The sequence below is a fragment of the Macaca fascicularis genome, chromosome 4 (assembly GCF_037993035.2).
Source record: "Macaca fascicularis isolate 582-1 chromosome 4, T2T-MFA8v1.1".
Taxonomy (NCBI): domain Eukaryota; kingdom Metazoa; phylum Chordata; class Mammalia; order Primates; family Cercopithecidae; genus Macaca; species Macaca fascicularis.
In genome coordinates, this window is record NC_088378.1 from 53,830,248 (window position 1) to 54,361,232 (window position 530,985).

Genomic DNA, 530,985 nt, shown 5'->3' on the forward strand with positions numbered 1-530,985 from the left:
TGGAAAAGATCCACTATTCTGTATGTCATTAACAACATTTGAGATTCATGGGAGAGGTTAAAATATCATCAATAGTAGTTTGGAATAAGTTGATTCCAACACCCAGAGACTCAAAGTCTCAGCTTTGAGGGGATTGAGACTTCAATGGAGGAAGTAACTGCAGATGTGGTGGAAACAGCAGGAGAGCTAGAGTTAGAAGTGGGGTCTGAAGATATGATTGAACTGCTGCAATCTCATAGTAAAACTTGAATGGATGAAGAATTGCTTCTTATACATAAGCCAAGAAACTGGTTTCCTGAGAGGGAATACACTCCTGGGAAAATACTGTGAACATTGTTGAAATGACAGCAAAATTTTAAAAATATTTCATAAACTTAGTGGACAAAGCAGTCCAGAGTTTGAGGGGATTGACTTGAGTTTTGAAAGAAGTTCTACTGCAGGTAAAACGCCTTCAACGTGATTGCGTATCATGGAGGAATGGTTTGTGAAATAAAGAGTCAATTGCTGCAGCCAACCTTGTCGTGTTATTTTAATAAATTGCCACAGCCATCCCAACCTTCAGCAGTCACCATCCTGATCAGTCAGCAGCCATCAACATTGAGGCAAGACTTTTCACCAGGAAGATTAAGACTCAGGCTTAGATGAATGTTAGCATTTTTTAGCAATAAAATATTTCTTAAGGTATATACTTTTTTTAGACATAATGCTATTGCACACTTAATACACTACTTTGTAGTGTCAGTGTCACTTTTATGTGCACTGGGAAACCAAAAAATATCCTGCGACTTGCTTTATTGCAATATTTGCTTTATTGTGGTAGCCTGGAACAAAACTTGTGATATCTCCAAAGTATGCCTATAGATGGAAATCAGTTACCTTATTCCAGGATTTATGAGGCAAGCTGGAAAAAGTAGTGCTAATACTGGAACAATGGGTAGGTAGGATCCTCCTTCCTTTGCAAACCAATCATTTTGTCAAATACAAGATGATATAACCTTGCTTCTGGAAGTGTAATTTGCAAATTGCTATTTAAACATATATTGTGCTGTGTAAGGTTATCCTTGTTACTTTTATGTCACTTCTCATCATCGGAGCAGAGAAGTAGGCCCAAAGTTTGGCTGAGTCTATCCAACTAATGCTAGGCAGAAATATTTAAAAATAACCACAGCATCATTTCACCTTTGTTCACCTTGATTGTGGTAATTTATATATGTTATCATGGTAATGTCCATTCAAGATATTAAGCTTCAGGTCCAGTTGTCTATTGTATGGAGATGCAATTTCAACTGTAGAGATGGAATTCTGTACATTGCCATTCAGTGATTATAATGAAACAAAATTATTTTAAATTTTCCAGTGTTCAATCCCATATTTACCAAATGCTCTGTGTATTCTTTGAAAAATTTCTCTGTGGAACAATGTTTTTCAATATTAGAATCATCAGAGCTAATTTCAGAAAACATCATTCATGATTGCACCTTGACCCTCTGGCAGCTCCCAGCTGTGAGACACCTGTTCACCCCTGAGTACACTGAGTTCATCCACCTATTAGATGCTAGTGATCTAATGACATTCCACAAATCAGAATGAACTGATTGGACATCATGCATCTTGACAGCGAATAACTCAGTGTTCATGGAGTTCGTCTGCTCCTTCTTGAAACTGTAATATGAGATCAATCAGACCACTTTCTTCCTTGTATGGTCTCACTAACTTTAGCTGTAGATTCATTTTCTTTTGGGGACAGTGGCTTTATTGTAGCCATACCCCTAACTGGGGCATCTATTTTACAACTGAATATTCTAAGTTGTTCTTAAGGAGGAGGACTAGTTGAGAGGGAGTAGAGGACTTAAGGCAAATTGAACTCCCTTTAGGGACAGAAACAAGATAAATGATGCTTTATCAGTGAAGAACTGTATATTTTGAAAAGCCCTTTTATATTTATTTTTCCATTTGGTTCCCAGACTAGTAATAGGCTTTTAAAATTTCCATTTTACAGGAGAGCAATCTGAGACTCAGAAATTTGGTAATTTGCCACAATTTAGCTGTAAGAGAACAAGAGGACCTAAAACTCCTGATTCCTCTGTCTAGGCTATTGTCTCTTATTACTAAATCATGTTGTCTGTCAAATAAAAATATACAACTTAGTCATCAAACTTACTAAGTAAGCATGGGCAAACTGAAGGCAAGAGGTGTGTCATTACTTGGTGATATAGGGCTTGTATATCAACAATAAGGGTCATTCAGTACCAACACTGTGTTCTCCTGAATACATTATTAACAAAATGACTAGAGAAATTTATTCCGTATTCCACCTACCTTTGCCAGCGCTCTGGAAACAAAGTAGGTGGCCCACCCAGTATGATTGGGGATTCCCAAAGATGACTCCTTGTTGCCAATTCCTACTACCAACCTGTCTTGAGACTGCTTTCCCTTCTTCTGACAAATTGAAAATATTAGGATCAAAATCTCCACTATTCTGGAATGAATTACAATGTCCAAAACCACTGTTAAAAAGCATGTAGTACTAAAAAAAGAGTGGGAAGAAAAAACATGGTCTTGGAAAATTGGTGCTAGCAGGGGTCATCAGCTATGCTGAAAGGAGTGATATCAGATCAACGAAACATAAAATGGTACCAAGGGTCGGACATGCTTTGCAGGAGCATAAGCAGGATATATCAAGGACAGGAGGTGTGCGAACTGAACCCAAATCCTCATTTTAAGAACTTTACAGCTTTTCCCTAGACTAGACCTGGATAGATTTAATTTTTAATTTTCAATTTCATTTTTTCTTGATGATTTACAAGTTGGATTGGTTTCAAAGTCCAAAGTTTGTTCTGTCTCCCCTGCTGCAAGCTCAACCTGAAAACTAAAAACTCAAGCTGTGTTCCTTCTGCCTCCCATAACTTCTAAAGCAAAACTTGTAGTCTGTACACAAAATGCTGCATTGGACATGAACCTATGACAGTGTTTGTTTTAGGTGTGAATGAAGCAACGATTTAAATTAGGTAAAAGCAAGAAGGTTGAAGGTGAATCTGCTGGTAAGGAAAGATGGGAGATTATATTCAGTGTTTAACAATGAAGATAGTATAATCTGTATCATAGGCCCTCCTTCCCGCTATCCCAGATCCTCCCCAACCTCCTTACCCAACTGTTACTTTTTCCCCTAAGGCGTATTTTTCAATTAATCTTGTCAGTATGGTGTTAGGCATTAAGGAATAGGAATATTGTAGGTGACTCTGTCAATGCTTATGACTCTGAGTAATATTCATTATGCAGTTTTGAGATCTACAAGTAAAATATTCTTTGAGTATTTCAAGGGTCACTATCATGTTTCATTATGAAGTACAAAAATAGTAGATAGCATTTTCAAAATGAATCTAAGACCTCAAGAAATCTTACTCATAATAATGTTAACATAAAATGGTGCTTGCTAGGAAATGAAGAGCCTTTCCAAAGCTTCCATCCACTAGCAGGGCAGCGCCATGCTCAGACTTCAGCATTTGTGTGTTATTTAGGTCACCTTGGGACAATGACAAAATTAGTTTGAATTCCATTTCCTTTAAGCTCTGTTAAATTTCTGAACTCGTCATTAGGGTTTTAAATAAATTTAAATAAGTATTTTTAAATACCACACAATAACAGTATTTAATTACTAATTATGTTCTTTGTTTGTTTGTTTGTTTTTTGGGATGGAGTCTCACTCTGTCTCCCAGGCTGGAGTACAGTGGTTCTATCTCAGGTCACAGTGACCTCCACCCCGTGGGTTCAAGTGATTCTCTTGCCTCAGCCTCCTGAATAGCTGGGCTTACAGGTGCACACCACCACACCTGGCTAATTTTTATATCTTTTAGCAGAGACGGGGTTTTGCTATGTTGGCCAGTCTGGTCTTGAACTCCCAACCCCAAGTGATCGGCCTGTCTCAGCCTTTCAAAGTGCTGGGATTACAGGCGTGAGCCACTGGACCTGGCCTAATTATGATCTTATGCCATAACACCCCCATGTTGACTATGAGTTCCTGGGAGTTCATTTTTCAAAAATTAACCAAACCATCCAACCATCTCAGGTAACTCCAGTGAAACCAATACAGCAACAGATGTTTGGGAACCACTTGAACAGATGATCTCCAACTTATGAACTAATTGATTCCTGGATGGCTAAAAAACCAAGCTCATGTAAATCAAACCCTCATTTCCTGTAGCCACAATGTTATAAACTGGGACTTCCTTCCTGGAAACCCATTTCGTACCTTTAACATACCAATAGTGTCATGAAAATAAATAGAAAATAAACATCCACAAATACAGGTGTTAAGAACCATATCTTAAGTACACGAAATAAAACTCCTAATTGGAAATTATATCCTAAATAATGTTTTGAGAAAATTTTCAGCATTGATTAAAATGCCTGAAGTGTCTTAAGACATGATTTCAAAGAAGTTAGGACTGAAGATGCATTTTTTAAAAAAATAAATATTTCAGAAATGAATGATTTTAGGCATTCTTCATGTTCCCAAAGATTGTTGAATTACCTTAAAATTCAGAGACATCTGAATTACTCAGCCTTTTGAGTAATTGTTATTTTAATGAAGTCTTCTCTAGCTATATAATATGGTTCTCTATTTTATGACAAGAATACTCATTTTTCGAAATTATATTTCTCTTGTCCAGAAGGAAAAGAATATAGCCACAAAGACAGATTAAAACGTAATTGTCCAGTGGGTTCAAATAGAATGAATGGACAAGGAAGACAATTCACCAGTTGTGTTGTGCTGATGGAAATCACTTTTCTGGATGGATCAGACAATGTACAACTTTCTAATTTTCCCAAATGATAATAAAGAGATTTGGGTGCCTCAATTATTTCCCTCCTTTCCTGTGGGTTACTGTAAATATAGTAGCTAGTTGTGAGTTCATGAAGTAAAGGTGAGTTGCAAAAGTAAAGGCCAAAGAAGTTTCCTTAGGATTCACATCACGTAGAGCTCTTTTTTCCCTTTCAAATAGAAAAAGCATACAGAGACTGGGTGCAGTGGCTTATACCTGTAATCCCAGCATTTTGGGAGACCAAGGAAGGCAGATCATGAGCTCCGGAGTTCGAGAGCAGCCTAGCCATTATGGTGAAACCCTGTCTCTACTAAAAATACAAAAAAACTAGCCAGGCATGGTGGTGTGCACCTGTAGTCCCAGCTACTCAGGAGGCTGAGGCAGAAGAATTGCTTGAACCCAGGAGGTGGAGGTTGCAGTGAGCCGAGATTGGGCCACTGCACTCCAGCCTGGGTAATAGAGGGAGACTCCATCTCAAAAAGAAAAAAAAAAAAAAAAAAAAAGAAAGAAAGAAAGAAAAAGAAAAAGGATACAGGATCAGACCTTTGTTGAAGACACTGAAATTTAATGGGGAAAATCATAGAGATAAATTTTATCACAGTGTTCATGTATTCTGCAATATGGGGTGAGTATTTCCTAGCCAGGGGCATATTTCTCAAATTTCTAGTAGAATGAATCAGACTCTGCAGACAGGTTAAAATCTTTGATCCAACACTAGCTGCATGTCTTTGGGCAACTCATTTCTCTTTTTGAGTTACAATTCAAGAAGTATAATGGGAATATAAACACCTTTAAGTGTATTATGTACTGTATACACATTTGCTCGCAAGCAAGGTAGATTTTTTTTTTTTCTTTTCAGTTTTTAGAACTGAAGCTCAGAAAAGCAAAAAAGAAAACATCTCATGGTCAGGGTTTTTCAGTGTTGTTGACATTTCGCATCAGATAATTTGTTATGATGGGCTCTCCTGTGCATTGTAGGATGTTTAGGAGCATCCCTAGTCTCTACCCACTAAATGCCAGTAGCAACCCCCCACCACAGTCATGACCATCACAAATGTCCCCAAACACTGCCAAGCATCCTCTAGGGGATAAAATCACCTCTGGTTGAGAATCACTGAGTTAGATACCTGTATCTTTGAATCCTCAGTACCTACCAGATTATCTTGCAGACAGTAGGTGTTTAATAAATATTTGTGGTAATGTAAGTGTTCATAACTAGGTTATGTTGGCAGGTAAATACCACTGATATAGACTTTGAAACTTTCATCTTTGGGTGGAATATTCAGATGCTTTGGCATAATATCCACTCTTAAAATAAAATTTGTCTAAATTATAATTATCTTTTCTAAACAGATCTTGATAAGTGAAATGAGCTTATTTACTCTTTTTGTATGCTTTTCTTGTGTATTTCTTAATGTTTCATATTTACTCACTAAGTTATATGATAGATACTGTGATGATTCATTTTCTATACCTCAGCCAATGCCAATAATAATCCATACAGTGCAACTGACATTGATGTAATTTCACATGTATGACTTGACTTCATCTAAGTATTTTCTTTTCATAAGTTACTATAATTATTATATTAATTTAAAGTTTTTATAAAGCTGCATCTTTTTAAAAAATCTTAGATTATTAAATTGATGGGTGTTTTCGATTAAACGAATTTTCTTGTGGCCAGAGAAAAAGGTATGATGATTTACTCAGGATTGAAAAATCCTTGGAACGATATAGAGGATTTGCATTTACTGTATTGGGAACCATAAATATATTGTGTTATCCCGGATTCTAAAAGGACACGTTGAAAAATTGTGTTTTGAATTACTAAAACTAGAATGTGAAAATGTCAATAGATATTTAATATTGATAACAATATTATCTGTTAACAATAGATAATTAACATTAATTAGTATTATCAATAGATAATATTAACCTAACTTCTTCTGTGGCGTTAAATTTGGTGGAATATGGAAAACTGTCTAAAGCTACTCTCTTTAGAAGTAACTCTCTTAAGATTTTTATTTTTGCTTGATTCTATCTTGGAAAGTTGCTAATAGTTTATTTTGGGGGGTTTATCTAAGGAAGGAGTAGAGTTCTGGGCACGTAGGAGGCACAGAGTAAATTTCATTGTGCTACTCCCTATTCTTGATTCTTCCCAGTCCGATGTCTGCTTGATGACCAAGTTCTGACCATGAACTTTCATTTTTACTCTCATTATGCTAGTTCATATTGCCTTAGTCCATATTTCCACTGGAGCACTGCAACAGATTAAAGGTCACCCTGCCTCAAGTCATGTGCCTCTCTACTCAACTCCTTTCCACATGTCAGTATTATTTTTTTAAACATATCTGATTAAATTATTTCTTGTTCTTACTATTCAATAACTCTGCATTTCCTTCAAGAAGAACTCTAAATTCGCTTGATCAGTAATGAGTTTTCTGACCTGGCTTCTACCTATCTGCCTTTCTTTATCTTTCATTATGTTCTTGGATTCTGTACTGAAACCATACTGTGTTACCTGAAGCTCCTCTAGCATTATTTTCTCCTCTCCAGCTATGTATACATGCTTCGGGTGTGGTGGCTCACACCTGTAATCTCAGCACTTTGGGAGGCCAAGGCAGGCAGATCATGAGGTCATGAGATCGAGTCCATCCTGGCTAACACAGTGAAACCCTGTCTCTACTGAAAATATGAAAAATTAGCCAGGCGTAGTGGTGCATGTCTGTAGTCCCAGCTACTCGGGAGGCTGAGGCAGGAGAATTGCTTGAACCCAGGAGGCAGAGGTTGCAGTGAGCCGAGATCGTGCCACTGTACTCCAGCCTGGGAGACAAAGCGAGACTCTGTCTCAAAATAAAATAAAATAAAATAAAATAAAATAAAATAAAATAATGCCATCCAATTCAGGCCAGCTCACAACTTTTCACTCCTTTCAAACTCACTGGGTCTTGTTTCAGACTACCTTGCCTTGATTTTCCTAGTGTGAGTTACTGTGCTTCTTTTTTGTTTTTTCAGTACGTTGTGGAGGTGCCTCTCATGACATTTTTGGCACTGTACTGTAATTGGCTATTTACTCGTTGTCTCATTTTTAGTAGATTGTAGTCTCCCTGAGGGCAAGGGATATGTCCTATTCATCACTGAATCCTCATTAAGAGGGAGCCAACTCAGTCAATAAGTTTAAGTTCTTCTTTTTCTTCTGTTCCAGGTTAGCATCAGAGGACATATTTACTCTGAACATGATATGTTCAGCTTGGTTTTCTGGATTCTGGAGGTTGATGTCAAGAATGGTAAAAATGATTCTGATTTTATTGAGTGACCTTATCCTGAGGGTGAGAGAACTGCCTGTTGGAGGGGCTAACCTCTTTGCAGCTGTCAAAATTATACTGTCAGCCTAGCTGACTGCCCTGTGGAAAAGTATTTATCTAAATATAAAAAAAGTAGGCATCTCTTAGCTAGTACTGTTGAATAGAAATATAATGTGAGCTACATATGTATTTTAAATTTTCTAGTAGCCAGATTTAAAGAGTAAAAAGGACTAGGTGAAATTAGTTTTATTAATAATTAATTTAATTAATAAATTTATTTAGCCCATTATACCCAAAATATTATCATAGTGTAATTGTTATAATTGCATTTTTATTGTAACATGTAATCAATATAAAAGTTCTTAATGAGATATTTTATATTCTTGGTTTTTGTACTTGATCTTTGTAATATGGTTTCGATTTTATTCCTATAGCACATCTCAGTTTAGCTACTTTCAAGCATTTAAGAGCCACATATGGCCAGTGACTACCATACTGGACAGTGTAGCTGTAAAAGCTTAAGTAGAACATGTTAACATAAAACAGGACTGCAAACATTTCTGGGTTTTCCTTCAGAATCCTTGATGCTGAACTGAGATGTCTGCCCCTTAGTGTAGGAGAAGACCAATGAACGGGAGGTCACAGGATTGGATAATAATAAGAAGAGTGAAGAAATACACATGAATGGCATCATGGATCTGGTAGGTCTCAAGAAGCAAAATCCAAACAGAGAAAGTTCTCTTAATCATGTTTAACTAAGGGCCAGATGGCCCGATGTAGCACTTTCTAGACTGTGTGAGATGGCAACAAAGGTTCCAGGGAGAAGGATTAAGTGGCCAAATGTGTCTAATAATAGGTTAAATAGGTGGAGGTGTAGCAGATTTTTTTCCCTGAATGATTTGCAATAGTTTAAAATATATATATATATTTAAAATTATACAGGTAGTCCATGAATGTATTCACTTAAAAAATTAAAATATTATAAAATCTCTCCTAGATGCCTAATCCCATTTCCTACCCAAAGTGTGTATCATCCCAAATTTTATTGCTGTATTGGAAAAGATCTTTCTAGATCTTTTTCTATATATTTACTAACACACATATGCACTTAGAAATACTTAGAGTGTTTTTTGTTGGATCATATCATAATGGTGCTCCTCTTTTTTCATTTAACAGTATATCTTGGATTTCCATATTAGACACACATACACACACACATGTACACACACACATAGCAGGTCAGGATTTCAACATAAAATAGAATGCGATTCAAATGGTTCAAGAGACTTTAGTGAGGAGTCCACCACAGAAGAATTGACAGGATTGAGTGAGCTAACATGAGAGAGTGAGCCACCCAGAAACTAGCAACAAGGGAAGCTGTTATTAGCCCAAACTTGAAGGGAGAAGGAGAAATAATATTACTTACAGAGAGAGCTGACTGTCCAAAGGGAGCTGGAGTCTTAGAGAGATGCAGCTGTGATCAGATATGAGGTACCAAGCAGGGAGACAACAGGTGAGAAATGGTCTGACCTGTCTTCCTATCTTCTACTGGTATCTCCTGTTGGCTGAGTATCATGGAAAGCCAGCTGTGATGCAGCTCAGGTGATGAGTTTGTAGGAATCAATCTCTCAGGGAACAGTTTAGAGCAGAGAAATGCAGAAAATGTCTCTTGGGATGGAGAAGAAATGGAGACCAACCAACTGTCATTATTGCCTTTTTTTTTTTTTTGGATGGAGTCTCGCTCTGTCACCAAGACTGAAGTGCAGTGGTGTGATGTCTGCTCACTGCAACCTCCACCTCCTGGGTTCAAGCGATTCTTCTGCCTCAGCCTCCCGAGTAGCTGGGATTACAGGTACCTGCCACCACATCCGGCTAATTTTTGTATTTTAGTAGAGATGGGGTTTCACCATGTTGACTAGGCTGGTCTCGAACTCCTGACCTCAAGCGATCCACCCTCCTCAGCCTCTCAAAGTTCTGGGATTACAGGCATGAGTCACTGCACCCAGCCTAGACAACTGTCATTATTGCCTTTCAAAGTTGCTATGCCAGTTATTCTCCAGCCATCAGTATGTGAGAATACCTATGTCTCCATAGAGCTGAGAATGCTTGAGATCAAAGATTCCAGAGCTTTTCTTAGCTATTTGACCTTGGAACTCTTTTTTTGTTCCTAAAATGCTAGTAACATCTTGTTAACAAAATATATATTGGGAAACATGCATCTACTAGTTAGACTAATCTTTGGTGTGACTTTGATCAAGTTCCTTAACTGCTCTGAACTTCAGTTTCCTGGAATTAATAATATCTACTTTGCAGAGTTCTTGAAAAGACTAAATGTACTTAGGACAGTATCTGACCCATAGTAGAAAGAGAAAGTGGTAGCTAAAAATAGGGATTGGGGGAAGAGAACGTGTTTTACCAGATTTTTAAAGATAAATCTCTTTTTTGATTCTTAACTTTTCTACCAAAATGTCCCTGTGGTCAGAGAAAGGTCTGCTGTGCCATAGGAGCCTGAAGATGTGGCCTTTGAAGCCATCTAGCACACTTGTGAAATGGGTTTTATCTTTTAAAAATCACATAAGTAGGCCGGGCACAGTGGCTCATGCCTGTAATCCTAGCACTTTGGGAGGCCAAGGCTGCAGATTGCTTGATCCCAGGAGTTTGAGACCAGCCTGGACAACATGGCACTCTATTAAAACATTTCACTCTATTAAAAAAAATAAGTGAAAAGCATATAAGTATTATGTTCAAATCAATAATATATTTTCTAATTTAATTGTCCAAATATTAATTACATTTTAATTTTGCCCAAGACTTCATTTAAAAAAATTACCATTTTTGCATGAAGCCTTTGGGCAAAATTTGTGAACAAGAAGATATGCCTTCTTTATACCATAGTTTCAAAGTAAATTGCTAATTATGTTACATTGAGGAACTCAGCTAAAAGCAGTGCTGCCTTATTTATTTAAAAATTACTTCTGAGCAGAGGCAGAAGTTTCAGTGAGTCGAGATCGCACCACTGCTCTCCATCCTAGGTGACAGAGAGAGACTCTGTATTAAAAAAAAAAAAAAAAAAAATTGCTTCTGAGCATATATTGAATGTGAGGCACCATGCTAGAAACTCGGAATAAAATGGCAAAATAGACAAAATTTTTCTCCTTAAGGAACTTAGAGTTGAATTGGTATAGGCAGATAACAATAAGCAAATCAACACAGAAGGAGGATGATTGTAGAAGTGATATTTACTCTGGAGAATTTTATGAAGAACCCATGTAATGGGCTGAAATTTTAATAGGATGATTTATTTTATTTTAAATAAGATGGTTAGAAAAGGTTTTTCTGAGGAATTATCATTTTAGCTGAGTACTGAAGAATGAGAATAAGCCAGTTACTCTAGGCACTTTTAGGCAAAGGGGATTGCAAGAGTAAGGGTTCCTGGTGGAAGAAGTTATTGGCATATTCAAAGAACAAAGAGGATGTGTTTGTTGTGCAGTAGATACTTGAGGTAGTATCATGTGAAAAGGAATGAGTAGGGAGAAGCCAGATCATGTGAGTCTTTGTAGATCATGGTGAGGCATTTGAATTTTATTCTATAGGCAATCTAAAGATGGTAAAATTTTTAATCAGGGAAGTGATATTATTTGAATTTCAAAGTCATTTTGACTGTCATATGGATAATGGATCAGAGAGGCATAAAAGGGGAAGAGAGGGACCGATTAGAAAGCAGATTGGAAGAATGTAAAAGGAGCAGGTAGAGAGAAGTAGGTGGATTTAAAATATATTTGGGAGGCAAAATTGACAAGATTTTGTAATAGAATGGATGGGGGGAAATGAGAAAATGAGGAGTCAAGGATGACATCGTTTTGAACTTGAGCAAGTTGAGTCAATGGTAGTGACATTTGCTGAAATGGAGAAGATTTGGAAGAAGACGAAGATTTGTCTTCTTGATAGACATACTAAGTGTGAAATGACGGTTTAAATATCCGCAAGGGTATCTCAGGGAGCAGATAATTGTACATAGGTAGAAGGAGTCATTATCCCAGTGGGTCTAATCACCTGGAGGGTTTGTTAAAACATCAGTTGCTGGGGGCCACCCTTAGAGTTTCCAGTTCAGAAGCTGTGAAGTGAGAGCTCTGGAAAACACGCTTTTCTAACAAGTTCCCAGGTAATACTGACAGTGCTGGTTTTGGAGCCACATTTGAGAACCACTACATGAATATGAAAGTGGGCCAGGCGCAGTGGCTCATGCCTGTAATCCCAGCACTTTGGGAGGCCAAGGTGAGTGGATCATGTGGTCAGGAGATCGAGAACATCCTGACTAACACGGTGAAACCCTGTCTCTCCTAAAAATACAAAAAAATTAGCCACACGTGGTGGCAGGCATCTTTAGTCCCAGCTACTTGGGAGACTGAGGCAGGAGAATGGCATGAACGAGGAAGGCAGAGCTTGAGCTTACAGTGAGCCGAGATCACACCACTGCACTCCAGCCTGGATGACAGGGCGAGACTCCATCTCCAAAAAAAAAAAAAAAAAAAGAAAAAAGAAAGTGGATGAGATTACCTAAAAAGAGAATAGAGAATGTGGGTAAGGAAACAAAAAGGACATGGTATCAGGCCTGGGACCTTCAGAATTTAGATGCTGCATTTTTTGACATTGTCCTCTTCCAAACCTCAAGCAAACTTATTTCTCTGGGTTCCTAACAGCTAGAAAAAAACAAGAAGTTCTTAACTTGGAATTTTAACAGTTTGAATGACCTTCATCAAAAAAAGATTCATTTGTAATAAAATTGATATCTATTTCATTGCGTTTCAATCCATTCAAAAGGAATTATTTATGTAGGAAAAGTTTTTAGCCAAACAATATGAAAATGGCCAGAATTTTTTACTTGCCCCAAATATTTTGAACAGAGAGGTTTTGAATTTTGATTTACAAAGGTGTGGGAGATAAAGTTTTCCCTGTTTTACCAGAGACCAGTGAAGAAGTTCATGTTGCTTTAATGCCTATTTTCTCCTGTGCAGAATATTTGTTCAATTTATTTCCAGTTGGATGTGATGTATTAAAATCAACCTGAAAAGCATAGATTTGTCTCATTAAGGGAGATAATTCATAATGGATATGTTGGCAGAAATGAAATATTTAATCAACTATTTAAAATAAATCCAAAACATCAGTGATTATTACACTGATTACAAAAGAAACATCATCTTATGTAGGACAGCATATTTATGAAAATGTGCTTTCAGTTATTTTGAATACAGATATATATTTAGAAAACATTTCAGATTGATTAAGGTTTCTCTACCCTAAAGGACCAGTTTTAGTTATTAAATTTCTCATTATCCTCATCCCTTTGATGGTGCACATTTCAAGGAGATCTAATAGAATATTTCTTAAGTGACTGCTGGCTATAAAAAGTTATTAGAAAATTTAAGATATTGAAATAAATGATGGGAAAAACCCTATATTTGCAGATGTAAATAAACTTTGCTTTTAGATTCTTGTACCATATGCTTTATTTTCTAATTAGAGATAAATATAACTACATAAAATCAACAAAAAGTTTCGTTGCTGTTATCTCTATTTTATGAGTTATTTTGCTATTTCAGTTTTCTTTTAAAACCTGGTATATTAAAGTCATTTGTAGCAAGTATCAAAATACCAATCTAGACAGATTTCCTAACTTAGTCTGAGCTTGTCCTTACAATTTGATATCCTTCAATTTCTTAAGAAATTTGGATGCTTTGCACTTATGGAATCAAGTCTCACAGGAAAGTGTTCATCATCCACGTTTTGAAGAAAAATGCTGTGGCTTGGTAGAGACCCTGCCTGAAAGTTATAGGAGGCTTTGTTTGTTTAAAATAATGCACAGAAGAAGTCAAAATATACATGGCCAATTTGAACAGAGTTGAGTTCTCTGCTACTTTATTGCTAATATAATACCAAGGAAAATATATGAGGTCTATTTGGCAGAAGCACCATAGACGGGTACTGTAAGAATACCTGCAATATGAGAATAATTTAGAGAATACAGGAAATCCACACCCCTTCCTCTATCTCTAAATTATTCCCTTTTAGACATGTTCTTGGTGTTTGAAACTGTATTAGTATACAAATATTTATTTGAATTAAGATATCATATATGCAGAAATCCTTGGCACATGATAAACACTGTTCAGTAAATATTTTACAGAATTGTCTGTCAAACACTACAAATTGTTGGGAACATAAAGTTGAATGAGGTAGCATCTTTGTCAATGTTCTCACTGTCTAGTAAGAAAGGCAAACCTGTTAAAAACTGTGTAATGAACTTTTGTATGTGATATGATAGAAATACAGAATATTGTGAGGGCACAAATGAGGGTATGATAAACTCTATTTGTTGGGATGTTTAGAAATTCCTTCATAGAGGAAATGATAATTGTATGTTGAAGGATTAATAGGTATGTTCCAGGTAAACAGGGATCTATGGTATCCTAGACAAGAAGAGCCTCTTAAATCTGGAAGGCCTGGAGATGGAAAGCAGACTGCATTATTTGAAGAGATTGCAAGCTGCTGGACACACGGGGAATGAAAAGTGAAAATGAAGAGGTGGTGAGGCATGGACAAAAGATGAAGTAAGATAGGAGAGTAGCTAAGAGTTTGAGTATCGAAACATTTTATACCATGACAAGGCATTTGGAATTTATCCCATTATCCATATGGAAACATGGAATGATTTTAATCAGGGAAGTGATATGATCAGTTTTTGTGTCTTACATAATTCTAGTCATGTTATGGAAGATGGAACAGTTGGGAAGACTGGAGACAGAGAGACCCTCAGAGCACCATTGCAGCTGGGGAACTCAAGTATGGGAAGGAGCTGAACTAAGGCAGCAATGGAGAGGAGAGGAGCTGTTGAGAGTTGGGCAGTGCTTTTCACAGAAATAAGTATATAAGTAGGTCCAATTTGGAGAGAAAGATGATTTCATCTTTGGCTGTGTTGAGGCTCAGGTATTGGTGGCCACCCATTCACATAGGGGCACTTGATTTAGATGAGTTGAATGACCAAATGAATGACTACATGAGAATGGGGCTAGCAGAAATCCTGGGCTGAAAATAGAGATGTCATGAGCACATAGTTGGTAGTTGAAGTCAAGGGAAAGGCAAAGTAAATCAGTGACAATTTGTAAATCAGGAAGTGATGAGGACTAAGAATCGAACCCTGGGGAACACCACTAAATAAAGAGCAAATATAGGAGCAAGAGCTTATATGGAGACTGAGAAAATATGAGCTGAGTGAGAGGAAGGGAAACCCAGAAAGCATAAAGTCACAGAAACCAAGTGGGGAGAGAGTTTTAATGATGAGGGAACAGTCAGCAGTTAAATGCTAGGGAGAGGTCAAGTATACAGGAACTAAAAAGATCCTATTGATCTTTTAGGAGGCCACTGATGACTTTTTCTTGGAGAATTTAAGTAGCAGTGAAAGGGGAACTTGCTTGCAGTAGGGCTGAAGATTGAATAAGAGGTGAAGAGAAGGGGTCATCCAGTGTAAAGTCTTCTTTCTTGGAGGTGGTTGTGAGAGATGAAGAAGAATCTAGGATCAATGGAAGAATTTTTGTTTACATCTTAACTTGTTTATTTTAACTGGAGAGAATCTTGAGAATGATTATAGGAAGAGGCTCAAGGGAAAGATGCATCAAAGGGAGAAGATGAAAATAAAGAGAGATGTCCTAGAGCTGGTATGATGCAAAAGCACAAAAGGGAACAGCCTCAAATAGGATTTCTATGTGATTCTTGCTGGAGTTTGAAGTCCATTTCAGCCTTCAGCACCATGGTCTTCCCAAATAGGGATTCATCCTGCGCTATTCATTCTGTTCCCAGGCAAATCTACCTAAAACCAGCACTGACTCAGGAATGAGGAGACCTAGATTCTAGTCTCACATCATGTCCCTCTGAGTTTTATAATTCTGGGTAAGTCACTTAACTTCCATGGCCCTCAGGTTTCTTATTTTTTGAAACTGTACCAGTTGAGTAGGCTTTTTCCAGGTCTCTCTTTCTGTTTCTTCGACTGTTCTTGCATGCTAAAATATAAACATTTGTTAACTGATAACAGCTTAAAAGGCATCTGTCTTCAGGGTCACTTGTATTGTAATAGTATTCAAAACCTTTCAGAAAAGTTCTAACAATGTGGATTTCTAATACAAACAAGAAGTGGGAGATTTTGGAGGGCATTATAGCTTCCTGGTACCCTGGAAATCATACCATGTAGACACTTTTTCTCAGGTGCGTAGAATTGACCCTGCTTGCTTGTGTTTAAGATGAGAAGCAGGCTAAAGAACAGTCATTACAGTTTGTCCCAGACCTTGGTAATAGTAACTTTTCAAGCCTACTGGTAGTAACAGCTAATGATAACTACATCCTGCCAAAAATTCCTTGTCAAGCCAAAATGTTGGAGTCATCCCTGATTCTTATTTTCTTAAATTTCATCCCATGTTCAGAAAATGCTGTTGGCTCTACCCATAACATGCATCCAGGGACTGATCATTTCTCACTATCTCTACTGCTACTAGCCTGGTCTAATTAAGGCACCATTATCTTTTGTCTGGATTATTGTAGTAGTCTCCTAACTAGTCTCACTGCTTGCACTCATGCCTCCCTACCATGTATTCTTGTCAAAGCAACCAGACTTATCTCATTAAATCATAAGTCAGATCTTTCCTCTGCTCACAGTCTTTCAATGACTCCCTGTTTCAAAAACAAATAAACAAACCAAAAAAAAACCCCCAAAAAACCCAAACAAATCCTAATGGCCTACAAGGCTCTACATGAGCTGGTTTCCCATTTCCCATTCCCTACTGCTCTTTCCCCCACTCTCTCTGTTCAGACAAAATGATTTCCTGGCATGTCTTCAGTCACACTGGGTACCCTCAAGCCCTAGGGTCTGTCACCGGATGTTTCTTCTGCTTGGAACACTTTCACCAATGTAGTCTCAAGGGTAACTCCCTCAACCCCTTCAAATCTTTGTTCAGATGTCACTCCCTCAATGAAACCTGAATACCCGTTAAAGTTATATCCCACTCTATAGTGTCTACCTTATACTTCTGTTCCCTAACCTATAGTTCTTACTTTCTCAAGGGTACTTATAGCATATTATATAATCTATTTATTGTATTTAGTATTTATCTTCTGTTTCTCCTTGGTAGAAAGAAGTCGGAGGTTTTTGTGTGGTTTGTTCATTGATGTATCCCAATTACTGAACAATGAAATCACTTGGACTCGGCAAGGGGAACATCACACACCGGGGCCTATCATGGGGAGGGGGGAGGGGGGAGGGATTGCATTGGGAGTTATACCTGATGTAAATGACGAGTTGATGGGTGCTGATGAGTTGATGGGTGCAGCACACCAACATGGCACAAGTATACATATGTAACAAACCTGCACGTTATGCACATGTACCCTAGAACTTAAAGTATAATAATAATAATTAAAAAAAAAAAAGAAAAGTACCTGGCATATAATAGGTACTCAATAGATATTGATCACTGGTAAATTCATAATAATAAAAATAACAATGGTCACTTACATTTACATAACAATTTAGAGTTTTTAAAACACATTTACTTTATTTTTAGAATGTTTTAGTAAATATAGAAATATCTTAGGAGAGGGTAACCCAATAAAACCAGGTAGAATGAGATTCACCAGGAAAAGCAGAATCCCAAATGACTGGGAGAAAGGGTATATACATTTGACAAGCAATGACCCTGCAAAGTCCAATACATCCAGATGCTTGTGTGAAAAGTAGTCAGTTGAATTAATGATTCGTTGGTTAGGGCTATAGAAAACAGGAAGATCATTCCAGAGGTGAGGTTAAGAAGGCATGAAAAATAGCTTTGCCTAAATCACAATTTCATCTATGTCTGCACCATTTTTGGGTATTATAATCAGAGAATATTGTTGTTGGTTGGTAAAGACAACTGTTAAGAAACAGGAAAATTGGTTTACTTTTAAGTCATACCCAGATTCTTGTATATATGAGGTTTATATGCATTGAGCTTACAAGAGGGAAAATACTATTTTGCAAGCAATTTGAGAATAACAACGTAGGGGAATAGATACACTGGAAGACTGGGGCCTTTCTTTTTGAATGAGTACATTTTGTTTGTGATATACAGCCTAATGATTCTTCAGTGGCAACAGAAAAAAAATCCCAAACCAATTTTGTTTTTGAAATATTAGCAAATTTAACTTGAGAATAACAGCATTGGAAATATCTGTCTTATATACCTGTGGGAAACAAAAACGGCTTCAACTTGCTTCAACAAACAAATATTTTATTTCTCCCTACAAAGATAAAATCTCCAACCAGAGAATAACCATTTACTTTTAGCTGCAATAACTAGACTATGAAGCAACTAGACAACTGGAATAGCTCCCTTGGTTAGAAAGAGCTAGTGCTGTATTTTATAAATTCTATCTATGGTTATTTATCACACTTAATCAGTTTAATAAAATGAAGAAAACTTGATTTTATGACTAGAACATGTGCTATGAACAAATTAAAAGTAAAAGATAATTCAATATATAGTTATATGCCACTTTTTCTCCAAAGTAGATCTGAGTATATATGTGTAGTTTGTAGAAAGATATTACTTAAACTGAAATATTCAGTTAGAATATGGAAAGTGACATCTAAATATATATCATAAACATATTCAATTAACCATTGTTCTTTTTCATATATGTGATAGATTATATTTAATTTTTAAAAAGGTTTTCCTTGACAAAATGTGCATGAATTAAACTGTTCTTGTAAGCTATTCTAAAATATTTTGTTGCCTTTACCCATAAAGAATAATTTTTTAAAGTAGGAATTAGAACCATGTAGTGGTTTCTCCCAAGTTCAATAACCTATACCTCTGCAGAGACAGATGTTCAAATTATTGAATTCTTTTTATATGATAATCTCTTTATATGATAACCTTAACTCCAAAGGTTAGTCTAACTCTAACTTTTCCAATTGTAACACACCCTTTAGAACTTTATTTTATTTTTTCATTGAATCTGTATTCCCAACTCTAGGAACTAAATGTTAAATAACTTGAAAATAAAATGTTTAGTTTTTTTTTTTTTTAAAAAAAAACGGTAGTTCTTTCCCAATCCCTTGAAGTCACAACTATTAAAGACAATGAGACCAATCAATAATTATTACAGAAAACAATGTTATCATCAAGACAGAGTGTATTTGCATGTCCTGATATCTTGAAGGAAGTTATCTGGAGGTAAATATAATTTTTAAATAAAAAATGCATGGCTATTAATAATTTAACTGTGAATTTTTTAAAGCATGAGTTATCTTGGTTAGGAAGGATTTTACATGCAATTAACAGAATTCCTGATGAATTTTGGCTTAAATAATAAAGGCAAGAAGTCTGGAAGAAAGTGGCTGCAGGTTTGCTGTAGCAGCTGGTTCATAAATTTTGCTTCGTTTGCACCTGAAAATTTTTTCTTTTTTGAGATAGGAGTCTCGTGCTGTTGCCCAGGCTGGAGTGCAGTGGTGCGATCTCGTCTCACTGCAAGCTCCACCTCCTGAGTTCACGCCATTCTCCTGCCTCAACCTCCCAAGTAGCTGGGACTACAGGCGCCCGCCACCACACCCAGCTAATTTTTTTGTATTTTTAGTAGAGACAGGGTTTCACCATGTTAGCCAGGATGGTCTCGATCTCCTGACCTCGTGATCCGCCCGCCTCGGCTTCCCAAAGTGCTGGGATTACAGGCATGAGCCACTGCGCCAGGCCTCCACCTGCACATTTTCATTGACTTTGCCTTCATGGCCTCAAGACGGCTACAGCAGCTCTAGGCAGCAAAACCACACACTAGTATCTCAAGTGGAAAGAAAGGGGCAGGGGCACAAAACTTTCTTCTTGCAAGATCTTTGTATCTTGAAACAAAATTTTTCCCAAAAGTTCCCAAACAGACTTTCCTTTAGGTTTCATTGAATGTGGCTGTTGTCACATGGCTACCTCTAGCTCCAAGGAATATGGGAAGGAGAGTTTGTAATGAAGGAGAATGGGAAAATGGAACTTCTGTGACTGGTTTATATTAATCATGGGTCATTTTCTAGGGCTAGCAAAAAGTTCTACCTTCCCTCACATCAAGGAATCTTAGCTACCTGAAAACAACTGAGATTCTGTTAGCTAATATTTGACAAGATATAAAGTAACATCCTTCCCTGATGCCCCCAGTTAATGACTATGACCCAAAGCTTAAAATAAAATGAAAATGTATTCCTTCTATTACATTCCAAGCCCACCAGTAGTTGGGGACATCTGTCGTTGTTTAGGGCTCACTGAGACGTGCCAGTTCCAAGAAGAGGCTCTGACACTACGCCCCTGTCCACTCATTCATAGTCATTATAAGGGAGAGGTAGTGGGATTTGGAGAAATGCTGTGATTATGAACAAAGTGTGTTCTCTCCTCTCTCTCTCCTCAAGGTCACAGCAAGAAGAAGATTGGCATTTCAATTTCTGAATGGTATCTACTCACATCTTCCTCTTAGATTTCTTGAATCCTTTGGTAGCACAGACACAAGTGACGAAGTGAGCTCATAGAAACTACTAGTAACATTATCTAATTTTTCTCTTCTCTCTCGGAATATATGCTTATTATTTGGCATAATTTCATTGACTCGTGTGCCCAACAGTTCTGAATAGTTTTGTGGGGCACAGTTGTTAGAGGTTAATGGTGATACAGTTGGGTGCTATTTGGAAGTGTTTCAGACTGGGACTTAGGAGTATCCAGATTATCTCTTCTGTCCTTCTCCACTCCCTAAGGGTTTCTACACAAACCACATATCTAAGAAACAATAGCAGAATGGGGATTCAAGAACCACATAAACAGTTACAATGCATACTTCCAATAACTCTTTGGTAAAGTAGAATTGGGGTATGCAACTTAGACTCAAGCGCTAAGCAGTGATCATTTTATATTTTCTTCCATTCCTCATATGGTTCAGGTATGCTCAATAATGACAGAATCAGCACAGTGAAGAGGCAAAGAGAAGAAAAATGTGTGTGAAAAATAGATATTTCTGCCGATAGAGCCACAGCCCTAGCTTGGGTTAGGATAAGGATATAAGAAGGTCTTTGAATCAAATGTAGAATTAAATTTTAAAATGAACAAAGCAAAGTTTAAAAAATTGGAATCAGACTGTTTTAGTAACTCAAAGCAGCTAAAAATAATATAATCTAGATAGGATAGTGAGACAATAGTTCCTCAGAAGGAAAAGGAAGTTCAACAAAAGAGATTTGGTATAGCTTTATTAAAAAAAAATTCATCTTTGTAACTCAATGAATTCTCCAATAACCCAGTCATGCAGGTGTGTTTATTGTGTTGTTTTTATGTCAAGTACACAGTTGTCATATGTATTGGAGTATTTGCTTTTATATAAGCATATATTGTAGGTACTTATGAATTAATTTGTTGTTAGAAACTCAGTATCTAAAATAGAAGACATATTAAATGGCAGCACATTGTTTAAATGGATGCACAGCACGGGAACACTGGTCCTGGCCCACGAAACTATTTTTTCCTCCTAGGCCTTTGGGCCTGTGGTGGGAGGGGCTGTTGTGAAGACCTCTGACGTACCCTGGATATATTTTCCCCATAGTCTTGGGGATTAACATTCAGCTCCTTGTTACTTATGCAAATTTCTGCAGCTGGCTTGAATTTCTCCTGAGAAAATGGGATTTTCTTTTCTGTTGCACTTTCAGGCTACAAATTTTCCAAATTTTTATGCTCTGCTTCCCTTTTAAAAACTGAATGCCTTTAATAGCACCCAAGTCACCTCTTGAATGCTTCGCTGCTTAGAAATTTCTTCCACCAGATACCCTAAATCATCTCTCTCAAGTTCAAAGTTCCACAAATCTCTAGGGCAGGGGCAAAATGCTGCTAGTCTCTTTGCTAAAACATAACAAGAGTCACTTTTGCTCTGGTTCCCAACAAGTTTCTCATCTCCATCTGAGACCATGTCAGCCTGAACCTTATTGTTCATAACACTATCACCATTTTTTTCAAAGCCAGTTAACAAGTCTCTAGGAAGTTCCAAACTTTCCCACATTTTCCTGTCTTCTTCTGAGCCTTCCAAACTGTTCCAACCTCTGCCTGTTATCCAGTTCCAAAGTCGCTTCCACATTTTCAGGTATCTTTTCTGCAATGCAGGTAACACTCTCTTGTTACCAACCTTCTGTATTAGTCTGTTTTCATGCTGCTGATAAAGACATACCTAAGACTGGGCAATTTAGAAAGGAAAGATGTTTGATTGGACTTATAGCTCCACGTGGCTGGGGAAACCTCACAATCATGGCAGAAGGTAAGAAGGAGCAAGTCACATCTTGCATAGATGGCAGCAGGCAAAGAGAGAGAGAACTTGTTCAGGGGAACTCCTCTTTTCAAAACCTTCAGATCTCATGAGACTTATTCACTACCATGAGAATAGCATGGGAAAGACCTGCTCCCATGATTCAGTTACCTCCCACAGGGTCCCTCCTACAACATATGGAAATTCAAGATGAGATTTGAGTGAGAACACAGCCAAACCATATCATTAGTCATTGATTATTGCAAAATGTTTGGAATATATATAAAAGTCAGTGTTTAAAAATATTTCTTGAATGAATGGATGAATGAATGAGGGGCATTTTCCTTTTAGCCATTCAATGGACTGACTCCTGGACTTCCTGGTATTATGTCTTCTTATGTCTCAGACAAAATTTGAGCTCTTTCTATTGAAACAGAGACACTTAGCAATACGTTTTCAAAGCAATTTTAATGCTTTAAAAATAACACATTAAAAAAAATAACATGTATGCAGGACAGATATATGAGCACACAGCAACCCTTTTATTTTTAAGCTTCAAAGTGAAATCTATAGTTACAATAAGGACCTGACCCCAAATTAAGAACTGAAAATTCTTAGCAACCAGTCAGAAGAACAACATATATCTAGAAGCTATTTTCTTCAGCAGACTGTTTCTATGTTGAAATCTGTAATTGACAAAAACAAAATAGAACAAAACTACATACGGAGAGGAAAATAGCCAATTGCAATTCCTCTGTATCTTATAGACTTATACTCCCCTTGTTTTATGTACCCTGGAGCAGACTATCAGAACTTGGTAAAATTTCTGACTTGGAAACCCTAAAAACAAAGTAACTACAAACAAAACAAGATCATGATAAATTAGGTATAAACTTTGTTGGAGACAGTAGATAGTACAGATGACCTTCCCCAGTCACATCAACACTTGACTTTATCCCCAAATATAAGTCCTTCTTTTCTTCCAAGCTAATCTTGTTTCCAATTCCTGTAATGCCTTTTAGCTCTCAAATATAATATGTCCTATCTGGAAAGCTGTTCTCCCTGAAAAACATGTGTATGTTTTGACTGACTTATGTTTCTTTCCCCCTTTAAAACCAAACTCAAAAATTGCCTCTTCCATCAAGTAATCTCTGATTGACGTCCTTTGACCAGGATCCACTGCTAAGTATCATTTTAGTTCCTATGTGTCTAAGAAAATATTTGTCATTTATGGTGATGTTGCTTTATGTTGTTCTTACACTTTTCTGGCATTTTTATATTTGGAATTCTCATAATTTTTAATAGAATATGTCAAAAATAATATTTGAGAAGAAAAAGTGATGTAGGTAATTTGGTTTTCTAGGATTATCTTATCACTTGGTTAGCAATAAAATTACTTGATTTTGCCAGGCATGCTTCTCAGTATATTAGAGTAGTGGTTCCTGATCAGGGATGCTGGGAGCATTAGAGTTTTCTTAAATATTTCATGGTCTATCAGAGAAATTTAAATGTTAAAAGAAGTCTGGCTGGGCGTGGTGGCTCACGGCTGTAATCCCAGCACTTTGGGAGGGTGAGGTGGGTGGATCACTTGAGATCAGGAGTTCGAGACCAGCCTGGCCAACATGGTGGAACCTTATCTCTATTAAAAATACCAAAAATTAACTGGGCATGGTGGTGGGTGCCTGTAATTCCAGCTACTCGGGAAGCTGAGGCAGGAGGATCGCTTGAACCTGGGAGGTGGAGGTTGCAGTGAGCCGAGATTGTACCATTGCACTCCATCCTGGGTGACAAGAGTGAAATTCGTCTCAAAAAAAAAGGGAAGTCTAATGGAAGTTTTGTTTCCCGAAGGAAAGGCCACCACTTAGGCTAACTAAAGCATTAGGTTTCTTTGCTTTCGGCTAGATGATGTTAATTTAATGGGATATTTTTGCATTGTTGTAAATGAAGTGGCACAATTCTTTGCATCTATGAAGTTATGAAGTTACCATAAAAGACATCTTGGTGATGAAATGATTGGTTACCATTCAAAAAGACCCTCTTCAGGACGTTGTTATAGGTAGCACATATTCTGCAATTTAGATATGTTATATATGATAATTTATATTTAAAAAGATGCTTCAACCCAATTTTTTTCTGTAAGTACAACAATTAGAATAGCAATGTGAATTTAGACTACTTTCTCAAATAACAGTGGTTACATATGTGGTATCTTATGTGTGATAGGCAGTCTTTGGCACTGTTCATTCACAATCTCATCAATCTTCAAAACTATTCCATGAAGGCATTGTTTTTATTTTAATATTAAAGAGGTGAAGGTTGAGAAGACATGAGTAACTTTTTCAAGGTTAAGGAGTAGGTAAGCAGAAGGGCTAGGATTTGAAAGCAGATCTGTCTGAATCCAGAGTGCTTATTCATTAGACTATTATATGCTTTCTTTTCTTGGAAAAGTAAATGGGCAAACTTTGATAGGATTTAGAAGAGATATAACATGCAGACAAGAGGGTTGTCCTGTTAGCTCTAAATTTTGTGTGTGTGTGTGTGTGTGTGTGTGTGTGTGTGTGTGTGTTTTCCATAGGTGGTTGGTTGCTTTTCTATCAAGAAACTTTATTTGAATTCTATTTTTTGCATTCTCTGCTTCTCTGAAAGCATTCCTTTACCTCTGCCTTTCCCTGGATTTCGAGCTCTTTAGTTCATGAGTGATGATTTTAGCCTCATATTCTTTCTAACTGATGATTCATTATATCTGAACCCTGTATATGGCATCCTATTTCTCAGTGATGTTTACAAACTGTTTTGTTCTCCTCTCAATGAAAACTGAAAGAATAGAAAGTTAAAAAAAGGTATATTTGGTCTCACTCAGTATTGGAGCAAGTTTTGCTACTGTAATTATGTTCTCTAATAAGGTCATAGTTATTGGATGACTAACATATCCATGGAAGTATTTATTTACTACTCAAAACTGTGATAATCATTTGTTATACTATCTTTTCTGATCTTTTCCTCACCAAGTCATTATTTCTAGGAAATGTGGCTCTATTTTAAAAATGAACATTTTCAGCCCATTTGGAGCTCAACTGTTCTTAATGTTTAACAATCTGCTTTCTTCTGCCTTCTTTCAGGTTAATTGAGTATTTTTTATGATTCCATTTTATGCTCACTTTTGGCGTGCTAGTTATTCCACTTTTAAAATTTTTAAATGATTGCTCTAAAGTTTATAATAGAAATCTCTAACAGTCTATCTTCAAATAATATTGTTAACACTTCACAGAGTACAAGAACCTTATAAGAATATACGTCAGCATATTTCCATTTTCTCCCTTACATCTTTTGTACTGTTGCCACACATTTTCCTTCTACATTTGTTTTAAACTACCCAATACATCATTCCTATTTTTATTTTAGACAATTTTCTGTTAAAGATATTAAAATAAGAATAAAATTCCTTTTATATTTGTACTTACTTTTGCCATTTCTGGTATGTTTCCTTCCTTCTTGTAGATCCAAGTTTCTATCTAGTCTCATTTCTTCTACCTGAAGAATTTTCAACATTACTTGTAGTGCAGGTTTGCTCAGGTGAATTCTCTCAGCTTTTGTTTGTGTGAAAAAGCCTTTATTTTGCTATTATTTTAAAAGATATTTTCCCTTGCTGCAGAATTTTAAGTTGACAATGTTTTATTGTTTCATTTTGTGCTTCAAAGGTGATCTTCATTGAGTTTTGGCTCCCTATTTTTTGATGAGACCTATGCTGTCATTCTTTTACTTGTTTTTCTCTATATAATGTTGCATTTTTCTCTACTTTTAAGAGGTTTTTCTTACCTTTGGTTTTAATCTGCACAGATATGTTTTTCTTTGTGCTTATCTTTCTTTGGGTTCCCTCAGCTTCTTGAAATGAAATTTGTTGACTTTCGTTGATTTTTAGGTTTGGGCAAGTATTCCTTAAAACGTATCTTTTTTTTTCATTCTCTCCTTCTTCTTTAGCTTCACATGTTTAGGTGCTTTTGATGCTGTTTCAGAGCCCATGGATACTATGTTATATTTTTTCCTCCACTTTTTTTTCTTTGCATTTCACTTAGAACTCAACTGACCTATCTTCAAGTTCACTGTTGTTGTTTTTCTAATTTTGTTTTGTTCAGTCTGATGATAAGCACATAAAGGAATTCTTTGTTTCTGAATATTTTTCTTTCTAGATTTTCAATTGCCTTTATATCTCCCATTTCTCTGCTGGTAGTTGTATCAACCTATTTGTGTAATTGCTCCAACATATAGGATGTCACTGTGTTTCTGTTTACTGTTCTATCTCTAGACATTTAGTAATATTTTTTCTTGCTTTTCTTTTGTTTATGTGTGTCTAGTAATTTTTAAAAGAATACCTAACATTATATATAACAGTAGAGACTTTTATAAATAAGATTTTTGCTCAGAAACAGGAATACTTACTTTTCTGTCAACAGAAGATTGAGTTGATGTAGTCAGGAACTGAACTGGATTTGGTTTTGTTGTTGCTCTACTTATCTTTAATGCTGCACAGTCTTTATATTACTCAGTGGAGATTGCTTTATATTGTGATTATTGTGAGGCCTGGAGTGGGAGAGCATCTTCCTTTCTATTCTTGCTACATTCTCAGCTTTTAGCAGGCCCTTAACACCTGTGCCTTTGAGGAGGTCTCTCTCCATGCCCACTCCCTCAGCAGTAGACTACTGCTTCTTGTTACTTGATGAAAGAGGTATGGTGGTAACTGTTTATTTCTTTTTTCAGTTCTCTTGAACCAGCACCTAAAACTGAGTGCCTACACTTTAGAAGTGGGGCTTCTTCCACACACAACTCACTTTTAACGAAGTTGATTTCTTGACAAGGTCCCTTTTGAAGCTTTAAAAATTTTAAAGGATCATAGTAAATAATCATTGACCTGTACTTAATTGTTTTATCCTTATCAATAATTAGAATCTGAATTTCAATCTCTGTCACCCTGGGTGGTGTCAGGTACACAACTAAACCTATTTCTGCACCTGTTTTATTCTTTGTCTTTCTCCATCCGCCTTTCTCACCATTTTCCTTTTCAGCACCTAGGATTTTGACCAATGATAGAGAACAACATATGGATTGGTGTCACAAATTTTATAAATTCCACCCTGGATTGGATTATCATTATGCCTTTAAAGTCCCCCTTCCAAGTGCCTATTTATCTCAGTGGTATTTCAGCCTTCCCCAACTCTTCCAAGACATTCTTTTAGGAATTAAGGATGTGATCAAACACAATCATTGACTTCATAGAATTTTCAAACTAGTGCTGGATATTAATTGATCACATTGAGAAATAACACCTTATATTTGCCATCCCTGACTTCGGAATGGCATCTCCTGCTTTTCTTGTACCCAGCTGTTGTGGTCTACTAAGTGTTGCTTTAATTCAGAAATTTTCTTTAGCTGGAATTTTACACTCCTCCTCTTCATTAAATAAGAGTGGGTGGAGTTTATTCTGGATTTTGTGTGTGTGTGTGTGTGTGTGTGTGTGTGTGTGTGTGTAACAACAGAGAGAGGAGAGAGAAAGGGAGGGAGAGACAGGGAGGAGGAAGAGAGTAAAAGAGGGAGAGAGAGAGACAGAGAAAGAGTAAGAGAAAGAGAGCAAGTGATACAGAGAGAGAATGTGTTGTAGATAAGAGGGACTTGACCCTGTTAATCTGCTGAAGAGGGATGAGTATGGAAGGTATAATTCGTGCACTTGGGACTTTTGGGAGAAGAGAGGGAATGGAACCTAAGATATAGAGGAATAGTTCACCTTAGGAAAAGAGTGGGACACTATACCTCTGAGAAAAATTAAAAGGGAAAATAGGGATGGATTTGTAGATGGGTGAGAAACATTGAATATGATCCTCTCTGATAATCTTTATATGGTGGGGGGAAAAGTCAACTGAGATTGAAATAATGTTATGGAATAAGGATTCCAGAGATAGTGATGAATTTTATTTATTAGTATTATAGGAGACTAACTGGGGCCAAACAAAAAGATTGTTGATCAGTGATGAGGGACTGGCTGTAGTTGGAGACCATGACTTTAGATAGCACTGATTCATTTCATATATGTTAACCAAATCTGTATGTCCATATGTCCAGCTATGACCTCACCTCTAAGCTGCAGATCCACATTTGCTACACACACGCACCCATCCCCTCATGCACCCCACCGAACACACACACCTGGAATTTTCACAGGCTTAACATTTCCCAAAGAATTCATTATTTCACTCTTCGAAAACTTCACGCTACTTTCTAAATACCTAACGGTGAGAAAGGGTGATTAAGACCTATCCAGTATCCCAATTTAAAAAAAAAAATACTAATTCATCTGAATAAATATTTATTGAGCAGTTGATTGCTCCAAGAATAATGAATTTATAGTAGAAAGAGAGGTTTGAATCCTGCCTTCAAAGAGCTTATGAAATTTCTAACCACGTCATAGACAATAACAATGTCATTCTTGTTTGTTATATTGTAGTGACCTCTTAAAATAGTAATCAGCAAACTATAGCTCGTGGGCCTAATCCAACCTACTGGCTTTTATTGCGTGGATTGTGACCTAAAGCTTTTTCCTTCACTTTTTTTCTTTTTTAAATAAGAGTGAGATTCACATTACATAAAATTAACAGTTTTATACTGTACATTTCAATTTCATTTAGTACATTCACAGCTATTACCTATATCAACTTCTAAAACATTTTCATCATCTCAAAAGAAAAGACCACATTCATTAAGCAGTCATTCCCCATTGTTTCCCACCACCCCCTCTTCCCTGGTGTATTAGTCTGTTCTCACGCTGCAAAAGGACATGCCCAAGACTGGGTAATTTATAAAGGAAAGACGTTTAATTGACTCACAGTTCCGCATGGCTGGGGAGGCCTCAGGAAACTTACAATCATGGCAGAAGGAGAAGAAATCATATCTTTCTTCACATGCCAGCAGGGGAGAGAAGTGCAGAGCAAAGAATGGAAAAATCCTTTATAAAACCATCAGATCTCAAGAAGATTCACTGTCATGAGAACAGCATGGGGGAACCACTCCCATGATTTAATCACCTTCCACAAGGTCCCTCCCATAATATGTGGAGATTACAATTCAGATTACAATTCAAGATGAGACTTGGGTGGGGATACAGAGCCAGACCATGTTGTTCTGCCCCTGGCTTCGGCCAAATCTCATCTTTCTCACATTCCAAAACACAATTATGCCTTCCCAACAGTTGCCCAAAGTCTTAATTCATTTCAGCATTAACCCAAAAGTACAACTCCATAGTTTCATCTGAGACAAGGCAAGTCCCTTCTACCGATGAGCCTGTAAAATCAATATCAAGGTAGTTATTTCCTAGATAAAATGAACGATGTACAGGCATTGAGTAAATACACCTATTCCAAATGGGATAAATGGGCCAAAACAAAGGGTCTACCGGCCCCATGCAATTCCAAAATAACTTATTTTGTCTCCATGCCTCACATCCAGGTCACGCTGATGCAAGAGGTGGGTTCCCAGGGACTCGGGCAGCTCTGCCCCTATGACTTTCCAGAGTACAGGCCCCCTCCTGGCTGCTTTCACAGGCTGGTGTTGAGTGTCTGCAGCTTTTCCAGGCACACAGTGCAAGCTGTTGGTAGCTCTACCATTCTGGGGTCTGGAGGGCAGTGGCCCTCTTCTCACAGCTCCATTAGGTAGTGCCCCCGTGGAGACTCTGTGTAGGGGCTCAGTCCCCACATTTTCCTTCTGCACTGCCCTAGCAGAGGTTCTCCAAGATGACTCCACCCCCGCAGCAAACTTCTGCCTTGACATCAAGTGTTTCTACATTTTCAGGTATGTTTATAGCAACACCCCACTGTCTGCAGTACCAATTTACTGTGTTAGTCCATTCTCACGCAACTATGAAGATATACCCAAGACTGAGTAATTTATATAGAAAAGAGGTTTAGTTGACACACAGTTCTGTATGACTGGGGAGGTCTCAGGAAATTTACAATCATGGCAGAAAGCACTTCTTCACAGGGCAGCAAGAGAGAGAATGAGTGCCAAACAAACAAGGAAAAGTCCCTTACAGAACCGACATATCTATTGAGGACTCACTCAGTATCACAAGAACAACATAGGGGAACTGCCCTCATGATTTAATCACCTCCCACAAGGTCCCTCCTCCAGCACATGGGGATTACAATTCAAAATGATGTTTAAGTGAGGACACAGAGCCAGACCATATTACCTGGAAACCAGCATTATGTTTTCTGTCTGCATAGATTTAACTCTTCTGGATATTTCATATCAATAAATCTTATAACATATGACCTTTTGCATCTGACTTTTTTCATATAGCCTAATGTTTTTGAGGTTCCTCCACATTACAGCATGTATCTGTACTTCATTCCTTTTTATTACTAAATATTATTTTATTGTATGTCTAAATCACATATTATTTACCAATACATCCATTGATGAACATATGAGTTGTTTTCAGTGTCTTAATGGAACATGTGTGGAGTGGATGGGGCAGGCAGGAAGGAATAAATTGACTGTTATGAATGGTACTGCTATGAATATTCATGTACCTGTATTTGTTTGAGTCTCTTTTTTTTTTTTTTTTTTTTTTTTGAGATGGAGTCTCGCTCTGTTGCCCAGGCTGGAGTGCAGTGGCATGATCTCGGCTCACTGCAAGCTCTGCCTCCTGGGTTCACGCTATTCTCCTGCCTCAGTCTCCCGAGTAGCTGGGACTACAGGCACCCACCACCACACCCGGCTAATATTTTTGTCTTTTTTTAGTAGAGACGGGGTTTCACCGTGTTAGCCAGGATGGTCTCGATCTCCTGACCTCGTGATCCACCCGCCTCGGCCTCCCAAAGTGCTGGGATTACAGGCGTGAGCCACTGTGCCCGGCCGAGTCTCTGTTTTTAATAATTTGGGGTATATACCTAGTGGGGGAATTGCTGGGTAATTTGGTAATACTATGTTTAAGTTTTTGAGAAACTGCCAGACAGTATTCTACAGTGGCTTCAACATTTTACATTCCTGCTAGCAATGCAGGAATGTTTCAATTTCTTCACATTCTCACCAATACTTGTTATTTTCCATTTTTAAAACACCATCCTCCTGGGTGTAAAGTGGTATCTTATGGTTTATATTTTGCATTTCACTAATGCCTAATTGTGTTAAGCATCTTTTCATGTACTTGTTGGCCATTTGTATACCTTCTTTGAAGAAATATATATTTAGGTCCTTTGTTCACTTTTTAATTGGTTTGTTTTCTTTTTGTTATTGAGTTATAAGAGTTATTTAGCTATAAGAGTTCTGAATAGTAGATGCTCATCAGATATGTGATTTGCAAATATTTCCTATTATTCTACAGGTTGTTCACATTCTTGATAATGTATATTGATGCACAAAAGCTTACAATTTTAATAAAGTTTTGTTTATCAATTTTTTCTTTTGCTATTTATGCCATTGGTGTCATATCTAAGAAACCATTGCCAAATTCAAGTTTATGAAGATTTATCACTATGTTTTCTTCTGTTTCATAGTTTTAGACATTACATTTACATCATTGATCCATTTTGAGTGAATTGTTGTATACACTATGAGGTAAAGATCCAACTTCATCTTTTGTGTGGGAATATTCAGTTGTCTTGGCACCATTTATGAGAAGACTATTGTTTCTTCAATGAATAGTATTTTAGTCCATTTGTGTTGCTATAATGGACGATCTGAGGCTGGGTGATTTATAAAGAATAGAAGTCTATTTGGGTCACAGTTTTGCAGGTTGTACAAGAAGCATGTTACTAGCATTTGCTTCTGGTGAGGGCTTTAGGGAATTTTCACTCACGCTGGGAAGCAAGTGAGAAAAGAAGGTAAAAAACAGGAGGGAGAGGTGGAGCAAGATGGCAGAATAGAGGGCTCCACTGGTCCCCATTTCCCTTGCACAAGGAAATTCTGCAGCTGAAAAATGCAACTGGTACACTGAAGAATGTATCAGAGTGTTTTAATTGTAGAATTGATCAAGTGGAAGAAAGAATTCGTAAGCTTGAAGATGAGCTATTTGAAAATGCACAGTCAGAGGAGACAAAAGATAAAAAGAATAAAAAACAATGAAGCATGCTTACAGAATGTAGAAAATAGCCTCAAAGGGGCAAATCTGAGATTTGCTGGCCTTAAAGAGTAAATATAGAAAGAGATATGGGTAGAAAGTTTATTCAAAGGGATAATATCAGAGAACTTCTCAAACCAAGTGAAAGATATCAACATTCAAGTACAAGAAGACTATAGAATACCAAGAAGATTTAAAACAAAGAAGACTTCCTCAAGACATTTAATAATCCAACCCCCAAAGGTCAAGAATAAGGAAAGCATCCTAAAAGCAGCAAGAGAAAACAAACAAATAACACACAATGGAGCTCCAAAACAACTGGCAGCAGACTTTTCAGTGGAAACTTTACAGTAGAGGAGAGATTGACATGACATATATAAAATGTGGAAGGAAAAAAAAAAACTTTTACCTTAGAATAGTATATCCTATTAAAATACCCTTCAAACATGAAGGAGAAATAAAGACTTTTCCAGACAAACAAAAGCTAAGGGACTTCATCAACACCAGCCCTGTCCTACAAGAGTTGCAAAAGGAAGTACATCAGTCAGAAATAAAATTATGTTAATGAGTAATAAGTAATCACCTGAAGGTACAAAACTTGCTGGTAGTAGTAAGTACACAGAAAAACAAAGAATATTATAAAATTGTAACTGTGACGTGTAAACTACTCTTATCCTAAGCAGAAAGATTAAATGAACCGATTAAAAATGATAACTACAACTATTAAAGATATAGTATCTTAGGATATAAATAGAAACAACAAAAAGTTTAAAAGCTGTGGGACAAAGTTAAGTCTTAGAGTTTTCATTAGTTTTCATTTGTTTGTTTATGTGAGCAATTTTAAGTTGTTGCTAGGTTAACTTTTTTTTAATTTTACTTTAATTTTATTTTATTTTGAGACAGAGTCTCACTCTGTCACCCAGGCTGCAGTGGCATAATCTCGGCTCACTGCAACCTCTGCAATCCCAACTTCAAGCGATTCTCCTTCCTCAGCCTCCCTAGTAGCTGAGATTACAGGCATGCACCACCACCCCAGACAGCTATTTTTTAAACATTATTTTTAATAGAGATGAGGTTTTGCCATGTTGACCAGGCTGGTCTTGAACTCCTGATCTCAAGTGATCCACCATTTGTAAGCCTCCTGATAACCTCAGACCAAAAAACATGCAATAAAGACTCAAAAAATAAAAATCAAGAAAGTAAATCGTATCACTAGAGAAAATCACCTTCCCTAAAGGAAGACAGGAAGGAAGAAAAAAGAGAGAGAAGAACACACCACAACCAGAAAACAAATAACAAAATGGCAGGATTAAGTCCTCACTTATCAATAATAATGTTGAATGTAAGTGGAGAAAACACTCCAACCAAAAGACGTTGAGTGGCTGAAGCAACTTAAAAAATAAGACTCAATGATCTATTGCTTCAAGAAATACACTTCATGTATAAAGACACACACAAACTAAAAAGAAATGTAAAAATATATTCCATGCAAATGGAAATCAGAAAAGAGCAGAAGTAGCTATACTTATATCAGACAAAATAGATTCCAAGAAAAAAACTATAAGAAGAAACAAAGAAGGTCACTGTACGATGATAAAGGGGTCAATTCAGCAAGACAATTCTAAATATATATGCACCCAACACTGAGGCACCCAGATATGTAAAGCAAATATTATTAGAGCTAATGAAAATGATAAGCCCAACACAATAATAGCTGGAGACTTCAACACTCCACTTTCAGCACTGGACAGATCTTCCAAACTGATTTTCTGCTGATTTGCAGAAAATCAGCAAAGAAACATTGGATTTAATCTGCACTATAGACCAAATGGATCTAATAGATATTTAGAGAACATTTCATCCAACGGCTGCAGAATACACATTCTTTTCCTCAGCACATGGATCATTCTCAAGGATAGACCATATATTAGGTCACAAAACAAGTCATAAAAAATTCAAAAAAATTAAAATAATATCAAGCATCTTTTCTGACTACAGTGGAATAAAACTAGAAATCAATAACAAGAGGAATTTTGGAAACTATACAAATACACAGAAATTAAACAATATGCTCCTGAAAATCCTGTACCTGAAAGACAATGAAGAAATTAAGAAGGAAATTGAAAAATTTCTTGAAACAAATGATAATGGAAACACAACATACCAAAACCTATGGGAACAACAAAAGCACTGTATAAAGAGGAAAGTTTACAGCTATAAGCACCTATGTCAAAAAATAGACACACTTCAAATAAACAGCCTAAAGATGCATCTTAAACAACTAAAAAAGCAAGAGCAAACCAAACCCAAAGATAGTAGAAGAAAAGAAATAATAAAGACTAGAGCAGAAATAAATGAAATGGAAATATAGAAAACAATATGAAAGATAAATGAAAGAAAAAGTTGGTTTTAAAAAAGTTAAACAAAATTGACAAACTTTTAGCCAGACTAAGAAAAAAAGAGAAAGACTCAAATAAATAAGAGATGAAAAAGGAGATATTACAACTAATACTGCATAAATTCAAAGGATCATTAGTGGTTACAATGAGCAACTATATTCCAGTAAATTGGAAAACCTAGAAGAAATGGACAAATTTTAGACAATACAACCTACCAAGATTGAATCAGGAAGAAATCCAAAACCCAAACAGACCAATAACAAATAACAAGATCAAAGCCATAATAACATCTCCAAATAAAGAAAAGCCTGGGACTTGATGGCTTCACTGCTGAATTCTACCAAATATTTGAAGAAGTTCTAATACCAATCCTAATCAAACTATTCTGAAAAATAAGGAGGAAGGAATGCATCTAAACTCATTATTTGAGGCCAGTTTTACCCTGACACCAAAAACCACAGACACATCAAAAAAAGAAATCTACAGGCCAATACCTCTGAAAAATATTGATGCAATAATCTCCAATGAAAATTTAAACATTATCAAAAAAATACTGGCAAACCAAATGCAACAATACATTAAAAAGATCATTCATCGTGACCAAGTGAGATTTATCCCTGGGATTCAAAGATTGTTTAGCATATGCAAATCAATCAACGTGATACATCGCTCAACAGAATGAAGGACAAAAACCATTATGATCATTTCAATTTATGCTGAAAAAGCATTTGATAAAGTTCAATATCCCTTCATGATAAAAACCCTCAAGAAACTGGGTATAGAAGGAACATACTTTAACATAATAAAAGTAACATACTGCAGACTCATAGCTGGTATCATACTGAATGGGATAAAACTGAAAGTCTTTCCTTTAAGATCTGGAATAAAGCAAGGATTCCCACTTTCACCACTGTAATTCAACATAGTACTGAAAATTCTAGTAAAGCAATCAGACAAGAGAAACAAAGGGCATGCAAATTGGAAAGAAAGAAGTCAAATTATCCTTTTTGGCAGATGATATGATCTTATATTTGGAAAAACCTAAGGATTCCACAGGAAAACTATTAGAACTGATAAACAAATTCAGTAAAGTTACAGGATGCAAAATTAACATACAAAAATCAGTAGCACTTCTATGATGAACCATCTGAAAAAGAAATCAATAAAGTAATCCCATTTACAATAGCCACAAATAAAATTAAACACCTAGTAATTAACTTAACCAAAGTAGTGAAGGACCTCTATAATGAAAATTATAAAACACCCATGAAAGAAATTGAAGAGAACCCATGTTCATGGGTTGGAAAAATCAATATTGCTAGAATGTCCATACTACTCAAATCAATCTACAGATTCAACCCAATCCTCATAAACATACCAGTAGCATTCTTCATGGAAATAGAAAAGACAAACCTAAAATTTATATGGAACCGCAAAAGACCTAGAATAACCAAAGCTATTCTAAGCAAAAATAGCAAAACTAGAGGAATCACATTAACTGACTTCAAATATAGAGCTATAATAACCAAATAAGCATGGTGCTCATGTAAATACAGACACATAGACCAATGGAACAGAATAAAGAACCCAGAAACAAATCCACACACCTACAGTGAATTCATTTTCGACAAAGGTGCCAAGAACATGTGCTGGGGCAAAGACAGTCTTCAATACACGCTGCTGGGAAAACTGGATATTCATATGCAGAAGAATGAAACTAGACCCTATCTCTCACCGTATACAAAAATTCAATCAAAAAAGATTAAAGACTTAAATCTAAGACCTCAGACTATAAACGACTACAAGACAACATTGGAGGTACTCTCCATGCAAGACATTGGCCTGGGCAAAAAATTTCTTGAGTAATACCCCACAAGCACAGGCAACTAAAGCAAAAAAGGACAAATGGGTTCACATCAAGTAACAAGCTTCTGCATACCAAAGGATATAGTCAAGAAAGGAAGGAGACAACCCACATAATGGTAGACAATATTTGCAGACTGCTTATCTGACAAAATATTAATAACTAGAATATATAGGGAGCTCAAACAACTCTATAGGAAAAATATAATTATCCAGTCAAAAACTGGGCAAAAGATCTGAATAGACATTTCTCAGACAAACAAATGGCAAACAGGCATTTGAAAAGGGGCTCAACATCATTAATCGTCAGATAAATGCAAGTCAAAACCACAATGAGATATTATCTTACCCCAGTTAAAATGGCTTAAATCCAAAAGACAGACAATAACAAATTCTGGCAAGAATGTGCAGAAAAGGGAACCCTCATATGCTGTTAGTGGGAATGTAAATTAGTATAACCACTATGGAAAGTAGTTTGAAGATTTCTCAAAAACACTAAAAATAGCACTACCATATGATCCAGCAATCTTCTTATTGTTGACTCTATACTCAAAGGAAAGGAAATCAGTATATTCAAAGAGATAGCTGCACTCCCATGTTTGTTGCTGCACTGTCCACAATATCCAAGGTTTGGAAGCAATCTAAGTGTCCATCAACAGATGAATAGATAAAGAAAATGTGGTACATATACACAATGGAGTACTATTCAGCCATAAAAAAATGTGATCCTGTCATTTGCAATAACATGGATGGAAGTGGAGGTCATTATGTTAAATGAAATAAAAGAACAGAAAGAAACATCATGTATTCTCTCTTATTTGTGGGATCTAAAAGTTAAAACAATTGAACTCATGGACAGAGAGAGTAGAAGAATGATTATCAGAAACTGGGAAGGGTATTGGGGGTGGATAGGGGTGGGAATTGTTAATGCGTACCAAAAAATAGCCAGTAAGAATGAATAACACCTACTATTTGATAACACAACAGGGTGACTACAGTAAATAATAACTACACTTCAAAATAACTAAAAGAGTACAATTGGATTGTTTATTACAAAAAGGATAAATGGTTGAGGAGATGGATACCCCATTCTCCATGATGTGATTATTATGCACTGCATGCCTGTATTAAAACATTGCATGTACCCCATAAATACGTATACCTACTATATACCCACAATTGAAAATAAAAAATTTTAAAAAATGCACCTAATTTTTGTGTGTTGATCTTGTATCCTTCAACTTTGCTAAATTTATTTATTACATTTTGTAGTTTTTTGTGTGAATTCTTTAGAATTTTTTTATGTATGTATTTTGTAAATATCCATTTTCGCTATGGACAGGAATAGTTTTACTTCTTTTTTCCCAATTTGAATAATTTTGTTTCTTTTTCCTTGTCTAGTAGTCTTTGTCTAAAATTTTCAGTGCATTATTGAATAGCAGTGGTAAAAGTGAGCATCCACATCTTTTTCCTGATTTTAGGGAAACTTTATGTTTTCCACTATTGAGTATAATATTAGCTTTTTAAAAATGAATGTGCTTTATAAGGTTGAGGAAGTCCTATTTTATCTCTGATTTTTAAATTAAATTATTTTAAGTATTAAAGGATGTTGGATTTTTCCAAATGCTTTTCCTGTATAAATTAAGGTGGTAAATTTTTAAAAATTTTGATTAATGTGGTAATTACATTGAGCGATTCTTGTATATTGAATAACTTGCATTTCTGGGATGAATCATGCTTATGGCATATAATCCTTTTACTGGGCTTCTGTGTTCAGTTTGCCAATATTTTTGAAAATTTTTGTATCTATATTCACAAGGAATATTAATCCCTTAAACTAATAAAAATATATTATGAATTAACACCACCTTATCTTCAATAGTATACAAAAACTTTGCTCCCTACAGCTCTACCACCCCCTTTATGTTGTTTTTACAAAATACATTTTGCATCGTGTGTGCATTGACGTGGATTTTTAATTATTGTTTTATACCTGTGGCATTAAATCATATAGGAAAAGAAGGAAGAGTTTCAAACCAAAAATACAATAATACTAATCTTTGTGTTTACCTATGTGGTTATCCCAGTAACATTAATTATTTGTATGGCTTCAAGTTACTGTCTAGAGTCCTTTCATTTCCATCTGAAGAATAGAACTCCTTTTTAGCATTTATTATAGGGTAGTTCTACCGGTGACAAACTCCCATAGCTTATGTTCATCAAATAATATCTTAATTTTGTATTCATTTCTGAAAAACAGTTTTGTTGAATATACAATACTTAAATGACAGTATTTTCTTTCAGCATTTTAACTCTGTCATTCCTGTTTTCTGGCCTTTATAGTTTCTGCTGAGAAACTGACTGCTAATGTTGTTGAGGATTCCTTGTACCTGTAATTTACTTTTCTCTTGCTGCCTTCAAGATTTTATCTCTTTTACTTCTGACAGTTTGACTACAATGTGTTTTGATATGGAATGCTTTGTGTTGTCCTTTTTTGAGTTTTTTCAGATTCTTGGATATCTACATTTGTGTCTTTATCAACACTGGGAAGTTTGTGACCATTATTTCTTTAAATATTCTTTCTGTCTCTTTATTTTCTCCTTGTAGGACTCCTATTATTTGTATTATTGTACACTTGATGGTGTTCCATAGTTCTTTGAGGCTCTATTTATTTCTTTTTTGTACACCTTGGACTAAATCATTTCAATTGACCTATCCTCAGGTATGCTGTTTCTTTCTTCTGCCTGTTCAAATCTGCTATGGAAACACTTGTGGATTTTTCATTTCAGTTAATATACTTTGAGCTCCATTTTTTTATACTTTTGGTACCTTTCTTTTATAATTTTTAATCCCTTCATTAATATTCTCTACTTGCTGAGACATTGTTATTTTGGTTTCATTACACTCTTTTTCAATGGTTTTCTTTAGTTCTTTAAATATATTTAAGACAGCTGATTTAAAGTTTTTTTCTAGTAAGTCCAATGTTTTTGCTTCACAGGGTCAGTTTCTGTTAATTATTTCTGTGATTAGGGCATATTTCTTATTTTTTCATACTTTGTATTTTTTGTTGCAAACTGGACATTTTAAATATTGTAATGTGGTACCTCTGGAAATCAAATTCTCCCCTTCCCCAGGGTTTGGTTTTGCAGTTTTTTGTGGGTTTTAGTTGGTTGCTTGTTTAGTCACTTTTCTAAGTCATTTTGCAACGTCTGTATTCTTTATTGCGTGTAGTCTCCAATCTGTTTCTTTAGCTTCTATTCAGCTAGTATTTTGACAGAGTTTTCCTTAAATGCCTGGCTCCAAAAACAGAATGGAACAACAATAACAAAAAAGAAAACAAAAGAAGGAAAGAAGGAAGAAAATGTAAAAAAGAAAAGAGAGAAACCCTCCTATACTTTGCAGCTTTTGCTCCATTGGGACACTCCAACTCAGCCAGGGTGTTTACAACTCTGCCTTAGCCTTCACTTCCTGTTTATGCTAAATCTAGACATAAGTCAGTGGTGAAAGCCTAGAGTGTTCTCAGATCTTTTCTAAGTCTGTGTTCTGTCCTCGTCATGTGCATGGTTTTCTAAATTTTCCTGTTTACATGGGAGCTTTTCAATGCCCTTATTTCCCAAGAAAACTCTCCTTCTTTTCTTCTCATGCTTTTGGCATGTCTACTGTTTACCTCAGCTGGAATCTCTTGCCTCACATGGTAGTAGGTTGCTCCTTTGTCTTACAATGTTTTCAAAGAATTCCCTCAGCATGACTCCTTTTCCACCTGAGAGCATTCCAAGTTAGCTTAAACAAAGGCAAGCACCTTGTATCAGTCCTTTGGTAGCCCCTGGAAAGTACAAAACTGATAAACACAATTCTTTTGAGAATGGGGTCTTCTCTGCTTTCTCACAAACCAGAGGCCAGAGTCCCACATTTCCAGTGGGCTTCCTACCCTCTTCCATATCATCACCAAGCTTAAGAAGGAGTTGCGCAAGAGCAAGTATAAGTGCCCTACCATTTTCATGATGCTTTTTTTTTCTTGATTAAATATTTGCTTGATTGATATAAATTGTTACCTGTTTTTCAGAGTTCTGACAAAGTTGATTTTGACAGTTTTACTTGAGTTCTTGGTGTTTCTATACTGAAATGGGCCCTTGAAGCTAGCTATCCTACCGTTTTTGCTAACATTATCTCTATAAATGGTTTTTTATTTTAAGACTTAAAAAATCTTTTATTTTAGGTCTGGGGGTACATGTGATGGTTTGTTACATATAGGTAAAAACATGTCATGTAGGCTTGTTGTACATATTACTTCATCACCCAGGTATTAGGCCCAGTACCCAATAGTTATCTTTTCTGCTCCTCTCCCTTCTGTCACTCTCCCTGCAGTGTCTGTTGTTTCCTTCTTTGTGTTCATAAATTCTTATCATTTAGCTCCCACTTATAAGTGAGAACACGTGGCGTTTGGTTTTCTGTTCCTCTGTTAGTTTGCTGAGGATGATGACTTCAAGCTTCATCCATGTTCCTGCAAAAGACATGATCTCATTCTTTTTTATGGCTGCACAGCATTCCATGTTATATATGTCCCACATTTTCTTAATCCAATCTGTCATTGATGGGCACTTAGGTTGATTCCATGTTTTTGCTATTGTGAATAATGCTGCAATGAACATTGGCATGCATGTGTCTTTATGTTAGAATGATTTATATTCCTCTGGTTATAAACCCAGTAATAGGATTGCTGGTTCAAATGTTAGTTCTGCTTTTAGCTCTTTGAGGAATTGCCGTATTGCTTTCCACAATGGTTTAGCTAATTTACACTTCCCCCAACAGTCTATAAGTGTTCCTTTTTCTCCACAACCTCACCAGCATCTGTTATTTTTTGACTTTTTATTAATAGCCATTCTGACTGGTGTGAGATCATATCTCATTGTGGTTTTGGTTTGCATTTCTCTGATGATTGGTGTTACTACGCTTTTTTTCATATGCTAGCTGGTGGCAAGTATGTCTTCTTTTGAGAAGTGTCTGTTCATGTCCTTTGCCCACTTTTTAATGGGGTTGTTTAATGGGGTTGTTTAAGCTTTATATAGATGCTGGATATTAGACCATTGTCAGATGCATAGTTTGCAGATATTTTCTCCCATTCTGTAGCTTGTCTGTTTACTCTGTTGATAGTTTCTTCTGCTACATCCCACTTGTCAATGTTTGCTTTTGTTGCAGTTGCTTTTGGTGTCTTTGTCATGAAATCTTTGCCTGTTCCTGTGTCCAGGATGGTATTGTCTGGATAGTCTTCAGGAGTTTTTACAGTTTTGGGTTTTACAATTAAGTCTTTATCTTGAGTTGAGTTTTGTATATGGTATAAGAAACATGTCCAGCTTCAATCTTCTATATATGGCGGCTAGCCAGGTAACCTAGCACTATTTATTGAATAGGTAGCCTTTACTCCATTGCTTGTTTCGTCAGCTTTATCAAAGATCAGATGGTTGTAGATGTGTGACCTTTTTTTCCAAACTATCTGTTCTGTTCCATTGGTCTATGTGCCTGTTTTTGTATAAGTACCATAGGTAACCAGGGAGGTGAAAGATTTCTACAATGAGAATTACAAAACATTGCTCAAAGAAATCAAAGAAGATATAAACAAATGGAAAAACATTCAATGTTCATAGATAGGAAGAATCAATATCATTAAAATGGCTATGCTGCCCAAACCAATTTACAGATTCAATGCTATTCCTATCAAACTACCAATGACATTCTTCACAGGATTAAAAAATAAAAACCATTTTAAAAATCATATGGAACCAAAAAGAACAAAGCTGGATGCATCAAGTTACCTGACTTAATACTATATTACAGGACTACAGTAAGACATTTTTAAAAATCAAAAGAATACTATTTTATGGCCTGTGAGTATTATATGAAATTCCAAGTTTGGTGTCCATAAATATTTATCGGGACATGTCTACACTAATTCATTTACATATTATCTATGCCTGCTTCAGTGCTACAATAGCAGAGTTGAGTAGTTTTGACAGAAATAATGTGGTCTGCAAGCCTAAAATATTTACAATCTGACTCTTAACAGAAAAAAATTGCCAGCCCATTTTAAAACCTTTCAGCTTCCAGTGTCCTCTCTACCTCTTATAGCCTCCAAGTTGTTATTGACATCTTTGTTCAAAATAATTTTAATTTATCTCAAATCTTTTTAATTTGATCTACAATGTGCTTCTCAATTTGACCCAACCTGCTGCTTAAGCCTCATCTCCCATCATTTCTCTAGGTTCACTCTAATTACATTACACTTCTTACTCTTCCCCCTAAATGGCATTTTTTTTTCATGAATGTTTATGCATTGGCATATGCTTTTATTTCTTGGGATACCCTTTTAGACTTTTTTAACCTGTGAAATCCTGATTGTCTCTGGAGTAGGTGGAATAGCGGCCCCACCCCCTCCAGCCCCAAGAGAGAAGTCCACCTGGAACCAGTGAATGTGATCTTATTTGGAAAAAAGGTCTTAGTAGATGTAATTAAGATAAAGACCTTGAGGTGAGATCAACCTGGCTAGGCCCCATATCCAATGACAAGTTTCCTTATAAGAGAAGATAAGGGGAAGGAACATACAGAGGAAGAAGTGATACAAAGACAGAGGCAGAGTTTGGAGTGATGTGCCTAGAAGCCAGCAGCCATCCTGTGCTAGGAGTGACACATGAAAGCTGTTCTTCCTCAGAACGTCTAGAAGCAACCAAGTAAGCTCACATCTTCATTTCAGGGATCTGGCCTCCAGAACTATGAGAAAATAAATTTCTGTTGTTTTCAGCCACTGTTTGTGGTGATTTATTATAGCAGCCCTGGAAAAATAATATATCCTCTAAAATACCCAGCTCAAGTGTAATTTTACGAAGGATTATCTGATTATGTGCTCATTCTGCTTTTGTATTATAGCATTTACCAAATTTTATTTCAATTTATTTCTTCAACTCTTTATCTTCTTTAAAAGCTCTGAACTTGTCCAGGCTAAGAATAAGAACTTAGTTTTATTTTATCCTTCACACTTAGCATGGTATCTGGCATACAGCAACTGCCCCATATTTATTGAATGAATGAATGAATAAATAAATAAATAATAATAGACTATCAGATGACATAGCAAGCCTTGCTTAGAGTCAGTTTTTTGGTATTCTATATTTGGTTCTGCTACTTAAAAGTTTGACCAGATGACACTTTGATCCTCAACTTACCCATCTGTGTACTATGAGAGTGGAACTAAGACTTTTCCGAGCTGTGAAATTTTAAGATGTCTCATTTCTTTTGAGTGATTTCTTTCATGTCAGTTTCTGTTTTTGTGATTGAATATGAAGAAAAACATCTTTTAGATTCTTCAGGGAAAACTATCACACTTCTAACATGTTTATGAGATATATAGATATCTATAAATATAGTATGTTTAAAAAGATTTTGATTCCTCTCCCTTTCTTTTGTTTCTAGACCACACCCGTAAATAACCTGATAAAAATATATGAAAGAATTTCTGTTGTTACATCCACAGCAAACAATTTTTTTGGCTTTAAAAGGTGAACTTGTATGTTTTGATAGTGAATCTAGTGTTGAAACTAAGTTTTTCAGGATACACTTTGTAATACTTATTAATCATTTGAGGTGTACATATTACACAATAATACAAAAATAGATGCATATAAAATACATATAATTTATTATAAATACAAATTCAATGTAATGTGCCTAATTTATTGTTTGTATTCAGCTCTGAAATTAGTTTTCCTTTTGTATATAACTCAAACTATTTTTTAATGGTCTGTTTTCAATATTTCTGGTGTGGTAAAATGCTAATGCATCAGTCAATTGATGATATAAGCACTTGTGTATCCACATGTGAGGAAAGCATACAACACATATTGTTTGGACATTATTTGCATCAGTGAAGATGCACCTTTATATGGGCCCTTCTTCAAAGTGCTATTAAAACTTTGACTTAGCAAATCACTTGCAAAATAATCACCCCCACAAAGAGATAAGAAAATAGAAATGTCAGTATAGTCATAGAATGAAGACTAAAAGTAAAATTGCTAGATGAGTTGGAGTCAGAAGTTGAGAACTCAGCTTTACAGTGTAGCCAAGTGTGATTTGAAAGAAATTAGGAATGCTCATAAAAGCTAATTAATTTGGAACCACTTAAAAACCACCCTAGAACTTAAAGTATAATAGTAATTTAAGAAAAAAATACTACTTGCCTAAAATGGAAGAAAAGCTAGAAGTCCCTTGCATTTCAAGCTTGAATCTTTTCTCTCATGCTGGTCACAGAATTCTCTTTCACCTTTTTAAATAAAACTCATTTTTATTGAGACCCTATTGTGTGCATGGATCTGTACTATTGATTACAAGTATATAATTTGATCTGATTCTTAAAACCAAGAGTTCTGCAGTCTTTCTTCTTGATTATGTGAGGCATGTACAATGCAGATATTTTCTTGGTGTTAATTAAAGTGGCACAGTTCAGAAGGGATCAGAACAAACAGCAATCAGTAAAAATCAATGTTTTCTGAAGGTCTCCAAGTAGAAGAGGGGGCTAGACCTGGGCTTTCCGGGAGGAGAGAGACCAGCATGGCAGGGAGAAGACAAGCCTGAGATAAAGAGGTAGGAATAAGAGTACGTTCATGGAGGGAGTGGAGGAATGCGTAGGTAAGTAAAGATCAACTGTGGGGTACAAGTTAGGTTGGAGAGATCCACATTTAAATCATCCTAGAAGTATTGTGTTGTGTTCTATAAAGTCTTATGGAAGAATAAACTCTTTATTAATTGAAAGGAACTCATGGTTTTTTGAAGTAGAAAAATCCCTTTATGAAATCTAACCCCCCAATTTATAAAATATGGGGAACAAATTATTTGGTCTATTTGTATTGCACATGTACTGCATATATCACAAGTCTCCCTATACAGGTATTAATATAGCTCAGCAGTATTGATACTGATAACTTCATTTTCAAAGTTGGAATGTACCTTAGTTCATGTAATTTCACTCTCATACAATGTTTAAATTACTTAATTAATTTTGGCATTTATTTTTTGTTTATCCTGCAGCTATACCAGCATTTGTATTTTCTTATCTCTTTATGGGAATATCAATTGATAGGTTAATCTACTGATGGACTGATTGATTTTCTGCACTCTTTCCCAAGACATTCTCTAATGATAGTTGAAGACATTCTTGGGAGTTACAGGATTTGAATTAGGAGTCATGACCTATAAAACTTCTGTATTCCATTAATGTGTCTATTATATTTGCTTTTTTTGCTTCCTGCAATAAGAGAACAATTTTCATCTAAAGCTTGAATTGCCTCAGGAATGTGATAAGAGTTAATCTCATTTACACTAATTGTCAGGGAAGAATGAGGGGAAACAGTTACAGATTTTTTTTTAAAGGTCATTTTAAAATATAATATAATCTCAATCAAAATTTAAAATGGGGATGTCCTATGTAACCAATGCTTGCTAGAGTTGAATCAGTAGAAATAAAAATCTCTCAGAGAGCATTGGCCCTATTTCCTTAAAATGGTTGCTACCCTATAAAGATGTTATAGTTGCTCACTTTTACTGTTGCAGATATACGTACTGAATTTGACATCTACTTATCAGGAGACAAAGGAAGTCGAATTTACCTTGTAATCCCTGGGCCACAGAAGAATACTGTCAGGACTATTTTAAAGTCTTTCTCCAAGCTGTGTTGTGGACTAAATTTACCTTCCCTTCTATCCCTGGGGACATTGGTCATTCAAATCAGGACACTTTTGAGAATGAAAAAAGGGAATGCTACAAAATAAAGCCATGAATTAATCTATAAGAGGTATACACCGAGTCTGTTCTGGGCAAACCAGAACATATTTCTGTCCAAAGTAGAAACCTCTTCCGGTATTAATTATCTCCCAAATTATCTTCTGACAGCTATGAATATGAGCTACACTGGCTCAAATTCCACCCTGATCCTCTCAAACTCTTCTGAAACACATTTTAGATTATAAATACATGATCAACAAGCGTTCTTCACTCTCTTGTAGTGGTCTCTTCCACTAAAAAGCTGATCAGACACTTTAATGACGTTCATCTGTGATACTTACTGCAGGGTACTTTGGCTTGGCTTTTCCCTTAAGGACCCTCAGTATAAGCACAGTTTTGTCTTTCTTTTGGACCCATCAGATTATCCAGAGAAGCATTTCTAACTGCCTTCACAGAAGGTATTAATCTAGTTGCTAATTTTCAGAAAGATGAATAGGGGAAGAGGGCAGAGAAGTGGATGTAATCATTAGTATTTGAGTGTTCATTTAATCTCCTTGTTTTCAGTATGACACCATCACACTCAGCTACACCTGATGTCCCCTGTGCAGGCATTGTTTTACCCTATCCAGGGAAGAGATTTCCAGGTTTTCCTGGAAGTGGGAGAGTTACTTGGCTATGTGTAGTCAATGAGGCAATCTGAGGATCTATTTCTTTTTCAAACTTCCAACCAATTCTCTTATTTTTGCCTTCATCCTGACCTCTACTTTTAGAGGTAGCAGATGCTACCAATTTCTTTTTTCTTTTTGAGATGGTGTCTCACTCTGTCACCCAGGTTGGAGTGCAGTGGCGTGATCTCGGCTCACTGCAACCTCTGCCTCCTGGATTCAAGTGATTCTCCTGCCTCAGCCTCCAGAGTAGCTGGGACTACAGGCGCTTGCCACCATGCCCAGCTAATTTTTGGATTTTTAGTAGAGATGGGGTTTCACCATATTGGTCAGGCTGGTCTCAAATTCCTGACGTTGTGATCGCCTACCTCCGCCTCCCAAAGTGCTGGGATTACAGGCGTGAGCCACTGTGCGCAGAGCAACAAATTTCTTAATGTGAGTTCAAAGATATAACTGAAATTGCTTATGAATTTTCTCACTGCCAACCTAGAATTCACCTTGCTTGAATCTTCTCAAGCAGTCACCTTTTTATCATATGTGTTTTTCGCTTACTTTCCCCCTGTTTTCTGACTTCCTTTTCTCTTTCCCTTATAGATTCAAGCCTTAAAAACATCTTCATTATCATTTTGATGACAATACAATAAATTTACTAAGGGAACAAAAGTAAATGAATATGTTTGATTTTTCTTCTTTTTTCAGATTTAAACAGCATTTTGAAATTAGATTATGTTTACTACTTATTAGTATCTAGGAATGCAGTCAGTTTGGTATACTGAATTTATATGTAGAACCTCTGTGGAACTCTCTTGTTAACTCTAAAAATTAGTCTGTAAATTCTCTTGGGTTATTCTGTATCCAATTCAGTATTCAACCCACCCCAGTCAGTCTTCCACTCCCAAGACATGACCAAAATTGCTCTTGCTAGGGCTACCAATTTTCCCTATTTTGCTAAATCCAAGGGATTCTTTTCTGTTGTAATTTTAATTGGTGTGTTTCAGCAACATTCCATACAGCTTACTCATTCCTTCTTCTTGAGGTTCCTTTTCTTCTTGGCTTCTTCAGCATCTTATTCTTCCAGTTTATCTTGTTTCTTTGGATGCTTGGTCCCCTTTGATGGATTCTCTTCCTTTAGCCACTTGGAGTTCCTTAGTTTTATTCCTTGGCTCTGTTCTGCTATCATTGTTGTCATCACTATCACCAACAGCAACTGTCATTGACATCAATACTAATGTGTAATTAGCTATCACAACTGCCACTACCCTTTCAGATTTCTAAGACTTTAAGCTTGAAAAACCAACTCTACAAATTTCCTAATTGTTCAAGCAATTGACATATCTATAGGCATATCATCCTTGTAGGGTAGGAAAAACAAGGTTTAAGCCCAAATATGTGAATTACAATAAATGCAAAACATCTGATAAATTCTTATATTTTAATCATCAAGAATTATTCTAGTAATAAGCTTACTTCAACATTTCAGTCTGGGTTATAGGTGGCTAACTAAACTAGACAGTATGGTTTGGTTAGGTCAGACAACAAAATCAAAATGCACAGTTCCCAACTATATTAATTATATGACATCATGTATTGATTATTAAATACTTCTGTGGTGAACTGGGTTGGCTGGTTTGATTATTCTAAGGCAATCTAGTAGAAATCCAACATATCTGAGTAGCTGAAAGGATCTTATTCAAGTATGAAAAATAGCTTTATTATTAAGACTGCAAAGCAATTCTTTCATTAAAATCTGAAGCTTAGTGAACTTTAGAACTCTTTCAACAAGATACTACCTTCTCTATCACCAAAGAGCATCATTGTCCTTATATAATAATAATAATTGTATCTGCCATTTATATTGAAAACGATCAGTCTACTAAGCACTTCCATTTAATTCTCAAAATAACTCTATCAGGATAAGCATGATTATTTCCATTTTATTGAGGAAACTGGGATTTAGAGATGCTGTCACTTTCTCCGGCACCAGAATTAATAAGTTAGGGAGCTGGCATTCAAACATAGTCTGATCTGACTGCAATCATAGATCTGGTTTGACTGCAAATTACTTGAAACTTTGAAGTAAGCGTATCACTGTTTGTATCTATCTATCTATCTGTCTATCTATCTATCTCCCATATTTGTGTTTGTGTGTGTATATGTGTTTGTGTGTGTGTGTGTGTGTGTGTGTGCGTGTGTGTGTGTGTGTGTGTGTGTGAGAGAGAGAGAGAGAGAGAGAGAGAGAGAGAGAGAGAGAAACTTTTTTCTACTTAATCTTTTATAGCTGAATTTTGTATTTGGGTTCCCGTTTGCTTGTGTTTTCCTTCTGAATTAATGTATATCATTTGACCCTAATTTTGTTTCTTGAAAATAACCTAAATTTCTTGGTAATCTTATGGGCACATGTCATAAATGATACTGACACAATTTTCTTCTTGGAATAAAATTTTTAATTTTGGGCATTTATAGAAGTATGATTCTAAATCTTAAAAAATAATTACCATTTGTGTGTAGAATCCTGTGCATCCATGCAAGTGTGTATGTGTTTATGTATGTACCTGGTTGCAGTAAGTCTTGTTATAGTACACGTATTGGTAAATAAATATGAAGGCATTCAGATGTTTAAAACACATTGTAAAATGCATTTGCTCTTTTTCCTAATTCTCATGCCCTGCAATCTTGTTTCTGATGCTATTCCTCCCATAAAATTGATTTGGTAATATCACACAGGCTACTTTTTGATAAATTTAGTGGACTATTTTTAGTCCTTTGTATTCCTACCTCTTCCCTCAACTTATACCTTAGCCACTCCCTCCTTCTTGAAGTACTCTTTCTCATTGGTTTATTGACTTAACATTTGTTAGTTTTTATCTATTTCTGTTGCTTCTCAATGAACTTTGTGGGCTCCATTTTCTCTGCTTTTACCATATCTAGGATATTTTTTTTTTCTTACCCTGGATATTCCAGGAGTCATCTTATCAATTTCTGTGATTTATTTTTTGCCAAGATTCCCCACAGACATTTCATTGATATATATCTCATTTCTGACCCCTAAACATGTACCCAAATTACTTATGGAAGCATTTCCTTTGCTATCCCTCAAAGGCACTTTACTGAGTCTCAAATGAAATTCATCATTTCCCATTACCTTGCAACTCTTCCTTCTCCTATATTTTCTATGTCAGCAAATGGTACCACTATCTGGTAACTTGTGCCAAATTCCAAACTGGGGAGCCATTTCTTATTGCTTTTTCATGCTCAATCTCTATAACATCTCATTTTTTTATTGCTATCCTTCTAATTTTTACATGTTTATACATTGTCACTGCCAATGCCTTAGTTCATTTCATCATGATCTCCCACTTTGATTACTTGTAACTTATTTTAAAATTAATTTTATTGATGTGAAATATACTTTCAGTAAAACAGATAAATTTTAGCATATAATTCCCATAGTTTTGACAAATGTATATACCCATGTAATAACACTTCAATCAAAATCAGGAATATTTATATCACTCCAGAAGATTTTGTCTAACTCCTTTCCAGTTGATCTTCCTAATCTCATGCAAAGGCAATCACTCTTCTGATTTCTATTTGTGTAGATGATTGTGACTGTCCTTGAACTTTATATAAATGGGATCAAACAGTATGTTCTCTGGTGTCTTTTAGTCAAAATAATGTTTGTATATGTGCCACATTTTCTTAATCCAGTCTGTCACTGATGGACATTTGGGTTGATTCCAAGTCTTTGCTATTGTGAATAGTGCCGCAATAAACATACGTGTGCATGTGTCTTTATAGCAGCATGATTTATAATCCTTTGGGTATATAGCCAGTAATGGGATGGCTGGGTCATATGGTACATCTAGTTCTAGATCCTTGAGGAATCGCCATACTGTTTTCCATAATGGTTGAACTAGTTTACAATCCCACCAACAGTGTAAAAGTGTTCCTATTTCTCCACATCCTCTCCAGCACCTGACAAGTTGATGGGTGCAGCACACCAACATGGCACACACAAGTATAAATATGTAACAAACCTTCACGTTATGCACATGTACCCTAGAACTTAAAGTATAATAATAATAATAAATAAATAAATAAATAAAAATAATGTTTGTGAGATTCATCTATTTTGTTGCGTGAATCTGTAATTTGTTTGTTTGTTTTTTTTATTGTGGAGTAGTGATCCATTGTGTGATAAGACATTTTGCTTATCTATTCTCTGGTTGATAAAAAGGATAAAGGATGTGTTTCAGGTAGGGCAATATTTTGGTGGTATGCTGATTGTATAACAACTATGTTGTAGATTTTCTGTTGCAGTGAAGTAGGAATACAGTATATTTCTGTTTAAACAGGAATAATAATTTAATTGGTTCTGTAGGTGAAACTGTAGTAGGAAAGTCTTTTCTAATGAAGGCTTTTATGGGATCTGAAAATTTAGATACTTTTCTTGCTTAATTGTTCAAAAGTTGGCTGTAAGACTGTGCAAGTAGGTTACTGCCTTTATTAGAACTGTTATAAAAGATGGCTATTTTAAGCAAATAGAACAATCACCTGTAATGTTTATGCCCTCAACAGATGAAACGCCCAAGGGAAAGGAATTCAAATTCATTTTCTTTATTACTTAAGCATTTTCTGAGAAGAGCATCAGTTCAAAGCTTAAGGAAAAATGAAAATAAGGAATACTTAGCTCAGTTTATATATTTTGTTTTTATTACACTCAATTTATGAATGTGGAATAAAGATAGTGTGATGTGGCACTGCCACTAATTTATTAGTGAAAACATTCTTGTTTGTCAGGTATGAAAACATTCTTGGTGTCTCAATTTTTTCATCTGTAGGATTCCATAACATGCCTATTTTGCTCATCTCATATGATGGTTCTGATAACATTTTCAAATAGTTACTTTCAAATTATGTAGCCACAACATTAAGTAAACATTAGCTTACATTTAATTTTTTTTTTTTACTTTTATAAAATTTCATTTTCTATATACTAACATATGCAGCACAGTGGTGGAAATGGTTTTGTCACATTGGGAACACATTTTAATACTTCAAATATAATGAAGTTTGTAGTGTAAATATGGTTCTAAAAGGTTTAATATTAATTAGGTTAGTTAATTGCACTTGAGACATAGTTGCAAAATAATAACTCTTTCTACACTATATTAAAAATAAATGAGAAAATTCTGTAAACTGCTTGACTTTGTATTCTTAGAGAAAGGCATCGACACAAGATGATAATTTTAATGTTCAGAAAGAATGTATCCATTCATTTATCCAGTGAATTTTTGAGCACCTATAATGAACCTGACATTGTTGTAGACACTGGAGATACTGCAGGGAATAAGACAATAGTTGCTGCCTTCACTGTGCTTCCAGAATAATGTGTTTGTCTTATTCTCCTTAATTGTAATTTTAGATCAATTTTTAAATTTATTTTTTCTTTCTTTTTTGAAGTAAAGTTTTTAAAATTGATACATAATAGATGCATGTATTTTGAGGTACATGCGATATTTAGATACATTCATATAAATATAAAGATTAAATCAGTGTAATTGGGATAGCCATTACCTTAAGTTTTGGCTTTACTTTATGCTAGGAACGTTCAATTTCTTGTCTTCTAGCTATTTTGAAATGTACAACATATTATTGTTAACTATAGGCATGCTTCTGGTCTATCAAACACTGTATTATATTTAATACTATAAAGATAGATGTTTGGACCATTGTGACAGAACAGTATGTGGCCAAATGTATGTGTCTCAGTCAATCTGCATGAGTTCACCGAGCCATTAATGATTTTTATTCACTTAGGGAAGTCGATGCTTTTGGTCCTATCTCTAAATATAGTCCTATGTATAGTAATAGCCTAATTAATCAGTCCAGTACAACAATTGAACACATAGTAAATTTGGCTTTAGTCCTTATCTTTTAAAGTGTTTTCTTTACTTTGTTAATCATACAAGTTTTATAAAAATGTTTCCAGTTTCTTAAAGGAAGAGATTTTATTTTCCAATTGACTTTGGTTCAGAAAACAAAGTCCAATAAAGACAAGCCATGTAGATAGCCAAATTGGATAGATAAACTGGCACATATACACCATGGAATACTATGCAGCCATAAAAAAGGATGAGTTTGTGTCCTTTGTAGGGACATGGATGCAGCTGGAAACCATCATTCTTAGCAAACTATCACAAGAACACAAAACCAAACACTGCATGTTCTCACTCATAGGTGGGAACTGAACAATGAGATCACTTGGACTCGGGAAGGGGAACATCACACACGGGGGCCTATCATGGGGAGGGGGGAGGGGGAGATTGCATTGGGAGTTATACCTGATGTAAATGACGAGTTGATGGGTGCTGACGAGTTGATGGATGCAGCACACCAACATGGCACAAGTATACATATGTAACAAACCTGCACGTTATGCACATGTACCCTAGAACTTAAAGTATAATAATAATTTAAAAAAAAAACATATAATTAAAAAAAAAAAGATAAACTGAAAATTCTCAGTGGGACTTGAATTATCTTGCTGACACTATGAATAAAATATAAGAATGTAAGAAATGTTATATTCAATTAAATTAATTGTCCATGGAGCATGATAGTTTATGGAAAAGCATAATATTTTCTCTCCACAACATTGATCTATCTTGAACATCAATTATATTCCCTTAGTAATACACTACGTATCAATGCTCTCCAAATCAATTTCCTCAAAGACTTTTTTATCTTATTTCTATTTTCAGTCACTACTATCTTTTTGGCAATGAGTTTATTACCACTTGTGTATACTTCATTTGCATATGTAAGTAACTGCATAAATTTTACTTTTCAAAGTACCCATTAGAGTATACTATAATTTGAAATACAGGCTTGATATGGTTTGACTTTTTGTCCCCACCCAAATCTCATCTCAAATTGTAATTCCCAGGTGTTGAGGGAGGGACTTGGTGGGAGGTGATTGGATCATGGGGGCTGTTTCCCCCATGTTGTTTTCATGATAGAGAGTTCTCGTAAGATCTTTTGGTATTAAAAGTGGCAGTTTCCCCTGCTCTCTCTCTCTCATGCCACAAAGGAAAGACTTCCCTTGTTTCCCCTTTGCCTTCTGCCATGATTGTATTTCTTTATAGCAGTGTGAGAAGGGACTAAAACAGGAAATTGGCATCACAGAGGCAGAAAGTGGGGCGCCACTATAAAGATAACCTGAAAATGCGAAAGCAACTTTTGAACTGGTTAACAGGCAGAGTTTAGAATAGTTTGGAGGGATTAGAAGAAGACATGGGAAGAAGGAAGATGTGGGAAAGTTTGAAACTTCCTAGAGTCTTGTTGAATCATTTTGACCAAAATGCTGATAGTGGTATGGACAATGAAGTCCAGGCAGAGGTGGTCTCAGATGCAGATGAATAACTTATTGGGAAATGGAGCAAAGCTCACTCTTGATATGCTTTAGCAAAGAGACTGGCAGCATTTTGCGCCTGCCCTAGAGATCTGTGGAACTTTGAACTTGGAGGGATGATTTAGGATCTCTGGCAGAAGAAATTTCTAAGCAACGATGCATTCAAGAGGTGACCTGAAAGTGTAGTTATATGTATTCCCAAATAATATAGCTTGAAACTGGAACTTATGTTTAAAACAGAAGCAGAGCATAGAAGTTTGGAAAATTTGTACCCTGACCTTTTGATAGAAAAGAAAACCCCATTTTCTTGGGAGAAATTTAAGCCAGCTTCAGAAATTTGCATAAGTAATGAGGAGCTGAATGTTAATCACCAAGGCAATGCGGAAATGTCTCCAGGGCATGTCAGAGATCTTCAAGGCAGATCCTCCTATCACAGGCCCAGAGGCCTAGGAGAGATAAATGGTTTCATGGGCTAGGTCCAGGGCCTCATTGCTCTGTGAAGCCCTGGGACTTGGTGCCCTGAATGCCATTTGCTCCAGCTCCAGCTGTGGCTAAAAAGGGTCAAGGTACAACTTGGCTCGTTGCTTCAGGGGCTGCAAGTCCCAAGCCTTGGAAGCTTCCATGTGGTGTTGAGCCTATAGGTGCACAGGAGTCAAAAATTGAGGCTTAGGAACCTCCGCCTAGATTTCAGAGGATGTATGTAAATGCCTGGATGTCCAGGCAGAAGTCTGCTGCAGGGGCAGAGCCCTCATGGCAAACATCTGCAAGGACAATGCAGAAGGGAGATGTGGGGTTGGAGCCCCACACAGAGTCCCCACTGGGGCACTGCCTGGTGGAGCTGTGAGAAAAGACCCACCATGCTCCAGATTCCATAATGGTACATCCACTGACAGCTTGCACTGTGTGTCTGGAAAAGCCACGGGCACTCAATGCGAGTAAACAAAAGAGCTGCCCAAGGCTATGGGAGTCCACCCCTTGCATCAGCATTCCCTGGATGTGAGACATGTGAGACATGGAGTCAAATGAGATTATTTTGGAGCTTTAAGATTTAATGACTGCCCTGTTGGCTTTCTGACTTGCATGAGGCCTATGGTCTCTTTGTTTGGGGTAATTTCTTCCATTTGGAATGGTAACATTTACTTCATGCCTGTACAGCCATTGTGTCTTGGATGTAACTAACTTGCTTTCGATTTTACTGGCTCATAGGTGGAAGGGACATGCCTTGTCTCAGATGAGACTTTGGACTTGGACTTTTGGGTTAATGCTGGAATGAGTTAAGATTGTGGGGGATTGTTGGGAAGGCATGATTGGTTTTGAAATGTGAATGGGACTTGAGATTTGAGAGGGGCCAGGGTTGAAATGACATGGTTTGGCTTTGTGTCCCCATCCAAATCTCATCTCAAATTTTAGTCCCTAGGTGTTGAGGAAGGGACCTGGTGGGAGGTGATTAGATCATGGGAGCAGTTTCCCCCATGCTGTTCTCATGATAGGTGAGTGAGTTCTCATGAGATCTGATGGTTTCATAAGTGGCAGTTTCCCCTGCTCTTTTGCCACTGTGGGAAGATGTCTCTTGCTTCCCCTTCACCGTTTACCATGATTATGTTTCTTTATAGCAGTGTAAGAAATACGTAATACAAGGCTTAATTCATCCTGTTATTTCTTTTATCTTATTCTTGCTCACTTCTTGTCTCTCCCATTTGAAGAGTTTAAATTTCTAGCTGATTTTATGTGGAAAACTTTATATCCTTTTGCTCTTTTATAGCCTAGACTCATTCTTCTATGAAATACTTTATGATGGAAAGCAACAATAATTACACATACATTCATAAGGAGGGTGACCACAGTTTTGTTGATGGATATTATTGACCTTATTACCATATAAGGATGATGAGCATTCTGTTGTTCTTATTGTTACAGCAGCACATTAAATCATTGTTTTGAGATAACAGTTCAGATATTGTTTTGATCTTGATCTCCACTAAACTGTGTATTAAATAGATTTCCAAAACCCAAATACCAATAACACTTTTTTATCCTGCTACAAATCACATACTAGATTAGATATTCTTTTGGTTTTGATCTTGATCTCCACCACATTGTGTATAGATTTCCCAAACCTAAAGACTGATAACACTTTTTCACCCTGCTACAGATCACATACTGATTGTAATGTGATTTCATACTAATACTAAATATACATACTAACAATATTTCTGGATTGTTGAACCTTTAGCATTCTTTGAACTCTTACAGATTAGTGTATTTACCTGTATTTGCTAGTTTGTATGTAGCTCATTGTTGTAGTAATCCCCTTCAATCCTACTGACAGAACCATCCCGTAGATGTCTGCACATGTATTAGACCCTACCTCCTATGTAAAGTCTTCATTTATAGAAAGAGAAAGTATATTTGGGTGATCTTGTCTTCTTCTGTCTCAATGCCTCCTTCTTTTCTTGTTTTTGTCCTGGTACCTTCTATAGTTAACTCTTAAATCATTATCAATAAGTTTAATTGATCATTTCAACTTTATACATTTGAATTTTTTTCTTCTAATATGTAATTTTTGTATATGCATGCATCTGGCATGATATAATCCTCAAATTCATCCTCTTTAAAATGATTAGTTTCAGCCAACCTGAATGTGTAGTTTTTACTTGGACTGTAAAATGAATTTGAGAACCAATAAATCTGAACATTTAATTATTCCTTCAGTACAGCAATGTGATATATTAAAGATATTCAGCTTTAAGAGCACATATTGAAACTAAATGTGGACTTCAGAGACATTACTTTCTCTAATGCTGAAAATCATAATTAAGGGTTTATATATGCACAGAAATCTTTGTACATTCAGAGATTGTATCTATGAAATATTATAGGAAAATAATGTTTAGAACTTATCACACTTTAATGGAATTATCTAAAATTGAACTTGAGTGGCTACTAGAGGAAGTCAGATGCTATGGGATACTGTACATACCTGTGACTTGCTGTTCTTAGAACAGACATATTCCTAGGGTAGAGGCAGAGAACCATTTAGTCCCATATGTGATGATCAGAACTTACCTCTTCCCATTTTCCTTATGTAAACATGTGGCTACTTCCCGAATTGAGATCATCTAGTCTAAAAAATGTGAACGTTGTTTAGTGCATTGTTTGTGGAAAAAGAAAAAATATATTCTTTGGTCTGTCTAAAAAACATCAAGAAAACTCTGACACTTAGGGAAAAAAGATCAGAACCAGAATGAGAAAGACCTTTTGTTATTGACTAGAGTTATTGTTTTCCCTCCTAAGTTTCATGGAACACATTGAAGAGTATTTGAAACTGCCTCATGTGGTTTATCCCCTCCAGTCTGACATGGCACCATTCCATAATTTAATAATGACATGAGCAAGGCGATTATAAGCTGACCCATAAGGGACCAACGTAAGCTGATCTCTTTGCTCTGCAGATGACATAAATAGAAAGCTTTGAACAAGAGTAGAAAGACACACTGTCACTTGTCTTTTTCCCCTGAAAAAGCCGGGTCACATTCTGCTCAGCCAACATGTTCCCAGAGGAATGTGATTTAACTTCCACTTTTCACGCAGTAAGAAGTAACACCATAGACCTGTAGGGAAGGTGATGACCGCCTGAGAGGAATTTGGATAACTGTCACTCCAGTGTTTCCATGTGACCTGACTCTCATTCTCAATTTAGTTACATCTTGACCTGAAAATACATCCACAATATTCCTCTCTTCATTTGACATACCTTAATTCATAATGGGTATGCCTATCCTTATTCTTCTCCCACCCTATGCAGCCTCTTCCTGATTTCCCTTGCAATCTACTAATAGAGCCTTTCTTTAGATGTCTATACATGTATTTAGACTCTGTTTCCCTCTGTAGGGACTTTACTTGCAGAGAGAGAAAATATATTTGAGTCCCTGAGATATATACAAAGATATCTACCCCAAAGCAGCTTAGGCAGTTCTTCACTTCTTTGGCCAGATTGTCTGACTGTTCACATATCTGGCAGCTTCTATACGACCCCTCATATAGTAAAGGAATTAATATTCCCCACTTTCCCCTAGCTTGTCTCCCCTCCTCCCTCTATCAAACGACTGATTTTTATGCATGAGATAATAGACAAGCCTTGGGTGACCTGTTTTTTTTTCTTTCTTTCTTTCTTCCCTCCCCCTCTTTTTCCCTTGCGGTAAAATAGTGCTGAAGAAAGAGGGCACTAGTGTACAGCCCAGATCGCATCTTTGCACCGTCTGGATTAGAGCTGAGGCGTCTGCAAGCGGAGGGTGGCCACGGTTCTCTGGCCCCGGGACCATAGCACTGTCTACCCCGACTCAGGTACTCAGGTAAGTCTCAAATCCATGTCCTCCAAACAGACTCAGGTGAGCGGACACTTCTTCGGGTGAAACCAACCCGCAACGGCAGACAAAGTCCCAGTCTATCAGATTTCCCTCCGGGTCCCAGGCGCATTCTCGCTTATGTATTTCTTTTCGTCCTGTATCCTCAGGAAGGGTCGGGACCCATGGGTGCCTGGGTTGTCTTTCTCCTTTTTCTGCCTCACCTCCTGTGCCCCCCTCGCCCGCTCCCATAGCCACCTTTTCGTCGACTCTCACCTTGAGAAAGGGAGCAGGGGAGGAACGGGAGAGGGAGCCAACTTCAGCCCCCCGCAGGCGGCTGAGATTTGGCGCCTCTGTCCTCAAGCGGGTGGGTTTGGATACATATACCTGCAGAAGCGGTGCAAGGTGACGAGAATGAGGGCGGAGGGGCGGTGGGGACTCGAGTGGAGAGATGTATGTGTGTGTGTGTGTGTGTGTGTGTGTGTGTGTGTGTGTGTGTGTGTGTGTGTGTGTGTGTGTGTGTTTGTGGGTAAAGAACGCAGAGGAGGGAGGTTGAAAGAGCAAAGCGGGTCAGGGAATTGCAACTCACTGGTCAAAGCGTCCCTTGCAGGCCCTGCCAGGGAATAGCTGGCTGGACAGAGCACTGTCCAGGGTCCTGAAGGCGGCACGTCTCAGGCTGCTGCGGCGAGAGCAACCCGGAAGCTCCCCTCCGTTCCCTTTCTAGCAACTATACAAACCCCAAAGGTCCGGATTTAGGAGAGCGCAGGACCCCCTCTAACCCGTCCACCCACTGCGGGAAACAAGTTACCTTATCTGCACCCCTTCTTCTTGAACATACACAGCAAGCCTGATTTCTTAGGGGGGAAACATACCAAACTCCTCCATACGGAGACTTTACCAGGCGTTGCCTTAGTAACTAATATGGATTTTCTTCAAGCTGGCAAATTAAATTTACAGTTGATTGTATGTCAGGATTTCTTCAACCCCTCAAAATTAAAGTAAAAGGTGCATCCCTTGTTTACGTTTATTTTAAAGTCGCACTTCCACCTTTACAATCAGTTTCCAAATTTTCTTCTGGAAAAAAAGTTGATCTTTTCCAATCCGGAAAGTTCTCTTGGGTTGAAGGACCTAGCTCCTCCCCTCCTCTCTGCTCACCTTCCCCACAGCCCTCCAAGTAAGAAGGCATGATAGGTTTTAGGGGACCAGGAACAGACTTAAGGCTGGAGGAGCGGGCGAGTTGGCGGGGCTCTGCGCCGCCTGGACCGGTGAGGACGGAGGGGATAGGACACCCCGCCTTCCTCAGTGACCACAGCTGCGTTCCAAGCTGTTCCTGCAGCCGATATCAGGATGTGCCGAAATGAAACGGTCAAGGCAACTGTTAACATCACGGACCCCAGAGTTTTAACACAGGTCCTCTGATGACAAGGCCGTGATTTTTCTCTGTCTTTTGTCAGCAGCATCCAGCTCACCGCTGCCAACACGACTTCTACTGTACTCTTGATCAATTTACCTTGATGCACCGGTGAAGAACGGGGATTCGAATTTCCCTACAAACGCCTCCAGCTTGTAGAGGCGGTCGCGGAGGACCTAGAGGAGGAGACGAAGGGGAAGGAGGCGGTGGTGGAGGAGGCAAAGGCCTTGGACGACCATTGTTGGCGAGGGGCACCACTCTGGGAGAGGCGGCGCTGGGCATCTCGGGGGTGAGCGCTGGGAGCCTGCAGCGGGACCAGCGTGGGAACGCGGCTGGCAGGCTGTGGACCGCGTCCTCACCACCATGGTCGGGCTCCTCTTGGTTTTTTTCCCAGCGATATTTTTGGAAGTGTCCCTTCTCCCCAGAAGCCCCGGCAGGAAAGTGTTGCTGGCGGGAGCGTCGTCTCAGCGCTCGGTGGCCAGAATGGACGGAGATGTCATCATTGGAGCCCTCTTCTCAGTCCATCACCAACCTCCGGCCGAGAAAGTGCCCGAGAGGAAGTGTGGGGAGATCAGGGAGCAGTATGGTATCCAGAGGGTGGAGGCCATGTTCCACACGTTGGATAAGATCAACGCGGACCCAGTCCTCCTGCCCAACATCACCCTGGGCAGTGAGATCCGGGACTCCTGCTGGCACTCTTCCGTGGCTCTGGAACAGAGCATTGAGTTCATTAGGGACTCTCTGATTTCCATTCGAGATGAGAAGGATGGGTTCAACCGGTGCCTGCCTGACGGCCAGTCCCTTCCCCCCGGCAGGACTAAGAAGCCCATTGCGGGAGTGATCGGTCCTGGCTCCAGCTCTGTAGCCATTCAAGTGCAGAACCTGCTCCAGCTCTTCGACATCCCGCAGATCGCTTATTCAGCCACAAGCATCGACCTGAGTGACAAAACTTTGTACAAATACTTCCTGAGGGTTGTCCCTTCTGACACTTTGCAGGCAAGGGCCATGCTTGACATAGTCAAACGTTACAATTGGACCTATGTCTCTGCAGTCCACACCGAAGGTAGGCATTATATTTGGGAAAGAAGGGTACTGAGAAAGCCAGGGCATTGCACTATGTGTCCCTGGGATCATAGTATTGTTCCTGTTTATTTCTAGCACTGTGGAGAAAGGAGTTTACCGTTCTCAGTACTGCCCACCCATTTCCTTACAATTATAGTGTAAGAAAATTGTACCCCATAGAATATCTGAGGATAGTAGGAGCTGAAATGGTATCAAACTTTCCATGCAAAGTGTCCAGCAGTAGATTTGACTTGGATACTTGTTTGCCCTCATATTTTGAGTTTGTTTTTGGAAGGCTTATTTGTCCAAGGTGTTATATTGCCCTTCAGTGACCGCCTATGACTTTCCAGGTGTAAGGAGTTAATTCAGTGTGAGTGACTGGCAAAAAGAAGTTACTATTCCACAAATTGGACTTCAAGGCTTTATCTTTCTTAAACAGTTGAAGGTGTTTTGTCCTCTTGTACCCCTTCTTACATATCGAAAACTTTCCTGTGAATATAGGATTAATGCAGTCATCTCCCTCAGTATATCAGAAACTTATATTTTTACTTCTGCAGTACCTTAGTTACAAAGAAAAAGTAAGTAATTTAAGTCATGTATTTTCTTCTTACTTGATAGACTAAAATTGTCCAGATTCCCTCACTCCCCCAAGAATTATCCTGTTTTATGAGAAATAACACTGGTGACCAGTTGGATTTGAGTTTTTGTTTCTAGTCTTTTTCTTCTAACACAATGAACTTACATATTAGAATTAAAGTTAGATCAGTTATAAAGTACTAATGAATGGATAGCAGATATTAGGTTTATAATGTCTTTCTAAAATGCAATAAATTAACCTAAGATTAAAAGCTTTGATTTTTCCAGAAACTTATGGATGTGAATATTCAAAAATTTTTGTATATAAAGATTTTCTACACTCTCTTCAGCTTAGATTATATACATTTTTTAATAAAAGGGGATTTCTGAGCTCAGCTACTCTTAATTCTCCCAGTAGGTTTATGAAAAAACTGAGGCCCTGGTTATAAATTAACATCTAGGACAATTCACATGTATAAGATTGTCTGGCGTAAGAAGACAATCTTGCTGGTATTTCTGCATTCATATTTCTTCAAGTCAAATGATTTTCAAGAAGCCATAGACATAGCTCCACGTTCTTTTAATATTTCCACAATGTTCAGTTACTGGTGTGAGGTTTGATTATAGAAATTGGCAGCATCCATAGTGAAGTGATTATATGGTTATCATTAATGAAAACATATACTTTATAAAGGGAACAGAATTTTCAGAACAAACATAAATGATATAGAATTACACATTATATTTTCAGATTTTGCTTTTGGAAAAAATCTATCCGCTGTGATATAACTTTGTAACAACTGACTTATGCTTCTGAAGCTTGATTTTTAATCATGAACTACATACTTCTTTTTGAACAAAAATTCATTACTTTTTAAAGACACAAGCTTAAGTTCAGATGTTAATTCCTTATACTTTAATATTTAACTTTACTACATGTTAATGTTTAGCATAGTTTCCTTTAGTGCTTGCTTACATGAAACATCCAGAAAGAGCAAGTTAAAAATGTGTTAAATATCATCATTGGATAGATCCAAAGATGATGGCAAAGAGAATGGCAAAATCTAGATTGAATGTGATTTATTTAAATATTTAATAATATTTCCCCCATTGAGCTAGATAATTGATTATTGATATTAGAAGTATAAATTATTTATTCAGGAAGAAGTAATATTTCATCATTTTTAAACAGTATTTTCATTTTCCATAATTTTGTTATAAGATTATTTTATTTGGTGAGAGGTGGCTAATAGTGGGTTGCTTTCTGAGAAGTAGAATTATGTTTTTGGAAAATTAATTGAACTTGTTTTCACTAATTTTGCTGAGAAAGGAGTAATATTACAATTTTGCCCATGTGTTAGTTTGGATTACTATGTTTCCTTTCTGCCTTCTGATTGGTGTGGTATGGCAAAGACAATGTCTCTGTACTATTCTAGTGATTGATTCCAGACTACATTGTGTTCACAGAACAGCATCATAGCAATATGTGGTGTTTATTTTATTACCAAACAATTACATCATTCACCTTGCCATTCATATATAATACCTTGTTTCTTCTCAAAGGGAATTAGTTACTTCTCTTATTAAATGTAACATCTGTAAAAACTAAATTGCATTTATTTCCTTCTATCTGGAATGGAATTTTGTGTAAGCTCCCGCTGAAGATTCATTTTTCCTGAGGCTTTGCCCTCCTGCTTCTCAGGGCCCCATAGTGTACTGGCCTACAGGCACTTTCTTGGATCATTTAGTAATTTTCCTGCTTTCAGACTGATGGGGTTGCCTACTGGTGACAGTTCCCTGTCAAATAGCAGCGAAGACCACATATCAGGGTTGTCTCTGTCATCTGAGCACTATTCAGCAAGGAAACCAGTTTGTCTGGATATTGGCAACGTAGGGCTTAGAATTTCCAGGGCCTCCCATGACCTTTACCTCTCCTTTCCAAATCAACCATTCCCTAATCAATTCATTATCATTGTTTCTTGTATTAGAAGTTAACCAAGTATAGTTAATACGAAAAGCACTGACTGGACTAGTGTACCTTCATTTCTGTAGTTAATTGTGAGATTACCTTGAAATCATATTGTTTTTGAATGGCACAGTTGATTTCATATTACTGTATTTTACATTTAAGCTAAACTTGGAGATATTTTCTCTTTTGTTTTGTATTTTAACCAGTACAGTTTAGTTTTTATATTCTTTTACATTCTTTTCAATCTTTTATTGTATTATTTGTACTACACTTGAAACATGACAATTATCAATTTACATAAAATAAAAGAAAATCAGTACACATAAAGTTACCTGCAATGCAATAGACTCTCCAGAAATTGTTCATGATTGGCTCTGGAGGGAAATGTTAAGATGGGTCTGTCAAGAGGGAAGCAAGATATTGGAGTAATGGAGCCTTATCCACAAATACAATTTGAATGTGCTTTGGAGCAAGTTGCCCACCTGGAATGTGAGTCTTTAAATATGCTAAGTGTATAATACAGAAATAGCCTACCGCTGATAAGAATATCTCAGCCAAGTACATTGTATTTTATTCTTCTGATAAAATGTAGATTCCCTATCACAAAGCAAATTTATCATTTCAAACGATTTTTGACAACAGTACTTAAAAATAACTGTAGTTAATAAAATTCGAAGCATTGAACAAGTCCAATAAAAATGTTCTTTGAGTTTGTAGCTATAAGATTTTTTTTGAGTGGATAAATTTTCATTTGTTACATTTATTTATTTATTTATTTATTTATTTATTATTATTTATGTTGTCTCAGATACTTAGATAAGTTTTGATATAGTAATGAATTTAGTGATGCTGCTTCCCTTATTAAAATATCCACTTTAAGGTAAACTTTTCTTTCCAGTTAGATTTTCATGTTGGTGCAACATTTTTTTTACATTTGCTTACATTTTATATAAAATTGTCCTTTTTGAGCTTCTTTCCAAGATCTGATTTTTTGACTTTGAAGTACTTTTATAGTTTATATAAAACAATTAAAAAGTCTAATGACATCAGAAAAAAGTCCTCCTAAGTCATAAATACATACTTTGGTTAATGCAATTACCTTTAATAATTTCATATCTACTAAATATTATATTTCCTATGTAACAGCAACTTTCTCTATATCTTTCTTGTCTTGATTGAAGCAACCTACTTCAAAGGAAATTATCTTAATACATTGCTCTTTTGATCATATAGTAAGAAATAGGACTGTCTTGAAAGGTTATTCAGACCAACTAATAAAAGATGCTTAGAACATCACATTACATGCTTGCCCACGTTCAAAGCTTTCTAATTGTGATTAGGGTTTCTAATTAGAGTAGGAGTATACAGGAGTTAAATTGAGAACAGAATTTCACCTGACTTTTAGTCAGTTCTTCTATATAATGACCTAAAACATATTTCTTGAAGTTTCCACCAATCCTTCATTGAAGGCTAACAGTCATCCAAAACACTCAAGCTTCTTTTCCACGTGACATTTATCATCAATGAATAATCTCTCTTTTATAGTATGCCTCTCCAGTTCGTTCACTCATGCATTTCATTTTTTACTTCACTTACCATTATAGCTGACTAGAGTAGATCTTACATCAATTAACATCCCAAGGTCTTTTCAAAAGTGCTGCTATTAAGCCGTATCTCCTTCCTTTTATGCTTGAACAGTTATTAATTTTATTACTGTTACCATTAGATTCAAGAGGAGGACTTGAATTTTTTCCCTTTAAATGTAAAATTATTAGCTTCAATCTGCCTTTCTAACATCAGTAAGTTCTGGGATTTTGATTATTTAATTTATCTTAGTATTCCAGCTTTGTGTCTCCAGGATTTAATTGTATACATTAAAACCTAAATAAGATAAGGGTCAAAACTAAAGTCTCAAACTCTTTCATGAGCAAACTACCTGGATAATTCTGGTGTTCACTCAGTCTATTATGAATTCCTCCTGTACAGTGCTTTTCCTCCTCATACTACCTTGCAAATGTATGAATGGCTATATGTCGTTTAAATGAAAAGTCATCACAACAGATGACTTTAAGTAAAGATTTACTGCATAAAAAATTTAAATAACAATTTTGAAGACTTAATTTCAGTTACTAAGTAGTTTTTACTTTGAGGGGAGTGCAGTTTAAATACATGTAAAGTAACTAAAAGCAATCACAGTATAGACATTTATAAACATGAGTTTATTCAATTGTAGGGAACTGAAAGAATGTAATGGTGGTGCAATTATCTAGAGAAAACCTGGAGAAAAGGGAATTTTGGTTAGAGTTTTGTTTGGAATTATAGCATTTGTAGAAGAAGCAGTATTGAAAGTGCTCTCATGGTGTGAAAAAAGAAAAGCAGATTTGCTTATCTGGAGAAAATAGTCTGGGCTAAGAACTAATAATAAAGACAGAAGTAGGTCCTAATCTGTGATTACATCAGTCTTTATAGACATGAAGGACGAGTAATGGAGAATCTTGAAGTGTGTGACAAAGACTTTTGGTTTCAAGAAAGATACATCCAAGCAAAGTTAGACATGTGAACTTTGGCCAAGAGAACATATATTATTGGCAAGAGTGGGTAAGTGGACAAAAGAAAAGCCAGATATTGTTACGAGATACTTTATTTGTAATTTAAAAAAAAAAAGTGTTCATATCCAAGTAAAACCTTGTTTACCCATAACCTTGATTCTCTAGCTGTCTACTTTATACTTGAGAGTTGGTCTCTTTAAATACCAACATTTACATTTAAAACATTTTATGAGGGGATCTTTGCAAACACTACTGTAAAGTTCCCTAACTTCTTTTAAAGACAGTGCTCATTATAATGGACACTTCCCTTGAATATACCAAGTTATCATGAACATAAATTGTTACCTTGTGCTGGGATATGGTGGTAATCTTGGAGCCTATTAAAAAAATATAAGGCCATTTATTACTACTCAAAATGGCCACAAATTGCTACATTTAAAAATTTTTGTCTTTATTTTTTCTTTTTTATCTTGAATGGATTTATTAAACTCATTTTTAAAGACACTAATCAGTATTTAGCAAACAGCTATTATGTGCATAGAATTAGAGTGAAGTCCAAAAATGAAAAAAATGACACTTTCATTATTCTGAGTAAGCTTGAACTCTTTGTGATTCCTTTGCCACAAAATCACCCTACAACTACATTTATCTTGCTGCAAATTTTGTAAGAAGCTCTCCTTCATAGGATAGGTGGTGGTGGCAGCTTCCATTTTATGTTTCTACCTTGTGGCTTGGCAGTAGCCATCCTTCTCCGAGTATTAAAATTTTTGCCCTTATGATATAGGGAGCTAATGTACAATAACTCCTTTGTGGATTTTCAATAACTGGGCAATGACTGGAGTGATGGGTTCATAAAGAGACTTACCAAAAGTCGTGTTTTCAGCATACCCTTTTGTAAGAACACAGAGGGCTGGGGAACCACATCCAGAAAAGAATAGTTTGGTGAACACCTACAACCACTAAAAAAACTCATGGCACATGCTGTTCTGATATATGTTGGAAGCAGCATGTCAGTAGGAGAAGGTTGTCAATTTTCAGAGAAGCTGTAGTTGAAAACCAGAGTCAAGACAAGGCATAAAGCCTTGTCAAAATGTCACTGTCTTATGCAACAGAGAGTTATCATTAGATTCTAAATTTATATAGAAATATTTGCTTCTTTTTCCTGTTTAATTATTCTCTATGAATGTCTACAACATTTAAAATCTTAACTTACATGAGAAATTATAATTTTAATTACCTTTGGTATTGCAGAAAGCTTTACTCTCTTAAACTTAAGGCATTGTAGTACCAAATAGAACACTAATGTTTTTATGCAGAGAATTGGTTCTCAGAAATCCCCATTTATCAATTTTAGGATTGTCGATTTTATTCATTTCATAGCCAACAAATTGAAGATTCAAGGCAATTATCTAAATATCCAGGTAAAAGCCTTAATTGGTAGTTGAAGCACAGGATTTTGGGAGGCGGAAATTCTTTGATTAGCTAGTAACGTATTTGCTTTCTAATAAAGACATTTATAAATAAACAAATGTGTCTATTATGCATCACATATTTTTCTTGGTGCTTGGTAACACGTAAATTAAAATAATAAAAATCAAAATAATAACTATTATTACTACTATTATTATTATTTTCTTCAAGGGTCCCGTATTTGTTGGAAGAGACATAGAAATATATAGACAGTTATAGCCTCATGGGTTATAAAGAAAATGTTTAATTATTGTTTTGAAAAATGCACAAAACATATGGGAAATACTGTATGCATGCACATCTCAGTTTCATTTGTAAAATGGGAATTATAATCACTACCATGTCATATTCTTCACAGCAGCATTTTAAATAACAAGAAAATGATACCCATAAATACATTTCAATTGTTTTTCTTAAACTGCCACCAAAGAGATGACTTCTTCTCAGCTGATGAATATTAAGCAAGTCCAAGAAGCCAATTAATTGAATGCGGATTTTCGACCCTAGACCTAGTAACATAAGATTAAAATGAAATTCATGGTTAAGATAAAGGTGCAGCATCTACCATAGATTTTAGGAAACGTTCTTGTTACAAATGACAATAAAAAGCACAGAAAAATAAAACAAAATGACTTGCTCAAGATCATAAAATTCATCAGTAGCAAAGCTAGGACTAATTTAGCTTTGTTTTAGATACTTTCTTAAGACAAAGTTTTCTTTCCTTCCTTCCTTCCTTCCTTCCTTCCTTCCTTCCTTCCTTCCTTCCTTCCTTCCTTCCTTCCTTCCTTCCTTCCTTCCTTCCTTCCTTCCTTCTTTCCTTCCTCTCTCTTTCTTTCTTTCTTTCTTTCTTTCTGAATGAAGCCATTTTCTCAGCTGATCTGATTCCCCTTCTGCATCTGAGCAACTCTACCTCCATATTTGTGCTTGTTATCATTTTGTAATAAAGCTCCTTTCACAGAGAAAATAAACTTTCAATGTAGAGTGACTACTTTGCATGAAACTCTATTTCAGATTATAAATTAGCTATTTTTTTTTCCAGCTCCTTCAGTGCAGAAATGTAAAATAAGACCAGAATGAAACACCTTGTTAAAATGAAAGAAGAAAGGATGCCTTCTCTGTGAGGGTTGTGGTTAACAGTGGGTGATGACACATGGTCAGACATCTCTGTGACACCATCTCTACGACAAGTGACTAGAAGTGGTATGGAGTGGATAAGTTTGAGAAAATTAGAGAAGAGTGGCTAGAGTTGAAATCCAGAGGTCTGGAATAGGATTGACCCAAGGAATTCATAAAATTAGGTATGCTCAGAAAGTCATCAGGGTGAAATATACAGAAAACAGTCCCCTGAGTTTATTATGCAGATAAGATGTGACAGTGCTCCATATAGGGCTAGGCAGATGTAATAGATGTAAGATATCATTATTGTTGTCATGCTATTCTAACCTTAATTAGGAAGATGCCTTTAGCTTAGATGAGCCTGTGTGAAGTAAATACAGGGAAGTTCCGGGGGGGAGATGTGAAAATAAAGAGGGAAAATGCTGATTTACTAACATGAGTGGCACATATTCAACTTCTCATTCTCTCCCTTAATAACAATTGTACTCACAGCATGTGGCCCTCAGTGTAAATCTTTTGATTGGACAGTGTATTCCACAGCTATTGTTAAATAATCAGGGGCAGTTTCCTCTGTTCTCTGTGGTGCTATAACACATTTTATAATTTGTCTGTTATAAAAGGTAGAACAAAAAAATCAATAAGCAAATTGCTGATAGTATGTTCAAGAGAAAAAAAACTTTATGAAAGATTTTGAGAGGTTATATGAGGATAAAAATAGTGGAAACAGCTTATAATAAAGAAATTCAATATCCCTGTTTTTGATAAATAAATATACTATTTATTATTTTCAGGTCTTGATTAACAGGTACTACACTATTGGCAGAGAAGAAGTCATGTCTAGATTCCTATCTCAATCTTTATGTTTTGTGAGCACATTCTTTGGTTTGACCAATGCTATAATCATTGAGGAGCAAAGATAGTGGAATTATAGTCTTTCATTTAAGAAGTTCACCACATAATAATTACTATTCAGTTTGCTAAGTGCAGCCATAGGAGTAGGCATGAGGTAGTGAGACAACAGAGAAAACAGTGATTAGCTCCCTCTGGTCCGGGGAAGAAGTGAGGGAAAGCTCATAGAAGCTCCCCAGAAAAGGTGACATTTGAAGTTCACTATGTGTGAGGAAACAAAGGAGTAAATATCAGTAAAAGCACTGACATAGAAAGCGAAGTATGTTCAGGGACCTCTAAGAATATCATTAATTCTAAAGTATATGTGCTGGGAAAATGAGTGGGGAAGGATCAAACTGAAGAGAGAAAGAGCCTAGGTCATGATGGGACATACTTATCAAGTCAAGAAATTTTGACTCTTTTGCAAACATGGTGGGCCAGTGAAGAATTTTATTCAGGAAGAAACCAAGATCAGATTATATTTTGGAAAGGGTACCTGGAAAGCTTTGGAGAAGACATATTAAGAAAAGGAGTCAAATTGGAAATTAGGAAACAAATCTGAAGGCCATCGATGGTAGAGGGAAGTGGAGAAGGAAAGGCCATTTCAATTAATTAATTTAGTCAAGAGATGATTAGAGCTTTACTAAAGAAAGTGTCAGTGGGAAAGGAAAGGAGAGAATGAATTTGACTTTCTATGTAGCAGCGAGGTTAGGGTTTAGTGAATGATTGGTTATGAGAATCAAGGACAAAGAGAAATCTAGAATAAGCCCCAGGTTTCTATTTTGTAGGAATAAATAAGGAATAAAGAGGTATTGCAGACTGGGAAAGAATTAGTTAGACTCTTTGAGTTTGTGGTATCCATTGGACAATAAAGTCAAGGGATCCCATAGGCCAACAACGATCTGGAAAGAGAGTTATATTTGAAACTTGTCAGCAAATATCTGTGGTTAAAACCATGAAAGTGGATGGGATTGCCAAGGGGGTAAGATATAAAACACAAAGAGATGGTCAAGGGCAGTACTTAGAGGCATGTGAAAATGAGAAAAAGTCTACAGAAAAGGGAAAAAGAAGGACAGTTTAAAAAGTAGAAAAAGAAAGAGGAAGAACCTCATGTAATGAAAGCCAAGGGAGGAGACAGTTTCGATAATAGAACAGTGACAAAGAGAGCTGATGGGTAAAAGAGGAAGCAACTATAGAAACAGTGTTCTGTACTAGTAGTGATACATGAGACTGTGTAATTTATATGCCACAACAACAGTATTAGAGTGTTCCGAATTTTTATACTTACTTTTACCTGTGAGTTTTATGCCTTCAGATGACATTCTTATTGCATATTAGTGTCCTTTTCTTTCAGATTGAAGAATTACCTTTAGCATTTATTCTAAGAAAGGTCTGGTGGTGATAAATTCCCTCAGGTTTTGTTTGTCTGGGAAAAGTATTGATCTCTTTTTTAAGTTTGAAAGTTAGCTTTGCTGGGTAGAGTATTCTCAGTTGACAATTTCTTTTCTTCAGTGCTTTGCCATCCTGCTCCCTCCTGGCCTGTGGTTTTCACTAAGTCTGTTGCCGGACAAATTGGAGCACATATATGTTGTTTTTCTTTCTCTTGCTCCTTTTGGTGTTGTCAGCTTTTGAAAGTTTCATTATTATATGCCTTGGGGTAGTCTTATTTGGGTGAAATTTGTGTGGTGTTCTCTACCCTTCTTGTACGTAGATATGTATATTTTCTCTAGGGTTGGAAAGTTTTCTTGTATTATTTATTCATGTGATCTTTCTACCACTTATTCTTTCTTAACTCCTCCTTGAAGGCCAATGACTCTTAGATTTGCCTTTTTGAGGCTATTTTCTGGATTTCAGAGACATTCTTTATTCCTTTTAATTTTTTTTATTTTTTTCTCCTCTGACTGTGTTTTCAAATAACTTGTTTTCAAGCTCATTAATTCTTTCCTCTACTTTATCGATTCTGCTGTTTTAACCCTCTGATGCATTTTTTTTTTGATTCAACTGAAGGTATTTCTCAGTTCCAAAATTTCTGTTTAACTTTTTAAAAAATTATTTCAATCTCTTTGTTAAATTTCTCTGATAAATTTGTAAATTGCTTTTATGGGTTATCTTGGAGTTCACTGAGTTTCTTTAGAATTCTTATTTTGGATTATTGACCTGAGAGCTCACATATTGCCATCTCATTGGAGTCAGCCACTGGCTCCTTGTTTTATCCATTTGGGAAGGTTACGGCTCCCTATTTGCTAGTGTTTTTTATGAATGTATATCTGTGTCTTCTCATCGAAAGACTAGTTAGTTATCCCAGTCTTCATTGCCTGTATTGGTGTGGTCTGTCTAGTGATGTGTGTTTGCAGGTTCTATGCTGGTTGCCTGTTAAGAACCCTTAGCCCTAGACAGCTGCTTTTATTTTGGCACTAGATGGTGCCCTAGGCCCAAGTTTCCCACAGCTCTCACACAAGTTGGAAGCACTGCCCATTCTGGACTGGGGAGAGGGGTTTCAAAGAGAATTTCCCAGCTGTTTGGGAGGCTGGCTAGGAGTTTATGCCCAGAAGACTCATGAATGTGCCTCCTACAATGTGGTGCTGCTAAACTGCCTCTCTGACTTGGTATCTCCTTTCTCTTCTGCTCATAATTTTTCACTTCTCTGTGGCTTCAAGGATATTCAGAGCCTCAGCTTTGAATTCTGGGTTATAGGTGATGATAATCTTGGCGCTAGATAGTTGTTTTTGGTTTTCTGTGAGGAAGATTGAAGCCAGATTTCTTCTACTCCACCATTTTGGTGATGTCTTACCCATAGACTGAGTAGCTTATAAATAATAGAAATTTATTCTCTCACAGTTCTGGAGAAACTGGCAAGTCCAAGATCAAGGCACCAGAAAGTTTGGTGTCTGGTGAGGGTTGCTGTCTGCTTCCAAGATGGTGTCTTGTTACTGCATCCTCCAGAGGAGATGAACTCTGTGTCCTTGTGGTGGAAGAAACAAAAGTGCAAAAGGGGCTTAAGTTAGTTCTCTCCAGTTATTTTATAAGGCACTAATCCATTTTTGAGTGCAGGGCCCTCAATGACTCAATCGAATTCAAAAGTCTCCATCTCTTAATACCACCACAATGGGGATTAAATTTCAACACATGGATTTTGGGGGACGCTCAGACCCTAGCAAGTAGCCTCCACTTCCTCCTAGGTCTGTCTTTCCAGTAGCGTGTCAATTTATAAATCAATTGGAAGGGCAGAAGCCAGGAGAAAGTGGAGGCTGCTAATATACATCCTTGTTTCTGAGAAAGGAAAATGAGAAATATAATGATAGCTAGAGAGAGATGTACTTCTAAGTAAAATAATTCTTTAGGAGGGGAACAATTAAGCAGTTTTAAAGGCTGATGAAAAAGAGTGAGTAGAAAAGGCAAGTTTGAAGATAATTCATCAAGCAAGGTTGCTGAGGAGCCATGACAAAGCTGTGGCAGGGCTAGCCTTGAACAGAAGCCTTTCCTCTGTGTGGTGATGTAGTGAAGTTTGGGAAAGAGGAGAAGAGAATATTTGAAAACAACATTTGGTAGCCTTTATTTTCTGAATTATTCAATGAGGGAAATGGAAAGAGAAGAAACAGGTCAAATACAAATAGAGCATATTTTTAGAGGCGCCAAATGAGATCAGAAACCACATATTCCCACTAGTGTTAGTTCATACTGTTTTGATATTCTCTTCACTATTGTACAGCCCCCAGATATAAGCAACAAGTCTCAGCTTTCATAGCAGTTCATTAACTTGGCCACCTACTGGCCCAATGTCCAAAACACCAGAATCTTTCTTTAATTTACTACATAGGCTACCAGGTGCCCATCAGAGATCAGAGCCAAGAATTATCCTTTATCCAGATACTGTCAAAGGGCCAGATGAGAGAACTTATATTTAACAATGTCATCTGAGAGATCATTGCCAACCTTTCTGTATGAAAGTAGGTTTCCAGGGGCCACACACAGTGGCTCATGCATATAATAGCAGCACTTTGGGAAACTAAGGTGGGAGGCTTGAGGCCAGGAGTTTGAGGCCAGCCTGGGCAATATAGCAAGACCCTATCTCTAAAAAAAAATAAATAACTGGGAATGGTGGCATGAACCTATAGGAGGAACCTGTAGGTGGAGGCTGAAGAAAGAGGATTACTTGAGCCCAAGAGCTTGAGGTTACAGTGAGCAGTGATGCATTCCATTGTGTTTCAGCCGGGCCAACAGTGAGACCTTGTCTAAAAAAAAATTAGGTTTCCAGAATATTACATACCTGACTTTGTTTACTCTTCCTGAATAATTGCCTTTTCTAAGTTACATGTTAATATTTTACTTTTTCCTTTCTTAAAGGTCAGAACAGGAATTAAAAATTTAAACAATGTTTTATCATTTTCATCTATTTTTTGTTGAACATATTGCTTGTGCTGCTTAATGCAACTTGTATAAGTCCATCGGAAACATAATATTTTTATATTTAAATATTATGATACTATTTGTTTCTCTTAAAGAGCTAACATGTTTCATCTTAATTGGTAATGAGAACATTGCATTTTTTGTTTATCTCTTGCCTACCAGGAAGCTCAAAACTAAAATTAATGCTCAATCACAGAACATATTCTAGCTTATGTGCATAGGTACTAGCTTCTTCCACCTTACTTCAATAGCATTAATTTATACTTTTTTATAATTGTAAAATATCTCAACTCTATTTTTGGAAAGAGTCAGTTTATTAATATACATATAAAGGGAAGTGACCTCCTCATAGGTATATATCTCAACCGGAATTTCTGTGTGCTATAAAGCCGATGGTAATGACAGGTGGAAAGTGTTTTTTTAATAGTGGAAATGGGAGGTATCTTATATTCATAGTTTAATATGCTAAAGATGAGAAGATCTAGTGTGTACAGAAGAATCCTTGAGTGTTGATCACATAACAGAGGAGAATCATGCTCTTTCAGATTGTTTGAAATTCCTTTCTTGGCTCAGATGCTCACCCGTTCCTGCTATCTCTTTCTTAGTGCATTCTGGGGCCTGCCATGAGGCTGTGTTTGGGTGTTTTGTCTCTTTTTGAGAGAGCATATGTATGGCTGAAACATTCTCTCTTTCTTCTGTGTTCGACCTCGATATGGGTGCCTCTGTGGATTTATAACAGTCTCCTTTCCTGTTTTCCCCTTTTCTCATCTTTAAAATAAAAATATATAAAATCTGGGAAAGGCAAATCTGTTCGTAAAGTGACTGCTCAGTGAGAAATGGAGAGGAAGCTTTTTTTTTACCCATCTTCTAACTTCTCCTGGTGTTCTCATGTGCTTCTCTAGCCATAATTACTTGTAGCCTGACAGCTAGTTTTGTTGAATGTTCTAGGTAGGCTCAGTACCTATGATGCTGTCTTCTATTTCATTCTTGTTTGCCTTAAGTACAACATGATTTAACTTGGGAAACAGAGCTTGATATAGGATGAGAAAACAGAAGACACCCTGTGTCTCTTAAACCTGTTAATAAGATGGTGATTCAATCACAGATAATAGGGGGAGGTGCTATGTGTTAATAGATGTGAGGGATAAATTACTCTTTGGCTAGAAGCACCAAATTTGAAACCATGAAAAGGCAAATTCATTTTTTGGTTTATGTCAGTACATGCTAAAGGAAAGTTTAGTATGAAATATCTTTGATGTACCATTTTAAAAGTAAAATCTTACTCGAAAAGAAATTGCCTCTTAAAAATGAAAAAAATATCGAGTGAGTGATTTTTTGAAGTGCTTATATTCTCCCTTTTACAAGGTTATTTTAGGCTCTCCTAGGTACGGAGGAATGCAGTCAAGGAGTCTTCTCAAACCTTATTGTTCATACAAATCACCTGGGGAGCTTCAATTACAGATTCTGACTTAGTAGATCTGGGGTGGGCCTGAGCGTCTGTCTCTATAGGCTCTCAGGTGGTATTGATGCTGCTAATTTCTGGACCACAATATGGACAGAACCTCTGGAAGCCCCTTCTCATAATTTACTTCTTATGACAGTGCATTTTAGATCCTTTTCCATACATTTATGAATTATTTCCTACACAATCATTTATATATGTTTAAGAGAAACATGGTATGATTCTCGCATAGGCAGAAAATGGATTTTAAAATGTGTAAATTTAGAAAATTATAGTAAAGATATTTATCTATTCATTTCTTACATTCAGTGATTTTAAAAATATGCATTAGCTAACTTGAATAATTACTAAATTGTAGTTAATCAAATTTCTGGTTACATCAATGCCTTCTCCCACTAGAATACTTTGCCCACCAAAAGTATCTGTCCTGCTGGAAAGTAAGATCTTAGTTTTGTTTCATTTACTGATATTTTTTCAGCAATTACAGCACAGATTTGGACACCATAGACACTTGGTACACATTTGTTCAATTGAATTAAGTATGGAAGGCTTTTGTTTCAAATGCCTTTTCTGCCTTAGCAAGGGGTTTGATGATTTAAGAGCTTATAGGGCTTCACATCAATTCTTAGTGTCTAGTACTGTAAATGTAAATGTAAATGTAAATGAAACAAGATAATGGATTATTTATTCAACTTCCAAGAACTAACAACATTAGAAGTTTTTGTTTTTACTAAATTTGTTGTAGATTATTTTTCTTTTGATTTGCTTGTTTCTCATCAAAGTGGAATACAGCAAAAAAAAAAAAAAATCAAATTAATTGCATGTTTTGTGGGTAACTCTACTTATTATCACTCTTCCCCTTCCCCCTTTTTAATCATTGAAGGAAAAATCATTACATTTACTGGCAATTCAAACTCACAAATGTTATATTTTTCTCAATCTCTCTCTTTATATGGATACTGGTATCTAGTACCCTCTCTTCCCTTTATACTTTAGTGCCCATGGGCAGCGAGAGGTGTACTGAGTAGGAGAACCCGGATTTGATTTCACATCCTCTAACGACAACCCCCATGACTCTGGACAAACCAGGAAACTGCTTTAAGTCCATCTATCTTCTCATCTGTAAAAAGTCTGTCTTGCCTTTCTTACACACTTCCTGTGAGACCCAGATAGCTGATGTGGAAGTGCTTTGGAAAGTATACTTTTATATACATACAATTAGTTGCCTTATATTCTACTATAGCTTGTATTAACATTTTCTCATTTTTATTATTAATAATTCCTCCTAGCCTCTACATTTACCAGAAAGTTATAAACAACCACTATTACTCAGCATTTATTTAAAATGATAGATTTTATGTTAAAAGAGAGTATCTAAGTCCTTGATTCGAAAAGAAAACTTAGATGTGAGGTTACACACAGCTAGTTACTACAAGATGCATGATGCATGGCTATCATTGTAGCCCAGCTTTTTCTCTCTACAGCCTCTGAAGGATCTCCCGATCATTGACATTCATTTCTTCACATGCCCTGCCTACTGTCTGATTTTCTTCCACCCTTTCTCTTTGTATGTTGGTTTGAAGGGTAACCCTCATATTCATATCAATAAGCCAACAAGTTAGTCAATTTATGTTACAAATACACTTCTACTAATTATTAGACAGTGCACCAGGCATCAGATATTAAAAGTCAATCCAGGTGTGCAGAAGCCAATAAAGTTTGGTAACATAAGCAAATATCTGTAAAAAATTATCCAGATATTATATTACAGTACAATAAAATAATATTTTTTATGTTTCCAAATTTTGTGGGTACCCTGCAGTTCTTACCATTATTTTTAGTCCAGATGGAGGGCTAGAGAAAGGATTATTGCCACATCATTATGAGAGGGTATGAGGTCCAAGGGAGGGACAGATTACTTCCAGTGGGGATATTGGGTAGGTATTTGGAATAAGAGGCATTAAAACTGGGTCTTATATGAGAGCTAGCATTGTAAATGCAAAGCTATATGGAAAAAGAATCTCACATCAATAAGATCACGTGAATCAGGGATCTGAGTAAGGTGCTAACATGTATGCAGAGAATGGTGAGTGGTTTAATTCATCTGGAGCAGAAGGTACTTACAGGTGAGTTGTGGACCTGGTTGGAAAAGTGGACCCAGATGTCAGAGTGCTGAGAATGTCAGAGTTCAAATTTGTCTTCCATCTGCTATGTTAGTCAAAATAGAGTAGACCCTCTTTTGCAAATTTCTACCAAAGACTGATAAATATTTTTAACATTTCCTGCCCACTCATTTTTCTGGTTCTTTTTTCCTCCTTGTAGAATTTGTGTTAGAAAGTGACACCTTTGCAAGGAAGCCACCTTCTTTGTCTAGAAAAATGTCATTAATCATACAGTCCTATTACATTTCCAGAGCAACATAAATATTTGATTTTAAGAAGGATACAGGCAAACGTATTGCAATGTTTTGCAGCTAGAGTTGCAGCCTCTGTGGACATGTGGCCCGCCTCTCAGTGAAGCAAAAGGCATATCACAAGCTGGGTTCTCAGCTGTGAAATGCCACTACTTAGGTCACATGTCTCAGGAAAAAAAAAAAACGAAACAAAAAAAAAAAACCTGCCAGGAGCAATGCCTTCTTCTTGGCAGAGAGGCGTGCCACCTGTCACCCAAAGCTGCTGTCCCCTCTAGCATCATGCACAGATAACTTTGCTTCACTTCTGCATGTGGGGAAGTTGTGTTCTCTGCCTTTTGCAGTGTATTTCTCCATAGCATTTATCTAGTGGAGAATTTAGTTTGATACTTATTGAATTGGGAATTATTGCCCATACTTCTTGGACAAATCTTAATCCAAAAGAATGGTTATAACCTAGAATGGCACTGGGCGAAAATTTGAATTGTGTTTCACATGAAAGATGGCATATGACAGGCATATTTCCACCTGACATCTAGCTATGATGCCACCCTTGGTGATAGAACAAGATCACACCTTATATCACTCCTTAATAGCATGCATGGGTTCCTGGAAATCAGCCTTAGTGAACACATTTTGGATCCTTAGAACCATGCCTCATCAACTCTTAAGGCATAGAAAACAAGAAATATAATTCACATGCTCACAAGCAGGTAAAGCACCCCGTACAGCATGTACCATATTTTAGATTTCCTCCATATCTTTGTAAGGTCTGATATGGGGTTAAGCACAAAGTGCTTGATTGCTTGATTAATATTTGTTGAATGAATAATCAAATGGTGTTTTGTTAAGAGGCAATATAATAGATGTTTGGGCTGGCCAGGGTACTGGAATTCCTTGGCTTCGTGTTTCTCTAGGAAGGACCTATGTAAAACCTCACTGAGACTTACGTTTAGGAAGAGATGCATGTTCTTATTGCCATAATAATGCCATCTTAGCACAAGTGTAATACTTAAGAGTTAAAGCATTTTCCTTTGCATTTTTGAGTGATTCCAAAAAACCCATATTAAAACATATGCTTTCCCAAAAGATTTCAAATATAATTCTTAGTTTTGCCCTCTGTTTTTGTTATGGGTTAATCGTGTCCCACTACACCCCCCCAAAAAAAGTTGGAACCCTAATGCCTGATATCTCATAATATGGGCTTATTTAAAGATATGGGCTTTACAGAGGTGATTTAAATGATAAAGTTAAAATGGTATCATTAGAGTGGGCCCCAAGCCAACATGATTAGTGACCTTATAAAAAGGAGAAATTTGGACACAGAAAAACACACGCACACAGGAAGAACATAATTTGAAGATGAAGACAGAGATTGGTGTGATGCATCTACAACTCACAGAATGCCAAAGATTGTCAGCAACCACCAAAAGCTAGGAGAAGGCATAGGACAGACTCTCCTTCACATTTGTCGGAAAGAACCAATTCTATCGATGCTGATTTTAGATTTTTAGCCTGTAGAACTGTGAGAGAATGAATTTTTTGTTGTTTAAGCCACCCAGTTTATGGTACTTTGTTACAGTAGCCCTAGAGAACTAATACAGTTCTTTCGAGGTTATTATATTATAAAACGTCCTCTAGGTTTTGGTGCTTTCTGCGTGTGCTAAAAAAAAACTAGTGTTCACGGTGCAACTGATGCTCGTCTGTTTATTGACTATTAATTGTTTAACTTTTACCCTCCCCCTACTTTGTGAACTACCACCTTCTACTCATAAACGGTAATATAACTCAGATGTATGTTACTGTGATGGCTAATTTTAGGTATCAGATTGGCTGGATTAAGGGATACCTGGATAGCTGGTAACACATCATTTTTGAGTAGGTCTATGAGGGTGTTTCCCAAGAGACTGACATTTGAATCAATGGGTTGAGCAAGAAAGAGCTGCGCTCAGTAATGAAATAAGCTAAGGGCCTGGATAGAACTGGAGCTGGGATCCCCCTTTTCTCCTTTTCTTGCACGTCAGAACTCCAGGATTCAAGACTTTGAACTCCAGGACTTGCACCAGTAGCCGCCCAGATTCTCAGGCCTTTGACTCTGTACTGAGGGCTATGCTATCATCAGCTTCCCTGGTTCTCAGACCTTTGGACTCAGAATGAGTCACACCACTGGCTTCCTTGTTTCTCCAGCTTGTAAACAAGTTACTGTGGAACTTCTCAACCTCCATAATTGCATGAGCCAATTCCCGTATGAAACCTCCTTTCATATCTATCTATCTATCTATCTATCTATCTATCTATCTATCTATCTATCTATATATCTATAATCTCATGTTGGTTTTGTCCCTCTAAAGAATCTTGACTAACACAGTTATTATTATTAAAAAATAATAATGATGGCAGCACCATGGATTGAGTAATTATTGTGTGCCAGGCACTGTGCAATTGTTCAATGTTCATTGCTTCATTTGGTCCTCTCAATAACCCTAGAAGGTAGGTACGATTATTATTCTTGGAAGTTCAAAAATGATTATCTAAGTCATACAAGTAAAAAATGGCAGACACAGGGTTCAAACCCAGTCAGTCTCATTCCAAAACCCTAGTGTCTGATCACTGCATATTATCTCCTGTATAAGGAGATGCTAAGATTCATAACAGGCTTATGAATTTGAGCTAGATATTATCAGCATTTTAATGTCTAAGTGAGTAAGGAAAATGTAAATAATCAGTGCAAAGACTGTATTACCATGAGTGAGGGCAAAGTCTTTTTAAAAAATGAGGTCCTGGAGCTACATTGCATTCAACACACCTGTTCTTGTCAACCAGAAGGACATAGCCCAACTCATTACCAATTCAGAAAAGGATAAAATAAATGCACACTGGGTCTTCCTTTTCTGTTTTCTTCATGTTCCAAAATGTGTATCTCTCTAGAAAAGGCAGTTCTACTCTAAAGCTTGCTCCTGTTTGGCTGCAAGTGACAGACACAGGGAGGCATTGTCAGAGGGTAAGAGTAGCTATACACTGATTTGTTTTAAAGCACACTTGATCCTTGAAAAACCTTCAAGCACAGTAACTCCTGGAAATGATGACAGAAAGGCATGCCTTCTTTTCTTCTGTATTTAGAACAATTCTGTAATTAAATGAAACAAATACATCCATATTTCTAAAAACAAGGGATATTTTTCAGTGGGGAAAGGGGAAAAAAAGCTATATCCTCTCTTTGGAAATTTCTAGGGTATTAGTAATGGGGAATTTACTGCATTTTTAAATTTGACAATACTCTTAACTACTCATTCTCCAAAACAGAATCTACACACTGCCAGTTGATTTTCCATTGTAGTGTTAGTTCATGCAGAAGCCAGCCTCTCTTATTTAGTCCCTAGTGTGATCATGGCATATGGCTATGAGTTTCCTGTTTATTTGTTCATTTGCTTTTGTGGAAGGAATTCCGGTATTAGGCTCATTCGGTTGGACCAAATAAAGCTGATGACCTGTGAACCTGTGATCCAGTGAGGAGGGTATATAGAGTCTATGGCTTCATAACAGAGCATTGCAATCAACCCTTCCTAGGAAGGTCTACCAATGACTCTGGGTTATCCAAAGAGCTACTAGCCTTTTAAATTTTGGTTCCTCCATTTGTAGTTATAGTTCAAGCAGACACATAGTAAAAAGGTTGGGTATGAAGGAAGAGGAGTTAGTGGTTAATAAGGAGACTTGGACTCAGACACATCTGCTTTCTTACCCTATCTTTGAGCTGTGTGACTTTAGGTGAGTCACTGAGACTCTCTAAACCTACTCCTCAAATCTGCAAACCAGAGATTATAATTGTACTTACTTCTGATGCAGTTAACAAGATAATCGCTGGCATATAATGAGAACTCAGTAAAATACATATATATGTATTTTACATATAAATACACACACACATACACACACACACACACACAAGCTAATAAGGTAGTGGTCTGATATTGTGTATCCTACATTGGTTAGCTTCTATTGGAAGTGACATCCCTTCCATCTGTAAATATGATACAGCGCTCATCCTAAGTCTTTTTCAGAGACCTACACTGGAGCTGGCACATAATTTATTGGTAAAGGGGAAAAGAGGAGGTTTCATATAGAGAATAGTCTGAGAGCCTCTTAGGCATCTAACTTCTCCCATCCCTTGACTGCTTTGAATCTGGAAAATTTGGAGTGTTTAATATGCTCATGTTGAAAGGTAATGCCTTTAGAAAATACAGCACTTAAAGTTTTGATCAGTTATGACCTCAGGATTTTCAGGTAAGTGTTTAGGGGGTCATGGCAGGGTAGTGCCTGCAGCAGGGAGCCAGTCCTTCACAGACCAGTTGGAAGACATCAAAGGTTATTCCTGTTTCATAATTGTCAGTTGATTTTAGCTATGAACATATGTATAGCATTTCCTGAAGGTTCCTGAGAATCAACTTTAATCATCATCACTATTGTTTCCCAAGCACCCTTGTATAATCTTCTTGGTTTATATAAACTAATGGTTTCTACTCTGTACAAGGTTGCCATTTGAAAAGGCACTGGGAAGAAAATACCAGCTGCAAAGGATGACACAGGCTGAAGTCATGTCAACAATATCATAAGGCTGAAATCAGATATTTGTAATGCTGCTTGTAACTTTTTCAAGAATAGGATATATCTTATATCTCTTGTGATTCATATAGCATCCATTACAACTCCATGTACATAGACTGAAAATGTTAGTTTAAATAAATTGACCATTACGTAGTAGGATTTTTTTTTTTTTTTATTTTAAATCGGAGTTGTGAGGCTGTGAGGAAATCATTTTCTTTATTTGTCTGAGGGAAGGAATTAGAGATTGGGGGCAATTTCTGTAACCAAACTTTCCTCAGTATTATATTTACTTTACTATATTCCCTTTTCTTAGTCTTTTATGGGCCGTAAATTCAGCCTCTCTTTGGTTTATAACTTAAGTTTTTATTTTTTATTTTTTGCTTAGGGCACTGGTTGTCACTTTTGGCTGCTCATTAGATTTAACTAGGGAGTTTTAAAACCTATAGATGCCCAACCCCAGCTGTGGAGGCTCTGCTAGAGCCTGGAAATCAGACTCAGGTGTCCACAGCCCTTCCCATGGGGAGAAGAATGAGAGTTAGAGAGAGAAAGGGGTAGAGAGTGGGTCTAGCATTGCAAATGTATATAGGGTGAGTCTGCCTAGTGTAATCTAGTACCACCTATCCCATCACACTCAGCCATGCCATCCTTAAGCACATGAAGGATGTACCTTCATTGACGCCTTGGTGTTGGCTGTTTCCTCCAGCTGAAATCCACTTTCTTCAGCTATTTTTGTGACTGGCTGCTTCTTTTCATTTAGATCTTAATTCAAGTATCATTTCCTCAAGAAGTCCTTCTCTATATAAGGTATAACCCTTCCCCTTTCATTTTCTATCTTGTTGCTTTGTTTTATTTACTTCATGCCATTTCCTACTATTGGAAATTATCTCATTTATGCAATTCTTTATATATTTGTTGTTATACTCACCTACTAACAGGACACTGTTGTATTTCCAGAACTTAGAACAGTGCCTGATGCCCCAAAAGCTTGCAGTATACATTTTTGAAATGAAAAACCCAAGGGTTTATGTTTATAACAGAAAAGACAAATATGTGACTAGATGTTGCTAATTGACTTATGGTATCCTTTCTCCCAGATTCTGTTACATAGTTCTTCTCAACACAGTTCTCAGTCATCCATCATTAGCCTTCAGATGAAACCTTTTTTAATACCCCTGGTTTAAAAAGTAATTTTTTGGACCTAGCTTATTTCATTTAGGAAATTAAGGCTCAAATAGGTTTAGAAAATTTTATTTTTTATTCATTCTTTTAATTTATTCACTTAAAAATATTTACTGAGAATTTAGAATACAAGAAGCAGTATTTTGTACAAAGTTTTGCCCAATACATCTCCAGAACTTTGATTTTGTGCTATGCTTGGTCATAATATATTTTTCAATATATATTTGCAGAATTTAATTCAATAGTTTAAAACTGATACATAAATTACTTTATATAAGGCGTAATATGACAAATGTAGGTGGGATGATTATAGTGTAGATTATAGGATCAACTTGGAGGCAGAAGGCATTTCAGATCGTCTATTCCAGTGACCTCATTTTGCAGATGAGGAGGTTAAAAACCAGAGATATAATAGTTTGTTTTTCATTCATGCTCGAAAGATGAATAAAGGACTGATGGACTGAATCCTGCTGAACGTCATGTGAGTTTTTTGTGGCACAGCAGATCTCTGAACCCAGTTCTCCGTCCAGGGATCTTTCATCCCCACCTGTGATTCCAAAATGCATGTAATTAGAAACATCTGGGGATATTGCAAAACATGCTGGGAATGGTGTCCTGGGACTCAAATTTTTATAATCCCCTTCCTCCTTAGGTAATTCTGTTGCACAGCCAAATTTGGGAGCACTATGTACATGATATTATTGATATATGAATGCGCCTCAGTTTTAACTGAAGAGATAAGGAGGTTCCATATAATGTATGGAGAATATCATTTATAGGACTTTCAAAGAAACCCTCTACTTTTTGCTTAGCTACACAGTACCAGTCTGAGCTAAATCTCAATAAACTAAAGACTGATTGCTTCTGATATTTAATTAAATCCAACAGTTATTGAGTATCAGAGATAAAATATGAATAAGATATACTTCTTAATATAGATGCTTTAAGTCCTGCTTAAATAGAGGACAATAAATTACTGGACCTTGATATTCCCCTGAATTTTAGATAATCATTATTTGTTGGGCTGTCAGCAATGTGTCTTATACCTTGTAAAGTGCACAGAGATGTTTAATTTGTTCTGATTTACTCTTACATGAATGTATCAGCTTTTTGACTTAAACTCTCATGGAATTATGTACCAGTACTTAAAGTACTCTTTCATTATTTACATTCTCTGGGTGATTGGAAGAAGAAATGGAAAAGAAGCATCATATTTTGTCTCTCCTATATTTTCAGATTGAGCTGTAATATATTTCATTATATAAAATATAATAATTATATAACATTTCATTTTTCTGTGGAGGTAGCAAGCCCTGTTTCCATAGCAAGCTCTGCTTTTACTGACCAGTTTTCCCTTTCTATACCTTATATTTTATCCAAAAGTATCTTTCAGCAGTAAAATATTCTATCCATAAACAATTCTCTGTATGCTCTTCACAGAATGTTGGGACTAACATATTTTATGTGAAGGGGCATAGACATTCATTTCTCACATTTATGGAGAAGGGAAAGGAAAAGAAACATTTTAGACAGTTGTTAGACTCCAAGAGCCATTGAGAGATCCAGTGTACACTGGGTGCAATATGTATTTTTATATATATTTTTTAATGCCCTACCAGAAATGTTTCATAGAAAGAGTAGGACAAAGATTCAACTGACAGGACAACATATATGTGTATAATTTTTCCCCAGAGGAGAAAACTATGGAGTTTAGGGAGAGGAATGTCTGTGTCATTGTTAGGGCCACCAAGAGTTGTCTCTCTTATCTACTATGGCAGGGAAGATGCATGGGTGGGTGTGGAGGGCAAATGATGGGTGCGGGTAATAATTGGGGGTGGATGAGGGAGTGGGGAGCTAAGTGCTGGATGTGTGAGGAGATAGGAATAGGGAGATTTGCCTTGGGTTCATGCTAAGCTTCCAATAAAAGAAGGAATCTGCATTTCTTGTTCATACTGTGCTATGGGCAATTAATATAGTACCTGGCACATACGAGCTATTTTTTAAAAACATGTTGAATAAATGTATACTTGAATAAATGTATGTTAAAGATCTGCTTACAGAATTATGCCACACTTTTTGAGAAAAATGAAGGTTAATAAATAGGATGAGTGATGTTTAGATGCATGTATTGGTTCTAGCATAATATCATGGATATAGCTGGCGCATAAGGAAGTTTTGTAGCCCAACCTCTAGCATGGATGTTGAGTTAAGTCTTACATATTTTAATATTTTAAATACATTTGAAATAACTAAACACACCTTTTTTAATTTTTAGGAAAGCGTCCTCTCGTTTTCATTTTCCATCAAACAATTTTTCATGAGAATGACAAATTTCATCCAAAATCAAAGTTATTCCAAAATTATGACTTTCGATTCCTAACATGTCATATTAACTTTCTTTCTTTTGTAGATACTAACTCTTGGATTGAAATTTCAAATGTAAATTCAATGAGTCTTTCACTGAGTGGTGTGTGTTTGTGTTTGTGGGAACAGAATTGAAGGGCTGGGGAGGTGTGCTTCTTTTCTGACAGCATGTAGGCAGCATGTAGAGCAATAAATAATTTCCCTCAGCAGCTGTAAAGATGGGTAATATGTGGTTTTATATTTATAAATCAAATGGAATATAAATGATTGCCAACTAAAATGAAAACATAACTGTAATGAAATAACTTGAGGAAATGGAAGCTGGATTGCCAGTAGGGAAAGAAATGTGTATTTACTTTATTTAGTGAATTTTAATGAATTGTATTTATACACATAAGCTTATTAAATAAAAAGTCAAAACAATTGAATTTACTCAATCACTAAATTGATTTGAAGGGAAGCAGTTAGAGACTAATAAGTGAGAAAAACCCTCCAACTGATTCAGTAGTTAGTTAACATATTTACTGTTTATATGAATTCAGTCTCACTTAAAACCATAAAAAGGATGCTTTCAAAAATAGTCAGATTAGAACTCATATTTCTTATCTTGGTGGCATAATGGGAAAGTTGACATGTTTAGAATGTAGTATCTTTCTATATAATTAGCTATTTTTAAAAATTTATTTTTCTAAAACCATCTAGCACAGGACAATCTGGACACAGAGACCACAAGTTCTGATGTTTATAGGGACACACAGGTGAGGCTAAAAGGGTAACCATGCAAGAACCTGAGTGAGCGGGAACCAGCACCCTCTCCAGTCAACTGTGGTCATGGGAGAAGGTAGACCTGCTGTTGCTAGGTCTCTTATTTGAAGAAAAAAATAGAAATTGGATTGTATGTGAAATGTCCCTGTCTTTACATTGCAGCAACTAATTAATTTTTTGAAACACCATATAGACCCCAGAAAGCCTAACTGTGCCCAAGCTGCTAGTTTGAGAGCACTGCCTTAGATAGTCAAGTGTGGTGGCAAGAATGCAACCATTAGAACTGGACTTCCTGGGTTCTAACTAAGCAGGAATTTAATGTAGAGCCTTGGGCATGTCACGCTTTTACTCAGGGCCTTCTCATTTTTAAAATTGGGGATTTGTGCCAAGTGATATGTATTTGAGTAGTTTTTAAACTTTCACAACATCGATGCTTTCATAAGGAACAGTAACTGTTCTTCACAGTTATTAACATTTTCGTTTTCACTGTGAGCTATGTGATTTCTCCAAATATTTGAAATCTGCCTATTGGCCTCTCTAGAGTTGTTTATGAACATTTGTTGAAACTGACCAGAGAAAATACTGTCAACTTGTCTCTGAGTCTAAGCAAATTGTTAGCAGAGTTTCAGTACTTGGCTCTCTCCTGCTGCAGTAAACATATTAATAAGCTCTCACCAGAAGAACTGTGAACAGATGCAGTTCTTGAAAACACAGTGTCCTTGTCACATTTACTTGTCTGTCTCTCCTAGTGAGCAAGACTTGCTTGTGGTATCCTAGTAAATATTCTGTTGTTATGTCATAACCAGATCATAGTTCACGAATTCAGTAGAAAAATCACTGTAACCAGTATCTTTGATACACAGAGCCTAAGTCATAAGGGAAGTTACACAGTGACAAGTAATGAGAAGGCTTTTTACTTTTTCATTCTGTCACACAATTTCTTGTATTCTGTGACACAATTCCTTGGAGCCAGAAATCAGAATAGTACATTGCCTTTGTAGTCACTTTTCAATGTAGAACTTTAGATGCTTCAAATACGATAAATGCCTCAACACAGCATCTTATATCATAAATTGGGAACTATCCCCAATGTAGTGAAACAACCTAGGCATCACACTTAAGCACCTCTGTCTTCACTGATAACAGCTGAGTAACCTTGAAAACGGCATACCTTTTTGAATTTCTATTTTATCCTTTTATAAAAATGCTACTTTAAAAAATGTGATAGGTAGTTGAGAGGATCACAGGAAAGCAATTAGATATGAAAGTGCTTTGCAAAAACATAGAGCACTGTATGTCAGTGAGATAACATACCAATCAATCACTTAACTCATTCAAACATAAGGAATGAAAGTACAACTTGAATAAAGCAGCTTAGAATTGACCTCCTTGTTCTCTCCTACCATTCCTTCTTTCCCCATTTTAAACTGTGTCTTATTTCTCAACCATTTAATTAATTTATGACACTGAGTATATGGAATTAAAGTCAGAATCTCAGAGAAAAATATTTGATATGTTCCCTGAAGAACTCTAAAGAATATTACTTTGGATTGACTTTTTAATTGTTTTTTCTCTTTTTATGTTTTATTTTATTTATATATTTATTTTTTATTATTATACTTTAAGTTCTAGGGTACATGTGCATAACGTGCAGGTTTGTTACATATGTATACTTGTGCCATGTTGCTGTGCTGCACCCATCAACTCGTCAGCACCCATCAACTCGTCATTTACATCAGGTATAACTCCCAATGCCATCCTTCCCTCCTCTCCCCTCCTCATAATAGGCCCTGGTGTGTGATGTTCCCCTTTCCGAGTCCAGGTGATCTCATTGTTCAGTTCCCACCTATGAGTGAGAACATGCGGTGTTTGGTTTTCTGTTCTTGCGATAGTTTGCTGAGAATGATGGTTTCCAGCTGCATCCATGTCCCTACAAAGGGCACAAACTCATCCTTTTTTTATGGCTGCACAGTATTTCATGGTGTATATGTGCCACATTTTCTTAATCCAGTCTGTCACTGACATTTGGGTTGATTCAAGTCTTTGCTATTGTGAATAGTGCTGCAATGAACATACGTGTGCATGTGTCTTTATAGCAGCATGATTTATAATTCTTTGGGTATATACCCAGTAGTGGGATGGCTGGGTCATATGGTACTTCTAGTTCTGGATCCTTGAGGAATCGCCATACTGTTTTCCATAATGGTTGAACTAGTTTACAATCCCAGCAACAGTGTAAAAGTGTTCCTATTTCTCCACATCCTCTCCAGCACCTGTTGTTTCCTGACTTTTTAATGATTGCCATTCTAACTGGTGTGAGATGGTATCTCATTGTGGTTTTGATTTGCATTTCTCTGATGGCCAGTGATGATGAGCATTTTTTCATGTGTCTGTTGGCTGTATGAATGTCTTCTTTTGAGAAATGTCTGTTCATATCCTTTGCCCACTTTTTGATGGGGTTGTTTGTTTTTTTTCTTGTAAATTTGTTTGAGTTCTTTGTAGGTTCTGGATATTAGCCCGTTGTCAGATGAGTAGATTGCAAAAATTTTCTCCCATTCTGTAGGTTGCCTGTTCACTCTGTTGGTAGTTTCTTTTGCTGTGCAGAAGCTCTTTAGTTTAATTAGATCCCATGTGTCGATTTTGGCTTTTGTTGCTATTGCTTTTGGTGTTTTAGACATGAAGTCCTTGCCCATGCCTATGTCCTGAATGGTATTACCTAGGTTTTCTTCTAGGGTTTTTATGGCATTAGGTCTAATATTTAAGTCTCTAATCCATCTTGAATTAATTTTCGTATAAGGAGTAAGGAAAGGATCCAGTTTCAGCTTTCTACTTATGGCTAGCCAATTTTCCCAGCACCATTTATTAAATAGGGAATCCTTTCCCCATTTCTGGTTTTTGTCAGGCTTGTCAAAGATCAGATGGCTGTAGATGTGTGGTATTATTTCTGAGGGCTCCGTTCTGTTCCATTCGTCTATATCTCTGTTTTGGTACTAGTACCATGCTGTTCTGGTTACTGTAGCCTTGTAGTATAGTTTGAAGTCAGGTAGCGTGATGCCTCCAGCTTTGTTCTTTTGACGTAGGATTGTCTTGGCAATGTGGGCTCTTTTTTTGGTTCCATATGAACTTTAAAGCAGTTTTTTTCCGATTCTGTGAAGAAAGTCATTGGTAGCTTAATGGGGATGGCATTGAATCTATAAATTACCTTGGGCAGTATGGCTATTTTCATGATATTGATTCTTCCTATCCATGAGCATGGTATGTTCTTCCATTTGTTTGTGTCCTCTTTTATTTCACTGAGCAGTGGTTTAAGAAATTTTTTATTTTCATTGTTTTTTGGTGAACAAGGGGTATTTGGTTACATGAATAAGTTCTTTTGTGGTGATTTGTGAGATTTTGGTGCACCCATCACCTGAGCAGTATACACTGAACCCAATTTGTAATCTTTTGGACTTACTTTTAAACAAGAGTTACATATTTAATATTCCTTTTTTCCTTCTCTCTGGACTTCTTTCAGTTTTTCCACGTTAGTGTTAGAATTGAGGACTCTGGGTGATTATAACATCACATACAGAATTATGTAGATAACGAGCTGCCATCTTCTCTTTGTGTATTCTTACATGATCAACAGTTTCCTAAGTTTCTACCTAGTCTCAGTATTCATGATTTAGAGTGGTGCATGATATTCTATAACTGACTATACAGGCATACCTCAGAGATATTTTGGATTCAGTCTTGGACCACCATAATAAAGCAAATATTGCGATAAGTGAGTCACACCTATTTCTTGGTTTTCAGTGCATATTAAACTTATGTTTACACTATACTATAATTTTTTAAGTGTGAAATAGTATCATGCCTAAAAGTGCATACCTTAATTAAAAAACAATTTATTGCTAAAAAATGCTAATGATCAGCTGAGCTTTCAGCAAATTTCAATCTTTTTTGGTGGCTGAGGTTTTGCCTTGATGTTGATGGCTACTGACTAATCAGGGTGGTTGTTGCTGAAGGTTGGGGTGTCTGTCACAATTCATTTTGTTTTTTTTATACTTTAAGTTCTAGGGTATGTGTGCACAATGTGCAGGTTTGTTACATATGTATACGTGTGCCATGCTGGTGTGCTGCACCCATTAAGTCGTCATTTACATTAGGTATATCTCCTAATGCTATCCCTCCCTCCCACCCCCTCCCCACAATAGGACCCGGTGTGTGATGTTCCCCTTCCTGTGTCCAAGTGATCTCATTGTTCAATTCCCATGTATGAGTGAGAATATGCGGTATTTGGTTTTCTGTTCTTGTGATAGTTTGCTGAGAATGATGGTTTCTAGCTGCATCCATGTCCCTAAAAGGACATGAACTCATCGTTTTTTATGGATGCATAGTATTCCATGGTGTATATGTGCCACATTTTCTTAATCTGGACACAATGAGTTCATGTCCAGTCTGTCACTATGGACATTTGGGTGGATTCCAAGTCTTTGCTATTGTGAATAGTGCAGCAATAAACATATATGTGCATGTGTCTTTATAGCAGCATGACTTATAATCGTTTGGGAATATCCCCAGTAATAGGATGGCTAGGTCAAATGGTATTCTAGTTCTACATCCTTGAGTAATCGCCACACTGTTTTCCACAATGCTCGAACTAGTTTACAGTCCCAGCAACAGTGTAAAAGTGTTCCTATTTCTCCACATCCTCTCCAGCACCTGTTGTTTCCTGATTTTTTAATGATTGCCATTCTAACTGGTGTGAGATGGTATCTCATTGTGGTTTTGATTTGCATTTCTCTGATGGCCAGTGATGATGAGCATTTTTTCATGTGTCTGTTGGCTGTATGAATGTCTTCTTTTGAGAAATGTCTGTTCATATCCTTTGCCCACTTTTTGATGGGGTTGTTTGTTTTTTTCTTGTAAATTTGTTTGAGTTCTTTGTAGGTTCTAGATATTAGCCCTTTGTCAGATGAGTAGATTGCAAAAATTTTCTCCCATTCTGTAGGTTGCCTGTTCACTCTGATGGTAGTTTCTTTTGCTGTGCAGAAGCTCGTTAGTTTAATTAGATCCCATGTGTCGATTTTGGCTTTTGTTGCCATTGCTTTTGGTGTTTTAGACATGAAGTCCTTGCCCATGCCTATGTCCTGAATGGTATTACCTAGGTTTTCTTCTAGAGTTTTTATGGTATTAGGTCTAATATTTAAGTCTCTAATCCATCTTGAATTAATTTTCGTATAAGGAGTAAGGAAAGGATCCAGTTTCAGCTTTCTACTTATGGCTAGCCAATTTTCCCAGCACCATTTATTAAATAGGGAATCCTTTCCCCATTTCTGGTTTTTGTCAGGTTTGTCAAAGATCAGATGGTTGTAGATGTTTAGTATTATTTCTGAGGGCTCTGTTCTGTTCCATTGGTCTATATCTCTGTTTTGGTACTAGTACCATGCTGTTTTGGTTACTGTAGCCTTGTAGTATAGTTTGAAGTCAGGTAGCGTGATGCCTCCAGCTTTGTTCTTTTGGCTTAAGATTGTCTTGGCAATGTGGGGTCTTTTTTGGTTCCATATGAACTTTAAAGCAGTTTTTTCTCCAATTCTTTGAAGAAAGTCATTGGTAGCTTGTGGGGATGGCAATGAATCTATAAATTACCTTGGGCAGTATGGCCATTTTCACAATATTGATTCTTCCTATCCATGAGCATGGTATGTTCTTCCATTTGTTTGTGTCCTCTTTTATTTCACTGAGCAGTGGTTTGTAGTTCTCCTTGAAGAGGTCCTTTAAATCCCGTGTAAGTTGGATTCCTAGGTATTTTATTCTCCTTGAAGCTATTGTGAATGGGAATTCATTCATGATTTGGCTCTCTGTTTGTCTGTTACTGGTGTATAAGAATGCCTGTGATTTTTGCACATTGATTTTGTGTCCTGAGACTTTGCTGAAGTTGCTTATCAGCTTAAGGAGATTTTGGGCTGAGAGCATGGGGTTTTCTAAATATACAATCATGTCATCTGCAAACAGGGACAATTTGACTTCTTCTTTTCCTAAATGAATATGCTTTCTTTCTTTTCCTTGCCTGATTGCCCTGCCCAGAACTCCCAACACTGTTGAATAGGAGTGGTGAGAGAGGGCATCCCTGTCTTGTGCCAGTTTTCAAAGGGAATGCTTCCAGTTTTTGCCCATTCAGTATGATATTGGCTGTGGGTTTGTCATAAATAGCTCTTATGATTTTGAGATATGTTCCATCAATACCGAATTTATTGAGAGTTTTTAGCATGAAGGGCTGTTGAATTTTGTCAAAGGCCTTTTCTGCATCTATTGAGATAATCATGTGGTTTTTGTCTTTGGTGCTGTTTATATACTGGATTACGTTTATTGATTTGCATATGTTGAACCAGCCTTGCATCCCAGGGATGAAGCCCACTTGATCATGGTGGATAAGCTTTTTGATGTGCTGCTGGATTCAGTTTGCCAGTATTTTATTGAGGATTTTTGCATCAATGTTCATCAGGGATATTGGTCTAAAATTCTCTTTTTTGTGTTGTATCTCTGTCAGGCTTTGGTATCAGGATGATGTTGGCCTCGTAAAATGAGTTAGGGAGGATTCTCTGTTTTTCTATTGATTGGAATAGTTTCAGAAGGAATGGTTCCAACTCCTCCTTGTACCTCTCGTAGAATGTGACTGTGAATCTGTCTGGTCCTGGACCGTTTTTGGTTGGTAGGCTATTAATTATTGTCTCAATTTCAGAGCCTGCTATGGGTCTATTCAGGGATTCAACTTCTTCCTGGTTTAGTCTTGGAAGAGTGTAAGTGTCCAGGAAATTATCCATTTCTTCTAGGTTTTCTAGTTTATTTGCGTAGAGGTGCTTGCTCTTGCTTCTCTAGTTCTTTTAATTGTGATGCTAGGGTGTCAATTTTAGATCTTTCCAGCTTTCTCTTGTGGGCATTTGGTGCTATAAATTTCCCTCTACACACTGCTTTAAATGTGTCCCAGAGATTCTAGTATGTTGTATCTTTGTTATCATTGGTTTCAAAGAACATCTTTATTTCTGCCTTCATTTCATTATGTACACAGTAGTCATTCAGGAGCAGGTTATTCAGTTTCCATGTAGTTGAGCAGTTTTGATTGAGTTCCTTAGTCCTGAGTTCTAGTTTGATTGCACTGTGGTCTGAGAGGCAGTTTGTTATAATTTCTGTTCTTGTACATTTGCTGAGGAGTGCTTTACTTCCAACTATGTGGTCAATTTTGGAATACGTTTTATGTGGTGCTGAGAAGAATGTATATTCTGTTGATTTGGCATGGAGAGTTTTGTAGATGTCTATTAGGTCTCTTGGTGCAGAGTTGAGGTCAATTCCTGGATATCCTTGTTAACTTTCTGTCTGTTGATCTGTCTAATGTTGACAGTGGGGTGTTGAAGTCTCCCATTATTATTGTATGGGAGTCTAAGTCTCTTGGTACATCTCTAAGGACTTGCTTTATGAATCTGGGTGCTCCTGTATTGGGTGCATATATATTTAGGATAGTTAGCTCTTCCTGATGAATTGATCCCTTTACCATTATGTAATGGCCTTCTTTGTCTCTTTTGATCTTTGATGGTTTAAAGTCTGTTTTATCAGAGACAAGGATTGCAACCCCTGCTTTTTTTCGTTTTCCATTTGCTTGGTAGATTTTCCTCCATCCCTTTATTTTGAGCCTATGTGTATCTCTGCATGTGAGATGGGTCTCCTGAATACAGCAAACTGATGGGTCTTGACTCTTTATCCAATTTGCCTGTCTGTGTCTTTTAATTGGACCATTTAGTCCATTTACATTTAAGGTTAATATTGTTATGTGTGAACTTGATCCTGTCATTATGATATTATGATATTAGCTGGTTATTTTGCTCACTAGTTGATGCAGTTTCTTCCTGCATCGATAGACTTTACATTTTGACATGTTTTTGCAATGACTGGTACCTGTTCTTCCTTTCTGTGTTTAGTGCTTCCTTCAAGATATCTTGTAGGGCAGGCCTGGTGGTGACAAAATCTCTAAGCATTTGCTTGTCTGTAAAGGATTTTATTTCTCCTTCACTTATGAAACTTAGTTTGGCTGGATTTGAAATTCTGGGTTGAAAATTCTTTTCTTTTAGAATGTTGGATATTGGCGCCCACTCTCTTCTGGCTTGGGGAGTTTCTGCCGAGAGAAATGCTGTTAGTCTGATGGGCTTCCTTTTGTGTGTAACCCGACCTTTCTCTCTGGCTGCCCTTAACATTTTTTCCTTGATTTCCACTTTGGTGAATCTGACAATTATGTACCTAGGAGTTTCTCTTCTCAAGGATTATCTTTGTGTCATTCTCTGTATTTCCTGAATTTGAACGTTGGCCTGTCTTACTAGGTTGGGGAAGTTCTCCTGGATGATATCCTGCAAAGTGTTTTCCAGTTTGGTTCCATATTCCCCATCACTTTCAGGCACTTCAATCAGATGTAGATTTGGTCTTTTCACATAATCCCGTATTTCTTGGAGGCTTTGTTCATTTATTTTTACTCTTTTTTCTCTACACTTCTCTTCTTGCTTCATTTCATACATTTGATCTTCAATCACTGATACTCTTTCTTCCAGATGATTGTGTCAGTTACGAAGCTTGTGCATTTGTCATATAGTTCTCGTGTTATGGTTTTCATCTCTATCAGTTCTTTTTAGGACTTCTCTGCATTGGTTATTCTAGTTAGCCATTCATCAAATCTTTTTTCAAGGTTTTTAATTTCTTTGCACTGGTTACGTAGTTCCTCCTTTAGCTCTGAGAAGTTTGATCGACTGAAACCTTCTTCTCTCGACTCGTCAAAGTCATTCTCCGTCCAGCTTTGTTCCATTGCTGGTGATGAGCTGCATTCATTTGGAAGGAGAGAAGAGCTCTGATTTTTTGAATTTCCAGCTTTTCTGCACTGCTTTTTCCCCATCTGTGTGGTTTTATCTGCCTTTGGTCTTTGATGATGGTGACGTACTGATGGGGTTTTGGTGTTGGTGTCCTTTCAGTTTGTTAGTTTTCCTTCTAACAATCAGGACCCTCAGCTGTAGGTCTGTTGGAGATTGTTTGAGGTCCACTCCAGACACTGTTTGCCTGGGTATCAGCAGCAGAGGCTGCAGAAGATAGAATATTGCTGAACAGTGAGTGTTGCTATCTGATTCTTGCTCTGGAAGCTTCCTCTCAGGGGTATACCCTGCCCTGTGAGGTGTGAGGTATCGGTCTGCACCTAGTGGGGGACATCTCCCAGTTAGGCTACTCAGGGGTCAGGGACCCACTTGAGCAGGCAGTCTGTCCATTCTCAGATCTCAACCTCCATGCTGGGAGATCCACTGCTCTCTTCAAAGCTGTCAGATGGGGGCATTTACCTCTGCTGAGGTTTCTGCTGCTTTTTGTTTAGCTATGACCTGTCCCCCAAGGAGAAGTCTACAGAGGCAGGCTGGCCTCCTTGAACTGTGGTGGGCTCCACCCAAGTCGAGCTTCCTGGAGGCTTTGTTTACTTACTTAAGTCTCAGCAATGGCAGGCGCCCTTCCCCCAGCCTCACTGCTGCCTTGCAGTTAGATCTCAGACTGCTGTGCTAGAAATGAGGGAGGAAATGTGGGCGTGGGACCCTCTGGGCCAGGTGTGGGATATAATCTCCTGGTGTGCCATTTGCTAAGACCCTTTTTAAAGTGCAGTATTAGGGTGGGAGTTACCCGATTTTCCAGGTGTTGTGTGTCTCAATTTCCTTTGGCTAGGAAAAGGAATTCCCTTCCCCCTTGTGCTTCCCAGGTGAGGCGATGCCTCGCCCTGCTTCAGCTCTTGTTGGTCAGGCTGCACCCACGGACCAGCGTCAACTGTCCAACACGCCCCGGTGAGATGAACCTGGTACCTAAGTTGAAAATGCAGATATCACCCATCTTCTGTGTCACTCACACTGGGAGCTGGAGGTTGGAGCTGTTCCTATTCGGCCATCTTCCTGGTGGCACTTTCCAGCAATTTCTTAATATAAGACAACAATAAACTTTGCCACATCAATTGAGCCTTCTTTTCATTAAAGACTTCCCTGTAGCATGTCATGCTGTTTGATAGCATTTTACCCATATTAGAACTTTCAAAATTGGAGTCAATCCTCTCAACCTCTGCTGCTGCCTTGTCAACTAAGTTTATGTAATGGTCTCAATCATTTGCTGTCATTTCACAGCATCTTCACCAGGAGAAGATTTTGTCTTAAGATTCCATTTTTTTAGTTCATATAGAAGAAGTAACTCTTCATCTTTTCAAGTGTTTTCGTGAAATTGTATTAATTCAATCACATCTTCAGCCTCCACTTCTAATTCTAGTTCTTTTACTGTTTCCAACACATCTGCAGTGACTTTCTCCATTGAAGTCTTAAACCTCTCAAAGACCTTCATAAAGGTTGGAATCAACTTCTTCCAAACTCTTAATAATGTTGATATTTTGAATTTTGATCTTCTTTAGTGAATCCCAAATATTCTTAATGGCCTCTGGAATGGTTAATCACTTTCAGATGGTTTTCAGTTTACTTTGCCCAGATCCACCAGAGGAATCAACATCTATGACAGCTATATCTTCATGAAATGCATTTCTTAAATAAGACTTGAAAGTCAAAATTACTCCTTGATCCATGGGCTGCAGAACGGATGTTGTGTTAGCAGGCATGAAAACAACATTAATCTTCCCGTGCGTCTCCCTAAGAACTCTTGGGTGACCAGGTGCATTGTCAATGAGCAGTAACATTTTGAAAGGAATCTTCTTTTCTCTGAGCAGTAGATCTCAGCAGTGGGCTTTAAATATTCAGTAAACCATTCTATAAACAGAAGTGCTGTCATTCAGGGTTTATTGCTCCATTTATAAAGCACAGGGAAAGTAGATTAAGCATAACTTTTAAAGGCCTTGGATTTTCAAAATGATAAATGAATATTGGTTTCAACTTAAAGTCAACAGTTGCATTAGCCCCTAACAAAGAAGGCAGCCTGTCCTTTGAAGCTTTGGAGCTAGCATCGGCTTCTCCTTTCTAGCTTTAAAAGTCCTAGATGGCATCTTCTTCCAATATCATGTATTTTGTCTGCATTCAAAATCAGTTGTTTAAAGTAGCCACTTTCATCAATTATCTTACGTAGATCTTGATAACTTCCTGCAACGTGTACGTCAGCACTTGCTTCTTCATCTTGCACTTTGATGTTACGGATATAGCTTCTTTCCTTAAAAATGGCTCCTTTCCTCATGAACCAACCCCTTCTAGCTTCAAACTTTCCTGCAGAATCTTTCTTACCTCTCTCAGCCTTCATAGAACTGAAGAGAGTTAGAGCTCTGCTCTGGATTAGCCTTAGGCTTGGCTTAAGGGAATGTTGTGAAAGGTTTGATCCTTCCAGATCACTAAAACTGTCTCATTAACAGCAATAAGGCTGTTTCACTTTATTATCATTTGTGTATTCATTGTAGAGTAGCACTTTTAATTCCTTTCAAGGACTTTTTATTTGCATTCACAACTTGGCTAACTTTTTGGTGAAAGAGGTCTAGCTTTTCACTTATCTTGGCTTTTGTCATGGCTTCTTCACCAAGCTTAATCATTTCTAACTTTTGATTTAAGTGAAAAATGTGCAACTCTTCCTTTCACTTGAACATTTAGGAGCCATTGTATGGGTTTATTTGTTTGTTTTAAATTTTTATTTTAGGCTCAGGTGTACATGTACAGGTTTATTATATAGGTAAATGGCATGCTGTGGGAATTTGGCATACAGATTATTTCATTGCCCAGTTAATAAGGATAGTATCCAACAGGTAGTCTTTTGATCCTCACCCTCCTCCCACTCTCTACCCTCAAGTAGGCCCTGGTGTCTGTTTTTCCTTCCTTTGTATCCCTGCGTACTCAATGTCTACCTGCCATTTATAAGTGAGAACATACGGCATTTGGTTTTCTGTTCCTGCTTTAGCTCACTTAGGATAATGGCCTCCAGCTCCATCTATGTTGCTTCTGAGGACATGACCTTGTTTATTTTTATGTCTGTATAGTATTCCATGATGTATATGTACCACATTTTCTTTATCCAGGCTATCACTGATGGACATATAGGTGCGTTCCATGTCTTTACTATTGTGAATAGAACTGTAAAGAACATATGCATGTGGGTGTCTTTATGGTAGAATGATTTATATTCATCTGAGTGTATACCCATTAATGGGACAGCTGGGTTGAATGGTAGCTCTGTTTTAAGTTCTTTAAGAAATCACTGTGCTGCTTTCCACAGTGTCTAAACTAATTTACATTCCCAGCAGTAGTGTATAAGTGCTCCCTTTTCACCACAACCTTGCCGGTGTCTGTTATTTTTTGACTTTTTAATAGCCATTCAGACGGAAGTGAGATGGTATCTCACTGTGGTTTTGATTTGCGTTTCTCTAACGATCAGTGATGTTGTGCAATTGGCCTAATTATAATATTATTGTGTCTCAGTGAAAGGAAAGGCCTCTGGAGAGGGAGAGAGATGGTGGAACGCCGAGGCAGTGGACGCAACATTTATTGATTAACTTTATTGTCTTATATGGGCATGGTTCATGGTGTCCCCAAATAATTGCACTAGTGATATTCAAGATCACTTATCATAGATCATCATAAGAGATATAAAAATAATGAAAAAGTCTGAAATATTGCAAGAATTACCCAAATGTGACAGAGACACAAAGTGAGCACATACTGTTGGATAAATGGCACTCATAGACTTACTTTATGCAGGACTGCCACAAAACTTCAATTTGTAAAAATGCAATATCTGTGTTCGCACTTTGATTTATTGTGCATCACAGATATTGCATTTTTAATGCCTGTAATGAAATGCCTGTACTAAAATGCCCTTTGTTAAGCCAAAATTGACAAATGGGACCTAATTAAACTAAAGAGCTTCTGCACAGCAAAAGAAACTATCATCAGAGTGAACAGGTAACCTACAGAATGGGAGAAAATTTTTGCCATCTATCCATCTGAGAAAAGGCTAATATCCAGAATCTACAAAGAAGTTAAACAAATTTACAAGGAAAAAGCAAACAATCCCATCAAAAACTGGGTGAACGATATGAACAAACACTTCTCAAAAGAAGACATTTATGTGGCCAACAAATGTATGAAAAAAAGCTCATCATCACTGGTCATTAGAAAAATGCAAATCGAAACACAATGAGATACCATCTCATGCCAGGTAGAATGGCGATCATTAAAAAGTCAGGAAACAACAAATACTGGAGAGATATGGAGAAATAAGAATGCTTTTACACAGTTAGTTCAATCATTGTGGGAGATAGTGTGGTGATTCTTCAAGGATCTAGAACCAGAAATACCATTTGACCCAGCAATCCCATTTCTGGGTATATACCCAAAGGATTATAGATCATTCTACTATAAAGACACATAAACACGTGTGTTTATTGCAGCACTGTTCACATAGCAAAGAGTTGGAACCAACCCAAAAGCCCATCAATGATAGACTGGATAAAGAAATTGTGGCACATATACATCATGGATTACTATGCAGCCACAAAAAGGGATGAGTTCATGTCCTTTGCAGGGACATGGATGAAGCTGCAAACCATCATTCTCAGCAAGCTATCACAAGAACAGAACACCAAACAACGTGTGTTCTCACTCATAAGTGGGAGTTGAACAATGAGAACACATGGACACAGGGAGGGGAAAATCACACAGCGGGGCCTTTTGAGGGCTGGGGGGCTGGGGGAGGGGTAGCATTAGGAGAAATACCTAATGTAGATGACGGGTTGATGAGTGCAGCAAACCACCATGGCACGTGTATACATATGTAACAAACTTTCACGTTCTGCACATGTATCTCAGAACTTAAAAGTATAACAATAAAGGGGAACATCACACACCGGGGCCTATCATGGGGAGGGGGGAGGGGGGAGGGATTGCATTGGGAGTTATACCTGATGTAAATGACGAGTTGATGGGTGCTGACGAGTTGATGGGTGCAGCACAGCAACATGGCACAAGTATACATATGTAACAAACCTGCACGTTATGCACATGTACCCTAGAACTTAAAGTATAATAATAATAATAAAAATAAAATAAAATAAAATAAAATAAAATGCCCTTTGTTTTAAGCATTCAGGATGTTTATGGTTTTTGGTTTGTTTTTGTTTTTTCTTCAATTTATCCAGTAGTTTGCATATATCTTTTAATTTTTTTTTTTTTTATTTTCTCATCCTTTCTAATCTATTTTTGTTCTGTATTCAGGTTTGTCCACTTTATCATCAATTTATGTTTCTGTAATGACTATTTTGCTATTTTTCTTCCTCTATTGTGATTTGTTTTTGGTCAATTACTCTGTTTTTCATTTGTCTATAATCTGCTCTTATTCTGGCCTGCCCTCAAATAATACCTGCTTGAAAACCTCATTTTTGAACATTAAGTAGATATTTTCTAAATTTATTTTATATTTCTTCAAAAATGATTTTTGAGGCTCTCCCTCACCCTTGCCATGCCTTTACAAAGTTTTTCCTTTACTTTTTTGCTGTAAGTGTTCTTTTATGGATCCTTGTAAGCTATTTTTTTCTTTTTCCTTTGTATTTGTCTTTGAGTGAGGCTAAGTCCAATCGGATGTGATAGTCCAAAGCAACCAAGAGTCACCTTTGCTTAGACTTTTCTTAGAGCTACCATTTTCTTCTCCTCTAAGAGCAACCTCCTCTGGCAGATTTGAGGTTGGAGAGCAGGCTGATTTCAGCACATCCAGCATAGCCTCCAGTGCAAAGTACACCAGATCAGTGCCTGAACAAGTTTTAGTTTATCTTCCTGCTGTGAATGAACTACTTAGAATTCAAGTTAACGGGAAAAATCTTTGAAATGGGTTAACAGACCTCTGATTGCTAGTTATGCTGTTTTTAATCCAGTCTCATCGATTTGGTAGTTTGTAGAAATGTTGATTAGATTCAGCATTGAAGATTATTGAATTGAATATTCAATTCAACATTGATATTGATGTGGAAGATTATTTTATTTGTGTTAATTGTTTTCAAGGCTTACTAAGGTTTTTTCTCAATTCAGACATTTTCTTGGACGTCTTAACAGGCATTTGGAAAGGGAGCTTTTTGTTACTTTTATTTTTTTGTTTCTGTAACTTAGTTTCTGCATAATACAAAAATTACAGAATTTCATTTGTTTGCTTTTCTATGTCACATTGTAATTTTTTTTCCTTATTCAATTCCACATGCACAGTGAAATCAGGTCATTTCTTAAGGCTATAGTTTGGCTTTTATTTGAGCGCTGAAGCCATTCATAGACTACATGATATTAATACCATGTATTAATATCAACATTATGAATCCATATGTAGCTCTTATGTTGCATACTGAAGTCGTGGGCAGTCACACATATCACATCAGAATCATTGCAAATCCTGTGTTAATGAAATAGGAGTTCATGATATTTAAATATATTGCACATTCAATCAAGTACACCCAAATTATTATCTATGCTAATTAAGAGATGCAAAGTCACAGAAATACAATGAAATCTGGAAACTATGCATTATTTTGGAATCAATTGCATTATAAGTTTTGACTTTCTTCATATTTGGATAACTGCAACCTCACCTAAACTTATATGCAAATTAACTTGGATTCTCTGAAAATATACCAATTGCCTAAATTAGCATGTTAGTTTGCAACAAAAAAAATAGAAATCCAGGATATATAATTTGAGGTAGATAATTCTTAAAATAGATAATCCACAAATAGTTAAGAATTAGCAAGTCTTCTTTATGAATCTGTAAAAATTCCTGGCATGATGTGCATGTGTGTGCACATGTGTGCACATGTATATGTTTGTGTGTATCAAAAGTATAATTAATGTGAGGATTGCAGCTGTATTTTTTCCACAGTGTTAAGTTGAACAATAGAATCATTACCTGGTTTTCATCTTAATACTTTAAGTCTACTTTTATAGTTACTTTAGCCTAACTTAAAATTATTTCATAAATAAATGTATTAACCAATATGAAATTTAATACTAAGCCCTGCATTTCTGTACCAATGTTTTAGCCATGCTTTCTCCATTTTCAGAAAATATTAAAACGTATGACAACATTTGTGTCCAAATCCATTTGGATTACTCTTTTTTATTTATTTATTTATTTATTTATTTATTTATTTATTTATTTATTTTTTTGAGACGGAGCCTCGCTCTGTTGCCCAGGCTGGAGTGCGGTGGCCGGATCTCGGCTCACTGCAAGCTCCACCTCCCGGGTTCACGCCATTCTCCTGCCTCAGCCTCCCGAGTAGCTGGGACTACAGGCGCCCGCCACCTCGCCCGGCTAGTTTTTTGTATTTTTTAGTAGAGACGGGGTTTCACCATGTTAGCCAGGATGGTCTCAATCTCCTGACCTCGTGATCCGCCTGTCTCGGCCTCCCAAAGTGCTGGGATTACAGGCTTGAGCCACCGCGCCCAGCCTGGATTACTCTTTTTGCTAAAATATGATAATGCTTTTTCTGATTATCAGTATATAGTATCTGTTCTGCTTTGTTGATCCACTAATTTTTAATTTCTCACAAAAAAATCAAAATAAAAAGCAAGGGGTCAGATTTGATCTTTTTTTTTTTTTTTTGGCTAGCTACTTGAGAGGTTGAGGCAGGAGAATGGCTTGAACCTGAGAGGCGGAGCTTGCAGTGAGCTGAGATCATGCCACTGCACTCAAGCCTGGGCAACAGAGCAAGACTCAGTCTCAAAAAAAAAAAAATTGTTATTTTTATATCTTCTCTTTTTCTTAATGAATATTTGATGAGCCTAATAGTTACAGAATTTTTTTCGATATTGAGTCTTAACAAACCATCAATATCTAAATACTAGATGGCAATTTGTGCACTGTTTTACCTTATTGAAGATAATTGCCAAAGTTGCTAGATAATCTTCAAAGCCCTGAATTTTTATCTTGATTTACACTTAAATTTTTCTTCCTATAAAACTGTTTTAATATTAAAAAGTATAATCACTCCCTAAACCTGTGTTATCTTTCAGTTATGAACTCTTCCTTGATCTCTAAACAACTACTTTAAATGCAGGAGAGAGCCTTCTTAATGTGTATTCTGTAAAAAAATATTCAAAATTTTCTTTATTTTTATGTTCTCTATGAATTCCTGGTGTTGATTTTGGAGGAAAATGTAATGGTCTTGTGCTGGTGTGGGTTCAGGCTGTGTGTGAACCACATTCAGATCTAGCCATACTCTGTGTCTCAAAGCCACATTAATAGGTAGCCCTGCAAAGTGGTAAGGAGCACAGTTTCTGAACCCAGGAAACCTTTGGTCCAAATTCTGACTCTGCCGCTTACTGGACAAGTTCTTGAACTTCTCTGTGCTTCCATTTCTGAATCTGATAGAGATAATAATAGAGATAATAATCATACTTATATTTTAGGATAATTGACTGACAAGTACATGAAATAATACCTGACCCACAGTATATTGTTATAGAGTTTGCTGCCATGATTACTACCCATTCAGTGCAAGTGAGATACCCTATATAAACTACATAGAAAAACAGGATATCTGATGCTGGCCTGAGCTATTCAGCCCTGTAAACAAGGATAGAAGCAGGGTAGACCACTCCTGATCCACATGGAACTAAATTCCCAAAGTAAAAGAAGGGAATTGTCCAGATAGGAGAAGGCTGAAGGAATGTTGGGTAAGTACAAGCAACAGATGTACACTCCATATGGGGAAATGTTAAAGGAATCATAAAGGGGAAAAATACTGTATGTCATTTTCATTAGCAGAAGCACTATTTTGCAAAAGAGATGTTAGTCTTGCTCCATGTGGTTTTAGAAGTTCAGAATAGGACATGCACATAAGACAGGCAAGAAGTCAGATTCCCATGACTCAAAGGAAAAAAAAAAACTGACTAGAATTCTGAAATTGAATGAACTGTATTGTAAAGCTGTGAGATGCATGTTGCTTGAGACGGCTTTTATTTCTTATTTTTTCTTTTTCCCTTTTTCCAACTTTTATTTTGGAATCAGGGGGTACATGTGCAGGTTTCTTACAAAGGTACATGTGCGTGATGCTGAGGTTCGGAGCACAGATGAATGCGTCACTTAGGTAAGACAGTATATTACCCAACAGACAATTTTTTCAACCCTTAACCTCCTCCCTCCTTCCTCTCTCTTGTATTCCCCAGTGTCTATTATTCCCATGTTTGTGACTAGGTATACCCGAATTTTAGCTCCTATTTATAAGTGAGAATACGTGGTATTTGGTTTTCTGTTTCTGTGTTAGTTCATGTAGGATAATTCTTTCCAGCTGCATCCATGTTGCTGCAAAGGACATGATTTTTTTAAATAGTTGTATAGTATTCCATGCACTACATTTTCTTTATCCAATCCACATTTGATAGGTACCTAATTTGATTGCATGTCTTTGCCACTGTGAATACGCTGCAATGAACATATGGTTGCATGTGTCTTTTTGGTCGAACAATTTATTTTCTTTGGGGTATATACCAGTAGTGGGATTGCTGGGTTGAATGGTAGTGGAACTCTCAGTTCTCTGGGAAATCTCCAAATTGCTCTCTACAGTGGCTGAACTAATTTACATTCCACCAACAGTGTATATGTGCTCCCTTTTGGAGAAGGTTTTTAAACAGAGGTCTAAATCACTCTTTAGAGAACAGGTTTTACATAATAATAGGCACACACACACACAGACACACACACACACAGAGAGAGAGAGAGAGAGAGAAAGAGAGAGAGAGAGAGAGAACACAGTAAATGCATAGTAAATATGCCTAAATCTATGACTTCTGCAAATGTGGGATATTTAGGGAAATAGCTCAGATCTTTGAGAACTTGCTGTTATTAATGGTTGTATGATACTCAGTCTTCCAAATTTCTAATAAAAATGTTAACATATTTATTCAGTTCTTGACTTTTCCAAGCTATAGTCTGGATGTAATTTTATTTTTGTCTTTACATTTAACCACATAAGTATAATCCATGCTTATTAGAGAGTTCAAAAATGTAGCTAATTCTCCAAACCCATTTTAGTTAATATTTCCAATTGAACTAGTGAGTTTCTGTATTACACCCCTGACTCTGGCATTAATGAATTTCACTGAGAGAACAATTTGATTGATTGATCTCACGTTAGCAAAATAACTAAATTTGCTCATCTGCAATGAGAATGGCTATATTCCTTACAGAGAGTAGCAAGTGAATTAGAAACCTGGTTATTTGTCCATTGCTTACCTATGTTTCAATATGTTATATGCCTTAAATCTCCTGTGAAGGGTGAAGGTAGGCAGTGTATAAATTAATTTTGTGTTTTATTTTAGACACATTCCAACCACTATTATTATAAAGGGTCTTAGACATATGTTTTGCTTCTGGGTAATAATTTGACCGTAATTTAGAGAGTCAATTACTAAACATATAAATATCCTTCTGAAATGTTTACATTTTTTTGGAATGGAATAAGACAGTTAAAGAAATTAAGTATTATACTTATCTAAGTAGTAAAGAGTTAATAAATAAATAACCAAACATGATCCTTAGTAAAGTAACTTAAAGTAATCTTAAACTATTAAAATGGTTTCAAAATACCTATCTATCACAAGTTCATTGTTATACAAATAAAAGCCTAAGATAAGGACTGGGCTTAGATTTTTCTTATTTTTTAAAAAAGGCTTCTTACATTCTTAAAACAAAACAAAACAACAAAATAAGATTACAAAGATAAAGATTTTGAAAGAGAATTCCTCAAGTTATTATGCAAATAATTCTCAAAATGTTGTAAAAATAGTTTCCTAAACCTGATAAGTTTATACTGTGGTATGATAAAATGAAATATAACTCTTAGAACTCTCATACTAGAGAAAACAATCTGGTTTTATCTTTCTTTTCACTGATTTTATTTTGATCAGCTCTAATCATGTAATTTCAGGGTTTTAGGGGAACAGTTGTAATGCTCTTTGCATTTTAAAAGGTCGCTTATAGCTTACCTACAAAACAACTCTGCTTTTTGGCAATAGTTGTTAGAATTCATGGAATGTGTAGCTTAAATATCATTGAACCTTCAAATAATTTTAAAAAGACTTTGTCATTGTGTTAAATGATGTCGTTGCATCCACATTTTTAACTTTATTCTCCCATTCTCCTGAGGGTAAAACTAAAATCTATTCACAAGATAGGGAGAGAAGACCAAGGAAGGTGGCAAGTCATGAGGAGGGCCTGTTTGGAATTAAATTTCAAGCCAGAGCTAATCTACAGACTGAATAATCAGATAATTGTTAAATGATTTGTCTTGGAAAATAATAATTGCTGCAAACCTATGGTACAGCCCATCCAGTTGAGAGTAATATCAGAAAAGGCTAATTTATTTCATGAATCAGAATAAAGGCGAATAATTGGCTTGACTGTCTTGAGGACAATTAAACAGTAGCCAAATGCTACTTTGTGATTTTAATTACTTACCTGAACAAAACAAAATTTTTACATAATAGCACCTCCTCATTTAAAAAGCTACCTGCTTAATCCAACAATCCTTGAACATCAATTGATACATATTTAAAAAATCATACTTTGAAAATGAAAGTCACACTTTCTTTCAAATTTTTAATATGAAATTTATGTTTCAGGTTGACTATGTGAATTTTTCTGCTTCTTGATCTATGTGTTTCTTATGAAGCTTCTAAATTCCTAAATCTCTGAACTGTTAAACTTATGATCTTTTGATGTCAGTGGTCCCCAAACGTCAAATCACATTTTGACTTTTGAAATAAAGAGATTATCAGACTTCTTTGTGGACCTATTGAAGGAGAATATCTAGAAGTTGAGTCCCAACATTCAATTGCTTTTTATGTTTCCTTGTGACTATGATTACTTATATTTGGGAGCCCTTGATCCTGTACAACACTGAGAATCTCTGAACTTACCGGTTATTTTGAACATTTTATTAAATATCTTTCATCAGATTGTAAGCTTCTGAATGACAATGCTCATATTATATTACTTTATATTACATTACATTATAGCTGAGTTTCAAAAAATCTTCTAAAGTCACTTTTATATGTTAAATATTTTAAGAACTTATGACCAACTCTGGATTCTGTTACAAGTAATAGGAATATGAAATCTTTTAAAAATATACAGATAAGGTTTTGATATGTTTGAAATGTCTTTTATTTTATTTATAATTGTTAACACATATTATTCTGCCTCCCTGGAGGTCAGTTTTGTAGTTGGTACCCAATCCATAAAATTATTTTCAAAAAGTCCATGAGTTAAGTACCCTTGGCTGTGTTTAAATAACACTGTCAATTCTAAGTTGAATTTAAAATATGGCACAACATTTTCTTATGATGAAAGATTCCTAACATTAGCTTAGGAAAGTTATGAGAACTACTGGAAAGCCAATGAGGCAATCTATGTTGCGCCTTTTTTGTACTACCACTGCTATCATCACCACTATTTCTACGACTACTGTTTTTCACTATATGCTAAATGCTATGCAAGGTGTTTTAAATATGCAAGGTCATTTTATCTTCATAATGACTCCACTCGGGAGGAGGAAATTGAGCATTAGATAGTTTCAGTAGCTTAGCCAAGGTCATTCAGCTATAAGATGGAGGAGATGGGATTTAAACTAAATTTCCAAAGCACACCTTTATCTCCCATAATAAATACCCCAGAAGTCTAATAAAAATGTTTATCTGTTTTGTGCCAATTTCTGTGTTTGGCCTTGGAGAAACCAAAATAAATAGGACCTGGTTGCTGCCCTTTGGAAGCATAGAATCTCAGAAAAGTTTCTGTAAACACTTCTTCATCTTTCCTCCAGTGCTCTTAAAGTTATTTTTTTCCTCTAATAAGTTTATTGCTCAGTGTTGGTGACCAAGTCCAATTTTTTAATGTTATTTAAAAATATCCAAGAAAGCTGTCATTACAGCTGAAAGCATGAAGAATATAAGTGAGAGAATTACATTAGGAAAAAACTGGGCACATTTTGAGCACTCAATACACGTGATTTTATTGAATACTTACAACGGTCTTATGGTATGCACTTTATATAAGATTTATGAAGGGGAAAAATGAGACTCCTACAGGTTAAGAGATATGACCAAGGCACCTGACTTGTAAACAGAGATGCCAGGATTTCAGCCTTATCCAGTGATATCCAAGGCTTTTGCATTTCCAATTGGATCATGGTATCTCCCACATAGTTTTGGTACCTGATTTCTAGTCTGGGAGAAGGTTCCCTTTGGAAACTGAGGTTTATAGAGAAGCAAGTTTTTCTACTATACCAAGTAGATTAGTAGAATCTATGTTAAAATAGATTCACTGTACAAATATATAAAATTAAGAGGTAGCAAAAACAGACTTAAATAAATTTAGTTAGAGATCCGTCCAGTAAGGAGTGTTTCTTAACCTATTTTGTCAACTATTGGCAGCAGAATCTTGACCTTACTAGTCATTCAGGAATCTACTTGAATTATCAGGAAAGACTTATCAGCTCGGGACTTTACAACAAAAATATTAGTTGAAAATGGCTGAACCCACACCACGTAATAACCATTAACACTTCACTGAAACATAATAACTTGTAGTAACTAAAGTACTATAACGCAGTGTTTGGTATAAACTGCTTATTTTAATTCACTAAGAAACTATCAAAATAATTAGCCTATGGGGCTTGGGAATCACCTGCTTTTTGTGTGTCTGGATTTCTCTTCCAAATTTGCGAGTCATTCTGTTTGTTCATGCTGTTCTTGTCTCATCCTGGTCTGCTTCTTTGCATCAAGTTTATTATTACATTGACAGGAATTTCTTGAGTTTTGTCCATGTGATTATTATTCAAAAGTCACTTAAGTATAGTCTTGATTAACAGCTGAGAGCTGTCCCAGGAGCTGGGGAATAAATCCCTCAGTGCTAAAGACAGGATCTTGGCAGCACAATGCAGCATTCGTGACACTAGCATTTCATGAAGAGAAAATAATGACATAGATTAGGCCAATCTATCTCAACCATTTCAAACCATTCTTCTTTTAGATAAACATAAAACATTATTTTGATAGACCTCCCTGAGGAAGGAGTGGTGTTGCTCTGGTTGATAATCTGCATTCTTTATATCTATCCACTGGACAAGAATACACCCTGAGCCCTGGTATACATTAAGAGATACTTCTTTTCCTTTGCTTTCCTTCTCTCCTAACTGACCTTCCCGGATACTCCCATTAGGGCATCTGAGCTGTAACATTTCCTAATACTTTTCTGCAAAATGAGCAGGATAGAATCTGTACAGTGATGTTGTGATATCCCTCCCTCCTTTCATGCATTATTCGATAATATCCTGCACTAAATGCTCACAGACCATCAAGTGATTGATGTATAAAGTAGAACCAATGGATAATTTTTTTTTTTACTTTCAAAAGTTTTTAGCAAGATTCCACATCAAAAGCAAAGTGTATAAATAAACAAAACCTAAATGTTATTGTCCTGAATAGAGTATTGACTCTTTTTTTTACTGTATATATTTAAGGTGTATGGTGTCATTTGACCATATCTGTGAGGTCAAATGGCATATATAGCTATTAGATATATATTATATAGGAATATATGTTGAAATATGGGGATTATTAATTTATGCCAGACAGAGGAAGGAAGAGATTGTGTGGGTGAAAGAATTAATTATAAAGCAAAAGACAATAAACTACTAAGGCTCAAAGGAAAAATTGGTGATAAAAGTAGAAACTGTCTATAAATTTCTGAAGACACTTGATATATTCACCAGCAAATATTCATTAAGTTTTCTTGATGTGCTGTGCTGTATGCTAGGTGCCTGGGATATAAAGACTAATAAGAAATGGGACTTGCTGCCAACCAAATTACTATTTAGTGGTAATACACAGGGAAGATGTGCACAGGGGTCTCAGTGGCCACCTGAATATGTATACTCAGATGCTTACACTCTTAGGTAACACTCCTCAAACTTTCCCAGTTTCTACTCTATCTTTTTTTGGGGGGGATGATGATGATTATAGGTTAGTTAATTATCTATAAAGGAAATTGAATATTATGTAATATTATAATAACATATCTCAGGGTGTGCTTATTGGGACAGGATATGTATTACTCTGATTGCAGAGACTAGGGAGAAATGATGGATCTGTAAGGAAGAAGATAAACTCATCAGCATGCCAAACCCTATGGTAGTTTGTTGACCTTGTTGGCTAGAAGGGGACTGAGGCTTAAGAAGTCAAAACATTTTCAATGTGGGTTAGAACACACATTATTAAAGCATCCTTTCTTGTAAAAGGAGAGGATTGGACTTTAAAGTAAGGCATGGTGTAGTAAAATGTGGATCTGAGATAAGAGTCAAAAGACTCTACCACTTGTTTGCTATGCAAATGGCCAAATTGTTAAACTTTACTTTTCATTTGTATTCTGGTACTAATATTTGGCCTATTTATATAAGAGGATCAAAGGACACAGGCATATACAAATATAATTTTAAAACTTTTAAACATAATGAAAATGCAATAAATTATAAACTTATAGATTATAACCCACAAAGTGTCATCAAAATGCATTGGGAGTTATACCTGATGTAAATGACGAGTTGATGGTTGCTGACGAGTTGATGGGTGCAGCACAGCAACATGGCACAAGTATACATATGTAACAAACCTGCACATTATGCACATATACCCTAGAACTTAAAGTATAATAATAATAATAATAATAATAATAAAAGAAAAAAAAATCCAAGTGTTATTGTAGAGTGTTGTCTGCAAAACCAGCAATGATGGGGAAAGTAGGACAAAAAACTTTACAAGTATTATAAGTAATAATTAAAATGGCCACAAGAATACTAGGCATTATTTGGAAAGGCACAGGGAAAAATAGCTCCAACTGAACGAAACTTTATGTATATGTATCTGGAATGATGAAATTCTGGAATTGCATTTTGAGGAAAAAATAAATGTGTGGATCACAAAAGTAACTGGCCATGATGGTAATCAGGTAAATGTAGAGATGTCCGTGTCTGGAGAGAAAAGAGATGTTGACACTATTTGGAAATATTGATTCTAAATAGTCTAAAAACATTGGTAGTTAACATGATGTATGAATTCAAATCTATAAAAATCACCAAGATTAAGGATCATTTGAATGCTTTATCAGTGTGGGAGTACTGGATTTGGGGAGCAGCTGTCCCTTGATGTCTGAAAGAGATACCGAGATAAAAAGACCTACTTAACCCAGGAGGTCATTATCCTGGGGGAAACAATGTGCCAAATGTTGATGGATGAGATATCAAGACTAGATTGCCTCACATCTCTAATCCTCCTCCCTAGAGTGGGGTTGGAGTGGTGTGGGCAAGATTGTGCAACCTTCATCTCAAAAAGGTTGCAGGGTGTACATTTCTGTGTTTTTGCCTGGTTGTTTCCTAGTCACCTGCTTTTTCAGAGGAATTTAAGAAGAGTAATAAGGCTGATGGTGTGTGACTTCCATGCTCCCTGGCCTCTCAGTCCTCAGGCATCCCCCATGCCTGAGAACTCACAGGGTTATTGGGATTCCCTCAAATTCAGAGTCACAAATCCGTGCCTACATTAGACTCCACCAAGAGACCTGGAAGTCTTTTTATCTGAGAATGGATTTGTCAGTCGTGGGATATTTTTTGAGCATTTCTCCTGTGCCCAGAATTGCAGTCACCTTTGGCTTGGGTAGCCACTTCCTGGCAGGTTTCTTTTTTAATAAATTGTTGCTTGCTTTTAGAAGTTGGTCTCAAACGAGTATTACCCAACAAGCCTTATTCTTAAATTTCTTTGGCCCCTTTTGCTTTTGGCTGGAATTACTTGGACTTTTTGTAACAACAATTTTTATTGAATAGTTGAGAGTAATAAATCCGACACGAATATCCCACAGGCAATGCTTATTTACTTTCACATAACAGTTTAATGACCTTAAACCATGGTTCTGTGACAAGTTAGAGAAGTCCAAAATACCTGTGCAAATTACATATAATCAAGGCTTTGGCAGCTTAGTGAAATACAGTTATGCTGCCAAATAAGAGCATTTAATTCATAGAAACTATAATTTGCTTTTATATGCCTATTTGACATCTTTTTGCCTTTATCATTTAAATAAGCATCAATTTTCCAGAGTTCATATGCTATGAAACAATGTGATCATATATCATAAACTGGATGTCATTGATCTCAGTGCTCTGTTGCTTCCTGATAGTGTTTCATCAAGAAGAATTAGATATTTACCCTTTGCAAATAATAAGGAGGTATTTGATATACTCCATAAAAGAAGATATATTATTACTTTGATTAGCAAAGCAAACTCACAGCACAATTATTGTTAGAAAGCCCAGTGTTATGCTCTAAATTAATAAAAAGCACAACGACTGTTCCTTATTTATTTAAAAAATTATTAATTGATCATCTACTATTGTCAGGCACTGTGCTAGCTCTGACAATTCATGGGTGAACAAAATTATCCTCAGAGAGCTGATATTCTCCTGGAAGAAGACAATAAATAATAGATAACTAAATTATATGATATTTCAGAAGCTAAATGCTGTGAGACTACAGAGCAGGGTGAGGATGATGGGGAGAACTAGAGTGGGTTACATTTTAAATAAAATGGTGAAGATAGCTGCATTGAGGAGGTAGAATCTGCATGAAGGATTGGAGGTGAGTGTATTAGTTTCCTAGGGTTGCCATAACAAAGTACTACAAACGGAATAATTTAAAATAATAGAAATGGATTGTCTCACAGTTGTGTAGGCTAGAAGTCTGAAATAAAGGTGTCAGCAGGGCCATGACTCCTCTGAAACTTGTAAGAGAGAATCCTTCCTTTTTCCTTCCCAGTTTCTGGTGGCTCCTGGCACTCTTTGACATTCCTTGGCTTGTAGCTGCCTCACTCCAATCTCCGCTACATCTCTTCACGTGGGCCTCTATTTTGTGTGTGTCTCTGAGTGTCCACTCCTCTTTTTATAAGGACATCAGTCATATTGGTCTGCTTTAGAGACCATAATCTTAACTTGATTAAATCTACAGAGATCCTATGTCTAAATAAGATCACATTCATAAGTACTGGGAATTAGGACTTCAACATATCTTTGTTGAAGATCAAACAATTGTGTTCCTGTCAGGGACAAAATTCAATCTATGACTATGAGATAATTAGCCATGCAGGTATTTGTGTTTGGGGCCCAGGGACCAGTACAAATGTGCTGAGGAGGGTGCATGACTGGTGTGTTTGAAAAACTTCAAGCAGCTCATTTTTCTTGCATAGAGTTAGTGACAAGTGGAATAGAGGGCCTGAAGTCTGAGAAGAACTAGGAGATAGCCTGTCCAGGGACTTGTAGGCCACTAGTGATCTTGGCTTTTTAATGTGAGGCAGAATAGGGAGCTTTAGGGATTTGATTTATGTCTTAAATGCTTCACTCTGTCAGCTGTGTTGAGAATAAATTTCAGGGATGAAGGAAGATGCAGGGAATGTGATTAGAAGCAATCTGATCGCAATATTCCAGTGAAGAATGATGTGGGCTTGGATCAGGGTGGTGGCAGCAGAAGTGGTAAAAAGTTACTGGATGGATTCTGGGTAGATTTTAAAGATATAGCTAGAAGGTTTGCTGATTGTTTGGATGTAGGTGTGAGAAGGGAGTCAAGAGTGAATCCAAGGATTTTGACATAAGTAACCGGAAGGATGGAGTTACACTGAGTGGTATGCAGAAGCCGGTGGAGCAAGTTTGGAGGTAGGATTAGAAGCTCTATTTAGGTCATGTAATGTACAAGATGCCTTTTTAACATTGTAGTGGAGAGGTTGGATGGTCAGTTTTGCATAAACAGTTGAAGTTGAGGTGAGAGATCTCACAGAAGAGCTGCCTCTTGCCAAATAGTATTTGTGAAAATTAGCACCGGCACTTCTTCAGGACCAGTGACTCTCTGGGTCAAATACATTAACCCAACTTCCCCTTTGCCTGAAGGCCTTCAGGCTGTGTTAGCCCTGCTTATACCCTCCATGGGAACTATATCCAACAGGCCACTTCTTTTTCCGTTCTTCACAGGAAGCCAGGTCCTGGCTTTTTATCCCTCTAGTCAGAATCACCTTGGACAAGTCTAGAGAGGGTAGGTGTGTAAAGGCAATGAATAAAAGAGACTGATAGTAGGATATTTCTGTTATTTTGGAATTTGAATGAAAAATAATAATTAACTTCTCATTTTCAATTAAATTTGTTATGGATTTCGTGATTGAAGCTACAGTATGGAGTGATGGATACATATTCAAAATAAAAATATTTGGGGCCTGATTTTCCAATCACTAGACTTGAAGATCACTGTGAATTCTGGTTCTAATACAAACATGAGCTATGTGTACCACCATTGCTAAGGCATACACAGACAGATCCATGCAACATCTCTATTCCTTCCAAATTGTATTTGGATGGGGTACTTTCTGGGGGTATAGGGTGGTTAGCTACACCTTGGTGATTTCAGTTAGTGGCTGCTTTGTTCCAGAGACACCCTTCTGCACTCCTCTCCCTACATTGCTTTTTCTGACCTTCCCTTTCCCATCTTCAATTCAGCACTCAGGAGATAGACATTTTCCTCAACACAAAGACAAATTATGAAGCAGAGTAGTGCAGTAGAACAAGCACTAGCTGGACTGAGCATCACAGGTGTCAATAGATTTCTGCTGAACTTTGGAAGGGAAAAAAATAATAGCCAATCACCCATTGCTTACAAATATTGGAAAATTAATTTTATATCTGGATAGTGAAGGGGGAAATATCTTACTTAGCCTGAATTACCAGGCAATTCAGAAGAAATTTCCTTATCTTTAAAGATAATTTCTAAATTATCTAGCTCATTTATTTCCACAAATATTTGCCAAATGCCCTCATACACCAGGCTCTGGTATGGGTATAGAGGTAATTCTCTGTTTCACTTTGGCAGAAGGACTTGGGTCTAGGAGGTCAAGACAGGGCCGAGGCAACTCAATGTTGGCTCTGCTGCTTCAGGTGAGCCAGGAGGGCAGCTAATGAAGATGGCAGAAATAGAGTAGTTGTGAAGCTGAGAAGAAGAAGGAAATGTAGACAGCCTGATAAAGGTGCGCCATATTAAAATGAGACACTGAGTTTTGTTTCAACTCCTTTGACAAAGCAGATGTTAGCTTAGTTGACACATTCAACAAAATATAAGCAAATGAGCACTATTAGAAAAAAAGATTTCCTTTGTTGCTCTATGTGATGAGAGGAGTAAGCACTGTCAGCAGAATTTTTACAAGGATTGGGAATGTTTCCTAGTGTTTAGTGTAACATCACATTGACAGCATCTTCATTATTATTCAGGCTGAGATCTGCTGGTGTGATGGAAGATGAAAGACAAGATTTTTGTTGCTAAATTTTGTTGCCTTGTCTGAACTGCCTTCCTAATGTGTTGTTTTCAATGGCAGTCTGAAAGACCTCAAGATGGATAACTCACTTGAAATAGCGGCTGTGGAAATACATTGTTAAAAAAGAAGGAAAAAAAGAAAAAGATTCTGGCTGTTCAGTACAAGTGCTAGCTAGAACTGGCATTTGGATATGTATGGTTCAGTCAGGGTCCACTGGGCATGGTTGATAGTTAATATGCTGGGACACAAATATTAAAGAAGATGAAGGAAATGTATGTATTACCATTCCACTGGCATAAAATGTGGATATAGAAGTTAAGAAAGACTGATTATCACTAGATAATGTATAAATATATTTGGATACATATACTTGGGTAAAATTGTTCTATTATTTATAGAATGTTATACAGTATTTAAAATGAGTAATTTCAGCAGGAACTTAATAAAACTATGTGGTGGGATGACTTTAGTCATTCCAATCATGTAGTTTGTTCTTGTAATTTTATGATACTGTTAGTATTAACATGATACTGTTAGTACTATTTACAGGGAGAGGAGAATGGTATGTTCTCCTCTCCCTGTAAATAGGCTCTTTCTGGCCTTCCCTTTCCCATCTCCATCATCCCCACTGTTGTAGGAAAAACCAGGTTCTTGTCACACGACAGAAAAGATGAAGCTCACAGACACTTTGAAGGGTGGGGGGGAATGGAGTTTACTGGGCGAAAAGGAAAAATCTCCACAAAGTGAGAGGGGTTCCTGTTAACAGGCCCCATCTCACAGATTGAATCCCAGGTTAGCACACAGGAACTGGAGAGGCCAGGCACCTGCTCCCTGCAAATCGCATGAACTTCCTGAGGCATCACCCTGTCTTCCCAGTGCACAGACCAGTTGGAGATTATCAGGGGAGCCCTTTTTACTTGGCTGTCCCAATACCATAATCATTATTACTGTGGTTGCCCAGAAGCATTTGTTGCAACGTCTATGGGCTGGAAATTAGGTTGAGCAGCTTTCAGTTTCGGAAGTGATTTTTAGTTTAAAGGCAACATTCCATTCAGTGCCTCAGAGATGTGATATGTGAGATCCAGCTTTGAGGGAATGGGTGGGGATGAGAAGGCCATCTCTACTGAATGCAAGAGAGGAAAGGGTTAAAATAAAAAGGGGGTACTCTGCCAAAGAAAGGACCCCAAATTTATCTTCCTTATTGGAGCAGATAGATGGAGAACAGCTTTTGTGTTTGTTTTTAAGTTGTTCAAACTTTATTAGAAACACTTCCATAAGTAAAAATTTATTATCCTGTCTCAATTACCAAAAAGATGATACTTTTTATTTAACTCTATGAGAGAAAACTTTGATACAGATGAGAGTGTATCGAACCTCCCTCCTCCCATTTTGTATGGTACCTGGGCATGGAGAGCAAGTACTCCAAGGCATTGAAATGTCTGTTTCTTCCTGAGCAGTCAGTGGAAGAGCCTTGTCTTTTTGATCATGAGAATATAGAATATTAGTAGCTCATGGAACATCAAAAATGAAAACCAGACTGATGTATTATAATGCCAGGGATTGTAGAGGAACTATCAGTGACATTTTCATTTTCATTGCCTGTGCAGGCACATCCACCATATCTCTTTACAACTACGGATGGGTTAAGAGGTTGTTAAAGGTTTAAACAGATGCCTGGATTTCATTTTGTATTTTTCTCTCATTCTTTTCAGTGAAAATGGGGCTTGGGAGGCTTTCAGAATTCTTCACTATAGGTTTGCCCTGGTGACAACCCATAATTTTAAAGTGAGCATGCACTGGCAGATTGTCACCAATAAAGTAGGTAAGTGTGAGATTTTGGTGGCCCAAGGACTCAGAGCATCTTCAAGAAATTATTAGTTGGAGGCAACTTTATAATTTTCACCGGGGATGGTGATTTGACTCTGTTACTGTGTAGAAGGAGGCTGATGTTGAGGGCAATGTAGCAATTAAGTTTACCCACCATGTTCGAATTGTGAATGTAAGAATTTTATGTACACTATCCTCTGGGTTGCATAATAATACTTTGAAATATTCATCAATTACTTTCCTCTTTTTTCCTCTTCTGAATATGCTGTCTTCTGCCTTCACTGCCTCAATGAAGGGATGATACTACAAAACACAAAAACAGAGAAATCCGGTCTTACTTTTTGTGTTTCTAATGCCTAGGTCCTGGGGAGACAGGATGTAAAAATACACGTGACATAGGGAGAGCCAGTTCTTCATTCCTTATACTAGAAAAGGTCCTTAAGTGATAAGAGAAGGGAGGAAGTTACAAGGTAAGCAGAAGAGTAAGATGTTGATGGTTCCTGAGCAAGGGGCCCCTACCCTAGTTCCCTGGTCAGAGTCTCTGGTCCTCAGGTAATTCGGGGGAATCTGAGAGCAGAGAGGATCCAAGCCTTGTTGGTGTGAGATGGGGTTGGGTGGGAGGACAAGAGCAGTAAAGGGAGTAGAAAGGGGAGGAAATGCAGGCAGCCAGACTAATTTTTGTGTGTATTCCCAACTATGGGTTGGAGGCAATAAAGTAGAATTGGCTGCACGTGGTGTCCAGGCAGACATGGCTTAGATAATTTCATGGTTCTCTGTATCCACCAAAGGGTGGGGACAGCACATGGCTGTACATGTGCCCAAACATAGCCTTACACATTCCTACTGAATTTCCCACACCCACGGTGGAGTGGGAACAGCTAAATGTTTCCCAAGTGCCCAAGGGTGATGTGGGAATGGCTCAGAGACAGCAGGCCCTGGAGCAGCTTTGTTGCTGGCAGTGAAGCATGATGCAGTAGCATCCATGAATAGATGACCCAAGTCCAGGAAGAATAAGGTCCGCCTCAGCAAAGCATCATTTAAAAGCTATGGAATCTCCAAAGTACTTGGAAATAAAAGGGCATCTTGACTGCAACTTGCTCTAAGTATGAGAGGGTGTGGGTGGGAGAATGAAAAGGCAACTGTGATAAAATGTTAACATTTGGGAAATATGGGGAAGGGTATACAGAACTTTGTATTTTCTGTAAATCTGAAATTATTTCAAAATAACAAGTTAAGAAGTTATAGAGAGAGGCCAAAAAAAAAATAAAGCAATGTATGTAGAGTGGACTAGGTCATGTTCGAGATCTGCAGAACATCATTTACTCAAAAAGAGCAGCCCTGCAGTACTGAATTAGTAATATCTGGGGGCCCACCTCTTCACATCAGAAAAGAAAAAAAGAAGAACAACTCGCAGAAGCTTGGGGACATATCACGGCAAGAGTGGAAGCAGAGTGTTAATTTGTTTTAAGCTGAAGTTAATATAAAATGAATGGCCTGGAGCAGTCTGTAGTTTGCAGAAAGATGAGTTTTGGAAAATCTTGAGCTTTTGGTAAGTAAGTGGCACAATGTCTGATTTTACCTGGAAGCACTTTTTCAAATTAAATTTAATGCCTTTCTTTATTATTTAATTCATCAATGAAGTGTACATTAAGCAGTCTATGCTAGGTGTTGTGCGAGCTAGGATGAGTAGAGCTAGGTTGTAGCTATGAAAATTTTCTTTCAAGATGTCTATGGCTCTCTGGAGGTGGCAGACATATGAGTCCAACCATGAAACAATAGAATTTAATAATAACTATACAAAGTTTATAAGTAACATACTGTGGCAACAAAATAAAAATTATTTTTATTTGAGGGACAAGAAAGGTTTTGTGGAGGAGGTGACATTTTAGCTGGATTTCAAAGGTCAGTACGATTTTAGTGAGTAGAGATGGGGAAGTTAAGGTTAGTTCTCATGAAAGGAAGAACATATGCTGAAATGTAGGTATAGGGAATTGGGCAGATGGAGGCATTCTTCATAATGCTGCTTTGAGACTAGAAAATAGGTGTGGTGGAGTGGATCTCAAATCTAGAGTCATTAGCTCCCTTAAGGAATCTTGTAATTTTTATTTATTTATTTATTTATTTATTTATTTATTTATTTATTTAAAGACAGAGCTTTACACTGTCACCCAGGCTGGAGTGTAGTGGTGCAACCTCGGCTCACTGCAACCTCCGCCTCCCAGGTTCAAGCAATTCTTCCATCTCAGCCTCCCATGTGTCTGGGATTACAGGCACCCACCACCACGCCCAGTTAATTTTTGTAATTTTAGTAGAGACAGGGTTTCACCATGTTGGTGAGGCTGGTCTTGAACTCCTGACCTCAGGTGATCCATCTGCCTTGCGTGTAATCCCAGAGTGTTGGGATTACAGGTGTAAGCTACTGCACCTGGCCTGTGGTTTCATCTTTTTAAACATTTGCCTTCTTTCCTATATGGAATTTATTTTGATATCTCTTTTGAAGTAAGGATCCCATGTCTTTATCTTTAACTGCTCCCTTTCTCTACCTCTTCCCATATCCAATCAATCAGCAAGTTCTATCAAATCCATCTTTAAATGTTTCTCTCAAATATTTTTATTTTCCCTATCGTTATCCTCACCTATTCAAGTTGCAATCATTTTTTACTGAATTGCTCCAACAGCTAGAACTGGCACTCATATTTCATCCTCCTCTGATCCATAATAAAAAGTAGTTTTTTTCCAATTCTGCGAAGAATGTCAATGGTAGTTATATGGGAATAGCATTGAATCTATAAATTACTTTGGACAGTATGGCCATTTTCACAATACTGATTCTTCCTATCCATGAGGATGAAATGTTTTTCCATTTTTTTGTATCATCTCTTATTTCATTGAGCAGTGGTTTGTAGTTCTCCTTGAGGAAGTCCTTTCACATCCCTTGTTAGCTGTATTCCTAGGTCTTTTATTCTCTTTGTAGCAATTATGAATGGGAGTCCACTCATAATTTGGCTCTCTGCTTGTGTATTATTGGTGTATACAAATGCTTGTGGTTTTTTCATGTTGATTTTGTATCCTGAGACTTTGCTGAAGCTCCTTATTAGTTTTAAGAGTTTTGGGGCTGAGACGATGGTGTTTTCTAATATAGAATCATGTTGTCTGCAAACAGAGACAATTTGACTTACTCTTTTCCTATTTGAATACGCTTTATTTCTTTCTCTTTCCTGATTGCCCTGGCCAGAACTTCCAATACTATGTTGAATAGGAGTGGTGAGAGAGGGCATCCTTGTCTTGTACTGGTTTTCAAAGGGAATGCTTCCAACTTTTGTCCATTCAATGTAACATTGACTGTGTGTTTGTCATAAATAGCTCTTACTATTTTGTGATATGTTCCATCAATGCCTAGTTTATTGAGAGTTTTTGACATGAAGAGATGTTGAATTTTATTGAAGGCCTTGTCTGCATCTGTTGAAATAATCATGTGGTTTTTGTCATTGGTTCTGTTTATGTGATGGATTATATTTATTGATTTGTGCATGTTGAACCAGCCTTGCATCCCAGGGATGAGGCCGACTTGATTATTATGGTGGATAAGTTTTTTGATGTGCTGATGGATTCAGTTTGCCAGTATTTTATTGAGGATTTTTGCACTGATGCTCTTCAGAGGTATTAGTCTGAAGGTTTCTTTTTTGTGTTGTGTCTCTGCCAGGTTTTGGTATCAGGATGATGCTGGCCTCATAAAATGAGTTAGGGAGGAGTCCCTCCTTTTCAATTGTTTGGTATAGTTTCAGAGGGAATGGTACCAGCTCCTCTTTGTACCTCTGGTAGAATTCAGCTGTGAATCTGTCTGGTCCCAGGCTTTTCTTGGTTAGTAAGCTATTAATTACTGCCTCAATTTCGGAACTTGTTATTGGTGTATTCTGGGATTCAACTTCTTCTTGGTGTAGTCTTGAGAGGGTGTATGTGTCCAGGAATTTATCCATTTCTTCTAGAGTTTCTAGTTTATTTGCATAGTGGTGTTTTTAGTGTTCTCTGATGGTAGTTTGTATTTCTGTGGGGTCAGTGGTGATATCCACTTTTTCATTTTTCATTGTGTCTATTTGATTATTCTCTCTTTTCTTCTTTATTAGTATAGCTAGCAATCTATCTATTTTGTCAATTTTTTTTTCAAAAAACCAGCTCCTGGATTCATTGATTTTTTGGAAGGCTTTTTTGTCTCTATATCCTTCAGTTTTGTTCTGATCTTAGTTATTTCTTGTCTTCTGCTGGCTTTTGGATTTGTTTGCTGTTGCCTCTCTAGCTCTTTTAATTCAGATGTTAGGGTGTCGATTTGAGATCTTTCTAGCTTTCTGATGTGGGCATTTAGTGCCATAAATTTCCATCTTAACACTGCTTTAGCTATGTCCCAGAGATTGTAGTGTGTTGTGTCTTCGTTCTCATTGGTTTCAAAGAACTTCTTGATTTCTGCCTTAATTTAATTATTTACCCAGGAATCATTCAGGAGCAGGTTGTTAAATTTCTATGTAATTGTGTGGTTTCGAGTGAGTTTCTTAATCCTGAGTTCTAATTTGATTGATCTGTCGTCTGAGGGATTGTTTGTTGTGATTTCAGTTCTTTTGCATTTGCTAAGGAGTCTTTACTTTCAATTATGTGGTCAATTTTAGAATAAGTGCCATGTGGCACTGGGAAGAATGTATATTCTGTTGTTTGGGGGTGGAGAGTTCTATAGATGTCTATTAGGTCTACTTGATCCAGAGCTGAATTCAAGGCCTGAATATCCTTGTTAATTTTCTGTCTCGTTGATCTGTCTAATATTGACAGTGGGTTGTTAAAGTCTCCCACTATTATTATGTGGGAGTCTAAGTCTCTTGTAGGTCTCTAAGAACTTGCTTTATGAATTTTCCTATTTTTTTCTAGATTAGCCCACAAATCCTCAGGATTATACAAAACTGTGCTTTGAAGAGAACTGACAAATAGTTACTTTTGTCTTACAGAAGCATGTTAAGTGTCTCCATTTAGTCATGTTATTCTTTAAGTCTCAAAGGAATATTTGTAATTTTTGAAACTATAAGAAAGTATAAGTGCAGGTTTATTTAATCTCTGGGCAGAAAATGATTTTCTAAACATTAAAGCAATGGAAGAACCAACAACAGAAATGGCTGACTAATATAACATATCAATAAAAATATAATATTTTAAATACAATGATGCATGTTTAAATACATTATAAAGAAAATTAAAGAAAAGGGAGAAACTGGGAGAACAAAGGAGATGATAAATAGGTTCTATCTTTGTCACATAAATGAATGACACAAAACAATAAAAGAAACATTAATGCTTCAAGGAAAAATGGAGAAAGAACTTGACCAGTTTTCGGAGAAGAAAGTTAAGATGGCATAGACTATTCTTTTCATTCTGATTCAAACATGTCTCTGCGTGACCAGCTGTTTTTAGATCACTAGTAAGGCTCTTTTCTTGAGGTGAATAGTATCTACTAGGTTTTTAAGCTGACTAGATCCTTTGTTCAATATAAGTGACAAGCTTTAAAAGTTTATTTCAATATCTTCTCAGTGCTTTTTAATTTAGATCTCTTGATAAAAAAGAAATAGAAGAAAGTAGTATCTTCTATATTCATAAAAAGAGGAGAAAATCTTTGCTGCTTAACCAACTGTAGACATGTATAAACCGCTGTTCTTTTCGATTGTACATTAATCTCAACACCCTAAGAGTGTACTGGCATTTTTCTTTATTGTCATCAATCAGTGGGTTACACATTTAGTTGCTTTGAGGAATTAGAATTTAGTTGCTTTGAGGAATTAGGACTTGAGGTTTTTTGGATAACTTCTTTTTAAAGCTGAGAATTATACTCTGATATGACTGCTGAAAGTTCATGGAATTTGTGGTTTATTTAATAGAATTTGAGAAAGTTACTGCTTTGTGCTGGCATACTCTATGTGACGGGGATATAGAAATATAAGCTGTGCCAGCTACCAAAACAATTCTGGGGTATGTGAGTGGAATAGAGTGCATTCTTATGTAGGTGATTTGATAGTGGAATAGTATGTATTCTTATTATTAGATTTGAAAAGAGCCCACACATAATAAGTCTCTACCTCTTTCTAGTTCGAAAATGATTACCAAGGAATGAGGGAGCCAGTAATCAAAGTAGCATTTTTGTAAAGACTAAATTAGTTATTTGGCTTGACCTATGGTGATAGCTATACAAACTCTGATTTGCTCCGCTTACCCAGGTCATTTCACTGAATCACACATGTCTGTTTTGTCCTTCAGCTTTCTCCCTGAAGGACAAAACCTGTCCTCATGTTTACAATATAAGCTACAACACAACTTTACAACAGATTAGTGGAAAAGTATGTGTCTCAAGGCCAGAGTACTCTGTAAGAGAAAGGGTGCTCATTTTCTCATTGCCAAAGCTGCTATCAGTTAAGTCACTCCTCTTTGAGAGAAGTGAAAGAGGGGTTTGGTACTATTTACAACCAAGGACTGGCATTTTCTATCCTAGATAGGATATAAAAGGTAGGAGATAGATATATTGATTTTAATACCTAAGTTTCAGGTCACCCAGGGGTGTGATGTCTCTCTCGGAGGAGGAGATCATTAATGCGTCCTGCTCTTCCCTTCATGAACTCCTTTTCCCAGTACCAACAATTGACCTGTCTGTCTTCTGGGACAACTGGTAGGCAGTGCAGATATGCAGTGGATCAGAACTGCACATTAGTTAAATCAATTATCAGACCTTGCTGTTAGCCAGGGATAGCAGTCATTTCCTACTCTAATTCTCATTCCAAGTATGTCTAGCCTCGTGATCAATATAGCTCCAGGAATGTTATTCAGGAAGATAAACAGCCGCATAAAGATACTCCAATAATATTATGATGGTAATATATAAATGTCCCCAAGTGCAGATTTCCCCCCTTTAAAACATTCCCGTGTCAAAGACACATGAAAATTATCTTTCATCTGAAATTTTAAGATCCAAAACTTTTATGTTAAAGTTTAAAGAAATCAACTTTCAAAATCTATGTTATCCATTTTTTCTTTCTGTCCAATCTCAGATAGTGGCATGTACTCCACAGTCTAGACATAATTAAATTTTTTAATCAGCTTCAGTTTGAGCTGCCTTGTATTGGAGTGAGTAAGGTTCTTTCAATCCTAAGCCTGTCCTGTGCCTTAATTATTTTATCTTTTTATTTTGACCTAATTGTAGATTCACATGCATTTGCAAGAATTAGTATGAAGAGTTCCTATCTGCCTGCACCTAGTTTTCCCCAGTGATAAATACTATCTTACATAACCGCAGTACCATGTCAAAACCAGGAAACTAACATTGGCATTGGTAAAATCCATAGACATTCTTCAAATTTCACCAGCTTCACGTGCACTTGTGTATGTGTGCGTGCGCATGCGTGTAGCTTTGTAAAATTTTGTCACATGTATAGATTCATGTGGCCCTCACCACAATCGATGCAGACTACTCCACCATCACAAAGATCCTTTGTGTTTGTCCTTGGTGGTCACACCCACACTCTCCACACTTACCTCATCTCTAAGCCCAGGCAACCACAAATCTCTTTTCCATCTCTATAATTTGGTTATTTAAAGAATGTTATATAAATGAAATCATACAGGATGTGACCTTTTGAAATCGAAGTTTTTGAGTCTCCATCATGCTTCTGAAATCTATTCAATTTGTTGCATGCCTCAAAAGTTCATTCCTTTTTTTGGTTGAGTGGTATTCCATCACATGGATTTACACCATTTGTCTTAACCATTCTCTGTTGAAGGACATTTGAGTTGTTACCAGTTTTTGGATATTACATGTAAAGTTGTTATGGACATTTGTGTGCATGTTTTAGTGTGAACAAACTTTACATTTCTCTAGGATAAATACCCAGAAGTGCTATTGCTCATTTGCATGCTGAGTATATGTTTAGCTTTTTAAAGAAACTGCCAAACTATTTTCCAGAGTAGCTGTATCATTTTACATTCCCACTAGAAATATGAGTGATACATTTTCTCTACATCTTACCAGCATTGGTTCTGTTACTATTTTTTAATTTAGCTATTCTGATATGTGTACTAATAATTCACTGAGGTTTTGATTTGTGTTCCCCTAAAAGCTCGTGATAGTGAGCATCTTTCCTTGTGCTCAGTGTAATGTCACGATATATTTTTTCTGATTTTCTAATTGGACTGTTTGATTTTTGTTTTCTGCTATTGAGTTTTGAGGGTTTGTGTATTCTAGAAATATGTTCTTTGCCAGGTATGTGTTCATGTGCCTCATTTTTAAAGTTCAAAAATAATACTGAAACACCTGATATTTCAAGATCAACTCCATAGCCATGAAATTGTGAGTCAAGCAAAAATTTGAGTGATTGGAGTTTTAATCCTAAGCAAAATAATTTTCCAGAACCCAGTGTTTACTCTAGTTCTGATTCCTGTTATTGTTGCCAAAGATCCTCATGGAAATTCCTTGATATTTGAGGAAAGGAAGGTGGACAGAGGCAATCTTGTTTTAAGTCTTACCAGGATGCCAGTGGATATCATTGGTCCAAACACCATGATCTAAAAATTAAACTGAACTGTAAGAAATTACTAATAAAGATGCATTTACCATAAATGGGGAGAAAATCCACCTATCTATGAGCAGGTCTCCCACCACAGTAACTGCCCCCTGTGCCTCTGTCTATGAAAGAGGCCTATGAAATCTTCTTCCTAGGGGCAGTTTTCCCTTGTCCCCACATCTGTTAAATCAAGTGCTACATCCCTAATGTATTATTTGTAATACTTTATAATAATCAATATAAATATAAACACATACCAATTTACCTATCCTCCCTGAATCAATGACATTTAACTTTAGTGGAGGTGCAGACCCATGATGGCCATTCTTGATGTCCCACCTTTGTGTACTTCCTTCTTCTTGAATGTGGTCAGGGCCTGTGACTTGCTTCTAACCAACAGAATATGGCAAAGGTAAATGGAGGTCACTCCTGTTATTGTTCATTATGTAAGCTTCTGTCTGGCTGACAGACTCACTCTGAGACTCTCCTTGCTGGCCTGATAGAATAAGTGGCCACGTTAATGAAGCCCATCTGGCAAGGCACTGTGGACCTACTACAGGTAACCTTTGAGAAGTGAGGGCATTCTCTAGTCAAGAACCAGCAAGAAGCCAGAGAGCTCACTCAGTCCTTCAGTATCAAGGCAATGAATTCCGCCAGCAAACTGAGTGAGTTTGGGAGCATATTCTTTCCCAGTCAAACCATCAGATGAGAATGCAGCCTGGATGAGACCTCAGTTGCAGCCTGATAAGGCCCTAAGCAGAGGCCTAAACTAAACTGTACCTCTCAAATCATGACCCACAGAAGCTAAGGGATAATGCGTGTGTGTTGTTTCAAGTCACCAAATTTGTAATAATTTGTTACTCAGCAATAGAAAATCAATACAACTTCACTCCTACCCTGATTTTATTTATTTTTGCCACTGGAAACAATACTCAAAAATATTTTTATTCGTATATCCTTATATATTGTTGTCTTTATTTTATAGTTAGATTTTCCAGGAGTGTGGTTACTGCATGTTCTTTTAAATTTTAATAGGTGATGCCAGGTTGCTTTCTAAAGAAGCTCTAATGATTCACATGCTACCAGCAATGTGTAAGAGTATCCTTTTTCTTTTATTCTTACTAGCAGTGGGCCCTAATAGAGGTTTATAAATCCTTTCAGTCTCAAAAGAATAAAGAGATATCGCATTGTTACTTTAATTTAAATTTCACTGCCTACTAGTGAGTTTAAGCATTTTTTAATGTTTCTGGTTACAGGAGTTATCTCTTCTGTGAACTGCTTTTTAAAACTCTGCCAATGTTTCTTCTCTGTTTTTTATGTCTCTTTTATTGTAATATGTATTGTAGATATTAAACTTCAGACCTGTATGTTGCAGATTTTTATTCAAATCTTGTTTTCTGTTGACTTTATGAAAAAAAATTTATGGTAAAAATGAAAATTTTTGCTAATAGCATCCATGTCCCTTCTGTGTGTGAAGCTATAGTAAATCTTTGAAATTCAAGCCCTGGTTTTTGTTTATTCCAACAGCAAATTGAAGCTTCCTTAAGGCCATGGGTTTAGAGAGCAACTCTTAAAACCTTGCCAACAGTCTTCATGATGCCAATAGGTTAATTTATCCTAAATTCTATTTTTAACTCTTGTTGTATTTCAAAACAAAATACAAGGAAATGCAATTTGGGGCATCATATTTAGTACTATTTACCTATTCGTGGTATGAGACCTACTTTAGTAGAACTCTGTAGACTGTAACATAGCTGCTTCTGCATTTTAAGACCCAGCCTATAGATCTAAGAAATATAATAAAATCAGCTACTTTTGAGCTTCTCATAAGTGCCTACAAGGTTTTTACACTAAAATGCTGCCTACATTAAGGTTAGCCTTTATTGAGGCAAAAGAAACTCTCTTAACTGTAATGTAATCCCTGCCCCATTGGGTGGTTTTAAGCCATAGCTGTGCTGGTATGAGTCAGGGCAAGTTCAGCCACAGAAAACCATACAGGCTATGATTGCTAAGCCCCACACTCCCTCAACAATTAAAAATCAGCCATATGGTGACAATAAAAACTACAGAAATCCTATGAAGTCCAAACCCAGGAGGCTTAAGGTTACCAAGGTGTTGAGAGCTTCTAGCCTCCTTCCCTTTCTTTCTAAGCATGGCCCACATTCTGGTCCATGGTTTATCGCTGAGAATTTCCAATCCATGAACCCTTAAGTTAGGGCTGAAGATAACCAGTCAATGACATTCCTCTTCACCTCCTGAGTTTGGGAAAAAAGACAACCCAAAAAGAACATACAGGAGTCCAAACAGATGATGGGGAAAATATCCGCTACTTTATTGATGATGAATTAGAGAATGCCACTTGACCTATAGACACACTCCGTCTCCCTACTCTGCTCCCCCAACCTGTGAATCAAACTTGTCTACTCACAATGTCAGGCCTTAAAAAGACAGAACTGCCCTGGTCAGGGATGGGAAGAAAAGATGTGTGTCCTGAAGACCTTGCTGTCTGAAAAAGATAAAGAAGCTGAAATGTTTATCTGAGTTCCTTCTTCCTATTGGCAGAATCAAAGAAGTCTTTCCTCCCTTGGACTAATGTGGGCAAGGAGACAGAGAGTATCCTTTCAGGAAACAGAGCTCCCTCTCTACTGTGGGAATGTGAGGAGGCCAGGGTGAATGAGTACCCCTCCTAATATTTTGATAGTGTATTCATAAAAGGCTCTTCATAGCTGATGGGGTCCTTAGCTCCAATAGGGATTTAGGTGGATGGTTGTGACATTGAAGCTGAAATTTAACGAATGAGTACAAGTGTGCGAGATGTTTGGTAGCTGGAGTGGCATTTTAGACAGAAGAACAACATAAAAGGAGAGCCATAAAATTGCCCAATGTGTTCAGGGAGCAGCCAGGGGTCAGTGTGGCAAGGACACTGGGGAAACTGGCTGGAGCTGAAGTTTTGAGTAGGGAAATCATTTTTATAGTATTTATATTTTTGAAGAATAATTAGTAACTAGAGCGATGAAGGGCAGCTTTTAAATGTAGATACGGAACTCAGCAGATAAGCTGAGTTTGTCATGAAGAATTGTGAAACATTCTATCTCTGCAATCTTAATAGAATTCAGAAACAAAAATTCAGATTAATTGCGCGGAGTTAAAATACTTTAGTCATTAATAGTATCGCATATGATCGGAGGCACTTTGCAAACTCAGAAAAGTCAAGCTTAGGAGACACAAACATGCTGGCATCTTTGAACTCTTGAGATTCCATGCTGTCATCTTTCATTTACCCAGTATCTCATCACTCAACCAGGCTGTGAATTTTTCTTTGAAATAATTTCAAAGACACACTTCATTTTTCCATTCTCCAAATGTCTTCATTGTTTTGGCTGCTATTACAAAAATACCATAATTTGGGTAGCTTAAACAACAAACATTTGTTTGTCATAATTTTAGAGGCTGGGAATTCCAAGATCAAGGCTCCAGCAGGCCTGGTATCTGGTGAAGCCCTGCTTCCTGGCTTGTAGTAGACAGCTACCTTATCCTTATACCATTACATGACCAGAGAGTGAGCTCTAGTATATTTCTCTTCTTATCAGGACACTAATTCCATAAAAGGATTTGCCTCCTGACACTCCTACTGGGGACTAGGATTTCAACATGATTTTTGGAAGAATACAAACATACAGTCTCTAACATCAACTCTCTTCACCTTTTCCAGGTATCTATTACCTCACACCTTGGTCATTTTTGCCTGCACTAGTCATTTAAAAATATTAACATTTTTATGTGGTTTTGGTATTGTATTATCTTTAGAGATTAGACGCATGGCATGGTCTCTCCTTCCCTTCATAGAACTGGTTGAGAATTTACACATACAGAGTCACACGGGCATGGAGTGTGGGCATTTGTTTTATTCTTTTGTTCCTGGATCAAGGACCTTGGCAGGTCTTCTGACTCTCCCCAGACTGAATTTACCCATCTTGTCACAGGTGAGAGGCTGTGATGCACATCTGAGAGGGTTTACTGCATGGAAGCTGGAAGCCTGACCCCTGCTGCATCTGAAGAAGCAGAACCAAGAGGAAGCAAGGGAAGAGCACAGAGCCTATTTCTAACTTTTGAGGCAATGCGACTTCCACCAGAAACATTGTTCAATGAAAGTTAGGATCTTACTGATTTTGCCAAATTGATTAGTTTTTCTCTCTCCAAGAGGAGGAACAATTTACAGAGTAGAAATAGAGTGTGAAACACTGCTGATAATATCACTAGTTCTTTCCCCTTTCAGAGATCAGAATATAATTTTGAGTTTTGATTGGGGAAAGAACGTGGGGTGAACAGGACTAGAATTTTCCACCACATTACTCATCTTAGGTATTATTCTCTAAGTTTTAGGTATATGCTTTTTATTACTAATTTGAAATCTTCCTGAGACTAGAGGCCATGTATATTGCTTCAGGTTATTCCCATACCAATAAATATTCAGAAAAGAAACATATTTAGTTGGAAATATGCAAAATGCAATGTCAGATGGGAAAGCCTTGCTGTCACTAAATATCTACATAAGATTGGCTTGAATCCAATGCTTCAACATCTTTGGAAGATTTCTGTCAGTTTCCCTCTTTCTTGTGATCTCCTCTGACTGCCAGAGTCTTGTTTCCACCTTTGCTGTCTTGGCTGTGCATGCAGTTAATTCAGAGATGATTCTCAGAATATTGATTAGTTATTTTACACACACTCAGAGCATTTATGAGCACACTGGATTTTACCATTGCTAGTTAAAGGGAGGAGTCCCTTGATGCATAGCTCAAAAACAATCCATATTCTGGATACCTCCTCTCTAACATCATTTGTGGCTGTCCCTCACTGAAATTTCCTGTCTCAGTTCTAGCCCCATACATTACAGTGTTTTATATCCTTTTGTGAACTCCTCTTTTTTTCTTTTCTTGTCTCCCATACCCACTTCTCATTTTTTCCTAGAAATTCTAAATACTTCAGTCTCAATTTTACTATGAAAGTTAGCTTTCTCCAGCTCCTTTTCTCAAACTTGCATATACAAATCCATCAAGGTGCTCAATAAAGGACTGCCAGGAACCAAGGGCCACTCTCCTTAGGTGCTTATATGCCCTATGAATATAATTAGCAGGTTTTTCTATTATAATTAGAATATTATCCTCTCATTTCTAGGTCGATTTTCTCCTACTTGAATAACAGGGGAATGAATATTAAAACTGTATTAAAAAGTCTCAGAGTTCATATCATATCAGGCCTCCTAAAATATAGGAAGAAAATGAGTTTGATAATAAGTAAAATTTTGCAGAATTTTGTTTAGAGGCTCAGGATTTAAACATTCTCTTTTGTTGATAGTGCTTATAAAAACAAATAACCCCTAAAACTTTTCTGATAATAATTGGCTACATGACTTTCTTAGATATAAATAAAACTAGGGACAACAAAATCTTTGACAAAAAAGAGCATTTTATTAACCTTATTAAATAAGGATTAAACACAACGAACACCAGGTATGAGAATGCAGCACAAAATTGTTGAGAAAGTGTGAGTGCTGGGAATGATAAATCTGTGATGACTGTCCATTTTTCTGACGGAGGAGCCTGTCCCTCCAGGTTATACACAACCAGTAGTCGTGGTCAGGGGCCTAGCTTTTCCTGGTCATTACTACAATAACACGGAATGAGGCCTTACAGTTCTCTCTCTATCATACTTGTAATTATTAGCATTTCTATGCCATAAGTTCTGGAATCAATCACAAAATACTATCTTTGCATGACTGCTACAGGACGTATTGCTCAATTTTCTTTACTGTTTTAATTATACTATTTGGTAACACTAGCAAGTCTGAATTTTGAACAACTTACTTAGGTTACCCTATGCATGTATAATTAGTCATTTCATTGTTAATGGTATGATGACAAATACTGAAAAAATGTTATTCTAAATGGTGCATAGTTATTCTACACGGCAAAAACTCAGAGATTCATTTTAGATTATAATTATAATCTTGCAATGGAATAGGAGAATAATCAATACTCATTGAGATATGTCATTGAGGATCTACGATAGATTCATGACTAAACTCTCAAATCCCAGAAAATGTGCTGAGAATCATGCACTAGTTTAAAGGGGGAGACCAGGGCAGTGGTTATATTTTTAAAAAGACTGAAGTCATATATGAGTTGCCACAAGACAATTCCTCCAAAGATCCAAAGGTGAAGTTTCATAGATAATCAAAATAAAAGGCTATTAGTGAATTCAGATGTTCATAGAGTTGTATATTCAGTAAATGATCAAAGGGATAAAAATACACATATGCTCAGCACTAATATGAATGTATATGTATCACTGAAATTGAAGTTTTAAGGCAATGTCCATAGAGTGAGTCTTAGCTAACTCTATAATGTCTTTATAAAACTAAATTCTTGCCATTAAAATTGCATGTGAGGCCTTAAGTTTGCTGGCATCACTCAAAGACAACCAACATGTGATTCTGATTCCACACCAGTGTGAACTCCTGTTCGGGCCCCAGTTCTTCTGATAGCAGGGTGTACCCCACTGGCTCTTGCCTATTTAGTCCCTTATGGTCAAATGGTGAGCAGATTGATCACTTGAAGGCAGGGGGAACCAACATATATGTGCTCATTTTTATGGCATTCTTAGCTATTTAGTGAAACACATGGAAGCTCAGGAATGGCAGGGTTTTAGAAGCCATTTGTTCTCCCTCTGCTCCCTTTGCTTTCCTTCAGGTGTGGATCCATCTTCCTATCTTCCAAAAACTCTTCATTAGTGTTCCATCCTTGCTCTGTGAAGCTAGAAATAGTATCTCCTTTTCTTGGAAATATCTTCATATTTCTTCTGTGCTTCTTCTTTATCACTTATCACCACCTATCTGGTAGCTATCATGTTCCTCTCTCATCCCTCTGTATTACAGTGTATTCTCTGGATCATGTTTGTATGCCTGATAGGACTTGCACAGTGTCTGGCCCAGGGTAGGTTTCAATAAATGTGTTGGGTGAATGATGAGCTGCAATTCTGCCATGAGATTCATGAGAGTAACCGACACTGAATTCTTGTACAGCAGCTTATGGTGGCATTTTATACTCTAAGGTTGGAGGCAGCTTGACTTAGAAGCTTCTCAGCCTCTCCACAACATCTCTGCCAAGTGATCTCCCAGCTTTTTCTTGAATATCTCCAGTGATGGTTAACTTGACTCTTCTAGAGGGAGTCTCTTCCATTTCAGACAGGTTCTAATGTGGCTCTCTCCCCCTCTCTCCTGACAATATTTTGACCTCAAGATTCAGATTTATTATCAACTCAGCTAAGGGTACTTTAACTTAATAAGGCTGAAAATAGTCTCTTGTTTTAATCAGTCTCAAGCTGAGAGCTATCCAGATTCTTCCTGTCTTTGCTGAAGTTTTCTTCAGATCCTTTTTTTTTTTTTTTTTAGTTTTGTTTTTTCCAACAGACTTATCGAGATATATTTGATTTTATAAACAAAAACCTGCACACATTTAATGCATACAATTTGATGAGTTTGAACATATGCATACATCTGTGATACTATCACCATTCTTCTTAAACTGTTATTTCCCTTCATAGATTCAAAGGGATGGAAGAGACCTGGAGATTAGCTAGTTCAACTTAATTTTCTGATGATCCAGTGGAGCCTAACTAAGAGGAAGGGACTCGCTAAAGGTCACACACCTTACTTGCAGCCATCAGCTCTACAGGAAAGGAGGGTGCATTCCCAGCTGCTGGCCTGCTGAGAGGACTCAGCGGCTACTTATTCCACACGTTTCTTATATGCAGTAATACCATATGCTCCAACAGAAGCTTTTCACTTTTGAGCTATGATATTAATCTCACGAACTTAATCACAAGCATAGCAAATGTTTTTTCCCTCTGAATCTCTTACTTGTTCACTTGCTGGTGTATCACCCATGACCAGGCAGACAACTGTTTTTCTTCTGTCAACTGATTAAGGAGTGATGTTGGGTGGGTGTTAATTCTTAGGAAGATGAGAGAATCAGAGATTCATCATAGGAACATGCTTGAGTAATAAGTATGATGATACCATTTTTAGCTGTGAGACAGTTTTGTTTCTCATAAAAAGGAAAATTTGTTATAATTTTAAGTCACATTTAATGTTATCTACTGAAATACATTTGGGTTTAGTACAGGAAACAGATGATATTTGGTCTGAAAACACTGTGAATTTACTTTTTTTTCACAGATTGTTGCTTACTTTTTAAAAAATTTTAGGTTCTACTATGCCAGGGAATGATAGTTATGTTAGATTATGTAACTGGCAATAGTAAATTGAGGAAATAAAAGATTTGGGTGAAAAACTGGTTCTGCTTATGAGGAACATACTCCAAAAAGTTGATATTATACATACCTAAACTTTGTTCAGGAACTAAAATACAGACAATCTGTGGGATAATATGCTAAATTAAATTTTAGGGAGATTTTGATTAATGGGCTGTTTCCAAAGTAAATTATGATTTTACTCTTTTCCTCATCTTTCAGACATGCCACTTCAGAAAACTCTTTGTATCTGCATTTTAAAAATATTGCTTTATTTTAAATTCATATTCTGAATAAATTAGTTGATTTTTGATGATTCTAAAAATTTTTAGTAGAAACCAGTTTTAATCCTGTGAATAGAAAAATATGTATGAAGATGTGGGATAGGTGTTTGCTAGTACAGGGTAGGAAGTACCTAAAATAACAAGTAAGTGTGGGTGAGAAAAATTTGTTAAATAGAATTTCATAAATAATTCTGTAATGCATTTGCAAAACTACATGATGGGTTGTATTTTTCTGTCTCACGTTATAGCCAGTTTAAGCCTCTTACTCTAGAAAAGCTAGAACTACTTCTGTGTTCTCAAAGTTGGGTTCCAAATTACCTATCCAGTATCTTCTCCCTCCACATTTTCCACAAAATGAATGCTCAAGCTTCATCAATCTCCTTTAAGATTCTTGAGCATATCTAGAACTTCTGTCCTCTGCTATTGCAGTTTCCTCACTGATGTGCCAAAGGACCTTGTTCAAATTCATGAACTGTTGAGGGTCAAATCTGGATCATCTGCCAGTCTCATTCAATGACAGTCTGTCCTGATTTACACAGTCAGAATTAAATATTCCTACAACATATTACTAACACCTCTATTTATTGCTTTACCAGCTTTGTCTTCTGATTAGTTATTTCATATTCATCTACTGAACTTAAATTCTGTGATCTCCTTATTGGCCACACGTTATTCCTCTGTTTAGCACTCCTTATCCTCATCCCTGTTACAATTCTTATTATGGTGCACAAGCTCCGTAAGTATTTATAAAACTGATATTAATTGAATAAAATATTGTCTGCAGGTCTCAGTAATTCTTCAATGAATCAGAGTGATTATTTTAGCTGATTTGACACCACTGTACCAAATTAATCTCCAAAATTGTATACTAAAGAACCAGGGAGACAATGAAATATCTAAGACAGAATCATTTTTAATATATTGGCATGCTAAACTTTAGAATGTATAGATCAAACCACTTATTTCAATAGGATAACATTTAACCAAATGCCTTGGTAAGTTGCTTATCCATCTCAAGAGGATATTGATAATATGGTTCTATAGAGAATTTACATAAAAAGGCTATGATTACTGGTAACCACAAGTAGTCCTAAGTAGTAAAAATATTGCCTGAAGTATTTCTGAGTTGAAATAAAACATCAAGATTTTAATAGAATTTTTCTTTTTTTTAAGTGTGGTCTTTTAAAATGAATACTTCACTATTGTAATTGTCATACATGTTGCTTTGTGTTAGATGTGTAACTAAACATGTTGTATAGATTATGGTCAATAAGTTATTGGGTAAATGTTATTTTCCTACTATTACCTAAAGCTAATCTTACCACCTGATATGGTTTGGCTGTGTCCCCAACCAAGTCTCATCTTGAATTCTAGTTCTCATAATCACCACATGTGGGAGGGACTCAGTGGGAGGTAATTTAACCACGGGGGTGGCTACCCTCATGCTGTTCTAGTGTTAGTAAGTTCTCATGAGACCTGATAGTTTTATAAGAGGCGTTTTTCCCTTTTGCTTGGCACTTCTCCTTCCTGCCATTATGTGAAGAAGGGGTTGTTTGTTCCCCCTTCTGTCATGATTGTAAGTTTCCTGAGGTCTCCTCAGTCATGCCAAACTGTGAGTCAATGAAACCTCTTTCCTTTGTAAATTTCCCAGTTTATTTTTTAAATAAAAAAAATTTAAAAATAATTAAAAAATTATTTTTTCGTGGCAGTGTGAAAATGGACTAATACACCACGTATACTTTTTTCACACTTTTCATTGAGAAATGTAACTTTCTCAAAGAAAAGTACTTGCAACCCATATTAACAGTTTTAGAAATAACTATAAAGCAAATATCTGTGTCGGTTGGGTGTGGGGGCTCATGTCTGTAATCCCAGCACTTTGGGAGGCCAACATGGGTGGATCACTTTGAGCTCAGGACTTTGAAACCAGGCTAGGCAACACAGCAAAAACCTGTCTCTAGAAAAAATACAAAAATTAGCCAGGTGTGGTGGCGTTGGCCTGTGGTCCCAACTACTCAGGAGGCTGAAGCTGGAGAATCACCTGAACCTGGGAGACGGAGGTTGCAGTGAGCCCAGATCACTCCGGCGTGGGTGACAGAGCAAGACCCTGTCTAAAATAAATAAATAAATAATTTTAAAAAGCAAATAATCTGTGTTAAAAACTACCCAGACCAAATAGAACTTTTCATTTAAAAGATTTGGAATATCTACTGAGGTCAGAGGGAGAGGAAGCTAGCCAAGCACAAGCATCTCCCTGATTATCCCTGCCAGTTGCAGACTCATTCCTTTCCTCTACTGCTTATACTATCCTGGCTTTTATAGTGTTAATGTCTTCTCTTACCTTTATAATTTCCCTAAGGAAAATGATAAGTTTTTCTGGTTTTGAACTTTATATAAATGGGATCATTTATATGTATTCTTTTGTGGCTTGTTTTTCTTAACCTTAGGTTGGTAAAATATATTCATGCTCTTCTATGTGACTTTAGTTTGTCCATTCATTTTTGATACTATACAGTGTCCTTTAAATGAATATACCACAGTTTATCCATTCTACTTCTAAGGTAATTTGGATTGCTTCCAGTTTGGGGCTATTTTGAACAATATGTCTTGGTGCATGCATTTCTTTAAGGTATATACTTAGCAGTGGAATTGCTGGGTCAAAGGGTATGTGTGCCTCAACTAGGCTAGAAAACACCACACTGTTTTCCAGAGTGCATGTATAAATTTATATTTCCATGAGCAGTGTATGACAATTCCTGCTGCTCCAAATCCTGACCAACAACTGGTATTTACTTTTGCATTTTTTCCCCAATCTTAAGAGTGTTTAGTGAAAACTCATTTTGTTTAATTTCCATTTAGTCTTTTACCAGTTAGGTTGAGTACCTTTTTAAAAAACAGAAGTTCGTTGGTAATTTGGATTTTCACTTTTGCAAAGCTTCTCTTCAAGTTCAGTTCTTTGCCTACTCTTCTATTGAATCACCTGTATTTTTTAATTTGTATTTCTTATTGAGTTTACTGTGTATCGAGTATTGTTATAAAGTCTTATGATAAGCAGACATTCTTAATTTTAATGTAGTTAAAATTGTCTCTTTTTCTTTATAATGACTCCTTTTACTGTCCTATTAAAGACCCCCTGTCACAAAATTATGAAGATATTTACTTTTATTCTTTCCTCAAAGTTTAAAAATTTTGCCCTTTCCACTTAGGTTTTTTTTTTTTAATTTATTTTTTTATTATTATTATACTTTAAGTTCTAGGGTACATGTGCATAACGTGCAGGTTTGTTACATATGTATACTTGTGCCATGTTGCTGTGCTGCACCCATCAACTCGTCAGCACCCATCAACTCGTCATTTACATCAGGTATAACTCCCAATGCAATCCCTCCCCCCTCCCCCCTCCCCATGATAGGCCCCTGTGTGTGATGTTCCCCTTCCCGAGTCCAAGTGATTTCATTGTTCAGTTCCCACCTATGAGTGAGAACATGTGGTGTTTGGTTTTCTGTTCTTGTGATAGTTTGCTAAGAATGATGGTTTCCAGCTGCATCCATGTCCCTACAAAGGACACAAACTCATCCTTTTTTATGGCTGCATAGTATTCCATGGTGTATATGTGCCACATTTTCTTAATCCAATCTGTCACTGATGGACATTTGGGTTGATTCCAAGTCTTTGCTATTGTGAATAGTGCTGCAATAAACATACGTGTGCATGTGTCTTTATAGCAGCATGATTTATAATCCTTTGGGTATATACCCAGTAATGGGATGGCTGAGTCATATGGTACATCTAGTTCTAGATCCTTGAGGAATCGCCATATTGTTTTCCATAATGGTTGAACTAGTTTACAATCCCACCAACAGTGTAAAAGTGTTCCTATTTCTCTACATCCTCCCCAGCACCTTCCACTTAGGTTTTTAATTGATTTTGTATATGGATACCCATTATTACAGTTCCAGTGATTAAAAAGTGGCCTTCCTCATTGCCCTGGAGTGCTAATTTGTTATAAATCAAGTGTCTTTGTGTGTGTGAAGTTGTTTCTGAACTTAAAATATATTTCTTTGGTCTAAATATCTATTTCTGCAATACAAATTCACTGCCTTGATTACTATAGCTTTATATAGGTCTTGATATCTGGGCAAGTCCTTTCTACCTTATTTTTCTTGGTGAACTTTGGCCTTTTTAATATACATACACATTTGAAAATCTACTTGTGAACTTCCACATGCACACTAAAATAATCTGCTGGTAACATGAAATTCATTGAATCTATATATTCATTTCAGGAGAGAGTAGGTGCACACATATAATCCTAGCGCTTTTGGAAGCCAATGTGGGAAGATTGCTTGAGGCCAGGAGTTCAAGACTAGCCTAGACAACATAGTGAGACCCTATTTCTAGGAAAAAAATGTTAAAAAGTTGGGCATGATGGCAGGCTACCAGGTACACAGGGGGCTGAGGTGGGAGGATGGCTTCAGCCCAGGAGTTCAAGGCTGCAGTGAGCTATGATTATACCACTGCCTTCTAGTCTGAATGACAAAGTGAGAACCTATCTCATAACAAAAATTCAGGAGAAATATTTATAGTCAGTAGTTTTTCAATCTATGAATTTGCTATATATTTCATTTTTCTGAAGTCTTTTAAAATGTAATTTAATAACAGTTTATGATTTTTCTGTAGTAGCCTTATACATCCTTGTTGGACTTTTTCCGAGTCACCTGATATATTTTGATACTGCTATATAAACCCATCTTTGTTATTTATCATAGCTTATCAAAATCTTCCTAGATCTTGCTTATCATTTCTTTTCACTAACTTGTGTTCTCACTGTTTTTTCTTCCGCTGAGCTACTCTCTTTATTACATGAACATAATTTGAACCCATTATGTACCCATTTTTAAAAGCCCTTCAGTAGCTCCCTATATACTCTACACATCTTTTTCCTTTTATGATCAATGATTTAGGCATGATGGGCCATGCTTCTGTCTATTCCTTCTTACCTTTTAGCCAGTCGTTTTCCAACCTGTTGTGATTTGATTGCTTCCACCACCACACTGCAACTGCTCTGCCAGAGGATCCTCTCATGATTAAAGTCAAGGACTATTTTTCAAGGTCCTTATGTTGATTTTTCTGCATTATAGAACATTGCTATAATGCTAAAAGTATTAATAGTAGCCATAGTAATTATAAATGGTATATATCACTGGTAAATATCACTGGTATTATTATTACTATACTTATAGCTATAATTATAATTATAGTAATAACACTATAATTATATATTGTTACTGTAATATATAATTACTATAATATAATTATAGTAATAATAATATTAGTGATAAAATTAATAGCAACTTACTGAGTATCTTTTGTAGAGCAGCACTTTATAGCCACTACTTTTACACACAGGATATTATTATCAAAGAGGAGATGGTCTTTCCATTATCCAAGGTCATGAAGAGTAAGTTCTACAGGGAAGTCAGCCTCATGCAAGAGTCTAAACTCTGCCCAGAGTCTAAACTCTGTCTCTCCCTTAAATCCATGGATCTCGCTCACCTCTGGTTCTCCTTTAGTCCATCCTGCCTCTTTCTCTTACTCTTTTTTTCAGGGTTCTCTTCCACTGCTCATATCCTCAATCTGGCTCCTCACCAGGATCTTGCCATTGGTCCTTTTCTCACTCTTCTTATCCTTCCTTGTATGATATCCTCTCCCACAACATAAGCTTTCACTTAACATACCAATTTCATTATATCTAAGACCTAGCATGATGCCTGTCTTGTAACTATTGAATGGTAAACTATCTTATATCTTCATTGGTTGGAGTCTAGACATCCCAGCTCAATATTTACAAAACTGAGCTCATAAATCTTTTTCTCCTAAACCTCCTTCTCCTCCTGTGTATCTTATGCTGGTTTAAAGCACCACCCTTCATCCATTTGCTCATTCCAGAAAACTGGTAATCGTAGAACTGTTTTTACCATGCGAGCCTCAGAAATCTCTTCTACCAATGCAGATTTCTTTGCATTCTGGTCTTTCGTGACCCATCTCCTGGTGCTGTACCATTTGGAGCACGTATCAGCTTGATATGTTGGTAATTTGATGGACTATTCTAAAAAGAACAAAATAACTGCAGGTTTTATCCTTTTTTGGGATACAGTAACTATTTTTTCATATATTGAAAATAATTCTTTCAGTTTAGCAGCTTATACTTTGATATTGTCCAACAGAGTATCATACAAGTACTCACTGATTTTTTCCAACACTTTTAGGTGTCTAAAATTATGGAAGAGAAAACTTGTAAAGAAACTGATATTCAAATACTTTGGAACTTAAGTTGAGATTTTCACAATTTCTTTTTCAATGTTCACAAAAGTGTGGCTGAGAACATAAAAATGTGCATTTCATTGAAGTTAATGGGTGAGCAACCAAATATTTGGGGATACCTCAGTCTTTTCAGATGGAGTCACATTAAATTCTTGCTGCAGGGGTTTCTCTGTGCAGCTTCTGTGATGGCTTTTAGGGGTATCTTTGATGGTGTGGCTGTCCTTCTGCAGTGCCACAGGCAACAAAACTAAAGTTGTTAAGTTAGAACAGATACTTTTATACCAAACATGGTGAAATTGGCAATTGGCATTTTTGCATAATGATATAAGTATATTTGATGGCATTAGAAATCCCAACCAGCATTATATATAACTTAGGAGATTGATTAATGAAAAATTATTAACAGTGTTTTATATAGTGAGGGACACCATGATGTGTAGTTTGCTATTGACAGTGTCACTCTTGGCTATCAGAGCCTTTCTGGGATTACCTAAGCCAAAGGGGTCATGCTTTGCTTTGAGACAGGTGAAGGGACATGAAGGCCCAGCTCTGTCACCTGCTCTTGGTACATTCTGTCCTCAGAATTTCCTATAGTGTCAGCTATGGGTTCTGTTGAGACAGTCACAGCTTGACATCATCCTCTGCCTAATCTTCCTTCTTTCTCGTTCTTTCCATTTCCTTCCACAGGCACTGATTCTGTAATAAACATCCTGTATGCTAATCTTCATCTTAGAGTCTGCTTCCAAGGGAACCTAACTTGCAACTCCCACCACGTAAAAGTTTGATGCAGCTTTGCCAGAGAAGCATAACATTCATGGGAATGCTGTGAGGCTTTTCCCTAGAACAGGAAGCTCACAAAGGTTACCAAGTAAACAGATTCATTCATCCTGGCAACATTTACACATCATTCTCGGGGATGCAGAGATGATTAAGACAAGATTCCTGTTCTCTGGTGAGGGAGGTAGGCACAAACAAGTGTTCACAATATGACATCATAAGTTCTGTTGCAGAGGATTGCACAATGCGTGTAGGGAACACAAATGAGGGGGCAATTAAAATTGCCCAGTTATCCTGGAAGATGAGGAAACATTTGATCTAAAGTGGAAAAAAAAAAAAAAAAAAAAAAAAAACAATTTGAGAATTCCAGGCTGGAGGAGCAGCACATGAAAAGGCAAAAAGGGAACGGTATGGTTTGGGAGTAGCTTGTTTTGCAGCTGTGTAAGATGTCTCGGGAGAAGCAAAGAGGTAGGCTGGGATGAGGATGAACAATGGCAGAAGTAACGAAAAAATGAGCTAGGAAATAGTTTGGTGCCAGAGCTAAAGAAGGAGTGGTTGCCTAGTGACAATGTGTAAAATGAGGAGGTAACGAAAGATACCTAAAGAAGACCAGTGTTTCATATGGGATGCATTAAGGAAGAGCAACTAGTGAACCACTGGAGAACCATCAAAGTGGAAGAAGGAAAACTGGAACATTGCTGGAGAGTAGAGAATTTCAGAAAGGCAAAGGTCAACACTGTTCCATGCTCCAGAGATGTTCAGCAGGTTGAGAACTTCAAAATAAGAAGCCCTCGAGCTCTAGCGAAATGAACACATAAGTGGGGATATATTAATAAATGCAATACCATACTGTAAAAAATGACTGCAGGTTCATCTGAGAAAAATGGATAATTTTGCAATGTGATGTTGAGTGAGAAAAGTTAGATCTTCTACAAAGATGGGTTTAGTTAAACCTGTAGTGCTTGGCGATACTTGTATAGGTGACACAAATGTAAAAGAAAGCTGGAAAAAAATGGGCCCTTGTAAGGAGAGAGGGGGTAATAAAGTAGGCATAAGGGGATCTGCTGGGTTCTGGTAAAGTCCTCTTTCTTGACCTGAGTGATTTTTTATGGATATTTCCCTTGGGGTAAACCTTTGGGCTGTACATTTCTGTTTTGTAAAAGTTTCTATGATGCAATTTGTATTTTACAATAAGCAAGGTTTTAAAAATAAACCATTGGAATGATTAATTTCAGAATCATTGTGACTTTTGCTGAGAAGCTTGAGTAGAATGTTTGGTGGTAGAAGTCTGATTGTCCTGGGTTGAGAAACTGAAAGAACAAAATCCAGAAATGTGAATTATTTCTTCTGTATGCTGATGGGAAATAGAAAAAGATAAAGTAGCCCTTTGGAGTAAGTAGCCTTTAAACTAGTAAACTTAGTACTCCCAAGGCAAATACCCTTAGTTAAAATCTGTAACACATACAAGTAGATAGGAGTAAGTTGTAAATAACCAAATGAAACATTAGTAGTAAGTGATGAAAATGCATGGTGGCAAGCAAATAACAATTTTTTTAAAGTCAGGTTTTGATATTTGTTATTTTGTGAATATCATAAATAATTCCTAAAAACTTGGAGTTGTAACATGGGACTGCTTGAAAAAAAAAAGATGAACTATCTAAAAGGACAGGCAATTCAGTATATGTCATTAATCATTTCAAGACACTAGAATCTTTGCTATATTAGTGTTTTTATAGTTTTAGCATAGTATTTGTATTTTGTGATATTTTTGATACAGCAAAATACAACACATTTAACTTCATTGAAAACAGAATTTTGAAGTCCACACTTCAAAATTTCTTTAGAGTCAAGAAATTAAGAATAACAGGAGACCGTTAAGATAGTTCATTTAACTTGCTTATTTGACAGATTGGGACTCCACGGGCTTGGAGACTGAACGTAAGTACCCAGGTCACACAATTAGTGGAAAGCCTAACTAAAGCTTGGGTCTCTCACCTCTCAGTCTAGTGATAATTCCACTCAGTACCTTTGAGCAATATCTCATAAAGCAAATCTTCTTGTTACCTAAGATTCTAAATAGGGTCTAGGGCGTTGTTACAATAGAATTTGGTCTGTACCAATATAAAATATTCTGTATTTGGAAATTGTTTTTTTTTTTTCAAGTCATAATTCTAAAAAGGTTTAATGCATTGTTAAGAATAATTTGTATTTTGTCATGGGGTGGTAACATTTATTTAGGGGGAATTATCTCTTTTGTAGAATGTGATTAGAACACCACTTTATTAATGGACATTCTCTTTAAATGTAACTCATAATACAGATTTAAATCCTGACACAGAAGGTCAACTGCATCATCTTGTCACTTTTTGTTAATATTACAATATGAGAAATATTGTGTTGCTTCATTACAGACCCTTAAGATACCTTTGTGGATGGCAAGTGCTTCTGCTTTCATTATAGATAGGAGGAAATGGATTCTTGGCTATAAAGGTGGTGGGCCCCAGACAATACGCCCCATACAAACTGTGGCCTTCAGAGTTTATTTACAGTCTGCCCCTATACTTATAGGAAAATTATCCTCTTTGAACAGTAGTGTCCCACGTGACACATCATATAATACAAGGCAAAACTTACCAATTCAGTTCACATCAGGATTTTTTTAACCATTGATTTTGTCATAAGGGGCTACGTCTCTTAAAATGAGAAATTTGTATTCAGGCAGCCTGAAGATCTTTGTAGCCATTGACCTTCCAAGTGACTGCCAACAAAATCCTTTAGTTTATCACTTCACTGAGCCATGTCATCACTGAGAACGCTCAATTCATTTAAATTTAGTTGACCTTGTGGTGTCATTCCTTATGTATAAGAACTAACAAACACCTTTGCCACACTGTGGGTGCCTTGAAGGCAGGTGATGAGGCTGGGTAACTCAGCTATTTAGCATGGTGGTATGCACAGAGTGAGCTCTCAGTAATTATTAGCCAAACCTAGAACTTAAAGTATAATAATAAAAAAAAATAACCCAAGGATTTCCCCTAGATTAACCTGTAGTTAGTAATACCCAGAATGGCTTTGAAGATGAAAGTAAAACTAAAATAAATTATTTTAAAAAATGATAAATGTTTTTTAGTTGTATCACTTTATTGATTCTGCACTTTGAGAGTAGCGAACTTACTCTTTGACCTCAGGGTAGCAAATGACAATAGGACTTTAAGTGCTTTCTCCTTTGGCCTCAGTGGCCCTTTACTGTGCCTTTACTCCAGTAGGTTGAATTTGCAATCTCTCCCTTGACATCATTCCTGCAATGTTGTATGTCTTTTAGCAGGAAGATGGCCTTCTATGACTCCTTCTATTCCCTCTCCTCTAAAATTAAAATGCATTTAGCACATTCTTGAATTTTTTCTATGAATATTTATGTCAAATACTACTATTATTGTATATGAGATGAAATAAAGAAATATAATACAGGTATAATACATAAAATAAATAGAAACATCCAGGCGTAATGTAGTAGTATGCTCAATTAAATACATATTTTGTTGTTGTCTTTCCAGGTAGGTTTTTTTATGGTGTCAACATTCCTTGACTTACTTACAATGCTTTCAGACACTGACAAACAGCCACAGGGCCTGGCTGGGCTGAGATCCCTCAGAGGCTTCCTGGAGGCAATTGCAGCTTTGCCTATTACTGGCCTGAGGTGGCTGTTCTTACTGGAGCCTTCACCCCTTCAAGCCCAAAACGGAGCTACAGTTGTCTCCAAAATACTGAACTCTCCTGGGAACTCAAGAAGTCCCTCTCAGTAGTTGTTGATTTCTGTTCCTTTTAATCATCTTTCATTTGTATTTATCTCATAAACCAGTAGATGTTTGCACATTTGACAAGTAAGTTTGGGGATAATGCATGCTTTAATGTATCCAAGGAATCTGCAAGGTACCTTCCTATTCCTCTCACCCGAGGGCCTCATTTTCCTAAAAAGACTTGGGATTATCTGGGAGATCACTTCCCTAATATAAGGGAATGCTTTTCCCTCCTTATAATTCTCTCTTTTCGATTCTCTAATTATTGGGACTTAATCATAAAAGTTTCTTATTATGAAATTATTTACTTATATCAGCTGGCATTAATTGTTTTCTACTTTCTAGCTCCCATTCATTTTCTCTACTTAGTCCCAGCTACTCAGGAGGCTGAGGCAGGAGAGAGTAGTGTGAACCCAGGAGGTGGAGCTTGCAGTGAGCTGAGACTCCAGCCTGGGAGACAGTGAGACTCCTTCTCAAAAAAAAAAAAAAAAAAAAAAAAAAAAGAGGGGAGTGGAGTTTCCCTGCACAAGCTCTCTTCTCTTGTCTGCCACCATGTGAGATGTGTCTTTCACCTTCCATCGTGATTGTGAGGCCTCTCCAGCCATGTGGAACTGTTAAGTCCAATAAACCTCTTTCTTTTCTACATTGCCCAGTCTCAGATATGTCTTTATCAGTAGCATGAAAATGTACTAATACACCCTACTATCCCACAGATGGCATGTGGCTTCCCATCTGTTTGTTCTCACCTAGCTCCTTCTCTCAATGAATCAGAAGACCCACTTTCCAAGGCTCCATTCAAGTCTCCCTCCTTCCTAAAAGCTGTTCCTGACAAAACCAGTCTAGAGTTATTTTCTGTAAATGCTTGTTATTTATGGCATTTATTTTGTATTTTCTCATAGGCTGTTTTGTATGGTTAGTTAACTATGCCAAACTAGATGATTAGAGATAAGGAATCAAACTGAAATGAAACCAGGCAAGAAGCAGCTAGTTACTGACATTTATTAGGAGTCTTAGAATTGCAATTTGGTAGACATAAACTCAATATGAAATTGAATTGTGTTCCTAAAGGAGGAAGGTGAGAGAAGAGTTTTAAAGAAGAAAGAAGATAAAAGTTTAAAACATTACAAAAGTTGCTTTTCAAAAATCGTCATTGGTTAGGGCACTGTAAAGTACATGAGTCCATACACAGTTGGCTACAAGAGTGGTTGACTAAATTCAGCAGTGTTCCATGGTGCTGTGGTCTTTGTGATTTGGACCAGTTCTAAAGTTCACAGGAAGTTCCATGTACAGCTGTCTGTGGATGTGCAGAACTTTCTCAACAAAATGACTCCAGGCTCCATTTTAGATGTTCTGAATCATAGCATAGCCATTTCAAAGATAAGATTTTATGGGGGTGGGGAACATGGGATTCGGAGCCACCTGGATTTGGTTCAAATCCTGACAGTTACCTACCAGCCTTCACGACGATGGGTCCCTGCTAACTGATTTGTAAAGTGGGGAATTATTCAGAAAAAATTTACTGAATGCATACTATATCCCAGGTGTGCACATCAATGAACAAGACACACAAAGACCGTGAGGGAGATAGGCAAGTAAAACAGATTGTCAAGAGTTGCAGGCAATATTAAATGATTTTAAAAATAAAAACAGTTGACAACATAGCCATGGCAGAAAGAATCCACATTAGAGAAGATGGTTGTAGAAGGCCTCTCTTTGAGGAAGATGATACTTTACCTGAGACCTGACTGATGTGTAAAGCCAGCCTTGCAAAGATGTGATGAGGAGTTGTTCGTGCAGGACAACATAAGGTTTGAGATAGCCTGGTTTAATAGAGGAACAGAGAGAAGGCCAGTATGGGTGGTTGCTGAAGAAGGAGGCAGCATATCATGTGGGGATTTTAAGCAGTAGTTAGGAGTTTGGGTTTTATTCAAGTTGCAATAAGAAGTCAATGAGAAGGGTAACAAGGCTCTCTTGCTGTTGGGAGTCATGAATGGATTAACACAGATGATGTAACATGTGGTACAATGCTTGGTAGTTAACACTTTCACTCTTTAACTTATTTTTATTCTGCTTTAATATGTGTTTTATTATTAAAACTACAGCATAAACTTTTCAAATACAGGGCCTATATATCATACTATTGCATGCACAATGTGGTACTCTATGACACACATAACTTGATCAGGCTTGTTAGATGTGAGTGTTACCCTAGTGCGCCACTCGGCAACAGCTTTTCCCATGCAGATGACATGCACTGTTCTGAGAAATTCAGCTAAGCTGCCTGATTCTGCCCATTTAACATCATCTCATACACATGAGGCTATCTGATGAGTTCTGTAATAACAACTTGCACACAGTGGAGTGTGTAAGCATGCATCATTCTCAGCTTGATCTATATTTAATTGTCATTCTGGAATAACATTGACTTTTGTATGATTATCTAAAAAAAAAAAAAAAGAACAACACAAGTATAATAAGCAATGAAGAATTTACTTAGCATTTTGGAAAGGGACTATCTTCAGAAAAGTTTTTTTTTTCTTTTTATTTGCCACACCATCTGCTTTTGAGATAAGCAGAACTAGTGAGTTCTTTATTGAGATACATACTGTTACTTAGACTTTGAAGGTTTATTTCTTCTTAGAAATGCCAAGTGTTTAGATTTTTCTGTGCTTTAGAGCATGTATTCTTTTTCTCTCTGACAGAATAGAGATCAAGATAGAGACCCCTCTATCTGGGCTCCCTGGTAAAGGTTTCTTCCTAAATGGAAGTTTCCCAAGAGGTATTTGTCACTGTTTCTATGCATAAGAAGTAGGAAGATTTTTATATTTTTCCTTTGTATGTTCACATTCAGATCACTCACTCAGGGACACACACTGATTTTTAAATTGTCTGCTGTTTGGAATTAGAGATGCCTCTTGGGTTTTATGCAACTTCAAATCTGAGCCAAGTCAGCTCCCCCTGGAATTGGTGGCCCTTTTTGTTATTTATTCTCATTTTCTTCATAGAAGGTCACCTTCAAATGATTCATAGGTGCACTAGCTTGAGCTTCAACACACATTTAAAAACATTTGTTTGATTTTCAGCCATCTAGCACACTTTGGAAACAATCAATAGACAGGGTAAAACTTTAATAAGTTAATGGCAACCCAGTATTTTATATTGTTCTCTTTTCCTCTTCTTAAGTCTTAAGCTCCATATTTCCTTTTTAAGAAGACATAAAATAAAGCCAATAGCAAGAGAGCAGTGAAGAGACTAAATTAAAAGTACTCTTACTCCATTGATATGCTCAGTCTTCAATTTAAGTGTGGTTTAACTTTTGTCTTCTAACTGCAATGGAAAATTCCTGGGGGAATAGATCATGGCATGTCCTCGTGTTTCCCCTACACTGCCAAGAAACACATCGTAGATTGAATAGACACTCAACAAACACATAGTAAATTCCGTAGAATATTTTGAGACACTAGCTTTGCATTGTTATTTGATGACTCCCTGCTGCAACTTAAAGCTTCATGATATTCCGCTTGTGACAGCAATTAAACTATATTTAACTTCTGAGCCCTTGAATTTGGCATGCTGCAAGGATAGAGCACTAACAAGGCCTTATCTTATGCTAAATATGCTGCTGCATTTATGCTGCATAATCCAGGCCCTCCAGAAGAAAGTATATGTACTCCTTATTTTAAAGATTGAAGACTTCAAAAATGAGAATGCAAATGAGGATAGCTTCATTTCGTTCCTCTTGAATCTGTGTAGTGCAGTACAGCGTTTTTTGAAGCCTTTTTACTGAAGGTCACTCAGTGTGAGGCTAGTGATGTTTTGATGTCTAGAACACTGACAGTTTTTCTCTCCAAATTTTTGCAACAAAGCCTGTAAGTGACAGTGAAACCAATTATACTTTTCAGAGAAAAGGTTTCATGAAAATAAAAATAAGATTCATTTCTCTCAGATGTATTGTGATAGATTTGGACAAATCATTAGGCTGTAGCTATTTCTCAGAAGAATGGGTGAGTTCATGGCTGTTTGGGGAGAGGTTCTTTGGGCCACCAGTCCTCAATCCTTGCTTAATTCTTTGCACACTGAGAAACACTGTGTGGACATTATTTCTTGCCCTAAACCTTGAACTGAGCCATGTACTCCTCCCAAATCAGCTTCCCCTAATACAATTTTGGATCTACATGCATGAACTTCTCTTACGTAATTACTATATTTGTTGACACATGTGTTGAAATTGAAAAAGGAGAGGTAGATCACTTATATTTAACATTTTGACTGGTGGACTCTGATGTGTAATTTTTCTACATCGAGAATTTGGAAAAGATGATCTCATTTATAAAAACCAGTTATGCTGTTAGAAGCATTGGTTTTAGATTTCAGAATAGAATAGTAATGGTTGTTTAGAATCTATTAAACAGACAAAAAACTTTAAATAATCAATATTCAAAGTTACAAAGAGTTTGAAGATGGTATTCTCGTATATTGATGGTATTATTGCTTTTCTAATAATTGGAAATAAAACTAGGATATGTTCTAAAATTAAAAATGTGTATAATCTTTTCCCAGGAATTCCATTTTCTGAGGAAATAACTGAAATTATGAAGAAAACTATAAGCATGAACAAACTCTGTGAGGTGATATGTGCAATTGCAAAACCAAATCAAATCAAAATCCAAATAAATAATAGTTGTAGAATGATTAAGAAAATTAAGATGCCTTCACTCAGTTGTACATTATGAGGCCTTCAAAATCATGGTAAACTGGTATCATAAACATGGTAAAACTGTTTATTGTACAATAGTAAGTAAAAGCAGGCTGATTCTCAAATTGTATTACTCTAATATTATAAGCATCAGACTGGATAGAAAGGAGTATATTAAAATTATAATATTAGTTGTGTTTGGGTGATGGGGTTATTTATTCATCCAACAAATAGACTATATAAACTACATACATTTTCATTTAATCCTTGTAAGAGCTCTGCAGATTTGCATTGTTATCCTCATTTTAAGGATCAAAAATACATAAATAATAAGAATTTAGATTAGATGTTTAGTGTTCAAGTTTGTTGTTTATCAATGACTTACCTAAAGACTAAAGGACATGAAAATTCTCCCTAACAACTCAGAAAATCTACACTTTCAGATACTAAGATTATAGTTGGAGTCAAAAATCTGATTGAGACAATGCTATTTGAGAGAAAACTGAGTAACCTCCTTCAAACCTACAGATTTGAAAAGTAATTGCTGTTTGACTTTAGGTATGTTATTTTATTTCTCTGTAGTTCAATTTCCTCATCTTAAAATGCTGATAAGAATCACAGGGCTGTTTTGAAGATTAAATGCATACACACATACACACACACACACATACATACACATATACTATACATATACTATGTAGCACACGTGTAATATTTGTCAATATAGACTTGTACATATAAAATATATATGTATAGTCTCTCACACTAGAGCAGTGCTTGACACATAGTATGTTCTCAATACGTGGCAGCTAGTATTGCAATTCTGTTGATCTAGTTGTAGCTTTTCTTTCGTAGTATGCTATGCATTACCAGTATTTATTCAATATTTCTTGATCAAATTATCTGCTTATTCCTCAAATTAACTTCAGTACTAACTGCCAAATTTCATTTTTGAAATGGGGAATTAAGCTATGGAGTTGTTAAAATACTATTTTAGCAACTCTATACCTTAATTACATAAATATATAAATTTTTAATACCGTCTTCCCATTCATATAGGTCTGGCACATTTCTGGTGTTTATTTCTGTGAGCTACAAAATTGCTACTCCAATTGTGAAGTGGAGATATTTCATAGTATTTTACACTGATTTATTAGAAAAGCTATTTATTTTGATTGGATATTCTTATATCTGGTCACTACTATGTGCTTTCATTTCAGTTCTAGTTGATTTTTGAGATATTTTCTGGTATTAATGAATAGACAAACATGTGGTCTGCAAAATGACATTGATTTTCCTTCGATATTTAATGATTGATCTCTCTTCTTGCCTTATTGTATTAGCTATGTACCATTGTATGTAATTACATTCATAGTAGATATAGTTGTTTCATTTAAAATATTTTCAGCATTTAACCCTTATCATTTTTATCATTTATATCATTTATATTTGATAGATGCCATTCATCTTTTTTTTTTTTTTTTTTTTTGAGACAGTCTCCCCACATTGCCCCCAGGCTGCTGGAGTGCAATGGCGCAATTTTGGCTTAATGCAACCTCTGCCTCCTGGGCCCAAGTGATTCTCTTCCCTTAGCCTCCCAAGTAGCTGGGATTAAAAGCATGTGCCACCATGCTTGGCTACTTTTTGTATTTTTAATAATAGTAGAGACAGGGTTTAGCTATGTTGGCCAGGTTGGTCTTGAACTCCTGGCCTCAAGTGATCTGCCCACCTCGGCTTCCCAAAGTGAGCCACAGCACCTGGCCACCACTCATCAATTTAAGAGAGATTTTTATTTATTTTTTAACTCAGGGTAAAGTTTAAAACTAAGGAATTAGCCTTGAATTTTATCAAAGACTTTTTCCTCACTTCCAAATGATCATGTCAGTAAACAGCTACAACACCGAATCATATTAATACATTTTTAATGTTAAACGATTATTGTATTTCTAGAATAAACCCTATTTGGTAACTGAATAATATTCTCTCAATATCCTTCTATATTTGCTTTGTTCATATATTATACTTAGGATTTTTACGTAAGAGATAAATCCACAGTAAATTGAGTGTGTATGTGTGTATATATTTTTCCAGTTTTGTTATCAGTTTCACATGCTTTTTTAGAATCAAAGAATGTATTAACTTTCATTTCTTACCATTTGTTGAAAATTGTAGCTTCAACAAAGCTTTGATAAAATTTACCAGTTAAGTCATCTGATTTCACTACCTTTTGTGGAGAGATAAGTCTTTTAAATTTTTCAATTTTTTTCTACCCATACATAGATCTGTGGTCACTAATCTATGAAAATTTCCAACTTTTGTTTTGTCAATGTGAAAATTTAAATTATTTTTTGTACTATTTTGTTTCTTATTTTGACATAAAATTTTATCTAATTTTTTAGTACTTTATTGTCTTTACCATGGTATTTCTCACCACTCCCACTCCCATATTTATTTTCAATATGGTTTACTTGCATTCTTTTGTTTTTTTCCTTGAGTAAATCTGGAAGAATTTTGACAATATTTTTATTTTTTTAAGTCTTCTATTGGTTTTATTTTTGGTGTGTTTATTTTAGTATGTTTTCTATTCTAGTCTATGAATTTCTGTGTTTTTGTTTATAAATTTCTCTTTCAATTTTCCTTGGATTTATTTTGCTCTATTTTTTCTAGTTTCTTGAGTTTTATGCTTATCTATTAATATTTTGATAACTGAATTTGGGTCAAAAATTATATTTATTGTATTCTATTCTGTATTTCAATGAGGAGTATAAAATATTTAACTTTCTATATAATTCTTTTTGCTATAAACATACTTTGTTATTAATATATGGCTATTACTCCCTTTTTAAAATTGTTGTTGCTGGTATTCATCCAGTGGATACATCTAACTCTTCATTTCTTACCTTTCTGTAACATTTCATTTTTTATTGATCTGTTTATTTGCTTTGTAACTTGCTTTGTAACTTGCATATAGTTTGTTAGGCCAATGAAAAAATTTGTGTTTCAATAAGAGCATCTAATTTATTTGTTTTTCTTGTGATCAATTCTATATTATATATTCTTTTTGCACTTTCATTTTATGACTTCTTATTTCTTGGTTTATTTTTACTTATTTTAAGGTCAAACTGATTATGTTTCACTTACTATCTACTATAAAATACTTTAGGTATTATTTTATTACAATTCTGCTAATTAATATATTTATATAAACATGCTTAGTTTTCCCATCGGTTTCAAAGCTCAATATCTATAGCCTCTATAAGACCCCCCTGCCATTTGCACATGTACAATAGAGCTTTAATATGTTTATTTTACTTTCCTTTTGCTCTCTTCAGAATTTTGTTAAAAATCAAGAATTTAAGTTTTGATTGTCATTGTTTTACATTATAGATATTTTACTTTATGACTATTACTTTAACATGTAACTACTTATAAACAATTATTTATTCAGCTTTTTATACATATTACACAACTTGCTTACCACTATTACTTAATACTCTGTCTCCTTTTGTTTTGAATTCATTTTTTATTTTGCTGCAATGTAGCATAAATAATTTTTTCAAAAAAGATGCATGAGTAGCAAACTTTTTATGTCTTTATATATCTGAGATATATTTATTTTTTGACTTAAATAATTTTGTTTAGATAAAAGTCTTTTTCCACTGGCATTTTGTAGTTGGTCTTTGCCCCCTTCTAGGCTCTTTTTTTGGAGATTACACAATAATTCTGATGTCAGTTTGATTTCAGTTCTTCTGTAGTATTTTTTTCTTCCTTGGCAAGATAATGTATTTTTCTCCTCATCTTTGGAGTTTTCAAATTTTATTAGGTGGTATCTAGATTGTATTTCACAAATTTGCCCAACCCCCCACTGCAACATTCCTATAAACATTTTATGAAGTTCTCACTCTCTGAAGATGTTAGTGTTTCATTAGTTCCAGTAAATTTTCTTTTATTAATTTCTTCATTATTTTCTACTTCTTACTTTTCTCTTGTTAGGTGTTAGGTCCTTTGGTTCTCTCCTCTGTGACTGCTTTTCTCTTATTATTTAATGTTTTCATTCTGTTGCATTGAACACTGGAGAATATCTCAGCACAAACTTCCATTTCACAAATTAGCTTTAAGCCTATATCATTCTGATATTTGGTATTCATTTTACTTTTACATTTAAATTGTCTTATTTTTAATTGCTTCTTTTTAAGAGTAATCTCAATCATTTTTGTGGGTGTAATTGTCTTCAAATCCCTAAGAATTCTATTTAAAGTTTTCTCTGATTTCTTTTTCTTTCTTTCTTTTCTTTTCTTTTTTTTTTTTTTTTTTTTTTTTTTACGGAGTCTTCCTCTGTCGCCCAGGCTGGAGTGCAATGGGACAATCTCGGCTCTCTGAAACCTTCGCCTCATGGGTTCAAGCTATTCTCCTGCCTCAGGCTCCTGAGTAGCTGGAATTGCAGGTGCACACCACCACACCCAGCTGATTTTTGTATTTTTAGTAGAGATGGGTTTTCACCATGTTGGCCATGCTGGTCTCGAACTCCTGACCTCTTGATCCGCCCACCTCAGCCTCCCAAAGTGTTGGGATTACAGGCGTGAGCCACCGTGCCTGACCTGTGATTTCTTTTATTAACTTTAGTTCCTTGGTTTGGTCTAACACCAGTTTTCACATTGTTAGATTTTCTGAAACATACATATATTTCTAATTGAAGGCTGAGATTAGTAAGCAGTGATGGTTAGAGATGATCTTCCCAGCAAAAGTGAATATAATTCTTTCAGAGAGTGAATTTATATTCTAATTTTAGAGGAGCTTTTTAGGAAGAGAGAATGCATGTTTGGACCAGGCAAACCTTTTTCTAGGTTGCCCAGAGAGTTTGCTTGACGGATGCAGGGGCTGCCTCTCCGCAAAGGGACCAGAAGTTATCTGGAGCACCGCTGGAGTGCTCTCGCTCTTTTGCCCCAATAACATTTGTAAGTTTCCTATGGTAGAGTCTCCATTTTATTTACAGAGTTCTAGTCTGGAGGTTTATGATACAATCAGCAGTACAGCAATTCTGCAGCTCACCATTCAATACCGAACTGTGCCTCTAGTCTCTGCTGTCTTTGATCTTGGTGTTCTTCATGAATTCTGAGAGGAACACTCACTTTGTTAGTAGCCTTCCCTCATGTCTTTTCAATGCTACAGGTTCAGCTCTATTTGATTTTTACCACCAATCTGATCCCATCTGCCTCAGATCTTCTAGAAATTCTCCCACTGTTCTGGTCTCTGGCTGGCATCCTTCCCAGGTTTCTAGTGCTACCATGGATTCATCCTTATTTTTAAATCTCTGCTGTTATTTGAGTGGCATCATGGGAAGCAGGAAAGATTGATACATATGCTCAGATATCCATCACGAAGCAGAAAAACTCTGTTTTGAGTTTTAGTAATAAAACTTGATTTCTTCTAAGGAATCAGCATAGTTGAGTTTACAAAACTCATCATTTTTATTTTGATTTCAGCTTTGAATAACAGTTCCAGAAATATTAAGTGTTTTGTCACATGTCTGCACATATATTTATTCATAACTATGCAAATTCAATATTATTTTTTCCATTTTACAGATGAAAAAATAAATACTTGGAAAGTTTTAATTAGTAAGTGATTTGAACAATGTAATGCTTTCCAAAATCATACTTTTCCAAAGGATAAATTGATTCAAATATAAAACACTGAAGCCTTCATAGCATAACTTAAACTACTAAGTTTTGTGGTTTTGTAATTTCAATCAAGGCTAGTTCTATACAATAATTTAGTAATAATTTCTTCATTGCTGATTTCGAAGAGGACATTAAATGTTTGCACTGATTTTGGCAGAGATTGTCTCTATATTCATTAAATATTTAGTTTTTCCAGATACATTATTATATGGACCATTTTTGTTATCCTTTTAGAGACAATGATCACTATTATACATTAATAAATATGTATATGTTTACAACATTTATATCTGTATCACAGATATAAGGTGATATATTGGCAACAATTATCTTCATAATCTTAGTATCAACTATACCTATTTCTGTGGCATAAGAATTGGTAATACTACAATATGGTACAACTATATACCCATATACTACAAAATTGGTATATATTACAATAAATATTTCTGAAAAACTAAACAAAAATAATAATCATCAATAGAAATAAAACAGAGCATTTTTATAACTTTAAATACATGCTTATATTTTTACAACCCTTCTGTGGTTATCTAAAACTTCAAGAATCCAGTGCAATGCACTTCTGCAGGTTGACATTAATAACCACAGAGCTCTGGGAGAGAAATATTGCTGAGGTTTCTTGAAATATGAAAATTTTTAAAGTTCCAGTTCCTCATTTAAACAAGAGAAAACTGTTAGTGGAGTAAAAAATTGTGTTAATTATTAAATGCTAATGACATCATGTAAATGAGTTAAAAGGATTCTTTAACATGCTTTACCACTGGTGTTACTTGCTGTCACTCCAAATAGGTTTGAGATCAAGAATGACCCAGGTTAGTTTTTGTATTTCTTCGGTAACTGCTACTTGTAGAATCATGGAATCTGGAATTAGACTTGAAGCTATTTTTACATTCTCTTTAAAAAAAAAAAGGAGTAAACAAAAATATATTTACCACTCCCAACACCCAAATAGTTAACTTTTTATTTTCAATTGATATTTTAACTGGAGCAATTAAACACACACAGAAAACATATCTTAATTTAGTTATTAAATGTGACTTCATGTTTTCTTTGCTTTCTGGTCATGTTCAGCCATTTTCAAAGCCCTTAGTGTGGGTAGAGCTGGTATTTAGAACATAATGGTATTTTTTCCTCTTCCCTTCCTCCATTACTTCCTTCACTCCTCTCTCTTTTCTTTCTTTCTCTGCCCCCACCCTCAACTTTCTCTCACCTTTTCTACCCTTTTCTCTTTTCTCTCCCTCTCCTTTCCTCCCATTATTTTTTCTTTCTGACTGTCAACATTTTATTCTTAGACTTAAGGTATAAATTACAAATTAAGAGTGTAGGTCTATATACTAAGTGTATTTGAGGCTAAGGAAATCATTTTGTGTTTATCATCTTTAGTAGCACTTTAACCATCTACACTATTTTATTCTTCCCCCCACCCCTTTTCTCCATTCTGAATTGCTATTTATGTGAGTGCTTATCATACTCGCATGTGTTTTTTTCTAATTCACTTAGTCAGAATCCTTAGTAGTGGTCAATTATTTCTTCATTTTATCACCTGGTTCTTGAAGGAAGCAGCCTATTCTGAAAATGTTTAAAAGTAATGAAAATCAAACATACCCTGAAAGTGAATTCATGATGTAATTTGACTGATCAGAGTACTGTATTTGTCTTATTTTCTTAAAGCTCAGATTGTTTTCTAATTACATTTTTGTTTTTAATCTATTTTTTAATTCTGACGAAGTGATATATTTCTATTCGTTTGTAGTTACAGCCAGAAACTAGTGAAAAAATGATTTTCGGAACGAAAAATTTCTGCTTTATATTTTTTGTGGAAACCTTTAGGGAGGCTTCCTATACCAACAAGGATCAAACGTTGACCAGAATTGTGGAACAAATGGAATTAATCTTAATGAAGGCTGAACTAAACACAAACATTTGAACCACCAGTTGAAAAAAATACATTCTTGACAATGAATGTTTATCTTTTATTTGTGATTATGAACATAATTTGTACTCATTACATAATATTTCTAAAATAGAGAAAAAATATAAAGGAGAGAAAGAGCAACCATAACCTCATCACCAAGAAATATTTACTACAACAATTTGATACATTGCTTTTCTATATATTTTTGGTGCATATTTGTTTGTATACAAGTATACGTATATTTTAAAACTTGCTGTGTGTATAGCCAAGCCTTTAAAAATTATTAATATAATTGGTTCAACTGGAACCAACCTCGTTTTCTAAAATCAATAAACCAGATAATCAAAATATTCTTTGTACTGAACAATTATTTCATTTCAAATCGATCTATTACAGATACCTTTTTCAAATTCTTAAGTATTCTTCTAAATAGTCTCATTAGTTGTATCATATCATTGTAATTTTAATCATTAAGGGATAGGAGAAATATTCTCCTGTGTGTTTGGTTATTGGAATCCTAATTTTATTCATTAGTTTTAGAAGCTCTTTTTAAAAATTTATTATGAAATCTACTGTTGAAGAAAGTTTTAAATTTGCTCTGAAGAAACTATTTTAAATTTGCTGCTGCCAAAATGTTCTAAGATCTCAAACAAATGCAATAACCCCTCTTATGGAAATAGAACTTAATAGCTATAGTGTGTGATCCATTTCAGCTAAGCCTCTCAGGAGTAAGTGTGGATTCAAGGTTGTTAGTATGATTTGGAGAGCCTTTTAGAATAAAAATATATGAAATTATATTACACTTGGTGAAGGTAATAAAAAGATATTTCCATAAGTACATTGCTAGGGCCCTTCCCAGTGTCTTGAAAAGAGCCCATGTAAGCGAGCAGCCCTGAAGCTTAGAGCTTTCTTCATATTAAATTTGCCTTGACTCAGGAGTTAACATTAGTTTTCATTTCAGAAGTATAGTTACATTTTACAAATTACATTACTGAAAATGGATTTATAGTTTCCTTGGAAAGAAATGGTGAGGGCATGGTGGGGAGAGCCAGGGGCTACACTGAGCATTCTGCAGTCAAGACTAAGAGAGGGGTTATGTACCTGAAATTTCAGGTGATGGCTTCATCAGTGACATATTAATAGAGAATGATTGGGAAATGTTCAGAAATCAGAAAAGGCAGTATAAGCTGGTAGTCAAATGAGGGGGAAGATCTGAAGCTGAAACAGAAATTCCCATCTCAGGAATTCAGAAAGTAATCAGAAAGGCCTTTCCCGGGGAGATGCAGGCAATATTGCTCATGGCTGGTGCTTACTCCTGAGGTTTGATGGATGGGAGGTCCACTTGGGTTCAAACGATTACAGATGGGGTGCAATAGACCTACAACATAACAATGAACCAGGAATATTCTCAGTTTAGCTGGGCATTCTTGAGTGAGACAACTCCAAATTCTAAATTGCTGAAGAAGCAAAATTTGAAATCAGAAAATCTGGGTCTTAGATCTCCTGCTAGCTCGTAGGAGCTGTGTAATCTTCAGCAAGATTTCAATCTCCCCGAGGTTCAGTTTCCTTATTTGTAAAATAATGATATTAAGTATTTTTCTGGTTGTCTATTGATATGTAACAAATCACTCCCAAATTTAGTGGTTTAAATTATAACATGCATGTTTGTCATGACTCTGTAATGTGGGCAGGACTCAGTGGCACAGCTTGTCTCTGTGCTACTGAGAGTTAGCTGGGGTGGCTCAAAGGCTGGGGGTAGGAATCATCATCATTTGCTGAGTTTGCTCACAAGCATCCCTGGCAGTTGACATTGGCCGTCTGCTGGAACCTCAGAATGTGGCTGGCGGGCCTACACATGGCCTCTCTACGTGACTGCTTGGCTTTCTCCTAGCATGGTGGCTAGTTTCCAAAGGCAAGTATCCCTGGGTGTCCAGGAAAAACCTGTAACACATTCATGACGTAGCTTCAGAAGTCATCTAGGTCAGAGTCACAGACCTACTATAATTTAAAGGGAGGGAGCAGAGTCTATGTCTCAGTGGAGGAGTTATAATTCACGTTGTAGGAGAAACATGTGGAAGGGGATATATCCCTGGGACCATCTTTAGAAAATACAATCCTGCTGCTAAGATAATAATAGCATACTTTTATCAAGAGCATTTAATATGTATCAAGTGCTAAGAGATTTACATACATACATCACCTCATTTAATTTATCACCACAACACTCTGAGGTAGGTACTGTAATTATCATCTCTATTTTCCAGATGAGAAAAATGCAGCATAGGGAGTCTTATTTCACCAATAAGATATTTAAGGGGTGGGGTTGAGATTTGGACCCATGTCTCTAGAGGTTGTGCTTTTAATCCTTCGCAGCAGTTATTTTTAGGATCAAACAAGAACATATACATAAAAATGCTTTGTGAACTCTAAATTCGCTCTCCAAATTTAAGTCTTTTTAAAGGAAAGACTTTGGGAAACTTTCACAGAAATATTAATATTTTAGATTTCAGACACACAGTGAATGTGTGTCTGGTTGGCTACAAAATTCATATAATAAATAATATTATAATAGTATTGGTGTTTCCAGAGGTAAAAAACTTCTGAGAATCTTTTCTTTTTTTTTTTTTTTTATTATACTTTAAGTTCTAGCTTACATGTGCACAACATGCAGGTTTGTTACATATGTATACATGTGCCATGTTGGTGTGCTGCACTCATTAACTTGTCATTTACATTAGATATATCTCCTAATGCTATCCCTCCCCCCAACCCCCTCCCCACAATAGGACCTGGTGTGTGATGTTCCCCTTCCTGTGTCCAAGTGATCTCGTCAATTCCCACTTATGAGTGAGAACATGCGGTATTTGGTTTTCTGTTCTTGCAATAGTTTATTAAGAATGATGGTTTTCAGCTGCATCTGTGTCCCTACAAAGGACACTGAGAATCTTTTCTTTAAAGGATTGTCTATGATCATTCTGCTCTCTCATCTCAGTATCCTTGGTCATCTCCCGAAAAGTACAGACCACCCCTTGCAGTTTCATTATGAAATCAGAGAATGTTAGTTAAAACTGTAAAAACCCTAAGATTTTACATGGCCCAACTCCCTTTTGTATTTCTAGAGTCTTTAGATGTGGTTGCCAGAAGCTTAAATGACTTTTGAGAATAAATAATAATTTAAATCACTTTTTCTCCCTGATATTTTCCAGTAAATGTAAAATTTCTAGCAGTTTGACTTTAGAGCTTTAAAGAATGACTGACTTAGGGTGAAAAATTTCTTTTTAATTTCTTTTGGTGGTTAAATATTTGAACATTTTATTGGAAGTTTTCTTTTTTTAGCTATTAATATTTAACCAAATAGCAATATGTGTGTAGTACAGGAAGGAGAACAGAATATAACATTCCCATGTTCCTAGAGCTTGCGTTATATAGAAGCAGCCTCCAGAAGCAGTGACTGGTCTCAGAGTAGCAGGCACTTATTATCTAGGATATATGGCCTTCTTCTTGAAGTGTAGTGTTTCATTAAATAAGACAAAGAACTCCCGTGTGTGTATGTGAGTATGTTTGCGGCAGGGAAATCAATTCCAACTATACCGCACACCACCATATTCTTATCCTACGTGAAGCCTTCTATGAAGAGTTGCGGGCAGGAAAAAGCCAGAATCTCCATGGCAGGTGTTCACTGAGAGGTGGCACAGAGCAACTTGGGAAGATGACAAGGATTTGTGGCCTTCGATTCATCTTGAGCTGAACCTCAGGCTGAGTTCTTAGTGAAGCTAGGCCACTCTAAGGCTGCTTGAGATAGAAGGTCGTGATTTGATGGCAACTGGATGTTGGTAAAGGTTCCAAACTCTAGCCTGGGTCTGTTTTGCGTGGTCATTATTAGGATGTCCCTATTGCAGACACTTCTGCAACAGGAAGGGCCCAACTTGATTTCTGAATGTTGTGCCGGTCGGGGCTTCTCTGACTCCCCAGGGAACTCAGGTTATCATCTTGGTATCGTGGTTTGTCCTGAGTCTGGACTCCTAAGGCTAGAGTCACAGATGTTCAGATTTTTTTGTTTTGTTTTTCTATCCAGAACAAAAATATCACTCAGAGCACCATTTTGCAAACTAGACATTCTTGCTGGTCAGACTATAAGATTTCAGATGTATTGGCTTTAGAAAGGCAATTGTAGGAAAAAATTGCCAGTCGTCAATGCTCAATCCAATGCTTCATTGTATAATTAAGATGATTAGTGTAATTGGAAGTCATGGGGAATTCTACCACCATATAATTTTAACTCTCGCTGCAATGGCTGAAGATCCTGATACTTCACTAAAAATTTACTTTATTCCCACTGTTGTTTTCTGAGGCTCTAGATTTAGTTTTTTCTTTCTTTCCCTCCCTCCCTGCCTCCCTCCCTTCCTTCCTTCCTTCCTTCCTTCCTTCCTTCCTTCCTTCCTTCGTAAGAAAAAGACAAATAATTTTGTGAAGAATTTTATCAGTCAGTACACTTACGAGTTTTAACAATTGTGTATTTCCTGAAAGTAAATAATGAAAATAAATTTCTTAAGAAAAGTAGATGGAGGATGTTAGATAGTTAAGAGAAAGTGAATATTGAACAATTGAGAATCAGCTAACTGTTTTAATTTTATATATTTTTAAGTTTTAATACTTTTATTTAAAGTGCCATGGTAGGTAAAGCTCAATACTGTGCTAAGTTTTAAAGAAAACTTTGATATGCTTTTCATTCACCACAGTGAACTCACCTTTTACTGTAGTTTATTAATAATAAATTTATTCAGTATTTCCAGAAGGTAAAATTCCAGATAATCTTATTTTTGTACTAAAATTTCACTAGTTTCACCAAGAAAAATCTGAGAAAGGAGACACCTAATTTTTGAGAAATACAATATTAGGAAGCAAAAGGTTTTACCTGAGTTCAGGCTGTGACATTGCAGTGCAAGAGTGATGCAACTGTGAGGCTAGCTCCCTTCTCAAGTTCCTTCTAACTTCTAGAAGGAGATAAATATATGCACGAAAATGTTATCTACCATCATAGGTCTTCAACTTTTTTTGTTAAGTAATTCTTCTTAGAGTAGAATTAGCACCATCAGCACTCCTGATGATCACAGATGGAAGTTCTTGCCACTCTTTGAGTCATCCTAACGATAGTAAGCTGGGAGATCCAGGTATGTTCTCTTTCCCCCAAGGCCTACCTTTTCTCCCTGGAACAAGGTTGCTCCATAATAACTATTAAAATATTACATAATGTTTCAGGAGTTAGAAGAATTAAACAATGTCTACTTCTCTAGGTGTTGATTTACTCAGTTAAGACTTAGGCACTAAGAAGAAGGCACACATTTCATTGATTATGTCATTGAGCAGTGGCTAATGATGAATTTGTCTGTACTGTCCTAGAATGTTGTAATTCTCAAGTAGACTGTTAGATTTTTGTATTTGTTATATTTCTCTTTTTGTATAAAATTCTGAGTGATAATCTAGATAGCTATGATTTCTAGGTTGAGAATGGATTGGAGAGGAAAAACAGTAGATGTAGGGGGACCACACTGAAGGATATGGCAATAGTCAAGGAGAGAGCCAATGAAGACTTACATTAAGATAATAATACAGATAGATTCAACATGTTATTAAGAAGTTGATAGATTACAGGTGAGCAAGTGTAAGGAAATAAAATGATTTCATCATGAATGGGCATATGAAATATATCTAAATTAACTTCCATTAAAGACAACACTTTCATGCATCACATGCACAGGTGTGTGTGTGTGTGTGTGTGTGTGTGTGTGTATGTGTGGGTGTATTTGGAATTGTCCCACATTTTATTGTGTATTCCTCCCCTCTTACTTGTTTTGTTAACTGAAAAGATCTGTAATTTATTCCTATTTTAGAATGGGTCCAAGAAACAGACATATGATGAAGGTATAGTTTTGATGCCCTTATTTCCTAATCCATCAGAATCAAGACCTACTTTAAAATCTAGTATAGATTTTTTTCCCTGGGGAAGTCTGTCTTATTCTTAACTAGGTATAGATATTCTTACCTCTGGTCTGCACTTCAGCACCCTGTACACAGCTGCAATCATTCCTTTGCAGGTCTCACTCTTCCAGAAACCTATGAGTTTATCTAGTGCATGGGATTTCTTTTATTTGTTTGTCTCTGAAGGCCTAGTTCTACTTGGCATGTACATGCTGGAAGACATTGAACAACAAAGAGATCATATTGATTCGTAGGATGTAATAGTTGTCTTTCTATGTCCTCTGGTGATAGTGTGAAAACTGAAGACTAGAGAGTGGCTTACCGGAGGTTTTTCATTTCTGCTATCATCTCTCTGAAATGAGTCAGAGACATTGGAGGCTATCATATGGCAGACAGTCATAGAGCTTGGCAAAGTGTCCTTGGAAAAGCCAAATCAACAATACCTATGTGGTTCATTAACTTAAAGCTTTTGGAATTGGAAGGAGCCTCAGAGGGGATCTAGTCCTACAACTGACTCACTCTGCACTGCAACATTACAGCCAAATTTGTCTAAAATGCTGGAGTCCTAATTTTGGGCTTCTCAGAAATAATGTCTCTTTTCTTAATTTTTATTGGTGAAAACTAATGATGACTTAATATCAAAACAGAAAATTAGACACTAACATATTCTCATTTTTTGGCTACTAATTAAATTGCATTTGTACACAAGGATAGGGGAAAATATATGGCATATAGATGACAGGAGATGACAGGATGATTTCCATTCTGGTTCTTTTGATCGTCTAAGGATGATCAAAGCACCTGGGACCCAACTGTATGTGGAATTGACAAAATCAACCTTTTTTTGCAATCCTGTGCTTTGCAGTCCTCACCTCCTTGGCAACATGATGCCTCAGCTGCCCACTGCCATCAGAAGGATCTGTGGAACCAAAGCATGTTAGGATGTCAGGGCTTTAATGGGTTACCTCTCCTAGGATCATTTTTCTTTTCAGGAGCAAGAGAAAAGTAACATCTTGCTAGTGGTAGAGTATCTTAGGTTAGAAGAACCTCTACCGTCATTTTCAGTAGCATCATATGTAAGTCTTATCCTCAAAATCCTGGCCTGTGGAGCAGATAAGATGCCCAGTGACATTTACTGGCTTGTATTCTTGGCACTTCATTGACTTGGGCTTGCCCAGTGTTTCACACAGGCACAGTGTGTCACCCCTCCCTCTGGTCTACCCTCTATAGATGCCTACTTATATGTCTCGTTCTCCTGCAGCATATTGAATACCACTGTGAGCTCTGGAGTCTCACTGCCTGGGCTGTGTTCCCGTCTCTCCCATTACTGTATGTGGGAACATAAGCAACCTTTCTGAGCCTAATTTTTATTGTATGCAAAATGGCATGTTGTGTGTTTCTGAAGACAAAAGGAGATAATGAATACAAAGGGCTTAATTTGGTACCTAACACATAGAGCTCATTAAATGTTACCAAAATAAATAATTACAAACTCTCATATGGTACTGTATTAGTCCATTCTCATGATACTAACAAAGACATACGCGAGACTAGGTAATTTATAAAGGAAATAAGTTTAATTCATTCAGAGTTCCAGGTGTCTTGGGAGGCCTCAGGAAACTTACAATCATGGCGGAAGAGAAAGCAAACATGTCCTGCTTTACATAGCATCAGGAGAGAGTAGTGCAGAGCAAAGTGGAGAAAAACCCCTTATAAAACCATCAGATCGCTTGAGCACTCACTCACTATTAAAAGAACAGCATGGACCAGGTGCGGTGGCTCAAGCCTGTAATTCCAGCACTTTGGGAGGCTGAGGCCAGCGGATCACGAAGTCAGAAGATTGAGACCATCCTGGCTACCGTGGTGAAACCCCATCTCTACTAAAAATACAGAAAAAAAATTAGCCAGGTGTGGTGACAGGTGCCTGTAGTCCCAGCTACTCAGGAGGCTGAGGCAGGAGAATGGTGTGAACCCAGGAGTCAGAGCTTGCAGTGAGCCAAGATGGCACCACTGCACTCCCGCCTGGATGACAGAGCGAGACTCCGTCTCAAAAACAAAAGGAAACATAAAGAACAGCATGGGGGGAACACCCCCATAATCTAATCACCTCCCATGAGGTCCCCTCCTCAACATATGAGGATTACAATTCAGGATTGCAACTTAAGATGAGATTTGGGTGGGAACACAGAGCCAGACCCTATCAGATACTTACTATATGATAATATTTGCATATATAAAAATTATTCAATTCTTAATGATAACTGTAAGAGGTGGTTACTATTATGCCCATTTTATAGGTAAGAGAGCCAAAGCACAAGGAGATTAACTGACTTACCCAAAGTTTCATAACTAGTAAATAGTAGGGAGTTAGAATTTGAGCCCAGGACTCTCTGCTGCCAGAGTGCCTGCTTATCACCATTCTGCAATGCTATCTCTTCTATAGATGGATGATATCACTCCAAAAGTATTGGCAAAGCCACTGGAAAACTCCTCTGCACAATCTGAATCCAAGTGAAATGCAGATCTGACTAAGGTTCTGTGATGCGAAGTGGTGTGGAATGAGCTTTTCCTACCATGATGCAGAAAACCTGGGCTAGACTTACAGACACATAGTAAGAGATGTCGGAGATTACTCAGTGTAACTCCTTCACTTTGTACATAAGGACACTGTAACCCAGGGCAGTGCAGGAACTTGCACACAGTCATAGCTACAATGAGGGAGAACTAACCACTGATTAGGTTTCCAAGGGCTTTTATTTTATTTTTAATTTTTGTGGGTGCATAGTAAGGGTATATATTTATGGAGTACATAAGATATTTCAAAAGAGGCATATAATGCACAGTAATCACATCAGGGTAAATGGGGTATCCATTACCTTAAGCATTTATCCTTTGTGTTACAAACAATCCAGTTCTACTCTTTAAGTTATTTTAAAATGTACAATTACATTATTATTAACTGTAATCACCTTGTTATCAAATACTGGATCACATTCATTCTTTCTATTCTTGTACCCATTAACCATCCCCACTTTCCCCTCACCCCCCATCTACCCTTCCCAGCCTCTGGAAACCACCCTTCTACTCACTATCTCTAAGAGTTCAATTGTTTGAATTTTAGCTTTCACAAATAAGTGACAACATGCAAAGCTTGTCTTTCTGTGCCTGGCCTCCAGTTCCATTCATGTTGTTGGAAATGAGAATATCTCATTCTTGTTATGGCTGAATAGTACTCCATTGTGTACATATACCACATTTTCTCTATCCATTTGTGTGTTGATAGAGACTTGGATTGCTTGCAAATATTTGCTGTGATGAATAGTACTGAAATAAACATGGCAGTGCAGATATCTATTCAATATACTGTTTTCTTTTCTTTGGGGGCTATACCTAGAAGTGGGATTGCAAGAATATATGGTAGCTCAGGTTTTAGTTTTTTGAGGAGCCTCCAAACTATTCTCCATAGTGATTGTACTAATTTACATTCCCACTAACAGTGTATGAGGGTTCCCTTTCCTTCACATCCTCAGCAGCATTTTTTATTGCTTGTTTTTTGGAAAAAGCCATTTCAACTGGGGCGAGATCTCATTGTAGTTTTGACTTGCATTTCTCTGATAACCAGTGATGAGCAACTTTTCATGTACCTGTTTACTATTTGTATGTCTTCTTTTGAGAACTGTCTATTCAGATCTTTTGTTAATTTTTTAAAATGACTCTTACTTTTTTTCCTGCAGAGATGTATAAGCTCCATATATAATATGGCGATTAATCTCTTGTCAGATGGGTAGTTTGCAAATAGAACTAATAAAGAAATTCAGTAAAGTTGCAGGATACCAAATCAATATTTAAAAAATTAGTACTATTTATATATGCCAATAGCAAATAATCTCTCATTGTGTGGATTGTCTCTTCACTTTGTTGATTGTTTCCTTTGTTGTGCAGAAGCTTTTTTTGTTTGTTTGTTTGTTTTGAGACACAGCCTTGCTGTGTCGGCCAGGCTGAAATGCAGTGGCACGATCTCAGCTCACTACAATCTCCGCCTCCTGGGTTCAAGTGATTCTCTTGCCTCAGTATCCCGAGTAGCTGGGATTAGAGGCATGCACCACCACACCTGGCTAAGTAGAGATGGGGTTTCACGATGTTGGCCAGGCTGGTCTCGAACTCCTGACCTCAGGTGATCCACCCGCCTCTGCCTCCCAAAGTACTGAGATACAGGCTTGAGCTGCAGAAGCTTTTTAACTTGATGTGATCTCATTTGTCCATTTTTGCTTTGGTTGTCTATTCTTTTGCAGTATACTGAAGCAACCTTTGTCCACTCCAATATCCTGGAGAATTTCCTTGATGTTTTCTTTTAGTAGCTTCATAGCTTGAGGTCTTAGATTTAAGTTTTTGGTCTATTTTGGTTTGATTATTTTATATGGCACACAGGGGTCTAGTTTCATTCTTCTGCATATGGATATCCAGTTTTCCTGATGCCATTTATTGAAGAGCCTGTCCCTTCCTCCATTGTATAGACTTGGCATCTTTGTCAAAAATAAGTTCATTGTAGATATGTGGATTTGTTTCTGCGTTCTCTGTTCTGTTCCATTATTCTACGTGTCTGTTTTTATGCTGGTACAATGCTGTTTTGATTACTGTATTCTGTAGTGTATTTTGAAGTCAGGTAATGTGATTTCTCAATTTCTTTTCCCTCAGGATAGCTTTGGCTATTCTGGGTCTTGTGTGTTTCCATAAGCATTTTAGGATTGTGTTTTCCATTTTTGTGAAGAATATTGTTGGTATATTGATATGACTCACATTGAATTTATAGATTGCTTTGGGTATATGACCGTTTAAACAACATTTGTTCTTCCAATTCATAAACATAAAATATTTTTCCATTTTTTTGTGTCCTCAATTTATTTCATCAGTGTTTTATAATTTTCATTGGATAGATTTTTTGCCTCTTCAGTTAAGTTAATGCCTAGGTATTTCATTTCATTTGTGACTCCTGTAAATGGGATTAGTTTTTATTTCATTTTCAGATTTTTACTGTTGGCATATGTAAATGGTACTAATTTTTTAAATATTGATTTTGTATCTTGCAACTTTACTGAATTTCTTTACTGGTTTTAACAGTTTTTTGAGGAAGTCTTTAGGCTTTTTCAAATATAGAATTGTATCATCTGCAAACAGGGATAATTTGACTTCTTCCTTCTCAATTTGGATGCCCTTTATATCTTTCTCTTGTCTGATTGTTGTAGCTAGGACTTTCAGTACTATGTTAAATAACAGTGCTGCAAGTGAGCATCTGTGTTGTGTTTTAGATCTTAGGGGAAAAGCTTTCAATTTTTCCCCGTCAGTATGATACTAGATGTGCTATGTGGTTGCATATGGTTTTTGTTTGCTTGCTTGTTTTTGTTTGTTTGTGTTTTTGAGACGGAGTCTTGCTCCATCTCCCAGGCTGGTGTGCAGTGGCGCGATCTCGGCTCACTGCAAGCTCCGCCTGCCGGGTTCACGCCATTCTCCTGCCTCGGCCTCCCGAGTAGCTGGGACTGCAGGGGCCCGCCACCTCGCCCGGCTAATTTTTTGTATTTTTTAGTAGAGACGGAGTTTCACCATGTTAACCAGGATGGTCTCAATCTCCTGACCTCGTGATCCGCCCTCCTCGGCCTCCCAAAGTGCTGGGATTACAGGCGTGAGCCACCGCGCCTGGCTGCATATGGTTTTTATCATATAGATACATGGTCCTTCTATACCCAGTTTTTGAGATTTTTATTTTATTATGAAGGGATGTTGAATTTCATCAACTGCTTTTTCAGCATCAAGCGAAGTGTTCCCTCTTCTTTTTTTTTTTTTTTGTGGAATAGTTTGAGTAGGATGGGTATTAGTTATTTAAGTGTTTGGTAAAATTCAGCAGCAAAGCCATCAACTCCCCGGCTTTAGTTTTCCGGGAAATGTTTTATTACAATTTTGATCATACTTGTTATTGGCCTGTTCAGGTTTGAGATTTCTTCCTGGTTCAATCTTGGTAGGTTGTATGTGTCTAGGAATTTATTCATTTCTTCTAGGCTGTCCAATTATTGGCATATAGTTGCTTACAGTACCTTCTAATGATCCTTTTTAATCTCTGATTTTATTTAAGTCTTATCTCCTTTTTTTTAGTATGTCTAAAGGTTTGTCTATCTTTTTTCAAAAAACTAACTTTTTATTTTATTGATCCTTTGTATTGTTTCCTTTGTTTTAATTTCATTTATTTTTGCTCTGATCTTTATTATTTATTTTCTTCTACTAATTTGCAGTTTGATTTGCTCTTGTTTTCTAGTTCTTTAAGGTGCATACTTAGGTTGTTTATTTGAAGTGTTTCTTTTTTTTTTTTTTTTTTTTTTTTTTTTTTTAATGTAGACACAGTGCTAAAGTTTCCTCTTAATATTGCTTTTGTTGTATCCCATAGGTTTTGGTATGTTGTGTTTCCACTATCATTTGTTTTGAGAAATTTTTCAATTTTCTTCTTAATTTCTTTATCGACCCACTGGTCATTCAGGAGCATACTGTTTAGTTTCCATTTTACATAGTTTTCAAAATTCCTCTTGAATTCTAGTTTTATTTCATTATGATCAAAGAAGATACTTGATACAATTACAATTTTTTTTGAATTATTTCAGATTTGTTTTGTGGCCTAACATGTGGTCTATCCTTGAGAATTATCCATGTGCTGAGAAGAATATGCATTCCGGAGCCACTGGATAAAACGTTCTGTAAATATCTATTACGTCCATTTGATCTATGGCAAAGATTAGGTCCGATGTTTCTGTGTTGATTTTCTGTATGGATGATCTGTCAAATGCCAAAAGCACAGGGTTGAAGTCTCTAGTTATTATTGTACTGGAATCAATCTCTCTCTTTAGCTCTAATAACATCTGCTTTATATATCTGGGTGCTCCAGTGTTGGGTCCATATATAATTACAATTGTTATATCCTCTTGGTGAATTGACCTCTTTATTACTATATAATGATCCTTATCTCTTTTTATAGTTTTTGTCTTGAAATCTATTTTGTCTGATATATCTATTTCTGCTCTTTTATGTCTTCCATTTGCATGCAATATCATTTTTCATCCCTTTATTTTTAGTCTGTGTGTGTCTTTATGGGTGAAGTGTATTTCTTATAGGCAATAGATCATTGGGTCTTATTTATTTTATTTATTTTATCTTATTTATTTTAATCCTTTCAATCATTTCATATCTTTTGATTGGAGTGTTTAGTCGACTTAATATTCAATGTTATTATTGATAATTAAAAACCTACTCCTGCCATTTTGTTACTTGTTTTCCAGTTGCTTTGTTCCCTTCCCTCCCCTCCTCTCCCTTCCCCTCCCCTCTCCTTCCCTTCTCTCCCCTCTCCTTCCCTTCCGTCCCCTCCCCTCCCCTCCCCTCCCTTCACCTCCTCTCCCCTTCCCTTCCATTCCCTTCTTTCCTTTCCTTTCCTCTCCTCTCCTCTCTCTCTCTTTCTCTCTTTCTCTCTCTCTCTCTCTTTTTCTTTCTTTCTTTCTTTCCTTCTTTCTTTCTTTCTTTCTTTCTTTCTTTCTTTCTTTCTTTCTTTCTTTCTTTCTTTCTTTCCTTTCTTTCTTTCTTTCTTTCTCCTTCCTTCTTTCCTTCCTTCCTTCCTTCCTTCCTTCCTTCCTTCCTTCCTTCCTTCCTTCCTTCCTTCCTTCCTTCCTCCTTCCTTCCTTCATTCTTTCTTTCCTGTCTACCTTTTAGTGAAGGTGATTTTTTTCTGGTGGTATATTTTAATTTCTTGCTTTTTATTTTTTGTATCTGTATTATTATTATTATTACTATTATTTTTGAGACAGAGTCTCACACTGTTGCCCAGGCTGGAGTGCAGTGCATGATCTCAACTCACTGTAACCTCTGCCACCTGGGCTCAGGTGGTTCTTGTACCTTAGCCACCCAAGTAGCTGGAATTACAGGCATGCACCACCATGCCTGGCTAATTTTTGTGTTGTTACTAGAGATGGAGTTTCCCCATGATTGCCAGGCTAGTCTTGAACTCATGGCTTCATGTGATCTACCCAACTCAGCCTCCCAAAATGCTGGGATTATAGGCATGAACCACTACACCCAGCCTGTTATATGTTTTTTGATTTGAGGTTACCATGAGGCTTCCAAATAATATCTTGTAACCCATTATTTTAAACTGATGAAAACTTAACACTGATTGCATAAATGCATTAACTAGCAAACAAGAGAAAGCTAATAAAAACTCTACACTTCAACTTTTGTCTGCTTTTTAACTTTTTGTTGAAAAAGTTTTTAAGCTTTTTTTTAACAGAAATTTAAAATCTTTTTGACTTTTTGTTGTTTCTATTTATATCTTATTGTATCATTTATGTTTTGAAAAGTTGTAGTTATTAATTTTGATTGGTTCATCTTTTAGTCTTTCTAGCTAAGACATGAGTAGTTTACACACCACCATTACAGTGCTACAATATTCTATGTTACACTAGCAGGTACCTACTAGTGAGCTTTGCACCTTCAGATGTTTTTTTATTGCTCACTAATTTTGTTTTCTTTCAGATCGAAGGACTCCCTTTAGCATTGCTTGTAGGACATGTCTGGTGTTGATGAAATCTCTCAGCTTATGTTTGTCTGAGAAAGTTTTTATTTTTTCTTCATGTGTGTAAGATATGTTCACTGAATATATTATTATTCCAGAGTAAAATATTTTTTTCATCCTGCACTTTAAATATGTCATGACACTCTTTCCTGGCTTGTAATGTTTCCACTGAGAAGTCTGCTGCCAGACATTTTTGGAACTCCATTGTACGTTATTAGTTCTTTTTGTTTTTTTCCTCTTGCTGCTTTTAAGACTTTTATTTTTTGTCCTTGACCTTTGGGAATTTGATTATCAAATCCCTTGAAGTAGTCTTCTTTGGGTTAAATCTGCTTGGTGTTCTATACTTTCTTGTGCTTGAATGTTAATATCTTTCTCTCAGTTTGGGAAGTTCTCTGATATTATCCCTGTGAATAAACTTTCTACCCCTATCTCTTTCTCCATCTCCTCTTTAAGGCCAAAAACTCTTAGATTTGTCTTTTTGAGACTATTTTCTAGATCTTCTAGGCATGGTTCATTGTTTTTTATTTGTTTGTCTCCTCTGACCATGTGTTTTCAAATAATCTGTCTTCAAGCTAATAAATTCTTTCCTCTGCTTGATCAGTTCTGCTATTAAGAGACTCTGATGCATTCTTTGGCAAGTCAATCGCAGTTTTCAACTAGAATATCTACTTGATTCTTTTTAATTATTTCAATCAGTTTGTTAAATTTGTCTGATAGGATTTTGAATTTCTACTCTATGTTACCCTGAGTTGCATTGAATTTCCTCAAAACAGCTATTCGGAATTCTGTGTCCGAAAGGTCACATATTTCTGTCTCTCCAGGATGGATTCCTGATGCCTTATTTAGTTCATTTGGTGAGGTTATGTTTTCCTGGATATTCTTAACGCCTATGGATTTTTGTCAATGGCTGGATACTGAAGAGTTAGATAATACAGTCTTCATGGTCTTGGCTTATTTGTCCCTGTCTTTCTTAGGGAGGCTTTCCAGGTATTCAAAGGGACTTGGGTGTTGTTATCTACATTTTTGGTCATTGCAGCCATGTCTGCAGTAGAGGACACCTCATGCCCAGTAACACTGTAGCTCTCATATAAGTACCACCTCATAAGAGGTACCACCTCATAAGAGGTACCACCTTGGTCGTCTTGGATAAAATCTGGAAGAATTCTCTGATTACCGGTAAGAAACTCTTTTTATCTTCCCTTACTTTCTCCCAAACAAATAGAGTCTCTCTTTCTGTGCTGAGCTGCCTGGAGCTGTGGGAGAGGTGACACAAGCATTCCTGTGGCCACCACCACTGCAACTGTGCTGAGTCAGACCTGAAGCCAGCACAGTAGTGTGGAACTCACACAAGACCCACTCTAACTACTACTTGGCTACTGCCTATGTTTGCTGGGCTCACCATCAGTAGATCACAAGGCAAGTCAGGCTTGTGTCCTTCCCTTCAGGTTGATGAGTTCCCCTAGGACTGGGTGGGTGCAGAGATGCCATCTAGGAGGCAGGACCTGGAGTCAGAAACCTTAGGAATTTACCTTGTTCTGTAGTCTACTCCAGCTGCGCTGGCACCCAAGCCACAAGACAAAGTCTTTCCCACCCTACCTTCCCTTTCCACAAGCAGAGGAGTTTCTCCCCATGGACCACCACCACAGGCCTATGTTCACTCAAGCCACACAGCTCTTCAGTCAATTTGTGGTGAATGCTGTCAGGCCTGAGACTCACCCTTTCAGAGCAGTGGGCTCTCTCCTCACGCAGGGAATGTTGAGAAATGCCACCCAAGAACCAAGGCCTAGAATCAGTGACCCTGCAAGCCTGCTTGGTACTCTAACCCACTGCGGCCACGCTGATACTTAGGCTACAACACAATGTCCGCTTCACTTTTCTCTGCTTTTCTCAAGGAAAGGAGTCTCCCACCATAGCTACCACGTCTCTGAATGTGCTGGGTCACACCCGAAGCCAGCACATCTCAGTCTCACCCAAGGCCCATGATGTGCACTACCTTGCTAGCACTACTGATTATTCAGGGCCCAAGGGCTCTTTAGTCAGCGGATAATGAATCCTCCAGGACTGGGTCTTTACCTTCAAGGCAATGGGTTCTCCAAGGACTTTTAAATGCACTACCTTGACTGCAAGAGGTCCTCATGTTCTTTGAATTAAAGGAAAATTTTCCTCCATACCCTAATTTCCTTTTGACCCTGGGTAAAATCTATTTTGACTTAGCTAAATGTTATTTTCTACTGATGATGTAAAATATATATAAAACATGGGGTTAAATAGGAGGAGACTGAGAGCTTAGTAATAGGGTTTAATTGATTCCACTGAGCATAAGGTGGCTACAAGCAGCTACTTGGAGGGATAACAGAAGAGCTGGATCGTGATGAATGTCAGTCCAATGATGCTGGGCAGTATGTCTTTCTGTTAGTTCAGGTTCACCTAATGAGCTCGTTCTGGAAGTGGCCTTGTTTTATCACACGTTGGCTGTTTCTGCAGGGCAGTACCTTGTTCCCTGTTTTTCAGTGACTGCATACCTAAAAATGAATATTGGCAAAAATGAATCTTCAGGCAAGATAAATTTTAAGTGGTTGCACAACAAATGCTTTGTCCTCCCCTACAGTAATACATTTGTAAAAGAAATCAGATTGGGAAAGAAAAAAGCTGTTGAAAAATATCTGCTAAGCAGGTGCTTACTTTGAATACTGAGAATATGAAAAATGTTTTGACATGAGGCTACAGATTATGAAAGAGTGCTGATTCATATTGCTCTAGAATCACCAAATGCTTATGCTATAAGAAATCTTAGAGATTTCCTAGTACAAACCCTGTATTTTGTACATGAATAAAGAAGACAGAATGATACCCAACTCAAGGTCATAACTAGTTAGAGGCAATCAAGACTCCTGGCTCTCATTCTGAAAATTTTATTGTGAAATTTCATATTGTATTAGCCTACTTGGGCTACCATAACAAAATTATTACAGACTAGGAGGCTTAAACCATAGAAATTTATTTTCTTACTGTTATGGAGCCTGGGGAGTCCAAGATCAATTTTCCAGCAAATCTGGTGTCTGGTGAGAGCTCTCTTTCTGGCTTGCAGATGGGTACCACTTGCTGTGCCCTCACAGGTTCTCACATACTTGGTTTCTGCACATAAAGAGTGTGAGCACTTTGGGGTCTCTTCTTAGAAGGCTTCTAATCTTATTGGATCAGGGCCCCACCCTTATGACATTATTTAACCTTAATTACCTCCTTTTAGGCCCAATCTCTAAATACAGCTACATTGGAGTTTAAAACTTCAACATGTACATTTTGTCTCATTCTGTCGCCCAGGCTGTAGTACAGGGGCGTGATCTCTGTTCACTGCAAACTCCGCCTCCAAGGTTCACGCCATTCTTCTGCCTCAGCTTCACGAGTAGCTGGGACTACGGGCACCTGCCACTACGCCCGGTTAAATAATTTTGTATTTTCAGTAGAGACAGAGTTTCACCATGTTAGCCAAGAAGGTGTCGATCTCCTGACCTCGTGATCTGCCCGCCTTAGCCTCCCAAAGTGCTGGAATTACAGGTGTGAGCCACTGCACCCGACCTACCATTGTATTTTGAAACTAGATAACCTGCTTTGATTTTGCATGTTCCCAGATGAAATTCTAGACTTTGGACTTTTGAGTTGGTGTTGGAATGAATAAAGACTTTGGGTTGATGGGACTGGAATGAAGGTATTTGCGAAGGACATGAGTTTTGGGGACCATGGTGGAATGTTATTATATGAACATCCCCTCTGAAACTATGTTGAAACTTAATCCCCAGTGTGGCAGTATTGAGAAGTAGAGCCTTTAAGAGGTGATTGGATTAAGAGGTTCTGCCTTCATGAATAGATTAAGCCTGAGCCAGCATTTTAGCACATGAGGACATGCAAATTCCTTACCATATGATGCCCTGTGCCAACTTTAGGACACTGGAGTGAGTGTCCACCAGTAAGGAGACTCTCACAAGATGCTCACCATAGACCTTGGACTTCTCAGACTCCATACTTTAAGAAATAAGTTCCTTTTCTCTATAACCTACCTAGTTTCTGGTATTATGTTATAAGCAACAGAAAACAGAGTAATACAGTTTTCATATTTGACCCTTCATTGTTACCGCATGGCTGCTACACCTCCAGGCTCAAGTCCATTTACTGGCTAAAAAAAGAAGAGACAAAAGGCTTAAGAAGCAGACCATCTGCCATCTGACTTTTTCAAAAATTTCCCAGAAGCTTCACTTGACAACTTCTGCTTAAATCTCATTGCCTGGAACTGGGTCACTTTGCTTCTCTGGCTACAAGGGCATCTGGGCAGGTAGGTGTTTTTGGCTATACCCAGTCACTCCAAACAAAAGTGGGTATTTTTTTTTATTAAAGAAGAACAGGGAAATAGATAATGTATAGAAAACTACCAGAGTCTGAAACGTAGAACGTGTTGTAGGTAAGTAATTAAGAGTGATAGGCTTTAGAGTCAAACACATCTGAATTCAAATCCCAGCTCTGACAGTATTTGGACAAGTTACTTAAGTTCTCTAGTCCTCAGTTTCCTCTGTAAATGGAGAGAATTACGATAAATAAGGTGACGAAGTTGTGGTAAAATTGAAAGATAATAATTAAGATGTAAGATCTCCATAAATGCTAGTGTTCACATTATACCACCGTTTTAGAATCACAAGGCATTTGTGTTTCTTATCCTCCCTGGACAAAGTCATACTTTAATTTCTTTTAACTTTAGTGAGACAGAATATTCAGAATACCAAGACACAGAAGCTGGTGAAACAGGTTTTATTCAGCATTATTTCTTATTAAAAATAATTATTCTTTCTGCTTCTAACCCTTTGCCTAAAGGGAAGTCCTCTATGAGACAGCCATCTTGTCCTCAAGCTGAAGTGCTTCCTTGTGTTGGAGAAGAAGTGACTAGGCCTGCAGCCTAGCCCTTGTAGGAAATTTACATCAAACAGAGAGGGTGTCCTGAGTCCTGTATATTTTTTCTTAAGGCAGAGGCTCAGTAGATCAATAAATCTATATCTCCCAAGCTCAGTATCATTGAATCTTTAACTTAAAAAAGAAAGAAAGAAAAAAAAAAACAGACAAATTGCTTTTTTAGTAAATTAGGGCTCTCACATCAGATTTCAGGATTTCTATCAAGAAATGTGTATATATTACACATGGTCTTTTAATCTAAGAATGTAGCTATCACAGAAAGTGGCACATAGCCTATGGACAACTTTACTTAAGGGCAGTCAGTACAACATTAGGATTTCTTATTTCCTTCAGGAAGAAAAATTGTTATGTAGGCATTATAAGTGGTTCAATTCCCTTCTGGAAAAATTTCCCAAATACCCTGTAATAGCTGTGCTTGGCATGGCATTCAGTTTTCATCTCTATGTGTTTTTATTTCAAACTTGTTTATATTAACAAACTAATACCTGATTATTATAGATAACTTAGAAACCAAAAATATTAAAAATATGAAAACACAATTACATATAATTCTGTCATCTAAATAAAACTATTGTTAACATTTTTATGTTTGTTCTTCTCTATATATGTAAAGGTATTGATATATTTTTTAAAAAATTGGATTTATATTTACGTTTTATTTTAAACCATGTTGACACTTAAAAATATGACATATATATTTTCCCTGATATTAAATACAGTTTTATATCATCCTTGAAAATGGTTGCATGTATTATTTTTATAAATACATACCAACTTCCTATTGTTGGACACAAATTGCTTTCTGTTTTTGTTATTATTTCCAACATGTGCTGTGATAATTTTTATGATGGAAACTTGGTGGATAATGAAATAATTTCCGAGTCAAAGGATATGAACATAATTTAACATACTTCATAGCATTGATATTAATATTACCAATTTTTACCAAAAGGATGAGAAAAATTTATTACACCATTAACAGAAACTCTTGCCAACACTGGTTATTATCATTAACAAACACATATAAAGTTTTTTTTGTGTGTGTGCGTGTGTGTGTGTGTGTGTGCGTGTAATTTGGAGGTACGTTTTCTGAACTTGTTGTTGCTATATACAACCTACCTGCTTTTGATTATATACCAGTACCACATAGGTAAGGATAGTAAGGATAGCAGACAGGTGAGATAGAATTGCTTCTGTGAACCTGTTTCTTGCATGTGGAAACCACAGTGGGAAATGCTGGGTTTCTTTTCCCAAGAATGATGATCTCCTTTTGTACTTTTATACCACTTAGATTTTGCCTTCTCTTAACTTCTTTCTCCATTTCATAAATAGCTAACTGAAGTTAGAGAATCAACGAAGTGGGTCATTGTATGAAGCTCTAAAATGGATACAATGAGGCATGAGTGTTTGTAACTTAAAGAAGACTCAATGACAGAGGCTGGACATAGATAAATGTAGACTTGCAATGCATTTTTTAAACCTAAACACTAGAAGCCACAAAATAAAAAAAGAGAAGGACTTTATTTGTGCAAGTGTGGCAGAAAAACTATAGGGACAACGTGGACAAAAGGTGACCATGAGTGGACAGTGAAGCACTGCAGTAAAGAAACCATCACGAGGTTGGGTTTTATAAATAGGAACATGGGCATGAAGCTAAAGCTATTGGGTCAGTGCTAAAGCCTTATGTCCACTTTTAGATTCTATAGCTGTAGAAAGAAATGGAGAATATGCCCTGCACTTTTCTTTGCTCTGGGAAATTTAAAGTCATTATCACATATAATTTGATAATCATGATGAGTTTTCTTTTTTATTATTATACTTTAAGTTCTAGGGTACATGTGCACAACGTGCAGGTTTGTTACATATGTATGCATTGCCATGTTGGTGTGCTGCACCCATTAACTCGTCATTTACGTTAGGTATATCTCCTAATGCTATCCCTCCCCCTACCCCCTCCCCACAATAGGATCCGGTGTGTGATGCTCCCCTTCCTGTGTCCAAGTGATCTCATTATTCAATTCCCACCTATGAGTGAGAACATGCGGTATTTGGTTTTCTGTTCTTGCGATAGTTTGCTGAGAATGATGGTTTCCAGCTGCATCCATGTCCCTACAAAGGACACGAACTCATCCTTTTTTATGGCTGCATAGTATTCCATGGTGTATATGTGCCACATTTTCTTAATCCAGTCTGTCACTGATGGACATTTGGGTTGATTCCAAGTCTTTGCTATTGTGAATAGTGCTGCAATAAACATACGTGTGCATGTGTCTTTATAGCAGCATGACTTATAATCCTTTGAGTATATCCCCAGTAATGGGATGGCTGGGTCAAATGGTATTTCTAGTTCTAGATCCTTCAGGAATCACTACACTGTTTTCCACAATGTTTGAACTAGTTTACAGTCCCAGCAACAGTGTAAAAGTGTTCCTATTTCTCCACATCCTCTCCAGCACCTGTTGTTTCCTGATTTTTTAATGATTGCCATTCTAACTGGGGTGAGATGATATCTCATTGTGGTTTTGATTTGCATTTCCCTAATGGTGAGTGATAATGAGCATTTTTTCATGTGTCTGTTGGCTGTATGAATGTCATCTTTTGAGAGTGTCTATTCATATCCTTTGCCCAATTTTTGATGGGATTGTTTGTTTTTTTCTTGTAAATTTGATTGAGTTCTTTATAGATTCTGGATATTAGTCCTTTGTCAGATGAGTATATTGCAAAAATTTTCTCCCATTCTGTAGGTTGCCTGTTCACTCTGATGGTATTTCTTTTGCTGTGCAGAAGCTCTTTAGTTTAATTAGATCCCATTTGTCAATTTTGGCTTTTGTTGCCGTTGCTTTTGGTGTTTTAGACATGAAATCCTTGCCCATGCCTATGTCCTGAATGGCATTACCAGGTTTTTTTCTAGGGTTTTTATGGTTTTAGGTCTAACATTTAAGTCTCTAATCCATCTTGAATTAATTTTCGTATAAGGAGTAAGGAAAGGACCCAGTTTCAGCTTTCTACTTATGGCCAGCCAATTTTCCCAGCACCATTTATTAACCGGGAATTCTTTCCCCATTTCTTGTTTTTGTCAGGTTTGTCAAAGATCAGATGGCTGTAGATGTGTAGTATCATTTCTGAGAGCTCTGTTCTGTTCTATTGGTCTATATCTCTGTTTTGGTACCAGTACCATGATGTTTTGGTTACTGTAGCCTTGTAGTATAGCTTGAAGTCTGTAACGTGATGTCTCCAGCTTTGTTCTTTTGGCTTAGGATTGTCTTGGCAATGCGGGGTCTTTTATGGTTCCATATGAACTTTAAAGCAGTTTTTTTCCAATTCTTTGAAGAAAGTCATTGGTAGCTTAATGGGGATGACATTGAATCTATAAATTACCTTGGGCAGTATGGCCATTTTCACAATATTGATTCTTCCTATCCATGAGCATGGTATGTTCTTCCATTTGTTTGTGTCCTCTTTTATTTCACTGAGCAGTGGTTTGTAGTTCTCCTTGAAGAGATGCTTTACATCTCTTGTAAGTTGGATTCCTAGGTATTGTATTCTCTTTGAAGCTATTGTGAATGGGAGTTCATTCATGATTTGGCTCTCTTTCTGCAACCTGCTCCTGAATGACTACTGGGTACATAACGAAATGAAGGCTGAAATAAAGATGTTCTTTGAAACCAGTGAGAACAAAGATACAACATACCAGAATCTCTGGGACACATTTAAAGCAGTGTGTAGAAGGAAATTCATAGCACTAAATGCCTACAACGGCAAGCAGGAAAGATCTAAAATTGACACCCTAACAGCACAATTAAAAGAACTAGAGAAGCAAGAGCAAACACATTCAAAAGCTAGCAGAAGGCAAGAAATAACTAAGATCAGAGCAGAACTGAAGGAGATAGAGACACAAAAAACCCTCCAAAAAATCAATGAATCCAGGAGTTGGTTTTTTGAAAAGATCAACAAAATTGATAGACCACTAGCAAGACTAATAAAGAAGAAAAGAGAGAAGAATCAAATAGACACAATAAAAAATGATAAAGGGGATATCACCACCGACCTCACAGAAATACAAACTACCATCAGAGAATACTCTATAAACATTTCTACGCAAATAAACTAGAAAATCTTGAAGAAATGGTTAATTTCCTGGACACTTACACTCTCCCAAGACTAAACCCGGAAGAAGTTGAATCCCTGAATAGACCAATAGCAGGCTCTGAAATTGAGGCAATAATTAATAGCCTACCAACCAAAAACAGTGCAGGACCAGATGGATTCACAGCCAAATTCTACCAGAGGTACAAGAAGGAGTTGGTACCATTCCTACTAAAACTATTCCAATCAATAGAAAAAGAGGGAATCTTCCCTAACTCATTTTACGAGGCCAGCATCATCCTGATACCAAAGCCTGACAGAGATACAACAAAAAAAGAGAATTTTAGACCAATATCCCTGATGAACATTGATGCAAAAATCCTCAATAAAATACTGGCAAACTGGATTCAGCAGCACATCAAAAAGCTTATCCACCATGATCAAGTGGGCTTCATCCCTGGGATACAAGGCTGGTTCAACATACACAAATAAATAAACATAATCCAGCATATAAACAGAACCAAAGACAAAAACCACGTGATTATCTCAATAGATGCAGAAAAGGCCTTTGACAAAATTCAACAGCCCTTCATGTTAAAAACTCTCAATAAATTCGGTATTGATGGAACGTATCTCAAAATCATAAGAGCTATTTATGACAAACCCACAGCCAATATCATACTGAATGGTCAAAAACTGGAATCATTCGTTTTGAAAACTGGCACAAGACAGGGATGCCCTCTCTCACCACTCTTATTCAACATAGTGTTGGAAGTTCTGGCTAGGGCAATCAGGTAAGAGAAAGAAAGAAAGGGTATTCAGTTAGGAAAAGAAGAAGTCAAATTGTCCCTGTTTGCAGATGACATGATTGTATATTTAGAAAACCCCATCGTCTCAGCCCAAAATCTCCTTAAGCTGATAAGCAACTTCAGCAAGGTCTCAGGATACAAAATCAATGTGCAAAAACCACAAGCATTCTTATACACCATGATGAGTTTTTCAGATGTGCATTATGACCTTCGTTTTACACAAAATGGATCAAAAGTTAGAGAAGAAAATACTTTAGGGTTATCCAGCTCTTTATTGAAGATGCAGGATTCAGACCAGATTGATTTGCCTTCAAGTCTCATCCTCTCAATCATTTAGCTGTAAGGCACGATGGGAACACGATGCTGAGAACACAGTGAAACAAGAGGACAAAGATTACTTGGTTTCTATCCTATTACCTAAAGAAAACACCCAATTAGTAGTAAATCTCCTTCTTCTACTTGGGGGTGCTATACTTGTGCCTGCCAAAGTGGGAAAAGAGGTGAGGCTGGAAAATTGCTTGTAAGACTCTTCTTGTTCTCTTTGATTGCCCTGTGTGAGGCAGTTCCTTCACTGACCTTGAATATAAATTTCCTTACATGCCACCACCTGGGAACACCAGGACAGGTGATGATTCACTCACCTCTGACTGACCAAACCCATCATGCTGACTGTGTTAGAGGACTCAGCAGATGTTTGGATGGAGGCAGGGAACCCATAACATTTTCTAGGTGTTAAGTGGCAGAGCAGAACCAAACAAATTCAAAGGCTACCAGGAAAAGTTAAAGTAATAGGGGTTGTTTCTCTGCTGGGAGAAGAGAAATCTGAATTATGATTTCAAGAAGGACCACCTCCCCTCTCCCTAAAAAAGAATTTAAACCAGCTGACATCTGTCTGCACTGAGAATAAGGAGGAAACAAACAAATTCAGATTTTATCATAAGAAATTCAGGTAACAAAGAAGAATTTCCTAATAGTTATAGATGTTGAGTATTATAATAGTTTTCCAGAAGGTGCTGTGAAATCAATTTTATTCACAAAAAATATTATTTTTGTTTTACCTTTTAATACTTGTTTTTAAAATTTTTTATTTTTATTTTTGGATTCATAATAGTTGCTCATATTTATGGGGTACATGTGATATTTTGACACAGTCGTACAATTTGCAATGTTCAAATCTGAGTACTTCGGATGTTCATCACTTCAACCATTGATCATTTCTTTGTTAGGAAGATTCCAATTTTACTCCTCTAGTTATTTTGAAATATACAATATGTTTTGTTAACTACAGTCACCCTATGGTGCTACTAAATAGTAGATATTCATTTTATCTAACTGTATTTTTGTGTTCATTAACCAAACCCTCTGTATCTTCTCTCCCTACTACCACTCCCAACTTCTTGTCACCATCCTTCTACTCTATCTCCATGAGATTTAACTTTTAGCTCCCACAAATGAGTGAGAATATGCAATACTTGTTTTTGCATTCCTGGCTATTTTCAGTTAACATAATGTCCTCCAGTTCAATCCATGTTGTTGCAAATGACAGGTTTCACTTTTTAATGGCTGAATAATATTCCTGTGTATGTGTGCTGAATAATATTCCTGTATAAACACACACACACACACACACACACACACACACAGACACTACATTTTCTCTATCCATTCATCCCAGTGAAATTATACTTCAAATATGAAGGAGAAATAAAGACTTTCCCAGAAATATTTTTTAAATGGGACATTCTCTTGTTTGTCCAAGATGTCCTAGGAGGCAAAGTAGTTGGTTGACAGGCAAATGACAGGGAATTATCTGTGACCCAAGAGACCAGACCAGGAGTGGATTCATCATCACAGGAGAATGAGAGAGACTATGTGGAATAACCCAGGAATTGAGAGTGTCTAGAGTATAAGATGGTGGATTCTCCAAAGTGAAACCATTTCTTTTTTAGTGAAAGTGTACAAACAAATATCTACATATTTTCTCTATAAGAATGTTTCCCCTGGTGTAACTGATGTGTAAATATGCAAGAACGAGCAATGTTGAATTAAGTTGTTTGACCAAGAAAGTATTTGAAGATGCAATAACAGGATTTGAACTAAGTGCTACATGATGTCTGAAATGTTACTTGAGCCACCAAATGGAGCTCAGATTGTTTCTTGAATATAGCCTCAATATTTTAGGAATGGAAAAAAAATCAACATAAAGCCTAGTTTTCAGTGCCTACTTTTTTTGCCATGATGGCAGTTCATAGAGGTGATTATGAAATGCAACACAATCTATTTCATGGCTCAATGAAACTTAGCCACCAAGTTACTATAAATCAATTTTTATGAATAAATTTCTGTTTTTCCAGTTGGATAATTATTGTCTGACTTTTCAAAATCATACATAGTTTAGAGAACTCAAAGTTGTTGCCATTATTTTCTCTCTCCCATTTTACCCCCATTTTCAGTGCCTATCTTAACTTTACCTGATATAAACAATAATGTCCACTTCTATTATTTTAAAGTACTTTCATGATTATTCAAATAATACAGTTTCTTTGTAAGCTCCATGTGTTCTCCTTCATAAATATCCCATCAGTTCTGTTTAGAAGTTGGTTTTAGAGCATATCTGATGTAACCTACACTCTGTAAATACTGTTGTCACATAACTAAGATAAAATGAAGATTTTTCAGCATATTAAATTGTATATGTTATGGACTTTGTCAGACACTGCTCTTCCCTTTCTCTCGTACTCTCTAGGTTTTAGGCAGGATCTAAACAGTGATAAAGTCTGTTATCAAATCTTCTACAATGCAGCAACATATAGCACATTATCATGTTGCAATCTTGTAAGGGTATGCCAGAGGCCTCAATAAAGATCTTTAGACAGAGTGTCATTCTGTAAATCATGAAAGTTCACTTCTGCTCCAGTGGGTCCTCTCTACTTACTGACTCTAAAAATACCTCCTATAGATTCACATTCACTCCCATTCACCCTGAATGCCAATGCCTTGCTTGGCATTAAGCCCATTTTCCTTCTCACTTTTCTGAAGAGGTGTTCTCTGATTATCTTTGCTCTCCCATCCTAAAATCTAGGATGACGGTATTTTTTATTTTTCATGTAGCATATATGTCTCAGTATCGCTGCTGTATTTTGTGTGCTTGTGTCATGCCTTCACACCTATACTGTAAGTCCATGGAGGAAGCAGTACAAAATGGTGGTTATGAGCAAGAATTTTCAAGTTAAGATCCTAGATCCACCACCATGTCCCTTTTGGCAAATTACTTAACTTCTTTGAGCTTCCACATTCTCACTTGTAAAAGAGGGGTTATAACTTCTATATGGAGTTATTATGATGAATACATGAAATACTTAGGTGTTTATCCCAGTGCCAGACACATAGTAAATTTTCATCAAATTGAAGGGAGAGTCAGTGTCTAACATTTCTGGCAACTCTTAAAGGGCAGCGCACAGGTAATTTTTCAGGTTAAGAGTTCAATAAAATATTTGCTAATCCAAAGAAAATATGCAGCTCTCTACCAGCCCTGAGTGTTTACAATTACATAGCCTTTTTATTTCTTAAGTGTTTTATTATAGGTCACCTTCTTTTTTTTTTTTTGAGACAGAGTCTCACTTAGTCGCCCAGGCTGGAGTGCAATGGCGCGATCTCGGCTCACTGCAAGCTCCGCCTCCCGGGTTCACGCCATTCTCCTGCCTCAGCCTCCCGAGTAGCTGGGACTACAGGCGCCCGCCGCCTCGCCCGGCTAGTTTTTTGCATTTTTTTTTAGTAGAGACGGGGTTTCACCGTGTTAGCCAGGATGGTCTCGATTTCCTGACCTCGTGATCCGCCCGCCTCGGCCTCCCAAAGTGCTGGGATTACAGGCGTGAGCCACCGCGCCCGGCCAGGTCACCTTCTTATATATTCACAACTTTCTTTCAATGCCACAGATACTAGACACAGAGAATTATCTAGATAAATTCTTCAAACCAGCAAAGGCAGAAAGAGGCCTGAGTGGCAGAATGGGGTTGGGGGAAGGCAGAGGGTAGGCTTGTGGTTGAGAGTATTATCTTCGACTTGACATTGCTTGCTCATGACCTGGTAGATAGCCAAAGAGCACATGTCTCCTAGTTTCTTTCCATTTATGGAGAATCTGCTTATATTTTAAGACTCAGAACAAGTGATACTTTCTTTAGACAGTTTTCCTGATTCTTAACCCATAGCACCTCTATTAGATACTTGTAGTTGTCCTGGTCATGTCATTAGTTATGTTTTTAGTAAATGAAAGTAATAGAATGTTAAGCTCAATGGGAGGTGGTTTCCTTTTCAGTTTGTATGCTCTTTGCATCTAACACTGTTACCAATATGATGAGTATAACAAGGTTGTTTTGAGAATCAAATAAGATAATGTGTACAAATACAATTTTTATTTTATTTATTTTTTTTTGTATTTTCCTTTTTTTTTTAAATTATACTTTAAGTTCTAGGGTACATGTGCATAACGTGCAAGTTTGTTACATACGTATACTTGTGCCATGTTGGTGTGCTGCACCCATCAACTCGTCAGCACCCATCAACTCATCATTTACATCAGGTATAACTCCCAATGCAATCCCTCCCCCCTCCTCCCTCCCCGTGATAGGCCCCGGTGTGTGATGTTCCCCTTCCCGAGTCCAAGTGATCTCATTGTTCAGTTCCCACCTATGAGTGAGAACATGCGGTGTTTGGTTTTCTGTTCTTGCGATAGTTTGCTGAGAATGATGGTTTCCAGCTGCATCCATGTCCCTACAAAGGACACAAACTCATCCTTTTTTATGGCTGCATAGTATTCTATGGTGTATATGTGCCACATTTTCTTAATCCAGTCTGTCACTGATGGACATTTGGGTTGATTCCAAGTCTTTGCTATTGTGAATAGTGCCACAATAAAGTATAAAGATTGACAAAAGGACAAGTTCTTTCTACATTAGTGTTGCACTCATGGAAATTTATATGTAAGTTTGAAGGCTTTTATGTATCATGAGCAAAATGGGGAGTTTTAACATAGTCTAATGCATAATACTCAGCTCTCTATCAATATGTATAGTTAAGAATTGCTGTACAGATGAGAACATATGGACATATACTGGGGAACAGCACACACTAGGGCCTGTCATGGGAAGCGGTGCAGGGAGGGAGAGCATCTAGAAGAACAGATAATGGATGCTGGGCTTAATCCCAAGGTGATGGGTTGATCTGTGCAGTAAACCACCAAGGAAGGCGTCTACCTACGTAACAAACCTGCCTATCCTGCACATGCAGCCCTGAACTTAAAAGTTGAACAACAACAACAACAACAACAAAAAGAACTGTGGTTCAAACAATAACATATAAATAAAGAAATTGGGACAAACATTTCATGAAACCAGTTAACTCATCCAGACATTTTAGATTATGAAAAATACATGTTTAATTGATTTTGCTACTAAGAGAAATAAGAAGTAACCTAAGAGTCACTACAGAGCTGTTCCAGTTCTCATATCAATAAGCTTCATGCCCATTGGTGAGATATTTCACCTCTCTGTTCCTCAGTTTCCTTGTCTGTAAGCTGATCTGTTTTTCTGAATATGCCTAAGGGTCTCTATTAGGTTTAAAACACAAGGATGTTCTTAATCGAATGCAAAGAGCATTCTTGTTTGTTTAACCTGCATGTGTTTTCAAAAAGGAGCAAAATCATCTTTTATTGAAGTCCAAGGGTGGGCACCCTGCAGTAAACTCATTCTCCTTGTAACACAGTCTTCTGACAGGCTGACAGTGACTTGTGCTGAGAGAGTCTGCTAGTGATGCCTATTTACCTTGCAGATTCCTGAACCTGCATTTATTGTGAGAAAGTGGCATCTGACTTCCTTCCTCGTGCCCTCTTGTGCAGATGAATAAGGCATTCGCTGGCCTGCTGTGTGTGGTTTTCTCCCTTGTCACCAGTCAATGCGTGTCTTTTGAATCGTGACACGTTTCCACAGTCTTTGGAGCTAAGGATTTTGTAATGTGTTAATGCTTCTTTTGGGCTTCACTGGGCTGAATTAGGTCACTGAAGGTGGTTGAATTAAGAGAAAAATGCATTAATTTGATCATTTAATCTCATAAAACAGGAAATAAGAAAGCTTCTTTTAAAAAATACAAGAACATCTCATTAGATTTAATTACAATGCTCGTGAAACTTTTACAGATGTTGACATTTAAGTCCCAAGTCTTTTCTGACTACTGTCATAATTTTACAATTATTTTCTTAAATAATTGCTGCATTTATCTGATATTTATCTTAAAAAAATTTGAAAAGTACTAACAAATTGTGTACCAAAAGTTAGAACTACTTTCACCAACAGTGTATATACTTATACCTTGCCAACACTGAATCTTATTAATCTTTGAACTTCTAGCATTCTAATAGGTGAAAAAAGAATGTTTCATTTTAAAGGTACTCTATTGATAACAAATATGGTTCAGTGATTTGTTTCATATGCCTGTTACCCACTTTTACTTATTTTGTTTATATTGCTTTTGTTTATAACTTTTGCCCATTTTTCTATTGGGCTGATACAACAAATGCACCTTTGCTGTGCATTTAAGCATCTAGAACTATCATGAGTACATCATTGAAAAAACCATAAGAATATTTTCTCCTGGAGATTACATTCTAGAGAAAAAAGAAAAATAAACAAAAAGATCAGCAATATGTACAGTCATGCACCATATAATGACGTTTTGGGAAACAATGGGCCACCTATATATGATAGTGGTCCCATAGATTATAATCTGGTACTTCTACTGTACTTTCTCTATGTTTAGATACACAAATACTTACCATTGTGTTACAGTTGCCTACAGTATTCAGTACAGTATCATGCTGTTCAGGTTTGTAGCCTGGGAGCAATAGGCTATTCAATATACCATAGGTGTATAGTAGCTTATGCCATCTATGTTTGTGGAAGCGCACTATAATGTTTGCACAATGACAATATCACCTAACAACACATTTCTCAGAACATATCCCTGTGGTATAGTGACACATGACTATATTGAGATAAAAGCATGGGGGATGACCAGGATTTACTTAGAGGTTGCTTTAAGCTAACTGATCAAGAAAGGCTTTTCAAAGGAGGTGATATTTCTTTCATGATATTACTGATAAGATCACCCAGTAGAAGAGCATCTTTTCAGGTGATGGAAATAGCATGCATGAGCTTGGGGTATTCCGCCAACAGAAAAGGACAAAAGGTTCCTGGGATGAACCTTCCAATTTCTCCAACCTCATCTCTTCCTACTTTCCCTCCATCACCTTTTCCAGCCTTATAGAGAAGCCCATGCACAGCCTGGTAGTCCAGGGGAAGGAGTTTCCATTTTATTCCAAGCATGTTAGAATGCAAGTGGAGCTTTCTGTAAAGGAGTAACAAAATCAGATTTATACCTTAACAGATTACTCTGGTTGCTAGGTGTGAAATCAATCACTGAGAACAAGAATGGATGCAGGGAGGCCAATCAGAAGCCTACAGCACTTGTCTAGGTAAGAGCTGATATTTAGTTGGTGTAGAGGATACTATACTTGGCCCACCCAGATTTCCTTTACCTGTTGGGTGTGCCAGTCTCCTAGCCACCATGAAAGTAGGCTTCTATCGGCCAGGCACTGTGGCTCATGCCTGTAATCCCAGCACTTTGAGAGGCTGAGGCAGGTTGATCACCTGAGGTCAGGAGTTCGAGACCAGCCTGACCAATGTGGTGAAACCCTGTCTCTACTAAAAATACAAAAATTAACCAGGCACGGTGGCACATGCCTGTAGTCCCTGCTGCTCAGGAGGCTGAGACAGGAGAACTGCTTGAACCCAGGGGGCAGAGGTTGCAGTGAGCTGAGATCGTGCCACTGCATATCAGACTGAACAAGAGTGAGAAAAATAAAATAAATAAATAAAAATAAATAAATAAATAAATAAATAAATAAATAAATAAATAAGAAAGTAGGCTTCTATCAGTCCCAGTTGCCTGCTTCCTAGGAGGTGGTACCTGGTCTTCCTTCTTGTGGACCTTAGCCAATGATTGACCGACAAGGGGATCCCTTGCCTGGAGGTGGGGTTAACTCTCTGTATAATGTGCTCTAGCACTTTATTGTGTTGTCAGCCTGAAGCTATTCTTTAGCTTAAATGATGTTTCTGCTTAGCTGCCTCCTACTGTTCCTCCCTGCTTCTCTTTGTCTTCTCTTCCTCAATAAATTACTTGAATAAGAATCTTCATATTAGGTTCTGTTTTTGAATAACCTAACCTAAGACACAGTTTACAATGGTAGAGGCTGAAATAGAGGAAAGAGAAAGGATTAGGAATGCTCTAGAGATAAGGGCTACAGGAATAGTTCTGGAATGTGAGAAAAAGACAGAAATAAAAGTAGTTCTCAAATTTTGTTATTGTACAACTTGGTGGGTAATGGCATCATGTACTAATGGATGTCTGGAAGAAGTAGATTTGCAAGGTAGAGAAGGAAATAATTTTATTTCAGATATGTTAAAGTGTCTATAAACGGATACCACTGGGTAGGCAATTAAATAAATATTATTTGAATGCATGTGACAGAGTGGAAGTACTTATGATGAGAGTATAGATGAAAAAGACAAAATTTCTCAGGATTGAGTCCTGGTATGACAATTGGAGCAGAGAAAGAAAATCCAACAAACATACTGAGGAGTGACCAGTGAAGTGAGGAAAACAGGAGAAGGTTGTATCACAGAAATAAAGAGAATAAAATGTTTCCAGGAAGGTATGGCCAACTGTTGAATGCAACGGAGTGGTTGATGAAGATGAAGACAACAGATCACAAGATATGGAAACAGGGAGATTATTGCTGATCTTGACAAGAGAAGATTTTGATAAGAGAAGATTCTGAGGTGATGGGTATGCCTATGTCTAAACTCATCAAGAGGTATACATTAAACGTGTACAGTTTTTATATATCAATTAGATGTCAACTGAGAAAAAGAGAAAAAAATGCTAAAAAGGAAAGAATGGAAGAAGCAAATACATTGACCTAAGCAACTATTGTTGCTATAAACAGGAGCAATGAATCAGTAACTCAAGAGGGACAATGAGGTCAGGGGTATTTTTCTTTTTGATTGACACTGATAGGAGGGATAAACTGATTATCCAAGAGAGAGAACAATTGTAGGAGAAACTCCTTGAACAGACAAAAAGTGATGGGATCTAGGGTCCGTGAGCAGGGGTTGGCTCTAACCTAGAGTAGACACACTTCAAATTTACAACAGAAAGGTTGATAGATAATATACATGCCGGTGAAGAAATGTTTATAGATGTAGTGGGAGGCAAAAGTAGTTTTAGATAGATTGTTTCTATGTTCTTATTGAAATTTGAAATGATGACCAAGTTGAAATGGGGAGTGGGAATGGTTTTGGTGGTTTGGAAATTTGAAGAGAGAAGAGTATGGATGAAATAATTAATGAAATATTTAATATTTAATAATTAATGAAATAATTTGTTCTGTAAGAAAGTTTACTTACAGGGGTGATGTAGTATAATTTCCTTGGGCTATTGAATATCCCTTTTGGTATGTGTGCTCATGAATTTTAAATAAAACCATTCAGCAAGGTCATGAGTCTTTTTTAGTCATGTGTAGGTGCTCAGGTGTAGACATGGAATAGGCAGATGGTTGGGTTTAACTAGCATTAATGTCAGGAAAACACAAACGAGTTAAGGAATTTGCAAGAAGCAATTAAGAGGTAGACTATGAAATCTAAGCTGGGCTAAGAAGGAAACGAGAGGGAGAATGGAAAGAAAAAATAGGAAGGTTAATGGATTTGAAATTTTGATGAGGTTGAAGAAGTGCTGTGGTAAGGGTAGTAGAATATATGAGTTTGTATGATAAGATGAAGTAGCAGAGACGGATGTTTAACATCCACATTCAGAGGAATTAGAAACATCTGTGATAACAAGGTCAAAAGTGTGACCCTGGACTTGTGTTGGTTACAGGAAACATCAGTGGAAGGCGAGAGTTTGAGAAACCATGAGGGCATGGTATCAGATCTATCATCCACATGCATATGAAAATCCCCAAACTTCGGGAGAGGAATAGAGACACAGAGGCTCATAAAATGGGAGCTAAAGTATCAGTGGAATAGAGAGACAGGGAACTTGTAAAGTGCGATATTTATCTCATTGGTTTCTATGAGTTTTCAGTTTTTTTAAAGTGTATTTTATTATAAGAATGCTATAAAATAAAAATCATAATATAAGACACAAACCTCTCATAAACCCATCACTTTGTCAGAGGATGGTGGATTCTGACAAGGCCCTATAGCTGTATCTGGTTTGCCGATCTCTGACCTGGCCAGGTGTTCCATTTATTTTGCTTACTCATTCTTTGTGGAAATGTTGCAGGGCTTTATGTCACCAAGAGTGGCTGCTTGTTAACCTGGCAGCCAGCTGAAGCAAGTCCTCAAATGAAGAGTCCTTCTCTTTGTGTTTCTTTGACCTCTCTAGTCCAATGCACTGATCTTTCCTACGTGGTTAAAATCTGGGACAAGAACTATTAACAATGGTTGCAAAATAGGGCAGCAATCCTTCATTTTATAAAACGTCTCATTATAGGTTCCCTAGCTCAGCTTGTCTCTCATTATTTCCACAGAGTTGATTGTCTGGTTACATTTCATTACTCTCTTTAATCCATCCAGATCTTCCTTCAGTCTCAGTTATATTTACAAATTATTTGCCATTCCTGTGACTAACAAGTTGTTATTCCATTTTGTAAGTAGTGTTGTTGCCACAGTTGTCTTGAACATCTGCTGATTGTTTCCGGACAGGGAATTACGGGGAGAGCGGAATGGACGCTTTCAAAGAGTTGGCTGCCCAGGAAGGCCTCTGCATCGCCCATTCTGACAAAATCTACAGCAATGCTGGGGAAAAGAGCTTTGATCGACTCTTGCGCAAACTCCGAGAGAGGCTTCCCAAGGCCAGAGTGGTGGTCTGCTTCTGCGAAGGCATGACAGTGCGAGGACTCCTGAGCGCCATGCGGCGCCTTGGTGTCGTGGGCGAGTTCTCACTCATTGGAAGGTAAGTCTCTCTCTCTCTCTCTCTCTCTCTCTCTCTCTCTCTCTCTCTCTCTCTCACACACACACACACACACACACACACACACACACACACACTTTGAAACACATATGCTTACTTTCACAAAACTAGACTTGCTAACTCCAAAGTGGGAGTGACGTGCAGTGCTGAGCTGAACGTTAGTTCTGGATCTCACTGATAATGTGAATACTGGCATCTTCCAGCTAGACAACAGAAGAACAAGGCTCAGGAGGGAGGATTGGTTAAGCCCAGGAGTTTGAGGTTACTGTGAGCTATGATTGGTGCCACTGCATTGTAGCCTTTTTTGTCCAAAAAAAAAAAAAAAAAAAAAAAAAAGGAAAGAAAGAAAAACAAGAGCAGAGCAGCATATAACAAGATATTGAGACTTTTTCAGAAAAAAAAAAACATGGAAAGCTTTTTGGCAGAATATGTCTTGATCTGGAGAATTATTCGTTTCACTTGCTTTCTCCACACCCAAGCTGATGCTTATGTCTTCCTACCTCCTAAACATGCGCATCTTATTGAGATATCAGTGGATAAAGAACAGCAGTGAAAATGGAAAATATGTATTAAGATTTGAAATTTATAGAGTTGTCTAAAGACAAGTGAAGATATGCAACAGAACTGTGGAAGTTTATAATATATCTTGTCCCATTTATGAGTTAGCTAATTTTGATGCTTTCTGCATGTGATTTCTGGAATTGCTGGTGGTGGGTCCCAAAATTTCTGTTCTCTTTCTAAATCGTGTGTACTTGTTTGGCAACAGATGGTAATCATCACTGGATTTTTCACAGGGCTTTTGACCTAACAGATATCTTGTTTAATTTGCCAGCTTCTAATATTGCATAAAGAAACTGCTCAATTTTCCCCAGGAACCTACTGAGTTTACCTGATCTTTACTGATCTTCAACCCTATCACACTTATCTTCCAAATCTCTTTGTCTCTTCCTATCTCTTCTTCTGGGTACACTATAATCATATCACACCCATTAAAGAGCTTCAACCACTGATCTTCTGCTCTTGGAAGTTGGGTAGTACTGGTGTGGACATGCTCACTGGACCTTTCCCTTCTGTCCTTGTGTTTATAATAATGATTGCAATTCTAGTATGACTAACTTTGCCATCACCTGGAATTAGAGGTATAAGACACTTCAGGGACTTTTTAAAAGAAAGTAGGATAGAGGGAGGCCGAGACAAGTGGATCACGAGGTCAGGAGATCGAGACCATCCTGGCTAACATGGTGAAACCTCGTCTCTACTAAAATGCAAAAAAAAAAAATTAGCCAGGCGTGGTGGCGGGCACCTGTAGTCCCAGCTACTCGGGAGGCTGAGGCAGGAGAATGGCGTGAACCCAGGAGGCGAAGCTTGCAGTGAGCAGAGATCGCACCACTGCACTCCAGCCTGGGCGACAGAGCGAGACTCCATCTCAAAAAAAAATAAAGAAAGTAGGATAGAAATACAAATAAATGAATAAAGAAACAAAGAGATACTCTCCAAGCATGAGGAGGTGTGGAGCCAAGGTCAAATTGTAATTCATGATAAAGATAATTATTAAACGTGGGCAAAATTGGCACACTGGCACACAGAGTCAACTTGGCTTCTTCAACATGGTGCAGTTTTTGGAAGCCAATAAAATGTTCATAAGAAAACTGGTCTTCTAAGGAGTATTTAAATAAGAAATGTTATTTCTTTTAGGAGTGAAAAGAAGGTAAACAGTATTTTTGAAGTGTTTCATGGAGTAATATTCTTAATAAATGCACCAGGACAAAGGATGTACAGACATTCAGGCCTTTCCATTGCTTCTGTAACATGACTGCTTTTAGGAAGATTGCTTGTTTTTAAAAAATTCTCATATGTATAATTTACAAAACAACAATAGTCTGTTTTGCAGAATTTATTCTTTTTATAATATCCTCAAAAATGGCTATCTACCTGGGTTCTGGAGATATTGAACAGATGTGGCAAACCTGTGAACTTCAGGGCATATAGACTACCTAATTATGAAACATAATTACACAAAATTGTGCTATGTGTAATTGGAGTGTGAAAAATATATTCTGTCACCATTATGAGCTGGGCAAGAATGATAATGGCAACTTAAGTCTTTCTAGCTCTTTGTTTTTTACCTCCTAATAATGCAGGTGAACTCATACAAGTATTTCTGAGAGTCACATGTGTTTGTTTATGTGCTTGTCTGTGAAGAGGTCAGCTACATGTGATGTCTACCTCTTTTATTCCTCTTAAATGCCCCACTTCTGCTGGATTCCACTGACATATCCGAGGGAGCTATTGTTGCAATGAACACCTGAGCTTCTGAGGACACTGCTTCCTGTGGTAATAGTTATGGTCACTGATGCATGGAATCCTTGAGATGACAAAGCTATACCATACTCTTTGCCAAGTGAAGGAAAGTGTCTCTGCTCTTCTGGGCTACTTTCCATGAGTGGCTCTCAAAATGGTGTTGGCTTTTAATGCCGCTCTTAGAGAATTTTGATGAAAGCAGCCTTTAAAATTTTTTTTGTTCACAATTTTCTCTCCCTTCCCTGATATCCAGATATGAGTTTATAAGGAGCTGAGCTGGGGACAGAGCCAAGTAGTGAAACGATGCCATCCTTAGAGTTAGTCTTCCCTTCAGGTGGCTGATTCTCTCTTTTCATTGGGGATGGATTCTATCCTAAATGGTGCTCTGTCACTCATGTCAATGGATACGTGGTGGGCTTGGTTCCCTCATTTCAGCAGACGTGTCCAGAATGGCTACAGTTTAACCTCAAGCTGCAACTTCTAGCTATATTAGTAATGCTGTCAAATATATCTCCCTCCCTTTCCAAGGGATTTTTATGTACCAAATGTTGAACTTTTTTGAGATCAGAAGCCATTGTTTGGTTTCTTTCATAACACATGGTATGATTCTGGCTACTGCCAGAGCCACAAGAGGGCATTGTGTAGGTGTCATGAACTTCTTTTCATACAGATGAAGATAGTAAATAATGGTGTAGACAGCAGCAGGAGATATTTGGTTAAAAAAAATTAGAACTTTTTAAATGAAGACTTATGTGCCCTTGTCTCCATGTCTGTTGTTTTCTCTCACACTTCACATGCAATGTGTCTGGAACTCTTCTTGGCAGTACCATCAAAACATATTCAGATGTGGACAACTTGTCACCACTTCCTCTGCTATCATCCTGGTCCAAGCCACCATCATCTTTCACTTGGCTTATTGTGATAACCTCAAAATTGGACCTCTTGGCCATCTAGTTTCAACATATAAGGCAAAGTGATCGTCTAAAAAATTAAGTCAAGTAATGTCACTCATTACCTTACATGCCTAATGCCTTAAAATGATCCCTTATTTCTTTCATAACAAAGTCATTACAAAGGCCTTCAAAGCTCCATATTTGATCACTTGGAATGAGTTGCTTAGAATGGAATAATGAACTATATTGATAGAAAAATAGACTTCTAAAAAAGGAAGCTCTCATAGAGAATAAAAATATCATATATTTAATAAATGTGGGGTAATGAAAAAACCAAACCAAACAAAACATGGGCTAAGAGCTCTAGCTATGCCACGGAGCAATTATGTGATCTTATTTACTTAGTAGCTTTTTGTCTTGTAGCCTATTTTTTTCTATAAAAATAAAATATTTGGCTCCAGGTCATCTTTAAACATTTTTCCAGTCCTAGAATTTATAATATATTAAGAAAATATGGCTAATCTAAGATCAATAAGGATGTATTTATAGATATGTCTAATATTGTTCATGAATTGGGTCTGATCAATTTTCTCACCAGCCGCTTTGTTAAAACCAGAATTCATAGAATAAGTTGGTCAATATTAGGATAAATCTGTGGTTATGGAATATAGCCAGCAGACCCAGGGGAGACTCAAACTTTGACTTTGAACAAATTGGCATAGTATTCTCCACCAAGCAAATTAACTAATCACAATCAAGTTAATCATCGTGCAAAAGAATAATTTCTTCTTGGCTCTATGAAAGCTTTATTTAAGATGCTTCTCAGAATTATGTGCACTATATTTATAATAATAATTTTAATAATGATTGTGATGCTGATGATGCACCTGCATCTGATAATACCTGTTTAGGACTTACTATATATAAGCACTGTTCTAAGAACTTTGCACATAACTCAGTTAATTATCACAACAATGTGATAAGATAGGTAGTAATATTATTCCCCTCTCAATTTATAGAATACAGTAACTTGTCAAAAAGTGCTGCAGTGTCAGTGCTGGGATTTGAACTTAGGGACTGCAACATCAGAATCTGTGCTATTAATTAGTAAGTTTGTGGAGTAATGGACAAACAAAACAAAACATGAGATAAGAGTTCTAGCTTTACCATGATTATTTTGTTTAAGAGATATTGGCATTAATCTTAGTTTCCTTTTAACTTGCCCTCTCTTTCAGAGATTTATTTCATTGTTTAGAGTCACCTTCTTTGGGAAAATCAGCTAAAGTATCTCCCATGAGAAAATTATTTTACATTTTTAGTTATTCTTTGTTTCTTTGCATTCTTTTATTTTGTGCTTAGTTTTAAGTATTTCCTATGATGATTCATTAAAGGACAATTCATTTAACCTCTTTTCCAGCTCATTTCTTTATCTTAACATGAGACTTTACAATATCATTCTCTTTTCACACCAGGCTTTATCTATAGAACTATATTTATGTAGAAGCCAACTTGGAATGAGTGCTATTTCTCTAAAATTCTAAGTTACAATTATCAAAATTCTAATAGTTAACTGATGAATCTGTTCTAATTCTTAATTTTTTTATCTGAGGAAATTAAAACTGAGAATAATTTATGTGTATGAATACAAAAATCAGCTACTATTTATTGAGGGTTTGGTAGGTACTAGGCTATTGATATATGTTGTCTCTAGTTCCAACAACAACCCTGAAAGGTTGACTTGAAAAGCAGAGAAGTTCAATAATTACTCCAAATTCCTAAGTTTAATAAGTGGTGAAGTCAATATTCAAACTTACTACTGCACCATATTATCTCATATATATATATATAGGTATTGAATTGTAACTGCCTCAACTGTAGGAACCAAGTTTTGCACAGTTGTTTATTTTCCTTCATGCCTAGCATCGTGTTTTGTCATGATAACTTTTTAATAACTACGTCGAAGTGCTTGGTGGGTAGTAGACAGAGCAGGTAGCTTCACTGTGTGACCCCTGATTTCCCTGTGATAGTCTAGAATCAGTAAATTTTACCTGGTTTGGTAAGGGTTGATGCTCTTCAATCAGCCTGTATCTCTACAATTCATCTGTAAAATTGGAACAACAACCCATTTGGGTTGTTGTATTTGTCTAATCCCAAAATGCCTGCTTGCCTGATGAGTCATCACTGGGTCTCACTAGTAAGACCTTTGGGGGTACCTTAGCTCCCCTAAAGACACACTGTTCTTTCAGGTTGAGTGAGAGCCTCCTGTCTTTAGTCCTTTGCCTAGTGTTGGCATTATCCTGAGCCTCCACCCTGGTTTCCTCATCTTGGGAAGACTTTACTGTAAATTTACATTCTGCTTTGTTAGGAGTCTCTGAGCAGACATACTAGGTGTACCACATTTATTTATATATTTGCTAGCCTTTTTCACTGGATTATGACTACATTTTTTTTTTACACCGTTCTTACATTTCAGTTCCTTGTCCCTTACTAGTGTGTACTGTTTTATCTATTGTTTTTCGCAACTCTGTGATCTTCTCACTCATTAGGCCAACTTTCTATCACTCCTCACTGCAGAGAAACACCACCTCCAGCCCTTTAGCTAAAAGTTGGTCTAAGAAAATGTTAAATGCCATGCTTTTTTAGTTGAAACACAACAAACACATCAAACACACATGTAAAAAATGGTTGAAATGGCAATAGCTTTATTTGGAAAGAAGATTACAGTTTCATTTAAAAGCAAATGAAATACTTGGTTTTTACTGTGTACCTTTTGGAATCTTTTTCTTTCAGAACACATATTTGGAAAAGTGACCTCTATATCCTTGAAATATAAGATTATATAGCATGGTGTTATGTTTCATATGCTTTTTAAAAATAAAATATGGGTTATTTTAGCTTTCATCTTTCCACTATGGGAAAAAAATGGGGGAGAATCTAAAGTTTGCAGCCTTCAGGAAAAATTGCAAAGGTTTTATTTTAAAGAGAATATGGACTTTCATTGAAGTGTGACATCTCCAAAAATGGATTATAATCAGAAGGCGAGCAAGGCAGATAAGCATTTTCTGATGCATAATGGTCATGACTTACAGATATATGACTTGGCCTTTTCTCAGCTCCCAAGGGCAGGAAATGATTACAAACCTGTAGACAGGCTATACCTTTCTTAAAACACTCCTGCTCTACAGGCAGATTAATGAGAGCTTTGTGGAAAATTACACTGCTAGAAAAAGACTGAGAAATGTTGCTTGGGGAGGAGAAGGAATTTTGTTTAGAATACTCTAGAGAATAAATATTATTTGTAAGATATCAACAGTTATTGTGAGTATAGCTCTCTGGCACAGAATTGCTCAGGATTTTCATAATAACTGAGATGGCTGATTTACCTTAAAGTTGGTAATTATAAACCCTTCTTATAGTCTAACACCTATAGTCTCATGTTTCAGATACCGGACATCTGAAACATGAAAGATTCCACTTTCATGGTCTTTACCTGCCTTTAGGGTATTAAAACATTGAGGAAAAGGATATCTGGTGCTGTCTGCATCTGTATGGCACTACCCCACTTGAATAGATGGAAAAGGATGTCATTATGATTCAGTTCATTTTGTCTTTGATGCTGATCAGAGACAATATGGAATTTATCTTAATATGTTCTTGTAGCACCTGTGGCGGTTCTTACCTGGGTTTAAATCAGAATCAGCAGACACACTTAAAAATAGATTCCTTGATCTCATCTTAGACCATCAGTACAATTTCTTGGTCAGGACTTTGGATCTTCTTTCTTTTTTCCCCCTCCTCTGATGAGTTAGCTTTCAGAACCACTACCTTATGATGCCTAGATCAGGGATTGGCACTCATGTGGCATTCACTATGAATGAACTGCTTATAGGGCATATTTGAAAGGGAAGACAAAATGAAAGTTTAACTCTATTGCCTGTGACTCTACCAATTCAACTCTGTTTTTTTATCTTGAAATTTACTTGCCTTCAAGGTTTTTGTCTTAAACTACAGATACATTTGAGATTAGTTAATAGTAGTAGGAGCAGTACAAAACTATTAGAAGTTCTGTTTATTTCCTGTGTTGGTGTCTTCTCCTGCTGCCCAAATTAGCCTATTGACCTGCCCTCTGAAAACATAGTCATGTTCCAGTTTTCTGACTAATAAAAATGCAAAGTAGGAGCATTTAAGCATAACTCAAGGTCAGCCTTAGCTATCTCCAAGTCTAGAGTTGCCTGGGGCCTACCAATGAACTATCTCTTGCTAATTACCAGAATGGGGTCTGATGATTGAGTTGTTCCTGAAGTTAGACCCTCTCCATAGCCGCTTATCTGTCTATATCATAAAACTGGGGATATTTTAAAAACTTTAGCTTTTGAGCTCCACCTTCTTCAGATTCCAGTTTAATATGCTGGGGAAAGGACTTAGGAATTTATCTGTGGTCTTCAAATTAGCTTTATTAAATTCACCAATTTTATGTGTTTATTTGATGCATTTTGATAACTCTATACAGGGACATAAGCACCAAAGCAATCATGCTTTGCCTTAAGCACCAAGGCAATCATGTTGTGGAACACTTGCACATTGTTTCTAAGTGCCCCTTAGTGCCCCTTTGCAGTCTTTCCTCCGCAACCCCTGGAAATAGGCAACCATGGCATTACACTTTGACTTTTTCTAGAATTTCATATAGAAGGAATCATACAGAATGTAATCTCTTGTGTCTGATTTCTTTCAATTGACAAAGTACTTTTGAGATTCCCTTATGTTGTTGGGCATATTACTAATTTTCTCTTTATTGCTGAGTAGTATTCCATGACATAAATATATCTCAACTTGCTTATCCATTTACCTATTGATAGACATTTGAATTGTTTCTAATTTGTAACTATTTTGAATAATACTGCTGTGAACATTCTTGTACAAGTCTTTGTGTGGACATGTATTTTCAGTTCTCTTTAGGAATTATCTAGAGGTGAGATTATGGGTCATAAGTGTATGTTTACCCTTGTCAATTACTGTATAAGAAATTGACTATTTTCCAAAGTGGCTGTACAGTTTTGCAGTTCCACCAACAATGTATGAGAGTTCTAATTCCTCCACATCTTCACCAAAATAGTGTTGTCAGTCTTTTTACTTTTAGCTATTCCAGTGGGTGTATCATGGCAACTCTTTGTGGTTTTAATTTGCATTTTCCTAATGACTAATAATGTTGAACATTTTAATGTACTTATCTGGCATTTTAGTATCTTTTTTTGTGAAATATCTTACACATCTATGTCCATTTGGATTTCAGGTTGTTTATCTTCTCATTACAGAGTCGTAAAAGTTATTTATAACTTCTGGACACAAGTGATTTATCATATGTATGTATAATAAATATTTTCTCTCAATATGTATCTGAAATTTCAATTCTGCTGAATGTCTTTGGAAGATGAAACATTTTGAATTTTAACAGTGCAGTTAATAATTTCTTCTTTTATGGTTTATACTCTTTGTGTTCTATCAAAAATATTTTACCTCCTCCACAGTCACAAACATTTTTCTAAAAGTTTTATAGTTTTTGCCCCATATTAGATATATGACTCATTTGGACCTTATTTTTGTATATGTTTTGACATAAGGGTGAATGTTCTTTTTATATAAGAATACCCCAGTCATTTGAGAACATTTTACTGAAAGAAATATTATTTCTTCACTAAATTAACTTGTCATTTTGTTAAATATAATATAACATGTGTGCGTTTATTCTTATTTTAGATTAATTGAATTTTTAGCATTCCATTTTATCTCTATTTTTGACTTACTAGCTATGACAATTATTTTATGAATCTAGGGTTTAAAATATACTTCTTTACATTGTTATTGTTCACTTTCCAAGAATATTATACTGCATCACATATAATGTAAGAAGTTTATGGTAGTAAATTTCTATTTCTCCCTCACTTTTGGTTCTATTGTTATCATATATTTTATTTCTATATCTATTCTTAAACTCAAAATACATCGTTATTTTTGCTTAGTGAATTATCTTTCAAGAAATAAAATGAGAAAAATTAACTTCTATATTTATCAATATAAAAACTATTTATGGCCTTCTTTATTCCTTTGTATTAATCCATATTTTCATCTGTATTTTTTCTTCTGCCTAAAGAATTTCATTTAACATCACTTGTGGGGCTTATCTACTGAGACAAATTTTCTTCTACTTTTTGTTTTGCTTTCAAATGTTTTAATTTTGTCTTACTGAATAAAAAGTCCCTAGTATAGAATTCTAGGTTGATAGTTGACTTTTACTCTCAATACTTTAGAGATATTACTTAATTATACTTTGACTTGCATCGTTTCTGATGAGAAATCTGCAGTACTTCTTTTTACCTTTGTTTCTCTAATATGTATTATCACTGAATGCTCTTAAGCATGTTTCCTTATCACTAGTATTGAGTCATTTTATTATGATAAGCCTTGATGTAGTTTTATAATATTTATGGGACTTGGGGCTTTTTGAATGTTTTAGTTAAGTGTGATCAAATTTGGAAAAATGGCCATTACTTCTTCAAATATTATTTTTGCCTTTGCTGTTATATTCTTTGTAGCTGAGATTCCATTTATATGTGTTTGATCTCTTGATATTTTTACATAGAAAATTTATCTGTTTACTTATTTTCCACTTTTTTCTCTTTTTCATTTTCAACAGTTTCTATTGCTGTAACTTTGAGTACACTGATCTTTTGTTTTGTAACATCTAATCTGCTGTTAATCCCATCATGTCATTTTAAAATTTCAGATATCGTATTTTTCATCTAGAAGTTATACCTGAATATTTTGTTTACTTTCTGTTTCTTTTCTTAACATGGTCGTTCTTCTGGGATATACAAAAACATATTTAGAGTAGTTGTTTTAAAATTCTTCTCTCTTTTGACAGGCAGGCTTTCCACTACAGTTTATGGGGTGTGTGCTGTTCTCAGTGTTGTGTAAGTTCCAGGATTTGTTTGTTCTATGTTTTCCAGTGAGTCTTTCTCCAGCCTTAGATATTTTTTTCTCAGATATGTGCACATCAGAACTTAGCTAAAGACTGGAGGGAATCCCTCCACAGATTTATTTCTCAACCCACTTTTCTCCTTTTCAGTGCTCTGTCCCAGTAAGTCTACCTGCTTCAACCTTCCCAAACTCTGATCCCTGTTTTCTTATTCTTTGCTGAATTTCCCCCTCCCTGTTCTGCAGCCTAGAGACTACCACCGGACAGTAACATGGGCAATTTGGTTCATCTCTTTGATTTTAATTTTCTGGAATATGATACTCCTATATTGACATTTATACAATGTCTGATAACAGTTGATTCATATATTTTATTTTGTGTTCTAGTTGTTGAAGGCAGGAGGCCACTATTTCACATTCCTACTAGCAATGTATGAAGCTTCCACATACTAACTAAGGCTTGTTATCATTATTGTCCTTTATATATAGCTATCTCAGTGAGCATAAAATGATATCTCATGTGGTTTTGATTTGCCTTTCTGTAATGTTTGTTTATCTGAGAATATCTTTATTTCGACTTTAATTTTGAAAAATATTTTTGCTGGACATAATATTCTTGGCTAACAACTTTTTTTCTCTCCAGCATGTTGAATATGTCATTCAACTGTTTTTTGGCCTCTTTTGTTTTTCATAAGGGATACTTCTGTATCTTATTGTGGTTTTCTTTTTATGTGATCAGTGGTTTTTCACTTGCTGTTTTCAAGATTTTTTCTTTATTCCAATGTAATCAGTTTTACTATGCTAAGCCTTAATATTTTTGTGTTTATCTTACTTGGAGTTCATTCTTGCATATGTAGATAAAAGTTTTTCAGCAAATTTGGAAAGTTTTCAACCATTATTGCTTTAAATATATTTTTTTCTCCTTTATCTTTCTCCACTTTTTCTGGTACCCTTTTTATATGTATGTTGGTACACTCACTTAAAGGTATCTCACATTTCTCTGAGGCTCTGTTCACTTTTGTTTTTATTGTTGTTCTATTTTCTCTCTGTTCTTTGGGTTTTGTAGTCGTTATTGATCCACTTAGTATTTCTTCTGCCAGTTCAAACCTACAGTTGAGCCCTTCTAGTAAACTGTTCATTTTGTTTATCTTTTCAACTCCAGAATTAATTTTGGTTCTTGTTTTTTTTAAATAACTTATGATAGTCTCTATTTAATTAGACATTGTCATTGCATCCTTTTTTTTACTTCTTTACGCATAGTTTCCTTAGTTCTTTGAATATATTTATAATAGATACTTTTAAGACTTTGTTATAGCTGACATCTGGTCCATCTCACAGGCAGTTTTTGTTGCCTGCTTTTTTTTTTTTTTTTTTTTGCATGTATGTGAGTCACACTTTTTAAAAAATATCTCATTTTTTTTTGTTATAAACTGGAAAATTTTGGTAATATGTTGTAACAATTCCAGACACTAATTCTATTCCTCTTTTCTGGGGCTTGCTTTTGTTATTGTTTATATTTTTTATCTTGGGTAGACTATTTTATTGAAGTCTATTTTTTTGCAGTGTGAAATCACTTGAAATAATCTTTTTTGAATTTGTGCTACGTACTAGTACGTATTTTATATATGAGAAAACTATGGCTCAAAGAGGTTTGATGACTTTTCCGGAGCCACTTACCTAGTCACTACAGCAAAGATATTCAAATAAAAATTTGTCTAACTCAAGAGTACTCTCCTGTGTAAATTGGCTACAGTGATGAACGTTGCAGAGGATGTATGTATTCATTTTCTATTTTCTACTATAACATATTACCACAAGGTTAATGACTTAAAAATACAAAATTTTAATATTGAGTTCTGAGCCCTCACGTGCCAAAAGCCACCTGGCATGGCAACTACACACCACTCTGCATCCTACAGCGTGGATCCTCTGCATGTGTCTTTGGGAGATGAGCTCACTGAAATGGCCATGTCCAGTCAAGGACACTTTGAGGGAAATTTTGAGTCACTGGATCTTGCAGAATTTGCTCAAAACCAGCCATGGGGGTAAGCTGTTTGGACAGGAATCTGGATCTATGGCTAAAAAGTATCCCGTGGCAACCCAGCTGTTAATTGGAAGCTTCACTGGATGGTGCATGAGTTTCGTATTCCAAAAGGTTGAAAATCGGCTGCAACAGCTGTAGGGGGTGAACTTTTTCTCCTTTGGCTTGCAAGTCATACTGAGTACATCAAAGATGACTGGCAACAACTGGAGGAGGACATGAAGAGAGCCAAAGAGCTGAAGATCCATAAGAACAATCAGATACCTACTGAGGTCAAGAGCAAAGTTGAGGAGGTGGTATCATTTGTGAAGAAGAATGTTCTAATGACTAGGGGAATTTTCAGAGGTCTTCTGCTTGGCATGGCATTATAAGGAGGATGGCCTCATTTCTATTGTTCTTGTTTTTTTTTTTTTTTTTTTCCAGCCACCAGCCTCTATACTCCATCATAGGTCATAGAGTCCTGCCTCTTCTTTTCCCATGCCTTCCTCCGTGCTGTGGCAAATCCAGATGGCTTTTAGAAGCCTCTGTTGGTATAAGTTAATATGGTCCTACCATGAGCTTGATGGTGGCAGAAGAGACAGCAGATATTACTTCTCTTTCCAGTCACTATTAAAGATATTCTTTACTCAGAAAAAAAAAAAAAAAAAAAAAAAAAAAAAAAAAAAAAAGCTCTGGATGTCAGAAGTTTGAAATGAGTGTTACTGGGCTAAAATTAAGATATTGGCATGCCTTTTCTACGTTCCTTGGATTGTAGAAATCTGCCTACATTCCTTGGATCACAGCCTTCTTCCTCTATATTCAAGCCAGTAGCATTGGGCTGAGTTTTCCTCACACTACCATCTCCCTTGTTCTCTCTTCTGTTTCTCTCTGCTACTGTTAATGATCATTGTATATACATTGGGCACACCTGGATAACTCAGAACATTCTCCATAATTTCAGACCAGGTGAATAGAAGACTTTATTTTATCTACCATCTTAATTTCTTTTTTCCTATTGTATTCACTGGTTCCAGAGATTTGAGCATGGACACATTTGGCTGGCCATTATTTTGAGTGGAATGTCAAAGAGAGGACAGGTGTTAGAGTCTGTGGAAAAAGCAGTATCTAGGAAATATTTGGTAGAGGAGTGAGGGAGCCTTAAGAGATTGGTAGATTGAGGGAAAAACTTGATAGAAAGTAAGAATCTTAAAGCTATTTGAGGTGGGGGATAGCCAAGAAAGGTCTTAGCACAGTGATATTCAATGTGGGGTTGAGATGAGGGTATATTTTCACAAGACAAAGTATGAGTCTTAGAGGTAGGTTAGTGGTTTGAAATTAAAACAGTATGTTTTATAGTCCTAGAATTTGTTTTTGTCATATTTAATGTTACTTGAATTTAAAAAATTGAAAAATGTATAACACTTTATACTTTTCACAGAAAGAGATAAGTTTTGGAAGAGTGGAGAAACACTAACTGATAGGTTGATCAGGGAGATAGGATCATAAATAAATACATAAGGCTGGAGTTTGAAGAAAGAGGCGACATTTCTTCCACTGACCCAGGACACTGAGCGAATTAATGGCTGGGTAAAAGTTTGGATGGATTTTGGTAATAAATGGATTCAGAAACAGGTGTGCTGCATTGCAAGTTCTTTGACTAGAAAACTTGATTTTTGGCCTGATGCGGTGATTCATGACTGTAATCCCAGCACTTTGGGAGGCCAAGGTGGGCAGATCACCTGAAGTCAGGAGTTTAAGACCAGTCTGACCAACATGGAGAAACCCCGTCTCTACTAAAAATACAAAAATTAGCTAGGCATGGTGGTGCATGCCTGTAATCCCAGCTGCTCAGGAGGCTGAGGCAGGAGAATCGCTTGAACCCGGGAGGCAGAGGTTCAGTGAGCTGAGATTGCACCATTCCACTTAGCCTGGGCAACAAGAGGGAAACTCTGTCTCAAATAAATAAATAAATAAATAAAAAGAGAAAACTCTTGATTCTTGCAATCCTATCATATCCCATCTCTTTTTGTGAATAAAGTAATTTTGAAGAATAGTAAAATAATTAAGAGCCACTGCCTTCATCATTCTAGACAATAAAAATAAAAATTTTGTGAAATGGTTGAAAATTGCACAGAATAGTTTTTTTTGTCCTGAGATCCTTTTTTTTTTTTTTTTTTTTTTTTTTGAGACAGAGTCTCGCCCTGTTGCCCAGGCTGGAGTGCAATGGCGCAATCTTGGCTCACTGCAACCTCCGCCTCCGGGGTTCAAGTGATTCTCCTGCCTCAGCCTCCCAAGTAGCTGGGATTACAGGCACCCGCCACCATGCCTGGCTAATTTTTTAATCTTTAGTAGAGATGGGGTTTCACTATATTGGCCAGACTGGTTTCAAACTCCTGACCTCATGATCTGCCTGCCTCTGCCTCCCAAAAAGTGGGATTACAGGTGTGAGCCACCATGCCTGGCCTTTCCCTGAGGTTCTTACTCAGAGTTGTAGTTTCAGTTATGTCTGTCAGGTGTGTTCACGTATTTGGGAGAATATGGATCCTTACTTGTTATCTGACATCTTATCTCTTAAAGATAAGATGTTTCTATGCATTTTTAAGACAACATTGAAAGTTGAAAAAAACATGTCCTTAAGGATTTTAAAATTCAGTTTGAGAAATTTTTATACTTTTTTTTCCTAGTGTTAAATTTTCCCTGCACAGGTATATTCCCTCGAAATTGCCATAGGCATTTTTTTTTTCCCAAAAGGTAGACACAGCTTCAGGGATGTGTGGAAACACTACACAATAACTACTGGATATGACTTTATGGGTTTCTGGATTTAGCATTCCTAATAGAGAAATATGAATATTATTTTTTCTCTTTGCTCATCAAATATAGCACATTATATAGTTATTAAATTTTACTCTAGTCCATTCCTGTGGGGATTGCAAACCTAGATAAATGCAAAGGAGCTGGAATTGCAAAAATTATGTCAGTAAAGAGGTATACTGTGTGTAGTTTGCTGACATGTTTTGCCAAAGTAGAATATTAAAAATTATTATATCAATGTACTGATTTTGGTCACTACATACTATTGGAAAATGTTATGTTGTTATACAATCACTTAATTAAACTTATAATTTCCAAAAGGTAAACAAGAGCTTATTAACTATGTTTTGGTTTGTTAGATTAGGAATGTTTACACTTGAATCCCCAAGGCTTTGTGCCTTAAATTTTCTTTAAAGAAAGGAAAGTCTTGGCTGAGACTGACTTTCTGTAGAGAAAGACTTGTGAAATGCAAATGATTTTCATCCATCCAAAATCTCATTATCTCAAGGCTCAATTTGGGGAAAACCTGCTTCCAAACTCATTCACTTTGCCGTTGCCGTGGCTCAGATTCTTGCTGGCTATTTGTTGGAGCTATCAGTTTCTTGCCATGTGGGCCTCTGTGTGGGGCCAGCTCAGGTGAGATCTGGCTTCCCTGAAGTGGGGGGCAGATAGAGAGATCAAGAGAGAGAGGGGAGGAAGTCATAGTCTTTTGGTAACTAATTGTGGAAGTGATATACTGCTACTTTTGCCATATTCTATTCATTAGAAGTAAGTCACTAGGTCCAGCAATTCAAGGGGAGGGGATTGCACAAGGGAATGAACACAAGGAGGCAGGATCATCTTAGAGGCTGCCTATTACGGTGGTGGAAACAGACCCATAGTATTTGCATTTGGAAATCACTTTTTCTAATTAAATATGTCTGGCTGTTAGTCATTTTATAGTCTTGCTTTTAAAGCTATTATGCTAATGAGGTTAAAGCAGAAATCAGAATGAAAATTTTTCAATGACAACATTAGAGGACATACGTCACCTGTGCTAGCGTTATCATTTGAGTTTTCTGAGACTTGTAATAGATACTTGTTACAACCTCTACTTTCCTTAAATGTCATCTATTTTAAAAGCTTTAGGTAACGCCTCTCACCAGTTGTCTGGACATGTCTATACAGATGGTGTTTCCTTGCTGAGTTTATTGTATTTTCCATTTGACTTTGAGGAGCAGTATATGAAAACCAGGAGCATTTTACTTTATAGAAGTTGGTTTGATTTTCTAGTTTTTCCTTCAAACTGGTAAACAGTAAAAATAAAACAATACAATACACATAAATACAAATGCAGAATCCATCTCATAAATCCAAAATATCCTCGTCAGGGTCATTGGAAGTTTTTCTTTTTAAAGTCACAAACTGGAGTTTTCAAGTCTTCATGCACAATTCATATGGTAAGGAAAAAAAAGGATGTATATGCTATACCTTACTGGCTAGAAGAGAAAGGCCCACCATCTTCCCTATCGATGATAGGGTAGGGGTTACATTAGGTTATAAAAATATATTGGTTGTATTTCACAGAGCTTACAATAATACTTGGGTTGTCTGAATCTATATGTTACAATAGACATTGCGGTTTTGGGGAAACCTTTTTCCCCACTTTAACGGACAGACAAAAATTCACTAAATATAGTAACTATCTCCTAAGTTATTCTGAAGATTAAATAATAAAATATAATTATAATAAGGGCACGGTTTTGTTTAGCTAGTTTTGACTCTAGTGCCCTTTCAGCAGTGCTTTAGGCTTCATAGGTATTCAATTCATTTTTTTTTTTTTTTTTTTTTTTTTTGAGACGGAGTCTCGCTTTGTCTACCAGGCTGCAGTGCAGTGGTGCGATCTCGGCTCACTGCAAGCTCCACCTCCTGGGTTCACGCCATCCTCCTGCCTCAGCCTCCTGAGTAGCTGGGACTACAGGCGCCCGCCACAGCACCCAGCTAATTTTTTAATTTTTAATAGAGACGGGGTTTCACCATGGTCTCGATCTCCTGACTTTGTGATCCGCCCGCCTTAGTTCTCAGTGAATGTTGACAATTTTGAATATTCAACAATAAAATAGATTTCTCTAGGTGTCAGCAAGGATCCTTTAACTGGCAAGAGTCAAGCAGAAGTTTTGAAACACCTATTAGGAACTGGAAGGGATTAATAAATTAGGAAATTTATTGGTGTGCTTGACTTTAAGTCATGATGTGTTGTAATTGCTGTTTTAGACTTGTTGGGTTAATAATCTTACCTCTTTTTGAGGATTAAAGTGAATAGCTATAATTTGAATGTCTCCCCGTGAGATTCTCTGGTCAATTGAGGTAAGGAAATCAGTAATAAAGACTCAGAGATCTGCCGGGCGCGGTGGCTCAAGCCTGTAATCCCAGCACTTTGGGAGGCCGAGACGGGCGGATCACGAGGTCAGGAGATCAAGACCATCCTGGCTAACACAATGAAACCCCGTCTCCACTAAAAATACAAAAAAATTAGCCGGGCGTGGTGGCGGCGCCTGTAGTCCCAGCTACTCGGGAGGCTGAGGCAGGAGAATGGTGGGAACCCGGGAGGCGGAGCTTGCAGTGAGCCGAGATCGCGCCACTGCACTCCAGCCTGGGCGACAGAGGGAGACTCCGCCTCAAAAAAAAAAAAAAAAAAAAAAAAAAAAAAGACTCAGAGATCTTAACATACTAAAATTTTGGTTTAGTTCACTTGGCTCTATCTCCTGTAGAATCAACAGCTCAAAAATATTAGAAAGTAAAAAGGAAGTCTGTAAGTTTTCCTTCAAGATAAATTAAATATTGTATATTTTCTAAGCAACAATGAAGTTGTACTATTCTATACCAAAATAATTAGTTGATTCAATAAGTTCTTAGAAGAGGATTAGATCTTTTAACTAGGTTAGTTCTCTAAATAACCAATAAATTACATCAGATAATTACTCATATAATAATTTTTAACTAGCATCCATAATAGAAATAACTGCATTCTAACTCCAGATTCCCCATTCATTACTAAGAGAACTTGAGTAAGTTACTTAACCTTTCTATAAAGTGATACCAATTAACATCGACCATATTAGGGCTATTGTGACCTTTATGAAGAAAATGGAATTTAAATGTTTAACAGAATTCCCCTCCATGCCATTAGACCAATATATATTAGCTACACATTTTAGCCTTATATTACTAAATAGACTCAGCCTGAGCTTTCTTTTCTTCTTTAAGCCTTAAGTATTTGGCTTCAAGTTTGTATCTCATTTTCCTAACAGAGGACCAGGAAAGGAAGCAGCAAAGTAAAGTAAGTGAGCCCTCTATGTCTGACCTTTAGTCCACTGTTTCAATATATGATTTCCTAATCTCAACCCAGGGGAATAACAAGAACTGACATGTATTCCCAGAGTGACTTCCTCTGACAACTCATAGCAGTCTAGAATAGAATAGAACAGGCTGAGTTAAAAATTTTAGATTATCTTCATTCTCTTTCTGCTAGATGTGTTCTGAAAATAGTTTGTACAAGTTAAGTTTCACTTCTTTCCTCTAGGAATGTTCCTCTAGGTGTGTTTGTCTTAATTTGGCTCTCTTTGATTTTTTATATGGCTTAATGTATGTATTTTTATGCTCTTAATGTTCTTAAATTCCTGGCACTCAGTTTCAGAGCTTTTATATCACACTAAAATCTGATATTCACATATTTGCAACTTTTTGAACCTGGATAACTTATGAGTACTGTTTCGAAGAAAAAATGAATTGTATTCCTTTCTCAGTTATCATTATTTAAATGGCATCTCTGCCCTCACTGAATTTTTTTCTTTTGCTGTTGCTCTCATTAAATACATTTTTTGCAATTTGAGTTTGACCATTTCTTGTCTCTGCCTTGAAAAATGCATTTTAAAATTGTAGCCAAGAAAAATGACTGTGAAAGATCACAATCTCGTAGTCATATAAACACTTGCTCACCATAGGTTTGTAGAGATTATTTTTTATAACAGGCCTACAGAACTCTTTATTCTGTGTATTAATTTGATAAATTTTACTTTTTAAATGAATTTTACTATTCTTACATCTACAGAAAAACCACTAAGATAGTCAAGAAAGTTCCCCTATATTCAGCACTCAATTTCCCTTAGTAAGCTTCAGTAACATATTTTGTTAGTACTCTACTGACAAAATTTGTTACAATTAATGAATCAATGTTCATACTGCATTATAACACAAGTCTATGTTTTACGCAGATCATAGTTTTTACTTAATGTCCATTTTCTGTTTCAGAATACCACTTTCTCTTTAGTTGTCATGTCTCCTTAGACTCCTTTTGAGTATGACAGTTTCTCAGACTTTCCTTGCTTTGACGACCTCAACAGTTCTGAGGAGTACTGGTCTGGTAGTTTGTAGAATATCTCTCATCTAGGACTTGTGTAATGTTTTTCTCATTAGTAGACTGACGTTATGAATTTGGGGGATTAAGACCACGGAAGTGAAGTGCCATTTTCATCATATTATTTAGGCTGAGTAACCCTTAGCTGAAATGCTTTGGGATTTTGGATGTCTTTTTGATTTGGGAATATTTTTTCTAAACACAGTGAAATATCTTGGTGTTGGCACCCAAGTCTAAACATGGAAATTAATTTATGTTTCATATACACCTTATACACATAGCGTGAAGATAACTTCATACAATGTTTTAAATAATTTTGTGAATGAAACAAAGTTTGTGCACATTGAACTATCAGAAAGCAAAGATGTCACTATCTCATGTCTTCTGTGCTCAACAAGTTTTAGGTTTTGGAACATTTTGGATTTTGGATTAGGGATGCTTAACTCCTATCAACATGACTTATTCCTGCTGATGTTGACGTTGAGCATCTAATTTTTGTGTATTTGAAAAAAATTCTCATTTAGAAGCCATTATTATTTGGATACCAAATGTCTATGCTTATATATTCATGTTTGGTACTATCTGCCCTAGACCAACTTGCGTACTGTTCATTATGTATATCACCCAGTGGCTGGCACTGTTAAGGTGAAGCTGGGTTAGGAACATCCCTGTGATTTAATGCAAAGATGTTAATCTACCCACAACAAGACCTCTAATCTGGGCTGGTGGTATAAGAATGGGAATTGATTTTAATGCCTTGGAAGAGAATCCTGTGAGAAATAGACAGTGGTCAGAACCTAGACATATGGATTTTTTGTCTTGGAAGTAATCCATTTTCAGATAGGAAATAGAGTACCAGACTATAAACCACTGGAGAATCTCAAATATACAAATCGGGAGAAAAGGGTATATATATTGAAGAAAATACATCCACACTCTCACGTGCATAAAGTTTTACTTTATCTTGACTTTGAGCTTGCAGAGAGATGACCTTATGACCCCAGCCAGCTAAGTCTTTGGAGAAGGAATGGGTGGGTATCAGTGTAGGGTCAATTGATTGAACTTTCTGCTCATTCATTTATATGAGAGAAAATTAAAAGACAGGGTGCCTGTTGTTTAAATTGTAGAGTCAGTAGCATGCCCAGATTTAGAACTTAGAACCCTTAAAATTTTTTTTGTTCTTTATTCCTTCATCTTTTAAGAATTTGAAAAACTCCTCTTATCCCAGCACTTTGGGAGGCCAAGGCAGAAGGATTGCTTGAGTCCAGGAGTTTAAGACTAGCCTGGGCAACACAGGGACACTTTGTCTCCACGAAAAAAAGAAAAGTAAGAAAAATATTAGCTGGAATATGGTGGTGTTCAGCTGTGGCTCCAGTTTCTAGGGAGGCCGAGGTGGGAGATTCGCTTGAGCCCGGGAGATCAAGACTGCAGTAAGCCGCGATCACATGGGTGACAGAGCAAAACCCCAACTCATCAAAAAAACAGACAAAAAAACTAACCAACCAACCAACCAACCAACAAACAAAAAAACCTCTTCTTAAAAGATTATCTGTATTTTTCTGTCATTTCTTAACTTTAAATTTATTTTATGCAGATATTAACTTTTATTTAATATTATAGACCAAATCATATGAGAGATTTGCTAGATTTTATTGCTGCTAGTGTTAGGTACCAGATTTTCCAACTAAGGATAGTTTATTTTCACTGACAATATGAAGTAAAACTAAGATACTGGTTTATTTCTATTGATTATGCCAGAGGAAAAGGTATCTTAACTGATTCTTATAGAATAGGGTTATACTTAGAGGATTATCTCTTTTAAAAGCAGAATAACTTTTTTCTTATCTTTACACACAAAGCAAGTTAGAGCTCTTGGAGGAATAAATGTGAAATATATATTGTGTGGAGTGATAGTTGATGAAATTCCTTTTCCTGATTATTCTATTTAAGAAAGAACTAACTCTTTTCTTCTCCTTGTCTTATAGGATTTGCAACCTTGATCATTTTTCTTTTTTCTTTTTTTTTTTTTTTTCTAAATCCAAAGGGACTGTAACAACCAAATGTCATGAACTTAAACTATATTAAAATTGGTGTTCTTCATAGGATTTTCATTAGCTTCTCATGGTTTACTCTTTCTAACCCACAGCCTGGTTTTTCTTTTTAACACACTGCACTTTAGGTTTAAAATGATCTAATAAAATAGTGCTTCTCTAATATGTAACTTTTGAATAAGAACTCACAGCGAATATTTTTAAAAGTGGACCTTGCTTGTTAGCTCTAGGTATAATGGCAGGAGATATAATCTTAGTATAACTAGAAATAACCTCAATGTGATAACATACTTAAAATCCATAGGATTATGAAACATTTAATTATAAGAGAAATTCTGCTGAGGAGCATTTGTGCCAAAGAAGGGATGACACTATTTTCACTGCCCATCAACTGAGGATAATTGGCAATAACACACCTCAGGTACATAAATAGATGTGCAGTGCCCATGGATAACATGCACTTCAGCAAGAGATTGCTGTGAATACAAAATGGACTTAGAAAGAGGCTAGGAAACTTGAAATGTTCACACATAACTTGCCACCTTTAAAAAAAAAAAAAAAAAAACTACAACAAAAATCCACAAGTTCTCCAAAGACTAATGGTGAGAAATGAAGTGTTTGAGGCACTGAATAATGAAGTCTCTGTGATAACTTCAGTTCAGTAAATAAAATATGTCTTATGTCACCATCCTAGGATATGAACATATTCAAGATTAGGAAGAAAACTCAAAATAACTTTCAATTTTCAAGTGAGAAAAGAACATTTCAAAAAGAAGATCAAGGTCCTTAACTCCTTATTGTATTGAATATAAGTTCACTCTGCCATGATTACTGTTGTATTTTGAATATACCCACAGCACTTGATATATAATAGTCACTTAATATATTCTGTTGAATGACTTCAGAAGGAAAATATTGATAGAGGGCTGAATTATGGTATAATGTTAGAAATTCCTAGGTTGATTCAAAATATTATTATAGCTCAAACTGTCAATTTCTCCTTTCTTTCAAATAACTAGCAAGTAGGGTACTTTTGTCTCCTTATCGTTTGTCAATGTACTAAGGACTAAGTGCCTGAGTCTATTACCAGGTGAGAAAGAGAGGTGAATAAATATGGTATCAGAATGATTGACATGAAAATCTACTTGTAATCATTTTTCACTGAGAGTTATTAATTATAAGCAGGATGAAAACAATATAGTTAATAAGAGCATACAAAAGATTATTCTTGGAACACACAGCAGTGGAATTTTAGGGATATAAAGTAAGAGATCATTAAAAAGGAAAAACAATTGAGAAAGGGTAGTTATTTTATTAATAAAAAAGTTGTGAAAAGTTATGTCAAACATTTTCACAGCTTACCTAAGAAGTTCTTATTTTATTTTTTTTAAAATTTATTTATTATTATTATACTTTAAGTTCTAGGGTACATGTGCATAACGTGCAGGTTTGTTACATATGTATACTTGTGCCATGTTGCTGTGCTGCACCCATCAACTCGTCATTTACATCAGGTATAACTCCCAATGCAATCCCTCCCCCCACCCCCCTCCCCATGATAGGCCCCGGTGTGTGATGTTCCCCTTCCTGAGTCCCAGTGATCTCATTGTTCAGTTCCCACCTATGAGTGAGAATATGCGGTGTTTGGTTTTCTGTTCTTGTGATAGTTTGCTAAGAATGATGGTTTCCAACTGCATCCATGTCCCTACAAAGGACTCAAACTCATCCTTTTTGATGGCTGCATAGTATTCCATGGTGTATATGTGCCACATTTTCTTAATCCAATCTGTCACTGATGGACATTTGGGTTGATTCCAAGTCTTTGCTATTGTGAATAGTGCTGCAATAAACATACGTGTGCATGTGTCTTTATAGCAGCATAATTTATAATCCTTTGGGTATATACCCAGTAATGGGATGGCTGGGTCATATGGTACATCTAGTTCTAGATCCTTGAGGAATCGCCATACTGTTTTCCATAATGGTTGAACTAGTTTACAATCCCACCAACAGTGTAAAAGTGTTCCTATTTCTCCACATCCTCTCCAGCACCTGTTGTTTCCTGACTTTTTAATGATCGCCATTCTAACTGGTGTGAGATGGTATCTCATTGTGGTTTTGATTTGCATTTCTCTGATGGCCAGTGATGATGAGCATTTTTTCATGTGTCTGTTGTCTGTATGAATGTCTTCTTTTGAGAAATGTCTGTTCATATCCTTTGCCCACTTTTTGATGGGGTTGTTTGTTTTTTTCTTGTAAATTTGTTTGAGTTCTCTGTAGGTTCTGGATATTAGCCCTTTGTCAGATGAGTAGATTGCAAAAATTTTCTCCCATTCTGTAGGTTGCCTGTTCACTCTGATGGTAGTTTCTTTGGCTGTGCAGAAGCTCCTTAGTTTAATGAGATCCCATTTGTCAATTTTGGCTTTTGCTGCCGTTGCTTTTGGTGTTTTAGACATGAAGTCTTTGCCCATGCCTATGTCCTGAATGGTACTACCTAGGTTTTCCTCTAGGATATTTATGGTATTAGGTCTAACATTTAAGTCTCTAATCCATCTTGAATTAATTTTCGTATAAGGAGTAAGGAAAGGATCCAGTTTCAGCTTTCTACTTATGGCTAGCCAATTTTCCCAGCACCATTTATTAAATAGGGAATCCTTTCCCCATTTCTTGTTTCTCTCAGGTTTGTCAAAGATCAGATGGCTGTAGATGTGTGGTATGATTTCTGAGGACTCTGTTCTGTTCCATTGGTCTATATCTCTGTTTTGGTACCAGTACCATGCTGTTTTGGTTACTGTAGCCTTGTAGTATAGTTTGAAGTCAGGTAGCGTGATGCCTCCAGCTTTGTTCTTTTGACTTAGGATTGTCTTGGAGATGCGGGCTCTTTTTTGGTTCCATATGAACTTTAAAGCAGTTTTTTCCAATTCTGTGAAGAAACTCATTGGTAGCTTGATGAGGATGGCATTGAATCTATAAATTACCTTGGGCAGTATGGCCATTTTCACGATATTGATTCTTCCTATCCATGAGCATGGTATGTTCTTCCATTTGTTTGTGTCCTCTTTTATTTCACTGAGCAGTGGTTTGTAGTTCTCCTTGAAGAGGTCCTTTACATCCCTTGTAAGTTGGATTCCTAGGTATTTTATTCTCTTTGAAGCAATTGTGAATGGAAGTTCATTCCTGATTTGGCTCTCTGTTTGTCTGTTACTGGTGTATAAGAATGCTTGTGATTTTTGCACATTAATTTTGTATCCTGAGACTTTGCTGAAGTTGCTTATCAGCTTAAGGAGATTTTGGGCTGAGACAATGGGGTTTTCTAAACATACAATCATGTCATCTGCAAACAGGGACAATTTGACTTCTTCTTTTCCTAACTGAATACCCTTGATTTCTTTCTCTTGCCTAATTGCCCTAGCCAGAACTTCCAACACTATGTTGAATAGGAGTGGTGAGAGAGGGCATCCCTGTCTTGTGCCAGTTTTCAAAGGGAATTTTTCCAGTTTTTGCCCATTCAGTATGATATTGGCTGTGGGTTTGTCATAAATAGCTCTTATTATTTTGAGGTACGTTCCATCAATACCGAATTTATTGAGCGTTTTTAGCATGAAGGGCTGTTGAATTTTGTCAAAAGCCTTTTCTGCATCTATTGAGATAATCATGTGGTTCTTGTCTTTGGTTCTGTTTATATGCTGGATTATGTTTATTGATTTGCGTATGTTGAACCAGCCTTGCATCCCAGGGATGAAGCCCACTTGATCATGGTGGATAAGCTTTTTGATGTGTTGCTGAATCCGGTTTGCCAGTATTTTATTGAGGATTTTTGCATCGATGTTCATCAGGGATATTGGCCTAAAATTCTCTTTTTTTGTTGTGTCTCTGCCAGGCTTTGGTATCAGGATGATGTTGGCCTCATAAAATGAGTTAGGGAGGATTCCCTCTTTTTCTATTGATTGGAATAGTTTCAGAAGGAATGGTACCAACTCCTCCTTGTACCTCTGGTAGAATTCAGCTGTGAATCCATCTGGTCCTGGACTTTTTTTGGTTGGTAGGCTATTAATTATTGCCTCAATTTCAGAGCCTGCTATTGGTCTATTCAGGGATTCAACATCTTCCTGGTTTAGTCTTGGAAGAGTGTAAGTGTCCAGGAAATTATCCATTTCTTCTAGATTTTCCAGTTTATTTGCATAGAGGTGTTTATAGTATTCTCTGATGGTAGTTTGTATTTCTGTGGGGTCGGTGGTGATATCCCCTTTATCATTTTTAATTGTGTCGGTTTGATTCCTCTCTCTTTTTTTCTTTATTAGTCTTGCTAGTGGTCTGTCAATTTTGTTGATCTTTTCAAAAAACCAACTCCTGGATTCATTGATTTTTTGGAGGGTTTTTTGTGTCTCTATCTCCTTCAGTTCTGCTCTGATCTTAGTTATTTCTAGCCTTCTGCTAGCTTTCGAATGTGTTTGCTCTTGCTTCTCTAGTTCTGTTAATTGCGATGTTAGAGTGTCAATTTTAGATCTTTCCTGCTTTCTCTTGTGGGCATTTAGTGCTATAAATTTCCCTCTACACACTGCTTTAAATGTGTCCCAGAGATTCTGGTATGTTGTATCTTTGTTCTCATTGGTTTCAAAGAACATCTTTATTTCTGCCTTCATTTCGTTATGTACCCAGTAGTCATTCAGGAGCAGGTTGTTCAGTTTCCATGTAGTTGAGCGGTTTTGATTGAGTTTCTTAGTCCTGATTTCTAGTTTGATTGCACTGTGGTCTGAGAGACAGTTTGTTATAATTTCTGTTCTTGTCCATTTGTTGAGGAGTGCTTTACTTCCAATTACGTGGTCGATTTTGGAGTAAGTACGATGTGGTGCTGAGAAGAATGTATATTCTGTTGATTTGGGCTGGAGAGTTCTATAGATGTCTATTAGGTCTGCTTGCTGCAGAGATGAGTTCAATTCCTGGATATCCTTGTTAACTTTCTGTCTCGTTGATCTGTCTAATGTTGACAGTGGAGTGTTGAAGTCTCCCATTATTATTGTATGGGAGTCTAAGTCTCATTGTAAGTCTCTATGGACTTGCTTGATGAATCTGGGTGCTCCTTTATTGGGTGCATATATATTTAGGATAGTTAGCTCTTCCTGTTGAATTGATCCCTTTGCCATTATGTAATGGCCTTCTTTGTCTCTTTTGATCTTTGATGGTTTAAAGTCTGTTTTATCAGAGACTAGTATTGCAACCCCCGCTTTTTTTTGTTCTCCATTTGCTTGGTAAATCTTCCTCCATCCCTTTATTTTGAGCCTATGTATGTCTCTGCGTGTGAGATGGGTCGCCTGAATACAGCAGACTGATGGGTCTTGACTCTTTATCCAGTTTGCCAGTCTGTGTCTTTTAATTGGAGCATTTAGTCCATTTACATTTAAGGTTAAGATTGTTATGTGTGAACTTGATCCTGCCATTATGATATTAACTGGTTATTTTGCTCGTTAGTTGATGCAGTTTCTTCCTAGCCTCGATGGTCTTTACATTTTGGCATGTTTTTGCAATGGCTGGTACCGGTTGTTCCTTTCCATGTTTAGTGCTTCCTTCAGGGTCTCTTGTAAGGCAGGCCTAGTGGTGACAAAATCTCTAAGCATTTGCTTATCTGTAAAGGATTTTATTTCTCCTTCACTTATGAAACTTAGTTTGGCTGGATATGAAATTCTGGGTTGAAAATTCTTTTCTTTAAGAATGTTGAATATTGGCCCCCACTCTCTTCTGGCTTGGAGAGTTTCTGCCGAGAGATCTGCTGTTAGTCTGATGGGCTTTCCTTTGTGGGTAACCCGACCTTTCTCTCTGGCTGCCCTTAAGATTTTTTCCTTCATTTCAACTTTGGTGAATCTGGCAATTATGTGTCTTGGAGTTGCTCTTCTCGAGGAGTATCTTTGTGGCGTTCTCTGTATTTCCTGGATTTGAATGTTGGCCTGCCCTACTAGGTTGGGGAAGTTCTCCTGGATGATATCCTGAAGAGTGTTTTCCAACTTGGTTCCATTTTCCCCCTCACTTTCAGGCACCCCAATCAGACGTAGATTTGGTCTTTTTACATAATCCCACACTTCTTGCAGGCTTTGTTCATTTCTTTTTCTTCTTTTTTCTTTTGGTTTCTCTTCTCGCTTCATTTCATTCATTTGATCCTCAATCGCAGATACTCTTTCTTCCAGTTGATCGAGTTGGTTACTGAAGCTTGTGCATTTGTCACGTATTTCTCATGTCATGGTTTTCATCTCTTTCATTTCGTTTATGACCTTCTCTGCATTACTTACTCTAGCCATCAGTTCTTCCACTTTTTTTTCAAGATTTTTAGTTTCTTTGCACTGGGTACGTAATTCCTCCTTTAGCTCTGAGAAATTTGATGGACTGAAGCCTTCTTCTCTCATCTCGTCAAAGTCATTCTCCGTCCAGCTTTGATCCGTTGCTGGCGATGAGCTGCGCTCCTTTGCCGGGGGAGATGCGCTCTTATTTTTTGAATTTCCAGCTTTTCTGCCCTGCTTTTTCCCCATCTTTGTGGTTTTATCTGCCTCTGGTCTTTGATGATGGTGATGTACTGATGGGGTTTTGGTGTAGGTGTCCTTCCTGTTTGATAGTTTTCCTTCTAACAGTCAGGACCCTCAGCTGTAGGTCTGTTGGAGATTGCTTGAGGTCCACTCCAGACCCTGTTTCCTGGGTATCAACAGCAGAGGCTGCAGAAGATAGAATATTTCTGAACAGCGAGTGTACCTGTCTGATTCTTGCTTTGGAAGCTTCCTCTCAGGGGTGTACTCCACCCTGTGAGGTGTGGGGTGTCAGACTGCCCCTAGTGGGGGATGTCTCCCAGTTAGGCTACTCAGGGGTCAGGGACCCACTTGAGCAGGGAGTCTGTCCCTTCTCAGATCTCAACCTCCGTGTTGGGAGATCCACTGCTCTCTTCAAAGCTGTCAGACAGAGTCGTTTGCGTCTGCAGAGGTTTCGGCTGCGTTTGTTATTGCCCTGTCCCCAGAGGTGGAGTCTACAGAGACAGGCAGGTTTCCTTGAGCTGTTGTGAGCTCCACCCAGTTCGAGCTTCCCAGCAGCTTTGTTTACCTACTTAAGCCTCAGCAATGGCGGGCCCCCCTCCCCCAGCCTCGCTGCTGCCTTGCCGGTAGATCACAGACTGCTGTGCTAGCAATGAGGGAGGCTCCCTGGGTGTGGGACCCTCCTGGCCAGGTGTGGGATATGATCTCCTGGTGTGCCTGTTAGCTTAAAGCGCAGTATCGGGGTGGGAGTTACCCGATTTTCCAGGTGTTGTGTGTCTCAGTTCCCCTGGCTAGGAAAAGGGATTCCCTTCCCCCTTGCGCTTCCCAGGTGAGGCAATGCCTCGCCCTGCTTCAGCTCTCGCTGGTCGGGCTGCAGCAGCTGACCAGCACTGATCGTCCGGCACTCCCCAGTGAGATGAACCCAGTACCTCAGTTGAAAATGCAGAAATCACCGGTCTTCTGTGTCGCTCGCGCTGGGAGTTGGAGACTGGAGCTGTTCCTATTCGGCCATCTTGCTCCGCCTCTCAAGAAGTTCTTATTTTACTGAAAGTAAAGGAAATGGATTGGACATAACATGAAAATTATTGGCTTATTTTGTTAACCTTTCCATCCACATCTCATTTATATAGAATATAGCTTAAAAATTATTTTGTGGTGAACTGTAAGCTCTTACAACACAGGGTCTGCAAACAGATTTATTTCATTAATAAGCAGGAAAGACAAGAAGCTTGATTAGTAGTTTGTTTTTTCCTCTAGCAAATTGTTTCTCTTTGAAATACATTGTCTAGAGTTATTTTTAGTAGAATTTGTAAACGACAGGTGGATGAAACTTTTTCTTTTTTGAATTTGTCTTGATTGCAAGAAATTAGCTAATTTCATCCCTCAGTTCCCCCCCAGTCAGTTACAGCTGTACATGCTGTGTTATCTGAATTGGAAATATACTTCAAAAATCATTCATTTGCATGCCTATTAAGAGAACAGGCAAAATTCTAATGACAACAATTACTTGTCCTTTCCTCATGCTCTTTAAATAAAGTACTTTGCAAACTGTACATAAATTTGCCTTAAAATGTTATATTATCCATATATAGTACATTCTCAGAAAGAACTTCTTAGGTTGGAAAAATGGAGTGCTAGCTCTATCATTTCAGATTTGAATACAAGTTATTGTTGTCGTTTTTTTTTTTTTTACTGGAGTGGAATGAGATGCAGTAGTTTACAACATGAAATAAGACATACATACTAGGAGTTAAGTCAATAAAACATTCCACTGATGTTTTCTTTGAATAGAGACACTAACCAAAGATCAAATATCCTAGAAAAACTGGGTATTAACATTTTCTCATAAAATTAGTAACAGAAATACCTGCTTTGTCAGGTATTTGTTGAATTTGTCAGATATTCTATCCTAATTCATAGAATTAGGGTATGAATTTAGTTACTACAGTAGAAATGAAACTAACACGTAACAATCTGGAGGCAGGCAGTTAAGGGCTGGTAGGACAGCTCTACCTCATGAGGTCTTCTAAAGATTCAGTCTCCTTCACATTTGTCATTCCATCATCCTCTCTGGTTCTCATCTGCAGGGTTCGATGGCTTACCATATCATCTACGGTCTAGTCACTGGGAAGAGAAAAGGAGACAAGTGGAGACCCTCTTCCTTTAAAAGAAGGACATGAAAGTTCTACATATTTATCACTTCTCTTCACATCCCATTGACAAGAACTTTGTTATAACATGCCACATTTAGCTCCATGAGAGATTGAAGAGTTTATTCTTTCTTTTGGTTGTCCATGTGCCCAACTAGGAACTCTTATTACTTAAGAATAGGAGAATAAATTGTGGGAGGCAACTATCATTTTCTATTCCACTTCCCAGTTCTTAGGATTGCAGTGAGGGTCAAATAAAGTGATGAAAGGAGAGGAGGTATATTAACTGATAACATAGTAAAATAAAAACAGTAGTCACTAGTCTTGAAATCAGCTACTGGGACCTGGGTGGGAACACAGCTCTGAATTTTAGTTTCTATCTATAAAAAAGCAGCCTGAATACATGATCTTTATGTTCCTTTTCCATGCCTTGTATTATGATCTTAAAGTTCTTTGTGTCTTTCTTAAGTAACTCTGCGATTCTTTCTAGAACCTTCATGTGCAGGCTGATTGCTTGGTTTTATCTTGTCTAATTCATGTACGTTTCTCTCCTTTATCAGTTTCCACTCCTTGGTCTGACTCCTAATGATGGTGGTTCCAATATCTACCCTGACTTCTCTCTCTTGCATATGGCATAAATCCTCATGTTTTTGTAAGTTCTTTGTGCAGTTTCTGTAAAGACAGGAACACAGCTGAAAAACAGGAAGATGTATCTCTGGAACTACGGCAATAATCAGGCCACTTAGTCTGTAAATCACACTTAGAGTGGGCAATTAACTAGGTCTCCTCCCCACTGAGAACCCTGAAGCATTGTAAAACGTAGAACCTGGAGCCCTGCTGGATTTAGCCAGGAATTCAATATTTACATGGGTCACCTCGGACACATGACAGCACTTGCCAGATGATAAAAAAAGGTTTAACAGTGTGATCATAAATCTTGGGTCCAGCCTGAGCACTTGACTTTTCCCTATTTTGTTTTAAATCAGTTTGAAAAAGACAGAGGGGGAGATTATTATGATCACAGAATCTCTGAATCAGAAGAAAACATAAAGGTCATTTCACTTAATTTCCCTCCGGAAGAAGCACTGTCTCGCCAACTTCCCAAACATGTTTATTCTATTTTTGCTTGAGTGGAAACTCACTTCCTTCTGAGATAGTCTATTGTTCTATTGTTTACAATACTGAGAAATCCTCTAATAGTGACTGGTATCTTTTTTCTGTTTTTTAAATTAACTATCTGTGAATTATCTGAATGGACCTCATGGACTGCTGTGATAATGTACTAAATTTTATTCTCCTTGAGTCAGAGTTTTGTTACTTAACACTAAAATGCCTGCATAAATTCAGTACCATTAACTGAATTTTTATTAGTCCTATGGAAAGCAAAGCACAGATTTCCCATACCTCTCTATCGTGTATTAGTCTGATAGGCTATGCTATGCTGCAATAAAAAACAATCAACATTCTAGAAATTTAAATTGATAAATATTTATTTTTCATGTTATATATAATCTCAGGTGTGTGGGGCTCTGCTTCATCTCATTCTCATGCAGGGATATAGCCTGATGAAGCCTTCATGATCAACAAGATTGCTCTTTAACATGGAGACAAGAAACGAACATGTCAATTAGAGTATTTCCCTTAAAAACCTTTACTTTAAAAAGACTACATAACTTCCACCCACATTTCACTTGATAAACTTTATTTTATGGAAAGGAAATGAAATAGTGCCATGTGTGCTGAAAGGTGGAGAACAAGAAATACTCATTCTCCAGTAAAATATTAGTAACAAACATGTAATATCTGGTCAACAAATGGTCAGCTTATTTTTATTTCTATGTGCACAATACATTAACCTCTTTCAAAAGGAGGTAACCCAAAAGTACCACTCAATGACAGCATAAATCTTCTAGATCATGACATCTGGATGATATGCAGTAGCCTTAGTATCAGGTCTGAATATAACCCTTTTTTGATCTGAACACATATGAATTAAAAATGCACATTAACTTTCACAGTCCAATATACACTGACCAAAGAAGAAGAGGATAATTTGAATAAACATTTCACTTTGGAAAAAGAATAATAAAAGAACATGGGGCTAGTCTGGCCCAGAGCAATTGTGCTGTGCCATACAGCCAAGATTGTGAAAGCTGCCTACCTTGAGGTTGGGAAATATTCCTTGCATAGGCCCTGATTTGGCTACCTGGAAGTAGCTCCCTTGTCCTTTGCTCTCTGTGACCTTCTGAAAGATTCCTTCCTTTCTGCTACCCTTCATAGGCATCTCTGAAAAACTGGTATTGGAAAATATGCCTTCTTTCAGGCCTGAGCAGGTTTCCACATCCACTTTCTGCTTACAGATGACTGACAGCTCAAGGATTAATTTAAACCCAGATCAGTGGCATTCTCTTTCAGTCCAGATTGGTGATTTGTGGTGATTTGGGAGTAAAATTCTCTGAAAACTTTGTGGGTGTCCCACCTATTTGATTCCAATTAGCTTTTGATGCTAGAAATCCCACCCACTGTTCTTCTTAAAATACATTTCTTAGGACAGCTATATTCTATAATTTGCTTATCCATATATCTCTAACTATTGTCCATCACAGATACTTTGAGCCACTTAGGCTTAGAGGAGAGTAATCCCATTAAGCTCATTTTCTGGGACGCATACCTTTAGTTAGATCTCACTCTGAGATACCTTATCCACTTAGTGCTATATGCATACTTTTTTTTTCTTTCTTTTTTTTTTCTAATTTTAAGACGGAGTCTTGCTCTGTCACCCAGGCTGAGGTACAGTGGTGCGATCTTGGCTCACTACAACCTACACCTCCTGGGTTCAAGTGATTCTCCTGCATCAGCCTCCCAAATAGCTGGGATTACAGCTACTTTTTAAAAAAAATTTTGTGTGTTTTTTTTTTTAATTATTATTTTTTAGTAGCGATGACGTTTCACCAGTTGGCCAGGCTGGTCTCGAACTCCTGACCTCAAGTGATCCACCCACTTTGGCCTCCCAAAGTGTTGGGATTCCAGGCATGAGTCATCACACCTGGCTTATAGATATACTCTTTTGTTTTGTTTTGTTTTGTTTTGTTTTGTTTTGAGATGGAGTCTCGCTCAGTCACCCAGGCTGGAGTGCAGTGGCATAATCTCGGCTCACTGCAAGCTCCACCTCCCAGGTTCACGCCATTCTCCTGCCTCAGCCTTCCCAGTAGCCTAGATAAACTCTTAATATGACCATTGTCTCTAAGACTGATTTTACTTTGCGTTTGTTGTTCAAAGACTATGAATTTTATATTTTTGCTGATTGGGCTGGGAATCAGTTGTCTCTGTATTCCTGAATTCAAGGACACAGATTTCTTTTTCATTCTTGATTCCAAACCATTTTGTTTTCTGACCAAATTTCTTATAACCCCTTGCCAAATGCAGCCAATAGCTCCCTACACAACACAGATATTGTTTCTTAGCCTCTTTTCTGAGAGTCATGAGTTTACTGGGTACATGATCTGTTTACCAACTTACTAAAGGTTAATAGTTTTACTAGATGTTTTCCTACTGCTTAACTGATAACAGTTTCTTCCCTACCTACTGCTTAATTGCAAAACCACAGATCATAGTTTTTTTTGTTGTTGTTACAGCTGCCTCCTTTTCTTGTACAAATGTCTATGTCAATCAAAATGTGCTAAATTAGTTTCTGGTAACAAACACCCACAACATTTTAGTGATTTAAACCCACAAAGGTTTATTTACTGTTCGCACTATATGTACATTGGGCTATAGGGGTTATATTGTACATTGTCCTAACTCAACTATCTAAGGAGGGAGTCTTCCTATTTGGAGTGCAACTGGGAATCATGGCAGATGGAAGGGAACTTCAAAGGTCTCTGCCTAGAAATAACAAAAGTCAGTTATATTTACCTTGTATTGGTCAGAGCAAGTCACCTGACCCCATGTGACTTAAAGGGAAGAAGAAACGCAATATTACTATGTATTTAAAAGAAGGAGAACTAGAAATATTGGTTATCAGCATTAATGACTACCCTGCTTCTTCTAATTTTGATAAAAGATTGGTCGATTGTCTTTAAAGTCTAGAAGGTCTGAAGCTCTGAAATGCTAGTGTTTGCACAGGTAACAAACAAATGTGATTTCATTATTCAGATGTCTGTAAGGCTAGAATATATTAATCAACTAACTATAGTAAAATATTTGTATAATATCTGTTAAATTTCAGAAGAAAAAGATGAATCCATTATAAAATAAATGAAGACTGTATCAAGAATATTTACTTGCTAATAAAGACAGAGGGCGTTTTGTTTTCCAAATGAGGACATTCATAACTCATGCCATATCACGAAGTTTTTGATCAACTAGAATTTGCTTCTCATTTTCCGCTAACCTCCTTACTTGTGTGAGAGGTATGCATTAGGGCACATTTATAAAGATGTCATTTAAGTGTCTTAGAACTTTTAAAATTTGTGATGGGAAAATATTATATTCTTTTAAATGATCTATGGTACTCATCAATGCACCAAGTAGAGGGGAGGTGAAGACATATTTCACAGACAACAACAAAAATGAATGTTCTCTTATTCCTGGGTTATTTTAATTGAAATATAATTCATATTTGCTAATAAGAAGACAAATATATACAACAACTCTGTACAAAATGTATATATATAATTAGCTATTTTGCTTTTTTATAAAACAACACAAACAACAGAAAAGTAAAACACTACAAAAGAAGCCAAATGAATAGATGAGGTTTTGGAAATAATTTTCTATGATCAGTAAAGACAACCAGGCAAATGCAGCATCTCATGAGGTCTAGTAGAATAGTTGTTTATTTATTATTATTTATGTTATTATTCTATGGTTAAAAAGTTCTCAAAACTGAATATCCAGTGGATAAAATAGCAAGCCTTTGTCCTGTGCAGAGAGTGCTTTCTTTGTAAGACTAAGGTTCATTATGTTTATCTCTGCACATAATTATCACAGTCATTTAAAGTGTTTCAAAAAATGATTAATTTTCTCTTACAGCTACCATACATTATAGAATTAACAGGAATCTCAAAAACTCCTGTGGTCACTGTACCACTGAGATGACAGAAACAGCCTTTTCTCTGATTTTCTTTCTTCCAGACATCTTTTCTTTCAAACCCATCCTTTATTCCACTGTTAAATCATTCTGTCTACACATCCTTTTTCCTAAAAGTCCTTCTTCGTCAATATGAGTTTAAGACACAAGCAACTTTGATGCCCTATGTTTTATAGGATACAGTCTAGATCTCTTGTAGTAGCACTCAGGTCCTTCACAGATGTTATAACCATTGCTTTTCTCTTCCAAGAGAATAGCAATTCTCTATTGCCTTTCGCTTCCAAGAGAATAAGAGTTATCTATTGCTTCCTCAATTGCCACAGGCATCCCATTTCTGGACTGAAATATTGTACCTTCCCTTGCAATTTGTACTAAGACTCAAAATTCAAGAAGACTGTCATGAATATTATCCTACTCTTAAATTTTAATGTCAGAATGTTTAATTCTCCCGTAATCCAATAACTTAAACATCCCCGATTATTAAATAATGAGATGATTTCATAAGCCAAAGAATATATTTTTAAATTTCTTCACAGGACCAAGCTTACAGTGAATGCTGATGAAACGTTTGCTAGTTTTTTTGGCCATGTAACATTGGCTTATTTTCCATCTCCCAGCAAATTCATAAATTAGCCACCAAATTAGACTACCCATTTTAGTTTCTCATTCTCTAGAACCAGAAACTCTTTTAAATCTAGAATTTGCTGCCTCACTTTCAAACAACAATAGTAGTTACACATTCCTCTTTTCCCTGGCTTTCTGCCCTCACGTTTTTATCAGTGTTTTTATTTGTTCATTCACAATTCAATTGTTGAAAACATAGTCTATGCTAGGCTACTGTGCTAAAGGCTGGGGATGGAGAAACTATCTCTGCTCTTAAAGAGTCCATAATGTAGTAGTGAGAGAGAAGTTAAATCAATATGCACAATAATGTTATGAGTGTTTAGACTAAAATACAATTGAGTATAACGGGAAACATTTGAAATAATTCCAAAGCTCCTACTTCTTGTTGATTTTTTTTCGTCTAAGTATCATTTTCTCATTGTTTCACTTCATTAAATAAACTTTTTCATGCCTCTTAAGCCTTAAGATCCTTGATCTGGTTCCTATGCAATGGACTATTTTTCCTGTTTTCCTCAGTGACCTGGCCTGCTTTTTGCTTTCTGTGGGATTCCTACCAGCTTTTTGAGCCTTGCTCAGCTCTGGCTTAAGCCACTATGACATCCTGCTGCTTTTTCCATCTGTCTATAAATTCTATAGCAATTCCTATTCTGATTCTAAGTATGAGCCTAATGCAGTGAGTGAATTTACTTCTTCGATTCTCTTGCCTCTGAACTCTTTTTTCATGTAGTTCTTTCTATGAGCATTCTGGTCTGTCGACCTAAAATATTGAAACTTCCACTTGCTGCTCTCAGACTCTCAAGTAAAAGAAAAGATGTTTTCATATCATCATCACATGTTAGAGGTCTTTATATATCTCAAAGTCATTTACATTTTCCTTATTAATAAAAGCCTTCAGTACAAGTGAAGACAGGCACTTAGTTGCAGTGTTGTAGTTAGTAGGAGAGTTAGGATTTAAATCCAGGGGTTCTGATTTTAAGATGTGTGAATCTGCCACGTTCTCTGCAGAAGCAGCGTCATGGCTCTTTCCACTATGGTTCTATCTGCTGTGAAAACCTTCTCTAGACATTGACCTTCCACTGAGGTAGCGTAAATCTTTCTTCTGCTAATAACACATAAAATTTCTGGATACATTTTAATTAATCAAATCCTCACTGTTAAATAAAGGAAGGGAAATTCCATGGTGCCAAAGTCAAAAGGAAATCTAAAACCAGAATTCCATGTTAGAGTGTTTTGCTTTGGCAGCTCAAAGATGGGAAGGCAGGAATGTTAGATTAAGTTCGGATGTAGGGCCTTGGGGTTGTTGACTGGAGTTCAGTATCCATTGGGGAACAGAATCTGTGACCTTGGATTCAATTGAAGAAATGGGAATGAATAACAATGCTAAAGCTGGACCTTTACAAGAAATGGAGTAAAAGAGGAAGCAGGGAAAATTTTCACATCTGCCTGGGAAGCAACAAAGAACTAGACTCTACCAAAATCCTAGGTGGGAAATAAAATTTTCCAGTGAAAAGCTGAAATCCTAGGCCAGAGCCACAAATGAGCATGGAGTCTAAAGTTAGTTTATAAATGTTTTGTTAGACTCCTTAAGCCAAGCTATTAATTTTAAAATATTTTGAACTAGTAAACATCCTGGGAGTGTTAAGAAAGCAAAGATGAAACAATTATGTAATAACCAAACTGGGGTACATGAGATTCTTAAGGGAAAAGTGTTTCACTAAAAATGAGCTCATGAGAAAAAGTAGAAAGCACACGAGGTGATATCACACCTTGAGGGAGTCTGTCAACACGAACTCAGGAGGAGAAGCTCTCAAAACTGGAGATGATGGAACAACTACAAAAAGGCTAGGTAATATTTACTGTTGAAGTAAGTTAAAAAGTAAAAAGAGGAATAGAATCACAAATAATAAGAAAATACAATTTTTGGTCACCATGTTTTGTTGTTTTTAACTCTTCAATAGTTTTTTGGCTCTGTCTCCTCATCTCCATCACTATTGCCACTACTTCAGTTCAGGCCTTCACCTCCTAATTGACTTTCTTGGCTCAGCATTGCAATTTTCTCTCTCCCCAATCTTGTTTGCATTCCCACTTGTTCTTCACATTGCTATATCAAAACACATCCTCCCTCTGATTTACATATTAGAGGCTGATTTTAGTCTTTGGGATGTAGTTCAAGCTCCTTGGCATTGTATTCATATCTCCTTAAGACTGGACCCTAGACCACCTCTTCAATATCATCACACAGCTGCCTCATCCTCCATGCACTTGCCATTCTCTCTCTCTCACCTCCGTGCCTTTGCATGCTCTATCACTGCTGTTTGGAAAGTTCTCCAAGTCCCCTTTGCCTAAGTCAGTTCCCCATTCAGGAAGCTTCATTGATTCATATTCTCCACAGCCTCTTTCTTAGTCTGGATTCTTCCTTAGTCTGGATTCCTTAGTCTGGATTCTTCCTTAGTCCGGATTCTTGCCATAGTGCCCCCATTCCTTTCAGTGTCTCCATCTATAGCATCTGGTACATTCTCTGCCATGGCATTACCATGGGTGTCATGGTAGGCATGGTAGACTGTGCCAGGCACAGTGTCTGGCACTGTGATGAAGCCTGTGCTATTATTGAGTGAGGTGGTTTATTGGATGGTTTCCATCTGAGGTGATTCCTCTCTGTTTAACCCTATTACTGACTGGATTTCCAACTTAAGCTGAAGCTTTTCTCAGCTATCTTTCTTAAGTATTAAAAATGGATTTGATTTGCTTCTAAGAATCCTCTACCCCTAGTTTCAGGGTCACATCATTGCCCCTTTATGCTCCTCTACATGGGATCACACTTGATAGTTTTACCTAAATAATTACCTAAAGGGAGAAAATATTGAATCCTCTCTGTTTTCTATCTTGTTTCTTTAATTAATCTTTTTGTTTTGTGTAATCTCTTTTGCTTTCCCAATTTCTCTTCTTTTTTCCAGATATTTTCTTCATTCCTGTATGCATCTTTGGTTGGATCTTTTCTGTTTCCTTTCTTTCATGCTGACACTGAAAACAATCTTATCACCTTTTGTTCTTTCCTGTCAGTCAATCTCTGGTCCATGACAGATTAACACTGACAAGCTTTTGTACTGAATATAAATGGTTTCTCGTTTAGAAGGGAACACACAGCACACAAACAAGCTGGGGAAAGGACTATTTATCACAGAAGAAGTTGGAAAAATTGGGATAAACATATTGATCTATTGCAATCTTTTGTTCGTCCTAAGACCAAGTAAGTAATTATTCAGACTACTTACTAACCTCTTCACACTTTAAGATTGCTTAACTTTCAGGGTAAAGAAATTTTATTGTGGTCTAAGACAATTTCCAAATGCTAGCATTCACTTACTGAAAAGGGGAAAGTCTGTGGAATAATAATGTTCTGCCATCCTCCTTTTAATGAGAATGGTTATGGTAATGTTTTGAAATAAATATATCATAACATCTACATGACAGTACATTGAAATAGGAGAAATGGGGTTATTATCTGGGTTTTTTAATTAGCACAACCAAATTGGAGAATGATAATGGAACATACATGGAAGAAAATGTTATCCTGGTTAAAGAAGCTGGGCATTAAAATCTACAGAACTGGGTTAGAATTCTGGTTCTGTAATTTATTAGGCACTTGGCCTTGGACAAAACCTCAGGTTCCTCATATGTCAATTTGGGTAAGGATTAAAAAGAACAATGTAGTATTTAGCACAGTTCCTGGCATATAAAATACCCGATATATGTAAGTATAAAATTAAAATAATGATTGTCATTGGCTTATCTCTGTCATCCTCCTGTTCCCTTCATTATTGTCATCCAACTTAAATGCCTACTTTCAAAATTCTCACTATTCTTACTCTTTTTAAACCAGTAACCAGTACTTTTAAACTGTGTTGTGACCGATTGGTTATGAAGTCAATTTACTGATCTATATTTTAAAATGTAATATAATAGAAAATATTAGAGTGAATTGCATGTACTAGCAAAAAGTATTTTTGTGAAACTTTTTAGTTTTACATATGATCTGACTGACATTTTAAACAGGCTCTTCTGCCTGCTATATGGACTATGGACTCTAGGTGGGCACAGCTGGAAGAAGGAGCTTTTGCTGTCACCCAAGTGAGTAATAGTGAGGAAGATGACTGGCATGGAAGGAATAGTTGCAGGTGGAAAGTGGCCAGATTATGGATAGAGTTCATGGTAGAGGCAACAGGTTTTGTTAACTACTGGATGTAAGGTAAGAGTTTTTTGTTGGACCAAACAACTGGAAGAATGCATTTGCCATTTTCTGAGATGGGGACGCCCCTAAGTGGGGTAGGTTTGTGGACTAGAGCAGAGAAAGAAAAATTTTGAGTATATTAAATTTAAGATGCCTATTATTATAGACGTGAAGAAGTTAAATAGATAGTTGAATATACAAGTCTAAATTCAAAGGCGAGTTCTGGGCTGAAGAAGCACATTTGGGAGTCATTAGGATATATATATTATTTGAAGTCATGTGTCTGGATGAGATCATCAAGGGTGTGAGTGGAATTTAGGGAAGGGATGTGGTCCAAAGACTGAACCCTGGGGTACTGTGACAGCTAGACCATGAGAAAATAACTACAAGCAAGTAGAGAGGCTGAGATACTGCAGCCAATGAAAGGGAGATTAACACCTAGGAGAATGTGGTGTCCTGGAGCCGAGTGATAAAAGTGCAACTGGAGTGAGTAGTCACCTGCGTCAAGGGCGGTCAGTGGATCACCAGGTGGAGATGATGTATTTAGCCACTGATGGTAATTGATGATGTATACAAGCACCATTTTGGTAGGGTGGAAGCAAAAGTGTGAGATACATATTTTGTATGTGTCAGGTTTTACAATATGTAATTGTTATAATGCAATACATTTTTTGTTCTTTTTCTTTTAAAATCATATTTTAAAAATGCATTCTAGGTCATATGTCTAGGTTGTTGCTTTTTACTTGTGCATTCTACCGTATTTTTTTTTTTTTTGAGACATAGTCTCGCTCTGTCGCCCAGGCTGGAGTGCAGTGGCCGGATCTCGGCTCATTGCAAGCTCCACCTCCTGGGTTTACGCCATTCTCCTGCCTCAGCCTCCCGAGTAGCTGGGACTACAGGCGCCCGCCACCTCGCCTGGCTAGCTTTTTGTATTTTTTGGTAGAGACGGGGTTTCACCGTGCTAACCAGGATGGTCTCGATTTCCTGACCTCGTGATCCGCCCGTGATCCTCCTAAAGTGCTGGGATTACAGGCTTGAGCCACCGCGCCCGGCCTCTACTGTATTTTTAACTCCATTCCTCTGATGATGGAGACCTATGTAGTTTGCAAGTAACTGCCACAATGAACTTCCCTGTCCCCTTTTAGTCCTGTGCTAGTATTTCTCTGGGATACATACCTAGGACTGTAATTACTAGGTCTTAGGACATGGACATTCTTGATTTCTGTGAAACACTGCCAGATTGTTTTTCTGTTTGTTTGGTTTTGGGTTTTTGTTTGTGTGTGTGTTTTAGTAGCTGAACTTGTTTACCTTCTCTTCAACAGCATATGGAAGATGTAATTGAAACCATCTTCTATTATTCATTTTCTATTTTAGCATTGGCCCATAAAAATGAGAACTTCACAGATATTAGGAGAAAACTTTTCACCTATCTCTTCATCTCCTCAGACCCGCCATTCAGCAGCAAGGCTCTACTGATGGGTGAGATGGAGAGGATTACTAAGTATGCCTGCTTGAGCCCTGTTTTTGCTCTTTCTTTTCACCCAGGTTTCCTGTAGGCCAAGTCTCTTCTCTTCCCCTGCAACAGTAAGTGCACATGGCTAGGCCTTGACCCTGTGTGGGGAGGTATCCATGCCAGGGGAAGTAGGAAAGCCTGTGTTTGTCCCAGATGCAAACTAAATTCTCTAATACAAATTTACTAGCAGTGAAGCTGATGTTTTGATTCTTTACTGACTTCTGTGTTTTATCACTTAGTTTGTCCCTTCAGAAGTCCCAATAAAAGGGAAGATGCATAGCAAGATAAAGAAAGGAGATAGAGAGGGAATAAACATGGACAGACAAATAGAAAGGGAGCTGGACAGTGGTAAATGAAAGGATGGAGACCTCTTCATTTGTTTCGTAAAGTGGGAACGTTCATACAATTGCAGTGCTGGTGACTGATGAAGAAAAGAATAGATTCAACAGCAGGAGGTACTGAGAGAGGGATAGCTACAAATAGAGACCACAAGTCCCAATTTGGCTGGGACAGTCCAGGTGTGTGTCTACAGTCTTAGCGTTTTGTTCAGTTTAGTATTTTCCTGGACAAAGGTATCTCAGTTTGGATAATTAATTATATAGTCACCACGGGTATGGTGGAAAAAATAAGGCTCTTTCTGGTGCATGATAATGGAGAAAACCGTAGATGAGCAGTTTCATAAGGAACGTGATTTTTAAGTGATGGGTAATTATATGCCTTTAGATTTAAATGCCATCTGAAAATTGGATGTCATAACCCTTCTTTGAGGAAACATTGTCATTAACACAAAGATGGTCAAAGAGACTATTTGCATTTATCTAGTTCAGTGGGTTTCTTTTTTTTTTTTTCCGGAGTCTAGCTCTGTTGCCCAGGCTGGAGTGCAGTGGCGCTATCTTGGCTCACTGCAAGCCCCACCTCCCAGGTTCACATCATTCTCCTGCCTCAGCCTCCTGAGTAGCTGGGACTAAGGCGTCCGCCACCACATCTGGCTAATTTTTTGTATTATTACTATTATCTTTCTTTTTTTAGTAGAGATGGGGTTTCCACGTTAGCCAGGATAGTCTTGATCTCCTGAACCTCGTGATCCCCCTGCCTCGGCCTCCCAAGGTGCTGGGATTACAGATGTGAGCCACCGCGCCCGGCCGTTCAGTGGTTTTTAAAGTGTGGTCCCTTTAAGGGGACCCATATTAATGCCACCTGGGAACTTCTAAGAAATGAGGATTCTCAGGACCCATCCAAACCTACTGAATCAGAATCTTTGAGACTGGGGCTCAGCCATCTATGTTTTAATAAACTCTCCAGCTGAATCTTATGCACAGGAATGTTTAGGAGCCAGTGATTTCATTTATATATAATAATTTTGAAGAAATACAATAGTGCTATATGTCAATATAATCTGTCAATCAATCATCTGTTAAGAATCCATACAAAGCCCTGTGTTGGGTGCTTTATTCTGTGAAAGATGCAAAATAACACGAAGATAGTAAAATAAGCATTCTCTACCCTTGAGAAGATTGCAGTTGGGTTGAGGAAATTGCACCTACACCCATAAGAAGTTGTCTAATAATAGAAAACAATAAATAAGTAGGCAAGCTAAAATGTCTATTGGAGTTCAGGAGAGAATTCCCAATGGGAGAGCACAGACAGGAGATACTCTGTGGAGGACATAGAACTCAGAAACGAGAACAGATGGGAAATAGCAGGAACCAGGAGGGTCTAACTGGGGAGATAAGATCAGTGCCAATAAGGTTCTGCACTGGTCTTATTGAAAACAGGTTCCAAGATGAAATGTTTTCAAAACTTGAGATTAGATAACATTAAACAGGTTTCTTGTACTGCATACACATCTCAGAGACTTTAAAATGCTAAAGAGCAATGTGGTGCTCCAAGAAGGATTGTGGTATTTACCAGTTGACTTATGGTTCTTGGAGCAGCAGAAGCCAAAAGGGGTAAGATCCCTGAAAACACCTCTGAAGTGGAAACCTCTTGAATCATCTCAGCTCTCATGGGGTTTACCAAAGCATCCAGCATGCTAGCCACCTTTTGCTTATCCTGTTCAACCGAATTATGTCATTGATCAAATGGATCAAAGTGATGTTCTGTGGGATGTTCAGACAACCCAGATCTTTTTAGACTTTGTTATAAGAGATGATAGGAGAAAAGTCTAGCCTTGAGGCACAACTGTAAATGAATAGTATTCTTTATCATCTGTGAATGACAACTGTTTGTGATTTTCTTTTCTATTTGTAATGAAAAAGAGCACATTTGCCAAGAGTGTCAACATATGACTTTTAAGGAGGTATCTATAATAGTCAAACTCATAGAAGCAGAGAATACAGTAATGGGGCATTGTCACTTAATGAGTATAAATTTCTTGTTAGAATAAATGAATAAGTTCTAGAGATTTGCTGTAAAATATAGTGCCTATAGTTAGCAATACAGTATTTACACTTCAAAATTGGTAAGATGGTAGCTCTCATGTGAAGTGTTCTTACCACAAAAAACAAAAAACAAAACAAAGGTATACAAGGACACTTGGGGAGGTGTTGAGTATTTCTATTACCTTGATTGTAGTGATGGTATCATGGATGTTTGCAGATATTCAGACTCATCAAATTGTACACATTAAATACATGCAGTTCTTTGTATATCAATTATACCTCAGTAAAGCTGTTTAAAAATTAGCAAAGCCTTTCTAATCTGCTTTAGCAATGCCACATCCAGCATAGCCTCTGAGATGAGGGATATGACTTGGTGGAGTCTGTGGTAGTCTATAGTCATTGTCCAAGTTCCATCTGGTTTCTGCTAGAGCTAGTTCAGGGAGTTAAGTGGAGATGTGATACAGCATTGACCCCGCCTCCTTTAGGAATTTAATAATGGCAATCAGGTCTAACAGTTTCCCACCCCCAGGATAAAATATATTTTTAATTTACTAAATTTCAGCTAGAGGTGGGGGAAAGTTTCAGTGGTTGCTACTTGGTCTTTTCCAAGATCAGAGATCTAATACAGTGGTGACTTCAACTCCAAGTATGTCAGTAACAAGTGTACACTCAGGGACTGAAGAAATCACCATTGGGTAGGTCCATAGACCTAGTGGGCCTACCTTAAACTGGACCTGAGATGAGACTTTATTTATTACTTGGCTATCACAAGCCCCTACTTAAACAGAGAGGCTCTAATAATGCTTTGGGTTTCTGAGTGTCAACTTCAATTCAGACCTTATGTTCAATTATCCTTGACATGTATGGGCATTCCCTGTCCCCAGTGTACTATTATATGAATATATGGCAGAAGGACCAGGGAAATGCTAAGTCCTTCCTCCCAGGGACCCAGTCAATTCATCAGTAAGATGTTTCCAGATCTGAAAACTGGCTCAAGTCTGTGAACTGAACAAAGGATGGTGACTTTCTATTGAGCTAATTCCCTTCAGCATCCAATCCTCCATTCTTACTTTCTGTGTTTGTTACAATAAGTTCAGCTTCCTGGCTTAACAGGAAAATTACTCTTCCATGGCCTCTATTATTCGGGGCCCTATTATCCTCATGAATATTAACAAGCTCATCTCTGTGACTCTTCTCCTAGACCAGGCCAGCAGAGGAGAGTCACCATTGAACAATTTTGTGATGCTAGTGTCCCTCTCACTAGTGTATACCTGATAGAGACTGGTGTGTCCACCAGGCTTCCCATTCAGCTCAACTCTCTGAGGGGTTGTCTAACTGCACATAATATATCCATCATAGCATGCCCACTTTGCTCAGTCTCTTTATTCCCTTCTCTATCATTTGCCAAGGCAAGTCAAACAACTCAAGCACATTCAGCATTTGCTTTATCAGGCTTCTAGGAGCTACCCTAAAGTCAGGATCCCCTATCCCCCGGTGTCCTTGCTGGGATAGTAAATTCTGTGTACCCAACTCAATGAATCCTTGCTTATCCAGCCTTAAATTATTACCCTCTCAATTAAGTTACCTCAAAATTCAATTACCCAGACGTAATTCCCAGGCTCCTACCAGTGTAGGCTAGCTAATTCTTCCAGCTTTTTAGTATATCATCTCTTTCCTTGCTTATCAGACTCACCATCTTCCTAGCAGAGTTATGCTGGGACGTAGCCTATTATCTGCCTGACTGCCAGGAGAGGAGGTATGGGACAGCTCCTGAAGTGGGTATGACTGCATTGTTGGTAGGGAGGTCTCTGCTGCATTTTTAAGCATGAGAGAAGTGCTAACTTTCACCAGGCACGGTGGCTCATGCCTGTAATCCCAGTACTTTGGGAGGTCGAGGCGTAATCCCAGTACTTTGGGAGGTCGAGGCAGGTGAGGTCAGGTCGAGGCACCTGAGGTCAGGAGTTTGAGACCATCCTGACCAACGTGGAGAACCCCCTTCTCTACTGAAAATACAAAGTTAGCCAGGCATGGTGGCACACATCTGTACTCCCAGCTACTTAGGAGGCTGAGGCAGGAGAATTGCTTGAACCCGGGAGGTGGAGGTTGCAGTGAGCCAAGATCATGTCATTGCACTCCATCATGGGCAACAAGAGTGAAACTCCGTCTCAAACAGAAAAAAAAAAAAAAAGAAGTGCTAACTCTTAACTCTTTCTAAGGAAGCGTGTACTACATTAGCAAACTTTGAGGGTTCATAGGGTCTGCAGCACTCACATCCTCAGAGGCGTCCATCCAAATGTCTTTATGTTTCAGAGTTCCAGATTTTCCCATTTGGAACTTGAACTAAACATAGATTTGCCTTGGCTGAGCATTAAAACATTTCTGGAGCTCTGCAACTCTAACAGTTAAGTCTTCAGCCTGCTGCTCATCTGTTTCTGCCGTTCACTGCAGGAGGTACTAGTCTTTTGGCAAACTACCAGTAAGGCTCCCTTGCTCTCATCTTTCAGTCTTAAACTGCTTGTCATGGTTTTCAGTTTCTCATTATCCTTCTGCAGGGCATCAATCCAACTTAGCAATAACCAGACAATGCCTTATTCTCTAGAGATTGTTCCCATGATCTCTATCAAATGCCTTTGTGCTTATACCAGGCATATTCCCCAATACATTTTTCCTAGATCACCATTAATAGTCTTTAGTCATTGGGTCACTGCCTCCTTCCAGGAACTCTGTGTTGGCCATATATCATGCAGAAGCATGCATATATTCTATGTCTTCTCGGCAGTAAGTGAGCCAGCATCCAAACTCTATTTTTCCATCTGTGTTCTTGTGTTACTCCTGGGACCCCCTGTGATAGTTCAGCTGCTCCAAGAAGTACATGCCAAGATGGGATTAAGTGTGCAAAATAATTTTTTTGGGGGGGATGGTGAAAGTATATGAAGGATAAGGGGAAGGGAGCATAACGTGGAGAGAGCCTTCAGGCCACAATGCAAATCTGAAATCTGTAATGGAGAGAGAAAGAGGAGAACTGGGTAGAAAAAGAATCAGATTGCTGTGCATTTCAAAGAAGGTTTTGGTCAGGTTCATTTGGAGCCTTGAGTCAAAATTGTCCATTAGAAGGGTCCTGTTTCTTGTATTAGTTCTTTTGCTCTGCTCATTTCTTGGCTGTTAGGAACTCATAGGGAAACATGAGATTCCTCATGTCTCAACGCAGACATGGTGGTGGATCTGTGTCCGCACAAGAGATCTGAGTGGTGCATTTCATGGCTGTGAAAGGTCTTGCATTTTCAAACTTCTTTGATCATGGACTTTACCTGTAAAACATCTTCGAGGGATGTTCAGTGAAATATACTTTTTAAAACTCTGGCTTTATAATTGTTAAAATTTGAGTTGCTGATATAAATTAACTTAGGAGTGCAAATGATACCTCTTTTAATGTCCCTGGTTTTCATTGCTTTTCTTTGGTCAAGAGAATGCTCTCTATTTTTACTGTATTTTAAAACAAATGTCGGTATAATAGATTACTATGTACCAGAAAATGTTCAAGGATTCTGTCTCAGTCAGCTCAGGCTGCTACAACAACATGGTAAACTTGGTGGGTTAAAAAACGTATATTTTAAACTTCACAATGGAGTCTGGGAAGTCCAGGATTAAAGTGCCTGCCAATTTGGTGTCTGGCGAGGACCCTTTTCTGGGATTGCAGAGGGCCGTCTTGCTATATCCTCACATAGCAGAGACAGAGATCATCTCTCTCATATCTCTTTTAGGGGCACTGATTCCATTCAGCAGGATTCCACATTTATGACCTAATTACTTCCCAAAGGCCACGTCTCCAAATTCCATCACATTGGGAATTATGGTTTTAGCGTAAGAATTTTGGAGATATGCAGACATTCAGTTCATATCAATTTCTCTATGTGTTAACTCGTAACTGTACATTTGAGACAGGCACTCTTATTATCTCCACTTTACAAATGAAGAGGGTAAGGCTTCAAGAAGTTACATGACATGCCTAAAAATCACGAAGCTAGTAAGCGGTTGTGCCACTTGTAAGTTGTGCAACTTGTAAGTTGAACGCACAATGTCTGGCTCCAGAGTCAGTGCTCTCAACCACTGTGCAGTGCTGACATGTGGGCATTCCTATGTTGTCTATGGCTCTGCAGAAGAGTCTTTGGAAGCTAATGCTGAATGTGACTTAGCAGGTTACTGTTAATGAAGGACCCTGAGTGGCTGGTGCAACGTATCTTGGATGACTCAGATAAGTGGGACTCGGATAGCCAGAGAGTGCATCCCCCAATGAACACATGTAGAAATATGCACTCCATATTATTATTTGCACCATGGATAAATACATATATAAACCTGCATGCACATGCTCCATACACATCAATGTATCATGTAGCTATCCCATGCCTTATAATGTGTTCATTTTAAGTATACACAGTCAGACCTATTTTTAGTATTCTCATAAATGTATTAGTAGCTGGCTAGTATGGGATCTGTCGGGTTTGAAGTCATACAGACTTTTACTGTAATTAGCAGTGGGATCTTCAGCAGGTACTTTTACATCTTTGAGCTTCAGTTGTCTCATCAATAAAAGCAGCTATCATCACACCTGTCTCACAGGGTTGCTCTGAAGATCACATGAGAGAAGAGAAGTGAAACTGCCTAACACAGCTCCAGTACTCAGGAGAGCAGTGAACATTGTGCTAAGCTGAATTAAATATTATTTACAATTCTTAACACGATGGAGGTTTCTAATTGATTATTAATAAAATGAACGTGGATTATCTTAACCTGAACTGTTTTCAAAATATGTAGCCTGCAGTTTCTACTGTGAAGTCCAGCCTTCTTGTTTTCCTCTAGGCTGAAATCATCAGGGGTCCTGAATTATCTTCTTAGCACTCTCACTGGTCAGCTGCGTGATTCCAGACAAGCAACTTTCCACTCTTGTTTCTGAGTTGAGATTCTCAGATTCAGGACCATGGAGGAGTGCTGGGTTGGCTGCAAGAACTTCAGCAGAAAATTTTTTAAAATTGTAGTCGAAGGCTCTACCTCAGTGATTCTGTCTGATAGCATTTGATTCCTTAGGATAATGCTAGAAACTGTAAGAAATAAATCCCTGAATTGGCCGGGCACAGTGGCTCACGCTTGTAATCCCAGCACTTTGGGAGGCCGAAGTGGGCGGATCACGAGGTCAGGAGATTGAGACCATCCTGGCTAACATGGTGAAACCCTGTCTCTACTAAAAATACAAAATATTAGCTGGCTGTGGTGGTGAGCACCTGTAGCCCCAGCTACTCGGGAGGCTGAGGCAGGAAAATGGCATGAACCCGGGAGGTGGATCTTGCAGTGAGCCGAGATAGCGCCACATCACTCCAGCCTGGGTGACAGAGAGAGACTCTGTCTCTAAATAAATAAATAAATCCCTGAAATTTAGTGATTTTAGTGGTTTAATACAGAGGAGTTTATTTCCTGGTCATGTGACAGTCTGGTGAAGGGGTTACTGCCATTTGTGCCGCTATTCCCTCTATGGGGGTTTCATCTTTCCTGTTGTTCCTCTGTCCTCCACCAGGACATTGGAATCCTCTGCTTCCAGTTAGCTGACTGGATAGTCCTATTTCAGGGACAGCTTTATGCTGAAAGGAAGAGAACTCATTTCTTCTGTGAACCACCAGCTTTCTCTTCCATGGCCAGGCTTGTGACTCAGTGAACTTGATGGCCCTCAAGGTTATCAGAACTTGATGGCAGTCAAGATTATCAGACTATATGCCTAAAGCACAGTATGTATAGAGGAATCTTAACTGCTATTTAACAAGGGTTGTAAAACTTTTGGAAACTCTGAAACTTGAATTTGGATCCTAAATTTGAATTCCACAGCAAAGAGAAAACCAGAAAAGATTATGAAAAACTTTATCTCTCATGTAAGTTCCCACAATGTTGTATGTTGGAGCTTTAATTACTGTCACCCTTGGGAATTCCCTTATCCTTTGGGTATGTGGATAGCAAAAATCTTTCCAACTAAAAAGAAGTATTTTTTTTCAGTTACTATACCAACGTTTTATAAGAATAAATTCCCTTGTTCTTCAACACATGTAGATTGTGTTATTTTTGAATATAATGTTCTTATTGAGTGTTAATTGCATGCACCTACAGCTTTCAAAGAAGTGATAACTAGATATTGTCAAACTGATAACAGCCAGTCTTCTCTCTAGCTTTACGCATGTGTTAATTTATAAGGTGGATTAGCAGGAACTTCACAAGCCCTTTATTTTTGGTCTGCTTGGTGATGAGAGTGATGAAAGAAAAAAATGCAGATATATTGCTTCTGCTTAAAATTTTGTAATAAGACAATGGGCGGAAGTGCTCTAGCACAGAGGTTTCTATTGATGAAAGCATTTACCAATTTACCCTAATTTCCTGAACTTTTATGGTTAGCAAAGAAAGTATACATAAGCACAGAAAAATCTATTTCTATTTTTCTGTAATTTTCTTAATTTACGCCCTTTAATTTGGAAAAAACCCATTTAACTGTGCTTAAAATTATTTGCAGGGCACGGTCTACTGTTAACATTTTCATGTAACTTCATAGGGTCCAATGAAATGGGTGCAGAAGGTGTAGCCCAGGTATCACATTTATAGATGGGCCTGATATGAGAATATGCCATGTCCATGTTTAGAACTTCATTTTTTAAACAAATTTCTTGAATTTTTGTGATAATTCAGAAGTAATTCAGATTTCATTTAAATGTTGCTTATAAGTTTTGCTAAATAAAATACTGCAAAAAAGGTTGGAAGAGAATATTGAACTTTAAACCAATTTAGAAGCCTTGATTGTGTGCTTTTGGGATGCTCAGGTTCATGAGCAAACACAGCAGGGGGCTTTTGTGCATGCTGAGTTCTGAAACAGGACTAAGGGAACAGAGCCAATGTGTAAGGCAACGGCCTTATTTTCAGCCACTCTATAGCTGCCCTTGAAATTCATGTAATGCTTTAAGATATATTCTCATATTCTATGAGGACAGGGCTTTGTTTCATAGGATCCTTGCATTTCAATAGAGTTGGCCCCTTTACAGTGTTATGTAATATTTTGTTATTGAATGACTACATGAAAACACATGCATGAAAAATGTCCAATGACTTCATTTATATTCTGCATTTAATCTACTTCTAATTAGTAAACTTTTAAGTAATGTGAAAAGTGGCTTCAGGATACTTTGGGGTTCAATTGAGGACATATTTTAGAGTAAAAAATATCTATAGTACTCAAAGATTTTGTTAGAAAATGACAAAGGAGGTCATTGAGTTTTAGTCCCTTCCTCCACAAAGCTAATTTCTTTCTTTATTGTGGACACTGTTTAATATTCTTTCATAGCAAACAAAATTTATTTTAAAAGATAATATTCATTTTATGGAAAATTTTGTGGTGTTCTGCCTTTTTCTGCTTTTTTTTTCCTCATTCCTTTTTGAGGATTGATTTAACCCAGCATGTATGTTTCAGATGAGTGAATATTTAGGAAGCAAATTCTTAATAGCTGGATGATCTGACAGTGAATATTCAAAAGGGTAAAGCAACAGAGGTAACATGGTGAACATTTCAGGAGCCTGGTGAATTATTATGCGGAAAATTTTTGAAACTTTATTTTTCATTAAGTTAGTCTGAACCTGAATTGTTATCATAACAATGCAGCATATTCTCTCTAAGGAGGTAAGTGAAATCAGATTTAAAAACTCAATAACTATACTTAGAAATGGCACATTAAAACTTAATTTTATTTTCTCCCTTTTAAGCAGGACTCAGCCATTTGTCTACTTTCTATCCTGTTCTGGGGCACACACTTTTTCTGAAGGCAATCTGAGAGAACTTTGCATTGTAAGCAAACTGAGGTTCAGCCTTACCCTGCCCCTTCCCTGATTAATATTTGGACATTTACCAGGTTCTCCTTTTCCCACATTCTCCAAGCAAAAACTTGTAGGCATGCGCAGAGTCACAGGCAGGCTCTCCCAGGGAGGCAGGAGCAGAGGTCAATTAGTGGACAGCATCCTCATGTTCTCTTGATCTCTATAGGTTCCAGGATGTTTAAACCTAGGTGAAAGGTGGTTAAAGAAAGGAACAGGTTGATATATGTTGTAGCAGAGAAAGAGAAGTGGGGACATCTGCCAAGCATGGTCAGTATGGTTTCCTATATCCTGGGAAAGCTAATCAGGACCATTTCTCTAGGACCTGTATCATTTGAAATCTTTTCTCCTTTTGAGTATAAGGCAGAAAGATGTGGTCAGCAACTACAGATAGAGAAGCAGGAGCTAAGCCCAATGGCATGTGGGGGAAGATAGTGTTTACAGTGTACACTTGACAGGGAAGGCAATTTTATTCTTGTCTTCCCAGATCATCCCCACTTCTAGTTCCTTACTTTCTTGCTAGATGTTCCCATGAGAGGAAGGAGGAGTTGCTATCCCATGCCTGGGATCTCAATACTATCAGTTGCCAGGGTTATCATTCCTTAATAATTACAAAGTTACGCCTATTTATTTTTATCTTCCTGGCTTTATGCAGCTGAGTGGGCAAGTGGTCTTAGGGTCTCAGGGAGCTTGATTAAGAAGCAGCCACATTCTTGTATTCTCTGTCTCTCTCTCTTTCTCCCCCTAAAATCTGCTTGATCTTATACACAGACTTGGAAGTTTGTTAGTTTCTTTAAATAGTGTTTTTTTCTTCTGTTTAACTTTTATTTTAGGTTTGGTGGTACATGTGAAGGTTTGTTACATAAACACATGTCAAGGGGGTTTGTTGTACAGATTATTTCATCACACAGGTATTAACCCCAGTACCCAATCTTTTGGGCACTTTCGGGTACCCAGTTATCTTTTCTGCTCCTCTCTCTTCTCTCACCCTCTCTGCTCAAGTAGACCCCAGAGTCTATTGTTTTTTTCTTTGTGTTTATTAGTTCTTATCATTTAACTCTCATTTATAAATAACAACATGTGGTATTTGGTTTTCTGTTCCTGCATTAGTTTGCTAAGGATAATAGCCTCCAGCTCCATCCATGTTCCCACAAAAGACATGATCTCATTCTTTTTAATGGCTGCATAGTATTCCATGGAGTGTATGTACCACATTTTCTTTATCCAATCTCTCATTGATAGGCATTTAGGTTGATTCCATGTCTTTGCTATTGTGTATAGTGCTGCAATGAACATTCATGTGCATGTGTCTTTATGGCAGAGTGATTTATATTCCTGTGGGTATATACCCAGTAATGGGATAGCTGGGTCAAATGGTAGTATACTTTAAGCTCTTTGAGGAATCACCATACTGCTTTGCACAATGGTTGAATTAATTTACACTCCCACCAACAGTGTATAAATGTTTGTAATAACAACTCATTGTGGTTTTGATTTGCACTTTTCTAATGGTCAGTGATATAGAGCTTTTTTTTCATATACTTGTTGGCCACATGTATGTCTTCTTTTGAGAAGTATCTGTTCATGTCCTTTGCCCACTTTTTAATGGGGTTGTTTATTTTTCTCTTATAAATTTGCTTAAGTTTCTTATAGACGTTGGATATTAGACCATCTGACAAACTATGTCAGATGCATAGTTTGCAAATATTTTCTCTATCAGAGCTCTATTTTAGGTACCTGCATAGTTACTAGTTAAGTAATATTTCAATTCCTACTTTTCTGCAGAGAGGAGTAATGAGCAGGAAAAGCTAGAGACACTCCTAGATATCTGTCCATAATACTATCACATACCACCCAAACCCCATCTTTTAAAATAGTCAGGCAACTAAAAGTTTAGAAAGACAATTTTGGTTTTTTTTGATGAGAGGGCAAAAAAGACATTTGGGGTCAGATAGACATGTGTTTGAATCCTTGCCTAAACTTAGTGACTAGTTATCTATTACATTTTAAGTTGTTGGTCTGAGCCTATTTTCTTGTCCCTACAATGGGATTTGTAATATTTTCCCCAAAGAATTGTTGCAAAAGTCTCAGATAATACATTTCAGTCTTTGACATATAATAGACATGAATTTATAGGCATTTTAATCTAATCAGCTTCTGAGATTTTTCCCTCTTTTCCCCCTCCCAAAAGACCTCTTTCTCTCTTTCATACACAACAACCCTCAGGCTGCCTGTCATCCTTCTGTGACTTCTCTTTTTTTCTTAAAGGTTGCCCTGATTCACTGTCATCAGACTTCACTTGTATAGACCCAGAGGCAGTTGAGGGTTGAGTAAGATAGAAGGATATAAGTATTGTGGGGTTGCAGTGACTTAGAGAATACAGGGATATGACATAGGTCACCTCTCTGTCAGGCGACTCGATGATCCTTGTTGGTAACCCAAGAAGGCTAATGGCATAACATGCTTTCAGACCGATAATCCTTACATATCTTTTCAACTTTTATTTAGAGTGAACAGGTAAAGTTTCTATTGAAAAAAAAATTGTATATTTTTTTCTGTGTATAGTGTAGTTTGTTATAAGTAATGAAGCAGTAAAAATTGTTTTAGAATTATCTTTCATTTCACAATTTTAAGTTATTCATAAACAAGTAACATTCGTTATTCATACAGACAAAGTGTTAAGTGTGTTCCCCTTTCCACCTCTTTATCTGGTTATTAAAAATATCATCTAAATAAATACTTAACCTTATTTCTGGACTCTGCCAATCTTTCGTCATTCTATTCATGTCAGGGTCTTGATCATTTACTGTCATTATGCATTTTGAAGTTGTTAGGAATTTTACCTTTGAATTTCACATATATATGTATGTATACATATATGTATGAAATGCACACACAAACAGACACACACACATAGTTCTCCCTAGAAGATAGATAAATTACTGGCAGTATTTTGTCAATCATAGTAATTCATTTTGTGTTGCAATTTTGAGTAGTCTCCAGCTCTCAGTTTAATTTTTCCTCTTAAATTTTTATAAATGCCAGTGATTACAAACAGCACAGTTTATTTCTTTAAAAACACGAGATGACCTGACTAAATCAATGAAAGTTTGAAAATCTGTAAAAATGACGTGTCATCTATGAGTAAAAATATTAATGATATATACTAACCTCAACATATTACTTTATAATTTTTTTATAGTTATAAAACAATATCATATTTATCACTGTATTCCTGACAGCAAACCTATAAATTAATTATTATTAATATTTTAGACATGAAATAGAGACCTCGGTCATTTCATTTATCTAAGAGTATGAAGCTAGAGGTTGGCATGACCAGGACGGAAATCTAAATCCTTTAGATCCAAATCCTATGCTCTTTCCTGTGACCATGTTGCAGATAATAGATATTTTTATTTTTAGAAAATTGTGCAAATGCTCCAAATCTTAGGTTAAGAGTCAGAGAGGCAAGAATAGAAAATCGTCCACCTGGGATGATTTGTCCTAGAGAGTGCAATTAACTTGGTCCCAAAGTGCTTCAAAGATCTGGGACATTTTTGATTAAGTAGGTGAAGGTTGGTAAAATTTGCCAACTTTTTCCATTCTGACTTCATTCACTTCTTTGTACTTTAAATGTGATTTCATAGAACCAAGAAGTAATGAACCATCACATAAAAGGTTGACAGTCCATGGCTCCAGGCACATGAGATTTATTCTACTATATAGGGTTTCAGAAAAAAAATATGTATAGATTTGAAAGACTCATGGAAAATGGTTTGGAGGCAAGTTACACAGAACAGAATGATGGTTAGGGATGGAAGGGTATATTTCATTCATGGAAGGGGGATGTCTGAGGCATTATCATTGAGATGTGATATCAATTATTTAGGATTTTCTACATTTACATTACAAATCAAATTGGTATCGTTATTTTGGATTCAGTGAGTCAATGAACCTTAGTGTTACTGAAGAGTAGTAGATACTTTATTCTCAAAACACTTTTAGATTGTTAGGCAGCAGTGGGGAAGAGTGTAAGGAAAGCAGAGGTTGAAATATGCCTTCCAGGTTTAAGGGTCTTGGTGCTCTTAAAAAATGTAGTGGTACTACAATAAAATATTTTAATAGAAAGTAATCTCAAGGAGTAAGGCATTTCTACTTTGCACATGGGATTTTATACAAAGAACAACCATACTATATTTCCTGAAGGTAACGTTATTTTTGAATGCACAACTGGGGTCGAATTATAAGCAATTACATTTTCAGATGCAATATCATAGGAGTCTCTTGGCTTTTATACTCTTACAATTTTTCAGTGACTCAGCAGATTGAGTTGCAATGTCAAAAGGAAGGACCTGAGAAGCATGGCCTTGAGGGACAAAATAAAGAAAACCAGGTCCCAGAAGCTTTGCAATTTGTCCAAAATTTTACAGTTTCTAAATATGTTCTTGAATTGTATATCCTCAGAGTTCTATGAAATCTATGAAATCAGGATAATAATAACCCTTATCCATAATGTTACTAGAGTATTAAACTAGAAAATAGGTGATAAGTGCTTAACACAGTATGAAGCAGACACACTGCAAGATGCTGTAAGGTTACAATGAAACTAATTATACTTATTCTACATCCTATGCTTTCTTTACCATACCACACTGTAGTAACACAAGACAATTTAGTACTGGGACCAGAGTTGGCATAAAAGCTGCTGCTCCTTTTTTCTTGTAATGTCAGGGAGTGCTGGATTATGGGTAGGTGTTGCAGGAACAGGGATAGGAGTTTGAGGTAGGTGGAAGAGGAAGGAAATAGTGAGAACAAGACACGGGAGCCTGCCCATGGCACTGTTGTGAAAGTTCATACCCTTTTACCAAACATCCTGAGTCCACCTCCTACCCCAATGTTAGGGAAAGTATTTGAAAAAGGGTTCATTCATTTACCAATTCTTTATTCTGAATTGATAGTTCTCCAAAATAAAGGATATTAATTTCAGGGCAGTCCCCCAAATGCAGGGGTTGCTTGCATGACATTGAGCCCCCCACATGCAGGGGTTGCTTGCATGGCATGCTTCTTGCTCCAGTGGCACATAGGCAGGCTTGTGTATGCTAAAGAATGGAGATTCGTAGCAGGAATGGGAAGAAACCTTTAAACCTCACAGTAAGTTAAGCATATGGGTGAAATAGACTGCCTGTTATGCACACCACCCTCTTATGTGACCCTTTCGGAAAAAGACTTCTCAATATAAAGAAATTATGACCTACTCAAACAAATCATCTCCCTGCTTTCAGCTCCATTGAGTTGTTCAACTTCTATCAGTGTAACTGTCTAGTTGAGTTATATAGGGAAGAAAAAACATTTGGCTTAACTTGGTATAGTATTTTTCAAAATTCAGGCATCCCTAGAGTTCTTAGAAAGTAATGAGCATTGAGTTTGTCTTTGGTCCAGAGAGTTTTTATCCACTGTCTTGGAAGAAGTTGACAGTTCTGACACTTGTCATTCGTACTTGGTGACCTGTGTGTCTCCAGTGAAACTTGAAGAGACAACCCAGTCTCTAATGACAGAAAAAAAAAGGAAAGCAAAGAAAATGTGTTTTCTTAGCCACCGTTATAGGGATGGACAGTTCATATTTTAAGCTAAAATTTGAAATTTTTCTTGGTTCTCTTAAATGGGGAAGTTTGATATTTAATCAGATTAAAAATATCATCAAATAAGATCATTCTGATTATCAAGAGACTTTTTGTTATATGACATCCATTGGGGTTCAGTTTAATTGCTAAGTAATGTGTTGGTGGCTAGAACATATTTTATTAAGATCTTATTTGAAAAAGCACCTGTAAATTTTCATCAAACATCTCAAATTACATCTTCCAGAAATCCATGACTATACTTAAATTTCTATGAGCTAATTGCTCAGACAATAAACAACAATAAATAATGAACAACAGTGTTTGTTTCTAATCTTTTTTCTAAATATTAATTACACAGTTCTTTTTTTTTTTTCAATTTCATTTTTACATTCCACTAACTGGCTTGGCTCTCAGGAACTGGGCTAACCCAGAGAACAACAAGAGTATCAGTCAGGGCTCAACCAGAGAAACAGAACCATTAGGAGAGGTACATAGTAAGAGATTCATTGCAGTGAATTGATTGACACAGTTGTCAGGGCTGGCTAGGCAAATCCAAAATCAACAGTTCAGGGCATCAGGAACGGCAGGCTGGGACTCTTGGAAACTAGCAGAAGTTGCTGTCCACAGGTGAAATTTATTCTTCAGTAGGGAAGCCTCAACTCTGCTTTAATATCTATTAACTAAGGGAATCAGGCCCACTCAATTATCTAGGAGAATTCCCTTACCAGAAGTCAATTGATTATGAATTTTAAAAATATCAACAAAATACCTTCGCAGCAACATGTGGACTGCTATTTGATTAAATAACTGAGAACTGTAGCCTAGCTAAGCTGACACATCTAAAGATCATCAGAACATGTCAGCATGTAACTGATCCATGTGAATAGCAAACAATTAATACTAATTGACTATTTTATTCAAACAGGGCTTATCTTTGCATTCCCAAAAAGATTTCGTTTTGAAGATGCTTCAGCATTGCCTTCTAATTCTCAGTATAACCTCAAATAAATAAATCAGTAGGTGACCTGGGTTGGTTTTTCATCTGGAGACAATCCCTGAGTTATCTAGACCAGATATTAATGCTCCAGGCCTATAAATGTCAGCATATAGCTGTTATTTGGAGGACATGGGATTGTCTTCTCCTTTTCTTTCTCCAACTTCTTTTTAGTCTTAATAGAGGAAACCATTCTTTCACGGAATTGATTATTTGCTGCTATGGTAAAGAAGTAATAGGATTTTTAAAATGTATAAAATAATGTTGAATACATGGTGGTTACGTTCCCAGGCTTGCCCCTCCAAACTCAGTTCAAAGATCAAAAACTGGACCCTTTAGCTGTATTACCCCCAATTGGAGAGTTCTTCCCTAAGGCAACCATACCACAAATTTACAGCTAGTTTATGAAGTACATATGCACCCAACTGATATTGCTTCCTAGTGTATTCATTTATTAAATTATTCTATTTTTAGTATAAGAATTATTTCCAATTGTTTCTCATAAGGTAACATTTATTGAGTTTCTACTACATGCTAGACTTGATAGCAGATGCTGTGGTATAAAACCACAAAGGTGAAGGAAACAGCCTTACAGAGCTTAATTGTGCATTCAATTTAGGGTAATTGGTATAATAAGGGAAGTAGAAAATTCTATAATAGAATATATGGGGGCATCAGGGGATTTCTTATGATTTTTTTTTTTTTTCTGGAGGAATTAATAGCTAAACTGAGATTCACTTGGTTTAGGATAGAAGGGAATGGAAAGGGCAGGAAGAGAGGAAGATATGCATGAAAGATAAGAAGTGAGATAACATGATGGATTATGAGAGAGGTTTTATCAGGTTGAAGCATAGAATTCAAAATGAGAGGGTTGGAGTATCGATAGATGAGACTGGGTAGGTGCTGGTAAGTAAAAACTAGATATTAGAAGAAATTAATTTTGATCTTCACCTGTGGGAAATCAAAAGGCATCAGAGAGCTGGAAGTGAAAAAACAAGAAGGGGACAGATTTGCATTTTAGAAAAATCTCTCTGCTTGTAGTATGGGGGACAGATTGAAGAAAGGGATCCTGTAAATCCGAGGGTAATGGATGTTTCAATTTTCCGCATTATTGTACCTATGCCCACTGACTAGTTCAGTGCTTGGAATACAGTAGGCATTGATTTATTAATGTATTCTTTCATTTCATTCCATATGTATTAGCTGCTTAACTGCTGTGTTAGTCAGGGTTCTCCAAAGAAAGAACCAATAGGAGATAGATAGATAGACAAATAAATACATAGATTGATTGACTGATAGATAGTTGGATGAAAGGGGTTTTATTGGGGGAATTGGATCACATGACTAGGGAGGCTGAGGAGTCTCATGACAGGCTCTCTGCAAGCTAGAGATCCTGGGATGCTGGTAGCATGTCTCAGCACAAGTATGCAGGCCTCAGAACCAGGGAAGCTGATGGCGTAACTCTTAGTGTGAGGCTGAAAGCCTAAAAACCTAGGAGGCCATTGGTGTAAGTTCTTGAGTCCAAAAGCTGAAAGGCCTGGAGTCCCAATGTCTGAGGCAGTAAAAGAAGAATGTCTCCTATCTCCCAGAGAAAAAGAGAGAGTCCAATTCAGCTTTTTTTCTATTTTTTGCTCTCTCCTGGGTCTTAGCTAATTGAAGGGTGCCTAGCCACTTTGAGGGTGGATCTTCCCCCAGGAAGTCCTCTCAGACTCATAAACTAATCTCTTCTGGAAATACTCTAATTCTAGATATTCCTTAATCCAGTCAAACTGACACCTGAGGTTAACCATCACAACGGCTCTCTGTAATACTCCATGCTGTATGCAAAGAAGATAGTAAGTACTAAATTGGATTGGCATGGTATAAGCCATAATGGGTCTCATGGGAGAGGGAGATAAACAATAAATTAATGAATAAGATAATTAAATATTGTGCTAAACTCCATGAAAGAAAACAAAGATTGCTCCAATAGAGAACAGCATGTGCTACTTTAGGTAAGGTTGTCAGAGAAAACCTGCTTAAGGAGGTGGTAGTCTTAAGACATAAATTGGAAAATGAGTATTTTAGAATAAACCACAAAAAGTAAGATCAGTTGGGAGCTATTACAAAGACCCAGAGAGGATATGATAAGTATCAGTACAATAGGTCAATCCTCAGAGAACTCATAATTAAGTAGGGGGTAGAGGCAGACTAGGGGAATATATTTGTAGTACAGTGTGAAGAATAATAGAGTTATGTCCAAAATGCTACAAGAGAATATAGGAATAAATACTTCTTTTGGATATATATAGAGGAAGTCTTCACAGAGAGGGTAGAATTAGATCTACTTTTGAAAAATAGGTAGGACTTCACCAGAGAGAGAAATGCATGAAGTTCAGTGAGGAATGGCCCGTCTGAGGGCTGAGCTTGAGTAAAGGCATGAGAGATGCAACAAAAAAGCATGATATTCATGGGAACAGTGACAAGAGTGGATGGGCTTTAACATAGTCGGTAGCAGAGGGTTTGTGATCTACCTTGCTCTGAAAGGATAGTCTTACTCTGCTAACCCAGAAATACACCTTATAATAGAGTTGGACTAAAATAGACCCATTTTATGATGGTGCCCCATTTGACTTTGAATTTTCCACGGTCTGACTGTGATGCTCAAAGTTTGTCACTCTATACTTGTTATTGTTTTATATCATTTTTGCCTTTAGATAGTTGTCTGGCTTTCCAGAGTAACCAACATAATATGTTACTAAACATGTCCATTAATCATTTCAATTTAGTTTTAAGAGTGTAAAGGGATCTCAAAGTCTTCCAAATTGGTCTCTTCCTTAATGATGGCTAGTCTTACGATAATCAAGCATGTATTTATTTTTCCATCTATGTCAGTATTCCTTTTTTTTTTGTCTTTTCTCTCTGGCCCTTGTCTCTTTTTTTCTCAATCACTTTCTGTCTTCTTTCTGAACCGCTTTTCTCCATCATACTTCCTAATGTACAGATCTATAGCTGCCTCCCCAAAAAACTTTTCCTTGCAAGAAGCAACAAATAGATGTGAATAATGTTCTAGAGACATCCTGATTTTTGTGCCCCTACTCTTATTAGAATAGTGTTCCTATAAGCAGTGGCCTTTTAAACATATTTTTAATAATATTGCTAATATCTTTTTTTATTTTGTTCTTACTTTATTCATTATCCTCTTTCTCTTTTTATTTTTTAATTTTTTTAATTAATTAGTTAATTAATTTATTTATTTATTATTATTATACTTTAAGTTCTAGGGTACATGTGCATAACGTGCAGGTTTGTTACATATGTATACTTGTGCCATGTTGCTGTGCTGCACCCATCAACTCGTCAGCACCCATCAACTCGTCATTTACATCAGGTATAACTCCAAATGCAATCCCTCCCCCACCCCTCCCCATGATACGCCCCCGTGTGTGATGTTCCCCTTCCCGAGTCCAAGTGATCTCATTGTTCAGTTCCCACCTATGAGTGAGAACATGCAGTGTTTGGTTTTCTGTTCTTGTGATAGTTTGCTAAGAATGATGGTTTCCAGCTGCATCCATGTCCCTACAAAGGACACAAACTCATCCTTTTTATGGCTGCATAGTATTCCATGGTGTATATGTGCCACATTTTCTTGAGCCAGTCTGTCACTGATGGACATTTGGGTTGATTCCAAGTCTTTGCTATTATGAATAGTGCTGCAATAAACATACGTGTGCACGTGTCTTTATAGCAGCATGATTTATAATCCTTTGGGTATATACCCAGTAATGGGATGGCTGGGTCATATGGTACATCTAGTTCTAGATCCTTGAGGAATTGCCATACTGTTTTCCATAATGGTTGAACTAGTTTACAATCCCACCAACAATCCCTATTTCTCCACATCCTCTCCAGCACCTGTTGTTTCCTGACTTTTTAATGATTGCCATTCTAACTGGTGTGAGATGGTATCTCATTGTGGTTTTGATTTGCATTTCTCTGATGGCCAGTGATGATGAGCATTTTTTCATGTGTCTGTTGGCTGTATGAATGTCTTCTTTTGAGAACTGTCTGTTCATATCCTTTGCCCACTTTTTGATGGGGTTGTTTGTTTTTTTCTTGTAAATTTGTTTGAGTTCTTTGTAGGTTCTGGATATTAGCCCATTGTCAGATGAATAGATTGCAAAAATTTTCTCCCATTCTGTAGGTTGCCTGTTCACTCTGATGGTAGTTTCTTTTGCTGTGCAGAAGCTCTTTAGTTTAATTAGATCCCATTTGTCAATTTTGGCTTTTGCTGACTTTGCTTTTGGTGTTTTAGACATGAAGTCTTTGCCCATGCCTATGCCCAGGCTAATATCTTAAAGATGTGTTTTCTCATTAAAAAAATTTTACAACAATACCAAAAAGTCTCCTCCTTTATGATGTGCTTATTTCACAGAGCATGCCTGTATCAAAACATCTCATATAGCCCATAAATATATATACCTAGTATGTACCCACAAGCATATATATATACACACATATATCTATATACACACACACACATATATATACACACACACACACATATATATATTATATATATATATATTTCTTTTTTTCGAGATGGGGTCTCGCTCTGTTGCCCAGGCTGGAGTGCAGTGGCATGATCTTGGCTCACTGTAAGCTCTGCCCCCTGGGTTCAGGCCATTCTCCTGCCTCAGCCTCCCGAGTAGCTGGGACTACAGGTGCCTGCCACAACACCCTGCTAATTTTTTGTATTTTTAGTGGAGACGGGGTTTCACTGTGTTAGCCAGGATGGCCTCAATGTCCTGACCTAGTGATCCACCCACCTCGGCCTCCAAAAGTGCTGGGATTACAGGCGTGAGCCACCGTGCCCAGTCAAACATTTTTTAAAAATACTGTATATTGTAGAAAAGTTCTAAAATTGTTCTGTGAATCTGACTCTATGTATGCATTAGATTATATATACATATGTGTATGTATGTATCAGACTGTAGTATGTATTAGATTTGTCCAGTTGAAAAATGTGCTAATACCATTGTGTCTTAATTTTGTTTTCTTTTTAGGTAAATGTTATCAACTCTAGAGACTGAAAATTAGGAATATACCAAACATCATTAAGAATTTTAATGCTTTTTTCTTTCATTTAAAATATATATTTTCAATAAGGTCACATCCAGTTTATAAATCTGAAATAGATAATTAGTGGTAGAAAAATATAGTAGACTTCTGCTTTGAGAACAGCATCAAACATTGCTGTTTCAAAATACCAGTTAAAATCATCTGACCTACATTGTCACCTTCTTTTGAATGGTTGTTGTTGCCATGTTAACAGCTTGATCTGAGGTTCGCCTTCTTTGGCCTCCAGTGGAAAAATATCCTTCAGTTGACTGATTCTCTTAGAAAAGTTTATTAAAGTTGGCCACACAATTTAACAGTGTGACAGCAACTGGGGCTAATGGAAACTGTGGCTTGAAGGTGCAGCATTTAGCATGGAAGAGTCCTGTTCCTCCAAACTGTAAAACATTCACAGCAGAGTCACTGTGTACTTTCATGAGCCACCTCACACACTGAAGTCAAGTTATCACCCAATAAATTGTTGAGAACATTTCATTGGCAGTGAAATCTTTTAAGAAACCATTTCCAACTAAGCACCACCTGCTGGAGGCCACCTGTTTTTTTGAACAACATGGTACCCAATCAAGGAGCCCAATTGGTTTGAGTTTCTAAGGTGTCTTTCCAGATCTATAGCATTGAAAAACTAGAGAAAATTTGGTGTAGGTGAAGTCTAAATATTATGAATAATGGTTATTTATTGAGACTCCATTAGTAGTTCCATTAATAGACATACATGTTTATTAATATGTTATAAAAAAGTGAGTAAGACCGGAGGAGCCTTGTGGGATCTATACTTAATTTGAGAAGACAAGCATATATAATTACCTAGTTATAATGATTCTTATATTTAAAGAGTGCAAATGAGTCATAGGTCAGTGAGATAGGAGAGGAGAAAGCAAAGTAATGAAAATTTCTCGTCCATTGTGACACATAGAATACCTACTAGAATAAAGTAATCTTTGTGTATGTTCTTGTTGGAAATCTCTGTACTGTTGCTGCTAAATGGTAGCGTGTTCATTGTCAAATTTGTTGCCCAGAGAGCAATACCTTGAGTTGGTGCATTGACTTCATTTGCATTCTTCTCCACTGGTAACATCGTTCTATTTACAGATAAAAATCATGATTCATAAACATAGCACAGGTTCAATAGAGCCCTGACTTAATATTTTAAGGCATTTATCTGATCAACTCAATAATGACACAGCCTGTCATGAAAGGTCTCTAATATTATTGTGCTCTCATAATATTTAGAGTAAGAGGCAGATTATGCCAACAATGGAGTCACTCATTTATTCAAATCAAGAGAGGAATGTACGTGCCTACTGTGTGCCAGGCACTGTGGTAGGAGCTGAAAGGCAACACTTACTAAGACATGACCTTTCTTTTGTGTGTTTTCAGCAAGACTATGCATGCAGAGCCCATAGTCTATATGAAGTGATAGATAACATTCTTAATTACAACATAAAATGAAAGCATTAATAGGTACAAGTAAAACATGTCTGGGGAGCATCAAGAATAGAGGAATATTTACAAGGTGAAGGCTTCCCAGAGAAGGTGACTTTAGAGGTTTATCTTGAAGGAAGAATAGATGTTGTAAGGCAGATAGGCTGTATTACAGTAATAACAAAATCATTTTATCATGTACATTTTGCCAACTATTTTGTTATACATTTTTTTTGCAATACATTTTTATTAATTATCCTAATAACTCTGTGAGTCAGGTACCATTGTCATCTCCATGTTAGAGAGTGAAAAAAGTACCAAGAATAGAGAGGTTAGTAATTTGTCAACGTCTCCCAGCCCGTGTGTGGAGAGGGATCACTGCAGAGTCTGATCTCTTATCCACCTAAATGAAACCATGTGTCACTGTGCTGGTGAGAGGAATAGACACAAGGGTTGTGAAAAACTTAGCATGATTTTCTGGCCCTGGCTATTGGAATTCAATTTTGGTGAGATTGTGAGATCTTGAGAATAAGGTCCAGATCGTATGCTTCTTTTACATCCCTTTCAATGCCCTAGATACGTTTCCTAGGTAATTACAGACATGAACTCTTTTTGTGTGCATGTGTGAAAATATTTTTGAAGCAGAAAGTCATTTACAGATACAAAGTACAACTTTTAAAATATTTGGGATAAAGGTGTTCTCTGAAGCAAGTTCCTTGCCGTTGATTCATGAGTATTGATTCTTGACTAAGGAAACTTTACAAAATCATAAATGATACATAAATCAGTGATGTGCTTGCAAGATTCTGACAAAGTCAGTTAGTATCAAAATAAGAGACATAAATAAATTAGTTCCTTGTTGAATAACACATATGAAAAAATCAGAAGAATGAGTCTTAAAGGATTCAGATCCTGGCTTAATTATATGGGTAGTGAAATCTACTTGCCACAAAACGTCAACTTCTGTGAATACATCCACAATTCCAGATATAACAGCCTGCCTTTTGCTGTGACATTGTTTATCAATTTCTGGAGGTTCACTAGGTGAATTTGATATTTAAATACAAGGGAAACCAAGAAAAGAAGACATTCTTCCTGCCACAGGTATAGCTTATAACATATCGTTGTGGAAATAATATTGTAAAGACAACATCATGGCTGCACCACCATTAAATCTGTTCTCTTATTTCTTTAGTGAAAAGATGTGGAGTCACCTACCCACGGTTTGCTTGATTTCTTCATCTTTGAAGAGCTAAATTATGTTATGTTTTAGAAATGATTTTTTGATTTCTCTTTCCTCCAAATCCCTTGATTGCTCAAGCCTGGGTTATTTTTAAAAGCTTTAGATTTTCTTTGCACTCATTTCTCATTTAGAGTTTGAAATGATATGATCAAGTACATCTGCCTTAAGAAATAGCATTCAAATCAAGATCTGGTTGGATGAATTTGAAGTAGTTTTTTTAAAGCAGAGAGCATTTTATTAACTAAGTTTCTGCCCATGGGAATATTTTAAATGTGTGAGGATAAAGAGAATATGTTATCTTCCCAGCAGCTGGTGTGAGAAAGCTTGTTGAGAAGAGGCTTTGATAAAGCCACCAGGGGGTGAGAACAAGACTTTGGAGTCTTGGGTAGAACGTATGCCTAGGTTTCATGTAAGGAAGAGAATAGCGCTGAAAAATGAAGAATGAATGAAATAAGAGTTCGAATGGTCAGTGTGTGGGACAGCCCAGAACGGTGGTTTTGAAACTGTAGGACATATCCTGTTAGTAAGTCATGGAATCAGTTGATGGCTGTCAACCAGCCATTAAAAAAAAAAAAAAAAAAAGAGGAAGAAGAGAATAGGAAATACTGGTATGTAAGACATAGCGAAGATTAATAATTTTTAAGGAAGTATTTGCATGTCACGTATAGTGAAGATTAAGTATTGTTTTGTAAAACGTTTCAATTTTATGTATGTATATATGTGTTGGGTAAATATATTTCTTATAGAACCTTGGTAAAAATAAGTTACAAAAAATGATCTCCAGAGAAAGGGAATGTGAATTAATGGTAGGACAGGGGCTTTCTTTGGGGAAGAATAAAACTAAGAGTTTGTAAACCCTTTCCATCTCTCTTGCAAAAACTTCAGTAAATTCTACCTTGTTACAAATACCTCTGATAAAATGAATCTTGTGTGTGTGTGTGTATGTGTGCACTTGTGCACACATATGGGAGTGTATAAGCTTAGTATTATGAACAGGGAATGTATCAAGGAGGTAGAAAAGAACAAATGGTCATGGGTATGTAGAATTACATATCTGTGTATATGGATATGTAGAATTACATGTGTGCGTGTGTCCATATTTGTGTGTCTTTAATGTATCCACATATCATGGATACTGCATTTAAATTTTTGGATACCTTTAAATAATACCATCGGTAGGTGACAAACTAATATATTTCAAATAGCTTTACTGAAAATGGAAAGCAGTGTGAATACAGGTAGTTACTTAATTATTCAATTTAATTTTGAATTCTCTCACTTGAAACGACATGTACGATTAAATGTGTATTATCAGGTCCAATGCCAAAAGTCACTTTATTTTTAAGAATTTTTTTTCACATTGCTGAATTTCAGTGTACTATCAGGAAGATAGTCAGAGTATGCTATTTTTAATTTTTTTTTTCACAAAAGCATTAGTCTGAAAAGTCCACCTATATGAGAGAGTGTGAGTTCCTCTGCATATATGTCCTAATATTTTGTGTTAGAATTTAATGTCATGGTTTACTCTGTTTTCTACAATTCATAATCTTAATCTGTAGATTAAATAATTTTGGGAGTATTTCATGAACTGCTGAATATTTTTTAGCATCTTCATTAAGACAAATATTTTTCCTTTTTCGTTCCTCTTATCCATTCTTCCTTTATATTCTTTCCTTCTTTTCATATATAAACTGAGCTTCTCCCATGTGCCATAAGTTGGGAAGACAGACACTGTCCCTGTCCTCATAGAGTTACAGTAAAGGGGAAGGACAAGGTGTGAGAGTGCACGTCGGTGGGCATCTAGCATACGTGTGGGGGTTGGAGGAGGTCCCTGGGTCAAATGACATCTCAGATGCTACCTCAAGCATGAGAAATGCATGACCAGGCAAGTCAGAGCTGGGATGAGGTGAAAGTGTTATAGGAAGAAGAAATAGCATGTGCATAGGGTGGGTGACAAGATGAACATGGGAGAGAGAGGTGAGAGACAACCACAGAGAGGTGGAGAGGTGGGAAGGGGCTCCATGTCATTATGAAATCTACTGAAACCAGATAAGAGTCTGGTTGTATCATAAAAGCAATGGGGATTTGCTGATGGTATTTACTCCAGCTCCACTCGAGTAGGAATATATTTCTGAAAACAGCCCAAAGCCACTCAACATCCAGTGTAGACTTAGACCAGAGGTCAAGAAACTTTTTTTTGTAAATAATCAGAGATTTTTAAAAAATTATACTTTAAGTCCTGAGATACATGTGCAGAATGTGCAGGTTTGTTACATAGGTATGCACATGCCATGGTGGTTTGCTGCACCCACCAACCAACCTGTCACCTATGTTAGACATTTCTCCTAGTGCTCTCCCTCCCCTAGCCTCCCACCCACTGACAGGCCCTGGTGTGTGATGTTCCCCTCCCTGTGTCCATGTGTTCTCATTGTTCAAATCCCACTTATGAATGAGAACATGCAGTCTTTGGTTTTCTGTTCCTGTGTTAGTTTGCTGAGAATGATGGTTTTCAGCTTCATCCATGTCCTGCAAAGGACATGAACTCATCCTTTTTATGACTGCATAGTATTCTATGGTGTATATGTACCATATTTTCTTTATTCAGTCTATCATTGATGGGCATTTGGGTTGGTTCTAAGTCTTTGTTAGTGTGAATAGTGCTGCAATAAACATATGTGTGCATGTTTCTTTATGGTAGAGTGATTTATAATCCTTTGGGTATATACCCAGTAATGGGATTGCTGGGTCAAATGGTATTAAATAATTTAGGCTTTGTGGGCCATGTAGTCTCTGTCACAACTACTAAACTCTGTTGTTGTGCTATGTACACAGCCATAAACCATATGCATACAAATGAGCGAGATGATGTTCTAATAAGATATTACTTACAGACATTGAAATTTGTATTTCATGTAATTTTTATGTTCCACAAAATACTCATCTTTTTATTGTTTTTTCTCAACCCTTTAAGAATGGTTCTTAGGTCATAGACCATACAAAAGTAGGCTGTGCATCAGATTTGGCCCACGGACTCTAGTGTGCTGAACCCTACTCTAGAGAAAAACTCAGGTGTGTAACCTAGGCAGCAACATTTGGGTGGTGCCTGAGGACACCTACAGAGTAAAGCACCTGATTAATCCCTGCTTCTAACTCTAATTCTAATGGTTGAATGCAAAGGTACTTTAAGTATTATGTACAATTGTAAAGACTTCAAGATGATGCCTTGGAGGGACAATACATACTTTTTATCCATTCTGATATGTTTAAGGAGAATTAAGACTTTCTAAAACAAATCAAGCCTTCAAGTATTTTCACATGCTAATGATGGAAACAGGCATTATAAGAAAGATATACATGGTAAAGATATTAGTTTGGGTTCTCTAGAGGAAGTGAACCAATAGAACATGTATATTTCTCTGTGTTTGTGTGTGTGTGTGTGTGTGTTTGCGTGTATGAAAGTGGCTCACATCATTATGAAGGCTGAAAAATCCCAAGATCTGCTGCTGGAGACCCAGGAGAGCCAGTGTTATAAATTCCAGTCTGAGTCTGAGTCTCAAAGCAGAAGACTGATGTCACAACTAAAGACAGGCAGAAAGAGAGAGAGGAAATGAGAGACAGAGAAAGAATTTTTCCTACTTACCTTTTTTAATCCATTCAAGCTGCTGATGGATTGGTTGAGGCCCACTCACGTTGGAAAGAGCAATCTGTTTTTCTCAGTGTACTGATTCAAATGTTAGTTTCATTGAGAAACACCCTCACACATGCACCCTAAAATAATGTTTAACCAAATATCTGGGTACCCTGTGGCCCAGTGAAGTTGACACATAAAATTAATCATCACAAAACAAGTGGGTTTGTAAGTCAGAATGAGATAATTGGAAGGTCTGTTACTCTGAAGAGTAACATTAAATTGGGGCCTTCAGATGAGTGAGTTAGGTAGTGGAGTCATTGGGGGTGTTGAAGGCAGGTAAGAGAAGTTTAGATGGGGGCGTTACACATTTGAATCTAGAACAATATTAGAGCATAGGAAAGATCAGAAGAAGCACTTTATTTCTATCTAGTAATGTAGAAAGCCCGGGAACTCTTGGTGTCTCTCTATTATCTGGCCAGAGTAAAGCCAGCTGTAAGCAATGTATAGCTGTAAGCAACTTACAGCTGGCTCTATTCTGGCCAGACAGTAGAGATATATTGTAAACAGCCAAGTGATATATTGTAAACAGTGGATCACTGGTGCTATTCAGTTTTTCAAAAATAAGAACTCTTTTTAAGCAATAAGCTTCCTGCACCTTTGCACACACTTATGCCCCAGTCTTATCTAAATAACATCTAAGAAAAAAGAATAATCCACAAGAAAAACTTCCCATCTAAGCCATATTTATGTCCTGATTTTATCCTTCAGAGTCCTTGCTCCTTGAAAAACACCCCAGGAAGAAGTCATGATGTTTTCACATCATTCTTTCCATTAGATTGAGGTAGGATAGACCTGTGGCCGACCACAGGCAAGTAGTTTAGACTTTTCATCGGCAAGCTCTAACTTGGTTTTGCTGACCTCAAGACATGTGTTTGACAGACCACGAACAAAGGATTTCATGCCAAAAGGAGGAAACAGTAAAAAGTCATCTCTATAACAGCCTTGAAAAATGCCAATTTTTTTCAGGAATATCACTAAAATATACTTGCATAAAAACAGTTATTGTTGTGGAAAAAACAAAGCAATTTCATTGCCTTGGCGCTGTCTCTTTAGCACCATCTCTTTAGCATCAACGGAATACCCTTTCTCCGCCACATATTTCATGTGCCATAGTAAAAGAAATCTACTGTGATTCTAGGCTTACATTTGCAGTCTTCATACCCCACATGCACATGCTGATACTCTTTCATAGATATTGTACCCATTATAACTCATGTTCCATCACAAGAAAGTGAGTTTTAATTTTAAATATTTTAAATATGAACATCATAATTTACTGTTTTCATGTAGTATTAACATTTTTCCTTAGAGTCCAGGCATATAATGTAGTTTCCTGACATTATGGCAGATCTATTTTTAAGGGTGGAAAAAAACCTAATATCTTCATTACTTATGAATAATTTGGGCCCTCCAGAAATCCAGCTGTGTTCCCACAGAAACCTCATTGGCCTAGATGTCATCAGCCAAGAAAAGCTAAAATTCAACCACTCTATTACAAATTGTTAATTCAAGTAAATATTGAATCATCTAATTACTGATTACAGATAACACTTTCCCCAATTCTTTAAGAAGTTCAGAAAATACACATTAAATATGATTGGTCAATAATGAAATATCAGAGGGAGGTGGGAAGGGTTGGCTGAAATGGTGAAATTTACTAGTTTTTTAAATGCAGCAAACAATTTCTGAAAATATGTCTTAGTGACAAAACTATTTTAATGATGGTTATAAAAGCTAAGTACAACTTGCTAAATTAGTTCTAATCTTATCCTAACAACAGAAGGGGTTTGTAGCTATTATGTTTTCTAGAGAAAACTCAGAGGTTGCCATCGTAAGGCAACTTTATTTTTCACAATGGCTGTTATCTTTAAACTGCATTAAAGAGTAATAATTTTCTTCTGACTTTAAGTGACAAAATAAGCTTGATAGCTTAGATAATGAAAAGTCCTACATTCACTTCTTATCACAAGAGTCTGTGTTTCATAACATGTCCAGTCTGGTGTAATAGGAAACAACTTTGTATTTTGAGTAAGCTGAAAGCTTCTGCCTTCCCTTGGAGAGAGCCTGGTAAAAGTAAGAGTCCTCAGTCTGACTTGGGGAGGGCTTTATGCAGTTTTTTTCCTTAGCAGTAATATCTCTTCAATCAGCACCTAACAGCTACTGCTTGAAATGGGAGGAAGCGGGGAGAAAAGTCAAGAAAACATAAAAGGTCTTATTTAACAGACAATGGTCAGTTAGTATCAATCCTCTGTAAAGCTACTAGGACTCAAGGCTGACTTTTCTCTTGGGGCACTTTCATGGATTCTGTGGAGACCTTCTTCCCACCCCAAATACAAGAGATGCATCTCCTCCAGATGGTTGTTTATTTCTTCCATTATCCCTGAGCATCCGGATACTCTTCCAATTTTTCTTTGCTAAATTTTCCTCAGCCCTCTAGGTAGCACTTGTGGGAAGACTTAAGAAAATTTCTCAGCCTTGTTTTCCCTTTGGTATGACCAATATCTGGTCCACGGGAATCACAGTGGCTTTGAGTCATCATGTGTGGGAGTGTGATCCTCTTGTTTCAGCTCCTTCACAGACAGCTCCAGCTTTTTACCTATGAGATGTCTCAGATATGGTATCTAAAAAGATTAAGAAACATATCTTGAGTAATCTCTTGAAGATCTCTCACTAGTTTAGGGGAAAGAGCAGGAAGACAGGGGAGGTACCACAGTATAATAATCTCCAGCGAAGTCCTCCCTTTGATATTCAGCAGTCTGTGGCCAATTCAACTGCAACATCAAACTCCTGATATGAAAGAAAGGAAAAGATGACAAAACTGTTTTTAAACAACACTTTTAGAAGTCTTGCATAGGCTATACTTCATTTTCAATTTGGGGTATGTATTTAGAATCTGTTTTCTTGGGACTTCAATCAGAAATATAAAATAGTTTCCCATTTTAACACTCAGATGTAGTAGCCATTAATGTTCTTCTTATTTGGAAAATAAATTACATTCTAATAATAAATTAACACCAAATTTAACAATGAAAATAAATTTAAGTTCTGTGTAATTATTAACTACGTTATGAGAGCACTGAGCACATTCTTAAATAATGGGATTATTAGAGTATTTGGATGCTCATCAAAATAATAGAAATTTTATGTAATTAAGTTAACCTCACTTACCAAAACAAATGAAGGAAGGATATTTTTAAACCACGCAATATGTTAGTATAAATGAGTGTGGCAAATCTGAACAACTAGAGAAATTCCCTTTCTTTGCCTACAATGACTCAACCAGATGTTTGGCTTGCATTTTGTTATAACCTGGAATGCACCTTTGTTTGCTTTCAAATTCCTTTGTGATAACTGTGTTGTAAATACCCTTTAGAGATGAGTGTGGAGGAATGACTGTATCCTGAACCTCAAGGGCAAGTTCTGCTTCATTTAAGCCAATCAGTGAAGCCATTTCCTAGCTTTATCATTGGCTAAAGGATAGGGATAGGAGACAAAATTTGGACCAATAGGGCAAAAGGAGAAGGCCATTGGTGATTTCTGGGAAAAGCACTTCCTCCTTCTTTCCAGAGAGCAATTCAGGGAGTTGCTGTCTCTTCCTAATGGACATGAACTGAGGAAAACTGTGGCCCTAGTGTTATTTTGGCAGGCATGTTGAAATTTCAGGAAAAATCAACTTCAAATGATAACAATACTGTGAGAAACAAAAAAGAGATGAAAAGAAACCAGAATTTTCATGCCTTTTTGAGTGACTGTAATAAAACTAGCTCAAAGTTTTCGCTTTCTTTGGATTCTTTAGCTATCTGAGCAAGTAAACTCCCTTTGTTCTTCAGGAAAGATATAATAGATTTTCTGTTGCTTGCAAATGTCACTTCTGGAGTGACACAATGCCTGCTCAGAACGTTATCTATGTATCACTAGCAAGCCCACTATTGGGAATATAACTGGGTGTTCATTATTTCTACTAAAGGCATGTGAGCAGTCTTATTAAAATCACTTCTGTATTTGTGTTCTGATCATTTATTTGCTCTACAATTGATTGGTAGGTGGTTGGTTTGACCAATTACTGCTGATGCTGTATCTTCTACAGTCATTGTTAAAAATGCTCTAATGGACAGACTTGCAATATGGGCACCTGTAGATTCTATGCTAACTTTGTTGTTGATCTCTGAACACAAGTCCTAGATGATTCTTTTTCACTCACTCCCCAGGCTCTGCCACAGTATCTGTTACTGCAGTTGCTCTTTTCTTCAAGATTGTACCATCAAGAGATGAAGTTAACCCTCAGTAAATAGGAGACCTGTGCATTTAAAGAAATACACCCTGAGGCTATATACAAATAATCCTCAAGACATATCAGGGGAACCTACCCCTGATAATTCAACGTTATTTCATGTAGGTTCTTTTCTATTTCCCTAAGTGTTGATCGGTCTGAGAAATAAAGGGAAGAGTATAAAACAGAGAGAAATTTTAAAGCTAGGTATCTGAGGGAGACATCACATGTTGGCAGGTTCCGTGATGCCCCCCAAGCTGCAAAACCAGCAAGCTTTTATTAGTGATTTTCAAAGGGGAGGGAGTGTAGGAATAGGGTGTGGGTCACAGAGATCACATACTTCACAAGGTAATAAAATATTACAAGGCAAATGGAGGCAGGGCAAGATTACAGGACCGGGGCAAAATTAAAATTGCTAATGAAGTTTCGGGCATGCGTTGTCATTGATAACATCTTATCAGGAGACAGAGTTTGAGAGCAGACAATCAGTCTGACCATTTTAGTAGGCAGGAATTTCCTAGTCCTAATAGGCCTGGGAGCACTACGGGAGACAGGAGACGGGGCTTATTTCATCCCTTATCTACAACGGTAAATGACAGACATTCCTAAAGCGGCGGTTTTAGAGACCTCCCCCGAGGAACGCATTCTCTTTCTCGGGGCTGTTCCTTGCTGAGAAAAATAATTCAGCAGTATTTCTCCTATTTGCTTTCTGCCTGGCTCTCAGGCAGCCAGACCTAATGGTTATCTCCCTTGTTCCCTGAACATCACTGTTATCCTGTTCTTTTTTCAAGGTGCCCAGATTTCATATTGTTTATACACACGTGATTACGGACAATTTGTGCAGTTAATGCAATCATCACAGGGTCCTGAGGTGACATACATCCTCAACTTATGAAGATGACAGGATTAAGAAATTAAAGACAGGCATAGGAAATCACAAGAGTATTGGTTGAGGAAGTGATAAATGTCCATGAAATCTTCACAATTTATGTTCAGATATTGCAGTAAAGACAGGCATAAGAAATTATAAAAGTATTAATTTGGGGAACTAATAAATGTCCATGAAATCTTCACAATTTATGTTCTTCTGCCACAGCTTCAGCCAGTCCCTCCGTTCAGGGTCCCTGACTTCCCACAACACAGACATTTTAATAGAATAAGATTATCTCAGTGTTTTATTAATTTTATTATATCATTTCACTAAAAATCTATTATCTATCTTTAGTGAAATTATATCAATTTTATATAAAACAATTATATATAACATATATAAATATCTAAAATATCTAAATATTCAGAAATAACTAAAATACACAGAAATATATATGGTATATAATGTGTGTGTATCTACACACACATACATTATACACACACACACATACACGTATTTATAACACAGAAAGGCTTCTGCTTTCTGGCCCCACTTTCACCATGGGGTTTGGGGATGAACCTACATTGACACATCATCACCTTAAGTCCATAATTTACATTAGGGTTCACTCATGGTATACATGATTTACATTAGGGTTTACACTCGGTATACAGTCTATGGGTTTTGACACATTATAATGACATGTGTCCAGCATTGCAGTATCACACAGAATAGTTGCATAGCAATATTTTAAAAATAGCATTTATTGCACTAATTAATCTGTCTCCAATCTTTGATTTCACAAATAGGAACTAAGAAATCTTAGAAGATAGCTTAGAGATCCCATCAACAGACTACAGTTATGATTCATGAATGCTTAATATGCTGCCAATCTATCAATGCTTCATATGGACCAGTCTCAGTAATAACAGAGATGCCAATTAAATAAATTGCAACTTTGGCTTCTTATGAAGGAAACAGAAACATAGGCAACCTCCTTTATAGGATGTGGAAATCTTTTTATTTTGAAGGGAAAGCATATAATGCAGAAAGAAGCACAATTGAATATCCATTGCATCCAAACTGACGTCATTGTGTAAAAGAGTTGTGCACCACCATTTATTTCTGAAGGTATTGAACATTCATTTTGGCAAAAGAATTTATTCAGTTTTAGAAGGCATTATTATGAGTTCATTAGATTTCTATATTACACTTCTTAGAGATTTGTTTTCTTTTGTTGTTGTTTTCAAGCGAGACCAAGATTGAAACACTTACTCTAAAAGTTTTCTCTGACATTTATCTCTTCTATGGTAAATTGTACAAAATTTTAAGGCCTCGTATGTACCTACAAAACGTGTATCAACTGTTGAATAGAACCCAAAACTAGTGCTTTGTCCTGCTGGTATCACCTTCAGAGCCTACAGTTGCTGAAGAGGATTGCTTTTTGATCAGTATTTTAGTCTGTTTTATTTCACTGTAACAAAATACCATACTAAGTAATTTCTAAAGAAAAGAAATTTATTTATTACAGTTCTGGAGGATGGAATGTCCCAGATCTGGTGCTGGTGTCTGGTAAGGGTCTTTGTGCTGCATTATCCCATGGCAGAAGAGCAGAAGGACAAGCATTTGCCTGCAAAGGAGAGGAGCACCAGGGGTTAGGCTCACTTTTATATTATAACAACCTGTTAATGTGATAATGAACCCATTACCAAAATAACAAATTAGTTCATTCGTGAAGGCTCCCCCGTCATGACCTGAACACTCCTAATGCTGTCACAGTGGCAATGAAATTTCAACATGATTTTTTGTGGTGACATTCAAATCATAGCAACCAGGAACCTAGGTTTGGTTCTTAAGCTTAATTAGTGCAATGACAGTTGTAACTCTGAAGGACATAACTCTCCTTCAACTGACAACATAGATAAATTGCATTATAGTAATAGTATATATAAGATAACTCAATCATACATTTACTGCAGTCCACACCCTGTCAAAGGCTCTCTTGAGATGCCTGATATTTGACAGTCTACCTCGCATATGAACTATTGATTCCTGTAGCTTCTCCAATTTATCTTTTTATCAATTACATCATCTATAAGTGCAGCATCTAAACTTTATTATCTTTATGCTAATTCCTTACTCCTTGCTGTATTGTGATCTGCTTACTCTCCTCTTCAACTCCAATAAATATCTTTGTTTATAATTTCTGTCTGCCAACCTAGAAAACATAATCATTATGAAATGGTAAAAGAGATTTTAGTATGAAGGTGAGGGTGTAGAGAATACATAAACATCCTTTCTTTATAAGCTTATCCATGTTAGCCTTTAATGGAGGAAATATGCTTTAGTAGCAGAAAAAAGTCAATTCTAAAATTGTATTTATTTTTAATATTTGGAAAATTGTGTTCCTATGACACTAATGTATAGAGTTAGGGATGGGGTTTCTCCATGTTGGTCAGGCTGGACTTGAACTCCTGACCTCAGGTGATCCACCTGCCTCAGCCTCTCGAAGTGCTGGGATTACAGGCATGAGCCACCATGCCTGGCCGAACTTGTGACATTCTGAATAGCGTTGCACGGGTTAACTTCTCTGGGTACCAGTGTCTTGGTCTGTAAAATTAAAAGGGTAGCTAGTGGTGATTTTCATACCAGATCAGTGGTTTTTCTGCCTCTTGGAGCCATAGGGACCTGAAAGAGCCTCCTATTAGTCATTAAGAGAGAGCAGAGTAGAGAGGGCATGAGCTGGAGCTGTTGTGCTGCTTAACTTCCTCACCACCCTTTCACAAAAATAACCAAAGTCACATTAAACTTTACCCACTAAGTAAACTTTCTTCAAGATTGCTTTTGAATAAGGGATTCTTCAATGTTTACAAAAATGGAATAAAAGTCTAAGAATTCTTCTAGATTCCCATAATTCTATGAATTTATGTTTTGTCCTAAAAATCTCTTGGGCATTATATTCTCCAAAAAATAATGGGAGTAAGTAAAATATTATAGGGATAACACCCAAACAAAATAGTGTATATTTGAAATAAAAATAACTGTCATGTACTGGGTGTTTATACTAAGACTTATATATGCACTTAATGAATAAACCCATTTAGTGCTCACAACAACCCTATAAGATTGGCACTATAGGCATTATATCTAAGATCACATAAATATAGGTGGTAGGATTTGAACCCAGGCTGACTTGCTCTATAGCTCTAACACTTAACTACGATTATATATACTTTCTGTCTAATATCAGACATTAGAAGATCAAGGCAACATGTCAGTTGCTCTCAGGAATAAATGAAAGGACTGAATTATTTGGGAAAGTTATGACAAAATGCTTAAAGTGAAGCTCTGTATGTAGTATGCATTTATCAGATCGAATGTTATTGGCATTACAAGACTGAAAGTGGTTGATACATTGTTTGTGACACTTTGCATACATTGTTTTCTACTAAGCTGCTGCAAAGCAATAAATAAATAACTCAACGATAAAATTTCAAGTGAATGAGAAGACAAGTTATAGACTGGGAGAAAATATTAACAAAAGACAAATATGATAAAGGACTCTTATCCAACATATACAAAGAACTCTGAAATCTCACTAATAAGAAAACAAATAACCCAGTTAAAATATGGGTCAAAGGCCTTCACAGTCACCTTACCAAAGAAGATATACAGATGGCAAATAATCATATGAAAAGATGCTTCATATCACATTTCATCAGAGAATTAATCACAATTTAAAACAAAATTAAATACAAATTAATACAAAAATAAACAAATTAAAACAATACAAATTAAATTAAATACAAAATAATACAAAACAAATTAAAACAATACAAATTAAAACAAAAAAGAGATACCACCACAAACTTATTAGAATGGCCAAAATCCAGAACACTGACAACACACAATGCTGGCAAGGGTGTGGCGCAACAGGAACTCCCATGTTGTATTGGTGGGAATGCAAAATGGCACAGCCACTTTTAAAGACAGTTTGGCAGTTTTTTACAAAACTAAACACACTCTTACCGTGCAGTCTAGCAATCACACTCTTTGGTATTTACCCAAAAGAGTTGAAAATTTATATTCACACAAAAAACCTGCATATGGATGTTTATAGCAGCTTTATTTATAATTGCCAAATCTTGGAAGCAATCAAGATGTCTTTTGTAGTGAATGAATAAACTGGCACTTCCAGACAATGAAATATTATTCAGTGCTAAAAAGAAATAAGCTATCAAGCCATCAAGACGCATGAAGGAAACATAAGTGCGTATTTCTAAGTGAAAGATGTCAATCTGAAAAGATTACATACTATATAATCCCAATGATATGACATTATGGAAAAAGTAAAACTATGAAGACAATAAAAAGATCAGTGGGTACCAAGGGTTGAAGGCAGGGAAGGATGAACAGGAAGAACAGGAGGATTCTTAGGGCAGTGAAACTATTCTGTATGCTACTGTAATGTTGAATATATGTCATTAAACATTTCCATGCCCATACAATGTGCAACACTGAGAGTGAATTCTAATGTAAACTATGAATTTTTAGTGATTATGATGTGTCAACATAGCCTCATGAACTGTGACACATGTACCACTCTGGTGGGGGATGTTAATAACGGGGGAGGCTAAGCACGCATGGAGTCAAGGCTATATAGGAAATCACCATATCTTCTACTCAATTTTACTGAGGATGTAACATTGCTCTTAAAATAGTCTTTAAAAGGGAGTGGATTTAAGGGCAACATTTTTAAATGTCTTTCCACAGCAATGCCAGATCAAATTCCACTAACCAGAATTTGCAGTACTATGCTGAATATGGTGAGAGTGGGCAACTTCACCTTATTCCTGATCTTAGGGTAACAGATAATTTCAACAAACAGATGAAAACTATAAAAAAATCAAATGGAAATGCAAGAAACCATGGCAAGATGACAGATATAGTTTTTAATGATTAAATATAATGTTAGTTGTGGTCATGTCACATATTCTATCAGGTTTAGGAAGTTATCTTCTGTTCCTAGTTTCTTGAAAGTTCTTCCCATGGAAATAATCATATCTTTGTTTTCTTTTATGTGTTGATATGGTGAATTATATTGATAAATATCTGAATGTTAAATTAGCCTTTTTTATTATTTCATTTACCTTACTTTAAGCATGATATATTATTATTTGTATATATTATTGGATTTTTATTTACTCATACTTTATTGAGCTTTTACATCTATATTCATGAGGGAAATTGGTCTGAAATTTTGTTTTCTTGTAATACCTTTGTCTATCTTTTCTGTAAGGGTACATCTTAGCCCCATAAAGTGAATCAGGGAGTGCTTTCTCCTCCTCTATTCTGGGAAAGTTGGTTTAGAGCTGGTATTATTTCTTAATTAAATGTTTGGTAAAAGTCACTGGTAAAGCCACCCGGTCCTAAAGTTTTCTTTCTGGAAGTATATTGCTTACACATTCAATTTTTTCAATGGAGAGTAGACAATTTAAGTTATTTATTGGATGAGCTTTGGCAGTTTGTGTCTGTATTAGTTTGCTAGGGCTGGCATAACAAAGTATCACAGACTTGTGGATTAAGCAGTGAAAATTTATTTTCTCACAGTTCTAGAGGCCAGGAGTCAGAGTTCAAAGTGTTGACAAGGTTATTTCTTCTGAGGCCTCTCTTCTTGGCTTGTAGATGTCTATGTTCTCTGTCTATCCGCATATCATCATCCCTTAGTCCAGATGGTTTATGTCCTAATCTCCCCTTGTTTTTAATTTTTAAAAATTTTTAACTTTTGTGGGTACATAGTAGGTGTATATATTTATATGATACATGAGACATTTTGATACAGACATGCAATGTGAAGTAATCACTTCATGGAGAATGAGATATCTATTCCCTCAAGCATTTATTCCTTTTGTTACGAACAATCCAATTATTCTCTTTTAGTTATTTTTAAGGTACAATTAAGTTATTGTTGACTGTAGTCACCTGTTGTGTTATCAGATAGTATGTCTTATTAATTCTTTGAGTTTTTTGTACACATTAACCATCCCCACCTGCCCTCCAGCCCTCCAGTACCCTTCCCTTATTAGCACACTAGTTATATTGCATTAAGCCCACCTATATGAGTTCATTTTACCTTAATTATCTCTATTAAGGCCCTATCTCTAAATCTAGTCACATTCTGACATACTAGGGGTTAGGACTCCAACATATGAATTTTGAGGTGACACAATTCATTCCGTAACAGTGTCATTCAAGGAATTTGTCTACTTCATCTAAGTTGTCAAAATTATGAGTATAGAGTTGTTCATAGCATTCCTTATTAAACTTTTATTCTGTAGAGTTTAGAGTTGTACCTCTTCTTTTATTCTTGATGGTGGCATTCTGTATCTTTCCTTTCTTCTTGATCAATGGGGTCACATATTTACCAATTATACTGTCTTTTCCAAGAAACAGCTTATAGTTTATTTTCTCTATTGTTTTTCTGTTCTCAGTGTCATTGATTTCTGACTTTATCTAAATTATTTTCTTCTGTCTGATTGCCCTGGGTTCAGTTTTCTCTTGTTATATTTTCTTAAGCCTGAAACTTAGATAACTGATTTGTAATCTTTTTAAATATGAATACTTAATGCCACAAATATCCCTCTAAGCATTGCTTTAGCTGCATCCAGTGGTATGCTAGGTTCAACTTATACTGGCTCATGAGAGCTAATTGTGGAGTCTCTGCACAACTCCATTTTCTGTGATGTCAGTCATGATGGAAACATTTACAACATGAAAATTGGCAAATGCTACAAATCAATATCTTTTTTTTTCCCCAGAGAGCTGACTGTTGAACATTTACTATGACAGTGTTCTCATATGTCCTATTAATTTTGGTAGATCATGTTTTCATTTTTACTCAAGCCAAAATATTTTCCCATTTCTTTTTTGATTTCCTCTTTGACTCATGAGTTATTTAAAAGGGTGTTGTTTAATTTGGACGTATTTGAAGATTTCCCCAGATATCCTTCTGTTACTAATTTCTAGTTTATTTTATTCATAATCCAAATACATACTTTGTATAATTTCAATTTTTAAAAATTTTGGTAGGATTTTTTTATAATTAAAATACAGTTTATTTATAGTCTAGAGTGTTCCATGTACATTTGAAATAATAATATATCAAACTATAGTTAGATGGAATAAAAATATCTGTTAGACCAAGCTAGGTCAGAGTGTGGTTTAGTTTTCTATATCTTTTAAGTTTTCTTTTTACTTGTTCTATCAATTACTAAGAAAAGAGGTTTGAAGAATTCAACTGTGGGAATAAATTTGTTAATTTCTTCTTTCAAATTTAAAAAGTTTTTGCTTTATACACTATGAGGTTCTATTATTAGATCCATACACATATAGCATTGCTATGTCTTCCTTATGGATTAATCCCTTTATCATTATGTAATGTTCTATATTTCATTTGTTTAATAATTGTTTTCAAGGTTCATTTATGCTGTAGTTGTACTTCATTTCTTTTTATGGCTGAATATTATTTCACATTTTGTTTATTCAGTAATCCATTGATGGGCACTTTGGTTAATTCAACTTTGTTTTTTTTAGTTTTAACCTATTTCTTTCATACTTAAAGTGGGTATCTTTCAGGTTGCATATGACAGCATACAAGTGTATCTTGCTTTTATATATTCTGGCATTCTCTTTCCTTTTAATTGGTTTATTTTCATCATATTAATCATGGTATAATTGTATTAACATTTATCATCTTCTTAGAGGCTTTCCTATTTGTTATATATGTTTCTATTTCTCTTATTTCTTTGGGATTGAGGTTTCAATGATTCATTTGTCTTTATTATTGTCTTATTATTTATATCTATCTGAATTTTTTTTAGTGGTTATCATTGGATTTATAATGCTCATCTTTAATCAAAATATGCCTTCCAATGATTTTATACTACTTCATATGCAGTGTAAGGACAGTACACTTCCACTTCTTTCGTCTCATATTTTGTGTCATATTTCTCATAAATTTCTTCTGACATATTTTATAAATTCATTGCAACTATGTTTGCTTGAGACAATTATCTTTTAGAAAAACTAAAATAAGAAAAAAATGAGTTTTATGTTTATCTTAATTACTAGGTTATTTTTGAGACAGGGTCTCACTCTATCACCCAGGCTGGAGTCCAGTGACACCATCTCAACTCACTGCAACTTCTGCCTCCCAGGCTCAAGCAATTCTCAATTCTCGTGCCTCAGCCTCCCACGCAACTGAGACTGCAGGCATGCGCCGCCACGTCCAACTAATTTTTTGCATTTTAAGGAGAGACACAGTTTTGCCATGTTGGTCAGGCTGGTCTTGAGCTCAGGCAATCTTCCCATCTCAGTCTCCAAAAGTACCAGGATTACAGGAGTGAGCCACTGCCCCTGGCCATTTATTCAAATTTCTTTTTGTCATCATATTCCTCTGCCTAAAGAACTTCCTCTAACATTGTAGTGCAGGTCTGCTGGCAATGTATTATCTCTCTCTCTCTGTCTTTCTCCCATTCTTTAATTTTCCATTGTATTTTTGAAAAATATTTTCACAGGGCATAAAATTCTCACTTGACCATTTTTTTTGTCTTTCAACACTTTAAAGATGTCACTCTGTTGTATTCTGGATTGTAAAATTTATGATAAAAATGTTTCTCTTATTCTTGTCTTTGTTCCTCTAGATGTAATATGTTTTATTTTCTCGTGGTGGTTGATTTTTCAGAAGTTCGAATACGATATGTCCAAGGATTTATGTGTGTATTATGTGTTCATTCCTGTTGTTAGTCTCTGAGCTTATTGTATTTGTGACTTTGTGGATAAAAAATTCTCTGCCATAATACCCTCAAATTTCATGTGTTACTTTATTTTTTTCCCTCTGAGATCTCAATTATGCATGTTAAGTTGTTTGGTGTTTTCTTCACATATTTTGAATATTCTGTTTTTTTTTTTCCTTGCGTTCAGTTTGATTTTTATCCTTTATCTCCAATTTTACAATTTTACTTCCAATTTCACTTCAGTTTTCAGTCTAATGATGAACCATCAAAGACATTTTTCATCTGTTACCTTGTGTGTGTGTGTGTGTGTGTGTGTGTGTGTACGTTTTTTGGTGGTGCTGTTTTTAGCATTTTCATTTGATTTCTTCCTTATAGTTTCATCTCTTTGATGAAATGATCTGTCTGTTCGTATCTGTTGTCCACCTTTTTCACTAGAGCCCTTTACATATATATCATCATTAAATTAATGTTCCTGTAGGATAGTGACAACACCTGGGTCGTGTCTGTGTCTGGTTCTGTTATTTTTTCTTGCTTCCTTGTGTGCCTTATACTTTTTGTTGAAAGATGTGCCATTTTTGGTAGGAAATGCAGAGAAATTGCATTTTTTCTTGGAAACGGGTTTGCTTTTTTTTTGGGGGGGGGGCAGGCCTTTATTAGTATGAGTTGTGTCATTCCTGTTTGGAGTTGAACAGAATATAGGCTTCCAATTCTTCCAAAGCAGTCCTCTGTAATAGAAATATAATACATGGTACATACATGATTTTAATTTTTAGTAGCATTATTTTCAAAAGTAAAATAAAAATGCAACATATCCAAAATACTGCCATTATAACATGTAGCTCTACTCACATTTCAAGTACTCAATAGCCACATGTGGTTTGTGACTATAATATTGGACCATAAAATTTGGGTATTTTCTGTTTTAGAATGGAGGTTTGTTTGCTAGAGGGTTGTTCTCAATGGTTTTTCCACCATCACCTTTGGATTTTCCTTTAATACTTGTCCTTGGAGAAGCGTTTGTTCTATATTTTTGACATTCTCCTAGGAATACACTGCTGTTACTTGTTTCTCTGTGGTTACTTGTTTCTCTGCTGTTACTTGTTTCTGGTGGTAGGCACTGGGGGAACATTCTCTGGTCTTCTGGTCTAGCTTCATTCTTAGCCAATCACTTTGTCCCTGAATCTCAGGGGTAAAGCCTTCTCAAGGATTCTTCTTCTCCCTTCAGTGGGCTGGGCCCATATATATTTCTTTTCCTCCACAAGGGTGAGGGAATTTTTGTTGTTGTTGCTCCCTTCCCTTAACAACACTGTGTCATTATCTGCACTTAAGGATGATTATATTTTCTTCATTCCTCCAGTCTTAAGAATTTCGTCATGAAGACATAGGAGAGAAGGATCCAGGTAGGCCTTCATGCCTTTCTTGCAGGGCTGCTGTTCTGATCCTCCAGGCCCAATAGAGACTTTCTCAAGATTCTTGCCCTGCCCCCAGTCAAGTGTGGTGGCATCCAGTGAGGTTTGTGAAGAGTCTGGAAGTGGGTCAAGCTCCACAAGTGTTTTTGGTTCCCAAGGGCTGTATGCTGTCACAGGAGTTCACATTTTAAAGCTGCTCAATTTTAGTAAAATTTGTCTCACTGGCTTGTATTGCACTGGGTGTCTAGCATCTGCCTTGGCTCATCAGAGGCTAGTGTGCTCCTTAGAAACACTTGTTTTTCCCGAGATTTCAGGTTAGTTGGTTGCTTTGTGACTCAGCTATCTAGTAGAATCAAGAAACATTGTGATTTTTGCAGATTTTCCTATATATTTTTTTAAAATTTAACTGTGAAAGTTATAATCCTTTCAACTTTCCATACAGCAGGAGGAAATGGGAATTCCTCGATGCTTATTTTTGATAAATATAACTCTCCTATTCCCAAGGAATCTCTCATGCATTTTGCTGAAAATCATGGATATGTAGAAAGTAAAGCCTTGCTTTCAAAGGATTTCTTAAGTCATATTTTATTATGCTTTGCTGTATTAAGAAACAATGGGCTTTTGTTTGTTTTACAAATATAAATTATTTGTAAAATAATTTTACAAATAGTTATCTACAAAACTATTTAATGAATATTTGTTTATTTATAAAATAATTGTTTAACAAATAAGAATATTTGTTAAATATTCTTTTTTATCTCATACTTTCTCCTCCAGAGAAGCTGATATCCAGACAAAAGGAGAACTTTCCCTTACCCCACTTCCAGATAGATTAGAAATCAGTGATACAGACATTTCTCTGTGACTGCAGAAATGAGAGTTTGATCAGTGTCACTGGTGAACAAGCAAAGTAAGACCAAGCAGTGTCAATCTTTGTATCCTATTAGACATCTGAAGTCATGCCATCTGATAGGGTGACCTATGATTGGGTATCCAGGGTTGATCCAATTTCATTGTTTTACAAGGGGGTAAGCTAGGACTGCGTACTCAAGATTTATGTAGCCAGCTATGCTGGGTGCTGAACATAAATGTTTGAAAAGTATTTGGACAAATTCTTTCCGATCTGACACATTTCACCTCCAGGTATTGATTGTTGCAATGATCCCTGGTTACAAATCACAGCTACTAACTAATGGGCACTATGAGCCTGTGGCTTCCCTGACACCACCATTTTTTGTGTGCATTTTACGTTGTTTTTGCTGGAGCATGCATGACAAGTTAGATCCCATCTGTCTGCTCAGCAACAAGCAAAACGACAAACACAACATAGGAAATATTGTTCACATTTCCAAGATTGTTTTCTATCATTTGGTTTTACTAATATGCTAACATTCAGAACTGATAAATAAATGAAAAATAGATGGGACCTTGAAAATGGATGATTTTTATGATAACTATAAGCTGACAGCAGTATTTTTAAGTGGACAGTAGTTTGCATTCACTTGGTTATTCATTTTATATTTAATTAACTTACCTCTCTCCAAAAGGTTCCAATGCTGTAAAATAAATTAATTGTTACATTTTACACCAGTAGGTAGTAGAGGAGCTGCCTCCCTTTCTGGAGCTGGGTTTTATAGAAAGAGGTAGACATGTGATATGATTGGTATTTTGTTTCATTATCTAAAATATTTTTTTAGAAATGAAGAAAAAGGGTACATACCCTTCAGTAGAGAGTTTTTTTCCACTACAGTTGCTGACATTTTGTGGAAGACTTTCTCTATAAGTTAGAGGTGAATTTCTGTGAATTGTATATCCTTAATTATTCCTATTGGGAGGTGTAACTTTTTCTTTTTCCCTATGACTGCCAAATCCCTTTTCAACAGTGGTGCAGCTGTGCTTGGGAGATGCTCCATGTTTGTTTCTTTAAGCTGAAGTGAAATGGACAGATTTATGAATTTAATGAAATATCTTAAGCACAGGAAATATGCATTTAACACATTTTATGCTCTTTCCTTAACATACACCCTTTCCCCACTTTTCACAAAACTCCTTGTAAATAGAAGGTTAAACCTAAAAAGTATGCTCAATAAGTGCACGTTGCATTAATAATTCAGTTCACCTGAGTATAGGAAACTCGTGTATATATATATATAAATAAAACATTTGACTACGAGATTCTTCCTTAACCTTCATACCTTTCCAAAAACCTTCTAACTTTGACTCCAGAGAATGCATGAACTAAAGTATCATGCCGTTCTTCTACAAAAGACTTATAAATACCCACCATTGTTGCTGTTATTAATATTCTTTTGTTTTAAAGAGAAAAGTATCAGCTCCTCTCATTTCGGAGCAAATAACACAACTGTAAAAGCTGTTGCCAAGCAACCTGAATTCACAGCTCATGTGGGCTGAATTGTTTATATTCATATGTGGATAAAACTGACCCACTCCTTCTCTAAAAAATGTATCTACAAAGTCTTTGAGATATTTCCACTAATATTTTAGGCTGTAGGTCATGGCATTACTATTCTGTAGGAGGTTCTGAAGTTGACACACCCACTATCTATATGTGGCATTGCACTTGCCATATTACATTATAACTATCTGGTTTGGGGTCTGTTTCCCCATTGAACTGTGAGTTCCTTGGGGGCAAGTATTGTGTTCTTCTCATCATACAGGAAAGATTCTTTATAGATAGGCAGGACTTCACCAATGTTTGATGGATGCGTGAAGGAAATGATTTTATGCCAGTGTCTGTGCTGTACACGTTCTACAAAATCATTTTCTTACTAGAACCTGAAAGAAAGAAGGAAACTGTTCAATTTAAAGCTCTACCAATATTAAATTATAATAAGGACAAAACTGAAGCATTTAGGTAAAAATATTAGAATGATAATCACATTTTAGAATTAAAAGAAACTTTGTGGGACATTTAATCTAGTGGTTCTCATCTGAATCAGACCTGGAACTTAGAAGTTTCGAGTGACAGTTTGAAATGAGGTATTCTTTTTTTAAAGTTCCCCCAGGAGATTCAGGAACCAAAATATCACTGATGTAGTCCAACAGTCTCAATTCGTGGTGGAGAAAATGGCCCCAGAGGAGTGAGAACCGCGAGGTTGTGAGAAGAGCACAAGCTTTTAGGTCACCTGCCTATCATGTGTTGTCTGACTGTAGCCTCACTGTCTATAAAATGGAAATAATACTTACTTGTGAGATGTCTGGGGAAACTTAATGATATGACCTGAGCAGTGCACCTAGAACCATGCTGGTGGGAACCTGGCAAGGATCATCTCTTCCCTTCACAATATCCTCTGAGTTGCAAACACGTTGTGAAGAGTACTTTGTTGGCTGACTTCCAGACACTTCAGGGCTGTGTGGAACTGCACAGGATACCTCTGGCTCCAAAGTTTTGACTGGAAAGGAGCAAGCATTAATCATATCTGTCAGGATCCCTGCAGAATACTCATGAGGCATCATCCAAAAGGGTAAATTAAGAGTGTTTATAAAAGAATCTTTTCAAAGGTGTGGAGAGGTTAAGGGAACCACTAAGAAACTGTGAGGCAAGGCAGGGGCTACCAGACCAAGGGGTCAGAGTGGTTACTGGAAACTGGTGCTATCTGTGGCTGCAAGAAATGGATTCCTAGCAAGAGCTGAATCCACATGAAAGGAACAGAGCTACTGGCCAGACTGCAGCCTCCCTTCAGGGAGCCAGGAAAAGAATCTCCCTCTCCTCCTACTCTCTGATTTTCTGGTGGCAGTCACATTGGCTAAGCTAGAGAAGGAGAATGTCCATCTGAAGCAATTCTAAGGATCAATCTCTGGTGACACAGAGCAGGATGAAGAAGGGTGGAGAAGGGAAAATAGAAGATATCTAGGAAATTTCCAGTCTTCTACTCTATGCTAGGTACTTTTTATGCAGGATGTCTTTACAACACGTGTTGCTTTGAGGCTTCTTCGGTTGAACATAAATTACCTAAAAATGACTGATGTTGTTTGTGGTACAGTCTTCCTTGCCAGGAATTTACATATATACCTGCTAACTCTACCATGAATAAATGTTCCCAGGCAGTGAAACCAAAACTTGACTACTGAATGTGGGTCCGCTGGAGAAGAGACACAGTTTTCAACTAAACACAGGCCCTTTTGTTGGAGTAGATTCAGGAGGGAAACCAGCCTGCAGGGTCTACTTGCCAGGGATACAGAATAACCAAAATTTATGCTTGCCTCAGCAGCTGCCTGGTTTTCCTGAGCCTTCTGTTCACCACTTTGTTTTCAAATTTATCCATCTAAGAAATGAGAAGAACACCTGCGCCTCATTACAAGGTTGAGATTTTTGAGGGAAATGAGGATCATTCTTCTGGAGGAAAGATGCCATCTACTTAAATGCAAAGTTGAGGAGTGAGGCATTCCGCTGGTGCTAATTTTCTTCAACAAATGAGACATGTATAAGATACCCATTGCTTTGTTTCCTTTACTTAACCTTTCTTGAGAACAACCTGGAGATTGAGAGATGAATAGTGTTGCCTCTACCTTTGAGGAATTCACGGCCTTGTGGAAGGAATCAGAAATGAAACATTTCTTAAAAGGGAATAATATTGGATTGAAGATCTTGGTATTCTTTTGTAATATTTTCCTGCATTTGTTTTTTTTAATGATGCATGTATTTCTTTTTGTAAACGATGGTCTCCATACACTCTTTCAGCACTTCACATGCATTGGGGTTGCCAAGCAGTCCCTCTTGGCTCCACTCTTCTCTGGCAATTCCCTCCCTTAGGTTCCCAAGGTTCACCAACTGTTTAACATCCATGCCTTGGTTCATTTCTGACACTATTTGATTCTCCACCAGCTTTCAGCCTTGTCCTGAATAATTTATCCTAACTCAGTATTTTATTCTTTTATGTTATATTTCTGTAAGAGCCCTACTCCGTATCTTCATCCCCATTCCCACTTGGCAGAAGTGAGATTCTATACAGTGGTTTTATAAAATACCTACTGGGCACCTGCAGATGGTAAATATTTTGTTATTCTTTTCTCTTTGTCCAGTGGTGAAAGTTTCTGACTATTCAGTAACCAGGATGTTAGGACCAATAACCAGGGAAGCCTTAGGCTTCTAAAAATTTAGTTATGAAGTATCTTACAGCAATATCAAAGGGGAACAAGGACATCTTCATTGACTTGAATGTGAGCTGGAGTTGAAAAGGAATAGCATTCCAAGGAGCAGCATGTGTAAAGGCTCGGAGTCAGGAATGGGCAAGCTGTGTTCAGGAGCGCAGTGACAGCATCGCCCTATATGGGGTAAAGAGCTCCAGGTGAGATGTGATTATGCCACCTACAATGTATTGTGTGACTACCATGTGTCTAGAGCTTTGCCAGATTGCTTACATACATGAGCTCTAATCCTCACAGCACAGAAACCTGTGTCACACAGCTAGCAAGCAGTAGAGCCCTCTTCAGTACTCAGCTCTGTCTGCTTTTGGAGCTCAAAATTACTCCACAGCAGTTTGCTGCCTTATTTCATAAGTAATATAGGATTGATGAAAGAAGACCAGATGTTGAGGATTTTTGAGAACCAGAAACAAAGAGTATGGAAAAGACCTGGCAGACCTTAGACACCGATCTTCATGTGCATAATTTATGGAAGAATATTTTCTAAAATGATCACATGTCACCCACCAAGATTCTCAAAAGTTTAAACATTTTTCCAGTTTTTCGACTTTGAAAATACTTTTCAATCAGTTTCTATAAAGCCAGTTGCATGAAATTCCTGTGCTCTGTCGACACCCTTCTGGATCTGGTCATTACTTTTCTCTATTCATTACCTGAGAGGTAGTAGGGAAAATACAGAAAATGAACAATGGGTAGCTTCCGCTGTACCTCCCTCTATATTGCAAGCACTTTTTTGTAATGCATCTCTATCTGAAGGCCTAGAATATTTTCCCTTCTCCATTTCCCTTTCTCTTTAAAAAAGAATTTTACAGCACACCGGACATGAGAGACTTTGTAATGATTCCATCTGAGATACAGAAATTGTTTAACATAAAGAAGTGAATGCTTGTGGGTTCATATTATCATTCCCTGTCTATGGAGAATATGTATGCTATTGTGTGTGTGTTATTTAGGTTAAGCTATAACCCATGTACTTCAAGCATTCTAATCAGTTATGCTCGGTCCCTGAGAGGTCACCTGACCTTTAATTAAGTAAGCCAGAGGCAGCAGCAACAAACCTGTCAGCAATCCAGATCTTAACACAGCAACCTTGGCTAAAAGACATATTGAATGCAAGCCATGAATTTATATTAGTGAAACTGTTGTCTTAATTAACATGAAGAGTGTCATAAATGGCCTTTCATCAGTGAAATAGAATGTATTCACAATATATGCATCAGCTAAAATATGTTAAAGATGCTCTAAATAGGGTTTAAGTATCTAGTAATGTCTGTAGTCCGGACCTCAAGAAAGTTCCTGTACTCAGTTCCTAAATGGTACTCTGTCCAGCCATTACTTTAGGAGGGTTTCTGTTTTCTTAATGGAAACCAGAGGAGTAACAGAATCCTATCTCTGGAATGTTCTTGTGTCTGCCTTGAGTAATTCTTTCATGCCAGAATTATAGAATAGTGAGAGCACCTAAAGATGATGAGAATGGGGGCTTCTTTTACAGAATACAATGTATGAACAGTTCTCTGCCTTCTTAGCAGTAAAAGTCTATTCAGTAAATGTCCAGGTGTTTGGCAGAGGTAGGTAACCCTCAAGCACCTCAGATTTATGGGGTATACTGTTACAAATAAAAAGAACCCAAAAGTTGTTGGATCTGTTGGCAACAGTTACCTTTCCTTCTATTCCAGCTACTTCATTGGCTGAGCAGGGTTTTGGGGGGCCTACAAATCAGACCAGTACTGATAAATTCTTGTAGATATATTTGTTTTAAGTGCTAATTAACTAGTGTAATAGAAGTTTTGGATCAAACTCCTTGCTAGGTTGGATACAGCCCATAATAGCAAATTTTTTATTTCCTAGCAACCCCATATAGTCCTGATTAGCGAGTTCTCATTTATTTACTCAGTTTGGGATATAGGAGTAAACCAGACATGCAGCCATGAATTCACTAATCATTCTCTACTGTGGCCATCAGCAGACCTTTGGGTAGTTCTCAGCTATTGCTGATAATTCAGAAGAGAGCAGTTAGCTATTGTAAATTTGATGACTGTGCCTGTTTTGCCACTTCTATTATCAACTTAATTGATAGTTGCTGCCTTTATTATGAATTATTAACAATAAGAGTGAGTTTTGTTGTTTGGTAAAGTGACAAATTGTTCTTTTGTTCTCAAGGTTAATTGCAGTTCCTATGCCCTGTTTACGCTTTAATGACTCCTAATGGATGCAAGCAAACAAACGATTGAAAATATAAATTTAATTGTATAGAAAGGTAACATAAAATAAAGATAAAAAATTCATTTGTGTTCAGGGGCAACAATGGTAATATAAATGTGCAAGAGAGAGGTTTAAGTTCATAGAAAAAAGTAGGACATGTGGCGGCAACAAAAATGATTTCTACTTCTTTTCTTCCTCAACTGTTCAAGTAAAAACAGTCTCTGAGCTCAACAATTATACGAGGCAAAACATTAGATGTGAAACTGATGTTTTCTAAAATCTCAAGGTTTCTACAAATAAACACCTTGATAAAAAATTAACATTCTATGTGCTTCAAAATACTTATCATAATTACTATTTATTGATACTGTTACCAAAAGTGATGCAAAGATTGAAATAGGTGGTTTTAAAAGTCAAGGACAGATGATCAGATTTTATACAGGTTGGGATAATTATAGCAAGATTATAGAGAGTAGTTAAATATTCAAAACCTCCATTTTCCCACCATAAACATATGGGGAATACATTCATTTTCTCAGAGTGCCTACACTTCATAATTTCAAGATTAATGCTAATATGACAAGTTTTCATTATAGTTAAAAGTAAAATATAATTGAGAACCTCTAAGGAACAGAATCCTTTTCTAATAGCTATAAACCAACTGTTTAAATCTTACAAGAAAGAATTTCATTTTCAACTGTCTAACATTTGTGGTCTTAGTGCCTTTCAAAGGATGTGACTTGTGAATATTTCTCTTAGCAATACAATAAGATATAGTGGCTATTTTATTAAATTGTATTCAGTAAGCCCTGTTTCAATAGGTTAACTTGTCTCAATCTTCCACAGTTCCTGCTGTTAAAAATATGTAGCTTCTGATGTACACTCTTATTCTAAACATAAATTAAATGATGCTTATAAATTTTAAATTCTATAAATATCAGAGTCAACAACAACAAATGAGCAGGGCTTTCTTTTTATTGCTGTCTCTTTGTGCTTGAAGTCTTGGCCTGTAACATTCCAGGGGAAAATTCTCGGTCATGAGCAGTTATACTCCAGAGAGCAGGCATTTGGACCAATTTGCCTTCAACAACTTAGCAACAGATGAGTCTGTACCTACTGCTCAGGTGACACTGCCAGTGCTTGACCAGAGTAGTTTGCTGTAGCTGAGAGCTTTGGTGACAGATTCTTTTGATTGGAAAGTCGGTAAGATTCCTAGATCAGGCTGCTATGGAGGGGCAGGGCTCAATGGGGACCTCGCCAGCCAGATGAGGTGACTGATGGCTCTTTGTAATAGCTTTGGAAGGTACAGCTAATGATCTGTGGGAGTCAATCTATGGATGTACACTCTCAGCAAGAGAAGATCAAAGGCTAGATTATGCTGACAGCCAAGGGTTAAGTACTATTTATTAATAGCTGTATCTTGAACAGAATCCATAGAAAGGTTAGGGACTCTCACTGAGAGTGGGAAGTTCACCATGTTCTATCACAGTCTATCTGTTTCATCTCTGCTATTTCTAGAGAAATGTGTCATCTAAAATGCAGTGCAATAAAACAATGCAGCCTTTGTTTTATTTTTGTTAACCCAATATATGAAATAGGTATCTGGATAATAGCAGGTTCTTGATACATATTGTACTTTGATGAAACCAGATATATTAACAGAGATTCTTTTGGTTCCAATTTATAAAAACCTTTTTGAGCTAACTCAGGTGAAAATGGTGAATTTACAAGGTATCTGGATAATAATAGGTTATTGATATATATTGAACTTTGATGAAACCAGTTGTATTAAGGGAGTCTCTCTTGGATACAAGTTATAGAAACCTATTTGAGCTAACTGAGGTGAAAATGGTGAATTTATAATATGGGGGAAGGCCACATCCAGGAATCAGGAAAATAACTGGTATGAGGGACATCAGTATCAATAGGATGTTCTCACATTCCTGCTCCCATGCAATATACTTCCCTCTCTCTGTAGGCCAGCTTCTCTTCTTCTTCAGTCCACACAGTATAACACACGGCCCTCAGTAGGCACCTGTGTTTACATGAGACAAGCAGGGTCAATCTGCTGCTGAGAAAAGATTTCTTTATCAGTCCCCATTCTAAATTCTCTGGGGAGGGAGACTCTGTGTTACATCTTGGGATCAAATGCCCATCTGTGGGGCCACTTATCTGGCAAGGGTCGTATGTCATTAGTGACCTAGCTGCCACTAACTTAGTGATACAGCTGCATGGTGAAAGGAGTGGGGAGGCAGCTTTTAGAAAAAGGCTTGAAACAACTTGAAAATAAGTAGCCTGCTGCTTTAGAGGAACCAATGTTAAAGCAGTTTAAGAGATGTACATATGGCCGGGTTTGGTGGCTCATGCCTGTAATCTCAGCACTTTGGGAGGCTGAGGTGGGTGGATCACTTGAGGTGAGGACTTCAAGACCAGCCTGGCCGAAGTGGTGAAACCCGTCTCTACTAAATATACAAAAATATTAGTTGGGCATGACGGTGCCTGCTTGTAATCCCAGCTACTTGGGAGGCCAAGGGAGGAGAATCATTAGAACCCGGCAGGTGGAGATTGCAGTGAGCCAAGATTGTGCCACTGCTCCCTAGCCTGGGTGACAGAGCAAGACTCCATCTCAAGAAAAAAAAAGTAAACTATATATATATATATACACACACATAATATTACATATGTATTATAAGTAATATAACCATATAACAATATATTCTAATATATTATATATTATAATATAGTATGCTATATCACTAATATAGTATATATAATATATACATATGTGATAAAATCAACCTACGTTTTAGAGACTCATCAAGTTGTACTAAGAATGAAAGAACCTCTGTTAGATGTTTCCCTAGGAATCTTTTGTTGGATGCTGGGTCTTAAGAATTGGGAAGGAAGCTCTGTTCTGGGAGAAATACTAGATCTTTAGACAAAAGCTTTCTGCTTAATAAGCCCTCCTCCTTTGCTTCCTTCCTTCCTTTCTCCCTCCCTTCCTTTTCTTCTTTCCTTCCTACAGAAGCAAACCATACCAGTGTAGCTGCTTTCATTCTAAAAAGCACTAGTGTGATAAGCCCTTAGGCATGGTGAATGAGAAGAGTTACAAAGATACAAGAAAAGCTGTATAAATTACTGTCAGGATAGGTGGATTGGATTGTGATGTGGTTTGGCTTTGTGTCCTACCCAAATCTCATCTCAAATTGTAATCTCCACATTTCGAGGGAGGGACCTAGTGGGAGGTGATTGCATTATGGAGGCAGTTTCTCCCATGCTGTTCTCGTGATAGTGAGGGAGTTCTCATGAGATCTGGTTATTTGATAAGTGTCTGGCACTCCTTGCCCCACTGCTGCCATGTGAAGAAGGTCCTTGCTTTCCCTTTGCCTTCTGCCATGATTGTAAATTTCCTGAGGCCTCCCCAGCCATGCAGCACTGTAAGCCAATTAAACCTCTTCTGTTTCTAACTTACCCAGTCTCAGGTAGTATCTTTATAGCCGTGTGAAAATGGACTAATACAAAGAATTGGTACAAGGAGTGAGGTAAAATGTGGAAGTAAAATGAGGAGTGAGGTAAAAAGTAGACTTTGGAACTGGGTAACAGGCAGAGATTGAAACAGTTTGGAGGGCTCAGAAGGCAACAAGATGCGGGAAAGTTTGAAACTTCCTAGAGACTTGTTGAATGGTTTTGATCAAAATGCTGATAGTGATATGTATAACAAAGTCCAGGTTGAGATGGTCTCAGATGGAGATGAGGAACTTATTGAGAACTGGAGCAAAAGTCACTGTTGCTATGCTTTAGCAAAGAAATTGGGAGCATTTTGCCCCTGCCCTAGAGATCTATGGAACTTTGAACTTGAGAGAGATGATTTAGGGTATCTGGCAGAAGAAATTTCTAAGCAACAAAGCATTCAAGATGTGACCTGGCTTATTCTGAAAGCATTCAGTTGAATGCATTCACAAGGAAAATGGGTTGAAATTAGAACTTACATTTGAGAGGGAAGCAGAGCATAAAGGTTTAGAAAATTTGCAGCCTGACCATGTGGTGGAAAATAAAACCCCACTTTTCTGGGGGGAATTCAAGCCTGTTGCAGAAATGTTCATAAGTAATAAGGAGCTGAATGTTAACGGCCAAGACAATGGGGAAAATGTCTCCAGGGCATGTCACAGACCTTCACAGCAGCACTTCCCATTACAAGTCTAGAGGCCTAGGAGGGAAAAATGGCTTCCTGGGATTGGCCCATGACCCTGCAGCTCTGTGCAGCTTTGGAACATGGTGTCCTGCATCCCCCCAGTTCCAGCTCAAACAGTGGCTAAAAGGGGCCAAGGTACAGCTCAGCCATGGCTTCAGAGGATGCAAGCTGCAAGCCTTGGTTGCTTGCATGTAGTTTTGGGCTTATGGGTGCATAGAAAACATGAATTGTGGTTTGGGAACCTGCCTAGATTTCAGAGGATGTATGGAAATACCTGGATGTCCAGGCAGAAGTCTACTGCAGGGGTGGGGCAGAGACCTCATGGAGAACCTCTACTAGGACAATGTAGAGGGAAAATGTTGGGTTGGAGCCCCCATACAGAGTCCCCACTGGGGTACTGCCTAGTGAAACTGTAAGAAGAAGGCCGCCATCCTCCAGAACCCAAAATGGTAGCTCCACTGACAGCTTGCACCATGTGCCTGGAAAAGTCACAAGCACTCAATGCCAGCCCATGAAAGCAGCCAGGGGGTGGGTTGAGGGGGCTATACCCTGCAGAGCCACAGGGGCGGAACATCCCAAGGGCTTGGGAGCCCACCCCTTGCATTAGTGTGTCCTGCTGACATGCAGTCAAAGGAGATTATTTTGGAACTTTAAAATGTAATGACCAGGTTTCAGACTTGCACGGAGCCTATGGCACCTTTTTTTTGGCCAATTTCTCTCATTTGGAATGGGAACATTTACCCAATGCCTGTACCCCCATTGTATCTTGGAAGTAACTAACTTGTTTTTGATTTTATAGGTGCATAGGTGGAAGGGACTTGCTTTGTCTTAGGTGAGACTTTGGACTTGAATTTTTGAGTTCATGCTGGAATGAGTTAAGACTTTAGGGGACTGTTGGGAAGGCATTATTTGTTTTTAAATATGTAAAGACATGAGATTTGGGAGGGGCTGGGGTAGAATAATATTGTTTGGCTCTGGGCTACCACCCACATCTCATCTCAAATTGCAATCACCATAATCCTTACATGTCAACGGAGGAACCTAGTGGGAGGTAACTGGATCATGGGGACAGTTTCTCATATGCTGTTTTCATGATAGTAAGTGAGTTCTCATAAGATCTGGTTGTTTGATAAATGTCTGGTTCTTCCTCACAAACCATCCTTCCATGATGTGAAGAAGGTCCTTGCTTCCTCTTTGCCTTCCACCATGATTGTAGGTTTCCTGAGGTCACCCCAGCCATGCAGAACTGTGACTCAAATAAAGCTCTTTTGTTTATAAATTGATTCTAATTCTCTTAGTGTGTTTTCACACTGCTATAAAGATACTACCTACTCAGGATACGTCTTTTTACAGAGGAGAAAACTGAGTCACAGATAAGTAAAACAGCTTGACCAACACCGTATGGTGAAGCCAGGATTGGACCCAGTGAGTCTGGTCCCAGAGCCCATTCTATTACGAACCCCATACCTTTTCACTGTAGGTGCAGTGGCATGATAATTATGTAGCTGACAGATTTAAGGGTATGTTACTGGAAATGTTTGAATAAATCAGAACTATAAAATTACATAAAGGTGAGAAAAATTACACCATAATTTCCTGTACTTCTTTTGGTTCTAAGGTGACAGATGGGACTATTTTAGCAAGACAAATGTCTTAAAGAACTTCGAGGTTTCTGACATTTTACTTTGCAGTCCAGATGCAATCCTTTGATTAATGAAGTACTGGTTTTAGTTTCCCTAATTTTCAGGCTTACACATAAGGTGCTTAGAAGAATATACAATAAGCCTAAGTGAAAACGTTAGTGGCCATCTATCTCTTTCTAAATGGGACAATTTAAATGATTGCAGACAGATAATTGCCTACATTAAAACCATAAAATATATTATGAAACTCCCTTCTTTGGCCCTCTTACAATCAGGCATCTTAAATACTGACTCCATGTCTATTATCCCTTCTTTCTCCCACTCTGATTTAATTGGTGTAAGTTCCTAAAGCTTCATCAGTAGAATAACCTCCAAATTTTCCTAGTCCTCTTTCATGGTGCTTTTCTAACCCCAAGGTCCTTTTATGTTTGTCCCTGCATTCATTCCATTTTCAGGTATCAGTGTCATATTCACAAATCAGCAAACCTAGAGAAAGTAGATCATACATTATTCCCCTTTGAATTATTTGTGACCTAAAATTTAAATATTAGAAGTGAGGGGCAGCCTTGCTGCATATATCTGGCAGGTCCTACTTGAAATTACCTTAGGCCGAAAGCAGCAGATGCTGTGTTTCACAGTTGTTCAGAAGCATGACATTTAAGTAAAGACACCTTGTCCGTCTAATCTCTTCTCAGCATTTGACTTGGGCACATGGATAAGGGCAGAATTTGTGAGTATGATCCTTATAAATCAACTCCAACCATATCCCTTATTTACTTCTGTCTCTTCTATGGCTTCCTATCTCATTCAAAGCTCATGCCCAGATCCTCTGTGATCTTGTCTCCCCTGATGGCATCTTTCAACCTTGAATCAGTTACTCTTTCTTGATTTTGCCCAGCACATTCTTACCAGGATGCCTTTGACCTTGTATTTCTCTCTGCCTGAATTGCTCTTCCTCATACATTCCCCAGGCTCATGCCTTCACATTCTTCATGGATTTTTCTCAAATACATCTCAGTGAAGCATCCCCTGACCACCTTCATAGAATTGTAACTCTCTGTCCTGACACTTCCTTTTGTCCCTCTTTTTTCTTCTAAGAAGTTATCACTATCTAACATTTTATATATTTTACTTATTTTTCCTTATTAGTTTACTGTCAGGAAGGTAGATATTTTTGTTCATTTTATTCACTGGTATATGTCCAAAGGCTAGAAAAGTGCCTTGAAAATAGTAAGTAGAAAAATATTTGTTGACTAAATAAAGAAGCAAAGATTTTATCTGCAAGAAACAGAGATAATAAAGAAGGGTTTGATTCACTCTTTAATAATGTTTGAAAAATATATGGGGAGACTTCCTGAAGGAGGTGACATCAGGACTAGGTTTTTAAGGACAAATTAGGCTGGGTGTGGTGGCTCACGTCTTTAATCCCAGCACTTTGGGAGGCCAAGTTGGGTGGATTAATTGAGGTCAGGAGTTTAAGACCAGTCTGGCCAACATAGTGAAACTCCATCTCTACTAAAAATACAGAATTAGCCAGGCATGGTGGTGGGCCACCGTAATCCCAGCTACTCGGGAAGCTGAAGCAGGAGAATTGTTTGAACCCGGGAGGCAGAGGTTGCAGTGAGAGCTGAGATCCCGCCACTACACTATAGCCTGGGAGACAGAGCAAAACTCCCACTCAAAAAAAAAAAAAATAAATAAAAGGATAAATTAGACTTTTAGAATTTTCCAGGAGGACAGGTTAGAAGAGGAAATTTTACATAGTTGAAAAATATGTGCAAAAGCACAGATACAAAACTGTATGGTGCATTTAGAATACCTCAAGTTTAAAAATATTGATAAATTGGCTGGGCACGGTGGCTCACACTTGTAATCCCAGCAGCTTGGGGGGCCAAGGTGGGTGGATCACGAGGTCAAGAGATCGAGACCATCCTGGCCAACGTGGTAAAACTCTGTCTCTAGTAAAAATACAAAAATTAACTGGGCATGGTGGCTCATGTCTGTAGTCCCAGCTACTTGGGAGGCTGAGGCAGCAAAATCACTTGAACCCAGCAGGCGGAGGTTGCAGTGAGCTGAGATTGTGCCACTGAACTCCAGCCTGGTGACAGAGCAAGTATCCATCTCAAAAAAAGTTGATAAATTGTATGATATTAAAATAAAGATATCAGTATTTATTATTTAAATCATGGAAAGTACACTGGGAGTTTTAAGTATGAGTAATAGAGAATTATGTTCTGTTCTACTTTCATAAAGATCCTGTGGCAGCAATATGAAGCATGAATTTGCAGAAATTGAGGATTTGTTTAGAGATTTAAGTTAAAAGCATTAGCAACAGTCCAGGCTTCAGTACATGAACATTGTAGTATAGGATGGAGGGACAGAGATGGTAACAAAAGAATTAACATGAATAAATGATTGATTGAATGATTTTCTGTGAATATGTGTGTGTTTTGGGAGGAGGTTTAGAGGAATGAAGAAGTTTAACTTTATTGTTGATGAAAAATGGGGTTATTCAGCTGAATTATTCAATTTATCTCTTGTTTGTTAACATTGATATATTTCTTGAGGTAACTCCTAAGCTGTTCACATTCATTTGATATATCTTAAGCATTCCAGAATTCTGGTTTATTGCTTAGGGAATGCAATTAGTAGCATGATAGACCTTTGTTTCCTAAAATCAATGAAACAATCAGCAGAACACCCTAAGCTGTGTTTTTTTCTCGGGTGCATAATCTTAAGACCTTGTATAAAATCTCGACTCCTGAACTTTTTCCTGAAGTGAACAGAAAATTATTGATTTTAGTTCACTCAAACAAAATAAGAACTATTCACTGACAAATCTTTGCATAAAATTATTCTGCATGTGAAATACATGGCTGTCTGCTATTGGCAGTTCAGTGTGCATTGTTCAGTAGAAAAGACATAAACTTTGAGTCACAGGGACATGGGCTAAATCCCATACCTGTGAGATAATCTTTGGCAAAATTACCAGACCACCATGAATCTTACTTTTTCTTCATAAAACAATAATGTACACTTTTTTTTGAAAATCTTACGTCCCAGGATAATTGTGAGGTTTAAACTAGATAGTGTGTATGTATAAGTTTGAGGGTCCTTTGATTCTGAGTATAAACAACTTTGGCTAATTACGAAAATAGGATTTATTGGAAGGAAATCAGGACTTAAATTATTGACGTGAAGCCAGGGAATGGGCAGAAACTAAGGCAACAAGAATCACAGAAATGGTCTCATAGCTGAAACAAACTGGTCTGGATGCCACCTCAAGAAAGAGTGTGTGCCAGCTGTTCCTGTTTTTCCTCTTTATATGACCTGCTTGAGACTCAGTCCCAGGAGAGAGTATTGAATTGGCAGATTCGACCCCTTCCGGCTTCCACACTGGAAGGAAGGCCCTGGGGTTTCCATCCCAGCAAATCTGTAGACATTCAGACAGAAATAATTCTGCAAAAGGAAATTGGGATGCTGAGAAGGAAGAATGGATTCTTGCAAGCCAAAACCATGAAAGTGATGACTTTAAAGTGATCTATTAAATTAATCACTTTTGACATGTTTTGATCACAATTCATAGCAAGAAATGCCTTTTACATCATGACCTAGGAGTCACATATGTATATGTATGCTTGTATTTATATATAACCAAGAAAGATGTTTCTTTTCTTACCACACTTATTCTTACCATAAATGTTGCTTTGTTTTGTTCTATTTTATTCTATTTCACTTTTTAAAAGCCCAGTCATGCCCCCACGAGATTGATTTCATGACTTATGAATGGGTTACAACCTACAGGCTGAACACATTTTGCTATAATATAGATTAGTACAATTAATATTAATTAATAATTAATATTAATATTATATATAATTGTTATAATATAAAATATTTTTACTATAATATATATAATACTAGTAATATTAAGCCTCAGCAAAACTACAACTCCCTTCTTGAAATATCATAATTTTTCTGCTCTGCACACAAACATCTGCTGTTGCTCCCTGAAATGAGATTCCTGAGGCTAGGCACACCTTTTCTTAATCTTGACTGTATTGAAAAACCTATTTGGATATTTTTGGTACAAAAATATATTTTGGCCTAAGATGTTGAGTTAATTGGTTTAGAGGTTTGAGGCTTGAATTAATGAAATAATTGGCTGAATTCTTTATTTTTTATTTTAGTCTTTCACCAAAGCATTATTAGACTCATAATACATTTGATCAAAGATCTTCAATCTAATATAATTGGGTAATTTACTGTAATTATTTTATTTTTAATGATTCCCTATCCCATTTCCAAGGAGAACTGTGGCAATCTCTCTTCAATCTCTCTTCAAACCTTTAGTGTTTGATCTATCCTTATCAAACTATGGGGTGATTTCCCTAACTTGTATCTGAAGCCTTCCTCTCTGAGATTTCTCTTTAGAATCCCTCAAATTTTAAGGTGTATCATTTCTCCTGCATCTGGATCTCATTCCTTTTGGCATCTCCTGGTACTCAAGTTCTTGAATTTGCCCTCTTTCATTTTCTTTCAAATTGGCCTTCTCTACTGGCAATATCATCTCTTTTTACAAATGTTCTCTGATGCCCTAACAAACTATCTGAACACAATTGTTCAACTTTCCTGTTCCCACAAGCTACCATTCCATAACTCCATCTTTCTTCGCATGCTAAATTTTTTGAAAGTACTGTATATACATTTTGCTTCCATTGTATACTGTCCACTCATTCCTGTGTCTCTAATCAAGCATTCACTCTCTTCAGTCTACTAAAACTCTTCCCTGAGTCTCTCATGACAATATCCAGGAGTTGTATTTGTTTCAGTTGGTTTCCGTGTTGTGGCACTATTCTGGTGCTTTGACTCAAGCTGTATCCTAACCAGTAGGCATTTCCCAAAGCCCTCTGCTGATCAACGGTCTTTTTGGTAGAGGGTCAGGATACACTTATGTCTGCTGGCTTGGATACAGCTTGAGTCAAAGAGAACAGGCAAATAATTGAACTTTGCTTCAATCTGGGGTCTGCCACTGTGAGCTATGCCATCTTGCCTAATTGTCCTACCCTTTTCAGCACTGTACAGTGGAAATAATAGAGCCCATATCCTAGGGTCTTCTGAATAGTAAATGATAAAATATTGGTAAAGTGCTTAGAGAGTCCTTGGCTGGTTTTCAGTGTCAGTTATCATTTTCTCACCAAGGAAATAGAGGCACTTCTGTTGCAGATGGAAGAACACATTTTCCAAATTCTTGAAGAGGGTGTTCCTCTACTATACCACCCTAGGCCTCTATCTGGCCCTTCACTTCTCCCCCAGTGTGTTTGGGGAAAGAGTCCTCCTATGTAGCTTAACTCCCTCCATCTTCCTTTCTCTCCACTCTCCTCCTTTATGTCCTAAATTTTGTAGAGGACTCTGCATATGATAAGTTTATCTAAGGCTAGGGCTCTATATTAGGAAGCTGATTGTGTTGTACTCCTAAGCCATAATCTTCAGCACTTTTGTATTCATCTGCCATCTCCTTTATCTATTTCAGTTGATGAAGAATTTGAGCAGAGAAAAAAGGGTGGTGACCCCGTGGGCCTTCTCAAACCCCAACATTTAGTGATTTTTTCCCCTACTCCATTGGATTCTAAACTCCAGGCTTTCTCTACTGTGGTCCATCCTATACAATGCTCCCTGTCATCTTCCTAAAGTTCTCATGAAATTGTTTCCTTTGCAACCAGAAAAACTGTTTCCTGTTATTTACATAATTGCATGTGGATTTCCCAGGGGTGTTCATGGCCCTCCACTGCAAGGCCTTCCCACTGCTGCTTTTGTGTTACTCCGTGCTCCAGATGAGCTAAATGTTTTCCTGAACAGCACGTAAGTTTTCTGCCTCTGTGTTTTGTTTTATGCCATTTTTTTTCCACCTAAAGAAGAGTCTCTCATCCTTCTTTGTTTTTTGAAATTCTGGAACTTAAGTCTATCTCTTCTGCTATCATCTTTTCAGTAAAGGCCTTTTCTATCCCCATCCTGATATGATTCATTCGTTCATTAGCATGTATTTTTCAATTCTCTTATGGCCCATAGGCACTTATAAGTGTATACATAGGCATCCTTATTTGAAAATTATAATGGGACTGGTTTTCACCTTACACAATCAGATCATAACCTGTTTAAGGACAGGAAATACAGCCTCTTGTTTTTAAGCCCCATAGTGGCTATGGAGCATTGAGTATTGAGCAGAGAGTCCTGTAGTTAATGAATGTTCATTAAGTCACTAAGTATTTTATGATTTAAATTAAAATGAATAGTCAGTGTATTATTTAGGGTTCTCCAGAGAAACAAATTAGTAGAATACATACCTATATGTGTGTGTGCATGTGTGTGTCTGTCTGTGTAATATGTGTACCTATGTATATATAATTTATATGTGTGTATATATACAATATATATTACATTTAATTTCTTATAAAGAATTGATTTATGTAATTATAAAAGTTAAGAACTTCCATGTTCCACTATCTATAAGTTGGATACCCAAGAAAGCTGGTGGTATAGTTGTGAGAACCAGATGAAGACAGGAGAAGATTCATGAACCAGCTCAAGGATTCAGGTGAAGAGAGCAAATTTCCCCTTTCATCTTTTTGTTCTATTCAGGCTCTTGATGGATTGGAGGATACCTACCCACAGTGGGGAGCAATTTGCTTACTGAGTCCCCTGCAGAAACACATGCAGAAATGATGTTTAATCCGAGCACCTCATGTCCCAGTCAAGTTGACACATAAAATTAACCAACACATCCAGGATACACATGGAACACACTTTCCATCCGTTTGTTCTTTCGTAAAAAAAAAAAAAAATTAGTTTTTTTCTAAGGAAATATTTGTGGTTTTAGTAGCAGAATTAACTAAACTGCCCAATAGTTACTGTTGTATGAGCAATTTTCTTCAGGTTTTCAGGTTGAAGAAGCTAGTTTAAGATTTTACAACTTATTTTTTTTTTGTTTTTTTTTTGTTTTGTTTTTTGAGACGGAGTCTCGCTCTGTCGCCCAGGCTGGAGTGCAGTGGCGCGATCTCGGCCCAGTGCAAGCTCCGCCTCCTGGGTTTACGCCATTCTCCTGCCTCAGCCTCCTGAGTAGCTGGGACTACAGGCGCCCGCCACCGCGCCCGGCTAATTTTTTGTATTTTTAGTAGAGACGGGGTTTCACCGTGGTCTCCATCTCCTGACCTTGTGATCCGCCCGCCTCGGCCTCCCAAAGTGCTGGGATTACAGGCGTGAGCCACCGCGCCCGGCCAAGATTTTACAACTTCTAATAGAATTAAAGGCATTGAAATGCTGGTTTGAGGACTTGGCCTGATTTCTATCAGCAACAGTGATATTCATGCAAAATTTTCTTTGAAAATGAGCTCCTAAGCACTTAAAAAATGCTTTGGGATGTACATTTTCCTGAATTCATCCTATAAAATATGTATCATGTGCCTATGTGCATATGACTGAGCTAAACTTGAATTTAAAAATCCTAAATGCAAAGGTAGGCAGCCTGCTCTACCCAAGAAGACTTTTCCTGGCACTTTGCCTTTATCAACCAGAAATATGCTCATTCTTTCCTCTTTCTCCCTTATTGCAGTTCCCTTTCTGCCTCTTTTTGTTTCTACGTCTCCTTGATATCTTGCTCTCTTTTGTTCCTATGAATTGTATTTTATTCACCCTTTTTTTGAGATAGGGCCTTGCTCTGTTGCCCAAGCTGTAGTGCAGAAGCATGATCATAGCTCACTGCAGCCTTGAAATCCTGGGCTCAAGAGATCCTCTTGCAATGGCCTCCCAAAGTCCTGAGATTACAGGTGTGACTCATGGTGCTGGGCCTTTATTTTATCCCCGACTTACCTGCCAGAGGGTTTGCTCAGGGGCCCCATGTGTTAAAATGTTTCACCAAATTTACCTCCGTTGTGAAGCCTCTGAGAATACCAGAGAGATCACTGGAACCAAATAGCCTAGAAGTTGACCTTAATACATGCAGACACTAAATTCACAACAGCAGGGGTCATACCTACTCTTCTTATTATCCTACCTGCAGCATCTTGTTCAGTGCATTGAAATAATAGATTTATTTGCTGAATAATGACTTGACAAGAACGCTAATACATAAAAAAGGCTTTTGTATCCCATCGCAAATACTGAAGAGTTCTTGCCCTGGCTGTACTCCTGGGGCTGGCAAAGACTTTTCCGTCTAAACTTCCATGAGTTGTCTGCCCAGTAAATTTGGACTGGTCCCATCACCTGGGCATATTCATGGTTAAAGGTTAATACTCCTAGAGAACCCTTTCCCTTCCACCTCTTTCCTTGACTTACTCTTATTAATCCATCAGGTCCTAGTTTAGACAATCAGTTTCGATGAAATTTAAATCTAGGGTGTGACTTGATCTCAAGTTTTTCCTCTGTCAGTGCTTATCACACTGACTTTGGTTTTTAATTGTGTAAGAATACTTAAAATAAGATCTACCCATTTTACAAAAATTTAAGTGCATGTTAACGTTAGGCCCAATGTTGTACATTAGATGTTTAGAACTTATTCATTTTGCATAACTGAAACTGTGTACCCATTGAGCAGCAACTCCTGTGCTCTGCAGGTAGTGGCAGTCACCATTGTACTCTCTGCTTTTATGAGTTTGACTATTTCAGATAGCCCATATTAGTAGAATCATGCAATAGTTGTCCTTCTATGATGGCTTATCTCGCTTAGCATAATGCCCTCTATGTTCATTCATGTTGTTTCAGATGGTAGAATTTCTTCTTTTTAAAAGCCAAGTAAGACTCCATTGTGTGTATATATTCCATTTTCTTTCTTTGTTCATTCGTTGATGAACATTTTGGTTGTTTCTGTATCTTGCCTATTGTGAATAATGCTTCAAAGAACATGGCATACACTATCTCTTTGAGTTTCTGATTCCAGTTCTTCTGGATACATAACCAAAGGTGGAATTGCCAGATCATATAGTGGATTTTCTTTCTTAAGAACTTTCTTCACAGGGGCTGTACCATTTTACATTCCCATCAACAGAATACAAGGGTTCCAATTTCTACACATCCTAACCAATACTTATTTTATATATATGTTAGTGACACTATTTTATTTTTATTTTTATTTTTATTATTATTTTTTTTTCTAAAACTTATAGTTACAGATTTTCTTTTTTTTTTTTTATTTTTTTTTTAATTTATTTATTATTATCATACTTTAAGTTGTAGGGTACATGTGCATAACGTGCAGGTTTGTTACATATGTATACTTGTGCCATGTTGCTGTGCTGCACCCATCAACTCGTCATTTACATCAGGTATAACTCCCAATGCAATCCCTCCCCCCTCCGCCCTCCCCATGATAGGCCCCGGTGTGTGATGTTCCCCTTCCTGAGTCCGAGTGATCTCATTGTTCAGTTCCCACCTATGAGTGAGAACATGCGGTGTTTGGTTTTCTGTTCTTGTGATAGTTTGCTAAGAATGATGGATTCCAGCTGCATCCAAGTCCCTACAAAGGACTCAAACTCATCCTTTTTTATGGCTGCATAGTATTCCATGGTGTATATGTGCCACATTTTCTTAATCCAATCTGTCACTGATGGACATTTGGGTTGATTCCAAGTCTTTGCTATTGTGAATAGTGCTGCAATAAACATATGTGTGCATGTGTCTTTATAGCAGCATAATTTATAATCCTTTGGGTATATACCCAGTAATGGGATGGCTGGGTCATATGGTACATCTAGTTCTAGATCCTTGAGGAATCGCCATACTGTTTTCCATAATGGTTGAACTATTTTACAATCCCACCAACAGTGTAAAAGTGTTCCTATTTCTCCACATCCTCTCCAGCACCTGTTGTTTCCTGACTTTTTAATGATTGCCATTCTAACTGGTGTGAGATGGTATCTCATTGTGGTTTTGATTTGCATTTCTCTGATGGCCAGTGATGATGAGCATTTTTTCATGTGTCTGTTGGCTGTATGAATGTCTTCTTTTGAGAAATGTCTGTTCATGTCCTTTGCCCACTTTTTGATGGGGTTGTTTGTTTTTTTCTTGTAAATTTGTTTGAGTTCTTTGTAGGTTCTGGATATTAGCCCTTTGTCAGATGAGTAGATTGCAAAAATTTTCTCCCATTCTGTAGGTTGCCTGTTCACTCTGATGGTAGTGTCTTTTGCTGTGCAGAAGCTCTTTAGTTTAATGAGATCCCATTTGTCAATTTTGGCTTTTGCTGCCGTTGCTTTTGGTGTTTTAGACGTGAAATCTTTGCCCATGCCTATGTCCTGAATGGTACTACCTAGGTTTTCCTCTAGGATTTTTATGGTATTAGGTCTAACATTTAAGTCTCTAATCCATCTTGAATTAATTTTCGTATAAGGAGTAAGGAAAGGATCCAGTTTCAGCTTTCTACTTATGGCTAGCCAATTTTCCCAGCACCATTTATTAAATAGGGAATCCTTTCCCCATTTCTTGTTTCTCTCAGGTTTGTCAAAGATCAAATGGCTGTAGATGTGTGGTATTATTTCTGAGGACTCTGTTCTGTTCCATTGGTCTATATCTCTGTTTTGGTACCAGTACCATGCTGTTTTGGTTACTGTAGCCTTGTAGTATAGTTTGAAGTCAGGTAGGGTGATGCCTCCAGCTTTGTTCTTTTGACTTAGGATTGTCTTGGAGATGCGGGCTCTTTTTTGGTTCCATATGAACTTTAAAGCAGTTTTTTCCAATTCTGTGAAGAAACTCATTGGTAGCTTGATGGGGATGGCATTGAATCTATAAATTACCTTGGGCAGTATGGCCATTTTCACAATATTGATTCTACCTATCCATGAGCATGGTATGTTCTTCCATTTGTTTGTGTCCTCTTTGATTTCACTGAGCAGTGGTTTGTAGTTCTCCTTGAAGAGGTCCTTTACATCCCTTGTAAGTTGGATTCCTAGGTATTTGATTCTCTTTGAAGCAATTGTGAATGGAAGTTCATTCCTGATTTGGCTCTCTGTTTGTCTGTTACTGGTGTATAAGAATGCTTGTGATTTTTGCACATTAATTTTGTATCCTGAGACTTTGCTGAAGTTGCTTATCAGCTCAAGGAGATTTTGGGCTGAGACAATGGGGTTTTCTAAATATACAATCATGTCATCTGCAAAGAGGGACAATTTGACTTCTTCTTCTCCTAACTGAATACCCTTGATTTCTTTCTCTTGCCTGATTGCCCTAGCCAGAACTTCCAACACTATGTTGAATAGGAGTGGTGAGAGAGGGCATCCCTGTCTTGTGCCAGTTTTCAAAGGGAATTTTTCCAGTTTTTGCCCATTCAGTATGATATTGGCTGTGGGTTTGTCATAAATAGCTCTTATTATTTTGAGGTACGTTCCATCAATACCAAATTTATTGAGTGTTTTTAGCATGAAGGGCTGTTGAATTTTGTCAAAAGCCTTTTCTGCATCAATTGAGATAATCATGTGGTTCTTGTCTTTGGTTCTGTTTATATGCTGGATTATGTTTATTGATTTGCGAATGTTGAACCAGCCTTGCATCCCAGGGATGAAGCCCACTTGATCATGGTGGATAAGCTTTTTGATGTGTTGCTGAATCCGGTTTGCCAGTATTTTATTGAGGATTTTTGCATCGATGTTCATCAGGGATATTGGTCTAAAATTCTCTTTTTTTGTTGTGTCTCTGCCAGGCTTTGGTATCAGGATGATGTTGGCCTCATAAAATGAGTTAGGGAGGATTCCCTCTTTTTCTATTGATTGGAATAGTTTCTTATTTTTATTTTTATTTATTATACTTTAAGTTCTGGGATACATGTGCAGAATGTGCAGGTTTGTTACATAGGTATACATGTCTCATGATGGTTTGCTGCACCCATCAACACATCATCTACATTAGATATTACTCCTAATGCTATCCCTCCCCTAGGCCCCCACGCCCCAACAGGTCCTGGTGTGTGATGTTCACCTCCCTGTGTCTATGTGTTCTCATTGTCAACTCCCACTTATGAGTGAGAACATGTGGTGTTTGGTTTCTTATTCCTGTGTTAGTTTGCTGAGAATGATGGTTTTCAGCTTAATCCATGTCCCCGCAAAGGACATGAACTCATCCTTTTTTATGGCTGCATAGTATTCCATGGTATATATGTGCCACATTTTCTTAATCCAGTCTATGATTGATGGGCATTTGGTTTGGTTCTAAGTCTTTGCCATTGTGAATAGTGGTGCAATAAACATACATGTGTATGTGCCTTTATAGTAGAATGATTTATAATCCTTTGGGTATATACCCAGTAATGGGATTGCTGAGTAAAATAGTATTTCTGTTTCTAGATCCTTGAGGAATTCCCACACTGTCTTCCACGGTGGTTGAACTAATTTACACTCCCACCAACAGTGTAAAAGCGATATTTTTAATAGTAGCCATCCTAAAAGGTGTGAAGTGTTATCTCATCTCCGTTTTGATTTGCATTTCCCTGATGGTTAGTGAGCAGCTTTTCATAAATCTGTTGGCCGTTTGTACATCTTCTTTGGGAAAATGTCTTAAGTCCTTTGCCCATTTTTTAATTAGGTTATTTGTTTTTATTTATTTATTTATTTATTTTTACAATTGAGGTGTAGGAGTTTCAATTGATTTTTCTCTTTCTCCTTTGACTGTTAGCTCCATTTGGGAAGAAAACTTCTCTTTCTTGCCCACCTCTATATTTTTAGCATCTAAATACTGCTTGGCAAATGCCAGGGTAGAGACTTTGAGTGAAAGCCATTAATTGAAATTTTTAAATGGGGACTTTGGCTTAACCTGGCTAGTCATTCATGCTGTTATCTAAACTTACTTGAAAAAATCAAGTGGAATCCCAGGGTGTTTGACCAAGCTGGCTGTACTGTGAGTGAAGGGTCAGCAAGGATTAACCAGCAAGCTACAGACTGTGGAATCATGGAAAATCTGAAGGACAGTGTTCAGAGATGAAGCACAAATAAAATGCCAAGGAGAAAATTCAACTGAAGGATCTGTCTGGAGGGGATGAGCGGAAGTGGGTATTATGCAACAGAGGCTGAAACAAAAGACAGAGTGACATTGTAAATGAGTAGGAAAGGAGGGTAGGCTGAAGAACCCAAAGGCTTTGGAACCTGGTCTAGGAGTTGTTTTGTGGATCTTCTAATCTGGAGCATAGAGTGAAGGGAAGGAACTGTTTAAATGTGCCAGTTCAAACAGGATAGATATTACGGTTCTCAATTTCCCACAAAATGCTCTTTAACATGGAGAAAGAAAATCAAAACTTTCTAAACTAATTCTGACGATAAACCATTGTCAATCTTGGATAAATCTTCATTAATTTAACATTAATTTAATTGAGAACTAGTTGGCAACTGACAGGTACTTTCTCACCTGGAATAGACAAAAACCTAGAGATCTGTAGGAAAGTAGCCCTAATTAATTAACAATAATAATAATTATTATTATTAAGTTTCATATGTGATTTGAATGAAAAACCAGTGTTGGGAACTGCTGGCATAGATGATCTAATTTAATATGATTTTAGCATATGGGCTCCCAAAGTTCAGAGAAAAAAATAAAATAAAGGAAAGCAAAAGCAGACTATAGATATGAAAAAAAAAAATAGAAAAGACATATAAGCTACAAATTATAGTTATTTTCTCAAGAGAGGACAGGACATTAGAACAGAAGCAATGATAGAAGGCATAATTTTAGAAAGTTACAAAGGAAAGTCCCCTTGAAAGGGCGTGCCATGTTTCAGTCGAAATGAATTTAAAGAGAGGCACCTGGGCACATTCTTGAAATATCTAGGAATTTCAAAATCATAAAAAAATTCTAGTGGAAAACAAAACATAAAACAAAACAAAACAAAAAAAGGAAGGAAAAGACACAAAGGTATAAACCTGAGCTAACTTCAGGTTTTTATGATAGAAGAAAATATAAAAATGGCCAAGAATTTTGTGAAAAACAGTTTGTTGTTCTCTACACTCAGTCAAGATGTTGTCCTTATGTGGAAGAAAAGGTAAAAAAAAAAATTATTTACAATCTTATGTAGAAAAAATTATCTTGACAACCTGCTGAAAAATTGTATAAACATATTCTCCATCTGACTAGATTTTAGGAGTCATTAGATTTTCATCTCACAGCATATACCAAAAGTATCTTAAGTAAATTAAACTATATGTGTGTGTCTCTATTTATTTATAATTTACTTCATATATATATATATGCGCTAACAGAACAATGAAAATATACATAAATATTTCAAGGTAATGCATGGATCAAAAAGGAAAGTATTCATAACACTGACTCTTTAAATATCTGTTTACAACAGAAATCATCATAAACAAAATGTTTTAAAAACCAACAAAATAGGAATGTATATATTATACTCTCAACATGTATATATTATATTCTCTCTGTATATGTGTGTATATATACACATACCTATATACATATATACACACACAATACACACATATACATCCATCCAAACTATAATGATGTAACAAATATGAAACATATGGAACCCTGACGTGGGCAAATGACATGAAGAGGAATTACAAATCTAAAAGTAAGTATATTGATAAATATTTGTTGAGTAAATGTTTAAACCCCAAATTTAAATGTATACATATATACATATATATATTTACTCGTAATAAACAATTTACTAATAAACAAAGGCAAATTAAATAAATGACCTAATGCAATTTTTCACCTATTAAATTATCAAAGATTCAAACAACCATCCACATGATATTTCTCATGTTGGTAACTGTGAGTAGATGAACACCTTCACAGTACCGCAGTTACTGCTGCTGAATGTAAATAACACTGTCAAGCTGGCAATATGTATTAGGAACCTTTAAAATATTTATCTCTTTTGACTCAATACTTCCCTTTTTGACTCTGTTCTTAGAAAAGTATCAGGCTACTGACCAAAATGCATGAACAAGGGTGTACTTCAATGTTATTTGTAGTAGAAAAAAAATTAGAAATGGATAAAATGTCTAGCTATTGGTTAGGAGAAAATGTTTTTGTTACAACCATAAAAACATTTTAAAACAATTTTTCATGGTGTGATGAATAGTTTATTATATAATTATAACCAAATCACTGAATGTGAAATTATTAGTATGACTGAAGTTTTGGGAAAATAGATTATGTTTTTAAAAGATTGGAAAGAATTACCCAAACATAGTGCTATTATTCTCTAAATGGTGAGATATTAGGTACTTTATATGTTATTCTTTATGCCTTTACATATAAAATTCTAAATATATGGTCAAAAAATGATAAAATAGCAGGGAAGTGTTATTCAGTAAACAATGTGCTGATAAATAGCAATTTAAAAGCAATTCAGTTTATATCCTTATCTTACCTCGTACACAAGCATAAATTTGTTTATATGCTTTAGTATAATATATTCTATGTCTATCTGAATGCCAGCCCTGCAACCTTTTGTAGCTTTATTATTTTGCATTTCAATTACTACAATCTCTACAATGTTTTAGGAAAAAAATAACAGAATGTCTAGTTTAATCTATTAAACAAATCTAAGTACACATTTATAGAAAAATCAAGTATTTCATTTATATTTGGATCTTTAATTTTCTCATGAAAAACGGAACTAGGCTAAAGCATAGGTTCTTCACTTTCTGCTGTAATGACATTAAAAATCAATTTGAGAGAACGTGTGCTAGTCTTTTACTGTTGGGAATACACAGCAATTGCATTACCTCAGAACACTGTTCTTTGCAGAATGCGTACTCATTGGAGAGTTAAGTAATGTTAAATTAACATCTTAATGAAAATTGTATATTAATACTGCTCTTGTTCCTAAACAGTCATTTAATTCTAATAAATCAAGGAATTCAATTTTTGCTAAATAAAAATCACCGTCTTGGAAAGTATGATGCTGCAACTGAGCATTTGCTATATTTCTGATATTCAGAGCTACTATTAAAGAGAAAATACATTCAGTTTGAGGACTATATGATTTGGAAATTTTGCTTACTGTCCCATAGAAGGAATCAAATGGTGTTTTCAGTGTTTTAAAATGAGTCATTAGATAATCTAGTTTAGTTATAGATATGAAAATGATATACTGTGTTGCTCACATGGTAGAACTTTAACTATATTTCTACCATAAATTTAAGTTCTTTAAGAGATTTAGCTCAACAATAAAAACATGACAGTAAGATTCTTACTGCACAGTATAACACTTTTTATATGATGATTTATTTTCCTTTGGGTAAATGCCCAGGAGTGAGATTGCTGAGTCAAAGAGTAGTTCTAGTTTTAGTTCTTTGGGAAATTGCTACACTGTTTTTCATAGAGGTTTTACTAATTTACATTCCCACCAACAGTGTATAAGCATTCCATTTTCCCTGCATCCTCACCGACATCTGTAGATTTTTGACCTTAATAATAGCCATTCTGACTAGCGTAAAATGATATGTTATTGTGGTTTTAATTTGCATTTCTGTGATAATTAGTAATGTTGAACATTTTTGCATGTTTGCTGGCCACTTGTACATCTTCTTTTGAGGAATGTGTGTTCATGTCCCTTGTTATTTTTCTTGTTGAGTTGTTTGACTTCCTTGTAGATTCTGAATATTATTTCTTTGTCAGATGTATAATTTGCAAATATTTTCTCCCATTCTTTAGGTTGTCTGTTTACTCTGTTGTTTATTTCTTTGGCTGTCCAGAAACTTTTTAGTTTAGTAGTCTCATTTGTCTATTTTTGTTTTTGTTGCATTTGCTTTTGAGAGTCTAGTCAAAAATTATTTGCCTAGGCCAATGTCTAGAAGACTTTTTCCTGGGTTTTCTTGTAGGATTTTCATAGCTTCAGGTCTTACATTTAAGTATTTAATCCATCATGAGTTAGTTTTTGTATATTGTGAGAGATAAGGACCCAATTTCATTCTCCATATGGCTAGCCAATTTTCCCAGCACCATTTATTTAATAGGGCATCGTTTGCCCATTGTTTATTTTTGTCAACCATCATTGTGTGTGGTTTTACTTGTGGGTTGTCTATTGTGTTCCATTCAACTATGTGTCTATTTTTGTTAAGTGTGTTTTTTTTATTATTTTTATTTTTTTAATACGTATTAGAGGCCAGGAGCGGTGGCTCATGCCTGTAATCTCAGCACTTTGGGAGGCCGAGGCTGATGGATCACAAGGTCGGGAGATGGAGACCATCTTGGCCAACATGGTGAAACCCTGTCTCCACTAAAATACAAAAAATTAGCCAGGCATGGTGACGTGTGCCTGTAATCCCAGCTACTTGGGAGGCTGAGGAAAGGTAATTGCTTGAACCCAGGAGACAGAGGTTGCAGTGAGCTGAGATTGTGCCACTGCACTCCAGCCTGGTGACAGAGCAAGACTCTGTCTTACGAAAAAAAAAAAAAAAAAAAATTAGAGATGTAACTTTTAAAACTACAATATATGTTAGTAAACATAAAATAATCCAGCATGAAATGAGCAAATAATATTTACAATGAAATTTAAATATTTGCATGTAATATTTGATTTTGAATTATAATTTAAATATAATTTAACAGGGTGTTTATAAAGTTTTAGTTTTCTTAATACCTTCAATTCTCATTCTCCTATTCATTTTTTTCCTTCCCTTGATCTCCCAGGAACCCCTTTGTCTTAATTAATTCCATCGTAGTTTGACCACAGATATTAATCGTCCAACAAGAATGAATTGTCTGTTGTTCTTCAGTCTTTTCTTTAATATCAGCATTTAATTAATCACCGGGTTCTACAGGAAACTCCTCTTTCCCACATCTCCCATCTTCACTTATTCCCACCGACACTCCCCCTGTCCTAGTGAAGAACCCTATAAATTCTTATCCAATTGTTCTCTCTTTGTAACTTGTTCAAACTTGGTAACTTTGTAACTAGTCTTACAGCAAGCCCAGCTCCCGAATCCATTCACCACATGCTAACAAAGGGCTCTGGCTAGAAAACAACTCTGCTAGTATCACCACCTAGTGTCCATCCTTTGATGGCTCCCCATTCAAGGTCCCTGTTGAATAGTCCTCCAAATGTTAGTGATAAAGAACAAATTCCATAACAAGATTTGTTTTTAATTTCCAATTTTTGTTTTAAGCTTAGGGGTACATGTGCAGGATGTGCAGGCTTGTTACACAGGTAAACATGTGCCATGGTGGTTTGCTGCACAGATCATCCCATCACCTAGGTATTAAGCCCAACATCCGTTAGCTATTCTTCCTGATGCTCTCCCTTTTCCCACCCCCCTACCCTCCAACAGGCCCCAATGTGTGTTGTTCCCCCCATGTGTCCACATGTTTTTATCATTCAGCTCCTACTTATAAGTGAGAATATGTGGAATTTGGTTTCCTGTTCCTGCATTAGTTTTCTGAGGGTAATGGCTTCTAGCTCCACCCATGTCCCTGCAAAGGCCATGATCTCATTCCTTCTTACGGCTGCATGGTATTCCATGGTGTATATGTATGTCATTTTCTTTATCCAGTCTGTCATTGATGGGCATTTACGTTTATTCCATGTCTTTGCTATTGTGAGTAGTGCTGGAATGAACATATGTTTCTGGTATCTTTATAATAGAAAGAGTTATATTCCTTTGAGTAATATACTCTTGTATTAATCAGGGTTCTCTTAGAGGGTCAGAACTAATAGAATATATAAGCGGAGTTTATTAGGTATTAACATACACGATCACAAGGTCCCACAATAGGCTGTCTGCAAGCTGAGGAGCAAGGAGAACCAATCTGAGTCCCAAAACTGAAGAACTTGGAGCCTGACGATTGAGGGCAGGAAGCATCCAGCACGGGAGAAAGATGTAGGCTGGGAGGTTGGGCCGGTCTCGTCTCTTCATGTTTTTCTGCCCGCTTTATATTCACTGGTGGCCGATCAGACTGTGCAGGCCAGATTAAGCGTAGATCTACCTTCCCCAGCCCACTGACCCAAATGTTAATCTCTTTTGGCAACAGACACACTCAGGATTAATACTTTGTATCCCTCAATCCAAACAGGTTCACACTCAGTATTAAGCCTCACAACTCAGTAATTGGATTGCTGGGTTGAATGATATTTCTGCCTCTAAGTCTTTCAAGAATTGGCACACTGTCTTCCACAATGGTCATAACAAGACTTTTGAAGCCCTGTGAATTCTGATTCATTCTTGAAATTCACCCCTTTTTTGATCACTTCTGCTAACCACTTTGCTTTCCACCTCTACTAAACATATTCCTCACTTACGCTTTCACTTATCTCAAGATTTTTGTTTTTACTTAGTAAGGTGTAAGTAATTGACACACTTTTTATTTTTAATGGCTGAACATATAAAAATGTTAAGCCCCCGACCTACAGTAACTTTCCATTGCCACCTCTCAGCACTTTACCTCACTGAGTCCTATTATGTCCTCTTATGTTTATGTTTAAGAAGTTCATTCCTTCATCACTTCTTTTCCAAAGGCTTTCTTAATTCCTGGTGCTCTTTCTGGGTAGGAGAAATATTACTCTCTATATACTGACTACATTTGTGTCATTATCCATTTACTTATTTGTCTTTTCTGCATTCCTTGATTACAAGTATTTATTAATACTTGTATCTTCAATGCCAGTCACATGCTTGATAGTATTAGGCACCCAGCAACTGTCTGTTGAATAATGAGATAAATGAAAATTCTGGTGTAGAGATTTATAAAATACTCTATTAAAATCATCCTTGACCACCATGAGTCAGCTCACATAATACCTCCTACAATAGAACTTTTCCGATCCTTCACCATTGTCAACTGGATATGACCGTTCCTACGTTGCAGTCTCTGCAGTACTTCAGTTATTCCTCTCTTAAAACTCATAATGCTCTAAAATTTGTATAGAACCACAAATGACTTCAAATAGCCAAAGCAATTTTGAGCAAAGAGAACAGAGCTGGAGGCATCACACTTCCTTGACTTCAAAGTATACCACAAAGTTATTGTAGCCAAAGCATAAAAACAGACATAGACCAATGGAATATAAGATAGCCCAGAAATAAACCCACACACTTACAGCCAATTGATTTTTGACAAAGGCACCCAGAGCATTGAATAGGGAAAGAACAGACTCTTCATTAGAGTTCTAATTTTTTTTTCCCTAGACTTAACAAAAGGTACTCAAGATCAGTAAGTACAGAAAAACAAACAAAATGTGTGTTCCTTAAGGAAAGAGACTTGCTTTTATCCACCCTGACTGCTTCTTCTGAAGCAAACCAGGTGACATGAGTACCTGTGATGTTAAGTAAATGATAGCATTATAATTTTATCAATTGACCTATAAAATCCCCAATTTGGATTCATAAGGGGAGCATCAAGCCAAATTTCATGTTGCAATTGCATAAAAATACAATAATCAATGTATAATTTTGCATGTCTCTAATGTATATTTACATGTCCTTTTATAGTTAATAAGAGGATTCATGCTTCATGCGTCATTTAAACCTCATAAAAATTCTATGAATTAGCACAGCTTTAAAACACTGATAGAAAGAATGGAGTTCACATTCACACTTCACAGAGAATGAAATCTGGACTCAGGCTGGTTGTTTCAGAGGACAATTACCAAGATGTTTTATAGCAGGGGTCCACAATCTCCAGGCTCAAGTTGGTACCAACCTGTGGCTTGTTAGGAACCGGGCTGCACAGCAAGGAGATGAGCAGCAGCAGTGAGCAAACATTACCACCTGAGCTGGCCTCCAGCAGATCAGCAGGGTCATTAAATTCTCATAGGAATGCAAACCCTATTGTGAACTTCATAGGCAAGGGATCTAAGGTGCATGCTCCTTATGATAATCTGATGCCTGGTGATCTGAGGTGGAACAGTTTCATCTGAAAACCTCCATGGAAAAATTGTCTTCCATGAAATGGATCCCTGGTGCCAAAAAGTTTGGGGACCATTATTTTAGAGGACAAAGTGTCAGAGAAAAATGACCAGGATGGTGAGCAAACTCATGAGGAATGGTTGAAGCTTGTGTCCAATAAATACTTGCTAAACTGGATTAAATGGAATAATGTAATGTTTAAATTTAAAAAAAAAACAAAAAAACAAGAAATGAGGGGATCAATTTGCATAAAATTCAGACACAAAATGATGTTGAGGATGCCTAAGTTTACATATTTTTTGCATAGAGTATATTAAGGTTTTATGTTTTTGGCCATCACAAGGGCCTGCTAGCTGGAAAAATTAGATTTAGGTAGGTTGAACTTTTTCCTTAATAGTATATGTTTCCAAGAACTCCAAAGAGAAAAGAGAGAGAGTGTGTAAGCAAGCAAGGCACTTGTGACAATTATTTCCCTAAAAAACGATTCAGGAATCAACACTTTTTTCTTTTATTTTTCAAAAAGAAATGATCAGCATTCAGAATATTTTGAAAATAAAATAAAACAATGCAAAACTCAATAAGTGTGTTTTATCCAGTTTAATGTCTGTAAATCTTTAATTAAAACTTCTTCTGCCTCAGACAGAAGAACCTTCTACATTATGTCAGGATTTTAAGAGCAATATTGGAAAGAAATGTTGCTTTCAAGTGATTTTTTCTCCCTAGTTAATTTTTATGGGGAAGAATTTCAGAACAAATGTAGGAAAAAAGTCAATCACCAAAGGATGAGTTGCTCTGGACCCAGGACTGGAGTTGCTGATGACTCCCCATGACCCCCAACCCAAAGTTTGAATTCCTCCAACTTTCCTTCTCTTTCTCTTATGTGACACCTGAGATAGTTGGTCACAATCTTGGTGACCAAGAAAAACTTAACTGCCGTAAACCACTTGTAAATTGAAACTACAAACTCATTTTCATGAACACCATTTCAGGGAGGAACATACTTATGGAGTGTCCTAATTGCAGAATTTTTAATATTGTAACCACTAAAGATTTTCTTTTCTCTCTCTCTCTTTCTTCCTTCCCTTCCTTCCTTCCCTTCCTTCCTTCCTTCCTTCCTTCCTTCCTTCCTTCCTTCCTTCCTTCCTTCCTTCCTTCCTTCCTTCCTTTCTTTCTTTCTCTTTCTTTTTCTTTCTTTCCTTCCTTCTTTCTTCTCTCCTTGTTTTGTTTGTTTTGTTTTGTTTTTTTGAGACGAAGTCTCACTTAGTCACCCAGCCTGGAGTGCAGTGGCACGATCTCAGCTCACTGCAACCTTTGCCTCCCGGGTTCAAGCAATTCTCCTGCCTCAGCCTGCTGAGTAGCTGTGATTACTGGCACACGCCCCCATGCCCGGCTAGTTGTTTGTATTTTTAGTAGAGACGAGATTTCACTACGTTGGCCAGGATGGTCTCGATCTCCTGACCTTGTGATCTGCCCTCCTCGGCCTCTCAAAGTGCTGGGATTACAAGTGTGAGCCACTGTGCCCGGCCAGATTTTCATTTTTTTAAGTAAGCTCTAGTGATATCCAGTTGAGAGGTTGCCAGGGCTCCCTGGCCCAGAGCCTGGAACCAGACTGTAATTATGTAGGAGGGTTTTACTATGGCTCAGGAAAAAGGCTTGTTGGGAAGCTGGTGGAGGTGGACAGAGGAGGAGGCTTGTGGAAAAGGAGACAAAGGGGCCCTGGAGAGGGAAAGAGGACTAGGAGTTCAGAAAGGCTTCTGAGAGGCAAGTGGTCTTTTGAACATTTATCTCGTTCCAACATGATTTCTAAGTCTTTTGAGCTTTGCCTGTCATTAAGTTTTGTAAGCATAGAATTGCATTTTCTTAAATGTAGGCAATTTGTCACCTTAAAAATTTCTGGCCTTGTTTGTAGAAAAGGATGAAGAACAGCTGCCCAAGTGAGTCAACTGATTTTCTCTGTGTGTGAGGACAGTCCACTAAATGGCCAAGTTCAAAGGAATCTCACAATTCACAGCTGTTGCTGCGTAATGATTTATGAGCCAATTCACTCGCCCATTAGAAGAATGAGTCTTCAATGGTCAGATCAAACATAATTTATTATCTCTAACATCTGGTAGTCTTATATTTCACTAATACTTTACAGCTTTTGTCAGGGTATGTATTCCGGCCTGTGGCCACAGCACTGAAGTAAATGGCAGTTCCTTTTCAATTTAGTCCAGTAATTCTCCACATTCCTGCATTTCCTCAGTGTTTTCAGTGTTCCAAGACTGTATCCAGATATACAATACAGTTAGCTCTGCCTTCCCCCTATGGATACACATAAATACATACCTTATGGATATAGATACATAAAGTAAGTATTTGGCTATTTTCTCTAATTAGAAAAGATTTAAGAAAACCCATTTTGCCAAACATATATCACCCAAGTGTGCTTGGGGATTCTTTTGAGCTCTTCATTTAAAAAAATACAAATTATCCTTAATGAATGAACATCAGAATCTCATAATACTTTAGCTGAGATTTATTTTATCATATAGGTTTCAATTCAGCAAACACTATTGGTTGCATTTTATATTTGAGATACAAGGTTATTTATGTTGTGGGACCTGAAACTAAGTAGAAAGTTATCCTTGAAACTGGTGACCAGACTACGAGAATGAGTTTCTCAAAGTCTGTCTTTTATAGTGCCTAGAATAGTAGAACTAATAAATAGTGCTTGCTGAATAAATACGTTACTAAATGATTCCAGTGGATTTCCCATGCACACAAATATCTATGATCAATACAGTATATTAGGAACACCATGAGAACATTACAAATATTTTAGCAATGAGGAGAGACAAAAGAGGATTTGTAGAGGCTTCATAAAGGATGTTTCGTTTAGCTTGATTGTTGGATAGGATTGAGGAGACTTGTGTGAATTTCTACTGGGGTCAAGAGTAGCAAAAAAGACATAGATAATTTTTTTAAGGGTAACTGTCTGGGAAATCAGCTAGTGCCTGTAGTAGAGCAGGGCAGGAAGTGAAAAACAAGGATTGCAACCGTGAATGGAATCCTGCGAGTGCCTTGTAAAGGAACATAGACATTATTCCTAAAATAAGCAATCAGGAGCTCCTGAAGGCTCTTCAGCAAGAGTATGACTATCACAGTAACAAAATGAGATCGCTGGGCACCTGAGAAGGAAACACAAAATGATTTGGGGGCAAAAGACGTGTCTTTCTTCCAGCATGGTAGACAAAATTGGCCTAGAGCGCCATGAATCCAAGAAGAATGTAGTTCTTTGAATGCTGAGTGTCTACATAAGAAGATATTCTTGTGCCAGATATACTTCTTCCACCAAAATATAATGCCCTCTCCTTTTTGGTCCTCTGGTATTTGAATTAGCTAATACCTTTGAAAAATGTATTCTGATAAATAGTATCCTGGTGAATAGTATGGGGCTTCCTTGGTGTAGGACTTTTAAGGTGAACGCCCTTCAGCTGATGGATTGAAGGAATGTGGAAGATGTGAGGCCTGCTCTGGGAAAGACATGCCCCAGCGAAAAGGAGAAAAAACCCACAGCTTTTATTTATGTGAGAAAAGAAGTCAGTCAAGGAGGTATTCTTCAAACACAAAGCCAAAGCCCTGCAAAAGAATCTATGATTATTTCTTAAATGACTTTTTGTTAATACTATTCCCTAGGTGTCCTAAAATCTCAGCTAAATGTTTTGAAATCTGGCCATGTCATCAAAGAGCAGAAACACCCACAGAGTTCATTCTCACTCTTACAAGCTCTAAGTAGTGCCTACGGCTTAAGATGCACCATTCTTACAGAGTTACAATAGTAGTCACATGATCTCTGTTAATTTCCCATGATGAAGATTTAGAAAGTGTTTCTTTTATAAACCAGAGGGTAAATACAAAATGTCCCCTTTAAAGGAGGCTGCTAAGAGGTAAAAATGATTGGACTCAGTGTTTTGGAACTTGCTTTGTTTTTTTCCAGATGGATAATTGTTAAAGGGTTATTACAAGTAGTTAAATGAAAAGGCAATTATAAGGAGACTATGAACAAATCTGCCTTCATTCTGATTTGAATATTGGAGCATTCGTGGTATTTGTTGTGTGTTCCTGGTAATGGAATTCAACCTTTTATCTTTTGTTAAAATGTTCTTCAATAATATGTGATTATGCAGATGCATAGGAATAAAACATGTATTACAGAGTCCATCACTCTGCAATCGTTTTTCTATTATAGTAAATTTCAAGTCTTTCTTACTTTATGTAGCTACAATAAGAATGTATTTTTGGATTTGCTTAAGATATGCATATGAGTGTTTTTTATTTATTAAAGCCATTCAAAGAGCAACCAAACACAGGAATATCAATTAAGATTTCTTTTGAATAAGTAAAAACTTGGGGAAAAATGGCAAATAATATGGCACTTTTTAAAATATTCTACATAATTATATCTAAATGTTGTCAATTCAATTAACATATTTTTTTAAAGTTGCATAATTGCAATACATATTTTCCAGACTTGTGAACTATTTTCAGTAAATTCAATTTATATAGGCTGCTTTCTAAGAATATTGCAAAGAACATCACCTCCATACACTGAAGAAATCAGTAAAATAATCTGTGGAAATGATGTTTAATTTCATTGTATACGTAACATCTAATTTGGATCCAAAATATTCTCTGAGTAGGACAAACTCTCGTCAATTTTGTTGATTATTTTTATTCTCACAGTATCTAAAATATACTTTAAAATTTTTGCAAAAAGGAGATGTTTTCAACTATTTTAAGATTAAGTGCAGAAAGCAGAGATTGCAATTATGAAGCTTATTTGCATGCTTCAGAATGTTGAATATATTAGTTATTAATATTTATCTCATTTCAATCATATAGGCTTGAAATAGTAAAAGAATGCCTGCTTTATGAATGAAAAAAACAGAGGATAACTTAGCTTAGCTCCGGATAAGACCCTTTGCTTTAATAGTTACATGACACGAAAATGCATTAGGACCAAGATGTCAATGTCTATGCTAAGAAATTAATGTCCAGACAGAGGACCCTTAGCCAACTAAAAATTAGCAGGACTTGACAGTGGGCGCCTATAATCCCAGCCACTCAGGAGGCTGAGGCACAAGAATGGTTTGAATCCAGGAGGTGGAGTTTGTAGGGAGCCAAGATCCTGCCACTGCACTCCAGCCTGGGTGACAGAGTGAGACTCTGTATCCAAAACAAGAAAAAAGAAAAAAAGTAAAAAGAAAAAGATGGCACTTGGCCAAAAAATGTGTGTTGAAGGATTGCAGTGAGCATTGTGGAACTGCAATGAGCTAAACTAAGTGGATGCTTATTTCAAAAAGCGAAACTGACAGAGAGAAAAACAAAACAAAACAAAACAAAACATGTAAATACCACAGAGCTTCAGAAGTGGGAGGTGTCACCACAAATTGCAGCGGGCAGGGCATAATGAAACTAGACCTTTTAAGGTGGGTGAAATTTGGATTGCAGGAGGAAAGCGGTAAGGGCATCTAAGTGAGTGAATGACAGCTGGGGGTTGCTAGGCATGTACATGGGACAGTTTGTACATGTAGGCACTCTAGAAGAGGGGGAGAGCAGGGTTAGAAGGCATGGGAATCAAGTTCATTTCATGGACTCCTCAATCTCTTTTGCTCCAGTTTCCCTCCGCCGCCCACCCATGTCATTAATTTCTCTCTCTCTCTCTCTGACTCTCTCTCTCTCTCTCCCTATCTCTTTCTCTCTTCCCTCCCTCTCTTCTTTTTCCTATCTCTATCCCTATCCATAACTCTATCTTTATCTCTAGCTCTTACTAGAATCCAATCAGCCTCCAAAGCCAAGACAATTCCTTTGTTTAAAGTTTCACTCTTTCATAAACAAAATTCATTTTTTTCTGCTCTAAACATTTTTTTCTCATTATTCTCTCTCTAGCACGTTGTTCTCACCATCTAATATTGTTGGTGTTTTACTTTAAAGAGTCAGCACAGATGATACTGAAATTCTGTACTTATTTAGTTTTATCATTCCATATAATTTCTTAAAAATTATTCTGTATTGTGGTTTTGTACACATTACTGGAATTTTCTTCTGATCAACCAATGGGTCTGTTGAAACTATTATTTGTACATCTTGTTATTTTCCAATAGATGAGGAAGAGAAGAAAGAGGAGGAGGAAGGGAGAGAGAGAGGGAGCACAAAGGGTAAAATCATTAATGTTGTATCAAGCAATTTAAAAATGTTTTGGACTCTCTGCCGGAAGGTTGTGAAAACATCGTGCAAGGTTCGTTATTATTAAGTAACACAGTCATGTTATCGGCCTAGAGCGATCTTAACATTTCTTTTAAGCCCATTATTTGTAGTTATTATTGGGTACCACCAGCACAGTGAAAAGAATATTAGAATATGCCCAAAAAATGGATTTTAATTCTTCATTCACCAGTATGTGATTTTAATAATATAAATTTATCTCTCAGAGCCTTGGGTAATACCATCATTAAAGAGAAAAAAAAGTATGGCATTCTTACATTAGATAATCTAAAAATTTCATTCCAGCTTTGATACTATGTAATAGAATTTTTGTTCTCCTTCTTCTAAAGCAAATATAATTTGCAAATAATTTATATTAGGAATTCTATCTTTCCAATTGTTATTATAGAACATAACTATTCCTCTTATATTTTATGTTAATGATTTTAGTGCATGAACGGTTTTATTCAAGGCTCATTATGGCAATAATTTTAAATTATAATATGTAGAGACAAAGAAAAAAAATTAACAGCCAAAAGATGAAATCTATCAGTTTGTCAAGTCTAGACACCAGAACAATTGTAAATACTTCGATTATTTTTTCTCCCAGAAAAAATGAATTGTTAGTTAAAAATCTTGACTAAAGAATAAAATAGTCTAATAATTACATAGACTTGTATATTTTATCTTAATATTCTTGATTGTAAAGTTCTCCAGAGGGAGGGCACGGTGGTTTACGCGTGTAATCCCAGCACTTTGGGAAGCTGAAGTGAAAGGATTGCTTGAGCTCGTGAGTTTGAAACCAGCCTGGTCAACATAGTGAGACACCCATCTCTACAAATAATAAATTAATAAAAATTAGTTGGGCATGTTGGGGCAAACCTGTAGTCCCAGCTACTCAGGAGGCTGAGGTGGGAGAATAGCCAGGGAGATTGAGACTGCAGTTAGCCATGATTGCACCCCTGCACTCCAGCCTGGGCAACAGGGTGAGTGGCTGGCTTCAAAGAGATTACAAATACAATACAATACAATACAATACAATACAATACAATACAATACAATACAATACAATACAATACAATACAATACAATACAATACAGTACAGTACAGTACAATAGTTTCCCAGCAAGTTTGATGTGTGATTGTTTGCATAGTGAATTCTGTAATATGAGTCTGTGCTCAGGAAAGGGTTAATTTGTTCATCTTGGGTTAACTCTGAGTTGCTCAAACCCTGCAGACTCCTAAGAAAGGTCTGTCTGCCTTTGGAATGCCCCCTGGTAGCTCCTGGGAGATGAGCTAAACCTTTGGAATATTCTGCCTGATAAGAGTGTTTCTGTTGGCCTAAGGCCTTGGGCCACCCAGCAGCAGTTAGATCAAATAGTTTAGGCTAACAATGTGATGTGTGGTGAAAACTGATTTTGCTTTTGAGGGGTTAGAGATTGAGTAGCTGAGGTCATCTGACTGACTCCTATTTAAAAACCTTGGACATCAAGATTTGAGGGAGTTCCCCTGGTTGACAGACTTTTGCAGATGTTTTTACACATTTCGAGGAGAATTAAGACTATTCGGCCGGGCGCGCTGGCTCACGCCTGTAATCCCAGCACTTTGGGAGGCTGAGGCGGATGGATCACGAGGTCAGGAGATTGAGAACATCCTGGCTAACACGGTGAAACCCCGTCTCTACTAAAAATACAAAAAATTAGCCAGGCGCGGTGGCAGGTGCCTGTAGTCCCAGCAACTCGGAGGCTGAGGCAGGAGAATACGTGAACCCGGGAGGCGGAGCCGAGTTTGAGCCACTGCTCTCCAGCCTGGGTGACAGAGCGAGACTCCGTCTAAAAAAAAAAAAAAAAAAAAAAAAAAGACTATTCTTGCAGCTGCCTTGGGGGAAGACACCTGGAACCTTGCTCCTGGTTTCTCCTGGGCTTCACTTCTTACATTTTTTCCCTTCGATGATTTTTAATCTGTATCCATTTGTTACAATATATTGTAACTATGAATGTTAACAGTTGTTCAAGTCTCGTGAGTGGTATTAGTGAATAGTTGAGACTGAGGGTGAATTCTGCCTACGTCACCCCAAAGTGTATGGTTCAAGACAGTACTTTTAATTAATAATATCACTTCAGAAAGCTTTCCTAAAATGCTTCTAAAGCCAAGCAAGATTTTTTTAATTAAAAGTTTAATAGTTCACTTTAAATTACATTAAGAGAAAAAACTTTACTGAAAACATACTATCTTTAGGGTATCTGAGATTTTTAAATATCTGTTACCAAGTGTTCAACTTTCAGTGATTCCAGATCATTTGGATTCAAGATAAAAGTGATTATATTTTTTCTCTTTGATTCATTATTGTAATACCCATTTGATAAAGAACCCCAAAAGAAATATCATTATGTACCTTCAAATCATATTTATTTGGAAGACTCATTAAAAAACAGAAGCTATGCTGTGTACTTTAAATGTATTATCTTTAGTTTTTAATTTTCAGCATAATCAGCTGATATATTAACGTTGCTTTATATGTGAGAAAAATTGGGCTTAGAAAGTTAAAGAGATTACTCCAGTCATACAACTGGAAGTGGCATAGAGAGTATTTGGATTAGGGTCTATTAGGAATTAAGTTCATGCTTGTTCTATTATGTTACTCCATATATTCACCCTTAATGACATGTTATTTATTCCTTCTCTGATAGTAGAGAGAGTAAGCTGCTTATACGTCAATTTTGCTTCTTCTAGCTGGGCATGGTGGCTCACTCCTGTAATTCCAGCATTTTGGGAGGCCAAGGTGGGCGGATCACCTAAGGTCAGGATTTCAAGGCCAGCCTGGCCAACATGGTGAAACCCTGTCTCTACTAAAAATACAAAAATACAAAAATTAGCCAGGCATGGTGTCTCGTGCCTGTAGTCCCAGCTACTTGTGAAGTCGAGGCAGGAGAATCATTTGAACCTGGGAAGCTGAGGTTGCAGTGAGCCGAGATCGCGCCACTGCACTCTAGCCTGGCTGACAGAGTGAGACTCTGTCTCAAAACAAAACAAAACAAAACAAAAACTTTGCTTCTTCCTTAAATATTTAATGGAAATCAACAGTTAAGTTATATAGAGCTAGAGGTTACGTCCGGCTAATTTTTTGTATTTTTAGTAGAGACAGGGTTCACCTTGTTAGTCAGGATGGTCTCGATCTACTGACCTCCTGATCCGCCTGCCTCGGCCTCCCAAGGTGCTGGGATTACAGGCGTGAGCCACCACGCCCAGCTGAGAATTTTTTTTAATGACAAATTCATTTTTATTAACAAATATCGTAATTGTAACCATTAAATTCTTCCTGAGTCAGTTTTTCTATTGTGTCTACCAAGGAATTTTAAAATTTCTTTTAAACTGTCAACATTATTGGCATAAAATTTTATAATAGTTTCTGTTCCTTTTAATGTGTATGGAATCTATAATGATTTTAAATTAATTGCTACTGTTGATAATTTATATCTGTTCTCTGTCTCTCTCCTTCAGTATATCTAGAGGTTTATAAATGCTACTAATACTTTCAAATAATGACTTTTGGTTTCTTTGATTTGCTTTACCTTCTGTTACATACTCTCTTTTTTTTAACATACTTTTGATTTAGTGATATTAATTTGCTAGCTTACTGAAGTTGAAACAGGAATTTTTTAATATTTTTATTTTTCTTTCATATGCATTTAGAGATATAAACATTTTTAAACCACTATTTTAACTGCATCCCATAAATTTGAATAGATTGTGTTTTAGTTATTATTCGGTTAAAAAATTTTCTATTTACCTTTGTCATTTATTCTTTAACCTGTGGATTATTTATAAGTGTGTTGCTTAATTCAAAATACTTGGTGATTTTCCAGATTGTGTTATTATTGATTTTTATGTTTAATTCTGTTGTGGTTAGAGAACATTATTTATATCACTTAATCCTTTGAGTTTTAGTGAGCTTGTGGCCTAAACTTTTACTTATGTAAAGCACCATTTTTTTGCCCTCATTTTAAAATAATATTATACTGCCTATAGAAATTTGGGTTGATGGATTTTATTTATTGATTTTTTTTTTCATGACTTGCTTTCTTGCTTGCATCATTTTTCTATGACAAGGGTATGATAATTCTTATTTATTGTTCACCAGTATGTAATTTCTCTGGCTGCCTTTGAGATTTTCTCTTTTACTTTGTTTTTCAGATATTTGGTGGGACTAGGTGTGGTTTTCTTTGTATTTATCCCACTAGGATTTTATTGAGCTTCTTGGGTGTGTGGGTTGATTTCTTTTGGTCAAAATTGTCAAGTTTCATCATTATTCATTCAAATACTTTTTTCATTCTAATTGCTCTCATCTCCTTCTTATACTTCAATTACGTGCATATTTCTTCCACCCTGAACTATGAATTTTATTTCTTCCACCCACCAAGACCCCAGCTCTCTGGGCTTCTGTGTCTAGTGCTGTGATTTGGATAATGATCCCTGGTGGAAAGCGGAGGTTAATGCAGAGATCATTTCGTGCAGTTCCCCTATCCCAGTGATCACAGCCCTGAGTTATCCACTGTTCCATGCTCGAAAATAGCTACTGTAGATATTTGTCAAGTTTTTAATGTTATTTAAGGGAGAACTTAACACATGATGACTACGATTCTTTCATAACTGTTGCTGTGATTACTATCACTCTGTTTGGAACCTCAGTGTTTCTAATTTGGTAATATAACCTAGTTGTAAGGGACACAACTGGATTAATAGTTGAATCCCTTAATATACACAGAACATTATGGGCCCAGAATTGTATAATTTTTCTTACCTGAACACATGTACATTTTCTACATAATGGATTATATCTCCTTTCCCTTATTTCTATTTATTACTTCATTTACATTTAGCTTGTTTGAAGGCAAGGTCTCATTCTCTCACTCAGGCAGGAGTGCAGTGGCATGATCATGGCTCACTGCAGTCTCAAACTCCTGAGCTCAAGCAATCCTCTCACCTCAGCCTCCCTGGTAACTGGGACTAAAGACACGCACACCACCTGGCCCAGGTAATTTTTTTTCTTTCATTTTTTGTAGAGATATGGTCAAACTATGCTGCTGAGGCAGGTCTTGAACTCCTGGCCTCAAGGGAATTCTCAAGCCTTGGCCTCCCAGAGTGCTGGGATTACAGACATGAGCCACCACAACCAAGTAGCATGTTTTATGTCTTCAGTTTTTAATACTAACCTCACCCATCCTTTCTTTTCTTGCCTTTGGAAGATAACTTTGTACTAAGAAAGCTACCTTTTTATTTATAGGTAGCTTATTGTCCAGTTAAGAACTGACTCACATTTCAAAATAATGCTCAAAAATTTAAAAAATACAATAAAAACATTTGGAAGAATTATTTTCTCATTAGTACTGCTTTTCTACCTTTTTTTTTTTTTTTTTTTTTTTTTTGGTGGTAATTTATTTTGAGCCTAACTTTTGTGATTGCTAATTTCATTATAAACCAAATTCTCCAGCTCTTTTATGACTAGCGTAACAGGAAGTAAACTAACCAGAGACTCAGGAACCAGGAGTCCAACCACAGCTCTGCTCCTGACTAGTTGTAAGATGTTTAGTAAATTACTTAGCACATTTGGTCACAGCATTCTAACCCTTAGTAAGGAAGATGCTTTCTGGTGCAACTCCAAGCTCTATCTTTAAAGATACAATTTGAAATGTTTCTCTTTTGCCTCTGAGTGAACTCAGACTCCTAAAGAAATTGTAATTAAAAATGGCCTTTTTCTATATTTGACAAAGCACAAAATGTGATAATAAGTATAAAAGCAATTTGAAAAAGTTGAAAGTGTTTTAGCAATGTAATTTTAGATTATAATTATTGTCATTTCTGGAGGCTATATTCATTTTAATGTTCCTGTGATACATTATATGTGATAGATCTTGAATACTTTCTTAATTTTATGATTAATATACTTCTGGAAAAGGAGAATGACAGTTGAAATCGCTATTGTGATGAAATAAATATGGCTTTCTTCTTTTCAAATTGTGGTGTTTTCTGTGACTCACTACTTCTTTCATCTATTCATCTGTGTTCCAAGTGGCTTGATCCCATCTGGGCACACACCATCATTGATTCCTAGACTATGAGAAACTGCATTCATGCACGTGTACATCTGGCAACCTTGTGTTGAACAGAGCTCTGCATTTGATGCTGTGGATAAAGAAACTGTTATGATACTATATCTGTATTAAAGGAGCTCAAATTCTAGTGGAGGAGGTTGACAGGGAAGTTAATAATTCTAAATCCAGATGAGCAGTGCACAGGCTGCTTGGCAATCATAAACAAGAAATTAAATGTAGGAAATTTGAGTGAGTCTTTAGAGTGGAGTGGATAATACTGTCGGCACCGATGCCTTTCTGTACCTTAAACAGGCCACACTCTTTCCTGTCTGTCTTTGCACACACAGCACCCTCTGACTAGAATGTTCTTTCCCTGTATTTTCACTTCCCATTATCTAATTTTCAGCTGAAATATTCTATTTAAGGCCTTCATTGTTCACCTTCTCCACAATTGTATCACCTTTACAGTTTAATTTCTCTAATATTTTACTTTTTAACCCCACTTACTATTTTCCACAGCTAACTTATTTATTTGTGTCATTGTTTATTGTATGTCTGACCAGATGGTAGGAACCTGTTTGTATCACTTCTACACATCTGTATAACCTAGAACACCCCTGGCTCATAGCAGCCACTCAAAAAATATTTGTTGAATGAAAAAAAAGATGAAGGAAGGAAGGCATTAGAAAATTACAGAATGAATGTCTTCCCTTCCAGCCCTCCACACCCCACCAAAAAAAGGTTGGAAAGTTAGTACAAAAAATTACTCTCAATTATTAATTCAGAAAATATTTATTGAGTCAAATGCTATTATAGGCCAGAGTTCATGATGCGTAAAAAATAACATTCTCACTTATTAAGAACAATATTAATTTATTTCTACAGATGGTCAGCAAACTAGAACTAAAATGAATGTAATAAAAAAGATGTAAAAGGTTAGGTCTTGGTATGAATCATTTCAAACCTGAGTATGTATACATAGTAGTGACTTAGAGCATCACCAGCAGCATAATCTGTTCTAATAGACCAGATAACTGATAAGAAATAACATTTAACACCCTCATTCCAGAAATATTGCATAATCCCTGTCCCTTGATTTGGGGCTCAGCCAAGGCCAGCGAAACACTAGCAAACCCCCTACAAGAAGAGAGGTGTCATATTTTGCACAGTTGGTCTTGTCTCTTGTGCTTCTGCCATCATCACATATAGAGCTTCCCTGAAGTAGATGCTGCTCCCTCAGCCCCATGCCATGTCCCCGAGGAATATATAAGGACCAGACCTGAGCCCAGTGCATAGCAAGTCCAGCTTGAAGCAGAGCATCCCAGCAGAACTCAGCCTAAATCAGCTGAACCCCTGCCATCTGCAGATGTGTGAATGAACATACACGATTGCAGTTTTAAACTGCCAATTTTTGTGGTGGTTTGTTATAATTAAAGAATGAAAAATCAGCCTGATACAAGCCCCAAACCCCTATTGAAGCCCTGAGTTAAGAATGTCAAATGCATGTGCTTTGTTTTTGTGCTGTTGGATACGTGGAATTTATTTAGGAAAACATCAGGTGGTCCTGTGAGTTAGCAAGGCACAAGAAGCAGGGTTTTATGGGCATACTTATGCAAGAAACGAAGCAAGTTTTGCTGTCATTAGTCATATTCACCTTGCAAATTAAAGCCAATGTCACATGTTATAAAATAACTTTGGATTGGCCTGTGGTGTTTATCTCCTGTGTTAACCCATTTATCCTTAGAAAAGGAGTGGAAGAAAATGATAATACCTCATATTTATTAAACACTTGCTATGACAGGTATAGTTCCAGGAGCTCATCATTGATGTTAGACTCTGAAAAATATGTGATAAATATATTATTCTCATTTTACAGATCAGGAAATTAAGGAGCAGACCACTTAAGTAATTTGCCCAAGGTCACAGAACTGGACAGTGACATAGCTGAGATTCCACCTTTATAGGCTTCCAGGATCCACATGCTTAACCACAATGCAGAAGTGAAGTGTCTCTGGCCTACTACTCATGTATGAAAGATAATACAGAAACAGTTGGTTTCTCAATACTATTTCCTTTAAAAATTATAAGTACTTCCAAATTGATTTCAAATACTGCAGTTTCGGCAATTCAAGGTTTGTAAGTGCAGGTGTTCTGTGTCTGTCTATTTGCCTGAATCTTGTGGAAATGGGCTTGGGCTTCTATCTGTGGAATAGAGCAGGCAGCAGAACATCAAAGATCAGCACACAGGGGATGAAAACCCAGGGGTGCTAGCTCTGAAAAGCATGTGGGAAATATATGAGAAGACTGGTAGTCACACATCTAACCCCCTCTTTGTAGCTGATCCAGGAATGCTGGCTTAACAATGTTATTACCATTAGTAATAATATGAAGACACTAGTTTACTAACAAAGATGGGCAATGGCAACCTTGAAGTTATCTTTAAAAAAGAAAGGAAAATATCATCCAAAACCATTATCTTAATTTATGGCACAGGTACAGTTGTTTTGTAATCTACCTACATACATATTAAAGAGAACAACTGTGCATAATTGAATGTTCTTTGTGCTGGATTCTAAAATTATAACGAATGCTTCCTTACATGAGCAAAGCAAAGAGAGGCTTTTAAGATTCACTTCTAAGAATTTTAATCAATGTATATTATATGGCTTGGCTCTGTGTCCCCACCCAAATCTCACCTGGTATTGTAATCCCCATGTGTCTAGGGAGGGACCTGGTGGGAGGTGATTAATGAAGGGGACGATTTCCCCCATGCTGTTCTTGTGATAGTGACATAGTTCCCACAACATATGATGGTTTTAAAATTGGCAGTTTCCCCCATGTGCTCTCTCTCTCTCTCTCTCTCTTGCTGTCATGTAAGACATGCATTGCTTCTTCTTCACCTTCCACCATGATGGTAAATTTTCTGAGGCCTCCCCAGCCATGTAAAACTGTGAGTCAATTAAACTTCTTTTGTTTATAAATTACCCAGTCTCAGGAGTCAATTAAACTTCTTTTGTTTATAAATTACCCAGTCTCAGGTAGTATCTTTATAGGAATGTGAGAATGAACTAAAATAGAATATATTGGAAATTTTAGCTTCAGCCAATCTGCTTTTAAGCTAGTGATGGATAAGTCCTTGAAATCAAATGAAATATAAATGCACAAATTCTAGTTTCAAGCACCTCACCCAGTGAGAGCAAGTTTAATAGTTCATGGCATTCCCTTCAGATCACCCTTCTTTCCTTCTTTCGTACAATCTTAGAATTTAAAAAATGGAGGAGACTTTCATGTCATCTAGACAAATTTCTATTGGATTTTTAAATTTCCTCTGATGGAGGAATGTATCATTTCTGGAGTATACTCAACCTCACAGCTGATACACTTATTGACTGTCTCAAACTCAACACATTTCAGGCCGAACTCTTGGCTTCCCCTTTCTTGATTTTCTCCATCTCTCTTAACGTCACTGCTATCCACCTGTTGCTCGAGTCAGAAATAATCACTCTCACCCTTTCCTCTTCATTTTTCACATCTACTCAATCACCAAGTTATGCTGAGTGTAACTTCAAACAGAGCTTCACTTCTCCATGTGTCTACTGTCTCAGAGTGCCAGGCACCATAATCTCTGGTCTAGACTGATTTGCTGGCTTCCAACTAATTTATCTGGTTTTGCTTCTACACACTTTTCTTCTGTTTTCCTTACAGAAGATTTTTTATTTATTAACATGAATTAGATCTCTTCCTTTCTTCTCAATCTTTCATTAGATTCATACTGTGCTCAGGAAGAACTATAACCTTTGACCCTGAAAGCTATGCTATTCTTATCTCTTTGCATAGTGTTTCTGCATGGTGACCTCCATTGATTGCACTATATTCTATTTTCATTCATACTTCAAGTTGTTGTAAGAGATAAGTGATACAGTACATGTAAATCACTTAGAATAGTGCCTAGCACATAGGTATATAGTTAGACATTTTTATTAGGTTTCTGCTGCTGTTTATTTATTTTATGCTTGCTCCTCTGCTAGAATTTGAGAGGTGGAGCTGTGTCTATTGTGCTCAATAGCTCATAGCTTAATAGCTCTTAGCACACCTGGAAAATTGGATATGCATATTTCATATTTTTAAACATATGTTGAATGAAATCTATATTTAATGAGTTCTAGCCTATAGGAAGTTATTTTTTGCATGGAGTTGAAACTTAGCTTCTATCCAAATGTTGGGCTTCCCACACCTTTAGAACATTCAAACTAAGTTATACTGTCTTTGTAATTAAAAACAGTTACATCTATATCTGTCCTGCTATCACAACTGAATCAACATTAAATTCATCAACACCTCTTTTAAAAATATTCAATTTAAAGTACTTTAAGCACTAAAAAGTTTATAAATCTTAACTATTTATAAAAGTCATTAAGACACCTAAATATATAACTATTTTAAATTTCCTCCAAATTGACAAAGCTGTCTATTCTAAGAAAACTCAATACATATAAAAGTACAAAATGGAAAGGAGCTAAATGAGGAGGCATTTTTTAACTTATGAAATGATATTTTATTTTTAAAGAGTTTTACATTAAAAAAACCATATCTACTTGCTTATTTTATCAGAAAGTTAATTGATTAGATTAGATTAGATTTAGATAGATTGCTGAAATGTCAGGATTATCTCTACAAACTAAATCAAGTACTTGTGTTTTATTAATACAGTAACTGCAAGTTCTTAAATGAATCACAGGAATCTTTGCAAGAATGAGTTATTTAGATTTTGCCATGTGTCAGTGGAAAAATACACTTTCAGTTAAACTACAAATGTGGCAACTGAAAGGGCTTCATGTTAGATATAAGGAAATAAGTGAACAATTGGAAAGCATAGTTGTTAACAAGTTTTTGCTGCAAGGAACTTGAAAATCTGCTTTTAAAAACCTGGCTCAACTGACATTGATGACCTCCACAAGTTACAAAAGAACCATATTTGAAAAATATCTAGAAACTGACAGCCTCTTGCATAGATTTTTGTTAAATAGTAAACAACCTCAAATAAAAATCCTGTTAAATGGCAGGCATAGTATCCTTCTAGGGGAAAATGTAATGAAAATAAAATGTTTTAGCAGTGTATAAACATTAAACAAGATGGCAAGATGAACAATTATTCTTTATTTTTGATTAGTGTGGACAGGCAATCCAATCTTTTGACTCAGGGAGAACAAGAAATACAGCTTCAGAGTTTTTGTGGCAGATTATTGCTCAAATAATCTAGAAAGTATCGCTTCAATTTTGATTATGAAGTCATTGGCCATTGGCCAAGATAGAGTTTCTTCTTAATGGAAAGAGGAGTTTTCTGTAATAAGTAGGGTTTAGAGACTCTTCCCATAATTTTGGCTTGGAGTTGTGATGAAATCAGTCCAGGGCAAACTTCCTGTCTTGTTCTACTGATAACTTTTCACCTTATATAAGAGGTCAGGGTTCTAGATAAGTCCTTCTCTGGGACCTTTTACTTTCCTTTTTCTTACTGCATTTAATCATTTAAGCATGAAATTATTTCAGCACATTTAGGAGGGTCTTAATTTAAGGTACAGATATAAAGTTTCATTTCTTAAACTAACTCAGCTCATGTACTATTTATGGCTGTTTGTATAGGCTTCAGTTTTCTCACTCCTTCATTTATCTCCTGTACTGCCACCAAAGTTATCTCTAAAAGAGATTTTATATTGGTCTTTTCCATCAGAATAGTCAATCTCCTGAATTTAGCATTCCCCAACAGGATGTGCCAGACCCTTGAAAATATTGACCCAAGTGATGTTTACAATATAAATTTATCCTCTCGGCTTTACAATGGGTTATTATAAGGGAAAGAGAGAGGCAAGGGAGTCAGAGAGGAAGGTATGGTAATAGAAGAGGTCAGAGTTTTGCAGCTTCTGTTTTTGAAAAGGGAAAAGGGCCACAAGCCAAGGAATGCAGACAGCCAGTGGAATCGGGAAATGATGAGGAGGAGATTCCCTCCTAACATTCTCAAAAGGAAGACAATCTGTTGATATCTTAGTCTTAACCCAGTGAAATGCATTTTGGATTTCTGACCTCCAGAACTGTAAGATCATCAATCTGTGTTGTTTTAATACATCAAGATTGCAGTAATTTGTTATAGCAGTAGTAGGAACTAATACAGATTTGGTTGCCTGGAAGTGGGTTGCTGATGCAGCACGTACATAGAAATGTGAAATGATCTTGGGACTTGGTCAATGAACAGAGGCTAGAAGAATTTTAAGGAGCATGATAGAAATAGCTTAGATTGTCTTGAGCAGAATGTTAGTGGAAATATAGCTGTTAAGGAGAACTTTGGAGGGTGTGAGGAGCCTGGTAGAGAATACCCAAGTCATCATGAGCAGAGAGTGGATAGAAACAAGGATGCTAAAGGCAATGCTGGAAAGGGTGCAAATGGAAATGAGGACCATGCTACTGGAAAGTAGAGGAGAGGGGATCCTTATTATATAGTAGCAGAGAGCTTAGCTAAATTGTGGAAAGCAAAACTTGTAAACTATGAACTTGGATATTTAGCTAATGTGACTTCCAAGTAAAGTGTTAGAAGTGCAACTTAGTTTTTTTTTTTTGGTTACTTATGCAGTCATGAACCATAGAACAATGGTTTTTGTTTTTGTTTTTGGTTTTTTTCAGGGGGTTGTTTTGTTTGGTTTGGTTTGGTTTTGAGATGAAGTTTCACTCTTGTTGTCCAGACTGGAGTGCAAAGGCGCGATCTCGACTCACTGCAACCTCCGCCTCCTGGGTTCAAGCAATTCTCCTGCCTCAGCCTCCTGAGTAGCTGGGATTACAGGTGTCAGCCACCACGCCCAGCTAATTTCTGTATTTTTAGTAGAGACGGTGTTTTGCCATATCGGCCAGGGTAGTCTCCAACTCCTGACATCAAGTAATCCACCTGCCTTGGCCACCCAAAGTGCTGAGAATATAAGTGTGAGCCATCGTGCGGGGCCAGAACAATGTTGTAGTCAATAACAGACCATGTATACTACAGTGGCCCCATAAGATTATAATAGAAGTGAAAAATTCCCATCACCATAATGTCCCAGGACAATGCACTGCTCACGTATTTGAGGTGATGCCACGATAAACAAACCTGTTGCACTGTCAATTGTATAAAAGTGTAACACTTATAGTTGTGTACAGTGCATAATACTTGATATTGATGATAAATGACTGTTACTTGTTTATATATTTACTATGCTATATGAATGGTTATTTTGAAGTATACTCCTACATATTTAAAAAAAAAAAAAAAAGAAAAGGTTAAGTGTAAAATAGCCTCAGGCAGGTCCTTCAAGAGTTATTCCAGAAAAAGGCTTTGTTATAGGAAATGACAGTTCCATGTGTGTTAATGCCTCTGAAGACCTTCCAGAGGGATAAAATTGGAGGTGAAAGACAGCGATATGGAAGATCTTGGCGCTGTGTAGGCCTAGGATCATGTGTTTGTGTCTTCATTTTTTAACAAAAATGATTAAAACCTTTAAAAAGTGATGTAAATAGAAAAAAGTCTATAGGATAAAGATACAAAAAATTTTATATAGCCATACAATGTGTTTGTGTTTTAAGCTAAGTGTTATTACAAAAGAGTCAAAACAATTTTTGAAATTAAAAAGTTAATAAAGTAAAAAGTTATAGTAAGCTAAGGTTAATTTATTATGGAAGAAAAAATTAAATACATTTATGTAACCTAAGTGCCCAGTGTTTATAAAGTCTATGGCAGTGTACAGTAATGTCCTCGGCCTTCACATTCACTCACCACTCACTCACTGTCTCACCCAGAGCAACTTCTAATCCCACAGGCTCCATTCATAGTAAGTGCCCTGAACGGGGATACCATTTAGCTCTTATACATTATTTGTACTGTACGTCTTCTATGTTTAGATGTCCTAGCATTGTATTACAATTGCCTACAATACAGTCACAGGCTGTACTATATATATATATGTATATGCTGGTAGCAATAGGTCATACCATACAGTGTAAGAATATAGTAAACTGTACCTTCTAGGTAAGTGTAAATGTATTCTATGATGTTCACACAATGATAAAATCACCTAAGGATGCATTTTCCAGAATGTATTCCCACTGTCAAGTGATACATGATGCACTGGTAGCGAAATGTGAAAGGAAGGAAATGAAAGAGATGTTAGGCAAAAATAATAGATTTGGGAAATTCTCAGCCTGTCCAGATTACAAATATGCTAAAATTAGGAGAATAACTGTCAGGAAAGCATGATCTGTAGGGAAAGTCAAGGGTGTGGCTGGACAACCTTTTGTTACCTGATTAAAACGATCAAAAAGTAAGTGTATTCAGTCATATAAGGGGCTCTTTGAACAGATTAGTGCACTTTATGGATCTCCTTAGCCATCTCCAGAGAAACCAAAAATAGAGATCAGATTATCTAGGAAAGATCCGTGGATGCAAGTCTTGTTTAATGGGAAACATTTTCTTGATGTACACAAGGTTCTTGAGAATTTCTTAACAATGTAAAAAACTGACAGCTCTGACTGAAAGGGACAGAGACTATGAAATGAAGCGTAACTGTCAGACTCAGAAAATTATACAGGCAGGAAATAGACTGATAAACTACTCAGTTGCAAACATGTGCTACCATTCATAAAAAAGAAGCATGACTCAGAGAGCCAAGTCTCATGACCAGAGGGGCAGAGCCTGTAACCACAGGGAATTATTCCCAGGCTTTGAAACCCAATGTTGTCTGGCCATTTGAGTTTTGAAATTGCTTGCAATTGGTGACTCATTTTTTCTTTCAATTTTCTCTCTTTTTGAATGGGAATGTCTATATACTGGTACTCCATGCCTGTCTGACTATTGTATTTTGAGGAGTAGATAATTTGTTTTCTAATTTCACAGGCATACTTGGAGAGGAATTTGGCCCCAGGATACATCATGTTTCACTCATACCTGCTTTACAGGATTGAGGTGATGAGACTTGGGAATATTGAGTTGAATAAATGTAAATGAGATTTTGGGCTTTGAGTTGATGCTGTTATGGGTTGAGACTTTTGGGGATGTTGGGATATAGTGACTGTATTTTGCAGGTGGGATTGATATAAATCTTTATGCACCAGAGGGCAGACTGTGGTAGGCACAATAATGACCCCCCAAAGATGTCCACATCATAATTTCCCAGACCTGTGACTATGTTATATTACAAAACAAAGGGGAACTAATATTTCAGATGGAATTAAGGTTGCTAATCAGACTAATTTAAAATAGGCATTTGCCTTAAATTATTGCTTCTCTGATGTTAAAATTATGTTAGTTGGTTTCTTTTTATTTGCATTTCCCTGGTATGCTTTTGCATGTCATGTTGTTTTCAACTCTTCAGTCTGATAAGTTTTATTTTAGGTGGGTCTGTTGTATGCAACATAGTTTTGGTTCTTTGAAATCCAATTTAATATATTATTTTTATTATAATCTGTGAGTTAAGCCAATATTGCTTTTTTTTTGAATGACAGATATATTTAGTTAAATTTCTGCCATATTATTGTTTATTTCATACTTTGTAAAGCCTTCCATGAGGTGTTTTATCTCTTTGCTTCTGTAGTGTGCATGTGTGTATGTAGGCACGCACGTCTAGATCTTCTGATATTTAGGAAAATTTTTATTATTATTCTAAGAGTTGATTTTATGTTTGACTTTTAAATACATTTGATTTTCAAGTATAACTTTCATACAGAAGACTACACAAAATATGCATAGCTTAGTGAGTTTTCACAAACTGAAAACACCCATGTAATCACTACCAGGATAAGGAAATTGAGTATCTCTAGCACCCACAAAGTCCCCTTATATTCTCTTCCAGTTGCTACCACAAATGCTTCTTAAACATAACCATGAGGAAGTGAAAGACTTTTTCACAGGAAACAACAAAAAATTGCTGAAAAAATTAAATAAGACACAAATAAATGGAAAGATATGCATGGATTGGAAAACTTAATATTCAATATTTGTGGATTAGAAGATTTAATGTTACTAATATGATAAAACTATCTAAACAAATCTGTAAGTTTCAATGCAATCTCTATCAAATTCTGACAACTGTTTTTGGAAAAATGGCAACATGGATTCTCAAATTCATAAGTAACTGCCCAAAACCAAAACAATATTGAAACAGAAGAGGAAAGTTTAATTACTTACATTTTAATACTTCAAAACTTACTACAAAGCCATAGTAATCAAAACAATGTAGTACCAACATAAGGATAGATATTAATATATAGTCAAGTGCAATAGAATTGAGAATCCAGAAATAAACCCAAGTTATTTTCAGTGAAGAAGCCAAGATCATTCCATGGGAAAAATAGTCTCAACAAATATTTCTGGGAAGACTGGATATCTGTATATAAAATGATAATGCTGGACCCTTCCCTCACACTATATACAAAAATTAATTCACTATAACAATGACCTAAATATAAGAGATGATACCATAACATTTTAAAAGTAAACATAGGGGTAAATCTTTATGACTTTGGAATTTAATTCTTAGCTATGACATCAAATGCATTACCAATGAAAGAAAAAATAGATTAATTGAACTTCAAAATTTAAAACTTTTATACATCAAAAAACATTATGAAGAAAGTGAAATGACAACATACATAGAGGGAGAAATATTTGCAAATTATATATCTGTTAAGGGCCTAGTGTCAAGAATATATAAATCTTACAACTTAACAAAATGCAATTAAAAATAGATGAAGGCCATGGATAGACATTTCTCAAAGAAAACATACCAGTGACCAACAATCACAGGAAAATAGTCACATCATTAATCATTACAGAAATGGTAATCAAAAATCACAATGAGATACTATTTCATATCCAGTAGGGTGGCTAGAATTCAAAAAAGGTAGATAACGATAATTAATCAATTTGTACAAAAATGAAACCCTTGTACGTTGCTGGTGGGAATATAGAATAGTGCAGCTGCTATGGAAAACAGTTTAGTAGTTCCACAAAAAGCTAAACACATAATTACCATATGACCCAGCAATTTCATTCCTGGATATATAACCAAAAGATCTGAAAACAGATAGTCAAACAAATAAATGTATACATATGTTTATAGAAGCACTATTCATGATAGCCAAAAGATGTAAACAACCCGAAAACTCATCAGCAGACCAATGGATAAACAAATCATGGTATATGGATACGATGTAATACTCTACATCCATACAAAGGAATGAAGCAGTGGTATACACCACAAAATGGATAAATCTCTAAAACATCATGCTAAATCAAAGAAGTTGGATGCAAACGTTCACCTATTGTGTGATTACATTTGCATATGAAATATCCTGAATAGGTAAATCTATAGAGATAAAAAACTGACTTGATTGCCAGGGACTGGGGACAGGGAGAAATAGGAAGTAACTGCTTACTGGGTATGGGGTTGTATTTGGGGTAATGAAAATATTTGGAATTAGATAGAAGTGATTATTGGAAAACATTTTGGATGCTCTGAATGATATTGAATTTTTCACTTTAAAATGGTTGATGTTATGTAAATTTCACCTTGTTTTAAAAATAATTGAATAATTTTTTAAAAAACAATGGAGAGGAGATGCTTGATGCAGGTAAACTGTAAACATCAGCCTGAGCTGACGTCTCTACAGGACTGACTTTTGCTAGTTCTCTAATAAAGCCAACCAGGTATAAATGCAAAAAACAAAAAAATTCTTGCATTACTTAATTAAATATGATTGTAATATAGTCTCTTTTTATATCTTCCTTAATTTGATTGTATATATTTTTTGCAACAATATCATGAGTGATATTAGCATATAGTTTCAGAAATCTTTCAGTCTTTGACTGGTTTTAGTATTGTTATAATATCCTTAACTGGAAAGTTATAATATCCTCAATTGAGTAATATTCATTTTTTAAATCTCTGGTTGAGTTTATATAAGATAACAATTATCTGTTCTATGAACACTTGTTAAACCATCTGGTAAATCTAGTATTATTTTAGTGAGTACATTTTAAACTACTGATTTCATTCTTAAATATACGATTGTTCAGATCTTACATTTCTTCTTAAGTCAGGCTTACTAATTAAGCATTTCTAAGAAAAGGGTTAGGATTAAATTTTATCAGCTTAGAGTTAAAATTTACTGGCATTAACTTTTTCATAGTATTTTAAATAATTTTTAAAAAATTCATCTTGTATCTGAAGTTACATCATATTTTAATTTTATCCTAAATATTGTTTATTTGTGCCTTCTCTCTTTTTCGTCCATGACAATAATCTCGAGGACTGAATATTTTATTAATGTTTTCTAAGAACCAAGTTTTAGGTTGGTTTATCATTTTTATCGCATCTTTCCCCCAATTTTACTAGTTTTTCCTTTATTTTATGTTTATTCTGTGTTCTTTTCTATTTTCTTAAGTTGAAAATAAGCTCATTTATTTTCAGCTTTTCTCTTTTTTTTTTTAAATACAAGCATTTCTGGGAATAAATTTCCTCCTAAGAACTCTTTAAGCTACTTCCTATGAATTTCAATATCTGGTATTTTTCTTTACATTCAAATAATATGTTTTAAGTTTCACTTATGACTTCTCTTTTTACTTTTTTATTATACTTTAAGTTCTAGGGTACATGTGCACAACGTGCAGGTTTGTTACATATGTATACATGTGCCATGTTGGTGTGCTGCACCAATTAACTCGTCATTTACATTAGGTATATCTCTTAATGCTATCCCTCCTCCAGCCCCCAACCCCACGACAGGCCCCAGTGTGTGACGTTCCACTTCCTGTGTCCAAGTGTTCTCACTGTTCAATTCCCACCTGTGAGTGAAAACATGCGGTGTTTGGTTTTTTGTCCTTGCGATAGTTTGCTGAGAATGATTATTGCGGCACTATTCACAATAGCAAAGACTTGGAACCAACCCAAATGTCCATCAATCATAGACTAGATTAAGAAAATGTGGCACATATACACCATGGAATACTATGCAGCCATAAAAAAGGATGAGTTAATGTCTTTTGTAGGGACATGGATGAAGCTGGAAACCATTTATGACTTCTTTAACTTCAATTTCCTTAGAAGTTTAAAGTTTTTGTTTCCAAGTAGTTGGAGGTAGATTTGTTGGTTTTTTTTAAAGAAGATTCTAATTTATGATGCTCAGAGATGTGGGCTGTATGTTAATTTTTAAAATATGTTGAGACTTATATTATTAACTAGATTAATTTTAAAATTTCCATGTATGCCATTGAAACATGTTCTCCTCTGTTAAGGAGATCCTATATATGTTCATTAGACCAAGCATCAAGCATGTAAATTGTGTTAAAATATTCTAAATCTCTAACAACTTTTGCCAGCTTCTTCTATTAATAACAGAGTAGTAAGTTAGACTGCAAACAGAGAGATTCACATAGAGGAGACAGGTTTCTTTTTATCAATTTACTTTCTATCTTGCTATGTTACTTATTGTACAAATTTCAAATTATTTTATCTTCAGAGACACTGACTTTCTTTATTCCTGATAAGGATTTATGCCTGAAAATAAGTTGTATCTTACATTACTATAACAACCTCTACTTTGTGTTGGATAATATTTGTTTGGTCAATCTCTTACTATCTTTTACTTTTAATTATTCAGTACATTCATATTTTAGAAAAACGTGTTACAAACAAGATATAATTATCGATGTTTTGCTTTTTAATTTAATAGAAAAATCTCTGTTTTTGTTTTAGCCTGGTGAATTTACATGTAATCACTGATATATGTGGAATTAGTGCCATCAGCTTATCTTACGCTTGCTATTTGTCTTACCTTTCCAGTGCTCTCCCCTACTTTCCTGCCCTTCTGTTGGAGAGTTTAGATATTTGATTGATCGTTTATGATTGGATTAGTTGGATATTTTAAACAGTATTTAATTTTGTTTGGGCCATTTTTCTGAGAATAGTATCATCTATCCATTTGTTTTATTTTATTTTATTTTTTTCTTTGAGACAGAGTCTCACTCTGCCACCCAGGCTGGAGTGTGCAATGGTATGATCTCGGCTCACTGAAACTTCTGCCTCCCGGGTTCAAGAGATTTTCCTGCCTCGTCTCCCAAGCAGCTGAGATCACAGGTGCCCGCCCCCACACCTGGCAAATTTTTTTTTTTTTTTTTTGGTAGTTTTTAGTAGAGACGGGGTTTCATCATGTTGGCCAGGCTGGTATCGAACTCCTGACCTCAGGTGATCCGCCCACCTCAGCCTCCCAAAGTGCTGGGATTACAGGCATGAGCCACCTCACCCGGCCTATCCATTTCTTTTAACTATTCCATATCACTATGTTTTTGGAATTTCTCAAAGCATAGTGCTAGGTTTTTTATCTAGTTTTAGAATAATTGTCTTTTAAAAGTAAAGTTTAATTCATTTGTGAATCTGATGTTAGTTTAGTGCTCTAGTGTGTGTATATATATGTATATTATTGAGAGATTATCTTAGTAGGTATATTTTCTCTTTTAAAAACTTTTAGGTTCTAGGGGACACGGGCGGGTTTGTTACATAGGTAAACTTGTATCATGGTGGTTTGTTGTACAGATTATTTCCTCACTGAGGTACTCCTATTACCAATTGTTACTTTTTTCTACTCCTCTCCCTTCTCCCATCCTTCACCCTCAATGGGGCCCCAGAGTCTGTCGTTCCCTTCTTTGTGTTCATGTGTTATCATTTAGCTCCCACTTATAAGTGAGAACATCTGGTATTTGGTTTTCTGTTCCTGCCTAAGTTTGCTAAGGATAGTGGCCTCCAGCTCCATCCATGTTCTCATAAAAGACATGACTTCATTCTGTTTTATGGCTGCATAGTATTCTATGGTGTATATGTACCACATATTCTTTATCCAATCTGTTATAGATGGGCATTTAGATTGATTCTGTGTCTTTCCTATTGTGAATAGTGCTGCAGTGAACATTCACATGCATGTGTCTTTATGGTAGAATGATTTATATTCCTCTGGGTATATACCCAGTAATGGGATTGCTGGGTTGAATGGTAGTTCTGTTTTTAGCTCCTTTTAATTGACAAATACTAATCCTGTATCTTTATGGAGTACAATGTGATGTTGTGATACATGTATACATTCTGGAATGATTAAATCAGACTACTTGACATAGCCGTCACTACACATACTTATCACTGCTTGGTGGTGAGAACATTTAAAATCTATTTTTTTTTAACAATTTAAAAATACACAATAATTATTATTAACTATAGTCACTATGCTATGATACACTGCTAGAATTTATTCTTCCTGTCGAACTGAATTTTGTACCCTTTGACTAACATCTCCCCTTTCCCCATCTACCCTGCCTCCCAGAATGATAATTCAGAATTCCATTGATTTTAAAAGTGTCTTTAAATTTTGACTTCCGACGGCATTTCATTTGGATCCTAGGGATTTTCAATAATGTTAGATGAGTTTTTGTGATAATATCTAGACTTATAGTTCTTATATAGGCTGTGTAAATTCAGACATCACTCATGTGCATGGTGACTTTCCTTTATTACTTTTTCTACCACAGTCCTTGGACTGACTTCAAGCCTCCTCAGGCAAGACTTCCAGTTCCATTCTATTGGATTTTGTAAGACTTCAAATATCCCAGTTTTCTGCTTGGGTCTCAGCTTCAGCTGTCTGACTTCTACAGTTCATGAAGCCATCTTTCACAGCACCAGACAGGTGTTAGAATCTGTTTCCAGTCTCCAGGGCCTTACAGGCTATTGTTGATAAGCATTCCTTGATGCATATCATTTGGCTTTGATTTCTCTCACCATTGCTAGCACCTGGGAGTTACTTTTTGTTTCTTGATTATATTTCATTTTTAATATATACTTCTGTATTCAGGAGAATATCTGCATTAACTTAGTTGACTACATTTTGAAAAGTGTAAACAATTTTTTTTTTTTTGAAATGGAGTCTCGCTCTGTTGCCCAGGCTGGAGTGCAGTGGCACTATCTTGGCTCACTGCAACCTCTGTCTCCCAGGTTCAAGCAATTCTCCTGCCTCAGCCTCCCCAGTAGATGGGACTACAGGCGTCCGCCACCATGCCCGGCTAATTTTTTGTATTTTTAGTAGAGACGGTGTTTCACCATGTTAGCCAGGATGGTTTCAATCTCCTGACTTCGTGATCTGCCCCCCTTGGCCTCCCAAAGTGCTGGGTTTTCAGGCGTGAGCCACCACACCCGGCCAAAAAGTGTAAACAATTTTTAAAAAAATATTCTACTAAAACTACAAAAAAACTAGCCGGGCGAGGTGGCGGGCGCCTGTAGTCCCAGCTACTCGGGAGGCTGAGGCAGGAGAATGGCGTGAACCCGGGAGGCGGAGCTTGCAGTGAGCTGAGATCCGGCCACTGCACTCCAGCCTGGGCGACAGAGCGAGACTCCGTCTCAAAAAAAAAAAAAAAAAAAAAAAAATTCTGCTTTTAATGAAAACATCAGGGGATACTTTGGGTACTTAGGGTGAATTAGCAATTCATAGAGTTATTGACCCCAAACTGATAAGGACATTTTTTTTTTCTTCAAATGGCAGGATCTAGAAATTAAAGATTATAATCACTTGCACTGTGTCTGTTAGGGGGATTTGTTAATGAGTTACTACACCATTGGATTCGCTTTTGAAAAGCCACAAATTGCTGTGCTTTGACCTTTTGTTCAAATAAGAAAAAGATATCAGTATTCAAAAAGAACTAAAAGAGATTCTGACAACCTGGCTGGCATCTCAGAATGCAAGGGAGCAGCGCTGGAAAACTGACTGTCTATATGTGCACTGCTGCCTGTTCTGCTGCCATGGTCTTCAGATGCTCATTTCTTAGTCTCTCTTTCCATTTCACTCTGTGTTCTTTTCTTCCTTTCTTCCTCAAATTTCTGAAAACATACAGTTACAGTCTCTGTGGTTCTGAAGAATTATTCTTGCTGCCTGAGGCCCCTGAGCTGGGAGTTTCATTTTAGCCATTGCAATGACATCGCAACCCAAGAAACTGCCCAGCCAGGTATGATTGCCAAGAATAACTCAATATTCTCACAACTTAGTCGTAACTCATTCATTCTCTACATTCATTTTATGAACCCCTCACTCATTATTATTCATGATACCTACCCTCCCTGACTCCATATATACTTTTGTGCCCTTTTCACATATGACTTTAAATTGACTGAGGGTCAGACGATCTACGGTCCTTACTAAAGACCCCTTTTTTTCTCTCTCTTTTTTACAGAAATGTGCATAGCTCTTGCTTCCAGTTCCCTGTCTGAAGCAGAGCCCTACTCTGAACTCCAGGGCTGCTTTAGAATGAGAGATTACTAAAAAATAGTTGGGAAGAGAAATTTTAGTAATGAGGCTGAGCATATGGGATGAGTTCACTTTATGACCTAGTGAAGCCAAAGTCTAAAACTTCAAATTCCACTCAAACCTTGCAGAACTTCAACTTCAAAACTGGGTCCATTCTAACCGAATCCTAGTGAAGTCCTGTAGCCAACAGTTTGCAGTAACACAAGATGATTTTGGGGCCATATGGAAAACTCTCAGAACAAAATGTTAAGACTTTTTTGGAAAGGACTTTGCATATCTTCATGAGGTGTTTGAACAGTGACGTGTTTCTGAGCTCATAATGACAGAAATAGGGTCTACAGAGTAAGGTGTAAGGAAGAGAGCTGTGGCTTGCTCTAAGCCCTGATGGGCTCATTGATTTCTCTAGTTTTGCTCTCACAAGTGACTCATTAATCCAGATTATCAAAATGTTCTTATAGAAAATGTCATCTTCACTTCTTAACAAAGACTTTACAAAGCAATGAAAACACATCAAAAATTTAAAGAGTATCAAATATATAGTAGATAGCTGAAAAACAAAAGTGTCTACACAAATACCCTGTCTTCTGATTAATGTAAACCTGCTTAGCCTAGAGTTTCATGGCAAAGGGTAATGTTCAGTCATAGTTGCTTGTTCCTGTCTTAGGACCTTTGCACAAGCTGCCCAAAGACTTCCTTCCCTCTGACCTTCACCTGGCTCGAGCCTTCATGTAGCTCACATCTCAGTATTAAGTGTTTTCTCTTCAAAGATGCTTCTCAAAGCACTTCATACTTTTCCTGGCCACCCAATCAAAAATACATTCCTCTTCATTTCTATTACACGACTATTTAAAAATTCCTCTATCTGACCTATATCATCATGTGATAATTTATTTTGAGTGTAACTTTAATATCACTTTCTCCTTCCATCCACATATGGATTTACATGCCTGGTAATTTTTTATTGGATGCCAAACATTGTGAAATTTACCTTGTTGAGTACCAAATATTTTGCATTAAAAAAGTTGTTGAACTAGTTGTGGGAGGAAGTTAAATTATTTTGATCATCTTGTATTTTGCTTTTATGGTTTGTTAGGCAGGACCAGAGTGGCATGTAGTCAAAAGCCAATTTTTCTTCACTATTGAGGCAAGACCCTTCCTAATACATTAACCAATTCTCCTTGGAATATAAAGTTTTTCACTCTAGCTGTTAGAAACAGTTACTACTCCCAACAATACATGGCCTCCAGCTGCTACTCCTTCAAATCATACTGGTTGATTATTTCCTCAGCCTCAGGTAATTTCATTACATAAATGGCTAATATTCACCTGAATACTTGTGGGAGATGTACTGCAGACCATTCTCTTTTGCTGTAGCATCTCTTCTCCAGCATTTGCCCTGTAAACCCTGGCCACCCTAGCTTGGTAGACTTCCAGCTCCTTTTTCTCAACTCTGCAAATCTACTGGGTTGTACCTGAATTCCCCACAACCTCAACCTTGTTGTGCCATGGTTTGAAAACATCCAAGCAGTAAGCTCAAAAAAATGTAGTGTTCACCTCATTTCTTGTTCAATAAATTAATAAACTTATTCGTTTGATAAATGTCAAATGAATATGACACATGCTATATTTCTTCAGCATTTGTGAATGTGGTTAACATTGTAAATAATAGAATTTCATGTTTGTTTACATATGTTTAAAAATATCATTTGATTATAGTTTCCATCTTTTCCTGATTATATTGTAATCTCTGGAATATTTTAAAGAATTATAATTTTATTATCAGGTACACACAATTACTTGAACTCATAACACAAATAAAATTGCTTTAGTACCTAGACTGTAATTATTTTAATTGAATGAAAATAGGTTTTTAAAAAATGTTTTTGCACATTTAAAAAATACTATTGTATTTCTGTTTTTTACTGTCAGTTTGCTAATTAAATTAGTTTAACTGGTATAATGCAAAAGTAACATTCATGCAGCCCCTGTCAAATTATAATTGGTGGAAGCAGAAATAGTGTTTTCCTGTTGTTAATATTAGAATGTATAAGGTAGAAGAAATCTTCTAATTATTCAGGTTTGAAATGTGAAATTTTATAGGCTGATTGGAAAATAGCCTCATGAAGAATTGCTGTATAAAAATATTGAGGGGGCATAGGAAATAAGAATTCTTGTATGTTAATGAGAAATACTTAAGACATACAGCTTTCTGTTAAACAGTTCACAATACATAGTTTTATTTCCAGACCCCAGCTAGAAAAAAGAACTCATAACTGAGAAGCAGATGGAGCAGCAGAAGCTGCTAGAGGCAGTGAATGTGCTTCACAGAGAGTCCAGTGCTGTCTGAGACTGGGTCACTACCTAGCACAGCAGGATTCACTCCAGACACTTGGAGAGTGACCAGGTACCTGCAGGTCATCTCAGGGCAAGCATAGCCTAGTTTACACCCTGCCACCACCATCTAAGAAAGATCCTCTACCAGGAATCAGCTATGCTGCTGGCTCGCTGTTTTAAAGTCTACTTCAGAGAAAATTCATCAAAACGATATCCTCACACAGAATCCCAATGCAACAAAATAGCAAAAACCCTTTAAAATTTTCCGAAAATGCATTTGACAGGTCATACAAAGATGAAACACTTTGAAAGCATAAAAACAGAGAATTGCTTTAGAGATGTTTTCCAGTGACTTTTTTTTTTGTGATAGCATTCTCTAACACCTTACCTGTGATAGTTTTAAGATATCATACAAACCTTTAGCGATTAAGTCTTTAAAACATATCCACCAAGTAATCTCACTTGAATATTTTCCTTGTATCCTGGTTCTCCTTGATTTTATGACCTCTTAGATTGAACACCAACTCTAACTTCTGAAAGAGGAGGCACCTATAGTGAGGGTGAAGGTCTTCAACTAGTGGTTAAGGAGACTTAGAATTCCAGACCACTAAACCATGTGACTTAAAATTTCTACATATTCACAAAGTTTTCATGCTATAAAAAGCCCTTCAATGCTGGTGGGTTCAAGGGCAGGAAGTCACACTTTTCCCTCCTTCTAGAATTGACGCAAAGCATTTCCCTTTACAAACTAAGCTGTTAATATGCTTTAAAAATGCACATAAACATCACAGCAAATTCATTTCGTACACATTTTTATGATGGTGACTTTCTTGTATAGACTGTAAACAAAACAAATTTCACATATTATTAAACCTTGGGGAGAAACACACTTCAACCCTAACCTTCATGTCAAAAAGCAGTTAATTTTTTCAAGTTATAAGTCATTTCGATTTTTAAATATTTACCCTTAGACAGAATTTCTTCAAAGTCTAACTGGTCTTATTTTTGTCCTCGTTTGTGTCATGAACTATAGCTCAAATCTTCAAATTGCTGTAGATGTTGTGTCATGAACTATAGCTCAAATCTTCAAATTGCTGTAGATGTAGTTAAGATGTAAATATAAGTACATTTAAATGTAAATAATTAAACCGGTTTGAGCCTTTCTGAGCAGACCGAACATATGAAAAAATGAATGAGTCAGTCTTTTTGAAGTCAATTTGACTGGCCATCATATTCAGCCACGGTAAGCAGAGGACTCACCAGAACAATAGGCAGGTCATTTACCATGAGGGAGGAGAGCAGAATGACCTGATTGAGTCATAGGCTTACAGCACTTTGAGGACTTCCCGTGGGCTTCAGACTAACAGTGTCTAGGCTGGGATTTATGCGCCCACCCCCATCTCACGCCATACTTCTTTCTATTCTCTAACTATACGAACTCTTTCTAAATTCCTTAAATGTGCCAAGCTCTTTCTTGTATGTTAATCTGCCAGGAACCTTCTATACTAAACCCTCCCTTCTCCTCACCTGACTAAAGCTGACTCCTCCTTTGGGTCTCAGCTCAGCCATCACCTTCTTAAAGAAGCCATCTCTAATTACCTCTATCCCCCACTGCCTCACACACACAGGCTTGCATGCACATACAAAAGCATGCACACGTGCCATATCTACACACTAGATTAAGTTAAACCCCCAAGCTATCTCTCCCCATGATACTGTTCGCCCTTTTTTTTTTTTTTTTTTTTTTTGAGACAGGGTCTTCCTCTGTTGCCCAGTGGCAAGATCATGGCTTACTGCAGTCTCAGCTTCCTGGGCTCACAGAATCCTCCCACCTCAACCTCCCAAATAGCTGGGACTACAGGTGTGGACCACCATATCCAGATTTTTTATTATTATTATTATCATTTTGTAGAGATGGGGTTTTTCTATGTTGCCCAGACTGTTCTCAAATTCCTGAGCTCAAGCAATCTGCCTGCCTTGGCCTCCCAAAGTCCTAAGATTACAGGCGCTTCTCTTTCTTTAGCCCCATGGAGTTTGCAATTCTTGTTTAGTGTCTGTTTTCCCCACAAGGCTGTAGCACCATGGGGGCAGAGGATAATGAGTCTTATTCTCAGTTGAATTCATAGCAGAACATCTGGCGCAGTAACTGCTAGGAACACAGAGAAGGAAGAAAAGAAGAAAGGAAAAAAAGAAAGAAGGAAAGAAGGAAAGAAGGAAGGAAGGAAGGAAAGAAGGAAGGGAGGAAGGAGGGAAGGAAGGGAGGAAGGAGGGAAGGATCTATACAAAATTGTAGAGTCTCTATCCTAGTGGATTTGGAAGCATATAAAAAAGACATTCTCTGGTGTAACTGGCTAGACTCTACTGTACCTCAAAGTCCCTTTAGTTCTGGGTCAGATTAAGTCATCTATACCTTCAACAACCCTTGATCTGTTGAAAATGCAGCTCATGTGTGGGTCAGTGGGAAGATTCTAGAGAGGAACTGCACTGCTTAGCTCAGCTAAGTGAAGAGCACACTTATCTCAGTTGGTCTCAGGTAGCCAAGGGTGAGATAGGGGCACCGATGTTTGCCCAGTCCCTTCTCTGTGAGAAACAAGCAGTAAAATGCTTTCTTTGGCAGAGACTGCATCTTTATATTCCACAAACTTCAGGGCACCACTCTGTGCAGAGAAGAATAAATCCATCCCCTGAACAAGACAGCCTTAATATTCTCTTTAGCTTGACTAAACTTTAGACAGGATTTTTCCTGAATACAGGCCCCTGACGTCCCTTTTCTAAGAGCATTTACTTTGGAAAACCCAAAACTGTAAATTCTTTCTCTGCCTTGTTGAGATGTAGATCGTCTAGTTTCTTGCTAATTTCAGAAACCAGGGATGTCTTACTGAACGACAAGGACCTGACAGCCATCCCTTTAAATGTAATCATCAAGAATAGTGGTAAACCCCTCCCTTCCAGTTTCAGTGGGACAGTAGGAATCTAATGTGCCAATTAGCAAACACAGATGCCTAATCACATGGGCCAACCTCATGCCAGTGGCCCTCCAGTACTTTTCCACTAGCTCACCCAGTACTTAAAAACCTTCCCATCTTTTATTTTAGCAGAGTTGGGTTCAGTATCTCTCATATTTTGTAATAGTCTTGAACAGAGTCTTTTTTGCGTGTTTGACTTTGTCTGGTGCAATTTGTCTTTGATACCCTCGTAGACCTGGCTCACATGTGTGCCTGAATTAAACTGGGGCTACATCACTCCTGGTAGATAGGAATGCTCTAGAAGGTGATCACATTTCAAAAATTCTATCTCACTGAATACAATGTCAGTGAGCTCCCATTTAGTGAGAAGGATAATTCTTTTTATAATTTGAGGTGATATTGTTTAATGATGTTATTTTGAAGTAACATTAAACAAATGAAAATATCTGGCTACTTCTATGGGAGGCAGATTTGAATGATGTCCCAGGAGGTTAAACTGTGGTTGGCATGTTTCAGAGCTATATCAGTTTTCTCCTCCATATAATGGAGCTCATGTAGTGGTCATGATTGCAATGTTGAAACCTTGTTGAGCTCTTATTTTGAAGGTCAGCCTCTGAGGTGCCTATATTTTATTTTCTTCTGGTTTGGAGAGTGGCTGATAGCCTTTTTGGCTGAACATCTTCCCTCTCAGTAAAAGTGAATAGCACAGAATCTGATGACTAGTGAACTCATTGAACTTTAATTGTCAGTATTGCTGTCATCATCTCATCACCACTTTCACAATTGTGAAAAACAAAGAAACAAACAGGATATTATGCCTTCAAAACTTTCTACTCTCTACCAAAAAAAAAAAAAAAAAAAAAAACAGTTGCTGGGTAGTAATGGTGGCTTAAAACAGACTGTAGCCTTTGCTGGATTGCTTCATTAATATATAACCCTGAGCTCTATTTGTGAGATGTTTGTCTTTCTCTCTCCCTACCCCAATCCCTGCATTTTTTAGTGATGGATGGGCAGACAGAGATGAAGTCATTGAAGGTTATGAGGTGGAAGCCAACGGGGGAATCACGATAAAGCTGCAGTCTCCGGAGGTCAGGTCATTCGATGATTATTTCCTGAAACTGAGGCTGGACACTAACACAAGGAATCCCTGGTTCCCTGAGTTCTGGCAACATCGGTTCCAGTGCCGCCTTCCAGGACACCTTCTGGAAAATCCCAACTTTAAACGAATCTGCACAGGTAACTTGTGTTCACAAAATAACAACTCAGAGGTTTGGTCATCTCTTCTAGATTTATTGCAGCTTGTTGAATGAGAATAGAAGGTGCCAGGGCTAGAGCTCCAAATACAAAATTGCCATCTGTGTTTATAAAATGCTAGCATGAGGAGGAAGTGTGTGTTACCCCAGGGATTCATGGAAATCTGGAAAGACAACTTTGGTCTCTGTTGGAGCAAGTGATAGGAGATAACAGAAGTAAAGGAAAAGCAAACTGAGGAGTCAGATATCTAGTATTTAAGCCAGAGGGAAGAGATTTTATGACAAACATGTTTAGGAGAGCTTAGCCGTAGACATAAGTCAGCAGTACTGGTTAGATCCTCTTTTTTTCTCTGTGGCTTGTTTAGATACAGAAGTCAGGAGACGATGAGGTAATGTGACCCTAAGCCACACCATCAACAAGGGTGTTTGTGGGCACAGGAGACAAGAAACTGCACTCTGATCTTTCAGTCAGAACAATGGTTCACAGCTGGACAGACGAGCACCATGCACTACGCACTGATGCCATGCCAAGAAACAGCAGCACGTTGTTCCAAGTCCTTTAGGGGCGTGGTGAAATCCACAGGATGTCATCCTTGCAACCCCTAGTACTCCCATAACCCAGATTCTGAAGACTGTAACTTTTATGAGTATTATTATTATTGCATAGGAACATTACTGTCCCCTTTCCTTTTTCAGTATTTTCTAGGCTGCCAAGATAAATCATCTATGTCCTTTCGTAATGCCATTCAAAGCAAGTTGTTCTTACTGGGTCGATAGCATAGAATAATGGAGCACTCATGATAATGGGTGATGGAATCTACCCATGACCTAATTTGTGTTGTAGAACAGTGGTGTGACATGTATATCCTGTATGTAGGCTGAGCAGACATTATTTATAAAGGCATAGAATCATGTCACACCCATGTATAAAACACTGTATATAGCAAAACAATGGATAGAGAAACATAATCCATCACTCTTGACCTAGAGAGGCTTGCCATCTCTTTGGGCAAATCAAAACAGTTCACATACGTGAAATAGATAAATGACAATAGAGGACAGTGAGTTTTTACAGGGGATGGTAAGAATATGGCTAACTACATAAAATATTTCTATTTTCAACAGTATTCATAGTTTGATGTTAGAAAATGCTTTCAGATACCAATATATGTAAATGCATCGATGTATATGTGACTTCATAAGGTTCAGCAGAGCTCATTGGGAAATTGCCTGGTATGAATCTTTTCAAATAAGGAAGTTTCAATCTTTTAGAACTTCCTCAGTTTGGCTTCTAGGGAGGCTGAGAAAGGCAGGAGAAAGGGGAGACATTGCTAATCAGTAACCCACCTCTATTACCTAGGTATTTCTACTTTCTCTGAAATAATAGACCCACCAAGAATAAGGATTCTAATGAACCAATAAATCATCCAGGACAGTCTCCTTATTTGCAAAACAGAGGTGATGAGGGTGAACAGGGGAAACAGTTTCCCTAGGCTCATAAGGTTAATGGCAGCGAAAAAAAAAAAAAAAAAAAAGGAGAGAACCCACACCCCCCAGAACCATAGTGCCTGCTTTTAGACTTAGCATTTGGCAATATATTATCATTCATTGCTTTCTAATTGTTTCCCAAGAAATGTTTGCCATCTTCAACTGTAGTCAAAGCAACCTTACTTTCTTCATAGAACCCTATACAACACTGATCTCTGGGAACTCAGTCAATTCTTGTTAGCTAACTGATCAGTTAATTTACATTTTCATTCAGGGTAGGGAGTTTTGCTGAAGGGTCCAAGGAGAAGAGCAGTAAGGAGCCTACTGAATAAACAGGGGAGGGTGGTGAATCGGGCAAGGCAGTAGCAAGCAGGGTGAAGACAAGTGGTTTGATGCTGAAGACATGTTAAGTGAAAGTTGAGATTTTCTGACAGAATTGTCAAGAATAACTGTAATCTGAGCAATTGGAAAGATGGTGTCACCATTGACTGAGACAGAGGAAGACTTCAGGATAAAAAGATTAGGGAAAGTCCAAGAGGCTGATTTTGGATAAATTAAGTTTGAGATATCTGATGGTGGTCCAACTATAGATGTCATTTTGTCATTGTGTTTTAATAGTAAAATTCAGGATACTACTTATTATACATGCTTGGATCATTTACATAAGGATTTCTAGGAAGATATTTTGTTACCCGAGCTCTCAAAACAAGCTAAAACTCTGCAACCAGTTACACTAATATTTTGGGTTTTCAATTGTGACAGTACATAGAATGTTAAGGTTAAAGCTTAAACTGGGTTAGTACTCACAGCAAGAAATAACAATTTACAAATTTTGTTTTATTCTTATGCTGTGCTTGAATCTCAAAGCTATGTTTAAGAGCTTGTTATGTGATTACAATCTTTATGAAATATGTTTATATTTGCATTTTATTCTGGAGTCAAGTTCAGCAAATATTTCTCTCTTTTTTTAGGTCTAAGGAAGATAGGAGGTTTATTTAACTTTTCAATTTGGAATTAATTCTTGAAACTTATTTATCTTTTCTGCAGCAAAATTCTTATAATTTTATCTTTATCAGTGTTTATCTATATTATCTTTAATGTATACATTCATGTATACCTACCTTGTTCAGTTTTAATCTCTGTATTTCTGTGAAATTGGCTTCAGTGTTATTGAAGAACAATAAACTTTCACTTCACGTATTATTCTTATCCATTTGAGATCCTTAAATATCAAATGAATTCCATAATCTTCTAATAAATATGCAGACACATTTATGAATATTAGTGTGAGGAAGTAGAATTAACCTTGCGTTCTATTGATAGCTACTGTTTCTGTCACTCATTTTTACCTCTTCTAATTGGGTCACTTCTAGTGGTTTGGAAAGTTTTGATATTGCCATTAGTTTCCATAGAAACCATTATTGAACTTAATCCCAGATGTCACTATTTAGATAAAGAGTTTATGGGCACTAGAATGCCAGTTTGGATGTTAAAGGTCCTGAGCCCAGACTGAGTAGTTTAGGAATCACTGTGGCTAATTTAAAAGCATTTCATGTAAAGTACACATCACTGCTTAATTAGTTGAATATATCGAGGTATTGGAGCTGTGTTAGAAAAGCACTAACTGAAACATCAAAGCGTAACTTCTAAAAAATTAATCATTGTAGGACAGTGGAAAGAGGTGTAAAGCAAATCAGAGTCACTCTCTTCCAGTAAATGTCTTAGCTGCTTGAAAGATTTGTATCATGTTTGCAATGGCATAGTGCTTTTTCATTCCCAATGAGACTCATTAGAAAGATTCCATAGAAGCTGATAGGGTGTAACATTTTGAAGCACTATCACTGGGTCCAGTACCAGTTCAGTTATGTATCACCCGCATGACTTGCATGACCTCACTTAACCTCCGAACCTCAGTTTTGGTAACATGACAATATTCACCTCACACAGAACTCTGCATGAATTGAATGAAATAACACAAATGAACTACTTTACAATAAAATAATACAAGTGAAATACTTTACAAACTGAAAATACTTAGCATAAATGTAAAATGTCACTACTAGTGTCATGTCTTATTAGAAAAGAGGTCATGACATAGATCATTTCATAAAAATTATATATTTTGTAACTGTAAGTTTAACTTAACTACATCCCAGGATGTGGAAACTAGAAAGAAACAAGACAACAATCTTTAATCAATCACCCTTACACAGTTAGTGTCAATATAGATATTTTCTCTTATATATTTCCATGCAATCTTTTATAATTTTTTTCTGATGATAAAAATAATACATACTTAATTGGCTATTGCATGCACCTGGAAATATACAGAAGCATTAGAAAGCTGAAGAGAATTAAGAATTTGCTCTTATCTAAACATTATTAGTCACTGTTAAATTTTTGGTATGTTTTCATCTCTCTATACATAGTTTTAAATTGTGTATTAATATTATTTTATATATTGCTGTATTAAAATGTTTTATACATTGATACATTTCTCTTTGTCGTTAAATTCTTTTATTCTTAATGACTGCTTAACATTTTGCATTCAGATAAGCTATAATTTAGGCATTTCATTCTTTCTATTTAGGCTGTTTTTGGTTATTGACAATTTTTTAAAATGTTGCAGTGATATAATAAAAATTTTTCATTCTAACTTTATTTTTTTACATTTCGGATAATTTTCTTAAGTTGTATTTCTATAAGTTAAATTTCTAGAAATTTAATCAAAAGATATAAACATTTCTGGCTGGGTGTGGTGGCTTATGCCTGTAATCTCAGCGCTTTGGGAGGCTAAAGTGGGCAGATGACTTGAGGTCAGGAGTTTGAGACCAGTCTGGCCAACATGGTGAAACCCCATCTCTATTAAAATACACAAATTAGCCAGGATGGTGGCAGGCACTTGTAATCCCTGTTACTTGGGAGGCTGAGGCAGGAGAATCATTTGAGCCTGGGAGGCAGAGGTTGCAGTGAGCCGAGAACGCGCCACTGCACTCCAGCCTGAGTGACAGAGCAAGACTCCATCTCAAAAAAAAAAAAAAAAAAAAAAAAAAGATATGAACATTTTCAAGCTTTCGAAAGGACTTCCAAAAGGCAACTCCTACAAAAGCTGCTTGAAACTCTATGCATTCTTTTCCATTTTGTTTTGCATAATTATCATCACAGTGTGCATACAATTCTGTATCTTATTTCACTTAAGATTATATTTTACATAGTTTTGATGTTGCTGCATGGTCTTTATAACCACCATTTTAATAGCTCCGTAATATTCTAACCAGTTAAAATACTACAACTACTAGCCATTCTTATGTTGTCAGACATTTAGACGACTTTTAATTTTCCTTCTTACATAAAAAAAAAAAAAAAAAAAAAAACACTGAATATGGTACACAGATTTTTCACAGTTGTTGTTGTTACTGCTTTTGGATTGTTCCTTTACAGTAGATTCCTAAATATAATTATTAGTAATAACTTGATAAATTTGGGGTCACTTGAAAATATATACTGCATTTTCTTACAGTATGGCAATATTTACATATTTAATATTTGCTGTGGCTAGCAGTATATTAACTGTATGAGTTCATGGGGTTTATTCAGTCCTTATCAGCCTTTTTCACAGCTCAGTAAAGTTATAGCCATTATTTTACTTTCTCTCCACATTCTTTGTACCAGTTGAGAGCAGATGGACACAATGCCTTTTCAAATTAGTCTATATTACATTTGGCTATTTTACAAGATACAATGAAAGAATTTGGCTGGTATCTGTAATTCTCACCAACAGCTCAGGACCGGTAAGATGATAGCTAGTCTAATGAAAACATTTTAAGACTTTCAAGCCAGGGGACTCTTACTCCAGTAGTTTGGAGGCTGCCATTCACAATTTTAGACTGATACTGATTTCCATAATATATTTGCCTTATTAGGTTTCAAATTTTATGAACTCCACTTAGAATTAATTTATTTTGTAAGTCCAGATAAGATCAATCCATTATAGTTTGATCCAGATTAAGATGTTCCATAAACTGAGATGGGTTCCAATTTATTTCAGCCCATTGGGTCCTTTGGTAATAACGTCTCTTTGTCTCAGGAAGTTTGACCCAAATGTCAATATGCACTCCTGAAGAATATCATTTGCTTTCAGCCCAGAAGTTGGTATTATTAGTTGGGGTTTGTGGACGACATCACGTTTCTTCACCCCTTTTTGTCTCCATGCTTTTTGAAATATGGCTTTGTAACTTGTCTCCTCAAGAGGTAGAGTTTTGTTCCCTACCTGTTGAATCTGAATTGACCTTACCATTTATTAACTCCAAGTTTAGGCCTTAAGAGACTTGACCTACTCTCATTTTCTTTCCTGGAACCTTACCTTAGCCATATGAATAAGCCTGAATTTATCTGGTAGAAGATGAGAAATAACATGGATCAGAAACAACAACCTCTCAATTGAGAATGTCCTAGATCAGCCAGTCCCTGGCCAACCCACCACCTGACAGTTGACACATGAGTGAGCCAAGCTGAGATGAATTATGTCCAACTCAGAGCAGCAAAACTTCCTAGTTGACTCCAGATTCATGAGCTAAATAATTATTGTTTTAAACCACTAAGCCCTGGGATGGTTTGTTATGCAGGTTTTTGTGTGTGTGTGTGTGGCAATTGATAACTGATAAAGGTATTCATAGCTTTATAATCCATGGAGCAATAGTTGGTTTAATTATATTATGGAAACATAATTCCTCAACCCAATAGTAGAATGCTCAGTCTTTTCCTGTCATATGAAGAATGGTGCAATATTTCACCCAGGATCTCGTCAAGCAAAGCCAAAAAGTTTTATAGATCCTGCAATCAAAAGAATTTTAACCCCCCCTCCTCCCCGATCCAAGGCAGTTAAACTATTCTACTTGGGAAATCTGCTATGCATACAGGAAATGCTGAAAAAATGGGGTACAGTTATAACTGAGTCAAACAAATACTCTCAAAATAAAGCAGTCATAAGTTCTCATACAGTACTCTTATAAGTTGCTTTATGGAAATAGCTTTTACAAGTCTTAAATGTGTTTATATATTTTAGTTGGAAGAATGAAAGTAAACTGACTGTGTGTCTCATCTGGACATTATAATTTCTCAGACAAATCTTATTATCACACAGATGAAGCTCTAAAAGTAACCATTCAATGGGTGCAATATTGACCTACCTATCTCTGATTGGCACTGCAAAATGTGTTAGCCGCTAGCCACATGTGTCTATTTGTATTTAAATTTAAATCAGTGAAATTACATGAAATGAAACCTTCAGTTCCTCAGTTTCACTAACCGCAGTTCATATATCAATAGCCACGTGTGGTTGGTGACTACCATATTGGACAGCACAGATACAGAAAACTTCTACTATTGCAGAAAGATCTATTGAACTGTGCTGCTCTAGACTTTCCTAACTCCACAAGTACAAGTTTGATTGTTTCTGTAGTATTTGGATATAATTCACAAGTTAGTGATTTGAGACTGATCAACTTGTTGAATATCCTGACCAATTAAAACAGCTGGAAGTTGACTCACTCTTTGGTATGAGCCAAGGCTGCCAGTTTGCTTGGTAATTTCTACAGATCTGATGCCCAACCCAGGGTGGACTGGTTCCCACACAGACCAGGCATGTCTTAACTAGCCTAGTTAGGTTTTTAATCCATGTCATTTTTAATATTGGATTTAATTAGAGAAACAGGCACATGTTCTGTCATCCAAAAATTATAAAGATTGATGCAGGGGCATGAGTTATTTGTTCTTTTACTTTATATTAATCTTGATTTGTTTCCCAAAAACCTCACATAATTTTTAGTAGCAGATACAGACTTGAAAGTATCTGAGGCATCTAACGCCATTGAGAGATTGAACAGTTACTATTTTATCTTCCATATGCAAGTGAATTTTATTTTTACTATGCCTGCAAACCCGTTACCTAGAGATTGATCTAAGTTTCATGTACTTTAGTTATTACTAGAATTTGGTTAAAACTATTAATAAATTCTTTAATTAGATCATTTTTCTTCTAATTGAATCATGTATGTGTTTCTGAAGTTGAATGCTCTGTCATGTGGTTCAGCTTGCCTTCTGAACAAGTTTGAAGTGAGTGTTTTCAATGATTAAAATGTATGTTCATAAAGATTTCACCCTGGATGAGTAGTGGTTAGTATCTATTTAGATTTTTTCTATGGCATTTCTCCATGTCCTCTACAGGTGTCGCTTCTCATCAGGAGAATAGCTTTGTGTTTCATGCCTTGTACACATTTGCTGCCGGGAAAATTCATATAAAGTCATATTTTCAGTCATGATAAAAAGTAACAGTTGTTCAGGATGGGTGTGACCCAATATACTTTTTCTCCTTTTTTATAGTTTTATTAAGGTATAATAGATACATTACACATATTTAAAATGCACAATTTGATCAATTTTGATATATGTATATGCCCAAGAAACATTTACTGCAATTAAGATACTGAACATATTAATTCTTAAATTCCTTTGTGCCTCATTGAAAATCCCTCTCTTCTACCCCTCTTCATCCCATCCCCAGGTGGTCACTTATTGATTTTCTGACACTGTATTTTATTCATAATTTCTATACTTTAATATAAATTGAATGTTTATAAAAGAGTACATTATAAACTCTTTTCTGCCTGCCTTCTTTTACTCAGCACAATTATTTTGAGATTCATAATTGCATTGTAGTTAATTCCTTTTTTTTTTTGTAGACAGTCTTGTTCTGTCACCCTGTCTGGAATGCAGTGGCTGGATCTTGGCTCACTGCAATCTCTACCTCCCAGATTCAAGCGATTCTTTTGCCTCAGTCTCCCAAGTCACTGAGATTACAGGCATGTGCTACCATGCCAAATTAATTTTTTTTTTTTTTGTATTTTTAGTAGAGATGGGGTTCCACTGTGTTGGTTGGGCTGATCTCGAACTCCTGACCTCAAGTGATCCACTTGCCTTGGTCTCCCAAAGTGCTGGAACAACACTTAACTCCTTTTAATTGATGGGTAGTGTTCCATTATTTGTATATATCATAATTTGTTTATTTATTTACCTGGTAATGAGCATTTGAGTTGTTTCCAGGTTTTAGTTGTTTCAAATAAAACTGCTATGAATATCTTTATACAAATCTTTGCATAAACATGTTCTTTCATTTTTCTTTGGTCAATTCCTAGGAGTGTAATGGCTGCATCATGTGGTAAGCGTGTGTTTAACTTCTTTTAATTCACCTGTTGGTCCTATTCACTATGGAGATATATGATTGGGAAAATAGCATCATAAAGGGATTGAACACTGAGAAGATAAATGGCTCGTTAAAGTTCAAAAACCAGTGAAACTTCTGAACTGCTTCTTGAAAAGTGTATTCCATCATTCTATTATGTTTTTTTATTTGCAGGTGGCAGTTAAAGTGAAGGGGATATTTGATGTCCATATTATGAGCCAAATCTTGGGTCATAATAGCTGCTAAACATGATTTCTTATTAGCTCGTATGGAATCAAGGTTGTCGTATTTCCGAACAATTTCCTGAGTATGTTCTCTAGTGATAAACTCTCCAGTGACTGCTTTTTCTGAAAACTAACCTCTTACCCAAATTTAAAATATTCATTTTTACCCTAATGACTGGGAGGTTGCCTTGTATAATCAGCCCACCAGTTATATTTGTGGTATAGTTTCTATGTCTCCAGGCCACAGTAATATACTGGGGAGTTATATTTTATATCCAAGAGCTATTTGTCAAACCTCACACCAATGAGCTGTGTGAGGCCAGGAGTTCAAGACCAGCCTGGGCAATATTGCAAGACTGTGTCTCTACAATAAGCTAGCTGGGCATGGTGACATGCACCTGTAGTCCTAGTTACTTGGGAGGTTGAGATGGGAGGACCACTTGAGTCCAGGATATCAAGGCTGCAGCGAGCTATGATTGTGGCACTGCACTCCAGCCTGGGCAACAGAGTGAGAATCTGTCTCTTAAAAAATAAAAATAAAAAAGAAATGCCAGTGAATTGAATCCATAGAGATGTAAATAGATTTGGACTGAATACTCCAGTCAGCTTAATACTATTATGCAATCCATTTGGCTAAATTAATAGCTTACGACTTTGAATGATGTAAATAAGAATCTGGTCCTTCAGAGTCGTAGTTCTCAAGCATGGCTTATTAAGACCATCGGGAAAGCATTTACACAAAACTTTCCTATATTAATCTGGGTCCTACACCATACAAATTGAATCAGAATCTTTGGAGTGAGGCCAAGCATTTATTTTAAGGACAAGAAGAAATTCATACTTAAAACTTATGAGCCATTTAAATTTTCAAAATTCAGAACCATATGTCCCTGTCCAAGTTGAGAGCCTGCTAAGGTTTTGGTCCTGGCTGTGGCATCTGAGATCGCTAATGAGATTTTAGTAATTCCTAATCTGAATCAGTCTCTTTTGTTTGTTTTATTTATTTATTGGTAGGCTTGTTTTTGCATTTGAAGTATTGGCATTCCGAAACCAGTAAGTCATAACCAAACACTGTGTGCCTCCCTGTCCAGATTGGATAATTCTTAGATGTATTAATTTTGTATTGCTGTCATAACAAATTACCGAAGACTCAGTGTCTGGAAGCAATACAAATTTATTACCTTACAATTCTGTAGGTTAGAAGCCTATGACCTAACTTCTAAGTCCCTGACAAGAGTCTCCCTGGGGTAACATTAGAGGATCAGCAGGCCTGCATTCCTTATAAAGGCCCTAGGAGAGAGTGTTCGTTTGCTTTTTCTAACTTTTAGAGGCCATTCACATGTCTTGGCTCATGGCCCCCTTCCTTCATATCCAAAGCCAGGAACATTACATCTATCTGACTTTTATTCCTCGACCACACCTCTCTCTGGCCATGACCAGGGAAATTTCTCCACTGTTAAGGATTCATGTGATTGAGACCCAGGTAACCCAGGCTAATCTCTCCTTCTCAAGAGAAGATTAGTCACATTTGCAAAGTCTCTTTTACCATGAAAATTAGTTTATTCACAAGCTCAGTGATTAGGACGTGGGCATCTTTGTGGGACTGTCATGTTGTCTACCACACTAGGTGTCAAGACAGCATGGCATTAGTCTCTCTAAGTCCCTACTGGCGGCTTCTTCAGTGCCTTCTACTGCTGCAGCCTGATTCTGTTGGATATAACTCTTTGGAAACAGATTTTAAAAGTCATTTGTGTTGTGTTCCTGTGAAAGGTAAAACATCCAGGCAGTTGACGACATATATTTCTTGCATCCAGTCTCAGGAAAGTCTCTTATTTCGCATCATCATCCTCCTTGGCCTCCTCTGATGGAGCATGCTCTTCTGATTGGGGACTGTCTTTTTGAGAGCCTGGGGACTGTCTTTTTGAGGGCCAGGAGGCTGCCTTCCTCTGCTACCTGATCCTAAAATGTTGAAGGCCCAAGGTCCATTTCAGATATCTGATGCTCACAGTCTCTTTTAGTCTAGGCTGCCAGCTTTTTAATTTTTCTAAGAAAAATCTTATTATAAATGTAGTTTCCTTTTTAACTAGTTTATCAGGCACAACCTGCATTAATAACCATGCTTGCAATTCTTGTTAGACAAGCCTTGCCTTCCAGACTTACTTTTAGGTACATTGAACCTAACAGACTACTAGTGAAAAGCCACAGTCTTAGTCTCTTGTTTCTTAGCCATTTCCTTCATCTGAAAGATTTATGTGTGCCAAATTATTATTTTCAGAGATTTTCAACAAAAGAATGTGAGTCTTGATATGGTTCTTGCCATTAATCTGAGTTTTCCTGGGTCTTTTATGGTACAGAGATCTTCTCAGCTTGCTCTTTAAGAGTTGGAAATACAAATCCATTTCACTTTTGTCTTGGTACATTTAATTTTTCTACCTCCTTGCCTAAACATGTAAGCTCAGTTGACAAAACTGCTGCCTTCCAAGTTATTGTAGGTGACAATATTAATGAGTGTTTTGCTATTGCATAATAATGGAATAATTATGTCCTTTTAGACCCTGGTCACAGTTTCTTGCAAATTGCTTCCTGTATCTATATGCCTTGTATTTTATGTTTCATTGTTGGTTTTGTTGCTGTTACAGCAATCCCCCTACTTTTATGTACCAATTTCTGTATTAGTCAGCATAGGCTGGGATATACTGTGACAACAAATTAAAAATAGTTTAATGTCTTATCACAATAAATAATTACTTCTCATTCATGCAACATGTTCATTATATGTTAGTTAAAACTCCCTTCTGTTTTCTGGAAGCCAAACTATAGAACAGCTTCTATCTGGAACATTGATAGCTGCAGCATAAAGAACCAAACATAGCCAATGTGAACTTAGTTTAAAGCTTCCACTAAAAGTTATAGGTGTCACTTCCACTCACATTTCATTGACCAAAGCAAGTTTTATAGTCAAGCCAAATATCAATGGAGAGAGGAAATATAATCCTCTCTCAGGGGAAGGGTGCCTAATATTTGGGGGTAATCTTCAATCTATCGAACTAATAAACGAGACTTAGTACTACAGCCGTTTATTCATAAGAGGGCAAACCTTACGGTTAGAATCTTGAAAATTTTAAACTTTTAAAAAAATTATATTTTAATTTTTGGGATACATGTGCAGAATGCACAGGTTTGTTACGTAGATATACATGTGCCATGGTGGTTTGCTGGACTTATCAACCCATCATCTACATTAGGTATTTCTTCTAATGCTGTCACTCTCCTAACCCCCCATCCCCCTGACAGGCCCCAGTGTGTCATGGTCCCCTCCCTGTGTCCATGTATTCTCATTGTTCAACTCCCACTTATGACTGAGAACATGCAGTGTCTGGTTTTCTGTTTCTGTGTTAGTTTGCTGAGAATGATGGTTTCCAGCTTCATCCATGTCCCCGCAAAGGACATGAACTCATCCTCTTTATGGCTGCATAGTATTCCATTAAGTATATGTGCCACATTTTCTTTATCCAGTCTGCCATTGATGGGTATTTGTGCTGGTTCCAAGTCTTTGCTATTGTGAAAAGTGCTGTAATAAACATACGTGTGCATGTGTCTTTAAGGTAAAATGATTTATAATCCTTTGGGTATATACTCAGTAATGGGATTGCTGGGTCAAATGTTATTTCTGGTTCAAGGTCCTTGAGGAATCACCACACTGTCTTTCACTACGGTTGAACTAATTTATACTCGCATATTTATTCTCTACATATATGTGGAAATATATCCATGTTTATTCTCCACATATATGTGGAGAAATATGTAAAAGCATTTCTATTTCTCCACATCCTCTTCAGCATCTGTTGTTTCCTGAGTTTATAATGATCGCCATTCTAAATGGTGTGAGATGGTATCTCATTGTGGTTTTGATTTGCATTTCTCTAATGGCCAGTGATAATGAGCTTTTTTTCATGTTTGTTGCATGCATAAATGTCTTCTTTTGAGAAGTGTCTGTTTATAGCCTTCACCCACTTTTCGTTGGTTTTTTTTTTCTTGTAAATTTGTTTAAGTTCCTTTTGATTCTGGATATTAGCGCATTGTCAGATGGATAGATTGCAAAAATTTTCTCCCATTCTGTAGGTTGCCTGTTCACTCTGATGAATAGTTTCTTTTGTGTGCAGAAGGTCTTTAGTTTAATTAGATCCCATTTGTCAATTTTGGCTTTTGTTGCCATTGCTTTTTGTGTTTTACTCATAATATCTTTGCCCATGCCTATGTTCTGAATGATATTGCCTAGGTTTTCTTCTAGGGTTTTTATGACTTCAGGTCTTACGTTTAGAGTCTTTGATCCATCTTAAGTTAATTTTTGTATAAGGTGTAAGGAAGGGGTCCAGTTTTCCCAACACCGTTTATTAAATGGGGAATCCTTTCCTCATTGCTTGTTTTTGTCAGGTTTGTCAAAGATCAGATGGTTGTACATGTGTTGCACATTATTTCTGAGGCCTCTGTTCTGTTCCATTGGTCAATATATCTGTTTTAGTACCAGTACCATGCTGTTTTGGGTACTATTGACTTGTAGTATAGCTTGAAGTCAGGTAGCATGATGCCTCCGGCTTTGTTCTTTTTGCTTAGGATTGTCTTGGCTATACAGGCTCTTTGTTGGTTCCATATGAAATTTAAAGTAGTTTTTTCTAATTCTGTGAAAAAAGCTAGTGGTAGCTTGATGGGGAGAGCATTGAATCTATAGATTACATTGGGCAGTATGCCATTTTCACCATATTGATTCTTCTTATCCCTGAGCATATAATGTTTTTCTATTTGTGTCCTCTCTTATTTCTTTGAGCCGTGGTTTGTAGTTCTCCTTGAAGAAGTCCTTCATATCTCTTGTAAGTTGTATTTCTAGGTATTTTATTCTCTTTGTAGAAATTGTGAATGGGAGTTCACTCATGATTTGGCTCTCTGTTTGTCTATTAATGCTGTATAGTAATGCTTGTGATTTTCACACATTGATTTTGTATCCTGGGACTTTGCTGAAGTTGCTTATGAGCTCACAGAGTTTTTTGGGCTGAGATGATGGGGTTTTCTAAATATACAATCATGTCATTTGCAAACAGAGACAATTTGACTTCCTTTTCTCCTATTTGAATATCTTTTATTTCTTTCTCTTGCCTGATTGCCCTGGCCAGAACTTCCAATACTATGTGGAATAGGAGTGGTGAGAGAGGGCATTCTATCTTGCGCCAGTTTTCAAAGGGAATGCTTCCAGCTATTGCCCATTCAGTATGATATTGCCCATTCAGTATGATATTGCCTGTGGGTTTGACATAAATAGCTCTTATTGTTTTGAGATAAATTCCATCAGTACCTACCTTATTGTGAGTTTTTAGCATGAAGGCATGTGTAATTTTATCAAAGGCCTTTTCTACATCTATTGAGATAATCATGTGGTTTTTGCCATTGGTTCTGTTTCTGTGATGGATTACATTTATTGATTTGTGTATGTTGAACCAGCCTTGCATCCCAGGGATGAAGCCAACTTGATCATTCTGGATAAGCTTTTTGATGTGCTGCTGGATTCGATTTGCCAGTTTTTTAATTGAGAATTTTCGCATCGATGTTCATCAGGGATATGGGCCCGAAATTTTCTTTTTTGTGTGTGTTTCTGCCAGGTTTTGGTATCAGGATGATGCTGGCCTCATAAAATGAGTTAGGAAGGAGTCCCTCTTTTTCTATTGTTTGGAATATTTTCAGAAGAAATGTTAGCAGCAACTCTTTGTACCTCTGGTAAAATTCGGCTGTGAATCTGTCTGCTCCTGGGCTTCTTTTTGGTTGGTAGGCTATTAATTACTGTCTCAATTTCAGAACTTGTTATTGTTCTATTCAGAAGTTCAACTTCTTCCTGGTTCGGTCTTGGGAGGGTGTATGTGTCCAGGAATTTATTCTTTTCTTCTCGATTTTCTAGTTTATTTGCATAGAGGTGTTTATAGTATTCTCTGATGGTAGTTTGTATTTCTGTGGGATCAGTGATTATATCCCCTTTCTCATATTTTATTGTGTCTATTAAATTCTTCTCTCTTTTCTTCTTTATTAGTCTGGCTAGCAGTCTATTTGGTTAATCTTTTCAAAAAACCACCTCTTGAATTCACTGATGTTTTTGAAGGGATTTTCCTGTTTCTATCTCCTTCAGTTCTACTCTGATCTTAGTTATTTCTTGTCTTTGGCTAGCTTTTGAAATTTTTGCTCTTGCTTCTCTAGTTCTTTTAATTGTGATGTTAGGGTATTGATTGTAGATCTTTCCCTCTTTTTCATGTGCATATTTAGTGCTATAAATTTCCCTCCAAACACTGCTTTAGCTGTGTCCCAGAGATTCTGGTACGTTGTGCCTTTGTTCTCATTGGTTTCAAAGAACTTATTTCTGCCTTAGTTTCGTTATATACCCAATAGTCATTCAGGAGCAGGTTGTTCAGTTTCCATGTAGTTATGTGGTTTTGGGTGAGTTTTTAAATCCTGAATTCTAATTTGACTGCACTGTCGTCTGTGAAACTGTTTGTTTTGGTTTCTGTACTTTTGCATTTGTTAAGGACTATTTTATTTCCAATTATGTGGTCAATTTTAGAATAAGTGTGATGTGGTGCTGAGAAGAATATATATTCTGTTGATTTGGGGTGGAGATTTCTGTGGATGTCTGTTAGGTCCACTTGGTCCAGAGCTGAGTTCAAGTCCTGAATGTCCTGGTTACTTTTCTGTCTTGTTGATCTGTCTAATATTGACATTGGGGTGTTAAATCTCCCACTATTATTATGTGGGAGTCTAAGTCTCTTTGTAGGTCTCTAAGAACTTGCTTTATGAATCTGGGTGCTCCTGTATTGGGTGCATATTTAGGATAGTTAGCTATTCTTGTTGCATTGATCCCTTTACCAGTACTTAACGCCCTTCTTTGTCTTTTTTGATCTGTTTTGGTTTAAAGTCTGTTTTATCAGAGACTAGGATTGCAACCCCTGCTCTTTTATTGCTTTCCATTTGCTTGGCAAGTATTCCTCTATCTCTTTATTTTGAATGTATGTGTGTCTTTGCACATGAGAGGTGTCTGCTAAATACATCACACTGATGGGTCTTGACTCTTTATCCAATTTGCCAGTCTGTGTCTTTTAATTGGAGCACTTTTGTTCCCTTGCTGGTGAGGAGCTGTGATCCTTTGGAGGAGAAGAGGCATTCTGGTTTTTTGAATTTTTGGCCTTTTTGCACTGTTTTTTCCTCATCTTTGTGGATTTATCTACCTTTGGTCTTTGATGCTGGTGACCTTCAGATGTGGTTTTGGTGTGGATGCTCTTTTTGTTGATATTGATGCTATTATTTTCTGTTTGTTAGTTTTCCTTCTAACACTCAGGCCCCCTCTGCTGCAGGTCTGCTGGAGTTTGCTGGAGGTCCACTTCAGACCCTGTTTTCCTGGATATTACCAGCAGAGGCTGCAGAACAGCAAAGATTGCTGCCTATTCCTTCCTCTGGAAGCTTCATCCCAGAGGGGCACCCACGAGATGCCAGCCAGAGCTCTCCTCTATGAGGTGTCTGTCGACCCCTGCTGGGAGGTGTCTCCCAGTCAGGAGACATGGGGGTCCGGGACCCACTTGAGGAGGCAGTCTGTCCCTTAGCAGAGGTCCAGTGCTGTGCTGGGAGATCCGCTGCTCTCTTCAGAACTGGAAGGCAGGAGCGTTTAAGTCTGCTGAAGCTGCTCCCACGGGTGCTCCTTCCCCCAGGTGCTCTGTCCCAGGGAGATGGGAATTTTATCTATCAGCCCCTGACTGGGGCTGCTGCTTTGCTTTCAGAGATGCCCTGCCCAGAGAGGAGGACTCTAGAGAAGGAGTCTGTCTACAATGGCTTTGCAGAGCTGTGGTGGGCTCCACCCAGTTCGAACTTCCCAGCAGCTTTGTTTACAGTGTGAGGGGAAAACTGCCTACTCAAGCCCCAGTAATGGTGGACACTCCTCCACCCACCAAGCTCCAGCATCCTAGGTCAACTTCAGCTGCTGTGCTGGCAGTGAGAATTCAAGCCAGTGGATCTTAGCTTGCTGGGCTCCGTGGGGATCCCCTGAGCTAGACCAATTGGCTCCCTGGCTTCAGCCCCCTTTCCAGGCGAGTGAACAGTTCTCTCTTGCTGGCATTCCGGGCACCACTAGGGTATGAAACAAAACAAAACAAAACAAAAAAACTCCTGCAGCTAGCTCAGTGTCTGCTCAAACAGCTGCCCAATTTTGTGTTTGAATCCCAGGGCCCTGGTGGTATAGGCACCTGAGGGAATCTCCTGGTCTGCTGGTTGCGAAGACAGCGGGAAAAGCGTAGTACCTGGGAGGGAGTGCACCGTCCCTCAGGGCACCATCCCTCACAGCCTCCCTTGGCTAGGGGAGGAAGTTCCCTGACCCCTTGCACTTCCTGGGTAAGGCAATGCCCCACCCTGCTTCAACTCGCCCTCCGTGGGCTGCACCCCCTGTCTAACCAGTCCCAGTGAGATGAACCGGGTACCTCAGTTGGAAATGCAGAAGCCACCTGCCTTCTGTGTTGATCTTGCTGGGCGCTGCAGAGTTGCACAGTTCCCATTCGACCATCTTGCCAGCCACCTAAAATTTTAAACTTAATTAAAATTTTAACTGTCAAAATTACTGTGTTAAAATGCCTTGAGAAATTTTTTACCAAAGATGAAGAGAAATTTCCTCCTTCTCTACCAAGACTCCAGTAAATTAATTATAGGTACTTTATATTAAGGCAGGGAATGAACTATTCTCAGCTCCAAGACAGAGTGATATTTGTCAGAAGAACTTGTCAACAAAATAGCTTTATTTTCCAATCAAAGTAAGATTAAGCAATAATCAGGCATTACTGTCCTGAGTTTCATGTTTCTACTGGTGAAGTCTTCTTCTTTGTTTAAAGGTTTTGAGTAGGACTAGAGCTTATTTTCATCATAAAAGGGACAAAAAGAAAGGAGTTTATATATAGTCCACCCAATATAATGACCTTCTTTCTACAGGGGGATACCAGCTGACAGATCTATCCTGAGATAAGTGACACTGATGCGCAGTTGTAGAATTTCCTTTCTTGCATGGGTGTGAGAAACCAATATAATCTTTTCTAACAACAGAGATTGTTCTTGCAAAAGAACAAGCATGTACAAATTATTATGATATGGTAAAAAGATTATTGAACACCTCAAGTCCATATTTCATCCATTTGAAAGGGATTTATTTACACCATACCCTAGGAATAAAATGGCCTCAGCCTGGCTGTACCATGCTGTCTTAGTGACAGTTTTCCAAGTCTACATGTGCAGAGGTTAAGGAAACATTGTTATGTAGCAAACAGCTAAGAATCCCACATTCTCTGATCCAACGTTCTTCACAAAATTGTCCAAGGGTCCTTGGAACACTATTATTAGGCATTATACTTTTCAAATCCTTAAATTAATCTGTGAAGATTTCTGTCACATTTTAATTTATATCTTTTTATATATCACTGAAGCTGAATAATTTCTCAGCTTTTATAATTTTATCTTCTGTGAGTTTCTTTGCTTATGTCTTTTGTCAGAGTGCCTTTTCTTGAAATTAAAATTGGTTTTATTTTAAATTTCTTATTATAAAACATCTACCTCCTTATATTTAAACCCTTAAGTCATATAGAAAATTAGTTTTGGCCTTTAAGTTTTCAAAACCATGTCCTTAGTGCCAGGTTTGGTTTGTAAGTAAGAACACATTTAGTTATAAGAACATAAGTGTTGGACTCTAAAATGAGGTGAATAAGTCAGAGAAGCGGTCACAAGCCTACTGGAATTGACTTAATTGAAAATATAAAAATAGAAACAAAAGTTAAATGGTGTTTGAGGACATGCCTATAAACCACAGTTTTTCACAATAGCAACAACGTGAAATCAACCTAAATGTCCATTAAAGAGAGATTGCGTAAAGAAAATATGATACATATATACCATGGAATACTATGCAGCCATAAGAAAGAATAAGGTTATGGCCTTTGCAGGGACATGGATGGAGCTGGATGCCATTATCCTTATCAAACTGACACGGAAATAGAAAACCAACTACCACATGTTCTCACTTATAAGTGGGAGCTAAATGGTGAGAACACATGGACACATAGAGGGGAACAACACACACTGGGGCCTTTTGAGGGGCAGAGAGTGAAAGGAGGGAGAGCATCAGGGAAAATAACTAATGGGCACTAGACTTAATACCTGGGTGGTGAAATAATCTGTACAATAAACCCCCAGAACGCAAGTTTACTTATGTAAAAAACCTGCACTTTTACTCCTGAACTTAAAAGTTAAAAAAAGTGATATGAATAAATAATAGTAAAATTAATAAGTAGAAAGCAAATCAAGATATATAGATACTGTGCAGCAATGTCCCAGTTACACGGCACAGCACACATTAGCTAACAACATTTTGAAAAACTTTACTATGAATTTATTTATTTATGATTTATTTATTTATTTATGAATAACTAAAAATTTATGTATTATGCCTGGCTGGATATGTTTTATGCATTAATACACAGCTGTTTTCCAAAATGTACTTAAGGCAGTGTACAAAAATTCTGACAATATGACTGGGGGTTGTTGAGTGAACAGAAAATAAGAATACCAGGAAGTTAGCTGTGGTATAATATAAGGTGCCCAATATGTGCCTTCATTTTCTTTAAATGAAGTTTTAATTTCAGAAAAGTTTTAAAGATTTACAGGAAAATTGTGAAAATAGAATAAAGTTTCTATATACTCCACAATCAGTTTCCCCCACTGGAATATGTAACATTAGTATGTTAGATTTATCACCATCAAAGAACCAGTTTTGATACATTATTATTAACTACAGTCCATCTGCTATTCATAGTTTCTTAATTTTTATTTAATGCCTTTTTTTCTGTCCCAGGATGCCATCCAAAGAATACCACTTTGCATTTAGTCATCATATCACCATAGGTCTCTTGACTGTGATTCTTAATGACTTTTTGAAATATGGAAACTTTGTATAATAAGTGTAAAGTAAAATCAGATAAATTCAAGGTTGCATTTAGAGACAAAATGGGTGTTATGAAATTATGTTTTGTGGCTAGAGATAGACAGCAAATATCACCTTGAACCCACAGTGTCCAAAAGAAACAAATATACCCACTGTTTACAATGCTTCACAGAAATGAAACTCTTCCTGATAGTGAGTCCTGAGATAACCTCCTTGTACAGCCTTCAATAAGAGACCACTTTGTAGTGTCCTAAGCACTTTCCTTAACATATTTTTATGCAAAGCAAAAAATGGCTTGTAAAGGCTATTTTCTGTAGCATCTTTGAGGTCAGCCAAGGTCATGGTGACTAAGTGCATTTCAGGTGTGGGGAGGAAGGATCACAGTGGAGTCAAGGCATGAAGCTATGCAAGTGCATCAGAGGGCTGGGAAACTTCCCTTAAATAATAGGTAGCTGATCCTATAGGGCTCTTCTCCAGGCTTCCGGAAAAGACTATCCAACTCAGTCATCACCGTGTGTAGTTCACAATATACCCACTGAGTCCACCTCGCCCCCTACTTTCCCTAGTTTCTTCTTTGATGCAATTCAAGCAAATGACTTTTAAACCTAGCTTTTTGAAGAGAGACTTCGATGGGGGATTTAGGGTCAGTGGACATCAGGTCAGGTAGTTGTTGAGGCTGGTGGGATTATAAGGGACTGTATTTCCACAGGCATGGATTTGAGGCACCCCGCAGATTGTAGAATAGCTCCCTGCTCTGTTTTTCCGTACATCACAGTTTATTTGGTCAGGGGCAGCTGCTCATAAAAATGAAACATATTTTCTTTAGCCACATCTGTCTATAGCGCACGCTTGCCAAAAGTTTGAAGCTACCTTCTCTACGCAGTTCTAATATGCCAAAAACCAGATGGGATTTTCTGTAATTGCAATCATTTGTATTGTTCTCTAGATTTAGAATTCCTATGTGAACAGTATTGTCAATTAAATCATCTCTGCAATTAAAATAAAAGTGTTATGCACTATCCCTAAGCCCATACGCACACACATACACATACTGACAAAATACATACACATAAAGACGCACTGACACAACAACTGTTATTGCTGACCTAGATCTGTATGCTAGGATTAGTAGACTCTTATTTGATTTCTGGCTTTACTCCTTGGTATGTGTAGCTTTGGAAAAGGAAAATTAACATCTCTGGGCCTCAGTTGCCTCATATGTAAGCAATGTGCCAATGAAACATGAAATAAATTATGTGATCCTCCTAAACAAACATTAAATAGTAATATTATCTTAACAATACTCTTTATCTCTTTATATATACTACATAATGTACATATATTCAATACTATTTTACTTATCTAATCATGATATATGATGTCTATCTTCTATATCACAATCAGATCCATATGCCCTTTCCTTTGTGATATTTGTCATAAGGTTCCCCTGGTACTTCTTTCTGTTCTTTTGAATTCTTCACCTTTCCAGTTGTCAGATCTATGCACAGGCTCTCAAGATATTCATCTCAGGGGAAATTTGTATTGATTAGGTGCAGTTGGGAATTTGTCTTGATCTTCATTTGATCCTTACCTAAGGAGAAAGGACCCATGACCCTGCAGAGGACAGACACTACCATGGGCATGTTATCCTTCATCCTCAACAGGGCAGGCTATGCCAGTGGCATGGGCCAACCTGACCTGCCCATCTGATGGTAAATGCCATTAGTGTGAACCCTCCTAACCCCACCTTACCACACCCTGGGACCATCTGTTACCATCTGCACATCTTTGATCTCCTCCTGAGGAGACTCTGTTTTCCTTGTTGCCATTGTCAAACTTTTCTCTTAGATCATAGATTCCATGAAGATTGTGAGTGTAGGATACATTTTTCTATTGTCTCCCCAACAAGCACAATGAAAAGGTGAGTGTGTGATACAGAGCTGAACGAATGGAAAAGAGATGACGTTGAGCATCCCTCAGAAGTTCCCTGGCACGAATCTCTTACCTATTATAATTCAAGTGCTATTTCAGATGGGGCACCTTACCAGCTTTAATGCTGCTGCAAATTCCACAGTGGAGGACAGGGATCTGAAGGACAAGCTCATGTGTTTTGTGGAGGATTGAGGTCACAAGCAGTTAGGATCTTGAGACATCTGTCTTGCTTGACTAAGGCAGGGTGTTATGAGAGAGAGGACATCATGAAAGCAATGACAAGAATTTGGGTTCCTTAGAGGGAGTGGTCAAAGATATATAGATAGAAAGGCACCAAAATCAAACCTTATTAAATTTCTAAACATAACTTTATGTGGTTTCCTGCAAATCACAGATGGTCCTTGACTTATGATGGTATCACATCCTGATAAGCCCATCATAAGTTGAAAGTACTGTAAATCAAAAATGTGTTGAATATACCTAACCTGCCAAACATCATAGCCTTATAGCTTAGCCTAGCCTGCCCTAAGTATGCCCAGAACATTTACATTAGCCCACAGCTGGGCAAAATCATCTAACACAAAGCCTATTTTAGAATAAAGTATTGAATATTTCATGTAATTTATTGAATACTGTACTGAAAGTGAAAAACAGTATGGTTATACGTACTTGAAGTACAGTTTCTTCTGAATGTGTATATTGTAAGTCAAGCCATTGTATGTCAGGGACTGCCTGTATTTCTCAAACTTCCCAAGAGTTCTTACAGAGAGGTCTAACATGCCAGTGTTAATTAAGTAGACTTTTTGCTAGTTTCAGAGGAAAATAAATGTGTAAAACTATAAGAACCTAGTTAACCAAATGGAGCAGTAACAAGTTTCTTGAATGGCAGAAAGGATGACTGTGTGGTTATGACTGAACAACTCAAGGAACGCTGGACTTCCCTTTAATTCTGCTGGCTGGGAGGGAAACATAGTGAAGATTCATGCTACATTGGTTTTCTTTTTTCTTGTTAAATGGATTTTTGTTGGTTGCCTTAGATACAATTGTTTGATTTATCTTGGAAAGTTACTCAGGATCTAAAGAGAAAAGTTTCTGGAGAGATTTGGTGCATTTTTAATGAGTTTTTACTAGGGGAACAATGTAAAATTACAATGAAAACCTATTGGGAATTTTCCCACACTCCCATCACTTTATCAAATTTGCCATCACATGTCTTTTTATATTATAGATTTTTATCCTATACAAAACAAACTCCTACATGTTATAGAGATATTTTTGATCCAGTCTTGTAATCTAATTTTTCAATTTTATATTGGATTAAAAAAATCTTTTTCCCTTCCCAATATATCTGTAGCCCTTCCCTTATCTTCTCTTAATTCTGGCAAGTCTAAACAATACATCATCAGCCTGGTGTTATCCCCAATCTATTGGTTACCTTTATGTATAATGCTGCTTTGTTTTAAATTATTTAATGTTTTAAGGAAAACTAACAGGGCTTAATACATATATCTGCAATAAGGGAAGAATCAATTAACTACTTGGTGTGAAATGTAAGTAAATCTAGCAGATGTTCATTATATACTATTACATCACAATTAACTTGTGAGTGTGTAAGGACATGCTATGGGCTGAAAAAGACTATTGATATCTGTGCCCACAGAAGTTTATAGTCTAGTTGAGGTGTTAGGGCATACTTACATGATTCAATTGACTAACAGGACCTAATCATACATAACAGCAAGATAAGCTAAAATACTAGCATGCCAAATTGTGAGATGCAGACTGATAGGACAAGGAAGCACATACTATACAAAATGTGCTCATTGTGAAGTTCAGATTCATGCAGAAAGACAGAGAGTGCAAGAGCGCCCTGTAGCGTGCTTGTATCACCAGGGAAGGAGTCTCAGAAGAGCAGCTGATATGGGCTGCTGCCCTGGCAGCAGGAGGAGCAGGAATGGATTTCCAGTCACTATTGGAAATGATCCATGAGCTATACTGGATTGTTTGGTGGAATGTGTCTGTCTCATGCCCTCTTAGAGATATGTCGCACCACGTCCATGGCTCTAAGAGTTTGTACCAGCCCCAAGAGAACACATTAGGGAAGAAAGAATAAATCTCTGTAGAACAATATTGTGTTTTTACATTTTTACTAGCTAGAGAAAAAAATTGATGATAAACAAGAAATAGTGGGAAATGATACTGTGCAAAGCAAATAAGAGAGACCATTTCACTATATATATAATAGAGAATGTGAAGGGTGTTAAAACTCTGATAATAAATTTATAAACCCGTCATATAATAAATTTATAAACCCGTCATAAGCAAGGGATATCATTTGTTGCTATCAGGAAGACTAGAGATGCCTGTTTAGGAAACAGACGGAGTTAATTTCCATCTCTAGTATGCTGCTTACTAGGTATGGGTCTCGGAGCAAAGGCAATTTCATCCTTTGTAGAATGAGGGCCTTTGTATCTTCCTCATAAGGTTTGAAAAGAGACAAACAGAATACAAACAAATGCTAGTTTGTCCTGTTTTCCTTAAAAATATTCTAATCCCAAACATGTTTATTTTTGAAGATGACTTTGAGCTTGTGCTAAGTAGCAGTAAAAAGTCTAGTCTGGTCATCAGTTGCCCTTGAAGAATGGCCTTAAGGTCAGCTCATTGGTTGAAAAAAATTGGCCTTCAGAGTGAAACTGTCATGTGATAGTTTGGGAATCAAAAAGAATCATAGGACTAGTATGGAGACAGTACACTATCCAGTTATCATTTGAAGGACATGAGCACTCTTTATTTCTTAAATACTCAGAGGAAGTACTCTTAGACCACTACAGTATTGATCATAATGGTAGATTTCATGAAATGTGAAAGCCCATTATCTTTTCCATGGACAAGACTGGGGGTAATGCGTCATATATATCTGTCAATGAGAGTTGTTTTAGTTTTCTCCCGCAGCCTTAACAAATTATGATGTTAGCAGTTTAAAATAGCACCCATTTGTTATATAACAGTTATGTAGGTCAGAAGTCTCAGTAGAACATGGCTCCATTGAGTCTTGTTTAGCATTCCATAAGGCTCTGGGGATGAATCAATCCTAAGCCCATTTTAGTTGTTGCATGAATTCTCTTCCTAGCAGCTCTTGTCCTGAGGTCCCCATTTCTTTGCTGCCTGTTAGCCAGCAGTTGTTCCTAGAGATTGTTCCTATAGGTTGTCCACATCCTTTTTCATGCTTTCCACATGACCTCTCTGGCAACAATGAGCTCAGTCCCTCCTGTGTTTCCAGTCGTTAAATTTGTGCCCTGTTTCTCTAATCCCAGGCAGAGAAAGTTCTCATTTTAATGGCCCATATGGTTTGGATTTTGACCACTTGAACCATCTAGACTAACCCCATTATTTTAAGGCACTTAATCTTAATTAGACATGTAAAATTCCTTTGCCATGAAGCATAACTTTCACAGGTTTTGGAGATTAGGGTGTGGACATCTGTAGGGGGCCATTCTGCCCACCACAAAAAGTTAAAAGCTATTACTCTGTATCAATTTTTTAGGGTATTTTATCCTCCTCAAAGTCATTCTTTTATTTCAATTCCATGAGCTTGGCAACCCTGCCATCTAATATACCCATAATATAACTCTCAGAGGGTTAGTTCCTGGTAACCATGACACTGACTGCTGTGCCTCAAATATACACTTACTCGTTTTTGTGGATTCCCTCCTAACATGAGTACTGAGTATTTTCCCCCATCCCTGTTATATTTCTTAGTTGTAGGATCTATTTTCTAAATTATCAAATTAAAAGAAAGTGGTTTTTATTGATAACTATGCTTCGTTACACTTGAATACTTGTCTGTGAATATTATATGGGACAATAATCAGGAAAGTAGTTAAAAATATATTTGACCACATTTCCTGGTAGTGATGTGGGAAAATGTAGATGCTGAGCCATCTGTTGTCATTTGGTAGGATTCAGCTGGCACAAGGCTCAGGCTGGCTGATGACAGACCATTACTGACATGGATACTCTGAGACTCTCCCTCATAAGGGTGCAAACAATGACTCCTGGGATGTGAGTGAACTCCTAAAGGACCAAGAGACAAAAGCCTACATCCTCAGTGTTAATTCTTTTTTTTCCCCCTAGTATTTACTTCCTTTTAGTGTAGGAAGATAAATTGAGGAAAATCACACATTATTACTGTAAGATTGTAAAATCCTTGTTCTTCAGGCTGCTTTTCTCTTCTTCCTTCCTTTGGCTTACTTGTCCTTCAGCCATTTCACTGCTAATGTAATTTCTACCAGGAAGCAAACGGTGGCAGAGAAATGACAGTTATATCTTACTCTAATTATCAGACCAGTATGCGGTTTGGAGAATGAGATGGTGAAAACCAGGGGCCAGAAGAGTGGGCTCTTTAGTCATCATTACTTGTCCCCAGGATCCCAGTGACAATCCAAGTAGCCTATAGATGGCCTTTACTATAAAGACCTGGGCATACTTAGAATCCAAGTGGGAGCGGTTGGAGCTTAGCTAGATAATCCTTTCTTATTTTACAAGATGAAAAACCTGGACCCAGAAAGGTTTATGACCTGTCACAGCCCAGAGAAGCCTAAAGAAACAAGGAAAATAAATGAAGTGTGATATCCTGGGTAGAATTCTGGGACAGAAAAAGGAACAAAAAATGATGAAATCTGGAAAAAAAAAAAAAAAAGGAGTTTAGTAAATAATAAGGAAAATAAATGAAGTCCCACCCTGGGACCTGCCCACTGAAAGGATGCCCACTCTGGGTACCCTCAGGTTGCTGCTGTCTGCATGACTCTTCCAGTGCTTCCTGTTTCCAGTGTCCCAACCTGGGTTCTCCTTTTCTTGCTGAACTTATTTGCCTGTCCCTGTTCCTAGTTTCAGGAAGGGCTTCCACACTGCAGAACTCCAAGGGCACCATCATCATCATGTTCTTTGTTAATGACATCCACTGGAGATGTGCAGTCCAGAAAGTACTCCTTGGGTAAAAGTTTCTGCCTCTGGACCAGACATCCACAGCAGAACCTGGCAGCCCACTGCCTAGACCCATCCTCTTCCAGTCTCTCTCATGTCTTGGGTTCTTCCTGAAGACAAACTATATGATGTCAGGAATGCTTTTACTTCTCTGTGCCTGTTTCCTTCTAATACTTTTCCTCTGTTAATTAAAAAAAAATCCGAAAATCTTAAGAAGCCATCAAATGCTTCTACACATTTGGCCAACTAAAAATGGTCTTCTGCATGGGCACAGAACAAAAACACCATGTACATTTCCTCATACGATATTTAGAAAATTGCCCCTGTGATCCTCATTCATACATATGGTTCTCCATTCTGTCCTCAGAATTTGTTACTGAAAGTTGTATTGGTCAGTATGAATAAACTAAGAGCAGAATGCAAATCCAATGTATTTTCTCCATACAGGCTTCCCACCAGCTTATGTCTGGCCAGGTTTTGAAGAGTTGCAGAGAAAGTGTGCTTACTGTAATGGAGTGGATAGGTGGGGAGGAAAGCACCTGATGGATCATTATTTGCAACTTCATATGCCCTTTGTGTTCCAGGATGCCTTATTTCCCACTAATAAATCACCATAAGCTTGAGACCTTTGTCTTGACAACCTCATTTTCTCTCAGTCCAAGAGCATTTCATGGTCTTGGTGATATATGATGAGACCTCATAGTCACGTGGATTCCTGTGTAAAGAATTTCTCTTTATTGGAATTTTTTTCCCTTTGAAATTTAGCCAAAATTTAATGAGAAAAAATTATGCATTATGGGGGTCTTGCTTTTAAAGCAAATATGACTCTCCAGTTGCAGGGGTGTTATAGGTGCTATCTGCTTACAGTTAAGAGCAATTTAGATATCAGATTAGAAAGCCTTCCCATTGACTGACATCTTATAAATGAAATCTGCAGCCTCTTGAACTTAATTATATCTTCATGAATATTGTAAGGCTTCAAAACTTGGCTGTGGCTTTGAAACTCAGCCAGGGAGGTATTAATGGTGTTATAATTTGTATTTATGTAATGCTGTTTCTTCCAGCTGGTTCAAAGTGTAAAGGTAAACTGAGGCTGGAGCCAAACCGGGAATGAAGACACAAGGCAAATGGTGGTGAGAATAGCCTTTATTAGGACTCGGGGCGAGGTTCCTCAGTCCAAAGGTGCAGGCCTGCAGGCCGAGGAAGTCGCGCTGAGGGAGGAGGGTAGGGGCTTCTTATAGCCTGAGAAGTAGGGAAGCCGGTTGTGCAAACAGGGCCTGGGGGGTCTTGAAACTACTAGGGCAGGAGTTGAGTAAGGGTCACGAGGAAGGGGTCTTTGGAAACTGTTAACCGAAACTGCTGTTTACGAACTTGTGGAATGCAGGTGAGCTGCAGGTCATGGGGGAGTGTCGTTGCCCAGCCGGAACCTCTGATGTATGTAAGTCTGAGGGTGTGTCCAAAGAGGAAGGAAAGTCTCGAACAAAGGGCCTGCTCGAACAAAGGGCCTGCTACGCGGAGTGGCGCCGCCATGTCGGGTCTAGATCCCTGCCTAACACAAAGTACCTAACGCATTGTTTCAGTCTATCTACATAACATGCAAATGAGTTGTTAATGTGGAACACCTCACTGTACCCATTTATAAATAGGGACCCTAAGGGTCAATGAAGTGACACAAATTAGCAAAGGCCACATAAAACTCTAGGAGGTTTCTTTGTGCTCTGAATGCCTCCCTAGGAAAGCTGCATTCACTATTGAGATGTGTCTTATTTATATCACATCCTGCTAAATACATTCAGTCTCAACTTCTGCTTCAGCCATCAATCCCAGCTCCTGTTCTCCTTTTCTCTTTCTTTGCCCACCCACTTGATTTCCATCAATAACTTCTTCCTACTCCAAGTCCTAGAACATCATTTTTAATCTTTAAAGTTCAAGAAACTTTCCCAGGGCCCCCAAAATGGTGATTATTTTATGTGTAGGTCTATGATGAGCCCAGAAATCTCCATTTTAACAGATACATTAAAAGAGTACAATGCTTATAATTTTTTAAATACCTCATGATATGGTTTGGCTGTGTCCCCACCCAAATTTCATCCTGAATTGTAGCTCCCATAATCCCCATGTGTCCAGGAAGAGACCCGGTGGGAGGTAATTGAATCATGGGGGCAGATTTTTCCCATGTTGTTCTGGTGATAGTGAAGAAGCCTCGGGAGATCTGATGGTTTTGCAAAGGGCAGTTCCCCTGCACATGCTCTCTTGCCTGTGTCCGTGTAAGATATGCCTTTGCTCCTCCTTCACCTTCTGCCATGATTGTGAGGCCTCCTTAGCCATGTGGAACTGTAAATCCATCAAACCTCTTCTTCTTTACAAATTACCTAGTCTTGGGTATGTCTCTGTAGCAGCTTAAGAATGGACTAATATATCTCACAAGCAGTTTGGATGTGGAGTGGGAGAGTTGGAAAGAGTGTTAGTATCTTGAGCCTGAGCATTATGGTGTAGTAGAATCTAGGTCATCCATTCTTTCTTGAATTGAGTTCTCAAGAAGCAGAGCCAGAGGCAGAGATTCCTCTGCAAATGATTTGTTGAGGTGTGCTGTCAAGAGGAGAGGAAGGAAGTAGGCTAGGACTGGGGAGTAAGTTAAGCAATGTCTCAGTTGGAGAGAAGCTGCAATCTGATTCCAGGGAATCCTCTGAAACACAGATTGACTGAGAGTTACCAAGGGGTCCAACCTTTTGAACTCCAGTGTCAGTCATTGGTTGAGTTCTGGCATGGGGCAAAGAATGGGGGAACAGAGTCTTCCTGATGACGCATTTCCTGTTCGTCTGAGAGCAATTCTGTACAGAAGATGCCAGCTGTGGGTTGCTTTTAGCAACACTCCATCAACTGTGCTGTGAGTGTTCTAGTTGATAAGGTGATCTAGGCTGGTCACCAAAAGTATCAGCTCCATCTCTACACTCACCAAAGGTCACCTTTGCTCCTAGCCTTGACCTCCTTGCTTTTCCCTTTCTCCAGTATTGGCAACTCTTCTGATTTGATGCTGAGACACAGTCCCACCTTGAACCCAGTTCCAGTACCTGACTCTGTATATTTTTGTGCCTGAGTCCCTTTCTTGGTAGCTTCTATGATACCACCACTAAGTAAAAACTTGTTCTGAATAATGCTTTTCCTAAAGAGTGATGTCCTGCCCTGGGGCCTGTCCATTGAAAGGTTGCCCTCTCTGGGTTACTGGTGTATGCATGACTTTTCCTTTACTGCCTGTTTCCAAGGTCCCAACCTGGGTTTTCCCTTTCTTGCTGAACTTATATGCCTGTCCCTCTTCCTGGTTTCGGGAAGGGCTTCCACACTGCAGAGCTCCAAGGACACCATTATCATCATGTTCTCTGTGGATGGTGCCCTCTGGAGATGTGCAGTACAGCAGTCCAGGCAGTACTCCTTGGGTAAGTTTCTGCTTCAGGACTACTCTTCTGCAGCAGAACCTGGCAGCCCACTGCCCAGACCCAGCCTCTTCCAGTCTCTCTCATGTCCCAGGTTCTGCCTGGAGATAATCCATACGAATTCAGGAATGCTTTTACTTCTCTGTGCCTGTTTCTTTGTAATACTTTTTCACTTTTAATTTTTTTTAAAAAATTGGAAAATCACAAGAGGCTGTCAAATGTTTCATATTTGGCCAACTAATAATGAAATTAAATGTTTCAATCAAATCACTTGAGGAAGATATTCCTAAAATGTTCTTTGGACAGTGTAAACAAAGGAACTAAGCCATATATGGAAAGTAAGGGATAGGGATATTAAGCCAGCTTCCTAGTCTCTGGGATTGCTGCCTGCACATGACTTGGCCTTTTCATGAAATTTAGGGTCTGTGTGCTATGGCAGACATTCAAAAACCCTGCTTCCAGCTTCTTCCCTGCCAGGAAATCTCTCTTCTAAAGATACAGCACAATGATGTACTTGGTGAATCAGACGCAAATTTTGTGTTTATTTACAGGAAATTAACAAAAGTGAAAAAATTATAACAACTTAAAAATATTACAATAAATGTTATCATTATAATTTTAAAATAATGAGGTCACAAACAGGAATATACAATTCCCCCAAAAGAAAATGGTTTACTTCCCCTAGTAACTAAAGAAAACAAAAAGAATAATTTTGCACTTGTCAAACTGGCATATATTTTACAAAATGATAGTATCTACTGCTGGTCAGGATGTGGTAAAATGGGCGCTCAGATATGCAGCTAATGGTAAAATACATTGTACAATTTTTCCTGGAGGGCAATTTTCCAATATGAATCAAGAGTCTAAAGAAACATCTTGATTGAACAAATTTACTGCAAATGATTCATACCAAGGAAATGATCATGTTATGCAATGCTAGAAATATTTGTGTGCAAACAGGAAAAATAAAAACTTCCAATATTCCTAATCTCCAACAGGTCAAATATTAGATAAATGCTAATATATTTTTACATGAACTATAATGGCTCCATTTTACTGGGCTATGTTAGGTATGCTATGAATTGGCTTTTTTCCATGGTGATATAATCCAAGCTCAAAAGTTCCTAAGACTGGCATGGAAAAGACGGAGCAGGGTTGAAGTTACTGGCATCTAACAAGCTCAGCTCCAACAAGTCCTCTATGTGGTCTATCTTATCCTGTTTGAATTCTGAATTTGGTTTGGGGTCCAAGCCGCAGCTAATCAAAGAGTGTTAACGTTGCTTTCTTTGCCTCTACAGTTCACACATCCTTCTCAGGGCCTCATGCATGTCTATGGCTTAGAGTAGGACTTGTGAGCTTATGTATGTTTAAAATAGTCACTGTGTACTGAACATCATCTAGCAGATAAGACCTTCAAAGAAATGATAGTCTACTGAGTCTGTCTATGCTGAAAGTCTATAGGGGCTCCTTTTGACTTATTGCTTCAAATCTAAAGCCCTCTGATTTGTTAACATTCAATAACTATCTGTTGTTATTCCCTGGCTTCCTGCAGTGGAACGTTATGGTGGTACAAGTTATAGAAGCCCAGAGTAGCTCTTTATTAACCAAGTTCACAAAGGATTGGATCTGCCCTGCCCCCTCCACACTCTGTTTGCACCACTATCAGTTCCATTGTTACTTAGCAGCCCCTTCCCCCTTCTTCTCTTCTCTACTCTGTGTCTTATTCTTGCTTAATAGCCATCTTATGCCCAGCCTCCCCCACAAATCTTCCCTGGGATGCCACAGTGACTGCAGCCTTTCTTAAATCCGTGTCCTTATAGTTGGACCCACAAAGCTTGACTCTATTATTTACAAATAGCACAGAGTTAAACATATGAAACATACTCCATGAACAGCTAAGTAGGCACTTTTCCAAGTGGAAATGCAATCACTGCGGTATTAAATTCTTATTCTCTTGAATAACTTCAAAGGATGAACTGGCATTCTCATTTTAATTTTATTCTAAAAGCAAGTAAAAATTCCTATTATATCAGGTGCTGACATTTTCATCCCACCAAAGAACTGAATGGACATGAGCATTCAACGATTCCCTTCCACCCAAACTCAATTCACAACCTTAACATGGAACATAATTTTTTTTCTACATTTAAGGGACTTGAAGAACATCTCACTGTATCAAACTAAAATAATAATCTGAACTTTTCCCTTTCATTTTTTCCATTTATACACAGCTTATTTTATTTCCACAGACATTAAGAGCTCTGAATTTGACTAATATACTAAATAGACACCTCATTTTGTATTACAGCTTTTATTCAATAATCTTGAGTGATACCTTATAGTCATCATATCGGGTTTTCTTTTAAATATTCTTAAATGTATTGTCACCATCAATAATAATCATGCTTCACTTAGATCATCATCCTATTGCAGAGTTGTAAGTCATTCACTCTGAGAATAATTGAGATAATATGAAAGACAATTGTCTAAATAACTTATTACTGCATGAAAATAAGCAAAGTGTGCTGATATCAAAGTCTCCTCTGACGATACGAAGAAGGTTTTGCAGTTGGCGGCAGGAATAGGGGAAGTGTTGTGCTGCATTTCTGTCAGCACACTAGCCCTCAGCTATCCTTTCCCTTAACATCATAAGCTACACTGGGCTGCTATAACTTGTACCACCATAACATTCCACTGCGGGAAGCCAGGGACCATGGAAACCCACTAAACTGCAACATCCCTTGGCACACAAAACAGGCTTTTCCTCCTTGATGAATACAGTCTGAAAACAATCCAGCAAGGAATTTTGTATGCTGTTTCAGTTTACATTAGCATTTGCAGACATACCTGGTGACTATGACTCAGCAGTTGTTGAGGCAAAAGGAAATCATTTCTGCCTTCACTTTAGATTCTGTGAGCTTTCAGGGGACACTACTGAAAAATCAATGCCAGGTTTGTACTTAGAGAAGCTTCTGTTAATGGTTTTCCTGTTGACTTAGCCCATAGAAGAATCTGTCATATTTAATTAGTGAGGCAGTATCATACTGATCAATCTTTTCCCTGGCTTTTCTTTCTTAACTATTTCTGAGCATATATAGAATTAATACACCTATCTTGGTACTAGTGCCCATTTTTCAGCAAACTAGTCTCTGCAATGACTTTCTTGTCCCTTGTTGAAGGCCATAGTAATCTCTGCTGCTGCATTTTTGTTTTTGTGTCTAGCTGTGTAAGAAATTAGTGCAGGGGCCATACCACCCTGAACGCTCCTGATCTCATCTGATCTCAGAAGCTAGACAGAGTCAGGTCTGGTTAGTACTTGGATGAGAGAAATAAGAGCATGGAACCAAAGCCACATTTCTTTTTCTTTTTCTTTTTTTTTTTTTTTTTTTTTGAGATGAAGTCTCACTCTATTGCCCAAGCTGGAGTGCAGTGGCCAATATTAGCTCACTACAACCTCCACCTCCTGGGTTCAAGGGATTCTCCTGCCTCAGCCTCCCACACAGCTGGGACTATAGGCATGCGCCACTACACCCAGCTAATTTTTGTTTATTTGGTAGAGACGGGGTTTCACTATGTTGGCCAGGCTGGTCTTGAACTCTTGACCTTGTGATCTGCCTGCCTCAGCCTCCCAAAGTGCTGGAATTACAGGCATGAGCCACCATGCCCAGCCCCAAAGCCACATTTCTAACCTCACTCGCAGCTTAGCATGTCCTCTTATTGAAAAGGTTGCCTCTTTCAGTGTTCAGTTCAGTTAGAGGATGCTACAAAACAACAGGCCCCAAAATAGTAGGGTCCTCTGAATGCACACATTCTAGTATTCAGCCCGAAGCATGTGCAAACCCACGTGCATGCACACACATGGTGAGAGAGTTCTGCTGTACTACCACTGCATTTTGTACCCAGAACCAGGACCGTCCTCGACTAACACAGGCTTTGGTGTAAATCTCGTACGTTAGTCCAGACTTCTTCCTTTATGTTGAGGTAAAGGTATCCATTGCTCATTCCTTCCATCTAGCCTTGGTTATGTATGACTAACTATGGTCTATTTTTTCTGTTTTCTTGGTTTTGGTTAGACAAACCAAGTGGTTAGTAGTATGTTAAGATTTCTGTCTCCCTCCTTCTCTCTAGAATTGGTTCCTTGTTTATGCGGTTTTGAGAATCAAATACATACATTGAGGGCGTAGAGGGACCACTCCTATTTCATCTAAATTCCAAGCTCTAGTTGAAGACGTTTTTCTTGTAATATTAGAAAATAATCTACTTTTGGCACAAAAACGAACATGGAAAAAGTGTAGACAAATAAGCACCTGACCACATTTGTGTTTGTCTCATGTATTCTCATCTCAAAATAACTAGAAACCATCAGGGAGAATCTTGATATGTTGCCCAATTAGTATTTTGGTAGGACTGAATCCCATGATGAAGACATCATCCAAAAAGGGAATAACACGTGACTTTCTAGAAAGCCAAGTTCCCCAAAGCACTAAAAAAGTTCCACAGTCAACAGAAATATTGGCCCAGAGATGCTAAACTCCATATGTTCCTCAATCACATTTCTGATGAGTGTGTTTTGGTAAGCTTGTGCAAGGTCTGTTTGCAAAGACCTAACCCCAATGGTGCAGCCAACCTTAATGAGAAGCCTTGTAGGCGTAGGCGCTGCTTCTCTGAGATAATTCCTTGTGGCACCTTAGAGCTTCTTTAAAGGTTGTTATTATTATTTGGGCTCTAAACTAATATCAACAACCATGACTGTATGCCTGCCTCAAGGGCCGCTCATTTCATTAGAGTCTAAAGTTAACCGTTTTTGTGTATTTACCCCTAGAAGAGAAGGTGCACTTGAAGCTTTTTAAGTGCATGGACAACGATTATGTTCAGAAGAAGTGACCACGTAACAGTCTGGGAACTCAGACAAAACCTTAGGGAATCAGTTAATAGTTTATTGTGGCTGTGTTGGTCTGAGGGTTGTAGAATCTATAATCCTGACTTTTAGTGGTGAGCGTCTTTCCAAATTAGTTTTGCCTGTTGATTTTTAACCTTCTCTATGCAGTGATGAACAAAGCATCTATATAAAGAGCTATGCAAAAATTCTGTCTCTATATTAACATCATTCGTGTGAAATAAATCACAGCAACATTACATGTGATACAATGTTGTGGAAGGTCTCTTTATAGATTATATATGGTCTGCAATCAGGGACAAATTTTATTTTGCACACACAAACATTTGTTAATATTGCAACAAATATCACATCTTCCCATTAGCTTGCTGAGTGTAATGTTACTCCTGGACAGTAACTAAGCGAGAGACAGAAGTACCTCATACTTAAGAGTGAGAGTTGCAGAGTCAGGCAGGCTGGGTGTTAATTTAGTGACTGCCACATCCACATCCTGCTGTGTGATCTTGGACAAATTATTTGACACACTAGTCTTTAGATTGTTCATCGATAAGTTGAGGTTAGTCCTATCACCCATTTCATAAGTCCTTGTGAAATGAATAGAATGGCACATGTAAAGCACCTAATGGAGCTCCTATCACAGAGCAAGCATTTAATCACATTATCACTTATTACCTGATACTGGGTCAGATGTTAGACTAGTTCTTGGATAATTTTTAAAACTAACATTTGCATTTTAGAATACTGTTAAAGAAAATTTGCCAAGATAGCACAGAGTTGTTTTATATCCCACATCTAGCTTTCCCTATTATTAATATCCTATATTGCCACATAACATTTGTCATGGTTAATGAACCAACATTAATGCATTATTATTAACTAAACTCTATTTTTTTTCAGATTTCATCTTTTTTTTTTTTTTTTTTCCTTTTTCTCTCCCAGAATTCTATCCAGGGCATCACATTTCATTTATTTTCCTTGTTTCCTTAGGCTTCCCTGGGCTGTGACAGTCCTCAACCTTTCCTTGTTTTTGATATCTTTGAGAGTTTGTAGAGGTACTGTTGAGGTATTTTGCAGAATGTCCCTAAGTTTGACTTTGGCTAGCTTATTTCTCATAGTTCAGTTGGGATTAGGGAGAGGAAGGCCAAAAGATAAAGTGACATTCTCAAGTATATATGATCAATTTATCACTGATGATGTTAACACTGATCACTCGGCTAAGGTGGTGTTTACCAGACTTACCATAAACTTACTTTTTATGCCTATTTAAAAAAAAAAAAATGCTATGCTCTTTGAATGCTAGTCACTCAGTGTACGACCCACTTAAAGAATGGGGACTTACGTTTCAACTTGTTGAGAACAGAGTATCTACATAAATTATTTGAAATTCTCCTGTACAGATTTGTCTCTTCTCTCTCTCTTTTTTTTTTTTTTTTTTTTTTTTTGAGACGGAGTCTCGCTCTGCCACCCAGACTGGAGTGCAGTGGCCGGATCTCAGCTCGCTGCAAGCTCCGCCTCCCGGGTTTAAGCCATTCTCCTGCCTCAGCCTCCCGAGTAGCTGGGACTTCAGGTGCCCGCCACTACGCCCGACTAATTTTTTGTATTTTTTTAGTAGAGACGGGGTTTCACCGTGTTAGCCAGGATGGTCTCGATTTCCTGACCTCGTGATCCGCCCGTCTCGGCCTCCCAAAGTGCTGGAATTACAGGCTTGAGCCACCGCGCCCGGCCTCTCATTTGTTTTTTACTTAATCATTTATTTATATCAGCATGGGTATTTATTTTATACACTGGATTATAATCCTCTATCATCCTTTTTATTTTGTTACTCGATTTTTTCTGGCTCTGATGGTTGGCAGTCTTTCAGTTGGCTCTTGTGTCCCTTTGACATATCTCCATTTTTTAAATTGTTATTGTTGTTGTTTTTATTTATTGTTATTATTATTATTATTATTATTTGAGATGGAGTCTTTCTCTGTTGCCCAGGCTGGAGTGCAGTGGCACAATCTCGGCTCACTGCATCCTCTGCCTCCCTCCCAGATTCAAGTGATTTCTGGCTATTTTTTTGTACTTTTAGTAGAGACAGAGTTTCACCATGTTGGCCAGGCTGGTCTCAAACTCCTGACCTCAAGTGATCTGCCCACCTCAGCCTCCCAAAGTGCTGGAATTACAGGCATGAGCCATGGTGCCTGGCCTCCATTGTTTTGTTTTTTGAGCACTTCTTCACTTTCTGGCCCTACAAAGTGCTCTACACTTATCTTGTATATTTCCTTGACCTGCACCACACATGATTTTTTTTCTCCAAAAAGTCCTGATCCTTTTTATTGAAGAATTGTATTAGAAACCAAGATCTGGGCATTGGGTGTGCTTACTGCTATCGGAGTGTTGTTGATTCCGTGAAAAGAACTAGGTAATATATGTATGCCAGACCACATGTAAACATGTATCTGTAATCATTTCTGTATAAGTTTATCAGTTTATATACCAAACAATATTTAAATTCATGCTGATGTTTGCAACAACCCTTTTTCTGTACCACATGGTTTATTCTAGCTTTCTCCTTTTGCTTATTTGTAACCTCCCAACCCAACAGTGATAAAATGCTGGCTTCTAACACCTGCTGTTCATTTATTTGTTCAGTCTTCGTATATGTATGTGTAGCTATTTGAAAATTATTAACACATACCCCATGAGAGACAACTTTACTATCTGTAGTGCAGTGCTGATACTTCATTCCTGAGTGTAATTTTAATAGATTTTGCTCAGACTGTGACCTCTCAAGGTGATCCTTTTTATTGTAGAATCTGTATTTGTCATTCTTGTTTCTGTAAATATGCCCTTTACAACCTGAGCAGAGTGGCTGACATATCCAAATAGATTTGCATGAAGTCTGGACCCTACATTTGTTTTATCAACAGATGTTACTGCGACCTCCTTGCCTGTGTGCTCTTGACAACATTAATCTTCCTAAATTCTGGGATAGATATTGACTAAAGTTTCACTAGCCATGAGTTTTTATTAGGTCCTTAGGAATTCTAAATTTGACTCTTTGAAGAGATGCTATTGGGAGACACCACATAAAAGGTAACATTCAAGAAATCTTCACAATTAAAACACTGTGACAGAGTGTCATCATTTAACTGGGTTGATAAGTCTACATAAAGTACCAACTAATAGTGCCCTGAAGAAATGAACCTTAAACAAAAATCCACAGTGTATCTTTTTCTTTTTTCTTTTTTTTTTTTTTTGTGATGGAGTTTTACTCTTGTTGCCCAGGCTGAAGTGCAATGTCATGATACCGACTCACCACAACCTCCACCTCCCAGGTTCAAGTGATTCTTCTGCCTCAGCCTCCCTAGTAGCTGGGATTACAGGCATGCACCACCATGCCCAGCAAATTTTGTATTTTTAGTAGAGACAGAGTTTCTCCTTGTTGGTCAGGCTGGTCTCAAACTCCTGACCTCAGGTGATCCACCCACCTCGGCCTCCCAAAGTGCTGCGATTACAGGCATAAGCCCCCAAGCCCAGCCAAAAATCCACAGTATATCTTATTCCCATGTGTTGCTGATACAGTAGTAAACCTTATGGTCTATATTTAAATCACAAAGTCTGTTCAGAACATGGCAGCTTCTGTTCCATGCTTCCATTTCATCTACTTGGCATATTAATTTCAGGAAAATGGCTGAAGGATACTCTGTAATATGTCCTAAAATAGACTTTTTAAGTGCAACATTTTGTCAAGTTATAGGTATTTTGTTGCGTTCATCAGGAGTCAATCATAAAAGTGGATTTATAATGTTAATGCCATATAACATTTATGGTTTTGTTTTTGTAATAAGCAAGACCTTGTATTGGTTACCAGAAGATGTTATGTTAGAATGAAACAGGCCAGAAATAAGTAGAGTTTTTACAACAGCTCTTGTATTTCACTCTGTATTATTCCCTTTGTGTTATTAGCTCAGCCTAAATCACTGCAGCATGAAAATAGAGATACTCAGAAAGGACATACCATTGCTTGTCCATAATAGCATAAACTTTGAAGCTTCCTTACATATCTAAAGGAAAGCATCCTTCCTGTCACCCATAAATAAGTAGAGGTGGTACTATCAGCATGGATCTGCCTTCTTAGAGTGTGGGAGAGGCCAAAGGAATAGGCTTGGCAAGGATTCTGACCCAGCAGGTTGTTGAGTAAGGAATTGGTTCCTGATGGATTCTTACAACAGTCTAACTTCCCACACTGGCTAAAGCAGTCAGCTCTCTGTAGCATACTCTGTCTCTATGATTACCTGCCAAATGCCTCCTGCAGGCCTGCAAAGATTAGTTACTTCAGGGGGAGTGGTTTATAACTCCACAACACTGTTTTGAGCCAGATCAATAATAACAGCGAAGGCACACAGCAAGCAGCCCTTGTTTTCTCTCTTAAAGAAACAAAGAACCCCACAATTCAACTGTTACTGACTGATCCTTGGCATCACTTTAACACCCTTGTGATTGCCCTTATTTGTTTTCCAGATACACCATAATTTTTTGAAATATGAATCAGCTAAATGCAATTGTATTTTCAGAGATTCAAGATCTACCATACATTGTTGTCAATTTGCAAAGAGCCTGCTGTTTATGTGTCACGCACATGAGAAATTTCTGTTTTAACAATAGATTGGAAGGATGCATTTAGAAAAGTGTCTGTATTGTTTGCACATGTAAAGCCCAGGTGGGGTTAAGCAATAGAAATTCAACTAATAATAACAGTGATGATAACATGTGCTTGATTAAATGAGCTTTTCTTTCTTCTCTTCTATCCTACATAGAAGTTAATTTACATTTTAATAAACTGAATAGAAAATAATGGATTTGTTATATTTTCCTATGATGTGATCAAAGATAACCCTTTAAGGAAAGAGTAAAATATAGTGTCAGAAGAAACAATTCCCAGGTCCTAGACTTGGGCACAGGCAAGGCTAGACAGTTCTGAATCTTATCTCAAATTCTCTCTGGAAGAGCATAAAGAAACTTTAGCAGCCAGGCCTTCAAACAAAATTGAGGGCACTTTATCCCTTTGAGGTCATCATTTAAAAAATGACCTGATTAATCTTCTTTCAGTAAATCTAAGAATCAGGCAATTTAAAGGAATGTGAACTTCATTTTCTTTGCTCGATATTTTAACAATATAAAATAATTACAGCCCTTTCTATTTTGATCTGAATTGAGATTGTATCAAATTAAGCATTGAATATATAATTCTGTCAGGCAAAAATAAGCAGTGGAGAGCTACAAATGTCGAAAAATCAGAAGAGTATTTTCTCCAGGGGGAGTCACGTTTACCATTGTTTCCCCAAATGCTTCCTTGCTTTACGAGGAGATAGAATCATGCTTGTGGTGTCTGTTCTTTAATTTGAAGTTAATGCCAATAATTTAGATTTGGAAAGGTACCACTGGACCTACGTGCATAGTGATGGGGTTGCATTAACGAAATCAAACAGGCATCAACAAAGGTACTTTATTGAGCTAAACATTCTTTCAATATTTCTTAATTCTGAACATTCAAACGGGCACAATATTACTAAGAACTCAGAACAAACATTAATTAAGCTAATGATTTTTGCTAACGAATGTCCTGCTGTCTGTAATGGGACTGCTCCACTAGTTGGGTAGGGCTGCTGCATGCATGCACAGTGCTACCTAACAGGGAGTGCCTCCATACGAATTCCTCATCTGTCCTTGCTAACTAAGTCTGTGACCTTGAACTCAGGACCTCTGAGATGTTAGTGGGCCAGTCAATGTATTTCCTTCCCAAATTTAGATCCGAATAAGAAGTAGACCTAGGAATAGACTTGTGAGTGTACATAGAATATTCAAAGAAATTTATAAAAAATTAGAATTAATAAGTACATTTAGCAGCTTGCAGGATTCAAAGTTAGTATGCAAATATCAACAGTATTCCTGTATACTAGCAACAAACAATTAAAAAATAAAAGTATGCCAATTATAGTAGCATCAGAAAAATCAAACACATAGAGCCTACACACTGAAAAATAAATGAAAAAATTGCTGGGATAAATTAAGAAAACTAAATAAATGAACACTTTCTTCTAGAAATGCTCCATACCATGACCTGGGCAGCAGTTACATGAATGTGTACATATGTAAAAAGCTTTTTGACCTGTAAAGATTTCTGCCCTTTACTATATGTGATTTATACTTCAATGAAAAACAAAACTAACTGATAAACTAAAGACAAAACTGGATCGGGGACATGGTTTTGATATGTGCCCACAATAGACTTTTGAGTACTTGATCCCCAAACTAGATAGATTAACCTGTCCAGTCACTGATACGGCTGGACAACTACAGTCCACATTTACCGAAGGATGAAGAGCCAATCCGAATCTTCGAGTCAACTGCTTGGTTCCAAATAAGAGGAAAGACTGAGCTGAACATACCCTCTGTTTGTTTTTGTTTTTTTCTAATCCACCAATAAGTAGAAACACTTCTCTCTTCCTAGTAGGTAAGAGAGGCTCAGAAATTAATGTGAGTCTGTTTACAAAGGCGATAGTCTGTTTCCCTTTGTGAAGGGAAAGGAGGGTGTCCCTCCCCACCCAGACTTAGCTTTGCCCTTTAGTCTTCCCTTTTGCGAAATGGTGATAATAGAACCTATTTCACACAGTGGTGTGAATGGCTTTGCTAAGTTCCAATAAATGTGGAATTGGAGGAACAAACTATAAAACTTTAGAGGGGGAAGAGATCTTCAGGAAGATAATCTCATCCATTTATGTTATCCATTTCTGTTCCACAGAAAAATATGACCCCTTCATTATTTTATTATTTTATATATTAGGAAACTGAGGCCTAAGGAGGTCAAGACCCTTGTCCAACCTTCATGGCTTTTTGGAAATACATTATTTTGTTTTTGTTTTGTTTTTTTTGTTTTTTGTTTGGAGAGGGAGCTCCTCTCTTGATGCCCAGGCTGGAGTGCAGTGCCACAGTCTTGTCTCACTGCAACCTCTGCCTCATGGGTTCAAGCAATTCTGCCTCAGCCTCTCGGGTAGGTGGGATTGCAGGTGCCTGCCACCATGCCTGGCTGATTTTTTGTATTTTTAGTAGAGGTGGGGATTCACCATGTTGGCCAATCTGGTGTTGAACTGCTGACCTCGGGTGATCCACCCATCTTGGCCTCCCAAACTGTTGCGATTACAGGCGTGAGCCGCGGCGCTCAGTCAGAAATACATTGTTGATATGATATAGCAGAACTGTATCTAATCCCAGCTGCTCATGTGCCTCGTCCAGAGTTCTTTCTGCCTCACCACTCTGCTGAAAAACCATCCTAAATGACAGCAGATAGAGTTGCTGACCCTTCTCCCAGTCACCATAAATGTCCTGTTTTCAGAGGCTACCTTTTCTGTTCCTGTCCCCATGGAGAGCCTGTGTGCTGCTGCACTCAGGTAGCAGTTTATAGTCTTTGTTGAGCTTTCACAATAAGAACACGATTACTATTTAGAACCAAGGCAGTTATTTTCATAACCCGTTGTGAAGCAGTTAGGCAGGTATTCTTTTGAAAGTAAATAAACAGAGCCAACTGCAATTATTTGGTTCCATTTAACATATTACAAAAAGTAATGGTTTAATGAATCCTAGTGGTCCAAATAGTTAACGTACCACAGAAAATGATTCATAAAATCTCCTTCTCACTAATAACTCTGAGACAAGTGTTATGAAAAGGCACTAAACCCCAGGAAACCAAAGTGTTTTCCCTTCCCACCAAGTGACAATGTTATTGGTTTACAATTCTCTATTCACTAGCCATGAAAATATAGGATCTTTAGAGGACAGGGCATCCTATAGTAGATTTTGTTTGTTCAATAACAGACCCTTACAACATTATCTGGACGGTTGCTGTGGTAAAGGAAATGGCCCTGTAAAAGCCACATGACTTTCCAACTTTATGTCACATGTCCCTGCATGCTAGTTTATTAGACTTGGAGCCAGCAGGGCTGAGACTGAGGTAGTAGCTGAAGAGAGTTCTTCCTGACAGTAGGACCCCCTTGGGTGTACAGAGCCAGGGAACTGGCAGAGTAAGAGAGCACAGGTACTCACTTCAGATGGACACAAACACACAAACTTTGTGTCTATTTTGGAAAGGGGTGTGAGCTATTACATTGCAAATATTCCGCGGAAGCATGTATCTAGCTCCCCTCCTCTCTATATGGCGCTGACAGAATGGGCTTCTTTGTCATCGTTTGCTATTGGTAGATTGGGTGCCAGTACTTGCAGTCAGAGAGAGAGCTGTGCACATCTGGAATGATCCAGAAAGAAGTCCTAAACCAGGCTTGACAATGATGCCAGGGCACTGAAGGATGCCCTGTCCTCTGTCACCAGAAAAGTGTCTCCTCTGTAGATTTCTATACCTGCCCCTGCGTTGCCACTAAGTGTGACAGGAAGAACAAGGACTGAGGAGGCATTTGGATCCAAATTATACCACATGCTTTCCTCACCTGTAAAATAGTGAGACTAATGTTTAGTTGGCAGGATTATGGTAAGCATTATAGCTCATTTATTAAGTATTGTATATAACAAACACTTAAGAAGTGGTAGCTATTATTATTATTATTATTATTACTACGGAGGCTCGCTCTGTCGCCCAGGCTGGAGTGTGGTGGCGCGATCTCAGATCTCAGCTCACTGCAAGCTCCGCCTCTTGGGTTTACGCCATTCTCCTGCCCCAGCTTCCGGAGTAGCTGGGACTACAGGCACCTGCCACCACGCCCGGCGAATTTTTTTCTTTTCTTTTCTTCTTTTCTTTTCTTTCTTTTCTTTTTTCTTTTCTATTTTCTTTTCTTTTTGTGTGTGTGCTTTTAGTAGAGACGGGGTTTCACTGCATTAGCCAGGATGGTCTCGATCTCCTGACCTTGTGATCCACCCGCCTCAGCCTCCCAAAGTGCTGGGATTACAGGCGTGAGCCACCGTGCCCGGCCGTGTTATTATTATTGTAGACATGAAGCTATTGCCTTTACTTTAAATGCTCTTGCCCAGATATTTGCCTGATTCACTCCCTATTCTTCTTCCATTATTCACTCAATGGTCCTCTTTTTGGTGAGGTCGACTGTAACCGATCAACATGATACTGTCTCAACATACCCACTTTTTCTTTCCTGTTCTCTTTTATGTTTTTATGTAACACTGATTTGATTGTAATTATTACATATTTTTCTTAGTCGTGTTAATTTAAAAACATTTTCTGTAGCGTTTTACAAGAATTTAAGTCCTGTGACATCAGGTATTCCTGTATGTTTTGTCTACATAATACCCCATTGACAAAAGCAGTGCCAGATATAGCATAGGTATGAATAAATATTTGTCAAACAAATCTTTTAAAAATTAGATAAGTGTGAAATTAGTTAAAAAATAATAACATTCTACTGACTATTGTTTGTATACACATATGTATACATCTATGTACTTATGTTTATGTGTGTCTATACATACATATTTGTACATTAATCTTACCCATAATAACCTCAGAAGATAAGACACAGAAGGCACCTGGCTTAAGAGAGATGACACAATTTGCCTGGTTTGCCTTTACACCTGTGTTCTCAAAATAATTATTGTCAACACTAACTTTCACTCTAAAAAATGACCCAAGTCATAAGTTATATGATCACCCTAAATGAGGATCAAAAGGAAAACGCTGGTCTCACAGATATACAGGAACAGTTCCTGTCTCAGTGCTGATGAATGAAGTATCCACTAGACAACCACTGGCACTGGCTTAAGAAATTTGTACTGGAGACACCAACATAATTTTTTATCTATGTAAAATAAATCTTTTTTTTTTTTTTTTTTTTGAGACGGAGTCTCGCTCTGTCGCCCAGGCTGGAGTGCAGTGGCACAATCTCCGCTCACTGCAAGCTCCGCCTCCCGGGTTTACACCATTCTCCTGCCTCAGCCTCCCGAGTAGCTGGGACTACAGGCGCCCGCCACTTCACCCAGCTAGTTTTTTGTACTTTTTAGTAGAGACGGGGTTTCACCGTGTTAGCCAGGATGGTCTCGATCTCCTGACCTCGTGATCCGCCCGTCTCGGCCTCCCAAAGTGCTGGGATTACAGGCTGTAAAATAAATCTTAAATAGTAGTTATAAAAAACAGGAAGAGCAAACTCAGTGTCCATAAGTCTTGTCCCTAACAGATGAGTTTTCATTTGGTAAAGAACGTTGTGTGTTTCTTCTGATATTTTTCTACAGTTTGATCCTGGTGTTGGCTGTAATGACTCCACTTTGGATGATGGTTTTAGTATTGACCAGGACCCTTTAAGGGACTGCTGTCTTGAAGGTTATTTTGCCACTCAGTTTTTGCCTTTCTTTCTTTTTTCCTTTTTTTCTTTAACTCTTGGCAATTTCTCTGATTCTAGTAGCTTTAATATTTAGCATTTGGTCTTCTGGACGAGCCTATAAGGGCTTGCTTAAGAGTTACCAGGCAGATGGCACAAATTTACCTCTTTTATAGTCCCAGTAAGTTGGAGAGGGAGAGAAAGAAAACCAACAAAAAGGGCCGTGGGTTCTGGGTGACAGACATAAGCTACTCTGTTTAAATGACTCTGCAATTTTTGGAAGGAGGATCTTTGCTTTCTTTCTTATATAACTTTTTATACTTATTTTGTGTGGTTTGATTTTAAAATGCCCTTCCTGTCTTTCTGACTCCTCATTTCCACTTGGAAAATTTCCTTCCAATCAGGAAAATATTGCTTTAGCAAATTACACTTTTAACAATGTCCTATCATGAAAAGCTCAAAAATGGATTAAAATCTAATCTTCTTCCCCTTTAACCTAGCCTGGGTATTTTATATCTCACTCTCAGGGTAGATATAAGTAAATCTTTTTCAAGCTTTTGACTACATCTAAATAGATAGGCCTTTAAATAGAACTCTTTAAAAATGTCCATTTTCATCCCAAGTTCGACATCAAAGTCAAAACTCTTTACCGTTTCTTCTAAAGACTCAAACTGTCTAACTTCCTAAATATTCCTCTGCTAGTCTTAGCCTGGGAACCTTAGTGTCCAGTGACCTATTTAGGTTGCAACAAAGAGGGCAGCCAGCAGGGAGTGTGAGGAGCCCCATGTTGTTCTCAACCCCATATGCAGCTAAATTGCTGACTTCCCCACCTTCTAGTACTTCAAGCACACATCACATCGACCCCCCACTGTCAGTCAAATGAGGGAGGAAAAGTTCACTGCAGAGAGAAGCAAATTTCAGGAACCAACTAAAGTCTCTGAATTATGCCAGTGATGTTTCCCAAATATATTTTTTGTTTTCCTAACCTGTTATCTTTATTTCAGCAAACCCAGTTGGTCCCCAAATTTCTCATCCATATATGTGTCCTGAAGTCTAGACTTCCAATATGGAGCTTATATCTAATACAACACCATTCTCGTGAATCTGCTTGGCAGTAGGGAATTTTTGATCACCTGTGACATAGGTAGAATTGATTGCAGGCTTTTTGAAATTCACAGGTAAAATCTAAAGGCTAAAATTAATGTGTAGTGTGACTCTTTCATCAAGAAATATTTTACCTGAGTTTCCAATAATTAGCAAATCTGATTTAAATATTTCTGTCCCATCAACCATTTATAAGAAGAGATTCATACTGACCAATTCTAACTCTGGAGTTTTGTGGCCCTGGAAATGAAAAAAAATAGTGGAATCACCAAAAGAAAATACCATGGTTTAGATAATACATAAACTGAATTTCTGTAAACTGTGGATTGTCATAAAGGAATAAAAAATGTTTTTTTAATACCATGATATAGGAGATTTTTAATATAAATTCCTGTAAACAAAGGGGGAATAAGAGTTATTTCCGTTACTCCTTCAGGATTTCTTTACAATATTTGAAAGTCCTTTATTTTCACCCCTCTGGAATTTGTTTTATATCTCACAAAACCATTATTGAATAGAGAGAATAAAACTGAATAAACTATTTGCAGGTGGAATCCACTAGAGCTAGCCACAAGTACAAAGCTTGCACAGGTGGGCTTGGCTTCTGCCAGTGTCATTGCTCATTCCCTTCCTCTGAGAACCCCTAAAAGCATTTGAGAATTAAACCTAGAAGCCTAGTCTTTATTATTGTGACCTTGGTAGTGATGTATTTTTATTGTTACAGGCAATGAAAGCTTAGAAGAAAACTATGTCCAGGACAGTAAGATGGGGTTTGTCATCAATGCCATCTATGCCATGGCACATGGGCTGCAGAACATGCACCATGCCCTCTGCCCTGGCCACGTGGGCCTCTGCGATGCCATGAAGCCCATCGACGGCAGCAAGCTCCTGGACTTCCTCATCAAGTCCTCATTCATCGGCGTATCTGGAGAGGAAGTGTGGTTTGATGAGAAAGGAGATGCTCCTGGAAGGTAATCTTTTCAGTAATGAATCTAAATAACCTTGTGAGCCTTCCTGTGCCAGACAGATGGCAACTATGGCTTCATCTGGTTCCATGGTTTCTGGGTGTCATGAGGATAGATACAACTAGGTAGCAAAAAGTCCAGGGATAATATCAGATGAAATTACCAAAGACCACACTACTTTTTAAAATATTAAAATACTTCTTTTTCAACACCCGATACCCAGTATTCTACTGGTGCCACCCCCTTACTCAGCTATGACTTAACCCTTTTTCCAGAATGCTTGGGACCTCCCTGCAAGCCCAGGAAACTAAAGAAAGTACACTTGGCCAACAGAAACCTCTCAGACCTTGCCAGTACCGGGCCAGCGTCTTTCTGATTGATTAACTATATACCATTCTGGTTATGAAATATTTTGACTATTACACCTGGTTAAAGAGCTCAATATGCAAAGAGAACTAGGTCCTGCATGTGTCTCCCTTCCCCTCAGGCTAACTTATGTTTCTGCTAACATATCTCGTGGAGCAAGAAAGGAAACAACTTTCTTTTTGGAATCGAGTCCCTATGACTTTTAAAGAATTAATCAAACAAAAAGCAGATGAAAAGTAAACCAAGTTATATGCACAAAATCCTCTCCAAGCCATTTTACATACAGTCTGCTCTGCAATACTTGTTTTGATACTACCAGTTGCTCAAGCATAATTGGTACATAGGAAATTTTGTTAGTATCAAGAATAGTTGTGTTCATTCATACGCAATTTCCTAGGAAAGGCATAATCAGAATGGCAGAAGAATTAACACCTTCAGGAGGAAGGAAAAAGGCCCTCAGCTTGGCTGCCACTCAGCAAGCCCAGGGCCTTATAGGCCCTGTCACCTTTCAGTGTATGATGTCCCAGACTTAGAGCTTTTTAGAAAAGCATATGCTGTGTTCAAGTGGAACATCGAATCATGTAATCTTCATTGCTGTAGGTGGATCATTGTCTTTCTTTTACAGATAATAAAACTGGGTATCAGAGAAACTAAGGAACTCACCTAATGTCCACAGATTGCAAGCTGTGGAGGCAAGTGCTCTCACTCTGAGGCTTCTAATCAGGCAACATCACACTGCCTTTTAGCAGATCCTAAAATTAGCAACATGGTTGGCAATCTTCTTTTTGTGTTTTGAGAAAGAGTCTCACTCTGTTGCCCAGGCTGGAGTGCAGTGGCGCAGTCTCGGCTCACTGCAATTTCTGACCCCCGGGGTTCAAGTGATTCCCCTACCTCAGCCTCCCAAGTAGCTATGACTACAGGTGTGTGCTACCCTGCCTGGTTAATTGTTTTGTATTTTTAGTAGAGATGGGGTTTCACCATGTTGGCCAGGCCGATCTTGAACTTCTGACCTCAAGTGATCCATCTACCTTGGCCTCCCAAAGTGCTGGGATTACATGTGTAAGCCACTATGCCCGACCTTGGCAACCTTCTTAATGTCATTTCAGAAGTACTGTAAGGGACTGTTTGACCCTAAATAAGCCTCCATGTATCTCTTTATTGTCAGCTTGAAGTCCTGCACTTACGGAGTACCTTGTGAGACCTAACTGGATTCTCCCTGTTAAAATCTGACAGCTCTAGGAAGGATAAATGATATCAGTCATTGTCAGCAATTAAAATGATCAATTTATCAGATTTCTTCCAAGCTGCTAGTTAGGTGGGAACAGATTTTGACTGGAATGCAAGTGGGGTAGATGGAATGATTCAGGAATTGGGCATGTGAAAAGCTTCGAGGAAGTGGTACCAGGAGCAACAAGTGGGTCTGAGATTCAGAACATTGACTACCTGCCTCTGTAAACCCTCTTTCATCCTGTGTTCCACTGGACACTAGGCTCAATAAGGGGTCAGAATTAGAATGTAAACCTTCCTTCAATGATTCCCAAAGATAGCATACAATGTGCCTAGCACAAGGCCAGATGCATTTTTGATACTTCACAAATTCAAGTTTACTCCTCTCTCTTTACAAGTTATCTAAAATGTAGGTGCATAATTTTAGCTTGTTTCTTCTCTGTCTTTAATTAAATATTCAGATCTTACTTAAGCTTTCCCCTGGGTCTTTTCTTAGGGATCATATCCTTTTGCTTGCAATTGGTTAGCATAATCCGTTTTCAATTTCTGTTTCGAAAATCTCCCTGTACGTCCTCTTCCTGTCATACTAGTGCTCATGCTTTTGGTCCCGCTTATAATTACTTCAGTTAATCATCACACAACGTAAACTGAATGCATTGAGAGGATGTTGTGAATATGTAATTTATAGCATAAAAAATTCCAAAATAAAGATCAACATGCCTGGAAGGAACCCTGGGGTCAAAAGAAAAGGCGGTGTTCAGTAATACACGCAGTATGAGGAAGGCTTTTTAAAATGAAGTCAGTAATTTTTCCTTGATATTTTTCAATAGATTTTTTCCCAGCTTTTAGGACTTTTTTTAAAAAATGTGTTTTATACCAAAATATTGTGAATTTTTTTTTGTTTCTAAATGCTAATGAAGTGTGAACTGATTTCTGTTATGAAAAAGCAAATGAGGAAGCTAAAATAAAGTCTTTGGAAACCAATTTAAAGGAAAAAGACATTCTAGAGTCAGCATTGTAGCGAAGCCTTCTTTGTGAGTATGTGAGAAGCTGTAATAATGTAATCTGAAATAAAACACAAAAATTCCTGGAAATGAAAATGGAAATTACTCACATCAAGCACTCACAACAGTACAACAGGTTCCATAGCTCTAATGAATTTAAAATGGAAAGATATCAGAGGTGTAGATTAGTGTCATTGATCAACAGGATGAGTGTGAGCCAGCAGCCCACAGTTAATTCTCACTTGGCTATCACTCAGAAAGATACTCTAAAGAACTTTCTGGTACGTCTAGCAACTGAGGGATAATAACTCTCTATTAGTCAAAAGTCCGCACAGCAAAGAGATGAATAATGTGCTCTGGGTGTACCATTCTCTCTTCTCATTCTAAGTGCATTTCGTTTACCTGGCAAAGGAGAGCTTTCTTTACTTTCCCAGAGTACCCTTTTCTTTTAGGGGACAACTATTTGTAGAAATTGCAAGAATCTGGAGGTGGAGAAGCCATTAGCTACCCTGTGGGTGACAGAATGCATTTGCACATTAAGAACAGGCAGAAGAGACAATCAACTGACATTCCTTGTTTAGATAAAATACTACTACTACTACTAATAATAATAATACAAGTCTAGGCTAGATACAGCCAATAGGTTTCAGATGCCAACTTAGTGTGATTGGCTGTAGCCTCCTGGAGTGGTAGGCTGAGAGGGATTGTGAGCATGAGTCAGTTTAGAGAGAAATAATTGCAGGAGGGATTAGGCAGGGGTGTGTGAGATGGGAGAGGGATGAAGAGAGCTGATGAAGAAGAGTATGTGTTGATTAATTGCCATTTCCTTCAGTCAAGCACAAAGAGCAAGAGTTCGTGACTCATCTTCTACTCCAGGAGGATGAGCACTTTGCATAGGTACTGCAGAAAAGAAACCCACTTTGCAAAACTAGTAAGGAGCAACCAAGCATGCAGCTTTGGGAAACTGCAGCATTAATTATAGAGTGAACAGCAACATGGAAAGGAGATGTAAGAATGCTGGAGTTCCCATGACTGAGACATAAATGATTATGCCAGTACAAAGTTGTTCTCTAGTATTCATGTAGTAATGAAAATAACCAGAGTATTTTAGGACATTAATAGTAATAGAAATAGGAATGAAATCATGCTATTGCCTTATAGATTGTCTTTCTTCATTTGGGATGCTATAGCAAAATATCATAAACTGCATGGTTCACAAATAACAGAAATTTATTGCTCACAGTCCTGGAGGCTGGAAAGTCCAAGAACAAGGCACCAACAGATTTGGTGTCTAGTGAGGGCCTGCTTTCTGGTTCACAGATGGCGCCTTCTAATTGTTTCCTTGTGTGGTGGAAGGGGCAAGAAAGCTTTTTAAGGCTGCTTTTACTAATCTCATTCATGAGGACTTTGTCCTCATGGCCTAATCACCTCCTGAAGGCCCCTCCTCCTAATACCATCACCTTGGGGGTTAGGATTTTCAGCATATGAATGGAAGGGGGTGAACATAAGCATTTCGATCATAGGACATACGCATTTGTCCAGATTATAAAGTAGTTTTTTACATGCCTATCTTAATAAATCTCCACAAGAATCACATGAGGCTTAAAGAGTTTAGTGGCATTCCTAAGTAGTATAATCTACTGTTAAAATGTTAGAAAAGAGACCAGCTTGTACATTCCGATGTTAGATCTTGTGTTCTTTAGATTGTATCGGAGAATGTCCTATATCATATATATATATGGTGTGTGCTGTATAACATGATGTTTTGATATACTGTATGTATATAGTGAAATGATTACTATAGTGAAGAGTTGTAAGTGTCGGTTTTGCCGTTGTGTAGTGTTCCGGAATTTCAAATAACTGCAATAACTGATACCAGTTATTTGCTTTCAAAAATATTTATCCTAATCAGGGAAGAGATTAGTTTAAATGTCAGTGCACAAGACATTAAATCCTCAACATCCTTATTAATTAAAGATCCCTTTCTCAGATTTCTTGCTCTCTTAGCACCTTAAAAAAGGTTCCAGACTTGATAAAACTCACCCCTTTTAATACAGTGTAATGAAAATGACAATTGAATGTGAAAAAGAAATTTGGGTTAAAGTAATCAAATAAAAAATTAATGTTCTTATTGATACTTATTCAAAGAATAACTTAGTAAACAATAATTTGAAGGACATGATCCACTTAGCAAACATAACATTATTTTTTGGAGGATAAGCAGAGAGAAAAGTACAAGAGTAATTTATATTTTAGTGAATATGGATGATACACAGAGATTGAAGAATGGAATATACATATTTGGGATAATCAGAAGAAACATAAGAAATAAACTAAAATATTGGCAGTAGCTGATGTAAGATGATTCTAGCTGTTTTCTTATTTCCATTATTATCTACTTCCCAACTTCCTTTGTTTTCTACATTATGTCTATATTCTATTTGTAGGTATGATATCATGAATCTGCAGTACACTGAAGCTAATCGCTATGACTATGTTCACGTTGGAACCTGGCATGAAGGAGTGCTGAACATTGATGATTACAAAATCCAGATGAACAAGAGTGGAATGGTGCGGTCTGTGTGCAGTGAGCCTTGCTTAAAAGGCCAGATTAAGGTAAGCCACAAATGCATTCTTGCATGCTATCTGTGAGGTGGTCGGCTGCCTGGACATTAGTAAAGAACAACACAGACAATTTTAAAAACATGACTGTCAAGAAAGGGTGTGCCACACTTACAGTTTTGGCTCTTGAGTTTCGGTAAAACTGAAAAGTCAAAGATTAGGAAACAGAGTGGGTAAACTCTTATAATATTTGCATAGTTTTTACTTGAATCACAATGATGGGCTGGAATCTTCAATACAATCTAGTCAGGAAACGGATGAGTAATCAAATTTTAAAAATCAAAAACAGAAGTAAATGTGAAAACCAAAGCCAATAATAGTGCTTAGTCATAGTTCTAGCTATTGTTAAAGAAAGCAGAAGCTGAACAATGCTAAATAAGCAAATAACTAAAATATCAGAAGTTGAAATAAGGTAACACAGACTGGTTATCATTTTCCGTTTCTCTACCAAGTCCTTTGTTTCTTCTGAGACTGGCATTTTTTTTTTTTCAATACAAGAGAGTGTCCCCACTTTCTCACTATTTTCAGGAGCTATTTGGAGGGTGGAGTGGGGCAAGTGAATAACTATGACATCACTATATATAGAAAATGACAATAATCAAGCATCAAATCCTCAGTTGGGTGTGCTAAAGAGGCTTCTTGATGGAGAAAGCATGGAGGCAACACTCTCCGTATCCCAGGGTATTTAAAACCAAACTGGGTGATGCACTAGGAAATGGAGCATAGGGGAGGGATTGTGAATGGCAGGATATGGATTAGAAGACCTAACAGGTCTTTCGCATCCCTAATTTTCTGTGATTCATCTTGAGACACAGACAGGCTGTCACGTAAATGTCTCACAGCACAGCTGGAGCTGGGGTAAATCAGGCATGAGGCTCTGGCTCCCGCCATGCTGACTTGCCGCCATGCCATTCGTTGCTTGGGAGCTGCAAAACCACGCATGCAGGAGAGATTCTCTGATAAGTTCACGGAAGGGTCCCCAGGGCGAGAATCTCGTCATATAATGCTAAGTTTAGACAGAGGCTGGACATGCCTTATCTCAACTGACTAAAGAAAATGCAGGATCTGCAACCTGTAACATCTTTTGGTAGCTGAGAAGAGCTATCCTGGTAGACTCAAATTCTCAGTCACTCTAGTCACTTGGACAAAGAAACAAACTTCTGAGATGAATCATCCTAGTTTTAAGTATCTTGTGCCTTCTCTGCAGAAGTTATATTAAATTATTTAATAGTTGTTATGACAACCAGTCAATCAGTATAGACTCCATTCTCATGCTGTGACATGGTATTGGAGGCCTCATGCCATGGCTATGGTAAACCTTTGAATTGGTGGATTACGGGAAGATTTGGCCAATGTGTCCTACATGGCTGGGGTCATGTGGGGGATTCAGGAGATATGGAGACACTGCTAGCTTCCAAGCAGTGCAGAAGTATTTCAGTAGTCTAAGAATGTGTAAAAGTAGTATGTATGGGCTGATTCCTGTCTAGGTGGAATATTTCCACATGAGGCTGCTGATGATATAAGGTATGTTCTCTGAAATCCAGAGGCCACAAATTTCTCCTTGCCTGTTATCATGAGATGCCAGACCAAGGCATTCTGGTTGCATCATCTTTTCTAGATAGTGGGAAAAAATAGGATATCTGTGGACTGAAGTCATAGGTGGGGAGAGGACAGAAGCCCTGAGCACATGCACTTCTGCCACCCAAAGGATGCCACATGTTGGCTCAGGCTGTCTCTCCAGTTTGGGTATAGCACTGAGGTTATTGTGCAGACAATGACTGGGAAAGAGTTTTTGGAACTACAAAGTTCAGTTTTGTAGGTTATATGGAAAAAATAAAACCTGGCGAGGAAAAAACAAATTGTTGCAAGGATTTGCCGTCCTTTCAAGATCACTTGAAAGGAAGGAATTGTGAAAATTCCTTACTGTTACTCTGACTGCCAGGTGGCCGTGAATGGGTGCTCACATACCACGTGTGCTCCCCTTTACACCTTCCAGAGGAGAGGCCTTTGTTTTCCCCAATTCAGGGGCAAGCCTGTCCGCATATGTCCCTGCACCTAGACCCTCAAGTATTTCTACCATCATGTTTACACTATGCCCATGCGTATTATCGAAGGAAATCCCAGAAGTTGTTGCTGAGCCATTACAGAGCATTCACTATAAATGCAAAGCACCTGGGGGCCAATATTAGAAAATTGTATATACTGCAGAAAGAAAATGTGCGTGTTCTCAATACCAACATGGAGTGGAGGTAATGGGGGATGTCTGTTTTGTTTCTCACAAGCACCTTGGGAGGTATGGAAACAAATAAAATTTGAGTCCCATTTACCAAATAATACTATGCACATTCTAACATCACTAATTTGCCACCTACCAGGCCCAGGATGCATACAGCCAGATCAGTAGCCACTGTCAAGATATAAGAGAAACAGGCAGCTTACAAGGTGATTGTAGGACATACATTTGTATTAACTGGGAAATACAGAAAGGGTTATTTGTTTTAAATATAAAATGCCATTTAAACAGCTAAAATAATAATTTGATGTCTTTTCTGATAACCCATAGAACTTTCTTATGATCATTTCCTTTGAATTTGTCAAAAACCCAGTTTTCTTGTGTTATTGATTTTTAGAATTACAAATGTATCTTATAAATACAATATCTTGTGGAGGAAGAAATAATTTCAGTCATACCACAAACACAAGTAAATAAAATAATACTTTTTATTGTTGTGTGTAAACTTAGTGTCCTGTCAGGAAATAAAGAGCCCACGCCAGATGGTTTACTAGGGGAAATTTAACAGAAGAAAATGGTTACCAAAGTAAAAAGGGGTACTGAGGCAACTCAAAGGTGACCAACAGCAGTGTCTACTCCCACTCCAGAGCTAGAAAGACCCAGGGAAACCTCGCAGCTACTACCTCTGAGCTGTCTCTGAAGTGGGAGAGTGAGGGCACCCTGGCTTTTCTCTTCTCCTTCTCTTTTGCCTCCTATTAGTTCCTCTTACTTTACCAAATCCATCCAAAAGACAACTGGCAAGAGATCCTGGAAAATGTAGTTCACAAGTATCTTCGCTCAGGTTCCCTTGAACTCTACTAACTATGCAAGGCTTAATTGCTAATACATTAATGGAAGATTCAATCCTAGAGAAACAAGAATGAGGGAGAAAGGGAAGTGAGATATGGAAGGATGGGGGAAAGCAAAACAAAACAAGGTGACACGTTATTGAGGAGGAGATTGCTTCACTGCACATAACTAATCACATTGCCTCAAGAGGCCACTGGATAGGCTATTCAGACTATTGGAGGAAGGATGGGAGAGGAATGAATGTGTTCACTTCATCCTCTTTTCTGCTTCGTGTGGCCAAAGGTTATGCTCACAGGAAGTTACATCACCAGATCCCTTCAGGTAGCTGCTGAGGAAGCCAGAGCCCAGGCCCTGTAACACAGCGCTTCTTCAGATTCTGGAAGCAATATGAGGAGTGAGAGCCTAGGTGGGTCTCCTATGGTCTGGCCTGGGTCCTGCTACGGTGAGTCCAGCAGGGACAGTTCTGGAACCCAGAGCCTACTCAAAGGGAGGGAGAGACAACTAGAGATGACAGAGATGAAGGAGCAGTGTCGAGACTGCAGTAGCAGACATAACAGCAATGTCTAGAACTCTCCGAGTGTTGATAGCCAAGGGCCCAAGACACAAGTGCAGCCAAAGAGAGTATGTGGCGACAGATAAAATCTGAACAGTGTTGTGCAGGCAAACATCAGGTACCTGGTGTGTGTGTTGATCTCACATACAGAACCCACTGCTGTTTTCCTTGCTGTAGTGAAGGACAGGAAAGGGGCAGAAAGGGGAGGAAAGGTAAAGGAAAAGAAAGTGCTGGAAAGGAGAAGAGAGATAATCAAGATCAGGGACTAACATTGGTCAAGTATGTTCTTAAGCAAGTACAATAGATGCTTTACAGACATCATTTCAATTACTCCTTAAAACGACCCTTTGAAAGCAGGTATTATCAACCCCCCATTTTATAGACGAGGGAATCTGAGACCCAGAGGGATTGAGTCACTTGCCCCTAAGCTCTCAGCTAGAAATTGCCAAAGCTGGGCTTGGAGCCAACTCAAAGCTGTTATCATCCCACGGACACATGTTGTTCAACTATCTTTCATTATATGAACTGGCACATTTCCTACAAATGCATATTTCAATTTCTAAGCCTTATTTTTTTCAATAGCTCACAATAAAATCATAAGTAAAGAGCCACTTTTAAAATTCTGAGGGAACAGAATCCAGAATTCAGGAAGCAATATTTGTGAAGGAGGATGGCAGAGTTAATAGAGACTGAGACATTGACAGGGAAGTGAGGGCAAGGATACTGAAGATTGATTTCACTGGCCTCCTGTTCTTTCTCCCCCTCTCTCCTCTCCCTGCTCTCTTCTGCTTTCTTTTTCTCTTAAGTTTATATTTGAATTCTTTTCTCCAAGATGTTGGTTTTGGGTTGGGAGGTTGAGGTAAGAGAATAGAGATAATCTCACCTCTTCCTATCATCACCCAGCCAATCATGACAGAATTCTGGAGATACTAGGTCAATATGGCATACATCATAAATGTTTCTCCTCATTTACACATGCCCTGCTGTTGTAAGGTGGCACCTTATTTATATATAACAAAGTCCACTCACACATATCTTACACATTATAGACTTCAGAATTAACTGTTTTCATTTACGAGATAAGACATTTCATCTGATTTCTTGGAATTATCTACCAGAGAAATAAAATGTTCATTTTAAAAGGCATTCGAAATGTAGCCCTAACAAAAGAAGCCTGCTTAATTTAAACCTCTAGCATGCTCCTTGCTCAATTTTAGCTTCTTATATGACTGATTTTTCCCACGGATGAGCAAAGAGGCCAAAGAGCAGATTCACTGAGAATCAAAGCAAAGGGAACATGATCATTCTCATTACGACCTAACATACCCTTAAAAATGGATGGAAGTAAGAGAGGTCCACTAAGAAACCATTTATATTTGGCTGGAATTGGAACGTTAAATATGCCTAGGTTTGTGCCGTGAGCATTATTAAATAATGCTGCTACAGGAGTTCGTGTCTGGCTTTTCCTGTTAGTAGATACAGCTACTTGAGAGAAATCGCCAGTGGAGAAAACTTATAATTTCTAATAATATCCTTCTTTAAAAAAATAAAATTACTCATATTAATTTTCAGATTGACACCTTTCAACATAGGCCATTGATTAAAAAGTAGCCAAGTTGTGTTCGGTCATGTCTCATCAAGCCTCTGCAGAGACTGGGATTAGAGTCTCAGATTCCAGAGCATTTGTCATCATCAGCAACCTAAGATTCTTCCTTAGCTCCCTTATCTTAACATCATTTCCCTCTTCCTCTGTACATTTTTCTGCTATTCAAAGAGCTCTCTATATTTACAGTTGCTTAGTTAGTCTAGCTTCCACATTACTGGGTAAAAAATGCTGTTTATCTGGAAGCTTGGATACCCATTCTCCCATTCTTTACCACGACAGTCAAGCAATTAGTACAAGCCTACTTTTCCTAATAATAAGAAAAGGAATGTGATGAGGTGAAAGTGATACTCTAGAACTTAATATAAAATCTGTGTATATGTGTCTATGTATGTGTATGTATGTACACATATGTGTGGGTGTACTATTAATATATTTCTACTATGTGTAATCAGTTCTTCCTGTTGCTTTATACAGAAACAGCTACATGAAATAGATGTGTTCTCAGCTATTTAAATAGATGATGTCCTCAGGGAGAAAAACAACTTTAATAATGTGATAGATGGACATTTGGGTTGATTCCAAGTCTTTGCTATTGTGAATAGTGCTGCAATAAACATACGAGTGCATGTGTCTTTATAGCAGCATAATTTATAATCCTTTGGGTATATACCCAGTAATGGGATGGCTGGGTCATATGGTACATCTAGTTCTAGATCCTTGAGGAATCGCCATACTGTTTTCCATAAAAACCTTAGCAATCTATCACAAGAACAGAAAACCAAACACCGCATGTTCTCACTCATAGGTGGGAACTGAACAATGAGATCACTTGGACTCAGGAAGGGGAACATCACACACAGGGGCCTGTCATGGGGAGGGGGGAGGGGGGAGGGATTGCATTGGGAGTTATACCTGATGTAAATGACAAGTTGATGGGTGCAGCACACCAACATGGCACAAGTATACATATGTAACAAACCTGCACGTTATGCACATGTACCCTACAACTTAAAGTATAATAATAATAAATAAATTAAAAAAAAAAAGAAATACCTTCTTTCTTTATATCCTAATTCAATAAACTTTTTTCCATTTGAAAAAAAAAATAATAATAATGTGATAGATGAAACTAATATTCTATGGAAATCAGCTAGATGAACTTTGAAAAGCCTTATGATTCCACTTACTTTGCAGTGATGGAAACATTGCAACATGTTTGTCAAAATACAAGATTAAAAAAAAGCTATAACACCATTTCCTGATAAGAGCTACCACTCGAAAGATATTGCCCCTCTGATCTCGCTGGCAGTGGTTGGAAGGTTGAGGGAACGGGAGCCTAAAAAGGCAGAGGAAAATGGTGTTGGGAAGAGGATAGACGACGCATCAGCTTCCACCTTTCCTACTCCCACATTGAATGCAAGTAGCTCATCTGCTGATTTACTTCTAGGTCACATTGTAAATAATGCTGGGTTGATGATTTTATACTCAATTTTTCCATCTGCAATTGCTCCAAGTTCAGAGTTCAAAGTGTGTCACATTGTGGCTGTATTTCCTTTCACCTCTAGCTATTTATTTTTGTTTGTAGAGGCTACACCATAGAATATAGAAAGAGTTCCTTTCTCCTCCAGTGCATGTGCTTCGAAATTGCTTGTATGCATTTGCTTTCCTCCAGACAGTGTGAGGGGGAATGTGGTCTTGAATATGATAGAAAGAGAATTGTTTAGACCGAAATCTACCTCAAGTAAATTATCTTATTCTTCAAACGATCATCACTATCTGATTACTACCTGATTGGCACTGGCGTCTCATGACCCTGTCCCCATGACCCAGTCCAGCCAGCCCCGGCTGGCAATAGCTTAATGAGATTATTCCTTTTTCTTTAACCATTTCATGCCTCCTAACGTGGATTATCTCTGAACACTTTTCACATCTGTAATGAGTATTTTTATTCTTGTTCAGCTGTGTCTTATAATTTTGACCAAGTTAATGAATACCTATCTTTTGTTCTCATTTGGAAACATAAAAGAAAATATTAAAGAATAGTACAATGATTACTCATATATCCACCAATCTCATTCAAGAATTATAAATCTTTTAGCATGTCATGCCTCTCTCTCTGTCTCTCTTTCTCCCTCTTCTATTTTTTTCAGAACCATTTAAAAGGTAAAAATATCATCAAATTTTATACCTTAATACCTCAGCTTTTATCTTCTAATAAGGACAATTCTCATATAGTCGTCAAACCAGCTAAGAAAGTTAACAATAACATCTTCAGCCATATCTGTCACATCCACCCCAGCTTTTTCCCTCTTTGTGAATCAAAACAAGCTAACCATCTAAATCATATAGTTAATGTAACCATTTTGGCATCTAGTAAAACAATGGTTCAGTTCCTCCACTGTGTAATATCTTCTCAATTCTACTGCAAAATGGCAAGTTCTGAGTACAAATTGCCCACAGGCATATCAAAAAATCACGTACCTGAGAACTCTATGATTACGTAATGATGAGATCTGCCTGTGCTACTAAAATTTTGAAAAGGAATCAAAGCACAAACATTGTCTTTAGTGTCTTATTGTGAATGTAAAAAACAAAAAATGAAATTACTATAGTATCTCTGAAGGAGGGGAAACTTCGCAAACACAGGTCAAAGTGAAAAATTCCATGGAAGTATCATTAATTTATCCACAACCACTCTAAGTAATGCCTATACCTTCATCACTCCCCCTCTGACCTATATCTGTGCTGTTCTCTTGCTCACTGAACTTTTCTGTTATTACCTCAGATCCAGCCCCTTCATCACTTTCAGGGACAGATCCCCATGGAGAAACACTGTGAATCATGGGCTATTGGGCAGAACAGGGGACACAGCAAGGCTGACATGTCTTTGGTGGCAGTGACAAAAATGGGGCACATTTAATTTTTTAAGTAGACATTTATTGAAGTGTAATGTACACACAGAAAAGTAGCAGAGGACAGCACAAGTATGAATATGGAGGGTACGCATCTTACCTAGCCTTACTCTAGCTGTCCACTCTGTGTAGAGCACTCTCTCACCAGATAGCTACGCCCTTTCCCTCCCTCAAGATTTTGCTCAAATGGCAACATCTTAGTGGGACCTTACCTGACCACCATATGCAAAATGGCAACCCCATATTTCAGGTGTCTTCCTATCAGGACGAGGACCAGAGAAAGGCAGGCACCTATGGTACAGACTTCAAGAAGGCGGTCACTCTCAAGGTCCTGCAAGCTGGGTGAGGACTCGCATGTCCCTGAGGGAGAAAGTCTCTTTAAATTTGGTCCCTAGACATTCTCCTTGCCTCATCTTGGTTTCTTCCCTATGACCTATTCCTCTTTCTTGCTTTAGTTTTTCCAAAGGCTTTTTTTCCAGAATGACAGCTCCTCAAAGGTGGGGATATTATCTGTTTTGTTCACTGATTATTTCCAGCCTTGATACAGTGCCTGACACATTGTATGTAGGCTAGGCAATCAAATGCGTATTTCAAATGAATGAATGGATGAAAGAGTCAATGAATGACTGAATACATATGCTCTGCATAGGCATTTTTATTGACACATAATAATGGTACATGTTTATGGGGTACACATGATATTTTAATACATGCATACAATGTGTAATGATCAAATCTGGGTTAGTGGGATATCCATCACTTCAAATATTTATCATTTCTTTGTGTTGGGAACATTCCAAATGTTCTCTTCTAGCCATTTTTAAATATACAAGAAATTATTGTTAACTACAGTCCCCCTGTTGTGCTATCAAACACTAGCATTTATTTGTTCTATCTAACTTTATTATTATTATTATTATTATTATTATACTTTAAGTTCTAGGGTACATGTGCATAATGTGCAGGTTTGTTACATATCTATACTTGTGCCATGTTGCTGTGCTGCACCCATCAACTCGTCAGCACCCATCAACTCGTCATTTACATCAGGTATAACTCCCAATGCAATCCCTCCCCCTTCCCCCCTCCCCATGATAGGCCCCGGTGTGTGATGTTCCCCTTCCCGAGTCCAAGTGATCTCATTGTTCAGTTCCCACCTATAAGTGAGAACATGCGGTGTTTGGTTTTCTGTTCTTGTGATAGTTTGCTAAGAATGATGGTTTCCAACTGCATCCATGTCTCTACAAAGGACACAAACGCATCCTTTTTTATGGCGGCATAGTATTCCATGGTGTATATGTGCCACATTTTCTTAATCCAGTCTGTCACTGATGGACATTTGGGTTGATTCCAAGTCTTTGCTATTGTGAATAGTGCCGCAATAAACATACGTGTGCATGTGTCTTTATAGCAGCATGATTTATAATCCTTTGGGTATATACCCAGTAATGGGATGGCTGGGTCATATGGTACATCTAGTTCTAGATCCTTGAGGAATTGCCATACTGTTTTCCATAATGGTTGAACTAGTTTACAATCCCACCAACAGTGTAAAAGTGTTCCTATTTCTCCACATCCTCTCCAGCACCTGTTGTTTACTGACTTTTTAATGATTGCCATTCTAACTGGTATGAGATCGTATCTCATTGTGGTTTTGATTTGCATTTCTCTGATGGCCAGTGATGATGAGCATCTTTTCATGTGTCTGTTGGCTGTATGAATGTCTTCGTTTGAGAAATGTCTGTTCATATCCTTTGCCCACTTTTTGATGGGGTTGCTTGTTTTTTTCTTGTAAATTTGTTTGAGTTCTTTGTAGGTTCTGGATATTAGCGCTTTGTCAGATGAGTAGATTGCAAAAATTTTCTCCCATTCTGTAGGTTGCCTGTTCACTCTGATGGTAGTTTCTTTTGCTGTGCAGAAGCTCTTTAATTTAATGAGATCCCATTTGTCAATTTTGGCTTTTGCTGCCATTGCTTTTGGTGTTTTAGACATGAAGTCTTTGCCCATGCCTATGTCCTGAATGGTACTACCTAGGTTTTCCTCTAGGATTTTTATGGTATTAGGTCTAACATTTAAGTCTCTAATCCATCTTGAATTAATTTTCATATAAGGAGTAAGGAAAGGATCCAGTTTCAGCTTTCTACTTATGGCTAGTCAATTTTCCCAGCACCATTTATTAAGTAGGGAATCCTTTCCCCATTTCTTGTTTCTCTCAGGTTTGTCAAAGACCAGATGGCTGTAGATGTGTGGTATTATTTCTGAGGACTCTGTTCTGTTCCATTTGTCTATATCTCTGTTTTGGTACCAGTACCATGCTGTTTTGGTTACTGTAGCCTTGTAGTATAGTTTGAAGTCTGTATTTTGATACGCATTAACCAGTCTCTCTTTATTCACCCCTCTCCTTTCCCCTTCCCAGCCTCAGGTAATCAGCATTCTATTTTCTACCTCCATGAGACCAACTTTTAAAACTCCCACATATGACTAAGAACATGTGATATATTTCTTTCTGTGCTTTGCTTATTTAACAGGATGTCCTCCAGGCTCATTCATGTTTCTGCAAGTAACAGAATTTCATATACCTATTGGCCATTTGTATACCTTCTTTTGAGATATGTCTATTTAGGTTTTATTCTCATTTTAAAAATCAGGTTATTTGTTTTCTTGCCCTTGAGTTGTTTGAGTTATTTACATATTCTGGTTATTAATCTGTTGTTGGATGGATAGTTTGCAAATATTTTTGCCCATTCTGTAGGTTGTCTCTTCACTCTGCTAATTGTTTCCTTTGCTGTGAAGGAGCTTTTAGCTTGATATAATCTCATTTGTCTACTTTTGCTTTTGTTGCCTGTGCTTTTGAGGTCTCATCCAGAAAATCTTTGCCCAGACCAACGTCTTGAAATGTTTCCCCAATATTTTTCTCTAGTAGTTTCATAGTTTCAGCTCTGACATTTAAGTCTCTTATCCATTTTGAATTTACTTTTGTATATAGTGAGAGATAGGCGTTTAGTTTTTTTTTCTTCTGCATGTGAATATCTGTATTTTCTTAGCACCATTTATTAGAGACTGTCCTTTCCCCAATGAATTTTCTTGGAGTCTTTGTAGAAAATAAGATGGTTGTAAATATGTGAACTCATTTCTAGACTCTATCTTCTGTTTTACTGGCCTATGTGTCTGTTTTTATGCCAGAATCATGCTGCTTTAATTAACTACCTGTGTAGTACATTTTGAAGTCAGATAGTGTGATGCCTCCAGCTTTGTTCTTTTGCTCAAGATTGTTGGGTTATTTGGATTCTTTTGTGGTTCCATGAGAATTTTAGGATATTTTATTCTATTTTTATTATTTTAACTTCCCAGAGGGTACAAAGTTTTTTACATGGATAAATTGCATGCCACTGAGGTTTGGTGTGGGGATGATCCAGGCACCCAGTTAGAGAGCTAGTATCAGACAGGAAGTTTTTCAACCCATGGCCCTCATAGTAGTAGTCCCCAGTGTCTGTTGCCATCTTCATATCCATGTTTACCGAATGTGTGGCTCCTGCTTATAAATGAGAACCTGCAGTGTTTGCAAGTTTTCTATTCCCGAATTAGTTTACTTAGGATGATGGCCTCCAGCTACATCTATGTTGCTGCAAAAGATGTGATTTTTCTTTTTTATGGCTGTGTAATATTTTGTGGTGTATATGGACTTCATTTTTCTTTATCCAGTCCACCATTGATGGGCATCTAGCTTGATTCTATGTTTTTGCTATTGTGAAGAATGCCATGATGAATACATGAATACATGTGTCTTCTGTGAAGATTACTATTGGTATTTTGATAAGGATTGCATTTAATCTGTAGATCACTTTGAGTAGTATAGACATTTAAACTATCTTATTTCTTGGAAGCATGAGCATGGAATATCTTTTTATTGTTCTGTATCCTCTTCAATTGCTTTCATCAGTGTGTTATAGTTTTCATTGTAAAAATATTTTATCTCTTTGGTTAAATTTATTTATAGGTATTTTTTGGTAGCTACTTTAAATGAAAAATGCTTTTTTATTTCTTCCTCGGATTGTTCACTATTGGCATATAGACATACCAATAATATTTGTATGTTGATGTTGCATCCTGCAAATGTCCTGAATTCATTTATCAGTTTCTACAGTTTTTGTTGTTGTTGTTGGGGGGGTGGGGGGGTGGGTAGACTCTTTAGATTTTTCTAAATAGATTATTTTGCCATCTGAAAACAAGTTCAATTTGACTTCTTCCTTTCCAATTTGGATGCCTTTTATTGCTTTCTCTTGTCTAATTTCTCTGGCTAGAACTTCCAGTACCATATTGAATAAAAATAGTGAAAGTGGGCAACATTACCTTATTCCATATCTTAGAAGAAAAGGATTTCAGTTTTTCCCTGTTCAGTAAAATGTCAGCTGCGAGTTTGTCATATATGGCCTTATTATGTTGATGGATGTTTCTTATATAACTAATTTGTTGAGAATTTTTACTATTAAGGGATGTTGAATTTTATCAAATACTTTTTCTGCATCTATTGAAATGATCATATCGGTTTTTTGTTTGTTTTGTTTGTTTTTTTGAGACGGAGTCTAGCTCTGTCGCCCTGGCTGGAATGCAGTGGCCGGATCTCAGCTCACTGCAAGCTCTGCCTCCTGGATTTAGGCCATTCTCCTGCCTCAGCCTCCCGAGTAGCTGGGACTACAGGTGCCCACCACCTCGCCTGGCTAGTTTTTTGTATTTTTTAGTAGAGATGGGGTTTCACCATGTTAGCCAGGATGGTCTCGATCTCTTGACCTTGTGATCCGCCCGTCTCAGCCTCCCAAAGTGCTGGGATTACAGGCTTGAGCCACCACGCCCGGCTGATCATATCGTTTTTGTTCTTCATTCTGTTGATGTGGTATTAAACCATCCTTGAATGCCTGAGATAAATCCCAATAGATTGTAGTTAAAAATCTTTTTGATGTACTGTGGAATTTGGTTTGCCAGTATTTTGTTGAGGATTTTTGTATTTATGTTTATCAGGGATATTGACTGGTAGCTTTCTTTTTGTTGTGTCCTTGTCTGGTTTTGTATCAGGATAATGATGGCTTTGTAGAATGAGTTTGGAAGAATTCACTTCTCTTCAATTTTTTGGAATAGTTTGAGAATAATTGGTACTGGTCTTCTTTAAAAGTCCAGTGGAATTCAGCAGTAAATCCATCGGATCCAGGACTTTTCTTTCTTAAGAGAGTTTTGTTACTGATTCAATCTTTTTACCCATTATTGGTGTGTTCAGGCTTTCTGTTTCTTTATGGTTCAATCTCAGTAGGTTATATGTATTCAGGACATTATTTACTCTAGATTTCCCAATCTGTTGGCATATAATTGTTCACAATGGTCCTCTGTGTTTATGTGGTATCAATTGTAATGCCTTCTTTTTTCATCTCTGATTTTATTTACTTAGGTCTTCTCTCTTTTTTTCCTTAGCTTGTCTAGTTAAAGATGTGTCCATTTTGTTTATCTTTTCATAAAACTAATTTTTTATGTTTTGTATTTTTTTGTTTCATATTTCTACTTTGATATTTATTATTTATTTCCTTCTATTAATTTGGGGTTTGGTTTATTTTTGCTTTTCTATTTCTTTTAGGTGCATTATGAGGTTGTTTATTTGAAGTTTTTCTATATTTTTGATATAGGTATTTATTGCTGTATACTTCCTTTTCAGTGCTGCTTTTGCTGTGTACTGTAGGTTTTGGTATCTTGTGTTTCCACTTTTATTTGTTTCTCAATTTTTAAATTTTCTTCTTAATTTATTTATGGACCCATTGGTCATTCAGAAGCATGTCATTTATTTTCCCTGTATTTTTGCAATTTCCAAAATTACTCTTGTTATTGATTTCTAGTTTTATTCTATTGTGATCTGAAAAGATATATGATATAATTTTGATTTTTTTGAATTTTGGGGTCTTATTTTGTCACCCAATGTATGATCTATCCTAAAGAATGTTACATGAACTGCTCGTGAGAAGAATATGCACTCTGTAGCAGTTATATAGGGTGTTCTGTAAATGTCAGTTAGGTCCATTTGGTCTAAAATGTAATTCAACTCCAATGTTTCTTTATTGATTTTCTGTCTGAATGATTGGTCCATTGCTAAAAGTGGAGTGTCAAAGTCTCCAACTATTATTGTATAGCAGTGTATCTCTCTCTTTATGTCTAAGAATGTTTGCTTTGTATATTTGGGTACTCTGATGTTGGATGCGTAGATATTTACAACCGGTATATCCTCTTGTTGAATTGACCCATTTGTCATTATAAAATAAAGAGACATATAACATTTGTCTCTCTTTACAGTTTTGACTTGAAGTCTGTTTCATCTGATATGAGTATAGCTACTCTTGCTCTTTTAAGGATGCAGCCTCTCTTGATGTTGTGCAAGTTTAAGTGAAGACTTGCATATAATTGAAGGAAAGGTCTTGTTAAGTTTGTTCCCTAGGCCCTTTTCTTTCTTCACCTCCGTTTCTGCTCTGTACCCTATTTCTCTTTCTTGATTTAACTTTTTCCATAGCCTTTTTCCAGAATGACAGCTCCTCACAGGTAGTGATATTATCTGCTTTGTTCACTGATTATTTCTAACCTTGATATAGTGCCTGATGCATTGTAGGCACTCAAATAGAATTTTGGATGAGTAAATGAATAAATGGTGAATGAAGGAATTAATGAATAATTGAATAAATATCTATTCATTGGCATTTTGTTTCCCTTTCTAGAGATATACTTAATCCATTGTATAAGATTTTTGAGCTCTTTAACTTCAAATATCAGGTCTTTCCATCTCTTTATTGACATGCATAACACCTTGTCGACCACAGTGGGTCACTAAACAAAAGTTAATTAATTGAATATATATATGCCAAACCCTGAGATGCAATTTTGGCTCTCATCATAATCTGTCATCATGCTGGCAGCCATTGTGATACTGGGAGGAGCCTAATTCTTGGAAATAACTTGGCTGAGGTTTGTGCAAGGTACTGAGTCTATCTACACATATCCCCTCATTTACAAAATGTACATAATTAACTGCACCCTGTGGAGTAGTTGCCAAGATTCGTGTAATTCTATGTAGAATGCCTAGCACACAGTTTGACTTAATATATGTCAACTTTTTGATCATTTTATGTTCTTATCATTTTATTATATTTTGTCTGTGATAAATTACAATGTAGTCCTACATTGTATATGTTTTGTAGTTCTATATCTTTCTTTTATTACAATTGACTTCTTCATTTCCATTTTTTCTTTCTCTCATATTCTATATTATTGCCTTCCATTCTTTCACATACATTGTTGGGTAATTAATATGTGCCAAGAACTATGCTAGCACTGTGAATGCAAAGGAAATAAACATGGCCTCTTCTTTTGAGGAACTCATAGTGTAGCTGGGGGAAAAACAAAACAGATCAGTAATTAGATTCTATTGTTGCCCAAACTCTCAAGGAGGATATGAAGTGCTATAGGGACACAGGCCAGTGGAGCTAGCTCCTTTCTCTTACAGCTGACTCTCCCACAGTTCTTTTTCCTTTTTATTTTAATTTTTGTGGGTACATAGTAGGTGTATATATATTTATGAAGTACATGATATTTTTGGATACAAGCATACAATGTAGAATGAGTGCATCTTGGAGAATGGGGTATTCCTCCCGTGAAGCATTTGTCCTTTGAGTTATTAACAATCCAATTACAATTTTACAGTATTTTAAAATGTACAATCCAGTTATTAGTGACTATAGTTACCCTATGGTGCTATCAAACAGTAGCTTTAATCCATTCTATTTCTTTTGTACCTATTAACCATCCCCACCTCCTCCCCATTCCCCAACTACTCTTTCCAGCCTCTGGTAGCCGTTCTTCTGCTATGTTCATGAGTTCAATTGATTTGGTTTTTAGATCACACAGATAAATGGGAATATGTGATGTTTGTGTTTTTGTGCCTGGGTTATTTTCCTTAACATAATAATCTTAAGTTCCATCCATGTTGTTGCAAACGACTGGATCTCATTGTTTTTATGGCTGAATAATACTCCATTGTATATATGTATTACCTTTTCTTTATTAATTCACCTGTTGATGAACATTTAGGTTGCTTCCAAATCTTAGCTATTAGAAAAAGTGCTACAACAAACGTAAGAGTGCAGATATCTCTTCAACATACTGATTTCCTGTTGTGTACTTAGCAGTAGCATTGCTGGATCAGATGGTAGCTCAATGTTTGGTTTTTTAAGGAAACTCCAAACTATTCTCCATAGTGATTGTATTAATTTACATCCCCACGAACAATGTACAAGGGTTCCCTTTTCTGCACATCTTCTCCAGCATTTGTTATTGCCTGTCATTTGGATATAAACCATTTTAACTGGGGTGAGATGATAACTCATTGTAGTTTTGATATGCATTTCTCTGATGATCAATGATGTTGAGCACTTTTTCTTACACCTGTTTGCCTTTTATGTAAGAAGGCTTGTATGTCTTCTTTTAAGAAACATGTATTCAAATTTTTGCCTATAGTTTGATTGGATTATCAGATTTTTTTTTCCTATAGAGTTATTTGAGCTCCTTATATATTCTGGTTATTAATTCCTTCCAGGATGGGTAGTTTGCAAATATTTAATTCCATTCTGTGGGTTGTCTTTTCATTTTATTGATTGTATCTTTTGCTGTGAAGAACATTTCTTACTTGATATGATCCCATTTGTCCATTTTTGCTTTGGTTGCCTGTGCTTGTAGGGTATTGCTCAAGAAATTTTTGTCCAGATCAATGTCCTGGAAATTTTCCCCAGTGTTTTCTTGCATTTCCATAATTTAGGTCTTAGATTAAGTCTTTAACTGATCTTTATTTGATATTTTTGTGTACGGGGAGAGATAGGGGTCTAGTTTCATTCTTCTGCATATGAATATCCAGTTTCCCCAACACCATTTATTAAAGACACTGTCTTTTTGCAGTGTATATTATGAGTACCTTTGTCAAAAATAAGTTTACTATAGGTGTGTGGATTTGTTTCTGGATTCTCTATTCTGATGAATTGGTCTATGTGTCTGTTTTTATGCCAGTACTGTGCTGTTTTGGTTACTATAGCCCTGTAGTATAATTTGAAGTCAGGTAATGTAATGTGGTTTTTCAACTTTTGTTCTTTTTGCTTAGGATAACTTTGGCTATTCTGAGTTTTTGTGGTTCCATATAAACTTTGGGATTTTTTTTTCTATTTCTATGAAAAATGCGAAAGGGATTGCCTTGACTCTGTCAATTGCTTTAGCTAGTATGGGCATTTTAATGATATTGGTTTATTCTAATCAATTAACATAAAATATTTTTCCATTTTTGAGTGTCCTCTTCAATTTCTTTCATTGGCATTTTATAGTTTTCATTATAGAGATCTTCTTCCTCTTTTGTTAATTCCTAGGCCTTTAATTTTACATGTGTGTGTATTAGTCTGTTCTCCCACTGCTATAAAGAGCTGCTTGAGACTGGGTAATTTATAAGGAAAAGAGGTTTAAATATGCTCATGGTTTTGTGTGTTGTATAGGCTTCTGCTTCTCAGAAAACGTACAATCATGGCACAAGGTGAAGTGGAAGCAGGCACACCTTCATATGGCTGGCGGGAAAGAGAGAAAGTGAAGGGGGAAGTGCTACACACTTTTGAACAACCAGATCTCATGAAAGCTCTATCATGAGACAGCACTAGGGAGGATGATGCTAAACTGTTAGAAAACACCCCCATGAGTTAGTTGCCTCCCACCAGACCCCTTCTCCAACACTGGGGATTAAAATTTGATATGAGATTTGGGGATGGGGGTGGACACAGAGCCAAACCATATCAGTGTGGCTCTTGTAAATGAGATGACTTTTTTTATTTCCTTTTGGCATTATTCACTGTTGTTGACATATAGAAATGCTACTGATTTCTGTATGTTGATTTTGTATCCTGTAACATTATTGAATTGGTATACAAGTTCTTATAGTCTTCTTGTGGAGTCTTTAGTCTTTTTCAAATATAAGATAATATCATCTACTAACAAGGACAATTTGACTTCTCCCTTTCCAATTTGGATGTCCTTTATATCTTTCTTTTGCCAGATTGCTCTAGTGAATACTTTCAGTACTATGTTGAAAAGCAGTGCTGATAGTGAGTATCCTTGTTGTGCTCCACATCTTAGAGGAAAGGCTTGCAGTTTTCCCCGATTCAGTAGGACACTATCTGTGGTTCTGTAATACATGGCTTTTATGATGTTGAGATATGTTCCTTTTTTCTCCAGTTTTAAGGAGTTTTATCGTGAAGAGAAGTTGATTTTATCAAATGCTGTTCATGCATCAATTTAAATAATCACATGGTTTTTATCCTTTATTCTGTTGATATGATGTATCACATTGATTAATTTGCATATGTTGAATCATCCATGCATCTCAGGGATAAATCCCTCTTGTTCATGATGAATGATCTTTTTAGTATATTGTTGAATTCGTTTTGCTACTATTTTGTTGAGGATTTTTGCATCAATATTCATCAGAGATAATGGCCTGCAGTTACACTTTTTTGAGGTATCTTTATCTAGTTGTGATATCAGGGTAATATTAGCCTTATAGAATGAGTTTGGAAGTATTTTCTCCTCCTCTATTTTTTGTTATAGTTTGAGTAGGATAGGTGTTAGATTTTCTTTAAATGCTTGGTAGAAACCAGCAGGGAAGCAAACAGGTCCCTGGCTTTTATTTACTGGGAGACCTTTTATTATGGCTTCAATCTTATTACTTGTTATTATTCTGTAAGGCTTTGGATTTCTTCCTGGTTCAGTCTTGGTAGGTTTTGTGTATCCACGGATTTGTCTATTTCTTCTAGATTTTTAAATTTTATTGGCATATAGTTGCTCATAGTAGCCAGTAATGATCCTTTGAATTTCTGCAATATTAGTTGTAATGTCTCCTTTTTCATTTCTGATTTTATTTGGATCTTCTCTCTTTTTTTGTTTGTTTGACTAAAAGTTTCTCTACTTTGTTAACTTTTCAAAAAACAACTTGTTGTTTCATTGATCTTTCATATTGTTGTTTTTCATTTCATTTGATTCATTTCTATTCTGATCTTCATGTTTTCTTCTACTAATATTGGCTTCGGTTTTTCTCTCGCTTTTCTAGTTATTTAAGATGCACTGTTAGATTGTTCATTTAAAGCTTTTTCTTATCTTTCTATTTTTTTTTTTTTTTTTTTTTGATGTAGGCACTTATAGCTCTAAACTTCCCTCTTAATACTATCTTTGCTATCCATACTATCCATCGGTTTGGTATATTGTGTTTTATAATTTTTTCAATAAATCTTTCAATTTCCTTCTTAATTTCCTTATTGACCCACTAGTCATTCAGGAGCATATTGTTTAATTTCCACGTAGTTTGTGTAGTGTCCAGAATTCCTCTTGTTAATAATTTCTACTTTTATTCAATTGTGGTCAGAGAAGATCCTTCATATTATTTCAGTTTTTTTGAATGTATTAAGACTTGTTTCTTGACATAATGTATGATCTATCCTTGATAATGACTCATTCTCGAGAAAGAGGAAGAGAGGAAGTGCTGAGGAGGAGTGTGTGTATTCTGCAGCTCTTAGATGAAATATTCTGTAATTATCTATTAGATCCATTTGTTTTATAGTGCAGATTAAGTCTAATGTTTCTTTGTTGATTTTCTGACTGAAAGATCTGTCTAATGCTGAAAGTGGGTTGTTTAAATCTCCAGTCATTATTGCATTGCGGCCTATCTCTCTCTATAGCTCTAATAATATTTCCTTTACCTATCTAGGTGCTCCAGTATTTGGTGCATATATGTGTACAATTGTTATATTCTTCTGTTGAATTGACCCTTTTATCATTATGTAGTGATCTTCTTTGCCTCTTCTTGTAGTTTTTGTATTAAAATCTATATTGTCTTATATGAGTATAGCAACCTATGCTTTTTTTGGTCTCCATTAGCACAGACTATCTTTTGCCATCCCTTTATTTTCAGTTTAACTGTGTCTTTATAAGTGAAGTGTGTTCTTTGTAGGCAGCAGCTTTTAGCCAGTCTATGTATTTTGATTGGATTATCTAGTCCATTTACATTCCATGTTATTATTGATAAATAAGGACTTATTCCTGCCATTTTGTTATTTGTTTTCTGGTAGTTTTATGGACTTCCCTCCCTTCTTTATTTCCTTCCTTCTTGTTTTCCTCTAGTGAAGGTAATTTTCTCTGGAGACATGATTTAATTTCTTGCTTTTCATTTTTGTGTGTGTTTCCATTGTATGTTTTTTGTTTTGAGGTTGCAATGAGGCTTGAAAAAACTATCTTATCACCTATTATTTTAACCCCATAACAACTTAACACTGTTTCAATAAACAAACAAAAAAGAAAACTAGTAAAAACTATATGCCTTAACTTTGTATCCCTGTTTTTAAACTTTTTGTTGTTTCTATATATATATCTTATTATATTGACTATGTCTTGAAAAGTTGTTGCAGTTATTACTTTTGATTGGTTCATTATGTAGCTTTTCTACTTAAGATTAGTTTACATACCACAGTTACAGTGTTATAATATTCTTTTTATTCCATGTACTTACTATCACCAGTGAATTTTGTATCTTGAGGCGATTGTGTATTGTTCATTAACGTTCTTTTCTTTCTGTTGGAAGTACTCCCTTAAGTATTTCTTGTAGGATGGGTCTGGTATTAATTAAATCCCTCAGCTTTTGTCTGGGAGTCTTTATTTATCCTTTATGTGCCCTTCAAGTGTGAAGGATATTTTCATCAAATATACTATTCTATGATAAAAGTTTTTTTTTCTTCAGCACTTTAAATATGTTATCCCACTGTCTCCTGGCCTGTAAAGTTTCCACTGAGGAGTCTGCTGTCTGACATATTGGAGCTGCATTTTATGTTAATCGTTTCTTTTCTCTTGCTGCTTTTAGAATTCTTTCTTCATTCTTTACCTAATACTATGATTATTAAATGCCTTGAGGTAGCATTCTTTGGTTTCAAACTGCTCAGAGTTCTATAATTGATATGACTTTGTTGTGTCTCCACCCAAATCTCAAATTGTAACTCTCAGAATTCCCACATGTCATGGGAGGGACCCGGTGGAAGGTAATTGAATTATGAGGGTGGGTCTTTCTGGTGCTGTTCTCATGATAGTGAATAGGTCTCACAAGATATGATGGTTTTATAAAGGGGAGTTCCTCTGCACATGTTCTCTCTCTTACCTGCCACCATGCAAGATGTGATTTTACACCTCCTTTGCCTTCTATTTGGTTGTGAGGCCTTGGAGGTTGTGAGGCCTCCCCAGCCATGTTGCACTGGGAGTTCATTAAACCTTTTTCCTTTATAAATTACCGAGTCTTTGGTACGTCTTTATTAGCAGCGTGAGAACAGACTAATACAGTAAATTGGCACTGGGAGTGGGGGACTGTTGCAAAGATACCTGAAAATGTGGAATAACTTTAGAACTGGGTAACAGGCAGAGATTGGAACAGTTTGGAGGGCTCAGAAGTAGATAGGAAAGTGTAGGAAAGTTTGGAACTTCCTAGAGACTTATTAAATGACTTTGACCAGAATGCTGATAGTGATATGGACAATAAGGTCCAGGTTGAGGTGGTCTCAGATGGAGATGAGAAACTTGTTAGGAATTGGAGTAAAAGCCACTTTTGCTATACAAATAAACTGGTGGCATTATGCCCCTGCCCCAGAGACCTGTGGAACTTTGAATTTGAGAGAGACAACTTAACGTATCTGGTGGAAGAAAGTTCTAAGCAGCTAAGCCTTCAAGAGGTGAAAAGGATAAAAGTTTGGAAAATTTGCAGCCTGATGATGCATTAGAAAAGAAAAACCCATTTTCTAGGGAGAAATTCAAGCTGGCTCCAGAAATTTGCATAAGTAACGAGTAGCCCAATGCTAATTACCAAAACTATGGGAAAAATATCTACAGGGCATGTGAGAGACCTTTGGGTCCAGAGGACTAGGAGGAAAAAAATGGCTTCCTGCGTTAGTTTGGTGCTGTGCATCCCAGCCGTGGCTAAAATGGGCCAATGTAGAGCTCAAGCCATTGCTTCAGAGGATGCAAGCCCCAAGCCTTGGTGGCTTACACACTTGTTGGGCTTGTGGGTGCATGGAAGAATTGAGGAGTGGGAACCTCCACCTAGATTTCAGAGGATACATGGAAATACCTGAATGTCCAGGCAGAGGTGTGCTGCAGGGGTGGAACCCTCGTGGGGAACCTCTGTTAGGGAAGTGCAGAAGGGAAATGTGGGGTGTAAGCCCCCATACAGAGTTCCCACTAGGGAACTGCCTAGTGGAGCTGTAAGAAGAGGGCCACCATCCTCCAGACCCCAGAATGGTAGACCCATTCCAGTGACACTTGCACCGTGTGCCTGGAAAAGCTCCAGACACTCAACAGCAGTCTGTGAAAGCAACCGCGAGTGGGGCTATATCTTATAAAGCCACAGGGGTGGAGCTGCCCAAGACCATGGGAACCCACCTGTTGCATCAGCATCACCTGGGTGTGAGACATGGAGTCAAAGGAGATAATTTTGGAACTTTAAGGTTTCATGGATTTTGGACTTGCATGGGGCCTGTAGCCCTTTTGTTTTGGCCAATTTCTCTCATTTGGAATAGATGTTATTTACCCAATTCCCGTACCTTCATTGTATCTAGAAAGTAACTAATTTGCTTTTGATTTTACAGCCTCATAGATGGAAGAAACTTACCTTGTCTCAGATGAGACTTTGGACTGTGGACTATTGAGTTAATTCTGAAATGAGTTAAAACTTTGTGGGACTGTTGAGAAGGCATAATAGGTTTTGAAATGTGAAGACATGAGATTTGGGAGGGGCCAGGAGGCAGAATAATATGGTTTGGCTGTGTCCCCACCCAAATCTCAAATTGTAGCTCCCATAATTCCCACATGTCATGGGAGGGGCCCAGTGGGAGGTAATTGAATCATGAGGGCCAGTCTTTCCAGTGCTATTCTCGTGATAGTGAATAAGTGAATTGTTTTATAAAGGTGAGTTTCCCTGCACATTCTCTCTCTTGCCTGCCTGCCACCATACAAGATGTGACTTTGTTATTCCTTTGTAATGCGCCATGATTGCGAGGTTTCCCCAGCCATGTGAAACTGTGAGTCAAAACTTTTTCCTTTTTAAATTATCCAGTCTCAAGTATGTCTTTATTGGCAGCATGAGAACAGACTCATACAATACCCTTCTTGTACTTGGATATTGATATCTTACTCTACATTTGGGAAGTTCTCTGATACTACCTTTTAAAACATTCTTTCTACCTCTCTCTCTTTCTCTGCCATATCTTTAAGGCCTATAATCCTTAGATTTGCCCTTTTGAGGCTATTTTCTAGATTCTGTAGGTGTCCTTTATTTTTTTTTCTTTTATCTCTTCTGATAGGTATTTTAAAATATCCTGACTTTAAGGTCACTAATTGTTTTCTCTGCTTGATCCATTCTGCATTAAAAGACTCTGATGCATTCTTCAGTATGCTGATTGCATTTTTCAGCTTCAGAATTTCTGCTTGTTTCTTTTTAATTATTTCTATCTCTTTGCTAAATTTATCTGATAGAATTCTGAATTCCTTCTCTGTGTTATCTTGAATTTCTTTGAGTTTCCTCAACATAGCTATTTTGAAGTCTCTCTCTGAAAGATCTCATATCTCTGTTTCTCCAAGATTGGTTTCTGGTGCCTTATTTTGTTAATTTAGTGAGGTCATGTTTTCCTGGATGGTGTTGATGCTAGTATATGTTCTTTGGTGAATGGGCATTGAGGATTTGGGTATTTAATGTAGCTTTTACTGTCTGGGCTTATTTGTAACCATCCTTCTTGAGAAGGCTTTCCAGATATTTGAAAGTACTTGGGTACTGTGATCCAAGATGTATCTGCTTTAAGGGGCTTCCCAACCCTAGTAATGCTGTGGTTGTTGCAGACTCAGAGGTACCACTTTGATGATCTTGGACAAGATCCAGGACAAGTCTCTGGGTTACCAGAGACTCTTGTTCTCTTCCCTTACTTTCTCTCAAACATATAGAGTCTCTCTCTCTCTCTGTTCTAAGCCACCTAAAACTGTGAGTGGAGTGACACAAGTACCCTTGTGGCCACCACAACTATGACTTTGCCAGGTCAAACCACAAGTCAGCACAGTACTGGGTCTTTCTCAAGGCCTGCTATAACCATTCTCTGCTACCTATGTCTGCTCAAGGCCCTGGGCTCTACAAACAGCAAGTGGCAAAGCCAGCCAGGTCTGTGTTCTTCCCTTCAGGACAGCAAAGTCTCCCATAGCCCTGTGTGGATTTGGAAGTCAAGGACTAGAGTCAAAAACCTTAGAAGTCTACCTGGTGTTTTATCATACTGTAGCTGAGCTGGCACTCAAACCACAAGATGCAGTTCTTCACACTCTTTCCCCTTTTCCAAAAGGCATCTGTCAGAGTACCCTTTGGCATCTTTCCAAAGGTAAAGGAGACTCACTCCATAATTACTGCCACCCCAGGCCATAAGGAGTACTGGCAGACTACCCCTGATGTTCCCTTAAGGCCCAAGTCTCTGAAGTCAGCTTGTGGTAAATGCTGCCTGGCATGGGACATACCCTTCAGGGCACTGGGCTTCCCTCTGGCCCAAGGCAGATCCAGAAATGTAGTTCAAGAGTCAAGCCATGGAATCAAGGACCCAAGAGCCCATTTGGTACTCTATCCACTTGTGGCCATGCTGGTACTTAAGACAAAGCCCCTTTTCTTTCCCCTCTGCTTCTCCCAAGCAGAAGGCGTTTTGCCCCATATCCACCACAGCTGGTAATCTGTTGAGTCTTACCTGAAGCCAGTCTCAGAGGCTCACTCAAGGCCCTCAATGTAGTACCTGTGTATTGCTTTTGGTTATACAGGGCCCAAGGACATTTCAGTTAACAGGTGATAAATGCTGCCAGGACTGAATCCTTTCCTTCAAGGCAACGGGTTCCCTTCTGGTCCAGGATGTGTCTAGAAATGTCCTCTGGGGGTTAGGGCCTAGAACAGGGGCTTCACAACTCTGATGGGTGCCCTATCCTGCTGTGGCTGAGCTGTTATCCTAGACGCAAGACAAAGTCCTCTGCACTCTTTCCTCTCCTTTCCCCAAGTGGAAAGAAGGGGTCTCTTTTGGAGCTACAAACTATACAGCCTGGGGTTAGGGGAGGCGTGATACCACCACTCCCTAATCCTGCCCCAGCTGTTGTCCCAGTATGTTGTCTGCCCCCCACCAGTCCACTGTCTCTGGGCCTAGTTCAGCCCTAGGACTCACCTAAAAGTTCCAATCCTTATGATCTAGACTGCCTTTCAAGTTTACTTGGAGACACAGTATCCTGTAGACCTCGGTGACAAGGTTTGCAGGCACTTAAGTTCGAACCCATAGAATCAGTGAGTCTCTTCTGGTTAGGGCTAGTTTAAATGCTCCCTCTGTGGGTGGGCATCAGCTGAGTTTGATCTGGTTTTCCCTTCTGTTCTAACAGGACAGCACAGAGTTCATTGCCTCACAATTACTGTGTTTTCCCTCCCTAAACACCTAGAGATGCTCTCTGCACCATGCTGCAGCATCTAGAGGATGGAGAAGTGGAGGCATTGGCAATTCAGGGCTGTTTTTTCTAACTCTTCAGTGCCTCTTTCATCAATATGAAGTTAAAACCAGATACTGAGTGTTCACTTGATTTTTGATTCTCTGTAAATATTTGTTGGTGTCCTTGGTGGGGGAGGCAGACAATAGGTAGAATTCTCTGTTCCACCATCTTGTTCCGCCTAGAGGACCAGAAGCAGTTTAATCTCTTCTGCAATTCTAATTAAAGTAGACCCAGTTCCTTCATTCTTTTTTTTTCTTTTATTTATTTATTTATTTATTTATTTATTTATTATTATTATTATTATACTTTAAGTTCTAGGGTACATGTGCATAACGTGCAGGTTTGTTACATATGTATACTTGTGCCATGTTGCTGTGCTGCACCCATCAACTCGTCAGCACCCATCAACTCGTCATTTACATCAGGTATAACTCCCAATGCAATCCCTCCCCCTTCCCCCCTCCCCATGATAAGCCCCGGTATGTGATGTTTCCCCTTCCCGAGTCCAAGTGATCTCATTGTTCAGTTCCCACCTATGAGTGAGAACATGTGGTGTTTGGTTTTCTGTTCTTGTGATAGTTTGCTAAGAATGATGGTTTCCAGCTGCATCCATGTCCCTACAAAGGACACAAACTCATCCTTTTTGATGGCTGCATAGTATTCCATGGTGTATATGTGCCACATTTTCTTAATCCAGTCTGTCACTGATGGACATTTGGGTTGATTCCAAGTCTTTGCTGTTGTGAATAGTGCCACAATAAATATACATGTGCATGTGTCTTTATAGCAGCATGATTTATAATCCTTTGGGTATATACGCAGTAATGGGATGGCTGGGTCATATGGTACATCTAGTTCTAGATCTTTGAGGAATCACCATACTGTTTTCCATAATGGTTGAACTAGTTTACAATCCCACCAACAGTGTAGAAGTGTTCCTATTTCTCCACATCCTCTCCAGCACCTGTTGTTTCCTGACTTTTTAATGATCGCCATTCTAACTGGTATGAGATGGTATCTCATTGTGGTTTTGATTTGCATTTCTCTGATGGCCAGTGATGATGAGCATTTTTTCATGTGTCTGTTGGCTGTATGAATGGAAGCTGATAAGCAACTTCAGCAAAGTCTCAGGATACAAAATTAATGTGCAAAAATCACAAACATTCTTATACACCAGTAACAGACAAACAGAGAGCCAAATCATGAATGAACTTCCATTCACAATCACTTCAAAGAGAATAAAATATCTAGGAATCCAACTTACAAGGGATGTAAAGGACCTCTTCAAGGAGAACTACAAACCACTGCTCAGTGAAATAAAAGAGGACACAAACAAATGGAAGAACATACCATGCTCATGGATAGGAAGAATCAATATCGTGAAAATGGCCATACTGCCCAAGGTTATTTATAGATTCAATGCCATCCCCATCAAGCTACCAATGACATTCTTCACAGAATTGGAAAAAACTGCTTTAAAGTTCATATGGAGCCAAAAAAGAGCCCGCATCTCCAAGACAATCCTAAGTCAAAAGAACAAAGCTGGAGGCATCACGCTACCTGACTTCAAACTATACTACAAGGCTACAGTAACCAAAACAGCATGGTACTGGTACCAAAACAGAGATATAGACCAATGGAACAGAACAGAGTCCACACATCTACAGCCATCTGATCTTTGACAAACATGAGAGAAACAAGAAATGGGGAAAGGATTCCCTATTTAATAAATGGTGCTGGGAAAATTGGCTAGCCATAAGTAGAAAGCTGAAACTGGATCCTTTCCTTACTCCTTATAGGAAAACTAATTCAAGATGGATTAGAGACTTAAATGTTAGACCTAATACCATAAAAATCCTAGAGGAAAACCTAGGTAGTACCATTCAGGACATAGGCATGGGCAAAGACTTCATGTCTAAAACACCAAAAGCAACGGCAGCAAAAGCCAAAATTGACAAATGGGATCTCATTAAACAAAAGAGCTTCTGCACAGCAAAAGAAACTACCATCAGAGTGAACAGGCAACCTACAGAATGGGAGAAAATTTTTGCAATCTACTCATCTGACAAAGGGCTAATATCCAGAACCTACAAAGAACTCAAACAAATTTACAAGAAAAAAACAAGCAACCCCATCAAAAAGTGGGCAAAGGATATGAACAGACATTTCTCAACAGTTCCTTCATTCTTTTTAGTCTTTCAGATGTTTCTCTTACAAAGAAAATTTTGTCTTTCACCTTTTTTCAGTTACTTTTCCACCATTATGTTCTCTTGATGCTGTTGACTTTCTTTCATCTTTTCTGTAAATAAAATTTTAATCTAAACAAATCCTTTTCATGTTGCTTCAGAAGTGCAGTCACAAAGTGGACATTTAATTTCCTATGCTATAAATGTTTTAAGACACTCACAGTGTATATAAAATGAATCGTAATATTGTGTGTAGCAGCAGATCACCTAGTCTCACTGACAAGCATAGAACCATGTACACAGGATGTAAAAAGAATCAAGGCAGGTAGGTCTTAGAAAGCCTTAGTCCTTCGAGGGAGGTTTCAGTGAAATGTCAAAACTTTTACTATGACACAGAGTTGACATAAAAAGCATTTTAGTGTGACAAAAATTAAACACTTACTCACTTATTGAATGTATACATCATACAAAAGAAATATCAGTTACAATAACAAATATAAAAATAATTTTAAATTTGTCACTTTGGGGAAACTAGAACATATATAAGATATAATAACTTAAGAAATTTTTTTAAAAACAACTTGTCTGAATGAAACTTATCTACCACATATTTGTAAAACAATTAGAGGACAAAAGCTAACCTGTGGTAATAAAATATCAACCATATTTTTGTTGATTAAGAGTTTCAAATAAAATAATGTTTTGAAAGACTCACTGCTCTAAAATACTCACTGAAGCATGTGACTTTTGTGTCTCATCTTGAAAGCAGTGACATGGAGGGTCTTATGTAGAAAAGATGACATTCTAAATAGAAGGTAATATGCATTTAAGCACAGAGACTGCCCTTCCTTTTTTCACATACAAATGTAAGAAATTAATAACAAACAAAATCAGGTACAGAAACAAAAACTAGAGGCCAAGTGAATGCCTGACTGAAGAACTTGTGTTTCAAAGGTATTAAAATAGGAAGCACCAAAGTTCTTTGAGTGATCTAATTATATTTTGGAAAAATATTCCATTCACTACTCATTCATTGGCTATGTATTTTTGATATATTTCTGTGCCTTGATCACTAAAAGGATGGCATAGTCCTTTTCTCTGAGGAGCTACAGGCTATTTGGATGATCTTGGTAGCTATGTGCATCTTACTCTGGAGTGAGAAGAAATTAGAGGCATGGTATATAAGTCCCTAGATATATACAATGGATCATACTATGGGCAGGGAGCATAATTTCAGTGTAAAGTAATAAAGTCTGAGTCTAGAGGGGTGACTATGAAGATAGAAAGGATACATTTCATCCTACAGATATTATATGGTGAAAGTACACATGCTTGATGCACTTGGTGCATAAAGAAGGAGGATTAAAAAAGTAACTCCATTTAAACATCTCTATTTTTCATTCTGTATTAAAGGTATAAGCTAATAACTTATTCATTAATGTCTTCAGTCAGTCAAAAGCTAATGTCAAAGAGCTTCCATGTACTAGTTATTTGCAGAATCTACTTTCACGAGTCATCCTGCATGAGTAAATTTGTTTAGCATTATTGTCTTTTGAATTTGTCTAATTAGCAGTACTAATTTTACATGGAGAGAAAGATACAGCTGGTTGAAGTGAAATACAGTAATTTGTGATGGTTCTTACTGTACTGTTTATCCTAATTAAAGTAAGACAGTAGCATTTATTTATTAATTCAATTTTTGTTATATCATTTAGAAAAGATATCTTTTATAATTTAAATTTCTCATGCCTATTTTGAGGATAGGTGTGAGTTTTTTCAAAAAGACTTAATTTGGCTCTACTTTCAAAAGTTATTTGAAAGTACAAGTAGAAATAGAAAACCTTATATACTTGCTGAAAATATTCTGTCATTTAATCTTTTTGTGTAATTCTAAAACAGTGGTATAAATGTCAACCTGATGTGCAGGAAGATAATTTTATTTTTATGAAGGCTATGGTTTCTATCATTTTAAAGTATGGCAGTAATTAGAGTTTAGTTTCTGATTTTACATATGGGAATATTTGATCACTTTTATTGTGTTAGAGAGGAACTTCTGTTCCCAGAGATGAGGGATTAACAGAGTCCAGACTTAGCCTTCTGCCATAAGCAACTAGAAATCTTGATGAAATATACAAAACAACTATATTCAGACATTGGAAAACAGTACATGACCTTGAGTTCATGGAAGTGAGGGGAAACGAATAAGGTGAACCCTAAAATCACTCATGCTTTCTGCCTGGAGACAGAAAGACAGAAACAATTTCCTGATTGTTGTTCATTTGAGAGAGAAAACAAATGGAGCTTGGCCATATTGCTAATTTAAGAAGACAGAATTAGAGTTTAGGAGGACCAAAATAGCTAGAATTTGTAGTGCAAAGTATGGAAGATGATGGATCTGTGCAAAAAAGAAGTCACAGAAATTAGCATAGGCATTCCCTTGAGTATTTGATTGAATACTAATCTACATGTCAGCCGGTTGGAATTTTGAGTCCAGGTAAGGAACACTTACTAGGGAGATGGATTCCCAAACTGACATAGAGCCAGGAATTTTCCAATTTTCACCAGCCAGAGTAGAGATATCTTGCTGAATACGTAAGGAATTAAGTAAAAGCTCTTGGAAGGTCACATCTTAATAATGAGGCGAAACTATTCCTCGAGCAGTGACTATTCTAGACTTGCTCTAATAGTTTAAAATCAAAGCTCAAAGGGAACAAACTGAGCTGTAAGTTGCTTAACTGTTTGCTCAAACAAAGTCCAACACTCTTTTAAAAAAGGAAGAAAAATAAATCCGCACTCTACACCTTAATACACACAATGTCTTGCATCTGGCCAAAAATTTACAGATTTGACCAAGCAGCAAAATGTGTCACATTACCAGGAAGAAAACCAAGCAATAGAAACAGTTCCAGAAATTACATTGATGTTGAAATTAGCAGTCAAGGGCATTAAAACACAAGGATAAATACGTGCTAAAAGATTTAAAAGAAGATATAAATATAAAAGGAAGAAAAATGAAAATATAAAAAATAACAGAATAGAAATTATAAAGATGAAAAATAACATATCTAAGAAAAAAATATTTTAATGGATTGGATTAACAACACATTAGTTGTTGTAGAACTACAGGTCAATGAACTGAAAAACATAGCAATAGGAAACAGGCAAATGAGGCACAAAGAGAAAAAATTAAATACTGAAAGAAATGAGCAGACTCTCAGTTACTTTCAGAGTAATACTTGGGGGGTAGACTATAAGTGCAACTGAAGCTCCAAAAGGATGGGAGAGTGAAGCAAATCAGAAGAAAACCTGAAGAAATAATGGCTGTAAAATTTTAAAAGTAATGAAAATGTAAACCCAAATCCATAAAGCTCAGCAAATTCTAAGCAGGATAAACACAAAGAAGTCATTACAATTAAGTTGCTAAAAACCAGTGATAAAAAAATTAATATTATCCAAAATAAGAAAGGGCTGATACATTCAGAGGAATGAAATAACAATTATGGCAGGCTTCTTATCAGAAACTATAGGTGAGACAGGAAAGAAGTAACATCTTTAAAGCACTGAAAGCAGAAATAATAATAATAATAATAATAATCTTTAACCTAGAATTCTATTCCCTAAGACAATGGAATGACATAACATGCTGAAATCTTATATATATATATATATACACACACACACACACACACACACACACTCAACTTAAACTTCCATACCAAGTGAAAATGTTATTTTTGAAATACTAAGGCAAAATTAATAGTTTTTCAAACAAATAAAAGATGAGGGAGGCCATATTCTCAGGCTGGCACTGCTGTAAATGTTGAAGAAAGGTCTTCAGGAAGAAGAAAATATGACCAAAATATGGACCTATAAAAAGTAATTAAAAGAACTAGAAATGTAAATATATGGGTAAATATAAGATATAATGTCTTTCTTATTTTAAAAAACATATTTCAGAGATGACAGTTTAAAGCAAAAATAATAATTCATTTGCTGAGGGTCCATTAAATAAATATGTGGAAGTAAAATGTATAAAACTATAACCTAAAGGATGGAAGGGGAAAATGGAAGAATATTACTGTCGGGTTCTTACATTATAAATAAAGTAGTATAATCTTATCTGAACGTACACTGTGATAAATTAGTAGTCCATATTGTCAACTTTAGAGCAACCATTGAAACACAGCAAAGAGGCCTAACTAATAAGCCACTATGGAGATAAAATAGAATGCTAAAAAGAAGGCAGAAAAAAGAACAGATAGGACAGATAAAAGAAAGATAAGAGATGATTGATTTATTATACTGATTATTATAGAAAATGTAAATGTACTAAACAATAAAAGGCAGAAGTTGCCAGACTAGAGATAAATGCAAGACCAAATTGTGTGTTGTCTACAAAACACTCACTTTAAATGCAATCTGTTTTTATGTTTATTTTTGTACTACGGAGTGTGAAAGTGTTCACCAAACAAATTGAAAATGGGGAAAGTTTAAACTGCTCAGATATTAAGCAGCTCTCCAGTAATTTTGAACTAGTAATTTTGCTACCAATACTTGTTATGATCTTTTGAATTCACTAGAGAAAGTCAGGCAGGGCAATACTTGATTCTGTATTCTTAGGTATCATTCTGTTTTTACGTATATATAGTTGCTCTTGAGTGAAATTGTCTAATAATTCAGGTTTTCATAATTACAACAAAATTGTATAATTACTTAACTTTTATGAATTAATAAGATTTTATTATAGACATTTTTTGGTAAAACTACTTTCTCAGAGAGGAAAAATGTATACTTTTTACTTTTTTGAGAGTAATAAATATTAATATAAACAAGGATTAAACTGTTTCATTTTTAACTCTGCAAAAAAAATGTAGTCAAATAACTCTATAGAATAAATTATTATTGAAAAGCCTCCAAACCCAGCATGGAGTGAATTGACATTTCCATCTGAACTCTAAAACACTCAAGTATACACATTCTTAAGATTCCTCAGTATATAAGATTATTTCATAGTTAGTCTTTTTTTCTTTATTCGTAGTCTGAAAACAAGCCCTCATCTGAAATAGAAACTTTTCTGGGAAAACTATCTTTAAAATTCATGAAATATCTATGTTATAGGTTATACGGAAGGGAGAAGTGAGTTGCTGTTGGATTTGCACGGCCTGCAAAGAGAACGAATATGTGCAAGATGAGTTCACCTGCAAAGCTTGTGACTTGGGATGGTGGCCCAATGCAGATCTAACAGGTAGGAACTGCCTCACTTGGAAACCTTGTCCCTGACTATTTGCCTTTCCAATGTGTCCATCGCTCAAATGAGAACGATTAGCTCATGTCTTCTCAATGTTAATTTACAATGCACACTTTTTAGTCCTCATGTCAAGGAATATGCATAAACCTCATACAAATTTATATTTACAATCATTTCTTGAACATCTACCGTGGATGAGGCACTACTGTAGGCCCTAAAAATAGAAAGGTAAATATCCCAGCTTTTATTTTGTGTAAAATCTATCAGGGAAGAAACATGGAAAAATATAATAGAACACAATATAATTATTGAAATAATAGAGATATCTATAAAGGGTGCGTAAAGTTTGTTAGGCAGGCAAGAAGATGAAAGGAATTTCAGGCCTAAAGTAGAACACAGGAAACATGAAAGTTGATGACACCTTTGCAGAAAACCGTAGGACAAGTATGTGGGGTTGTTAGGTAGGCACAACGGCCCAGTAGAGTAGTGGTCAGAAATGAGAATCGACAAGGACACTGGTGGGATGGCAGAGTGCTTCTGTGTGACTTTCCTCTACATGTTTGGACTTTGGCTTTAAGCACAGGAGAACCACTAAAGAATTTTAAAGTGGTGAATGACATCATGATATCTGTATTTCTGATATGCTTCTTGTGGTGATATAGAAAGTTGTTGTATTGATGCAAGTGAGTTATTTGAAAAGGAGTGGATTAGGACAGCTAGAGTAGGAATGGAAAGGAATAAATGAATGCAACAGATGATTCACTAGTAAAACCAATGAAATGCAGAGGGATTGATTATATGAGTTTGTAAGTTTCCTAAGAGTGATGTTCATATAAATGAGTTTTGTTTTTCACAGAGCTTGTTATGAGCTTACAGAGGAGAAATGATTCATAAAACTTTGCATAAATTTTAGGAGCCATAGAGGCTTTTCTTTATCTGAGTATATAGACACTTTATCATCTGAATAATCTAGCCCCTTATCTTGTCATCTTAGAAAGAGGGAACTGAGGCCTAGAGAGGTGAAGTCGTATGGCCAAAGTCAGGAAAATAGTGAGAAGCAGAACCTAGTCCACTAACCCCTGACTCCATGCCTTTCTGGGTGCTGTTGAAAATCATCCGAAAATGTAATATTCTTGATGGTTGGACACTTTTTTACTTGTTTCAAAGTAAGAATATGCAACTAAGAAATCATGCAGTTTATTCAAAGTACGTCAAAAATGACTAGGTAAGTAGAACTAGGTCACGTAACTAAAATTATACTTACTAAGTGACAATATCTTGTAAAATGTTAATTTTGTTAGGAAAAAATTAAACTGAGCAGCTTATAAGTCAGCTAGTACAAAAGTCCTTTTTAAAGAGAAGAAAAGTAGATCAGAACATTTTTGAAGGTATGAACTTCATCTCACTCATCTTTTTATTTGCCAGATAAATTTCATGCCTAAAAATTACCCAGGAATTACCCACCTCCAGAGATTCCTCTTTGCTCATTCTGGAGTGGAACTCAGAAGATCCTGATGCAATTACTCCCTGTCCCACCCATAGAGAAACACCACTCTCTGGCGCATAGCCTGATGCCTTGAACATAATAGCTACTTAATACACATTTGTTAAATTGAGGTAATTAGGAAGAAGGGATTCACCCAAGGTCATCGAGGTCAATGCAGTTGGTTAATAGAAAAACCACCATGAGAATTCAGGATTGTTTGTCACTGGATCTAATGAATGCTCTCACTCTGCCATGGTTGCATGCAATGGCTTGGCTTGGAAAAGCTTTTCCAACCTCATTTTGGACTCATGCCTTCCCTCCACTTAGACTATTTCTCTTCCAATTTTTATCCTCCTTCATACAATGTGCCTCCTGCCAGGCCTCTTTTTCTTGTATAAGTAGGTCCGCATAGATGGCCATTGTGTTTGAGAGCTGGGGTTGACTGACAGTCATCCCGCTCTTCTGTTTGACTGAGATCACAGCTGACTGGGAATAAGCTCAAAGACAAAAGTGACCTCTTTATCAGGTTAATCTCAGGAGTCAGAAGTCTTGGCTTTCAGGTACAAACATTTTTCTTTTGTCTACATTTTTTGGGCTTTCTCAAACTTCTCCTACTGCTGTATTTCACTTTCATTAGGGCTTATCTCACATATTAAAAATTTTTCTATCCTATGTTAAAATATTAAGATAAAAAAACTTTTTAAAAAAACCTGATATGATGTAATACTGGAACTCAAGGTCATGACTTTTATTCCCTGGAGATGCTCTATTGTGGGATTATTGTATATTTTCTGTCCACTGCCGAATGATCATTTCTGTTGATTAGGGATCTTTAACTTGGTAAAATATTTTTAAAATTCTCCTTGATTAAAAATAGATGAATATTAATACAATTACATTTCTAACAATTTAATATGCCATGATCTATTGTATGCATAAAAGTCACTTTAACATTCTAATGAGTTGAGCCAGCAACTCCTCAGACTGTGCCCTTAGCTATATAACAATAGTCATGCAGCTATGATTCGGTCATATATTCAGATGATGTTGCAAATCTTATCCTTAGGGTCTTTCACAATATAGATTCCTCATTCTAATGTATACTTATGTTTTAATGATCCATATTGATTCTGTGTTTCTTTTGGTCTCATACATGAATGGAAAATGAAATCCCATTTACCACTTGCTTGGTGCCATGTCAAGCACAGAGCAAGGGCATAGTCCATGGTAGCGGTAGTTGGGAAATGAGAAAACTCACGGGTACAGAATACTAAAAATCAGTAGAATTACTCAGAAAAGTAAACGCATTGCCTTTAAGTAAGTGTTTGATTTATAGGTAATTATTTTACTAAATTTTAGTTAAAATGAGAAATCATTCTTCTTTGAAAAATAGTGTATTCTACTGAAGTAAAATATACATTTTATTTTTAATAGTTGAATAAAAGATACTTTAAATCACTTTAAAAGGTAGCCACTTTTAATATATACTCCATACATTATAATATTAATGAATAAAAACAGGTTTACTGTGATTTTTATTTCCATTGAAATGCATTTTTTTTTTGGCTATGAAGAAATTAGTATATTTCTTAGAGAAAGTGCTTTTTGAAACTGTTAAAAAGTTTCTGATATTTTATTCTTGTGAAATTGCACATTTTAATTCAGCACTTAAATCTCACACTTTATTTCTTGTGATACAAAAACAGGGATCTTTTCTGCCATGATATATAGCTTGACAGTAGTTTAACAATTTGTGGACCAATTATATGTAATCCAATGCTACTAATTTATTTGTAAAAATAAAATAAGAATATTCCTCAAAAAGGCAGACTACGCCACATTTTCTCATTAAAAAAAAAAAAAACACAAACAGAAAATGCTTTATAAACATTAACTAATTTTAACAACTTTTTCTCCATCCCAACAGTTGTTGTAACCTCTTACACTAGAATCTACTAATTTATTTCATTCTGTAATAAACACTACCATCTGTTTTTTGCCAAGTACTTTTTAAAAACTGGGAATATACAGGTGAATGAAGCAATCTCTATATCCTAAGGGAGGAGCTTCATATGAAACTAGCCATGTAAACAGCCAACTGTAAGTCCTACAATAGAGTTATGTGTAAAATGTCAGGTAAATATGGAGCAGCTATTTTTCCCATGGGAAGAAAAAAAGCCTTTGCAGAAGAAGAGACATTTGAACTGAGCACTGAATTACAAACAGAATTTCACCTGGTAGAATTTCATTGAATTATAATAGAATTACTATTTATACTGATTTTAAAACAATCAGGGAAGCATTTTGATGAAGCTTTATATGATCATGATGTAGTATTGCAAATGTTATGAATTACCCCAAGACATATTGCATAGAATTTTATTCCTTAATTCATGTTAAATTTGACTTGACCTAATTGGAAAAAAAGTCTGATAGCAAATTTCATCCTCCTCCAATACATCTGGATCTTATAAGCACAACATTTGATTCAAAAAATAGAAGTAGCTACCAGTCCTCAGATCAGAGTTGTTGCCACCTTTCTTTGGTTTTGCTCAGTAATTTGTAGTCAGCTTGAAGGAACTGACTTGTCTGATAGCTCTGAGTTCTCTGTAATAACCCTAACCATAAATACTTGCCAGGACCTGAGGTTCTCAGGGTTCAGATATGGTATGCACAACTCTCACAAAGTCCCCCTTTTGGGTTCTGGGGTCAGGTGAATACTACTCACCACTGGTTGAAGGCAGTCTCCCCTCTTTCTAGTCTTGGGATAGCCAAACACACCTAGAGGTTGGATAACTGTTTTTTAAAAACTTCAAAACAGGACCTCGAAAAAAACCACATAACATGACATTACATAATTGGACAAAACTGACATTATAGCTAATTCCCTCAAAATGGCAAAGCTAATGTTTCTCCAATTTAGGATAAATTTAAATTTATCCTAAAAAATAAAGAAAAGAAAGAAAAGGAAAAGGAATCTAAAACTTTTAAGAAACTTACTCAAAATATAAATTATTAGTCCCAGTCTTCAAGGGATTCTGTTTTGGATGGTTCCAGATTGGCATTGAAGAGCCTGGTTTTCATATATGAAAAAGACTCTAGGATCTTCCCAAGAAATAAAGCAACTGTAGTAGAGTTGCAAGTGTGTTTCTGGGGTCATGAAAAACTGCTACTGTTACAACACGAGACTACTTATATCCCCTCTAGCATAACAACATTGTTCTTCATTTGTATTTGATGTACTGTATAGGACAGAGTTATTTTATAGCTAGATTTGGACAACTTTATGATTATCCTTGGAGAGGCTTTAGTATCTATCTTTGACTATTGGTCTCTTTAGGGGAACTTGGATTTACGATATGCAGTTTAAAGTTTAAAATGTGTTTGGTGGCAACCAAATCCAGTTTGCTCACTGATGGATTTCTCTTGAAACCACCAATTACTGACTTGGCTACATGACTTGGGGGTGATAAAAAGACTCCACTGAAACTTCTGCCCTAGCTAACCCAAAGCCACTGTTTGTGATAGAGACCCTGGTAGTCCAATCCACAGATAAAGTCTATCCATGTGTGAATAGGCACCTAGAGAGCTTGCACCTGGTTATCTGTCAGTCCCTTGGTGTTGATGTGCACTGTCTTTCTCACACTATATTATACCTTTTGACTTTAAATGAAATTGTTACATGAGTGTCTTCTGCAAGTCTTCTGAATCTTTTCAAATAACTAAACTCATGCAATCTTTGCATATGCAGAGTGTTGTTATTGGAAAAGTTAGCATAACATACCTTTATATTATTTCTTTTTTATTATTATACTTTACGTTCTGGGATACATGTGCAGAATGTGCAGGTTTGTTACATAGGTATACCCGTGCCTTGGTGGTTTGCTGCACCCATCAACCCATCATCTATGTTAGGTATTTCTCCTAATGCTATCCCTCCCTTTGCCCCACATGCCCCAACAGGCCCTGGCATGTGATGTTCCCCTCACTATGCCCATATGTTCTCATTGTTCAACTCCCATGAGTGAGAACATGTGATGCTTGGTTTTCTGTTCCTGTGTTAGTTTGCTGAGAATGATGGTTTTCCCGCTTCATCCGTGTCCCTGCAAAGGACATAAACTCATTCTTTTTTATGGCTACATAACATTCCATGGTGTATATGTGCCAAATTTTCTTTATCTAGTCTATCATTGATGGGCATTTGACTTTGTTCGAGTCTTTGATATTGTGAATAGAGCTGTGATACATACGTGTGCATGTGTCTTTATAGTAGAATGATTGGTAATCCTTTGGGTATATACCCAGTAATGGAATTGCTGGGGACTGCTGGGTTGAATGATATTTCTGATTCTAGATCTTTGAGGAATTGCCACACTGTCTTCCACAATGGTTGAACTAATTTACACTCCCACCAACAGTGTAAAAGCATTCCTATTTCTCCACATCCTCTCCAGCATCTGCTGTTTCTTGACTTTTTAATGATCACTATTCTAACTGGCATGAAATTGTATCTCATTGTGCTTTTGATTTGCATTTATCTAATGACCAGTGATGATGAGTTTTTTTCATATGTTCATTGGCCGCATAAATGTCTTCTTTTGAGAAGTGTCTGTTCATATCCTTTGCCCACTTTTTGATATAATTGTTTGTTTTTTTCTTGTAAATTTTTTCAAGTTCCTTGTAGATTCTGGCTATTAGCCCTTTGTCAGATGGATAGATTGCAAAAATTTTCTCCCATCCTGTGGGTTGCCTGTTCACTCTGATGATAGCTTCTTTTGTTGTGCAGAAGCTCATTAGTTTAATTAGATCCCATTTGTCAATTCTGGCTTTTGTTGCAATTGCTTTTGGTGTTTTAGTCATAAAATCACTGCTCAAGGAAATAAGAGAGGGCACAAATAAATGGAAAACCATTCCATGTTCATGGATGGGAAGCATCAATATCATGAAAATGGCCATACTGTCCAAAATTTATAGATTCAATGCTATTCCCATCAAACTACCATTGACTTTCTTCACAGAATTAGAAAAAACTACTTTAAATTTCATGTGGAACCAAAAAAGAGCCTGTATAGACAAGACAATCCCAAGCAAAAGGAACAAAACTGGAGGCATCACACTACCTGACTTCAAACTATACAATAAGGCTACAGTAACCAAAACAACTTGATACTGGTACCAAAACAGATATATTGACCAATGGAACAGAACAGAGGCCTCAGAAATAACACATACACCTACAACCATCTGATCTTTGACAAACCTGACAAAAACCAGCAATGGGGAAAGGATTCCCTATTTAATAAATGGTGCTGGGAAAACTGGCTAGCCATATGCAGAAAACTGAAACTGGACCTCTTCCTTACACCTTATAGAAACATTAACTCAAGATGAATTAAAGATTTAAATGTAAGACTTAAATCCATAAAAACCCTAGAAGAAAACGTAAGCAATACCATTCAGGACATAGGCATGGGCAAAGACCTTTATATAATTTCTCAAATGATGTCCACTAAAGATAGCTTGATATAACTAAACTATTGAGTTAGTATGATAATTGTCGCTAGTAATATCTAGGTTCAGATAAATTCCTCTTAGTAGTAAGAGAAATAGTAAAGATGAACTCAGATTTGTATATCTTTAAATCAGTAAGGAAAGAAGTTTGAATAAGCAAGAATATACAAAGGAGAGAATGATATATATAAGAATTTTATAATGGTGATCTTGCACAGAAGATCATCATACGGTTATTAGCATGCCTTAAGGTCCTTGGGTCGGCAGTTAACTTCCATGCTCTTTCTGCTTCTGGAGGCTTTTGCAGAACTTCAGTTTAAAATCACTAATGGGTGTGAACATCAGTGTATCAAGGTTCCCTTTCATTTTTCTAGAGGGTTGGGAATGATGAGGTCATGAATAAATATTCTAGTGAAAATGTACTCATATCACTGGATTTATATATTAGAATGTTTCAGCTAAGAAATAAAAATCTAACTGTATTTTAGCCATTGTGAGGATTGTGGCTTTTCAACAGGGGAATGCTTAAACAGAGTCATAAAATAAGCACACTATTTGAACTAGTACCTAGTAATAACTCACGGAGAGGGACAACCATATACAATCCATCTGGAGATGCTCAAAGGTTTCTTTTGCAATTTTATCAATGTCCCATACATTTTTTTCCAAATTAATTTAATTACAAATGAAGCATGAGCAGGACATATCTTCTACTATCTTGAAAATGTCTTTCCATTGCTGTTTAATTGGCCAACTTGTCCTTCCAGAATAAGTTGCTCATTTTTCATGAGATATACTGAGTTTTCACAAATATTCTTCAAATGAAACTTCTGCTTGAGATATCTACAGATTTTCTTCCATAGGCTCCCAAGCCACAGAGAACAGAGATCTTTTAGTTTGTTTACTGAAAGATCCATAATTATGTTGATTTGGGTTATTTACTTTTTAACTCTATCTGGAAATGTCAAGCCACATATTAGATATTTTCTAGATTGGTAATTTTACATTTTAACTGTTTTTTCTTCATTTGATTCTACTAATTCAGGAGATCTAAGCCTACTTACAGAGGGAGAGAATATGATCCTTTTTATGTTAGTTGTTGAGTCTATTTTAGAACCATTTGAAAGTTTCCTAAAGTTTATTTTTCATCTTTATTTAGTTTACAACTTTGAGTATTTATTGAAAGAAAAGCTTCTGAAAGTGCCTTATGCAATGCCTTTTCTATTTTTCTTTTTTAAATGTTACACCGATGGGTTATTTTAATCTTCTCTTTTCTACTCTTGCATTTAAACATTTTTCTCCATCAAAGGCTAACAACTAATTTAATTAATTGGTACATACTTGCAGTATGGACAATAAATATCTAATAAAATTTCCAAATTCTATAGCAAGCATTATGTTCTGTATTCATGAAGTCTAGGAAAATTATTAACTATAGATCTTAATTTGGCTTTATACCAGTTTTTTAATTCAACTTCTATAGATCTGACTTATGTTCTAGAAAGATTAAAATGTTATACTCTTTTCCAGTAAAAACTCTGATGACAGAGTAGCTCATTTAGAGAGTCAGGTAAAGTTGCATAGCAAAAGAATGAAATTAAAAGAAGGCAGCATTCAGAAGGTTACCAAAGCCTTGACAAAAATCATCTTTGAATTGGAAAATTTGTTTGTAGGATGCCAGCTAAAGAAATTGACAATTAACTGTGGTATTTTATCTCCCAATTTGTCTAGAGCTTCTTTTAAATATTTTAATTTATCAACTTCATCATATCAAAACTTCCCATACGGCCATTGTTATTTTAAATATCTATTTTCCTATCTATCCATCATCTATCAATCTATCTATCTATCTATCTATCTATCTATCTATCTATCTATCATTTATGTATCATCTGTCTGACCTGTATTGGGGAAAAAAATAGAATTAATGTGTGACTTTATGTGGGAAGAATAAGTTCTTCCAGAAAAATGTTTGTATTTAGACAGAGACGAATTCCTGATACACAAGGAAGAGAGGCCACTAAGTTCTGTCAAAAGTGTGTGCTTGCTAATGGTGTCTTAGATTCCCAAAGCAAATAGAGTGTAGGAAGGCAACACACAATCACTAAAATAAAGTCATCTTTCATAAGTTGACAACACAGGAAGTATTCTTGTAAAGGTATTCTAAGAAACCTAAGGCTGAGTGATCTACCACTTTTGACAAATTGGTTATCAATTTAAAGGATCTCCAAACAGCACTCAGGGCCAGCTTGGATTGGACACTTCTTAGGCTTACATGTTTCTCTAATGCTTAGGTACTATCGCTTATATAGCCAACAGAAAAAGATGACTCAAAACAAAACAAACTCACAAACAAAAAAGACCCATAAAATAAGACTTTGTATATGTATCTAAATAATAGCAAAAGCAAAGAAACAGCAAAAATAAACAGATATGGAAAAAAATATTTATCAAATTGTGTATCTCTAAAGTGATATATTTGTTGACATAATGAAAAGCTTATGTCTAATTACCAAATGGTGCATTTCAAAACCAAAGGTTATGTGACTTAATATATAAAGATACCGGTGAAATTACCTTACCCAAAGACCTAAGTTTAATGGCCTTCTATATAAAGACCTACATGATTACAAATCCTAGGATAACCACATAAATTCAGCAACAAGAGCTCAGTAAAATTAGCCTGAGCAAGAAAATCGTTGAGACTGATTCACATGGTAGTGTGGGAAGGACAGAATGTGGGCATGAGGGGATCCAGTGAGTGACCCTGTTGATCAGAGCATCTCCTGGAATGTTATCAAATAAGGGGTCTTCAATATTATCTTGGTGAAGCCTCTAGAAATATGAAACATGCTGAAGCTAAATACATATATTTTTTTAAAAAAAGCACAAAAGCTGGCTGGGTGTGGTGGCTCACGCCTGTAATCCTAGCACGTTGGGAGGCCAAGGCAGGCAGATCATGAGGTCAGGAGATGGAGACCATCCTGGCTAACACAGTGAAACCCCATTTCTACTAAAAATACAAAAAATTAGCCAGGCATGGTGGCGGGCGTCTGTAGTCCCAGCTACTTGGGAGGTGGAGGCAAAAGAATGGCATGAATCCGGGAGGCGGAGCTTGCAGTGAGCTCAGATTGTGCCATTGCACTCCAGCCTGGGCGACAGAGTGAGATCCCATCTCAAAAAAAAAAAAAAAAAAAAACACAAAAGCGAAACAAATTGCTTACTATAGTAAGGGATAGTTATGCTAGGCAGATACATTTTATCTGAGCAGAAGACTATTCATTTTATATGGAGTTTTTAGAAAGTGTGGAGTTTAGGGATTGAAAACCTTGCAGACTCTGAGAGCTGGCTGACATCACCTGTAGCAATACGATTACTCATATGAGACTGTTGATTAGTTGGCACTCATTTATTGAAGTGATTCTGATCCTGCCTGAGTGATTATCAGAAGTAAAGGCTGACAGTACTTGCTTGGCATCCAAACACATGTTCACTGAGGCAAGTTGTTGATTGACTGACAGGTTTAGCACTGGTTCTGGTGGTTCCTTGTTGTCATGGCTACAGAACAATGAGTCTTCTCCTAAATTTATGGAAATGATTTTATTCTCACAATTTGGGAAATATTGGCCCAGACCAAATATTTTGTGATTACAAAATTCTGTGAAGGGGTTGTCCCAGAGCCTGACAGATTTTTCTCTCACCCCGAAATACAAAATACATTTGATTCTCCATCTAGAGAGAAAAGATAAGCCAGGCATTTAGAAACAAATTCTGGTCTTTCCTTTCCAGAGATGGGTTAGGGGAGATTTCATTCTTCCTGGATAAGTTCATTAGAGGTTACTAACTCAAAGGCCCTCCGGTTTCAGATACAAATCATTCATGATTCATGAGTCGAGGAGTGAGATTTAAGGTGTAATATAGAGTTATGCAGTAAACAGGAGAATGCAGATTCTTGTAAAGAAGTCGATGAAATTTACATTGAAAGCACTCTGCTGGCCAAAAACGACTTGTCTATGAGCTGGACTTGCTTACAGACAATGACTGCATCAAAAGAAAAGTTTTGTTAGTTTATTTCTTAATAATTTATTCTATCCCATAATCATCATTTAACCTTCACTGGAAATAAAGTTTTATTTGGGTGTTTTCTTTTTCTGAACATGTAGAACCGAGTCCCATCCACAGAATGGCATCTATTTATAATGCTGATGTTGGAAGAAAAAATCATTTTTATAGGTTCAAGTATGTCACATTAGGCTTGTAATGAGATTAAGTTTGGGGATATAATTGTCAGGTAAGACAATGATGCATCCTTATTTGTGTAATAGTGAGCATTTTTTAAAAAGCATTAAATGCCATAAATCATGAAGGATGCAAAGATGACTGTGTCTCTGGTGATTAATATGCATGTTGTTATTCCTAGCAGAAACCTTGGATTCATGCTAAAATGATTTTTCTCATCACAGGCTGTGAGCCCATTCCTGTCCGCTATCTTGAGTGGAGCAACATCGAATCCATCATAGCCATCGCCTTCTCATGCCTGGGAATCCTTGTTACCTTGTTTGTCACCCTAATCTTTGTACTGTACCGGGACACACCAGTGGTCAAATCCTCCAGTCGGGAGCTCTGCTACATCATTCTAGCTGGCATCTTCCTTGGTTATGTGTGCCCATTCACTCTCATTGCCAAACCTACTACCACTTCCTGCTACCTCCAGCGCCTCTTGGTTGGCCTCTCCTCTGCGATGTGCTACTCTGCTTTAGTGACTAAAACCAATCGCATTGCACGCATCCTGGCTGGCAGCAAGAAGAAGATCTGCACCCGGAAGCCCAGGTTCATGAGTGCCTGGGCTCAGGTGATCATTGCCTCAATTCTGATTAGTGTGCAACTTACCCTGGTGGTAACCCTGATCATCATGGAGCCCCCTATGCCCATTCTATCCTACCCAAGTATCAAGGAAGTCTACCTTATCTGCAATACCAGCAACCTGGGTGTGGTGGCACCTTTGGGCTACAATGGACTCCTCATCATGAGCTGTACCTACTATGCCTTCAAGACCCGCAACGTGCCCGCCAACTTCAATGAGGCCAAATATATCGCCTTCACCATGTACACCACCTGTATCATCTGGCTAGCTTTTGTGCCCATTTACTTTGGGAGCAACTACAAGATCATCACAACTTGCTTTGCAGTGAGTCTCAGTGTAACAGTGGCTCTGGGGTGCATGTTCACTCCCAAGATGTACATCATTATTGCCAAGCCTGAGAGGAATGTCCGCAGTGCCTTCACCACCTCTGATGTTGTCCGCATGCATGTTGGCGATGGCAAGCTGCCCTGCCGCTCCAACACTTTCCTCAACATCTTCCGAAGAAAGAAGGCAGGGACAGGGAATGCCAAGTGAGTTATCTGACCTGGGTTTATCTCTCTTCTCTCTTCCTTTTTCTGTCTCGCTTTCTCTCTCTCTCTCTCTCTCTCTCTCTCTCTCTCTCTCTCTCTCTCCCCCCATCTTCCTCTAGTTTTCTGAGTTGTCTCTTCCATTTCTCCAGTGTCTTCCTCTTCCTTTCTTAATCTTTTCTCCCTTTCTTAAATCTCACATTCTGTTGCAGTAAGAATGCAGAACTGAGGCTCCTCTCTGTTTTCATTTCTTTGAAAGAACAGGAGCAGGAAACAATCCTTATTCTTGCCTAGAAGCGGAAGCTTCGGTTCTGCCAGTAACTTTCCCTTTTGCATGGGTCCTCCTATGGAGCATCACTGTGCCCCTGGAGGCTGGGTCAGAGAGGCAAGCACTAATTATAATGTCTGGTTCTGACCATGGTGAAGGTAGCTTCTGTTTTTTTTTTTGTTTTTTTTTTTTTTAATCATTCTGGAATCACACCACTTCTAAACTGGGGTGAAGCGGAGGAAAACCTAGCACCTGGAGAAATTGCCATGTCAAAATTTGATCACTACTGAGCACCAAGTATGTCCTAAAGTAAGATCCTGCAAGCAACTATCTTATCATATCTCTCTTATTTATTGAACTTGAATGTATATTGTAATAAACATGTTCCACGATGTTATACATACATTGGGTCATCTCTGCTACTGCAATGTCATGATCAGAATAGTTTCTTAGTCATAAAGCACCAAAAAAAAAAAAAAAAAAAAGGGAACCAGGTGATAAGCCCAAATCTTGAGACTTTGTGTGAACACTAAAGTCCCGATGAATTCTATTCAAAGTCCAGATAAATTCTATTTCTATAATTCTTCTGAGTTGTTCGTATGATAAGCACTTTCCCATCTTTTTTCTGTTTTGAGAAGAAGCATATGTTAAAATTTGCACGTCACCTCTTTCTGTGACCCATGAAAATAAATTTCATGTAATGATTTTTATTTCAAAAATAGCAGGGATGCTTGAAGTTCTAAAGGTAACCGACTTATCCAAAAATTAAGTCATTTTCTCCACTAGCAGCATTAATTTTACTCTTTCAAACAATCTTTTAAAAGTAAAAAGGGATTAAGAAAATTATAATAATAAATAAATACAAATTATAAAAATTTACAGCAGACTACTTTTCTCACTTACAAAATGAGGGGAAATAATGTTACTGCTGAAAGATTCAGATGGATAAAATAATTATTAAACAATGTGTACATTATCATGATTATTATTAAAATTTTCTTAATCCCAAATGTGATAGTAGAATTTCTGTAACTTTTCAATGTATTTCCCCTTAGTTATTCTTTGTCTAGGTCTTAACTGGTATGAAACTTATCACTTTAACACATGCCAAAAATTTTACATTCTTTAAATTTCTTGGTTTTGTATCTTTACTTTCCAAGCAGCAACATGGGCATCTTTTGCAGAATTTATGTACCTTGAGAATCTAACAAGGGAGTCTTTGGGAAAACATATCTTTGAAATCCATTTTATGGATTTCAAGTAAAGACATCCCTAATTTTTTCAAAACTAGGATGAAGCTAATAATGTATGCTTACTTCTTGGTATATCAATTTTTAAGTTCGTTATAAGATGTTGATCATAAAATTTGGTTAGCCTTTTTTTTTTTTTTTTTTTCTCTTACCATGTTTTTTTATTCTAGCCAAACTGCCCTCAGTAGCAAACTCCTGGCAGGGAGTTAACAGGGAGCAAGAAAGCAAACCAACAGTGCCACGAAATGGAAGAAAAAAAATAAACAATTAGTCTAGATGTAAAATGGCATCACTAACAATTTCCATTAAGAGGTAAGAAATAAGAGGAAAGAAAATGAAAAGAAAGAAGGCATCCCTTAAACTGGAGTGTTCACAAGGATTAAAAGATTCACTTTACTGCATCACCTATGGTTTTCTGAGGGTTCCATTACAACATCCACCCTTATTCCACTCCGTGTTTCCAACTACCTTGCCTTTATTATGGTTCTTCAGAAGCTTTCTTCTAATTTTTGGGTATGGGTCATTTTTGAAAGTTGTTCTTCTAACCATTTAAGGTAAAGAGAAAACCTACATAATTAAGTTATCCTGTGTTGGTTCCCAGGCATATGCATTTTTGAAAGCTCTCCCAGTGATTCTATGTACAGACAGACATGGGCACCTGTTTAAGAGAACAGTGACTAATGAAGAGTATGCAGTGCTGTAGAGATGAGTTGGAGCTATCTGATGTCACATTAACAATGCTGAGCATTTCTCTCATGGCCAGGCATTGCTGCAAGAGATTACCTTCCCACACCTGGAACCACTTGCCTTAGAAACTGAGAACATTCCCTTCGTTATGAGAAATTTAGAAATTAATTTCATGTGGGATCTTGCTTTTGAGAGAAAAATCAGCATGATCTAAATTAACTGGATTGGTTGTCTAGGAAGTACTGCTTTCATCAGCAAATTGTTGAACTATTAGCTGTAATTTATCAAGCATTATTAAATTTGTTTAATAAGAGATATATTTCTAATTAAAAATTATAACCTGCAGCTTTCTGAATATAACTTATACCTACTCCAATATGCACCAAGCAAATGAACTGACCCGGAGAGAGTATTTGAGGCTAACCTTCTATGGAAAACAATCATATGTTTACTCATTTTTCTCATTTATTTGCCTGTTGCTCCTGTCGTAACTATGTGAGACTGTAATTTTAGTATATAAAAAAGAATCTCAGTGCTTATATTTTTACCTTTTCATTGCCATTTTATATTTTCCTAGTTTGTCTCCAAAGTTACAAAAACCACAAACAATCTAATATTTTTACAGCAGCAAAAATCTGCTAGAGTTTTGCCAACTGAAGCAAAGGGGCTAAAAACTCTAGAGAACACATCACCCAATGAGTTTATTGCTATTCTGGATGTGTAATTCCTACATTTATGGTACACTGAGGGTGTTCAGCAGTCTGCATGTGTAGCTATAAACACAGAACAGATGCTGTAATGAAGAGCTTCCAACTGATCTATCTGCTTGAACATTGTTTTGAGGCATTGCAAGTCCAACAGCATTCTCATGACAGGCTGTTTCTGAGATACGTGGTTGGAATGATGTTGCGTGTCTGTTTTTAGCAAAGTTTACTTCAATTTTTATTTTATTCACAGCTGAATATCTGACACAATCAAAGGTTTGGGCACTTGCTTTACATTTTCTGGAATATAATTTAGGAGGAGTTTTATCAATACACTGGGTGTTTGGGTTACTTGAGTTATTTATAATTAGAAGTCCCATACTCCTAGTATGCCTGTGAGATCAACTGAAGTTACCTTTGACGCCTCTCATTTCTTTAGCTTTTTTAAAAAATGAACATGCATGGAAAAAATATTCAGGACTCAGTAGATTTAAAAATATTGAAAAAAATTATTTATTGGAAATAGAAAAAAACAGAAATCCATGGACATAAATGAGGAAGTAAATTAATTAGATCCAAGTAATTTAACACTTCCTTTTAAGGCAAAATGAGTTAATATTATTCAACTGAAAAATTCAAATATCATGTAAATGACATGCTTCTTTAAAGAGCAATTATATCAATGATTACATGCCAAACTAACATCTCTAGTTAAATCCTAGATAAATAAAATCACTGAGTGCCAAACAATGTGATGGCACATGGAGCTGAAATGTGACAATACATTCCTATGACGTTTTGCATGCAGAATTGTGTACAAAACTAAAAACAGTTACAATCCTTCCTCCCTAAAGGCATCAGACTGACACAAGGAAGTAATTTTAAAATATAGGTGACTAAGTAAATGGATATTATTATGCTACCTTGATTATTTCTTGAGTATTTGAGTATTTTTTTTTAACTTAGTCAAGAACCAAGTGAAATTCTAAATGGAATGATGCTCTGAGGAAATTTTCCACTTTGTTCTCTGCTAGAAACATATTTTGTCCACCAGTAGAAGCAAATAAGCCTGCAGCATTAGTCATTATGCCCTGGGTAAGCATTTTGATTTTCTTTCCTCTGATTATGAAAAGCGATGTATTAGTGAGCTTACAGCTATCACAGCCAAATAGAAGTGACATGTTCTCCTCTTTTCATTTTTGATACAGTTCTCATTTATGTTTATAGCTCTGCTAAATTTTTATTATTTTTAATTGACAGATAATAAGTATACCTATTTATAGGGTACACTGTAATATTTCAATACCTGAATACCGTGTGTAATGATCAAATCAGGGTAATTAGCACATCTATCATTTCAAACATTTATCATTTCTTAGTGTTGGGAATATTCAAAATCCTATCCTCTAACTTCTTTAACTATTGTTAACTATAGTCACTGTACCCTACTAGAACTTATTTGAAAGAACTCATTTACTATTCTGGCTCACAAAGAGGATAATCTTGTCATTTTGAAATTATTTTTCTCTTAATCACACAATATGTGGCTTTAAAAGCTATTGTAATTCTTCATGATATTTATAGTAAACATCAGAAGATTTTATTGAAACATTTGTAATATAATTTTACTACTGGATAGTAATATTTATTGAGGACCAATTTCTCATTCATTCATTTATGCAATCAATCATTGTTTCAACAGTAAGCTTAAAAGCACTTAGGTACTTGATATGGTGCTAGGTAGTCAAGATAAAAAAAAAATATATATATATATAAGAGGCAGGCACTGACTCTACCACTCTTGCAATACGGGAGGGGAGACACTAAAAAATATAACTAAATGTACTATGTTAGGTGCCATAGTAGAAAACCAATATAACATTCTCAGTGCCCAGGGAAGAAAGAGATTAAGTCCAGCTAATGGAGTAGTATCTGTAGAAGGACTGGAAAGATCTTCCAGTAAAAGTACATTTGAACTTGACCATAATGGGTGTTTTTCAACTGGAGAAATTGTACTATGGTAGACCATTTTACATAGAGAAAATAACATAAGTGAAGATTCAAAAATGTTAATGCGTTTTCATGCCACGACATAGAATTTGTTATGCATGAAGCACATAGAGAGGTGTAGTGTTGGGCAAATTTGCAAATGCAAGAAGAGTATAGAATATAGATAATGGTTAATGTCCCAAGAGGAAGTTTCAGTACTTTTGCTATAAACCACAAGGTGCAATAAAGGTTTTTGTGAAGTTTCATCATCATGTGTAAGCTTAATGGGAAGAAACTGTCTTATAGAAAGACCAGTTAATAGAGTGCCACAGTAATCCAATAACAGGTAAAAATAAAAACCTTAAACTACAGCAGTAGAGTGAAAGTTGAATCCAAGGCATGCATATGAAAAAGTTTTCTGAGCTTAATTCACTAGACTTGAAATACCAGTTATGTGAGGTGAAAGAAATAATAAGAAAATAGAATAGGACTCTTATGATTTGAGCCTGGGTAAACTACTGCTACTACTGAAACAGATAAGGAATACAGGAGCGGGACAGAGGAGATATTGACAAGCTGGGTTTCAGATTAATTCATTGAAAATGCTATAAAGTCATCCAAAGGGAGGGATCCATAAGGTTCTTAGAAATTTAAGTCTGGAGCTTAAGAGAAACGTCTAGGCCAGACCTCTAGATTTGAAGATCAATTGTCAAAATACTTAAAGTGCCCAAGAGGGTGGTTATGACATGAGAAAAAACAAGTACGAGGAAGAACAAACATTAGGGAACTCTTAAGAGGTAAGATAAGGAAAATCTGAAGGCAGCAGACAAAGGTAATCAAAAAGAATGTGGGAAATAAAAGGATGCAACATTATGGAAACCAAGGAGACCTTGTATTAATGTGCTCAGGTTGCCAAAACAAAATACTACCAACAGAGCAGCTGAAATAAAAGATGTGTATTTTCTCATAGTTCTGGAGGCTGAAAATCAAGATCAGGGTGCCAACATGGTTGGTTTCTGGCGAAGGCTTTCCCCTTGAGTCACAGACAGCCACCATCTTGCTGTGTGCTCACATGACTTCTTCTTTGGGAGATATAGAGGATATAGAAAGCAATGATAGAGGCAGTGAGACAGCTCTGTTGTGTTTTTTGTTTGTTTGTTTGTTTTTTACATGGGCACTAATCCCATCCTAGGAGCCCCATCCTTATGACCTCATCTAAACCTAATTACCCAAAGGCTCCATCTCCAAAACAATCTCTACTAGGGCTTCAATAAATGAATTTTGGGGAGAATGACTTATATATTCAGTCAATAACAGAATGTTTCAATAAAATAGAACTTGAGGTCTTATCCTTGGAATCACCAAGGATGGGGACTGTATGGTTAACCTTAACAGGTTTCAGTGCTATAATCTGGGTAGAAGTTATACTGCAGTAAGTTGAGGAGTTTGACATTAAAAGAAGTAGGAGATTCTGACAGTTTTTAAGGAGGTTGAAGAGGAGGGAGGAAGGGTATCATAGAGGAGAACCTTAAGCTTCTTTGTAATACCTGAGAAAAGAGGCGACAAAGAAAGAAAAGTTGGAAATGTAGGAGCGAGATCATCTGGTGTGTGCTGGGAGGCCTGGCCGAGAGCTGGGCTGTTACAGCAGAGCCATCTGACATTAATGGGGAACTATGATAATGAAGCACCAACTCTGAGGATGTGTGTGGGTGACACTGGTTCTCACTCAGCTGTGTGTATAATGGTTGATATTAAAATAGTTTGAAAAATCAGGCTGGGAGCTTATAATCATTTTTATTAAAATTTGAAAATAAAACGCATCCTACTGTTTTTATTGTACCTCTGGACTTATAAATATTGATAGTAAGATTTGAGAAGGGCTAAATGAGGGAAAGCCTGGAAAGGAAGGTGTGCTCTTCTGGAATTACTGATGGGTTGGAGCACTGTCAGCCTGTAAGTAGGTGCCCTTTGTAGAAGAAAGAAGGGTAGACTGGGAGTGGTGGCTCATGCCTATACTCCTAGCATTTTGGGAGGCCGAGGTGGGTGGATCACATGAGGTCAGGAATTCAAGACCAGCCTGGACAACATGGCGAATCCCCATCTCTGCTAAAAATACAAAAATAAAATTAGCCAGGCGTGGTGGCATGCACCTGTAATCCCAGCTACTTGGCAGGCTGAGGCAGAATAGCTTGAACCTAGGAGGCGGAGGTTGCAGTTAGCTGAGATCACACCACTGCACTCCAGCCTGGGCAACAAAAGTGAAACTCCATCTCAAAAACAAAAGAAAACGAAAGAAGAAGAAGGAGAAGAAGGAAAAGAAGGAGAAGAAGGAGAAGAAGAAAGGGTATTGTGTATCCAGAGTTGGATTCAGTTGGGGATACAGCATGCACATCTGTTCTGTGCGACTGGAAAGAGTTAGAAATCCTTAGATCCATCCCTGAAGCACAGACAGTCATAGTGCCTAGATGGCCAGCACAAGGATGTTTTGTTTGAGGTAAAGTCTTGTGCTCCTCAAAAAATCAGGCTAGAGTGTTCTCACTTCCTGAAAGATGCAACACTTTTTCTTCACCTGAAGGCCCTTGGCATACTTTAGAATGAACATAGCTTAGTAAGTAAATGGCGTGTGGAGGAGAATGCTGCTGCAGGGGACCACCTGGAGAGCCACACGCTCAAGTGAAAGGAAGGGGTGAACAGCCCCAGAATAATGGAGATGCACATTCCCTGTCCCCAACCTGGTGAGGCAAATTTGCAGTCACCACCATTTCCTTGTTTTTGTTTTTTTTTTTTTTTTTTCTTGCAAATAACACACTTGCTCCACAAATAACACAGAAATAGCTACTTTTAGTACTTATGGCTCATATTTTCAAGTTCTCACCTGAGACAGACCATGGACACCTATTATGCTATGGCTTCAAAGAGAACATAATTCCATTTAAATATAGGTCACCTTTCATATTTCAGATTCAAATAAACTTGTAGAGTCAATACATATTCAAGTTCTGAAACTTAATATTTTATTCTCATATGTTAATGTGTAGTTTCTAAACTGAATTCATAAATATTCCAAGATAATTATCTGTAATGGCTCAAGGTGGGTACATTCATTACACCATCATGCAAATAAAGAATCTGAGACTTGGAAAACTCAATGCTATTTTTATAAGAGGAAGAAATGGGGCCAAAAATCATTGTTTTCTGGATAAAATCATTTATTTTTATCATTCAATGGCTCTCTATGTTTGTTACCTCAACAATGTTTTTATTATTCATGCATTAAATTCAATTAATAAGAGATAGAGCCCATTCCCAAATAGTTCATGGTATAACACATGATTACAAAAACATTGTGTGCATGAAATGATAAGAAACAGTATAATGTGGTGATTCATGTGAATGGGAAATTTTGGAGTCAGATGTTTTTAGTCAGCTTGAACTGCTATAACTAAAATATCGTAGACTGGGTGACTTAACAGCAGAAATATATTGCTCACAGTTCTGGAGGCTGAGAAGTCCTAGATTAGGGTGCTAGCAGGTGGGGTCCTCGTGAGGGTCCTCTTCTGGTTTGAAGATGGCCATCTTCTCATTGTATCCTCACATGATAGAGAGCAGAGGAGGGAGGAAGCAAGCTCTCTCCTGTATCTTCATTAAGGCACTGATCCCTTCATGAGGGCCCCACCCTCCTGACCTAATTATCTTTCAAAGGCCCTACCTCTTCATTCTCTCACATTGGGGTAGGACTTCAACATATGAGTTTTGGAGAACACAAACATTTAGTCCATAGCAGATGTCTACCGAGTGACCTGTTTTCTTTCAAATTACTAGTCCTTGGGCAAATTGCTTAACTTCTATGTATTTGAGTTATAAAAATGGATAATAATAGTGCTTATCCCATAGGGTTCTGAGGAGGATAAAATTAAAAAATGTGTATAAAGAGCACAGCACGATATCTAAATAATTGGGAAAAATCTCAATAATTGTTAGCCAGTGCCATTAAAATTATAAAAACATGGGAAGGTATATGAAAGTTCATATACTATACTAACATAAAATTCTTAATTACCCCTTCAAGTAAAGAGAGTTCTAGAAACTGGGGATATGCCTTAGCCTTATGCATTCATTATATTCATGCTATAAAAAATGGAGGGGCTGTAAGTCTGCTGGAAGTGGAGGCATGCAACTGTTACTCAGTGTGAGATGTGTGAAGAAGGACACCCTGTATGACACAGTTTGGCAACCTGTCCATGCTTGGCCTCAGCTAAAGAAAGATGAGGTCATTTGCATCCCATCTGCTAGCCTTAGTGTCCAGTGTAAAGTGTTATCAACTTAAAACTGAAGCTGAAGCAGACTGTGTGAATGTATTGGAAAGCCAGTCAGGGGGAGCAAACATATTGAGAGTTTAGAGAACAAAGAAAATAAGAAGAAAGTCCCAGTGGGTTTGGAAGCTTCAAATCATAAGAATAGAGCCTAAAGGATCATTAATTAGAACACTTTGGCTGCAAGTTATAGTTGACAACTTAAGCTAGCCTAAGCAAATGGGGTGGGGTATTTAATGTAAAAATATAAGAAATAATATCGGGTATCTCATGTGACATAGAGGACTGGCTCCAGAGCAGAAAGGCTCCAGGTTTTTATCTTCCTGTCTCCTGTCTCACCCTATGCCTTCTTCATCTTCTCCTCAGATATCTTTATTTCATGAGCACTCATGGTGAGTCTAAGGATAGCTATGCCAATGTTCATGAGTTCACATGTTGTTATAGGTCCAGATACCCAAAGAGACTGACTGAATTCCCTCCACCCACAGGGTTCTCCATAGCACAGAGAGAAATACTGTCCATGGAGGGGGAAGAAAACTCCATGGCTGTTAGAGGATCCATTTATTATGAAAGTTTGAGGTGTAGAGTCAACTAAGTTTAAAAGCCAGACCTTATCTTCACTTCTATTATATGGGTTTTTGGCTATAAAATATCTCTCTGTTGCCTCAGGATGAAGACTAAGAAAAGACAAAAGTTAAGTTTTGTTTTGCTTTGCTTTGCTGTCTTATAAAGAAAATAGATCATTAGAACATTGTCTTCTGAGTTAATAAAAATACATTATAAGTTACAGAACAATAAAATATTATTGTTAACATTAGTTAGCAGAATAAAAAAAAAGAAAATCTGTGACTATTTAATCCATTTAACAAAAAATGTACCTATAAGAAGATTTTATTTCATCAGAGTAAGGGAAGCTGCCTATAACTGAAGGCAACTTAATACTAGCCTCTATGCAGGTTATCTGTAAGACATATGAGGAATTGGCTGCTAACAAAATTAGGCCAAGCCCTTAGGTGATGCTGCTCCAGGTAATGAAACACAACTGTTTGAAAGAAATCAGTAACAATAGGAAATACTTTCCTTCCCCAGATTTTCCAGTTATAAAAATATATTCTCAAGTTATCGTGCTCCTAGCAAATACCCTCAAATACTGTGGGAATTAATATCATTTTCCACTTGATCAAACTTTATATTTCTTACATTATTTGACTTAGATGGGTATGAAAAAATATAGACCTATGTAATAAAAGTACATTAAAAGAAATTATGATAATGGAGTTGCAGTAGAGATGAGGAAGAAGAGGGATGCTGTCAGCCAGTTCTGTGACTGTAGTTGTTGATTCCATTAGTGTCTTATTGCAAACTTTAATTAAGGTTTTTATAATTCAGTCCTTAATTTTAAAAAATTACAGAGAGTCAACTATTTTACAAACTGTGGACAATTTTTTGGTAAGGAAAATAGCACAGTGTGTGATCTTACAGAACTTCAAGTGTAGTGGAGTAGAGGAATACCAGCAAGAAACCTGGCCATGACAATGTGACACGGTGACGTTCTACAACAGAGGAAGTAGGGAATGTTTGGGAGGCACCTAGAGGGCCTCTAGTAAAGGCCTTGGAGGCAGGGAAGGTCTAGGAAGCTCAATGGACAATAGTTTCCATTAGCTAGATCAAGAAGGAGATTAAGAAAGAGGAGGTTAAGGTGGGGGAAGTGCAGAGAGAGTATTCTAGGCAGAGGGACCATGATGTAAAGAGATTTGGAGGCAAACAAGACCATAGCTTACTAGGAAAATGAAAAAATAAAAAATAAAAAGTTTCAGTAGGGTTGGTATTCCTTGTAAGGAATGTTTGTTTAGCTTCAAGTATGTGAAGCCAAAATTTATTTCAGGGCTGATCCTAGTGTAAAATCACTTTTGCTAGGATGGTTAGAATTATAGGCTTGGTTTCAAGGGCTGAAACATACCTCTTAAGATCCAGAAGATAAACACTGTTGACTCATTCATTCAATAAACAACTTTCAAGCACCTAATTGTGTCAGGCACTAGGACAACTGCAGTGCTGAACAAACACATCTGGCTCCTGACTTTGTGGAAACTGAAATCTAGCCAGTAGACTGGGCACTGAACAAGACAATACAAGTGTAGTGAGTGTTTCTATGAGAAGTACTGGTGTTATATGAGTGTTATTAGAAGTCTCCAACCAGTCCAAGAATGCTAGAAATGTTTCCAGGAAGCATTACCCTAGCTAAGATTTCTGAAGAAGGAGAAGGGGTTGGTTAGGAAAGGAAGAAGACTGATGGGATAGAGCAGTCAGGGAATCTGGATGTAAAGATAGGAAAAAAGAAGCACTCACAGATGATGGAAATGAAGCAATTCCAGAATGCCTGGAGCAGAGGAAGTAAGAAGGAAAACATAGTGAGACAAGACTCGACAGGTCTCTGGGGCCAGATCACTCAGGAACTAGTTAGAGGAAGCCTTATGAGCTTGGACCTTATTTTCTGGACAATGAGAATCCACTGAAGTCACAAACCAGGGTGCACTGTGATTGGTGAGATGTGTGTTTCAGAACTATCACTCTATCCCCAGTATGGAGGATGCTTAGGAGGCGAGCAAGATATGAGCCTGAGCTCTGGGAGGAGACTGGTGCAGGGTCCAGGGCAGACATTACAGTGGCCTGACTTGTGGCTTTGACAGGTAAGATGAAGACAGTGAACAAAGAAATATTAAGTAAGAACAAAAGTAAAAGTAAAGTTGCTCAAAAAATTCAATGTTAAGAGCTACACAGAGCCAAGAGAGACATGCCTTTGCCTCAGGATTGTTAGGCTCCAAGACCTATAAAAGTTGAACTATAACCAGAATAAATGTATAAACATACTACAACATGACTGATCTGGAAAAGGAGGAGAGCAGAGCAAAACAGTCACCCAAACAAACATTGGAAATGACCACAGATCTCTATAAGGTGGAGGTGGGTGAAGGGCTTGGTGACCAATGGGTTCATTACAAATTTAAGATGAACCTAACTGTCTTCATTTGATGCAATCAAATGTTTAACTATTGAATCTTATAACCCTCCATCCCCTCCTTCTGCCTCTGTGTGAACAAGCAATGGTCAAGTCTTGTCTCCCCTTACAAGTCTATTGATATATGTTGCAGCATTGTCAATGCTGTATGTTATTTCCATTGCAAATGAAAATGGAATGAATTCTGGCATGTGTCAATCTTATTTCATGAACTTGTTTAATGTAAGTCTCATCCTAGCTGACATCTCATTCTTTTGGGGGCAGACAAAAATAAGCCCTGCATTTAGGATTGAGCTGAGAGTGAGCTGTGGGAAGGATGACAGCAAGACTGAGAACCAGATCCTGGCTGGCCCTTGGGAAAACTTTCATTAGGAATGTGCACTCTTTGGGGTTCAAGGCAACTCACCGTGTTTTTCACATTTACTTTTTTTTTGTAGCGTTCAGTTTATTTACAGTAGAGATGACAATACCCACATTCTGCTTATCACACTACCCATGAACATACTACATTCATATGGCATCATACTGTTCTAAGATAGTGAATTATGTAGTAAGTAGATTTTAAGAATCAGCTCAGTTTGTGTCCCAAAGCCTACCTTATTATACCTGTGCTTAGCTTTTCTGACCAGAAATTCATAGACAGCTTATGTGTTAACATGTACTACATCTATATTTCATTTCTCCCACAGTAAGAATCCTAGCTCCCAAGAAAACGGATGAGAGGGTCAGAATATCTCATAAGTATATATTTTTATTATTCCACGATAGTCATACAAAAGTCCTAGAATAACTACTAATACTACCACTACCAACTCATTACTGAGAAGAGTTAAAACAAATTTCATACTATCTTCCTATCTCCTCCTTTTAAAATAGTTTTACTACATCTACATTATTAGAGTACAATACCATCTTTCTTTTAACTTTCATTTCATCTTAGTTCTACGATTAAGGATACGTTTAGCACTTACCTCCTGTTCCTATGATGCTGTCTCCCTGGTTATTTCACTAGTCTGAAGCTTATAATCTTTTTCTAGAGTAGATTTCTCAGGAAAAGTTCATGGGACTAAAACTTAGATTTTGCTTATTGGAAAAAATTTTGTCTACAATCTTTATCTCAAACAAAAGCCAATTTTTGCTGGATATAATTCAGGGTGCACATTTTATTTTTCTTAAGTATTTTCAATATGTTGTTCCAGTTACATTTAGTATAAAAGCTTTGCTGCCCCCAAATCTGATAATAATCTTTCTTCCCTTATAAAACACTTACTGATTTTTCCTAGACATCCAAAATATATTTTTCTTTTTCTATAAAGTCTAGTCATTTTACTAGAACAGTTATTGGTACTGATTGTATTGGGTCAATATTCTTAGAAATGTAATACTCTCTTTTAACATGGATTTACATTTTTTTAATTTTAGGAAAATTTTCTTGAGTTACAGTCTTCAGTATTTGTTTCCTTGCCTTAGTTTTCTTCATCAAGAATTCCTAGGATCTATATATTCAATCATCTTTGGTTTGCTTCAATATTTACACTTTTTCTCTAATCCTTTTTATTCTCTCATTTCATCTACATGTTATTGAAGTATAATTACATACAGTAATATGCATTGACATTAATGACAGTTTGATATATCCTACAAATGTGTAATACACTCATGAAACCAACCTACAACCAAAACCTAGGGCATTGCCCTCACTCTAGAAAGTTTCCTAGTGTCTTTTTTTAATCTATCCTGTTCTCTAATTAGAGACAACTGCTATTCTGATTTCTAGCCCCATATGTTAATCTTGCCTGTTCTTGAACTTAATAAAAATGAAATCATAAGGTAGATATTATTTTATGTCTCTATTTTTTCACACAACATGAGATTTATCCATGTTCTTGCATGTAACAGGAGCTTATTCCCTGTAATTGCTGAGTAATATTCCATTGCATGAATATACAATGTTTATTCTTCTGGTGATGAACGTATGGGTTGTTTCCAGCTCTCGTTATGACAAACAAAGGTACAATCAACATACATACCCAAGATTTTATGAACATATATTTTCATTTAGGATGGTTATATGCTTAGGAATGAAATTGCTGCTTGATAAGGCAGGTGCAAGTTTAACTTATAAGAAATTGCCAAACAAATTTACACAACGCTTTTGTCATTTTGCCTCCTACCAAGAATGTATGAGATACATTTGGTGTTGATAGTCTTTGACATTTTTAGCCACCTAATGTGTATGTAGAGGTATTTAATTATAGTTTCCATTTGCATTTTCCTGATGACTAATGATCTTGAGAGTCTTTTTATGTGTTTATTGGCCATCTATACACCATCTTTTGTGAAATGTCTATCCAAATTCTTGCTTTTTTATTGGGCCATTTGCCTTTTATTATTAATCACATAATCTGGATTTGAATTCTTTGTCAGATTTATGTATTGCAAATATTTTTTCTCAGTCTTTGACTTTTTATTCCTTATTGGTATTTTTTGATGAATGAAAGTTTTTAATTTTGATGAAGTCCAATTGATAAATTTTCCTTTTTCAGTTAGTGCATAGCTCAGTGTAGAAACCTTGCCTATTCCTAGATCATAGAGATACTCTCCTATGTTTTTCCTAGGAGATTTATGGTTTTAACTTTTACATTTATTACTGTAATACATTATTACTGTACTACATCTTGTAATACATAAGCAACAGGTCTTAGTTTGTGTGGCTATAACAAAGCTGTCCATGGACTGGGTGGCTTATATACCATAGAAGTTTATTTTTTACAGTTCTGGAGGATGAAGTCTGAGAATAGGGTGCCAGCATGGGCGGGTTCTGGTGAGGGCCCTCTTTCACCATGTAGACTGTTGTATTCTTGTTGTATCTTCACGTGGCAGACACACTGGAAAGCTCCCTGCGGTCTCTTTCATAAAGGTAGTAATCTCACTTATGAAGCCTCTACCCTCATGACCTAAGTGCCTCCCAAGTGCCCCGCTTCCTAATATCATCACATTGGGAGTTAGGATTTCAATGCATAAATTTGGAGGAGGCACAAACATTCAGTTCATAATAGAGTGGATCGAGGTTTTTGGTTTTGTTTTTTCTAAATATACATTCAGTTCACCCAGATCAATTTTTGAAAATATTACCTTCCCTCATCCAATGGTACTTTTGTCAACATCAACTGAACACATGTTTAGTCCTGATTATGAACCCTCTATTCTGTTCTATCCATGTATTCATCTATCTTTTTGCAAATACCGCACTGACCTGATTACTGAAACTTTAGTCTGAAAATCAGCTAGTGTAAGTCCTTCAACTTTGCTCCTATTTTCCATGATTGTTTTGCCCATTCTAGGTTTAGGATATCATTTTCATTATTCAAAAGTTCATCGTTACGTTTGACGCTATCTCTAGGTTTTGCAGAGATGCCCATTAATAAGGTTGAAGATATTCCCTCATACTCTTAAGTTTGCTGAGAAATTGATCACAAATAGGCATTGAATTTTGTCAAGTTATTCTTCTGCATCGGTTGAAATGATTATATTTTTCTATGTTACTGGGGAAATATATTGAATTATCAAATATTAATCAAACCCCGAATTTCTAATATAAGCCCTCCTTTGTCCGCTATATAGACTACTAGAAACAGGGTATACCTTGTCTGACATTAGTATAACTAACAGCTTTTATTTTTGTTTGGTGCTTGCATGATATACCATTTTCCATCCTTTGATTTTCAGCTTTCTAACCTTTGACGTTCACCTTTCGTGTTTATGTGTTTAAGGATTGTCTTATATGTGCAGCATATAAGTTTGATTTTGCTTTTCAGTCTAATAATGTTTACCTTTAAATTAGAATATCTAGTTTATTTACATGTGATGTAAATGCTGATATAATTATATTTATATCTACCACTTAACTATTTTCTATTTCACTGGATTTATGTTCCATTTTAGCTTTTTTTTCCTTTTATTGATTAGTCTAATATTTATCAAAATAATAATCACTAGTATTTTAATATTCAACCTTCTCCTGTATTAGTTTGTTAGCTCTAAATTCTTTTATTATTTTTTATGGTCACCATAGAAATTACAAAAAAATTATTTAATCTCTTACAATCTCACATAAATTAGTAGTTTTATCACTTTCCAAGCAAGTCAAGGATCATGAAACACTTAAATTTATCTTGCATCACTGTTGTGCTTTTTTCACATGCATTCCATTTCTACACATATTTTACATCCTATCTTATATTACTATTAATGTGATTGATTTGCATAATCAATATTTATGTATCCCCATATGTTTCTCCTTTGTGTTATAATCCAGTTACAGACTGAGCTGATTTGATGTGGACTGTAGTTTTATAAAACTTGTTCTGCTTCACCTGGTGCATCCTGTTCTGAGGGTGGAGCTATCCAGGGGTCCTGGCTGAGATTCTGGGTTCTGATTGTGTACTTGAACCTGTAATTCTTTGAAAGTCTTGACTCCAATTTTGATTCCTCAGCGCTGTGAGACTTCCAGAAACTTTACTCTGATTTTCAGCAGCTTTCTGCTTGGTTTTGTATCCTGTGCTTTGTGTAGCCTAAAATGTGATAATCTTTCTAGAGGGAAACCACCAAGTGTCAGTCTCACTTTTCTTTACTTCCTTCTCTCCAGGATCTTAGCTCCTCAAGTTCTAGCTGCCTTGGAGCACTTGAGTATTTAAAATTTTATGTCTACAGTCTTGTGAATGTATCAACAATTTTCCTTGCTTCTTTGCCTCTTAGTTAAGACTCTCTGCCTGGATTCTTAGTCTGTTGTCCTGTATCAAGAATCATCAAAAATTCCAAAGAGAAAAATAGCTTGAAGATGATCTGCTTACCTCTCTGAAGTCCTGTTCCTTCCAACTTATTGATCTATTGGATTCTGGTTGCCATGACAGCTTCTCAATATCGTCCAGTGGTTTAAAAAAATTTATCTGTTTTTTCTTGTTGTTTTCAGTGGTAGAGTTAGTTTGCCCTGGGGTACTACCTATTAGCTGAAAGCAGAAATCTTATACCAATCTTGATCCCTCCCTTTTATATTATATCTACCACTTAATATTATTGGAGGATGTTAGAAAACCAATAACTTTCTCAACAGGCTTTGATGTGACTATGTTGTTCTTTAGGACTATGGTGATTATACTTGTAATACTATAAGAGAAGTTGTATGATAATTGCTTATTCAGTTCTTTTTCAGGTTCCATGTGTGATGACATGAAGGTATTAATGCCTCTGCTTAAAGACAAATACCAGTGTAAAATAAACCTTAGTGGAAATAGGTGTCTAGTATTGAGGTTAGTGCTATAGCCAAGAATTTCATAAATCCTCACAAAATTTTAGGTTTTAGTGTTATAAGTCCTTTATAGTTATCATTACATCCTCAGTTTTAAGCCTCTTACTAAGTAATTATTTCTTTTTTTCAAAATATTCTGAGGTGAAAATTTTAACTTTTGGCAAGTTGTTTTCATCATCCTTTTCTCTTCTCGTCCGTGATAAATCAAAGTAAGATAATAAAAAGTCTGACTTTGGCAGTTTGTCATCTAAAGTCTATCTGGAAGCACAGCAGGCTATTTTCCCTTTTGTGTAATTTGATTTGCCTTTTTTCTCCTCCTAATTTTGAGCATCTGCTTTCTCATTGGAAAAGATGCCTATATGTGAGAACAAACACTTAAAATGTAGGTACAATAAAATAATGTATTTACAACATGAAAAGTACTAACTGTACTCTACTGTAGAATTCTGAAATAAGAAAAACTTCAGTAGTAATCAACTTAAAAAATATTGGTACTGTGCCAAATTCTATCATTTAAATTTGGCATGTCTCCTTAGTAGCTCTTCATATCTTTTAATACATAGTTTTAGAATGTTTACATTATATCTTTTTTTAAGTGAAAGAAAATATGTGTGCAGCCCCATATAGTATCTCAGTTATTGGGGTAAAGCTAAGAGGAAAAGGAATCATACTCTGAATTATTAGGTCATGATAACTTTATTTTTATAATAGAAGTTATTGCTTATTTTTATATTAAAAATAATAAATACTTACAGTGTGCAATTTGGAATATATTGGGAAGCACAAGGAAGCTAATAGTAATTACTTCCAGTTATATCTAGAAAGAAAAATCACCGTTGATATTTTTATGTATATCCTCATTTTAGCACACACATATATACATACAAGCATATACATACACATTATTTTTACCAATTTTTTTTAAATTTAAATTTTCTTGGGGACATTATGACATTCAATATTAAATTTTAAAATTAATTTAAGAATTTATAATAAAATAATTGCTTTTCCTATCCCTGCAATTAGCAAAGTAATAGAGAAGCTCAAAATTATTTCTTGCTAATATTCATATTAAGAATATTTCTATATTCTGTTTTTATTCAATCATTTATTTAACACTCATAATAAGTAGAGTGGCCATATGTCTTTGTACCTATCCAAACAGTCCCAAGTTATCCCTTTTTTATGGCTTAATTATAAAGAAAACTTCTTTCACTCTTAAAAGTAATAGGTTTGCATGAGAAATTCTATGGTTTTCTTAATTATTTGAAAAAATTGGGGCATATGGCCAGGCGCGGTGGCTCAAGCCTGTAATCCCAGCACTTTGGGAGGCCGAGACGGGCGGATCACGAGGTCAGGAGATCGAGACCATCCTGACTAACACAGTGAAACCCCGTCTCTACTAAAAATACAAAAAAAACTAGCCGGGCGAGGTGGCGGGCGCCTGTAGTCCCAGCTACTCGGGAGGCTGAGGCAGGAGAATGGCGTAAACCCGGGAGGCGGAGCTTGCAGTGAGCTGAGATCCGGCCACTGCACTCCAGCCTGGGTGACAGAGCGAGACTCCGTCTCAAAAAAAAAAAAAAGAAAAAAGAAAAAATTGGGGCATATGAAAGCAGAATAATGTGGCACGTAAGGTAATTCTGACATGAATTGTATCAGTCTTTAGAGACTATGGCCTATGGGAGATTAGAATTTACATTAATAACATATAAGGAGTAAAAAGGATCACAGGAGAGATACCGAAATTTCACCTACATTGCAATGTGAATTGTACAGGAACTTGACAAACATGTTGGAATTGTGAAGGAAACATATGCAAGATTCCATGAAGGCTAAGGATCCTTTAGGGAACCTAAACATTACCAAAGAAACAGAGGGAAGAAAAATAATAAGATATCATTTTGCAACCCTCAGTTTGGCAAAAATTAAGAAATAAAGAATCCTGATGAGACTTTTGTTTTGGGTAGAATGAAAGAGACTGTGGCCGAATAGCTCCCAAGAAGAATAATTGGAAAAACAATAGGAAAGACAAAGGTAATTTATTTACAGCAGGGAGCTACTGAAATGACGGAGATTAATGAAACTAAAATCTGAGAGAGAGGAGAACTGAAAACTGAGACAATTATCTGCAGCCGTGTTTCCATGGGGCAAACACTGATAGTGCAAATTTGCCAATTCAGGGCACTATCTGGAGGCTGAGTGTATTTGTTCATTCTCACACCACTATACAGAACTACCTGAGACTGGGTAATTTATGAAGAAAATAGGTCTAATTGACCCACAGTTTCACAGGCTTAACAGGAATCACAACTGGGAGGCCTCAGGAAACTTACAATCATGGCAGAAGGCGAAGGGAAACAAGCACGTCTTACCGTGGCAGAGCAGGAAAGCAAGTGAGTGAAGGGGGAAGTGCCACACACCTTCAAAGACTCAGATCTCGTGAGAGCACACTCACTATCACAAGAATATCAAGGGGGAAGGGGGAAGCCTGCTTCCATGATGCAATCGCCTCCCACGAGGCCCCTTCTCCAACACAGGGATTACAATTCGAGATGGGATTTGGGTGGGACAGAGAGCTAAACCATATCCCTGAGTTTCCAGGGTTGAGCCCAGCAGAGAATCAATGGAAGGAGCAGAGGAAACAGGAAATCTTTTAGTCACGAAGGACTGGGGTGAGGAAATGAAAGGCCAGAGAGGCTTCACTACAGGTCCAGCTTCTCCCTCAACACGGCAGATTTGTTGTCTGCCGTTGGGTGGGTCAGAAAGATTAAAAGATAAGCTGAATACATCTGACATACAGAATAGATTTCCATAGAGTTCTCCAGTGCTGAGAGACAGACTCATCGAGGAGAGAGCTCAAAAACACTTTCATAATCATGTGAAGCTAAAATGACAAAATTGAAGACTCAAAGTCATTCAAACACATGATCAAGGTTCCCTGTCGAGATATTTTTTCTAATTTTGAAGCTATCTGCAGCACACCAAAAAGCAGGTGATGGAGAGAAAGACCCACCAGATGAAGTGCAATAGTGCACAGCCAGGCTTTCTGTTGAAAGTCCTAAAGGGATATGCCCTATGGTAGACTGATTTTTATCAAAATTGCAAAATGACTGTGAGTCAGCTGAGTCACTGGTTGGATTATGTTAAGCAGTGTCCCTCTACTTCGCAGAGAAAATAGTAAAGCAAGATAGCACTTTCTAGGGCCTCAACATAATCTTATTTTATATGTTCACAGAGTCTCATCTGATATAAAATACTATTAGGCATACCAAGAGATAGGACCATATTTCTGGAAAACCTAGGGAAACAGACAGTAGAAGCAGACCCCCATGTGATACACTATTGGAGAATGTTAGAAAATCAAGTCAGGATTCTTAACATTGGTAAATAAAGGAAAAGAATCATCTATTTGCCTTGCATTTTCCGTTTGAACTCTATCTCAGAGGAACTAAATAGATGATGAGGGAAACTTCTTCTTTAGAAAGGAAATATAGTTGACAGATACAAAAAGGATGGTAGAATTGCATCACCACTTTGAAGTCTCATAATAAAATAATTTATCTACACTCTGATAATTAATGGCTGCTAAAACCACCAGAGGAAAGATTGATGGGATGTTTTTACAAAGTATGCATCAGGATGACAACATCTGATATCTTTGAAAATTGCCATAATAAAAAGTTAATTTTAAAAGTGTTTGAAAACCAAACAGAATGTCTAAAAACCTCATACACTAGTGTAAATTGTGCAAGAACTTTGCAGAGCAATTTGGCAATATATAAGAAAGATGAATGTGCATGCTCAACAAAGTACCAATTCTAGTTTTAAGTAAATATCATGGGAAAGAATCTCCCACGTTTGTGCAAGAAGACATACTTGACAATGGTTATTGCAGCATTGATAAAATAGCAGAATGTAGGAAACAAACTAAATGGTCATCAGTAGAAGAATGGATTATTTGTTAAAGTGTGGTATTTATTCAATTTAATTTAGGTGAGTGAACTAGAGCTATACATACCAACATAATACTGTGCAAAAAGGGAAATTGTTGGATGGAAATGTAGAGTAATGTCAAGTATATAAAATACAATATGCTAAACACTGTCATGCATTATTTACTGACACATATGAGTATACATGTTGTAAAAGCATTAAAATATGCCAAGTGACAATACATACCAATTTGTCTCTTTAAAAGGAGAAGATTCATATTTAGAATAATATACAGAGGGCTTCAAACATATCCTTAGTATTTTCAAAAGAAAGAAGATTTTAATAAGGCAAAATGTTAATATTTGGCAAATCTATGGTAGTAACTAAATACTGAATGTAACTAATAACTGAATGTTATTAAATCCTTCTCTGTAGTCTCTTACTAGTTTATGAATCTTAATATTAAAAATTTTGAAATGAAGCAATATTTTACACCTATATGGAAAAACTGCATTGTGCATATAAGAGTTTTGACATACGTGCATGTGTTAAAAGGAAGGGTGGAAAAAAATTTCCGTTTTCAGAGAGCCTGCACACATACTCAGAGCTCCATTCTCCATTCCTATGAACAAATGCTGAAAAACAAATATTAAAATTCAGAAAATAGGCAAAAATGCAGTTGGCTTTTGAGAGCAATCAGAGGCACAAATTATGTATTTATCTATAAAAACAACATAAAATAGACTGTACCCTGCTAAAATGGTCTTGAGTGGTGGCTGTCATTCTTTATGATTACTTTGGACAGCTGCTGCATTATTATTTCCATGGTGAGCTTTCTATATTTTTGAGACTGACCATCTGGAATTGTATAGACCATTTTATCTCTGCTAAAAAGTAGATTAACCTCCAAACTTCCATAAACATGCAACTTCATAGACAGCTAACCTGACTGTGTGCCTCACCTGTTCCTGACAAATCCATTCAAAGTCACTGTTGCCCAAATAAAAAAGTCTGGAAGAGAGAGAAAATAAAGTCTAGTTTATTTTCTACCAGAAGTTATTGACATTCTTAAGTAAGGAAAGTGGTTAAAGTCAACGAGTAAAGTGAAGGGAAGTTTGAGATCCTATGAAATAAGTCTAAGCTAAATACACACTGATATTTAAAATATCTGGGTCTTTTGTCTGTGTCTTTATTTTTCCATTCTTCAAAATAAGGGTATTAATAGCAATGGCTTATGGCTTAGGCTGGAATAGCATTTTGCTATTTGAAAGCATTTTCACAATACCTTTTCAACAATCCTTCTTTAAGGGTGAAAAAATTGAGTCTGAAAGAAGTGATCATACAATTGGAAAGTGCCAGGCCTCCTGACTCAATGTCCAGAGATCTCATTGCTAACATCATACTGAGTAAAATTTATTTGTAACAAATTCTGACTTCATTTAAAAAATAAATATTTACATAGAAAGTGGGGAAGAATGGGTGACCTGATGTAAATAAAATAACATATTAAAGCAAAGTCATACAGAGTTAAGTATCTCTCAAAGACAGATAGGTTGTTATATCAAGGAAGATTATTTGGACAATGGAAATACATGGGTAAAGCTATGCAGAATCCATCAGTGTATGATAAGCAGTGACTTTACAAAAGGAAGAAATAAAAGGAAAAAGGAATGGGAAGAGGAGGGGAGGAGAAGGAAAGGGAGAGGAGGGAGGGAGGGAGGGAAAGAGAGGAAGGAAGGAAGAAAAGAAAAAAGGAAGGAAAGAGAGAAGGGAAGAGAAAGAGAGAGAGATCTTTGCACTTTAAGAATAAATTGAAGAGGATTCTTTCTAACTAAACTACTTCTGGGGTTTCTTTAAATCCACAACTTCTGCCAAAAGATTCAAGCACAGATTTGGGACTTATATTTGACAAGCCCCCATATGCTACATTTTACCTCCAAGCTTTTACTCTGGCTTGCTGAATCTGTGGTTGGTTGAATATGTGGTTTTACAATTACTAAAAATACCCTGAAGTCAACCTCTTTCTCTCAGTTTTTATGCAGTTGATAAAATGGCCACTCTGGCCTCAGATTTTACATGGCTTGGCCTGTAACCTTTAATAAAACACTCCTTTCATAAAAGCAAGGTCTGTACGCAGGGCCATTTATATTTCACTGCAATGCAAAGTGAAAGTCAGAGACCAAAAAAAAAAAAAAAAAAAGGGATCATAAAGGAGATGCTTTATTGTTGTTTTTTTTTCAAATCTCTCCATCAATAGTTAATTAGGGTGTCTTTGGGATTACTCAGAGTTACTGTGTGAAGCTTGGCTATCAATATGCCTGAAAGCCTCAAAGGAACCACAGAACTGTCTCCTAACTGCAGGAGTAGTTTAAAGAGGGAATGTAAGTCACAGAGGCCACAGAGCTTCCTGTCCAGTACCCGGGAGACACAGAAGTACAGATGCAGCCCGGGTACACCACACTGTGCAACTGTGCTACGGTCAGTACATCAAGTCTCTAAGTTGTCAAGGCGTATTGACCCGACCCCTTGTTTTTATCATTAGACATCCCCAGCAGGCAGGACCAGCTGCATTATTTGCAGGGCCCAGTGCAAAATGAAAACACGGAGCCCCTGATTCAAAAAGCAGGGGAAGTGTTAACGGTACTGCATTATAAAGCCATAGCTTCTCTTGATTTGTCATGGTGTTTTGTATTTTCCATTTAGTGCTGTGTTCCCTTGTGTGGGGCAAATGAAGTCCCACCAGACACGGCTGCCCCCATTTTGTGACTGCACGTGCATGGCCCACAGGCTGCCAGGTTCCCCTCCAGCCAGTTACCGGGCAGAGGCCATAGGGAAGTTGAACCAGTTCCCTTTCTTTCTCATATGCCTCTTGCCTCAGTCCATATTAGACAGGCGACTCCCAAGGGTATTGCAATAACAGTGCAGAGACATCTAAGGTATCTGGATAAAGGATGGGCAAGAGGCTTGCCACTGCGTGTTGCCTACCAAAAGTGTAGTGGCACTGCCAGTCCAGGGAGGAGAGAACCACTGCCATTCATTGTCTTGAGATAGTGCAGGGCACATACATCAGACCCTGATCTCGTCAGGACTTGTGCCCAACCCCTTGTCAGTGGTGGGCAATGGAAATATATGGGTAAAGCTATGCTGAATCCATCAGTGTGTGACAGAAAGGAAAAGAAAAAGGAATGGGAAGAGGAGGGAAGGAGAGGGAAAGGGAGGGAAGGTGAGGGAGGGAGGGAAAGTGGCAGTGATTTCTAGGCAGGAACAGGTAGTGGGAGGCTGGACAGGGCTGAGACCCAGGGGACAAGAGTCCAAAAAGCCCATAGCCTGTCCAGAAAGGCAGGGAGGCTGCAAGATGGGGGCCATGTGTAAACTGAGGCTCCCAGCGCATGCTCTATTTTCCCATTGACCATCACTTACAAAACACAAATTAAAAGATAACATTATTATGAATTTCAAGAGGATGATCACAGAGCACTAAACATCAAGTGCAGGGCTCTTTAGAGGGAGGGATTGTGTTTGTCTGTCTGTGCTGGTTACAGGCCCGTGAAGCTGGTCCTGCCAGGGCCCCAGTTCCCAGTGCCAATTGAATAGACCATGTACAGACATTCCTCAAAAGTAGAATTAATTAGAGGGTCAAGAGCATGCAAACAAGGCAACGCCTGATGCTTTGAGTGTATTTTCTATCTTCTTTCATGAGAAATAAAGTTGTTTGAATATTATTTTACATATTACTTCCCACTAACTTCATTTATATATTCAGACATACCTTTACTCCTGATCATCTCCTTGCTAACATTTTCATTGTTTCAATGATCTTTGTGATTTCAAGTGGGCATCTTGAATGTCAGGGGCATATTACCTTGACAAGTTTGATAGCAAGCAGTGTCTCTTTTCCTAAGTTTCTTAAATGAATGGATTATTGCAGTAATAATGAAGTTACAGCAAGGTGTCTCAAATTCTTATTTTTGGATGAGGATTTCAAATTACTGTGGGTAGATCATGCACCTTTAAATGATTTCGTGAATGGTCCAAACTTGATGGAATCGTACATATGGATTAATTTTGTTGCTTCTCTGTTACATTCATTGTGCTTTGGAAAATCTTTTCCTGACTTACACATTCAGATCAAATCCCTTGCTCTCAGGTAGTGAACATCTGTTCCAGAGTATTCTTTTTTAAAAGTTAAAACTCACAGCTCTTCTTCCCAGCACGTGTCATGACTCAGCCTGAAAGACTTGGAATGGGAAGGGGCATGGTCTCCTCCTGCAATGCCTCCTCCTCCTCTTTCTTCCGAGTTTTCACTCTTCTGTCTACTTTGATGGGAAAAAGAGATAGAAGAGAAGGAAAAGGTCTTTGACTTGCCAGGAGCCACTGTGGTCCTCTTCCAGGTTACCCTGGACAGTTGTTATCAGGATCTTCTGGGTAGAGGGTCAGATGTTGACTCATAGAGAGCACTGATGAGTTTGAGGAGCCCTATAGGGAACTGCATCACTGCAGAGTCCCCTGACATGAGAGATTTCTCTCCAGTTGAACCAGCCTCATCCATACCACCTGTAGCATGTGCTGATAGTTCACCCTAAGCATCTTGTCCCTGAAATTATTTTCTATGACAGGCAGCCCACTTATGTGGCATGACAGCCAGACAGCTTTATCCCACCACCTTCTGCAGTGCTAGCTGACTTACGGGAAAAGCACTTATCCTTATTCCAAAAAATGATGGAAAGACCAACTACCCATGGCTGCCCATCAGCCTTGTCATGTTTAGCCAGTTCTCTTCTCCATCTGCCAAAGGGGCACAGAGGACAGATTATCCTAGGTACTGTATAGGGAGACATCCAATTAGGGAATGAGATGATATTCTTCCCTTGTACAGATTCTTCCAGTCTCAACAGGTGGGTCTCTTGCTGCTCCCCATCTCTCTACCATTGGACACCTTCTGTCTTGTGAATGCCAAGAGATAAATGTGACTTTATATGAAGTGACAGCAATGCATTCATGATGCCATAATATGCAGGAAAATTAAGAGTGCAATTAAGTCACAGTGTCAGACAAACTCTTGCACTTCCTTTAAGAAGGGTAGAGGGCGGGAAGAATCAGCCTACATCAAAGTGAGTATAGGTGAAGTCCACTGCCACCAGGGATAAAGAAAGGTGTCAACAGTGGAGGGAAAGAGCCAACCTAGGATAGACACACACACAGAGAGCAAAAAAAACATCTACCACTTGGAAAGAGATGCACCCCACTGACATGGCTTTAAGAAATAGCCTGGCAATAAGAAACAGCCAGGCAGAGCAGAGACCATACAGGAAATGGAGGTGGAGGCAATACAGAGCAAGGCTCAGGGCCAGGCACTGCCTGAGTGGTGGACTTGCCATATCTGTACACATGTATAACCCCCTCGCTCACTGGGTGTCTTTTTCTTTTCAATCTTCAGGAAGAGGCAGCCAGAATTCTCGCCCACCAGCCAATGTCCGTCGGCACATGTGCAGCTTTGAAAACCCCCACACTGCAGTGAATGTGTAAGAGAAGCTGCATGGAAAATCTAGTGTTTTGCCCCTTGCTTTCTCTCTCCTGGGTTTTTCCACTTTCTAACATGGAAACAGATGTGATGCATGCCATCAGAATGAAGAATTCATTTACGTGCCATGGTTTGCACGACTGCCTTAAATTTATTGTCCATCGTTCTTAAAAGGACACTGTCAAGTTGTTCATTTAGTCTTTTTGCTTTTTTATGTTTTGATGCACTATTTTTTTTTTCTGATTCTGGAGATTCACTTTTGTTTGTGACTCCCACTCACAAGCTCGAAAGTGAATTTTCCCCCTTCAGAAATTTGTCAGCTTCTCCTTGGCAAACAGAGCTCTTTCTTTTCTTTTCTTTTTTTGCCTTTTTGCGGTTGCACAAATGTTTGAAATGATGCTGTCTGCACTAAAGTAAAAGTCATAGCTTGAATTTATGGAAGAGTTCTATCATGTCAGTTTGCGGGGGTGAGTGCCAACATGAGCCTCTGCTGGGTGCCTCCCACGCCCTGGGGAGCACAAAACAAAAGTTTTGTGTGTCCCACAGAAAGTACACTTTACAAAAAGGAAAAGCAGTCATTTTCCTAACATTATGAGTGATTTTTATCAGATTTCCTCGTCTGATAAAAACGATGCATGTTTGGTCTCATTTTTGACCTTTAGATCTTGACAGTGTCTTTTTAAGTTAACAAAAGAACATAGACCATGTTCAGTTCGTTGTGCACGGAGTCTGTGGTCATTTTCAGCTGTTCCTTTACAGCCCTTCAAACTCCTGGGAGAGTCAAAGGTACACATTCCTGCAGCAGGAGGGAGTCCACTGATGAGGTGCCTGTGGCTTGAATAGCTCTTCAGATGAGAAGAGCCCGATTTGTTCAAATGTCTGCTACTGAACCTGGCCATGGAGGCTGGTGAATAGGGCCATAACATCTCTTCCCTTCACTCAGTGGAGTGCACTGGGAAGTCTGTTGTCTGCCTTTCTGCTTTTCCTCATACAAGCCCAAATAGAAAGAGTGTGGTCTCCACCAAATCATATTGATTCTTAGAGGAACAAATAAGGTAGTCCTGCTGGTGTTCCAGGTAGTAACTGAGAGGCGTCTGTACATCTAGGCCAGAGCCACTCTACTGTGGCTGGATGAATTCTCTGTAATTCTCCCAAGCTCAGAAGGCACTGAGTGTTTCTTGCATCATGGGGTGAGTCTAACCAAGGACACAGCAAGGAGATTCTAATTGTGAGAGCTGCTGGCTGCCTGTCAAAAAGGATTGATGGGAATGGGTAGATGTGCTTGTCTTATCATGACAGCAGGGCCAGAGAGAGAGGAGAGTTGACTGACATTTTGTGACTAAAAGGTGAGTGCCTAAAAGCAAAAGTAAAAGCTGAATGTGGTACCTCCCTGGTGGTGACAGAAAATAAAGTAACAATCAGCAAAGCTAACAGACTGGCCATTAAGAACTTTCAGAATAGGATCTATTCAAACACTCCTTCTTCAGACCATAAAGGATTAGGAAGAGATAAGTAGGTTTAAATCTGTGCACCATAGACTAAACTAAGACTGGATATTTTTAGCCATGGTTGTTCCTGTTAAATTTTTTTTTTTTAAAGATATGTTCTTCTGTGACCTTCAGTTCCCACTGTTTTTGTGAATAGGCAAGGCAAAGAGATTAGTGATGACGGAAATAAAGCTGCCTACTGGACCATTATGATCTGTCTAGATCTATCCTACTCCTGAGAAATAATCCCAACAGAGCAATGCAGCTGTAATTTTTATCGCAGTTAGAAAATTGGCGAATTTTCCAGTTGCAGGAAATATGGCAGTTGCATTTCTTTGTTGGGAAATCAGCAAATTGGAAAATTTACCAGTTTTCCCATTTCCCAGGGTAAATTGTGAGAACTCCAGGTAGAGCCGAGGAGCATCAAAATCTCTTACTATTAAGAGATTGTTTCTGGTAGCACAAAGCATAGAAGAAATAATAATGTTTGATCTGAAGTTCCTTTAAAGGGAGCATAATTTACATTCATCTATACTTCCTGAAGAAATATAATCATATTTGTTATACCTCTGCTACAGCAATGCCATGGTACCAACATATTGTCTTAAATAGACTTTGGTACAAGAATTTCTTAGATCAGCCGGTAATCATGATTACATTGGACCAAAGACCATTCAAAATGTACTTGGAAAAATTTTAGTATCCATCAGAATTCTATTCTTTAATATGAAATTAATTGAGCAATTTTCTCGGAAGAGTGGAGCCTCTACCCAAAGTTTATGGTGCCTTCCATACTTTACTGAATTTGATTAGGTAATTTTATCTCTGAATGTCTTTTTCTTTATTGATCAAATGAAGAAAGCACAGGTCTTAATAAAGGCAAACTGATTTTCTTTGTATTGTATTTTATCTGGTGTCATATAACTTGAGGATGTAGGATGTAATTGATCTAAACATCCTAAAAGAAGAACTGCATATTTAGACTTTGTGATATTCTCTAATTTCAGCAAGCCAATGGCTTTCTGACTAGCTTAAGATGAAGGTAGAATTAAAGGGGAAAAGGCTAAGCTTCACAATACTATTTAAGATGTAATATCAACAGAAACTACCACGTTCTCATATAATTAGAAAGCACACTCAGAGATTCTCTACCTTACAGCCAGTGATGAGTCAAAAAGATGAGAAATTGTAATTATGTTCAGATAGGCCCCCAAGTTTGAGAATACATTCTAAATATGCAGATTTTTCTGGAAGGCTTTCAAGAAGTGGAGCTGGAGTCAGTGGGAGTCCTTTGTATTGATGACAAACTTGGGGTTGCCTGAGAAAACAGCAGTCTGATTCAACTGGTGTCAAATAGTTCTTAGGCCTGAGATTCTACAAGACCTACTTCTGAAGCTGCACTGGGGTACCAGAGGGCTGATGAATGTGAAGTTGAACTATTTGGACAGTTGTATTTCCAGCATTCCTTTGGGAAAGTTTTGGTGGGGTCAGAACCTCCCCTTCCTTGACAGGCCTCATATTCTAGCTGTAGCTGCAGGAGCCAGAGCAGAACTGCCCCGAAGCCTGTGCCTTTTGATATTTTTTCTTGATGAACCAATTCTCTCCTTCCTGGGACTCGATGGTGTTTTCTGTTTCCATTTTCACTTTCAGAGAAAACAAAGACTACCCTCCTCAGGTTCCAAAGAGTGAGCCTCTCTTTCTTATGCGAAGGTCTTGCATTATCTGTGGGCTTTCTGGATACTGTCCTTATATCTGTTGTGAAGATTAAGCCTAGAGGAAAAGACTTGATTTGGACATAAGAAAGACAGGTGTTGTGTAAGCTTCCCCTTCAGGCAGCTTGTGCAGGAGGCTTCCCTCCTGATGATCTCAAACACCCACCCACTGTTATTCCCATTTTAAACCTCTCTGGATCAGAGAACAGTGTACTCTGCTGATGTAACTAGTACTTACTGAAACAAATAAAACAGACAGGATCACTGAATGCCAAAGATACACTAATCTGTTTACACCACCCACTCTCAACTCTCAAGAGTGCTGTAAATATTGGGTTTTCTGTTTGGGGGATTGAGATAGTTATCTAATGAAAGAAAAATCAAAGCAAGATCCTGAACCTGTTGTTGCTGGAACTGCAGCCTCAGGCCTGCCCAGATGTCCACACAGTAACTATACATTATTCTATACATTCTGTAGGCCTAACAGTGTTTTCCTCCAATTGAGCCACCTGAGATATTTACTCTAAATGCTGCTGCATTTGATCTTCAAATATGAGATTGTTTTAGGTCTCAGGTCTGTCTTTTGAAGTTTGAGCAAAAGGTTCGGGTGTTTTGTAACAAGTATGTGGTGTTTTCTAAACCAGATTGCTTTTCCTAAGATTAGGAGGCCAAATAAAATTAAACAATAGAAGGAGGAAGCTGGTGGCATAAGCAGAAACAATTAAAGTTATCTGGGATTAAATAAATATCATTTTGCAGGGTAATACTGTATTTTTATAATGTGTTTACTCTTTTTTGATATAAAGGGATTTGATTTTATATATTTTTCTGTTCTTAATATCACAGTAGTTGGTTCCCAGCCTTCTCAAATAAGATACTCTCTTTTCTCAACAAAACAGTTCTTAAGCCTTCACCTGAATCTATTATTACTAAATGTACCTCTATTCATGGCCATTTGAATATGGAACAAAATAAAAGCTTCCCAGAATTTAGTTACACATGTATTGAATAGCACACTTTATTATAACAGCATCCACATACATTTAAAAACAGCAGTGCGTTGTCTACAAATACATAATATTTATTCAGTCTAAAAACAATGCTTAATGCAGGTATAGATACATGGACCTTTCAGATTATCTATGGACCACAGGTAAGAAATGACTCATCCCGAAGGACCAAAGTTTATACTCAGTGCTGCAACGTCTGTGAGATGATACATTCCTTCTCCTATCTTTGGTTTTTAAAAAGCAATTTGTTTTGTCCTTGAAAAAAAGATTATGCTAATTTTGTTAATCTGATAAATTCCCTGAGGCGTGAGATCTGTTTCCTAATTAAATAGTACTTTACAGCAAATCTAGAGCAAGACTGAGGGGAACGACAGTTACCAGTTTTGAAGGCCATAGTGAAAATGTCCCATCTCAACAATAAAAATTGGATTTAATTAAAATAGAACTAAATTATGATTATATCTGTCTGCAACATGATTAATAATACCGTTAACTTATGGGCGTTTTTGATTTAAAAAGAGGCCCGCATAGAACCTGTGGACAATGAGGAAAACAGCCCATGTGAATGAGTGGGATCACCTTAGGGCTTTCCAGGAAACAAGCTACCTTTTTGCTATTATGTGTGGAAACTAAGGGACAGCTAAGCCTGCTGGTTGAATTAGAGGCAGACTAGTTCTCAAGGGACCTGTTTTTTTTGTTGTTGTTGTTTTTATTTTTATTATTTTATTATTATTTTTTTTAACACACATACACACAACCAAATAGATACAGGATAACATTTTGTTTAAGCATTTTTCTGGTAAACATTAAGAAGACATTTCCTAACGCCTATTAAGAAGTGGGAAGGTGGGGAAGGAAACATTTTTTTTCTTTTTTCTTTTTTTTTAAATTTTGTATTTTTTTTTATTATTATACTTTAAATTCTAGGGTACATGTGCACAACGCGCAGGTTTGTTACGTATGTATACCTGTGCCATGTTGATGTGCCGCACCCATCAGCTCTTCAGCACCCATCAACTCATCATTTACATCAGGTATAACTCCCAATGCAATCCCTCCCCCATCCCCCCTCCCTGTAATTGGCCCCGGTGTGTGATGTTCCCCTTCCCGAGTCCAGGTGATCTCATTGTCAGTTCCCACCTATGAGTGAGAACATGCGGTGTTTGGTTTTCTGTTCTTGCGATAGTTTGCTGAGAATGATGGTTTCATTTTTTTCATTGCAATTTAAAATGATGCAAATCACTGAGTTGGATGTTGTATGTAGTAAGACATTCTTAAGGAGGGCAAATAAGTTTTATATTTGCCTTTCTAGAAGAGGCATATTGAATGCATAAAGAGAAACAAAGTGTGTATAGTGGTAGATGAGGGGGTTGTTGAGAAATATTAAGTGAGGGATGAGCTTACATAGAGTTTTAAGCTCAGAACAACTGCAGATTCTGGCAGTGATTCTGGCTGGCTGGTTGACTACCTGTTCTTGCCAGGAATGCCACTGGCCTGTTCTTTAGTTTGTTCACTTCAGAAAAGAGTCAGCTATTCCAACTACATAGTGTGGAAGTCAATGAGACAATTTTTTAAAACTTTACAAGTACTTATACAGTCTCAGATAAAGTGTAAAGCATATATTTGAAAGAAATATTAACTTTGATATAATAGAGATGACCTTTTTTTCCTAGAAAATTAAAGATGCAGTGTAGGTTATCAGATATATGGAGGAACCACCTATTTCCCAAATAATGAGGTCAACACTTTTAACTGTTTTATCTGTTTTAGAGCCTTTATATCCAAAATTTTCTATAATCAATATCAGACTTTTACACTCATGTGTACTTATCTGTCTCACTTTACGTTTCAAGATTATAAAATATGAAATGTCAAAACATTGCCTTCATCATAAATGGTGCTCACATATAATTTTTGAAGTATTCGTTCTTGTATTCTCAAGATGATTAAATAAACCATTATTTAAACTACTAATCATTTCCTACATTTTTTCCAAACAAAAACTAGAATATAGTCTATTTCACACCTCCACTTCAAGAAAAAAAATATTTCTTTTAATGTCACACATGTGTTATTATTATGCTACTTTCTCTGTCATTTTACTGAGTACAGAGAAAAAGCAGACTTCTTAAAAAAAAAAAAAAGAAACAATTATTTCCTGATTTAAGGATTACCACCGTTGTTATTAATAGAAGGCTATGGTAAGGTACCACCATATGCTAAAAGTTATACAGAAAAGAAGCTAAGTCCAGAAGTAAGATCAGAGTTATTACAATAGGACAGATATTGGGGTGTATGCCACAGTACATCTCATTATTTTCTTATTCAGGGAGAAACTCCATATGTCTGGTTTTCTGTGGGTGCCATGAAGATGAGAGTTGATACGGCTGGGAGACTGCTGGCACCCTAAGACTTTTCTTCACCAAGGCTCAATGAGTAGAGGTCTTTGTCTCAGTAACTGCTGCTTTGTCTCAATCATGATCTTGTTCCTAATGTTCCTAGTGTGAAAATCCCAAACTAGTTGCTGTGAATCAGGGCCTTTATGTGAATTGTGATCCACTGTATGTGTGAGAAATTATGCATTGAAATGTTTTTAAAAAAATCAAAAGCTACGAAGCTCATAAATTGACCATGAGTCCGAGTTTTTCTGTCATCTGCTTTTTTATGTTCCTTATAGGTACCCTGTGTGATCACGCCACCCTGGTCATGGGATATACTTGCATATGAGAATGGGCAACTGAGAGGATCTATTTTATAATCCCACAACACAACGAGAGTAGCTTTGTATGTGGTTCTTAATTTGTCCCAAGGACAATAGCCATTATTTTGGTTGTTCATATGTAACTAAGATTTTTTTTAAAAAAGTTTTCCTCCATCAGTTGGGAGTTTTTCAAAAGTGTGTGTGTGTGTGTGTGTGTGTGTGTGTGTGTCAGAGAGAGACAGCGAGGGAGAGGGAGAGAGCGCAAGGGAGAAAAAGAGCTTTGTGAAATCTTAGACCTAAATGAAAATAGCTATTTCTACAACAAACTGGCTTTTCTCCTCAACAACTTTTCTCAGGGTCAATATTTCCTTCCTTGGCTCGGGATGGAATCACTGGCTGCAGCTCCAGTGGCATCCCGTGGTAACTACAGCTCTTGGTGTTCCTTTTGTAAGAGGCGGTATGGGGTGCTGGAGCAAAGGCCTACAGCAGAGACAGCAGTTAAATTACATTGAGCTAGGTTTGCATATGTTTTATATGTATTTTATCCTGTGTGCATGATCTATCTGCAAATAAATCCATCTCTATTTTATTCATAGTTCTAATGGCAAGTCTGTGTCATGGTCTGAACCAGGTGGAGGACAGATGTCCAAGGGACAGCACATGTGGCAGCGCCTCTCTGTGCACGTGAAGACTAATGAGACGGCCTGCAACCAAACAGCCGTCATCAAGCCCCTCACTAAAAGTTACCAAGGCTCTGGCAAGAGCCTTACCTTTTCAGATACCAGCACCAAGACCCTTTACAACGTAGAGGAGGAGGAGGATGCCCAGCCGGTTCGCTTTAGCCCTCCTGGCAGCCCTTCCATGGTGGTGCACAGGCGCGTGCCAAGCACGGCGACCACTCCGCCTCTGCCGCCCCACCTGACCTCAGAGGAGACTCCCCTCTTCCTGGCTGACCCAGCCCTCCCCAAGGGCTTGCCCCCTCTTCTCCAGCAGCAGCAGCAGCAGCCCCCTCCACAGCAGAAATCGCTGATGGACCAGCTCCAGGGAGTGGTCAGCAACTTCAGCACTGCGATCCCGGATTTTCACGCGGTGCTGGCAGGCCCCGGGGGTCCCGGGAACGGGCTGCGGTCCCTGTACCAGCCCCCGCCACCCCCGCAGCACCTGCAGATGCTGCCACTGCAGCTGAGCACCTTCGAGGAGGAGCTGGTCTCCCCGCCCGCGGACGACGACGACGACAGCGAGAGGTTTAAGCTCCTTCAGGAGTACGTGTATGAGCACGAGCGGGAAGGGAACACGGAAGAAGACGAACTGGAAGAGGAGGAGGAGGACCTGCAGGCGGCCAGCAAACTGACCCCGGAGGATTCGCCTGCGCTGACGCCTCCGTCGCCTTTTCGCGACTCGGTGGCCTCGGGCAGCTCGGTGCCCAGCTCCCCCGTGTCCGAGTCGGTGCTCTGCACCCCTCCCAACGTGTCCTACGCCTCCGTCATTCTGCGGGACTACAAGCAAAGCTCTTCCACCCTGTAGGGGGGAAGGGTCCACGTAGAAAAGCAAGACAAGCCAGAGAGCTCCTACACCTCCAGAGATGTGCGAACAGCTGCGGGGAGAAACCTGGGAGTGGGGGACCTCGCCGGGAGGAGAGGAGGAGACCGCTGCTGCTGCTGCCGCCTTAAGTAGGAAGAGAGGGAAGGACACCAAGCAAAAAATGCTCCAGGTCAGGATTCGGATTCTTGAATTACTCAAAGCCTTTTCTGGGAAGAAAGGGAATTCTGACAAAGCACAATTCCGTATGGTATATAACTTTTATCACAAATCAATAAATAATGACATCACAAACATAATCTCCTCTTTTGCACAATTGTGCATAGATATATATATATGCCCACACACACTGGGCCATGCTTGCTAAGGAACAGCCTACGTGGACATGCCAGTCGGATCATGAGTTCACCTGATGGCATTCGAAGTGAGTTGGTGGAGCCGGACAGAGCAGGTGCGCGGAGGGGAAGGGCCAGGCCAGACCCATTCCAAACGGATGATGGGATGATGGGACAGCAGCTCCTTGCTCAGAAACCCTTCTCTCCGCTGGGCTAACTAGACTCCTCATCTTCAGGAGACTCAGGAACGGAGCCGCACAGGGGTCTCTCTTCATCCACCACAACCCATCCAGTGCCAGCTTTGAGACTGCACTTGAAGAAAGGTGCATGGACCCCCTGCTGCTCTGCGGATGTCCTTTATTTAGGAAAACAGGAATAAGAGCAAAATTATCACCAAAAAGTGCTTCATCAGGCGTGCTACAGGAGGAAGGAGCTAGAAATAGACAATCCATCAGCATGGGACTTCGGAAAAAAAAACAACAACACATGATCAGCTTCCTCTCATGTTCCATATTCACTTATTGGTGATTTGGGGAAAAGGCCAGAAGAAGAGATTATTTCGAGAGTGGCGGGAACCCTTTTGTGGATTAACTTGTGTTTGTGCCAAGCGGGCTTTCCATTGACCTTCAGTTAAAGAACAAACCATGTGGCAAAATTGTTACCCTTCCACTTACTGTAGCAAATAATACCTACCAGTTGAACTTCTAAGATGCGTATATGTACAATTTGGTGCCATTATTTCTCCTACGTATTACAGAAACAAATCCATCTTTGAATCTAATGGTGTACTCATAGCAACTATTACTGGTTTAAATGACAAATAATTCTATCCTATTGTCACTGAAGTCCTTGTAACTAGCGAGTGAATATGTTCCTGTGTCCTTGTATATGTGCGATCGTAAAATTTGTGCAATGTAATGTCAAATGTCAACCTAGTAGTCAATCTAACTGCAATTAGAAATTATCTTTTGAATATACTATATATATTTTTTATGTTCCAATAATGTTTTATACATCATTGTCATCAATATCTACAGAAGCTCTTTGAAGGTTTGAATACTATAGCTCAATGTTTTCATATGCGGCTTGGATGGACATTTTTCTTCTAAGATGGAACTTATTTTTCAGATATTTTCTGATGTGGCAACATGTTATTAATGAAGTGGTTTGAAAATTTGTTATATTAAAAGTGCACAAAAACTGAGAGTGAAAATAAACGGTACATTTTATAAGCTTGCACACATTATTAAAACATAAGGTTGAACAAAGCATTTAGATTATTCCAGGTTATATTAGGTTTTTTTAAAAGATTTTCCACAGCTACTTGAGCGTCTAACATACAGTAACATCTAACTCAGCTCATAATTTATAAAATCTTTATCAGTCACATTTTGCCTTCTTTTAATTTTTATGTTCATGGACTTTTATTCCTGTGTCTTTGCTGTCATAACTTTTTGTTTCTGTTATTTGCTGTTGTGTAATATCCATTGACATGTAATCCACTTATTCCATCTTTACCATCCCTTTTTATCCCCAATAAAAGGATTTTTCTTGCTGTTCTGATTTCTTCTATTATTGGTGGAATGAATTCAAACCCCCTTAAATATCTTTGTTTATGCCTTATGTTCAGTCATATTTTAATATGCTTCCTTCATATTGAAGCTGCTGATTTCTCAGCCAAAAATCATCTTAGAATCTTTAAATATCCAGTGCATCATTTGTTCAGAATTTAACATCCACTCCAATGTTGGAGGATTGTATTTCTTATACTTCTACTGCCAAGTTTAGTCAGTTCCACACCAAGAATGAACTGCATTTCCTTTAAAAATTATTTTAAAACACCTTTATTGTAAAGATCTCATGACTGAGATGTGGACTTCGGTTCCATGTTTTCATTGTAAGAAAGCAGACAGAGGAAAATCAATGGCTCCAGTGATTAATAGATGGGTTTTTAGTAATTGACAAATTCATGAGGGAAAGCATATGATCTCTATTAGTGAATCATGTTTATTTTTTACTCTTAATGCCACTAATATACATCTCTAATATCACAGGGCTTGTGCATTCAGATTTGGTAAAAATTAGAATAGATAAGGAAAACAACTTATATTCAAGTATAAGATGATATTAGGTTGGTCTAAGACATTTGGTGAACATAATCATTCAACTGTGATCACTTTATTACTCTGAATGCCTATGATTATTGTGATTACGGGGTCTCCTGAATAAATAGAGTATTAGTCCTTATGTCATCATTGTTCAAAATTGGAGATGTACACATACATACCCTATACCAAGAGGGCCGAAACTCTTCACCTTAATGTATGTGCTGATACAAGTTGTTCAGCTTCTTGTAAACGTGTTTTCCTTTGGCTTGTTACTGCCTTTTGTCAAATAATCTTGATAATGCTGTATAATAAATATTTTCTATTTATTAAATGTGTATGTTCTTTCTCTGTAGTCTGTGAGAGTTATAATAATAGAAATAGACCAGTAGAAGAAACAATTTCAAGGTTTTGATTTGACTCAGAACATGTCTTCTGGGTGAAAGCTGGAGAATGCCACACAAGATCTACAGATCAAGTAGGTGAGAAGTACAATTTGACCATGAAGAAGTGGTAGCTCATGTTATAGCAGTTTTAAATGAACTCCAAAATTAAAATTTGCAGTGCCCTTGGCAGATATTGTCATTCGTCTTTTTGATGAGGGTGTGAGGCTGAACAAACTCTTGGCATTCTAGTGGAGCTCTGGGGGCAAAGGCATCCAATGGTCCCGGCTTTGTTTTATTCACACCCTGCAAGGCTTTTCTTTCCATGGTTCACACTTTAGGGGGACCTCATTTCCAATCTTACTGCTTCTCTTCTGTTCACCCTAAGTTCTACTCCTCTACATTTCAACAGACACTTCATTGGTTCCCAAACAAAGGAGTCTCTGTTATTCACATTTTCTGCTATGAGATTCCTGCAAAGTAAGGCATTTCCCGAGTATCACTCAAAAAGAGAATGTGATGGTACAAGGACCACACCATGAGATTCGTTATGCGTTTTGATGGCAGGAGAAAGCACCATACAGGAAGTCTAATGTTGAAGAACCAGAAACAGGGGCTGGGACACCAGAGGTTTCTTCAATGTGCCTAAAAGATGGAATAATAAATTATGAAATGTTTGTGTCTCAAGAGGAAAAGTCATAAGAGAGAGAATGAGAAACAAAAATAGGAAAGAAAAATGATAGAGAAGAAAAAGAAAAATGTTGAAGATCCATAGTCCAAAGACGTATCCAAATGTCATGGTAGGTCACAAACGACTCCATTTGGGAGAGTCCAGAAGCTTTCCTTGGACAATATGGAAGGCATTTGGAGAGGCAAGGATTAGGGTCCAGATGCCATAAATGATGTATGAGTAACTGCCCCATGATTTCTACAGAGAATGCCCTGTGAGGGAATCAAAGAGAAGGGAAGCAACACTTTTATAACCTGCTGTGTTCCAGCCACTGTGTGCTAGGTTCTTTGAAGTCATTCTCATTTAATCTTTCCATTACTGCTGTCATATAGAAACTTTAGATAACTGAACTAACGCACCTCAAATTTCTCAGCTAGAAAGTAGCCCAACAGGGCTTCCATCCTCATTTTCATCCAATATAGAGCCTGTTAATTCATGTTCCTCTCCAGAGCCCAGGGAAGAATGAAGGACGTGGTTCCTTTGTGCTTGGGATCAATTTTTCTTTCTGATTTCTGAATTCAGGGCAAAGCACATATTCAATAAAGGTTTGTTGAGAAAGTATTATAGAAAATGAATGTTATAATACCATATAGATTTCCCAGCTCAATTCCCTGAAGATTTATTCCAAGATCCTTATGGGGTCCAGAGCTCTATATTTCCACCTACTAATTCTAACTCTGCCAGCTGGAACAACACATGTTTTCATCATGAAAAGCAAGCTCTCCTTTTGGCATCAGAAAGAGCTGGCCCATGGACAGCAGGTCCCCCTTTCCTGCAGAGTCCATTGAGCCCAACCAGAGATCAGTGTTGGGTGTGGAAGACAGTGTCCTCTGCAGAAGAACTGCAGGTAAGACATAAACTACTGAAGTGGGACATCAGTTTAAGTGAGGGCAACATAAATCACCCATGGGAAAAGCAGGGGCAGGTTTCCTTTCTTAAAGAAGTATCTGTCTTCAGACACAGGCAAACAAAACCAATTATCAGGAGTTGGAGAAACATGAGCGAGAGGAAGAGCTTTGGTAAGGACTTGAACTAATAACACCAGAAACCTTGATTTTGGGCTTGATTTTCCCAGGGAAGCCTCAGAAGAAAGACTTATTAGTTAATAAACAAGAGAAATGAAGCTTAAAAATGAAGATCATAAAAACTGAAAAGGAAAATAGTGACAGAGGCTTAGAGTTGGAAGTAAACTTAAAAGTCATTTAAAATAAACTTTCACCCTGTTTAGCATTCTATTCTCCTGTGTTCTGTTCCTCTTCCTAGACAGCAAGAAGCCACCACTGATGGGCTGGACTGGGTACAGGGCCAACTACCTGCACTTGCTGTTCCAAAGGAGAAGGCAGAGAGCCTTAGACACTGGGAGAAGAAGTCCAAAACCACATTGTTAAACCATAATGCTGGTCAGAGAGCAGAACTCAGGCCCAAATCCAGAATGGAGGCATGACAGGAACCAGGGAATCTACAAGGAAAAATCATCAAAGCAGGCAACAGGGTGGTAGGCTATGAAATTCTGCAGATAAAATGCTAGTGACAAAAATGAGCTTTTCAGAGGATTACATATGTAACCAGAGTTTATTTTAAGGGTCAGGATAGATTTAGGTGACTTTTTTTCACCTCTGCCTAAGTATTTCCAGAGACTAGAATCTTATATTTGATAAGGGAAAGCTTTACTTGTTAGAAAATTCTTTCCTTTCCTGAGTTGAATATTGCTTTTCTCTAATTTTTCCTTAGTTCTGCCTTTTAGAAAAACACTGAACAAATTTAGTCCACTGTGCACATGACTTCCCTTCAGCTACTTGAATACAGTGATTATGTCATTCTTTAGCAGTTTATTCTTCAAGCCAAATAGCTTCACTTCTTTCCATTGTTACCTTTGTTATTGTTTTCCTAATCTCCTAATCAGGCCATGATCATATCCCAATTTTTGAATATGCTTTAAGAACATATTGTATCCAGAACTGGACACAATACCACACATATACTTTAACTCTCTTTAATCATTATTCTCCTATTTCTGCCTAAATTTGTGTTAACTTTGTTCGCAGTCTTGCCACATTTTGAGTTCACACTTACCTCAGAGCCAGCTATAACCCTTAAGCCATTTTTATATGAATTGCATTAAATGGATATGAATATGAATCTTTTCTTAAGTTGAATTTCTCCAGAAAGAGACCCTGAGAGGGGGACTTTCCCACAAGTTGTGTACTGGGGAAGCAATCCCTGGAAGCTCTGGTAGAAGAGCAGGCAACAGAGGAAGCAAACAATATGCAGGCAATAAAGGGACATTACCATGCAGGGTTGCCACCATGGGAAACAGGAGTTCAGTCCTGCTGGGAACTCTGGGAGACAGAGGAGAACCTGCCTCACAAGTGTCCCTACTCCCTCTGGGGCAAGAGAATTCAGGGTAGCAATTGGAGCAATTCCTGTCAATCATGGTTGAACGTTGCTGGGGAGGGAGGTACATGTCAAATTCTAGTTACTCCCTGTGTGTCCCAAGTGCAGGCTCCTGTCTCCAGAGAAAGCCCTCAGGGAAAGAGTTGCAGATGCTGGAGGTTGGACATTTTAATGTTGGTTTGTGTGAGGAAGGTAGGCACCAAGGGCATGTGGTCAGAACAACAGAGTACCAGCTACAGATGTGATTATGGAGAGAAAGAAAGGTGGAGGCAGGGGGGCACAGAGAGAGAGAAAGAGAGAAAGTGGGAGGATATTTCCACACACGTAGATAACACTACAGATAAAGACTTGAAAACAAAGACCTGAAGAAGTCAAAGCAAAGGTATATCGAAACACTTGTAGTGGGAACAGGCACTTCTAGAATCACCCACAAAGACTACTATTTCTTCATAGCAAGGAAAATCACAAAAGAAAATTAAAGTGAAACTTGCTTTAAATAAGTATGTTGTTAGATTCTGGATTACTTCCATGCAATGATTCTTTAAATTTAGTATTATTCTATTACAAAAGTAATAAAACACATTGTAGAAAATTGGGAATTAAAGAAAAAACCTATAGTCATATGATCCAAATAGATTTTATTTTTCCTTCCAGTGACTTTCATGTAAGTTTCATTTTAACAGAGTTAGAATCAGCTTTCATTTATATTAGGTTTATGCAAAGGTAATTGTAGTTTGCAGTTTTTGCTTTTACTTTTAATGGTAAAACCCAGTTACCTTGGCACCAATCTGATAATTGGATTTCCTGCTTTTTTTTTTTCATTTAGCATTATGACCAACAGCAGGAGTTTCCACTTGATCAGATCTGAGGAATCACTTGTTTATGGAATTAGACAAGTCTCCATCTCCCACAGAATCAGGAAACCTTTGGGAAATAATTAATACCTGGTTCCTAACTGAGGTTCAAATATATAGCACCATAACCAACAGGTGGTAGTATCCTGGGGAAACTAGGTTATGGAGAAAGGCAACAGATGGTGTGAAAGAAGGAGAAAAAAAGAGTTATGAGAAATAAATGAGAGATCTCATTTCTACAAAAAAAAAAAAAAAAAAAAATAGCCAGGCACAGTAGCACACCTATAGTCTCAGTTACTCTGGAGGCTGATATGGCATGGGAGGATCCATTGAGCCCCAGGAGCATGAGGCAGCAGTGAGCCATGATCACACCACTACGCTGCAGCCTAAGTGAAGTGATAGGACAAGACCCAAAAGAGGAAAGGAAGGGAAGGGAAGGGGAGGGGAGGGGAGGGGAGGGGAGGGGAGGGCAGGGCAGGGCAGGGCAGGGCAGGGAAGGGAAGGGAAGGGAAGGGAAGGGAAGGGAAAGGAAGGGAAGGGAGAAGAAAAGGAAGGAAATAAAAGAAGGAGAAGGAGAGGGAGAGCGAGGAGGAGAAGAAGAAAGCATGATATCTGGGCGAAAATCAGCCACAAGGCTTGGGTGGTGGGTGGACAGAAGCAAAAATTAAACTCATTAGATCCTGGAGCAGGGATTAAACCAATCAGAATCTACCACACTCAGCAACAGAGAAGGCTGTGTGGCTCAATAGTAAGAACGTATCATGGGGCATCAATAACAGAAGTCAGAAGCAGAGGGTACCTGAGTACATGAGCTCTTAATGACAGCAAGGAAGAGAACCTCATAGGACATAAGATGTCAGTGCTGTATAAGCATTTCCTCATGGCCAACTCAAGCCAGGAATAGATGGCTAGGTGCCTGTGGACAGATGCATGGAACAGCCATAGGAGCAATAAAGTATCCATAGGCAAGAGCAAAAACAGCATAAAATTAGCAGCTGAAACAAAGATGGCAGAGATACAGGCAGTATGCAAATTATATGAAGGCCAACACTCTCCCTTCTCCAAAGACTTAGCACAATTGAGACATGCCATGGGCTTTGCCATGTGGCACACAGGGGGCTTGGGTAAATCATTAAAGTGACTTGCTTAGTATTCATCAGCTAAAAGGTAAAGCATTGAAGGTATTTCTTACTGACATTAACAAAAATGCTCCATAAACTTCATTATGTGAATACATCTTAATTTATTTAATCATTTCACTATTTCTAGACACTTTGATTATTATAGTTTTCTGAATTCTGTAAGTAGTATGAGAAATTATTTCATGCCAAAAGATTTTTCTATGTATAATATCATTTTAGGCTAGTTTCTGAGATTACTAGTTTATCAATTATTTAGAAATAATTATTATTTTGATTGTCAAACAATATATTTTTAGATCACAATTGACTTGGTAAAATCCTTTGAGATAGGACTTATTTTATAAATATGAAAACTGAGGCTCAAAAATATAAACTTGCCTAAGATCACAAGGCTAGTGAAGTATATCCATTGGATTGCAAAGCCCACACTCTTAACCACCATACTATGCTGAAAAGCTATGCTAAAAACACTATTCTGAAAGCTCTTGATACAAATAAACACACTTAGTTTGAATAGCAAAATAATGGAAATGTTATACTGCTGACTGTAGAATCACCAGTGGGAAAGCGGGTATGAATTATCTCCCTAGGGACTTCAAGATTCTATGGAATTGGGGAAGTTTGTCTAACTACGTAAGTAGAATTACCACCACTCATTGACTTGCCATGGACAGCTCCAACAAGAAAGCCCAATTCTACCTTTGAGTCACAGTTTAATTGTGGTAATTTATAGATATATTAGAAAAATACTTGAAATAAGAAGATTTGTAGTAATTGTCTTATGGTTCGGCAATTTAATAACATAACGTCATTCTAAAAGTAACATTTAAAAAATAGGTCATTATTACTACCAAAATATTTACCAAAGAATTTCAAGGTAAAAAAAAACAGTTAGAGAAGAAATTACTCTATCCTCAAAAATGTGAAGATAGAATCATGAGTCAATGTAAAAATAGTCAGCTAAATTCCTACTGAGAACCAACCAACAATTATAAAATTGAGACCAACATGGTGCGGGTATCAGTAAACCCTCAACGTATTGGCTATATTTTAAAAATAAACTCAGTTCTTATTTTTTATAGACTAACCTCATTCAGAATTAGCATGTCTAAATATTTCGTTCACTAAGGTGGTACATCTGATTTAGGGGGAAATCCATAATAAAAGAAACCTAGGTTAGAAATATTTAGCTGCTCCAAAAGTTAGCTGTTTGGTCGTGGGTAAATCACTTGACTCCTTTAATCCTCAGCATTTTTATCTCTAAAATAATGAGTTGATTATGTAAAATAATAAGTGCATTCAGGACTTATTGTGCGCCCCTATGTGTCTAGCATTATATCTTTGATGTTGTTTAATCCATATAGCTGAGTGAAGTAGGTATGAAGTGCTGTATTAATGGAATAGACTAAGCTAGGAGGGAGAGAAGATGGAAGGAAGGAAGGAAGGAAGGAAGGAAGGAAGGAAGGAAGGAAGGAAGGAAGGAAGGAAGGAAATGAAATCTCAGTGCCTTAATAAAATAACGTTTATTTCATGCTTACATAAAGTTACATGCAGGTTGAGCTACCTTCTTTCATGCAGTAGCAACTCCAGCTGGACTCTGCAGTTTCTAAGTCACTACACAGGGCAATTGCATGAGCTGGAGGTTTGTGCAGGATGCTTGTAAAGACCAGAACCGGCAGTGGAGGGATTCACTTCACTTCCACCAACACTTCCTGGGTGGAGCTCAGTCATGTATCTTCTGAAACTTAATGGTAAGGGAGGCTAAGAAATATAGTCACCCTAATGTCTAACATCATAAATGGTGAACACAGTTCACTGCCTCTGCCATAGTTATTTGACCCAATCTATATATAAAAAGACTGGGGCTTAGATATACTAAGTATTTTGCCTAGGGTCACACAGTTAATAAGTGATGATTATGAGAGACATAGGATCAAAAGAATCCAGGGTTAACTAACCTCTTAATTATGCAAACCTCTAAGTCTCCTTCCATTTTCAGTATTGTCACCACCATGACTGCACCCAGAAAACAGAGTAATTGATAGCACAAATTCTTTTGATTTGTTTTTCTTTTTTCAGTTCTTTGCTACAATGTATAGTCTCTTTCCATGTAGCCACACAGAGGAGCACATGGAAGAAATTTTTAGCACAGAATTTTGTAACCAGTTCTTTCTATTTATCAAAACTCAGTCTGATAGTGAAGACTTACATCAAGTCCATCCCAAGTAACTAGTAAACAGATGTATGTTAAAATAACTTTAATCCTCTCACATTGGAATACTGTATTTAATTTATTACAAGTAGTGGTCACGGAGAGAAGTGTTTTTTCAATGATTGAAGGCATCAGTTGAGTTTTTAATTTTTAAAATAATTTTTAATGAATACAAATTAATTTTTGCCCAACATTAAAAATATATAAAAATACAGGATAGGGATCAAATTATTCTTACTCCTGCAGGGTTATAGTAGAACCTTAGTGATAAAATGAAAATGCTTTACTAGAAGAGAGGACTTATAATTAATAAGTGATTTCTGTTCATTCAGGGTGACATTTTTCTTGATGAAATGCAATCTATTTCTCCTGTAGAAATATGTATCATTTACTACTTGATGAGATACCTTCTATTTCTCCTGTTCAAAGCATACCCTTTGTGAAAGAATTATTGCAATGCCTGGCAGCAGAGAGCCTCAGAGGTGCAGGGTCTGAGATCCAAAGAGATGTGAGTAATGAAGAAGTTCTGACCAATGACCCACATTAGCAATACCAAGTGACCTGAAGACATGGTTATTCCCAAGATATGAGGAGGATGTAATTTATGGCATGATTTACACTTATGCCTCCCATCAACTTGCTGCAATGGTGTCAATATATTTCCTATCCATTATAACAGGTTATAAGATACCAGTCCAATGTTGTAGAGCTTCAGTCTGTTTTACCTTCAGAAAGACTGTTGATCATCATTTCTTCTTTTTTGAATCCCTATGTTTAAATCTCTAGATCTGAGGTCTGAAATCCTAGAAACTGTAAATATTATCTACCTTCCCTTTTCCTATTAAACCATTCTAAATTTGCCTGGCATATAAAGGCTAAGCTAAAAGGAAAAAATATACTCATGAAAGATTTGGTTTTTCCCGATTATCATCTCTGTTTACCATATCTGTTGGCATATGCAGGTAAAATTGAATGACAAACATTGTTTTACTCTGCCTCTTGTTTATGTTAAAGTAATGACATTGCAGAGCATTATGCATAATATATAAAGCAGTTTCACTTGAAAACAAATGTTATCTATATTCTACTTCCTTAAAACCAACACAAATATGTGACAGGTTTTAATTTTATCTCAAAATGTTTATGCAAAGTTTAAGAAACAGCATCTCTGTATATTTAAATTTTTAAAAATAAGTCCTGAACCACATCTGAATCTTAAAAAAACTTTGCACCCATTGCTAACGTTAAAGGAAGGAGAGGGAAATCTATTTTGCATTTTGGAAACCACAAATTGCAGCATCAGTCAGCATATTGGGAAAAAAGACTAAATATTGGAGAGTTATTTCCTAGCAAATACCATTGTCCCTTGTATTCAAAATTGAAGTTAGAAAATGATGTTTTGTCTACACCACTGCACAATTTGATCATGTAACTGCTCAGGGAGTTATTAAAGTTTCTTCCAAAGGTTTTAAATAAAAAGGTCAATAGGTATTTATTGTGTCACCAATTATGTGTCACTTGGCGAAAGGCACTAGAATTGTTTTCTTTCCTGACCTTTAAAGTACAAAAATCTACAGTATTTGACACACCTCATAATTTGCTGGTGAGAGTCACCAGTTAGGATAGGACCCTCATGACCTAATGGTTTGTGATTATGCTTCTTCTAGTAGAAGAAATTCTCATTGTTGGAAACAGCTAGCCAACCAGTATCATAGGAGTCTTTTCAGCCCCCAACTTTTTGATAAATCTGCTAACAATAATAACCAGTGAATCAGTTAATAACGGTGGAAATTTAATGGAGTCCTTCTAAGGCCATGGTTCTTACTGTGGACTGTACGTTAGAGCACCAAAGTAGCACAAAAACAAAACTGATACCTGGGTCCAATCTCTCAGACAATTTGCAGCCTTTAGAAATACAGCCTGTGTATCCATATCTTTCAGAAACTGTCCCAGGTTTTTCTACTGTGCAGCAAGGATGGAGAATTATTGTCTCAAAAATGTGAGTAGAGACATTGAATTTTAAAAATTCTTAAGAGTTGTAGAAAAGTCTACTTTTGAAAATTTTTACATTCCTACCTGTAATCCTGGCTCACATTTTGTATAACAAGCTGACAGTTCACCCATGGCCCCAGAGGCTCCCAATAGAATAGGCCAAAGGGAGGAAGAAATGCCACATTAAGCATTAAAAAACAACTGCTAAGGGGATGAAGAGCTTTCTTTCCTCCTCCTCATTCTCTTCATCTCCCAACCAGACCAATGTCCTCCAATAAGAGTTGGTTTTGTACTCAATACCAAATGGGGCAGGGTGGGAATGTGAGAGACAATGTCTGATATAAACTCTGTATGCTCCCCGACAAACACCACCACAAAATCATCAGTTTTATTTGTTACATTTCTCTCTTCATGTAGACGTGGACACACTTTTCTATTAAATTAATCTCTACTCCATCAAAATCCCCTTGGTTCTTGAAGAATCCTTTATTAGTCTGTTTTTACCCTGCTGATAAAGACATACCCAAGACTGGGCAATTTATAAAAGAAAGAGATTTATTGGACTTACAGTTCCACATGGCTGGGGAAACCTCACAATCATGGTGGAAGGCAAGGGGGACCAAGTCACATCTTACATGGATGGTAGCGGGCAAAGAGAGACCTTCTGCAGAGAAACTCCCATTTTTGCAACCATCAGATCTCATAAGACCCATTCACTATCATGAGAACAGCACAGGAAAGACCCGGCTCCATGATTCAATCATTGCCCACCGGGTCCTTCCCACAGCACATGGGAATTATGAGAGCTACAAGATGAGATTTGGGTGGGGACACAGAGCCAAACCATATCATTCCATCCCAGCCCCTCCCAAATCTCATACCTTCACATTTCAAAACCAATCATGCCTTTCCAACAGTCCCCCAAAGTCTCAACTCATATCAGCATTAACTCAGAAGTCCACGGTGCAAAGTCTCATCTGAGACAAGGCAAGTTCCTTCCACCTATGATCCTGTAAAATCAACAGCAAGTTAATTACTTCCTAGGTACAATGGGGATACAAGCATTAGGTAAATACAGTCATTCCAAATGGGAGAAATTGGCAAAAACGAAGGGGCTATAGGCCCCATGCAAGACCAAAATCCAGTAGGGCAGTCAAATCTTAGAGCTCCAAAATGATCTCCTTTGACTCTATGTCTCATATCCAGGTCAAACTGATGCAAGAGGTAGGTTCCAATGGTTTTGGGCAGCTCCACCCCTGTGGCTTTGCAGGGCAGAGCTTCTCTCTCTGCTGCTTTCACGGGCTGGCAATGAGTGTCTGCTGCTTTTTAAGGAGAATGGTGCAAGCTGTTGGTTGATCTACCATTCTGGGGTCTGGAGGATGGCCTTCTTCTCATAGCTCCACTAGGCATGCCCCAGTAGGGACTCTGTGTGGGGGCTCTATCCCCACATTTCCCTTCTGCACTGCCCTAGCAAAGGTTCTCCATGGGCACCCTGCCCCTGCAGCAAACTTCTGCTCTTCTGAAATCTAGGCAGAGGTTCCCAAACCCCAATTCTTGACTTCTGTGCACTTTCAGGCTCAACACCACATGGAAGCTGCCAAGGCTTGGGGCTTGCACCCTGATCTTTACATCGGTCCCTTTCAGCCATGGCTGGAGCAGCTGGGACACAGGGCACCAAGTCCCTAGGCTACACACAGCACGGGGACCCTGGGCCCAGTCCATGAAACCACTTTCCCCTATGCCTCCAGCCCTGTGATGGCAGGGGATGCTGTGATGACCTCTGACACGTCCTGGAGACATTTTCCTCTTTGTCTTGGGGATTAATATTTGACTCATTACTTATGCAAATTTCTGCAACCAGCTTGAATTTCTCCTCAGAAAATGGGTTTTTCTTCTCTATCACATTGTGAGGCTGCAAATTTTCCAAACTTTTATGCTCTTCTTCCGTTATAAAACTGAAAGCCCTTAACAGCACCCAAGTCACATCTTGAATGCTTTGGTGCTTAGAAATTTCTTCCATTAGATACCCTGAATCATGTATCTTCCATTAGATACCCTGAATCATTCTATCAAGTTCAAAGTTCCACAACTCTCTAGAGCAGGAGCAAAATCCTGACAGTCTCTTTGCTAAAACATAACAAGAGTCACCTTTGCTCCACTTCCCAACAAGTTCCTCATCTCCATCTGAGATCACTTCAACTTGGACCTTACTGTCCATATTGCTATCAGGCTTTTGGTCAAACCCATTCAACAAGTCTCTAGGAAGTTCTAAACTTTCCCACATTTTCCTGTCTTCTTCTGAGCCCTCCAAACTGTTCCAACCTCTGCCTGTTACCCAGTTCCAAAGTTGCTTCCATATTTGGGGTTATCTTTTCAGCAATGCCCCACTCCTTGTACCAATTTACTATATTAATCTGTTTTCACAGTGCGGATAAAAACATACCTGAGACTGGGCAATTTAAAAAAAGAAAGAAGTTTACTGGACTTACAGTTCCACATGGCTGAGGAGGTCTCACAATCACGGCAGAAGACAAGGAGAAGCAAGTCACATCTTATGTGGAAGGCAGTGGGCAAAGAGAGAGCTTGTGCAGAGAAATTCCCGTTTTTAAAACCATCAGATCTCATGAGACCCATACATTATCATGAGAACAGCACAGGAAAGACCTGCCCTCATGATTCAATCATCTCCCACTGTTGTTCCTCCCACAACATGTGAGAATTATGGGAGCTACAAGATGAAATTTGGGTAGGGACACAGAGTCAAACAACATTAAATCCCATATTTAATTCATTAAGTAGCCAATTATAAAAGATCTGTTGAGGGTCAGGCATTGTGCTCTGCTCTGACTCCACAGCTGATTCAATAAATAGACATATATATAAAATGCCCAGGAACACAAAGGTGAGAGTGGCCAGCTCTGGTGCCATTCAGAGCCTTCCCTCTGCTCAAGCAGCAGGACAACTCCTGCCAGCATTTGCTGCGTCATCAGCCTTTCTGACAGCCCAGAAGTAAGAGAGTTGTGCAGCAAGAGGTATCGCAGTGAGTCCATAAGTAGACCACATCTTATCAATTTTTGTATCTCCAAGTACCTTGCATATATTAATTATCCAGCAAATATCCAATCAAGAAATGAATAACAAATGCTGAATGTCAATCCTGACACCCACTTATGAATTATGGATTTTCTTACTGTTTTGAAAGAAAAAAAAATATTGCCAGGATCATGGTTGTGCATGTGTGTTTAACATAAGGTCTATAATACGTACTTTTGAGGCCAAGAAGATAAAAAAGAAAGAAACTCACCAACATTGGGAACTGTATGTATGGAATATTATATAAATGATGTCATTTAATTTAAATCACTAAGTATATTTATTATTTTAATTTTAATTAATTTAATCCTTCACAACAACTCTTTGTTTTGGTACTATTATTGTTTTTAATTGATACTAGTAATTATACAAATGTCTCACATACTTGTGTTATTTTGTGACATGAATATAACATGTAATAATCAAATCAGGGTATTTGAGATATTCATCATTTTGAGCATTTATCATTTCTTTGTGTTAGAAACATTCTAAATCTCCTGTTCTAGCTATTTTGAAATACACAATAAATTATTAATTATAGTCACCTACTAAGCTGTGGAAAAAAATAATTTATTCTTTCAAATCGTATGTCTATATTCAAAGCCAATTTTTCTTTATCTCTCCATCCTCCTACCCTTCTCAGCCTCTGATAATCATCATTCTACTTTATACCTTAATAAGATCAATTTTTTTAGCTCCCACTATGAGTAAAGATATGTGATATTTGTCTTTCTGTACCTGACTTATTTCGCATAACATAATAAACTCCTGTTTCACCTATGTTGCTGCGAATGACAGTATTTCATTCTTTTTAGAGCTGAGCAATATTTAATTGTGAATATATACCATATTTTCATTTCTATTGATGGACATTTGGTTTGATTCCATATCTTGTCTATTGTGAATAGTACTACAATAAATATGGGAGTGCAGATATCTGTTCAATACACTGATTTCCTTTCTTTTGAATACACACCCCAAAGTGGGATTGCTGAATCACACAGTGGTTCTATTTTTAGTTTTGTGAGGAAGTTCCATACTGTTTTCCATAATGCCTGTACTAATTTACATTCCCACCCAGTGTATAAGATTTCCCCCTTCTCCAAATGGCTGCAAACACTTATCTTTTGTCTTTTAAATAATAGTAACTCTAATTGGGATGAGATGATGTCACATTGTGGTTTTGGCTTGCATTTCCCTAATGATTAGTGATATTATGTATTTTTTCATATAATTGTTGGCCATTTGTGTGTCTTCATTTGAGAAGGTCTATTCATGTTCTTTGCCTATTTTTTAATCGATTTTTTTTTTTTTTCTGTTGAGTTGTTTGAGTCCCTTATACAGTGGATATTGGACAGTTTCCAGTATTTTATCCCATTCTGGAAGTTATCTCTTCACTTTGTTAATTCTTTGCTGAACACAAATTTTATAGCTTGATGTGATTTTATTTGTCTTTTTTAGATTTGTTACCTGTTTTAGAGGACCAACCCCAGAAATCATTGCCCAGACCAATATCCTTAGCATTTTGACAAGGTTTTCTTCTAGTAGTTTCAGGTTTTAAACTTAAATCTTTAATTCATTTTGATTTGATTTTTGTATACAGTAAGACGGAAGGGTCTAGTTTCATCCCTCTGCATATGGTAATCCAGTTTTTTCTGCACCATTTATTGAAGATACTTTCCTTTCCCCAAGGTATGTTCTTGGCACCATTGTAAAAAATGAGTTGGCTTAAATGAATTAATTGATTTATGAGTTCTTTATTCCGTTCCATTGATCTATGTGTCTACTTTTACGCCAATACAATGTTGTTTTGGTTATTATGGATTTGTAGTACATTTTGAAATCAGGCAGTATGATGCCTCCAACTTTGTTCTTTTTGCTCAGGAGTGATTTTGCTATTCAGAATTTTTTGTCATTCCACAGAAATTTTAGGAATGTTTTTTTCAATTTCTGTGAAGAATATGATTGGTACTTTGATAGAGATTGCATTGAATTTTACGTCACTTTGGTCAATATGGACATTTTAACAATATCAATTCTTCCAATCTATAAGCATAGAATGTCTTTTCATTTTGTGTGTGTGTGTGTGTGTGTATGTTCTCTTTAATTTCTTTTATCAGTGTTTTATAGTTTTCATTGTAGAGATATTTTACTTCTTTGTTTAAGTTTATTCCTGGGTATCATTTTGGAAACTAATGTAATGGGGTTTCTTTCTTCATTTTTTTTTCCAATTATTCACTGTTAGATTACATAAATGTTACTGACTTTTGTATGTTTATTTGTATGTGGATCCTGCAACTTTACTGAATTTTTTATTAGTGCTAACAGTGTTTTGATACAGTCTCTAGGTTTTTCTAAATATAAGGTCATGTCTTCTGCAAACAAGGAAAATTTGATTTCTTCCTTTACAATTTCTAGGCCCCTTCTTTCTCTTGTTTAATTGCTCTGACTAGGACTTCAAGTAGCATGTTGAATAAAAGTGGTAAAAGTGGGTATTCTTGTCCTCTGCCATAGTTTAAAGAAAAGGCTTTCAGTTTTCCCTATTCAATTTTATGTTAGCTGTGTCCTTTATTGTTTTAAGTATATTCCTTTTATGCTCGGTTTGCAGAGAGGTTTTCTCATGAATGGATGTTAAATTTTATCAAATGCTTTATCAGCAACCATTGAAATGATTATATAGCTTTTGCCCTTGGTTCTGTTAATGTGATGTATCATGATTTTTGATTTGCATACGTTAAACCATCCTTGTATCCCTGGGATGAACCTCACTTTGTCATAGTGATTGATCTTTTTAATCTGTTGTTGAATTCTATTTGCTAGCATTTTATTGAAGATTTTTGCAGTGATATTGACCTATACTTTTCCTTTTTTCCTTGTGTCCTTGACTGGTTTTGGTATAAGGATAATATTGGCCTCATAGAATGAGTTTGGAAGTATTTCTTCCTCTTCAATTTCTGTGAAGAGTTTGAGTAGAATGGGTATCAGTTTAAGTCTTTGGTAAAGTTTAGCAGTGAAGTTGTCATATCCAAGGTTTTTCCTTAATGGGAGACTTTTAAATTACCATTTCAATCTCTTTACTCATTATTGTTCTGTTCAGATTATCAGTTTCTTCATGGTTCAATTTTAGTAAGTTGTATGTGTTTTTCCCCCAGAAATTTATCCACTTATTCCAGGTTTTCCAATTTGTTAGTATGTAGTTGTTGTTCATAAATGTCTCTAATGATCTTTTGTTTTTGTTTGGTATCAACTTTCAAGTTTCTTTTTTCAGCTTGGATTTTATCTATTTAGGTCTGCTCTCCTTTTGTTAGTCAAACTAAAACTTTGTCAATTTGGTTTGTCTTTTAAAAAAACTTACTTTTCATTTTGTTAATTTCTTTTTTTGTCTCTATTTCATTTATTTCTACTATGGTCTTTACAATTTCTTTCCTTCTACTAATTTTGGGTTTTACTTGCTCTTGCTTTTCTTGTTCCCTGAGGTGAATTGTTAGGTTGTTTACTTGAAGCTTTTCTACTTTTCCAATGTAGGTATTTATTACTATAAACTTCCTTCTTAGTATTATTTTTGCTGTATTCCATAGGTTTTAGTATTTTGGGTTTCCATTTTTACTTTTTTCAATAAATTTTTTAATGTTCTTCCTAATTTCTTGATTGGTCCATTGATCATATAAGAGCATGTTGTTCCATTTCCACATATTTTTACAATTTCCAAAGTTCCTCTTGTTATTAATTTCTATGTTTATTTTATTGTGGGTCAAAAAGAATACTTGATATAACTTTGATATTTTTAACTTGTTGAGACTTGTTTTGTGGCCTAACATATTTTCTGTCTTGAAAAATGTTCCATGTGCTGATAAGAAGAACATGTATTCTGCAGCTGTTGAACAAAACGTTCTGTAAATGTCAGTTAGGTTCATTTAGTCTAGAGTGTAGTTTAACTCTAATGTTTCTTTTTTAATTTTCTTTTATCCCTCAATAATCTGTCCATTACTGAAAGTGGGGTGTTGAAGTCCCCTACTATTATAGCATTGCAGTCTGATTTTTCCCTTTATATCTGTTAACATTTGCTTTCGATATTGTGGTGCTCTAGTGTTTGGTGCATATATATTTACAATTCTTATATCCTCTTGCCAAACTGACCCCTTAATCATTATATAACGACCTCCTTTGAATCTTTTACAGTTTTTACCTTGAAGTCTACTTTGTCTCATATAAGTATAGATACTCCTCTTTTATGGTTTTCATTTAGTAGAATTTTCTTTTTATCTCTTCACTTTTGGCTTGTGGTTCTTTTTAGTATAGGTGAAGTAGTTTGCTTCTGCACAACATATGGTTAGTTCCTTTTTTGTTTTTCTTTTTTCTTTTTTTTTTATCCAGTCAGCCACTCTGTCTTTTATTTGGATACTTTACTCCATTTTTGTTCAAATGTTATTATTGATAGGTAGGAAGTTACTACTGACAATTTGGTTTTTTGTTGTTTTATGACTGTTTTGCAACTCATTTCACCTTTTCTTCTTACTGTCTTCCTTTTCCTCTGACAGTGTATCTTAATTCCTTGTTTTATATTTTTAGTGTGTCCATTATAGGTTTTCTGTAGTTATTTGAGATTACAAAAAATAACTTATAGTTATAATAATTTATTTTGAACAGATAACAATTTAACATTAACACAAAGAAACAAAAAACTAAAAAGTTTATAATTTTTCCTCCCATATTTTAACTTTTTGATGTTTTGACTTACATCATTTTGTATGTCTGGTTAAGAAATTGTTGTAATTATTATTATTATTGACATATTTGTCTTTTCATTGTCACACTAGAGATATGAGTAGTTTACACAATGCAATTATAATATTAGAATATTTGAATTTTTCTGTGTACTTTTACCAGTGAGTACCTTCAGATGATTTTCTTACTTCATGTTATCACCCGTTTCTTACAGATTGAAGAATTCCCTTTAGTATTTCTTATAAAACATGTCTGGTGGTCATACATTTCCTCAGCTTTTGTTTGTTTAAAAAAGTCTTATGTCTCCTTCATGTTTTCAGGATAGCTTTGCTGGATACAATATTTTTAGTTGGCAAGGCTTTTTTTTGTTGTTTGTTTTTTATTTTTTATTTTTTTCCTTTAGCATTTTGAATATGTCCTCCCATTCCCTCCTGGCCTGTATGGTTTCTACTGTGAAGTCGATGGCCAGAAGAATTAGAACTCCTTTATATATTATTTGCTTTTATTCTCTTGCTGTTTTTAGGATGGATCCTCTCTTTGTCCTTGACCTCTGGGAAGTATTATGTGCTTTGGGGTAGTCTTATTTGAATTGAATCTATTTGGTGCTCTTTGATCTTCCTGTGCCTGGATATTTATATCTTTCTCTAGGCCTGAAAAGTTTTCAGTAACTACTTCTTTTAATAAGCTTTCTACTCCTTGCTCTTCCTCCTCTCAAAGGCTGATTACTCTTGAATTTGTTCTTCTGAGGTTATTTTCTAGATTTTCTAGGCGTTCTTCATTGCTTTTTATTCTTTCCTTTTTTCTTTTCTGAATATATATTTTCAAAAAGTGTGTCTTTGAGGTCATCAATTCTTTCTTCTGCTTGATCAATTCTGCTGTTGAGACCCTTCAATGCATTTTTTCAGTTCCACTAATGTGTTTCTCAGTTCCAGGATTCCTATTTGTTTTTTTTCAATTATTTAGATTTCTTTGTTAAGTTTCTGTGATAATATCTTATTTGATTTTTAGTGTTATTTTGTAGTTCACTGTTTCTTGAAGACTGGTATGTTGTATTCTTGAGGTGAGAGCTCACACATTGACATCTTTTTGGGGTCTCTCACTGGCTTCTTGATTTGTGGATTTTAGGAGGTTATGGTTCCCTGTTTGCTTTTGTTACTTGTGGATGTGCATGTATGTCTTCACATGGAAGAATCAGTTGTTTATTCCAGTCTTCACTGTCTGGGTTGGTTTGGTCTCTCTAGTGTACATGTGTTTAGATGTTGTCTGATAATCGCCTGTTAATATCCTTAGTCCTAGATCGCTGCCTCCTTTTCAGCACTAGATGGTGGCCTAAGCCCAGGTTTGCCATGGATCTTTCAAAATGTCAAAGCCTCGCTCATCCAAAATGGTGACTGGGAGTGTCCTGAAGGGGATTTCCCAGCTATGTGGGTAAGCTGAGCAGGAGTTTTTGCCCAAAGGGCCCATGTAGCATACCTCCACCAGCGCAGTGCTACTGAATTACCTCTCTGATTTGGCACCTCTTTTGTTTCAGATGGAGAGTTGCCCCTGAGTTTCATAAGCTGGGGCTGCTAGCTCCATCTCCACTGTCTTCCAGCTGCCCTCAGGGATCCTTCTCCCTACAGGCACTTATGATGAGTTTTTGTTCGAGTATTTTTGGAAACCCTCAGTGAGACAAAATTAAAGATGTTTTGTTATTACAAAATACCTCAGAGCTTTCAAATGCCATGTTTGCTGAAATTCTCAAAAAGAGCGATATTTACCCAACATTGCAATGGAAACCTTTGGTGCTATGAGCTTTTCTTAGAACCCAGACTAGCAAAATATCTTTTGTGTAGTACTGCTTTATACTGTACTGCCCTATGGTCTCCAAAGCTATGGGCTACAAAGGGAGCTGGATAAGACACAAATACCCATTTTAAAGATGGAATGTGGTCAGTGTTTTCAGAGAGGTAGAGAAAGAAGGAAGAGCAGCTCAGATGAAGAAGAAAATGCCTCCAGATTCCAGAATAAGCTGCTCAGAAAATGTGACATTTGACATCTTCTCATCAGTGGCATCAATTTCCTTCCAGGATTTCATATTTCAAACTCAGTTACTGGCAATCTTACCTGCAATTTGGAATCCCTGGGAAGCTTTAAAAATGCTAATACCTGTGTCCTATTCCCAGAAAATCTGATTTATTTGGTTTGGGGTGGGACCTAAACACCAAGATTTTAAAAATTTACCAAGTTATGTCATGAGCAGACAAGATTGAAACCATAGCTGTGAACCTTGGCAAAATTTGTGACTTGCCTTATCCTGAACAAATAACTTATGCTTTTTCTGCAACAATTCTCATGCCACTCTTTTCAGCTCTTCCCATGGCCAAAATCTGTAATGCAGGTATAGATTTTAAACTTATTTACATCTGTGCCAATACTGGAGATCCCTCCAGACTTACTTCCTTCTTTCAGATTTTCTCCCCTAGGTATGCCTAATATTTAAAATTAAGGCTCAGAATTATTTAAAAACCAGGATAATAAAAATGTTAATAGCACAAGCTCAGTATCAGGCTGTAAGGATTCAAATACATATACAGATTTCTAAACTTCGGTAAGATGCCCTGCTTTTCAAGCCTCAGTTTCCTTATTTGTAAAGCAAGCTAATAATAATATAAACCTTTACATGGTTGTTCTGAGGACTTTAACAAGTTAACTCTGGAAGTCCTCAGCACAGTGTCTGGCACATATTTGGGACTCATTAAATAATAGTGATCATTGGCATTAGCATCATCGTTATTTTACCACTTTGTCAGTTACCTTACATCCCTTTCCAGAAGTCACAGGTAAGCTTGTCAGGAGCCTGTCAGGAGCTGGAAGTTACTTAGGGATGCAGAATATCAGCCTCCAGCTCAGGCAGGCAGTTTTTCAAGGCAAATTGTATATTAAGGATAGAGAGACATTAACCTATGAATTAAAAATTACTTTGGGGAGATTTTTAAAAGTCTACCCCCAACCAGTTACATCAGAATTTCTGGGACTGGGATCCATGCATCAGTATGTTTACAGTTTCATGGGTGATTCCAAAGTGCAGCTAAGGTTGAGAAACTATGATTTCAATCTAGGGGCTACCAATGGCTTCCAAAGTCATTGGAAGTCCTAGGCTAGACTCTTTCTTTGTTCTCCCTACCTCCCTTCTCCTTCTCCTTTCCTTCCTTTTCCCTCTCCCTCTCCCATTTCTCCTACCATTCAAACTATCCTACTCTGCTCTTCTCTCTCCTCTTTTACTGCAGCCAAATTCTATTTTCCTTTTCAACAAATTATATATATGCTTATTCTTTTCTCAAACTGTCTCACAGATTCTGAACTCTAACTTAATAATTTATAACTCCCTTATTTGATAGAGGTTAAGCCAAGCCAAATTTCTAAACTTATTAACCCTTTGCCACTTCCTAGATGAGTTCCCACACCTGTGATTACTTTAATTCAGCATGCAGCCTCATCAACACCACCTACATTTATGTCCTTTACATTAAAATCAGCTAAAGAGAAGCATCTATATCCATTTTAATTCCTGGTAAGTGAATGTTTCTTGACACAAAAACAATAAAATCCCTGTTTGAAAAAATAAAAAAGTTGCTCAAAACATATTACCAGGAAGTTGAATTGTGATTCTTTTTTTGCATAGCCTTCAGAGTTGTTACTTTAATGATCACATGTGATTCTCACAAAAGCCCTTAAAGTATTTTAAACCCCATTTTGCATCCAAATCAAAGTGAAGTAAAGAAAAGTTAAAAAAATTCCACCAATACTTGCATAGCTAGTAAGTGGTTGATTCAGGTCTAAAACACTTTCCTTCTGATATATTAAAGGCTATTTATATCACACCATGCTCCAAGTCAGAAGGTACAAAGTGTGATTGCTTGAACCTAGTGTCAGGTAGTGCCAACTAATGAGAATAAAGTGGGGAGCTGCACTTGTCTCTATCTTTGCCTCATTATGTCAGAGTGGCAAAGCAAGGCCTGTTTCTGAACCCCAGAGTTTCATGTTAACAAAAAATAGAAATCTAGGACTCTACTTTTTCTATTTTTCTTCTTCCTGCACTTTCCTTATTCATGAGTGAATTGTCCCTGGTCAGGCTTCTGTGACAAACCACAACAATGTTTGCTTGGATAATGAGTTTCTGGTGATGTCTTTGACTTGACATGTACCCGTTTTCCATAGGACCACTCAACCTGCTACCTGTCACTGAACACTGTTCAGGAATAAGATGGGGATGGGAGGAAGAAGATCTTCATATAATAAAAATGCAAAACAAACAAATAATAAATAGGAATGTACATCACAAAGTTCTCAAGTGCCTTTTGCTAGTGAATGATAAAACATCACTAAAAAATCAACAAACGATTCGTAATAAAAAACAATGCTCATGAATTCATGATACATTCCATTTGAATACAAACCAAATGTGACTTTTTAAGACATATGAATAAAACACATATCAATCCAGTTGTTTCTAGTATTACTTTGCCAGCAAAATGAGGACTTTAATGAAATAAAAACTTCAGAGCCTTCAGTTGGAAACAATCTTGATCATTCCTTTACATCAATAGAATCTCATTTGCCTTTCAAGTGTAGCACAGTTTGGTCCAGAAGGATGTGGGTATGTTTGTCGCAACCGCTAGACTAAGATATCAAGAGGGCACGTGGCCTGCCTGACATGTCTTAGTATCATAGTAAAGCCTTGTTCATGCTTTATTGTATACACACGTACTAAATGAGGAATATTTTTAACTCAGTTGGAAAGTATTAAAATGATTGTAGAGTTTTTACATCTTTGTTCCAGTTTCTAGAATAGTGACAGGCACCAAGTGGTGATTCATTGATTATTAATAAATGAATATCTAATTAAATGAATGAAAAGTGATTTTTTTTTAAGTTAGTGGGCTTTCCAAAGAATCTAATTTATTAAGCAAACCCAAGGGCATGTAAAGCATTAAGACTTGCAAAGTAAAAAATCAGCCAGGCTACAAATAAGTGAAAAAGTGTTAAGCCTTGTTATTTCTGATATTTTCTAGGAGTTTAATATCTACATATTTAAGTTTCATATCTAAAATTTTCTAGGAATTTAATAACTACCCAAGGCATCTATTAGACATTGGGCTTTCAGACCTTCAAAGTCCCCCTATATGTCAAAGACCAGCTCTTTTTGTTGTGTTAAAGACCAGCTTGTAGTACCAAACTTTTCCAGATACTTATATTCATTCACAGGCAATTTCCTGCAAGAAAAGGAAATGTTATGGAGCATTTTGCAAATGCTGGGCATTTGAGTATGCATCTAACAGAACCAGGATCAGAGCTGAACCTTTAATATAAAGCTTGTTGTTGAAATAATGTTAAAATCCCATTTAGTTTCTTTTCTTTTCTTTTCTTTCTTTCTTTTTTTTCTTTTTTTTTTTTTTTTTTTTTTTTTTTTTTGAGACGGAGTCTCCCTCTGTAGCCCCGGCTGGGCTGGAGTGCAGTGGAGCGATCTAGGCTCACTGCAAACTCCGCACGCCACCATGCCCCGCTAAGTTGTGTGTTGTTGTTGTTGTTGTTGTTGTTGTTGTATTTTAATGTATTTTTAGTGGAGACCGGGTTTCACCGTGTTAGCCAGGATGGTCTAGATCTCCTGACTTCGTGATCCGCCCGCCTCGGCCTCCCAAAGTGCTGGGATTACAGGCGTGAGCCACCGCGCCCGGCCAAAATCCCATTTAGTTTTAATGTTAGCAATGAACATATTTCAATCTAATCAATATTTTGCCTTTTTTCTTTTTCGGGAACAATGGCGAGGGGATAGAGGAACAAATTAAAAGAAATCATGAAGTAACAAAAATCTAGGTTGTAAGATATTCTTCAGGAAATTGACTTAGTTTTTTCAACAAGTTAATGGCATGACAAATAAAAAGATAGAAGACACTACTCTAAATTAAAATGCCTTAATGATAAGAATGACTTAATGTTACAGTCATTACCATTAAAAAATATGCAAACCTTTTAAAAGACTTTTGTTGATTGTTGAAAACATTGTAAAATGGACTGGAGATATCACAAAATCAAAAGTTATTGTTAATTCTTGTCTTAGTGCAGACTGCTGTAACAGTGTACCATTAAATAGGTGGCTTAAACAACCAATATTTATTTCTCATAATATTGGGAGGTTGAGTAGCTCAAGATCAGGGTTCCGGTATCCAGCGTTTGGTGGTGAAGGTCAGCTTCCTGGTTGGCAAATATCCTGGTGTCCTTATTTGTTGCAAAAAGAGCTAGGTAGCTGTCTGGCTTGTTCTTATAAAGGTACTAATTTTATTCATGAGAACTCTACCTTTATGACCTAATTACCACTCAAAGATATTACCTCCAGATACCATCACATTGAGATTAAGACTTCTGTATATGAATTTGATGGCGGTGGGTGAAACAAACGTTTAGTTCATTGCAATTGTGTTAGGGGTGATAATAGCATTGTGCTTATACAAGTAAATATCTGTATATTTTTAGAGAGGTATACTGAAAAAATGATGTAATGTTTAGGACATGCATTTAAAATGCTTCAAAAATAAAATTTAAATGAGAAACAAGAAGCAAGTGTGGAAAATTCTGAACACTGATGAATATGGATGTGACTCTGTGGAGGATTATTATACTATCTCTCTACTTTCATGTGGAGACATTTTAATGAGAAGAATAAAAGTATACAATAAAACCCAAGTTCAGAGTTACAGTTTTCCTTGAATGTAGTCAATTTTGGGGTCTTGTTACGTTTTAAGAGTTATTCTATGTTTAAATAATTTATAAATTCTATTTATGTTACCATATATTTTTTTTCCATTTTGGACTTTGCTTTTTTACTTATCTTGGAGACTTAGGTAATATTATATGTAGAGGTGCTTCATACTTCTTAATGTTTAGATGTGATTCCATCTCTTAACCAGTTTTAATGAGATTGTTTTATCTGTTCATATTTGTGATAAAGGAAATGTTTTCTGGGTTTAGAAAAAGATTGGAAATTTTTTTTTTCCCTCTTCTCCAATGATGCATGCATGATCAAGGCACTGGGAAAGAGGCCTTGTTAAAGTTATAAGCCCAATCACTAATGAGAAAACTGTACATTTTTATCCCTTCAAGGTCTTTCCTGTCCCACACAGAACACTGAATACATGGGTATGTCTGGGTATCTGATAAAATATTTCTTTCTTTTCAAAATGAATGAAATAATGTTACCCAGTGACAAGAAGGGAAATGTTTTCAGAGAAGAAAATATGTTTTTCTCAAGTTGAAAAGGATACAATCCTAAATTTAAAGATCAATTTAAAAGGAAGAGTTTGTATTATCCAGAAAATTGTAAGTACAAAATGACTTTCAGAATGAAATTTCAGAGTTATGAAGCCAAAATAATGAAGATAAAGCTAATATTCTCATTTAATATTTTCTTTTCTTCTGTGTTCTTCTAAGGTAACAAGGACCATTGAATACTAAAAATGTAATTGTTAAGGTTATTTCCAAGAAAAAAGGCTAAATGTTTAACTGTGAAGGCAATTCACACTAATTTGGATATATTTACATTCAATCAGGAAAATGATTGAGTGACTCTTAGTCATTAAACCAGAAATAATATATATGGAGAAGTCTGTTTTACTGTTGCCTAGCACATAGCTATGCAAAATGATAAAATAGAGCTTCATTATAAAGTAATAAAAGGAAAATTTTATTTTTGTCATCTCACAGCCGCCCACACAAAAATCAGAAAAAAATTATATACATCTTGTATTTTCCTATTATTTTCTTAGCAATTTAACAGGTATGGTGAGAAGTAGAAAAGAAGTACAAACACTGAATGCTTCTCTACTTCCCTAATTATTTCCCCTTCCCAATATCCCCCACCCAAAATAATCTTTACAGCAAAATAATCACAATGATATTTACAATAGGATTTCAGATTAGAATTGCCTTGTTATAATGTTAAGCATGACTTGACTTGCTCCTGGAAGCTTTTGCCATTCTAGGCACATGTCCTTAGGATATGGGTTCTGTTTTAGTTTATTCCCTCACGTCTGAGTTCATCACTCAAAAACTTAGAATAATAAAATGCTTTAGACAGAAGGGACCATGAGATGACCAAGCATAATTCTATCACTAGTGTATTAATAACTATCATTTATTGAGCAACTATTATGCATCAGGCACTGTGCTGATAACTCTTTCTATATCATGCCATTTTAATCATTATAACAACCCTATACAATAAGGACTATACTTCCAATTAACAGTAAGGACAGAGTGATTTATAAATGTTAATTATGTCATTCAGGCTCAATGTATGTGCTAGTTGATTTTGTCTACTCAATATCCATTTATCTTTCTTCTGTTACCTCAGTTTTACCTTAAGAAACCTATCACTTCTTCCCTACCCTCAGTTAATATAGTTAAGTTGGGGCTGATTCTACCCCAGCCCAACTGGCCAACTAGAAACATTCATTGGTTCAAGGGAAGGCACATTTCCTAAACTGGACCAATCAGAATAAATCTCAGGACTGATTTGGGAGACTAGGTGCCCTCTTTCTGTGGCGGTTACTGAACTACTAAGGTGAAAACTGGAGCTCATGGTGCCCATCTTGCTGCAATGCGAGAAGTCAAAAGGGATGAAACAAATTTTTATTAACATCAGTCACGCTGAAAGTCAGAGCCACTCTTGGATTTGAGGTTAGATAAATGAACAAACTCCTTTGCATTTTTTTTTAAAGTCTGACTGATTTGATTTTTGGTGTTTTGCACTGGAATCAGTGATGAAAGATCCAATCACTAAGTTGATACACGGCAGAGCCAGGAATTAAACCCAGGTTTTGTGTTCTTTTCCATCACAGTATTTAGATTTGGTTTAATCCTTGGTTTTCTCTAAAGAATTCAAGCAAATTAGAATAAGATTTAGCCACAGAAAGTGCCTTAGGTTCAGTTACTCAGAATTAGTCCCTGAGTCCAAGATTTATGTGCAAGTAATTTATTAAGAATATGCCACAAAGGGAAACTGACATGGACCAGGTAAGCAGAGCAGGAAAGGAGAAGAAACCAAGCAAGGGTGAAATTTCCAGCAAAGTCCCAGCCTCAATCTGTTTCCCAGGGGAATTTCCAAGGGCAGTTACACAGAGGTGCTTGTCCTCCTGATTATGCTCTAGTCAGCCATTGCCAGGTGAGCAACCCTGGGTGGAGGGAACATATACTCCCAGGTACTCTTACTATCTGTGAGCCCTAGAAATGAGTCCAGTAGCCCAAGGCCAGTCCTCTGAAGAAGGCCCATTAAATGCAAAGCACTGACAAAGTTAAGTCTGAATTAGAGGAGCCTTTTCTGGATACATTCTGGCATAATCGGCTTTTCTGGAGTGAGATCTTGGAAAACTCAAAAGTATAGGAAAGGTCTCACTACACTGATGTGAAATTGAAGTCCAACCTGTTTCCTTACCTTCTTGAAATGTTACATAATTCATGGACAGCAGCTTCCTCAGGTTTATGATTTTCTTACATTTCTTTTGACGGCAGGGACCATTTTCCCATTCACAAGACCTCAACTCCACCAACTTATCAACATCGACCATCTTAACTTCAGTTAGTATGAATTTTCTCACATGCACAGTGGGGAAAATAATAGAGCCTATTTTGATAACTTGCTTTAAAAATTAAATGACAAAATGCCTTATCACCATACCAGGACTGAGCTATTTGCATGCTGTTTATGGACTGAAGTGCATCACCCTCAAAACTCATAGATTTAAGTCCTTGTACCTTAGAATGTGACTGCATATAGATGTGACTCAGTTAAAATGAGGTCATTAGGGTAGGCTCTAATCCATTCTACTTGATGTCTTCGTGAGGAGATTTGAACACTCAGAGATATCAAAGATGAGTGTGCACAGAGGCGAAACCCTGCCAGAAGGCAGCCACCTGCAAGCTGCAAAAGGAACCAAATCTGGTGACATTTTGATCTTGGAATTCTAGTCTCTGGAACCATGAGAAAATAAATTTCTTTGTTTCAGCCACCAAGGTTGTGTTATTTTGTTATAGCATCCCTAGCAAGCTAATACACATGCATATCAAAACTGTCCCTTCCTTAATTTCTCATTCTAATATCCTATCATTCCTGGGTACGTATAAATAGATGGCTGTTGTCAGGAAATGAAATTCATCCTCTACACAGTGTTTCCAGCCAACTGAGTTGGACATTTCAGAAACAAACCTTAGAAGAGCATAGGACAGTTTTTCCAGAAGGAAATATTCAGCAGATCCATATTCCACCTTCTCTGACACTGTGTTCCCAGCAGGTGGGAAATTATTCTCAAGGCTATATCCCAGAGACTACAATTGTGTTAGCATGAAGACCGGATGGAATAAAACCAGGATCCAACTGCATTTATTTTCAGAGCTTTAGAAAAGAATGGAATGTAGTGAGGGTTAGAGCTCCCTTTGGTGTCTTGGGTCTAAGTTTGGCTAACCAGCTCCATAAAGGCTACCTTAGGAACACTAGGTACTTAGTGGAAGCTAAACAATCTCTCCATGTCGTGTCCATGATTCTCAAAAATGAATCTAGAAAATCAAAGTCATAAATCTCTTTTTAAGCACCTTCCAAAGGAAACTATTTCTAAATGAATTTTATTGAAATAATAAGTTCAACAAATAAATCCAGAGAGGCACTAAAGCTTTTCAAAATGGAAAGAGAACATGAGTTAAAATATTAGAGCTGAGAAAACAGAACTGCTAGGTGCTCATGTCTTTGAAATCCCAGTTGATGCTCCTAAAGCAAAAAGAATGCCTCACAGCATGCACAAAGCATCTTCCTGTACACTATCCCACTTGAACCTCACAGTAACTCAGAAAATAAACAGGAAAGTGGCTCAAGGTCAGAGAACTCACCAAGTGTTTTGCCTGAGATCAAAACAATTTAAGTGAATAGAATAGGAAAAAAATTCACATTTCACAGCAGTTCTAACATGTAGGCATCTGACGCAAATATTCAAATAGACAATGGTATAGATTCAGGTTGATTAATGCCCTATCAATCAAGAAGACTTTATTTAATGCACTGTTCTAGTAAAACTATATTCTTTTCCTTCAGTAAAATTTTAAGATGCATTCTTCATAATTTGTGGGTAAAATCGAATACAAGAAGCCAAGGGCAGGAATAGAAGCAGGTTTCCTAAATATACATCACTCTTAAAAATGTTTAAAGACAAAGAGCTGGAGCCTGCACTTTAGATTTACAAGTGATCTAGTGTTGTAATGTCTTAGAGAAATTAGAAAGAGACTCCCTCCCACTGATTATTCTTTCCTGTCATTTGTTTGGCTAGAAAATCCAGCACTCTACATATAGGTGATGGTTTGTGCGAGTCGGAGCCCAGGAAAGAGACAGAAACCACACCAACTGTGAAGGTATTTGACTGTGTCAACTTGGCTAGGCTACGGTTCCCATTTATTCAACCAAACACAAATCTAAGTGTTGCTGTGAAGGTATGTTATAGATATGACTAAGGTCCATCATCAGTTGGCTTTACATATGGAAAATTATCCTAGATAATCTGGGTGGGCCTGATTCAATAAATGGAAAGACCTAAAAGCAGAGCTGAGACTTCCTTGTCCACGAAATTCCAACTGTGGACAGCAGCTTTAGCCCATGCCCAAGAGTTCCAGCATTCCATTCCTGATGGCCTGCCCTATGGATCTCAGACATGCCTAGCCTGCCCCCCCAATCATATATATACACACACACACGTATACATATATATGATATATATACATATATACACATATATACATATATACACACATACATATATACACACACATATGGTGTATATGTAGATACATATGTATAGGTATACATATATACATATGCATGCATAGATTAGATAGATAGATATTCTACTGATTCTACTGTTTCTGCTTCTTTGGTTGAATTATGACCCATATATGAACTATTTGAATAATGAGAATTTAATATAAATAATTGTTAAGTAGGCAAAAAGTTATTAACTAACTGAAAGAGTAAATTGGAACTCTGAGGTAGATCACAGAATTAGCAACTTGAGGAATCAGACACCACCCCTAATGTTTAGGGTGCAAGGACAGAGAGTGGAATTACTAAAACTTAGAAATTTAGAGGACAGAGCCTGTGGGCCTAGGACAGTTCTCTGAGCAGATAGGGATAACCAACTGGTGCTGGTGTCTCTGAGTAGTCACTGTAACACTGGCTCAGAGAAAATGCAGAAAACTGCAAATTGCCTCCTGCTGCTGCTCCAGGAAGGTACTGCTCTGCCAGAGTGAAGAAGCAAAGAGAGGTGATGCTCATAGGAACCGCAAGCTGCCAGGTAGGAACCAAAAGGAAAGAGAGTGTCCTTTCTTTCTCCTGCAGCCTTGCATTTTTCGTCTAGTGCTCCCTATTGTTGGAAGCTAACAAGGATCTAGCTGGCAAGGCAAAAATAAGGCTTGTGGAGCCCCAGTCCTGGAAAAACAAGACAGAATGTAGAGTATAGAGGGGTGAGCACTTCACTGAGAGACAAAAGATTGATCACTGGATTGGGGTCTTGGTATTGCTCAGAATATATAATAGTAAATATTTGGGGCAATATTTCCCCAAAGAGGAACCAAAAGAGCATGTGATTAGATATATTTGTAGCACACTAATTCTTAAGTATCCTACAGCTAAATCAAAACCTTCTGCCACTAAATGTAATTCTTTTCTTAAAAGCAGACACTTAACCCTTCTTCTGCTTGTAAACTCACTCCACATTCAGGGCTTTATAGATAGATTTTCACTTTGATCAATCCACATAAAAGTCAGTAATAATGTATTGCCAAGGCATTATCTTCTTAAAATATCCAAGCAAACCAATTACATCCTCTAAACATGGCTCAGGGGTTGAAACAGAATAGGAACAAGTACTGTCTACTTAGCAGTTAGACGATATTCCAACAGTGAGTAAAACATGCTAGTGGGAATAGACAGTGACATGATAAAGTGGTAGATATTAAAAACTAGAAAACATTAGAACTTGGAGACCAACTGAGCATAAAGATGAAAATAAGATTAAAAAATGTGTATTACTTCAAGGTTTTTTGTTTGTTTTGTTTTAAGCAAAACTAGGCAAAGGCCATAACAATAACAGCAACAGGTAACTCAGTTTTGTTCAAAGATTTGATTGCACACATGCTCCTATGTGTCTTCTACTCTTACCTTAGAAGTTCTTAAATCTTGAAGTTTCTTAAGAAGGTCATGTTTATATTTGCCTATAACCTTTCACAAAGTGTGCCTTCTGCCTGGAATACCTGTCTTCCCTTGTCTTTCCATGAAAGACTAATTTATACTTCTAGCATCAATTCAAACTTCTACTTCTCAGTAACTCCTCCCGTCACCCAGAGCTGCAGCATTGCATGGCTCCAGGGGACATAATTCACATTGCGTTTTATGTGGCTAAGATCTCTTGGAGATATACAGCCTGAAAGCCTTTCTCTGATCTCCCTGCAAGGCAAAGTTTGGGTAGGACATGTTTGTCTGTCTATCTATCTATCTATCTATCTATCTATCTATCTATCTATCAGCCTGCCCACCTACCTACTTTAGTCTGCAAAAGGCTAAATACCTGAGACTGGGTAGTTTAAATGAAAAACATTTTTTTTTCCCACAGTTCTTGAGGCTAGACATCAAAGATCAAGGTGCCATTAGGGCTGGTTTCTGGTGAAGCCTCTCTTCCTGGCTTGTAGATGGCTACCTTCTTACTGAGTCCTCACATGGCCCTTCTGTGTATGCATGGAGACAGAGAGAGAGAGAGAGAGAGAGAGAGAGAGAGAGAGAGAGAGAGAGAGAGAGTGAGAGAGAGAGAGAGAGAGTGGCGGGGCGGGGGGAGAGAGAGAGAAAGATCCTGTATATTTTCCTTTTCTTAGGAAGCACACCAGTTCTACTGGATTGGGACCTCACCTTTTTTACCTTGTTTAACACTAACTACTTTCCTAAAGTTACCATCACAAAATACAGTCACAGTGGGGGTTAGGGATTTAAATATAACTATTTAGAACCACAATGTACTCCATAACTCTCTCTCTCTCTATACATGAAGAACAAAGGGATGCTTAACCTGGAAAATATAATGTTTTGCACCAACTAATACAACTCATAGAGGTTTATTTGTGAGTTGTTAAATATTCTTGAACCCCCTAAAGTAGCATAAAGAATGTTGTGTTTATAGATACATGGGCATCTTCCCAGAGAAAAAATGTCTACAGATTTTTAAAGATAATTGTAACAAAAACAAAACAAAATACACAAAAATTAACAGAAAATAGAACATAGTAACAGTAGAAAATTGCACTAAAGAAATAGGAATAGGTTGGGTTACAGTGTTGAGGTTCTTAAATGACATGTTACAATGTTTGACTTGACACAGAACCTTTAGAAAGCACATTGGGAAAACAAGCTGATCTAGATGGAAGGTTAAAAAACTCAACATTAACACTTTGGGAGGCCAAGACAGGCAGATCACTTAAGGTCAGGAGTTTGAGACCAGCCTGGCCAACATGGTGAAATCCCGCATCTACTAAAAATACAAGAATTAGCCAGGCATGGTGGCGTGCTCCTGTAATCTCAGCTACTCGGGAGGCTGAGGCATGAGAATTGCTTGAACCTGGGAGGTGGAGGTTGAAGTGAGCCGAGATCATGAGCACTCCAGCTTGGGTGACAGAGTGAGACTCCATCTCAAAAAAAAAAAAAGAAAAATTAGGTATATTGATTTTCAGATGATGGTAGGACAATGAAATTGGAATAAGGAATTGAAGCCCAGAAACACAACTGGTGTTGAAGAAACATTTATGGCAGCTTAGAAGCAAAAGTCAACATAACTATTGGCATATACATACAATCAAAACAACAGACTTTTCCACATTTTATAAATTGTAGCTCATGATATTGTTTCAGCATTCAGTTCTTGAGTTCTCAACTAAAATAAAGTGCTTTCATCTATGACAGCAGTATGCAAGGAAATGAAATTGGCTTAGTGGAATTAGTTTTGCATTAGCAGTGTTTTTTTTTTCATAAAAATTTAAGTTTAATTCCATATTGCTTTTTGAAATAATACTGTGGCAATGAGTCAACAGGTCTTTCCCCTGGCATTCTTAGCTCCCTAATGGGGCAAACTGTCTTATGATAATGCCTATTAATTTTATGAGATAGTATGGTTTATTACTTAATTTAAAAAATTAGAATTTAAAATGATTTTATTGTATTGATGTTTTAAAGTTCACTTTATTGTGAAAATACTTCAAATTTGACATTCCATATTTTCTTTTTGATTAGTAGCTAATAGGTTTTAAGGTTTTTTCTTACTTTTATTTAGATTCAGGGGTACACGTACATGTTTGTTATATAGGTAAACTGTGTGTCATGGGGTTTGATGTGCAGATCATTTTGTCACCCACGTAATAAGCATAGTACCCGATAGGTATTTTTTCTGATCCTTTCCCTCCTCCCACCCTTCACTCAAGTAGGCCTCAGTGTCTGTTGTTCCCCTCTTCGTGTCTATGTGTTCTCATTGTTTAACTCCCATTTATAAGTGATGACATGTGGTATTTGGTTTTCTACACCTGCATTAGTTTACCTAGCATAATAGCCTCCAGCTCCATCCATGTTGCAGCAAAGGACACGATCTTGTTCTTTTTTGTGGCTGCGTAGCATTTCATGGTGTGTATGTACCACTTTTTCTTTATCCAGTTACTGTTGATGGGCATTCAGGTTGATTTCTTGTCTTTGAGATTATGAATAGTACTGCAGTGAACGTATGCGTTCTTGTGCCTTTATGGTAGAATGATTTACATTTCTTTTGATATATATCTACTAATGGTATTGCTGGGTCAAATGGTATTTCCCTTTTAAGTTATTTGAAGAGTTGCTGCACTTCTTTCCACAATGGCTGAACTAATTTACACTCCTACCACTAGTGTATAAGCATTCCCTTTTCCCCATAACCTCACCAGCACCTGCTATTTTTTGGCTTTTTAATGATAGCCATTCTGACTGGTGTGAAATAGTATCTCATTGTGGTTTTTGATTTGCATTTCTCTAATGATTAGCTATATTGAGCATTTTTTTCTTCATATGCTTGTTGGCTGTATGCATGGCTTCTTGTGAAAAGTGCCTGTTCATGTCGTTTGCCCACTTTTTAATGATGTTGTTTGTGTTTTGCTTATAAATTTAAGTTCCTTATAAATTCTGAATATTAGACTTTTGCCAGATGCATAGTTTGCAAATAAGTTCTCCCATTCTATAGGTGCTCTGTTTACTCTGTTGATAGGTTCTTTTGCCATGCAAAGGCTATGTAATTTAAGTAGGTCCCATTTGTAAATTTTGGTTTTTGTTGCAATTGTTTTGGGCATCTTTGTCATGGAATCTTTACCAGGTCATACATCCAGAATGGTATTTCCTAGGTTATCTTCTAGAGTTTTTATAGATTTAGGTTTTGTATTTAAGTCTTTAATCCTACTTGAGTATATTTTTTTGTATGGTGTAAGAACAGGGATCAAGTTTCAATCTTCTGCATCCCAGCAGAAGATTTCAATCAGCTATCCCAGCACCATTTATTGAACAGGCAGTTGATATGGTTTGGATGTGTCCATACCCAAACCTCATCTTGAATTGTAACTCTCACAATTCCCACATTTCATGGGAGGAATGCAGTGGGAAGTTATTGAATTATGGGGGTGGGTCTTTCCTTCACTGTTCTCATGATAGTGAATGAGTCTCATGAGATCTGATAGTGTTAAAAATGAGAGTTGTGCTGCACAAGCTCTCTCTTTTTGCCTGCCACCTTCCATGTAAGACATGACTTGCTCCTCCTTGCCTTTCACCTTCTGCCATGATTGTGAGGCCTCCCCAGCCACGTGGAACTGTAAGTCCAATAAATCTCTTTATTTTGTAAATTGCCCAGTCTCAGGTATATCTTTATCAGCAGCATGAAAACAGACTAATACAGGAGTCCTTTCCCCATTGTGTGTTTATGTTAGCTTTATCGAAGATCAGATGGTTGTAGGTGTGTGGCAGTATTTCTAGGCTCTCCATTCTGTTCCATTCGTCCATGTATTTGTTTGTGTACCAGTACCATGCTGTTTTGGTTACTGTAGCCTTGTAGTATTGTTTGATGTCAGGCAGCATTATGTCTGCAGCTTTGTTCTTTTTGTTTGCTTTCTTCTTTTGGCTATTTGGACTCTTTTTGGTTCCATATGGATTTTAAAATAGTTTTGTTTTTTCTGATACTGTGGAGAATAGCATTAGTAGTTTGATAGGAATAGCACTGAATCTGTAAATTGCTTTTGGCAATATGGCCATTTTAATGATATTGATTATTACTATCTAGGAGCTTGGGATGTTTTCCTATTTGTTTTTATCATCTCTGATTTCTCTGAGCAGCGTTTTGTAATTCTTTTTGTAGATGTCTTTCACCTTCCTGATTAGTTGTAATCCTAGGTATTTTATTATTTTAGTGGAAATTGTGAATGGTATTGTATTCTTGATTTAGTTCTTGGTTTGGATGTTGGTGGATAGGAATGCTATTGATTCTCGTATATTGATCTTGTATCCTGAAATTTTGCTAAAGTTGTTTATCAGATCCAAATAGGAAGAGAGAAAGTCAAACTATCCCTGCTTGTAGATGACGTGATTCTATATCTAGAAAACCCCATAGTCTCTGCTCAAAAGTTTTTAATCTTATTTAATAATTCCCAAGTATTTTTTATACAATAATAAACTCTTTAACTGAATAGAATACAATGCAGATGAACCACTGACATGGGTTGAAGTAAGAGGAAAAATGAAAAGTATTACATGCTATTCAGTGACATTAAATTACAATCATTCATGTGAAACTGGACATGATTGATAGGTAGTACATAGATTTGTTCTCTATTTCAGCATTTAGGACTTGTCTTTTAAAAGTAATCAGCAGCCAGGCATTGTATGTTACCCTTATAATCCTAGCACTTTGGGAGGCCAAGGAAGGAGGATCACTTGAACCCAGGAGACTGATACCAGCCTGGGCAACATAGTGAAACTCTATTTCTACAAAAATTAAAATGTTAACTGTGTATGGTGGAGAACTCCTAAAATTCTGGCTACTCAGGAGGCTGAGGTGAAAAAATTGCTTGGGCCCAGGAGGTCGAGGCTGCAGCAGTGAGCTGTGATTGCATCACTGCACTCCAGCCTGGGTGACAGAGTGAAACTCTGTCTCAAAAAAAAGAAAGAAAGAAAGAAAAAAAGGGAAAGTAATTAGTGTAAGAGTAATGGCCATATGTAATTAGCATAAGTAGGCATAATTTCAGAATGTTTACAAGGAAATTGTCATATATTATTGAGTATTTACAAAATGATGTATGGTTTGAAGGAAAAAAGAAGAGCAGCAGGGTATTAAATAACTACATTAAAAATTATTTTCATTAAGCACCATTCAACTTTGATCCCAATACCTGAATTTTATCAGTCCCATATTTAATTTTTATTATACATATCGCTATGATATTATACCTTATCCTTACAATAAGAAAGAAATTTCAAAGCTGTGTTACATATAAAATGTTAAAGTTATCATAATCCTGATGCACATTATCATCTGGGGATGTCTGTCAATCCCCATCTTACTTTTTGGAGAGTTCAGATTGGCTTCCAGGCTATTGATATTCTATTATAGTAATTAAGATTCATCTGTTTCTTCACTTGCATCTATCTTCTAATGGAAATCTTTTTATAGGAGGTTTATTTTGTAGTTCTGTAAAGGTATTATTTCTCATTCTTTATCTCTCTTGTTTTTCACTTACACAGTCATAGAAAGGAAGTAATGCTTTGAACCTAGCTTGCAGCATATATCATTTGTACAGCAATCTTATAATAAGAAGACTATAGCAAACAGAATGGCATCAAGGACATTAGCTAATCAACTTGTTTGTAATATTTTTCGTCTGAGCTTAGTGAGACAGTGTCCAACTCAATATACTGGGAACTTTAGAATGTTATAAGAGGCTGTGTCTAGCTAGCCTTGGGAGAAATGACTGCATTTTACTCAACAGATTCTTTGTCTCTAAGAAAGTCACATTTTTTCAGATCAAATTTGGTTTTAGTCAGTATTAATATATTTGCATTTCTGGACACAGCCACAAATGTAGAAGCTGGCTGAAGCTGCATTTCTAATGTCTCAGAAGACAACCATACTGGTATTGACCATGAATGGCATGCACACACACACACACACAAAAACATTTTTTGCACATTTTTTTGCGCAAAAAAAAATTATGCACAAAATCAGATAATAAGAGAAGAAAGTTTTTATATGGAAAGGATAAACACACTTTAAACTTTATTTACAACCAAGTTTAAAAGCTACTGATAAGGATATCCATTGCTAAACTAGCTTTGATTGAAAGGTATAGGTCTTTTAGAATAATGATTTATAAAAGTCTGTGTACACACCCATTTAGCTTCACAGAGTATCTAATAGTACGTAGTAAAATAAATCAAATATAAGCAGGATAATACATTTATCATAAATTAATTTTATTTCTTTCTTTCATGGTCTTTATATTATGAAATACCAATAAAGATGGTATAGGAATAATTTTTTTTTTAGTTTTGTTTTTATTTTTGTTTTTCTTTTGGAGATGAAATCTCATTATGTTTCCCAGGCTAGAATGCAGTGACTATTCACAAGCACAATCAGTGGATATAGCCTCAAACTTAGGATCTCAAGCTATCCACCTTCCTCAGACTCCTAAGTAGTTGGAAGTATAGGTACACAGCACCATGCTCAGCTGTTTGTGTGTGTGTGTGTGTGTGTTTTTATTGTGTTTTAACTGCCTAAAAACAGGCAATTTATTCCCCTCTACATTTATTCTCCTGTATTTTCTTTGAAATTTTACTTGTCTACAGAATCTTCAAGTTTGGAAGCCACTTAACTCCGGAATTCCTAACAAGCCTTTTGAGATCAGCTGATCCCTTTGCTCTCCACGCTGGGGCAGCTCCATTTCAGTGCACATTCACACACACACATGCCCCATGATCTTACAGAGCCTTGCAAACAATGGGCTGGAACAAGTTGCCTCCCTCCAGGTATTACATCTGCAGTTCTAGCATTGACTATCAGAAGGATGGCTTGTCATCTAGGGAAGCAGACCAAAGTGGGAGATGATGACCTCGGCCAGAGAGAGAGAATCTGCATCTGTCATTATGAAAGGACAAAATTATCTTAATTCTTATTACTTCACTTAATCTTTGCATCCCATTATAGAAATCAAAAAACTTTTAAGTAGTTTGTCTATAATCTCCTAGCTAGGGGTGGACCCAGAATTAATCAATAAAACGTTTTTAACAGTCTTCTGAGTTTCAAGTGACCTCAACTTTTTTTTAGGTTAAGAGCAGAGATTTAATAGGAAAAAGAAAGAGAAAGGACAACAGCTCTCTCTTCTGCAAGACACTCTTCTGAGTGAGACTTTCCAACAGCATGAATACTATTTGTGAGATATAATCCTGATATAATATTCCATAAAATGAATCTTGGCTCTCCCATGTGGTGAGATGTTTTGTGTTCTTTTGCAACTTGTTATTCTGCTGCAGATAAACACATTCTAGTCTCTCTACTTAGTTTCACATGGTTAAATAAATCTTTCAGTTCATAACTATATTTTAATTAAAGTGAACGCATGATCTCCTCTTGCTATGATTCTCAACACTGAGAAAAGTCATCTAAACAAATCAGGGGAAAATTACCCCTCAAAACTAAGAGCTTTGTTATGGCATTTTTTTCTAATGATATTACATTTGGCAGTTCTGTGGAGAATGGATCTAGGCTAGCTTTTCCAATAAAGAGGATGCAGATAGTTTTTAAGGATTCTTTCTGGGTAGAAAAAAAAATTGGGAAACATAGGCAAATAAGGTAGAATATCTTAAAGTACTCACTTCATCCTGTGTGATAATACTGGTACCATGCAAGAATATTATCTGAGTAATACCTGTCAAGAGAATTAAAACTGAAGGCTGATTTAGAATAAAATTTTGTTCTATTTATTTTATTTTACATTGTTTTCTTTTTTTATTTTTGAAAAGGGGTCTTGCCAGGTTGTCCAGGTTGACCTCAAACTCCTGGGTTCAGGTGGTACTCCTGCCTCAGCCTCCCGAATAAATGTGATAATAAATCTTTTAGAGAAGAAGTCTCACTATGTTGTCCACGCTAGAGTACAGTGGCTATTCACAAGCACAGTGCACTATAGCCTCAGACTTCTGGTCTCAAGTGATTCGCCTGCCTCAGGCTCCTGAGTAGTTGGAAGTATAGGTACACAGCACTATGTCGGGATGTTTGTGTTTTTTTGGGCTTCAACTGCCTAAAAATAGGCAATTTATTCTCCTGTACATTTATTCTCCTCTATTTTCTTTGAAATTTTAAATACCCTTAGTTTTTTTTTTTCTTGAAAGATATTCCAGGAATTATTAACTTGTGTTTTTACATTTTAAGTTGTTATCACACAATTGACCATTACACTTCAAATCTAAATAGGTCTTTATGGACATCATTTCAATTCTCTGCAAAACTTATCTGTCCAGATTTTATCTTGCATCTTACTTCATTTTTTGGTGCTATAACTGAATACCACAGATTGAGTAATTTATTTTAAAAAAAGTTTATTTAGCTCATGGTTCTGTAGGCTGGGGAGTCTCTGAGCATGATTCTGGCATCTGGTGAGGGCTGTTTGTGCTGCATCATAACATGGAAGAGGGCATCACATGGTGGTAGGGCAAAAATAGGCCAGCTCAGTCTCTTCTTCATCTTATAAAGCCACAATTCCCATTGTGGGGATCCAACTCCGAGGACCGTATCTACTCCTAATTACCTCCCAAATGTACCCTCTCCAAATATCATAAACATATGAATTTGGGGATTATGTTTCCAACATATAAAATTTGGGGGAACATTCAAACCATAGAATCTTGGTTACAAACATTTGAAAAATGAGCCTTAACAACAAGGCTTTTCATTTAGACTTGTACTTTTAAGAGGTGAGGCCAGCGGGACTTCCTGGGTTGAGTGGGGACTTGGGGAACTTTCCTGTCTTACAAGAGGATTGTAAAATGCACCAATCAGCAGGATTCTAAAAGTAGCCAATCGCAGGGAGGATTACAACAAGGGCACTTTAATGGGAGAGAAACGGAACACGGGAGGGGACAATAACGGAATAAAAGCTGGCCACCCCAGCCAGCAGCAGCAACCCTCTCGGGTCCTCTTCCATGCTGCAGTAGCTTTGTCTTTTTGCTCTTTACAATAAACCTTGCTACCACACACTCTTTGAGTCCATGCCGTCTTTAAGAGCTGTAACACTCACTGCAAGGTCCGTGGCTTCATTCTTGAAGTCAGAGAGACCACAAACCCTCCAGCAGGAACCAACTCCAGACACACTTTTTCCTACTGACGTGATGTCTGCTGCAAATCTCTTTTAGTTAACCTGCACTAGCAGAATTTTCATGAGCAACAGGTACGGTATCCATGCTACTGAGCTCCGGTGACTTTGCCCTTCAGAAACATTTTAGGTTTATCATTTCTTTTTGTTTTGACTTTGGATCTGAAAGCTGGAAACAGGGGAGTCACGTAGATGTTGTGGAAAAAATATGTGGGAAGGAAGTGGCTGCCATAGAGGCTAATGCTGGCCTCAGGATTATTAGTTTGTCTCGATGGGAAAGCCCATCAAACAGGGTGAATCTGCTTGTGAATTGTGAAAAATGAGAATCTTAAATAGGGAGTCCTAAATGCTGCCTTATCTATGAAAACTGTTATTTCTGGGGCAAAAGCAAAATAAGACATTCAGGAGAAAGTTGATGACTGTGCTGTAAAACAAAATAAGCAAAATTTGCTTATAAATAAGCAAAATGCTCTAGGATTTCATTGCTGTATCCCTTAGGGTCCCAAGAGCAGGAATGCCAAGATGAAATAGTACTGTGTACTTGAGACAAATTAGGGGTCCCAGCTGCCCTCACTGGGGGAGTGAATTTTGTAATAAGATGACTATAAGTCATTTTGTGACTCAGGCTCAGCTACACTAGTCTGTGCCTTACACAGCAGCCTGGAGCAAGTAAGCATGCAGATACAGCCTCAAGGCCTCCCAATCCCTGAGCCAATCTTAGAAGAGGGAAGGCATGCAGCAGGTACTTCCACAGTCCCTGCCCACTGGGATGTGTGATTGAGTTATCCATGTTGAGTTCTGTAGGTTCCAGCACAACTCTTGGGTGCCTACATCTTCATAAGTTTACATGGCTGTCCCCAGTCAGGATAAAGATCTGGGTTTCATTTCATATGGTGTCTGGGTCTCAGCTATGGCCGTGGGGTCCAGTCTATACTCTGCCCTGCCCTTCCTGCCTAGTGCTCTGGTCACTTGGGAAAATGAGAGTTCCTCTTCCCCCTACCTTTTTGACATGTGCCTTTGTGCCCTTGCCTACTTTGGCTTGGCCAAAGGAAGGGGCTAAGAGTAGAGTTTTGGCCTACAAGTGGCCAACTTGTAGGAGGTCATATCCAAAGTGAACAATAGATCTCTCACAATGGCTTCCATCCCGACACCAGCCCCGCCTTTCAAGAGTTCGATCTTATCTATGAGAAATGGCATACCAAAGTGGCTAATAGTGTAGGCTATAGCATCAGACTGGCTGGGTTCAAATTTCTGCTCCATAATTTACTAAAACTATCACTTAAACCTAGCTGAATGTCAATTTTCTCATCTGGAAAATGAGAATAATAATATTAACTCTTGGAATTGGTACACAAATTAAATGAGAACACAGTAGATGGTGAGACGAATAAGCTATTATTATGTTGATCTATCCACACTTAGTATGTCTCATCAATTATCCCATTTCCAATTTCTGTGACTATTTGAAGTGGCATACGACTAAGCAAGTACAGCAAGAATCATGTTACAGTAGTGCCCAGCTGCCTCTTCAGGTACACAGGAGATAACCAAAGATAATGGCAATTTGGGTAAGAAATGTTTTTTTTTCTTCACTTTTTAAATGGATTTTTTTTTGAAAGTGTGAGATAGTAGACATATGAAAAATAACAAGATTAATATACAGGAATACCAATATACCTTTTGCCCAGACATCCCTTTTGAGTTGTGCCAGTTACTCTAATCATGTCCTTTATAATAAAAACATCCACATCAGTATTTCGCATGGTAACCACTTATTATGTCTCTCTAGTTTCCTTCAATCTGGAGTAACTTCTCAGTCTCTCCTTGATCTTCATGATTTTGACATTTCTGGAATTTCAGGACATTCCTTCTGTAGTCTTTCTCCATGTAGGTCTATCTGATATTTCCTCCCAAAGACACCCACATTACACAGTTGCATCCTGTCAGGTGGTACATAATGCCAATTTGGCCTATTATTGATGGTGTTTATTTGACCACTTGATAAAAATGGTATTTACCAGGATTCTCTTCTGTAACATTACTTTGGAATTAACAAGCAGATTTTGTGGAGAAATTTCAGGCCCATCAAATGTCCCATTCCTCATCCCATTTTCATCTATTAGATTTAGCATTTATGGAATTATTAGCATAATGAGTGGTAAGTGGTGATTTTAAGCTATGTCAGCATTTCTATATTTATTATATATCCAAGTATAAAAGTAGTTTCTCCTATATACATTTGTTTATATTTAATGTATTTAAATATATTTAACATAATTCATTTAATTGTCTATATTCAACATAGATATAGTAATATAAATATTTGTATGCTCTAATTTCCCCAGGTTTGGACAGTGGCAACTCTTTGGGCTAGATAAGATATCCTTGAAATATTTACTTCATTCTTCCAACACTTTCTTCCTTTGTGGCGCAACAAGATGTTTCAAGAATATTTTCTACTTTACTTACTCAGCCCTGCATAAGGCATCTCTCTATGAAAGTTTCATTTTTTAAATAAAGAGTACTATCTAAAAATCAAAGTCTGGGTGCTAGGTATGTTAATTGATACTGAGGTCTCGCTGCTTGACTTGTACCTTTTATTTAGATTTTCTGTTAAATATCTTCTTGCAGTCTACACTACAGAGTTTAAGGTCACTCAGCTCTTCCTTTATTCCATACTTATATTCGCTCCTTCATTGGTGAGAAGCCTAGCCCCAACATCTTCAACCTCTTTGCTTATTTGCTCGATCTCCTGTGTTCCTCATGTCTCAGCTTATCAGACTTCCCTCATCTCCCATCTCTAACCCCCATTCTGGCACCACCCACCATTACTTGTTCTGCTTGTGTCAAGAAAGGAAGCAAGGGTGTGAGAGAGAGGAGAAAGAAGGAAGAAAGGAACAACAAACATTAACAGAATGGTCTTGACTTGGCCATAGTTTCAATTGCTGCTTATCTTGCATTGTTACTATATTCCAAAAATTACTGTTAGGTCTTGCTTTTGTTGAACATTCTGCTTCTATAAAATTGTTGTGGTTTCATCTTTTGATTATTATGTGGTTTCTCTCAGATTTTTTATTATGACTGAGTTCTGGTCCACTGAAACTCGGAGGGATAGGTAACAAAAATGGTCATGGGCTCAGAACTTGGACCCTTGGCTGGGCCATTTGATAGTGTACTGTGAGAGATGGTGGCCTATGTGTATGTGTGTATATTTGGGGGAGGGAAACAGGGAGCAATTTCAGAAAGGAATGGTGACATCTATTTTGAAACAAAAAAGAAAAGAAATGTGTTTCCTCTTCTCAATGCCCATATCTTTCCTGATTAATTCTGATGATCTCCTGTCTGGCCTTTCTGCCTTTGATTTTCTCTCAATTTATCTTTTTCTTTCAGTGGAGATCATGCATCTTCCTCCATCAAACTGACATCTCTTCTTTATCCACCACTACTCTGGGTCCAGCTTAGCCCAGGGTACATTTCCATTTTACTACTTATGGCACTAATTTGAACTGTCTCCTTATCAAGAAACTCTGAGGTTCTATAGAGTAGGAACCACTTAAATTCCAGGATTAAAAATACCTGGAATTTACTATGTACTCAATAAACATTTGCTGAATGAATAAATTAATGAAACCAGTCTAAAGAAGCTTATGTTAGATATTGTCTTCTCTTCCTTTATAAGTTAGTTTCTGCCACGGAATTTTTTGGGGAGGAGAGGGAAGGAGGGAGAGCAAGACCCAGGAGTCTGCATTTTTAACACGACCCCCAAGGAATTGTATCCAGGTTATACTTTAATAAAAAGTATGATTTGTTTGTAGTTTCTTAATTTTAAGTTCAAAGAGAGAATTTCATTCTCCAGAGCAACCAGTAGAGCATTGAGAATTAGAGACACTAAATGAATTATGTGTTTTTATAAGGGGCTGAGGTGCAGCCTTAGCTACCTATTGATGTTTCTGGGATGAAAATTGACACAGCAATATTTTTCTTCGACCCTACCATTCATGCCACTTAAATACTTATTTACATTCTTCCAAAGTACTGTTTATTATATATGTACTTTATGGTTGAGTCTAAAAACAAAACTTCCTGTCTCTAAGAAATATGGATATTCTATTTATCTTGATTTATAAGAAGCAATAGACAAGCTTCTAGGATTGCAAGATTGTTCAAGCATGACCCAATGGGCTCTAACAAATTGAGACCCAGAGATTATTTATAGATAATCCAGTCTCCTATACTATGTACAAGACTAGATAAATGGCAAACAGGTTTTTGGTATCATGGCATATATTTTTCTCACTCAGGGTGATATTAACAGATTACGCCCTTTTCTGCACAGCTGGATTGCTTTATATCTTTTCTACTGATAAACTCATAAGGGAAATAATAGATTCTTCCTGTTTCACACCATTTATTGGATAAAAAACTGACAGAGTTATAGTTGTCTTTGGAAAAAATAATTTTAAAAAATAATGTGTGTTTGGCAGTGAAGCAGAGCACTAAGGTGTGGGGACTTCCACTGTCGGAGAAAAATCTGCACTCTGTCTGTGGGAGCACTCACTCTAGGAAGGGAGTGATGGGGTCTCACCAGAGGCCAGATCAGCCAAGCATGTGGCTGGATGGAGTAGGTGAGGTCAAGGGCTGGGCCCACTAATTTAAAACCCCATTTCTATCCTTGAGACATAACTGGAATCTTGGCCTCCTGTTGAGTCATTCACAGCTTATTTCCACATGGATATCAGCAGCTCTCTGCTCCACTTCACCTGTTGGCTTTTATATTGTGTCAATATATTT

At 37.1% G+C, this 530,985-nt stretch overlaps 1 protein-coding gene and 1 pseudogene across 6 annotated transcripts; both read left to right on the plus strand.

Moving 5' to 3' along the window:
• The first annotated feature begins 58,937 nt into the window (after positions 1–58,937).
• GRM1 (glutamate metabotropic receptor 1) lies at positions 58,938–486,530 on the plus strand. Of its 6 annotated transcripts, XM_074037205.1 has the most exons (10): positions 58,938–59,028; positions 60,477–61,493; positions 194,086–194,335; positions 349,668–349,903; positions 397,259–397,505; positions 402,544–402,712; positions 435,798–435,924; positions 447,388–448,318; positions 475,224–475,308; positions 482,814–486,530. In XM_074037205.1, the coding sequence occupies exons 2-9, from the start codon at positions 60,794–60,796 to the stop codon at positions 475,282–475,284; spliced, it is 2,721 nt and encodes a 906-aa protein (XP_073893306.1). In that variant the 5' UTR covers positions 58,938–59,028; positions 60,477–60,793; the 3' UTR covers positions 475,285–475,308; positions 482,814–486,530. The 6 variants fall into 6 exon arrangements, with proteins under 6 accessions (XP_073893306.1, XP_005552127.1, XP_015304424.1 ...); XM_005552070.5 differs by lacking the exon at positions 475,224–475,308 and having other exon boundaries at positions 60,474–61,493; XM_015448938.4 differs by lacking the exon at positions 475,224–475,308.
• LOC135970405 (FUN14 domain-containing protein 2 pseudogene) lies at positions 206,384–207,054 on the plus strand (annotated as a pseudogene).
• Positions 486,531–530,985: the final 44,455 nt, after the last annotated feature.

What these genes read in the sequence shown, in the direction of transcription:
- GRM1 (XM_005552070.5), top strand. Translation starts at nt 60,794, where the DNA reads ATGGTCGGGCTCCTCTTGGTTTTTTTCCCAGCGATATTTTTGGAAGTG. An exon ending in GCTTAAAAGGCCAGATTAAG is followed by an intron (nt 402,713 to 435,797) that starts GTAAGCCACAAA and finishes TCTATGTTATAG; the next exon opens with GTTATACGGAAGGGAGAAGT. An exon ending in GCAGGGACAGGGAATGCCAA is followed by an intron (nt 448,319 to 482,813) that starts GTGAGTTATCTG and finishes TTTTATTCATAG; the next exon opens with TTCTAATGGCAAGTCTGTGT.